This window comes from Triturus cristatus, chromosome 11, assembly GCF_964204655.1.
Source record: "Triturus cristatus chromosome 11, aTriCri1.1, whole genome shotgun sequence".
NCBI lineage: Eukaryota > Metazoa > Chordata > Amphibia > Caudata > Salamandridae > Triturus > Triturus cristatus.
The window spans coordinates 528,288,081-528,864,796 of record NC_140594.1 but is presented as its reverse complement, the minus strand read 5'-3'; the positions used below and the strand labels follow the sequence as shown (position 1 = coordinate 528,864,796).

At 47.0% G+C, this 576,716-nt stretch overlaps 1 protein-coding gene across 1 annotated transcript; it reads left to right on the top strand.

Annotated features, from left to right (window-relative positions):
• The first annotated feature begins 180,565 nt into the window (after nucleotides 1–180,565).
• On the top strand, nucleotides 180,566–181,495 carry LOC146784519 (uncharacterized). Its single transcript, XM_085632971.1, has one exon. The coding sequence runs from the start codon at nucleotides 180,566–180,568 to the stop codon at nucleotides 181,493–181,495; it is 930 nt and encodes a 309-aa protein (XP_085489097.1).
• The last annotated feature ends 395,221 nt before the right edge of the window (nucleotides 181,496–576,716 follow it).

Sequence of the window (576,716 nt, the reverse complement as noted above, 5' to 3'; positions counted from 1 at the left end):
AGCATAGCGCCTTAGTTCCCAGCAGATGTGTTTCTTGCAACATGAGAACGTCTGCATGTGCTCACTTTGCCTGTTTGAGTATAGCACCTCACTTGATTTTGTCCAGCGCCCCCCTGACATTCCAACTCATTATCCGAAGGGTCCCAGGAGGATCCCGCTGATCACCAGAAGACCCCGCCATGTGGGGGTTCGGAGCACGATAATGGTCTAGACAAGAAAATGAGGTCTGGATAAGGTGCCTCTGAAGCAACGTAGGTCAGTGCGATCAAACAACAAAACCCCCTGCCCCCAAACATCCCAACAACACACCCCCCCACCCTATACCTCAAGAACGATGAAGTACCTGTTGCGGCGAGCGTGATCAGCAGACCCCAACAGCAGGTCCCCCCTCACCCGCCAATGGATCCCCAACTTACAGCCCATTGCCAGCTGGCCGTCTCCCTGTCAGTTGAACTTCTACAGGGATATCGGCCTTCAACTGTGCTTCCCCAGTCAAGGCAAACATATCAAAGAACTATTGAGCTAAAGCGCCCCCCCAAGATTAGTCTGATGAAGTAGGCAGTCGCTGGGCCGATGCAGCTTGGGATGAGGTGCCACACGATTGAGATCTGCATCTGGACCTGGAGCGTCTGTTCCCCTTCCCCTTCTGTGTAGCTTGTTTCCGCACCATCTCACTCGACAAGGAATCAGAGTCCCTTCGGGGCGGTGTGTGTGGGCGAAGACTCATCTGTCCATTGGAAGACCTCTTCCCGTGAGTCAAAGAAGTGGGTGCGGGATCGATAGACCACCCGCAGCCTGGCTGGGTAGAGTAGGGCATAAGGAAGCTTGAGCTCACGGAGACGGGCTTTCGCCGCCATGAAAGACTGCCGTCGTTGCTGGACCAGTTTAGTATAGTCGGGAAATATTAGATACGGGCATTGTCAAGCAGCAGTGGTTCCTGGGCCCTAGCCTGTTTCTGGATAATGTCTCGGTCATGGTAATTGAGTAGTTTTGCAATAACAGGTCTCGGGCGGACGCCAGGCGGGGTTTCTAGATCAGTGCCCTGTGAGCGTGCGCCACCACAAAACATTTGGACAGTGACCCCGGGAGGGATCCAACTCTCAAGCCACTGGGTGAGGTACCGCTCCATGCCACCCTCTTTGCATCCTTCCGGGAATCCAACGAAGCAAAGGTTGTTGCGCTGGGCCCTCCCTTCAGCGACCTCCACCCGGGATGCCAGCCCAGGTTGGATCGTCCCCAGGGAAGCTACTCGCTTCTGCAAGGTATCAACCACATCTTCTACACCAGAGACCCTCGTCTCGGTCTCTGTAATCCGTGCCACCGCGTTACGTAGGTCCTGTCATAGCAACATGACGTCGGAGCCAACTGCCCCAATCTTGGCATCCAAGTCATCTCTCGACTGGGTTATAGCGGCCATGAGGGCGGCATTATCAGGCACATCACTAGGCCTTCCCCCTGACGCCACTGCAGAGGCCCTGGGGCCCGTGAACTTGTCTATTGTGCTTTGCTTGGACGATCCTCCACCCGGCTGGTCTCTCGTCATGGCAAGTCCGAAACTCCCCCGCATCCCAGAAAGTGTCATGCCTGCCCTCCGTGCTGTGTAGTCTGGGTATTGTGGGACCCAATATGTCGACAGGGGATAGGTTGCTGAGTATTGCTACTGTGGCGATGATTCACCCCAACGCAAAAGGCTAGTGTCCATTAGTGGGGTCCACTACACTTGGCTCAGTCTGACGGCCGATCATGGGGTTGTCAATAGGACAAGGAGAAATGGGTCTTAGGAACTCCGCACGGTGAGGGGCCACATATAGTAGAGACACCACTCACCGTGCCCGCCCGCGGTCCAACAGGCTTCTCCGATCCCTGCTCCCAGCCGGGAGCGCGAGGGGGGCCCAAAGCAGCCCCTCAAGGGCCTCCATGCCGTGTGTAGATGGCGTCACTGCAGCCGCGAGGGGGCACCCAGAGACCTTTAGATATATTGTTAAACGTTTGTCTGACTGGAATGGCTGAGATTTCCTTTAAGACCGCTTGTTCGAAGGTGAGTACTTCGTTGGGTGTCATGGCTGATGTGGGGATAAATGTGAACTTCTTCTTCAGACCCGTTCTGGTGTTAGGAGTTTCTGGTTTATCGTCAAAAAATGCCTTTAATCTCACTTTCCGAAAGAATTGGTGTAGTTCTTGGTGGAGTTTAAACATATCCTCAGACAGTGTCAGAACGAAACCCAAGCCCTTCTCCAAGAGCTCGGATTCGCCCTCAGACAAAGGTCTAGAGGAAAGGTTCACCACTAGTGTCTTTGTCCTGATGTCATGCTCAGCAACTTCATTGGTTCTAGATCCTGCCAATGGACATTCTTTGGTCCTCCTCTTCTTCTTCCTCTTCCTTTGCCCCTCCCTCTGTTGTAAAAAGAGGGGTTTGTGAATTGGTTGTATAGGGGTGCCTGGGGTGGGAGTCCTGGGCTGAACTGACAAGTTAAAATCCCTATGACATCCCAACCTGAATGCCATCACACTACGCTGCCAGCTATAGATATCCAATTGCCTCAAACACCACCATACACTAGCCCTACCCAATAGCACGAGAGTTGCAACGTCTAATAGCTAGCCCGCATTTGCCACACCAATACTCACCAATGGGTACCATGGCTAGATCGTAATCAACACTGGACAACACTGGTATGCTAGGATAGGCACAGCCCCACATTAATCCCTGACCACATTACATACTTCTTCATCATAGCCTCTACCTAATAAGAGCAGATCCAGCAACCTGACCCCTCCCCCCAACTTCAATACTAATGTATGTTGGATCAGTGTCACAAACACTACTACACCATGGTCCCCCTCTCCATCACCCCAATGGACCGCCGTCAACTCACGCAACTATGACAATTACACCGCCCTAATTTGGCAGTCATGAGTTTATCATGAGGTATCGTACTGGATTTTCCACTCAGCAGCACCATCGTTGTACAGGGGTAGGATTTCTGAGGTCAATCGCCAAAAGGAAATCTCCGCATTTATCCTACACTCGCACAATTGCATTTTTTAAAAGAAAGGGCATTTACCAACGGTCCCAACATTAAACTATTGGCCCTTCAAATATGGCGCTCCATGGTGCACGTCATTACGATGAGCACATCCTCTCAATTTGGCCACCACGTTTCTACGAAACAAGGGATAGCACTACATACAATACGCTCATGATTGGCCTACCACACCCCGTGACCGTCATTTCCGCCCCAACGCTCACATATATATTATGACCAGCCAGCCACACCAATATTACCGGCGGCGAGAATGGACGGGTAGGCAAACAGCTCCCTGCGAGGTGATTTAATATGAGTATTTTGCTGCTTCTCCGGACACGACTCAGGTGAGATGATTCAAGCAAGGTGGGTGAAAGAGAACCCCATTCTCACCAGGCTGTTCTTGTATGTTGATCCCTAGATATTCACACGCACTTTCTGTTGAGCGCCGATGCGGCCAACCATCCATAAGATAGGGGTAGGCGATTTTCTGACCTTTTTCAGCCTGTATGCGTTGCACATAATAGCGTTTGGCACTATTATTCGCATCGAGTATCGGGGCTAATGACACACTTTAAGATCAATACCTGTTAAGATTAATGGACTGTCACAAGCACAACGGCAGGAATGCCTCCACGAGTTTTCCTATGACAGCCTCAGTTGAAAACCCCTTGACCATGGGGTTTACCATTGTATGATGTATGCATGCATGACAACCACCACCCCAGGCTATGTCTAGCCATACAAAGGTGATCATCACTTGTGTTTATGCGAGCACACAGGTAGATAAAAGGTGCACCACTCTGTCACATTGGGCAGTAGATTGATCTGGGCATTTGACATACAGCATGCCCACCACAAGATAATACGGTGCACTATGGCATCACGTATTTGTTATCAATACTGGAGATTGCCCAGGATCAAGCGCGGGGTGGTGCTGCAGTTTTTGAAGCGGATTTCGCCCAACATTGTTTTCCTGCAGGAGACACACGTGATTGGGAACTCCTTCCATGCCCTAAATAGGAGGGGCTATCGCCTTGCCGCTCACTCTGGTTTCACTTCTGGCTGTAGGGGAGTGGGCATTTTGGTTAGGGCCTCTCTCCCATTGGAAGTTGATGAGGTGCTTCACGATGATAGGGGGCGCTATGTGGCACTGGTGGGGAGATGGGAGGGTAGGACTATCTCGCTCGTCGCTGTGTATGTGCCTCCGGGGTTACAGACGGCTACATTTGCTGATTTGGGGCGTTTGGTCCTGGGACTACCTGGGGGGGGGGGTTCTGGTGTTGGGGGGTGACTTTAATGCCGTTGTCTCCGGGTTGGAGGACCGTCACCCCCCCAGGGATCTCCCTAGGGCTCAGGCCTGGTTGGGTGGCTTTTTGGACACTTTGGGACTTGTAGATTGCTGGAGATTGATGCACCCGGGTCAGGCGCAATATACCTTTCACTCGGGGGCCCATGGGAGTCTCTCGAGACTTGACTACATGCTTATGCCGGCTATCCAGGCTGGGATGATTGGGGAGGTGCGTCATTTAGCCCGAGGTATTTCTGATCATTCCCCTATATGGTTGCAACTGAAGGTTGTCCCTGGGGCAGAGGGGAGAGTGGCACCCATTAGCCCCTGGTATCTACGTAACCCTAAGATCCGTGCGGAACTGGTCAAGTCCACTGATCACTACTTTAATGATAATGTGGGGTCGGTGCCGTCGGCCGTCTCCCTATGGGAGGCTTATAGGGTGGTGATCAGGGGGCAGGCCTTATCCCTTATCTCCCATGCTAAGAGGTGCGAGAGAGCAGAGGTGGTTCGCCTGGAAACTGAAATAGCTGCAATGGAGGAGGACTTGGAGCGGGGAGTTACTGATGAGAAAGTGCATGTTCTCAGCCTCAAACAATCAGATTATAGAGCGCTAGTCACGGAAGCCGCTAAAGGGATGAGTAGAGAGCAGCAGGGACGACTGTATGATGTGGGGGATAAGGCCGGAAAGTTGATTGCTTGGTTGGATAAGAAGGAGAGAGCGAGCAGGGTGGTGCCCGTTGTGGAGAGAATGGATGGAGTGCGTGTGACTGATCCGGTGGAGATCGTTGACTGCTTCGCGGCTCATTTTCGCGGGGTATACTCTCCGGTTTCTGTGCGTTCGGAGGAGGATTCTCATCTGTTGCTTAGAGACATTGCATTGCCAACCCTATCGGAGGCTGATGCAGTATTGATGGAGGCGAAGTTGTCGTCAGATGAGATCGCTCTCGCCACTCGCTCGATCGCATCGGGTAAAGCTGTGGGTCCTAATGGTCTTCCCATCGAACTATACAAGTTGCGTCCCGATAAGATAGCGCCGCATCTACGGGACATGTTTTTCGCGGCACGTGCGGCGGGCTTCCTCCCCCCCGACCAACGCCTCGCCAACATAGTTGTGATACACAAAGAGGGGAAGCCGCGAGATCGTTGCGCCTCCTATAGGCCCATTTCGCTGTTGAACGCAGAACCCAAAATTCTGGCCAAGGTATTGGCTAATCGACTGGTTCGGGTCATGGGCGACTTGATTCATCAGGATCAGTCCGGTTTCATACCTCATCGGAATACCGCTCTAAATTTGAGGCGGTTGCACGGCGTGCTTGCTAGAGCGGAATTTATACGTGAGCCGGCCATCTTGGCATCTTTAGATGCTACTATGGCGTTTGACACTTTGGAGTGGCCATATATTTGGGCCGTGTTGGCGAAATTTGGGTTCGGCCCTGAGTTTATTGGTTGGGTAAAATTACTATATGCTGACCCTCTGGCTCAGGTGGTGGTGAATGGTAAGGTGTCGGCTCCCTTCGCACTGGGGAGAGGTACGCGGCAGGGATGTCCGTTATCACCCCTTCTCTTTGCACTTTCTATGGAGCCTCTCGCCGCCTGGTTGCGTTGGGAGCCGTCGTTGCGAGGCATTAGATGGACGCCGGAGTTTGAAGACCGTTCTCCCTTTTCGCGGACGACATCCTTCTGTATCTCACCTCTCCTCGACAGTCGCTAATTGTATTGGTGGACGTACTGAATTCTTTTGGTCGCAACTCCGGCCTGGTCATTAACTGGGCCAAGTCGTGTGTTTACGCCCTCTCGGGTGAGGCCCCCCTCCTGCCACGGGATTGCCCTATCCAGATTGCTACCTTGGGGTTCAAATATTTGGGAATCCTTATCTCACTGGATCCCGCGGTCCGCTATGAGCGAAACCTTCTCCCTCCCCTCCAGCGATTGAAGGCCGACGTCGCGAGGTGGCGACTACTTCCGCTCTCGCCACTCGGGCGTGCGGCATTGTTTAAAATGATGTCGCTACCTCGCTTCTTGTACGCATTGCAAAATACTCTAGATGTCGTGCCAGCCCGTTATTTCCGGGAGGTGGAGGGTCTTCAGCGCCAACTGTTTTGGGACGGGCGGCCGCGAATTGCTTTCGCCAAGTTGACGCTCCCTTGGTACGATGGAGGGGTCGCCCTCCCCGATATTAAACGATACTATTGGGCGTCTCAGTTGGCGTCGGTGAACCACGGGATATACGGTCCTGCCTTGAATCCGGCCTTCGAGATGGATACATTTTTGCTCCTGGGTGGGGACTATAATAGAGCGCTGTACTCGGTGACCCCGGACAAGCGGTTGACAGGACCCACGCAGGTTGCGGTACGTGTGTGGCACGCGGCGAATGCTGCGATGGGGTGGAGGGATCGCTTGACTCGGGCGACGCCGTTGTATGCCTCTGGGCGGTTGGGCTGTTTGTGGAGATCGAAAGGCTTTGAGAAATGGGATATGATTGGTATATGTAAGGTGGGTGATCTTTGGGCGAAGGGGTCTTTCAAAACGTTTGCAATGCTTAAAACTGAATATAAATTAAACGATAGAGAGTACTTCCGGTATGCTCAAGTCTACCATGCTCTGTGTTCGGCTTTTCCAGACGTTGCTACTATCCCCGAGTACTCCCCACTGGAGGATAGAGTGTTGGATGGCTACGTGCCCGACAGCACTATTTCTCTGATTTATAAGAAACTCATTAATGATCGCGCGGACTTGCTGCTCCGTCTGCGGGAGGCATGGACGGGCGATGGTTTGGAACTGGACGATGAGGACTGGGTATCGGCGGTGGCCTCCCCGAAAGAGGTGGCGATCCCGGCCCGCTTACGATTCGTGCAGCTGAAGATCCTTCATAGAGTGTATGTCACGGGGCCCGGGTTGCTGCGCATGGGTTACTCGATGGATGGACTGTGTAAGCGTGGATGTGGCCTGTCGGGTACCTTTCTCCATATCTTATGGGAATGTTCGGAGGTTGTGCGATTTTGGAACGGTATCCACACCGTAATGGAGGAGGTCACGCACGTTGCTCTGTTGCCAGAGGCTAGGAGGTGTTTGTTGAATGTCTGGGAACCGAATGATTGTAATGCGGCACAGACGCAGTGGGTGACCTTGGGGTACATGGTGGCTAAGCGTAACATTGCACAGCTGTGGGGCTCCCCGAGGCCGCCCATGATCGAGGTATGGAAGGAGAATATGGACTGGTGTATGTTTAGGGAAAAGACGGTGTATGTGGCGAGAGGCAAACCAGGGAAGTGGACTAAGGTATGGGGTCCATGGAATTTATATCGAGGACGTATCTGCACCCTGCCTCTGCCATTAGAGATCGATATTGCTTTGTCCCCCTAGCCACGCATTCTGCGGGATGGTGTGAGGTGTGTTCCATGCTTTGTTCTCCCTTTGCCCCCCTCTACCGCTTCCAGACAAGAACTGCTTTGGACACTGTACGTTGTTCCCCGTCCTGGGAAGAGCACGCTGCTATTTCGGACTCTCATTGCCTTGAGTGTGTTTTATATTTCATAAAAAATGAAACTGTTTATTCCGATTGCTACTGGCCTATGGCCACGGCCTGTTACATGTGCTCACGAACTGCCGGGAGCTTTGCCTCTGGTTCATTTGAATGTGTGGCGTTGCACTGCGGGCCCTCGGGCTCTATAGCGGCCGGCCCTGGTGGTTGTAGGCCCTTGTCTGTATTTTATTGTGTACCTACGGTTTCTAATAAAAATTTTAACACAAAAAAAATACTGGAGATTGCCATGATGAAAATTTTACTTAGATGTTTGTTACAAAACCTTGTGTTTCTCTCTTTTGTTTTATCTCTGTTTTTACTAGGTTGGGCTATGAAATTCGAGTTAGATATTCCAGTCAGCGCTAAAATGCACTGACACCAGATTGTAGGTATTGTAGGAGTATAGGACACCTCTTCCCTGACTTCTATACTTTATTTCCACTTCACTTCACCACACGGTCCTGACGAAGCGCTCTTGGATCCACTAGGGACCTGTATGTAGCGCGAAACAGTTTGACCTAATTGCACTTCTTTAAACTCCCATTTTTCTTCACGGATGTGAAAGCAGCGATAAAATACTCACTCCTCCTCTGCATTTGTTCTAAGGAGAATCTCCATATCCTTTACATCTTTTAACCTTATCTTTCGGATCCTCAAATAAAATTAGGTTCTTGGTACCGCGAAGTTATTTTAACTCACTCACTTCTCCAGGCCCACACACCCACATGCACAACTGCTGCGTCTACTTTAAAAGATCTCTGATAAAGAGCCCTCTCGTGAGCCTGTGGAGAACAACAGCGTCACCCCCACGAGCAGCAACGCCCGATGATGAAGCATGACACTCGCAAGGGTGTTTGAGGGCTCTAAGTTAACAAGCATTGGCATAGCCAATAGGTCTCGCCTTTGCGACCTTATAAGTGTTTAGCCATGCAACACTTGATGTTGTTGCACCAAGGATATTGTGCTGGATAACTAAACACTTATAAGGTCCCAAAAGCAGTTCTTGATCGGGCCTTTGTCACGTCCATCAAACGTCACAATTAAACCATGAGCCTGCATACTTACTTGATCGGGCCCGTATCACGCCCATCAAACGTCACAATTAAACCATGAGCCTGCATACTTTCTTGATCGTGACAGTATCACGTCCATCAGATGTCACAATTAAACCATGAGCCTGCATACTTTCTTCATCCTGCCAGTGTCACGTCCATCAGACGTCACAATTAAACCATGAGCCTGCATACTTTCTTGATCGGGCCAGTGTCACGTCCATCAGACGTCACAATTAAACCATGAGCCTGCATACTTTCTTGATCGGGCCAGTGTCACGTCCATCAGACGTCACAATTAAACCATGAGCCTGCATACTTTCTTGATCGGGCCAGTGTCACGTCCATCAAACGTCACAATTAAACCATGAGCCTGCATACTTTCTTCCTCGTGCCAGTATCACGTCCATCAGACGTCACAATTAAACCATGAGCCCGCATACTTTCTTGATCGTGCCAGAATCACGTCCATCAGACGTCACAATTAAACCATAAACCTGCATACTTTCATGATCGGGCCAGTATCACGTCCATCAGACGTCACAATTAAACCATGGGCATGCATACTTTCTTGATCGGGCCCGTATCACGTCCATCAGACGTCACAATTAAGCCATGAGCCGGCTTACTTTCTTGATCATGCCAGTATCACGTCCATCAGACATCCCAATTCAACCATGAGCCTGCTTACTTTCTTGATCAGGCCAGTATCACGTCCATCAGACGTCACAATTAAACCATGAGCCTGCTTACTTTCTTGATCGGGCCAGTGTCACGTCCATCAGACATCACAATTAAACCATGAGCCTGCATTCTTTCTTGATCGGGCCTGTGTCACGTCCATCAGACGTCACAATTAAACCATGAGCCTGCATACTTTCTTGATCGTGCCAGTGTCACGTCCATCAAACTTCACAAGGAAACCATGAGACTGCATACTTTCTTAATCGTTCCAGCGGCACTTCCATCAAACGTCACAATTAAACCATGAGCCTGCATACTTTCTTGTCAGGCTGTCAAATGCGTCATACATTTAAAGCAGCATTATACCTCTGAGCATCCAGGAGCATCCTGACTGGCTCATGAACATGAAGTCCACGACACGGGCCTGCTTCGTACACGGGTATCATTTCCAGTTTGTGTGATTGCCAGTTGTTAAGTATTATATTAATAAAAACATTTTGTAATAAAAGGTCCCAAAGGCGCGACCCATTGGCTATGCCAATGTTTGTTTCTATAGACTGCAACGTTTGTATTGATTTGTGAAAATACATGCAACGTAGAAGAACAATAACACGGTGTCTGTTGAATTCATGAATAGATGGCATGGAGGGAAAACCGAGATTAAGGCCAGGATTTGAAAAGGTGCTGCACATGTGCCATTTTTCAGTAAGAGGAAGAGCTGTCGGTGCTAAAGTCCCGGCCCCTGATAAGAGCGGCCGCCGATCAAGATTGAACCACTTTCCTGCACTTTGAAAGGACACATTGCAATAAATTTACGGAGATGGAAAGTAAAAATGGTTGCTCGGCTTCCTCTGACCGGGCTGCATCACAATAGCCTCAAATCCCCCAGGCTGATAGCACAGCCCAGCGCGCAGGTTTTGTGCGAACTTTGCTGCAAACCAGGGATTATGCACACACTGTAAACCTGGGAATGCACGCCTAGGTTTTATTCATAACGTTTACCGCTTCATTATGCCAGGACTTTCAGCCGCCTTGCCTCGCGAGTGAGCGAATTTCCTGCACAAACCGCTCATTTAATCAAACGCAGGATGTAAACATTAACACAGACGGAGGGGTGCAGGGACTTGCTGGCTCTTAAGAACCTGTTTGCAATTTGCATGCCTGTGCATTCCAGGATTACAGCTCAGTTTGCAGGGTGGCAGCTTTGTTCACTCTGCTGATTAGGAGCAGAAGGAATTATGGAAAACAAGGAAATGCTGTCTGTAAGCCATGACTTTACAGCGCGCGCCTCACGCAAGTAGAGGGTGGGGGAAGTGCGGCCAAGAGCAGGCAGCGTTTCCCGTGCGGGAGCGAGCGCAATTATTGCTACCATATGGTGCCGCTCGCTCTCGCAAGGGAATCGCCAGACGTGCACGTGTTGCCATTGGAAGCAATGCAACGCGTGCACGTTTTTGCCCGCAAAGCTGTGTCGATGACTAAAGGTCTCTCCTATGCGGCAAGACCTAAAAAAGGAGGAATTCCCCCACCTTCACTTCTGCCCAACTTTATTGAAATAACACCTTAACACTTTCCCCAACCAGAATAGGTTGGCCTGTCTTCTTTTATTTAGAAACACCCAACAAAGTACTAGCTGACCTTTAGTGCTCTAACCCTGACTTATGGAACTGTGCAGGGTATTCAGACAAATATTGAGGACCAGAGATACTGCGTTTTAAATATCTAGATGCACAAATATCATGTGCAAAAATATTGTTGATAAGAATATCGATTTTAAATAAGTAATATTGATGTGAAAATATCGATATTAAAAATACCTATTGTTAATTTCGTTCACAAACATATTGTTGTTAATAATATACATTTTTAATAATTTTTATGTATTTTAGTATATTTTTTAATTGTCTTTGTTTGTATGATTATTGTAATTTTTTTTAATATAGTTTGACATTTTCGTTGTTTTAGATTTACTTTAATTGTTTATTTCGATTTCAGTGCCATAGCGGGTTGTGGGGATTATAGGGGTACAGGGTGGAAAGTACATTAAATATAATTAATAATACATTTTTATTTAATATTAAATACTTAATTGCTAATTATGTCAATTTTGTAATTAATTTTTTTAAATTATTGTACGTTTTAGGTGCGAATTGTGGGGTTTGTCGGGGTACACGGTTGGAAGTTATTTAATTATAATTATTTATTAATACGTTTTTTCATTAGTAGTAATTTAATTTATAATTTTAGAAATTGTGAAATTAATAAAAATTTTATTCATATTTTTGTTGTGTGTTGTGGTTTTTGTAGGGGTAAAGGATATTAATTATAATGAATAATTCATGTTAAATAATAATTATTGAATTGATAATTAAAAAAATATGTAAATTGTATAATTAGACATCAGGTGCAGGTTGTGTTTTTAGGGGGAAGTATGGGAAGTTAATTATACATAATTAAATATTAGATATTTTATTAATTGATAATTATGTAAATTATGTAATTACAATATTTTTTAATTATGTATTAGGGGCACATAGCTGGGTTTGTAGGGATACAGGGTGCGGGAAGTTAATTAAATATAATGATTTTATTATTAATTACTATTAATTGTTTATTTGATACATAATTATGTAAAATGTGTAATTATTATAATTGTAAGATATATTTTAGGTGTGTGTTGTAGAGATATAAGGTAGTAAGTTATTTAAGTAATAAACGTGCAACTAGTTATCTGTTGCTTAAGAAATGTGTTATTTATAATGTTGTGTGTTAATTGTGTTATGCTTTTTTTTATTTATGAATTACATTATATATGTTGGTTGTTATGATTGTGAAAATATAGTGTGGTGTTTTATTTGTTTTAATTTAAAATATTTATTAAACATTGTAATAAATGTTATTTTCATAAAATAAATTATAAATGTATTTTGTATCTCTTTCTCTACAGAGTCAAGCTGGAATAGTTATTTAAAAAAAGAAAATATTTTTATTGGCATGTTTAAATCACAAAACATGGTATTGGTAATAGAACTTGCAGTGGTGCACACATGCGGTGTCTGTACAGTACTTATCAAGCGCGTGACAATTGGTTTCTCAGATAGGTTACTCAGTGCCCATCCTCGGAAGACAACCGGGGGTATTGTCTCCAGCTGTAAGTGCGTTTGTGGGGGTTCACAGATATGCCCACGATAAGCATTCCACCTGCCCCATATTCAAGTTCATTTCTTGGGGCATCCTCTATGGATGTATACTGACTTTTCAACTACCATTATACTGTCTATATTGCGACACCATTGGGAAAGGGTGGGGGCCTGTCTGGATCCCCAACGCTGAGCTATGTTTTGCTTCGCCACTGTCATACCGAGTGTCCCCCAGTTCTGAGTCATGTGGTTAAGGTCTGTGGGTTCCCAAATGTTAAGAATGCATCTCTTGGCTCTAGGAGAATCCTGACCTCCGTGACTTGCGAGATTGTACGCATAACTGTCCCCCAATACTGTACTATCTTCGGACATTGCCAGATCGTGTGTAAGAATGTGCCTGGTTCACCACATTGACGGAGGCAGAATGGTGTGTCAGATCTACCAATTTTATGTAGGAGCGTGTGCATGTAGTATGTACGATGCAAAATTTTAAGTTGCACCAATTTGAATTTAGAAGATTGGGGGACGCAAGCGCCTCCTGCCAGTCCGAGTCATCTAAGTCGCCCAGCTCCGATTCCCACTTTGTCTTTAAGGCTGTTACGGTGTCTGGTTGGTTATTTATTATTTTCCGATATGTGGGGGAGATGGCTTTTTTAGCCAGATGGTCCGTCAGGAGTCTATCCTCCAACGGTGACGCCTCCACAAGCTGTGCGCCTGGTGCGAACTTCACAGTGAGCGCGTGCCTTATCTGTAAATAACGGAATATTTCCGTTTGTGCTAGACCGTAAGTTTGTTGTAGTTGGGCAAATGGGATTACTTCACCTTTTTTCCACATGTCCTCTACCTTCGAGATGCCTATAAGATCCTATTGTTTAAAGCCTTTAGTGTTCCGCAGCATGCCTTATTTCTTCGTGTCCCATAGCGGCGTGGCTTGTGTCACAACCCCTTCCCAGCCTAGTGTGCCCCGCGCCTTGAACCACACCTGTACATTGTGCGTCGTTGGGCCCGTGAGAGCCGGCCGTTTAACCTTATTATAGAGTACTCCCATAATCCCCCCAGGTTCCAGCATATGTCTATCCATGAGGTATGCAGGGTCTTCTTGAGGTGCAAGAAGCCATTGATTATTGACAGTTAGCTGTGAGGCCCAGTAGTTGATTTTGATATTGGGGAGGGCAATACCTCCATCATACCAACTCTGTGCTAGTTTGTTCATAGCGATACGAGTCGCTTTCCCGTCCCATAATAGGGCGGTCACTTCAGCGTTTATTGCCGTGAAATATGATGAGGGGACTGGAAATGGCATATTCTGGAGAGCATACAAAAATCTGGGGAGTGCCATCATTTTAAAGAGGGCTGCCCTTCCCAGTAGTGTGAGTGGTAGGGAGCGACAATGTTTGTTATCACATCTAAATCTCATTAGTGGCTGTGAGAGATTCTCGGCTGTGAACTGTGTGTGATCATGCGTTACGTAAATTCCCAAATATTTAAAGCCTCTGCTTGTAATTTGAATGTCGCAACCTCTTGGGTGTCGTGGTGGGGGACCATGTAGTAAATAGAGGAGCGACTTCCCCCAATTTATGATGTCCCAGAGACCTGCCCATAGGAGGCAAAGATATCAAGCAAACAATTAATGGAGCGCGCCAGGGATGTGAGATATAACAACACATCATCTTCATAGAGAGAAATGCGGTCCTCCCATCCATGCGCCCATTTCATGCCACGAATATTCTGGTCCTGGCGTAGCCACGCCGCCAAGGGCTCCAGTACCTGTGCAAAGAGGAGCGGGGATAGGGGGCATCCTTGTCTTGTCCCTCTGCCCAGCGGGAAGTCAGTGGAAATATGGCCATTTACCACAACATGCGCTAAGGACTGTGTGTATAACAACTGTATCCAAGCGCAGAACTTGGGACCGAAACCCATGTGTTGGAGGACTGAGAAGAGGAAAGGACATTTGACGAGGTTGAATGCCATATGAGCGTCTTGTGATAGGATAACTGCATCTTCCTCAACAGTGGACTTACGTGCAATGACACTGTGTAGTCTCCTTAAATTAAGTGCATTAAATTAAGTTGCGATTAGGCATAAAGCCGGATTGATCCGGGTGAATCAATGTGGTGAGATACGGTTGTAGTCTCGTGGCTAAACCTTCACAAGTATTTTGGGTTCTGCATTTATGAGGGAGATCGGCCTATAGGACATACAGTCTTGTGGTGGTTTACCGGGTTTGTAAATTGTCACTATCGTTGCGAGGCGTTGGTCCCGGGGTAGGATCCCTTTCTCCAAGCTATCTGTGTACATATTAAGCAAATGTGGCACAAGTTGAGAAGAGGCCTTCTTGAAAAATTCCACCGGAATCCCACTGGGTCCCTGAGCCTTGCCTGCGTGCAGTGCGCCAATCGCTAGTGAAATTACGTCGGGGGACAAGTCGCCGTCGAGAGTTTTGGACGTGACCGGGGACAATGTAGGCATCTTTATGTCTCTAAGGAAGTCGAGATTCTCCAGGACATTGTTGGTGGCCGTGGGTGTGTATACTCTTTCGTAGTGGGCTGCAAAGGCCTCCGCTATTTGATGAGGCTCTGTCGTGGTAGTACCATCTTCGAATTGGATCTGCGCAACCCATTTACTTGCTCGTTCACGTTTATCAAACCATGCTAAAAGCTTGTCTGCCTTATCACCCAGCTCATACACCGTGTGCTGCATTTTGGTGAGCCTGGTTTTAGCTTCCTGCCATGTGTAAGCCTTGTATTCTTGCTGTGCTAAGTGTACCTTATGTTGTGACTCCTCACTCGCGTCTGTGGCATGATTGGCCTCCGCCTGGCACACTCCTTGCTCTAAGCTGTCAATCTGCTGTCGTTGAGTTTGCTTGTGTCCCGTGATCAGGGAAATGGCCTGTCCACGGAGCACAGTTTTATACGCTTCCCACAGCATCGCAGGGGACAAGACTGAGTATTTGTTGTTAGCAAAGTAATGCTCCATCGCTTGTAGGAGGCCCTTCCCGATTTTCTGGTTTTTGAGGTAGCCAGGATAGCTCGGAAAAAGTCGGTGTCTAACCGGAGAGGTGGACGTGTATGTAAGGATCACCGGAGAATGATCCAAGATGTCTCTGGGCAAGTGTGAGATCCCCGAGACTGGTTCCAAATCGTCAACTAGTGTAAATATGTAGTCCAATCTTGAGAGACTGTTATGGACTCCTGAATGGAACGTGAACTGTCGGTCCGTTGGATATCTGGTCCGCCATACATCCATTGTGGTACTGTAAATTTCGGAACCATGTTGGTAGCATGGTCCTACCATGCCGATTTTGATATCAGCGAACCGCAAATGACTAATGCAGTATGTATGAGTGTTTTCGTCATGTTTCCTCGATGAATTCACCGTGTATACGATACTACATATTAGACCCTCGGGTTCCATTTTAGAACGGTAACCATTTTGTGGTTGCCCTCACATAGGCTGCGCACTAAGGCCATGCCTAGGCCTAAAGGACACGCAATCTTTCTGTGACTTCTTTGTGACCTGTGGTCAGTCCTGTCCGGCCGGTTCCTTTTACTGCGGCCAAATGGGATTAGCATCAGGGCCCGACACATCATAAAGTCGCGCATCCCAAACGAACCCTGACTAATCTCTTTTACACCTGACTCTGTTTCCTACTTTATGGCTTGTTTTACGAGGAGGGAGGGCCCGTTTTATTGGGGTCTGCTGATATCTGAAGAGGGTTCTGAGCCTCGCTGGGTAAATAATTATTGGCTGACCGAGCTGAAATGTGGGATTGTCATCATGACTTTGCTCTTTTCTTTGAAGCGAAAATATGTGAATGACCACTTGTAAAATAGGGGCGGTGTTGCCCAGAGCGTAATATTCTGTATATAAGAAAAGACTGGTTTTTGGTTTGGGGCAGTCTCCTGAGAACATACACCGTGCTGTACTTCTCGGATACCTGTGATTGGTCTGCAGCCAATAAATACGATCTTTGACTTCACCTAGAAGACTCTGTGTTTCTGTAGTCTGAAACAGGAAGAACTCGAAGTCTTCGGGTGTGTCCCCTGGCACCGCTGGGTTGGTTCTGAAAAACCCAGTACTTCAGTTGGCGCCCAACGTGGGGCAATTTCAGCGGTACCGGTCCAAGCCAGAGGTTCGTGAGGAGCTTCGTGTGAAAATTCTGGAGGAAGGCCGCCACTTCATCGACCCCTGCATGTCGACGTGGTCCGAAAGTCTTTACTGCGAGGTTCTCCGCGTCCCGACGGCTACGAAGGACTGCTGCCCTGACTATCGCCCTGTTTTGGACCTTTGATGATTTGGTAGAGCGAAACGATTTAACGAGTCTTCTGGTGACGTCATCGATACCTCAGTTAAGTATAAGTGGAGCGTCTCCCAGTCCTTAGTTTGGTTCTTAGTTTGGTATCCCTTTGGGATCGCTTTGATTTGGAACTTGCAAGTGCCAAAGCCGAAGGACTCGTGTATTCACGAGACTATCGTATTCGATAATCCTTTGAAGTTTGAAACTAGACTAGTGAGCGAAGATGCCTGGTTCTAGTATATTTGGAAATTTGTTTTGTCTGGGTTGTAATAAGGACTCCCGATACGAGGATTTGTGTCCGGTTCCTCCAATTGGAACTCCAACTTATGAGCTTTATGTGAAACATGGCGTGGGCCCCCTTACGTACAATGAAGTATGGATTCGATACACCAGGAAAGATGGTGATTTAAAATGGCCCCAATATGGTAGTTTCGACACAGAGATTCTGGATAATCTAGAGGTTAAATTATTTAAAAAGAAAGCCCGGCCGGCGATGTTTGATTCTTTCCGCCTATGGCGAAAGGAAGCCAAACAGAAAGAAATCAAATTAGCGAAGAAAAATAAAAGAGAGAAAGGTATGTCGATAATGCAAGCAGCTTTGCAGTTTAAAGATAATGAAGAAGAACAAATGAATGAGCAGTTGCGAAGGCAATGTAAACTAGTGATTGATAAATGTTACCCAGTTTTGCCGCCCCTTCAGCAAGATGCTTCAAAAGAAAAGCTGAAAGATCCCCTAATGTCACATTTGCTGAGTTCGCCACCCCCGTATGCGCAGAGTGCTACAGCGCCTCCGCAACCTTTTAATGTACAGCTTCCAGTTAATTTGCTGCAAGCCTTCCAGCAGCCGCCAGCTCCTCCTCAGCCGGCTCCTATCCCTACAGCGCAGCCCTCTCATGGGCCGCCGATTTCGCTACCTATATCTTCTGCGCTTCCTGCGACTTTACCTAGTACATCAGCTGCCTCTCTCGGCGCTCTTCCTGATACGACCCCTGTACCTGTATCTGCACCCGTTTTTCTTCCCTCTGTCTTTCCCCCTGTTCTTGCCTCAACTTCACCTTCTACACGACAACGGATAGCTAGTGCGGTCACTAGTTTTATATTGCCTCTCTTCGGGTCATCTAGTACGACCCCTGGTTCACAACGTAAGCAGTTGCGTAGTCAGCTGCCTGGTTCTGAAGAGAAAGAAGTATTAGACCTCATGGCACATAAATGGATTGTTTATCCTTCAAGATATGATGTAAGGTCTGTTGTAAATGTTTTTCATCAATGGGAAGCACCAAAACAGAGATACGTTTTCGATAAAATGTGTGAATTCCTCTGTGAGGAATTGGAAGATCATGGTTTAGATTCAAGCCCGCAGGAGCTGTGCCGTGTACGATTTGAATTTGAAAAGGGCACAATTGTGGGTCCTGATGTTGGAAAAGCGGTTGCGACATTGTTGTCTTTTAGGATTGAGGGCCCTTTTAAGTCACTGTTTGAACATGACTCCTCTGATAAAAAGGTGAGACAATACATTATGAGAGAAGTCCCTCCGGTATGGAAGGACGCCGTTGTGGCTGATGCCGCTAACGGTATTGCTGCTATGCCAGCTCATTTCCAGCGTGTTTGGGTACATGTTCCTTGGAAGCGATCTGAAGTTTTAGCCCTTAAGCAGACCTTGTCTGACCCCCGTAAAAACCCTGCAGGATATTATAAGGAGTTATCACAGACCGCAGAATCGTGTGTCATGAATCTAGCTGACATAGATATGTTGTTCGGGAATGTTGTTCCGCAGCCTTTATGGGGATCGATTCGTAATGCAGATCATGCTGCAGAACTAGGTGACACATGGGCTAATATCATTGCTGCAGACACTAGACAAGTTGGTGGTGCGAAACCTGAGCCCTTAGTAGCAGAACTCCCTGCTAGAATTATTACCTACATGAAAACTTTAATGCCCGCGATGCGTGTGAATTGGGATAAATTATCCGCATGCAAGCAGAAGAAGGATGAGTCAGTGTCTGATTTCTTCACCAGGTTTGAAGAAACATTTATCGACCACAGTCGTCAAGACATGAGTACGGAAGGTGGTCAACGGTTATATGTTGATAAATTCGTGCATAATTTGCTTCCCGAGTTGTGCAAGAAATTAAAAGATTCAGAGAGTTCTTGGGCTGTTTCCTCTTCAGCGCAAATACTGGCTACTGCACAGTATTATGAAAATAGGGATAAAGATGAGAAGGATAGAGCAGACAAGAAAACGAAAGAATTAAAGACGAAGGTTCTGTTACAGCAGGCCTACCCACCACGCGGTAGTCAGAGTAACTATCAGCAACCTCAACAGTTTCAAAGAAACATGCAAATGTTCGAATATTCCCAACCGCGTGTTCCTGTAGGTCCCAATCAATGTTCGTATTGTAAAGAAGAAGGTCATTTTAAGTATAGTTGTCCTATATTGTTGCAGCGTACAAATAATGCTTATGGCACAAGAGGTAGAGGTGGTCAGCAAGCTCTTAGAGGTAGAGGGCGTGGAAATGTTCCCCAGAACGCGCGCCCTCTTCCGCCTCAAAATACGATGAATAGTTTTGATCAGCAAGCCAATGCAACTGGTAGGACGGCTCAGTACTATAATAACGACTATTATGCAGAAGATGAAAATGCGGAAGGTAATGATTACTAGGACAGCCATAGACAAAGAGAGGGAGTTGTTTCTGTGCCAGTGGATCAGAGTGGACCGTATGTCAAGGTGACTACAGCGGATGTGTCAGAGCCTTTTCTATTGGATACTGGTGCTGCAAAGAGTTCTATTATGCACTCAAAACTCCCTGGCACGCCTTTGTCTGGCGAAATGAATGTTTCAGTAGGTTTTTCTGGCGCCCCGGTTAGGAACCCGATCTCTAGTCCAATGCCCCTTTCTGTTGGACCTTGTGAGCTGAAAGCACCCCTTATCCTAACGACAGGTTGTGGTGAAAACCTGTTAGGATTGGATTTGTTAAAGAGGTTACATGCGACATTATATTGTTCTCCCTCAGTGATTTCTCCAATGTATTTGTCGAAAAATAAACTGCCAGCTGAATTGTCGTCTCTTCCAGATGTCCTTTGGGCTACTGGTCCTAATGATGTGGGTCTCTTGGAAATACCGCCATATGTGGTCACTTTAAAAGCCAATGTTAAATTGCCACGCATTCCCCAGTATAAGATCTCTAATGAAGGTGAGAAAGCGTTGTTAGCGATTATCTATGATTTGATTGAAAAGGATGTAATTGAAGAGACAAGAGGCAACGTTTGCAATAGTCCTGTTTTGCCTGTTTTAAAACGTACTGACCCTTCTCAGCCACCTGTGTACAGGTTTGTGATCGATCTTAGAGAGGTCAATAAGATAGTTGTGCCACAGTTTCCAGTTGTCCCTGATATAACTGCCTTGTTAACTATGATTCCAGCTTCCGCTGCTTGGTTCTCAGTGATCGATTTAAAGAATGCCTTCTTTAGCATCCCGATTGCAGAGGAGAGCAGGGATATTTTTGGTTTTAGTCTAGGAGGTCGAAGCTTCCGTTTTAAACGCGCTCCACAGGGCTACTGTGAAAGTCCATCAATATACAGTCAGGCTTTAAAAGCGCAGCTTGATGCAATTGTTTTACCTAGTGGTGCTACCCTTATTCAGTATGTTGACGATTTACTAATCGCCGCGGATACTGAGGAGATTTGTAAAGAAGCTACATTGTCATTGTTGCGTCATTTGTCTACCTTTCATCACAAAGTGTCTCTCTCAAAACTGCAATATTGTCAACAAGAAGAGACCTACTTAGGTCATCTCTTATCGAAAGAAGGAAGAAAACTGACCCCAGAAAGAATTCAGGCCATTGCACAATTGAGCGTGCCAAGAACACAGAGAGAAGTGCGTGCTTTCTTGGGTATTACTTCATACTGTAGGCAGTGGATCCCGAGTTTTTCTTTGCTGGCAAAACCTTTGATAGCATTAACATGTAAAGATACCCCGAATCCCGTCCCGTGGTCTGAAGAGTGTCAGAAAAGTTTTTCAGAACTGCGTAATGCACTATGTTCAGCTCCTGTGTTGGGTACCCCCGACTACAGTAAACCCTTTACATTGTATGTTTATGAGAAGGAAGGTTGTGCATTGTCAGTGTTAACACAGTCTTTTGGAGACAAACAGCGTCCATGCGCGTATTTTTCGTCGACTTTGGATCCGGTAGCTAAGGCATTGCCGAGTTGCTTGAGAGCCACAGCGGCAGCAGCTGTGTCTATTCGACAGTCTGCTGGGTTAGTGATGAATAACACGTTGATTGTAATGGTTCCGCATGCAGTGGACACATTGTTAAACAGAACCAAGACACAGCACTTAACTAGTGCTCGATTGTCAGGTTATGAGTTAACACTGTTAGCGAGTCATGTGCACATAAAGAGGTGCAACACGTTGAATCCAGCTACATTATTGCCGATTTCAGCAGACACAGATGAGATTGAACAGCATGATTGTCTGTTCAGAACAGAAGAAGAAACAAAAGGGAGAGTGGATCTTAAAGATACTCCCCTGGTTGAGAGTGATGGTACCTTATGGGTGGATGGTTCATGCTTCAAGCTTCCGAATGGTGATACGGCTGCTGCATATGCTATCACGACTTTGCACACGATTGTTGAAACTGCACGTATACCACATAATTCGGCTCAAGCAGCAAAATTAATTGCACTTACAAGAGTATGCGTGTTGTCGAAAGGAATGAAAGTGAACATATATACTGACAGTCAGTATGCCTTTGGCGTGGCCCATGGTTTTGGGCGCTTGTGGAAAGAACGTGGGTTCCTGACTTCGCATGGAACTAAGATTCAGAATGGTCAGTTGGTGAATGATCTCCTGGAGTCGTTGACCTTGCCGTTACAAGTCGCGATTGTGAAATGCAGTGCACACAAGAAGGTTACCGATGATGTTGGTCGTGGTAATGCTTTTGCTGACGAAATAGCGAAAGAAACAGCAAAAGATGTTACAACTCGAATGTATGTTGCAGGCCCTGCAAGATGGGTTGGTGATGTTGGAATGTGTGAAGACACGATAGAGAGTGTGAAGTCCCTTCAAGCTGAAGCCACAGAGAAAGAATCGAGTATGTGGAAAGAAAGTAAGGGTAAATTGGATGAAAATGGTTGTTGGGTTGATTTGTCAGAACACTGGCGATGGTTGTTACCTGATGCATATGTGCTTCCAGTGGTCACGATGGCACATGGAATGGCGCATATCGGTGTGAAAGGGATTTGTAAGTTGTTGGCAGAATGCTGGAATTCCCAAGTGTGCAGAGAATGTGGTCAAAAATTGCATGGTATGTTTGAAATACAATCCTGGTAGGGGAACCCCAACTCCAGCTGGTCATTTTGCGCCTCCAACGTATCCGTTTGAGGTTTTGCAGCTAGATTTCATCCACATGGAAAGGTGCAACAATCTGAAATATGTACTTGTTGTTTGCGCTTTTTTAAGGTGGATAGAAGCATATCCCCTAAAAGACAATACTGCCTTATCCACAGCTAAAGCCCTTGTCAAATAATTTTTCCCTAGGTTTGGAATGCCAAGAATGGTATGGAGTGATGGTATGGAGTGATAATGGGAGTGAATTTGTAGGTCGAGTGATGAAGAATGTATGTGAGGGACTAGGTATTAAGCAGAAATTCCACGCTGCAAATCACCCCCAATCAGCTGGACTAGTAGAGTGCTACAATGGCACTTTGAAACTTAATTTGGCGAAGATTCAGGCAAGTTCTGGTCTTAAATGGCCTGACGCTCTGCCCTTAGCACTCCTATCAACAAGAATGACTGTGCATTCACGAGTGGGACTTAGTCCGTACGAGATTGTGTTTGGCCGTCCGGCCAATATATGGGGTGTGCCAAGACCGACAAAATTCAGCGAAATTGAACATCCAGTACTGCTTGATTACCTGTATGAATTGACGGCTAAATTGCGTGTTTTACACCAACAGGTGCATGATTCTCTGCCTCAGGTCTCTGAAGCTTCAGGACACCCCATCAATCCTGGATCATGGGTGCTGGTCAAAAACTTTCAGCGGACGAAAAATGATGAGCCCCGTTGGACCGGCCCCCATCTCGTCCTTCTCTCGACGAGATCAGCTGTTCGAGTGAAAGGGAAAAAGAATTGGATCCACGGCGTCCATTGCAAGAGGGTCCCTTTGCCTTTGCCTTACGACCAGTGGGTCCAGGAAGGGATCGCTGACTCAGAGACTGAGACTGTGCCTCGTTTTCTGCCGTTTAGCGATGCACGAGTAAAAGGAACGCTTTCTGAGAAGGAAAGCGATGCCATTTTGCAAGAAGCAGTGCCACCGTCAATTCGATTGGACACTACAGAACCTGAACTTTTGTTTCAAGACCAAACAGTACCGGAGAAAAGCCATTACAATTTGAGGTCAAAGACTATGGACAAATAAAAAATTTCTTTCCCTTGCTATTTTTTTTAATATTACACCTCTCCCATCTGAAGGACTTTTTTTTTTTTTTCGAACCACCATCCGGGTTCGGCTGTAGGGTCGCGGTGCCAAGACTTTGGGGTACAAGCCGGAGACGTTAGGTCAACGGTCTGGTTGGTCTAGGGCGTTCCCTGGACTGACAGGTGTATTCCTTAGCAGAAGAACCTCATCCGCCGCGAACAGCACGATTAGAGGATGGAGTTTTTCGAGATGGAGAGACTCGCTGAGGAAATAAATTTTAAGAGCAGAATATGTAAATTAATGAATAACAAATGTTTTGTAATATTATGTCTGTTTGTACTGTTTAGCATGATGATGTTTTCTGTAGGTTATGTATTATTGTCTTTCCAAGTGCCGTTTGCACCCACTATACAGCCCATACCTCCTCCTACTGTTCCCTCACACTCTTTCCACCCTCTGCCTGAACACGAACAAGCTAGACGTTCTGAGTTCGTAAACAATTCGTTTATTCAACTCCTGCACCAGCACCAACTAGTTATGAACACAACAAATTGCTGGGTGTGTGGTTTGATGCCGCATACCATTGATAAGGGTATCCCGTATCTAGTGCTGCCGTTTAGCTATAATGGGTCATCATGGGCATTCCAGACTATGTTTCTTTTTGCACTTAAGACCTATTCCCCACGACCACCGCGTTCCAATAGACCTAGCACGAACAATAAAGCCTTGATGAAAGGAGTTGCTGATATGAGTAGAGATATCGATGCATATTCATCTATTCCCAAGGATGAGTTGCGAGCTTATGTGGGTTGGAACGCGACGGGGTATAGCATTAGTCTGGGTGAGAAACAGCGTAAAAGTTCATCTCCGATTTGGGTCGTACCCCACATAGGTCGGTTCTGTTTACAAGGCAATGGTCAGAATCCAAGAGCTCAATTAGGGAAGAGTGACTGTGCTGAAACGTAAATTTTTCCATCACAGTTTTCCCCTGCGTTTTTGGCTGCCAAAGGTACATACTTTGTTTGTAATGACCGAGCATATACATGGTTGCCCCCTGATTTCTTGGGCACGTGTTATGTTGCAAATTTGCTACTGCCGACATTTATTGCCGCCTCTGATTATCACAAGACCAGAGTTGTGAGAGGCGTTGCTAGTAAGGAGGATACTGCCGGTCAGGAAGCGGGAGACTTCTTCTTGGGTTTCCTGCCGTTTTGGGGACCAATGGTCAATAGCAGGAACCTGAGACAACTGACTCGTGCAGTTGAATCCACTGTTAATGTAACAGCTGGTGCCCTTGGTAACTTGACAGCTGAGCTCCAAGCGGATCGCCTCATGACATTGCAGAACCGTATGGTTCTAGATGTCATACTTGTAGACCGTGGTGGGGTATGTAAGGTTATCCAATCAAGCTGCTGTATTTTCATACCGGATAACTCTCCGACAGTCTATCAGGCCATTTCCAAACTGCATAAGATTTCCAAATCCATTCATGTGGATAAAGGAGACTGGTCGATAATGGGGTGGTTCTGGGGACTGATATCAGCTTGGGGATGGAAGATTCTAATAGTCACTGGGACGATCTTAGCCATTCTTTTCCTGTTCTGTCTATGTATACAGTGTGCTCCTGTAATGTGTAGCCTCTGTGTTACATCATGTGTAAGGAAACCTGTATCAAGGGACGAGCTAAGCAATAGGATGATGCTACAGCAACATCTTCATGACTTTATGAATATAGACCTGGACTCAGATTAGTATGAGTATAGTTATTGCCTATGTAAGGGCAAAAGGAGGGTCTGTGGTACTGTAAATTTCGGAACCATGTTGGTAGCATGGTCCTACCATGCCGATTTTGGTATCAGCGAACCGCAAATGACTAATGCGGTATGTATGAATGTTTTCGTCATGTTTCCTCGATGAATTCACCATGTATACAATACTACATATTAGACCCTTGGGTTCCATTTTAGAAGGGTAACCATTTTGTGGTTGCCCTCACATAGGCTGCGCACTAAGGCCATGCCTAGGCCTAAAGGACACGCAATCTTTCTGTGACTTCTTTGTGACCTGTGAAAACTGACTCCGCTGCCCGAGGTCAGTCCTGTCCGGCCGGTTCCTTTTACTGCGGCCAAATGGGATTAGCATCAGGGCCCGACACATCATAAAGTCGCGCATTCCACACAAACCCTGACTAATCTCTTTTACACCTGACTCTGTTTCCTACTTTATGGCTTGTTTTACGAGGAGGGAGGGCCCGTTTTATTGGGGTCTGCTGATATCTGATGAGGGTTCTGAGCCTCGCTGTGTAATTGGGGTCTCGAGGTGGTTTTCTGTCCATGGATGGGTCAGTTGTCGCATTAAAATCTCCCCCTATGATTAAGTCACCTTATGGGAGCGTTAATAGAAACTTTCCTAGAGCCGGAAAGGTCACTTGGTGTAGTTCTGGAGGGATGTAGACTGTCACTAAAGTATAAGGCCGCCCCTCTCATTGGCATGTTGTCGCCGCAAATCGTCTAAGGTCATCTGTCCAGGATCCAGTCACTATCAGTGGGAAGCGTTTATTGACTAAAATCCTCACCCCACGAGATCCTGATGTAAAGGCAGAGTGTGCAATCATTTTGAAACCCCACCTATCTAGGGCATTACAGGACGAGCCCATCTGGTGTGATTCCTGCAGTAATACAACGCCGGGCCCTTACGTTTGAGGTATTGGAGAACCAGTCCTCGTTTTATTTTGTCTCCAAGACCATTTACATTCCAGGACATCACCTTAAAGGGAAGATTGGACGACTGGGCAGTCTTTGTCTGTAGAACGGCAGATGTCATGTCAATGCGGTTTGCTGTGGACTCCATCTATGTCAGGGTAAGAAACTGTCTGTGGCGCGTCTAGGATAGAAGTACCATGCATTTATGGATTTATTCCGAAATAAAGTTTTCTTGAAGTACCATGCATTTATGGATTTATTCCGAAATAAAGTTTTCTTGCATGCACGCAGAGAGTGTGTAATAGATCAATACCAAACAAAAAACAACCCATAAAACTGTACCCATCCCCCTCCCTGCCTCCCTGCACTGCGGACTTAAAACTACCTGCCACTTCAACTTAGCAGAGTGTCTTCTTCCCATTAACTTGTACTTGCGTAAGGGGGGGGGGAGTTGCTCAGTGCTCTCCATCGGGTCCCCCAGTAAGCATAGTTCACTGCGATCATAGTGCCTCACTCAGTGTCCGGGTCTCTACAGCAAGAGTCTGTATTGGAACTTCATTGTGTATTGCGGTAAGTCTCATATGTTAGGGCCTCTAGAGTCAATCTGAGTTTTCCAGGTGTTCTGTAATCGTGAGCTGTTGTCGTTGTTTAAGCTCCTGCCTCCTATGGCCTCCGGTGGGCTTCCAGCCAGTCGGCCGCCTCAGATGGTGTTTCAAAGAACCACGTTTTAACCTCAGGCTCCACTCTCAATTTTGCAAGGTATAACATTGCATTTTTGAGTTCTCTGTTTCTTAGTTCTTTTTTGATATCCAGAAAGCTGCGGCATTGTTTGGTCACTGTCGCCGTGTACTCATGGAATATGGACACCGTGCTGTTGTCCACCTAAATAGGGGGTCCTATGCGTGCTGCTTGTAAAATGGTGTCTCGGTCTCGGAAGTTAAACATTCAAGCAAAAATCGGCCTGGGGGGGCCCCCGGCCGAGGCCTACCTCCTGGCACTCGGTGAGCTCGTTCCACGGAGAAGAAGCTGGAGTGTCCACATGGCTGGAGTCGGGTTTTGATGAGGTCTTTACGCTTTCCGGAACTCCAACCTGGCGTATGTTGTTCCTCTGTGAGTGCCCTTCCTGATCATCCAGTTTATCAGCCATCTGTTTCTGTGCCAGTTCTAGTTTATAGATTTGGTTCTGCAGCGCCGCCATGTCGGTGGAGAGCACCATCGTAGTAGTTTCAACTTGGGTAAGCTGTGTGCTCATTTTAGTGACGTCCGCACGTAGCAAAGTAATATCGGTGGAGATCTTTCCTATTGATGTTTGCATTTGAAGCAGAGCAACCATTACATCCTGAAGAGTGACCTCTTTAGGCTGTTCACTGGGGCGGTCTTTGTCGCTTTGTGCTGGTAATTGTTGTGTGTCTGTCTGGTCCTTTTGATAGGCATATTTCTCCAGCTTAGTTCCAAGTGTCGTGCGCTGTCCTCTGCCCCCCATGATGTGCTGGGTTCAGTGGGTCGCTCAGGCGGGGGGAGGATGAGGGAGTCGGTAATCACCGGTAATCACCGCTGCCTGCCTCGGGGACACTGCCTACACTCGGCCTTTCAGTTTTCCCGCTTCCTGTAGTACTTCCCTGGTGCGGAGTGTGGCTAATTTGCACAGTTCTCTCCCAAGGACGTCACCGCCCATGCATCCAAGTGTCTCCTTAGTCTAAGTGAGGCAAATGTGGCCGGCGCGGACCTGCCCGTGGACGGTGCTTGTACGTGCACCTGCGGTCTATCCGGGGGCCAGAGTGAACGTACCGCCAGGCCGTGGGCGGTTCCGCAAGTCAGCTGGGCCAGCAATGCAGTTTTCAGATAATTGAAGACGTTCACCTGCAGTGCGTATTGTCGCAGTTTCATTTTCTGGGGGGGCCTTCACTGCGTCACCGCCCCAGAAGCATCCAGCGGCAAGGACCCCCCGCTATGCTCACCTCGGGAGGTCTGGGCTGCCGCTATCACTCTAGGGCCGCACTAGCGCCCGGGAGGCCCCGACTGCTCTGTGTCCAAGTAAGCTCACCTTCGCCACCTAGCCGTTCTCTCGTTTTCGCGGTCCAGTGGTGCAAGCGGATTCAAGTCGCTGCCATCGGATTTTTCACGCCTTTTGCCACTGGGCCTCAGTCGCTCAACACGGCTCCGCTTCGCGCCCAGGGGCTGGAGCTTCAGGAAATGGAGCGCCGATGGTCCGGAGTTTTATTACCCGGTTTGGGTGACTTTGATCGCCGGATTTAGGTCAGGATTGTCTGGGTCGACCCCTTCAAGTGCGGAGCTCCTCTAGGCTACGGCCATCTTCGGTGGCAGCAAGCCACGCCCCCTGGAATAGTAAATTGAACCCCTCCTGAGTTCAGCGATTTCCCCACAGTTGCACCGACTGGAGTTGGAATAGTACATTTTACACCTCTGCAATCCAACACTTACCTTACTGTTGCACCAACTGGAGTGGAAATAGTAAATTGTTAACCCTCCTGAGTCCAACTCTTTCCCTACTTTTGCACTGACTGGAATGTGAATAGCTAATGTTATCCCTCCGCAATCCAACACTTTCCCTACTGTGGCAGTGACTGGAGTTGGAATAGTAATTTATACCCCTCCTGAGTCCAGTCCAAAGCTTTCCCTACTGTTGCACTGACTGGAGTGGGAATAGTAAATATGACCCCTTCTTAATCCAACGCTTTCCTTACTGTTACAGAGATTGGAATAGGAATAGTTTATGTATTATTCCTACAATGTTATAGTTTTGTTTTTATTGTTTCCATTTATATAATTATGATGTTTCTATTTATTTAATGTTATATTATTTTTATGTATTAATGTTTGTAATATGTAATATATGTTTTGTATTATTTACTTTTTAGGTGTAATTAAATTGGTATTTTTTTTAGAATTTTTTCCAGTTTATTTGTTAGTTTTACACTTAGGGGCCGATTCCGATCCTGTAAAACCCGGTACGAATGGTCGTATGGAGCGTATTCTCCATACGACTCGTACCCGGGAAATCCTCCTTACAAAGCAGCAAGTACGATTCGTACAGAAATACCATTTCCGTACGAATCGTAAAAAACTACGTGTGGCGAAAAAATACCCACAATTCCGATCCGGGACATCGCGTACGTGACGTCCGGACGGCGTCAGGCAGCGTTTTACGGACCAGCTAGTACGATTCGTGCCTACTCCCGGGAAATTGAGGACGACGCGAAGAAGGAGCACCGGTACGCGACGGACAGCCATGGACCCCATCCTACATGTCATCCCGGCCCTCCTAGCCTACGACCTGGTACACCGAAACTGCTGCGCACGCCGCAGAAGGTCTGAACAACACCCAGGGGCAAAGGGGGGGGGCGAGGGGCATGAAACATAACCCCTACCCAATTTAAATAAGAATATATCCTGTACAGACATTACCTCCAGGGTCTGGTCACTTCGGGGGGCGTGTCCACCAATCCCTGCGTACCGCCACAACGGAAGTGGACGTCTACGCGTACCCGTCGCCACTACAATGGTGGGATGGACCGTACCCACGTTCTGAGGGCGTGGGTACGGTCCGTTCCACCATTGTAGTGGTGATGTAGGGGTACGCGTGGTACAGACCGTTCCCACGCCCTCCGAGCGTGGGTACGGTCCGTACCACGCGTACCCCTACATCACCACTACAATGGTGGTACGGACCGTACCCATGGCCTCAGAGCGTGTGTACGGTCCGTACCACGCGTACCCCTACATCACCACTACAATGGTGGTACGGACCGTACCCACGCGCTGAGGGCGTGGGCACGGTCCGTACCACGCGTACCCCTACATCACCACTACAATGGTGGTACGGACCGTACCCACGCCCTCAGAGTGTGTGTACGGTCCATACCACGCGTACCCCTACATCACCACTACAATGGTGGTATGGACCGTACCCACGCGCTGAGGGCGTGGGTACGGTCCGTACCACCATTGTAGCGGTGATGTAGGGGTACGCGTGGTACGGACCGTACACACGCTCGGAGGGCGTGGGTACGGTCCGTAACACCATTGTAGTGGTGATGTAGGGGTACGCGTGGTACGGACCGTACCCAACCTATGAATGCGGGGGTACGGACCGCATCACCCGTACCCCTAGGGCACCAGTACATTTGTGATACAAGGCATACACACGCCACGAATGTTGGCTTAGGGCCTGGTGCAGCATATAACCAGTACATTGGGGGGGGGTGTATGCCCAGGACAGCAGTGTACTGCACCAAGGGTGCGGGTGGGTGGGTGGGTGGCTGCCTAGGATTCCCAGCAGTGGACAAAGACGTGAGGTGTGGGTGCAGAGGAATAGCAGCAGTGGACAGAGACAAGGGGTGGGTGCAGAGGACTCCCAGCAGGGGACAGAGACAAGTGAGGGGTGGGTGCCTATCACTCCCAGCAGTCGACAGAGACATGTGAGGGGTGGGTGCAGAGGAATACCAGCAGTGGACAGAGACATGGGGGTGGGTGCAGAGGACTCCCAGCAGTGGACAGAGACATGGGGGTGGATGCAGAGGACTCCCAGCAGTGGACAGAGACATGTGAGGGGTGGGTGCAGAGGAATACCAGCAGTGGACAGAGACATGGGGGTGGGTGACTATCACTCCCAGCAGTGGACAGAGACATGTGAGGGGTGGGTGCAGAGGAATACCAGTAGTGGACGGAGACATGTGAGGGGTGGGTGCATATCACTCCCAGCAGTGGACAGAGACATGTGAGGGGTGGGTGCAGAGGAATACCAGCAGTGGACAGAGACATGTGAGGGGTGGGTGCAGAGGACTCCCAGCAGTGGACAGAGACATGTGAGGGGTGGGTGCAGAGGAATACCAGCAGTGGACAGAGACATGTGAGGGGTGGGTGCCTATCACTCCCAGCAGTGGACAGAGACATGTGAGGGGTGGGTGCAGAGGAATACCAGCAGTGGACAGAGACATGTGAGGGGTGGGTGCCTATCACTCCCAGCAGTGGCCAGAGACATGTGAGGGGTGGGTGCAGAGGAATACCAGCAGTGGACAGAGACATGGGGGTGGGTGCAGAGGACTCCCAGCAGTGGACAGAGACATGGGGGTGGGTGCAGAGGACTCCCAGCAGTGGAAAGAGACATGTGAGGGGTGGGTGCAGTGGAATACCAGCAGTGGACAGAGACATGGGGTGGGTGCAGAGGACTCCCAGCAGTGGACAGAGACATGAGGTTGGGGGAAGAGGACTCCCAGCAGTGGACAGAGACATGTGAGGGGTGGGTGCAGAGGAATACCAGCAGTGGACAGAGACATGTGAGGGGTGGGTGCCTATCACTCCCAGCAGTGGACAGAGACATGTGAGGGGTGGGTGCCTTTCACTCCCATCAGTGGACAGAGACATGGGGGTGGGTGCCTATCACTCCCAGCAGTGGACAGAGACATGTAAGGGGTGGGTGCCTATCACTCCCATCAGTGGACAGAGACATGTGAGGGGTGGGTGCCTATCACTCTGTTGGACCCGGCCTCGTAGAATGGCCCTACGTGCCCCCACACCCCCGAAACCTGGTACCTGCAGCCCAAGCACACGGCCCAGCCGACCCTCCCCACCAGGACACACGCACCGACCCGGACGTCCCCGTCCATGGCCTCTCTCCTTTCGGCCACCCCGGGCCCGCGTGCCCACTTCATGCACCAAGATGGCCGCCGGCCCCAGCGCGACCCGGGCCTAGAGGCGCCACTCCGGCTGGAGGACATCACGCTTCCAGGGGATGAGAGAGGGAGGAGCAGTTTCTATCGCACCTCTGAACTCCCCTGGGACGATGGGTTTCGATCGGCCCTCCGGCCTCCCTGAGGGCTGGCTCCGTGCCTGCTGGGTGTCTGGGACTCCTCCCGACCCGGCCCCGAAAGGATCAAAAGACAATAGCAGGAAATCCCGACAAGCGACCCCCAGGTGACAAGACCCCTGCCTGCACAGACTCCGGACATCAAAGAGGGGTCGACCTATAACAGGGGGTGCTCTGGGTCTGTCCGGCAGATTCGACGCTGGAACAACGAGAGCCTGCAGACGTGGTCGCGGCTCCTGGAACTTGGACCCTGCTGAGAGACTCGCGGCTCCCTGAAGATCGTAAGACCTCCAAACTTGTACCTGAGCCTGCTGAGTGACTCGCGGCTCCCTGATGATCGTAAGACCTCCGAACTTGTACCTGAGCCTGCTGAGTGACTCGCGGCTCCCTGAAGATCGTAAGACCTCCGAACTTGTACCTGAGCCTGCTGAGTGACTCGCGGCTCCCTGAAGATCGTAAGACCTCCGAACTTGTACCTGAGCCTGCTGAGTGACTCGCGGCTCCTTGAACCTCGTAAGACCTCCGAACCTGCACCCGAGCCCGCTGAGTGACTCGCGGCTCCAACGGACTCTCACGGTCCCGCTGGACCCCGACTATCACCACGTAACCCCCAGCTCGAGGATTGTGAGCTGTGCGCCGGATACGTCCCTGCCTTGAACCTTTACCAGAGACTGTCCCGCTACCCTCTACCCCTTCCGAGACTCATTGAGCTCGTACTCACCTTGTACATATTTGCAGTGATAACCTACTTGATAAAGATTGATTTCTAAGAATACCCGGTGTGGTCACTCTGTGTCGTGTGGTGCCAGAAGTACGATCCTAGATACGAGATTCCTCCCCCTGGGGAGTCTCCCGCCAGTGCCCGGCTACGATACTTCGAGGGTGGGTCTCAGGGTAGTCCGGACCCCTTCCAGGCTCCTCTGAGGTCGCCGTCTAACACACTCCCAGCAGTGGACAGAGACATGGGGGTGACCACAACTCCATGGGTGTATGTACGCATCCCTATTTTTCGACTATATTGATAGTGTCATAACAACACATCACTGACAGCAGTGTCCCACTCCCATGAGGATGGATGTCTTTCCCCCACTGCATGACACACCACATGTGGGTGTGAGGACAATGACACATGCATACCCACCCCTGGCAGATGCAGCACAATACACACACAGAGATCATGCCACAAGACTGTATAGTCATGTCAATGCCTACTAAACTAAGAGAGCCAAAGGGAACACACGCTGTCACGCACATCCCATGACTGATAGGAATGTACAGGTGCTGGGACAGCCACCAAGATGTTGTCTCTCATGGAAGGAATAGGGTGGAGTTCCAACAGATACAATGCCCACAATTGTCAGTCAGGTACCCAAATACCCTGCAGAACAAGTACCATATGTGTGCTAGGCTGGGATAACACATGCATAGTGCTGAAAAGGGAGAATTACTCCATGAAGGCATGGCAACATACTCAATACACAAGTACAGTGACTAGCAAGGATGGCACAGACGATGCAGCCGGAGACATTGTTGAGCAGGCATGGCCATAGTTGAAGGGATCCGTCACCAACAAAGGGAATGTATACACAGGTCAGCACAACAATTGTGCAACTCTCTGCAGGGAAGATGTCAGGTGCCACGGAGGAAGGGACACACCTTGGTACAATGTCTCCAAAAACAAATTACACACACGACCAAAGATCCTTTGCAGAGACCTTGTGATGGCACGCAGATCCCATGGGCCACCTCCTGACCATCAGACTCGAACCTTTGCCCGAGACATAACACATTACCACAACCCCAACTCCTGGAGCATCAGCACCAACATCAATACCTGAAATGCAATAGTGTTCAAAGTCAAAAGAAAATGCTTTAATCAGCATAAGATAATATGTTTTCAAACAACACTATATACAAAGGCCAATGGCCAGTCCAGAATAGAAGTCATTGGGGGGAAACATGGGCACGTGTCTCCCCTAGCTTGCCTGCACATTAGAACCCTCAGGTTCGTCGACTGGGGGGGGGCATCATGTGGGGAAGGACCAGGCACCGCAGGGACAGGAGGTGTAAGGGTAGGTGTGGTGGGTACAGGGCTGGACGCCTCCACCACAGGGGGTGGGGCAGTGCCAAAGGTGGAGGTGAGCTCGGCGCTGTACACTTCTGCCAGGTCGTCCAGAGTATCCCCTGCACCGGAAGAAACCACAGGCACAAAGGAGGGGGTGGGGTCGGAGGGATGGGGTGCAGCGCTACTGGGGGAGGGTGTGGACGGGGGGGGGGGGATCAACTCCCCTACCCGGGGAGTGCCTTGCCCATTTGTGGGCTGGTGACCCAGTGGGGCTGAGGCCCAGCACAGCCAAGTAGCTCTCCTTGTCTGACTGTGTGGCAGGGGAGCCAAGGGGAGTGCCTTTGGAGGGACTGGGTATTGAGGTATGCGGACTCAGACTGTGGCTACGTGTATGCCTGTGTGCCCCAGACCCAGTGGGTGTGCTCTTATCACCCTGAGTGTGCGTGCCAGGAGGTGTGTGCTTGCCCTTACGTGTTTGTGTGCTGCCTGTGTCTGGTGGGGTGCGTGCTTGGGAATGTCTGGGTGTGCATGGGACAGGCATGGGAGTGGGAAGTGTGGATGGTGCAGGGGTGGGGGGGGACAAAGCACTGCAGGAGACTCACTGCTGCCGTCAGTGAAGAGTCCATGGACCTCAGCAACATCCGTTGGTCAGACATCGCTGTTGACATGCCCTCCATGAACGACACCATCTGTGTCAGCAGTGTGGTGTGGCCATGGAGGACATTCAGCATCGATGTCTGGCCAACCTGCAACTGCCGCTGAATGTCCACAGACTCTGCAGTGAGGGCAGCAGGGTGACAGGGGCAGGGGGTGCGGTGCCTGGCACGAAGGAGACATGGTGGTGCCATGCACGGACAGAAGGGACCGTAGCAACTGGGAGGGCGGTGATGGGAATGGAGGAGGCGGTGACAGATGTTGTGCTGCTGCCAGGTGTTGTAGCAGCCTCCGCCCCCTCGAGGAGTTCAGCCTCGGACCCGTCAGCGTCGTAGTCGGTGTCGCCACCAGACAGGTCCTCCGCCTGACTCCCCTCGCCCTCCGTGCCACTTGCTCCCGCAGACTCGCCAGCAGTGGTGGCACCGGTGCTGGATCCCTCCTCAAGGTCCGTGCAGGTGTCTCTCTCGGTGTCCTCCGATGATGCTGTGGGCAAGGTGAAGATACAGAAAATAATCAGTCACCTGTATACATCTGACACATGAGTCCAAACAAACTAGATGAATAACATCTAGATTACTCCGCACATATGTAAGCCCTGCACTCCACAGTTGGTTGACCCACCATGCCACTTGGAAACAAGGAAAATTAGGACACACCAGCAAATAACTTGATATCGAATTATACTGAGAAGCTAGTGTCTGGGAACAGTTGAGCACAGCAATACTATGAAGGCATGCCACCTCTTGTTTACTGTGAACGAAACAGTATTGGTGCACCCAAGGCTAAATAACAGACCGCAATGCTGAAGTTGTCCCCCAATCAGAGACCTGTGAGTACTTTGGAAACCCAAACGAAATACATTGTGATCCCTTGGGAATCACAACACTTTACACAATCTACATGTTTAGAATATGTGAATGTGCCACTTTGTGAACAGAACACACATGTGCCTGTATAAAAGAAGTCACACAAGGAGCTGCACACAAAACTACATTTACACAGTCATTGTATGAGCTGGCAGCCTTATTCAAAGAAGCCACTGTTAGAAAGAAATGGGGTATACATGGCCCCACGGCGGTCTGGATGACTTGACACTCGTAAGTTGGTATCAGCAACAACCAAGGACTTACCCAAATGCCACCACACTGTGGGGACATGAATATGTATAATCTTTAAAAAAGTGTTATTCGAACTGTGCCTTTCTTCAATATGTGCCAGGGTGTCCCCTGTAAGTGTAAAGGTGGTTTCTTGTGCACTCCCGTGGGAGACATCTGTCATGCAGGCACATTATTGTCCATCACAACAAAACATCAAAGTCAAGCATTGAAAACATGAAGACATGTTGACAAGTGTAGTGAGTGCCAAGGTACAAGACTTCTTGACCAACAACTTGAATCATGCCACCTGTCACATGGCCATCCGTACCATGATTACACAGTTGGCAACACATCTGACCCACTGCCTGTCATGTGGAGTGGCACACATGTCCAAACACAGGACAATGCATAAGTTAATGGGCCTGCAATTGTGTCGGAATAAGGAGCACCTGCACTGAGGAGACACACTCATGGCAACCAAGAATGTCCACACAGATGTAAGCACACAAAGACCAAACTACGTAGCATCTGGACCACACACTGGTGCCAAAAATGGATGAGCAGGAATCATGTATTTAAACTTTTGACACATGCTGCAAAGCACAAACATTAAACCCTGCACAACATGACTGGGTCACTGCATGTTGAGTGTCTGTCCAGACAATTATCACACACAGGTCAGACCTAGCAAGGAGACATAAGGTTTGGACATGTAGGCCTTGCCCGCACACACCCCCCATACCTGAGACAATGTGATTGAGACAGATCAAGAAGTTACACTTCTTAATCTAGGTTTACTAAAATGTGCATCAAGAATTCCTAAATGTACTCCACATCACCTCGTGAGGCTGCCAACACATATTTGTAACAAACAACCATCAACAGATAGTTGTAAATAGACACACAGGCACTGCCCAGTGTGAGGATGCACAAGCCAAATGGCGTCACCCTGTCCAGTGGACACATGTAGCACACTTTACATAAATACAAATGAGGCCAGGGAACAATGCCACCGAGGCCAACCTATGCTGAACACACAGCGAATGGGCACAGTGTTGGATGGCACACATGATTCAGAGGCAAGGGTGTCTCAGGGGACTGTAGTGGGCACACTGTTCCATGGTCCTGGAATTATCTGACTGTAACATGAGCAACCGTCCCGGCACTATGCATATCTCCCACTCATGCACATCATGTGTGAGGCCACAACATCGGTCATGCATGCTGCAAGTCTGTCAATTTGAAACCTCACACTCCTAGGTTGAGACTCAGCATCAGTGCCAACAAATATGGACCCCAAATGACTGAACAGGACAGGGCACAGGCAAGGTACCACCACATGTCACAGACCACCCCCACACATGATGCAGAAAGCAATGTGCACTTGGATTAACTGGCAGCCTAGATGACCATGTGCAATAGTGTTTACACACAGACCAGGGAACACATGTCAAGAAGGGGACGAGTGGAAGAACAGCACCAGTTGACTTGGGGGAAAAGGATATGCACTGCACATATAAGACCTGGCAGTGTATCCAGGCGACTGAGCACTTCCAAAAGCTGGTGACACACAACAAACACACATGTACCTACCCCCTTCCTGCTGCTGCATCTCCTGTAACCGCCTATTCATGTCAGGGAAGACCACCGCCAGGATACGCTTCATCTGGTGGGTCAGGCGTCGGCGCCTGCCGTGGGGGCGTGGGGGTGAGTCCATCAGCAGGACCCGGGCGATCCTCCGGGTCCAGCACCGGATGCCCTGCCACCGTTTTCTTACTTGGGCTAGGCCGACTGCGACCCTCCACCGATCTCACGGCCCTGACAGCCCGCTTCCAGATCTCCCCCTTGGTGTAGGCAGTTACCTGTGAGGATGACAAAGTGAGACAACATCACTACACCTGCTCCATGTCAGAGAGACACACATTTGAACATTTTTCATATGTTGAACAGGGCATAGGATGCTGCCAAGGAATTGCATCTTAGTCATATGGACATTGGCCTCTGTGGAAGCCCAAATGCACTACATGGCATATAAAGTACACAGGTGGCATGAGGGGTGCGACACACTCCATGAACATGGCACACACTGTGCATCACAAGCAACACCAGGCTGATGGACAGCACCTCCAAGCAGTTACATGCCCCAGGCCACTGACGCAACCTCAGCAGAGTACACAGACACACACAGGCACAGATCAATCACATGCCATTGGCAACAGCGGATACAAACCTCACTCTGCACATGCGCCACTTGCCTGTGGGGTGTTACAACAAACAAATGATGGACGGAATGCTGACAATGCAGACATTCTCCCCCAGTCAAGAGATCTGGGTTAAATCCATCGTTCTTTTGCCCACTACGCCACCCCAGTTCAGACATGGCCATATGCAAATCAGTCTTGACCCTGTGCCTCATGGGAACAGTCCAGCCCGAACTGCCAAGCCCTGTCTTCCCTGGACCGGAATCAAGCATCCTAGGACCGGTTTCTGGCTATCAGCCGTCATCAGCCAGGATAGCTTGACTCCAGTGGCGTAGTGAGCACGGGTCCCACGTCTGGGAATACCCATCCCACTTAGGGCGAAAAGCGTTACAACAAACAAATGATGGACGGAATGCTGACAATGCAGACATTCTCCCCCAGTCAAGAGATCTGGGTTAAATCCATCGTTCTTTTGCCCACTACGCCACCCCAGTTCAGACATGGCCATATGCAAATCAGTCTTGACCCTGTGCCTCATGGGAACAGTCCAGCCCGAACTGCCAAGCCATGTCTTCCCTGGACCGGAATCAAGCATCCTAGGACCGGTTTCTGGCTATCAGCCGTCATCAGCCAGGATAGCTTGACTCCAGTGGCGTAGTGAGCACGGGTCCCACGTCTGGGAATACCCATCCCACTTAGGGCGAAAAGCGTTACAACAAACAAATGATGGACGGAATGCTGACAATGCAGACATTCTCCCCCAGTCAAGAGATCTGGGTTAAATCCATCGTTCTTTTGCCCACTACGCCACCCCAGTTCAGACATGGCCATATGCAAATCAGTCTTGACCCTGTGCCTCATGGGAACAGTCCAGCCCGAACTGCCAAGCCATGTCTTCCCTGGACCGGAATCAAGCATCCTAGGACCGGTTTCTGGCTATCAGCCGTCATCAGCCAGGATAGCTTGACTCCAGTGGCGTAGTGAGCACGGGTCCCACGTCTGGGAATACCCATCCCACTTAGGGCGAAAAGCGTTACAACAAACAAATGATGGACGGAATGCTGACAATGCAGACATTCTCCCCCAGTCAAGAGATCTGGGTTAAATCCATCGTTCTTTTGCCCACTACGCCACCCCAGTTCAGACATGGCCATATGCAAATCAGTCTTGACCCTGTGCCTCATGGGAACAGTCCAGCCCGAACTGCCAAGCCATGTCTTCCCTGGACCGGAATCAAGCATCCTAGGACCGGTTTCTGGCTATCAGCCGTCATCAGCCAGGATAGCTTGACTCCAGTGGCGTAGTGAGCACGGGTCCCACGTCTGGGAATACCCATCCCACTTAGGGCGAAAAGCGTTACAACAAACAAATGATGGACGGAATGCTGACAATGCAGACATTCTCCCCCAGTCAAGAGATCTGGGTTAAATCCATCGTTCTTTTGCCCACTACGCCACCCCAGTTCAGACATGGCCATATGCAAATCAGTCTTGACCCTGTGCCTCATGGGAACAGTCCAGCCCGAACTGCCAAGCCCTGTCTTCCCTGGACCGGAATCAAGCATCCTAGGACCGGTTTCTGGCTATCAGCCGTCATCAGCCAGGATAGCTTGACTCCAGTGGCGTAGTGAGCACGGGTCCCACGTCTGGGAATACCCATCCCACTTAGGGCGAAAAGCGTTACAACAAACAAATGATGGACGGAATGCTGACAATGCAGACATTCTCCCCCAGTCAAGAGATCTGGGTTAAATCCATCGTTCTTTTGCCCACTACGCCACCCCAGTTCAGACATGGCCATATGCAAATCAGTCTTGACCCTGTGCCTCATGGGAACAGTCCAGCCCGAACTGCCAAGCCATGTCTTCCCTGGACCGGAATCAAGCATCCTAGGACCGGTTTCTGGCTATCAGCCGTCATCAGCCAGGATAGCTTGACTCCAGTGGCGTAGTGAGCACGGGTCCCACGTCTGGGAATACCCATCCCACTTAGGGCGAAAAGCGTTACAACAAACAAATGATGGACGGAATGCTGACAATGCAGACATTCTCCCCCAGTCAAGAGATCTGGGTTAAATCCATCGTTCTTTTGCCCACTACGCCACCCCAGTTCAGACATGGCCATATGCAAATCAGTCTTGACCCTGTGCCTCATGGGAACAGTCCAGCCCGAACTGCCAAGCCATGTCTTCCCTGGACCGGAATCAAGCATCCTAGGACCGGTTTCTGGCTATCAGCCGTCATCAGCCAGGATAGCTTGACTCCAGTGGCGTAGTGAGCACGGGTCCCACGTCTGGGAATACCCATCCCACTTAGGGCGAAAAGCGTTACAACAAACAAATGATGGACGGAATGCTGACAATGCAGACATTCTCCCCCAGTCAAGAGATCTGGGTTAAATCCATCGTTCTTTTGCCCACTACGCCACCCCAGTTCAGACATGGCCATATGCAAATCAGTCTTGACCCTGTGCCTCATGGGAACAGTCCAGCCCGAACTGCCAAGCCATGTCTTCCCTGGACCGGAATCAAGCATCCTAGGACCGGTTTCTGGCTATCAGCCGTCATCAGCCAGGATAGCTTGACTCCAGTGGCGTAGTGAGCACGGGTCCCACGTCTGGGAATACCCATCCCACTTAGGGCGAAAAGCGTTACAACAAACAAATGATGGACGGAATGCTGACAATGCAGACATTCTCCCCCAGTCAAGAGATCTGGGTTAAATCCATCGTTCTTTTGCCCACTACGCCACCCCAGTTCAGACATGGCCATATGCAAATCAGTCTTGACCCTGTGCCTCATGGGAACAGTCCAGCCCGAACTGCCAAGCCATGTCTTCCCTGGACCGGAATCAAGCATCCTAGGACCGGTTTCTGGCTATCAGCCGTCATCAGCCAGGATAGCTTGACTCCAGTGGCGTAGTGAGCACGGGTCCCACGTCTGGGAATACCCATCCCACTTAGGGCGAAAAGCGTTACAACAAACAAATGATGGACGGAATGCTGACAATGCAGACATTCTCCCCCAGTCAAGAGATCTGGGTTAAATCCATCGTTCTTTTGCCCACTACGCCACCCCAGTTCAGACATGGCCATATGCAAATCAGTCTTGACCCTGTGCCTCATGGGAACAGTCCAGCCCGAACTGCCAAGCCATGTCTTCCCTGGACCGGAATCAAGCATCCTAGGACCGGTTTCTGGCTATCAGCCGTCATCGGCCAGGATAGCTTGACTCCAGTGGCGTAGTGAGCACGGGTCCCACGTCTGGGAATACCCATCCCACTTAGGGCGAAAAGCGTTACAACAAACAAATGATGGACGGAATGCTGACAATGCAGACATTCTCCCCCAGTCAAGAGATCTGGGTTAAATCCATCGTTCTTTTGCCCACTACGCCACCCCAGTTCAGACATGGCCATATGCAAATCAGTCTTGACCCTGTGCCTCATGGGAACAGTCCAGCCCGAACTGCCAAGCCATGTCTTCCCTGGACCGGAATCAAGCATCCTAGGACCGGTTTCTGGCTATCAGCCGTCATCAGCCAGGATAGCTTGACTCCAGTGGCGTAGTGAGCACGGGTCCCACGTCTGGGAATACCCATCCCACTTAGGGCGAAAAGCGTTACAACAAACAAATGATGGACGGAATGCTGACAATGCAGACATTCTCCCCCAGTCAAGAGATCTGGGTTAAATCCATTGTTCTTTTGCCCACTACGCCACCCCAGTTCAGACATGGCCATATGCAAATCAGTCTTGACCCTGTGCCTCATGGGAACAGTCCAGCCCGAACTGCCAAGCCATGTCTTCCCTGGACCGGAATCAAGCATCCTAGGACCGGTTTCTGGCTATCAGCCGTCATCAGCCAGGATAGCTTGACTCCAGTGGCGTAGTGAGCACGGGTCCCACGTCTGGGAATACCCATCCCACTTAGGGCGAAAAGCGTTACAACAAACAAATGATGGACGGAATGCTGACAATGCAGACATTCTCCCCCAGTCAAGAGATCTGGGTTAAATCCATCGTTCTTTTGCCCACTACGCCACCCCAGTTCAGACATGGCCATATGCAAATCAGTCTTGACCCTGTGCCTCATGGGAACAGTCCAGCCCGAACTGCCAAGCCATGTCTTCCCTGGACCGGAATCAAGCATCCTAGGACCGGTTTCTGGCTATCAGCCGTCATCAGCCAGGATAGCTTGACTCCAGTGGCGTAGTGAGCACGGGTCCCACGTCTGGGAATACCCATCCCACTTAGGGCGAAAAGCGTTACAACAAACAAATGATGGACGGAATGCTGACAATGCAGACATTCTCCCCCAGTCAAGAGATCTGGGTTAAATCCATCGTTCTTTTGCCCACTACGCCACCCCAGTTCAGACATGGCCATATGCAAATCAGTCTTGACCCTGTGCCTCATGGGAACAGTCCAGCCCGAACTGCCAAGCCATGTCTTCCCTGGACCGGAATCAAGCATCCTAGGACCGGTTTCTGGCTATCAGCCAGGATAGCTTGACTCCAGTGGCGTAGTGAGCACGGGTCCCACGTCTGGGAATACCCATCCCACTTAGGGCGAAAAGCGTTACAACAAACAAATGATGGACGGAATGCTGACAATGCAGACATTCTCCCCCAGTCAAGAGATCTGGGTTAAATCCATCGTTCTTTTGCCCACTACGCCACCCCAGTTCAGACATGGCCATATGCAAATCAGTCTTGACCCTGTGCCTCATGGGAACAGTCCAGCCCGAACTGCCAAGCCATGTCTTCCCTGGACCGGAATCAAGCATCCTAGGACCGGTTTCTGGCTATCAGCCGTCATCAGCCAGGATAGCTTGACTCCAGTGGCGTAGTGAGCACGGGTCCCACGTCTGGGAATACCCATCCCACTTAGGGCGAAAAGCGTTACAACAAACAAATGATGGACGGAATGCTGACAATGCAGACATTCTCCCCCAGTCAAGAGATCTGGGTTAAATCCATAGTTCTTTTGCCCACTACGCCACCCCAGTTCTGACATGGCCATATGCAAATCAGTCTTGACCCTGTGCCTCATGGGAACAGTCCAGCCCGAACTGCCAAGCCATGTCTTCCCTGGACCGGAATCAAGCATCCTAGGACCGGTTTCTGGCTATCAGCCGTCATCAGCCAGGATAGCTTGACTCCAGTGGCGTAGTGAGCACGGGTCCCACGTCTGGGAATACCCATCCCACTTAGGGCGAAAAGCGTTACAACAAACAAATGATGGACGGAATGCTGACAATGCAGACATTCTCCCCCAGTCAAGAGATCTGGGTTAAATCCATCGTTCTTTTGCCCACTACGCCACCCCAGTTCAGACATGGCCATATGCAAATCAGTCTTGACCCTGTGCCTCATGGGAACAGTCCAGCCCGAACTGCCAAGCCATGTCTTCCCTGGACCGGAATCAAGCATCCTAGGACCGGTTTCTGGCTATCAGCCGTCATCAGCCAGGATAGCTTGACTCCAGTGGCGTAGTGAGCACGGGTCCCACGTCTGGGAATACCCATCCCACTTAGGGCGAAAAGCGTTACAACAAACAAATGATGGACGGAATGCTGACAATGCAGACATTCTCCCCCAGTCAAGAGATCTGGGTTAAATCCATCGTTCTTTTGCCCACTACGCCACCCCAGTTCAGACATGGCCATATGCAAATCAGTCTTGACCCTGTGCCTCATGGGAACAGTCCAGCCCGAACTGCCAAGCCATGTCTTCCCTGGACCGGAATCATGCATCCTAGGACCGGTTTCTGGCTATCAGCCGTCATCAGCCAGGATAGCTTGACTCCAGTGGCGTAGTGAGCACGGGTCCCACGTCTGGGAATACCCATCCCACTTAGGGCGAAAAGCGTTACAACAAACAAATGATGGACGGAATGCTGACAATGCAGACATTCTCCCCCAGTCAAGAGATCTGGGTTAAATCCATCGTTCTTTTGCCCACTACGCCACCCCAGTTCAGACATGGCTATATGCAAATCAGTCTTGACCCTGTGCCTCATGGGAACAGTCCAGCCCGAACTGCCAAGCCATGTCTTCCCTGGACCGGAATCAAGCATCCTAGGACCGGTTTCTGGCTATCAGCCGTCATCAGCCAGGATAGCTTGACTCCAGTGGCGTAGTGAGCACGGGTCCCACGTCTGGGAATACCCATCCCACTTAGGGCGAAAAGCGTTACAACAAACAAATGATGGACGGAATGCTGACAATGCAGACATTCTCCCCCAGTCAAGAGATCTGGGTTAAATCCATCGTTCTTTTGCCCACTACGCCACCCCAGTTCAGACATGGCCATATGCAAATCAGTCTTGACCCTGTGCCTCATGGGAACAGTCCAGCCCGAACTGCCAAGCCATGTCTTCCCTGGACCGGAATCAAGCATCCTAGGACCGGTTTCTGGCTATCAGCCGTCATCAGCCAGGGTAGCTTGACTCCAGTGGCGTAGTGAGCACGGGTCCCACGTCTGAGAATACCCATCCCACTTAGGGCGAAAAGCGTTACAACAAACAAATGATGGACGGAATGCTGACAATGCAGACATTCTCCCCCAGTCAAGAGATCTGGGTTAAATCCATCGTTCTTTTGCCCACTACGCCACCCCAGTTCAGACATGGCCATATGCAAATCAGTCTTGACCCTGTGCCTCATGGGAACAGTCCAGCCCAAACTGCCAAGCCATGTCTTCCCTGGACCGGAATCAAGCATCCTAGGACCGGTTTCTGGCTATCAGCCGTCATCAGCCAGGATAGCTTGACTCCAGTGGCGTAGTGAGCACGGGTCCCACGTCTGGGAATACCCATCCCACTTAGGGCGAAAAGCGTTACAACAAACAAATGATGGACGGAATGCTGACAATGCAGACATTCTCCCCCAGTCAAGAGATCTGGGTTAAATCCATCGTTCTTTTGCCCACTACGCCACCCCAGTTCAGACATGGCCATATGCAAATCAGTCTTGACCCTGTGCCTCATGGGAACAGTCCAGCCCGAACTGCCAAGCCATGTCTTCCCTGGACCGGAATCAAGCATCCTAGGACCGGTTTCTGGCTATCAGCCGTCATCAGCCAGGATAGCATGACTCCAGTGGCGTAGTGAGCACGGGTCCCACGTCTGGGAATACCCATCCCACTTAGGGCGAAAAGCGTTACAACAAACAAATGATGGACGGAATGCTGACAATCCAGACATTCTCCCCCAGTCAAGAGATCTGGGTTAAATCCATCGTTCTTTTGCCCACTACGCCACCCCAGTTCAGACATGGCCATATGCAAATCAGTCTTGACCCTGTGCCTCATGTGAACAGTCCAGCCCGAACTGCCAAGCCATGTCTTCCCTGGACCGGAATCAAGCATCCTAGGACCGGTTTCTGGCTATCAGCCGTCATCAGCCAGGATAGCTTGACTCCAGTGGCGTAGTGAGCACGGGTCCCACGTCTGGGAATACCCATCCCACTTAGGGCGAAAAGCGTTACAACAAACAAATGATGGACGGAATGCTGACAATGCAGACATTCTCCCCCAGTCAGGAGATCTGGGTTAAATCCATCGTTCTTTTGCCCACTACGCCACCCCAGTTCAGACATGGCCATATGCAAATCAGTCTTGACCCTGTGCCTCATGGGAACAGTCCAGCCCGAACTGCCAAGCCATGTCTTCCCTGGACCGGAATCAAGCATCCTAGGACCGGTTTCTGGCTATCAGCCGTCATCTGCCAGGATAGCTTGACTCCAGTGGCGTAGTGAGCACGGGTCCCACGTCTGGGAATACCCATCCCACTTAGGGCGAAAAGCGTTACAACAAACAAATGATGGACGGAATGCTGACAATGCAGACATTCTCCCCCAGTCAAGAGATCTGGGTTAAATCCATCGTTCTTTTGCCCACTACGCTACCCCAGTTCAGACATGGCCATATGCAAATCAGTCTTGACCCTGTGCCTCATGGGAACAGTCCAGCCCGAACTGCCAAGCCATGTCTTCCCAGGACCGGAATCAAGCATCCTAGCACTTGCCTCTGGGGTGTCACAGGTGTGGGGCTAGCTCAGCTAGTCAGACACACAGCACGGCTTACTTCTCACACCAGATGGGTAGAGCTGTTGCCTCCTCCATGCAGCTGTGGTGCAACACTTCACATAAACACTCAACCACATGACAAGGAACATTCACACACATCAATGTCCAGGGGGCGTACACATCACTTGGACACTCTCACCACAGCTCCACTCAACTCACACACATCTGTGGGTACAGTCACCTGTCACACCGGGGGGACCACTGAATCACCTCAGGATCATAGACAAAAAATGCCACAAAGGATTGGCCAGGCTGAATGTGTAATGCACTATGCAGTGATTGTCACAGTAAGCACAATGCAAGTGAGGAGTGCACACATGAACTACATTATGCTCTGCATGGGAGAAGCCATTCCCCCCCCGGGACCCACTCTAAACAACATTGCATGTCTGTCACACCTGGACACAATGCCAGAAGTGACAGTCACGAAAAAGGTGCACAGTCAAAGCTAGTGGAGTCAGCACTCACCTGCTCCCCTGGTCTCCCATACAGGCTGGGGTACTGTGGGAGGATGACATCCAGCAATGCCTCATTCTCCTCCTGGGTGAATGACTGGGCCCTCTCCACAGACCTTGACTTGGTGCCAAAGGAAGCACAGACAGCAGCAGTGTTGTCGACAGGAAAGTTGTGCAGGCAAGTGCCCTCTCATGGGTTCTGGCTGACTTATATCTGTCTTGCTGAGGGGCATTCATTTGGAGGAGTACATAGTGATTGGTCAGATTCATTCGCATCTTACGTTTACTCCAATCCCTTTCCACATTCACCAGTGACAGCATTTGCATCGTTCAAAATTTGAGCATCATGTCAAGTCAACAACCACTTTGAAACATTGTATTTTGTGGCCAACTGACTTCTCCAGGCCACTGATGGAAAATTTGAACTGAAAACTCTGTACCCATGACAACCAGCATGCATTTAGTGCCTAATACTTGTCCCTTATGTGTCCCCTATGTAATTTTCAAATCCACACACAGGTACAGTGCGTTTCACACGTACCCCTACGGCACCAGTTGCACAGTGCCTTTGACACGTACGTGTAGGCACTGGTAGTACACTTACGTGTAGGCACTGGTAGTACACCGTCCGCAATGGTCGTACACGTACCCGTACGTGTACTCCCAGTGCCTACAAGTACGTGTCCGCAATGGTAGTACACGTACCCGTTCGTGTACTCCCAGTGCCTACACGTACGTGTATACACTGGTAGTACAAGTACGTGTAGGCACTGGTAGTACACGTACCCGTACGTGTACTCCCAGTGCCTACACGTACGTGTCCGCAATGGTAGTACACGTACCCATACGTGTACTCCCAGTGCCTACATGTACGTGTAGGCACTGGTAGTACACGTACGTGTAGGCACTGGTAGTACATGTACGTGTAGGCACTGGTAGTACACGTACCCGTACGTGTACTCCTAGTGCCTACACGTACGTGTCCGCAATGGTAGTACACGTACCCGTACGTGTACTACCAGTGTCTACACATACGTGTCCGCAATGGTAGTACACGTACCCATACCCGTACTACCAGTGCCTACACGTACACATGTCATGTGTGATGGGGCACTATGTGGCACACTTCCCCTTCACACTTTGCACATGTGGGAATGTAGTACAAACGTGTCAAGCACAGCATCACTGGTATGGCACAGTCACCACCACCCGCAAGTGTCCCCTGATGCCAGGGACAGGGACACTAACAACTGACATTTAACGACCAGTGTGCAACGATGTGACTATGTCATGTGTTCCCATGAGCTTGCTGTTGGTGTCCCGTCAACTGCATTTGCTGTTGCTGCATCCAACATGTGTCTGTGTCTAGATGGGCATGGCACACATCTACGCACACCATGCCACATGTGGATATCCACGTAACGTGTGTCTGTATGCATTGAACTCGATATTTTGACATGAGGACATATCTGCGTCGTCTCAATGTCTGTGTTTTCTGTTTTCACGTGTACCCCTTCATCGCAATGTGTGTGATCTGTACATTTGACATTCCATGTGATCTGTGCGTCTAGCTTGCCGTCAGCTGTCTGTATGAGATGACATCCTTAAAATGCTGACATGTGGATGTATGTCACTCTTGTGTTTCTCTGGCTATTCAGTGACACAGGCCCACAGCTAGTTTCAGGGCATGTCATGTACACTTGCCAATCAACGGGTGTAGCTGGCTTTTCGTAGGAGTATCACGTGGCTAGCATGCGTGTCCTGGATGTATTGCACAGACCAGACTCTGTATTAAGCAGATGTGTATTAGCAGTTGAGCATATGCTCAGTTCATTGACATTGATGTTGTTATGTTCTCACTCTTCGTTATTTATTCCCAATTTCTGCAGGGCACCGCCTATCCCCAGACGAATGCCAGATTTGGGTGCCATGAGGGAACGTGACTGCATACGCCGTTACAGATTCACCCAACAGTTGATTGAGGACCTGACAAACAGGCTGGCACCACACCTCCAACCGCGACACAGTTATCCTACTGCGCTGACCCCCAAGATGAAGGTGATGGCAGCCCTACATATTTTTGCCACTGGTACGTTTCAATTCACCATAGCGGATGTTGGTGGCATGTCCCAGACGATGTTCAGCCGTGTCCTGCATGATGTTTTGGCAGCCATGTTGGAGCACCTGGATGAATTCATCCATTTTCCGACCCCTGAGGAGTTGACATGTGTCAAGGGTGATTTCTATGCCCTGGGAGGGATGCCCCATGTCATTGGGTCCATTGATGGGACACATGTGGCTTTTGTATCACCACAGGCACAGGAGGTCGCCTATCGCAACCGTAAACATTACCACTCTATAAATGCCCTTGTGGTGTGTCTTGCTAACATGCTGATTTCCCATGTCTGTGCACGTTTTCCAGGGTCAGCACACGATGCCTACATCATGAGGCGTAGCAGGGTGCCAGAAATGATGCTGCGGCTGCACAACGAACGAGCATGTCTTGTTGGTGGGTATACTCTGTATGTCCTGTGTTTTGCGGTATCTTTGTATCTTACGGCATCTCCTGACCCACTTTTTTACATGATGTTTCCATGTAGGGGACTCTGGCTATCCCAACACGCCATGGCTGATGACGCCTCTCCGCAACCCAAGATCAGCTGCAGATCAGCATTACAACGATGCACACGGGCAGACCAGGCGAGTGATTGAGAGGACGTTTGGCCTCCTGAAGAGCCGATTCCGGTGCCTTCACAAGACAGGCGGGTCCCTCCCATATGCACCGGTGAAGGTCTGCAAACTCTTCCTCGTGTGCTGCATGCTGCACAACATGGCAGTGGAGAAGGCAGTGCCACTCATCCTGGAGCAGCATGAGCAGGAACATCCACCAGTGGAGGATGAAGGGCTTGGTCACGAGGCAAGTGAGGAGGAGGAGGATATCCGGAGTCAGCTCATACGCAACTTCTTCTCATAATGGTGAGTCACTGGGTCTGAGTGTGCACGCTTGGAGCCTTGTGTGGCATGTGTTGCAATGTGTGTGTCCAGCTGACTGTATGCTAAGTGACTTAGATGTGTGTTCTGATGTGTCACTCGAGTGAAGATGTCATTCCAATCATTTTAGCTGTGACCCTAATTTTTCTAATCGCATGGTGAGAACATTATTCCTGTTTAGGAAATGACCATGTATGCGGATAACAATCTTTTAGCTGACTGCTTGTGTGTCTGTCATCCACAGGTTCTTGCGCATGTTGTCTGGTCGTGTCATCTTTGGCCTCCTGCTATTCCTCATGAGTATTGCAACGTGTGCTGAATCAGCGTTCCATGCACGGACATGTGGAAAAGTCATTTTGGGTGAGGATTGCAGCAAGGCATTTTGGGGTTGTTAGGTGTTTGGAATGTGTGGGGACTGCTCCTGTGCATGTTGGGTTACCATGCATACATGTCGACTCACCATGGGGCACATGACATGTTGCATGACTCCCATGATTTGATAGTCAACTTTCGTGACAGTCATCTCTAAGGGTTTGTGGATTCTGATGAAGGCATCAATGTGTGTATAACCTCCCTCAGAGACATACGGGATGCTACGGGTGGACATGGTGTGGGGCATCCACATTACAGGCTCAATGGGGAATTGCAGCCTCTCCGTGCGCAGAAGGGGGTGTTTGGCTCATCCCCTTAACTTGTGTGCCAGGCCATTTGGATTTACTACATCTGTGTTGTGAAGGGGGTGTCCAGTGTAGGTCCCACATGTTCAGCCAAATGACCTGTGTGTCTGTTCATATTGATGCTTTTCCCTTAGTGTGAGCATGAGTAATAAAGGGGTTCCTCACACTCCAAGGTGCCTCATCTCTGTCAATGCAGGTCTCTTGCCACTTTGCATGCGTCATCTCTGGCATAGTTGTCAAAGATTGTGCATATGAGTCTATGTGTAGTTTGGCTACATGCATGCAGGTCTTCATGGGTTAGAATCTCGATTGTTCCTGAATTCCATGGTTGTGTATGTATTTGGGCATGTTGGTCCCCACGACGGGCCGTCAACGCCTGCTGAGGGTGTGTCTCCTGTGCGCGGCTCGGCCTTCTGTTTCCTGATCCTGTGTCAGTCATCTTTGGTGATTGTGCATCCATTTTCTGTGGGTGTTGCATGGGTAACCGGACACTCCTTCCTTTACTTACGCTTGTTGCAGTTGTCCTTTCTGACATCCTTGTCTTTGTGTGCTACTTTTGGCATAGTTTCCAGGACATGCCGCCTGCTGCTGCGGCCCCTGCAGCAAGGGCCCACAAAGTGGCGGGTTTCGGCAACACACACGCCTCAGAGATGCTCCTCCCTGCCTACCTCCACCCATTCATTTGGCTGTCATCATCTTGTCTGTGCCACTGTTGGGTACACGCGGTGCCAAAGGCAGGGCTGTCAGCACATGCAACGTGCACATTGCACGACCCTCATGTCCTTGCATGACCCACATCACACTACAGTCTGAGGTTGTAGCCACCCTCCAAGCAATGTCTATCCGAAACTCAACCGCCTGCTCCCAGCCATACCCTAAGCGCACACATGACGCCTTTGCATGTTGAGTGTGCAACTCCAACTGCCTACATAGCGCTGCCTCGCCTTCTAGGCCCTGTCACACCAACCATATCATGTCCCTCCTGCTCCACACCGGCTGCGTACACCAGCAAGGCCATTGGAGTGGAACTCAGGCCTTCAGCATGTGGTATAGTGGCGTCATCTGGCACATGGCCCAGGGATCATCTCTAAGCGTGTCAATCTTCAATGTGTCCAGGACCCCCCTCTCCACCATCACATGCGTAGACAACCTCATCATCATGTCGTATGCCATTGACAACCAGGTGCTCCTCACCCTCACCAAAGACCCAGCCTTTGCCAGTTCCAGCATTCAATAAGGCATCAGGTCCGTGGATGAATGGCTGAACATCAGCCACCTGAGGCTGGACTTGTACAGGACTAAGGTAAGCATCTGAGGATTGCCCCCTTACAGCTGGCTCAACTCCTTGTGTCCCACCCGCAGGGGCCATACACAAGCACCCAGTGGCCACGCACACAAGATGGTGTGCATCATGGATTTGTCACTCACATTTGCCATGCAAATCACCAGCATCTGTACCTCATGCTGCAACACCCTCTGCATGATGCACATGATCCTCTGATAGATCCACTCCAAAGAAAGACAGACCATCCCCCAGGTCCACGACACCAGCCGTGTCAACTACTGCCCCGCCCTCTACGGAGCAAGTACATCTTAACTCACGGGAAACTTGTCCACATTCAGGGTGCATCTGCACAACTCAGCTTCAACATCCCGCACCCCATCAACATCACCGTCCACCTAAGATAGCTGCAGGGGATCACTGTGAGCTGCAGGATGACCTTCACACTCCTCACACACACTCAGGAGGCAGTCAACAACCCCAGACCCCAAAACCAACCTTGTACATCTGTCATCCAAGACCCCGTTGGCACAACTCAATGCATCCGAACTTGGCCTGACCACCATTCTTCACATCCACAACACTCCAGCATGAAGGAGATGTTTCTCCCACCTGGCCAAACATACCTGGGACTCACTCCCCGGGAACCTCCACATGAGCCATGACCTCTAGGCCTTCATCATCCTCTTCCTGATTGGTGTGTGCGCACAGTATTTCAAGCCGCCCCTCAGCAGCTTGAGGTCATCACGGGTGAGTATTGGGCTCCCAGGCTGTATTGGATGATACATTGTGACCCATGTGTGTCCTGTACCGGACTCAGATCCTAGGGTATGGATGGCTGGAGTTAGTTCAACACTCAGGCATAGTTTGACATTAACACACACGTACGTTGTGGACTAATGCAAAATGACGGCAACATCTCATGAAAAAAAATAGTTTTATTCTCGGTGGGGTGCGTGTTTTGGTAGATGAAATTAGGTGCTCTACCGGGTGCATAGAATCCAAAGTTCACAGGGGGAGATGCTATCCTTGGCATTTGAAGTCATCAGAGTCCAGACCACAGTGTTGGTCATCATTGGTCAGACTGTGACCAGCAAGTCCATGTGGCAGAGAATGTCAGTAAATGATGTGCTGCTGTTGCGCATGAAGGCCAGGTGCCAGGCCAGGTGACCTGGGAGTTGTGGATGGTCCGCTGCCTCTCACGGTCTTTTCCGTGGACGACCCACCTTCCTCCGGGGAACCCTCAGATGCAGGCCTTGACGATGTTTGGGACGCTCCGTCGGACGAATCCTCCTCCTCCTCCCTCCCTGTGGCTGGTGCTGGTCTGCGCCTGGTGTCACAGGGAGGGTTGCCCATGTTGTCTGCGATCCGACGGAGTGTATGGCTTATGTCCCTTTGCACCGCCACGAGCTCAGCCAGTCTTGCCTCCATCCGTCCTTGGTGTTGTTGTTGACTGGCGTGTTGCTCGGCCTGCTGATTCTTTTTTTTTTTTTTTTTTTTTTGAAACCGTTTATTGCAATCTCAAGAATATACAAGTATGGGCCTACAACCTTCCGGCCGGCCGCTAGAATGACAGGAGCATATGACATACATACAAAAACACTGGGCGGTGCAGAGAAGCAAAATCAGGAGGTATCAGCGTCGTAGGCCACATCACTCTGACCCCACAATACGGTTTCATTTTATACACACAACACAAAAACCACACCCGCAAGGCAACCCGCAATCGAAAGTAACAGCACGTGCTCCCCGGATGGGGGACCCCAGCCAGCAACAGGAGTCTAAAGAGGGGAAAGGGAACAGATCGAGGACTGGGGGAACTCCGTGCTCGGGGCTATGGAAAGGAGTCAACTAAGGGGACGGGGCTGGTGAGGCCGCAGGCAGCAATGGTGGCGCGCAGATACCCCCGCGGTAGGCGTTCCAGGGGCCCCATACTTTCACCCATGCCCCAGGCTTACCCCTCGCCACATACACCACCTTTTCTCGGAACATGCACCAATCCATATGTTCTTTCCAGGCCGACACCGTCGGGGGCCTCTGGGATCCCCACAGTTGAGCAATGTCACGCTTAGCTATCATATATCCCAGAGTCACCCATCGCGTCTGCGGAACCGAGTAGTCAGTTGGTTCCCACACATTCAGCAGGCATCTCCTCGCTTCAGGCAGCAGCGCGACATGCGTAACCACTCGCAGAACCTCATGCACACCACGCCAGAATCGCTCCACCTTCGGGCATTCCCACAAAATATGCAAAAAAGTCGCCAAAGCACCACACCCACGCTTACACAACCCATCCTCAGCATAGCCCATACGCAGAAGCCTTGGCCCCGTCATGTAAACCCGATGGAGTATCTTAAGCTGGACGAAGCGAAGGCGAGCCGGTATGGCCACCTCCTTCGGAGAGGCCACCGCGAAAGTCCAGTCTTCGTCGTCCAACTCCAGCCCGTCGGCAATCCAAGCCTCGCGGAGGCCAGTCAGCAAGCCCGAGCGATCATTAATCAATTTTTTGTAAATGAGGGAGATCGTGCTGTCCGGAACGTGGCCATCCAGCACTCTATCCTCCAGGGGGGAAGACTCCGGGATGGAAGCGACGTCTGGGAAGACTGAGCCCAGCGCGTGACGGACCTGCAAGTACCGAAAGTATTCACTGCCCTGCAGCTGAAACTCCGTCTGCAGCGTCTCGAATGTTTTAAATCCCCCCCTCGTCCAGAGGTCCCCCACTTTACTGATGCCGATCGTGTCCCACTTCTCGAAGCCCTTCGAGGTCCACAGGGAGCCCAATTTCTCAGACGCGTACAACGGTGATGCCCGGGTCAAACGGTCCTTCCACCCCATAGCTGCGTTAGCCGCGTGCCATACTCGTACCATGACACGCGTAGGTCCCGTCAGGCGGGGTCCGGGCGCGCCAGAGTAGAGCGCTCGATTGTAGTCGCCACCAGGCAGGAGCATCTTGTCCATTTCAAATGCCGGGTTTAAGGCGGGCCCGTAAAGGCCATGATTAATTGCAGCTAGCTGGGAGGCCCAGTAATACCGTTTAATATCCGGGAGGGCAATCCCCCCGTCGTACCATGGGAGCGTCAACTTCGTCAGGGCAATACGCGGCCTCCCGTCCCAGAACAGGCGGCGCTGTAGACTCTCCACCTCACGGAAGTAGCGCGCCGGGACTAAATCCATAGTATTCTGGAGAGCGTACAGGAAGCGTGGCAACGACATCATCTTAAACAATGCCGCCCGGCCGAGCGGCGAAAGCGGCAGGCGCCGCCAGCGCGCGACGTCCTCCTTCAAGCGCTGGAGGGGGGAAGCAAATTCCGCTCGTAGCGGGCCTCCGGGTCCAGAGTAATGTAAACCCCCAGGTACCGAAACCCCTGCGAGGCAATCTGGATCGGACAGCCCCGCGGGAGGACGGGAGCCTCCCCGGAAAGCACATACACACATGATTTAGCCCAGTTGATGACAAGGCCTGAGTTGCGGCCGAATGAGCGCAAAACATCAACCAGGACAATCAGTGATTTACGCGGGGAGGCTAGGTACAAAAGGATATCGTCAGCGTATAGGGACACGCGGTCCTCATACTCGGGGGTCCAACGGAGACCACGGATGGAAGGGTGCCACCGCAGCCACTCCGCCAGGGGTTCCAAGGCCAGCGCGAACAGGAGCGGCGACAAGGGACAGCCCTGTCGCGTGCCCCGTCCCAGCTCGAATGGGACCGATACTCTTCCATTCACCACCACCTGCGCCAATGGGCCCGAATACAACAATTTGACCCAGCTGATAAACCCCGGGCCAAATCCAAACTTCGCCAGCATAGCCCAGATGTATGGCCACTCGAGCGTGTCAAACGCCATGGTGGCGTCTAAGGACGCCAATATGGCCGGCTCCCACACAAACGGGACACGCGCGAGCACCCCGTGCAAGCGCCGCAGATTAAGGGCCGTGTTGCGATGGGGAATAAAGCCGGACTGGTCTTGGTGGACCAAATCGCCCACCACGCCGACCAGCCGGTTGGCTAGCACCTTGGCGAGGATTTTGGGCTCCGCATTCAAAAGCGAGATAGGCCGGTAGGATGTAACCCGGTCTCGAGGTCTCCCTTCCTTGTGGATCACCACGATTGTAGCCAGACGTTGGTCCGGCGGGAGGGAGCCCAGCGAGTGGGCTGCCAGGAACATCGCACGGAGGTGGGGTGCCAGTACATCCGGTTGCAGCTTATACAACTCGATAGGGATGCCGTTCGGGCCCATGGCCTTGCCGGATGCGACCGAGCGTATGGCGAGGGCAATTTCGTCGGAGGTAGGAGCGGCATCTAACGACACCCTGTCCTCCACCGAAAGGGAAGGCAGCGCGATATCCCTAAGCAGGGCATGAGAATCCTCCTCCGAGCAGGGAGACACAGGGGAATACACCTCGCGGAAATAATCCGCGAAACAAGAGACAATGTCTTCTGGCTCGGTGACACTCACACCATCCATCCTCTCAATCAGCGGGACCACACGACTCGCTCTCTTCTTTTTATCCAACCATGCAAGCAGTTTACCAGCCTTATCACCCACATCATACAGTCGCCCCTGTTGCTCTCTATAGAGGCCCCTGGCCGCCTCCGTGACGAGGGCCCTATAGGCCGCCTGCTTAAGCTGTAGGACATGTAGTGCAGCATCCGTCACCCCACCCTCTAGATCACCCTCCAATTCAGCGATTTCGGCCTCCACCCGGGTCACCTCCTCCTGCTCGCGCCTCCGGGCATGGGAAATAAAGGAGAGGGCCTCCCCTCTAAGAACTGTTTTGAAAGCTTCCCACAGGGAGATAGCCGAAGGGACGGACCCCACATTCTCATCGAAATACCGCTGCAAGGATTTAATCAAATCAGCGCGAATAGTGGGGTCGCGCAGATACCAGGCATTGATCGGAGCTACCCTGCCCTCCCCCCTCGGGAAGACATCAACGTGCAACAGGAGCGGGGAGTGATCTGAAATACCCCGCGCCAAATGGCGCACCTCTCCTACCCTCCCAACATAGGCCGCGGGGACAAGGACATAATCAAGCCGTGAGAGGCTACCATGGGCACCCGAGTGGAAAGTGTACTGCAGCTGCGTGGGATGTTTTAAGCGCCAGCAGTCCACCAATCCCAGTGTATCTAAGAAGCCGGACAGCCACGCCTGCGCCCGGGGGAGGTCCCTAGGGGGGTGACGATCCACGGTCCCAGAAACCACCGCATTGAAGTCCCCCCCAACCACCAGAAGCCCCCCCGGAAGGTCAAGGAGGAGGCGCCCTAAGTCTGCAAAAGTCGTAGACTGTAACCCCAGTGGGACATACACTGATACAAAGACAACTACTTTACCCTCCATTCTCCCCACTAAGACAGTGTAGCGTCCCCTCTCATCATGGCGCACCTCGTCTATTTCCAACGGGAGCGAGTTCTTCACCATGATGCCCACCCCCCGTGAGCCCGACGTGAAGCCCGAGTGGGCCACCAAGCGATAGCCACGTCGATTCATAGCACAAAAGGAATTACCAATAAGGTGTGTCTCCTGCAGAAAGACCACATCTGGCGAAAGTCGTTTCAAGTACTGCAGGACCACACCTCGCTTAATCCTATCCCCCAGTCCGTTAACGTTCCAGGACAATAAAGTCAGGTCCCTACCCCCCATCACACACAGAAGCCATCATTCGTCCCCCGGAGAGCACCTTGAAAACACCAATACAATAAAGGGTTTGCCTTGCGGTAAAAACGAACAACACCCCACCCCAACCCACCCATCCCAACAGAACTCCCCCCTCCCTGCACCCCTGCATGAGCCCAAACAGCCCCCCCAAAGTGCAGTGTGCCTGTCGCCCCATGAATGATTAAACTAACTAGTCCCCCAGAGGAGGAGGGAGAGCCCCCGAGAGACCCCGTACCACCTCCACAGGGGGGAGACTTAACGAACAGTCAAAAATGACGACAATGTTGTCCAGAGCGAGGCCTACTATTAATCCCTCAGTCCTGATCCGGCGAGCCCTCCCCTCCAACCGCGCCCCCCCACCCCCCCGGCCCCGATCCCCGGGCAAGGAGTCCAACCAGTCCCCGGCCGCCTCGGGACGATCAAAAAAGTGCGTGCGGCCATCCACCTCCACCCGCAACTTAGCTGGAAAAAGCATCGCATACTTGAGGTTCAAGTCCCGTAGACGACGTTTGACTCCGAGAAAGCTCAGTCTCTGCTTCTGGACCGCTGGGGTGAAATCAGGATAGAAGTTTACGTCCATATTATCAAGTCTGACCGGTCCTTGTTGCCTAGAAGTCTGAAGGATAGCGTCTCTGTCCCGAAAGTTGAAAATCCGGGCAATGAGAGGCCTCGGAGGGGCTCCGGCCTTAGGTCTTCCTCCGGGAACCCTGTGGGCACGTTCCACCGCAAAGAATTTACTCAGCCCCCGGGGCTGGAGATGGGTGAGAATCAGATCCTCCACAAACAGGTCCGCCGCCGCCTCCTCACGTCCCTCCGGCACCCCGACAATGCGGACATTGTTCCTCCGGGCCCGACCCTCGGAATCCTCCAGTCGACGATCCATCAGGGCGCTCGCCTGGCCAAGCCGGCGCACTTCCTTTTGGAGGGCCGCCACGTCCGCTGTAAGGCCCGAGGTGGTGTGGGCCAAGGAATCGACTCGGTCATTGGTCTTGGATAAATCAGCCCTCACCAGGCCAACATCCACGTGGACCGAGTCGATCTTTTGCGCCAGTGTGTCAAAGCGCTGGTCCACCGAGGCCTTCATCTCGGCGATAGCGCCCATGACATCTCGCAGGGTCAGATCCGCGGGCAGCGCAGGAGCATCAGTCGGGTCCTCAGGGGACCTACGCGGCACCTCGGGAGATCCCTTCTGGAGGGTGTAAAGGTCCATGCTGTTGGACTGATGGGCTGCGCCACGGCGGGTCGATTTCACCTTTGCCCGGTCGCCATCTTGCTTTGTGGACATGGTTTCAGTCCCCAAATCGTGCCAATCACCTCGGAAAAGGCCGATAAACCAGTTCACGGGCTCCGGGGGGGGGCGATCACAAGTCCGCAGGACGGATCACAGCCGGCGGGCCAGCAGGGCAACCCAACGAGGCCACACCACCGCACACCGCCCCGCAACCCAACCTCGCCTATACAGCAAGGAGGGTGCAAAAGCGAAAGTGAAAGTGCGGGGTACGCGAGTCGCCCAGCCCTGCCCGCCGCTGTTGATCACTTTGTCTCCGGATCGCCCCGTAACTCCAATCCGGGGGGCCGGCGTGGAGAAGGCCGCAAACCTCAATCGGTGCTCCCGCCGGTGTCCGAGGTCCAATTTGGAAGCGGAAAACGGGTGACACCTCAGCTCGGGCTCACCAACACAGTCCCCTCATCTAGGACAGGATATTTTCAGGATTTATGTAGGAGGTCACGGAGGTCCTCGGGAGCCTCGCACCTACGCGGCCATCTTGGTTGCGCGCTAGGCTCCTCCCCCGGCCTGCTGATTCTTAATGTCTGTGAGGGCCGCCACTACCTGACTGATGGCCCTGGTGTCACGCCGGTATGCCTCCATGATTTCGCGGACGTTTGACATACCGGTCCCTTCAGCTGGCTGGTCAGGTTCTCGCCTCCGCCTGCCTCCACTCCCACCACCCCTGCCCAGACGAGCCTGGCCTGCCGTTGTGGGCACATCGGGTCTATGGGACCCCTGAGGGATGGCAGTGTCGGTGTTGGCTGCCTCCTCCTGGGTGCCCGGCGAACCTTGTCCCTCCAGGTCAGACTGGCTCAGTTGTTCAGTGTGGGCAGGGCTCCTGGGTGTCTCCTGGGATGTGGCAGGAAGGGGGGTGGTGGTTGGCACAGATGTACCTGAAGCAGGTGCTGCAGGGCTTGGACACCAGAGGGGCCAGGTGGGTTGGGGTCATCCGCGGAGTGTTGTGAGGTGTCGCTGCCGGTGGGATCAGGTTCCTCCCGAGCCTGTGACTGTGGTTCTTCTCCCCCATTGTTCGGGGGAGATCCATGACGTTGCCTTGTGTGTGAGAGAGAGACAATGTTAATGCTGTTTAATGCGACATCCATGTTTCACACATATTCTATTTGCCACAGTTCCTCCAGGTAGTTGCATGTGCCTAGCATTCACATCAATGTTCACTTGTGGATAGGTATGTTGCAGGGGACTGATTGAAATGTTCTCCAGGGTGTTTGACATGTCGAATTTGGGCTTGGATACTTCTTTGGCTGTGGCTTGATCTTGTTGTGTCACATGTCCATTGTGAGAGTGGGTAACTCCATTGGCTGCCCCGGGGGTGTGTGCTTGTGTAAGGGGTGAGTGAACATCCCTCAGCCCGACGTTGTTCAACATCCACATGGCCCCCCTCACACAAGTGGCCCGCCCCCACCACCTCAAAACCATCTTCTACGCCAACAACACCCAGCTCATCCTCTCCCTCACCAAGGACCCTCACACCGCCAAAACAAACATCCACAAGGGCTGAGGTCCATCGCCGACTGGATGCGGAGCGGCCATCTGACACAGAACTCGGACAAGACGGAGGTCCTCATCCTGGGACCCACACCCTCAGCCTGGGACGACTCCTGGTGGCCGATCGCTTTGGGGACAGCACCGACACCCACCCACGACGCCCGCAACCTAGGATTGATCCTCGCATCCTCCCTCTCCATGTCCAAGCAGGTCAACGCCGTCTCCTCCTCCTGCTACGACACCCTACGCACGCTCCGCCGGATCTACTGGTGGATCCCGACCAAAACAAGTAGAACAGTGATACAGGCCCTTCTCAGCAGCTGACTGGACTACGGCAACGCACTCTACGCAGGACTCCCATCCAAACACCAACGGCGGATACAACGCTTCCAAAACGCCTCCGCACGACTGATCGTCAACGCCCCCCGCCACAGCCACATCACCCCCCTCCTGAGTGACCTGCACTGGCTCCACAACGACAAGAGGATCACCTTCAAGCTCCTCACCCACTCACACAAGGCACTCCACAACGCCGGACAAGCCTACCTGAACATCAGACTCAGCTTCTACACCCCCACCCGCCAGCTCCACTCCGGCAGCCTCGCCCTTGCAGCTATCCCCCGCATCCAACATACGGCCGCCTGCGGGAGATCCTTCTCATACCTCTCCGCCAAGACCTGGAACACCCTCCCAACCCACCTACGACTGACCCAAGACCTACTTGTCTTCAGATGAGTCCTCAAGACCTGGCTCTTCGAGCAGTAGTGGAACACCCCCCCGTGCCTTGAGACCCTCACAGGTAAGATTGACGGTGCCTGCTGGTGGGTGTAGTGTGATTTGGCAGTGGGTCTCCCAGGTGATGTATCTGTCCCCCCATGGAGCATGCTGCCATGTCAGTGAGTGTGAGTTCCTGTCCAAGATATCTGAGCTGGTTGTGTTTGTGTTAGATTTTGCAGTTGTCACAGGAGGACCTTGTGCTGCCTACAGCAGGGCCAAGTGTCAGCTACCTTGTCAGTACTTTGCCAGTCCCTGTGCATTGTGCATGGTGCATGGTATGCCCCTGAGCCATATGGGCTGAGGGCAATGGTATCTGTTTCTGAGTTGTACAATATGTTTAGTGATCCCCACCCTCCCAGCATCCCGGACATCCAGTCTTGGGTTTGTGGTTTGTGTAGCCTGGGACATGGCATGGCCTTGCTTTGTGAATGGGGCATACACATGTTAGTGGCATGAGCGTTGTTTTTGAGTGTGGTTGTGTCCGGTGAGGGCTTGGGGGTAGGTGAGTGCATTTGTTGTAGTTGGGGTGTGGATGCCATTACCCCCATGTTACGTAAGTTGTTTGTGTACTCACCAGGCTCGGCAACTCCTTCGACTCCGTGTACTCCCACCGGCGGAAGCAGGGCCATCACCTTCTCCTCCCAGGAATGGTAATGTACCGGTCTGCGGGGCAGCCCACCTCCTGTGATGTTACTCTGGGCGTAGTCCTCGTTCATTTTGCGCTTGACTGCCCTCCGCAGATCGTACCACCTGGCTTGGCATTCATTCCTGGGCCTTCTGATGGGCGCAACAGCATTCACCCGATCGACGATCCTCTGCCACAGGCGTGATTTTTCGGCTATGCTGGTCTGTCTGACCAATGTTCCAAAGAGCTGTGGCTCCACTCTGATGACTTTGTTGACAAGGATGTCCAGCTCCTCCCTTGTGAACTTTGGATTCTTTTTTGTGGGCATGGTGTGGGGTGTGGGTGTGGATGGTTGTGGGTGTGTGGGTGTGAATGTGTAGGTGTGTGTGTGAATGTGTAGAGGGGGTATGTGTGAAGGAGGTTGTGTGATGGTGTGTAAGTTAAGGTGTATGGGTGCTGTTGTTTGTGTGTGGTGTCTGTCAGCAGTGGGTCTGTTGCAAAGGCTCATGGTTTGTGAGTGTGGGCCCTTTTTATTGGTCCATTTGTGGGTGTGGCTGGGTTTGAAATTTTGGTGGGTGTGTTATAAGAGGTGGTTGTGAGTTTGGGCCTCTGTTTTTGGATGTGCCAGGTCAGTCTTTTAGATGTTTTTAGTACTGTAGATGTGTTTTGTGGTTTTGTGCGATTTGAATTGACCCTCCTTGTGCTGTTTTGCAGTGTCCTGGTTCTGTACGAGTCGTTTTAGCGTATGTAAGGTGCGTACATACGCGATGTTGTTGTACAGTGCTCACATATGCAATGTTGTTGTACGGTTTGTACATACGCGATGCTGGGATACGGTGCGTCCAAGTACGCGGCTGGGGTACGGTGCGTACAAGTAAGGGGCTGGGGGACGGTGTTGGGGTACGGTGCTGGGGTAGGGCGCTGGGGTAGGGCGCTGGGGTACGGTGCGTCCAAGAAGGGGCATGGGGTACGGCGCTGGGGTATGGTGCGTCCAAGTACGGGGCTGGGGTACGGTGGTGGGGTAGGGTGCGTACAAGTAAGGGGCTGGGGGACGGTGGTGGGGTACGGTGCATACAAGTAGGGGCATGGGGTACGGCGCTGGGGTACGGTGCGTCCAAGTACGGGGCTGGGGTACGGTGGTGGGGTACGGTGGGTACAAGTAAGGGGCTGGGAGACGGTGGTGGGGTACGGTGCGTACAAGTAAGGGGCTGGGGTAGGGTGGTGGGGTACGGTGCGTACATGTACGGGGCTGGGGTACGGTGGTGGGGTACGGTGCGTCCAAGTACGGAGCTGGGGTACGGTGCGTAAAAGTACGGGGCTGGGGTACGGTGGTGGGGTACGGTGCGTACACGTACGGGGCTGGGGTACAGTGCGGACATGGGGGGGTATGATGCAGACATGTGGGGGGGGCAGAGGGGGCTGTACGACTCGTATCCCGGGAACAAGTTTACCCGGATACGAGTGGTACGGCGTTCGATCCGTACGGAGCCTTTTCCATGCGCTTGTGTTTTCGGACGGCCGGTACGTAAAAATGTCCGGGGACGTCTCGTAGACTTTTCCCGAAGTCATTCGTATGGATTTTTCACGTACGAATCATACTTCGCCGGTTGTACGGGACTTGTACGATTCGTACGTAAAAAAATACGGATGCGATGCGGACGGTAATTTTTTTTAACGGATCGGAATCGGCACCTTATTGTGTGTGTGTGTATATATATATATATATACATATATATATATATATTTTATTGAGGATATTAATTGTAATGATCTTAACCTTACTTTTACTTCTAATATTAGTGAGGACTTAGTGACATTTTTAGATGTACAGGTCTCAGTATCTAATAACATTTTAACTACTACCCTTTTTAGAAAACCTACGGCAGGTAATACGCTACTCCATGCCACCAGTGCGCATCCCCCGCACTTAATAAGGAGTATACCCTATGGGGAGATGCTCCGCATCCAGCGTATATGCAGTAATCCTGAGGATGCGGACAAAAACAGAAGGAAAGCATGAAAAGGTTTCTAGCCAGAGGGTATAGTTATAAAGTAGTGGCGGCCGGTATGAAAAAGTCCCAGTTAAAACCTAGGGAGGAACTTATGGAATATAGAAAAAAAGAGGTTTTAGATCCTAAGAGTGAGCCTGTACGTCTTATCCTAACATACTCCAAGCAGGAAAAAGAACTGAGGAGTATTATGAGAAGAAACTGGCACTTCATACGGAAAGATTCAGTGATTGGTTGCCTTATGCCCTCAAACCCATTAATCACCTTCCGCAAATCAAGAAGTATGGGAAACATGCTAACTGATAATAGCCAAGAGAGCTTTAACCCCTTCCATGCATTTGCTTAGCATGGACATTCCTTTAAGAGGCTTATGGCCTAACTTTTTTGCAAAGCTAACAATTGCTTCTTAAGAATCTGCCATCTTTTAACATCTGTGAGTGATCAGCCTATCCCAGCTCAAGTTGGTGTCAAACTAAATTAAAGTTGGAAATCTTAGCAAAAGAAGTCCCCCAATTAAAAAAACTTTTAGAGCAAGTATTTTTTGGACCAATAGTCAGAATATAATAGCTTTTTTGGTTAGTCTGCGAGTTACATCCCTCATGAAAGAAATTGTTAAAACCATCTAAAAGGGCCTGGAGTCAATTTGCTGTGCTTGCAATAAGGACGCATCGCCTGCGTACAAAAGTATCGAGACTAAACACGAACATATTTTTGGGACATCTGAGATCGGTAATTTAAAAACGAGTCTAAAGCATTAACATAGAATAAAAATAAGATGTGTACTAATATGCAACCCTGTCTTACCTTCCATGTGACTTTTATAGGGTGTGTACAGTCTCCAGCTTAGGTGACACTCACTTTAATGGATTTATCCCAGTGCAGATGCTTTATAAGAGAGGGTTAATATCTGCTACTTCCATCAACTCCCACAATTTTTCTCTGTCCACTAAGTCAAAGGCACAGGAGAGGTCCATAAAGGCCATTTGATAGCTCCTCTCCTGGCCTTAGGATATTTTCATAAGATAAGAGACAGGTTAAGCTCCAGTTTAGTAGTGCTGAGGCCAAAGCAAAATCTAAATTGGACTTCTGAAAGGAAAGAACTGCCCTCAGACCAATCTTCTAGTTAAGCCAGTACTACTTGCCCTAGTATTTTAGCAGAGGAATCTTATAACAAAATAGGGCAATAGATTGCAGGGAAATTACTATCGCTTTTCTTAAAAATTGGTACAGTTATAGATTCCCTCCATGAATCAATAGTGCCATCCTTTATAATGGCTCTAAGAGCATTAGTTATTAGTGGAGCCCAAAAGTCAGTGTTAGCCTCAAAGAAATCAATGGGATCAAGCTTTAACTCTGACTTTCTGCTTTCTGTTATCAATAGCCTGTCTATAGGATGTCCTGACTGCCTTAATAGCATCTTAGTTGCATGGAATGTTGTTAGTAGTCCTTTACTGGCTTTTTAAGCTGTAGTGCAGTCCGAGTTAAACCACCTCTGGCCCGGTTGTTCTTTTTGGGGTGTATCTCTAGTTAGCAATTTAGAAGCAGAATTACAAAGTTCTATAAAGCTATATTGAATCCTGATGGAGCAGCCTTGTCTGAGAGACAGCACAGTATGTTCTCCATAATTATTAGTGATCAGTTCTATAAAGAATTTGAGAGGTTCAATGTGAAATATAAGCACCCCCCTGTTAGCAGCATAATGTAAAGGGGGCTTAGTCCTTAGCCTAGTACTAGGAAGCAAAGGAAAGGAGAGACTAATACTAATCGGGAAATGGTCACTGAGTAGTGAAGGGCGCACCTCATAACTCCTCAATTTGGAAAACAAATCCCAGAGAGTAAAATAAAATCATTACCTCTACCAATGAAAGTAGGGGGTTAATAAAGCTTGACTGTAAAAGTTTGACCAGAAAAACAAATTGTAAGTGAGCACTATCTGCAAGAGACAATTAGTTATAAATTCTTTATTTCAAAAGTATCCCCAGGTGGCAGACTGGATCCGGAGAGTTTTTTTGTCAGCAGTACCCCTGCGCGTCGATAGGTGGCGTCGGTCAACTCCGTGTTTGTCGTTGGCGTCGTGGTCGCTGGAATAACGTTGTGGTATCTCCTTAGACGCCGCCCTCATACACTGACGCAGTTCTTTCTTTTTCCACGCCAGCTAGCGCAGATCCGAAGAGGGCGGTACCCTTAGTTACTTTTTGACTAACTTTTTTGTAACTTTTTTCAACACCTTTTTTAAGTCTTTGCGACTCCTGGTGCACGCAGGGATGTCCAGTTGTCCTCGGCCTGACTTCAAGGTTTGCGACATCTGTCACAAGCTGATGTCGGTTACGGACCCGCACTGCATGTGACTGTGGTGCCTGTAGTGTGACCACGATCCCAAGTCGTGCTCCGACTGCCGGACCTTGAATCCGAAGTCTTTGCAGGAGCGGTCCTAAAAGCATCTCGAGGCCCGGCTGTCCGCTCCACGCCGTTCAAGGTCGCGGTCGCGTGGGAGGTCGAGGGACTAGTCGTATAGACACCACCACTCGTCCTCGAAGTCTTCGCACTCCTCGGGTAAGTTGAAGCACAAGAAGAAGGCAAAGAAGCATCGTAGCTCATCGCGGTCCACCCATCCGTCGACCGAAGGGTTGCCTCTGAGTTTCCCTCCTTTTCTGGGAGCCGGAGCGACCCCTGCCCAGCTTCGGAGTTTCTACGAAGCAATGCATGCCATCTTTGGGTAGCCCGACATCGCTGGAGCACCTTCGGGCCCGCAGACTCGGTTGGGGCCATGGACCTTCGACACTGGCGGTTCCGGCGTTGCAGGGTCCCCTTGGATCCAGGCCTGAATCCGGATCGTCACTGGTCGACCTCGTTACACCATCCCTGGCGCTGAATCTACTGCACCACATCTGCTACCGATGCTGGTTGTGTCCCCAGCCGGCATTGACTCCGGCCTCCACACTGACCTGGACATGGAGCCAGACCGACGTCGACCGACGCCGGATCGTGCAATGAGCGATACTTTTGTACCTCTGTTCTATCCTGGAGTTCCCCATAGGCCAGATTGGCAGCCAGAGGTGGGTGAGAAGGACTGAGAGGGGTCTTTGGACCCTCTAGCAGACCAGATGGAAGAACCAGACTGGTGAGAGGAGTTGGGGGAAGCCAGTGGTCTGGATACCTCCACAGACCTTGGCATGCTGTCTCCTCCTACCATGGCTACAGAGGAGGATGCTTCTTACGCAGTGGTGTTGCGTAGGGCGGCCGAGGCCCTCAACCTCGAGCTACCTACTGTGGCAGTCAGGACGAATCTCCTGACGGAGGTGCTACAACTGGCAGCAGCCTCTTTGAAGCCCCTGCTGCCATTCAATGAAGCCCTTACCTACATCCTTTTGGGCACCTGGTCCAGGCCCAACAAAGGGGCTCCTGTGGATCGGATGATTGCCCGCTGCCACTGCCCGGCTCCGGGCAACCCCTCATTTCTCTCCCAACACCCCACCCCTGAGAGCTTGGTGGTCCAAGCCTCTACATCCAAAGGCGCATTCCCTAATGCACCACCTGATAGGGAATCCAAAAAGCTGGACCATCTTGGGAAGAAAATGTTTTCTTCCGCCAGCTTGGGACTGCGGTTGGTAAACACTGCATGTCTTTTGGGCTGTTATACCCACTCTGTGTGGGATACGGTAGCGCAGGTGCTTCCACAGGGCCCGGAGAAGGCCCGGGCTGTGCTCTCCTGTGCAGTTGGCGAGGGGAGAGATGCAGCAAAGTTTGCTATCAGATGTGGGCTGGACACCGCAACTCACTAGGCAGGACAATTTCCATGTCGTTAGCCCTTCGACGCTACGCCTGGCTGAGGTCGACTGGCTTTTCCGGGGATGTCCAGGCTACCTTGTTGAACATGCCCTTTGATGACCTTCACCTGTTCGGCGACAAAGCAGACAACGCGCTAGATTGCTTCAATGACTCCCGGGCTACGGCCAGATCCTTGGGCCTCTCTACCACCCGCCCAGCGCAGTCTGCTTTTCGCCCCCTTCATGGCTATGGAAGGGGTGCCCGCCACGTTTCACCCGGAGCCACTGGCCTGCGCAAGCTGTCCAGCCCCCACGTGGCCAGGGACGTGGTACCCACCATCATGGGTCGGGGGCCAGCGAGTGGGCCAGTCCCCCAACGCCCCCTGTGCAACAGCCTCCAAACCCTCCTAGTCCGACCTTCCAGGGCCACCAATCGCCAGTGGGCAGCAGGATTCGCCATCACCTCCCCCACTGGCGCACCATCACATTGGACAGGTGGGTTTTGCAGATAGTCTGAAGGGGCTACTCTCTCCCCTTTGAGACTACCCCTCCATCCATGCCACCTCAGCACCATCACATGTCGGAGGATGATCTGGCCGTTCTTCAAAAGGAAGTTACGGCTCCCTTGGCCAAGGGAGCCATCGAGCGAGTTCCTGCCCCAGAAGTAGTTTGTGGTTGCTATTCTCACTACTTTCTGGTGCCAAAGAAGGACAAAGGCCTGCGTCTTATCTTGGCTCTCCGGAACGTCAACTGCTTCCTCCCAAAGGAGAAGTTCAAAATGTTGACACTAGCTCAGGCCATGTCTGCCCTCAACCCTGGAGACTGGATGGTAGTGTTGGACTTGCAGGATACTTACTTTCACTTCCCCACCCTGCCGGCCCACCGGCGTTACCTGCAGTTCACGGTAGGCCACAAGCACTTTCAGTTTACCGTCCTTCCCTTTGGCCTTACCAGCGCTCCTAGGGTGTTCACTAAAGTGATGGCGGTGGTTGCAGCTCATCTGCGCAGATCAGGGATTCCAGGCTCGCCCCAGGCAGTCGTCTCCTACCTCCAGACTACGGCGTACCTCCTGCACTCACTGGGGTTCACTATAAACGTGCCGAAGTCACACCTGATTCCCCCTCAGAAGCTCCTTTTCATCGGAGCGGTTCTGGACACGACGCAGTTTCGGACTTATCCTCCCGAGCAGCAAGTCTGGGATATTCGGACTATGATTCCGATCTTTCAGCCTCTATCCCGGGTTTTGGTCTCAATGACCCTGAGGCTACTGGGCCTCATGCCCTCCTGCATCCTGCTAGTAGATCATGCCAGGTGGCATATGCAGACTCTACAGTGAGACCCGAAGTTCCAGTGGGCGCAGCATCAGGGGGATCTGTCTGATTGCGTTCAGGTCTCAGAGGGCACTGCACGACAATTGCAGTGGTGGGTAATGAACCAGGATTGGGTCACTGGAAGATTCTGCTCCCTTCCCCAACCAGAGTTTACAGTAGTGACAGATGCATCACTTCTGGAATGGGGCAGCCACATGGGAGCGGCGGAGATCAGAGGCCTCTGGTCTCCGGCAGAGTCCGAGCTCCATATAAACCTTCTAGAGCTCTGGGTGATCCATCTTGCACTAAGGCATTCCTTCCCTCTGTCAGGGGAAGAGTGGTGCAGGTGTTCACGGACAACCCCACCGGCATGTGGTACTGCAACAAACAGGGGGGTGTGGGGTCGTAGACCCTATGTCAAGAGGCTCTCCGTCTCTGGATATGGCTGGAACATCAGGGCATATCCCTGGTGGTTCAACACCTGGCAGGTTCTCTGAACACCAGGGCGGACAAACTCAGCCGCAGGTGCATAATGTATCATGAATGGCATCTTCACTCGGAGGTAGCGCAAGGTCTCTTTTAGCAGTGGGGAGAGCCTTGGTTAGATCTATTCGCCACCAAAGAGGACGCGCAATGTCAGCAATTCTGCGCGTTGGAATTTCCAAGGCGGCACTCGATAGGTGACACTTTTCATCGCGAGTGGAGTTGCGGTCTTCTATACTCCTTTCCGCCAATACCACTTCTGCCCAGAGTACTGAAGTAGATCAAGCACGACTGGGCCCAGGTTATCCTTGTGGCTCCGGAGTGGGCACGAAGAGTCTGGTATCCCAAGCTGTTTCACATGGTCATCGATCCTCCGATCAGACTGACTCTTCAGGAGGATTTTCTGTCACAGTAGCAGGGGACAGTCCTCCACCCAAACCTGTCCAGTCTCCACCTCCTTGCGTGGAGATTGAGCGGCGACAGTTGACGGCCTTCAACCTTCCTCCCGAAGTCTGTGATGTTATCTTGACAGCCAGGCGTCCCTCCACTAAGACTGTATACGCCTGTAGATGGAACAAATTTGTGGCATGGTGCGCAGCAATGGCTGTGGATCCCCTTTCTGCCCCTCTTTCTGAGGTCCTCTTGTTCCTCCTTTCTTTGGCCCAGCAGGGCTCTGCTCCGGGCACTCTAAAGAGCTACCTCTCAGCCATTTCAGCCTTTCTTAGGCTTCCTGATCAGCCTTCTCTTTTCAAGTCCCCTATTGTATATTGCTTCCTTGAGGGCATTACTCATCTTTTTCCTCCTATTCCTTTTGTAATGCCCCACTGGGTCTTGAACCTTGTTCTCATATACCTTATGTGCGCTCCCTTCGAGCCACTACATAATTGTCCTCAGACTCTTGACCTTGAAGACTGCCTTTCTGGTGGCCATCACCTCTGCACTTAGGGTGAGTGAGCTTCAGACTCTTTTTTCCAAGCCTCCTTTCCTTGCTGTTCATCCAGACAAAGTTGTCCTTCGAACTCAACCTTCTTTTCTTCCCAAAGTGGTTACCTCTTTCCAAATAGGACAGAGGATCACTTTGCCGGCCTTCTTTCCGCCCCTGCATCCTTCTAAAGAGGAGGAGAGGCTCCACCGTCTGGTTCTAAAACGTGCGCTCACATTTTATCTGGATTACACAAAGCAATTCCGGGTGGATGATCAACTCTTTGTTGGCGATGTGGGCGCCAAGAAAGGTCGGGCCGTGCAAAAATCAACTATCTCTCGATGGGTCGTTATTTGCATTAATATGTGTTATTTCTTTGCAAAAAAGGAACCTCCAGTAGGGTTGCACGCCCATTCCACCAGGGCTGTGGCAGCCACTACTGCTTTGGGACGTGGAGTCCCGCTTTATGACATCTGCCAGGTAGCAATGTTGGCTTTGTTGCATACATTCACTAAACATTACTGCCCAGACAGCCAAGTCCGGAGAGAGGGCTTCTTTGGCCGCTCCGTTCTTCAGGGCTTCCTGGGGTGAACATGGTTCGCAGACCCACCTCCAGGGTTGGTATTGCTGGGGTATCTATTCTAAGGTGAGGAAACCATAACTAATAGTCTCTTTCAGATGAACACGTTACTTACCTTTGGTAACGATATATCTGTAAGAGAGATATAATAGTTATGGATTCCTTACCACTCCACCCATCCTCCTCGTTCTGGGAACTAACTTCTAGAGTGAGGGACTACCCTTCAGGGCTCTAGTTTTTTGCACCAGTGGTCAGTGTCTTGCATGGCTCTGCGCTTCTGGTGTGGAATGTCATGTAAAGAACTGACGTCTGCGAGCAGCCGGGGCATCTAAGTAGATACTGCAACGTTATTCCGGCGACCACGACGCCAACGACGAATGTGGAGCCGACCCACGCCACCAATAGACGCGCTGGGGTACCGCAGGAGAAAAATTCTCCGGAACCAGTCTGACACCTGGGGGTAATTCTAAAGTAAGAAATCCATAACTAATATATGTCTCTTACAGATATATCGTTACCGAAGGTAAGTAACTTGTTCCTCAGTCGCATTTTCAAAATATGGCAGGATACACTAAATGATATGTACACCTTGATTAAAGAACTGAACAGCATGCATTACAGAATAGAATTTATGCTACTCGTTTGTTTGTGATCATGTGAATAATTATTTTGTCAGTCTTTCGGTGTTAACAGAAAAATTCACACCAAACCTACTGACATAAATCTTTTCTTCTCCCAACAAGTTTCCATCCCATCAACAGATCAGTTATTATGCATCAAAATTATTATCTAAAACATTGAAACCTCTACATTAAGATAGAATGCTTACTATCCTCAGATACAGCAGTTGCTCAGAGAATATTCTATGACAATCCTAGCCCAAAGTAAACACATTTGAAAGTACCTTTAAATCCTTAAATACTTCAGCCCATTGGAAATTGATTGCTTCAAAGTCTTTTTCCAGAAATAACACTTTTTAAGTATGAACCTTGTAAAAACATTGGAATCAGAGCAGATTAACCCAAGTTGACATATATCCAATCACTGCTAATTGTAACCAAAGGGACAGTAGCCTGTGATGGGAGGCTGTCAGCCTGAGTGGTCTATCTTACCATTCAAACTTCAGTAGATCCTGTTGGAAGTATCCCAGTAGTTTCTTATCAATTTGTACGGGTGGGGGGAGTTTGCAACACTTAGAACAAGCGGTTAACTGACAGAATATCGATGTAAAAAATATAGACTGCAAAAATATCGATGAAAAATTTAGATTTGAAAAATATCAACTCCCTATACTTAAACAGGTAAGTACAAAATATCGAGAGAAAAAAATATCGATGTAAAAGATATAGTTGCACAAAATATCGATTTTTATGTATATATATATATATATATCACCACCAATCCTGCTTCCACTTCAGAAAACAGGTCTGACACAGCTGGGGTTTCGTTTCAGCAGGGCTTTAATATCCGCCATACAGCATATGAATAACAGCATGTGAAGCATCAGTCTCGCGCCTGGGACGCGTTTCGGCGATTGCCTTCTTCCTGCCAGTGCTGCGCTCGACTGTCAATAGTTGCAAATTTCGCGGGGGTTTGCATTTGTCCATCACGGAGGAATCTCATTGGAGCAGCGTTATCAGCATAGAAAGAGGACATGGAAAGTTCACAAGGTAGGTACCTTTCCTCTTTCTCTCCTCCGTTATTCCCCAATATGCCGATCCTGCTAGTTAAGAATCGCTGCCACTTAACGTGTGTAGGCTTAAGTAAGTACCTCGCCCAAGCTCCCGATGAAGCTGCGACTTCGTCGTCACTGTGAAGTACCAGCTCTCCTTTCCATGCAGGATTCAAGGCGGAAGTGTCCTGCTATCTGCTGACCCCTTCAGCGGTGATCCGCTACTCTCTCCCCGATGCCAAAGCAAGTTCAGACCGGGGGGGCGCCGCGTTATGCTTCCCAGCATCCAACCAACAATGTGTCGGCAAACCACGGAGCTCCTGACCGAGAGGCGTGCCAGAATTACGGAGCCGACCTCCGCACAAACATCACCACCAATCCTGCTTCCACTTCAGAAAACAGGTCTGACACAGCTGGGGTTTCGTTTCAGCAGGGCTTTAATATCCGCCATACAGCATATGAATAACAGCATGTGAAGCATCAGTCTCGCGCCTGGGACGCGTTTCGGCGATTGCCTTCTTCTTGCCAGTGCTGCGCTCGACTGTCAATAGTTGCAAATTTCGCGGGGGTTTGCATTTGTCCATCACGGAGGAATCTCATTGGAGCAGCGTTATCAGCATAGAAAGAGGACATGGAAAGTTCACAAGGTAGGTACCTTTCCTCTTTATATATATATATATATATATATATATATATATATATATATATATATATATATATATATATATATATATATATATATATATATATATATATATAAATATTAAATATGTTAAATTACAAAATTAATATAAAAAAGAAAGTAGATTTAATATAAATTTTAACAAATAAACTTAATTAAAAAAAGTTAAACACATACATAATAATGAATATATATTTACTCTAAAACAATTAATAAACTATTAATTTGAATTTATTTTATAATGTTAAAATTATTAAATGAAATAAAACTGTACATATATATATATATATATATATATATATTCACTTAAAAAACCATAGGTTTCAGGTATGTTATAGTTAGGAAATAGCATTTAAAAAACCTTTGAAATTCACTGAAAAAAACATAGGTTTCAGGCACATTATAGTTAGGAATTAGCATTTAAAAAACCTGAGAAATTCACTGAAAAAACCATAGGTTTCAGGGGCGTTAAAGTTAGTTGGACATTTCCCTCGTACAAAACCCTAGAAATTCCCCCGTTATAGTTAGTTCAGCTAACTATAACGCACGCCCCCGCAATGCACTGCTGATGACGTCACATATTACATCACTCATGACATGGTCAGTGACATCACTGATGACATCACTGATGACATCTCAAATGACATCACTGATGACATCATCCAGTGTCTGTGTGTTTCTATAGACTTTAAATATGTTTATTATATATAGGGAAAGGCATATTGAAGAATGAGCGAGTGTATAAGTGTGTGAATGGATGATTTTGTAGGTGCGTGACTGACTCCATAAGTGAGTCATTAAATGTATCTTTCTGAATGCATGAGTTAATGACTAAACTGTGTGAATGACTGTATGCATCTATCTGTTGGTGTGTAAGCGGATGCATGGTTTTGTGAATAGGTACATGAATGTCTATATAAGTCATTGATTGGTTGTCTGAGTGTCTGAGTATCTGTATGGGTACTTGAGTGTTTGTGTGGGGGGGATGTGTGTGACTTTGTGCATAGATGTGTCAGTGGGTGGTTCACTGGGTGCATAGTTTTCAACACTAGGTCTGTAATGGACTGTATGGGTGGGTGAATATATGTATGGTTGTGTTAGTGTGTGAATATATATTTCATTAGTACATGTGTAATTTACTACATATGTGAACGGCAGTATATATGTATGTTGGAGTACAGAAATGACTATAACTGAGAGTGTGTGATAGTGTGAGTGGCTGTATGGATGAATGTGTGCTTGTATCATTGATTGTAAAAGACCATAAGAATGTGCTAGTATCTGTATGAGTAATTGAGCTTGTGTATGTATAACTGTATAGGTGAGTAAATGGCAGTGTGATTAATTACTTGCATGACTGAGTATGTGTGTGAGTAACTCTATGGATGAGTAGCGGTGTGGGAGTGTCTATATAGGTGTATGAGTGCATATGATAGTCCTGTACTGAGTGACCATAAGTATGAGTGACTGTACGGGTGACTGAGTGGCTGGGTGTTTAGACGTAAGACTCTGTGATGGGGTATGTACTTATTGGTGTTGGAGTGTCTATGGTTTTGAGAGTGGCAGTATGTAATTTAGAGTGGGTGTATCAAAGGTTATATTAGGGTGTGACAAGAAGCATCAAATGATCACATGAATGACGTCATCAGTGATGTCATCAGTGATGTCACTTGAGATGTCATCAGTGATGTCATCAGTGATGTCACTGACCATGTCATGAGTGATGTAATATGTGATGTCATCAGCAGTGCATTGCGGGTGCGCGAGTTAGAGTTAACTGAACTAACTATAATGGGGAAATTTCTAGGGTAATGTACGAGGGAAATGTCCAGCTAACTATAACACCCCTGAAACCTATGTTTTTTCAGTGTATATATATATATATATTCACTGAAAAAACCATAGGTTTCACACACGTTATAGTTAGGAATTAGCATTTAAAAAACCTTAGAAATTCAATGAAAAAACCAAAGGTTTCACACATGTTATAGTTAGCTGGACATTTCACTCGTAAAAAACCAATGAAATTTCCCCGTTATAGTTAGTTCAGCTAACTATAACTCGCGCGCCCGCAATGCACTACTGATGACGTCACATATTACATCACTCATGACATGGTCACTGACATCACTCATGACATCACTGATGACATCTCAAATGACATCACTGATGACATCACTGATGACATCATCCAGTGAATGTGTGTTTTTCTGAAAATAAAATAGGTTTTATATAAGTATATCTCAAGCTCGATGGAAGATTAAATGGGTATATAAGTGTCTAAATGGATGATTTTTTTTGAAAAATGTATTGTGTAACTGATTGTTAAAATGTATCATAGTGAATACATGGCTTAGTGAGTAATGTTTAAATATGTAAATATCTGTATCAGTCTCTCACTTTGTGTATAAGTGGCTGCATGGGTTGGTGAGTAGCTACATGGGAGTCAATATAGGTTATTAGTTGGTTTTTTGAGTATCAGTGTGAGTGTCTGCATGGTTCGGTGGGGGGTATTACGTAGTGCATAGGTGCATGAATGAGTGACTCACTGTATGTGTTGAAGACAGCATGTGTGCATGACTATATGGGTGGATGAGTATGTGTAAAGGTGTGTTAGTGAGTGAAAGACTGTCTCAATAGTGTCTCCATGAGTAACTACATATGTTTTTAACTGTTATATGTGTCTTTTGGTGTATATAACTGAGTATATGTGAGAGTAAGAGATTGAAAGAGTTCCTGTATGAATAAGTATGTGTTTCTATAAGTGATTGTTTAAAAGACTAAGTATGTGTAAGTTTCTGTAGAAGTAGGTGTGGTGGTGTGTGTATAACTGTATATGCAAGTAAATGGATGTTTGATTCTTTATTAGCATGAGTGACTTTGTGTGTGAGTAACTCTATGGATGAGTGGCGTTGTGTAACAGGATGTACAGGTGTATGAATACATATGATGAGTGACTACATGTATGAGTGACTGTATAGGACTGTTGGTGAATGAGTGGATGTGTATGTGGTTCTTAGAATTACTGAATAGGTTGTTGTAACTGATATTGCTATGTTCATTATTTCGAACATTTTAGTTTCATTTTTTTAAATGTGTGTATTAAAGGTTATATTAGGGGAAGAAGAGGTCTGCTACTATTTCACAAGGATGATGTCATCAGTGATGTCATCAGTGATGTCATTTGAGATGTCATCAGTGATGTCATGAGTGATGTCAGTGACCATGTCATGAGTGATGTAATATGTGACGTCATCAGTAGTGCATTGCGGGCGCGCGAGTTATAGTTAGCTGAACTAACTATAACGGGGAAATTTCATTGGTTTTTTACGAGTGAAATGTCCAGCTAACTATAACATGTGTGAAACCTTTGGTTTTTTCATTGAATTTCTAAGGTTTTTTAAATGCTAATTCCTAACTATAACGTGTGTGAAACCTATCGTTTTTTCAGTGAATTTGCAAGGTTTTTTAAATGCTAATCCCTAACTATAACATGTGTGAAACCCATGGTTTTTTCAGTGAATTTGCAAGGTTTTTAAAATGCTAATTTCTAACTATAACGTGTGTGATACCCATGTTTTTTTCAGTGAATTTGTACGGTTTTTTAAATGCAAATTTTTTTTTGTCATTTTTTGTAACCCTTTGTATAAAATAATATATGTACTATATCCTGCATTATGGAAAGGTTTTTTTTTTTTATTTATGCATTTTTTTCTGTGCGCGTACGGTAAGCTGACGGTACGCGCTTCGTACGTCATAAGTACGGTGCGCGTACGTGAGTGACGTACGCGTACACCCGGAAGCAACGTCGCGGGTACGCAGGGGCGTGTAATGCGCATGCGCGATTGTGACATACGCGCTGCGTAAGCGCACCGTAAGCGTCACGTGCGCGCACGGCAGGTCATGTGACTTACAAAGAACACTTTTTATTGGTTGAAATTACTTTCACTTCCAGAAACTTCCCACACCACACCCATTCCCCTCATTACTGCTTGAAAGAACACTTTTCATTGGTTGAAACTACTTTCAGTTCCAGATTCTTCCCACACCACACCCATTCCCCTCATTTCTGCTTGTGATTCTCTAGGAGCAGGAGCTGGATTGACATTGGGATACAATGGCAGAACAGCAGACCTCTTCTGAGAGTGAGGCCAGCAGCACCACCATGATCCAGAGAAGGAGGAAACAAAAGACTTCTTTTGTATGGGAGTATTTCACTTTTCCAGAGGGGGAGAAAAAGGTGAATGCTCCATTGGTCACTTGCAAACTTTGTGGTCGTGTTTTATCAAGAGGAAATCCAAGGAGGAAATACTCCTTTGGAAATCACTCTATGAAGAGACACCTCCAGGACAGACACCCAAGGACCTTTGCTCGACATGCTGAAGAAAACCCTTCAGTAAGTCACCAGAGCCCAGCCTCAGATGCTCAGCTGAGTACATCATCGGCAGCTCAGCTGAGCCTTTCCTCTGATGTGGGAGCATCACCTTCTTCTTTTCCTGTGGACATCAACCCTCGATTTGGGAGGGTTGAAATGAGGTGTACAAGATGTGGTGGTCTTATTGTTTTTGGGGAGATCAGTCTTCCCCTTATTAACAATAAGATAGACCAGCATGTTTGTAGACGCTCATAATACTCCCATTCTTTCTTTCCTCCATCACTGTATGAACCCAACGGCTCTTATAAGAGCCAACCTTACCTCTCAACTTTTTTTTAATTTTTTCTTTGAAACTTTTTTTTTATTTTTTTTTACCGTACGCGTACGGTAAGCGTATTTTTTTTTTTTTTTTTTTTTTTTAAAAACACTAAAAATCAATTACTACATCTCAAGATCCTTGAGAAATTATTAACTAATTTTTTTAAATCTTTTAGAGATAAAGTGGACCAGACCACAAAGTATGCAAGTGACCAATTGAGCATTCACCTTTTTCTCCCCCTCTGGAAAAGAAAAATACATTATGAATCCACTTTTCAGATTCTGAAAACAGCACATGTCCAAACTGCTTTTTCAGACCACCACCATGTGTAACCTGGGTGGCTGCCTACATCCCAGCAAGGGCAACCAGCCTTAGTGATGCTGAATGTATTTGCATTACTGGCTGAAACCTCAAACCCCACTTGCTTGTAAATACTGTGCATGATTCCACATGGTAAGCAGCTGGGTGTGTGCTAAGAGTCTGCTTCTGCACCAAAAAATGACTCCCCCTTTTTACTACTAATGCAACAATGAAATCACCAGAGCAGTACACAATAAATCTCTGCCTGTAATTCCTATATGCACACAGAGTCATATTTTCACATTAGTCACAAAACGAAATTTCTTTGCCAATTTGAAAGCACACTTACTGCTCTTTTTTTTGACAAGTGATAATCACTTTTACAGACTGACACATTATGAATCCACTTTTCAGATTTTTTTAATTGCACATGTCCAAACTGCTTTTTCAGACCACCACCATGTGTAACCTGGGTGACTGCCTACATTCCAGCAAGGGCAACCAGCCTTAGTGATGCTGAATGTATTTGCATTACTGAGTCCAACCTCAAACCCTTAAACTATTCTTTTTTTATACCAGTACACCTTAATTTATCGTGAAAACATAGTCCATATTATTTTACATGTTCCTCACATTTAAATTTCTCCCAAAACAGAAAATGATAAACACAACTTCAACAAAAGGAATTCCATTTCTATTATTCATTTCTTAATTTACCATATACATCCCCTCTCAAACTCTAAACTCACCTTTAAAATTAGTTAGCTGTGAAAGAAATGTGGCACTCAAACAGCAGATTATCAGAGCCAGGATCTCTTTTCTTTACACCTCTCTCCTATTCTCTTTCTATTGGTTGAAAACCAACCCTTTTCCAAAAGTACCCTTCCCCCAACTTGACTTCTGCCTAGTACCCTTCCCCCAACTTGACTTCTGCCTGCTACCATAGCAACAGCTCATGGAACACTGCTGTGTGGAGTTAGGTCAGAAGTGCGCCAAACAATGTTTCAATTCCACAGAGCAAGAGTGCTTGACTTTTCAAACCTAACAGCAAATCCAAAGTACTGTTCTTTGGTAACACATTTTTCTGTACCAATACAAAACATGCTTCTATTAATTTACACATGCAGCCTAGTTTTTATTCTAGAATGGTATGAAACAGCCAATCAGTTCTTTTTTTTATGAAAAAAATATGTATGCCTCCATTTCCAAACTGTCTTTCATTTAATTTTCCCATTCTACTGAATTACACCTCCTGAGTGCATCCAGATCTCCTTGGAAGATGTTCACAGTGTGGATTGTTGGGCACAGCTATGTCTTCTGGAGTGAAAAGTATGCAGAGAAAACAGGTATGGTGAGAGACCTTGCTTTGCCAAATGTAGACATTAAATGGATTGGTCAGAGAGGGTTAAAGTGGCACCAATTGATGCCATTGGTGAAATCCTTCATGCAAATCCAACACCCTGACCTCATAATAGTGCACTGTGGTGGCAATGACCTAGGCACTTTGACTGGGGTAGGTCTGGAAATGCTTATGAAGGACACCTTTGCACAACTGTTTTCACTTTTCCCTAAAACTGCCTTTGTGTTTTCTAACATATGCCAAAGGCAAAAATGGAACTGGTCCAATCATTTCTGTCCGCAGATTGACAAAGCAAGAAAGCACGTCAACAAATCGGTTTCTGCTTTCCTCCGTGACTATGGTATGGGTTCCATTTACCACAACAACTTGCGTTACGACATGCAAGACATTTATAGAGGAGATGGTGTACACTTCAATGATGAAGGGAACAGAGTCTTCCTCTTGAACCTTAGACTCTGCATTGGTACTTACTTGTAGGTACCACTAAAAAATCACTTCATAAACACAACGGCTCTTTTTAGAGCCCCCTAATATCTAAACACTTAAATCTGAATTTTATTTCTCTTTTTATTTTTTTTTTCTACCGTACGCGTACGGTAAGCTTACCGTAAGCTTACCGTACGCGTACCCCGCGATTTTTTTTTAAAAAATAATTAATTTTTTCTTTGAACTTTTCTGTCCTTCTTTGACCCCCTTACAAATGTTAGGGGGTCTGTAACTCTCCACCTTGCCCCCTTTTCAAGATATCACTCTTTTTTTTCTGAGTGAAAAACACGAAATGGCGGCCGCCGCTTCCTGGTTTCGACCGATTCGAATGTTTACTAAGATCTAAGCGCCAATCAGAATCGCGCTCGCGCACGCCACCGTACGCGTACGGTAAGCGCACCGTAAGCGCACGGTAAGCTGCCACAGATATATATATTGATTAAAAGGCTATTTTCTCAGATTCTACTGAACAGATTTACACCAAACCTACAAAAGGCACTTCCTTGACCTAGGGACTACCTCTCTGCCAAATTTCAAGTAATTCTGTTCAGCCGTTCGGGCTGTAGCCCTGTCTAAAGGTCCTATGGAAAAATGCATGGGAAAAACGCATTTTGGGACCCCCCTTTTATCTCAGCCCCCGCTTGACGAATCCCCCCGAGACTTTCAGGGTAGGAGCGGAGCGTAGCGCCCCACCTATTTTGAAAAATTCGCGGGGATTCGTCGACCGGCGCCAAAGTTATTCAAAATAGAATGTTGCGGATTTCCTATGGAAAAGGGGTCCTAACTATAACTACCTACTGGCGACCGCCAGTAGGTAATATATATATATATATATATATATATATATATATATATATATATATATATATATATATATATATATATATATATATATATTCTGCGCTATTGCCCACTTCTTCTAGTCCGTATGGAAATAAGGCAAGAGTAGACCCATTTTCTTCTATATATATATATGTACCAATAGCATAAAATGTAATCAAACTAAATTCTATTATAAATTAAAACATTGAACTATTTAAAAATCTTCAAACTTAAATTTCCCTCTCCAGTCAGTGCAACTGTAGGGAAAGTGCTGAATAGCGAAGGGGTAAAAATTCCTATTCCCACTCCAGTGAGTGCAACAGTAGGGAAAGTGTTGGATAGCGGAGGGGTAAAAATTACTATTCCCACTCCAGTGAGTGCAACAGTGGGGAAAGTTTTGGATAGTGGATGTCACGCCCAACTCCTACCTGAAGGAGATTCTGATTCCACAGGAGCGAAGAAGGAGCCATACTCCCCAGAAGACAGTGCCACACTGAGTGTAAAGGTAAACTCAATTATAGACCACTTCCTCTCGGGAGAGAAGAGACAAGAAAATGGGACCACTCGAGGCAGGAGGCAACAGCAATACAGTCTGCACTGCTAAAACTCGTCAGGATTGAAAACCAAAGTCTGCAGCCACAAGAAAGAACTGAAAAAGAAGGGAATAAACAAAAATTAATCAAAGCTGAGAATGGCATAAACTATCAAATCAAGCCTTTCTGTTTCCCCATTAAACGTTGTTTCTATAAAATCATATTCTCACAAACAATATATATTCCTCCACGGTAAGAACTTGAAGGCACTCCAAAAAACACATGCAGAGGAAGCTACAATGTAGCAAAGCAAAATTTATCTTTCTTATGTAGCGATAAATAATGTAAATATTCATGAGTGCACTGGCTTCTTTTCTTCGGGTCGCGTAGTGGAAATTATCTTTGACGAATTTTCTAGCCCTTCATCTGAAATCCAGTCTAGAAACAGGCTTCCATCACGAGCGTACCGAACAGGGGAAAAATTGTTGCAATCCTGAGTCGTTCCCGAGCCGGAACGCACACGTTTTTTATCTTGTTAGGGCGGGTGCCAGCTTGTAAAAGACTACCCTTAATGCTCACAAAATGCAGGGATTGTTGCTGAGGCGGCGAAAACAGACTGATTCCAGTGCTGAGCGAATTTCTCCCATGTGGGAATCAACACGAAGATACCAACAGGGAACGCCGGTCACAGTAACTGAGGTCGACGGAATCAAGAGGAGGGGCTTTGTCCAAACCTGATACAGGAAAGTAAGCCAAGCAACCCGCTCTTCTAAGAGTCCTCTTTTATGTTCGTGACTCATCACGGCCTGGGCCACCGGCAGAGTGAATGAAAATACACAAAGAAGGTTACACTCTATACCTCCCTTGCTTGATCTCACAGAGGTGCATATTGGGTTTTGTAGTTGTACCCAAGAGCACAGGAGGCTCGAGGTGTAACATTTCTCCCACCCAATGACCTGTTTACAGGACGGGCTTTAGTGGGGTTAAGAGCATGGAATCTACACACCAAGAGAGGGGCATTTATGTTTTCAGCGGGTTCCCATGACTTATCTTCGGGAGCATAGCCCACCCAATCGATTAGGTATTGTAGTTTACCTCTGTATCTCCTGGAATCCAGGATATGCCTAACTTTGTATTCCAGATGCTCACTGATTGGGAGGGGTTGACGATTGGATCAAGGATCATAGACTTTCTATAGCAATGTATGAAATACAGGGTTGATTTGCATTTCTTGAGGTAAGTCTAGTTTCATGGTAATAGGATCGATAACTTTAATTATCTTGTATAGTCCAATAAACCGATGCTGTAGTTTTCTGGGCCCTGGCATTCTCAGATTTTCTGTGGCTAGCCATACTTGATATCCTATGGCATAATCTGGGGCAGGACGCCAATGTTTATCAGTCTGTAATTTCATATTATCTTTAGCATGTTATAACTTATGTTTTGCATTGTCCCAAATTTTTTAAAGAGTGGCATGATGTTCCTAAACTGCAGGTATTTTAGCTATTTCTAAAGGTGTGTGTAGGGGTAAAAACATGGGATGATAACCATAAGAAAAAAAGAAGGGTGAAATCGTGTTTGCAGAATGGATGGTGTTATTATAAGGAAATTCGGCCAAAGGAGGAGCCTGAACCCAATTGCTAGTAGTAGTGGTTAACAGACATCATAACAATTGTTCAAGGTGGTTTGTTCTTTCAGTTTGGCCGTCAGTTTGAGTATGATAAGCTGGAGAAAGTATGTGTTCTATGTGTAGGGCCTTACTCCTCCCTTGCCAAAACTGTGAGACGAACTGCGTTCCCCGATCGGAAATAATGAATGAAGGTATTCCATGAATTCTCACAAGCTGCTCGATAAATATAGTTGCTAACTATTTAGCTGGAGGAAGTTTCTTAAGTGGTAGGTAATGAGCCATTTTTGTCAGTAGATCCACTACTACCAAAATCGTAGTGACACCTTGTGTGACAGGCATATCAGTTGTAAAATCAATGCTGATGGAATGCCATGAAACATGGGGAATGGGCAATGGATGCAATAACCCTGCAGGAGCACAATGCGAGGTTTTCTGCCGAGCACAGGTAGGACAATCCTTAATATACCCACAAATGTCTTTCATCATTCCTTTCCACCAAAACCACCTTTGACAAGTCTGTCCTGTCTTATCCCCCCCAGGTTGTACCGTCATAGGAAGGTTATGACAGAATTGCATTACCATAAGGCGAAGTTTATCTGTAGGAACAAAAAGATGGTTTTCATGATAGAATAGACCCTTGTCTATTGTATTCCCAGACTCTTTTAACCAGTCCAAAGAATCAAGTGTTGCACAGGCTGGAGTCAATTTTTCAAAGAAAACTTTAGAGTCATCTATCTTTATCTCCCCTAAGGCAACCACTTTTTGTCTGGGTATTATAGGAACTATAGATTCCATATTATTCTTGTTGTATTTTCCCAAACAAGATAAAGCGTTAGCTTTGCTATGTCTTTCCCCTGGTCGATACGTTATGATGAAGTCATACTCACTAAAGAAGGGAACCCATCTCATTTGCCTAGGTGTGAGCGCTCTGGCGCACTTAAAAAATGGTAGATTCCTGTGTTCTGCATAAATTGTGATGACATGTGGGGACCCTAACAGATAAGGTCTTCATTTTTGGAATGCAAGTTTAATAACTAACAACTCTCTCTTACCTATAGTGTAGTTCTGCTCTGCTGGGAGAAGTGTTTTAGAAAAATATGCCACAAGATATAAACAACTCGTTTTCTTGTCTTGTTGGGATAACACCCCCCCTACAGCATATTGTGAAGCATCCGCCTCCATATAATAGGATTGTGTACTGTCTGCATGTCGTATAATAGGAGCAGAAGTAAATCGATCCTTTAGTGTTTTAAAGGCATTATCAGCATCCTCGGTCCACACAAACGTGGTACCTTTCCATAGCAGGTTGGTAATAGGTGTGATGATGTCTGAAAAATGATCAATAAACCTTCTATAAAAGTTTGCAAAACCAAGAAAAAGTTGAACTTCACGTACTATACTGGGACTTGACTAATTCAGGATTGCCGTGATTTTAGTGGGGCCCATGTGAATTCCTTCTGGAGAAATAACAAAACCAAGAATATCTACTTGTCCAGCTTTGCAAAAAGATTGTTCTCTTTGAGGCGTTGTAGAATCTTTGTAACATGATCAACATGTGTTGCGTCTGACTGGGAGTATATCAGTATATCATTGATGTACACGATTACAAAAAGGTTGAGGTAATCTTTCAGTATCTCATTGACAAAAAACTAAAATGCTGCTGGCTCATTACATAATCCAAATGGCATAACGCAATACTCATAGAGCCCAAACTTAGTGCGAAATACCGTCTTCCATTCATCTCCTTCTCTTACTCGAATCAGAAAATAAGCACCCCGGTGATCGAGCTTGGTAAACACCTTGGCACCTTGTACCCGATCGAGCAGAACATAAACAAGAGGAAGAGGGTACTTATTCTTAATTGTGACCTTGTTAATTGCTCTATAATCCAGGCAGGCTCTCAAGCCACCTTCTCGTTTAGGTATAAAGAACAGAGGAGATGAGACAGGGGAAGTGGAGTGTGTTATAAAGCCTTTCTGCAACATGTCTTGAATGTACTCTTTAAGATACACAGTTTCAAGCTCTGTCAGAGCATAGATACGGCTAACTTGCAGTTCAGCCCAGGGAATCACATCTATTCTAAAATCAAAAGATCTGTACGGTGGAAACGCTACAGCTTTTGTCTCATCAAACACCTCCATATATTCAGAATACACAGCTGGTAAGGCGGAGGTATTCATTGATCTAGTGACTGCACTACACAATGGTATTTTCCATTCTGCTGCTTCTTGATAGCAGTGCAACATACAATAATGGGATTTTAAGACGACTTGGCAAGTTGTCCAATCAATATAGGGATTGTGCAGTTGTAACCATGGAACTCCCAAAATGGCTCCAAAACTGGAGGTTTCGATTAAGTTGAATCTTATTACATCTGAATGCCCGTTATCACACAACACCACTATACCTGAGGTTTGGTAGGTAATCAACCCAAAGGTTAATTCAGAGCAGTCTACTGCTCTTACCGTTTCCGGTGTAGATTTAGGAATAAAGTCTACTCCTAGAGATTTGGCAAGAGTGAGATCTAAATAATTACCAGTTGCTCCCGAATCCAACAAAATAGACAACGTTTTTCTACTCTGAGACTGCATTATCAAGGTAACTGATATGGTGAAATATTTAGATACTCGTTCTAGACTGTTGGCCAGATACTGAGAGATCTCATATACTTTTGAACTTGAAAGACCAATCTCTTGTTCTTTCAAGTGTGCTAGTTTTCCGACTGTGTGGAATACCTCGTTTTCACCACTGATGTCTTTAGGATTCGTCTAGGTTTCACTGGGCATTCCTTGGCATAGTGTCCCCTTTTCCACAATAGAGACAGAGATTAAGTCTTCTTCTCTTTTCTCCCTCCTATACAGAAAGAGCTCCTCTAATGCTTTAAATCTGCATAGGTTCACTAGTATCTTTAGTCTCTTTTATTTCCTTTTTATCTCCACGCAACATAACCAGATGTGGAAAGTCACTCCTGGCTTTTTCTCCTTTTCTCTCACCTAGTCAGTGATCTAATTTCACAACTAAGTCAGTGAAAGAGGGGCAATTTTCAGGGGTATCTACAATTTGAGACAATATAGCCTTTAACTCATCTTTTAACCCCCTGTAAAATATAAAAGTTCTTTTATTGTCAGGCCACTGTGTCTCAGCCACTAATCGGTTGAAGGCGGTGATATAAGTAAGCAGATCTTTAGATCCCTGCTTTAGGTTCAAAAGTTCATTATCACCGGCTTGCATTGCATATTTTCACTAGGCATGTTTAACTTACAATATTGCAAGTGTTGTTAATGTTTAACTGAAATTACTACAGCTACCATGTTACCTTGTTTTTTGTTTTGTCAAAATAATTCTGTAGTGTGATCTTGCAAATTTTCTTTTGTTTCATATTTTCACATATCTTGAGGTGTTACGTATTTATCAATATCTATTACATGCTATGTTTTGAAATGTTTTATGTACAATTTTTTATGTTGTCCTATCCTTGTATTTGTTTAAAATTGATGTACTTTGTTTCACAAATCAAAGTTTATTGACTAAACATTTTTAAGGTATGTCATTTTGTATGCTGAATATGTGTTTTTTTAAATGTACTCTGCAATGTTTATATGATGACTAATGCTAAATATCCTATATAAGTTGTGTAATTGTTGGAATTTTAGCCTGCCAGCCCTTTGAATGGTTTATTTCACAATTCTCCCCTCTACTGTGTTGCGATGAATGTTTGGTATATTTTATGTAAACTTCCTATTTTTTTCCCCATTTCAGGACAATTTTTTAAAGTAGTTTAGTGTGTAATTTAAACTGTTTTTTAAATTCATTATGATACCAATTAAATTAATTTTCTTTCTCCTTTTAAATTGCTTCATTTGTATCTTCAAACTCGTGATGTAAAATCCAGACTTATACAATATTTTTTATTTAAATTCATAATTGGTCCAACACCCAGAATGTGTGCACAACCATCTTCCACTGAGGATACCTCCACTCTAGACCAGGAACAAGTCTTCAGTGAAGACTCCACTCCTGCAAGTCCGTATGATGAGGAGCTGCCTGATCCATCTGGTCTGCTTGGGTAGACCGCTCCAGTGAGTCTCACTTGGCCCCCACCTATACCTCCCACTCCAGCTGTTACCATGCCTCAGCCTATGGATACCTCCGCTTCCTGTGTCCAAACCAACATCACAGCAATCGTGAGCCCCCAAGTCCTGTCTGCTGTAGATCTAAAACCAATGCCACCTCCAGTTCAGCCACAAACCAGTGGGATAGGGCACTCTGGGTCTGGGGCACACTGGGTCAAGGGCACAGGGTAGTGGGTAGTGGGGATAGGGGTCATGGGAGGGATTCAGTAGGCCAGAAAAGTGAGGCCACAGGGTTCACTATCTACCAAGCCACCATCAACCTAATCTTGGGATCCCTCCATCAGTCCCAAGACATGATGGGCCAGGTCCTTACAGAGTTTTGGGAGATGAAGCAGATGCAGAGGGGACCCAATGTACAGATGGAAAATCTGAACTCCAATTTGGCTCCCAGTCTGGGGTGCTGCTTTATTTTTTTACCCATATGTGCAGGCCTTTCTAGCAGCATCTTCCCCTTTCTGTGGTCCAACAAAATCTGGTCCAACTACATCTGCCTCAGCCACAGAAAAGGAGCCCCTGCCACAAGAGGAAACATCTGCACCCACCTCAGTTTCTGCAACTCTCGATCCACCAGTACCACTCAGGAGAACACATTCCTTCCGACTAGCAGGAGAGGGTGGCAAGCCTTCCACCAGGAAAAAATGCAGAACCTAATTTTCTCCAGTTTGTGACATCCATTCACTCTGTGGAGTATTTCCTAGAAACATTTAGCTTTTCGATGCCAATTGTATTTGTACTTTGAATTACAATCAATTTTGACTCTTCAACAATACTTTCATTCATTATGATTGATTATTTTTCTGATAGCATTAGTTTTTCCATCCTGTTTCAATTTATTTGTTGTTGCTGAATAATACCAAAACTAACAAAGTCAAAGACTGGTGTTGTATTTCTTTTATTAATGTGTTGCATTTTTTTACTTCCATCATACATTAAAAAAGCTCAATTAAAAAAGATGGTTAATTCATAAAAATATTTCATGTAGGTAATGGTTTCCACTTTTTGTAAAAGATGACAAACGATAACAAAAACCGCAAATCAAAAACTATGATATGATTTAATTGGAAAAAAAAATCAAATATTTTCCTAATATATTGTAACCCGCAATGCCATATTATATTTTCCAATTTTAGACCTTCCCCCCCATGGAAGAAAGAGAGATAATCAAAAATGTCAGATTAAATAGGAAAACTCTTATTGATGGATGTCATCAGCGGGAGCCAGATCTTCTACCGTACAATAGGAAACCCACATCAATAACATAATTATTGAAAAAAATAGCAGTACTTGCTTTTATAGCCATAGGATCATTTCAATACCTACTTGCTGGTGGAATGTCACAACCATCTTTAAGTGATGTGCTACAAGAAGTTTTTCCTTCAATGATGAGCTACATCGACAGCTACATAAAGTTAACACAAAATTTAGCTGAAGCCTATATGAAGGGAGATTTGTATGCTTTGGGTGGCCTACCACATGTTGTTCGAGCAATTTACACACCCTTGGTGGCAAAACCCAAAAGAAAGCATGTCCAATGCAATTTTTAAAACCTAAACTCAATCACTGTGCAAGTTGTCTTCGCACAAGATACGTACAACCAGAGGTGTGTATATTTTTCACAGGATCATCATGTTCCCTTTGTACTTCGCAACAGCAGCATATAACTGCATATGTCGCAACTTAGAAATTTCCATATGAAGATGACATGGTGAAGGAACCTAAAACAGCAAAAAAAATGGTTTTATTACATTACAAAATAGATACATTACAAATTACTATTTTTGAGAACACATTTTCTAAAACCTATCAAAGATAAACAATGTAAATAAACAAAATAGTCAATGTGTTCAAACTTAGATCAACAAACATCTTTGCCCTGGTTTTTCCTTCACTTGCCTTTCCCATAAATGTCTAGCACCGACATTGAAACTCATTAGAGTAAAAGTTGAGCTAAAAGTGAATGTTACAATATGTAAATATATACTTACACTCATGTGAAGAAGTTTTCATTAACATCTTGATGTAAATCAATCCCTTCTTTTTTGCCACTATCATCTTCATTTGGCATTTCATCATCCTCACCCGGTGGCTCATTGTGGTCTTCTTCCTCTGAAATATGCAGGCTTTTCTGTTGCAGGGGTATGTTGTGTAACATGCAGCATGCCATGATGATTTTGCACACCTTATCCGGTGAGTAGAGGAGGGCTCCACCAGTCTTATCCAGACATAGAAATCTGGGCTTTAGCAACCTAAAACCCGCTCCCCTGGCCTCCATATTCTTCCATGAGCCTCACTGAAGCAGACTTACCCTGGCGTTGTTGGCTTCCTCAGCGATGCTAATAACCTGGTTGGTTGGTTAGGATAAGCTGAGTATCCTATATGATTAAAATAAAAATATGAGTCAAAAAATGAAACGCTATTTTTGATCATTAAACTTGAAACTAACCAACAAATATATCGACAGATTGTACTTACCAACAAGCCAGGCCCTCTCAGGTCCAAGGTGTGACATTTGCAGGGGTATTGTGCTGTCCGATAGTACAAAGGAATCATGTGTTGATCCTGGAAAACGCACACACATACTTGTGATGTACAAATCTGGTAAGAACACAACTTGCACATTGATTGAATAGAAGTTATTTCGATTGAGGTAGACTTGTTCTCTGTCGTGTGGTGGCACTAAGGCAATAGGCGAGCCAAAGCATAAGCATTTCCTTTCAAATTCTCAAAATCTTCATTTTGTGGGAAACTGGATGAAGCCGTTAATGTGTCTCATCCCTGAAGAAAGAACGTCTTGTAGCACCACTGAAAGCTGGTTGTGACACTCCACCAGATACTGCCACAATGTATTGAAAACCATCCTGTGGCCACAAAATTAAAGCACTGCATTCCGTCCATCATTTGTTTGTTGTAACGCTTTTCGCCCTAAGTGGGATGGGTATTCCCAGACGTGGGACCCGTGCTCACTACGCCACTGGAGTCAAGCTATCCTGGCTGATGACGGCTGATAGCCAGAAACCGGTCCTAGGATGCTTGATTCCGGTCCAGGGAAGACATGGTTTGGCAGTTCGGGCTGGACTGTTCCCATGAGGCACAGGGTCAAGACTGATTTGCATATGGCCATGTCTAAACTGGGGTGGCGTAGTGGGCAAAAGAACGATGGATTTAACCCAGATCTCTTGACTGGGGGAGAATGTCTGCATTGTCAGCATTCCGTCCATCATTTGTTTGTTGTAATGATTTTGACTATTGGCATTATTGCTGAGGGATTTCGATTGCGAGGCAGAAGATATTGCTGCAGCTAATGACATAAATCAATAATAGTTTGCCTATTCAATCTGACGTTTCGGTAATACCCAGTTCTTCCATGCTGTCAAGGTCTGGAAATGGTTTAAAAACGTGAGGCTGTTGTCTCCTCACTCTCTCTGAGTTCATATGTTTGCATTTAAAATAAATAACATTTTGTTAAATTTTGCTAACATATTTTGTTTAAAAGTGCCTCTTTTGGAGAAGGTTAGCCCCTACTTTTTGCCTGAAAAATGGATGTAATTTCAACTGGAAGTGCACTGGGTCCCTGCCAATCAGGTCTCCTGTGCCAGAAGCTCTTTCCTTAGACTGTGCCTTTTGTTCCCAATTTGCACAATTTCAGTACCCCTTGTACGTCCCCAGTTAATGGTACGCCTGGTACCTAGGTCATTGGCACTGAAGAAGGACCACTAGGTTAGCAGCCCAAATTGTGACATCCTAGGGTCCCTTCACTAAGGCCATGCACCCTACTACCGCAGAACAACCGGAGAGTCGATGTGGCACACATCCCTGTTTGTTTACCACAAAGAGCCGCTCCTAGTGTGATAACCCAAACGAGTTACAAGAACGTCGTAAGTGTGGGCATCTCACAAAAAGTTACGGACTGTAACTCGTTTGGGTTATCACACTAGGAGCGGCTCTTTGTGGTAAACAGTTATAGTGGAGGCTGCCAGCTCCTAGAACCCCATGCCTCTCGTTCCCCCTCCACAGATTTAGTGGAGTCTTCTTGTGTGTTAACACATCCCTGTTTGCCATACCCACAAACACTGCATGGTATATAGTTAAGACACCCCTGTATCAGGCCTCATAGCCCTAAGACAGTGTGCAATATATCTTCTGTGAGGACATAACTGCATGAGCGGATATGCCCCTACAGTATCCATATCAATTCTTTGGTATTGTAAGTGAACAGGGAAGCCATCATGAGTACATGGGCTGAACACTCATCATTACGAGTCTCCCGGCTCCATGATGGCTTTACTATACCGTGGGATGTTTAGTACCAAACATCTTATCTTAATAAACCTGCACTGATTTCAGTGACAAATGTATAATTAATTGCACACATAGGACCCCTTAGAGGGGTCCCCTGATACCTACCAACCCTTAGTGTGGTCATCGACTGGTCTTGGCCATCCTGCCTTCACTAGACAGAGTTCTTACCTCAAGAAGTGAGCACCCGCACGATCAGAGGTCGAGAACAAAGACTGCCCTGGGTGGAGGTGTTCACATCTTTGCCCGGTCAGTAAGAACCATCTGTGGCGGAAAGCCTCAAAGGCCTTGCTGCCCTTGAAATGCGACCCCCAGAATCTCTTGATAGAAGGAGTAGGCTCCCTTCCTGTCCTCACCCGCTTTTGACGGGAAGACATACAGGAAAACTTAGAAAGAATAGGAGGCATGCCCCCCTGTCAGCTTCGCCCCTCAGGTGATGTAGACGAGGTGAACTACATTTTTCAGTGTCCACTTTCTTGAAAATGGTGGGACTTCTCCAATCAAGGCTAGAGCTATGTCCCCCCCCCCTCCCACAGGAGGTGCGCATACTAGTGGGTGTAAACACCCCGGGTAAGGGGCCCATTGGCCACTACCTGGCACTCCATTGTAAACATCCCTAAATGTAGTATTGAGATGGCATCTCCATACCCTGAACTCAGATTTCACGGACTCAAGAAGATGAACGACGAAACGCTGTTGGACCGAGAACTGCAGAGCTATTGGTGGACTTTGGGTGCAAACTTCTGCCTGCCGCCATGGAACCTGACAATCATCATCCTCCAGCTCATCTCGTCACTGTGTGGCCTCCACAAATGCCGGAGGGTCACCACTACTTCGCAACTCGCCAAAGAACTCCCTTGATATAGAGGTACTATGTCCCTGCAACTGCAAGTCTCCAAAACAGCAAAGTCCGGTCCAGCGTCATCCAGCTCCCCAGCCTGACCAATGTTGCAGAGTGCCATCCAAAGGTACCTATGTTCTGGAGGGTTGGCTCAGCCTCTACACCAAGTCTTGAGGCCCCAGGCCCCACCACAGCTGCAAAGCACCAACACCCGGGGTACCGGATCGCTTGCTGCAAAAACCTACAAAGCTGAGTCCAGGCGGATGTCAGGACTCTGGCAACCCACCTCAGCAGTGGCCCAGCAGCTCCAGAATCATCGCTCCAAGGTGCCAGCTCCTGACCATAAGGTGCTTCTTTGAGTGCTGTTGCCCCAGCTGCACATCTTTTCAGCTCATCGGGCCTGGGCATCTTCAATCCAGTTTTGCCCCCTCGGAACGAGGGCCTTTGCAACCCCTACTTCCCTTTGAGAGCCTTCGGACTTGCCTGTAAGTTCCCCTTTGCTTTAATTTCGCATGTGGCTCCTTGTCTTCGTAGCGTGCCAACTACAGAGACCCCTTGTGCATTGTTTCCCCGGCAATCCTGTAAGCTTCCGGGAACTTGGCCATGGCAATTTGGACCTTGGCCCCGAACCCTCTGACTTCCAAATGGGTAACCACAACAAATACTGTATTGCATTGCTTTTCCACTTGCCTTTTTCTTTCCATAGGAAATGTATTGTGTGTAATTGTGCACAACTTTTGATCAATGCAATTTTATAGCTATTAATTTATATTCCGAAAAGCATTTACCTTTTACCGAAGTCCTTGGTCTAAATATTTATATAAAACGAAGCACTATTTTTCTAATTTGGTCTCAACTTCATTCCTCGGGTGTGTGCAATCATTTATTGCCTTGGTGTGTACAACAAATGCTTAGCAGTACCCCCTGATAAGCCTACTGCTCGCCAACAGGACCATGAAATAGAGCACTTTGGACCTTGGCCCCTACCCTTCTGAATTCCAAAAGGGTAACCACAACAAATCATTTTCACTTGCCTTTTTCCTTCCATAGGAAATGTATTGTGTGTACTTTCACACAACTGTGATCACTGCATTTTTACTGTGATTTATCTTATTGTGAAAAGTATTTATCTTTTACCAAAGTTCTTGGTTTAAATATTTATTTGAAAAGATGCATTATTTTTCAAATTTGGTCTCAACTTCATTCCTTGAGTGTGTGCAATCATTTATTGTCTTGGTGTGTACAACAAATGCTAAGCACTACCCTCTGATAAGCCTACTGCTTGCCCACCCTACCATGAAATAGAGCACTTTGGACCTTGGCCCGAACCTTCCAACTTCCAAAAGGGTAACCACAACAAATAATGTATTACATTGCTTTTCCACTTGACTTCTTCCTTCCATAAGAAATGTATTGTGTGTAATTGCGCACAACTGTGATCACTGTATTTTTACTATGATTCATCATATTGCAAAAAGTATTTACCTTTTACTGAAAGTCTTTGTCTAAATATTTATATAAAAAGCTTTATTTTTTTAATTTGGTCTCGATTTCATGCTTTGAGTGTGTGCCTTGGATTGTACAATAAATGCTTAGTACTACCCTCTGATAAGCCTACTGCTTGCCCACATTACTACGAATTAGAGTGTTAGTACTATCTACTTTTGTCTCTGTAAACCAATAAGAGTCTCTGATGTCTCTGCTCAGTTTACCACATTGTGGTGCACTATATAGAGAGGATGGTTTCCTACAAAAACAAAGCAAAAAGAACAATTGATGAACAGAATGCAGAACGATGTGATACATTCACCCCAGTACAGAGATCTTGGCCTAAATCCATGTTTCTTTTGCTCCCCATGCCATATGGGAACAGTCCAGCCCGAACTGCCAGGCCAGGTCCTCCCTGGACTGGAAACAAGCATCCTGGGACCAGACTTTTAAATGCTTTTGAAGCCCCACACGAGTCCCAGTGGAATCAGGGTGTTTCTACCCAAGCAAGACTTGGCAAAGGTGAGTAAAATATACCTTCAAATGCAAGACTGTAAAAGGAAATGCAGTTGTGCTTGAAATTACAGGTTTGTATCAATTTTAAATGCAGTCTGTATCGTACAGTAAATACTTTTAAATTTCTTTTGAGTTACTTTAGATTACCTTTGAGTACCGGGGCTGGTATGCCTAAAAACCACACCCTAAGAGTTCTACATACAGGTAAGTATGACTTTTGATACTGTGCAATTTAATTCACTTTTCCCCATACATTAGCAAGTCCACACTTTAAACTATTTTAGGCCCAAAATCTTATAACATGGGATCCTATGGGAGAAAAATGGTTATCTGTTTTGGAGGGAATTACTCGGCTCACAAGGGTGAGTTTTGAGGGTTGGGACCATGGTTCCCTAAGGTCCAGGTTGGCACACAATTTGCACCACCAGCATTACTAGGGCGGCCGGGTTCAGAGTGCAGGATGCCAATATTAGCCAAAGGGGCTAGGGGGCACCTTGGTTGGAGGCTGCTCACGGGCAGGCCACTCGGTCTTGGGAGCCAAGATCCTAGGGTTAAGGTCAGGGCAAAGGGGGTCCCAGGTCAGCACTAAGTTCACACCACCAGCGGGGCAAGGGCGGCCGGGTGCAAAGTGATGAGGAGATGTCAGGAGCCCAATGCAATCCTATGGAGATTGTCGGTTTGGGTTTTTAGCTGCAGGCTCAGTCCAGGAAGTCTTCTGGGAGGAACCAACAGCTAGGCAGGTAAGTTGGAGGGCTTGGGGATGTAGGTGCACCTCAGGTCTCTTCTCTAGGGTGCAAGATGGCTGGTTGCAGGGGTGCCTTTTGAGGTTGAATTTCACATTACTGGTCACTCGCGGTTGGGGGGTCTCTGTGCAGTGGCTGCAGGCAGTATCAGGGAGGCCTGGAGGGGTCAACCCGGGTGGACCCTAACTCTGGTGTGCTGGGGGACCTTGCTGGGACCGGAGGGCCACTTGGACTGCGGCCGTAGGGGACGGGTGCAGTGGTGGTTCCAGGCATCAGGTTTCTTTGTCTTCAGCACGCTTTGAGCCTTTCTTTGGAGATTCTTTTGAAAAGAGCTGCTATTTACAGGGAATCAAGTCTTTGTTGAAGGCAATCGGTCCTCCCAGAGGTTCTGGAGGTCGCTGGCTGCAGGACAACACGACTTTTGGTGCAGGATTTCAGGAAACTGCAGACAGTCTGGTAGGGCTGGGGCCAAGTTAGTTCTTCTCTGCAGACTCCTCTGCTGTGCGTCTTTCATCCTTCTTCTTCTTAGTTGCGGTAATCTGCCTTTTGGGTTCAGGGCTGCCCCGGTTAGAAGCCAGTGAGCTACTGACCTTAGGGTGACTAAACTCATAGGGCCCGATTCACAGAACTAACTTAAGACAAAATCCTAAACTTACTACTTTTGGTATTCACAGAAGTTAGGATTTTGTCCTAAGTTTGACTTAAGACAAACTTAAGACAGACTTAAGACAATCTTAAGACAAACTTAAGACAAATTTAAGACAGACTTAAGACAGACTTAAGACAGATTTAAGACAGACTTAAGACAGACCATAGGCAGTTGGTTGCAGGCATGGCACACAGGTATGTGTGCCATGTCGACTCTTCACTTGTCTCTACACCAAAACATGCTGCCTGCAATGGCAGTGTGTGTGTGTTAAGGTACAGGACCTCTAAGGGTGGCACAATATGTGCTGCAGCCTTTGGAGGCATCCCCTGGTCACAGTGCCCTTGGTACCCATGGTACCTTTTACAAAGGATGTACATTTGGCCAGAGAGGTGTCAATCGGGTTTACAAAGGTACAGTTTTGGGAAAGAATACACTGATTGGCAGGGACACAGAGCCCATCAAGTTAAAGGGCATCAGAAATCCGGCAAAAGAGGGGCGGGGGTACTGCAACAGAAACCCACTTTCTGACATATATATTTTATTTGTATTGAAAATATCATATATTTTCTAAATTAACATAATGTTAATTTTGAAGACTTTCCATGAACTTATTAAATATAATAAATATGCATAGAAATACATGGCAAATACAAAAATTGGCCATCAAACACACAACACGTTGTGGTGTTGTTCTAATTATAATGGTGTTGTTCTAATTATAATATGTTTAAAAATACACACTATCAATTTTCTATGTAATTTCAAATAAATTGAAACTTCACTTCAATCACTACACAACACAGGGAACTAAAAGGGACATTCTAGCCTTTGTTTAAATACAAAAACAAGTCAGTCAGAATGACATTTTAATTTTAAACATGTACCTGTTCCTCTTGTATGCCATACAGCTGGACTGGAACAGGATCTCCGTGACCAGCAACTCCTCCTCCCCTAGTGAGAAGTCTGGGGCCCTGTCAACTGCTTTTCCTGGCATTGTGGCTCCCAGAGGTTGTAAACAGCAGCAGACATTGAGGAGGTGTTGTTGGCTGCAGTGGTAGGAGTAAGTGAGCTTTTTTTTAAACACCACGTACATCTACACGACGGGCGCGATTGTCGATGGAGTCACATCCATTGGCCTTTGTTTGTTGCTTTCACACACGTTAGCAGTTAGCCTATGGCATTGTCCATTGCGGAGTTTCCCACCCACTACCTGGTTAACTTCTGGTGATCTACTTGCAAATGTCCTGACTGAAAGGTCAGGTGCCCACCATTTTAGATTCTGAAATTGTGCGTTTCTGAATTTCAAGTGTGTCACCACAACTTGAAATGGTGGCTACTTTGTTAACATGTACAAAGTGCTAAAGTTATTTCTTTCTTTTCCAAAAAAAGTTTTATGTAGTGTATTACTGTGGTTGCATGCAGTATTTGTGCAGTTTAGTTTATGCTTCCGATGACAAACAAATACAAAAAAATAATATTGTGTAAATAATACATTTAAAAGATATTAGTTACACATTTATTAAAAATTAAGATACACATTTAAAAAATGTGATCCGAAAAATTAATGTTGTTTATAAATATGTTAAAGAAAGTATTTCTTTTGAAAACAAGATGAAATAGGTGTTTTGTTTTTGTAGAAAAAGGAACAAATGATGGACGGAATGGTGAACAATGCAAACATTCACCCCCAGTCACAAAGATCCATAGTTTTTTTGTTCACCACGCCACCCCAGTTTGGACCTAGCCATATGCAAATCAGTCTTGATCCTGTACCTCATGGGAACAGTCCAGTCCGAACTGCTCTTGCTTCCACGAAGACAAGCAGAATTGCTTTTTGACAGAGTGAGGTGCATGTTAGCGGCCCCCTCTGTCCAAAAGTAATACTGGCTCTGTGCAGACCCCTTCCCTTAAAAAAATAATTTAATAAACAAAAAAAACTGTTTGGGATTGAAATACCCTTGAATGCTAAGGGTCTTTGGAGGCCAACTAGCCCTCTTATTACCTCCAGTAAGTCCCAGACAGCCGGATTGCTGAGAGGACTTGAAGGCTGTGCCCCCTTTCTCCAGCACTCTGCAAACGCGCCTCCTGGCATGCTTCTGGTTAGGGAATGAATTCCACTTCACTGCTGAGGGCCTCAGGACAAAAGTGGACTACTTCCCCCAACCTGTGGTACACCAGGAGGCACATTTGCAAAGTGGTGGAGTAAGGGGCGTGGCCTCCAACAACCTCTCAGCAATTGTGCTGTGTAGGACTTGCTGGAGGTAACAGGAGAGGTAGTTGGCCCCCAAGGACGTCATTGAAAGCCAACTACCTCTCCTGTTACCTCCAGTAAGTCCCACAGAGAGGCATTGCTAAGAGGTCTTCGAAGTTCACAGCCCCTCACCCCACCAGTTTGCAAACGCGGCTTGTGATGCACTACTGGTTGGGGATGAAATCCACTTTAGTCCTCAGGGACGTTGGAGGCCAAGAAACCCTCCTGATGCCGCCTGTAAGTCCTACACAGCGGGATTCCGGAGAGCTGGTCAGAGGCCTAGTCCCCTTTCTCCACCACCCTGGAAACGCAGTTACATACAAATTGACTGAAAAACCAAAGGTTACAGGGACTTTATAGTTAGGAATTAGCTTTTAAAAAACCTTAGTAATTCACTGAAAAAAAACAAAGGTTACAGGTGCGTTAGAGTTAGCAAATAGAATTTTTAAAAACTCAGAAATTCACTGAAAAAAAACAAAGGTTACAGGGACATTATAGTAAGCTCAGGTTTCACTCATACAAAACCAGTGAAATTCAGCAGTTATAGCTAGCTGAGCTGACTATAACTCACACCCCTGCTATGCACTGCTTATGACCTCACATATTGCATCACTCATGACATGGTCAGTGATATCACTGATGACATCTCAAATGACATCACTCATGACATCATCCACAGAATGATGCACCCACTCATACCCCAATATAACCTTTCATACATCCAAACCAACTTCCACAATACAATTCTCAAAAGCATTTACACTCTATTGCAGAATTTACACACCCACACACTGATTCAGACGTCTACACACACATCTACTCAGTCACCCATACAACCACTCATACACCAACTCACTCACTAATACAGCCACTGATATATCCACTCATACACCCACACAGTCAGTCACCCATAGAGCTACTCACACACCTACTCACTCACCCATAGAGTCAATCACACAGCCACGTCCTCATGTATATAGTTATACGCACACCCACTCACTTATTCATACAGATGCTAACATATACTCACTCACCTATACTGTAATTGACACAATCACTTACTCACACATAGTCACTCATATACTCCAACACTCACCTATGCTGCCTTTCACATATGCAGTTATTCACCCATATACCACTGACACATCCTATTTACTCACTGCCACAGCCATACACACATTCAGTCACCCATACATCCCCTAACAGATGCACTCACCTATGCAGCCACTGACTCACCCACTCACTCATCCATGCAGGCAGTCACACATACCCTCACCCTTCAACACAGACACTCAGACACCCATACAGGTACTCAGACAAACAATCAATCACCCATACAGCCACTCACATACCTACTCACCAAGCTAACCAGCCGTTAGATACCAACTGACAGACTGATACAGACATTCACACAGCTTAGTCACTCGCCCATACATTCACTGAGATATGTAGGTGTAAAGACAGAATATCGAAGTAGAAATAGCAACTGATTTGGATATTGAGTCAAGAATATCGTGGAAGAAGAATGTCGACCGCAATCCTCTGCTGATGACGTCAGATATTACATCACTGATTAAATGTGTGTCTTTCTGAAAAATAAATATTTGTAATTTTTGTATAGCTAAAGATTAATGGAAGAAGACATGGGTAAATAGGTGTCTAAATACAGTGATGTAATATCTGACGTCATCAGCAGAGGATTGCGGTCGCGTGAGTTATAGTTGCCTGCACTAACTATAACGGGGGAATTTCATTGGTTTTTTACGAGGGAAATGTCCAGCTAACTATAACATGTGTGAAACCAATGGTTTTTTAAGTGAATATATATATATATATATATATATATATATATATATATTCACTGAAAAAACCATAGGTTTCACACATGTTATAGTTAGCTGGACATTTTACTGATAAAAAACCAATGAAATTCCCCCGTTATAGTTACTGTAGGCAACTATAACTCACGCAACCGTAATCCTCTGCTGATGCTAATACTGTATTTAGACACTTATTTGCCCATGTCTTCTTCCATTAAATTTTAGCTATACATATATTACAAATATTTTTTTTTCATAAAGACACATATGTCATCAGCAGAGGATTACGGTCGCGTGAGTTATAGTTGCCTACAGTAACTATAACGGGGGAATTTCATTGGTTTTTTATCAGTAAAATGTCCAGCTAACTATAACATGTGTGAAACCTATGGTTTTTCAGTGAATTTGCAAGGTTTTTTTAAATGCTAATTCCTAACTATAACGTGTGTGAAACCTATGGTTTTTTCAGTGAATTTGTACGTTTTTTTAAATGCTAAGTTACTTTACGCCATTTGTGGCGTGCGCGCCCACTTAACGCAGTTCGTTCCGTGCGCGCACGGTGCGCTTCGCGCACCGTGCGCGCACAGTGAGCACGCGGTGCGCTTCGCGCACCGCGTGCCCACGTTACGCTAGATGGGCCATGAACGCACGATGCGCTTCGCGCACCGTGCGCACATGGAGGACATATGATGAGCATCGTTGTGACAGGTAAAATATATGTTTTGGTTTGCTCTAATAAGCCATGCACAAAAGGTGCCCTTCGGGCACCTTTTGCACACGGGGTGGGGAGAATGTGGATATATTTTTTATTTTATTATTATTTCTTACCGTACGCGTACGGTAAGCGTAATCGGCGAAATTTTTGAAAAAATTAAAATTGCCTTTTTTCACTTGGGGGATCGTTGGGGACTCCCTCGACATGGCTAGGTGCTTGGGAGCTGTGTAAACAGCCCCTTTACATGTTTTTGCACTTGGTTTTTCAACCCCCTGTCAGAGTGCGAGAGAGAAAATGGCAGCCGCCGCTTCCTGGTTTCGACCGATTCGAATGTTTACTAAGATCTAAGGGCCAATCAGAATCGCGCTCGCGCACGCCACCGTACGCGTACGGTAAGCGCACCGTAAGCGCACCGTACGCTGGCTCAGATATATATATTGATTTAAAGGCTATTTTCTCAGAATCTACTGAACAGATTTACACCAAACCTACAAAAGGCACTCCCTTGACCTGAGGACTACCTCTCTGCCAAATTTCAAGTAATTCTGTTCAGCCGTTCGGGCTGTAGCTGTGTCTAAAGGTCCTATGGAAAAATGCATGGGAAAAACGCGTTTTGGGACCCCCCTTTTATCTCAGCCCCCGCTTGACGAATCCCCCCGAGACTTTCAGGGTAGGAGCGGAGCGTAGCGCCCCACCTATTTTGAAAAATTCGCGAGGATTCGTCAACCGGCGCCAAAGTTATTCAAAATAGAATGTTGCGGATTTCCTATGGAAACGTGGTCCTAACTATAACTACCTACTGGCGAGCGCCAGTAGGTAATTTACATATATATATGTATATACATTATCTACTGACGGTCGCCAGTAGATAGTTATAGTTAGGACCGAGTTTCCATAGGAAATCTGAAAATTCTATTTTGAATAACTTTGGCGCCGGTTGACGAATCCTCGCGAAATTTTCAAAACTAATGGGGTGCTCCGTTCAGCTCCTACCCTGAAAGTCTCGGGGTGATTTGTCAAGCGGGGGCCGAGAAAAAAGGGGGGTCCCAAAATGCGTTTTCCCCATGCATTTTTCCATAGGACCTTTAGTCGAAGGTACAGCCCGAACGGCTGAACAGAATTACTTGAAATTTGGCAGAGAGGTAGTCCTCAGGTCAGGGAAGTGCCTTTTGCAGGTCTGGTGTCAATCTGTTCAGTAGTTCCTGAGAAAATAGCATTTAAAAGCATATAAATATCTATAAGCGCGCACCGTGCGAGCACCCTAACGTGCGCGAGCGTAATTCTGATTGGTGGTTACATGTTAGTCAACGTTTGAATCGGTCGAAATCAGGAAGTGTCGGCCGCCATTTTGTTTGTTTTCAGTGCGAGAGTGAAAAAAGGTGGCGAACGTGAAAAGGGGGCAGGGTAGAGAGTTCCTGACCCCCTAGCCTTTGTCAGGGGGTCCCTGAAGGACCCCGAAGGCAGAATTCTTTATTTATTTATTTATTTTAAATCGCGGGGGTGCACGCACCGTGCGCGCACGGTGAAGAACCAAAAAAAAAACATTTTTAATACGTAGTTTATTGTAAAATAAATATATAAAAAAATAATAATACATAAATAAATTAGCATTTAAAAAAACGTACAAATTCACTGAAAAAACCATAGGTTTCACACACGTTCTAGTTAGGAATTAGCATTTAAAAAACCTTGCAAATTCACTTAAAAAACCATAGGTTTCACACATGTTATAGTTAGGTGGATATTTCACTCCTAAAAAACCAATGAAATTCCCCCGTTATAGTTAGTTCAGATGACTATAACTCGCGCGACCGCCACTCTATCACAAGGATGATGTCATCAGTGATGTCATGAGTGATGCCACTGACCATGTCATGAGTGATGTAATATGTGACGTCATCAGCAGTGCATTGCGGGCGGGCAAGTTATAGTTATCTGAACTAACTATAATGGGGGAATTTCATTGGTTTTTTACGAGTGAAATATCCACCTAACTATAACATGTGTGAAACCTATGGTTTTTTAAGTGAATATATATATATGTATATATATATGTATATGTATATATATATTATCTACTGGCGGTCGCCAGTAGATAGTTATAGTTAGGACCGTGTTTCCATAGGAAATCTGCAACATTCTATTTGGAATAACTTTGGCGCCGGTTGACGAATCCTCGCGAAATTTTCAAAATAGGTGGGGCGCTCCGCTCCGCTCCTACCCTGAAAGTCTCGGGGGGATTCGTCAAGCGGGGGCTGAGAAAAAAGGGGGGTCCCAAAACGCGTTTTCCCCATGCAATTTTCCATAGGGACCTTTAGTCCAAGGTACAGCCCGAACGGCTGAACAGAATTACTTGAAATTTGGCAGAGAGGTAGTCCTCAGCTCAGGGAAGTGCTTTTTGCAGGTCTGGTGTCAATCTGTTCAGTAGTTCCTGAGAAAATCAAAAGTAAAATCATATATATATGTGGGCGGAGCCTAACCACACATCTCATCCTGAGATCTGATTGACTGTCAGCACTTCAACCAAGAAGTGTTGGCAGCTATCTTGGGACCAATATACATGATAGCACCTCATTAAAAAGCATTGCAGTTAATAGAAGGTTTTAAGACTTTAGTTACATTATAAATCATTTGTTGATGGTACCATACTCATTTTAGGAATTGTTGTATGTTCTTAGGTGATTTCACCATGTGAAAAAGCCTTCTGCTGGGATATCATGATTGAGAGAAAAATATTTTCTCATGCTTTTCCCACAGAGGTTTGGAAGGTGATCTATAAGCTAAACTGAGAGCTTATTTTCTGTAAATTCACATTATATTTCTCAGTCATGTGAGAATGAAGTCTGACATTCTCAGTAAAACATGTACATCCAACAAGGGCAGAGACTGTCAGTTGATTCCTTTGTGTTCTACTGCAGCTTCCCAGAGTGTTCCAAAGAACAACTAGAGCGCTAACAGTCCTACTTATGATAAACATTTGGCACACCTGAAGCCATCTTGCTTGGATTAAAGTGGTAACTCTTAAAACATTTAATTTAAAAAGGAACAAAATGAGGGGGTTCATTTTTCCATAACAAGTATGATTAGTGCTGCAGAAAGAAAAACTAGGGCACATTTTGACTTCTGAAATCCTCTTTTATTTCATTAAAGAATTCTGACATGCAGACTGAAACATGCACTTTCAATACCAGCAGCAGTTTTCCCTGGTGAGCAGTAGCTTTACTACAGTGATCTAATGAGCAAAAAGAGTGCTAACATTCTGAATTTATGGCAAATGTGTGACACATCTGAATGCCTTCTTGATGGAATCAAAGTAAAAAACAAAGTATTTCCTACTGATGAGACTGCAGTAAATGAGGAAATTAGGAAACTTCATAACAAATAAGTCTCCCAAGATGGCCACCAGAGACAAAAGAGCCCAAATGTAGCCCAAATATCACCCAGATGTAGCCCAAGAATAGCCCAATGACAGAATGTCCCAGAGTGTTCTTAAAAACAACTAGAGCGCTTACTGGCTTCATTATGACAAAAGTATGGCACACCTGAAGCCATCTTGATTGGAATAAACTGGTAACACTTAAAACATTTAATTTAAAAAGGAACACAATGAGGGGGTTCATTTTGCCATAGAAATTATGATTAATGCTGAAGAAAGAAAATGAGGGCACATTTTGAGTGACTTCTCAAACCCTCTTCTATTTCGTTAAAAAATTCTGACATGCAGACTGAAACATGCACTTTTAATACCAGGAGCAGACTTCCATGGTGAACAGTAGTTTTGCTACAGTGATCTAATGAGCAACTAGAGTGCTAACTTTCAGAATTTATGGCAAATGTGTGACATATCTGAATACCTTCATGATGGAATCAAAGTAAAAAACTGAAAGCATTTCCTACTGAGGAGACTGCAGTACATGAGGAAATTAGGAAACTTCATAACAAATAAATCTCCCAAGATGGCCACCGGAGACAAAAGAGCCCAAATGTAGCCCAAAATCACCCAGATGTAGCCCAAATATAGCCCAATGACAGAAGTGTGCAAAACACTTATTATTTTGTGTTTTGCAGTGTTATATAGTGCAGACTTGTCAGGTATTGGAATGCTTTACATGAGCATTGGTTACATCACACAAGAACAAATTCATTTTGGTTGTAGACATGGGGAGAGTAATTGATTTGACCAGAATCACAGAATGTCGAGCTGAAGCAGAAACTCCAACCTGGTTCCCCAGTTGCAAAGTCTGCAGTTCTGGAAGTAACACCACATCCTCTCCCCTAAGTGCAACATTTAATCAAGTGGTCAACTGGATAAAAAAACATAAAGATAACAAATAATTTAAAAGTGCTTTGTCGCTATTTGAAAACTCAGAAAATATGTCCTTATTTTAGTCTTTTAGAGCACTAACCATAATTTTGATGCCAATAAGACCCTCTCATATATGTAATTTCTAAAGGAAATGCTCCAGGTATTACAGTTTTGATTACATCAAGATGACGTCAGGCGTTCCACACTTTTGTAATAAATATAGAATGTTAGCAATCTAGTTGTTCATTAGGATACTGTTGAGAGGCAGAGGCCAGGGGCACGGACTCTGAAAATTGAAGGCAGGTAGGAGGGTGCAAAGGCAACAATTTAACCACACTGAGCAGGCAGGAAGGGCCGTGGCAGCACAACAGACTATGGAGGGCAGTGGAAAGGGGGGCAGGGGCAACAAACCAACAATACAGGACTTGCAAGAGAGGCTGTGGCAATGTAATAGACCATTGTGGGCAGAAGGAAGAGGCAATGGTAGTACAACCATACATGCCAACAGACCCGATTCAGCCAGGAAACGTCCAATGTTTTTGAGCTCAGATGGGCTTTATTTGATCTATCTCCTGTCTACAATCTCCTCTTTTTCAATGTAACTCAAAGGGGAAAATCAATACCCCAGTTGTTTTTCAAAATCTCCCTCTTACCAAGTTCAAAATGTTCGCAAGTATGGTACATTGGATCATGGAAGGAAATGGGGTAGGGACATGGACTTGGATAACAGAGGACAGGAGGGACATGGAGAGGTGCACCAAACTGACCCTGCAGGGCAGGGATCAGGGTTTGCAGCAGCACAATACACCACACAGGGCATGCGGGACGGGAGTGCAGCACAACAATCCATAGAAAGCAAGAGGGAGGGGACAGGACCATGCACATGGACAACAGAGAACAGAGGGGCAAGAGGCAATGGTAGCTAGCTGACCATAATGGACAGACAGGAGAGAAAGCTGCAGCATAACAGACCATAAAGGGCAGGAGGGACGGATCAGGGGCATTACAATGGAACAGACAAGCCAGGAGGGAGGGAGTAGGGGTCTGCACATGTAAACAGAGGGCTGGGGGCAAGGGGGCAGGGCAGGAGCAGCAAGATAGCCATGGAGGTCAGGCAGGATGGGCACTAGAAGCAAGACACACCATGAAGAGCAACAGTGAGACTGTGATGGCATACACACAGACCATGGAGGGAAGGTGGGAGGGGGTCAGGGGCAGCTAACTGACCACACAGGGAAGGTGGGAGGGGCCATGGCAGCACAGAAGACCATGCATGGCAAGTGGGAGGGTTAGTGGCAGCACAATGGCTATGATGGGCAAGAAGGAGGGTGCAGGGGCATGCACAAAGGACGATGAAGGATAGAAGGGAGGGTCAGGACCTGTGCACAGACAAGAAAGTTCAGGGGAAGGGGCCTCACAACAGACCGCACGGGGCAGGCAGGAGGAGCAGTTGCAGCACAACAGACCAGGGAGGGCAGAAGGGTGTGGCAGTACAATGGACCATGTAGCACAGGAGGAAGAGGATAGGGGCATGGCATGTGGACAGGCAGGGTGGAGGTGGCAGGGACAGGTTACAGTCATCTGACAATGCTAGGCAGGTGGGAGGGGAGTGGCAGCTCAACAGAACACTCAGAGTAGATAGGAGTGGCAGGTCCATGGAACATGGTGGGCAAAAACGATGGAGCAGGGGCATGCACAAAGACATCGGCGGGCAGGGGGAAGGAGAATAGGGGCAGCAAGCGAAGCACAGAGTTTAAGCAGGAGGTCAATGATGGGGCATAGAATTGGGCAATGGAGGGCAGGAGGAGGGGACTGGTACATCAATTGAGGGCAGTGGCAGCACATCAGACCATGCATGGCAGGAGGGAGGAGGCTAGTCCATGGATTCACACAACAGAGGATAGGGAGGAGGGGGATGGGGCAGCAAGCTAACTGTTCAGAGAAGGCGGGTATTAGGAACTTTATTGTTTTTAAAACGTGTGCCTGTGCGAACTACTTAAAATATGAACAATTATGCAGCATAATCTCACTTTTATTCAGGAAGAAGAGGACGTTTGTGACTGTGACTCCGGGCTCACTTGGTAGAAACACCCCCTGACCCTCCACCCCCTATCGCAAAATGTAATGCCCGTGAAAAGGGTAGGTGAACATAGTGTTATATAGAACATAGTCCTGAGAGCACGATTGAAAATGAAAACTAGATATAGTGTATGGTATAAACTATGCACCAAAAAGTGTGATATAAGATGAACCGGGCGTGAAATATAATATGCAATACATTGTGCGCAATGACAGATTCATTGGAGAGCGCGAGATAGCACAGGCACTAGCGCGTGCTATGCGATGTGCGCCTTGGAGTGTAATATGCACAGGGCAGTGTTGTGTAACCTAACTAGTCTCTAAAGTTGAAATATAAAATATGTGCTGGGTAGTGTAACGTTGCATATGCACTGTGACAAAGATATGGATCCCAGATTGTAATATGTATGGCATAGCACTGTGCGTTATAACATAGGCATCGAGGAAGGCACGTTAGATGGGGCAATATAACCCGTGCGAAGACAAGTGTGGCATGACATATTCACGGGGTGGTGTTACAGTGCACATGGGCTAGAGAGTGTCATAGCATATGCACTAGCTGGTGGAATACAACACAGAGGTGTGTGGCACTCGGCAGGCAATGGTGGGTGTAACACAGCATTGGGCTCTGCCAGGAGCGCGCTGTGACTCTCAAGTGATGTTCGTCCCCTTTCCAGAGAGTAAAAAAAAAAGTATTATACATCCGGCAGTGGATGTGTGTTTTATTAACCGTGAGGGGGGTTTCTTACATAGTTTTGGTCGAATTTTTGTCGAATCCCCTTTGAATGGCTTGGTGTGCATGTGTATTAAATGTGCCCGTCAATAGCTACCCATGTTTGTATAAATAAACGACAAGGGTGTCTACCGGGATTAGGCACGGTAGGGCATCAGACATGTCAGAGCTTCACTAGTGGTGTAAATACATTCCACGTGGATTCATTGTATGCATAGTCGCCTTTTAATGAATATCACTCAAATCGTCATGGTGATAGGTACGTACAGTTTGTCCAGCATGTCCTAGGTGTGTCTATAAATATATATTTTTTAAAAATAATAAAAAACAGTGGCCGGCCCTGGGGATTGGGGTCAAAAAAATATAATTAGGAGACAGGCCCTGGGGGATGGGGTCATCAGGGCCAATAAATTAGAATAAGAAGGGGAACCACACAGCCCCCCTTCTTAAAAAATTAAAATAAATAAAAGACTGGCATTATGCCGGAGGCCACGCCCCTCCTTGCAGTACTCTGCAAACGCGCCCCCTGGCGAGTTGTAAGTTGGGGAATTAATTCCTCTTCAATACTGAGGGTCCCTGAGGGCCAACTAGCCCAACAGGCATCTCCAGTATGCGCCAGGGAGCTGCGCTGCAGACAGGTGTTCTGAGGCCAAGCCCCTTTTTACACCTCTCTGCAACGCAACTCTGTGGCACTTACTGGAGGTACCTAGTGGTCTAGTTTGACCCTAGGGACCCTTAGGATTCAAGGGGACTTAATCTCTCAACTTAGAACAGCCACAGGGCGCGTTTACACAGTGGTGAAGGGAGGGGACGGGGCCTGAGGTGACGTGTGCAAACACGCACTATGGCACGTTTTAAATTGGGGATATAATTTCCATTCAATACTGAGGGCCCCTGGGGGCTAACTAGCCCACCAAGTGCTTCCAGTAAGTGCCACTGAGCTGCATTGCAGAGAGGTGGTCCAGGCTGTGCCACTTTTTACACCTCTCTGCAACGTAGCTCTGTGGCACTTACTGGCGGTACCTAGTGGGCTAGTTGGACCCTAGGGACCCTCAGGATTCAAATGAACTTAATCTCCCAACTAAAAACGGACACAGGGCGTGTTTACACAGTGGTGAAGGGAGGGGACGGGGCCTGAGTTAACGTGTGCAAAAACGCCCTGTGGCCTGTTTTAAGAGGTAGTTTTAATCCCCCTGCCCTATTATATACTAGGGACTTACAGAGGAGGTCATGCTAATCACAGGGGGACCCCAACGCATAATGTTCCCTAGTGTATGTAGGTGTTTTCACTGTATTCTAAGTGTCTTTTAACATAGCACTGGCTCTAGGACTGGTTAGTCAGACTCAGTTACCACCAGTATCCGTCTGAAAAAGTTGAGGGTACAGGATGATTTTGCAACAAGGATTCTTTCTGCTCTTCTTTTTGTTCTTTCTGCACGTTATCCTTCTTCCTGCACTTTTCTTCGTCTTTGAGGACTTCTGTTGCTTCTTTCTGCACTTCTTTTTTTTCTTTCTGTGCATTTTTTCTTCTTTCTTCACATGTCCTATCTCTGTAGGCATAGTTAGAAATTAGCATTTAAAAAACCTTTGAAATTCACAGAAAAAACCATAGGTTTCAGGCACGTTATAGTTAGGAATTAGCAGTGATGTCATGAGTGATGTCACTGACCATGTCATGAGTGATGTGATATGTGACGTCATCAGCAGTGCATTGCGGGCGCGCGAGTTATAGTTAGCTGAACTAACTATAACGGGGGAATTTCAATGGTTTTGTACAAGTGAAAAGTCCAGCTAACTATAACACCCCTGAAACCTATTGTTTTTTCAGTGAATTTCTGAGGTTTTTTAAATGCTAATTCCTAACTATAACGTGCCTGAAACCTATGGTTTTTTCTGTGAATATATATATATATATATATATATATATTCACAGAAAAAACCATAGGTTTCAGGCACGTTATAGTTAGGAATTAGCATTTAAAAAACCTCAGAAATTCACTGAAAAAACAATAGGTTTCAGGGGTGTTATAGTTAGCTGGACTAAAAGGATTCGAAACGCGTAAGGCCAGGGATGATACGAAGGAAAGGGAAGCTGCACGTCTTTGGAAAAATAAAGCGGAATGCTCATCTGCAATGGATCGCAACCCCAAATCTTGGAAAAATTGTGGTGAATATATATATATATATATATATATATATATACGGCCTCCTTACGATGTCAGTCTGAAAGGCTCCAAATGGCGTTTGGATTTTTCAAACCCAAGTCAGAACCCATGTTTCCAAACGACTCGGAAACATTTCTGACCGACCGATTAACATAGAAGGTAACCGTCGGTCTGTCCGACTCGGTTCCTACCAGCATTCGGAGACTCTGAGTCAGTTGAAGCCAAATCGTACAGGTCTACGGACCACGTTTCCGACCGACGTATTATGATGTTGTCACGATTCCACCTTGAACCGGCGAACAGATGGTCTGTGCCTCCAGAAATACACCCTCTCATCTCATTACAGACTGACGGAGGGAACGTGGACGGGAATGCACAGCCCGCAACAGACTCTGTATATTTGGTCAGCGGTCCCTTTAACTGGGGCCGTTCTCCTGAAGGCTCTGCCCACGACTTTGACGTCATCCCTGACGAGGAAGAATAGAGACCCGGAAGACGCTGGGAGAGCGTGAGTGTGGACCCGGTGGAGAGTTGCAGAGAGACGCCGCGAGGAAGACGCCTGCTATGCACCTCGTCCCTGGGAAGAGAAGCCGGATCCAGAGAGCCAGGAGGCCAACGTTTCTGTTCAGCTCCCTGCCACGCTCCTGGACGAGCATGGCTTCAACAGGTACGGTACGATGTCTCGGGGTGGGTAGGGAGAAAGGCGAGTGCCAGCACTTAGTATCGCCTTGTCGTCCCACACGTACCCGTTCCCCAGCACCAACCCTCACATCACAGGAGTGTGTAGGAATAGCACTGGTGGTCCCTCACTACCCACTCCCCTATTGTTAACGCCGTAAATACCGGCCCTCACGTATCTTATACCTTCTTCTTTCCCTGAGCCTTCCAAGAATCCAAGACAAGCCCAGAACTAGGAAAGGAGAGGACGGGAGCTGACCCTGTGAGATGAACAGGACCGGATAAGAAGGAATTATCCCATGTGCATTGACTCTGGCTTCCCAAAGAAAGAGACTAATCTCAATAAAGTCCAAGCTAAAACAACCTGTGTCTCACGTGCTCCTTCCTTACCACTACAGATGTCGAATAGCCTTTCTGTCTCGGTTTTTCTGACACGGAACAGCTGTCTTAAACTGACTATGGGGACCCTTAGCCGGCCCCCCTTTATCCAGAGGCCTCTGGTTAGGGCCCGTGGGGGTACCCATGGGACCCCTCTTTACAAGCATGCACAGTGTGGCAGGCACCATGGGGATCCCGCCATAGGGTGCAAGGTTTTCCGCAACCAACCCTTTCTCTTATGGGAGCCTGTGTTGTCAGTCAGAACACAGGCTCCCATTGTTGTCAACGGGAGTCCGACCGAACGGTGTTCGGAACCATTATAATCGGTCAGCTGGACTCCCTCAACACAAGTCAGTCGGAACTGATTCCGACAAGGAGTCGGAGGAATGCTTTCCGACCGACATCGTAATGAGTACCATAGTTGTTTATATTTTGTTTTATTTTTTAATAATTTTGTTTTCTGGTGTTATATATAAGTTAATTTTGTTGATGATATTTGTAGTTATTTTATGTGTTATATTTTTAGGGATATAATATTTTAAAAAAAATATTTATATTTGTTAGGAGTGGGATGGTGGGTATATAGGGGATAGGTGTGGGGAGTATATTAAAATATATTTGTTTGAATTGCATAGTTAAACAATCATTTCTATATATTACTGTAATTATTGGACAAAATTAGTTTTAATAAAATAATTTGTTTAAATAAAAAACATTTTTTAATGGAATTGTCTTTTGTTTGGTTATGAGGGGTTGTTCATGAAAAACAGTTATAAATTTTATTTAAGTTATGATTTAAAAATTATTTTAAACGACAAAAATATGTTGTTGGTTTAAGTTACATTTTTTATTTTTTAGTTTATTCCTGTTTATTGTACGAGTAATATATAGAAGATATGTTTAGTTGTTGTCATTGTTGTTTTTAAAAGTGGTTTCACAATTTTTAAATTGAAAAATATTGATGTATTTCATAATTCAGTTTTTTTTTTAATAATTAATTTTGGATTTGTTCAAATAAAAAAAATAATGAATTAAATGTTTTAAAAAAAAGTTAATGTAAACAAAAGGGAAATGTTATGAAAAAAGTGTGATTTATATATTAGTTTCAATATACTTTTTTATAGTGTATATTTCAAATATTTTTTGGGGAATGTAAAAATAAATTGTGTACACTTTAAGTGTATCTGCATTATTATTATTATTATGTTTATTTGTAAAATAAAAGTTTATGTGGATTTTTGGGGAACATTTTCTGCATATTTAAGAAAAAACTATTTTAGGTTACTATTTGATTTTATATTTTATTTTGGGTAGGAGTAATATTAATCCATTTTCTGTTTTATTTAATATGTTTTTTTTTTTATTCTTTTTTATTGAGAGTTCATAAAAACAAAATCATCAATACAGAACACATTTGTAGTAAGATTAATACGGTACAAGGCACATAGGTGAAAAAACATTTTCCAAATTCATCAGTTCAAAACTTGATTATAAAATGCAAAGTGTAAAACCAAAAAAAAACAGACGAATTTCGACAATTCAAATCTCAATTGTAAAGTGTAATGTGCAATTATAAAGTTTTATTTAATATGTGTTTAATATTTACTTATTTAGGTTTCAAAATAGTAATTGTTTTTTTTTGTGTTTATTATCTTTTGAGTTATATTATTTTGAAATTAGTTATGTTTTTCTGGATTAGGGTTTTATGTATTTTCTATTATTATTGTTATTTTGAATTCGGAATGGTAATTTGTCCAGCACTTTCCCTGAATAGGTAGTTTGGAGTTGGAATAGACATTTTTTATGTTATATTGTCAAGCACCTCATCTGGATTTAGTTAGTTTGGAGTTGGAATAGTTATTTTTTATGTTTTATTGTCCAGCACTTCCTCTGGATTTAGTTAGTTTGGAGTTGGAATAATACCTATTTTATGTTTTATTGTCCAGCACTTTCCTTGAATTTAGTTAGTTTGAAGTTGGAATAGTAATTTCTTATGTTTTATTGTCCGGCACTTCCCCTGGATTTAGTTAGTTTGGAGCTGAAATAGTAATTTTGTAAGTTTTTTTGTCCAGCACTTTACATGAATGTAGTTAGTTTAGAGTTGGAATAGTAATTTTTGTATGTTTTATTGTCCAGTACGTTCCCTAAATGTAGTTAGTTTGGAGTTAGAATAGTAAATTTTTATGTTTTGGTGTCCAGACTTTTTTTGAGATTTTTTTTGTTTTGATTTAGAATTGGCTTTTTTAATAGGTTAGTGTAATATATAATGTTGTATTAATTGATTTGGAGTTTGGTTATTTAATTTTTTAGGGTTTGTTATTTTAAAAAATGTAGGGTTTTAATATTTGTAAGTGTGTAATCTTGTTTTTAGGGTTTAATATTTGTTTTCGGGTGATTATTTTTATTTGAATATATTTTGTTAGTTGTGTATATTTTTTTAATGTTATATACTCATGTTAAGGAATTTCATTTATAAGTATAAAAAAGAGACATATACAATTTTTTCATACAATTGGTTTTATTAACAATATGTTGTGTGAAGACAAGAAGATGTAATTAACATTTTGTGGGTACGTTTATTTTTCCATTTATTAATAATAACAAAAATTAATATTTATAGATTTTATTTAACATTATAGTAACTCATGAAGTATACCACATTTAAACCAGTATGTTTTGTAAATAGCTTTATAACGTTATTACATTGTTTCCAAAAATATTTTCATTTAACAAAAATAGTTATAGCTTTTCTACATTTCTACACATATATGTACTTTTTATGTTTGAATATTTTGAGTTATTTAAAAACCATTTTTTGTACATTTGTATCTGAAAGAGACTATCAGTTATGGATTCCTTACCTTAGAATTACCCCAAGGAGTCTGACTGATTCAGCAGAATTTTTTCTTCAGCAGTACCTCTGCTTGTCGGTAGGTGGCGTCCGTCAACTCCACGTTCGTCGTTGGCGTCGTGATCACCGGAATGAGGTCGGGGTCCCTACTTAGACGTCGCCCCTGAACGCTGACATTATTTCTTTCTTTTTCAGCGCCAGCCAGCGCAGATCCGGAGAGAATGGTACCATTAGTCTTTTTTGACTAGAGTGTTTTTTGACTTTTTGTCAACCTCATTTTTTTGAGTCGTTCGACTCCTGGTGCACGAGGGATGTCATATGAATGAATGAAATGAAATTTATAGAGCGCGATGGCTACCCGTACGCCTCCCATCGCTGCAGACAGACAGACAAGAAACAGAAAGCAGGAAAGGAGCTTAAAACAACCAGGTTTTTAATGACCTGCAAAAGGATAGAAGATTAGGTTCCTTACGTAATTGAAGTGGAAGAGCATTCCATCCAATGGCTCCATTATATGAAAAGGAGCGGCCACCACACCTGGCCCTTCTTATTCTGGGTTGAAGAGCAAGAAAAGATCCAGATGACCTAAGATCCTTCTTCGGATGATAGGGGGTGAAAAGAGATTGAAGAATGGGGAGGCCCTTCTTCCAGAAGGCTTTGTGGGACAGGCATATAGCCTTTAACTGGATCCTTTGTCTGTTCGGCAGCCAGTGCAGGCTCTTTAATGCCTGTTTGGCAGAGTGCCAACGAGGAACCTGAAGAAGTCTACGGGCGGCACAATTCTGTATTACTTGGAGCTTGTTGATGGTGTATTGAGGTCCTCCCAGGTATAAAGCATTACCATAATCCAGGCGAGAAAGGATCAGTGCTTGGACCATACTCCTTCTGGCGTGGAAGGGGAGAAGGGGAAGAACCTTATACAGCATCCTTAATAGCCCGAAACAGATAGCTGAAAGTTTAGCTGTATGAAAGAGAGTGTTCAATCCAGATGCCTAGGCTCTTGATTTGATCTTTAGGGGTTGGAGCAGGGCCTAGGCAGACTGGCCACAAAGAGGCCGGGTTAAAGACAGGAGAATTGCCCAAAAGCATGAGTTCCGTCTTATCCCCATTAAGCTTAAGGCATGATTGTTCCATCCACTTGGCAACCTCCTCTAGGCAACAAGCTAGTGTGCTAGATGATCTTCAGGATGGTTAAGAGCTACCACGAGCTGGGTATCATCTGCATAGGAGACAATTTTTATGCCAAATGGATGGACAATTTCTGCCAAAGGTTTCAGGTATATATTAAACAGCGTGGGGCTCAGGGCGGAGCCCTGAGGGACCCCGCAATTAAGGGGATACTGATCGGAGACTACATCTCCCTCAAAGACCCTAAAAGAGCGACCGCTGAGAAAAGATTGAAGCCACTCTGCTGCCATACCAGACACTCCCAGATTCTTGAGTCTAAGGAGCAATATGGCATGATAAACAGTATCGAATGCAGCACTGAGGTTAAAAAGGATAATAGCCGCAGTGCCCCCTTGGTGTAAGATCCTTCTCGATTCCTCAGTCACTGCAAGGAGAGCCGCCTCGGTACCCATTTGGGGACGGAACCCGGTCTGAGAGGGGTGTAGTAGATTATTAGTTTCTAGAAAGACTACCATGCTGTTATTTACATGCCTTTCTAGAATCTTACTCACCCAAGGCAAAAGGGAAATGGGGCGATAGTTAGCCAGATTGTCCTGATCCAAATTAGGTTTTTTTAACAGGTCTTTAACCATCGCGCATTTCCATGCTGACGGAACTGAGCCAGCGGAGATGGCAGAGTTTACCAGATCCAAAATTATGGGGAAAATGGCATCGGCTACCAGAATGAGAGCCTGGGGTGGGGCAGGGTCAATAGGAGAGCCCGATTTTATGTTTGCCATGATGGGACCCAACGATGCCGAATCAAGGAGGGGGAATTGAGCTAAAAGAGTATGGGGCCTTACAGTCGATACAACAGGAACAATCATGGTGCTGGTAAATTGAGGAGGTGGAAAGGCCTGATAGATCGTTTGAATCTTCTTGTGAAAAAATTCAACGGACCCGCTTCAAACCTTGTGACTACTGTCACAATTTGATATCGGTCACGGACCCACATCTCGTGTGCCTCTGGTGCCTGGAGCGCGAACACGACCCGAAGTCGCGCTCCGACTGTTGGGCCATGAACCCGAAGTCTTTGCGGTAGCAGAGGCCCGGTAGTCAGCTCAGTGCCGCTCGAATTCCCGGTTGAGAGGACGGTTGCCAGACCGGTCACGGAGTTACCACCATCACTCCTCTTTGAAGTCTTCGTCTTTGGGTAAGTCAAAGCACAAGAAGAAGGCAAAGAAGCACCGTCGCTGGGCTGCCTCTGAGTCTCCCTCCCTTTCCAGGAGCCGGAGCGACACCTGCCCAACTTCGTACCTTTTTAAGAAGCCCTCCACTCCATCTTTGGTCAGCCTGACTCCGCCGCCACGCCTTCGGGGCCTGCAGACTAGGATGGGGGTTTTAGGCCTTAGATGCCGGCAGCTCCGGCCCTGCGTCGCAGGGCCCCCTTGGATTTAGGCCTGGATCGCGATCAGCACTGGTCGACTTTACAACACCTCCTCTGGCACCGATTCCATTGACGGCACCTCCGCCCCATCTGACGCCGTTTGTGTCCCCAGCCAGTGTTGCCCCCGGCCTCCCCCTTGACACGGAGCAGGACCGTCGTCTGCTGACGCTGGTACCGGCACCGACTAGTGCTGTTGTACCTCTGTTCTATCCAGGCATTCCTTATCGCCCTGAGTGGCAGACAGAAGAGGGTGAGGAGGACTGGGAGACCCTTTAACTGAACAGCTGGAGTACGATCTGGACTGGAGGGAGTAGTTGGGGAATACCAGTGATCTGGATACCTCCCCAGACCTTGGCATGTTGTCTCCTTCTACCGTGGCTATGGAGGAGGGAGCCTCTTACACAGTGGTGTTGCGTAGGGGGGCCAAGGCTCTCAACCTCCAGCCACCTACAGTCAGGACTAACCTCCTCTCAGAGATGCTTCAACCGGCAGCGAGCTCTTCGGTTTCCCTGCTGCCGTTCAATGAGACCCTCACAGACATCCCTCTGGGCACTTGGTCCAAGCCCACTACATGGGCTCCTGTGGAAAGGATGATTGCCCGATGCCACTGCCCGGCTCCGGGCGAACCCACTTTCCTCTCCCAACACCCCACCCCTCAGCTTACAAAGGCACGTTCCCTTCTGCTCCTCCAGATAGGGAATCCTAGAAGCTGGATCATCTTTGTAAGAAGATGTTTTCTTCAGCCAGCTTAGGACTGTGGTTGGTGAACACTGCATGCCTCTGTGGGATACAATTGTGCAGTTGCTACCACAGTGCCCGGAGGAGGCCCGGGCTGCACTCTTCCATGCGGTCGCCGAAGGAAGGGATGCAGCAGAGTTCGCCATATGCTGTGGGCTGGACATCACTCACTCGCTAGGCGGGATGATTTCAACGTCTGGCTGAGGTCCACTGGCTTCTCGGGCGATGTCCAATCAACTCTTTTGGACATGCCCTTTGATGGCCGTTGTTTGTTTGGCGACAAGTGGACAATGGGCTCAAATGCTTCAAGGACTCTAGGGCTACGGCCAGATCCTTGGGCCTCGCTGCCACCTCTTTCCCTGCGCAGTCTGCTTTTCGCCCCTTTCGTGGCTACGGAAGGGGTGCCCACCACGTTCCTCCCATAGCCACAGGCCTGCCCAGGCAGGCCAGCCTCTGCGGGGTCAGGGACATGAGACCCACCACCGTCGGTCTGAGGGCCAGTGGGCAGGCCAGTCCACCAGTGCCCTCTCTGCAGCAGCCTCCAAACCTTCCTAGTCCGACCTTTAAGGGCCACCAGTTGCCAGTGGGTGGCAGGTTCCGCTATCACCTCTCCTTGGGCACAACATCACGTTGGAGAGGTGGGTTTTCCAGATAGTTTGAAGGGGCTACTCCCTCTCCTTTCAGACTACCCTTCCCTCCATGCCACCTACAGTCCATTGCATGTCGGAGGATCACTTAGCCCTTCTCTGTCAGGAAGTTGCAGCTCTCTTTGCCAAGGGAGCCATCGAGCGAGTCCCAGTGTCAGAAGTAGGTCGTGGCTGCTACTCCCACTACTTTCTGGTGCCCAAAAAAGAAAAAGACCTGCGTCCTATCTTGGACCTCAGGGACGTCAACCACTTCGTTCTGAAGGAGAAGTTGAAATTGTTGACATTGGCTCAGGTCCTGTCTGACCTCAACCCTGGAGACTGGATGGTAGCGTTGGACTTGCAGGATGCTTATTTTCACATCCCCGTCCTGAACCCTTCTCAGAAGCTCCTTTTCATCAGAGCAGTTCTGGACACAGAACAGTTTTGGGCCTATCCTCCTGAAGCGCGAGTCCAGGAGATTTGGGCTATGATTCTGATCTTTCAGCCTCTATCCCGGGTTTCGGTCAGAATGGCGCTAGTAGATCTTGCCAGGTGGCATTTCCGGGCTCTGCAGTGGAACCTGAAGTTCCAGTGGGCACAGCATCAGGGAAATCTGTCCGATTGCATTCAGATCCCAGACGGTACTGCACCGCAATTGCAGTGGTGGCTAACGAACCAGAATTGGGTCAACTGCAGATTCCTCTCCCTTCCCCAACTGGAGTACACAGTGGTGACGGATGCATTACTTCTGGGATGGTCACATGGGAGAGGCAGAGATCAGAGGCCTCTGGTCTCCGGCGGAGTCCTGGCTCCACAAAAACCTTCTGGAGCTCCAGGCGATCCGTCTTGCGCTGAAAGCATTCCTTCCCTTTGTCCGGGGAAGTGTAGTGCAGGTGTTCACGGACAACACCACCGCCATGTGATAATGCAAAAAACAGGCCGGGGTGGGGTCGTGGACCCTATGTCAAGAGGCTCTCCATCTCTGGACATGGCTGGAACATCAGGGCATATCCCTGGTGGTTCAACACCTGGCAGGTTCACTGAACACCAGGGCGGACGAACTCAGCCGCAGGTGCATGATGGATCACGAATGGCATCTTCACTCGGAGGTGGTGCAAGGATACTTTCAGCATGTTTAGAGAGCCTTGATCAGATCTATTCGCCACCGAAGAGAACGTGCAATGTCAGCAATTTTGCGCATTGGAATTTCCAAGGTGGCACTCGCTAGGCGACGCTTTTCGACGCGAGTGGAGTTGCGGTCTTCTATACGCCTTTTTGCCTATACCACTTCTGCCCAGAGTGCTGAAGAAGATCAAACGTGACCGGGCCCAAGTAATTCTTGTGGCTCTGGATTGGGCATGAAGAGTCTGGTATCCCGAGCTATTACACTTGGCCATCGATCCCCCGCTCAGACTGCCTCTTCGGGAGGATCTTCTGTCACAGCTGCAGGGGGCGGTCCTCCACCCGAACCTGTCCAGCCTCCACCTCCTTGCGTGGAGATTGAGTGGTGATAGTTGACAGCCTTCGACCTTCCTCCCGAAGTCTGTGACGTTATCTTGGCAGTCAGGCGTCCCTCCACTAACACGGTATACCCCTGCAGATGGAACAAATTTGTGGCATGGTGCGCAGCAAAGGCTGTGGATTCCCCTTTCTGAGGTTCTCTTGTTCCTCCTTTCTTTAGCCCAGCAAGACTCTGCTCTGGGCACTCTTAAGGGCTACCTCTCAGCCATTTTAGGCTTCCTGATCAGCCTTCTCTTTTCAAATCCCCTGTTGTAAATAGTTTTCTTTAGGGCATTACTCATCTTTTTCCTCCTGTTCCCTTTGTAATGCCTCAGTGGGACTTGAACTTGGTTTTTACTTTTCTTATGTGCGTTCCCTTTGAGCCGCTCCTTAACTGCCCTCTCAGACTTCTCACTTTAAAGACTGCCTTTCTGGTTGCCTTCACTTCTGCTCGCAGAGTAAGTGAGCTCCAGGCTCTTTCCTCAAATCCTCTTTTTCTGGTGGTTCTTGTGGACAAGGTTGTCCTTCGAACTCAACCCTCTTTTCTTCCCAAAGTGGTTACTTCTTTCCGCATTGGACAAACAATCACTTTGCCCACCTTCGTTCCGCTTCCATATCCTTCTAAGGAGGTGGAGAGGCACCACCGTCTGGATCCAAAACGTGCACTTTCCTTTTATTTGGATCGCACCAAGCAATTCTGGGTGGATTACCAGCTCTTTGTTGGCTACGTGGGCACCAAAAAAGGTTGGGCCATACACAAACGGACCATCTCCAGGTGGGTCATTTTGGGCATCAAAGCTTGCTACTCTTTGGCAAAAAAGGAGCCTCCAGTGGGACTGCGTGCCCATTCCACCAGTGCAATGGCAGCTACCACTGCTTTGGGACGGGTAGTCCCCCTCAATGACATCTGTGAGGCAGCTACGTTGGCATCTTTGCACACGTTCACAAAACAATACTGCCTGGACAACCAAGTCCGGAGAGATAATTTCTTTGGCCATTCTGTTCTTCAGGACTTTCTGGTGTGAACTTGGTTCACACACCCACCTCCGGGGTTGGTATTGCTGGGGTATCTATTCAAAAGGTAAGGAATCTATAACTAATTGTCTCTTTCAGATAAACAAGTTACTTACCTTTGGTAAAATATATCTGTAAGAGACATAGATTAATCATAGTTTCCTTTCCGCCCTACCCATCCTCACCGTTCTGCGAACTGACTTCTAGGGTCAGGGAATCCTTTTTAGGGCCCTAGTTTTGTGCACCAGTGGTCAGTGTCTTGCATGTCTCTGCGCTTCTGGTGTGGAATGTCGTGTAAAAGAACTGACGTCAACGTGCGAGAGCGACGTCTAAGTACCTACCGCGATGTCATCCCAGCAACTTCAATGCCAACGACGAACGCAGAGCCGACCGACGCCACCTTTCGATGCGCAGCGGTACAGCTAATGAAAAAAATTTCCACATCCAGTCTGACGCCTGGGGATAATTCAAAGGTGAGCAATCTAGAACTAATCTATGTGTCTTACATATATATCGTTACCAAAGGTAAGTAACTTGTTTTTCTTGTCTATGGGGAAGTAGTGCTTTTTCCCGTTTTATTATTCAGTCATTTTTTTGGGATGCTTCTTTTTTGTGCCTTTTTTCTATCTATTTCGTTTTTAGGTTATTTTGGAAGAGGGAACCTTGCGGTTGAGAGCTTGTCGCTTAAGGTAAGTTTGTTTTATATTAATTTTAAGGTCATTTTGGGGCAGATAGGAGTTGGTAGGAGTTTAGTTAGAGTACGTGGAGGCTGATTACGATGGCATATCGGAAACAGGACTGCCTGACACTGGCATTACAATGCCACTGCCACCATGGCAGCTCACGCTGCAAGACAAAAAGGGGAAATGCACATATCCCTGCACTACGTGGCAGGCACCATACAGTAACTGCCAGATGGTGCAGAGATGGTGCCCCCCAGGTCCCTTGTCTGGGGGAGGGGTAAGGGGGCCTGCTACGGGCCCCCATAGTCCCTTTCCACCTGCCCTTTTATGGCAGGTTACCCACCATGAAAAGGCAGGTGGAAAGGGGCATTGTAATCCCTAAGGCGGTGCCTGGCAGGCACCGCAACCACTGTAGGGAATACAATTCCCTCAAATGCACCGTCGGGCGCAAGGAGCCCACGGATGCATGGCGGTTGGTCATTCCGACAGCCAACACACCGCCCGCCATCCTAATGTGGCGGGCGGTGAACTTGGTTATGATGGCGGGAACAGCGCCATCGACAGCCTGTCTGTGGCGGTCTCATCACCACAGTTATCAGGCCCTTAGACTGTTGAATGTAGGTTTGTATTGTAGTTTAGTGTAGTTTTGGTAGGTTAGAGTTTGGTTTGTTTGTCATTATTTTTAGGCGTAGGATAGTGTTATAGAGAGTTAGTTATATGTTATTTGCATGTGTTATGTAATATTGAATGTATTAATTTGTGTATGGGGGGCACCTATGGTACCCTCCAGGGCGAACAAAGCAAACACAAGGAGATAATGGACGGAGCGGTGACATTTTTCAGACACTCACCCCCAGTCACAGATCTGGGTTGAAGTTATCATCATCATCATTCTTTAGCTCACTTCACCACCTCAGTTCAGACCCAGCTAGCTTGAATCCAGTGGCAAAGTGAGCAAGGGACCCACATCTGGGCATACCCTGCCAACTTAGGGGAAACAGAGCAAACACAAGGAGATGATGGACAGAGCACTGAAACTTTTCAGACACTCACCCCCAGTCACAGATCTGGGTTGAATCCATCATCATTCTTTGGCTCACTTTGCCGCTTCAGTTCTGACAGAGCTATATGCAAATCAGACTGACCCTGTGCCTCATGGGAACAGTCCAGCCCGAACTGCCAAGCCAGGTCTTCCCTGAACCAGAAACAAGCATCCTGGGACTGGTTTCTGGGTAACACCCTTCATCAGCCAGGCTAGCTTGAATCTAGTGGTAAAGTGAGCAAGGGACCCACGTCTGGGCATCACATGCCAACTTATGGCGAACAAAGCAAACACAAGGAGATGATGGACAGAGCGCTGAAACTTTTCAGACACTCACCCCCAGTCACAGATCTGGGTTGAATCCATCATTCTTTAGCTCACTTCGCCACCTCAGTTCAGACCCAGCTATATGCAAATCAGTCTTGACCCTGTGCCTCATGGGAACAGTCCAGCCCGAACTGCCAAGCCGGGTCTTCCCTGAACCGGAAATAAGCTTCCTCCAGGGCCAGGGCGAAGGGCATGCGGGTAAATTGCCATGAAATGGCTGGCGGAAACCGACTTTGTAATTCCTACGGTAGTGCCTGGGCCAGCACCGCCACCATTGTAGCTATTACACTCCGTACGTCGGTGCGACAAGCTCCTTGGCGCTCGGTCTCTCCGACCAGCAACCATCCACCTGCCATCATAAGGATGTGGGCGGTAATGCAGGCTCCGATGGCGGTGGGACCACCACCGACGAGCTGACGGTGGCGGTCCAACCGCCATTGCACCTAGGCCCTATGTTATGTCATTTGTTTTTGTGTAAATAGTTATAGATGCAATAATATAATTATAATTATTAATATAAAAACGACGAGTCATAGGTTGTTTGATGCTATTGTTTGTTTTTCATACTTTATGGTGTTTGGATTTGTGTGATTTATAGAGTGTAGATCTGGTTATTGTATCTAAATATTTTAGGCCTTGGGTGTTTGGGTATAGTCTAATTTTGTACTGTAGGTTTTCGTACATAGTTTTGGTTTGTTTACTAAGTTTAGGGCTTATTTTAGTTAGGGATTGCCCTACCCTTAATTCTTGGTAGCTTTGTTTTTTTTGTTGATAGATTTGATTAGTTTGAGGAGAGTTGGTTGTATTCTTCCTAATGTAGTGTGGAACGCATTATGCCATCCTTCCTCTACATTATTTGTTTTAACCTTTTGTGCTAGGGTGCTTTCATAGACATTCCAGCAGGGGATGTAGAATTTGGGTTGTCTTCGGTGCCCTGATCTATGTGGTCTTCCTACCCATGTATCTTCAAAATAAATGAGCAAGGGTGTTAGTTTAGATTCGTTGGCTTGGTAAAAGTGGCTTTCTATGATTAACTTTTAGTAGTTTGCTACTTCTGTTGTTGGTACATAGTCTAGGGCTATTAGCTTTTTTTATTTGGTATACAATCTTGCTGTTTGTTGCATATTCAACACTTAGGGGCCGATTACAATGTCGTTCGGAAGTGCCTCCACAGTCCTTTCGGAGGCAGTCAGACCCACTGATCTCATTTCTGATGCGGTTGTTCTGACCCCTACATTATGATGCTCAAAACCCATTGGTTACCGACTGCCTCAGTTTCTTCAATTCCAACTGGAAATTATGAATGCAAAGCTTTCTGAAACGCCGAATGAGACCGTTCGGAGTGACTTCCAACCCTGGAACCGCCCGCCTTATTACGATGCATATTTCCTACGTGCAGAATCTGTCTTGCCAACCGTCTCGTCAGAGCAGGCGGAAGGGGAGTATTTCAACTCTGAATCTTGTCACAAGACGCTTCCTTCGACCTCAGCTGTGCAACTATAGAGTCCATTGCAAATCTCATTCCTCTACTATACATCTACGATGAATATTACAATACAAACCAACGCTGTCGCCCCCGCCAGCAATTTAAAAAACCTACCCTCAAAGATCAACATAACTACCCATATAAGTCAATAGAGTAGAAATTGTTCCATTCCATGTTGAGCATGGTAAATGAGGGGATGCCATCATCAGGTATCTAGTCGGACTGGCAAATTCTGGGAGAAAAACAACTTTTACATTTCAACAGAAATGCGCATAGCTACACATATGTCTGTATACCGAAATGAATGCATGAGTACACTACAGCTCACAACGAAACATTACAGGGCAACAGAACATCAATGCACTCACAAAAGTATGTCCACAGAAAGATATGCATTGACACCATGGCCGCTCCTAGATTAATCATTTGGCCGGGCAGAACGTGAATATCTCAAACGCATTTAAATAACACAAGGGTGCCAATTCCGATCCGGTAAAAAAATTCCCCGTCCGACTCGTATCCGGATTTTTTTCCGTCCGAATCGTCAAAGTAGCGTACAAACTGCCAAGTACGATTCGAACGGAAAAAAGTCCATACGAATCGCATTGGGAAGATTTCCCCACACGTCCTCGGGTCGGGAAAAGTCACCGACACGTCCCCGGGCGAGAAACCCACCGTGCGGAAAAATAAAGTCCGACTGCGCAAGTACGATCCCTCCCGTCCTCCCCATTTCACAACCGTACGCAAAAAACACCGTCCGAACCGAACTCCCATAGCAACCATGGAGACATGTGCCCGCATACGCGCCGAACACCCCACCACCCCCCGCCCGCGTATGTACGCCCCGAACCCCCACCCGTGTATGTACGCACCGAACCACCAGCCGTGTATGTACGCACCAAACCCCCCCCCCAGCCCTGTATGTACGCACCGAACCACCAGCCGTGTATGTACGCCCCCGAACCCCCCCCAGCCGTGTATGTACGGACCGAACCACCAGCCGTGTATGTACGCACCAAACACCCACCCGTGTATGTACGCCCCCGAACCCCCCCCAGCCGTGTATGTACGCACCGAACCACCAGCCGTGTATGTACGCACCAAACACCCACCCGTGTATGTACGCCCCCGAACCCCCCCCCAGCCGTGTATGTACGCACCGAACCACCAGCCGTGTATGTACGCCCCCGAACCCCCCCCCAGCCGTGTATGTACGCACCGAACCACCAGCCGTGTATGTACGCACCAAACCCCCACCCCAGCCGTGTATGTACGCACCGAACCACCAGCCGTGTATGTACGCACCAAACACCCACCCATGTATGTACGCCCCCGAACCCCCCCCCCCAGCCGTGTATGTACGCACCGAACCACCAGCCGTGTATGTACGCCCCCGAACCCCCCCCCAGCCGTGTATGTACGCACCGAACCACCAGCCGTGTATGTACGCACCAAACACCCACCCGTGTATGTACGCCCCCGAACCCCCCCCCAGCCGTGTATGTACGCACCGAACCACCAGCCGTGTATGTACGCACCGAACCACCAGCCGTGTATGTACGCCCCCGAACCCCCCCCAGCCGTGTATGTACGCACCGAACCACCAGCCGTGTATGTACGCACCAAACCCCCACCCCAGCCGTGTATGTACGCACCGAACCACCAGCCGTGTATGTACGCACCAAACACCCACCCGTGTATGTACGCCCCCGAACCCCCCCCCAGCCGTGTATGTACGCACCGAACCACCAGCCGTGTATGTACGCACCAAACACCCACCCGTGTATGTACGCCCCCGAACCCCCCCCAGCCGTGTATGTACGCACCGAACCACCAGCCGTGTATGTACGCCCCCGAACCCCCCCCCAGCCGTGTATGTACGCACCGAACCACCAGCCGTGTATGTACGCACCAAACACCCACCCGTGTATGTACGCCCCCGAACCCCCCCCCAGCCGTGTATGTACGCACCGAACCACCAGCCGTGTATGTACGCCCCCGAACCCCCCCCAGCCGTGTATGTACGCACCGAACCACCAGCCGTGTATGTACGCACCAAACCCCCACCCCAGCCGTGTATGTACGCACCTAACCACCACCCCACCAGGGAATGTACGGACCGCACCCCCACCAGTGCATGTACGGACCGTACTGACGCCAAAAAAACACGTACTGAACCCGGACAAACCATATTTACACAAGGAGAGTCAAGTAGAGTTTCCCCACACCACCAAACAGGCCCAACAACCCCACAAACATCACATACACTCACCTGCAACTGCCAAACTGCCAAACAGAGGCCCAAAACTCAATCACTCCTCATAACACACCCACACAAATTTCAAACACAGCCACACCCACAAATGGACCAATAAAAATGGACCACACACACAAACCATGAGCCTTTGCAACAGACCCACTGCTGCCAGAGCCCACAGACGACCCACACCACCATACTTGAACCTCACACTTGCATACCTTCACACAACCACCTACACAAACACCCCCTCATCACATTCACACACACACCTCCACTACCACACCCACACACCCACAGCCATCCACACCCACACCCCCACAACCACACCCCACGCCATGTCCACCACCAAGAATCCAAAGTTCACAAAGGAGGAGCTGGAGATCCTTGTCGACGAAATCCTCAGAGTCGAGCCACAGCTCTTTGGGACATTGGTCAGACAGACCAGCATATCCGAAAAAACCGCCATGTGGCAGAGGATCGTCGATTCTGTGAATGCTGTTGGGACAACCAGAAGGACCAGGCACGAGTGCCAATCCAGGTGGTACGATCTGCGGAGGACGGTCAAGAGGAAGATGACTGACAATCACAACCAGGGGAACATCACTGGAGGAGGGCCGCCCCCCAGACCGGTACAATACCATCCCTGGGAGGAGAAGGTGATGTCCACGCTGGCGGTGGAGGGACTACACGGACTGCCAGGACTCCCAGACCCTGGTGAGTACACAAACAACTCACCTCACATGGGGGGGATGCCATACACAATCAATCATGCATGCCACCCCCCCCAAGCCACCACCGGACACAACAACACTCCACAAACACACACATGCCACTGGCACCTCCATGCCCCATGCATCAATCAGGGCCATGCCAAGTCACAGGCCACACAATACACCAACACAACACAGGATGTGGTCGATGCTGGGAGTGGGGGCAGCAAAACTAACATTGAGCAACTCACAAGCACACAACAATGCCCTCAGCCCATATGGCCCAGGGCACAGCCATACAAACTGTGTGTACCCACACAGTACTGTCTTGCCTGCAAATGATGGCTGCCATGCAGGATGCCATGGGTCTGAAGGCACAATTTGCACATAACAGCAGACAATGAAGATGCATCGCTCTGATAGAGTCTCAGCACACACCGCCACAGCAGCAGCCTACACTCAGACACACTGCCCAATGGGTGCCCGGAGAACAGGGACTAACTCACATGAACAAGCCAATGGCCATTCAAAGACCGGCTAACTGTGTGTGCCCAGGAAGCTGGCCTGAGGTGACAGAGAGTGACAAAGAGAGGGAGGGAGAGGGGGAATGAGAGGGAAGGAGACAGAGGGGGGACACAGGGAGACAGACAGAGGGAGGGAGTAGGGTGACAGAGGGAGACCGACAGAGGGAGGGAGGAGGGTGACAGAGGGAGGGAGGAAGGGAGACACAGGGAGACTAAATCACCCTTGGGTGGTGTGGCCATGTCCACTCGTCAGCCGGTGGACTGTGTGCATGCAGACCAGGTCTGGCAGTGCCTCAACCCCCCCTTCCGTAGATGAAGACCGGTCCATGTGTCAATCTGTGCACGAGTCCATCCGTGCTGCAGGCACAGACCTAACCACACACCCAGTATACCCACCCACCGTGTCGGTAAGAACCCTGTCACAAATGCTTCAGTCCCCTACCTGCAACATCAAATTGCCTTGCCAAAACACCATTTGGCCACGTACAGTGCAACACGTAAGGCGCCTCTGCATGGCTCGCTACGCCCGCACACCACACTGCTGACTGTGTACCCAAATAGATGCATCAACTAAGATTGTGTCTCACACATGCGTAAAGCCCTGACAGCTGTGGCCAAGGGACATAGCCATGCACAAGTGCACTGTGAGAGGAATGCAGGACAGATCCAACTACCCAGAGGAAGAGTGCCAAATCAGAAATGCATGCAACATGGATGCCACATGTGACACTGTCAACATTGTCTCTCTCACACACAGGTCAACGTCGACGAACACCCCCCAACACTGGGGGGGAAGTCACACAGGACCAGGCTCCGCGGGATGATGACCCCACCGCCAGCGATGACTCTCACCACTCCGTGGATGACCCAGACCAACCTGGCCCCTCTGGTGTCCAACCACCTGCAGCACCTGCGTCAGGTACAACTGTGCCAACCACCACCCCCATTCCTGCCACATCCCAGGAGACGTCCAGGAGCCCTGCCCGCACACGACCACCCAGCCAGTCTGCCCAGGAGGGACACGGTCCTCCGGGCACCCAGGAGGAGGCAGGCGGCAACGCAGATGCCATCCCTCAGGGGTCCCGGAGACCCGATGCACCCACAACGGCAGGCCAGGTGCACGTGGGCAGGGGTGGCGGGAGTGGAGGACGGCGGAGGCGCGAACCTGACCAGGCAGCTCAGGACCCGGTAGTGTCCCAGGTCAGCAACATCCTGGATACATACCGGCGTGACACCAGGGGCATGGACCAGATTGCGTCCACCCTCAATGACATCAAGGGGACCCTCCAGGAGATGAAGACCCTGCAGTCCCAGCAACATGCCTGTCAACTGCAACACCAAGGAAGGATGGAGGATAGACAGGCTGAGCTCGTGGCGGTGCAAACCCAAATGACCGGTGTACTCCGTCGGATTGCCGACAACATGGGCAACCCTCCCTGTGGCACCAGGCGAAGGCCATTACCAGACACAGGGAGGGATCAGGAGGAGGAGGATTCATCCGACGGAGCGTCACAGACATCGTCACGGACTGCTTCCGAGGGTCCCCGCAGGAAGGTGGGTCGTCCACGAAAAAGACTGTGAGAGTCAGCAGAACATCACCATCTCCCAGGTCACCTGGCCTGGCACCTGGCCCTCTGGCCCAATAGCAGCACATGACATTCTCTGCCACATGGACTTGCTGGTCACTGTCTGACCTATGTTGACGAAGACTGTGGCATGGACTCTGACATTTTGCTACGACAAGGATACCAACTCCCCCAGTGAACTTTGGATTCTACACTCCCGCTGTGCACCTCTTGTCATCCCCACAAACCCGTACCCCACCACAAATAAATTAATCACACTTACAAGATGATGCCGTGATTCTACATTATTACAATACATGTGTGTGTCGTACAGTCAAAGCATGCCTGATCTCAGAATTAACTCCAACCATCCAAACCGTGGGGTCGCAGTCTTGCCCAGGACACACATGGGTCCCAATGTCTCATCTGATACAGACATGGAGTACCAAACTCACCTGTGCTGGGCCCAACCAGCTGAGTGGTTCCCGCACAACTGTGGCTACAGACACATTCAGGGGAGCAACAGTCATGCGCAGAGGTCAGGGATCATGTGGAGTGACCTGGCTTGCCGCTCCCAGGTATGTCTAGACATGTGTCCCTACAATGTGCAGCATGCTTGCGTCAGGCGGATGTTGAGAATGGTGGCTAGGCCAAGGTTGGATGCATGGAGATGCCAGAATGCAGTTTAGGATCACTGTGCCACATGGTTGTGTTGGGGTTGTGGGCTGCATCATGAGTGTGGGCGTGGATCTAGAAGGTCATCCTGCAGCTGGCTGTGAAACATTCCCCCCATCCCGTTAGGACGTTGATGTGGCCTGGTTGCCCGACGCAGTAGCAGAGCTGTGCAGATGCACTCCGGATATGGACAAGTACCATGGGAGTCGTGAGGCACATGTCCGTAGACTGCAGGGTAGGATTCTACACAGATGTTGTAGTTTCCCTGGGGGATGGTCTCTCTTGCCTTGAGGTGGATGGAACTGTGCATCTTGTGCATAATACAGTTCCCACTCCCTGACAAACCCCTAGCATCTTGTCACTCTACACATAGACACATATGCACCACCTATGAAAACTATGCCAGACCTGCGGCACGCACAGTGGCAACAGGGCACCATTGACAGGGAAGAGGCACCTTGGAGACAGAGGGACAAATTTATTAGTCATGTGTGTTGGAATGACAATGATACTCTGTCAACACATACACAGGTCATGTGGATGTACATGTGGGAGCAACACTGGCACCCCCCATTGCAACACAGATGCTGGCATCCCATTGACCTGGCACACAAGTGACGGATAACAGCTAAACACCCCCTGCTGCCACGGAGAGGCCGCTATACACCATTGAGGCCCTGATGGGGCAATCACACACCATGTCAACCCGGTGCAACCTGTATGTTTCCGAGGCCAGTGTTACACACAATGATGGCCTCATCACAATCCCCAATCCCCTGCCACATGACAGTCACCAAGTCTGAGCATGGCTCCAGGTGAAGCCTGCCCCATGTCATGTTCCCCATGTAGGATCACCATGTATGCAAATGGAACACACATGAACCGGAGAAGTGCACACAGACTACAAACAATTCACACACCCAAAACGACGTGAGGCATCCCTTACCCTGAGGAGATTTCAACACTTGCCCGTGCATGTGACGCTGAATCAGCACATGTCGCTGTGTTCATGAGGAGTAGCAGGAGCACAACAATGCCACCAGCAGACAGCATGCACATGGACCTGTGGAAGAGAGACACACAAGGATTCAGCACAAAGGAGCACATCCGCAAGCATGTACTTAACACGTATCATGTTGTTAACATGACAGGTGACAATGATGACCCTCAGACAACATCCTTCCATTGCGCCATCACTTGAGTGACACTTCAATACACACCACTGACTCACTTGGCAGACATGCAGATGGACACACACATTGCAACACATGCCACACACGGCCCAATGCGTGCACACTCAGACACTGGAACTCACCACTAAGCAAAGAAGTTGCGTATGAGCCGACTCCGCATGTCCTCCACAGCCTCCTCCTCCTCCACATCACTTGCCCCGTCACCAAGCCCTTCATCCTCCACGGGTGGATGGTCCTGGTCATCTTGATCCAGTATGAGTGGAACAGCTTCCTCCACTGCCATGTTGTGCAGCATGCAGCAGACGATGATGATCTTGCACACCTTCACCGGGGCATATGGGAGTGCTCCGCCGGTCTTGTGGAGGCACCGGAATCGGCTCTTCAGAAGTCCAAACGTCCTCTCAATGACTCTCCTGGTCCGCCCATGTGCGTTGTTGTAGAGGTGCTCGGCAGCCGTGCTGGGGTTGCGGACAGGCGTCATCAGCCATGGCATGTTGGGATAGCCAGCGTCCCCTACAAGGAAACATCATGGACAGAAGTGTGTCAGCACAGGCAGTGAGATTGGAAGATGACGCCAAACACTGAACTGCCAGAGTCTACCCACCAACAATACATGCTCGCTCGTTCCGCAGCTGCAGCATCATTTCTGGCACCCTGCTACGCCTCATGATGAAGGCATCGTGTGCTGATCCTGGAAAGCGAACACAGACATGTGAAATCACCATGTTGGACAGACACACCACAAGGGCATTAATGGAGTGATAATGTTTGCGATTCCTATACACCACCTCCTGTGCCTGTGGTGGTACCAACGCAACATGTGTCCCATCTATGGACCCAATGACATGGGGCATCCCTCCCAGGGCATAGAACTCACGCTTGACATCTGTCAACTGCTCACGATTTGGGAATTTAATGTACTCATCCAGGTGAACCAACATGGCCTCTAAGAAATCATGCAGAACACGGCTGAACATCGTCTGGGACATGCCCCCGACATCAGCAATGGTATGTTGGAACGTACCCGTGGCAAGGAAATGTAGGGCTGCCATCACCTTCAACTTGGGTGTCAGTGCACTTGGATACCTGTGGCGCGGGAGGAGTTGTGCTTCCAGCCGGCCAGTCAACTCATCAATCAACCGTTGGCTGAATCTGTAGCGGCGTATACAGTCCCGTTCATGCAGGGCAGCAATGTCTGGCATACGTCGAGGGAGAGGCGGAGCCCTGCAGTGAAATGGAAGGAACACCTAAGAGTGAGCACTGTACAACAACATCGTCAATGCACTGAGCACATGTTACACAGCCAATACACATATGCCACGTTGTGAGTCAGGTCTGTGCCACAGTTCCTGGACACGAACGCCAGTCAGGTTACACTCCTACCAAGGGACAGCCACTAACGGAGTGGGGCAAGATCACGATGACATGGCATGAGACTAGCTGTGGGCCAGTGTAAGTGAACATGCACACGCATCACAGGATTCACAGACATCCACACATGTGCAGAGGTAGTATGCGTATGGTACAGACAGGTAGTTGGATGCGATATGCACTGGTCACATGTCATAGGAATAGGACAGGCCACACACATTGCCTTTGAGGAGTACATGTCGAGACAGAACATACATAGGGAGCATGTGGATATGTACTTGTGTTGATACTCCGTGTAGTTGGATACATACACACCTCATGGCAAATCACATATGTGGGCTGGTGTGCGGAACAGTGTGCCATGCCCATCGACACACAGACACATGTTGGCAGCAGCAACTGCTGACACATTGAATCACACACCTACAGCAAAATCATGGAAAGACATGCCACACACATGACATGGTTGCAGCATGCAACGCAGCCATACACGTGTCATATGTAATATTCCGTGTACCTGGCATCAGGGGACAGGTGCGGGTGTCCGTGACTGGGACATGCAAGTGACTCATGGCTCCACTAGTGTGTACGACATGCACACATGTCAAAGGAGTGCAGGGGATGTGTGGTACAATGCGCACCATCACACACGACATGTGTACACAGCTCATCGTACATGTGCTTTGCCCACACCTCAGGGGTAAAGTGCCACATCACATCCTGACACACCTGTGTCACACACAGGTGGTATTGCACAGACAATGCATTGGTGTCCACCCTTGGCAATACCTGTCCGCTCCATTCCTGTCTGTGTGCCGCCTGTCACCACTGACAGTTGTTATACGCACCGTACATACGCTCGGAGCGCGTGTATAGGGTCCCTGGGCCAATATTGCCGCTGGCGTATGCGTACGCCACAGTAGTACGGACTGTACACGCGCTTGTACGGTCCGGATCACAATATGGGCGCTGGCGTATGCGTACGCCACAGTAGTACGGACTGTACACGCGCTTGTACGGTCCGGATCACAATATGGGCGCTGGCGTATGCGTACGCCACAGTAGTACGGACTGTACACGCGCTTGTACGGTCCGGATCACAATATGGGCGCTGGCGTATGCGTACGCCACAGTAGTACGGACTGTACACGCGCTTGTACGGTCCGGATCACAATATGTGCGCTGGCGTATGCGTACGCCACAGTAGTACGGACTGTACACGCGCTTGTACGGTCCGGATCACAATATGGGCGCTGGCGTATGCGTACGCCACAGTAGTACGGACTGTACACGCGCTTGTACGGTCCGGATCACAATATGGGCGCTGGCGTATGCGTACGCCACAGTAGTACGGACTGTACACGCGCTTGTACGGTCCGGATCACAATATGGGCGCTGGCGTATGCGTACGCCACAGTAGTACGGACTGTACACGCGCTTGTACGGTCCGGATCACAATATGGGCGCTGGCGTATGCGTACGCCACAGTAGTACGGACTGTACACGCGCTTGTACGGTCCGGATCACAATAAGGGCGCTGGCGTATGCGTACGCCACAGTAGTACGGACCGTACAAGCGCGTGTACAGTCCGTACTACTGTGGCGTACGCATACGCCAGCGCCCATATTGTGATCCGGACCGTACAAGCGCGTGTACAGTCCGTACTACTGTGGCGTACGCATACGCCAGCGCCCATATTGTGATCCGGACCGTACAAGCGCGTGTACAGTCCGTACTACTGTGGCGTACGCATACGCCAGCGCCCATATTGTGATCCGGACCGTACAAGCGCGTGTACAGTCCGTACTACTGTGGCGTACGCATACGCCAGCGCCCATATTGTGATCCGGACCGTACAAGCGCGTGTACAGTCCGTACTACTGTGGCGTACGCATACGCCAGCGCCCATATTGTGATCCGGACCGTACAAGCGCGTGTACAGTCCGTACTACTGTGGCGTACGCATACGCCAGCGCCCATATTGTGATCCGGACCGTACAAGCGCATGTACGGTCGGTATCACTGCTTGTGGGGTGCCCTAGGGCGTGGAACGCACCGTACCTGTGTGTAAATGTATGAAAACACATAGGGGACACATGAGGGACAAGTATAAGGGCCTAAATGCCTGATGGTTGCCATGGAGACTGAGTTAAATTTTTGAATTTGAGCACCAGGTGCACAGCAGAAGTCAGTTTGAAAGAATCTACATTGTTGCAATGTGGATGTTGACTTGACATCATTATCAAAACTGAAACCATGCAAAGCCACACACTGGGGTAGGTTTGAAGGGATTGGATGAAACGTAGGATGCTAATGTGACTGACCAATCAATCTGTACTCCTATACATGAACAGGCCAGCCAGGCATATATAAGGCAGCAAGGTCCCATGAGAGAGCACTTGCCTGCACATCCATTCATCCATGACCACTGCTGCTGATAGTGATTCCTCTGGCACCATGTCCAGGACTGTGGAGAGGTCACAGCCATTCACCCAGGAGGAGAACCTTGCCCTGATAGATGTGATCCTCCCACAGTTCCAGAGCCTGTATGGTCGACCAGGGGTTCAGGTGAGTGCAGACTCCACTAGCTTAGACTGTGCCCCTTTTGTGTGACAGTGACTTCTGGCATTGTGTCCATGTGTGACAGACATGCACTGTTGTTTGGAGTGGGTCCCAGGGTGTGGAAGGCCTCATGTCACCCATGCAGAGCATGCTGTGTTTCCTGTGTGCACTCCTCACTTGCATAGTGCCTACTGTGACAATGAATGCAAGGTGCATGCCACATTCTGCCTGCATACTCCTCCTGGGGATGTTGTTTCCACAGTCCTGATGTGATCCTGTGTTCCCCCCAGTGTGACAGGTGTCAGTACCCATGGATGTGTGTTTGTTCAGTGTACCTGTGCTGTGAGTGTCCAAAGGCCGTGTTCGTCCCCTGCACATTGGTGTGTGTGTTAGTCCCCTGTCATGTGGGTGAGTGCATATGGGGAGTGTTGCACACAAGCAGCATGAGGGATGGATATGGCCTGGCCATCGGATGTGAGCAGGGAGCAGTGCTGTGTGCATGCCGTGCTGAGCCAGCCCCACACCTGTGACACCCCCGTCTACTGGCACATGGGCAGAGTGAGGTGTGTACCCGCAGTTGGCAATGCCATGTGATTGTCCTGTACCTGTGTGTGTCTGTGTACTCTGCTGAGGTAGCATCAGTGTGCTGGGGCAGGTGACTGCTGTGAGGTGCTGTACATAATCCTGGTGTAGCCTGTGAGGCACAGTGTGATCCCTGGTCAGTGAGTGTGTGGTACCCCTCATGCCACCCGTGTGCTTCCACTGGCACGTAGTGCATTTGGCCTTCCACAGTGGATAATGTCCCTATGACAAAGGTGCAATTAGTTGCATGCATACCATGGCCTGTTCATAATGAGGATTGTTCTATATGTGTGTCTCTGTGTCTTTGCTCATGTGGATTAATGTATTCTCTCTTTTGCATCCTCACAGGTAGGCGCCATTGCCAAGGGGGAGATCTGGAGGGAAGCCGTCAGTGCCGTGAGGGGTACAGAGGGTCGGAGGCGGAGCCTGTCTCAGGTGAGGAAACGCTGGCAGGACATCCGGTGCTGGACGAGGAGGATTGCACGGCTCCTGCTGGGGGACTCACCTGAGAGCCGTAAGAACCGTGGCCGCCGTCGTCTGACCCACATCCAGAAGCGTGTGCTGGCGGTGGTCTTCCCCGATATGGACAGGCGCCTACAGGAGAGGCAGCAGCAGGAAGGGGGTAGGTACATGTGTGTCAGTTGTGTGTCCCCAGCCAATGTAAGTGTGCAGTTGCATGGATACACTGCCAGGGTTTGATTGTGCAGTGCGTCAACTTCTCCACAAAGTAGCACAGTGCTGTTCTCACTCCCTCCCTTCCCCTCCTTGCAATGTGTTCCCTGGTCTGTCGCCACTCTTGCACAAGGTTATTTATGCAGGCAGTTCATGCAGGTGCCCTATGCTATCAGCATCATGTGTGGGGGTGATGTGCCACAGGTATGGGGACCTTGCGTGTGCCATGGCCAATTTCAGTCATTGTGGTGTCCATGTCACTTGGCACTGATTGTGAATCACGACATAGGGGTGTGTCTCCAAAATGTACAGCCTTCCAGCATGCATGTCCAATTGTGTGCCCTCTGACATGATGTGCCTGAGTGGGAGGCCTGCTAAGTGCAGGGACGGTTGCTTAATTTGCAGTCATGTCCATCCTGGACCATGGAGGAGTGTGGGCACTACTGTGCCCTGGGGCACCTCTTCCTAGGTATCATGTGCGTCATCCAACAATATGGCCATTCACTGTGTCTTTGCCATGGGTTGCGTAGGGTGGCATTGTACCCTGGGCTCAACTGTTAGGACCTACAGGTTGCTACATGTGTCCACTGTACAGGGGGACCCATTTTGCTTGTGCATACTCACAGTGGGCATTACCTGTGTGTGTTGTTGAGACAATCTGATGATGTTTGCCTGTCAATGATGTGTGGACATGGCCACCAGGGGCTGTGTGTTTACAGTCATGAATTAGTGGAGGCCATGTGTTTCCATCCCAGAGTAAGAGGTGTACATACTTTCTCCGTCTCAATGAGATTGTCTCAGGTGTGGGTGGTTTGTGCGTACAAGGCCTACATGTCAGAAGCTTCATCCTCCTTGCTGGGTTTAGCCTGTGTGTGATGTTTGACTGGACATACGCTCAAGGTGCAGTGACCCTGTCATGTGTGGCCTGGTTTCATGTATTGCCTTTGCAGCATGCGGCAAGAGTAAATGGATATGATTCATGCTCATCCCTTTTTGACGACGCAGTGTGGTGCAGGTGCTGTGCACATTTGTCCCCAGAGGCTGACTCCTCTCTAAAATTTCAGGTGCAGTGATTTGCTGTTGTGTCATGATCTCCATTGTGTCTCAGTGGCATGGTGGGTAGAAAAACTGTGTGTTCCATGGCCTACATGTGTACATTGTTTTGTAGGTGTTACTCCTGTTGCTTTTCAGGCTATGCAATGTGACCTATGTATATTTGACTCATGTGACATAAGTGTACAGGTGTCTGATTTTCTCCTGTCTCTTCACCTTGCCCACAGCATCGCCGGGGGACACGGAAGGAGACACTAGCACGGACCGGGAGGAGAGATTGAGCACCAGTACCAGCAGTGCTGTCCTGTCTGGCACATGGAGTGGCACGGAGGCCGAAGGGAGTGAGGCGGAGGACCTGTTGACTGCCAACACAGACTATGACGCAGACGGGTCCGAGGCTGAGCTCCCAGAGGTGGCGGAGTCTGCCCCCCCAGCTGATGGCAGCCCTCCACATCCCCCCGCCACCTCAGGTTCCATCACCGGCCTCCCACATGCTCGTGGCCCTTCCCTCCGTGCTCGGTCCCCACATGTCTCCTTCCTGCCAGGCACCGCACCCCCTGCCCCTGTCACCACTGCTGCGGTGAGTGCGGAGTCTGTGGACATCCTGAGGCAGTTGCAGGTTGGTCAGACTGCGATGCTAAATGTCCTCCATGCCCACACCCAGGTGCTGACCCAGATGGAGGCATACATGGAGGGCATGTCGGCTGCGCAGTCTGACCAACGGCAGTTGCTGAGGTCCATAGACTCCACACTGACTGCAGCACTGGATCTCCTGCAGCGCTGCGTAACACCCCCTACCCCTGCCCCATCCACAATTCCCACTCCCGTGCCTGTCCCACGCACATCCAGACGTCAGCGTGCACGCACCCCAACAGACACAGGCACCACACCACCAGGGAAGTCGAAGCGCACACCTCCTGTCACGCACACACAGGGTGAGGAAGGCACACCCACTGGGTCGGGGGGGAAACGTAGAACACGCAGCCACAGTGGGAGTCCGCATTCCACACAACCCACTCCCTCCAAATCCACTCCCCTTAGCTCTCCTGGCCAACAGTCAGTGACAGCATCATCCACTGCGAGTGTGCCCCCCAGCCCCAGGATGACACCACCCCGCAAGCGGTGGAGGCGGGACCCGGCCAGGGGAGTTGAGTCCCCCACCCTGTCCACACCCTCCCCCAGTGGCGCTGCGACCCATCCCTTTGCCCCCCCCCCCTCCTTGGGGCCTGTGGTTGGATTGGGTACGGGGGAGTCGCTGGGGGAACTTGCCGACGTGTGCAGCGCCATTCTGTCCTCCACCTTTGGCGCTGGCACCCCCCCTGTGGCAGATTCATCCCTCCCTGCACCCACAACACCTACCCTTTCCCCTCCTGTCCCTGCGGTGCCTGTTTCCACCCTCCCCCCTGATGCCCCCTCTTCTGTGGATGAAATGGACTTGTGAACTGTGCAGGCAAGCTAGGGGACACACGTCCCGATGTGTACCCCCCCCCCGGACATTGCTGCTGGGCTGGCCCATGGCCCTTGTACATAGTGGACATTTTCTCTGATATATTTTCCTGCTGAATAAAGCCTTTTCTTTTTGTTTTGCACACTGATGCTTTCCTGGACTTGCTGTTGGTGCTGGTGCTCCCTGCGTTGGGGTGGTGATAATGTGTTAGGGGTCTGTGAAATGTTGGAGTGTGCTGCTCATGGGGTGTACCCTGCCATCTGCGTGCCATCACAAAGGTCTCTGCAAATGGTATTTGGTCATGTTTGCTCTCACTGTATGGTGACATTGTCCCAAGGTGTGTTCCGTCCTCTGTGGCCCAGGCCATTTTTCCTGCAGGGTGTCTCCCAAATGCTGTGCTGTGCTGTGTCTACATTTCCTGGATGTGTGAGGGTTGCCTTTCAATATAGCCATGCTGGCTCAGCGATGGCTCCGCCTGCATCTGGGGTATCACCCTTGTAGGTCACTGAACTTGTTGATGGGGTATATTGTCCGATGTCTGGGCACTGCTGGGAGTGATAGGTACACACCCCTCCTGTGTCTGGGCACTGCTGGGAGTGATAGGCACACACCCCTCCTGTGTCTGGGCACTGCTGGGAGGACCCTGCACCCACCCCTCCTGTGTCTGGGCACTGCTGGGAGGACCCTGCACCCACCCCTCCTGTGTCTGGGCACTGCTGGGGGTGTTTTGCACACCCCATTCTTATAGCAGGTTCGGTGCGTACATGCACGGGTGGGGGTTTGGTGCGTACATACACGGGTGGGGGTTCGGTCCGTACATACACGGGTGGGGGTTCGGGGCGTACATACTCTGCTGGGGTGGGGGTTCGGTGCGTACATACACGGGTGGTGGTTCGGTGCGTACATACACGGCTGGGGTGGGGGTTTGGTGCGTACATACACGGCTGGTGTGGTGGTTTGGTGCGTACATACACGGGTGGGGGTTCGGTCCGTACATACACGGGTGGGGGTTCGGGGCGTACATACTCTGCTGGGGTGGGGGTTCGGTGCGTACATACACGGGTGGTGGTTCGGTGCGTACATACACGGCTGGGGTGGGGGTTTGGTGCGTACATACACGGCTGGTGTGGTGGTTTGGTGCGTACATACACGGGTGGGCGTTTGGTGCGTACATACACGGGTGGTGGTTTGGTGCGTACATACACGGCTGGGGTGGTGGTTTGGTGCGTACATACACGGGTGGGGGTTTGGTGCGTACATACACGGCTGGGGTGGGGGTTCGGTCCGTACATACACGGGTGGGGGTTCGGGGCGTACATACTCTGCTGGGGTGGGGGTTCGGGGGCGTACATACACGGGTGGTGGTTCGGTGCGTACATACACGGGTGGTGGTTCGGTGCGTACATACACGGCTGGGGTGGGGGTTTGGTGCGTACATACACGGCTGGTGTGGTGGTTTGGTGCGTACATACACGGGTGGGGGTTTGGTGCGTACATACACGGCTGGGGGTTCGGGGCGTACATACCAGGGTGGGGTGGGGGTTCGGGGCGTACATGCACGGGTGGCGCTTGGGTGCGTACATACACGGGTGGGGGTTCGGGGCGTACATACCAGGGTGGGGTGGGGGTTCGGGGCGTACATACACGGGTGGCGCTTGGGTGCGTACATACACGGGTGGCGGTTCGGGGCGTACATACACGGGTGGGGGTTCGGGGCGTACATACACGAGTGGGGGTTCGGTGCGTACATGCACGGGTGGGGGTACGGGCCGTACTTCCACGGGTGGGGGTACGGTCCGTACATACCCCTGCCCACGCTCTGCGTGCCTGGGTACGGGCCGTACCCATGCCTTTGGTGTGTGGGTACGGTGCGTCCCACCATTGTTGCGGGCCGTGGGGTCCGCACCGTACACAGGCCTTGGGGGCGTGGCTACGGGTCGTACCACGCGTACCCCTACATGACCCCAGCAATGCTGGTACGAGCTGTACCAAGGCCTTTCTGACGTGGGTACGGGCCGTACCGCTATTGTTGGAGTGACGTAGGGGGACGCGTGGTACGTTCCGTACCCACGCTCTTGCGGCCTGGGTAGGGTACGTACCGGTTCGCGTGACCATCCACTTCCGTTGTGGCGGACGCTTGCGTTGCTGGCCTTGCCCCCACCCCCTGGAAGTGACCAGGCCCTGATGGTCAGGTATGTCCAGGCCATGTGTGATTTGGTACCATGTGTTGGTGTTGTGTGTCCTGCCCCTGCCCCCCCCTTTGCCCCTGGTTGTTGTGCTGACCTTCTGCGGCGTCTGCGTCGGTTCCTGTACGCCAGGTGGACTGCTAGGAGGGCAGGGATGGCACGTAGGTTCGGGTCCATGTCTGTTCGTCGCGTCCAGCTGCTCCTTGCGTGTGTCGTCCTGATTTCCCGGCAGTTTTTGGCAGCCGGTAAATATTTTCCGTGCGGGATGACGTCGGTTCGAATCGTACTTCCTGGTTCGTGAAACGTAGGCTGGATGCGTACCGACGTCACGTCGGCTCCTTTCAGGATCGGAATTGTGTTTAGTTTCTGTTCGGTCGGTGTTTTGTTCGAATCGTACGGAAATGGTGTTTCCGTATGAATCGTACTTGCATTTTCGGATGGATTTCGCACCGGGTACGAGTCGGACGGAGAAAAGGCTCCGTCCGACGGTTCGTACCCGGTTTTTACCGGATCGGAATTGGCACCTTGATGTTGTGTCATAGGAAGTCACATTGCGGGAAATTACATTATTTGCCAAAATCACCTTGCCATTTTTCCAACACCATAGCAAGAAACACCTTATCTAGTCTGTATAGCTTGAAATTATCCAACAACATGTATAAACCCCACATGAAAATGATTTCAAAATATATGGCTGATGTTAGACCTGGCACCATTGGCGTGGGTCTCCCTTCCATTTTTCGCTGTTGTCTCCTGTTTTTGCTGGTAATAGATGCTCTGGGCGCTGTGCCACTGCCATTCAGTGCCACAGCGCGAATGCTCTCTGTGTAAAGATGACATGTGAATTGGTATATCCATGATTGGCTTATTTGGTTTGCCTGTTAGTCCCTAGTAGCGTGGCCTGTGTGTGCCCAGGGCTGGTAAACCAAATGCTGCTGGTGGGCCTGCAGCGCTGGTTTGCGCCACCCACAGAAGCAGCTTGTAAAGTGTGTCTCAGACCTGCCACTGCAGTGTCTGTGTGCAGTCCAGAACTGCCATCTTGGCTGTGAAGTGCACCCACTTCCCAGCCCCTGAACCTTCCCTTGGCATCATGTAAGCCACCCCTATGGTAGGGTGCATTGTATGTGTAAGGTAGGACATGCTCTGATGTGTGTAGCATGTCCTGGTAGTGAATTACACCCAATTTCGTTTTTCACTATTGTAAGGCTACCTGTTCTCCATAGGCCAGAATGGGAAGTTTGGCTATTACATTCTATAGTCCTAACTGACCCACAGAACATGGTAGAAAAACGAATTTAGTATGCCTGAGCTCCGAATATTAAAATACATCTTTTAGTGAAGTTTATTTTTATATTCTGTGTTTGAAAATACCACTTTTAGAAAGTAGGTATTTTCTTGCCTATGCCTTCCAGTGTGCTCTGCTGTTATGTGTATTGGCTGTCTGGTTTTGGAGGGACAGGGCAGGCTGAGTCAGACCTGGGTTGAATAGAGAGATCTGCATAGGGCTGTGCCTGGCAAGGTGAATGCTGGCTCCACCTTCCGCTGTGCGTCTGATGGGTGTTTAGCCAAAATATCGAGTTTTAAATTTCGACCTACAATAATATTGTGTTTTTAATATCGTAGGTACAGAATATCGAAGTCAAGAATATCGATGGACAGAATATCGATCCCAAGGTAAGTAATATCGAAGTTAATAATATCGAAGTACTTAATATCGATGTAAGTAATATCGTAAGTAAAAATTTCGATGTCAATAATATCGATATTTATTTAGTGTAATGTCATTTAATATGTATTTTATTTGTATGTTAAAGATTATTGTAATGTATTTTAATACATTTAAAAATAAATGTTTAGAGATTTATAATTATTTTACATTTAATTTAGCGTTTTAGTATCAGAGCGGGTTGTGGGTTTATAGGGGAATAGGGTGGGAAGTAATTTAATTATAATTAATGAATTAATATGTATTGTTTAATTGGTATTTATGATTAATTAATTGGTAAATAATTAATAATTGGTAATTAATTTATTAATTAATTGTTAATTAATTATTAATTGTCAAATTATTTTATTAATTGGTTAATTATATACATTATAATTACTTTATTATTAATATTTATTTATTGTTATTAATTAATTAATTGTTAATTAGTAATTAATTGGTGATTTAAGTTTATTAAGTGATTAATTGATAATTAAATTAATTATGTGAATTTTTATGTGTAGTGGGTTGTGGGTTTATAGGGGAATAGGGTGGGAAGTAATGTAATTATAATTAATGAATTAATATGTATTGTTTAATTGGTATTTATGATTAATTAATTGGTAATCAATTAATAATTGGTAATTAATTTGATTAATAGATTAAATAATTTTTAATTAATTATTAATTGTAAAAATAATTTATTATTTGGTTAATTATATAAATTATAATTAGTTTATTAATAATATTTATTTATTGTTATAGTTAATTAATTAATTGTTAATTAGTAATTAATTGGTGATTTAATTTTATTAAGTGATTAATTGATAATTAAAATTAATTATGTGAATTTTTATGTGTAGTGGGTTGTGGGTTTATAGGGGAATAGGGTTGGATGTAATTAAAATAAAATAAATAATGATATATTTTATTTATTTGTAATTATTATTAATTAATTGTTATTAGTTAGTTAAATATAGTAAATATAAATAATTGATTATTGTATTTTATTTGTTGTTATTGCTAATTAATGTATTGTTAATTAATAATTAATAGGTGAATATTTGTAATTTCGTAGTTAATATGTAATAATTAGTGAATTAATAACTATATTAATTATAAAGAATGTATTATTAATTGTAAATAAGAGATAAATTGATATTTAAATCTATTGTGTATTTTGTATGTGTAGTGTGTTGTGTGTTAAAGGGGGAATAGTGTGGGATGTAATTTAAATTTATTTATTTAAATATTTATTTTACATAATTGGTATTTAATAATAATTATTTTTTTAAAACATTGTTAACATGCAATTTTTTTATAACAAATTATTGAATTGGTTATAATGTTCATAGAATCACTATGCTATCTAGTGCTGGAGTGGGAATAGTAATTTTTACCCCTACGCTATCCAGCGCTTTCCCTACTGTTGCACTCTCTGGAGTTGGAATAGTAATTTTTACCCCTACGCTATCCAGCGCTTTCCCTACTGTTGCACTCTTTGGAGTTGGAATAGTAATTTTTACCCCTACGCTATCCAACCTTTTCTCTACTGTTGCACTCTCTGGAGTTGGAATAGTAATTTTTACCCCTACGCTATCCAACGTTTTCCCTACTGTTGCACTCTTTGGAGTTGGAATAGTTATTTTTACCACTACGCTATCCAACGTTTTCTATACTGTTGCACTCTCTGGAGTGGGAATAGTAAATTTTACCCTTACGCTATCCAACACTTTCCCTACTATTGCACTCTCTGGAGTGGGAATAGTAGATTTTACCCTTACGCTATCCAACACTTTCCCTACTATTGCACTCTCTGGAGTTGGAATAGTAATTTTTACCCCTACGCTATCCAACGTTTTCCCTACTGTTGCACTCTTTGGAGTTGGAATAGTTATTTGTACCCCTACGCTATCCAACGTTTTCCCTACTGTTGCTCTGTCTGGAGTGGGAATAGTAATTTTTACCCTTACGCTATCCAACACTTTCCCTACTATTGCACTCTCTGGAGTGGGAATAGTAATTTTTACCATTACGCTATCCAACACTTTCCCTACTATTGCACTCTCTGGAGTTGGAATAGTAATTTTTACCCCTACGCTATCCAACGCTTTCCCTACTGTTGCACTCTTTGGAGTTGGAATAGTAATTTTTACCCCTACGCTATCCAATGTTTTCCCTACTGTTGCACTCTCGGGAGTTGGAATAGTTATTTTTACCCCTACGCTATCCAACATTTTCCTTACTGTTGTTTTTGTTGAAGTTGGACTAGTAGTTTTATTGTGTCTGATATTAAATATGAAAAATAAAATAATGTTATTGTTTTATGTGTATAGATGTATTGGTAATTTAAATAAATATTTAATAATTTATATGTTACAGAAATTATTATTAAAAGTAATTATTAAGTAAGTGTATATATTATATATTATATATATATGTTTCATTAAAGTTTCATTTAATTATATATATTTATTATACATTTTACATATTATACAATATATTTAATTATGTTTCTTTGATTTATAAGTATTATTTGGTTTATTTTACATATATTTTTAAACTAAAAAAAACCGATATTTTTGAATTACGATATTTTTGACATCGATATTAAATTATCGATATTTTTGTACTTACCATGTTGTAGATAGGATGTCGATATTCTTGACCACGATATTTTTGTTGCGATATTTTTGTAGGTCGAATTTTTGTCTTTCGAAATTATGTCATACAATCCGCCTGATGGCAGTCCCCCTCTTTCTGAAAGGAAGGATGCAGCCTGGTAAACAAAGTGCGCCAGGGCTGGGCAGATCTGGTTCTGGCTGGGTTCTTTAGAACAAAGACTTTTGGGGTATAAATATCTGTGCTGAAACCCCTACAATTGGTATTGCTCCTGGACAACAAGAAGAACCTCTGTCCGTGTAACTGAAGGAATCTGCAGGAGAAGGACTGTCCTTGTGCTTGTGTGCCTGTTTCTTGGACTGGCCTGCAGTGGTTACTTCTGGACTTGGAAGAAGAGGAAAAGGACTTTGAAGGAACTTTTATTTTTGCTACAGCAATCACCCAAGGGCTAGGAGAGAGCTAGGCTCCTGCAGGAGTCTCAGGCACATCAGACTCCACCACCAGCCTCCTGTTTCCTACCAGCGAGGATTTCTATCTGCAGGTGAGGCTCCTGTGAGTTTCAGGGCCTCTAGTTCTACTGTGGAGAAGAGAGCGCTGAAAATCCTCGCTAACGCCCGTTAGCGAGCCGCTGCAGCTGAAGAGCGTAAGGAAAATCGTCGCTCTGCTGCCGCCGAGTGCTCGCTACCGGAGATCATCGCATCATCTGTCAGCGGGCTGCCAAACGCTCGCTAACCCGAAGATTATCGCATTGCATGTTTGCGGGCCTGAAAACGCTCGCTAACCAAAGATCATCGCATCGAGTTCATCGCTTCACGACAACATCGCAGAGCGGGAGCCGAGCGTTCGCCATTTTCATCGCACCAGGATCGTCGCTCCCTCGCGTAGTGCCATTTTCTTTCATCGCAACAAGATTGCACACGCAACAGGCTCGGCGCATCATCCTACCTTCGCGGCAAGAATTTTATCGCATCACCGGCTTAGCGTGCAGAAGTTTGTCGCTTTGTCCTGCCCACAAACCAGTGCATTATCCTACCTTGCGGCAAGGATTCAACGCATCGCTGGTTAGCGTAAGGAAAATCATTGCTACAACTCCTTAGCGACATTTTTGTTGCTTTGCTACAGAATCCAGGTATCTTGTGAGTAAAAGGGTCGCAGAGACCACTGCCTTGAACTGAACTCCTCTTTGCACACCTTGAACTATTTTGCAGCATTTTAGGAGTAACCCTATTTTTCTAGTATTGTGGATTTTTACTGTTATTGGTCTTGTGTTAAGTCTATATATAAAGATACTTATTTTTATAACTACTTGAGTGGTGTCCCTTTGTAGTGTTCTTCACTGTGTTACTGTGTATGGTCATAAATGCTTCACACACTGCCTCTGAGATAAGCCGAGCTGCTTGTGCTACGTTACCACAGGGTTGAGCAGGGGTTATCAAAGGGTGTAGTCTGCTTACTCTGACTTAGGAAGAAGGGTCCCTACTTGGACAGTGGCCAGCCATTGCCAACTAGAGACCCCCATTTCTAACAGCTGATCTACCAAGTAGCAATATAATACATCCACCCAATCAGATGGAAAAGCTAGGCCTAGCTGGTTTACAATCTCACACGTCACTTAACCTGATGCACCAATTGTTGACAGATCAATACATGACTTCAAACACCAAATTGACTAATACAGTCCAACCTGGCCTGCCACTCCCCCTTCAGCCCACTCACCAGCCCCACATCCTGTGTCCTGATGAGTACAGAAGTGTCCGAGCAGGCATCCACCAAAGCTTCCGCTGTCCATTATCTCAGCCTCTCCGGTGGGCAGGTAGCCAGGTCATCATAGGGAGTCACAACCAACATGTGATGTTGGCTGTCAGGAATAACAACATGTGAAGGATCCAGCACAAATCCTGAGCAGGACTCAGACAGATGAATCCCTTGGATACAATCTCTAGCATGTACCCAGGTCTGCTTGCACACACAGCTCACTCAAATATGTTAGGACACAACTATCTTGGGGCCCGCATGCTTTGCCAGGCCAGATTTACACGCCCCTGGTGGACCTGTACCATTCCTCCACCACTGTTCACTGAGGCCAGCCTAGAGGGCATGAGCTAGGATACATACCAATACAGTCCGTACATGGTATCAAAATGTCCCACTTGGAGTTACAGCATTCAAAAAAGTCTAAAGTGATAACAGTCCACACTGAGCAGGCTTCAAATCCGCAGCTACATAAAGGATGGTTCATTATCCAAAATCTTGGGGAAGGAAGACACACATCTCCAAACTAAGCCAATTTCTTACCTACAATAGAAAGAAACAGGGACTAGCATTTGCTGGCATATGTCTCAATGCATGTACCTGAACACAAGTCACAAGACATTTCAACCACCAAACAAAATCCATACTATCAGCTCATGATCATGTCCTGGACACAAATTGGGATGGGTGTAAATCACCTTACATGAAGAAGGCAATGCAGATCTGGTCAGATGGGCATAACAAACATTCATCATTGAGTCAAGCATACCACAAGAGGAGCATATGGTACAATATTGAACAACACGATAACCATAACAAGCTAGACGAGCACAGAGGAATCATGTGCATTTAGAAGGTCAGAATCCCACATAACTCACAGTCCACACATGGGGGGGGGGGAGGGGGAGACTGTGGCCTCTAGTACAATACCCATTGTCAACAGTTGACATTGTAGCATATGTGAATTCTAAGAGACACCCCTACACATCAACAGAGCAGCTGCCTCATCTAGCCACGGCAGGACCACCCTGATAGGTCCATGACCATGTGTCTGTGACCATGACCTTTCAAAGTCCTTCAGCCATCCAGTGGCTCTTCCTGTGCATCCTGTAAGTCCCGTGACTAATGACCTCTTTTCCTTCCACAGCGCTTCACAGGTGAGTATTCTTTCAACAGCATGCTGGGATTTGTAGTGTCTGGATATCACTTCTTTCCCCCCATGGGCCCTGCTCAATCCCAGTCCATTTCATGTAATTAAATCCCTCCAGTGGGCCTCATTAAAGGAAGTGCACGGTTTATAATTTCACTGCTGTGCCATCCTGGGATTCGCATGTTTCAAATTCCTATGGTCCGATCCATATTCCAAAGGCGGTGCGATCCTCCACGGTGGGACTGCTGTGAAAACATACTCCTATACTGTCCACAGTTTAGGACGCACTCCACAGCAATCCCTTCAGCAGGAACTTTATTCACAGGGAAACCGGCATTCAACAATTCTGATTTCACTCGTACCCTGACGTATTTCGGAGTCCCTACTCCTTACTCATAGGTATTCACTGAGATTTTGCTGGCAGTCCAGCCGTGAAGAATCGCACCGCCTTGAAATTATAAACTGTGCATTTCCTTTTCTGAGGCCCACTGGAGGGCTTTATTTACATGAAAATGGTCTGGTACTAAGCAGGGTGTATTTCACAAAGGACCTTGGTCATAGGACATCACTCCCCACACAGCTCAGCGGTGCTCTGTGCCGCCTCTGGTCCATCCAGCCCCCGCTGCAGGGTTCGAGCCACCTCTTCCCCTTTTCCACCTCAGGTCCCGCTCCGGTATTTTGTCTGATACTGTTTCCTTCATTGTACTGCCTGTATTTTGTGCCTGATATTGTTCCCTTCATTGTACTGTCTTTATTTTTTGCCTGTCATCGCTATTGTGTCCTTTTCTTCTGTTCCCCCTCGCTGCTGTTTCTTCCCCCCCCGTTTTCCCTCCGTTGCTCGACGTTATCCCCGGACCCCTCCCCTTCCACCCCGCTCCCGCCTCCCAGCTGGTCGTCCCTCCCACCTTCCCTCATATGGAGGCCTCACAGCGGCCACACAGCGGCCGCGTGCAGCGGGTGCGTCGAAGGCGCGCCTAGGGCAAGCCTGTCTGCGCCCTTCCACGCCTGGACCGTGCCCAGCGCCAGACCCCCCGGTCCCCACGGACGCCACAACGCCCGACACCGCTACGATGCCAGCACCCTCCACGCACTCAGCACCGGACGAACACACACCTGCTTCCTGGCAGCCCCGAAGCACACCCACGGACCCTTCACCTGCCGGAAATGCAGCTTCACCAGCATCCTCCCCGCCAAGCCACTGATCAGGAGAGAACCCAACTACCTCAGATGCATCCTCCTCAACACCCGCTCCGCCCGCAAACACGCCGTTGAACCCTGGGACCTACTCGACTCAACATCCTCAGACGTCTCCTTCCTGACAGAGACCTGGCTGAACTCCTCCTCGGCACCCGACATCGCCATAGCCGTCCCGGAAGGCTACAAGATCACCTGCAGAGACCGCACCAACGGAGTAGGAGGAGGAATTGCCATCGTCCAGAGGATAACTCTGAGTCTCAACCAACACCGACGACACCCTCAGCACCGCCAAACACATGCACTTCCAGATCCACACCGACCCCAACACCACCCTTAGAGGAATTCTCGTCTACAGCCCCCCCGGACCCCGACCACAGTTCAGCGACTCCATCGCCGACTTCGTCAGCGCACACGCCCTCGCCTCCACGGACTACATCCTTCTCGGGGACCTGAACTGCAACCTCGAGAACAACGACAACACCAACTCCACCACCCTGATCGACAACCTAGCCAACCTCGGACTCAGACAACTCGTCACAACACCCACCCACTCTGCCGGCCACGCACTTGAACCCATCTTCTCCACAAGCCCCCACGTCTCCTTCAACTACAGTACCGAACTCCACTGGACCGACCATCGCTGCATCCACTTCACCTTCAAGAAACCCACCGCACCAAACAGATGCCCCGCCGCTGCTGGAGCAAAGTCACCGAAGACCAGCTAACCACCACCCTCGTCCATAGCCCACCCGCCGACCCCTTCGACCCGGACATCGCCGCCCACAACCTCAGACAGTGGATCAACGACTGCGCCAACACCCTCGCCCCGTTCAAGAAACACTCCAACAGCCACACCAGCAAGAAAGCCAGCTGGTTCACTGAAGACCTCTAGGCCTCCAAGCAAACCTGCCGAAAACTGAAGAAGAACTGGCTCCGTGAACGAACACCGGACAGCTACGCAGCCCACAAGAACGCCACCCGCAGACACCATCACCTCATCAGATCTGCCAAAAGGGCCTCCTTCAAAGACCGCCTAGACAACAACGCACTCAACAGCAAAGAGCTCCAAATCCAACAACATCTCACGCTCGCAAGACCTGTGCAACTCGCTGGCCACCTTCTTCCACCGCAAGATCGCAGACATCCACGACAGCTTCAACGCCAAGACCGCCCCAACAACCAGTGAGACCTCCTCCCCCACAACCACCATCCGCACCAACCGCCTGCTCTTCTGGACCAACATCAACGACGACGACACCATCAAGATCATGAACACCATCCACTCCGGATCTCCATCAGACCCATGCCCACACCACATCTTCAACAAAGCCAGCACAGCCATCGCACCCCATCTCCGGAAAGTCATCAACATCTCCTTCGAGACATCAACCTTCCCGGAGAGCTGGAAGCACGCCGAGATCAACGCCCTACTCAAGAAATCCAAGGCGGACCCCAAGAACCACAAGAACTTACGGCCCATCTCCCTGCTCCCGTTCCCGTCGAAGGTCATCAAGAAGATGGTCAACAAACAACTGACCCGCTACCTCGAGGAGAACAGCATCCTGAACCCATCCCAGTCCGGGTTCCGCAGCAACCACATCTCCGAAACTGCCCTCATCGCTGCCACCGATGACATCAGGACCCTGCTAGACAACGGAGAAACAGCGGCCCTCATCCTCCTGGACCTGACCGCCGCCTTCGACACGGTCTGCCACCGCACACTTCGAACACGCCTCCACGACGCTGGGATCCAAGAGAAGGCCATGGACTGGACCACCACCTTCCTCTTCGGCAGAACACAGAGCGTCCGCCTTCCCCCTTTCCGCTCCGAAGTCACCAAGATCATCTGCGGCGTACCCCAAGGCTCATCCCTCAACCCAACGCTGTTTAACATCTACATGGCACCACTCACCCATGTCCCCTGACTGCATGACCTCAGCATCATCTCCTATGCTCACGACACCCAGCTGATCCTCTCCCTCACCCAAGACTCCCACACCACCAAAACTAACCTCCACGAAGGAATGAAGGCCGTCGCCGAATGGATGAGGAACAGCCGACTGAAGCTGAACTCGGACAATACGGAGGCCCTCATCCTCGGATCAACCCCTTCGGCCTGGGACGACTCCTGGTGGCCGACCACACTGGGGACAGCTCCAACACCCACCGACCACGCACGCAACCTAGGGGTCATCCTCGACTCCACCCTCTCCATGACGAAGCAGGTCAACGCCGTCTCTTCCTCCTGCTTCAACAGGCTCCGCATGCTCCGTAGGATCTACAAGTGGATCCCCACCGAAACGAGAAGAACTGTCAGCCAGGCCCTCGTCAGCAGCAGGTTGGACTACGGAAATGCCCTCTACGCAGGAACCTCAGCCAAACTCCTGAGATGGCTGCAACGTATCCAGAACGCCTCTGCACGCCTGATCCTCGACATCCCTCGCCGCAGCCACACCACACCCCACCTGAGAGACCTGCACTGGCTCCCCGTCAACAAGAGGATAACCTTCAAGCTCCTCACCCACACACACAAGGCACTCCACAACACTGGACCAGCGTACCACAACAGACGACTCAGCTTCTACACCCCCACCCGCCAGCTCCACTCTGCCGGCCTCGCCACAGTCCCCCGCATCCAAAGAGCGACTTCCGGTGGCAGAACGTTCTCCCACCTTCGCCGCCAAGACCTGGAACACCCTCCCCACCCACCTACGGCAGACCCAAGATCTGCTGACCTTCAGAAGACTCCTCAAGACCTGGCTTTTCGAGCAGTAGCAACCTTCCCCTCCACCCAGCGCCTTGAGACCCTCACGGGTAGGTAGTGCGCTTTACAAATTATATGGTTGATTGATTGATTTGTAAGCTTCATAATGAATATTTTGTTTTTACCCTATGCTAGGTTTAATATTGCATTGTCTTTGAAAGACTTAAGATCATTGAACGGAAGGTAAAACCAAAGTGTTTTCCATCTGTTTTTTTTTTTTTTTAACGCACTTTATTAATGACTTTAACAGTTATGGAATGCAATATTCATCCTACAGAGGCAGTCTTTTGTTTTTATAGGAAATTATATTATACACAGTACATGTAACTTCTGTATGTGTCATTCCTTGAAAGATAAAATCGAGGATAATGATCTCCAGTGGCGTCGCGAATACCAATACAGTAGAGTCCGATTACGTAAAACGACAATATAACACGATTATAGTCCAATTAACAAGGAAAACCTATTTAACCATGCCCCCCTCCCTCCCTAGCCCACCCACTCCCTACTCCTGGTCAGTCTTATTTCGGTTTCCATAACAATCAATCAATGACGTTAAGATATAGAACTCGAAGGGCAGAAGTGTCCTTGGGTTAGAAAGCATGTGTCTGGGTCTCGAAACCTATAGCTAAAGAGTCACATAAGAACCCCGTGTGCTAAAGGGTTGGGGTATTCTGTGGGGGTAATAAGTCGAGTGATTCTAGTTTAAGCAGCATAGCTCCCAGTCCATCGAGATGGGCTGCTTCCTTAGCCCCCTCTCCTCCTCTCTGCGAAGAGCTGCACTCTCTGCCCTCCCCCACTAAAGCATGTCAGCCTGCCACGTGGACGCCGCAGGACCCCTAGGGGACTTCCATCGCATGGTAAGAGCTCTCACTGCCAAGATAAGGGCCAGGTCTAAAAACCTTAACTGTACTTTCTGCCCCTTTGTGCGTCTGCGGAGGCCTGCGAGACAATGTAGTGCGTCATCCAGGATAGGGATTTGTGTGACTTCACTCAGAGCGCATCGGACTCCTACCCAGTAGTCACTAAGGCAGGGACAGGACCAATGTTCCCTCTAATTATTTTTGACTGTGTGCGGCAGTGACCTGTTTGTGTGCACACATTTATTGTTTTTGTGCGCAACGAAGTGATATTAGCAAAAATTATACACCTTTCTAGTGAGATTAGAAAGGACACCTCCACAAACATTTAAAAGTTGAATAGTTCCTTCAAAGTACATTTTCCTGATAAATTGTCTAACAAGCATTGGCAATGTGCTGCAACCTGCGCTTACACAGATATTCCCCTCACCCTACAAACACACTATACATTCTGAAAACTTGCACTCAGGCACATGCTCCCCCTGCACTCACACAGCACACTCGTCACCCTAGACTTACAAAGATTCACCTCTTACCCTACATTCACAGAGACACATTGCTCATCCTACATTCAGGCACGAATTCAAATGCGTTCATCAACACACAGAAACACACAGAAATTCTGCATTCACTGTATTCACTGTACACACACAGGGGCATACTGCTTATACCCCACTAACACAGACGCATGACTCATCATACATTCACACAGGTACACCACTCCATATACACCCTGCAAGCAGTCCTTTCACCCAGATCTCCGTATGCACAGCAATGACATCGCTCACACTGCACCCATTCAGGCAAACCGCTTGTATAGTCGAAAAGGTACACCCCAAGACTGCATTCACAGTACACACTATTCAACCAGCACTGAAAATACACTTTGCTCACCCAGCACAGACTGAACACTTCCTCATTCTTACACAGGCACAGTGCTGACCCCGCATTCACACAGTTCACCCTGCACTTATCCTATCACTTGACTATGCACTTCTGATGACTATCGCCCCTTCCAACATGCACTATACACAGCACTAACCCTACCCTCACTGTAGATTCACAAAGTTCCATCCCTCAACCTACACTCAAAGTGGTATACCTGCTCATCTTGCCCTAAAACAATCACACTGCTCAGTTGTGCAAAGGAAAAACGTTCACCCTACAATAACACAGACATACCCATATCCCTTTACTAACAGAGGCACACCACTCACTACACCCAGTCAGAGACATTGGGGAGGACTAGACACAGAATAGCTCCTGCAAAGCCAAACCTGTAGGAGTAGGCGGAAAGGTGCTAAGGAGAATTCAATTTCACATCTCCCCCCCCCCCCCCTTGTTAGACTGACATGGGTGCAGAAGATTTAAAATTAAGAGTCAAAATAAAATCCTTTGTAAGTGAATGAAAGTACAGAGCATCCTTAATATCATAGGCAGTAACGGAGGACAACATCAGTGAGTCAAGCAGGTAATTAAAAGCAAGCCTAGCAAACTATGGGAAGATATACTTACAAAAAAAGAGATTTTGCAGGGAAGGGGATTCCCTGGTGAGACCCCGGTAAATAAAGGAATTGGGGCTAAGAGAGCTGTGCAAAGAAGAAACAAGTCTTTCCAGGGTTTATAACTCACAGCAGGCTGCAGCGATGGGGGAACTGAAGATGAGAGGGTCTAAATTGAGAGAAACTCTTGCACTAAGAAAATGATATTGAACCGCGCTAAGGGACATATTTACAAGCAGGCGATCAAAAATTATCGCCGCTTTTGCGGCCGTTTTCGGACAAAAAGCGGCGATAATTTTAACGCCTAATTAGCAGGGCCACGCTAACACGTGAAACCTTGCTTTAGCGTGGGGATTCTTTACGCCCAGCTTTGCATCTCTAATGAGATGCAAAGTGGGCGTTCCTGACCTAACATGACAGGAGAAATGTCGCTAAGCGACATTTCTCCTATCATCAAGCCCCACGCTATGAAGCATAGCGGCAGGAAAAGTAGCGATAACCCCTGTTATCGCTACTTTCCTAACGCATGCTTCAGGACTGACTTAGTCATGATATCCTATGGAAGGTGGATATCATGGCTAAGTTTGTGAGCACCCTATCAACAAGCTAATGCCACATTGCGTGAGATTATCGCTGGGTTTCCAGCGATAATCTCACGTTAGGCAGTTAGCGTGAGGATTTTTATCGCTGAGGAGATAAGCGTTGCTAATAGCACGCTATCTCAGCGATAAAAATCCTCGTTACCCGGCGATAATTATCCTCACGCTAAGAGCGCTGAGCCATAATTATCGCCGGGTGTTGCTGATATGCCCCTAATTTCTTTCTCAGCTCGGCGTTTCTCTACCTCCCTAATTAAATTAAGTTGAACATCACACTATTATAGGCTGGGGCTTTTGCAGTGCCAACATCTTTTAAATACAAGCATGTAAATAAACAGCTGTGCTCTTAACATAAAAATGGTGGTACCCGCATAAACATGTTCCTTATTTTCACACTTGCAGGGTGTGTAAATCTTGTGTCTGCTATGGCAGTTTTCAAAAACAGTTTGTAACTATTTTTTCTTCTTTGAATGGTGATAGTGGGTCGGGGTAGTCTCACCTGTTCAAGGCTTGTTTAAATCCGGAGTCAGGAAGAAAAATATCACCCTTACTCTACGCTCATTGGCGAGCCATCGAGAGCGCTTCTCCTGTCAGCAGGAGAGTGCTTTGTTTTGCGCGCTCCTTCAGGTCCCCTGCGCGGTGAAAATGATATTGTGCGCGGACGCCCAGGCGCGCAGCTTAGAGGGAACATAGGACAGGACCACAGCATATGGAGGAAGTCTGCCTCATCTCCCTTACAGCGGGGGCAATGATGCGGGGATTCTGGGAACATGCGATTAATCCTCCCAGGGTTAAGGTATGCTCTATGGAGGATCATCATCTGAATAAACTTCAGTCTCGCGTTACGTGATACTTTTTTGGGGTGTTCAATCATACATTCCCAGGCTTTATCAGTAAGTTCAATATTGGAGTCCTCGGACCAACGCACCCTAAGGGCCGTGAGTGTGACTGCTGCATGTGTTCGGATCCCGGTATATAACCATCGGACCAAGTGTCCCCCATTTCCCATATAATACAAGAGATGTACACTAGATTATGTTGTGGGGGTTCACTCCTCTGTGGGGCCCAGGCGCATCTAATATAGTGGGACACAGTAGCGTGTAACAAATATAAGCGTGGTGGTGCACCTGTAGACTGCCGGAAAAGATCATGGTCTAACATGGTACCATCGCCGAAGAAAGCACCGATGTCTTCTACCCCAGTGGGGTTTTTCCATCTGGTTTGAGCAGTAAATACACATGCTGACACAGTTGCCACAAATATCGGCAAATATCGGCATTTGTACCAAGAGCTCTGACAGTCCTTTGTTGCTTGCCATTTTTAGCGTTGCACCAATGAAATCATTTCTGAAGTATTTACAAAATGCTGTGCTTTCAATGAAGTTTGAATGAGCACTGAAGAAGGCAGAGGCCGAAATGCAATTGCTCAGAATAGATCCTTGATGTCATGTGAGTGCCCCTAAAAAGAATAGTGACCTATGAGTGCTCCTAGAAAGTAAAGTGAAGATTGTGTGGTGGGTAACTTTTGTTCAGCAGAAGGAGCTTTAACTATTTTTCTTCCCCACTGTGTGAAAGTATAACTGCTGTCCCCATAGGGTACTTTGATAGCCCAAGAATAGTTGGAAGGGTTAGAGGGAAAGAGGGTACCTCTGCTCCTCCACAGTCGTCGTATGCTCAACACACCTGCCAATTACAACCTTTGTCCCCACACTGAGCACCTATAACGATCCGGATTGGCAAGAATGTGTGATTGATCCTGTTATGATATGACAGGAAGCAGTAAGTCATCTGTCTGAAAGGGCAAGAAATAGTAATGAGGGTGTTCGGCATTGGAGGACTTGCCCCTTTATGCTTTGCTTTATGGGGTGGCTAAAGGAAATGTAATTGGGATGAAGAATACTTCAATACTGATCTCTCAACATCTAGACCTGAATGAAGGGTTTGTGAAGATTTTAAATTGGAATATCACAGTGCGAGATCTAAATTAGGTAACTTAAGCAGGTTAAGATTTGTTCAGAATTATTCCATACTGCTTTTTCAAGAAAACTGATTGACCAGTCCCTTTTATTCAGATGGTTACTGCTCACTGTGTTTGCTGGCAATTCCTTTGTACATTGACAGGGCTAAGGGTGATTTAGCTACCTCACTTCGACAACTTTACCGGGAAAAGTGCTTAACAATTCATTTGTATCTTATTATCAACTCGTGAGGTATGAGCTGAAAGGAAAGTGGGATGTTTTTCTACTTACATTTTATGATAGGACCTTTGACAATACTAATGTGGGCTTTGAGAGATATTTTTTTGTTTGAGTAAATGGAAATTAAGTTTTAGGCCTGATTACCAATGTGAGTTAGGATTTGAAGCATTTTATCCACAGGGCTTATAGAGAAGTGCTAAATCAATTCGTAATTAAGAAAGGCTTGTTTTTTGTTTGTGATTGTTGTGCTACATCTCGTACGGCCATCCCTATCTTTATGGGTAGTGACAACTCAAGCACAATTGATTTGTTTTGGTATAGGTAACTTTGAGATCCTGCCATTTTGCTTAAGTGACTTCAACCCATTAATGATGGTCATTTGAGAAGTAAGTTCGTAATGGTGGAGAGACAAAGTGCCTTGCCCCTAAGGTAGGCTAGAGTAGATATTGTGAGATTTCGCTCTGATTTGATAGGAACCAATAAGGATAATGTTGACATTTGTGTTGATGAAACATACAATGAGGAAGTAGTCGTTCAGGCTTTGGTGCCTTCATCAAAAATAAATTCTAAAGGCAATTACTAGTTCCACACACATTGGCCAGCTAAAATGTATGGGTGGTTTGATTCAGCGAATTCAAAGGCCCACAGTGCCTTAAAAGGGCTCTCAAGAAATGCCTCTGTGATGTGAAGATTGTAAGATCAAGTAAGTTATTTTACAAAAAGACTCTAGGCAAACATTAGCATGTCATTAAGGAAGATGCCTGGGACACCTGGGTAGAAGATAGCAGGCAGAAGGACAACACTGCCTTTTGAAAGGTTTTGAATGCTCCCTTCTTTAGGGAGAATACTTGCCCCGCGTGGACACTGTAATACCCCCTATCACCAGGGTAAACCATTTCTGATCAATATATTCTGCTGTTTTATGCGAAGAAGGTTAATTTCCATTGAAGAGTTCGAAGAGGAAAGCCTGAGTTCGAGTTAGGGGAAGTCATTATTGGTATTAAGAATTGTTAAAAGGGGAAAGCCATGGGCCCTGATGGAGGTCCTGTAGATATGCTCATATAAAATATTGATGTTTGGCCACATATAGTCACTAATGTTTTGCGAGATGTACCGTGGAGTCAGTCTGTGATTATCCAGATTTTGAAGCAGAGAAACAAATCCTATCCAAGTTGCTACAGACCCATTTCCCTTTTAGATTCCACACTTGAGGTGATGGTGAAGATACTGTTGTCAAGACTTAAATGTTGGACAGAGGAAAATAATATTGTGTGGAGTCAAAGTCACAAGTGTTCTTTGAGAGGGACTGGTAGATGAGTGTTGTAGTTAGCTATTTTCATGTAGTCTTGACGTCTTTGAGTGCAAATATTTCCCCTGAACATGCTAGCCCAGAGACATGTATGTGAGGGGCATGGAGCCTGCTCTCAAGTTTACTCTTCTTTTTGCGGTCCTCCACGGGTTACAGGCCCCTCTCGGAGTAGAAGCCTGTGGGTGCTTACAGCCTGGTATATGCCACGACCCGTCCATCACCTGCTTGCAGTAAGTCATGCCGCTCTCCTCCTCTGAATAGGGACGTCTGTAGATTCTGTTTTTTCAGCTTATAAATGTAATTATTTTAAATGTAATTTTACACTTGTATCGTTGCCTGAATTACCAACTTTATGAGCTGCAGAAGAAGTACGCAAAAAAGACTGAAAACCTTAACAAGGTAAACAAACTCTAAACATATGTATAATAAAAATATTACCTGGTGTGGACAGCTTCCGGAAGGTCAGGAGGCAATAAATAAACACTATAGACACAGCGCTTTTATCACATCTGAGTACTTAGGGCAAAGTAATAAAATACAGCACCTCTTCTGCAAACACAGCTGTGCCAGCATCTGAGTAGACTGACCAATTACACAGGATTTATTACTGAATCAAACTCCACTGGCTACTCGTGTCCTCGGTGTGCATTTGCAAACTTACTTTTGTGGGGTTTTTTGGACTGGTTTTATTTTGGGGTTACTTGATCTCAGAGTTTGCTTTCCTGAAGGGTTTAATAATGCAAATATGTTTATCAGCGGAGTTAGTGGCTCATTGTGTGCAGGTCAACAAACTGCAGGTGTGTTGGAAGCTCATGAAGACCATGGAGGTTCCACCATTTCTTGGGGGGGAGGGGGTGTTTTGTCTTGAGTAAATTACACCACCATGATACGGAGCTCACTGTGACCTGGAAGGTGCATTAATTTCCTGTAGTGTCTTTTGCGGTTACCAGATTATAAAAATATGAACTAAAGCTTATGGAGATATGAAAGTACCATTATTTGAAGAAGGGGGCTGTGTTTAGACTAATGGGGGAGGAGGCTTTTGGTCGTTACAGTAACATGCCTTGAAACTCATGGAGACCCTAATGTTTCACCATTTTCTAGAGGGTTCCTTGTTGCTACCAGGTTACACAAACATCAGAAGAAGTTGGTGACCCCAAGGTGTTTCCATCTCCTGAGTAATGGGGAACCCTTTGTTACCACACTAAACAAACACACAATGAAGGACTTGGAGACCGTGATGTGCTTCCATTTCCTGGGCAATAGCGAGGACCCTTGCTACCACATTACACAAGTATGCCAAAAGGCTAATGGAAACCAGGAGGTGGATCATTTCCTTGAGTGATGTGGGAAACTTCCCCACACATACACACTGAAGGTCATGGAGGCTTTGAGATGGCTCTATTTTCTGGGTGATATGGGGCCCCCTTGCTCCCACATTACATAAGCATGTCATAAGGTTGATGGAAAGCAGGAGATGGGTTCATTTCCTTTGTTATGTGGGGGACCTCTGCACCCACATTACACGCACACTGTGAAGGTCACAGAGACCTTGGAACGGCTCACTGAAATCCCTTTATTGATGACACAACTACAGTTTCACAGATGCTTTATTAACCTTGTTGCTTTCTCAAATTGTCGGGTTTAGGGTCTTTCTCACCAGTCTTGAGGCGTTAGGGCAGTTCCTGACTTCGGTTCTTGTAAGTCCTGGTTTGTCCAAGGTAGGGGTGACCGCTTCCAGTAGCCACGGTGCTGCCGGCAATGAAAGCCTAAGCAGCCAGTGCCCTCCAGAAGGAGTCCCAAGAGGAAAACCCCTGAGGGAAGAAACCTCTGATGATGATGAGACTCCAGGAATGAAGGAGAAGACAAGGAGCCACAAAACACTGGAAGAACAGGAGTCCAAAAGGAAACAGTAGAAAACTGAAAGTCAAGCTGGAGCAGAAGTCGCAAGGAAACCAGGAGCGCCAACGGAGGGAAGGGATCACCAAAATAAGAGTTAAGGAACCAACAGGAGCGAGGACACACCAGCAGGAACAAGGAGTGTTGCAACGCAAGGAAGGAAAGGTTCTGATCCCTGATATACAGACAAAAACAAGAAGTGACATACAGGAACAGGAAGTGACAAAACCGGAAGGAGAGGTGTCGCCATCTTGGATAGGGAAAGTAGTGAAGTGCAGTATAGGAAGATCGCCATGTAAGGCATGAAGGTACTCCTCCCCCACTGCCTTCTGGGAGCAAGAGTGAGATAAGGAGAGCAACTATATGGCCCCCAAAGAAGAGGATCACCAGATGCCAACACCAGGTAAGTGTAGTGCCCCAAGATGCCTCATGACATGGATGGGCCGCCGTGCAAGTATGCGGCGTGCCCAACAGAGCAAACCAACAGGCGTTGTGGGTGCTTCCTGCGATGCCTCTAAAATGACAGCAGCGGGCCACCGTGCCGCACCGTGGCGCTCCCAAAGAGGAGGGAGGGGCGCCGCGAGCTGCACCGCAGCCTGCGAGGAGAAAACTGGCAGCGCCTCGGATCGCGATTCGGCCCCCATCGTAACACAAATTTGTTTGGAAAAGCACCATTTATCCACTCTTTTGTCAAATTTTTACCGGAGGGAGAACCCACCTGAACCCCACTTGCTTGCCACAAGGCACTAATCAAGAACATTTACTCCTTACCACTTTCACATGTCACAAGCCGCCACTGGTAAGGCAATAAAATATGTATACATCAAGACTTTGCTACTAAAGAATCTGGCCAATGCCTTGCAAAGACCGCTCGCTTGATTATGAATGTAACTCGTGCAGGCAGGTGTTCTTTTTGCCGTTCCTACGGCGGTGCCAGAAAGAAGGCACCGCAATGGGAACGCCAAAAACCTTCCTTCACAGCATGGACTGTGAAGTCCATGCTGTGCTGAAACGTGGGGTGCAAGCAGACAGGGGTCACATGTTGTGCCTCCCTGAATGCATCTCCATGGCAGCGGGGCTAGTGGGCTCTGTAGGGCCCCCTTTGTTTCCCCACCACCATCCTTTTTATGGCTGGCTCACTGCCATGAAAAGGCTGGCGGTGGCGGTGGAGGAACTCAAAATATGCTCAGCAGGACTGCCCCATCTCCGCTCTGCATATTTTATTGGCCCTCTGCCGCTCCAGTGCAAGGGAACAGCAGTCCACTGCTGATAAGACGGTGAGTTGTAATATGGCAGACGGCGGACCACCACTGCTGCGCCACCGTGAAACGCAAACTTAATCAGGCCCTTCGTCTATCTCTTCACCTGCAGATGTGATTAATTGTTTGGATCTTCATGCTCCAGCCACGAAGTATTCTCAAACTTCTACACTTGACACATGATATTCAGCAATTTCGCTGTTGTAATAACCCTCTTTTCTTTAGTAGGTACCATGGCGCTCTCTCCAGCTTGGGCTGTACCTTTGCTGTCTCAATGATTCAGTTAGTGTTTTCATGCTGTAATGACTGTGTTGTTTGTTTTGTTTGTTATTGCTATGGTCTACTTTATCTATGTACTCCATATAATTAGTTACAGTCTTCTATTTTCCTTTCATATCCTTTCCTATTTATTTTTTATGGCTAACAGATACACTTTGAAAACTGCTTCTTTAAATGTTAATGGTCTCCATCATCTAATGAAGAAGAAGAAAATATCAGATAATTTACATAACTGTAAAGCTAATAAATGTTTTCTACAAGAAGTTCACAATGATGATACTATTTTGGCTTATATGACAAAATCGTGAATTGGCACTCTAGTTTCATCACCTGTACAGAGGCGTAAAAATTATGTGGCCATTTTTTTCATTTTATAAACCACCAGTTACCATTTTAAATTGTAAACATGATTCTGATGGTCAACATGTGCATGTTCAAACGCTAATTGACAAATCCCCTATTCTTTTTTTTTTGTCAACAGTGTTTTTATTAAGATTTTCCACAAGCATATCAATACTCAGTGCATTCCCATCTACTTCCCTTGTTCCATACCGTGTAAATCTATAAAATAATACAGTTGCCTCTTTCAGGGAAGGTGGTCTTTTTCATATTCAGAATTGAGGGTAAAGTAGCACTATGATTCATTCTAAAATTACCTTCATCTAATTAAAAAAAAAGAATAAATAGAACCCCTCACAACTTCCCTTACCCCCCTTAAGTTTCAAGGGTGCACGGGGCTATTACTGAAGTGTTTTGTGTGTTTGGGGAGTCGCTATACAAGCTTCGCAAGTTGTCTCTGTGATACTTCGTCCTGTACCTCTCCTCACCCCCACATCATTCTAGAATTGGAAGAGATGGAGTGCCCAAATGCATGTGGGGCATGCGAAAAGGGGGAGCCCTTGTGATAAATATTCCACCAGTGGTCCCCAGGTATATTCAAAGTTCTTAAAAGAGTCTGCTAGTAAACTCGCCATCCTCTCCATGGTTAGGGCTTGCCACATGCGTGAATATCATTGGGTCACAGAGGGTGCATCTCTCTGTTTCCACGCTGCTGCTAATGCCATTTGCTCTGCCCCTAAAGAAAGCCACAAAATAGACCTATCGCTGACTGTTTGGCGCTTGAGGATATCTGATCTAAGGCCTAATAGTATCAACCTGAAGGGGCCGATTACGATGTCGTTAGAAAGGGCTCCGCATGGGATTCGGTATAATCGAATCCGATTCGGAACCCTTGTTTCCTACCGAATTGGTCACTTTTCTGGATGACCGAGTACGATGCAAGGAAGCCATCCAGGCTCCCTGAATCCGTTCCGAATGGGATTCAGGCAGCCCGAGTCATTCGGAGCCGAATCATACAGCCCAATGGAAACGGTATCTGAACGAGCGAGTACAATGACCGATTCGGACAGCCGTTCTGAATCGGTTTGACCGAGACGAAACGGCTTTGGGAATCAGTCTTTGGGGGCCTGTTGCGGGCCCCCCTTCACCGAGAGGCGACCGAATGTGGCCCATGGGTGTAACCCAGGGTCCCCTCTTCTCAACCATGCACAATGTGGGACACAGGCTCCCATTGAAGTCAATGCGAGTCCGACCAAACCGAGTCTGTAAGCATCCGGGTACATCGTAATCAGTCGGTAGAACTCCCCAAATACGAATCACTTAGAAAGCATTCCTAACCAGATACGGTGGGAGTGCTTTCCTATCGAAATCAATATGATCTGGGCTAGAATCTCTGTCCAGAAGGACCTAATCGTTGGCCAGTCCCACCATTAATGTCTGAAGTCTCCCTTGAGCGCTCAGCCTCTCCAGCATAAGTCCAAGGTCTCAGGGAAGATAGCTTTGAGCTTTGTTGGGTTTGGGTACCAGTGATACAATATTTTATAATGGCCCTCCTGCATCCCCATTGATTGATTTAATGCGTTTATGTCTGTATATAGTTAGTCCCATTGTTTATTTGTGATGTTCACCCCCAAGATTTGCTCCCAGCGAGATTTGTGTCTTGGTCGTGTTGTGTATAATGTAGCTTAGAGTATCTTATGGCGTTGTGGGGTCATACCTTTAGAGCCATGTTCTAACTTTGCTAGCGTCTCGGTTGGTGTAAGCTTTCTAGTTGCCGCTTCTCTTACTCCCTAAGTCCCCAATGTCTAAGTTGGGTATAATGGTAGTGTTCAGTGGCTGGCAATTTGAACTCCCCCTGGTAATGTTCAAAGGTGAGGATTTCCTAGTTATGGAATAGATCGGACCTTATGTGACAGCCTCCCCTCCCTCCAGACATCAAAATGACCCGGTGCCCAGGCGGGAGGGAATGCTGGATTATAGTGTATAGGCGAGTAGGGGGACGGATAGGCGGCAGAGCGAAAGACCTATGTATGTCATGCCATACCTTCAAAGTAGTTTTAGTGGGTGTGGTGAGATATGCATTGGGCGGATGATCCACCTTGGGTTTCCATAGTAAGTCCCATATGCATCTCCCCGCTACAGCTCTATCCATGTGCAGCCAATGTTTGTAGGATTCCCTGGATGACCAATCCGTAATCACTCGTAATTGGGATGCTTGATAATAGAGTTTCATGTCTGGTAAAGCCGAACCTCCTCTGTTTTTGGGTAAATGGAGTTGGCGGTATGATAGCCTGCCATATGAAACGGGTAATCAGGGATTTCATTGTGGCTAGGAACCCCTGCTCTATCTCAATCAGGAGGCCCCAGAAGAGATACAAGACTCTGGCCGACACCATCATCTTGATCGCCTGAATACAGCCTATCCACGAGGGCCCATCTTTGAAGGTTTACCTTTGGTGGCGAAGGAGAGGGGTATAATTCACTTTAAATAGATCCTGTAATCTAGGGGTGATCTTTATTTCTAAGTATGTGATGTCCTTTATGGCCCATTGGAAAGGGGTGGAGACGGCCATCGCCTTAATTTCCCTCATCGCCTGTGTGAGGTTCAGCAGGTATGATTTTGTTAGATTAACCCAGAGTCCCGCCACTTGTTCAAAGCGCCTCACCTCCTCCATTTCTGCCGCCATTGAGGATTCAGGGTCCATTAAGGATAGTAACATGTTGTCAGCAAAGAGAGAAATCTTGTGTTTGTCCCCTACAAATGGGATCCCCTGTATCTCAGGTGTCATGCGTATGTTCACAGCTAAGGGTTCCATGCTGAGGGCAAGTAGCAGTGGCGATAGGGTACATCCCTGCCGTGTACCTTTTTCCAAGTGGAATCCCGCTGAGCTCACCCCGTTAACCAAGACACTAGCGCTAGGCTATGCATAGTTGGCCCTTATCATGGCTATAAGTCTGTCACAGAAACCATAGTTCCTCAAGTTCTGAAATAAGAAGGGCCAGTCCACCTGATCAAAAGCCTTCTCAGGCTCCAGTACCAGGATGACCTCTGAGATTGATTTTTTGTTTGCCCTTTCTATCCAATAAAAGACCCTCCGCAAGTTGTCGTGGGTCTGCCAGCCTTGAATGAACCCTGATTGGTCTGAGTGGATTAGTTCTGGCATTAGAGATACCAGTCTGCTAGCTAATATTTTTGTATAGATCTTGGTGTTAGGTTGAGGAGCACGACTGGACGGCATGAGCTGCAACTGTGGAGATTTTTCCTGGGTTTGGACAATACCGAAATGAGGGCTTTGCCCATGGAAGCAGTTACTGTCCCTGACTCCACGAAAGAGTTGTAGAGATTTACTAATTGTGGGATTATTTCAGACCCAAATCTTTCATGAAACTGGGCCGTCAGTCCGTTGGGCCTGGTGATTTATGCGATTGGCTATGGCTTTGCTTACCTCTTCTGCACTTATTGGTTCCCCCCGGGGAATCATTCTGTAAGCTGCCTTGTATAGATTTTTGTCGAACTGGCCAAAGGCTAGGGCTTTTTCTGGTTCTGTAGTCGCCAAGGCCCCCCCTGGTAATTTTACATCCACTATATAATCTCTTTCCCTTTTGAGCCTTAGCTGTCTAGCTAAATGCGCGCCTACCTTATTTCCTTTTTCGTAAGTTGTACATTTCAATCATAGGAGTGGGAGTTCTGCCCTGTTATTGTATATGGCGTTTAATTTGCCCCTAAGGGCTGTGACTTTTCTTTGTAGACTCAGAATATGATGCTTCTTATGCTCCTGTTCCGCCTTTTCCAATTCTGTCACCAACTCTAATCTCTCCTTGGCCTTATTGGCCTCTGAATGTTGCCTTGAATGCATCCCAGTTGGTAGCATGGGAGGTGTCCTTGGGATCATATAGAAGTAAATACTCCTTTAATAGACTTAGACGGTTCGTCGCGCAGTAGGCAGTCCCTTGTGAGAGCTACCGAGAAAAATCTGTGTTTGTATTTTGGGGGGCTGCATCCCATGCCAAAGTCAATGTTGCAGGGGTGTGGTCAGACATAGTGATGGGGTGTATGGAGGCAGCCTGAAGTGTTGGGGCCAGATTTTTGCTCACAAAAATATAGTCAATTCTAGAGTTAGATCTATGCGTGTGGGAGAAGAAGGAGTAGTCCATTTGTGTTGGGTGTAGCTTGCGCCATGAATCTATTAGGCCTAACGAAGAGACCTCCTTTTACAAGACTTTTGTGAACTTGCTGTATGTTGTCCTTTTGGGTTGTGTGCTATCAAGGCCTGCATCCCATGTCAGGTTAAAGTCTCCTGGTAGGAAAACGTCTCCCTACGCAAACCCCCCCAACATCGATAGGACCGTAGATAAAAATGTGGCTCAGTTGATGTTAGGTGCGTAGACCACGATAAAAAGGTGCATAGGTGCCCATGTAGCCGCCCCTTGACCATGGTAATCTTGCCCTCTCTGTCCGATTTACTTCCTTCTGGTTGAAATTTCAGGGAGCTGTGGAATAACAGAACCACCCGTTGTGTTTAGTTGCTGCTGATGAACGATAGGCAAAGGGTAGGCCTTGTGTTGCAGCCGATGTTTTCTCTATTCTTTTTATGCGTATTTCCTGTAAGGCTACTACATCGTGCCTTTGAGCTGAGAGGTTTTTCCAGAGCTTTAGATGCTTAGCGGGTGGATTTAAACCCCTTCACATTCCACGTAAATAGGGTAAGCACCATTTATACTTATCTAGACTCTTTTTGCTCCTAGATGCTGCTGCATGCCTTGCCTTTTGATTATTCTCCACTGCCCCCCGTCCCCTGCTGTTGCCCCACCATTCTTCCTCTCCCCTCCATGTGTGCCTCTTAAATAAAGGATAGTCCCTGTGCACCCGTAATTGAAACAACAATTACGTTTTAAAACAAAACCTTGAGTGTCAACCTGACCCAACATCCCCCAACTTATTCCAGTAGTGTACAGTGCTGGCCCATAACCGTTAATGGCGAGCTTAAAGATGTTATATTCAAATCACTTATTACCAGATCGCTTCAGGAGAGTCCTTGATGAGCTGTCCCCCCAACTCTATTACTCCATTGTCTCCCCGTACCTGACTGTTATTACACTGTCCAGAAATCGTGTCCTCAATGGCACCTAATTGTGTCCAGGCCTGGTGGCCTTTCCTAATTGGCTAGCCTAGGCCTTCAAGATCATTCCTTCAACATGTGTTCAGATGCTGCCCTTTTTGATCATTTCCTGTGCCATCCTTCTGATGTACCAAGTCATTTTTTCTTTTGTGGTTCAGAGTGCTGTTGCTCTGCCGCCATCCTCACCCGGTTTGCCTCCTGTTTAACGGTAGGCCCTTTCCTCCCCCATTTCCTCAAGGGGTGGCAGGCAGAGGAGCTCTGCAGCTTCTGCATAGGAGGTGAAGTGATATAGTGTTTATTTTAAAGGGAGAAAGCAACTCCGAATGGGTATGTCCACCTGTATTTTATGTGATCATTTCGCAATTTTTCTGTGACTGGGTGAAGTTTTTGCCTGCGTGTGAGTGTCGCCAGGGCCACGTCTTGGTAAAGGGAACATGTAAATCACTGTAAGGAGGTCTCTACCTTCGATCTTGCTGCCTGGATAATCCCCTCCCTCATCTTGAATGAGTATAGCTTGGCCAGCACGTCCTTCGGTCGCCTATTTCCTCCAGATAGTGGTGGGCCCACCCTGCGGACCCTATCTATTTTTATTGTCATGCCTTCCAGGTCGAGTACCTCTTCAAACAAGCCTAGGATAAATGCCTCTAAGTCTGGTCTTTCTGCTCCTTCCGCCAGATTTTGCAGGCATACGTTGTCTCTCCGCAACCTGTTCTCTAGGTCTTTTTTCATTTTAGGATATTGGCATGGAGTTTTAATTGTGTTTTCCACTTCTTCTGCTTTGCGTTCCAGTTCTTGTACTTTCGATTCTACGTCTAATGTGCAGGTGCCCACTGAGTCAATATCATGCTGTAGTGCTGTGAGTTTGCCCTGAATGTCGGAGCGTAAGGCCTCCAAAGAACTTTCCAGGTCTGCTTTGATTTCTACTCTAAGCTGTTTTTAACGTCTCTCAAGGAGGCCAGTATGTCTTTGTTAGTGAGCGACCCTCCTCCTTCCTGTCCTCCTTCTGCAGTCGTCCCTCTTATCTCGTGTGTGAGAAATAGCTGGAGACTCTATTCATCGGAGTCTTTTTGGGTGGCATAGAGTCAGCGGTACCTGCTGGGAGTCCCCCCACCCAGGTCAAGTTGGGGTCGCGCCATAGGCTCAACCCCTCTTCTGTGAGCCATTCGCCCAGGTCTTATGACGTTTGTAAGATAAAGGCCCTGGATCTGTGTGATTTATGCAGTTTTTTTCTTTATGTGTTTCTGCACTTCACTGTAAGTGTTTCTCTTGAATTATACTGGGTCCTCCATACCATGCAGGAGTACTCTGCGCCTAGGCTCTTGCGTTATGATCTGGCTGGAACTCCAAACAGGTCTCGGTGGCCTTGTCTCTCCCACGGGTCCCTTCTCCCCCCTCGCATGTGATTTTGTACAGGGAGTTGCTGCTCCTTTAGGGTTTCCAGTTATTTACAGTACTTTCCGCCTCCACCCGTTTGCCGCTGGTGGGAACCCCCTTGCAGGCCCAGGTCTGTTGCATTCACCGGCTAGGTTCTTTCTGGGCCTGACCCTAGCTCGTCCAAACAGCCGCCATGTTATGGTCAGGTGCCCCGGAGTGGGGGATCCACGAATTAGAGCCAGCCAAAATTATTGTGGTGCCCTGGGAGAAGGCACCTCCCCCTGTTTCTCTTTGCGCCAGTAGTACTGCTCGCTCTTGCCCAGCCTGTACACCGGCTCACAGTATTCTGCCAACTCGCTTGTGGTTCACCTGGCTGCCATCTTGAGATAAGGCACCCGCCTCCATGCGTCTTCTCAGGGGCCCGCCAAGGACAGGGGACTCCCCCCACTTTGGCTCAGCTGCTTCTACCTGTCGGTAGGTAGATTACTTCCACGGCCTCAGTGTTGATGCTTGTCGGGTCTGAGAATCACGCGCAGCCCGCTCATTCCTCCTGCATCCCTTCTAACTCCCTTTCGTGCCCACCGGGCCAGGTACCCTACTCGGGGCGGGGGGCATCCATCCACACTTAACGCTCCTTTCTATGCTTCACTGGTTTCCATTGAGAGGCGCTTGGGTGCTGAGCTTACGCCGATTTCATTAATTTGCCGTATCTCCCAGCACTGGGGCTGTCTCGATATCCTTGGGCCTCGGGAGCACGTCTTGATTCTATCGCCATCCGCTCCTCTCTGGCCGCTTTCTGTGTCCCCCGGTGTCTCTTGGCTCACCTCAATATTTGTGGTGTTTCATTTCTCCTGGGTGTGTTTGATTGTGTGACTTTTCTGATATTTCGCCATGGAGCCTCGGCAGATTAGGTCCGCTCGGCCATCTTGGCTGGCCACGCCCCTTCCCTATTCTTACACAAGATGATACTAATTGGATATGTATCTCTTCTTTTAGGAGGGGACTTTAACATGATTTCTGATCCACTTGTAGATAGAATTTCAAAATAGTTACATTTCTTCCTCCACCATCTTATGCCCTGTTTAAAGCATTCCTGGATAATACTCAGTTAATTGAGACTTACTTATCCCACTGATAAGTATTTTACTTTCTACTCAAATGCTTATTCTACATATTCTTGTTTTGATTACTTACTCTCCTTCAGATGTTTATGACATGACATTTCCAATCCTAAAATAAAACCTAGCTTTGTTTCAGACCATGCCTTAATTTCATTCTCTTTAACACTTGAGGATATTCCCAAACATAAGCCCAGATGGAGAATGAATACTGATATTGTACTATCTGATGCAAAGCAAAACAAAGTATTGTCAGCTATTTTTGAATACTTACACAATAATCCTTCAGAGGATACCTCTAACATTACTTGTTGGGATGCTTTTAAGCCGTATATTCAATGGGATACTATATCTATCATGGCAAACGAGATATTCAATCTCAGTCTTAATAGATCAGAACTACACATTTCCAAATCTGAAAAGATATTCTTATTATCCGGAGAGATTTAAGTCAAACTCTAATTATAGTATTTAACATATGGATATACTTTACTTAGTAAAAAAGCTGTGTTTTTTATTTGTAAACAAAATGTAAATTTCCAATTCAATGCAAACAAATCAGACCACATTTTTGACAATTACTTGTGTATCAAGTAAGATAAGAACCAGATATATGCTATAAGACGTCCAGAATGGGCATTTACTTCTCTGTGCCTAAGAAATAGCTGCAACATTTCAGAAATATTATTCAAACCTTCATAGTAAACACCATGATATTACTGATACCATATTATATAAAGTCGTTCTCAAATGCAACTTACTTTCTTTATCTCACTCTAACAGATGTATTCCTGATGCTCCATTTACAATGGAAGAGGTTTATGATGCCATCAGAGTTTTAAACACCCAAAAATCCCCAGGTCCTGATTGTATTCCTTTGGAGTTTGCTATAGCATTCACAAAGCAACTTTCTCCTCTCCTGCTATTTTTGTTTCAGGAGTTTGCAACTAAAGATTCTGTGGAAGAATCTGTTAAAGAAGGAACAATTATTGTACAGTTCTTCCTAAAACAGATAAGGATCCTACCTTAATTCCTAATTATCGCCCTATCTCACTCATTAATCAAGACCGCAAAATCTATGCTAACATTTCAGCAACTAGTCTTTCTTCAATTCTGAACCATATTATTCATCCTGATCAATGTGGTTTTGTATGTAAATGTCCCTCATGATTATAAGCTTTATATGCTGAAAAGCTTATGATAAGATTGATTGGAAATTTCGAATTAGAACTATGCAAAAATGCGGGTTTGGTACTACATATATCTCCTCAGTGTTTAAAGTGCTGTATTGTTCACTCTCAGACAACATTTTTATCAATGGCATTAATTCTTCACCTTATAACTTGTTTAGAGGCACCATACAAACATGTCTTTTATACCCTCTACTATTTATTTCAGCCATTGAACCACTATTAACTGTTATTCATCTTGATTACTATCAATACTTCAGTACTATCAATACTGCAGTACTTAAGCACATGACGTTTTACTTTCGATTAAGGACCCTGCATATACCTAACTGGTGAGATTAGATATTATTGATCGTGATGTATTAGTATCAGGATACACTTTAAATATTAATAAAACAGATTTTTTTCCTTTGAACATATTTGGAGTGTACATATGTTACATGCCACTGATATTATATGGAATACCATTGGTCTTAAATATTTTGGTATTTATTTGTTAAATAAAATACAAATTACAGTTTATTTAAATTGTAAAAAATATTAACTCAAATGGATGGCTACATTGGTTAAATGGTCTTTCCTCAACTTAACATGGTGGGGAAAAGTCAAAGCAATTAAAATTGTAATAGCTCCTCAAGTGCTATATGTACTATCAATGTTACCAGTTACTTATCTTACATCTTGCTTTACTGCTATTAATATACACCATGTTAACTTTCTTTGGAATAACAAGGTCCAGAGGATTAAATACAGGACTCTACAAACTTACAAATTAGAAGGACGATTGGGTGTCCCAGATTTTAAGAAATATCTCTTTCCCTGCTAACAGCACAAAGTGATCGTTGGTTCTTTAAATCTGGATCCTCACTTAACACTAATATGGGTATTAATTAGAGAAATATTGTAGCGCCATTTCCTTCACAAGCAATTCTTACTATGTATCTTAAAAAAAGCAAAGTTTTATACTCCAAATCTCAATATGACAAAAGATGCTACATTAAGTTTGGATGCAACATTTAGTAATAGAATTGTAAATTCTAAAAATATATTTTTTGGGACTAATCAATTGAGCAAACTGAATACTGCGATCTCTTGTTTGGAAAAATTGACCCATGCTGGTATATTTTATATTTCAGACATTTGTTGTAGTAATGTTTTTGATTTTTTCTCATTTTCAAGTTCAATTTCAGATTTCTGTTAGCAAATATCAAAGCTACGTTACATTGTGAATTGCATTTCTTAATACTTACAGGGGTTCTATTCTAGTTCTCCAATCTTCAGCATGAAATTGTTTTTTGGTATGCATAGTTCATCTGGTCATATTGCTTCTAAAACCTATAAAAATTATGTAATTTAATAAAAAGAACTGAATTCTGGAATATCATCTTTCACATGGATTACTCTATGCAAACATGGATCACAATGTTGATTAATTCATTTTGCCTGCTCTGCTGCAAAGGATAAATTTGTATTGGTGATGTCCAAGTATCTAGTGCTTTGATTGGACATTGGTCATCAGATCATAATTGTTCTGATGCTTCAGTTGATCTATACGTAAGCAGAGCTAATATTGTTAATTCTTAGGTGACTGGTGACCATAGATATTTCAAGGATGTGCTCTAGAACATATGGACACTGATATGATATTGGTGAATTGGCTTGATTGGATGCTTGTCAACAGAGAGACTGCGTTGTGGAATGGACCACGGAGATCGCAGGTTGGTTGAATATTATGAAGACTGATCGGGTGTTTGCTCAGGTGATTGCTCTTGTAGTTGCTTTTGCCACTGGCCCAGCTCAACTGTCCTCATTATGATCGCCATATTACCCTAAATGTGTTAGAACATTTGCAGTGGCCTACTTCCCCCAAGCAAATTCTGTGCTGTCTCAAAAAATAGTGAAAACACTCAGAAAGCAAACAATATCTGAAAAACACCTATGGACAGAAATAAAAATCTGAATTTCAATGTAGTAATTTTAACTTCAGAACCTCCTAAATTGTTTGAAATGTTGAAAATGTTAGGTACTACCATAGATAAATCAGCCTCCTTGTTTTGGACAGGAGCAGAGACAAAAACACTGGTACACTGAAATCAGTTAACAACATTGTGAGGAAGTGGGGTGTATTATATATGGTGTGGTTGTGCAACCTTACATTGTTATATACTTACCAAACCCTTTAGGACACTAGGATTTTTCTCAAACCTTCAGCTCAACCCTGGTTAGCTGTGGCTCGGAGCAGCAAGGAGTACACAAAGGAACACGTTTTCAGAATTTAAACAGCACCAGACAATTGAAGATGACATTGACAAGACACCAAAGACATCCAACATCAATTTATAAAAAATAGAATGTATTTTTAGACAACATAATGAAAAAGATCCGCTGAAGGGCTCCGTAGATATAGAATTTACAAGGTATAGTAAATCAGATTATTTAACTCAATCACAAACAAGCATTTGCATAGTCTACAAATTTGACACTCACACACTTTTTCACCAAAAGGTTTGGGCTAGTTTGAATGTAGTCATTAGAGTCACTTTAGGCAACCAACTGTAGTAAGGAGACAGTCAGGGGGACCAGCAATGTCCTCAACAACTGTTACCTCGGGCGTGGCCAGGATGGCGACCTGAGGAGACGTGGAGCTCGGAGGCTCCCCGCCGCGGCCCCTCGCCCCGGGATATTCTGTACCCGCAGTCCCCCTAATTTTGCAGTAGCCCTCATGCCAGAGTCCAGGGGCATGGCGATCCTACGCAGCACGGGCTGAGGTGCCTCTCAGACGGCGGAACTCGTGGCTGTCGGCGGCGGAGGGCTCGGAGCCTGGCAGCAAAATGGCGCCGGCCCTCTGCTAGCGGCCTCAGCAGAAGGAGACGGCGGGTGCCCACACTGACCTGGGGACCGGGCTTAGGAGCGGTCCAGGTGCGGCGAGTCGTGCTCCGGAGAGCGACACTTGCAGGGATCGGTGTCGACACTGTGGTGAGGTGAGCGCGGCCCCCTGACTGACTTGTGCTGGCCAGAAGCAGTGCTGGGTGGCCAGCGTGAAAATTGAGGCAGCGGCGCCGGGCCCTGGGCTGCGGAGTGCCTGGTGTGGCCCTTGCTTTCTGGTTTTCGGGGGCGGCGGCTCCTGCGGCTCTCCTGGCGGCAGTGTCACCCCCCCGCCTACATCTGTGGGGTGTATTTGGGAGTCCGGAGGGGGCCCACACCTACCAGCTTCACCCGGGGCTTTCCTGCGGAGTGGCGCTGTGCTCCGGTCTAGATGCCTCGACGTAGTGAGGGGGCTGGCTCCCGGTGCGCCTTCTGGGGCCTAGAGAAGCGACCCTGAGTCTTGGACCCACAAGCAGCCTCCCCTCACAGCTACACGAAGACTGGAATTGGCCGGCGTAAAAGTTGGGAGAGGTCGGCCTGCCACAGCTTGGACCCAGGGGTGTGACTTCCGGGCCTGGGAGTAAGGGGTGAGCGTGGAGGGGAAGAGAGGTGACGTTAGTGCCCACTGAGCTGGGGATTGCGTCCTCCCACTCCCTATTGCAGATTGGGGCCACTTTGACAAGGACTGGCCGTGGTCTGGGGGCGGCGGCTGGGGGAGCACCGCATCTTCCGGAGTCCGAGGGCAGATCCCACGTGAGGCTTTCTTACTACGCCTAACGGGAAGCCACCTTGTCGTCCCATTAGAGGCGCCATCATGGCCAGCATGAAGAAAAAGGGAGATCGCTCCGTGAGAGATATGCTCGCGAAGGGTTCAGCAGCTGGTGATAGGGGGAGCTCCACCTCCCCTCCCTCAACGCAGTCCACCCGACAGGAGGAGGGCGAGGTGCCTATCACCCGGGCATTTCTTGAATCTCTTTTTAACACCCTCCGGGAGGACTTTCAGACACTTAAACATGAGGTGGCAGGGGAGGTGCGAGAAATTCGTCGCGATGTGGATGAGCTGTGGGAGCGTGTAGCAGCTATAGAGAACGAGGAGCACTCTTTGTCAGAGGAAGTTGAGCAGCTACAGCAGGAAATCCTTCGACTTCGGGATCAGCAAGTCGACCTGCAGGCCCACGCGGAGGACCTTGAAAATAGATCCCGCCGCAACAACATCCGCGTGAGGGGTGTTCCATTACAGGCGGAAGGGGCAAACGTGACTGAATACCTCCAGGGCCTCTTCCGGGACATTCTGGGGGCAGGCCAGGAATTTGAGGTTCGCATCGATCGCGCCCACAGGGTGGGCCTGGGGCGGAAGGCACCGGCTCCCCCACCAGACATCTTGGCTTTCTTGCCGGACTTTCCCTTGAAGGAGCGCATTTTAAAGGAGGCTCGCCTAAAACAACCACTTACGTATCAGGGGCACGTCATAGCTCTCTACCAAGATTTGGCCTCCATCACTCTTCAGAAGCGAAAAGCCTTCAAGGACGCGACCACCTTCCTGAAAGCCAATGGAGTGCCCTACTCGTGGGGCCATCCCTTCCGCTTAATCTTCCGGTGGAATGGTAAGCTGCACCAACTCCGCTCGTTCCAGGAGGTATCCGACTTACTTGGCCTCACTCAACGTAGCCCTGATTCTTCGCCTAAACAGTCACAGCGCTCTTCCAGTGATGGCTGGCATCGGAAGGAACGTTGTGGATTACCAGTGACGGCAGTGAAGCCGGACCACGCCACGATGACCACCGAACGGGCCTCGGCCCTGGCAGCAGTCACAAGAGACACTTCTAGGCCGGACTCTCCGTAACCTCACCATGGGGGGCTATACTTAGCATCATACTTCGGCACCCGTGGGGTGGGTGGCGGGCGGGGAGCCGGGTCGCCCGAACGCCATGATCACCGAGCTCATGATTTGCCGTTTGTCCTTGGTTTGTGCTGCGGACATTGGACAATTTTTGGTCTCTGGAACTGTTTCGGAGGGATTGAGGGAGGGGGTAGGGAAGGGAGTTTTGGGAGGGGGGATACTGGTGTGCGGCGAGGGGCAGGCAATAGAAGCAGAGGGCACCCTGGAATGTGAACCCACTTATAGCAGCGTCACTGAGTCGATGCTTCATAAGCACCACTTGTTGTTCAGCTGATACACACTCCTTGTACTTTGATGTCTCCCATGGCAACCCAGGTTCTTACTATTAATGTAAAGGGTTAAATAACCTCATCAAGAGACGGGCAGTTCTGAGCTACCTAGAGAACTCCGGGGCCTCGATTTGTCTGTTGCAGGAAACACACTTACTTCCCAAAGACTGGCATAGAATGCGTTCACGAGCATTTCCCCACCAGTTCTACTCGTCTATGCCGGACAAGAAAGGGGCGGTGGCCATACTGTTGGCGCGACATTTTCAGGGCGGTGTTGGGGACAAAATAGCGGAGGTGAAGGGGAGGCTATTGGCTTACAGGCTCTGGGTGGGGGGTTCCCCCGTTATTGTAGGCTCGCTCTACGCTCTACGCTCCCAACGCTGGACAAGAGTCGTTTCTCATTGATTCCCTGTCTGAATTGGGCGACCTCAATCTCGTCATGGACCCCGGGAGGGATCGATCGGGTCACCGCCAGGGGTGTGCAGGAGCGATCTCGAATGCAGGACGGGATTGGCTGCGGAGTAGGGGACTGATAGATCTTTGGCGGGCGGCTCATCCCCATAGCACGCACTATTCCTTTTATTGCCACGTACATCAAACGTATTCCCGGCTAGATCACTTTATAGGGTCCTTCGACCTCAACGCACTGGTCCAGACCATTGACATAGTCCCGGCGGCTCTTTCCGATCATAACGCCGTGACCGTCACGCTTGACCTTCGCCCTTTGCATCGTCCAACGGGGAGTGGCGTCTTCGGGAATCCCTAGTACAGCGTCCCGACGTTGTTCAGCAGGTACATCAACGCATCACAGACTATTTGAAGACTAATGACCTCCCTGACGTCTCCTTGACTGCATTATGGGGGCCCCTTAAAGCTGTGGTGAGAGGGGAACTAATAGCTATTTCCGCAGCCGATCACAAAACAAGCAGGGAGAAGAGAGAGGAGCTGACGGCCAAAGTGGCGGAACTCGAACAAGTTAATAGTCGTACTGGGGCCCCGAGAATGTGGCGGCAACTGAAAACGGCCAGGGCCCAGCTGCTAGCCTGGACCTGGACAGGGCGGAGTACGCCGCCCTACGACTTAAACACTCCTACTATATCGGGGGTGATAAGACAGGGAAGCTCCTGGCGAGTAAACTTCGAGCCAGGGCTCAACGATCCAAAATAGTGGCCCTCAGCACCTCTTCCGGTGAGCGGGTGGAGGATGATGAGTGGATTGCAGAAGCCCTTCGGGAGTTTTACGCCACTTTGTATAGTAGGGATCCTACGGTCGACGGTTCGGGAGAGGCCTATCTTAGCCAGGCAGCGGTTACAGCCCTAAATGCGTCTGGTGCGGCGGCATTGGACGCTCCCATTCGGGTGGAGGAGGTTGTGCGTGCGATATCCCGCCTCAAGCCTCTAAAGTCCCTGGGGCCGGATGGGTTATCGGTGGGTTTTTATAAGGCCTTCTGTCAGCTCCTGGCACCAATTTTAACCCACTTGTTCAACTCCTTCGAGGGACCGGGCACTATCCCGGCGGATATGCTGGAAGCCGAGGTGGTGGTCATCCCCAAGCCTGGGAAGGATCCCACTCAGTGTGCAGCTTATCGTCCAATCTCTCTTCTCAATCTTGACCTAAAGCTCTTCACGGGTGTCTTGGCTGCCAGACTGGGCCCGCGCTTGCCGGGTATTATCGAGCCTGACCAATCGGGATTTATACCCAACAGGCAAAGTAGTGACCACACCAAACGGTTGATGCATTTAATAGACAAAGCCCACTTTATGGACCTGGACGCTGTCTTGCTTTCAGTCGATGCTGAGAAAGCGTTTGACAGGGTGGATTGGGGCTTTTTGGACAAGACGTTGGCACACTTTGGCATAGGCGCACGTTTTAGGGCTTGGGTCGCGAGCTGCTACGATCAACCCACGGCGACTATCCGGGTCAATGGGGTCCGCTCCCGGCCGTTTGACATCCGGAGGGGCACACGTCAGGGGTGTCCTCTTTCACCCCTGCTCTTTGTGCTATATATTGAACCCCTGGCGCAAAGGATTAGGGACAAACCCGACATCTCTGGAATTCCCTTTGGGGGGGAACGTCACACAGTTAATTTATACGCAGACGACATCTTGGCGACTCTTGATACTCCCAGCCGCTCTGTCCCTGCGTTCCTACAGGAGTTGACGGACTTTGGTAAAGTTTCGGGCTTTAAGGTTAACATGGGGAAATCCATACTGCTGCCGCTGGGCCTTAATGCGACTGCTTCTGAGAACACAGTGGTAGGATCTGGGGAATTGCGACCTCAATCTGAAATCCCCTACTTGGGGATAACCTTGACCCCATCCACCGACCAAACTATTGCCCGGAATTACCCCGCCCTCCACTCTCAGATCACTTGCGATCTTCGCAAATGGCAGTTTCACCCCCTATCGCTGCTCGGCCGCGTTGCAGCGGTTAAAATGTCCATCTTGCCTAAAATACTTTACATATTTCAGACAATACAAGTGGGGCCCCCTATGCGGCACATCCACTCTTTGCAGTGGGAGCTACTCAGTTTCATTTGGGCGGGGAAGCGCCCGCGGGTCCGTAGAGACATTGCCTACCGCTCTCCGGACGAAGGAGGGTTGGGGATTCCTCACTTACTGACTTACTTTAGGGCGGCGCAACTTCGCTATCTTGTGGAATGGAGTAGACCTGAGTCAGAGAAGAGATGGCTGTTTCAGGACAGAGCTATGGCAGGTCTCTCCTTGTGGAAGATACCATTTCTGAACCCTGCAGACAGACCAAGGTACCTCAATAGATCTCCCATTACGCGTTCAGTGGTGCGGACGTGGGATGCGGTGGCGACCCAGCGGCGGCTTACGACCTTCCCCTCGCCGCTGACGCCCTTGTCTGATAACCCGGCCTACCCCCCGGGACTTGACGCGAGGGCGTTTCCGGAGTGGCGGGAGTCGGCCTGTAAGTCTGCAGGACACCTCTTTGATGTTGATTGCTTCCTCCCCTACGCGGAGCTGACTCACTGGCACGACATTCAGTGCCCCAAAAGATTCCAATATTTCTAACTTTGCCATTGGCTGCTTCATCTGGCCACGCGCCCGTTTGTGAATAGACACCTTACGACCTATGAGAAGTGGCTGTTATCGAAGCACACCGACCGCCATTTGATTTCTGACCTATATCTTATGTTGCGTACGCCGGCCTCTACGGAGTGTTCGGTTGGGCAGCGACGGTGGGAGGCGGAGTTAGGTAGAAGCCTGTCATTAAAGGAATGGCAAAATAGATTCTCATGCGTTGGCTGAAAGCAGGCAACGTCCCTCTGGGCACACCTCTGTGAAGCAAAAGCTTATGGCATATTTACACCGTCTAGATGTGACGTTGAATGAAGAGGTAGTAAATACTTGAAGTCGAAATATTTATTGATCGCTGATTAATCCAAAAATGCTTCATGCACTTTTAATGCAGTGATAATGATATTGTATGTATTCCATATCATCTGGTAGCCATGTTCCCAATGCATTTCGGGCCCATTTGGCCCTTCATCAGGGGAATCTAAACAAAAAGATACATGTGTATAACTCAACAGTTTCAATGAGTGATTGCGCCATAAAACAAAAGTCAATGGACGTCCCTGCCAAAATGTTAACAAACGGTACCTTGATGCTGTTATTACCACATTGTCATGCGCTGCAACACTTAATTAAACACATTCAAAAACGAAAGAAAACATGCCGTGTGAAGCTAGAATCACAGTGATGGGGAAACAGAGAACCTATATTACCAACAATGGTCGAAGAGGTAAACCCAGAAAAAGCCACTTTCAGTGCTCGAAAAAATACGGGGAGACGGACAAAAAATAGGTATTTACAGCTACTTGGCGTCATGAGAAAATCAATCAAAAGCACACTCCAAGCGGAAAAGTGAAACGCGTAACATTACTGAGTTAATAAAGTGTGAGCTGGCGTGTAAAAAATTAAACACGCAAGTGCTCCTATTAGAATCAAGCATTTACCTTGAGGTGAAAAATCAGCGGTTCGGGCTGTGAAACAGCAGTGCCGGTCTACGGTCACAGGATACGTGTGGAGCCGCTCAACATGCAGCGCGTATAAAAAGCAAAAGGAAGCCGGTGCAGACCGGAAATGAGCGCTTGTTAGACCGCATCACCATTTGAGATTAGTGAGGAAAAAACGACGCCATGTTGGATGTGTTAATGCGGAGACGGTGTGAATGAAATCTATGGATTGGGTGAAACATAATCCCGTCGTGCTTAACAAATGAAAAGGAAACAGAATGTGATAAAAACAAACTGCAAAAGATGTGTGAAAAAATAATAGATGGTTAAAAATAAATCGAAAGAAAGGTTGCAAGCATGCATATGCAAGTGTTTATAAATAGCAAGCGAATTCCAAGCGGTCATTGAGACCCTTCGGTTTCAGAGAGTCCAGTTTGTAAATCCAGTGGTTTTCACGTTGCAGTAGAAAGGTGTCATTGTCTCTGCCCTCCGTTTTCATCACATTTTCCAGAACCATAAATTTCAGTTGCGAGATGTTATGATGTTTCTCTAAAAAATGAGTGGCCACAGTTGATTTCAAATTGCCTGTGCGTATATTGCTTTTGTGCTCAAGTATGCGTGTCTTGATCTTCCTTATGGTTTTTCCAACATATACCAGGCCACAAGGGCATTTTAGTAGATAAATGACATTGTTGGTGTCGCAAGTGGCATTGACATGCAATTTGATGGGAGTACCTCTCATTGGGTGTGCAACTGAATTGCCCTTGATGATACTGTTGCAGTTACTGCAGTTTAGACAGGGGACTGTTCCTCGAAAAGGTGTGATGGGTGCAACAATCCTAGGACGGATTAGTTCCTGGATGTTCTTACTCCTCGTGTATGCAAACATCGGTGGATTGCTGAAAATGCCATTAAAATCAGTCTCAAAAGTCAACATTGGCCAATGTTTTCTGATTGTTTGTTTGAACTTATGACTCATGGTGGAAAACCGGGAAACCATTACCATACGATGCTGTTCTTTGCGTGTAGTGGGTTGTAACAACCTTTCACGTGGTGTATTAACCACTTTAGTGATGGCGTTGGAAATCACCTCCTGGGGATAACCACGGGTGGTAAAACGATGTGCCATGGCCTGGATTTGATTATGTGATTCTGTGTGGTCTGATACAATTCTTTTCACCCGCAGTAACTGTGAAAATGGTAAATGATTCTTCAATGCCGGTTGATGGAAACTGGTGTAATGTAGCAAGTTGTTCCGATCTGTGTCTTTCCTAAACAAAGTGGTGGTGAGTTGATTGTCACATATTGTCAGTTGAACGTCCAAATATGTTATGGATGCCTCATGGAAATTGAACTCACCACCACTTTGTTTAGGAAAGACACAGATCGGAACAACTTGCTACATTACACCAGTTTCCATCAACCGGCATTGAAGAATCATTTACCATTTTCACAGTTACTGCGGGTGAAAAGAATTGTATCAGACCACACAGAATCACATAATCAAATCCAGGCCATGGCACATCGTTTTACCACCCGTGGTTATCCCCAGGAGGTGATTTCCAACGCCATCACTAAAGTGGTTAATACACCACGTGAAAGGTTGTTACAACCCACTACACGCAAAGAACAGCATCGTATGGTAATGGTTTCCCGGTTTTCCACCATGAGTCATAAGTTCAAACAAACAATCAGAAAACATTGGCCAATGTTGACTTTTGAGACTGATTTTAATGGCATTTTCAGCAATCCACCGATGTTTGCATACACGAGGAGTAAGAACATCCAGGAACTAATCCGTCCTAGGATTGTTGCACCCATCACACCTTTTCGAGGAACAGTCCCCTGTCTAAACTGCAGTAACTGCAACAGTATCATCAAGGGCAATTCAGTTGCACACCCAATGAGAGGTACTCCCATCAAATTGCATGTCAATGCCACTTGCGACACCAACAATGTCATTTATCTACTAAAATGCCCTTGTGGCCTGGTATATGTTGGAAAAACCATAAGGAAGATCAAGACACGCATACTTGAGCACAAAAGCAATATACGCACAGGCAATTTGAAATCAACTGTGGCCACTCATTTTTTAGAGAAACATCATAACATCTCGCAACTGAAATTTATGGTTCTGGAAAATGTGATGAAAACGGAGGGCAGAGACAATGACACCTTTCTACTGCAACGTGAAAACCACTGGATTTACAAACTGGACTCTCTGAAACCGAAGGGTCTCAATGACCGCTTGGAATTCGCTTGCTATTTATAAACACTTGCATATGCATGCTTGCAACCTTTCTTTCGATTTATTTTTAACCATCTATTATTATTTTTTCACACATCTTTTGCAGTTTGTTTTTATCACATTCTGTTTCCTTTTCATTTGTAAAGCACGACGGGATTATGTTTCACCCAATCCATAGATTTCATTCACACCGTCTCCGCATTAACACATCCAACATGGCGTCGTTTTTTCCTCACTAATCTCAAATGGTGATGCGGTCTAACAAGCGCTCATTTCCGGTCTGCACCGGCTTCCTTTTGCTTTTTATACGCGCTGCATGTTGAGCGGCTCCACACGTATCCTGTGACCGTAGACCGGCACTGCTGTTTCACAGCCCGAACCGCTGATTTTTCACCTCAAGGTAAATGCTTGATTCTAATAGGAGCACTTGCGTGTTTAATTTTTTACACGCCAGCTCACACTTTATTAACTCAGTAATGTTACGCGTTTCACTTTTCCGCTTGGAGTGTGCTTTTGATTGATTTTCTCATGACGCCAAGTAGCTGTAAATACCTATTTTTTGTCCGTCTCCCCGTATTTTTTCGAGCACTGAAAGTGGCTTTTTCTGGGTTTACCTCTTCGACCATTGTTGGTAATATAGGTTCTCTGTTTCCCCATCACTGTGATTCTAGCTTCACACGGCATGTTTTCTTTCGTTTTTGAATGTGTTTAATTAAGTGTTGCAGCGCATGACAATGTGGTAATAACAGCATCAAGGTACCGTTTGTTAACATTTTGGCAGGGACGTCCATTGACTTTTGTTTTATGGCGCAATCACTCATTGAAACTGTTGAGTTATACACATGTATCTTTTTGTTTAGATTCCCCTGATGAAGGGCCAAATGGGCCCGAAATGCATTGGGAACATGGCTACCAGATGATATGGAATACATACAATATCATTATCACTGCATTAAAAGTGCATGAAGCATTTTTGGATTAATCAGCGATCAATAAATATTTCGACTTCAAGTATTTACTACCTCTTCATTCAACGTCACATCTAGACGGTGTAAATATGCCATAAGCTTTTGCTTCACAGAGGTGTGCCCAGAGGGACGTTGCCTGCTTTCAGCCAACGCATGAGAATCTATTTTGTCCTTTCACACTCCCTGGGTTATGAGAGTGATACCTCAGAGGCACCCTACAAATTTGTCAATTTGTTCACTTCGCTCGGTCTGTGCACGACCCGACCATTTTCTGGATTAAAGGAATGGCAACAGATCTACTACAGAGCGAATCATACCGCTAGGAACACGGCCAGCAGAGAAGCAGCGGTTAAGGTCGCCCTGTACTGGCACCTGACTCCGGCCCGCCTTAATAAAATTAACCCAGATCGAAGCCCTACCTGCTGGAGGGGCTGTGATGAGGAGGGCACATTGACGCATATCCTTTGGGATTGTAGGGAGGTGACCGGTTTCTGGAAAACAGTCCTTGACGATATAGACACTTACTTTGACACCGAAATACCCCGCTTCCCTGCCTATACTCTGCTGGGGTTGCCTTATACGCTCACCTTCCCGTCGAAGTCCATTCGGGGGAAACAAATGGGGCTAGCAATGGGCGCAGCGGTACATCATATGTTATCACTCTGGGGCACGCACACTCGTCCGACGCACACCGGGTGGCTCCACAAACTGTGGTACATTATTGGGATGGAACGTATACATGCTACCCTGACTCACTCATCAGACTCCTTCTACACTATCTGGCGCCCCATCCTGGCTCTGCTGGTTCATGAATTTAATGAAGTCACATGTCCCAAATACCTCCGCTTACTCCGACTCACTGACGACTCACATTCTAAGGCTACAGATTAGGGGATACTCCATCTTTTAGTTCACGCGGAATGGCAGCACACCGGTACCGGGGAGGAAGGGGGGTTTTGGGGGGAGTTGTGCTTGGGAGGGAGGGGTAACTCACGGGTGAACTTCGTTAGGGTGCTGAACTAGCTTTTGCCCCTTCAATGTATGTTATGGTATCTGGGCCTCATGCTGGACATTTCCCCTTATTTCGAATGGGCAGTTGATGTCAATTCTGGTTACGCATGATGGGGATCAATCGCTTATCTTTAGGCATGAGGTCTGTTGGGCCACGACTGGGCGCGGTTGAGCTTGTTTGATTGTCAATTTGCCTGCTTAAACTAATTAAATAAAGTTATTAAAAAAACAAAACTATTACCTCAGCAAGTGATTACAAGGAAAAGTGAAACAGTTCTCAGTCAGTTACAGGCACTTTTATCCATTGTAGGGCATTCCTTTTGAAGTGGTGCTGATGCAAGGGATGAAGGATGTTGAAGATGCTCAAAGGCTGCTTTGGATGCAATGCAGTTGACGGGGGTCTGGCCGCGACTACTCCTTGGTCTGCGAAAGGGATGAGACAGTCTCGGTCACAGGATCGACATCCCTCAAAGTCCACTTGGTGCTGGCAGAAGGCTAGTGGCCACTGGACTACTGGTGGCCCAATATAGTGGTCATAGGCTAATCCTTTCTCGGACGATAAATTATCCTGTGCGGGTCCCAGCTGCACCTCGATCACATCCACATGCCCAGCGAATTTGGGTGCAACTTTGTGCTTCCGGTCCTGGTCCCTAATGCTGCACGACAACAGTTGGCGGCAGGTTGAAGAATTTAAGTTACCAACTTGCCCCAGCAGGCTTCTCATCTGTTGTGTCCCTCTGCTGTGACCAGGAGGCCAGCTCATTGACTCTTGGAGTTTCTTGACTTTGGTTGGGCTCTGGAGATGATTTCTGTTCGAACAGGCACATTCCCTCTCGTTTGCTAGCTACCAGGTTCAGCAGGTGCAGTCCCCACGTTGCTGTCTCTCACTACTGGTTCCACATTGCAGCAGTGCAATCCATCTTCGTTTGTCCTTCCAGTTCAGTCAGGATCTGAGTTTGAAGTGCGAGCGGTGCCTTACCTCTGCTGAGAAAATGTCCTAAGGGGAGGATGCACTTGGTAGCCCCTTCCTGTGAAGTATGTCATATAGGCATCCCAGGAAGCATGATTCTGCCCAATTCCAATATGTCCGAACTCCTGTTCCAGCGTGTGGAGCTCCCTAGCCGGAATCGGAGGTGCAGTCACCAAGAGGGCTACACAACCTTGGAAAACTGGGTTGGCAACTGTTTTCCCCTCTCCTGTTCCTAGCACCAGTCTGTGTGTCTGAATAATGGAGTAACCCCTTTCCCAAGAGTTGCCCATTTGCCCATTAATGGTGGCTTCTCTTTCGAAGCTCGCCTTTTGGGCCAATACCTGTGTGACTTCCTGTAGGAGGCAGATGACAACTCTTTCCAGAGCAAGCTCCTATTGTTTCCTTTCCTGGGAGTCATTAGCATGTCTACCCAGGAGGTCAGAAAGTTGTCTAAACTACAGGACCCTGTGTGCACCCAGTACGGGCCCAGGGAAATGATGGCATAAAAGTTGCCCACTGCAACTTGCTATATTAATTCCAACCTTAGAATCTTGAATAACCAACTTTGGTTGCACGCACCATTCCAGAGTTAGCATAGCTGAGTGGTCAGCATGTAACTCTGCACTCACCAATTGGGAGACCAAGTGTATCCAGAATAAAAAATAAATTTCTGCGTTTTCACTGTGAAAACATGCAAAGTTACATGTGCTGTCTGTGGAAATGTTGAACCCTGCCTTAGGACTTGATAGGCATGCCATAGGGGTGACATACACATATAACAGAGGAGAGACTGCCTTTGCCATTGCTTTAAATTGCAAATTCAGGCCAGTAATTAAGCTGGTCTCCCAGCCTGCAAATAGAATTTTGTTTTACTCATGTCCCACCGTTTATGGCATACCCAATGCTGCAATCCCTGGTGGGATCCTTTAACTAACATGCCCTGGGTCCCATTTATTGGGGACTTGCAGGTAAGCTAGCTCAGCCACTTGGGTAAAAGTCAATTCGACATGTCAGTTTAAGGATAAGGGCACAGGCACAGAGGTTTGCTTAGCACTCTACGTGCACTCTCAAAGACGTAAAAGCAGCTGCATTAGTCCAAACAAAAAGAGTGTAACCATACAAAAGGGGCATTTCCTCACTAATTTGATATCTGCTTCGGTGCAGTCTTAAGAAGAGTACAAGAATACAGAGATGTGCCCATTCCAGATTTGCCTTCCCAACGTTTAACCTAGTTCACTGACTCCCCACATCATAGAAAACTTATACAGAGTGATGACAAAAATGTAGGAGCAGAAGTAGACTTTGAAACTGTACTTGTTCCCAGTGATTGCCACGAGGAGGTACATTTTACAATTAAAACTTTGAATTGAAATACTATAGAACTGTTAGAAACAATCCATGAATTATAGAAATTAATATTGATTAGTTTGCAGTCTGTTGATTGTCTTCTGGTTCAAACTGTTGGTGTGGTGGAGACCACTAAAGTAATATTGACTTCCTTTGCCTTTTCTGACTTGGTTTGAAGACATGATAAATTGTTTTCCACCTTGCTCCTAAGTTTACCTAACCCTCCTCAACATAAACGTTCCTTTGTCCTTATACTAAAGACCTTAGTGCACATTCAAAATAGCCATTAAAATCATTAGAACGAACCCAAGGCATACTAATTAAGCCAATCAATTTACTCTGCCTTCCCTCATTCATCTCAGTACAGTTGTTCATTGCGTTTTATTTTTAGTTATGTTACTTCGTAAGAAATAGAAATAATGACTTTAAATAATTTAAGTTAATTGTGTGTGATGTGAACACTTTTTCTAACCTATACAATGTACAAAATCAATCCGTTTGTACGTAATGTCAGTGTTATATTGTAAGAATATTGTTATATGTGCATTATTTTATTTTGTAGAAACAAGTGAGCCAGCTGATTCATCTTTAATCAAGTGGCTACTGGTAGGATTTGGAATCTTTTTTCCGGTGGTTTTCATAATCAGTTTGGTTATAATGAAAAGACGTTCTATAAGAAGATACTGTGGGAGAGGAAGTGAAGCTTATGAGTAAGGACACATTTTTTAAATTTCTACTTCTAAAATATTAAAATAATGTTCAATTTAGAACACATGACCGCGGGTGTGTACAATATGTGAAAATTAGTTAAATACCAAATAAAGAGCTCGTAAATAGGAAATATTGTTTGAGGTGCCATGTTTGCAATCATGTTGGCAGATCAAATGGTTTGTCTATATTTAGTGAATGCACCAGCTTGTGAAGATGCTTTCTCTTAACCAGTATCTTTCATGTTCAGTTAACAAGAGGGAAACAAATTATTTTTGGTGGTCTGGTTTTACAGCTTGGTTTAACCTTCTACTTTGTTTCGTACAGTTGCCTCTTTCCCACAAGGAACACTTTTAAAGGTACATGTGTCGATTTGGATGGGAGCACAGAAAGCAGCATTTTCTTAACAGGCATCGTGCTGCCTCAGCTCTCATAGAAAATAGGGCACGTTTTGTTGATTTGGATTTTCAGACTGGTAAAGAATAGAATTTGGGAATTAGTGGTAATGAATGGATGGGTGATCTACGAGATCAAAGTTATCCCTTTTGTTCTCTCGCAGTAGCTGGTGCCTCTCATGTGAAATGACAATAAAGGATCAATGCCTTCAAATACTCCTGTGGCTACTTATCTGATGTACAATTTGAGAACAGAAAAGTCTATTATCCTGAAGTGAGCAGAGGCCATTGTTTTAAGAAACACCACAGAAGACAAATAATTGATAACTTGACACTGAAGCATGCCAGTCATTAGGATGATCTGTAATTATAATTTTACATACGAAGATAGGCGTGTCCATTTGAGAATCCCTTTTCTTTCTTGCCCAATTTAACTAGTGGGCTTGTGCACATAATCTTTTCTGAACTGAAGTTTCATATCCCTGTGACCGCAAGAGTCAATTATTACAGATCCTTTTCCTTTTGGGCTGCAACATCTATATAGTGTAAGATGACCAGTGCAAGATTTCTGTGTTCATATACATTTTCTGGGTTTGAGAGCAGTAAGATTAGCCTTCAGAGACTTTCTTTCAAAAACGAAGATGGAACTCAGATCTAAAGAAAACACAACAGTGTTTTACATCAAGAAGGAAACAGGTGTGGGGTCTAAACCTTATTGTAAAAATGCTTTAGAACTCTAGATGTGGCCATTGGCAGCGGAATTCGTCTGACAGCAGTTGTAGGAAAAGCCAATAACAAATGGCACACTTATTATTATGTAGCATATCCCAAATGGAGGGACTGTCTGGGAAATGTTTTAGCAATGAAATACACATATTGGGCCTGATTCACTAAGGTAACTTACACCTTTGAATGAGTTCACTACTTTTCGGTATTGACAAACTGCAATTTTGTAGTGATGTATTTATTTGTAGTAAATCCAGCACTACACATGGCCAACCACTAGTACTGCAACCCACTCCCATAGAAAGTAATGGAGGTAGGGACTTCAAAAATTCAAGTTACGGCAAAAGCGTAAAACTGACAGAGACTTCTAGCTGCAGATTCCTTACCTTAGAATATTGGCCAGGCGTCCGACTAGATCCAGGAATTTTTAAGCAGTACCCCTGTGCGCTGGCTTGGGGGTGTCCTTCGTCTCAGTGTCTTCCGGTGCTGGAAATGACATGCCTATAGAGGTACCACCACAGGGCACAAGCAAAAGAAACGAGTGATGGACGGAATGCTGAACAATGCAAACATTCACCCCCAGTCACAAAGATCTGGGTTTTATCCATTGTTCTTCTGCTCACCACGCCACCCAAGTTTGGACCCAGCTATATGCAAATCAGTCTGTGCCTCATAGGAACAGTCCAGCCCGAACTGCCAAGCCAGGTCCTCCCTGGACCGGAAACAAGCATCCTGGTACCGGTTTCAGGGCATCACCGTTCATCAGCCAGGCTAGCTTGAATCCAGTGGCACAGTGAGGATGGGACCCACGTCTGGGCATACCCTTCCCACTTAGGGCGACAAAAGCAAAAGAAACAAGTGATGGACGGAATGCTGAACAAAGCAAACATTCACCCCCAGTTTGGCTGGGTCCAAACTGGAATGGCATGGTGAGCAAACAAACGATGGATTTAGGTACAGATCTCTGTACTGGGGTGAATGTATGACATTGTTCTGCATTCTGTCCATCAATTGTTCTTTTTGCATTTGTCACCCCGAGTGGGACGGGTATGCCCAGACGTGGGTCCCGTGCTCTCCATGCCACTGGAGTCAAGCTATCCTGGCTGATGAGGGCTGAAAGCCCAAAACCGGTCTTAGGATGCTTGTTTCCAGTCCAGGGAGGACCTGGCCTAGCAGTTTGGGCTGGACTGTTCCCATTGGGCGCAGGGTCAAAACTGATTTTCATTTGGCTGCATCCAAACTGGAATGGCATGGTGAGCCCCGATCTCTGTACTCCGGTGAATGTATGACATTGTTCTGCTCTCTGTCCATCAATTGTTCTTTTTGCATTTACCACCCCAGGGCACATACACCAGTTCTTTTCTATACATGCTATTAACACAGAGCTGTAGAGAGCTACCTCTGTCTGCTTTTTTAACACATTTTTCAACATTTGTTTGAATTCTTTTGAGCTCTGTCTCCCAGTGGGCTAGGGATGTCCCCCCCAAAAAGCTGTGGGGTTTAAACCCTGTGGTTCCTGTCACAGACATTGGTCTGTGACAGACCCCATCTGGTTTGCATCTGGTGCTTGGAGTCAGGCTATGACTCCAAGGTCAGTGAAGGCTGTAGTGCCATGACAATTCCAAGGTTCTATGGGAGTCATCCCTGCAGCTCCTTGTCAGTTCAAGCCAGTCAACTTTGCGACACTCCAGGTCCTGGTCATGTGGAAGGTACCAGGCCTGTTCACATTGCATTCAAAATAGTTGGGTAAGTCTCACAAAATAACCCAAAAATCTAAGAAGTCAAAGTGCTCTTCAACTTCGCACCCCCATTCTAAGTCATCAAACGTGGTGCAGGATTGACCTCACCACTCTAGACCCAGCTCCCACATGTTAGCCACAGTTTCAGTGTCTGATTCCAATCCGCATCTCCCCGAATTTCCAGGAGCCAGCTCAGCTAAGGGAGTCTTATGAGGCTATATACCTCATTTTTTGGTGGGCCAGCCCCTCTGGAGCACCTTTGGATCCCCTGAGTTCAGCAAGTGCACTCACTGGATTTCCACCGGTGCGTCCACCCTCACCGTCAGTTAGGCCCCCTGGGATGTGGTGCTGTATTCAGACCGGCTCCAGTCGAGAGACTAGAGTCTTCTCCAGAGCCCATTCCAATGACGTAGTTCCTGGCCCGTCGATGCCCCAAGGCATTGGCAACTCCATCCTCCTACCAGACTACAATACAGTGCCAGATCTGCATCACCCGACGTCAACTCCGGCCCCTCCCAGAACTCGACCTACTGAGTTGGAGCTAGTGTCTTTTTTCGACAGGCCCTGTGAGGAGAATGATTGGGGAGTATATGAGGATCCTTATGACTGCCATAACCCCTTGGAAGTGCCCGAAGACAACTGTTATGAGGAACTGGAGGATGCCAGTGATCTGTACACCTTCCCAGGCACTGACTTAGTCTCTCCTTCAAATGGCTAAAGAGGAATGGGCTTCCTTTGACATGATGGTGAGGTGGGTGGCTGATGTCCTGGACCTTACGCTGCCCTCAGTAGCAGTGAAGATGAATGTCTTGACTGAAATGCTTCAGGCGTGATTCGCTCCCACAAAACAACTCCTCCCTTTTAATGAAGCCCTCACAGATGTGTTGCTCGAGGCATAGGCTGAGTCCCGCACAGTGGCTCCTTTGCCCAGGAAAATTGCTTGTAGTCACTGCCCGCTCCTGAGGACCTATCTTTACTTATCCAGCACCCTACCCTGGTGAGCCTAGTTGTCCAGGTCTTTACCTCCAGTTTCAACCCTGACACATTTCCCACCACTCCACCGGATATTAAATCCAGGAGGCTAGATACTGGATTGGCAAGAGGATGTTCTCTTCTGCCAGCCATGCACTCCGGTCAGTGAATACGGTGTGCCTTTTGGGCCAATTTGCCTAAAGGATCCGGGTTTCTCTGTCTATGGTTTCGGAGGAGGCCCGAGCCATACCTCTTCTCTTCTGAACCTTTACTCCCTTTTATTGAAGCCCTTACCAACATCCTGTTCCAAGCCCTGTACTGGGACTCTTGTGCATAGGATAGTAGCCCACTGCCATCGCCTCACTGATAGGGTTTTCTTACCCAGCACCCCACTCGGGAGAGGTTGGTGGTCCAAGCCCCCACCTCTGGAGTCGATCCTGGTGAATGCCCTTCCACTCCACTGGATAGAGAATCTAAAAGGCTGGATAACTTTGGCAAGAGAATGTTCTCATCCGTCAGCCTTGCACTGCGGTCGATGAACATCACATGCTTTTTTGGGCCGATATACCCACACAGTTTTGGATTCAGTTGCGCAAGTGCAGCCCATGGTCTCTAAAGAGACCCAAACCATCCTGATCCAAGCTGTTGCCAAAAGCAAGGACACAGCAGAGTTCACAATTTGCTGCAGACTGGATATGACCAAAACTTTAGGCAGAGTAATTGCATTGTCAGTGGCACCCAGATGCCAAGCCTGACTGAGAACTGTTGGCTTTTCGGGGGTTGTCCAGCATCTCTTATGGACATGTCCTTCGATGGCACCCATCTCTTTGGTGATAAGGCAGATTCCGCGTTGAAGCAGGGCCATTGCTCGGTTGTTAGGGCTACCATGGTTCCATTCTGCCTTTTGCCCCTTCCGTGGCTAAATAGGGGGCTACCAGCTACATTCATTGTAACAACCAATGTCAACAGGCTTCCCAGTTCTTTTGTAGCCATGGACATGTTTCCCACAAACCATGTGGGACATACAGCCAGAGATCTACCCAGTTTCCATCCTATCAGCAGCTGCAGTCTCTAAACCCCTTTAGTCTACCCTCTCACCAACATCAGCTACCAGTTGACAGCAGGATCAGACACCACCAGCTCCTCTGGAGGTCCATAACATTGGACAAGGGGGTACTTCAAATTTTTCTGCGTTTTTACTACATCACTTTTGTGAAAACCACACCACCCGGGGCACCATCCTCACACCTCTCCCTGCTCCGTCAGGAAGTACAGTCTCTTTTGGCCAAAGGAGTCATCAAAAGAGTGCAGCATCAGAAGTAAGTGGTGGTTGCCGTTATCGCTACTTTCTGGTGTGCAAGTAGGACAGAGACCTCCACCCTATGTTAGAACTGAATCTTCTCAACTCCTTTCTTAAGGAGGAGAAATTTAAGATGCTAAACTTAGCTCAGGCCCTGTCTGCCCTGGACCTTGGATACTGGATGGTAGCCCTCGAGATGTATGAAGCCTACTTTCATATACCCATCCCTCTTGCCCACAGGCATTACCTGTGGTTCGCGGTGAGTCACAAGCACTTTCAGTTCACTGTGCTCCATTTTGGCATCACTAGCACCCCTCGGTGTTCACAAAGTTGATAGTGGTGGTTGAAGCACATCTGCGGAGGTCGGGGGTTCCAGTCTTTGCCTACCTCGACGACTGGCTGTTGAAGGCGGGCTCGCTACAGGCAGTTGTCTCCCACCTCCAGACTATGGCAGACCTCCTGAGCCATTCTACGCACAGTGGAGTTTCGGTCCTATTCTCAATAGCAGCGTGTCCAGACTATTCTTGGACTGACTCTGAAGCTGCTTAGCCTCATGGCCTCCTGAATCCTACTGGTAACATATTCTTGGTGGCATATACAGCGCTCTGCAGTGGGACCTGAAATCTCAGTGGGCACAACATCAGAGGAATCTCTCCGGCCTGGTCCAGATTTTGGCGAGAACTGCTAAGACCTGCAGTGGTGGCTGATAAATGCTTCACTGTTGTGTTGTGGCGGCCACCTGGGTCAGATGACAATCAGAGGACTCTGCTCTTTGGTGGAGTTTTGGCTCCTTTAAAAACGTCACAACATGCTCCTAGTGGTTCAATATCTTGTGGGCTCTCTGAACACCAGAGTGGACAAATTCAGCCATCAATGCCTTGTCGATCACAAATGGTGTCTCCACCTGCAGGTGGTGTAAGGTCTCTTTCAGAAGTGAAGAGAGCTTTGGTTAAATCTTTTTGCCACCGCCAAGAATATGAAATGTCAACAATTCTGCACGCTAGAGTTTCCAAGGTGGCTCTCTCTCGGAGCTCTGGCCTCCTGTACGCCTTTTTCGTCTATACCACTCCTGCCCAGAGTTCTCAAGAAGATAAAGAACACCCACTCCCAACTCATCCTTGTGGCTTCGTACTGGTCTCAAAGTCTGGTATCCCGAGCTTTTGAGTACAGCCATCAGTCCTCACATCAGGCTGCCCCTTCGGAGGATCTTCTGTCACAGCAGCAGGGGACATTTTTCCACCCAAATGAGTCAATGCTCCATCTTCATATGTGGAAACTGAGCTGTGACAGTTGACAGCTTTCGACATTCCGCCCAAAGTCTATAATGTTATCTTGGCATCACTCCACCAAGACGTTATATGCTGGCCTTTGGAGCAAGTTTTGGCATGGCATACAGCCAAACAGGTTGACTGTTTATCTGCACCCCTTTCCTAAGGTATTTTGTTTAACCTTACTGTGGCCTAGCAGGGATTTGTGTCGGGCACTTTGAAGGTTTATTTATCTGCCATCTCTGTCTTTCTGCAGCTGCCAGATCAGCCTTTCCTTTTTAAGTCCCCTATTGTAAATAGATTCCTTAACGGTTTGCAGCACTTATTTTCTCTAGCATCCTTCATTATGCCTCAATGGGACCTTAACTTGGTTCTTAACTTTCTAATGTGTGTTGCCTTTGAGCTGCTTCATACCTGCCTTCTTGGGCTTCTCACAATCAAGACGGCTTTTCTGGTGGCAATTACATCTGCCCGGATGGTCAGTGAACTGCAGGTGCTGTCACCTTAGCCTACATGTATCTCTTTCTTCCCAGACAAGTGTTCCTATCCTGGACATCTACCAAGCAACAAAGTGGGCCTCACTGCATACGTTCTCCGAGCACTAATGCCTAGCAGTCGGAATGTGCACTTTGCCCATTTGGTCCTGCTGGATTTTTTAGTCTAAATCAAGTTTGTAGTTCCACCTCCGGTTCCACCTCCGGATAGGTATTTCTTGGGTATTTTTAAAGGTAACGAATCTACCGCTATAAGTCTCTATCGAATGAAAAAGTTGCTTACCTTCTGTGATGCCTTATCTGGTAGAGACACTATCTAGCGCAAATTCCTTACAGACCCACCCATCCTTCCAGCTCTACAAAGAGATGTATAGGTGCAGGTCTAGTCCATTTTCAAGGCCCTAGTTCCACACACTCATGGTCAGGGTTCTTCGTAGCTCAGCGATCCCGCTGTGGAAAGTCATGAAAATAAACTAGCGTCAGCATGCTGGGGAGGCGCCTATATTTTTGAACCGCATGCGTCACTTCCTACCGGCGTGCAGGGGTACTGCTCCCAAAAAAATTCCAGATCTAGTCTGACACCTGGTGAATATTTTACAGTAAGGAAACGTTGGTTGGATAGTCTCTACCAGATAAGGCGTTACCAAAGGTTTGGCAAATTCTACTATGTCGGTATATGAAAAAGTCGTGAGTGCTCCCTGGAAATCGGGCAGCAATATCTTTTAAGAAATTTTTTTCATCACACACCACATAAATGTTGAGGGAATGAGTATGCAATTTCTGAATAAATATTCAGTGTCAGATGGTGGGCAAAGAGGCACAGGTGTACCATCTAAACATCGAATGACATGTGGAAAGTTAGCAATCCCATGGAATTCGAGTTTGTGGTATGCATTTCCCATGCTTTTTTGGGCACTATAATCTGAATCCGAATGCACTTTAGCACTGCATCTAGAAATGCACCAAGAAAACGTGAGAGGGTACTCGCTCTGTAGCTGCTGCAGTCACACCTTGGTAGCTACCCAAGGCTAACCGAAGCAAACAACATAAACTCTGCACATGGGTATGGATGGATGTATTGGGCAAGGTGTGTCTCTTAAGTGGAGGCTTGAATCGAACTCTCATCTTCAGGATAACAGCACTACTTAGCCAATACTTTACATATATCTTAACCTCAGTTTGGTTAAATAGTGTAATCCTCATTCTGAAGATCCTCTCCATTGAGGTTTTGGCCGTGGGTCTCATGCATGAGTCTCATTCAGTTGGCCTCTCCAGACAGGGATGGAAAGGGTGAACGTGCCAGAGCCATGCTACTGAATAATGGGTCCCTCCCCCGCCTCCAGGGGCTCCTCCCGTCTGATCTTCAATTATAACATTGCAGCCTTGTTGTGTTTGATTACAAGGTCACGCTTGGACCTCTAAGACCGCCTGTGTGACAGAGGAAATCAACCCAGCAAGCAATAAACATGTCCCCTGACCCAGTTTGTCTGAGGTGAGGCAGTGCTGTGCTTAAGAAGACTTACCATGGAACTGGGCCATACGCCTGATAATTAATGTAAATTGAGAGGCTAGAGTGAGGGTGGGGGCCCACCGCATGTGATAGAGAAGGCCTACATGTGAGAAACACAGTAAGTTTATAGGTTTGTGTTTGGGTACGCATCGGTATTTGAGTTGTATTCACTGACGGTTAGGACCATCAGTTTGGTTGGAGCACTGAAGATAGGGATTTTCCTTGTGAGGTGCTTTAGGAGTGGAGAGGCTAGATCGGGGGTTGTACCGAGTTCCACATCTGTTGCTGATAAGTGCTCTCAAGAGGCAGTTCAATTAACTGCTTCAAATATGCATACATTTGGGGGACATAGAAAAGAGACAACAGGAATGTTAAGACCCTGGTGCAATGACACCTGATAAAGTCATATATTAATGCTTTGTTTGGACTCATGACATGGAATGTCAGACGACAAAATAACCCAGAAAAACCTAGAATAGAACAGACCTACATGGACAGGCATTAGATTTCAATAGTGCTACTCCAGGAAACACATCTGCATGAATCTGATCCCAGAAGGTTTTCTCATGAATAGGTAGATAAATGATACTTCATGACACACAGTTCCTATTTAAGGGTGGTGGCTGATCTCATACGGTCATCCGCAGGGACTCTGAAAGCAGATTTGTGTTTGTAATGGGAAGTTTAAATGACACCCCATTAATGTTTTTGGCCCAAATTCCTGGACTCTTGACACATTTAATAACATTTTATGGTAGATTCCCAGAAAGATAGGACCCAAAATACAACTTCTGAAGGCATGTAGATACTAGGGGGCAATTTACAATGTCGTTCGAAAGAGCATCTGAAGGTCTGTCGAAGGCGGACCGTCCGACCGACTCGGATCAGAATCAATCCATAAAAGCACAATAAAATGAAAGAAAACATACAATTATACAATAAGGTACTGTTTACACATAAGAAATAGTCCATATAAATTTTAAGACATTGTTAACCGAGCACGAACCACAGTTTTTAAAAAAGAGCTCACACGAAAGACAAGTTCATGGTCATCCAGGGACAAAATCATTGAAAATGCAAGTTCCAGGCTAATTGGTTTTAGTTTTTTAAAATACGGAATTAAAAACCATTTGATATACTTCATATAAAATTTGCAAAAGAATAAAAAGTGTAAAATTGTTTGCCTACTCTGAATATCACAAGGACATGGCTCAACACAATGGTCATTAAAATTCCATAAAGGGAAACTAAGTGCATATTTAATAGTGCCTGCCCTAAGACGAAATATAAGGCCACGCTCCCAATGGCTCAATGGGAGAGTTAAATAACTGGGTGTCGGATAAATTGTGAAATTACGGGCTAGATATCTAGAAACACTAGGTTTCAAGGACTCCCTCGCTACCCTTTCAGCGTTAAATGACATATAAAGTTCCTTTTTTAGTTCACATTTTGTGGGGAGCGTAGTGGTAGTGGGTTTTAGGAAAATATTTTCAGAGTTCACGCTGCGGAATACGCTCAACACCCCAGATAACCAGGGGATAGCCATACCCTTGTCGCAGCGTAAGCAGTCCTCAATAATGTCCCTAGTCAAATTGGCGGCAGGGTTTTTCCAAATCGCCAGCCAAAAAAGGGCCGGACGAGCACAAATAAAATCCCCTATAAAATGCAACCCCAATTCCCTGTGACAAATAAAGTGTGGGGAATTGATAGGGACACAGAGGAGCTTCCTACAGAATCTATATTCCTCAACAATTATGTCAGAACATCTGGCAATTCCCCAGACCTCAGCACCATATGTTGCGACCGGGACGCATTGGGTACACAACAAAACATCACGGGCAACAGAACTTCAATGTACTCACAAAAGTATGTACACAGAGACATATGCAATGGCACAATGCCGGCACCTACAAGCATCAGTTCCCCAGGCAAAGCCCAAATATCTGAAACGCATACAAAGACCACAACATCTCATTTCATAGGAAGTCACATTGCATGAAGTGACATAATTTATTCTAATTACCTTGCCATTTCCTAAACACCATAGCAAGAAGCACATTATCTACTCTGTGTAGTTTGAAATTAAGCAACAACATGTATAAACCACACAGGAAAATGAAGTCAAAATATATGGCTGATCTACCAAGTAGTAATATGATACATCCACTCAATCAGATGGAAAACCTAGGCCTAGCTTGTTTACTATCTCACACCTCATTTTACCTGATGCACCAATTGTTGACAGATCAATACATGTTTCTAAACAACAAATTGACTACTACAGTCCAACCTGTCCTGCCACTCCCCCCTCAGCCCAATCATGCTGTCCCACATCCTGTGTCCTGATGAGTACAGCAGTATCTGAGCAGGTATCCACCAAACACTACGTCCACCATTATCTCAGCCTCACCGCAGGGCAAGTAACCAGGTCATCATAGGGAGTCAAAGTCGAAGTTGGATGTGTCAGGAATAACAACATGTGAATGACTTTGCAAACATCCAGCATAGGACTCAGACAGATGAATCCTTTACATACAATCCCTAGCAGGGACCCAGGTCTGCTAGCACGCACACTGCACTGAAACACATTGAGACACAACTACCTTGGGGCCTTCTATGCTTTTCCAGGACAGGTTTACATATCCCTGGTGGACCTGTGCCATTCCCCCACCATTGTTTAATGAGGCCAGCCAGCAGGGCATGAGATAGGATACCTACCTGTATAGTCAGAACATGGTATCAGAATGTCCCACTTGGAGTTGCAGCACTCAAAAAGGGACAAAGTGGTAACAGTCCACACAGAGCAGGCCTCAAATCTGCTGGTAACCAAAGGATGGTTCATCATCCAAAACACTGACGTGGGAAGACACACATCTCCAAACTAAGACAATTTCTCACATACAAAAGACAGAGACAGGGAAATGTGTTTGCTGGAATATGGCACAATGATTGTCTCTGCACAAAAGTCACAAGACATTTTAACATCCAAACCAAAAACCTTACTATCAGCTAACTATCATGTCCTGCACACAAATTGGGATGGATGTAAATCATCTTTCATTGAGCAGTTAATGTAGATCTGGTCAGATAGGCATAACAAACATTCAAGTCAAGCATACCACAACAGGAGCAAATGGTCCAAGATTGAACAACACAATAACCATAACAAGATAGAAGAGCACAGAGGGATCCTGTGCATTTAGAAGGTCAGGAACCCACAGACCTCACAGGCCACATATGGGGGTTGAGACCATGGCCTCTAGTACAATAGCCATTGTCAACATTTGACATTGTAGCATATGTTAACTCTAAAAGCCATTGCCTACACATGGACAAAGGAGGAAATGTCATGCTGAACATATGTATCAAATTCAAAATAGGTGCATTGCATTGTGTGCACAGAGGGCAGGACATAAACGTTCCTGGTCGGATAGCTGAGGTTAGACATGCCCTGTGCCACATGTCAAATTGAATGGACTGGAGTTTGGCATCACAAGATACTGTACATCGGTGTGCCTAGACTATTCTCATTCCTTGCCTGTGGAGGACTCATAATATACCAGTGTCCCATGGCTAGCGAGCAGGTGACAGTGGGTCATTCTTCATGAGTTTAACCACATCAGTAAATAAGATCACTAGTCTCCAAACTCCACACATGATGTGCAGGGTGTGGGTTAGGGGCTGATGTGCCGATTCACTGTCTATGACTCTCCAAATGTGTCCCATCTCAGCTATCAGTGTGCCATGTGCCAAGAAATGGATTCCTGCATTGTCAGGATCTTCCTGCAACTGGACAAAGGTAATGTGCTCTGAGACCCTGAATAGGCCGCCAACTGAGCCCAATCCTGTGTCTCTCCATGCTGTCAGTCCTTCCTAACAACGCTTCTATGGAAATGAGCCATGACTTGCAGAATAAGAGACGGAGAGTATGGGATCATGTCCCTCAGTAGGCACAGGCCCTACTACGCCAAAAACACAATCTCACCAGGCTGTCAGCTCCACAGGGGAGCTGTGCCTCAGGGAGTAACATTGATCCCGCAATCTCATGTGCCCTGCATTTTGGGAACATGCCCACTTTGTACAACTGCCTACCAAACAAACTTAAGACTGACCATTGGAGTGGTCCTGCCACCATAACATCCTTTTTAAAATGCACAACCTTGAAAGCCTTCGCTCTGGCAGATGCATCCTTCACGGAGCCACACTTATCATGCCACTATTGCGGATCAACCCTCACAGCAAGGTGTCAAACTCCCTGGAGGTGGCACCAGGCACAGCTACTGCTAGGTGATGGCAAAAACACATGATGCAGGGGAGCATTAACTTTTCAGAAAGTGAAATACAGCCTTGGACTGTAACTGGAAGATTGATTAAAAAAAAAATCGGTGGCTCTAATGAGGATATGGCCCTGCTAAGATTCACACAATGAGATATTTTGCATCATCACAGTTATAGATCCATAAATCCCCAAAAACATTAAGCTCATGCATCACACTCTGCTCACCTGCCATCACCTTTTGTGGAGGATAACCCACACATATGGCAAAAACACAACACTTGGCCCAGTTAACACGCAAATTCAACAATGATTGTGTCACAGAAATATCTGGACTGTCCCTGCAGATAGACTGAATATAGAGCAGCATGTCGTCGGCATCAATAAATACTACATGTACCTCATCGCCCAGTAAAACTAACCATGATTAACACCCCAGACAGATTTGTGGGCTAGTGGCAACATTGTCAGGGCAAAGAGAAGTGGGTAAAGGGGACAACCCCACATGACTTGGGCAGTTGACTTGGCATGAAAAATACATATGTGTTTTTCTAGCTGCTCTGCAATGACCAGTTTTGACAAAGTGGTAAACATGTATACACAATCAGCGGTATTGAATGCTTTCACCAATTCCAGTACTAAGCAGGCTACGTAGGGACACCTCCCCTGGACCATCTACAGCACTCTATTTTGCATAAGAATGTTAAGCATCATGGATCTATCTGGGATAGAATCCTTTTGGACACCATGCACTAGATGCTGTTGGTGTTCCAGCAGGTGATGCACCACTGTACTAAGCATTAACAATTCCTTGCAAGCCGGGACAAAGGATTTTGTGGCCATAAGTTCAGCTGTGTCACTGTTGGGTTTTAACAATGTACACCTAAAAGATTGCCACATGGATTGTGGGTGTCTCCAATCACTCAAGGTGGTCCAAGAGAGATACATTCACCTGTGGGCAAGTACAAGCTCATAGACATTATCGAGACCTGGCGGGAGGCTGTCCAACGCATGAGTGGTCAATGTGGCAGTGTGCTGAATCTTTCTGATTATCTCTTGTACCAGCCAATGGGTTATTGATCACTGCACATGCTGCTAGATCAAGTGCAGGTAGGTTCAATCCAGTCAGGAATCAGGAAACATCTACCTTGCGTTCAGACTAGGGGGAATGTACAGGCCACAATACACTCTGAAGGAAAGCTGACTGACTATTGTGGATGTGGGGCAGGTGATCTCTAATCATAAGTTGCCCTGACTTTTCTCCCTCAGTGTGCATTCCAGTTTTTCATGGTGCAAAGTAAAAGCAACACAGTTGCTTAATCAGATGGGTGTGGTGTGTTTAAGCATCTGTCAGCATGGCTAACATCACAGCCCGCAACTGGACTGCAGTCTATTAATGACCTAGTGATGCCTCTGTTTAAAGCAAAGCTCTATGGATATTGGCCCTAGACAACACCCAAGTCACAAGCCCCAGCCACTCACTTCTGCTTTCAGTGCTACCTACTCCAACAACCTAGAAGTGGTTGTGTTCCAGTAGTCTGTGAAATATTTGGAGACAGGATCCCTCGGGAATGAGCAAAATGCATGGCCCAGAAACAAAGTACGATGCAGTCACCATGTGTGGACTGGGTGGTGCTGCACACTACACCCAATATGTATCTGTATTGGGTCATCTTCTGAGAATGTCAATCAAAGCTATTCTGCTTCTAGCTCCTTGGGCTAGAGTGTGAGCTGCTAGCAAATAATCCAATCAAATGTGCAGATTGTGTACTGCAGAGTAGTAGAAGTACTCATGAGTTTCGGGGTGTAGGATCCACCAACAGTGTTGGTGGGATCATTGCGCAGCTCATTGTGTAAGATAAGCTGCAAGCACTTAGAGAGGATGCCGGGGGTGCACTTAATCTGTGGCTCTTGGACACAATTGACATTGCCATCTTCAAGCCAGGGGATATGGGTACACCTTGTGAGGATGATGGATATGTGCAGCATGAAGTCTGATTTGGCAGCGTTTTGCAATAAAACACTGCCCCCTAATCTTCAAAAATATCAAGGAGACCCTCAAGAAAGACATATTGCCCTCAGGTTCCATGGCAGTGTCAAAAAGGGCTAAGTGGTACTCCTTATGGGCCCACACAGGATGTAAAAATATTGGCAATGCTAAAACCTATGGAACTGGGTATAGTTTTCCGGTGTCACATGTGTCTCTTGTACCAGTGCAATTTTTTTTCTCAGCACATCCAGCGATATCATTACAATGCGTCTATCTCCCTTGGCGTCCACATACCTCTGACATTCAAAGTCAGAATGCCATGAGTACCCATGTTTGTGTAGTGTACTGGGAAGTGTGTGGATAAGTTTCAGGATTAGTCTGGCCCCAGGGGTCCACCAACCCACATCCTAGAGTTTTAACTTGAGGGGGCTCTGGTCCTCTAAGCAATGGAGTGCTATTCAATATTTCCGCATCGTTACAGTAAAATATGAGCCCCGAACACCTCCATCCCAGAGCGGTATCCAAGGAGTAGAATGAAGAATCAGTGACAACATCTACCTACAAAGGGTAACTTGGCAGTTATGCCCAAACACAACTAAGGCTTGGCAAGGCTAGGTGGAGGGAACGTGTCTTGTGATGCCAATAGGTTTTGCATATGCTAGTGTTCTCCTATTTGCCATGTCAACAATCTGTCATGAACAATCAATGGCAGACAGCAAGCTGAAGCTAACACATACTACATCCTATACTTTCATCTGTCAAATGTTTTGGCATACTTACATCCACCTAATCTCTACCTGTGTACATTTCAACATTATCGCTTGGCCTGCATAGCACATGTATCCACTTTACTAAAAATAACAAGTTTAAACTTGTCTCACTGTAGTCTTGTCACATCCACATCTCAATTCCTAGCTCCATACCTCCATTGACTTCTCCACATTAACAACTACCTTTATCAATGACACTGCCCCATCTCTCACCGTAGTGCCACAGACTATAGCTCTCATCTCCTGAGAGCCTACAACCTTGTCTAGCTGGTTTTAACTCAATCACATCTACCTATTCCTATCATACCTTGTCCAGGCCTTAACCAGTCTCATAAGGTCCTAAACCCCGATTCCTACACCCTAGCATTTCAAATACTTCACATTGTAAGAATGAGGACCCTTCACGTCTCCTATCCAAGAACTGCCTTTGACCTTAACTCCTACCTTCCACTCTCATAAAAATCCTAACTTGTGTTGCTCCTATTACGTCTGAGTCTCCGCTTCACTTCCAAAATGGATACACAAGCCTGTCTCACCTCTACCCTTGTTAAGCTAGCTCAGCCCATGCAACATCATCAACCTTGCTTCAGCTTCAGCCATGCCAAACATGAATGTTCTTTAATATTGAAACCATGTATCAGAAGATGAATCTAAGTGACTCTATTGTAAAGTCCATGTTTTGCTAGAAATCACATACAAACTTTGTATGATATTCTTAACAAAAATACCTGTGTAGAAATAGGCACCACGTGAATGATTGAGTATGCCTGAACATTCATAGTAGGGACCATGGACTTACAATGTGGATGATATTGAATCAAATACAATTATATTGTGAAAATTGCTTTTATATTTTTCATCTAAACTTGAACAGAAAGGGGTAAAAAGCTTTATATAAAAAAAATATTGTTTGTATAAATAAAATATATATTTTTGATACTCATCATATCTGGTTGTTTACATATTGATATTGCAAGTTCGAAGGTCCACTTTTTATTATATTTCCTAGATGTGTTGTTCATACTTGGAATTTAGAACCTGATTTAGGAAATGTAGTCAGGGGTGCCCCTATTTTTGCAAATATATACATCATCCTTGCTAAACACATCTCCAGCTAGGCATCACATTCCAAGATCCCATTCTCCCCTGTCTCTCAACTTACTGCATGCGTGTAACACAGGCTCCTGTTGCATCTGCACAGCAGACGGGCCCACAACACTTCTGTGCACTCACAGTCGACTTGGCTTACCACACGAAGCACAGGGCAATCCGGTAGACATTACAGCACTCAAAGTTTTTTTCCAACTTTATTTATCATTTTTACTCAGAAGACATATCATAGTATAATGCCATACCATGTTACATTTCGTGCAGCATTAATAACATTTTGTAATCATCAAACAGAGGTTCTGATTACCCCTTACGCAGCTCGTGTGATTGTGTTCACGCTGTGTTGAGTGGACTATTAGGAAAGTTTTTAAGTGTGTGTCCCAGTTAGGTCATAGGTGTTATATAGGTGTCATGTTGAGCAGTGGGTTCGGCAGTCTGGTCTGAGTTTGCTTGTGTTTCAAGGAGGTGTGTTTAGAGTGGTTGCCAAATGTCCCGCGGCGTTAGGTGGGTGGTTGAAGTTGAGCATATGTGTCGCTGTTGGTGCTGCAAAAGATTAAACTGGCAATACAGCTTTTAAATTTCGGTGGGTGCTTGTTTCCTGTGTGTAAAGCTAATTCTCTTTTTGCTAGCATCGGAGCTATTGCCGCATATCTACACCCTGCTTTTGGGATATTGTGCACAAATCCAAGTAGCGCTTGTAATGGGTCGGGTGTAAGTGTCTTGTGTGACAGTTCGATATATATATCTCCCCAGTATTTAGCCAGTTTGGTGCATGTCCAGGTCATGTGTAAAAAGTCTGCGTGGGGGGCCTGACATTTAGGGCATGAGTGGGAGCGAGTGGCATCCATATGGTGTACTTTGTGTGGGGGGATGTAGGCGCGCCATAAAAATTTCAAATGCAACAGCTTGTGGCGATGGCTCATGGAGATTTTACATGTTTGTGTACAACAATACAGTTATTGCAAGTCCGATATTGTGTGTCCTAAATCCCGCTCCCATACCCCCCTTATTCCGGTGTCTTTAGCGGGGAGTAATGCCATGCACGTTCTGTATAGTTTGGACATTAGATGCTCCCCTCCCAGATCTTTGATAGGCAGAGTCAGGGGGTGAATTCCTGTGGTTTGAGTGAGTAACTGGAGATTTGTGCACGAAGAGCACTCTGTAGTCTGTGTAGTACAGAATGGTCCATCGTTGTCGCACAGTTGAACCCAGTGTCTTCTGTCCGGGAGAACACATGTCCCTGAGGGAACAGGTCTCCTGTTCTGTCGAAGGAAAATTTGGTGAGTGTGCGTTTAACTATTTCCTCTTGCGTAATATATAACCATGTGTTGCCCACCAGTGGGAGGGCTGGTGAATAAAGTGGGTGCCTGCATGTGGATTTGACAAGTTTCTTCCATGCCCAACTAGTTGTGGATACGGTTTGAATATCATGTGGGTAGCGTTTCAATCCTTCTGGCAGGATTGCAGATAATGGAGTTGTGTGGGTGAGGTCCGCTTCAGGTTTAGCATATGGGATTTTGACATCCGGATGATACCATGTCTGGTAGTAAATTTAGAAATTCGGTACCACAAACCCGCAGCGTTCGTATGGCAACATCAGTGTGTTCCACCGTACCCTAGGCTGTTTATTGCCTCATACCAGGCGTAAGAGTGGTGTGAGTAGAGTTGCAAAGAAGGTGGACGTCAATGGAATGGGTATATCATGAAACAGATAGAGAAATGTAGGGAGCACAACCATTTTAATTATTGCAATTCTGCCTGCCATCGCTATCGGTAGTTTTAGCCAGCATTCTACTTGACTGGTCAGTTTTTCAAGCGCGGCCCTGTAGTTCAATCGCACCTTACAAGGGGGTACTCTGTGTCAATGTCCCCAGTGCATGGGGTCAATGGGAACAGCTCAGATTTGCCTCCGTTTATCTGGAGGCCAGACAGGGCCAAAAATCTACCCACCTTCCTGAGTATTGGATCCAGATTGTCACTAGGTTGCCTACTATACAGAATAATGTCATCGGCATACAGCATAATGAGCAGGGGGGCGGTTTTCAATTGTAGCCCTCTGTGAATTTGCTGTGCTTGCAGGTGACGTACTAGTGGATCTAATGCAATGACAAACAACATGGGCAACAGTGGACAGCCCTGTCGGGTTCCTTGTATTTGGTGCAATGCTTTGGTCAGTGTTCCACTTAAGCAAATGTAAGCAGTGGGTTAAGTGTATAATAGGTGGATGATGGAAGTGAACGTCCCTGAAATGCCCATCCTGCGAAGCGTGGACTGTGAAAAGGACCATTCCTGGGAGTCAGATGCTTTTTCAGCATCTAATAGCGCAGTGGCAGCAGGGATGGTCGGCGAGATTCTGTGAAAGACAGCAGAAAGTGTGCGAATATTCAGAGCAGTGGATTTATGTGGGACGAACCTGGATTGTGCTGGGAAATTCATCTGGTCAAGTATGAGGGAGAGCCGCGTAGCTAACATTTTGGCGAGTATTTTATTATTAAACTTCAATAGGGACAACAGGCGGTAAGACCCAAATTGTAATGGGTACTTTCCTGGTTTGGGGAGTAGTATTATCACGGCTTGCCAGAGGGTGGGTGGGAGGATGCCTTTCTCCATTGCTTCCTGATATAGTTCTAGGAGATAGGGGGCTAGTAAATGTTTGTGTGTGTTTCATAAAAGCAGCCCGAGAAGCCATTGAGACCAGGCGCTTTAGAGCCATCCATGGCATCTATTGCTTGGGCGACTTCCTCTTCTGTGAAGGGTTCACTGTGAAACTGTTGATGCGCATTATTGAGACATACAATGGCTATTTTGTCTAGGTAGCTGTTGCACTCCAAGATGTCTTCGGGGGAGCGGGAGGTGAATAAGTCTGTGTAATGATTAAGCACTGTGTCTTGTATATGGGTCGTATCTGTTACCCTTGTATCGTCGGGTTGTTGGAGTGCCGATATGTATAGCTGACCTCTGGGGGGCTGTAGTGTGTGTGCTAATGTGCGCAACGGGCGTTCGCCCTCCTCATACTTCCTCGCAGTGGCGTGTTTCCCACGGTAGTGTGCCTCCTGGTCTGTTGCCTCATTAAATTCTGACAGCAGTTTGGGCCATTGTTATGTGTAGGTGGATTGAGGGTATGTCACTTGTGCTTAATCTAGTTTCTGTAGCTGTTGTTCTAGCTCTGAGAGAGTGTGCGACTTAGGTATTTAAGAATACCTGCGTGTTTGGAAATACAAATCCCTCTAACATAACCTTCAAAGGCTTCCCACAGTGTGGCCCATGAATTCACAGTACCTTTATTTACCTTCAAATGACAACATACACACAAATCATATGCTCAAATACAAATGTTATGTGGTTAAAATAGAAAAGTCCTAGCTAGTACAGGTAAAACAATTGTCAGTGGAAAAGTGTGCAAAAATCCCAAAACTCAACCATTCACAACTCTTCTCACTCATCCCTGTTGAGCAGTGCCCAAAGTGCTATGGTTACATTATGGTTGTCAGACTTCAGTTGTGGAGGCATACCATAGAATTCCCCGATGTTCATCCAGACAGGGACAGGTTGAAGTCACATCCATAGCACCCACAAGTGATGTGGCCACATGACGTAATGATGACGATGCATTGTGTATGCTGAGAAAGGGGTGACCGCAAGTCAAGTGTGGCATGAGAGTAAAGGCAGATTTAAAATTATCATTCCAGGCCGTAAACTGAAGGGGTGTTTGTGCCAAACACATTGACCACTCAGTCCATTCCTAAGTGTCCCAGTGTTGTGTGTTGATTGTGCATCACCCTGATGCACTGTGGATGCAAACCCAAGAAAGGGGTCTGTCCACCTGTAGCTCGTAACAGTGACAGCACACTAAAGGCAGTGCTCTATGGCTGGGCTCTGTATTCATTAGCATTTGTGAGACCCTGGGCAGCTGTCCATGGGCAGCATCAGCCCGGACTGGCACACAGCATCCACCCGTAACTAAATCCACTCCACACCACTCATGTTATCAACATGTGAGGGTAAGACTGCTTGCATGAACTGAGTAAAGAAGGAGATTGTTGCGGTGCATTGTGATGCTGAAAAACTACACCTTCGGCTATGTCACCTGAAGGGTCTAGAAGGGCCATTGGATGGCCAAGCACACACAAATGTCATTCATTCAGAATGTCCTAACAGGACTTGACATAGCCTAGCATTCCCAACCAGACATTTAGTGGACACAAACAATACTGTTTAAAATTATTAGACTTTGCCTAAATGTCTGAAATATAAATGATACACAAAGACCATGCAGCACCTAGCATTGTCCCTGAACAAGTAGAAGAAAATCTTGGACACAACAAGCACAATCCACTCCTGACAGTATCGTGATAACTCCTAATCCATATGTAGGTAAGCCACATGTGTGTCACTTAACTGATATGACTATTACAGCCTTTGGCAAATACAAACTGTCTGCCATGTTAGGTACAATGTTAGACGTGTCATATCCCATCTCTGGATCATATGCCTGAAGCAAAAATATTTAGAACTTGTGCCCATATGTGAAATGCACTAGCAATTTGCTCAGTTGGGTGGAAAAGGTAGGCACATACTCATGATACATATCCCTATGACGATACACAAACAAACCCTTGTCAAACCAGAATACACAGTAGGTTTCATTAAAGCAATAACATAAAGCTGATCACAATGCAAAAAACAAGTTGGGTTTACATCAAAAGCACAAGCCTGAAGTACCACTCATTGTGTCTTGGTTACAGTTAGCTTGTCACACATCCTCTATGGCCATGCAGACACACTCAAAGTCTCCTATTGCACAGATACTCATTGAAAAGCTTGGACAACATATTGCAACTAACATCAGCCTGGTACAGACCCTACATCCCCATACCTCTGCTTAACATACTCTGGTCTGGTGCATCATACATCTCACTATAGGAGCAAACGCACGGCTATGTGTGCCCCAATACAGAATCCAAAGGAACGCCACATGAGCACGATGTTGCTGAAAAACATTTACTAGAATTGTGAAATGACCTGCCTCTCACACTCTTAACTGTGGCATAAGGCCACAATAAGATGCACATTACAATGCTAGGTACTGTACAACTCTACAAACACTGCATGTCATCACTAGCATTCTCATTGTTTGACAACCATTCATGCACCATATGCTGTGTACACATGAAACTAACACCTACCACAATTGTGCTTCTGTAAGGACTGTAAAACACTGTAACTTACTGAGACATGTCCTGTACATACACCATCCACATGATGTCCCCAAACTAAATCAGCATGAAATGACTGACATCTCATTGTACAGGCCCTGGACAATACAGACCATAGACATCTTGACTAACAAGAACATCCGCTGAAAGTGGAGTCCGAAGAGGCAACAGGCTTGGGACAATGTCAGAATAATGCCTACCTTACACTCACCATGGGCACAGGAAATGTATCATATGTGTACACTGCCTTGAAGGATATTGACCTACAGTGGCATGGCACCTGTGGCAAGGTTGTCATTGCCACTAGTCTACCAGATCTATAGAAGACACAGACATGGGTCCACCACTATCAAGTCACATACAACAATTGTACAATTACTTTGTGTACATTGGTGTGTCCAAACTCACTACTATGTAGTCCAAATCCATATGTAACCACGTGTATTGATGAGACATATGTCTTCCTGCACATTACAAACATATGCAGCAGGCTTCTCTTAAATTGTTGCACGTTGCGACACTTGCACTATGTTGAGATCTGAAAGCAGGAACTATGTGGAAGTGTGATTTTAAAACACAAACACAAGGTTTGTGACTTCATGTCACACTCATGGGCAAAACAAATTTTGACATTGACACCCTGCCAACTTAGGCACCATAATCTTGAGTACATACTGACCAAGTGCTCATACTCCATGGACCATTTGCAATCCATGCCATACCAGCATCTTTGTATACTTACACTACTTATTACACATGATTTACAGTTAACTAAAACAAAAAAAAATTTGGGGATCCGGAAATCTGTAAACGAAAATTGAAACATGCTCTATTCAGCACAAAATGTACATATTATTAATGGAAAAAGGCCAATGGACAGTCCAACGGTCTCTGACATATGGGCCAGAAGGGTCCTGCCTATCTACTCTTGCCTGCACATGTTCTGCAAAGGGACATCTCCCCTGGGAAGGGCATCTAGGGGGCAGGCCAGGCACCAAAGGGGCAAAAATAGGGAGGACTGGGTTGGGTTTTGGGGGGAATGGAATCAGGAGGGGGGCAACTGAAGTGTTGGACTAAGGTCAGTATGTCTCTATCGAGTATATTAAACTTAATTACTTGTGTGTGCCAGCTAACTCAGAGGTCACTTGAAACATCTCGAATATATACAAGAAGGGATTAGTCCTTGACAACCGCATAAACATGACAACATTGTTTCCCTTTAGAATCGGAACAGTCTCAGAATCGTGGAAACAATAGATAACAGTTTCACTCAGTCACTCGTGCATGCTTTGTTTCTACAGAGTTGCACAGAAATAGAGAGACGGGCGTTTCAATAAAAGGGTTTATTGAACAGTATTATTTCTCGTGCAAAAGATATGAATTGCTACAATCGTAAGACAGACTGCCAAGTACAATATGTACGAGGTTAGCAGTAAGATAAAATAATACTGCAATAGCATGGTTTGTAGCTATGACATATATTAATCAAAATACATACATAAATAACATAAGCTAAAATGTGATACTCATCAGATGCTTTTAAATCTGATACCACACGTTGGCTAGTGTTTTCTATCTCAAGATTTCTGCTATTTGCATGGAGGAGGAGGCTAAAATGTGTAATTCACCCTGTGAAAAGGGCTGTACATACATAACCTTAATTTGTCTTAATGGATGATTTGGCCTACTGTGTTTTCTACAGGAATTTTAACCTTGTTTTTAGTGGATATTCTGATAATATATATATATATATATATATATATTTTTTTTTTTAACGAATATTAACTGTTTTTATTCTTTTTTTTAAAAACAAATTTTATTGTATCAAATTAGCCATCACCATGCAGAACCCTGCAATCCAGAGACGTCTGCCAAATCCTTCATACATGTACATACAGGCAATAGACAATTGTATATCCAAAAACCCTCAACTTCCCTTTCCGAATCCCCCCCAACCCCCTGTGATCGCACTTCCTCCACCTAGTCCTACTCTCCCACTTCCATCCATCACGCTCTCCCCTTGCATCGTTCGCGCCCCCGCGTTGCCCCCCCCAGGGCCACTGACTCCCATGTACAGCCACTCCTATGGATTGATCTCCCGCTCCAGCCAAAGTCCACGATAGTCTGCCCACCGTTTCCAGATCTTATACTGCTTGCGTGGGCACCCCCTGGCCACAAATACGGGCTGCTCTAGCTCCATACAAAAATCCAAGCCATTCTTCCATCTCGTCATGGAAGGGGCTCGTGCCGCCTTCCACTCCCTTGCAATATCCCGCTTGGCCAGGGTAAGTCCCAGCAACATAAGATGACGTTTGTATATGTTACCCCCTATATCCTCCATGACGTGGAGTAGAGCCAGCCGCGGCGATCGGGGGAGCTCCCACCCCAGCACCTCCTTAACTGTTTTTATTCTGATGTGTTTTTATGATGTGAATGATCATTTCTTTGATCGAATAAAACTATATATATATATAGTTAGCTATATTTTAGTTTAGCCAAGAGTTGCCAAACGTTTCTCTAAGTTCTAGTCAGCTCCATACCTTAGAATGAGAGAGGTTGGAATCTCTTTTCTGGTCTCGATAGTCTAACCCCCCGCAAGGGAAGTCAGAGAGCACTGAAGCTGGATTCTCTGCGAGGAGGATGGCAGCGTCAGTGCATCAGGCTGGAACTCGATCTCCTTCCGAACTTGCCGTGTCAAACCGCGTAGTCTGGGTTGGATCGAATCCTCCGGGAACCGCAATTTGCCAAGCCAAGTGCTGGTATATTTATACCTTGAATGTGTCTAGGAATGCCAGTATTGACGTAAAAGTCGGGCAGAGGAACGTCATGAATGAACCCCTAAGGAATAGATGTTCATGCATACTTAATGAGTTCTTGGAGAAATCAATATTCAAGCCGAGGGCTTAAGGGTCTGGTTTTCCAAGAATTCGTTGTGACGTGGATGGATGGATGTATGTGGCCATGCCTGTATTTGGTTTGTACGGACAATGTTTAAATAAGGGCTGGATTTCTATGTCCAAATAAGGGCAATGTGAATTGTACCTATATAAGGGCATAAATCAAGAAACCTATATACGGAATCTAAATCTGCACACAACACCCACTCCAGTTTCGTATGAACGACGTTACTAAATCCTAAATGTTCTAAACATATCTTAAAACAGAGTATCGCATGGGTATGCTAAAATAAGCTAGAAACATATCTAAAACTTATGTCCTAAAATACATTACAAAACCATTGCTATGCATAAAGTGTTGTACATATTAAAAGGCCATGTTCCATTCTAAGCATAAGATCACATTGGAATGCTGAATGAATGAACCAAAATATATACATGTGATGAAATGGCTCGTAAATACAGAAGAAAAAGGGGCCGAAACCATTTCATATCAGGTTACATAAGTCAAATTGTTATTCATGACAAGGTGGCATACCGTCCCTGGAAGTGTTATCAAAGAATTCTATTCTCTATGAATAGCTCTACTATAAGCAGATTACTGTGCCCAAAAAATTAAAAATAACATTTTGGGGACGGGGTGAAAAAAAATTATAATCATAGAAAAAGTTCCAAAGTCAGTATCACATTTGAAAAAGAAAATGAAGGCCAAATTCAGAGTCTCTGCGGAACACTGTGTGCTTGAATCAAAAGTCAGTGTGTGGGGATGGAGAAAACATAACATTTTCTAATCCTGTAGACAACAAGTCGTCTACCGTTGTGGGTGAGAGTTGGAATACCTCGTGTAGAAGATCAACAGCACATAGATGTGAACTATCGCCTTCAGCATGGGAAGCATCAGCAATGTCCGGATTGGATGTTACCTGTGCGCCTGGTGTCTCCTCTCGTACCTCAGCAGTAGCATGTTGCGTCTGTGAGATCTCAATGAATGCCGCCATCAGGATTGGTAGCCGCTGGGGACAAAACATATTATGGGCCGTTATCGGGTCCAGCAGAGTATCGATATCTGTAGGCATGACTGATCGGAGTGTCAGACAAACGTCCAGCACACATTCTTCACCGCATAGCAGGCAGCGTAGAACAGGTAAGATGCAATCTTGCCAGATTGGTCTGAATGACAGAAACCAAGTGGTTTTTAATTCTCGTAGACGAGGTAAACCCAGAATTTGGAAGATGCGCTCACGACACTTCATCTCAAAAGAAGTTCTTTTGATGGCAAACTGGGTGTCGCTGGTGATTTGGCTTGCCAAATCGTAGCAGTAGGAGCAAAAATAGTGTCCCTGCAACGAGTGCTAAAAGGAGCGGCAGTCCGCCAAACACCGAGTCCACGAAGTTTGGAAAAATTCAGAGGACTGCTTGAAAAGGTGCTAACAGTCCTGCATACACGTTCTTAAATACATGTACAATACCGCTCGTATCAGACATGTTTAAGATGCGACCTAACATTTCTGAGAAATGCACAGGGCAGTTTGTATACAAAAGGGTATGTATCTCTACAGAAGTCCTTGCGACTTGGAGATCATAGGTTTCTTTGGCAGAGGTCAAAGGCATAGTTTTTTGTGAAAGAATGGCTTTCATTCTGCTTAGAGTCTCAACTTGTATAGAAGAAATATTCAGTGAAGGCCATAAAGGCGACTCCCTGACTATGTCTCTTTGGGGAAACAAGACCTGCATACAGCAAGTGACCCTGGATGTAACCGTTACTAGATATGGGATACCTGGCAGCATGCCACTGCAGCTGTGATCATTCAACATAATGTAACTCCCGTTAGAAAGTTGACCAAAGATTAGATTAATCACTGCTGCCGGTGAACCGTGCAGGTGGCAGGATAAGTTTGTAGTGGAACTGTCACAGGCCCTATGTAAGTTAATACCCTGACAAAGGAGAGAACCGCTTAGTTCACAGTTTTCACCGCTAAGAAACACTTCACGTCCCCCACTCCAACATCTATGTGTGTAAGGTAAATACCAGGATGTCTTGATGTATTCTTTACCCAACCTTTCATATTTGCCTGCTGGTATATTTATTAGGCAATACTGAAAATGGAAAGTTGTAACAGGCAGAGTAATTTTACCACGTATGATCCACGTGGCTGTTTTTTCTGCCACTGTGAATGGTAATTTCTCCAGTTTTTCAATGCTCAGCACCGTATAGTCTGCTCCCCTTTGTGCCAGTTTGATCTGTCTGTCAGTGAGATTGAATTCTGCAAACAGTGACGTAGTATTGGTTAAACGCCAAGGCACATAGCCAGAACGCTGGTTTTGAAGCGTCCAGCCTAATAGCATGATAGAACGTAGCTGTGACTGACCATGCTGCAACATGACCAAGTCTTGTTCCATGATGTCTATGACAGAGGATACAATGCTGTCCACAGAACATATCCTGGACGACAGAGTCGTTAACCCATTGTCTACTACAGAGAGAAATTTCTCTAAATTAATACGATCAATTTCACGTATTCGTTCTGCAGTCTCTGCTTGGGTGACCTTCCATGCTTCATTATAAGCAGCGTAGAAACCGGCATATATGAAACGTTTTTGATGCAGTTTTCTTGGTCCTAGCAAGAATTCCCTAAGGTCTGCGCCTTCTTGAAGTAAAGTTAAGTGTTGTTTTACATCCTCTAGTGTAGCTTTCTGTAGCCAATCAAGGCAAAGTTTCCCTACACTGTAAGTTGTTACTACCCCCGGATGCTGTCTTTGGACATAACGTGGGTCTGGCCTATGAAAGGAAAAACCTTGCGTTTTGTTCAGGAATCTATCTTGGCAGTTGTTTGTGTCTAAGGGCCAGAGCAACCATTTTTTCCATTCAGGATCTGATCTGTTGTGATGCAAAATTGTATGTACGTCGACCTCCCCCTGTGTAGTGCTATTACTTGCAGGTGCAGGTATGGACGGAGTGTTCATGTCTTTTATATTGGCTAATCTAAGGCATGATGTTTGTTGGACAGTGTCATTCAAAAAAATAATTTGCTCAGGGATGATACAGGCTCTAAACAAAGTTTCTATTCCCTGTACTTGCCAATCTTTAGATCCCCAGACAGTTTTCGTCTCAATGTTGTCTTTCCAAAGTCGTAACCCTGTCTAGACAGTTGGGCAATAAAGGCTGTAGAATAAATCTGTTTGGTATTCGTTAACATATTTTTCATTCCTGTTTTGTTCACATTTTTAAAGTACAATGTCTCTGCATTCGAGATATTAAACCCTGAAAAATATGGAAACTTCATTGCAAATGTTTTCGAGCTACCCTTTGGTGGCGTAGGACAATGTTCCCATTGGTTATACATAAATACATTCCTAGGTGTTGCAGATTTATGCAAGAAATTGTGACCATAGTGATTATAACAATACAGTTGTTCATAGTCTGATGAACCTTGTAAAAATTCATTATTAGTGAATGCAGTTGACATCTCTAGATCAGACATCATATTATTAACAGTCTCAAAGTCCCAATCATCAGACAAGGTACTGGAGGTAATAAAGTCACTTAATGACATTTTAAATAAATGTGGAGTCTTCAAAAGCTCCGACGGGCCAACAATTTCATATTCGGTTTTGTCCCAAACTATACCATCAGGTACAGGAATCGCTGTGATGTTCACTGCTGACAAGTCTCTTGCTTTACGATGGGATGATTTGTGTGGCTGGAGAAGTAAGTTCACTCTTTTACTTGCTGTGTCCATTCTAATATATCTTCCATTAATCAGCATACCCAGAGTTATTACTAGAGCTAATCAAAGTAGAAAGAAGAATATTCCCAAGCCAATCCATAGTTCAATCCATGGTGAAACCAGATAAGTCTTTTTCAGTAGATGAAAAAAGTCTGTTGCTTGTTCTTTGAAAGTTCTTTGTACTGGCGTCGTTTCAGGCTCGCTGGGATCCTCAGAAAACGTATCAACGTTTATGAAATAGCCAGAGGCAGTTCTGTCAATGGTTGGAATTGCATCTGTATTTGATGAAATTGCTGGAACCAGTTTATCACTTGTTACTTCATTGTAAACAGGTGTATCTGGACGAACTGTTATTTGGGTCTCAAGAGGTACAAGGTCCATAGCATTGTTGCTTAGTCCTCCATTTCTTACTGTCGATTCTTCAAAGGTGATGAGTCTCTCAGTTTGAACCTCTTGGATTGTAGCTAGAGGAGTGCGTCTGCTACATTGGCGGAGTCCACTTGGCCTACTATTCAGTATCTGCCACATAGTGTGGTTTGATCAGTTCGATGGACACAAATCTTTTCTCCTTTTTACCAGCAAGGGGCGGCAAAAGTACTGTTCTTGATCGTGGATTGCTGGAACCGGTACTGGTTGTCAGTATGAAGGCCCAAATTCCTTCTTATCCGCGATCTTTTCTCTGACTAGATCCCCAAGCTTTGGGATCCAGAAAGGCCTTGCTGGGATGGCCGGATTTTTCTCAGTGGTGGTTGGCTTCAGGACCACGTTGCTTTGTTGAGTTCTTAGTTTTCTTTAAGTCCTGTAAACAGCCAAACGATCTTTGACATCAAATTGTTTGTTTTCCACCACTGTGCCATTCATATCTAAGTCCGGAACCAACATTCTAGTCCCACACAGGACCTCATATGGAGTGACACCCCCTCGAGAACTTCTTGGCAAGTTGTTTAATGCACGCTGGACCCCATATAAATGTTTGACCCATCCATCACCCGAACCTAATACCCTAGCTGTTATACACTGCTTTATGTCCCTGTTTTTTCTTTCCACAACAGAATTTCCCTCAGGGTGGAATGGAGAAGAATACCGCAATGCTACGCCCAGACTGGCCATGGCTTCTTTGTAAGCCCTAGAGCTAAACGCAGGACCCTGGTCAGAATGTAGTGTGCCTATTGCGTATGTGTCGATAAAGACTTGCAAATCTTTTATAACAGTTCGAGCGTCAGCCGAGCGCTGAGGGCACATCCATAGGAACCTTGATTTAGTGTTTGTGGGATTGCATTTGCCCTAGAGGACGCCTGCACGTAGCTAGTCTAATGCTGTCTAATAATGGTGTCTGAACTGGGCTGGCTATGTTATAGCCAGGTATCTGGTGGTGTTCTGTACTGCGATCTCTATTGCAGTCTATGCAGTTATTAATGAAGATGTGAATGAGAGTATTCATCCCTGGCCACCAGTCCATCTTTTTTAACTCTAAAATAGTCTTTGAGATCCACTGATGTATCAGACCCTCTCCCAGATGTGCTTCGTAAATCAAAGATGCTCTACTTTCCCTGTTTGGAATCACTCTACCCCCCACTCCAGGGAATCGAGCAAACGGAACGCCATTCGCATCAATTATATATGAGTATTTGAGTGGAAACTTTTGAGGTGATGCCGCACCGCTGCCTTTGCTTGATGCATTGACAGCCAGCATTATTTCGCTGTCTATTTTTGTTTTTGAACGAGTGATTGCAGCTACGGAAGCCGTTTGCACAGCCCATTTCGCAGCTTCATCAGCCAATAAATTCCCTTCAACGTGAACACCATCACGTTGGTGACTCAGTGTGTGTATCACGTGAGTGTTCTGTAGTCCGTTTCGCAACTGAACTACTTGTTCCCAAAGCAATTTGTGCTTGATTGGGCCACCTTTTGCATCTTTGAAACCATTTTGAATGCAATTCTGTAAATAGTCATTGTAAGATTGAACACAGTAAAAAGAATCGCACACTATCAGTGTGGGGAATTCGCGATCTGTATTTTCAAGTGCCATCTTAAATGCTCATAGTTTAGCTCGCTGAGCTGTACAATCTCCTAGAGATTGGGTTTTTGTGACCATTGGTCTGAATTTGCCATCTCGCACTCAACCTTTAACGATAGCACACGCTGCACTGTAAGCTTGTTTACTCCCCATAGCGGGTTGTGCAGATCTGTCAGTATAAATTATAAATTCGTACTGATCAAGAGGTAGAATTTCAGTAGGCAGAGGACATTCGTGTTCATGTTGCAGGAATGCTTGTGTTTTTAAATATGGATCAAAAACCTATTCAACATCAGTTGCAGCAAGAGTATTAACCCATTGTTTCCATCTCGGATGTAAAGCTTTTGCATTTGGAATGCTAGCATTTGTAACTGCCTCTAGGGCTGGTACAGAAGTCACAACCATAATGCTCCCCTGTGCTAGGGCTCTTTCTTTTGCTACAGCGGTTTGAACTGCTGTCAGAATTTTTTCTGTAGAAGTGAATTTCATTTCTGCTGGTGTATACAAGTGGGATTTGTATGCAATTGGTACTTTTTCACCTTCATTCAAAGTTAAGTAGGTGAACCCGCATTGACCCGGAATTATTCGGATCACTAAGTTGCATACGTTTACACGTGTTTTCAAGTATTTCATTGCTAACATGTCTGTTTGGAGTAATCGCAAAATTTCTGTGTGGTTTTGTGTCCAATGTGTGATTTTAAAAGCAGGTTTGATTAATTCGTAGAGAGGTTTAACCCTTTCTGCGTAATTTAAAATGTAAGTTCTTCCAAAATTCAGGAAACCTAGAATCGACTGTAAATGTTTCCGCTTTTTTGGAGGTTGGAGCAGCGCACACTTTTCTAAAAAGTTGGCTGCCAGGCTTTTGCCTTCACTTGATAGTTCATATCTTAGGAAAAGGATGTTGAGGTGGGCAATTCTTGACTTTTTAAAGTTGAATTTGTAACCCTCTGAGGCGAACTTCAATATTATGGTGCTCACCCTGTTCAAGTGCCTATCCAGGTCATCGTCTGTCAGATATTATCTAGTGCTCATAATCAAAACAGCCACAAGATTGGTAGAAGTGCTGACAATTAAAATTCAAATGAGTGAAGCAAAACTCAAAACGACAGTCCAGATCTCAGTATACAAAAAAAGACTGGAAGAAATAAACAGGGAAATGAACGAAACCAAAGAGTATATCACCCAGAACAAGATACAAAAACTGAGCAAGGACCTCAAGAAATTCTCAATCGAAAAGATGCACCCCTACGCCAGGGAGGATTACATCATACCAGATCAAAAGGATGACGACTCCACAGGAGAAACATCCAGCAACAACTCTGATTGGAGCAGTGATGATGGTATCAATCCCAGACGAGGAAGAGGACAATACAGACGGAACCAACGTCGACGAGGGAATAACTGGCCCATGCCACGCTTCTATGACCAACCACAACAACTTTTTCAACCATACATACCTAATTTCCAAGGATGGATGAACCCGTACTTTCAAGGACCACACACGATGGGTCCCATGATGAACACTCAACCACCTCCTTTTTTAGGGAGAGGCCAACACACCCAACGAGGGAGAAGAAAAGGAGTAACTTGGAGCGAACAGGAGAGACAAGTGCACACCCGCAGTATGTCCAAAGACCAACCAGGCCCCAGCAACGCGAGTCATTGGTGATAAACCTGACAGACACAACACTCACGGAAGACCAAGAGAAGATACTAAATAAAGGACTAGGTTTCGTCCCTACCCCTCCACTAGATATCTTCAAAGTGAAATGCAAACTATCAGAGTTCTGCAGAAAAATCAAACTCAAAGCTTTCTTTAGGAACAAAGAGAATGAGATCCCGAGAAGTGATACAAACCTAAGACCAAAATCAACCTTCTGTCCACCCAATCACCTGGTTCCCGTTGAAGTACTAGCCTTCGAACAAGCCATCCTTAAAGAAGTGGACAACATCAAACCCTCGTCTAATAAACCATATATCAACATCACGAGACGAGAGAAACAAGCGATGGAAAAATTAAGCAGGAATGAAAATATAATTGTCAAACCAGCCGACAAAGGAGGTGGCATTGTCCTCCTCGACAAACAAGGATACGACACACAATGTCTGGACCTACTGTCGGACCAGAAATTCTACGAGAAAATTGTTAGTGACCCAACCAAGAGGTTACAAGGAACCATAAATCTGATGGTAGAAGCACAGATTAACCAATGGATATCTACACATGAGGCAGACTTTCTCAGAACCAAATCTCCCAGAGTACTGTATTTTTACTCTTTACCTAAAACTCATAAAAATAGAGTTCCACCACCAGGACGACCTATCGTCTCAGGTATTGGTTCAGTACTAGAACCCTTATCGCAGTTTGCAGATCAGTTTCTCAAACCTTTAGTACAACAGACACCTACGTATTTGAAAGACACTCGAGACCTCTTGAACCAACTAGACAACCAAACCTACAATGAGCATACCATGTACTTAGTGGGACTGGATGTAGAGAGTCTTTACACCAGCCTCCCACAACAGAAGACACTGAACACCTTAGAAAACATTTTATTCTCAGAAACCTGGAATTACTCCACACCAAGACACTTCGTGTTAGAATGCTGCAGATTAGCCCTCACGGAAAACTATTTGAGTATAATGGCACCCTTTTCAGACAACGCCACGGTACATCTATCGGAAGCACATTTGCTCCTAGTGTGGCGGGACTGTATGTGAGTGATTTTGAAGAACAATACATACAGAATCCTATTAACCCTTACCTCACACGAGTAAAATTCTGGAAACGCTACATAGATGATGTCATCATGATCTGGGAAGACACTGAGGAAATCCTACTAGAGTTTCTAGGATGGATCAACTCCAGAGACGAATGCCTGAAATTTACTTGTACATCGGACAGGAAACAACTTGACTTCCTTGACGTCACTGTCTACTCGGAGAACAACAGCCTTCATACAAAAACTTACCACAAACCCACGGCTAAGAATAGTTTACTATCCTACCAAAGTTTCCATCGCCGTCCCCTCAGAGATAATTTACCATACGGCCAATTTCTCAGACTGAAGAGAAATTGCAGCAATCTCAGAGATTATAAGACACAAGCAAAGGAACTGGGGGAAAAACTTGTAAGAAGAGATTATCCAATAAAAACAATCAACAAATGCCAAAAAAGAGCACGCAATCAGCCAAGAGAAAACCTCCTACAAATAATCACATGAGAAGAACCAGAAGATCTCCTGACCTGTGTCACTACTTACAACACGATAACCAACACAGTGAAAAAAATTGTTAACAGGAACTGGAGGATTCTAACCTCAGACACATTGCAATGGCCAAAACCCAGATTTGCGAACAAGAGAACGAGAAACATCAAAGACTTTCTAGTACACACAAGACCATCTCCAAATACAGCAAGAGAAACTATCACAGCAGCTTGGAACCTAGAACCAATCACAGGACACTATCCCTGCGGCACGTGCTCAGTGTGCAACTTAACAAAAATTACCAAAACCATCCAACTTCTCCCCAACCTAACTTGGACGCTACGTCAACACACAAATTGTAATACTACACATGTAGTTTACATGATCACTTGCCCCTGCGACCTTAGGTACATCAGAATGACCTGTCGCAAAATAAAACAAAGGATCACTGAACATAAAAGCAACGTGAATTGCAAAAGACTGACCACCAAAATGAGCAGGCACTATATAGAGAGTAATCACAACACCAGCGATCTCAAATGGGTAGTTTTGGAAAGTTTACGATCTGTAAACAGTAACGCTGAACGTGTCCTCTTCGAAAAAGAACAACGCTGGATGTATCGTTTGGGGACAGACAAACGAGGCCTGAGTGATAATATCCCCTGGCATACACTGGCATAATGGAACTCTTTGAGTATGACCACTCTGAGAACAAACTGAGGCTCTAAAACATTATGTAAACACATCAGACATATGAGATCGATTACCCTGGTTAAGTCTAAACTAAAGGTATCAACATCAATTTGCAAACCGCAGACTGAAATTTGGTCCACGTTGTCCATATTACTAAGTATGTGTGAGTTGACGCCACTGCGTGTACTTCTAACTCCCCTTTATGCCAACCATCGCCGCCGAATGTAGGCATAATGTAACTCTCTCTGTATGACCACTCTGAGAATATACTGAGGCCCTGAAATACTGTATAAACACATCAGACATATGAGATCGATTACCCTGGTGAAGTCCAAACTAAAGGTATCAACACCAATTTGCAAACTGCAGACTGAAATCTGTTCCACGTTGTCCATATTACGATGTATGTGTGAGATGACGCCACTGCGTGGACTTTTAACTCCTCTTTATGCCAACCATCGCTGCCGAATGTAAACACTAAACAAGTCTTTTCTCTATCTCCACGACTACTCCCTATGTAAACGGGAACACCGAGCGGTTCCGCGTCATCGGGGGTACCACGGACAGAGCCAGAACAAGTCAACAAACTTGACGGAACCAGTAAGCACTGATGGCCGCCTCAAGTGGAACGACGCGCTACACAGAAGTAAGACGTCTCTAATCCTCTTTACCTCTTGCTTCCCACTACTTTAGAAATACAGTTCCTCACGTGCCTTCGGGTACCTCCAGAGAACACAAAATACATTTTCATGAGGTAAAGTTGTATTACTAGTTAATTTGTGTTGCTCGACCTCGTTAAGACACGTAAACTGTTTAGGAAAGGCGACTCCTTGATAGATTTCTGGCTATCGGATCACCATCTGCACTGTACTTTTGTAGAGACACAAGCAGTACAGGGCAATAACCGAACACATTTAATCACGGTCTCACTTAGTGCACTATAAACGCACAACGTTGATACTAGTACGCTTGAACTGAATGCGACCAAGTTATTACACCCTCTACTAATTGCACTGAACAGCGGTCACAGTAACGTTCTAACCTGTGACAACATACTGGGATATATATTTATATCTTTTACATGATACAATGATCTATTTGTTACGAAGAAGTTCCTCTTTCTTCACTTAGCCGCTCTTTTTCGCGCCATTTGCCCTGATTTGATTACCCAACAGTCCACTAAGCCATTAACCTCACAATTTTGAATATAACAGTAGCTCCCCAAGTGAACTCTTGAGACATAGATACATCACTATATAGATCACCAACGAATATCCAAATGCTATTGTTTTTTCTATTCCAATCAGGTACAGATACCACGGATCTGACCCTATAAACATGATTAGTGGATAATTTTCACTAAATAAGGAGCCACAACGCGCCTTCCTTAGATCGGTCCTGACGAAAGCCTTTAGACTATCACAGAAGGCTGAAACATGTTGACCCTCGTTATCTGATAAGTACGGTAGACCAGTAACTCGGTCTTCACCCGCACTCGAACATTTTATCTTTCTCTTATCAATATTCTCAGAATAAAGTTTCATCAGAAAAAACGATTAAGAGAATTTTAACTTCACTTGATCTGTGCACTTCTCACACCTTCCCTCATATTTATATCTGGACGCTACTGTACAACCAGTTGGTCTTCCTCCCGGCGGAGATCAGCATACATACTAAAAAAGACCCTATGATGATGCTGTACTAGTACACACAAGCGGTGACCCAGTTCATACCGCCTTCGCACCTGTGTACAGTTATGAGGGTTCTTTTATGACGGAACCAAGAACAGAAAGACCCTGGCTACACAGGACAAGTGGTCCACTCCCCACTGATTCTTTGCAGATATATATCATTGACATATGACAATGCCTCGTCATCATAAGTTTGTAGTAACTCTGTTACCCTTGCTGAGAATAACCCCTGGGCTGTTTTTGAATCCCTGGGGCAGTCGACAAAATTGATGCTGGGTCCCCATTATTGAGAAAGTGGTCAAATATCTGCTTTCTGGTGCAATATTTTGACAAAAGAAAGCATTTGAAATATCTAATGTGGTTTTATATTTTTTACGCACAATGTTATTCATTAATGCTGCACTATGTGCATTTTGCCCTGCAAATGTTTTGCAACAAGAATTTAAGTGTCTGTAATCCAAAACTAGACGATATGTATTGTCTGGTTTGGAGACAGGAAACAAAGGATTGTTCATTGATGAGGTGCATGTTTCAATCACCCCCTGGTATTCAAGTTGATCTACGATCTCCCTGACCTGTTTTTTAGCTTCTTGCTTAACTGGGTACTGCCTTTGTGCAGTCAGTTGATTTTTTAACTGGATTTTATGGTGAGGTGAGTCCTCATCCCATCCTACATGATTTTTATACAGTGCTGTGGCTTGGGCCACTGCCCATTTCCTGGCTAATGTATATTTTAAATGAACTGGAACATGGTTTGAGAAGGCAGGCATAATGATGTCCTCGCCATGTGGGCACTCCCTGACAAACTCTGGTGGCCAGTCCTGTTCTGCTAGAAGTATATCATAACCCTTTGAAAGATGCTCCCAAAATAGTGCTTTCACTTTTCTTGGTATGTCGCACTCCATCCGGAGTTTTATTTCGTATAACCTATGTGGAGAACTAACCCTGGTGTCTACAGTCTCAAGTTGTATGTCTTCATTCAAGTCCACTGTCACCAGAAGTCCCTTCAGGTTCTGGCGAGCTATTGTAACTTCTGCTGCACTGTCCAGCATGGTCTGAGCCCACTCTCCGTTCTTGAGTTGGGTTCTCAGCATTCTCGGCATGTCTGATCTTCAGACCTGCTACCTTTTTCTTGGAGAATTGAGGTTTTGCTTTATTTTTCGGAACGTGTTGTTAGTCTTTGGACTTCACGCGTTCTTCTTTGTTTTCTGACCGTCCTCTTCTTTCGGATATCTGTGATGATATCTGAAAGGTACGAGAGGAACTTGTATCGTTATCTTGATATCTGTCAGGTTTTCTCAAATTATCCCTATTCCTGAGGTTGTACCTCCTTTCAGAGGGCTCCTTCTGTGGAGGAGACCTACCTCGGGAATGAGAACGCTTCTCTTTGGAATTCTGTTTGCTATTTTCCCACTTCTTTTTAGAAGAGGTAGGAGTGTTTTTAGGAAAGACCTTATCAGAACTATCAGACAGTTGTGGTTTAACTGGTTTCCCCCCCAAACTGTCTCTGCCTAATTCCTCATAGGATTTTTCAATTAATCTGGCTAGTTCTTGTGGTTGTTCTGTTACATCAAATTCCCTTAGTTTCTGGCAGATTGCCACTGATGCTGCTTCTCCTTTAATATTTGATAATAATATTGTTGAGACCTGGTCGACATTTTTAAGTAACTTCATACCTAAATTCAGGCTCTGCCTCGTATTAGTTTTGAATCTGTTCCAGGACATCAGGTATTACTGCCATGGACGGAACACCATGTGTTTTTGTGTAGATAGCAGCAAAGACGGTGCCCCAAGAGGTGCAGTCTTCCAGATGTGGTGTGATCCCCATTGGTAAACTGATTGTTAGAATTCTGTGATTCTCATAAGGGCTAGTATTAGGAAATACTGCTTCGACTTGATTAATTTTTTGAGCTATCCAGAATGGTAAAGGTAAAAAATGTATTGTATCAATTAACAAAAATTGTTACAAAAATATCTCCAATACAATATACAAAAACTTAGTTACTACAATAGACACAGTTAAATACTATAGATCTAGTCAGTAAATTCTAAAAGAAAAAAAATAAAATCGTCAATTTAAAAAAAAAAAAAAAAAAAAAGAATAACTCGTATATCAAGTTAAGATAGCACCAGGGCATCTGTCCCCCTGAGCAAGAGCGTGACGATACAGAGAAATTCATGTGGATAGAACATTCAAAGATCTATTTAAGAAGTAAAATATAGATTCAATAAGTGTTAAGTGCGTCTTGTCGCAACATACAAATCAAGTCTATCCAGAATGGAATTTGTTCACGTTTTGTGGGCATTTTACCCATAACTGCGTGTAAAGTCTGTGGAGTGATTTTTAACGTATTCCCCTGATGAGGGGTTGGATTTTGAATGGTTAATGGTGGTTGGACTGTGAAAGTCCGCATGACATATTGAACCAATTGTCTATAAATTTTTATTAACTCTGAGTTGAGTAAGAAATTAATCGTTTGACATTTCTTCGATGTCAGGATGAGGTGTGTAGCCGGCTAATATCGGCCATGTTGCTCCTGGTCTACCTAGTGGACCAAGCCTGGTAATGTGATTGTGATGTTTTAGGGCGCCTTTAAACCAGAGATCATGCTCCTGGTATGCGAGTGGAATTTCAGTATCCTCGAAAGGAATATATTCATCTGGTGGTTGACCTTCTTTGAAGAAGTGAACCAAGTGTGTTACTTGATTTGATTCTGGGAATGTAATCCATGAGTAGAATACCTCTGTCTGGTGAGATTCATGTGCCTCTATCACGAAAACTGCTGTACCACCTCTTGGTGTTAGACTTTGGACCTTAATCCAAGGATCTCACTCCTCCCTCCAGCTCCCCAGCAGCTCAGCGGGGCTCTGCGCCGCCTCGCGCCCAGCCAGCCCTCCTGCTCAGGGTTCGAGTCTGCCTGCCCTCTGTTCCTGCTTTTGCCTCTGTTCCGGTTTTGGTTCTAATTTCATTCTTATTCTCCGTGACTGCCACTGTAATTTTCGCACGCCTTCTGTTCTTGCTATCTTCATCTGTTCCGGTCCTGGTTCTATTTTACTCTTAATTCTTTCTCCCTGACTGCCACTGTATTTTTCCTCTTTCGTGTTCTGCTCCCCCATATCTTTTCCCGCCGTTTCGCCGCTATCCCTGACCCTCCCTTCCCGGCCCACTCCCGCCTCCCTTCTCATCGTCCCTCCCCCCTCCCCTTCAAGTGGTGACCGCTGCGCAGTCGCGCCGCTGGCGCACCGAAGGCGGACCGAAGGCGTGCCAAAGGCAAGCCCATCTGTGCCCGTCCGCGCCTGGACTGTACCCAGCACCAGAACCCCTGGCCCCGGCATCCACCACAGCGCCCGTCTCCGCTACGACTCCAGCATCCTCCACGCACTCAACACCGGACGAGCACGCACCTGCTACCTGGCCGCCCCAAAGTGCACCCAAGGGCCCTTCTCCTGCCGGAACTGGAGCTTCACCAGCATCCGGCCCAGCAACCCATCGACCAGGAAAGAACCCAACCACCTCAGCTGCATCCTTCTCAACACCCGCTCTGCCCGCAAACACGCCATTGAACTCTGGGACCTACTTGACTCAACCTCTCCAGACGTCGCCTTCCTGACAGAGACCTGGATGAACCCCTCCTCGGGACCCGACATCGCACAAGATCACCTGCAGGGACCGCACCAACAGAATAGGAGGAGGAATCGCCATCGTCCACAGGAACACTCTCAGAGTCTCGACCGACACCGACGACACCCTCAGCACCGCTGAACACCTACACTTCCACACTGACCCCAACACCACCCTCAGAGGAACCCTCGTCTACAGACCCCCCGGACCCCGACCACAGTTCAGCGACTCCATCACCGACGTCGTCAATACACACGCCCTCGCCTCCACAGACTACATCCTCCTCGGGGACCTGAACTTCCACCTCGAGAACAACAACGACACCAACTCCACCACCCTGATCGACAACCTAGCCAACCTCGGACTCAAACAACTCGTCACAACACCCACCCACTCTGCCGGCCACACGCTTGACCCCATCTTCTCCGCAAGCTCCCATGTCACCTTCAGCCGCACCACCGAACTCCACTGGACCGACCATCGCTGCATCCACTTCACCTTCCGGAAACCCACCACGCACCACCGCGCCCAACAGATCGCCCGCCGCTGTTGGAGCAAAGTCACCGAAGACCAGCTAACCACCACCCTCTGTCAGGAATCAGGCACAGCGGCGCCTACATTGCGGAATCCCTAGATCAAAAATGACACCTCCCATGATGCTTAACGAGGAAGAAGGGATAAAGGCGCTCTGATCGCGTGAGCCGGCGTGCATAATTCTACCGTCATTTCCGTCCTGGACTAACCTGGCTGCACGGAGACCCGGTGAAGGTTTCAGGGGCCGGAGAGAAGCCGCGTCAGAATAGTGAGTAACCACGGGTGAGGGCCGTAGACACTCACGGGGTTTCTGGACTTTGTTGAATGTTTCACCGAGTGGAATACGGCGGGCGGCTGCCGAGTATTCCCGAGTGAGGAAGAAGAGACACTGAGCTCCTCACGCCTTCTATTTCTTTTTCTTTATTGGCACAGCGGAGTGCAGCGGTGTATAGGAACCGCGCACTACCGTGAGTGCTCAGTGACTAAATTAACGGAACTGCTCAGGTACCGGAGAGACATTAAGCGGTAAAAACACCGTGGACTTTCATGGTGGCGCACCGAGTCAACGTCCTCAAAACTCTCAGGGGACTCTTAGTGGAGTGAAGGAACCGCGTACTGCCGTGTGTGCTGGGGGGGGCATGTTTCTGTTGCGAAGCATTCCGGCTGCTGAAAGAAGAGTCCCGGCTGAGGAGTTTGTTTCTTTGAATCCGCACCCTCATTTGCTGCAGAGGAGTTAATGCCTGGGGTACGTGTGAAGGAGTAAGTGCTGGTGCAGAGTGCATGGATGGGGGGGAAAACACCATTAATGCTTGTGGTATCTCATTGCAGATTTGGTTTGCATCAACGGATGTTGGAGGCACTCCATTGGATGGTAGACAGCTTTGTCCATTCCCAGGTACAGCAGACTGCTTGTAGCAAGACCAAATGAGAGTAGGACTATCTGCAAAAGTCTTACGCCTGTGTTCCTTTTTGTTACAGGTTCTAATTCCCCTGCTGTTCCCTTCCCTATCCTTTCCCTCCCCTGATCCCTCGAACACCCTGTTTGTTACACAGGGGTGTTGGTGATATCAGGAGGTGGACCTTTTTCTACTGCCGCTGGATCCTGTGGAGCGTATCCTGACAGAATTACGCGCCCACGTATTTAGCTCTGCCCGATCCAGGGGTGGTGGAAAATGGCTTCCAAGGACGACGTCCTTCAGGCGTTGTTGGCGGTACAGCAGGAATTGGCTGCCTCAAAGGCAGAGTGTAACGGTGCAAGATCAATCAGGGGGACCCCCCCGGTCTACGACGATGATCGATACTTTTTCCCCTCTTTTCTCCCGCCAGCAACCGGAGTGGACTTCCTCGGGCCGCTGTACCCGGTACCAAGTGAAGAACAGGGACACCACTCCTTTAAGTGGGAAGGCATTTTTCTTGACCCTGCCCCTAGCTGTGACGAAGACGAGGGATGGGCTGAAATACCCGGAACTGCCCGCTCACAGGTGTGCGTTGACACCGGAGGACGAGACAGCGAGAGGAGATCGGAGAAAGGAGCAGCAGAGCTGGACGGAGGTCGGAGAGGAGAAGAGCATCGTAGATATCGTGGAGGAGCAGACGAAGACGCGACAGCGAAGCCAGGAGGCCAACGACCCCGTGAGCCGCCCAGCCACGTTCCTGGAGGAGCGTGGCTCTCCCAGGTACGAGATCGTTTCACGGGCTGGGTGGGGGCTAAGGGACGCCGCTTGTAGTAAGCTAGGGGGAACTCAGAGGCGTGATATCCTTGGGACATCCCGGTAAAACCCAACCCGAGCACCACCCCTCACCAAGAGTTTGTATATACCGCACTGAGTGATCCATCACCCCCTTCCAGCAACCCGTTATACTGCATAAAAACAGGTCACTGACCCTGGAACCTTTTTGTTTCTCTTCCCGGGGAGCCTCGACACCACGCCACCATACAAGGTCCGACACAGCCCAAACTGGAGGAACATTGCCCCGTCTGGAGGAGGAGGAGGACCGGAAGAAGGACGGAACCTTCGAGGCGCCGAGAAAGAAACACCCCTGCCTTATTATCGACCTTCAGCTGTTAGACGACGTGTACATACTCCAATAAAACCCCTTGAAACACCAAAACCGTCTACCGTGATAAATACCGGCTCACAAGTGGTGGAGAATACGGGTAGCATAGCCATCTGTAACGAGAAGATGGAGTCGCTAATACAACACCTGGTGAAGGGCCAGGATCAACTGAGCTGGGTGGTGGAACAGCAGCTGACGTCGGCCCAGGCCGACAGGGACACATTCAAGAACACGGTCTCTGCCCAATGGGAGGGGCTACATGAGATGCTTAAGTCCCAAGGACTCCATTCCCAAGCAGAACCGCGTCCCACGACTCCGGGACCGTCTGGTATCTCTCTCCAGAAATACATAGCGGGAGAAGACCCAGATGCATTTTTGCTCAATTTCGAGCGGGTTGCTAGGGCCTGCGGCTGGCCCATAGACAAATGGCCGTTCTTTTTGGCCCCTTTACTCACAGGGGAAGCCCAAGCTGCCTATCAGGTGGCCAACCCGGGCGGTTCCACCCCCTATGGAGAGATTAAAACGGTGATCCTGGACCACCTGGGACTAGATGCTGAAGCATATCGAGTACGGTTCCGTAAGGAACGAGGCACCCCCGGAGACAATCCAAAGACACTGTTCTTTCGGCTAAAGAACGCTGCCGACAAATGGCTGAACCCCGCCCACAGCACCAAAGAGGAGATAATGGATCGAATCTATCTGGAGCAGTTTTTGGAGGCCCTACCATACAACACACAAAAATGGTTGCGGCAACACTCCCATCTCACCACCACCCAAGCCATAGAGATGGCCGCCACGTATGCCCGTGCACAGCCGAAACAACCGACTTATGAGCCAGAGAAGATACCACGACCCATAGGTAATCGATTGGAGAGGAAAACCCGACTAGAACCCGTAAAGACTCCCTCCCTGAGACCTATAGTGCCTTTGTTTCGAGGACCTCAATGCTTTGAGTGCGGTACTTGGGGGCACATAGCTCGATTGTGTCCCCAACGAAAAACGACCGAAGAACCCATGGAGATTGGCTACGTCCCCAAAAGTATCCTCTACACCGCCGAGATGGGAAGCGCTTTCCATGTAAGTGTACGGGTGAACGGGACCACGATTAAAGCCCTCCTAGACTCAGGTTGCCGACAGTCAGTCATACAGGCCGAATACGTAAAACCCCATCAGTACCTGAAGTGACCTGGTTCCATAGGTTGATGTGACACAGAAGACGTAGCCAGGATAGATCTTTAAGTTATTTATTAAGATAGTAAAGTCCATAGTATAACCCCACCAGGAGCAGCCTGCTAGCTGCTCAGCCCATCCTCTGAACTGTCTCACACCACACCAACATTCCAGTCACGTCATCATTCCACATGGAACACTCACACTGGCTGAGCAGCTAGTTACAAGATACAGGAGAACAGTTAACCTTATATGAAGATACTACAATATCTCCCTGCTTTCCAATTGACAATGAAACAAGGAATACTAAAAGTACATAGCAACTAGACACAAAATATAAACAAGAGATAAATAGTCCAAATCCCAAGGGTAAAATGAATAAAATATACCACGAAAGGGAACCAGACTATAAAACGGAAGAAAAGGATAAGAAAAGGATGAAAAAATAAGAATGAACTATCACCATCCTCCTCTTATATTAAGACACAAAAGAGAACATTAAACTCACACACTATCACCAACCTCCTCCTTCCATGAGACACAAAAAACAATAAACTACCAAACGGAGATTGCAAAGACACCACATAAGATAAATGTGAAAGAAAACACAGAAAATCACAATAGAGAAACATACAGGAAAAATCACTTCCAAACGAATACACAATGGGTGGATGTCACCCATCACTAAAACGTAGGTGGGACTAACACCCCCTAGACTCTGAGAATAAAGGACTAACAACGAAACGTACAGAATACAGAAATGGGACTAAAACCCACAAACTAGTGCAGCAAGAAAAACAGAAATGCAGCACAGTGAGGCATCAAAAGACAGATACCCACACACACAACCGCTAATAATTAAATGAAGGGACTAACACCCAACACAAACATGAAAAAGGTGGGACTCACACCCCCTTAACATTTAGTTAAAAGGACTAATACCCATAACTAATACATAGGAGGGACTAACACCCCCTGTACACAGAGTAGATGGGACTAACACCCATTACCAATGACGTAGCTGGGACTAACACCCCCTAAACACTAAGTATATGGGGCTTAACCCATAAACCATGACCTAGGTGGGACTAACACCCCCTAAACACTATGGGATTAACACCCATAACTAACAACAAAATTGTGAACAACACACACACACACCAGAAACACGTCGTGCAGAGCAAAGTCACAAATACACACACTATCACAACCAAAATGCAGCCCAAAAACTTGAAGCCAAACATGCTCATAAATATGTCACTGCAACCACCCCTTCCATTTGAAAAGCAACCATTGATGTGTGCATAAACATAAACACACCAGTAACACCAGGTAGTCAAATCCACAGAAAGTATGACCCTTAAGGAGATGAGCAAATAAAATGGCATTCATAATACACTACATTTTTTTTAAATGTTGAACGACAACCACCAGAGAAAAACAAAAACAAAAATAATCACTGTAAACTTAAAATGACACTGATGTGCCTGTCAGCGCAAAGGTTAAACAAGTGTGTGACAGTACTTGGTGACATCACAGAAGAAAGTAATCTGCAATCGACACAGTGCCCACTGAAACCGAAGTACATCTGTGCATGAACAAAGCATAGTACTCGCCAGCAAATCGAAGAACTTAACATCAAATGGCAGCGCCAGCTAAAATATGCATAGAAGATGGAAAAAAAAACAAAGACGAGTGTCCGGTGACGTAAATACAGGACTTACTACTTGAACGATGAACTGAAGAGACGAACACTCCATTTTGAGAAAGAAAGTCCTCCGTTACGACGCTGCAGAGATGCTTCGAAAACTTTATTGATTGAGCAATGGTTGGCAGAGTACTGGCAGGCGCTATCATTATGCCGGGATGCAAAATAACTTGGATCCGCCAACTCCAAAATGGCGGCACGCTGAGGAGACGCACGCCGAGTGGTTCACGGCGCGCTCCTGCACTAAAACGTCCTTAGGCAGCATCGAAGACCGGGACGGAAAGAAAACGTCATGGGAGACTCCTGAGCTGCTCCGCGTGACTCCACTAACCAGGTAAGGCGCGAGCAGTATTTCAAATTCAAATTAGAAAGTAACTGTCGCTCTAGAAACCAGAACGTATGAAATACCCCGTTTTTCTCTCTATAATCAGGCAAAAATGGGGTGAACAAGCACTATTTGAAGTCTTCAAATCCTGCACTCACACGGAGACAGATTACTTTTAAAAATGTCACTCAAAAACGAGGCAAGATGCAGAACGGCAACATGACACAGTGCTCTCATGAGGCATCGCTTTAGATATAACACGGTTCGCTTGTAGCGCTAACACAGGGGAGCACTGAAAAAAAAAATAACTCACATCCAAAACCAAATGAAGGGAGGACTTGGACTGACCCGCTCGCTTCCTTAAAACTTGACAGCTTGCATTTTACCGCATCCCTTAGGCTGTCACTTGTTACTCTAAGAACACTCTACTTTGGTTGAGGCACAGTAGACGTTATTGTGGTGCTGCAAAACACCATACTTTGACACCGGGGCTCGATTTTTGCCCCCGAACATATTTTCCCAACACAACATCACGCACTCGGTGATTAGCCATTTCAGTTGTGGGTCGACTGGGGAACTCCTCTCAATGGAGACACTCTCCCAAAACAGCAAAACAGCACAGACAGTCACAATTACCTTGACTACAGAGACACGTTGTCCTTTAGTACTGGGGGCTTGAAGTTGGTTGTTGTACTGACCCTCCACAGACTAGCAGGTACATCTACACAACTGTCACAGGGGCCAGCAGTGATCATAAAACAGGCAACTTGGTCGCGAAGACATCCAGAAGACAACTCAGGGAGACAACACGCTGTAGTTGAAAAAGAACTGAGGCAAACTTCTGTGCTGCACTAAGAAACAACTTGTAGCTCCGCTCCTCACTCTAACTGGCACAGAGAGGTTTGGGCGACCGGTGTAGTGGTCACTGGTGGGGCTCACAGTGCCAGGAGGTTCCGCCAGATGAGGAGTTTCTTTACATTAGCTCAAGTTTCTTCAAGTCACACTTGTTTAGTTACACACCAGTCTATACAGGTTACACGCATGGTTTCTTTAGTCCAACTCGTCGCCAATTGAAGTGACCTGGTTCCATAGGTTGATGTGACACAGAAGACGTAGCCAGGATAGATCTTTAAGTTATTTATTAAGATAGTAAAGTCCATAGTATAACCCCACCAGGAGCAGCCTGCTAGCTGCTCAGCCCATCCTCTCAACTGTCTCACACCACACCAACATTCCAGTCACGTCATCGTTCCACATGGAACACTCACACTGGCTGAGCAGCTAGTTACAAGATACAGGAGAACAGTTAACCTTATATGAAGAGACTACAGTACCTCTCCGATATTAAGGTGCACGTGAGATGTGTACACGGAGATGTCAAGCCGTATCCAGTTGCCAACGTTCCACTAGAGTTGCCTGATGGTACACAGGGTTTAGTCAGGGTGGGCGTATTGGAGTCCCTCCCTGAAGATCTAATACTGGGTACGGATAACCTCAAGTTTCTAGACTCATTTACAGGTACATTGCAACAACAGACGATAGGAGGGGATACGAGACAGGTCCCAGGGTCCCCTCTCCCTACCCTGACAACTCCTGAGCCCTGGATCTTAGACAGAAGCTTCAGGTTTGCGCAGGCGAATGATGCTTCATTGATGAACGCTTGTGAACAGGCCCACCGAGAGCAAGACAATCCCAACCCGGCCTTTCCTCGTTTTTTGATAAAAGAAGGGCTGCTGTATAGACAGGGGAATAGGGACGAACCCTAACAGCTGTTAGTCCCCACATCCTTCAGAGAGCAGATCCTGTTTTTTTCGCATTCACATTTAACAGCAGGTCGCATAGGAAGCGAAAAAACCACACAAAATGTAGTGCGCCACTTCTACTGGCCCGGGATATATAGGGATATTAAGACCCACTGCCAGACATGTGAAGTGTGTCAAAAGGGTAACAACCATCGTCCCCCGGCCGTCCCTCTCCAGCCTCTCCCTATTATAGGAACCCCTTTTGAAAGAGTCGGGATGGATTTGATCGGACCTCTTCCTAGAACAAAACGAGGGAACCAATACGCTCTGGTGATAGTCGATTACGCCACCAGGTTCCCCGAAGCGTTTCCGTTAAGATCCACAACCACCCCCCTTATAGCGGAACGATTTCTGGAACTGTTCTCTAGAGTAGGGTTCCCCAAAGAGATCCTAACGGATCAAGGGACTCCGTTTGTCTCCCGTCTGATGAAAGAAGTGTGTGGGCTTTTACAACTGAGACACATCCGGACCTCGGTATACCATCCTCAAACCGACGGCCTCGTGGAAAGGTATAACGGCACCCTGAAAGCCACCCTGAAGAAAATGTTGATGGTGAACGGGAAGGAATGGGACCAGCTTCTGCCCCTGGCACTTTATGTCATCCGGGGACAGAGACAGAGTAGTCTCGGATGCTCGGCATTCGAGATGCTCTACAGCAGACAACCCAGGTCTCTCCTGGAGATGACCAAAGAAGCGTGGGAGAAGGAAAGCGGAGAACAGGAACAGGAGATGTTAGAGTATACGAAAGCTCTCAAATCCAAGATCGGGAAACTACGAGATCTCGCTTATTCCTCCCTAGAGAAAAGCCAAACGAAACAAAAGACCTTCTATGACAGAGGGAAACGCTGGAGGAGACTAAACATCGGGGACTGGGCGCTAGTTCTACTTCCCTCGTCCACTAAGAAGTTTCAAGCGGAATGGAAAGGTCCATATAAAATGGTGGGGACCATAGGGAACACCAGTTACCAACTCCAAATAACTGCCAGAAAGGTGCAAACGTACCATATAAATCTATTGAAACTATGGATAGGACCACCCCCAAAGACAGCGCATCTAACTATTACGACGCCTACCGCCTCCCACTCCACACTGGGCGACCTTGTAGTAAACGAAGAGCTAACAGATACAGAACATGAAGACCTCAAAAGAACCTTATCGATCTTCGCCACTCTCTTCTCGGATCGGCCAGGAAAAACCACCCTGACAGAACATCGAATCGACACAACCCGGGAAAACCGTTAAACAAAGGCCCTACCGAATCCCAGTGGCCAAGAGGGCAGCGGTACAAAAAGAAGTGGAGTCAATGTTAAAGTTGGGGGTCATACGGCCCTCTAGGAGTGAATGGTCCTCCCCCATTTTTATGGTACCAAAACCCGATGGGAGTACAAGATTCTGTATGGGTTTTAGAGCCCTGAACGAGATCTCGCGGTTTGACGCATATCCCATCCCACGCATAGATGAGCTAATAGAAAAACTAGGAGAAGCCAAATTCATTACGACTCTGGACCTGACCAAAGGCTACTGGCAGGTGCCTTTGCGAGAAGAAGACCGAAAGAAAACCGCTTTCGCCACCCCGGACGGGCTATTCGAGTTCACTGTGTTACCCTTCGGTTTACATGGAGCCCCTGCAACATTCCAACGCCTCATGAACACCGTCCTCCAGGACTGTCAGTCATTTTCATCAGCATACCTTGATGACATTGTGATCTTCAGCTCAGACTGGGAACAACATCTACAACATCTTACAACAGTGTTAGGGGCCTTACAACAAGCAGGGTTGCACATAAATTCCAAAAAGTCACGGGTGGGTTACCACAAGGTGAAATATCTAGGATACATGTTGGGTCACGGTATGATAGAGCCCCAGATAGAAAAGGTCAGAGCGATAGCTGAAACCCCATTTCCCAACAGCAAGAAAAACATGAGGGCCTTTTTAGGGCTAGTGGGGTATTACAGTCGTTTCATCCCTCAGTTCTCGGAGATAGCTGCTCCCCTTACCGACACCCTCAAACAAGAAGTCCGACCTAGTGTCTTCCTAACTCCTTCTCCAATAATGTGGAAAGCTTTCAACACCCTAAAACGCATGATTACTACCAGTCCAGTGTTGTCCTCACCTGATTTCACCCGCCCCTTTACTTTACATACCGATGCCTCGGATTACGGAATAGGCGCAGTCCTCTCCCAAACTGACCAAGGGGGTACTGATCATCCCATCCTTTATATCAGTAGGAAACTGTTTCCCCGGGAGCTTAAGTACCCTACGGTAGATAAAGAATGTTTGGCTATTAAATGGGCTGTGGATAAGCTGAGGTACTACTTAGAGGGCCGCCCCTTCACCCTGTATACCGACCATGCTCCCTTACAGTGGATGAGCCGCAACATCTCACTAAACCCGAGAGTGATGCGTTGGTTCCTCTCCCTACAACCATTCGCTTTCATTATCAAACATAAGAAGGGCACAGACAACGGAAGCGCGGATTACCTCTCTTGCTATCCTCTCCCCAAACGGGAGAATCCTAGGGGGGAGGTGTGTAACGGTGCAAGATCAATCAGGGGGACCCCCCCCCAGGTCTACGACGATGATCGATACTTTTTCCCCTATTTTCTCCCGCCAGCAACCGGAGTGGACTTCCTCGGGGCCGCTGTACCCGGTACCAAGCGAAGAACAGGGACACCGCTCCTTTAAGTGGGAAGGCATTTCTCTTGACCCTGCCCCTAGCTGTGACGAAGACGAGGGATGGGCTGAAATACCCGGAACTGCTCTCTCACAGGTGTGCGTTGACACCGGAGGACGAGACGGCGAGAGGAGATCGGAGAAAGGAGCAAGAGAGCAGGACGGAGGTCGGAGAGGAGAAGAGCATCGTAGATATCGTGGAGGAGCAGACGAAGACGCGACAGCGAAGCCAGGAGGCCAACGACTCTGTGAGCCGCCCAGCCACGTTCCTGGAGGAGCGTGGCTCTCCCAGGTACGAGATCGTTTCACGGGCTGGGTGGGGGCTAAGGGACGCCGCTTGTAGTAAGCTAGGGGGAACTCAGAGGCGTGATATCCTTGGGACATCCCGGTAAAACCCAACCCGAGCACCACCCCTCACCAAGAGTTTGTATATACCGCACTGAGTGATCCATCACCCCCTTCCCGCAACCCGTTATACTGCATAAAAACAGGTCACTGACCCTGGAACCTTTTTGTTTCTCTTCCCAGGGAGCCTCGACACCATGCCACCATACAAGGTCCGAAACAGCCCAAACTGGAGGAACATTGCCCCGTCTGGAGGAGGACCGGAAGAAGGACGGAACCTCGAGGCGCCGAGAAAGAAACACCCCTGCCTTATTACCGACCTTCAGCTGTTAGACGACGTGTACATACTCCAATAAAACCCCTTGAAACACCAAAACCGTCTACCGTGATAAATACCCGCTCACACAGAGACAGCAGCCTTAAGGGATAGAGTGGAGCGGTTGTCTCGGAAACCCCTTTGACGCCTCTACGGTAGCGTCGCAGATACAGGTTACGGTTCCTCCTCCTATCCCTTTGGCTAGTCCGGAGAGATATGCGGGAGACCCGTTGAAAATACAGGTATTTCTGACACAAATGCTGCACTTTTCTTTTAAACCGGTCTCGTTTCCCACCCATCATTCGCGAGTCGCTTTTGCGATATCCTATCTCATAGGGGATGCGGCGAACTGGGCCGTCCTGCTGGTACGGAACAATGATGCGGTCCTTTCCGATTGGGCGGCATTCCGGGTGGAATTCGGAAGGGTTTTCGATCGAAGGGCCACCACTTTTAGCGCAGATAGGGAACTCCTGGACCTTAAGCAAGGGAAGAACGAGTTGGTAACGTATCTAACTACTTTCAACCGGCTAGTGGCCGAAACGGCTTAGCCAGAGGAAAAAGGATGTCGTTGTTCTAACAGGGATTAAGGGAGGAGTTAAAGGATGTGTTGGCCCAGATAGATCCCCAACCCACTACGTATACTGAGATGATTAATCTGACCTGAAGGTTGGATGGCAGAATGTCCGAGAGAGGTGGTGAAAGAAAGCGGTGGGACAGAGGACCAGGCCGATCTGAGAGGCCCCCTCGGCGACCGCTAGAAACTCCGGTGCCAGGGTCAGAGCCCATGGAGATAGGGGCGGTTTGAACACCTTTAACAAAGGAAGAAAGGGAAAATCAACGTGTGCATGGGTTGTGTATGTATTGCGGGAAAGGGGGACATTATGTGAGGGAATTCCCTTCCAAACCAAAACATACAGGGGCCTGGCCAAGGAATAAGAGTGCAGCTGCGTCCATCACGCATCCAATAGGACCGGCAGTGGACTCTCAGGGAGAAGGGGTGGCAGGGAAAGGATGGAAAATCCCTTCCTTAGCTACCACGGGCTTACAGGATATTGGGTCTCACATAGTGCTCCGTATGAGCCTAGAGAGCAAGCAACAGAGCCACCCAGTGAAGGTGATGATAGACTCCGGGGCCACAGGGAACTTCATTCATGATGGTCTGGTAAAGACCCTTAATCTACAAAGAGTATTGAAAGAGGCACCAGAAGAGGTTCTGGCGGTGGACGGTAAACCATTGAATTCTGGCCTGATTATCGAGCAAACGGAATCTGTCTGTTTGACTCTCCGGGTCCAAAATGAGAAGCACATTGATGAGTTGTCTTTGAACATTATTGAGGCTCCGCAATACGAGGTTATTTTGGGTATGCCTTGGCTGCGATACTATAATCCCACCATAGACTGGAGAACTAAGACCATTCGGTTTCTGTCAGAGGACTGCCAAAGTCATCTGGTGCCTCTTGATCTCTCCGCGGCTACGAAGTTGACACGTCCGCATGTAGTCGCCATCGCGGCCGAGAAAGAGATCCTGTTGCCCCCGGAATATACCCAGTTCAGCGACGTGTTCAGCGAGAGCAACGCCGAACAACTGCCTCCGCACAGAGAGTATGACTGCCGCATCGACCTAGTGGAGGGAGCCACGATTCCGGCGTGCAGGGTGTACGCATTGTCTGTGCCAGAAACCAAGCATTTGAGGGAATATTTGGATCACTATGTAAAGATAGGCTTTATTAGACCTTCATGGGTGCCGGCGGCTTCTCCACTGTTTTTTATAGCCAAGGCCAATGGTGATCTGAGGGCCTGTGTGGATTACCGCCAATTAAAAAAAAACACAGTGAGGAATAGATACCCGTTGCCCCTCATCCCAGACTTGCTAGACCAGGTAAGGGAGGCCTCTGTTTACACGAGGTTAGACGTGAGAGGAGCGTACCATTTGGTACGCGTTCGGGAGGGGGACGAGTGGAAGACGGCGTTTAAGACCCGGTACGGGTTGTTTGAATATACCGTTATGCCGTTCGGCCTCTGTAACGCCCCGGCGGTGTTTCAGTATTTTTTAAACGACGTCCTAAAGGAATACGTGGACTTGTTCGTTGTCGTGTATATAGACGACATCCTCATCTATTCCAAGAAGGTGGAGGAACATGTAAGCCAAGTATGCAAGGTGCTGTCTCGACTGCGTGCGCATGGGCTTTTCTGTAAATTGAGCAAATGCGAGTTCGGGGTGGAGAGAGTAGAATTCCTGGGGGTTATGCTGTGTCCGGAAGGTCTACACATGGCAGAGAGGAAAGTCCAGGCAGTGCAAGAATGGCCCGCTCCCACGAGCATCCGTGATGTGCAATGCTTCCTGGGCTTTGCTAATTATTATCGGAGGTTCATCCTTCAATTCTCCAAACTCGCCGCCCCCATCACTCGACTCCTAAGAAAGGCTGTATCATTCCACTGGTCCGACGAAGCCGAAGCAGCTTTCCGCTCTCTGAAAAAGGCTTTTACCACAGCCCCCGTGCTTGCACACCCCAGGCCAGAATATCCGTTTATCGTGGAGGCGGACGCCTCGGAGGAAGCCAAAGGGGCGGTCTTGTCGCGAAGGAATCAACATACAGGACAGCTGCACCCGGTGGCCTATCTGTCAAAGAAACTGAACCCGGCCGAGAGAAATTATACTATAGCCGAGAAAGAACTGTTGGCTATAAAGAAAGCGTTTCAAGAGTGTAGACACTATCTGTGGGGGGTTAGTCAACCCACCACGGTGTACTCGGACCACAGGAACCTGCAATACATGAAGACCGCTCGGCATCTATCACAGCGCCAGATGAGATGGATGCTGGTTTTTGCAGGCTACGATTTCATTATCACGTACAGACCAGGAGTGGAGAACCGCAAAGCCGATTCTTTGTCTCGGCAAGACTCTGCGGGTAACCTCAAACAACCCAAGACTCCAGACTCCATTATAGACCCGTCCAAAGTGTTTTGTGCTGTTACAATAGAAAACTTCCTAGAAAGGGTGCGAAAACATGCCACCAGCGCTGCTTGGCAGGTGTGGGCCCAGAAGGAGGCGGGGCGTACAGTGCATAACGGTTTACCCTTTCGTAGGAACCGGCTTTACCTTCCCACAAAGGAACTCTGTCAGAAGGCTTTTGCATGGTGTCACGAATCCCTTTTGGCGGGTCATCCCGGAATCCAGAAAACCTTACAGTTGATCCAACGCCTTTTCTGGTGGAAAATCTTGAACAGAGACGTGACGTCCTGGGTGGTCAGTTGCGAGGACTGTGCCAGAGCCAAGACTGAAAACACCCGCAGGAGGGGGAAGCTCATGCCTTTGCCAACCCCCAGGCGACACTGGCAAAGCATCAGTCTCGACTTCGTCACTGGACTACCGCTAGAGAAGGGGTATTCCGCCATAATGGTTGTTGTGGATGGGCTCACTAAAATGGGGCATTTCGTTCACTGTGGTAATCTACCCACAGCAGGTCAGACAGCCCAGTTGCTACTTAGTAACATCATCAGAGCTCACGGACTACCAGAAGTGATTGTGTCTGATAGGGGAGCCCAGTTTATCGCCCGGTTCTGGAGAATGTGGTGCAAGGCCTTGTATATCGAATCCGCCGTATGCACAAGTTTCCATCCACAGACCGACGGCCAGACGGAACGGCTGAACCAAACGCTAAAAAAATATCTCAGGTGTTATGCGAAGGAGGCACAGGACTCCTGGGTTGACCTGTTGTGGATGGCGGAGCTGGCGTATAACAATGCCAGGCACAGCTCTATAGGTGATTCTCCGTTCCATGCTAACTTTGGGTACGATGCCCGCATCCTACCAATCACGATCCCTGAAGTGGTGGCTAGTCAGCCATCGGTGGCGACTCAGGTGAGGAAACTACACGCAGTACAACGCAAGGTAGCGGCACATGTGGTGCAGGCCAAAATGACATATAAGAAATGGGAAGACAGACATTGGAGCGAGAGGCCACAATACCAGGTGGGGGATAAAGTATGGTTATCCACCAAGAACATCAGGTTCAAGCTGAGGAGTATATTCCATCCGCGATTCATCGGCCCTTATGCCATTGTGCGGCAGATAAATCCTGTGGCCTACAAACTGAAGCTGCCTGGTTCTTTACGCATCCACCCGGTGTTTCACGGTCAGCTCCTGAAACCTGCTGCAGGTGCACGTAGGAGGGCGCTACCGCCGGTATTGCGTGATGGGGGATTAGAGTATGAAGTCAAGGGCATTAAGGACTCCAAGTGGAAACGAGGAGCGCTGTGGTATCTGGTGTCGTGGAAGGGCTACACGGCAGAAGACGACTCCTGGGAACCCTGCCGCAACGTACATGCTCCAGCTGCCGTTCGTGCGTTCCACCGGCGGTTTTCAACGGAAGTCCGGACCTGGAAGGTGCTAGGTGAGGGGGATCTACTGTCAGGAATCAGGCACAGCGGCGCCTACATTGCGGAATCCCTACATCAAAAACTACACCTCCCATGATGATTAACGGGGAAGAAGGGATAAAGGCGCTCTGATCGCGAGAGCCGGAGCGCGTAATTCTGCCGTCATTTCCATCCTGGACTGTATGGATGTACAGGCTGATTCAGACAGCCCTGACCTGGCTGCACGGAGACCCGGTGAAGGTTTCAGGGGCCGGAGAGAAGCTGCGTCGGAATAGTGAGTAACCGCGGGTGAGGGCCATAGACACTCACGGGGTTTCTGGACTTTGTTGAATGTTTCACCGAGCGGAATACGGCGGGCGGCTGCCGAGTATTCCCGAGTGAGGAAGAAGAGACACTGAGCTCCTCACGCCTTCTATTTCTTTTTCTTTATTGGCACAGCGGAGTGCAGCGGTGAATAGGAACCACGCACTACCGTAAGTGCTCAGTGACTAAATTAACGGAACTGCTCAGGTACCGGAGAGACATTAAGCGGTAAAAACACCGTGGACTTTCATGGTGGTGTACCGAGTCAGCGTCCTCAAAACTCTCAGGGTACTCTTAGCGGAATACAGCGGTGAAGGAACCGCGTACTGCCGTGTGTGCTGGGGGGGGCACGTTTCTGTTGCGAAGCATTCCGGCTGCTGAAAGAAGAGTCCCGGCTGAGGAGTTTGTTTCTTTGAATCCGCACCCTCATTTGCTGCAGAGGAGTTAATGCCTGGGGTACGTGTGAAGGAGTAAGTGCTGGTGCAGAGTGCATGGATGGGGGGGGGGGAACACCATTAATGCTTGTGGTATCTCATTGCAGATTTGGATTTTGGAGGCACTCCGTTGGATGGTAGACAGCTTTGTCCGTTCCCAGGTACAGCAGACTGCTTGTAGCGAGACCAAATGAGAGTAGGACTATCTGCAAAAGTCTTACGCCTGTGTTCCTTTTTGTTACAGGTTCCAATTCCCCTGCTGTTCCTTTCCCTATCCTTTCCCTCGCCTGATCCCTCGAACACCCTGTTTGTTACACAGGGGTGTTGGTGATATCAGGAGTTGGACCTTTTTCTACTGCCGCTGGATCCTGTGGAGCGTATCCTGACACCCTCATCCAGAGCCCACTCTCCGACCCCGACACCGCCGGACGCAACCTCAGACAGTGGATCGACGACTGCGCCAACACCCTCGCCCCGCTCAATAAACCCTCCATAAGCCACACCAGCAAGAAAGCCAGCTGGTTCACTGAAGACTTCCAGGCCTCCAAGCAAACCTGCCGAAAGCTAGAGAAGATCTGGTCCCACGAACGAACACCGGACAGCTACGCAGCCCACAAGAACGCCACCCGCAGACACCATCACCTCATCAAATCCGTCAAAAGGGCCTCCTTCAAAGATCGCCTAGACAACAACGCACACAACAGCAAAGAGCTCTTCAACATTGTGAAGGAACTCTCGAACCCCAGCTCCAACACCAACGACATCCAAACCTTCGCAAGACCTGTGCGACTCGCTCGCCACCTTCTTCCATCGCAAGATCGCAGACATCCATGACAGCTTCAATGCCACATCTGCCCCGACCACCACGGAGACACCCGCCCCCACGACCACCACCCGCACCAACCACCTGCTCTCCTGGACCAACATCAACGACTACGACACCATCAAGATCATGAACACCAACCACTCCGGATCTCCGTCAGACCCTTGCCCACACCACATCTTCAACAAAGCCAGCACCGCCATCGCACCCCATCTCCGGAAAGCCATCAACATCTCTTTCGAGACAGCAACCTTCCCGGAGAGTTGGAAGCACGCCGAGATCAGCGTCATATACTCTGCCATCCTGGAGCGGAGACCAAGTACATAATCCACTATATCAAGTTTGGGTTGTCTGAGAGGTCTCTCCCATCCTTCCCTTACTAAACATAGGGGTCCTCTTACAGGATGCCCAAACAAAAGCTCAAAAGGGCTGTAGCCAACCCCCTTTTGTGGGACCTCTCTGTAAGCAAACAGAAGGCAGGGTAAAAGGATGTCCCATCTTCGCCTAAGTTTGTCTGGTAAACCTTTTATCATTCCCTTTAGGGTCTTGTTGAATCGCTCAACAAGCCCATTGCACTGTGGGTGATAGGGTGTGGTGAACTTGTAGTTCACACCACACTCCTTCCACATTGCAGTCAATTATCCTGACATGAAGTTGGCATCTCTGTCAGAAATGACCTCCTTTGGAAAGCCCACTCTGGAGAATACTCCAAGTAGGGCCCTTGCCACAACAGGAGCTGTTGTGGTCCTCAGGGGAATAGCTTCTGGATACCTGGTGGCATGGTCCACTATCACCAGTATGAATCTGTGCCCAGATGCTGTGTGTGGGTCCATTGGTCCTACAATATCTATGCCCACTCTTTCAAAGGGAACCCCCACCACAGGTAGTGGTATGAGGGGGGCCTTTGTGGTGCCACCTGATTTGCCACTGGCTTGGCAGGTGACACAGGAGCGACAAAACTCCTTGGTATCTTCTGACATATGGGGCCAGTGAAAGTGAGGGACAAGCCTGTCCCAAGTCTTGTTCTGGCCTAAGTGTCCTGCAAGGGGAATATCATGGGCCAAGGTAAGAAGGAAGCCTCTGAACTTCAGTGGTATGACCAACCTCCTGGATGCACCAGGCTTGGGGTCTCTTGCCTCTGAATACAGCAGCCCTACACTCTATGGGTACCTTGAGCATTCCCTGCAGCCTCAGCAGCAGCCTGCTGTCTGAGGGGTTCAAGAGAGGGGCAGTCTAATTGTGCCTGCCTCAGATCTGCCCTTGAAGGTCCCCCTGTCCCAAGAAACTCAACCTGATCAGGTTCAAGTTCTTCTAGGACAGTTCCTTCGGGGCTCTCAGAATCATCCTCCTGTGAGGGCTGATCCAGTGCCTGAGGCAGGGGGAAGGCACAGCCTTTACCCTACTGCTCTTTCTCTTGGTTTGTGACTGGTCCATAGTTCCAGGATCCAGCACTTGTTCAGTGGTGCACTTTTTGGCCTGTGACCTGGTCACAGCAAGGACATGTGCATCTATCCCCAGCATTTCAGCATGGGTCCTATACTCCACTTCAGACCAAACTGAAGTTTCAAGATCATTGCCCAGTAAACACTCCACAGGAAGGTCTGAACTAACAACAACTTTCTTGAGGCCAGTTACCCCTCCCCAGGAGAAGGTAACAATTGCCACACTATGGGAGGTAGTGGCATTGCTAGCGTTGGTCACTAGGTAGTTCTCACCTAGTATGATCTGTCCAGGGTCCACAAAGGCAGGTGTCACCATTGTGACACTAGCCCCAGTGTCCCTGTAGGCCTGAGCCATCCTATCATTGATAAAAGGAGTCGGTCTGTACTTGCCCAGGTTACTGGGGCCTACAGTAGAGGACAACGCTATGTCCCCATCACAGATCAGAACAGCCTGAGTAGGTATCCTGACTAGGCCAGAATCCTCCTCAGTTCCCAGGGTTAACCCTACTACACCCTTTTGCTGGGAACCACCACTTACAGCTGAACTAGGGGGTACAGTTGCCTTAGGGGCAATGGTGGCTGGGGGCTTATCCTTTTTGGTGCACTCACTAAACCAATGTGAGTTGGACTTACAATAGTTGCACCATGGTTTCTTTTGGCCATCTTTCTTTTTATCCTTTTTGGGACCACCCTCCCCCTGAGCCTTTTGGGGGCCTGGTGAAGACTTCTGGTCTTTTTGTTTCTGATCATTACCCTTCTGGTCTGCCTTTTTCTGATCACCGCCCTGGTTCTGGTTTTTCTGCTTAACTCTAGTCCTGACCCATCTATCTGCCTTCTTTCCCAATTCTTGGGGAGAAGTCAGATCAAAATCAATTAGGTGTTGATGCAGTAGCTGGTTTTGACAGTTGTTAAGGATTTGTTCTCTCATGATCAAATTATACAATCCTGTATAGTCCTTAACCTTACTTCCCCCTAGCCAGCCTTCCAGAGCCTTAGTGGCACAATCTACAAAGTCAGTCCAGTCCTGAGTCTGTGTCTTCTGGGTATCCCTGAACAACAACCTGTATTGTTCAGTGGTTAGGCCAAACCCATCAATTAGAGCACTCTTCAGGACAGTGTAATTGTCAGCATCCTCATCACTAACTGTGAGGAGCTTGTCTCTACCTTTCTCAGAGAAGGAGAGCCACAAGATAGCTGCCCACTGACTTTGGGGTACCTGCTGTACTTTGCAAGCTCTCTCCAAAGCAGTTATCCATTTGTGGATGTCATCCCCACACTTGTAGGGAGGGACAATCTTGCTCAGGTTTCTATTATCATAGGTCCCGTCTCTATCCTTAGGGATATTGCTGCCACCAGTGGGTTCTAACCCACTTAACTTTTGCTCTCTAGCCAGAGCAAGCTTCTCCTTGGCAAGGGCAAGTTCTTCCCTCTCAATCCTTAGATTAGCTTCCCTCATTCTGGCTTCATGCTCTTTTCTCTGGGGGGAAGTCATTCCCCTGTGAGAAGAGGCATTAGAGATGCTAGAGACATGGGAGTGGATTCCCTTGAAGGGGATCTGTCTCTCCTGCTTCTCTGGTTAAGTCCACTTGGGGGTCTGAATGGGGGAAGCCCATGCAGACTCCCATGTAAGCTTAAGTTTGCCTGGCTAAGTCTTCCTACTTGGCCCTGGCTGTCTACCTCCTCATCTGAAGTCCCATCTGACTCATCTGTAGTGGGTAGACCCTCCCCTGTACCTAGGGTACCAGCCTGGGAGGCCCTAAGAGCATCATATTCCTCTAGGATCTCTACTAGCTGAAGGAGGGTAGGGTTTGCACCCTGTTTTAACTTTCTGGAGGTACACAATTGTCTCATCTCCTGAAAAGTTAGGGTATCATATCTAGAGGGGATCTTTCTCAGACCTACCCCTCCTGAGAGAGAATCTACTTGATCTCCTCCCAGAGACATGATCTAGTGAGGGTGTGGTGTGTGTACCTACCTACACTAGTTGTATCTACTAAACCTCTCTAGTAGTTGTAGTCAGGGTGTGCTAGGCCCTTCAACCTACAACAACTAAGTCCAGTAGGACTAAGTATTTATAATCTATGTTATATGTACCTAAACAATATCTGTGTGATCTTTCAATTTAGTATCTCAAGATTACAATGGTATTACAACAGCAAGCTCAGATCCCAACCGCTGCTCACCAATGTGAGAAGTTGTGAAGTACTGGGAATTTTAAGCCCAGCGGTGCAGGGGAACACACCCTAAGGCTTCGGGTTCTTCCTGTTTCAGACCTACAGAAACACAGAGTCTTCTAGGTGAAGTCAAGGATCGATTTATTGGCTGCAGACCAATTACAGGTATCCGAGAAGTACAACACAATGTATGTTCTCAGGAGACTGCTTAAACTTACAGAGACGGGCTTCTCCTTAAATACAAAATATCATGCTTCAGGCACACATTCCTTGTTTTACGATATGGTCATTTACATGTATTCATTACAAACGAAAAGGCAGAGTCATGATGACCATCCCACATTCCAGTTAAGCCAGCCCACAATTATTTACCCAGCGAGGCTCAGATCCCACATCAGATATCAACGGGCCCCAATAAACACGGGCATCTCCTGTTTGTAAAACAAGCCATAAAGCAGGAAGAGTCAGGTGTGAAAGAGATTAGCCGGAGGCTTGTGTGGGATGAAAAGGCTTTATGGTGTGTCAAACCCTGATGCTAATCACAGGTGGCCGTAGGACGGGGAGCTCGTGGGACCGGACTGACCTGGGGCAGCGGAGCCAAGCTGCACAGGTCACAGAGAAGTCAAATAAAGCACATGTGTTCTAAAGGCCCATATTTGTTCGTAATGTGTAGCCTATGTGAGGGCAACCATAAGATGGCCACCGCTCCAAGATGGAACCCACGAAGTCAATGTAAAATATCGTATACATAGTGCATTTAACAATGAAATGTTATGCAAAGCACTTGTACATACCACATTGGCCATTCGCGGTTCGCTAATACCGGAATAGACAGGGGTAGGGCCCTGCCTCCCACGCGGTCCCAAATTCTAAAGTACCACAGACCCTCCTTTTGCCCTTACATAGGCAATAACTATACTCATTTCAATCCGAGTCCAGGTCAATATTCACGAAGTCATGGAGATGTTGCTGTAGCATCATCCTATTACTTAGCTCGTCCCTCGATACAGGGTTCCTTACACATAATGTAGCACAGAGGCCACATATCGCAGGAGCACACTGTATGCACAGACAGAACAGAAAAAGTATGGCTAAGATCATTCCAATGACCATCAGAATCTTCCAACCCCAGCCAGATATCAGTTCCCAGAACCACCCCACCAGTGACCAATCTCCTTTATCCACGTGTATGGATTCAGATATTTTATGCAGTTTGGAGATGGCTTGATAAACTGTTGGAGCGTTATCTGGTATGAAAATGCAACAGCTAGATTGGATAACCTTACATACCCCACCACGGTCTGCAAGTATGACGTCTAGAACCATGCGGTTCTGCAAAGTCATGAGGCGATCCGCTTGGAGCTCAGCTGTCAAATTACCAAGGGCACCAGCCGTAACATTAACAGTGGATTCAACCACACGAGTCAGTTGTCTCAGGTTCCTACTATTGACCATAGGTCCCCAAAACGGCAGAAAACCCAAAAAGAAGTCTCCCGCTTCCTGACCGGCAGTATCCTCCTTACTAATCACGCCTCTTACAACTCTGGTCTTGTGATAGTCAGAGGCAGCAGTAAATGTTGGCGGTAGCAGATTTGCAATATAACATGTGCCCGAGAAATCAGGGGGCAACCATGTATATGCTCGGTCATTGCAGACAAAATATGTACCCTTGGCAGCCAAAAACGCAGGGGAAAACTGTGATGGAAAAGTGTACGTTTCAGTACAGTCACTTTTCCCCAGTTGAGCTCTTGGATTCTGACCATTACCTTGTAAACAGAACCGACCTATGTGGGGTACAACCCAAATTGGGGATGAAATTTTTCGCTGCCTTTCACCCAGACTAATACTATACCCTGTCGCGTTCCACCCTACATAAGCTCTCAATTCATTCTTGGGAATAGATGAGTATGCGTCGATATCTCTGCTCATATCGGCAACTCCTTTCATTAAAGCTTTATTATTGGTGCTAGGTCTGATGGAACGCGGTTGTCGCGGGGAGTAGGCATCTAGTGCAAAGAGAAACATGGTCTGGAATGCCCATGACGACCCATTGTAACTAAACGGCAGCACTAGATAAGGAATACCCTTATTAATGGTATGTGGCATTAAACCACACACCCAGCAATTGGTTGTATTCATGCGTCTAGCTTGTTCGTGTTAAGGCAGAGGGTGGAAAGAGTGTGAGGAGACAGTAGGAGGAGGTATAGGCTGTACAGTGGGTGCAATGGGCTCTTGAAAGGAGAAGAATACAAATCATACAGTAAACACCATCATACTACATAGTATGAACAGACATAAAAATACGAAACGTTTGCTCTTCATTATTTTACATATTTTTGCTTTAAAGTTCATTTCCTCAGCGAGTCTCTCCATCTTAAAAAACTCCATCCTCTAATCGTGCCGCTCGCGGCGGGTGAGTATCTTCTGCTAAGGAGTATGCCTGTCAGTCCAGGGAACGCCCTAGACCAACCAGAACCGTTGACCTAACGTCTTCGGCCTGTACCCCAAAGTATCAAAAACAAAAAGGTAAGGGAAGGAAATCTTTATTTGTCCATAGGCCTTGGTCTCAGGTTGTAGCGGTTTCTACCAGCTACGGTCTGGTCTTGAAACAAGAGTTCAGGCTCTGTGGTGTCCAATCGAATTGACGGTGGCACAGCTTCTTGCAAAATATCGTCACTCTCTTGTTCTGAAGCTGTGCCTCTTACGCGTGCATCACTAAATGGTACAAAACGAGGTACAGTGTCTGTTTCAGAATCGGCGATACCCTCCTGGACCCACTGGTCATATGGTAGAGGCAAAGGGATCCTCTTGCAGTGGGCGCCGTGAATCCAATTCTTCTTCCCTTTTACTCGAACCGCTGATCTTGTCGACAGAAGTACGAGGTGAGGGCCGATCCAACGGGGCTCATTGTTGCTCTTTCGCTGGAAGTTCCTCACAAGAACCCACATGCCAGGGTCGATAGGGTGTCCTGGAGCTTCAGAGGCCTGGGGGAGAGTATCATGCACCTGTTGGTGTAAAACACGCAATTTAGCCGTCAATTCATACAAATAATCAAGCAGTACTGGATGTTCGATTTCGCTGAATTTCGTCGGTCTCGGCACACCCCATACATTGGCCGGGCGGCCAAAAATAATCTCATATGGGCTAAGTCCCACTCGTGAGTGCACGGTCATTCTGGTGGATAGGAGTGCTAAAGGCAGAGCGTCAGGCCATTTAAGACCGGAGCTCGCCTGGATTTTGGCCAGCTTGAGCTTTAGAGTGCCGTTGTAGCACTCTACTAATCCAGCTGATTGGGGGTGATTTGCAGCGTGAAACTTTTGCTTTATCCCTAACCCCTCACACACATTCTTCATCACTCGACCCACAAACTCACTCCCATTATCACTCCACACCATTCTTGGCATTCCAAACCTAGGGAAAAATTCCTTCACAAGGGCTTTGGCTGTGGATAAAGCAGTGTTGTCTTTTAGGGGATATGCTTCTATCCATTTTGAAAAAGCGCAAACAACAACCAGTACATATTTCAAGTTGTTGCACCTTTCCATGTGGATAAAATCTAGCTGCAAAACCTCAAATGGATATGATGAGGGCGCAAAATGACCAGCTGGAGTTGGGGTTCCTCTACCAGGGTTGTATTTCAAACATACCATACAATTCTTGACCACATTCTCTGCACACTTGGGAATTCCAGCATTCTGCCATACTGAAGCCAACAACTTACAGATTCCTTTCATACTGATATGTGCCATTCCATGTGCCATAGTAACCACTGGAAGCACATATGCATCAGGTAACAACCATCGCCGATGTTCTGACAAATCAACCCAACAACCATTCTCATCCAATTTACCCGTACTTTCTCTCCACTTGCTCAACTCTTTCTCTGTGGCTTCAGCTTGAAGGGACTTCACCCTCTCTATCGTGTCTTCACACATTCCAACATCACCAACCCATCTTGCAGGGCCTGCAACATACATTCGATTCTTCACATCTTTTGCTGTTTCTTTCGCAATTTCATCAGCAAACGCATTACCACGACCAACATCATCAGTGACCTTCTTGTGCGCACTGCATTTCATAATCGCAACTTGTAATGGTAGGGTCAGTGACTCAAGGAGGTCATTCACCAACTTGCCATTCTGAATTTTAGCTCCATGCGAAGTCAGGAACCCACGTTCCTTCCATAGGCGCCCAAAACTATGCACCACGCCAAAGGCGTACTGGCTATCAGTGTATATGTTCACTTTCATTCCTTTAGACAACACGCATGCTCTTGTAAGGGCAATCAATTCTGCTGCTTGAGCCAAATTATGTGGCACTCGTGCAGTTTCAACAATCGTGTGCAAAGTCGTGATAGCATATGCAGCAATCGTATCACCATTCGGAAGCTTGAAGCACGAACCATCCACCCATAAGGGTCAGGGGAGTATCTTTAAGATCCACTCTCCCTTTCGTCTCTTCTTCTGTTCTGAACAGACAATCATGTTGCTCAATCTCATCTATGTCTGCTGGAATCGGCAATAATGTAGCTGGGTTCAATGTGTTGCATCTCTTTATGTGTATATGATTTGCTAACAGTGTCAATTCATATCCTGACAATCGAGCACTAGTTAAGTGCTGTGTCTTGGTCCTGTTTAACAATGTGTCCACAGCATGTGGAACCATTACAATCAATGTATTATCCATCACTAGTCCAGCAGACTGTCGAATAGACATAGCTGCTGCGACTGTAGCTCTCAGACAACTTGGCAATGCCCTCGCTACCGGGTCCAAGGTTGACGAAAAATATGCGCATGGACGCGGTCTGTCGCCAAAAGGCTGTGTTAACACTGATAATGCGCAACCATCTTTTTCATGAACATACAATGTAAAAGGCTTACTGTAGTCAGGGATACCCAACACAGGAGCTGAACATAATGCATTACGCAATTCCCAAAAACTTTTCTGACACTCTTCAGACCATGGGATAGGATTCGGTGTGTCTTTACATGTTAGTGCCAACAAAGGTTTTGCCAGCAAAGAAAAATTTGGTATCCAGTGGCTACAGTATGAAGTAATGCCCAAGAAAGCACGCACTTCTCTCTGTGTTCTTGGCACACTCAATTGTGCAATGGCTTGAATTCTTTCTGGGGTCAGTTTCCTTCCCTCCTTCGATAAGAGATGACCTAAGTAGGTCACTTCTTGTCGACAATATTGCAGTTTTGAGAGAGACACTTTGTGATGGAAGGCAGACAAATGACGCAACAATGACAATGTAGCTTCTTTGCAAATCTTTTCAGTATCCGCGGCGATTAGCAAATCGTCAACGTACTGAATGAGGATAGCGCCACTAGGTAAAATAAGTGCATCAAGCTGCGCTTTTAAAGCCTGACTGTATATTGATGGACTTTCACAGTAGCCCTGGGGAGCGCGTTTAAAACGGAAGCTTCGACCTCCTAAACTGAAGCCAAAAATGTCTCTGCTCTCCTCTGCAATTGGGATGCTAAAGAAAGCATTCTTTAAATCGATCACTGAGAACCATGCAGCGGAGGCTGGAATCATAGTTAACAAGGCAGTTATATCAGGGACAACTGGAAACTGTGGCACAACAATCTTATTAACCTCTCTAAGATCAATCACAAATCTGTAAACAGGTGGCTGTGAAGGGTCCGTTCGTTTTAAAACAGGACTGTTGCAAACGTTGCCTCTTGTCTCTTCAATTACACCCTTTTTAATCAAATCACTCACAATTGCTAACAACGCTTTCTGACCTTCATTGGAGATCTTATACTGGGGAATACGTGGCAATCTGACATTGGCTTTTAAAGTGACCACGTATGGCGGTATTTCCAAGAGACCCACATCATTGGGACCAGTAGCCCAAAGGACATCCGGAAGGGATGACAATTCGGGTGGCATTGCATTCTTAGACAAATACATCGGGGAAATCACTTCCCTACCTAATGTAAGTTGTACTCCCGAGGGAGAACAATATAGCGTTGCATACAATCTTTTTAACAAATCCAACCCTAACAGATTTTCACCACAACCTGTCGTTAGGATAAGGGGTGCTTTCAGCTCACAAGGTCCAACAGAAAGTGGCATAGGACTAGAAATCGGGTTCCTAACTGGGGCACCAGAAAAACCTACTGAAACATTCATTTCGCCAGACAAAGGCGCGCCAGGGAGTTTTGAATGCATAATTGAACTCTTTGCAGCACCAGTATCCAGCAGAAAGGGCTCTGTTACACCCGCTGTAGTCACTTTAACATACGGTCCACTCTGATCCACTGGTACTGAAACAACTCCCTCTCTCTGTCTATGGCTGTCCTAGTAATCATTACCTTCCACATTGTCGTCTTCTGCATAATAATCATTATTATAGTACTGAGCTGTATTACCAGTAGCATTGGCTTGCTGATCAAAGCTATTTATGGTATTTTGAGGCGGAAGAGGACGCACGTTCTGGGGAACATTTCCACGCCCTCTGCCTCTAGGAGCTTGCTGACCACCTCTACCTCTTGCGCCATACGTATTACTAGTACGCTGCATTAATTTAGGACAACTATACTTGAAATGACCTTCCTCTCTGGAATATGAACATTGATTGGGACCTACAGGGATACGTGGTTGATAATACCCGTTCATTTGCTGATTATTCTGAAATTGTTGGGGTTGCTGATAGATACCTTGGGTTTGCCTATAATTATTCTGTCCTCCACGTGGCGGATAAGCCTGCTGTAAAAGGACCTTCGTTTTCAGTTCTTTCGTTTTCTTGTCTGTTCCATCTTTCTCATCTTTATCTCTATTTTCATAATACTGTGCAGTAGCCAGTATTTGCGCTGAAGAGGAAACAGCCCAAGAACTTTCTGAATCTTTTAATTTCTTACACAACTCGGGAAGTAGATTCTGCACAAATTTATCCACAAATAACCGTTGGCCACCTTCAGTACTCATGTCTTGACCACTGTGGTCGATAAACGTTTCTTCAAACCTTGTAAAGAAATCGGACACTGTCTCATCTTTCTTCTGCTTGCATGCGGATAGTTTATCCCAATTTACGCGCATCGCGGGCATTATAGTTTTCATGTAGGTAATAATTCTACCAGGGAGGTCTGCTACCAAAGGGTCAGGCTTCGCGCCACCAACTTGGCCAGCGTCTGCAGCAATGATATTAGCCCATGTGTTACCCAATTCTGCAGCATGATCTACATTACGAATGGATCCCCATAAAGGCTGTGGAACCACATTCCCAAACAACATATCTATGTCAGCTAGATTCATGACACACGATTCTGCAGTTTGTGATAACTCCTTATAATATCCTGTAGGGTTTTTACGGGGGTCAGGCAATGTCTGCTTAAGCGCTAACACCTCAGAACGCTTCCATGGGACATGTACCCAAACACGCTGAAAATGAGCTGGAACAGCTGGATTAGCATTTAGATCAGCAGGTCTCCACACTAGAGGAACCTCACGCATCGGATATTGGCACGCTTTTACCTTCTTCCCCACAGGGAATTCCTGTTCGAACAATGATTGTTGACAATCGCCTTTTCTAAAGGACAGTAAAGTCGCAACTGCTTTATCTACATCGGGACCCACAATTCTACCTATTTCAAAATCAAACCGCACTCGACACAATTCCTGCGGGTTTGGGTTTGAACCATGATCCTCCAATTCCTCACAGAGGAATTCACACATTTTGTCAAAGACATACCGCTGTTTTGGGGCATCCCATTGGTGGAAAACGTTAACAACTGATTCCACATTATAGAGTGAAGGGAAACCAATCCACCTACGCGCCAGATGATCTAACACCTCTTTCTCGTCAGGACCAGGCAGCTGACTACGCAATTGCTTACGTTGTAAACCAGGGGTCACACTAGATGACCCAAAGAGAGGCGACATTAAACTAGTAACTACATTAGCTAGACGTTGTCGTGCTGAAGGAGAAGTTGAGGCGAAAGCGGGGGGATAGACAGGGGGAAGAAAAGCGGATTCAGATACAGGTACCTGGGTAGTGTAAGAAGGAGCGCCAGGGGAGGCAGCTGACGCACTAGGCAAAGTCGCAGGAAGCGCAGGGGCAACAGGTAACAAAACTGGCGGCCCTTGAGAGGGCTGTACTGTAGGGCTAGGAGCCAGCTGAGGAGGAGCTGGCGGCTGTGGGAAGGCTTGCGGCACATTAACTGGAGGCTGCACATTTACAAGCTGTGGAGGCGCTGTGGCATTTTGTGCATACGGGGGTGGTGAACTTAGCAAATGGGACATTAGGGAATCTCTCTTTCTCTTTTGTCTCATCTTGTACAAGGGGTGACAAAACAGGGTATCATTTATCGATCCCTAGTTTGCGCTGTCTATGTAACTGCTCATTCATTTGTTCCTCCTCATTATCTTTAAATTGCACAGCTGCTTGCATCACTGACATACCTCTTTCTCTCTTATTCCTTTTCGCTAGCTTAATTTCCTTCTGTTTGGCTTCCTTTCGCCATAGGCGGAAAGAATCAAACATCGCCGGCCGGGCTTTCTTTTTAAACAATTTAACTTCCAAATTATCTAAAATATCGGTATCGAAACTACCATTTTGGGGCCATTTTAAAACACCGTCCTTTCTGGTGTATCGGATCCATACTTCATTATATGCAATGGGGCCCACACCATGTTTTACATAAAGCTCATAAGTTGGAGTTCCAATTGGAGGAACCGGACATGAATCTTCCAACTGGGAATCCCTTCTACAACCCAAACAAAACAATCTTCCAAATACACTAGAACCAGGCATCTTCGCTCACTAGTCTAGTTTCAAACTTCAAAGGATTATCGAATACGATAGTCTCGTGAATACACGAGTCCTCTGGCTTTGGCACTTGCAAGCTCCAAATCAAAATAATCCCGAAGGATACCAAAAATCCCGAAGGATACCAAACAAACTGGGAGACGCTCCACTTATACTTAACTGAATATCGATGATCGATGGCGTCACCAGAAGACTCTCTCGATTGTTTCGCTCTACCAAAATTGTCAAGGGTCCAAAACAGGGCGATTAATCAGGGCAGCTGTCCTTCGTAGCCGTCGGGACGCGGAGAACCTCGCAGAAAAGACTTTCGGACCACGTCGACATGCAGGGGTCGATGAAGTGGCGGCCTTCCTCCGGAATTTCCACACGAAGCTCCTCATGAACCTCTGGCTTGGACCGGTACCACTGAAATCACCCCGAGTTGGGCGCCAACTGAAGTACTGGGAATTTTAAGCCCAGCGGTGCAGGGGACCACACCCTAAGACTTCGGGTTCTTCCTGTTTCAGACCTACAGAAACACAGAGTCTTCTAGGTGAAGTCAAGGATCGATTTATTGGCTGCAGACCAATTACAGGTATCCGAGAAGTACAACACAATGTATGTTCTCAGGAGACTGCTTAAACTTACAGAGACGGGCTTCTCCTTAAATACAAAATATCATGCTTCAGGCACACATTCCTTGTTTTACGATATGGTCATTTACATGTATTCATTACAAACGAAAAGGCAGAGTCATGATGACCATCCTACATTCCAGTTAAGCCAGCCCACAATTATTTACCCAGCGAGGCTCAGATCCCACATCAGATATCAACGGGCCCCAATAAACACGGGCATCTCCTGTTTGTAAAACAAGCCATAAAGCAGGAAGAGTCAGGTGTGAAAGAGATTAGCCGGAGGCTTGTGTGGGATGAAAAGGCTTTATGGTGTGTCAAACCCTGATGCTAATCACAGGTGGCCGTAGGACGGGGAGCTCGTGGGACCGGACTGACCTGGGGCAGCGGAGCCAAGCTGCACAGGTCACAGAGAAGTCAAATAAAGCACATGTGTTCTAAAGGCCTATATTTGTTCGTAATGTGTAGCCTATGTGAGGGCAACCATAAGATGGCCACCGCTCCAAGATGGAACCCACGAAGTCAATGTAAAATATCGTATACAAAGTGCATTTAACAATGAAATGTTATGCAAATCACTTGTACATACCGCATTGGCCATTCGCGGTTCGCTAATACCGGAATTGACAGGGGTAGGGCCCTGCCTCTCACGCGGTCCCAAATTCTAAAGTACCACAGTTGGCCTGATGTATGATGTCACTAGTTCTAGTGTACACCTTATATCAGTCCAAACAACCCTTATGGTGATTGGTTGTAAAGTCAACCTTATAGACCAGCTATCCTAGTGGTAGCATGGACAAGGCTAAACTCTGAATGGCATGTGAAGCCAGCTGTTATACCATATATAATCCCTTGAATACCAAATGAAAGGACACCACAACAGATATATATATAAAATAAAGTGTATTTATTCTAGTCAAACCCTCAGCACTCTTTATGAGAATCGAGGTAAGTACAACACAGTCTTATTTAAGCATACATTAAGTCACACAGGTAAGTAATACAGTTAGGCCCTAGGGGCCACGCAAACCATATACTAAAGAAGTGGTATAAGGACCACTGTCACGGAAATAGAATAGGCCTAGGCCTAGGGAATCGCTGAGGCTACACTACACTACCAACAGTTAGGAAGTGGGAGGCCCACGGGATTGAGGTGCAGAGTGGAAACACTCACGCGTAATGCGTAAAAGTCGATAGAATCACTAGCAGTTAGAAATAAGCAGTTTTAGGACACTCCTGGTATAGCTAGAAAGTCGAGACTCGGAAACTAGACCCTAGGATAGTCAATACCCTTGTGAGCACCGGAGTACCCAAGTTACCTAGCCCACGGGCTGCGGGTGCATAGGTGTGAACTTGCGTCGAGTTTTGTCGTGGACTTCTATGGATGCCTGAAGGAAAGTTGCTGACAGGCAGTCAGTGCAGAGTGTCCGGTGGTTCCCAAGGCCGGGATCAAGAAGGAAGGGTACCTGCAAGCAGAAGGGACAGAGTCTGGGTCACTAGCCAGTGACCACGTGGAACCAGGAAGGAACCAGGCGATGTTGTGAAGATGCAGGTGAAGAGGTGAAGCTTGTCGCAGCAGCCACAGGTACCAGGAGACGTCGAGGACGACCAGGACCAGGAGGCGAGCTGTGCCACGAAGGCTCTTGCTGTTGGCGGCGTCGAAGTCGAACTAGGACTCACCAAGCCTTGGCAAGCGGAACCCACGAAGAATGGAGGACTTGCTTCTGGTGCAGACCAGGAAGGTCTGGGGTGCTTCTCTTTTGCAGAGGAGCAGGAGCCAGTCTGGAGGAGCCAAACCAGCAGTGGAAATTCAAAGGCGTGTCGTCGCAAAGGCCGCTAGCCAACGGGCAAGCAACCGGACAGATGCGGCAAGCAGGAAAATGCAGAAGGGCCCCACGCAGGACTCGTGGAGTGTGGGGGGGCTGATCTTCGGTGCAGATGGTGCTTGTGGTTGGGGCTTCTCAATCCCCGGTGCACAACTTCGAGGGTGCCTCAGAAGCTGCGCTGGAAGATACTCGCCACTTTTCCCAGGTTGCCGGTCCCACGTCTCTAGTCGCCTCCACGGATCTCAGCTCGGCTGTGGATGTAGATCAGGGTCGGAGAAGTCTGGAAGTCAAGGCTCTGATCGGGCTAAGGGTAAGCCTCTTGATGGTGCCTGTTTGCACAGGGTAGCCACTCCTTGGCCACAAGGGAGATTCTTCAGTCTTCTTCTTTCGTCGAATGTCGAAGGTCCAGAGTTTCTGTTCAAGTTGCAGGTTCAGGATAATCTAATCTCCTGGGGCCCAGCTCCCACACTTATACTAATCTGGGGGGCTGGGTTGCCTGCTAGGTCAAGCCTTATGGGTGGGACCTGGGAGGGGGGTGGTTACACCCCTTTCCCTTTGTCCAGTTTCGTGCCAGGACTGGGGCTGGAGTGCCCCAGCACCGGTTTGAACTGGACTATGCATGGGACACCTTGTGTGCCCCAGGCAGTGTCTCGTTTCTTTCATCCCTCCCTGCCCCAATACACTAAGGCCTGTCTGGGGTGGTGCTCGCACCTCCCAAGGCAGGAAACCTATTGTCCAAGCCTCCCGTACCGGGATCACTCCCAGCAGCAGGAGGTCAGACTTGTGTTGTGGCAGCAGCATCCATTTTGTGATGCTGGGGCTCTGGTTAACTTTAACCGGGTAAGTAGGTTTCAACATGTCTTCTCCCTCTAGAAGGGAGGGATAATATCCAGAAATGGGATGGGGGTATTATTCCAAAGTGTTAGACACCTTACACGACATGTTTTGATAAAGCCAAACCATAGTTACCATAACCGTTTAAGATTATAAGGCACTTTAAGAGTATATGGTAGGTTATATCATAGAACAGCTATAAGGACATGGTTCCGAAAGCTGCAGACAGGCTCAGCTCATGCTAGAGCACCATCTCACATGTTACCAAGCACTCTGCCTCCAGGATTGTTAAGGCCTGCCATAGGAGTGGCTGATAGGTACACATGTGTCTATATACAAGGTAGGTATAGGAATACTACACCTAAGCAATTGGTGATTACACGACCTTGCCCCAGCTGTGTGATCAGCCAGTTGTGTCATAATGGAAGGCCAGTCCAGGGGTGGCATAATACATGCTGCAGCCCCTGGTAGGCCTAGGGTACACCTATGCCCTGGGTTCCTAAGGTGCACTGTACAGGGGCCAATAAGGTGATCCTATCCAATTGGGTTATGCACCTAAAGTACATAGTATTAATTTAGAGAAAGAACAGCAGGGCTGTGGGTCTGATCAGCAGGCCCACAGCCACATCTAAGTCGAAAACCAGTAAAGCAAAAGTAAAAAGTGGGGGTGAACATAGAAAGCAGACCCTACTCTCCTACAATGTCTAAATAAGGGCCGGATTTCTATGTCCAAATAAGGGCAATGTGAATTGTACCTATATAAGGGCATAAATCGGGAAACCTATATACGGAATGTAAATCTGCACACAACAAACCTTATTGGATCTTTGTAGGACAGACATGTCTGAGTGAATGCCCTCCAGGAATTATGCCATTTTTCTGAGATGATTGGTATGCGCCCGGAGGACATTCAGCACTGCTGTCTGCCCCACAGAGATCTGCCTCAGGATGTCAATGGCTTCCACACTCAGGGCAGCAGGGGAGACAGGGGCCAGGGAGTAAGGTGCCTGGTGTGAAGGAGACGCCTCCCCTTCTAGTTGAGCGGCCACGGACAATGGGCTGGGGAGCAGCTGGAGGGTTGAGATGGTAGGGGTAGTGGTGGACTCTGATGTAGAGGATTCAGTCCCTAGGTCACCCACCACCACATGGGAGTCGTCACTGGAGCTTGAGCTCGTTGTGAAGCCGGCAGATGTTACGTCAGAGGTGCCCTCAGTGAGGCTCCCCTCACCCTCCGTGCCACTGGTGACCTCTTGCTCGGACTCAGCACTGGAACCAGTCTGGCGAGCTTCTTCCCCTTGTTCCATGGCGCTGCCTCCTCCACTTGCCGGTTCGGTAGCTGTGAACACGAAGAAAAATGAATCACATGAGTCGTCCATATGTACTTGACACATAGGTATCATCAAATATCTTCTAAGGATAACCAAATACATCAATTATGGTTATCGGACGGTCAATGTGAATTTCTAGCACAGCCAATCACCACGGACGAGATACAGGAAGCCATAAAAATCTTACCAAATGGTAAAACCCCTGGGCCTGACGGCTTTACGGGTGAATTTTATAAAGAATTCTCATCACTGATCAGCCCCTATATCGCTGAAATGTATGAGGATTCTTATAATCAGCAGATCCTACCATCAACACCATGCGAAGCACTGATAGGGACGCTATTGAAGCCAGACAAAGATCCGGAGCAAAGCGAATCATATAGACCGTTATCCCTAATCAATACTGATGCCAAAATATTAGCTAAGATCATAGCCACTAGGCTACAACCACTCATGCAAGCTATCGTACTACCAGACCAGCCTGGTTTTATACCACCACGATCGACAGTGCATAACATACACACCATATTCATGCTCTTACACCAGATAAATCCTGAGCTAGAAACTACAGCTGTGCTGCTTGACGTGGCTAAAGCGTCTGATTCAGTTGAGTGGACATACCTGTTTGCGATACTACAAACAATTGGACCCCGCCTATTTTATTAAATTGGATCAAGCTCCTCTGTTCAAAACCCATAGCATGCATTAAAGTGAATAAACACATTTCATATATTATACACATACAAAGATGAGCACGACAGGGATGCCCATAATCCCCCTTACTATTCTCCTTTGCACTAAAACCTGTAGCATGCAAAATAAGACAACAGCATGCACACACAGTGCTGAAATTTCACTTGCGTCCTATTGGCATTTCAGTGTATGCGGACGACATGGTATTATATATACATGATCCAAGTATCAATCTCTCGCCCGTCCTGAGAGAATACATTAAATTTGTGAGACAATCAGGCTGCATATTAACTGGAGCAAATCTGCAGTACTGCCGTTAACGGAAAGTACAAAACAACATCACGTGGAATTCCCCCTAACCTAGCAAGAAGAACCAATTAAATATTTAGGAATATGGATGCATCGAGATCCAGAAACTGTTCTAAAAACAAAATATGGCACTGCCATTGATAAACTTGAAACACAAATCAATAGATGGATCACCTTACCATTATCCTTGGCAGATAGAATATCTCTCATAAAGATGGTAATACTACCCAAATGATCGTACTTATTCACTAACATCTCTCTCACCCCACCAGCCCCACTCTTCAAGATACTGAGTACGAACCTTATTAAGCTAATATGGGCAAGTAAGGAGGCGCGGACAGGATTACACACACTGACACTGCCATATAAACATGGCGGCTTCATAGTGCAGGATTTATCACTATACTATTTATGCGCACAGGCACAATATGGACACCATTGGCACCACCCGGTACGTTATATGCCACAGCTTGCAGTAGAAGATGGAGATGCTAACCCTATAGAACTAGCTAGCTAATTGACACACCACAGTCCTCGCATATCCAAAAACGAAATTAACACTATACAAGTTACATTCTCGGCTTGGCAACAGATTGGCCGAATGACCAATAAGTGCCCGTTGCACGCACCAAGCATGCCGCTAAATCAACATCCATCACTATCTGTCACACAAGACAAAGGCAGCGTGGAGCTGCTGAGGCAAGGGGGCCTAGTGGTTATGGGAGATTTATATATTAATGGCACATTCAATACCCCTGACGATCTTTCATATTTAAGTAACCAGACGATGTTATTCGGATTCACGTATCACAGACTTATGTGAGGCAATGAAAAAAACTCTATCCCACCTTCCCCAATGACCACCCACGTTAGCACCTCTACAATTGATAATATCAAACCCAGACAACACTCACATAGTGGCGAAATTATACAGGGCCATGCAAGCTGAGTTGGGTGGAGGGAAGAGCAAAGCTCAAAGAAATGGAATATGGTACTAGACAAGCCACTGGAAGATGAGGAATGGCAATCCTGCTGTGCATTAACTGAACTGTTAACTCCCAATGGTAACTTACGTATCATACACTATAATTATATACACCAAGCCTATCTGCAGAAATATGGGTTACGTGACAAAGCCAATTGTCGCAGATGTGGGACGGAAAATGCAGATTTCGTGCACCTTGGGTGGTATTGTGTCGAAGTTAGAATGTATTGGGAACAGGTGGTACAATTATTGGGGGAAATGTTAAGCTGCAAAATGGAATGCACACTGAAGTTCTGCTTACTGGGTTCATTGGCACACTTCAAATTCATCAAGAAAGAATTTGCTGCTATAGCATTGCTCCTTGCAGAGAGAAGAGTTTCAATGCACTGGGACAGTAAAAAATCTCCCATAGTGGAACGCTGGGTAATGGACTCCATATACCGCAGAGACAATTTATTATTATATGCAGAGGAGCTACCGTCAGTTTCCAAACCCACAAACTTTTGGGAGCCACTAACAACTTATTTACGAGGTCATCCAGATTTATTAAAAGAAAATATACAATGTGCTCAGGTGGATTAGCTGCGATCATCTACATTAGTTATCTGGTTTTAAGTATAAGAAAATGCTAAAGATGTACTGTGTACTACTATGCTTTAATGACATGCTTGGGATGTTTGTTACCACTGTTCTGTAATAACCAATAAAACCTTATAAAAAAAGAATAATTCATCAATAGGACTTGGTCGATAAATTTTGATACTGTTCGGTAAATACCACATGTTAGTACGTAAGTTGACCTATGCACCCTCACATATGATGTTGTCAGCGACATTGGGTGTAGCAATATCAAAATCCATAACCGCAATGTCAACTACTTCACTATGTACCAGCTGATGTTTTGTCTTTCGCTACTAATGGTCTTGTGTTGTGACATACCTGTCTCATCTAATGCAAGGGAGTTTAGAGCTTATAATGGGAATAGGAGTCAAACAATTGAATTGAGAAATGGTATCCATTCTGCAATCCATAGTCATCAACTTGGGAACCATTGGGAATAATGTTACATGTCATATAACTTTATTGTCATACATCAAGCTGGTGTAGTCATTGCAAAAGTCATATCACAAAGATAACAGTGATTGTGCTAATCTGTCCTGTAGCTTAATTGTTTTCTGTCAGGTCACACATCTAACTCTTATTGTGGAGACACCAAAGTAGTAGGCTTAGCTAGGGTCAGAGGTACGTGACCCACAATCTTGTGTTATCTATGCACAGTGTTTGGAAGATCAATCCGAATGTTGTGGACATTGGAAATCTTTTACCAGTTTCACAAGTGAACAATGGTAAACATACTGCCAAGTCCAATGACTGCATCTTCACAATGCTTCAAGTGGATCACTATGCCACTGGTCTGTCTGGGTGGATCACCTGTACATACTATTCGTACTGAACATCTTGATTTAAAATGTTTAGTTAACACTGCAACATTCTGTCCAGACTGCAGAAGTACACATTTGTAAAGGAAAAGTCTGTATGTCCCTCACTTCTTTTTTCCATTGTGCACACTTTGTACAGCTTAAATTGCTCTTGCTTACCATCTCATTTTGTTCACATGATACACCTGTGACATCTCTGAATCTAACAGTGATGCATCAAGCACATGGTCTAAAAAGGCATCAAGTATGACCAGTAAAGAGCATTCACACACATGGGAACTGTTGTGTGCATCTAACATCATCCCTTACCATCCCAGCCCTGTTTCCACCAGTTACCATCTGTGTTTGACACAGAATGGCATGCGTTGTCACCATTACAGAGTCAGACATATGGAGTCACTCTTTGGAATAGAGAGAATGGAATCTTACACCCAATCATGTGAAAAGCCAGTGTGACAGGTGACATGTGTTAGCAAACCTGTAATTAGCCAGTGGGATACATTGGAATTCACTGAGCACCAGGGTTGGGACCTAACATTGGCACACCGACCAACCAATACTCACCAAGGCCTCAACATAGGGCCCGATTCACAGAACTAACTTAAGACAAAATCCTAAACCTACTACTTTTGGTATTCACAGATGGCATTTAGTAGTAGTAAAGTTAGGATTTTGTCTTAAGTTTGACTTAAGACAAACTTGAGACAGACTTGAGACAGACTTGAGACAGACTTGAGACAGACTTGAGACAGACTTAAATTAGGATTTTGTCTTAAGTTTGTCTTAAGTCTGTCCTAAGTCTGTCCTAAGTCTGTCCTAAGTCTGTCCTAAGTCTGTCCTAAGTCTGTCCTAAGTCTGTCCTAAGTCTGTCTTAAGTCTGTCTTAAGTCTGTCTTATGTTTTTTTAAAATATCTTTATTATCATTTTACACTTCTATAGCAAGCCGTACAGGATTACTACAGAGTTACCAGTACAGTAAACACATAGGAAAAGATAACAAAGGAGGATAAGAAATAGCCGTAAGACATTAAAAAAAAAAAGAAAAAAAAAAGGAAATCATTCCACAGAAATAAAAAATATACATTTACAGTTTATGATATTCAAGCCAGCTCCCCCTGAATCCATTGCCGAACAGGGTCCCAAATTTTTCTACCAAAGCATCTTTTCCTTCTGCCTTTTGTTCTGTAAATAGCTTCCTCTATATTGTAAGAGGCTAAGAGACGTGCTCTCCACGCTTCAAATGAAGGAGGAGATGGGCTAATCCATTCTTGAGTAATACAAGCCCTGATTAAAGCCATAGATATGAATAAGAAGGCTTGTTTTCCCTCTGGCAGCGTATCTGTGTTCACGCCAATTAAAACAAGTTCCCCAGTTAGAATAAGTGAAGTCCCAAGCACTAAATGCAGAAAGGCCTGTATTGCCTCCAAAAACGGGGCTAACCGCGGACAGGCAAAGAACATATGTATCGAGTCTGCGGCCTGACAACCACACCTGTTGCATGCTGTTCCCGCTGTCGCACCCCATTTTGAAAATTTTGAAATTTTTAAGGGCGTATAATATAGATCATACACAGCCATATAATGCTGAGTGCGTGATCTACCGGTAACCAGAACTGTATTAGCCAAAGCAATTGATTCTTCTAGGCATATAGCCTTAGTACCTAACCTCTCAGCCCATCTTGCTGCATGAGCAGCTAAATGATCTGAACAAGTAGCCAGAAGGACTCTGTAATAATAACCAATCCGTTTTTTAGCAAACAAATTGTCAATAAGTGGGATCCTTACAAAGCCAGATACTTCCAGCATCGACAGAGAACAAAAAAAACTATGAATCTGTAAATATTTAAAATAATCCTGCATTGAAAGATTATATCTATCCGTTAACTCCAAAAAGGTAAGTAACCGGCCATTCTGCCATATGTCATTCACACAGTAAATTCCTTTGTTTCGCCATCTGGACATAACTGCATCCTGAAAAACCGATGGAAATATTTTAGTGGCAGAAAGAGGTGTATAAATCAACAATTTCATGATTCCCAGTTGATGCCTAACTATCTTCCATACTCCGAAGGCTGCTTTCAGCGTCTTAAATTTAATTTTTTTATGATAGCTTGGTTCTATATTTTTAAGAAAACAGCCGCAACATTCCTCTCCCATTATGAGTTCGTATATTGAGGGTGAGTGGCTCTGAGGGATCCTTGCTTTTTCCCCAATAATCAAAGGAGAGATAAACTGTAAAACAGACGCAATATAGTAGAACAAAAAGTGAGGAATTCCCCACCCCCCCCTGGATTTGGGTAAAATCATCTTTATATGACGTACGATGTTTTTTATAGCCCCAGATAAACCTGGATACCAATCTTTCCACTTGTTTAAAGAAATCAAGGGAAACTCAAGAGGAATAGATCGAAACATGTAAAGAAATTTTGGAAGTATAATCATTTTTAACACGTTATTCCGACCAAATAAGGATAAGTGAAGATGATCAATCCGTTCAAGTGTAGAGTTTGCGTTTTGAAGAACAGGGTTGAAGTTTATAGCTGGAATATCTGATACAGGGGATATAATTTGAATGCCCAAATACGTTGCTACAGATACTAAAGGGATCGATGGGGGGGGGGGGGTCTTACCTATAAATACGTTTTGAGTTTTCGCTATGTTCAATTTGTAACCAGAGAAGGCCCCAAACTGAGTGGCCAAGTCCTCAACCACTGGAAGAGCTTTCGAGATATCAGTTGTAAGTACTCTGTCTTAAGTTTGTCTTAAGTCTGTCTTAAGTCTGTCTTAAGTTTGTCTCAAGTTTGTCTTAAGTCAAACTTAAGACAAAATCCTAACTTTACTACTACTAAATGCCTTCTGTGAATACCAAAAGTAGTAAGTTTAGGATTTTGTCTTAAGTTAGCTCCGTGAATCGGCCCCATTAACATCACTTACTACCTGGATGTATAGCATGGACTTTTATACTTGAGTGCTCCAACAATAACATACTTCACAGAGTTGGTGTGACCACACCGAGAACAGTTCAGACATTAGTCAATGTGCTGACACATGTTGAGCAATCACAACATTTCAGAAGCATGCACATGTTGTTGCACTTCAGATCGCATGAGCATGGCACTACTGTCACTACCCAGAACATCTTATCCTCACATGCTCCAGATGAAAGGGGCATAACCAGGACTTTTACTTACCCTTGTGCATATGCATCTTTTTACACTGAACAGTAGTTTTTTTTGTTTAACAACCTGTAAAAGGGCCAGCAGGCTAAGATACTTCAATATGCATGGTTAAACACGTTGTGCAAAAAGGCACTTACTCACCCCCACCTTGCAGCTGTCTGCCTCTCAACATCTCATCCAGGTCAGAGAAGACCACAGCTCAGATGCGGGTATTTGGGGGGTCATGGTTTGCCGTGCGCCCCTCTTGCCTGGAGGTGACAGGCCCATCTGGACTCTTGGGATCTTCTTGGTCCAGCCTCTCAGGTCCTGCCACCGTTTCTTACAATGGTGACTGCGCCGATTGGTGACCCCCATGGAGCGCACCTTCCGGGCGATGGTCCTCCACAGCTTGGCCTTCTGATGGGAGTCTACCTATAAGGATGATATGGTGCCAGGCCCTTAGTTCGCCTGCAACATGTACAGAGACAAAAACTGGTACACATAGGTCATGGTTAGATTTGCAACAATGTCTAAACGATAGCCAAGTGGCATTCTGTGCAGTTCTCCTGTGTTCAATGATGACTCTCCCCCATGAGGACAGTGATATGATGTTTACACCCGTACATACACTTCTACAGCAGTGTACTTGCACATACCAGTTATGTACACACTTTGAAACTTTTAACAAAACAGTTTGCATGCTTGTCTTTGAGATTCCTAATGACAGTAGTGCACGGTTATTGCACATGTCAAATGACAGTGTTATGTGATCATCACTCACCTGCTCTCTGATTTGCTATAGAGCTGGCTGTAAAGAAGAAGGAGCGTGTCCAGCAGCATTTGATTTTCCCAAACTGTGAATGCTGGGGCCCTGCGCTCTCCACAGCATGCCATTGTAGCTCCCAGAGGATGTGGATAGCAGCAGAGAGATGGGGAGGTCCTAGAATCATGCAGTTAGTGCAGGCAAGTGAACACTCTAGGGAAACTTACATCTAAACCACAGACGTGGTCTTCAGTTCATGCGGCCGAAGCGATAGGTCTGCATCTGTCGGATTTTCTGAATCGATCCAATGCATTCCATTGCTTACAGATGACATGACTACAGCGCGGTTCAAAAAAATATCATCAGACCGCGAATGACTTTGATACATTGGCAAAGGGAGTTACCCGCGTCAGTTGTCACCCGATGCGGGCACAATCCGAAACCTGCGTCTGTCACCATAACAACTAACAGCCTATGGCTGTGTCCGAATCATTTATGATGCGCCTACTGTGGCCTTTGAAAAATTGGTCGGCAGGGCAGACACTTTTGTAAATGTTGTGATTTAGTGATTTTGTGAAATTCCATGGCTGGATGCAGCTTTTTCATGGTGAAAAGGGCACATGACACACTGATTGGGAGGCTAATACCACTAAGAAAACAAACAACTCCATTTAGCCTCTTAGGCTTGGTCACAGTCACAATGCGTTTTGGGGGCAATACAAGTATAGTCTTTACCTAGTCACTGCATTGCAGGACTGTGTGACCAGGTGTGCAATCTTTGTGATGTGAGCCTGGAAAGATGGTGTGTTTTTCAAATCCTGGATAATGCATTTACAAAGAATTACTACACCGTGACATTAAGCAGCCACATAAGCTTAGGTTTAATATGTGATTTACTAGTGTATCTTTGTGTCCCAAACTTGAGTGGACAACCGCATTATATGGAACTCCTACATAGTTAATGGTTTGTGTATGTAAGTTTGTGTAATGCAGACATGACAACATGACAGTGTCCACCCTGTGACAGTAGTGTGCACAATTTCCATTGTGAGATGTTGTGTGTATGTGGTGTCCCACATATCATGTGTTATATGATCTTATTGTGGGTATATTTTAACCATGTGATTTTTCTCATAAACCTATATCGAGGCTTATTTGTTTGTGAGTTGTGGAGTATGTCATGCTTGCTTTACATGAATAGTGACAGACACTAGTGAAGTTTACACTACTGCACTCTAATTGCTGTGTCACCATACCTTGTAAACATGTCTAGCAAGGGTCAGAATGTTATGATATGTATCTAAGGACAACCTTATTCATTGAAATGTGTATTTCCAGTGACATCTTGTTTTAGGTGTGCTAATTTTTTATTGGCTGTTTGTCAAAGTGCATTTTGCTGGGGAACATTGTGAATTAACACCAACTGTGTTTACACTCTTCACATAGGTATTGCAGACAACCTCCAGTGTACAGGCCCTTTCCAGACCTACAAACATTGAAAGAATGGGACATTGTCAAGAAATACAGTTTCACAAGGGTAACAATTGTTGAGTTATGTCAGCAGTTGTCACCTCATTTGCGGCCTTGTCGCACTTATTCAACAACACTAACCCCCAAGGTGAAGGTGATGGCAGCATTGCATTTCTTTGCCACAGGAACATTCCAGTACACAGTGGCTACATTGGGTGGAATGTCTCAGCCCATGTTCAGCAATGTCCATTGGGATGTGTTGCAGGCATTGATCTGTTATCTGGACCACTACATCAAGATTCTAAACCAGGAGAGTTGTCCGACATCAAGGGTGATTTCTATGCCTTAGGACGGATACCCCATGTAATTGGATCTATTGATGGCACCCATGTTGCATTGATCTCACCACAGGCCACCCTGGCACACAGTTCCTTCAGACCTGATAGTATGTTGATTTTTGTTTTTAGAGCTTTTCATTACTGTGTGATGTGATTTGACTTTGTGTTCAGGCACCAAGTTGCATGTGGAGAATAAACCTGTGTTCCACATTGAGGTGTGCCTTGTACAATATCACACATTCAAAAAGATTTCTTATCAAAGTTTGACCATGATGAACAGGTTTTCTAATAAAGGTTTTTGAATGGGCTGGCAAATAGTGATAGTTGTGTGGACAATTGACTTCCAGTGAATATGTACTGTGTACTACGGTGTATGTGATAACCTGGTTGTGTATATCTATCATTCTGTGCCAAAGTTCATTTACTCACGGGCACTAAGTTTACTACTTACAAGTAATTGGTTACCTATGTTGTTGACACTTTCATCATTGTGATCAGAGGGTGATTACAATATGTAAATTTTGGATTCAAAGTCACGACATGAGCAAGTATTGTTGTGTAAAGTGGTTTATTTTGGTACACACAGTGATAAAATAAAGCCACACAATGGTGGTGTGCTCACAATAAAAAATTCAGATTAGAGTTGATAGTGTTTATAGATGAAATTCACTGAAGACAAGCCACAGTTATTTGAGTCCAAAGTCTAACTTTCAATCTCCATCTGATGTGGGACAGTTATTTATGACATTCAGCAAACTAAATGCTTAGGACACAGTGGATGATATCAAGAGCACATTTTTCACATCCTTGGGGTGATGCATTGCCATCCGACTCTCACTGATGTTTCCTCAGACGCCCTATATACGTTTGAGCGGGGGACCCATAGCAGTAGGCTCTTATGGTGCCGGTGACTCTCTGCCAGAATCCACGTCCCTCCCTGTGGCTTGCACAGATGTTGGAGCAACAGATGTTGTGGACACACAGGGAGGTGCGGTCATGTGATTGGCAATCTGGCGGAGGCTGGTACCAATATCCAGCAGCACTCCAGTCATGTCATCAATTTTGTTGTTGAATGTGTCCAGTCGTTGGTTTCAGGCTGCCTGCAGCTGCTCGATGTTCCGGAGGATTTCATTTACCTGGCCCATTTCTCCCTGGTAACCCTTGTAGGCACTGATCACCTGGGAAAAGTTTGGGTGATCATCATCAGCAGCACCCACTGCTTGGTGGCGTGGATCCACACGGCCTCTCCCACCACCCCTACTCCCACGAGCATGCACAATTGGTTGTGGTACAGGCGATGCTGAGCCTCCTTCCTCATTGACGGGGGTGTTGTTATTGGTCAACTCCAGAGTGCTCTGTGATGCTGTGCTGTTGGTATTGTCCCGGGCTTCTGTCTCTGTCAGGGTAGGGGTCAGCTGTTGGGTTGTTAGCTGAGGGAAGAGTTGTCAAAGTGGATCCTGCTGAACCTGTTGGTGCTGTGTGACCATTCAAACCTAATGGGCCAGGTTGATCTTCCTCGTTCAAGAATGTGTGAGAGTCTTCCTGGCCATAGAGCTACTAGTCGGCTGGAGTCTGGGGCTGGCTTTCATCAACTTGACCGGCTGTGTTCCCAGCTCGCCCTGTGTGTACAGAAATGACACAGTCATAAATGTGAATGTCCACTGCACCTCAAATGATATCCATTACGTAAATGACTTGACCTGAAAATTAGTTCATGGAGACAGTTTGGCCACCTTCATCCATGATAGTCGCCTATGTTTTTAAAATAACAATGCAAGTATGGAAAGATGTTGATTGTGATCATATCCACCTATGTACATACATGGGCATGTTGTGTTTAGTTCTCATTACATGTCCAAAGACTTTGACTGGTACATGACACTCTGTATATGACATCGGTGGCTAAGTGTGCTCCACATCTGTGGGATGACAGTGACATATGTACTCTTTAGCTCATAATGCTGTAGTTTGTCAGGCCGGTGTACTGGGTGTAGTCCATGTCTCAGCAGTCACATAGGCGTGACTGCCTACACACTCAGTCTGTTGCTTTGGAAATTTCTGTTCATGGTGTGAGTGAGGTGCTTATTATTGTTATCGTATGACGCTCACATTATTGCCAAATGTGTGACTGTTTAGCTTTGTGCCTATACAGATCATGTATTTTGTAAATTGTCTCCATAGTTAGTTTTTTGCTAATTTGTGACTAACTAATTGCATGAGCTGGGATTTGAGTGCTGGTAGTCTATTTGTGAAACTTAACCCTCTCCTCCCACCCAGCCCAAACAGTTCTTCTTGAACTATGCTTACCTGACAGTGTGTGGAAATAAACTAGCAAGATGGTTGTCACTGGTGCCTCGTGTTGGTAGTTGTGATAGGGTCAGACAGCAGTCACCAGTGTCAGCCATCTTGCTAGTACACTTCCATTCATTGTCAGGAAAGCAGAGTCCCAGTTGAGCTGGTTGTGTTGGGTGGCTGGAAGAGTCGTTCTATTGCTACAACTCCCATCAGGCACTGTCCTATACACTCCTTCCAACCCAGCCCAAACAAGCCACCTGTAACTCTGCTTTCCTAACACTGAGTGGTGAAGTACTTGCAAGATGGCTGACACTGGCAACTGATGTTTGTAGCACAAGCCCATGATCGAAGTTGTGCTCAATTCAGACACCAGGCATCACTGTGATCCATCTTGCTAGTGCACGTACCCTCACTGTCAGGTAAGCAAAGTTCAGGTAGGTTTTTGGGCTGATTGGGATGAGTAGTGTTTGCAATGACTACATCGCCCATCAGGCCCTGTCCTACACACACCTTCCCACCCAGTCCCAACAGCCCACCAGGAACTATGCTTACCTGGCAGTGAGTGGAAATGGACTATCAAGATGTCTGACAGTGGTGCTTGTTGTCTGAGTTGACCACAACTCCCATCCAGGCCTCGTGCTCCAAACACCAGTCCCCAGTGTCATCCATTTTCACAGTACATTTCCACCCACTGTCAGGAAAGCATGGTTCCAGGTAGGCTTTTGGTGCTGAGTTGCAGGAGTATTTGCAATGACCACATCTGCCATTAGGCCCTGTACTTCACACACTCTTCACACCCTGCTCAATAAGGCCACCAGGGAGAATGGTTTCCTGAATGTGATTTGAAATCAAGATGTCTGAGAGTGGTGCCTGTTGTCTGAATTGACCACAACTCCCATTATGGCCTTGTGCTACAAACACCAGTGCCCAGTATCAGCCATCTTGGCAGTACATTGCCACTCACTGTTAGGAAAGCATAGTTCCACGTGTGCTGTTTGGACTGGGTGGGAAGGTGTGTGTAGGACAGGGTCTGATGAGAGATGGAGTGAGGGCAAACACTCCTCCTCCCACCCAGCACAAACAGCGTATCTGAGTCTATAGCTACCTGACAGTGAATGGAAGTGTGATAGCAAGATGGCTGACACTGTTGCACGGTGTTTGGAGCACAGGGCCATGATGGGACTTGGCTTCAAGTTCAACACCATGCACGAGTGGGGGCCATCTTGCTATTCCACTTCCCCTCACCATGAAGTAGGCATAGGCCCAGATGAGTTATCTGGGTTGGGTGGAAGGAGGAGTATTTGAAAAGGCTACAACTCCCATCAGGCCCTGTCCTACACAGACCTTCTCATACATCCCAACCAGCCCCACTTAAACTCTGTTTTCCTGACAGTGAGTGGAAAGTGGTCTGATAAGATGTCTGGCAGTGGTGCTTGTTGTCTGGATTGACCTCAACTCGCATCTTGGCCTTGTGCTTTGGACAGCAGTCCCCAGTGTCAGCCATCTTGGCAGTACATTTCCACTAACTCTCGGGAAAGCAGTCTTCCAATTGGGCTTGGAAGGCTGGGTGGGAGGAGGAGTGTTTGCTGTCACTACAACTCCCATCAGGCCTGGGCCCACACAAACCTTCCCATCCACTGATACCAGCCCACTGGGAAGAGTAGTGTCCTGACAATAAGAGAAAGTGAACTGACAAGATGTCTGACAGTGATGCCTATTGTCTGAGCTGACCACAACTCCCATCATGGCCATGCGCTTTGAACAGCAGTTCCCAGTGCCATTCATCTTGCCAGTACATTTCCACTTACTGTCAGGAAATAAGACTTCCAGGTGGGCTTGGAGGACTGAGTGGGAGGAGGAGTGTTTGCTTTTACTACAACTCCCATCTGGCCTGGGCCCACACACACCTTCACACCCATCCCAACCAGCCTACCTGGGACTCTGCTTTCCTGAGAGTGAGTGGAAATGTACTGGCAAGAAGTCTGACACTGGTGACTGGTGTTTGGAGCACAAAGCCTTGCTGTGAATTTGGAAGACGTGTGTACATAGCAATAGTTTTAAGCATTTTCATTGCAGGTATGTGGTTTATCTGTATTACATACACATCATATACTGATTGACTATTGGTTTGTTTGAATCTAAAAATGGTCATTTATTTATCTGGGTCCTTTACAGAAATGTCTGCAGAGGTGTAGTTGCTAACTGTAGTAGAATGTGAAGTAGAAACTTACCAGACTCCTTGTGGTATTCCATACACGTGCTCCGGCAGAAAGATGGCATGCACCTTCTCCCAGGAAGTAAAGTGCACATGTGGTGCAGGAGGGCCACCACCAGTCTGTTGTGGGTTCTGATGTTCTTCAGCACACAGTTATTGTTACCCTCCTCCTCACTTCGTATCACCTTCTCTTGATATAATCCAGTGAGCGCAGAACAGGTGCTTCAGCGTTCACCTTGTTGACTATCCTGTCCCACATCCTATTTTTCTGGGTGATGGGGGTCTGTTGGACTAGGGTCCCACATAAATGTGGCTCTATTTTGATGATTTCATCTACAAGCACTATCAACTCATTATTTTTAAAAGGTGGCTGCTTTATCTGGGGCATGGTGTGAGTGAGGGTGAATGTAAAATAGAGAGTGTGCTTGAAAAAAGGTATGTAAAGAAACAGTGATATGTGCAAGTTGTGGGTTGGATGAAGAGTGTGTGAGCAAGGCTGAGAGCAGGGAATTACCAGGCACTCCTCTCTTGGGCTACCAACAGTATTGTATGAGCAAAGGATCATAGTCATTTTTTTGGTCTTTAGATAGGTGGAATGGTGGTGTGCTGCCAATGCTTGTTGTTGTGACTGATTTTGGTATTTTACACTTGACATGTGGAACGCAAACTGATACAGTTCCGAAACAGTGTTGGATGCATCGTAATCTGTTCGGCAGGTCAACCGATGCTTGTTCATAACTGGAATGACTATGTGACGGTAATTTCTGACCAACTAGGTTGGTTCGTATTTGTTTTCGACCGACGCGGTCGGATTTTTACCAGCTATGCATCGTAATACGGCGGTTGGAGAGGTCTTGTCGAGTCAGTCTGAATGTTTGCGAGGACGAGTCGGTCGGACGGTCTTTCCGACTGACATCGTAATGAGGCCCCATATATTTGTCAAAATATTAATGAAAACATTTTAAGAGAAAAAAATATCGGAAAATAAATATCATGACACACAAATATTGTGATGAACAAATATCGTTGACAAGAATATAGTTTTCTGAGGTAATTAAAATTGATTTAAATGTATGTGTAACTGTTGTTTATAAGTTTTTTTTTACTATAGCTTATAATTGTAAGTGATTTGAAATACATTTATTTAAATTTTATAGTAATTTGTTTTATCATAGTGGGTTGTTGGCTTTATAGGGGGATAGGGTTGGAAGTTTATTTGTTAATAAATAATTGTGACTTTAATGCATTTTATTTATTTTGATTATTTATTATGTACATTATGTAATATTGATTTATCAATGTATTAATGCTTTCTAGTATTTAATTTTTAATAAAGTAAAATATGGATTACTGATTTATTTTACTGACATTTTATTTACAGGATGCTAGGTTTGTAGGGGTATAGGGTAGAAGGTTAATTATATAATAATTAATTATTATTTGTAATTGAACTATCGAACTGAATTATTAAGTATTTATATCATGGAATACTTATTTATTTTAATTATAGGTTAGTTGCTGGCTGCTAGGTTAGTAGAGGTTTAGGCTGGGAAGGTGATCAAGTAATAATAAAAAAATAATGATTCATTGCTAATTATTTAATTGTTTTTATATATGTCATTTATAAAAAATAATTAATAATTATTTTTGGGACTAATAATTATTTTAACCGATTAATTGTTTTCTATTACATATATGTTGCATGTTAATTAATATTTTTTATATTAGGAGTTTAATAATTGTTCTACATTCATGGTGTTATATTTAATGTGTTTGAAGTGAAGTACTTTCTCCTAATCTTGTGTGCACTGCAGTAAAAACAGTAAAATGGACCTCTTTGCAGTTTAACACTACCCCTACTGTTGTGCCTGCTGGAGTGGAAATAGTAATTTTCACCCTTCGAAATCCAACACTTTTCCTACTGTTGCACAGACTGGAGTTCAAAAAGTAAATGTTACCCCTTCAATGTGCATCACTTTTCATATTGTTGTGCTGTTTGGAGTGGGAATAGTAAATGTCACCCCTCTGAAACCCAACATTTTTCCTACTGTTGCACAGTTGGAGTGGGAACAGTACATTTTACCCCTCTGAAGTCAAATGCTTTCACTACTTTTGCCATGCTGGAGTGGGAATAGTAAATTTTACTGCTCTGAAATCCACTGCTTTCTCTACTATTAGTCTGTTTGGAGTGAGAATAGTACATTTTATTCCCTTGAAAACCCAACGCTTTCCCTACTGTTGCACAGACTGGAGTGCAAAAAGTAAATTTGACCCCTTCAATGTGCATCACTTTTCTATTGTGCTGTTTGGAGTGCGAATAGCAAATGTCACCCCTGTGAACCCCAACGCTTTTCCTACTGTTGCACAGTGGGAGTGGGAACAGTACATTTTACCCCTCTGAAGTCAAATGCTTTCACTACTTTTGCCATGCTAGAATGGGAATAGTAAATTGTACTGCTCCGAAATCCACTGCTTTCTCTACTGTTAGTCTGTTTGGAGTGAGAATAGTAAATTTTACTCCCTTGAAAACCCAACGCTTTCCCTACTGTTGCACAGACTGGAGTGTAAATAGTACATTTTACCCCTCCTGAAGTCCATCACTTTCCTTACCGTTGCATAAACTAGAGTGGGAATATAATATTCTTAGATTCAAATAGTGTTCATAATGTTAGTTGAATAAAATTAATAGCATAAATTGAAAAAAAGAAAATTGAACATTTGACGGACAGGCTACTTATCCACAGATGTGGAGCAGAACCCTAATGGTATGCAGGCAGTGGAAGATGATGGGCTGAGCTTGTCACTGAGAGCACCTCCCCACTCTGTTTTCCTGACTCACCTGTGAGTGCAGTGGGTCCTGCGATGATTTAGCGGTATTGTTAATGCCGCACTACACCCCCATCCTTTGCTTGCATCCTCTGCACCTCAGTATTCAGATCCCTGCAGTTCATGTGCCAGCTCTTCTAGTAGGGCCACAGCAGTTTTCTGACCCTAGTTTGGTTTTGTTGCTCGGCTCCATTCTGCTCTTTTGGAGGTGGAGGCTGAGCTCTGCGACCCCGGGTCATGGAGACTGCACGCTCTGGTGCATCCTGTGGAAGTTGTGGCGCCCGCACCACGACACAGGAGCGGGCTGACATTGTAATGGAGCTGGTTGCCGGACTTGTCCCCCCCAGAGTTGTAGGGACTGCAGGGGCTAGTGCAAGAGGCTTCATTGTTCTGACGACCAATTTTGAAGCTGCACTGGTCCAGGTCTGCCATCAGCCTGCTTCAAGCATCTCCTATGGAGATGACAACAACAGGATGTGATTCCCACTTGGTAGACAGAGTAATTGGCACCCACCACTAGAGGCTCATCTAGCCCCCTACTGATCTGATGCCAGTATCATGCAACACTGTTGCAGAACCCCCGCAAAGAGTCCTGAACAGATGCAAAGAAGCATATTACTACTGCTACTACTGAGGTGGCACTAGATCAGCAGTTCAGAGATACTGAGGCACCTGGACACACTGGCCGAATTGTGAGTACTCAGGAGGGGACCCGCCCAAGTATCCTAGCTTCGGGTTCAGGCACTGTTACTCCGCCTAATTGCAATCAGATGGCTATGTCACCACACTGCTCTTCACTCAATCAACCGGAGTTAGTCTTACCCATATGAGCAATCACTCTTACTTAGCTACTTGTGCATCTTCTGCTGTAACAGGTACAGGTGGGACCCCTTGGAATGACGTCATCCCACACCACAGTCTCGCATCGGGATGTATGTCGTTACAACGCACACTTTTACAACGCATGCACTTACAACGCATTTTTTACAATGCAAAATCCATTACAACGCATTGCATTACAACGCATGACACTACAACGCATTTTTAAAAACTACCTTTACAACGCATTCCATTACAACGCATACTACCTTTACAACGCATACCATTACAACGCATAATGTTAAATTGCATTTAAGGTAAGTATTAGATAGTATAGGGGTAAAAATTACTTAATAAGTGTTGGATAGTATAGGGGTAAAAATTACTATTCTAACTCCAGGGGGTGCAACAGTAGGGAAAGTGTTGGATAGTATAGGGGTAAAAATTACTATTCTAACTCCAGGGGGTGCAACAGTAGGGTAAGTGTTGGATAGTATAGGGGTAAAAATTACTATTCTAACTCCAGGGGGTGCAACAGTAGGGAAAGTGTTGGATAGTATAGGGGTAACAATTACTATTCTAACTCCAGGGGGTGCAACAGTAGGGAAAGTGTTGGATAGTATAGGGGTAAAAATTACTATTCTAACTCCAGGGGGTGCAACAGTAGGGAAAGTGTTGGATAGTATAGGGGTAAAAATTACTATTCTAACTCCAGGGGGTGCAACAGTAGGGTAAGTGTTGGATAGTATAGGGGTAAAAATTACTATTCTAACTCCAGGGGGTGCAACAGTAGGGTAAGTGTTGGATAGTATAGGGGTAAAAATTACTATTCTAACTCCAGGGGGTGCAACAGTAGGGTAAGTGTTGGATAGTATAGGGGTAAAAATTACTATTCTAACTCCAGGGGGTGCAACAGTAGGGTAAGTGTTGGATAGTATAGGGGTAAAAATTACTATTCTAACTCCAGGGGGTGCAACTGTAGGGTAAGTGTTGGATAGTGTAGTGTAATATTATGCGTTGTAATGGTATGCGTTGTAAAGGTAGTATGCGTTGTAATGGAATGCGTTGTAAAGGTAGTTTTTAAAAATGCGTTGTAGTGTCATGCGTTGTAATGCAATGCGTTGTAATGGATTTTGCGTTGTAAAAAATGCGTTGTAAGTGTAGTGCGTTGTAAAAGTTGCGTTGTAAAGGTTGTTCCCCCTCGCATCGCAGCGGATGTCGAGTCGACACCGATCGATGGAGCCATCTTCGACATTCGTCGGTATCAATGTGGCGCCATCTCGACGTCATTTGATGCCGGAGACATCCTTTGCTACTCCTTATCAAATGGAGGACGAGGCCCCTGGAGGTTCACCTTCCCCAGCGTTGTTTGAGCATTCTTCAGAGCATGTTGATGTGGAACACTTGCAGGCCCTTGGTCGACCTCGGGCTGAAGGGCCTTTGGCTTTTCGTGGACTTGTTAGCCTGCAACTGTCCCCTAACTATGATTTGCTGTCACCCTCTAGAATGGCTACGGAGGCTAGTGCAGCGTTTGTAACGGTCATTCGCAAAGCTGCTGCTATTTTACAGTTCCAGCCTTCTTCTATCTCCTTGCCCTCCGATCCCTTGTTGGATTTGCTCCACCAGGGCAACGTGGAGGGTGAGCCCTTGCTGCCTTTTGGTGGGTCGTTGTACGGCATTCTTCTAGGGACCTGGGCGAGGCCCTCGTGGGGGGATTTGATGGACTGAGCTGTCGCACATCACCGCCCGGCTCCAAATGACCCAGTCTGTTTGTCCCTACACCCTAGGGCTCAAGGGCTAGTAATCCAGACAGCCTCCGCTTCGCTGCCTTTGTCCTCAGCTCCGATTCTTCCACCCAATAGGGAGTCTTGATGGTTGGAGACGTGGTCTGCAAATTGTTGGGTCTATGAGCTTGGCACTCCGGTCCTTGAACACGTTCTGAATGTTTACACAGGCTACGTTTGAGCGCTTCCTACCCTCCCTTTCGGAAGGCCCCCGGGCAGACCTGAGTTGGATGGCCGTGAGCTGGCAACATTTTCAATTCGGTCTGCCATGGACACCACTGATTCCGTGGGTCGGGCTATGGCCAGGTCAGTTTCTTTGCGTTGCCGTGCTTGGCTGCGTGATGGCAGTTTTTCTGAAAATGTTCAGGAGTGTCTTCGGGACTTGCCCTTTGATGGGGCCCATCTTTTTGACAGTCACGCTGACTCAGCGGTTCAGCTTCTCATGTCTGGTTTTCAGTGAGTGGCATTGTTTCTAGACCCTTGTTGTGGACTTATTGTCTTGATTTGTATTGGTTGCAGTATTGTCACTACTTTTTTCTGGTGTCAGTCGGTGGGTTCAAGCTATTATTTCAAAGACGGACTGTACAGGTAAACAGCTGTTTCTGCCATTATTTTCGATTCCTTTGTCTTAAGAGCTAGTCTCAAGATGTGCCCCCCTTTTTATAGGGACGTGACATACCCTATGTGGGATATTTGTTTGTTATTGTACAGCCATTCTAACTTGCCACAGGCAGTGTCTCCCTAGGTGGTATGAGTACAACGCTCCAGGAAGGGTTCCTCCTGGGTGGTACAGGTCCTTCCTGAGGATTCGGCAAGGTCCTTTTAGGTTTGTTATCCTTCTATGGGGAGTTTTACTCTAGTTCCTGCTAAAGTTGTGTAACAAATGATAAGCTCCACTTGCCGTTGTGGAATTTCGTCTTTGGGCAAGCCCACAAGTGTAGAATAGCTCTCTTTGGAGCTTCTATGTTTGCATTTTACCTTTGGTCAATAGTTTTTCCTGCCACTGAGAATGCAGACCTCGCCAGACTACTGTTGGCTTTATGTCCCATCTGGTTCTGACAGCGGGCTCACGTATGCTACCTTTTTTCTTGTCCTTGGCTATCTTTTCAAGATGTGTTTGCGCCATTTTGCCTACGTTGCCTGTCTTCGCTGTAAGTCAGTGTCTCTTGTGAGCATGTTGGTCTGTTCCACTTCAGGGACAGTTTCTTTTCGTTTTCATTTCTGGCACAGTGTGTTAAAACACACCAGGTATGTTGATAGGCACGCAGTGCTTGCTGGTCCAACTTTTGCCACAGCATTGCCTGCGTTTGATTCTTGTGGCATTGTCTATTCCTTACTCTCTGGTGTTAGGAAGGGCTTCTATCGGGGTCTTCCCTCATGGTTCAGACCCTGTCTGGTTTTTTCCTTGTCGGCAGTTGGTTCTACGCCGAACATGTTTGTGGTGCACATTGTTTTGTGCTTTATTTTTCATGCTTACTCCCAGACAAGGGCTCAGGTCGCTCTGCTCATAGCTTCTGCCAGATTTATCCTTAGAAGTCTCTCTATCAGAAATGCTCCTTGTCCTTTCTACACCTGTTTCAGGTTATATATGTATGTATAAACCTATATATCCATATATACCTATATTTCTAGGTCTGTTTCTATGTTGACAAATGTTATGTCCTACTATGGTTCACCCTGGTGCCATTGGTGCCTGTCGTGCGGGCTGCTGGACTTGTCTTGGCATGCTCTTCGAGTATCCCTTGCCTTTCATTAGCCCCTTCGGTGCTCACGACGGCCTGGAGCCGTCATGAGTCACAGTGGGGCTGTGCTCATGACTGCTCCCGGCCGTCGTGACACTCACCCACAGGGGAAGCGCTTGCGTTCCCCCGTGGAATATCGATCATCATGCCTGCACCGGGGAAGCCCTTCCCCTGCCTCCACCCGCCCCCCTCCACGTCATCAATGACGTCAGCGCGCAAGGCACGTTGACGTCATTGAGGGTTTACCTATGTTTCCCTTCGCGTTGGAAGCCATTTGTTTCCAGCGCTTTGGGACCCAAAGAGGTGAGTTTTTTGCCGTGGAGGGTGGGGGGGTATTTTTGAAAAGGCATCGGAAGAAAGGATGTCTTTTTGAAAAGCATTCCTTCTGCACGATCGCGCCTGGGGCGCGATCGTGCAGCAGGAATGCTTGTTTTTTTTTTTAAGCCCAAATTGTGTAGGGAGCGGCCCCTTGGGCAAGGGTCGCTCCCCTTGGGGGAGAAAAATATGTAGTTGGGTCTGCCCCCCTTGAAGGGGGGCAGATCATTATTAATTTATTTTAAAGAAAGGTGTGTGTGTCGGGGAGCGACCCCTTGGGCAAGGGTCGCTCCCCTTGGGGGAGCAATTTGTTTAGTTGGGTCTGCCCCCCTTAGCAGATCTGATTTAAAAAAAAAAATAATAATAAGTAGGTGTGTGCCCACTAGGCCACCAGGGATGTTTTTTCTTTTTGTAAATGCTCTTTTGTGTCGGGGAGCGCCCCTTGGGCAAGGGTCGCTTCCTTTGGGAGAGCAATTTGTTTAAGTGGGTCTGCCCCCTGTGCCCACTAGGCCACCAGGAATTTTTTTTAAATTAAATTATGTTTTTGGGGAGCGGCCCCTTAGGCAAGGGGGCAGATCGGCCTTGTGAGTCGAGGCCCATCCGCCCCCAAGGGGGGCAGAAGCCATTAGACACCAGGAATTGTTTTAGTGTTGTTGGGGGGCGGCCCCTTGGGCAAGGGTCGCTCCCCTTGGGGGAGCAATATGTTTTTGGGGAGAGGCCCCTTCGGCAAGGGCCGCTCCCCTTTGGGGAGCATTTATTTGGGCCGTTACTGACCCCTTGGAAGGGCAGATCGACCCAAATAAACAATTAATTTTATTGTATGCCCACTTGGCCACCAGGGATTGTTTTTGTGTTGTTGGGAGCAGCCCCTTGGGCAAGGGTCGTTCTCCTTTATCTGGTATTTATTGTGGTCGTTTTTGCCCCTTTGGGGGCTGATCGGCCATATGTTTTCAGGCCCATCTGTCCCCTAGGGGGGCAGAAGCCAGTAGACACCAGGGCTTTTTAAATGTTGGTGTTGGGGAGTGACCCCTTGTGAGGGTGAATTTTTTGGCTATTTCTGCTCCCTGTGAGGACAGATCGGCCTTATTCTTTTAGGCCCACCTACCACCTTTGCTTGGCTGGTGGATAGTATGTGGACTAGTGCATTATTTGCATATGTGATTGTAATGTTTTATTTCTCCTTTTTATTCTAGTGTAAAGCTTTTGATTCCTGTTTGCGGTTTCGGCAGTGGTTGTTCTGCAGTTTTGCGTAGTTGCATTTTTTCGGTAAGAAAAACGTTTTTGTTGTATTTACTCCAAATGAATATTATTGTCATGCATGAATGAATTTTTTTGTAAGTGGTGTCATAATGGCAGCATATTTAGTTAGTGTTTTGAGCATGAAATTCTTTGTGATGTGTTTTGCATTCTCATGTGTAATTTTCTTTTCTTTTTCTTTTTTTAGTGGGATATTGTTGATCCTTACTGTGTTTGTGCAGAGTAGGTGGTGGTGAGTCTAGCTGCTTCTGGCAAGTGAGTGGTATCGTATTGGAGTATATAGGTCTTTCTGATAAAGACTCATTTTGTCTATTACTTATTTTACAAAGTGTTTGTTGTTGTTTACTTGTTTGATAAGTTACCCTTATTGTAAGGATTATGGCTAGCCGTAGAATGACTGCTCAGCAGGTTGTTGGTATGCTGCTTGAATCTTCCTCTGAGCAGGATTATGAGACTGACAGTGCGTCTGAGGGAGAGGAGGGAGGGGAAGATTTAGGCAGTGAGTTTTCTCTCCACATGGAATCATCCGATGATGAAGATACTCTCAGTGCGGATGAAGGTACTCTCAGTGCGGATCAAGTGCCTGTTTTAGAGGGGGACACTGATGTGCCGATGGTGCAGAAAGAGACATTGGTATTGCAGCCTGAGGCTGCAAGGCTTCCTACTGGAAGTGCTGGACTCTGGGTTGATCCAAACATGGTGCAGCTGGTGTTGCCTGCCTTTAGTGTGGATGCAGGGTGTAGAGTGGATTGCAAATTATTTTTGCCTATACAGTTCTTTCAGTTGTTTATGGCTGATGTATTTTTGGCTGAGATTGTTGAGCAGACTATTTTGTATGCTGAATACTTTTTGAGGGACCACAGTGCCACACTTAAGCCCCACTCTAGAGCTACCCGGTGGACTCCCACAAATCTGGGTGAGATAAAGAAGTTTTTGGGTTTGACTTTTTTGATGGGCTTGATAAGGAAGCCATCCATGGCTTCATATTGGTCTACCAGTCCCTTGATGGCAACGGCCATATTTCCTGCGATTATGACCCGTGATCGGTATTTACTTTTGCTTCAGATGCTGCATTTTGTTGATAATACTTTGGCGTTGCCACGAGATCACCCTGACTGTGACCGTCTTTTTAAGATTCGGCCTGTTCTTGATCACTTTGTAGATCGATTTCCAGAGATCTATACTCCAGGGAAAGAAATATCTATTGATGAGTCTTTGGTCCTGTTCAAGGGCAGTTTGGTTTTTAGGCAGTACATCCCTAGCAAGAGGGCACGTTATGGAATGAAACGGTATATGTTGTCTGAAAGTAGGACAGGATATGTTGTTAATTTCCGTGTGTACACTGGTAGGGATTCCACTATTGACCCCCCTGGTTGTCCATCCACTTTTGGAGTTTCAGAGAAAATTGTGTGGGATCTTGCTAGAGGACTGTTTAACAGAGGCCACCATTTGTACCTTGATAACTTCTACACTGCTGTGCAATTGTTTAAGGAATTGTTCAAAGTGAACACTTTTGCTTGTGGCACAATCTGCTCTAACTGTAAAGGTTATCCAAAAGAGCTTGTTTCCAAAAAACTTCAGAGGGGACAGTGCAGTTCCTTGCGTAGTGATGAACTACTAGCTGTGAAATTTGTGGTCAGGAGGGATGTGTACATGCTGACTACCATCCATGATGAGAGTACTTCACCTGTGGCTGTTTGGGGTCAGTTTGCTGAAGTACGCAAACCTGTGTGCATTTTAGACTACAATAAGCACATGGGTGGTGTTGATAGAGTAGATCAAAGGTTGGAACCTTACACTGCTATTCGTAAGGCGTATATTTGGTACAAAAAGTTGGCCATCCATCTCTTCAATTTAGCAACTTTCAATGCTTTTGTTGTGTACAAGGAGTGTTCTCCTGAGTCAAAGTTGATTTTTGTTCAGTTTCAGCAGTCTGTGATAGGCAGCCTTGTTGTTGTGGAACAGGTAAGTGTTCCTAGAGCTGGAGTTGTGGAGGATGTGGCTAGATTGAAAGATCGCCACTTTCCTGATTTAATTCCTCCCACGCCCAAAAAAACAATCCCTGTAAGAGATGTAGAGTCTGCTTGCGAAGAGGTGTCCGGAAGGAGAGTCATATGCACTGTGCCGATTGTCCTTCTAATCCTGGGCTGTGTGTGCCCTTATGTTTCAGATTGTATCACACTAAAAAGAGTTTTTGGGAGCAACCGTGAGTCTAATAGTGTACTGCCTGGTCTGTATGGTTTGATATAGTTGTTCAGTTTCACGTTTGACAATAGAATGATGTCTTTAGTTACTGCTGTTGTTTTTGTAGTTATAGTTTGGTATCTATTTGCAATTGGTTTGTGTTTTCTTCCTTGTTTAAAAAAAATTTATGACGGTGTGTGTGAACTGGCGGTTGGCTGGCGGTGTGCGTGGACTGGTAGTTGGCTGGTGGTGTGTGTGGGCTGGCGCTTGGCTGGCGGTGAGTAGAGTGGCGCTTGGTTGGCAGTGTGCGTGGACTGGCTCTTGGCTGGCAGTGTGCGTGGACTGGCGCTTGGCTGGCGTTGTTGACTGGCGCTTGGCTGGCAGTGTGTGTGGATGGGGGCTTGGCTGGCGGTGTACATGGACTGGCTCTTGGCTGGCAGTGTGCGTAGACTGGTGCTTGGCTGGCGGTGAGTGGGCTGGCGCTTGGCTGGCGGTGAGCGTGGATTGGCGCTTGGCTGGTGGTGTGTTTGGACTGGCGCTTGGCTGGCGGTGTGTTTGGACTGGCGCTCGGCTGGCGATGTGTGAGTAGTGACTAGCTGCTGGTCACTACACACACTGCTAGCCAAACGCCACTCCACGCAATCCGTGAGCTGGTGTGGTTGCTGTGTCAGGAATGTGGGCCTGTGAAAGTGATGGGCCCTGTCTGCTGGTGTGAGTGTTGTAATGTGCTGGACCCGCAGCTGGCGGTGTGAATGGTTTTGTATGTGTCTCACGTGTGAAAGGTGTATGAATGGCCTGTAAAGAGGTTGGTGCCTTGTCGTGGCTTTACAACTCACGAGCTGTGAGTTAATGGTTCAGTTTCTCGTCCTTTCAATTATTAACAGTGCATTTCTTTTTTGTGAAATCTCTGCTTAATACAACTATATGTACTGAACCATCGCTCACCCACGTGCCAAATCCAACCACTATGTAGGTGTGCTTGAGGAATAGGTGGTTGTGTAGTAATTTGTTTCTTTTCTGTTTTTGTCAAGCAGGGTGTACCTTGTCCCTTTTTGTGAATGTTGTAATGTGTTGGTTTTTTACCTGGTGGTGTGAACGGTCTTATGTGTATCATTTTACTCGGGAGACTCAGGGGAGCGCTGTGGGGTAGGACATTTTTGCCGGCACGGTGATTCCACACAAAAATATGTGGAAAATGTGTTTTTTTTCAGCTAAATTTGAGGTTTGCATGGCATTCTTGATAGGAAAACGTTGGGAGATCCACGTAAGCCATACCTCATTGGACTCCCCCGGGTGTCTAGTTTTCAGAAATGTGTGGGTTTGGTAGGTTTCCCCAGATGGCCGCCGAGCCCAGAGCCAAAGACTCAAGGGACACCCCTTGCAAAACCAGGTTGGTTTGTGATAGGTAATTTTGATGTCGCCTCAATAGGTTTTGGGCCTTTGCCTGTCGCGGGTCCTTTTACCCACCCACCCAAGTGAGGTACCATTTGTATCGGGAGACCTGGGGGAACGCTGGGTGTGAGGAAATTTGTGGATCCATGCAGATTCCAGAACTTTCCACCACAGAAATGTGGGGAAAATATGTTTTTTGGACAGTTTTTTAGGTTTGCAAGGGATTCTGGCTAACAGAACCTGGTGAAAGGCGGTCAAGTCACCCCATCCTGGATTCCCCTGGGTGTCTAGTTTTCAAAAATGTATAGGTTTGCTAGGTTGCCCTAGGTGCCGACAGAGCTAGGGTTCAAAAACTACAGTTAGGCACTTTGCCAAAAAAGGGTCATTTTTCACTCTGAAATTGAGGTGTGTCCACGTTGCGTTTTGTGCCGTTTCCTGTCGCAGGCACTAGGCCTACCCACACAAGTGAGGTATCATTTTTCTCGTAAGACTTTGGGGGACGCGGGGTGGGTGGAAATTTGTGGATCCATGCAGATTCCAGAACTTTCCACCACACAAATGTGAGGAAAATGTGTTTTTTTGGACAATTTTTTAGGTTTGCAAGGGATTCTGGGTAAAGGGAACCTGGTGGGAACCAGTCACGTCACCCCATCCTGGATTCCCCTGGGTGTCTAGTTTTAAAAAATGGATAGGTTTGCTAGGTTTCCCTAGGTGCCGGCAGAGCTAGGGTTAAAAAACGACAGCGAGGCACTTTGCCAAAAAAGGGTCATTTTTCACTATGAAATTGGGGTGTGTCCACGTTGCGTTTTGCGCCGTTTCCTGTCGCGGGCACTAGGCCTACCCACACAATTGAGGTACCATTTTTCTCGGAAGACTTTGGGGAACGCGGGGTGGGTGGAAATTTGTGGATCCACGCAAATTCCAGAACTTTCCACCACACAAATGTGAGGAAAATGTGTTTTTTTGGTTTGCAAGGGATTCTGGGTAACAGAACCTGGTGGGAACCAGTCAAGTCACCCCATCCTGGATTCCGCTGGATGTCTAGTTTTCAAAAATGTATAGGTTTGCTAGGTTTCCCCAGGTGCCGGCAGAGCTAGGGTTCATAAACTACAGCTAGGCACTTTGCAAAAAAAAGGGTAATTTTTCATTGTGAAAATGTGGTGTGTAAATGTTGGGTTTTGAGCCGTTTCCTGTTGTGGGCACTATGCCTACCCACACAAGTGAGGTACCATTTTTATCGGGAGACTTAGGGTAATTCAGATTTGTAAAGCAGCTGTTTTTACCTATTGACTTTCGATGCATTTCTTCCCTCCAAATGAAAGACATTGTGTAAAAAAGAAGTCATTTGGAAAAATGACCCATAATTCTCACGCTGTTATGAGTGTTCCCGATTTCGGAAATGTGCAAATATCTACTGTTTCTAAACTCTATATTTTGTTCCCATTTCAGAAATACATGGGTTCCTTCATACCGATTTTTCCATATACACATTTTACCACAATAATTGCTATATACCCGGTACATAATAAAAAGCCATTGCAAATTGCTGCTCAGTTTTTGGCTCTGGGTTCGCGGTGAACCTACAAGTCATATATATCCCCACAACCAGTAAGGTCCAGCGGATGTAACGGTATATTGCTTTCAAACAGCTGTCATAATTAGAAGAAGTTACAGGAGAAAACGTTGACACAAAAGACTGTTTTTTTCAACTAGTTTTCAATTTTTCCTATATTTAACTGTTAGTTTCTATAAAGTAACCTTGATGGATCTACACAAATGATCCCTTGCTGAATTCAGAATGTCGTCTACTTTTCTAAAATGTTTAGCTTTCCAGGATCCATTATTGCTTTCATACCCATTTCTACCATTAACTGGAAGGAGGTTGAAAGCACAAAAAATAGCAAAAATAGGCCATGTCCCAGAAAAATGCCAAAACTGTGTAAGAAATGTTGGTTTTCTGACAAAAGTCTATCATTCCCTAAAAGCTAGGAAAATGGTGATTTCAGTCCCACAAACCCTTTTTTGATCCCATTTGCTGGGAAAAACCCAGACGCTTTCATTGCAGCACTTTTTTCCCATTTTTCCCAAAAATAAAAAAAGTTAGCTGTATTTTGGCTAATTTCTGGGCCCCCTCCAGGGGAATCCACAAACCCTGGGTACCTTTAGAATCCCCATGATGTTGGAAGAAAAGGACGCAAATTTGGCGTAGATACCTTATGTGGTCAAAAATTTACTGGGACCTAAGCACGCAATACTGCAAATAGCCCAAAAAAGGCGGGGAAAAGGCCTAGCAGCGAAGGGGTTAAAAAAAGCAACAACTTTTTATATATATGTAACGAAGCGAAGTTTCAAAGAAGAATCTTGACGGAAGGTCAAAATTCCAAGCAGCGCGCCAGGACTCTGGGACCGATTCCCTAGGGAACCGCTGAGGACTTGCCGCGAGTGTAACTGCCACACACGGAGGGAGAGGACTACGCCTCTCACACTGCCTGCCTGATCCCTGTCGCGCCCGGAGGCGCATACATACCAGTGCGGCTCCCGCTTCGCGGGAACCGCTGAGGACTTGCCGCGAGTGTAACTGCCACACACGGAGGGAGAGGACTACGCCTCCCACACTGCCTGCCTGATCCCAGTCGTGCCCAGAGGCGCATAAATACCAGCGCGGCTCCCGCTTTGCGGGATGCGCGCAGACGCGCGCCGAGCGAAGCCCGGGCAAAGGGTGGGCCGTCTGTGGCCAGAGGAGGCCGGGCCGGGCCACCCCCCTAACTCTTACTAGTCTCGTAAGACGCTTTGTGATATTGAGCTGATGAGCTAATGCTAACCAATTGTAGCTTATTATCCTTTGCTAAGCTTACTGGTGTGTACTACTCGAAATGACTGGGAAAGGGAAGCATACAGGCAGTGTCCGGTACATTAGATCAGTTCATAACTAGGGCTGTCTCGGTCCTAGAACATGAAATTGCTATAACTGAGCGGCGCCTTTCTACTGAGCCTATGTATGCTAGACGCTCATCTATTGGGTCATTAGCATTAGCAAAATCCCCTATCAGGCCAGTAGGGTGTGGTTTCAGTGACTTGTCTCAGCAGGGGGATGTTGAGGCTAGCCCTATTACCTTCCCGGACAGTATGAAGAACATGGAGTCCTTTGGGGAGGCTGCTTCTATAATCGAGGGCTCTTCAAAGTCCGAGGTAGCCTATCCCCAGACAAGGGCTAGTGAAAAAGCAAAAAGATCGACCAACCCGAAGAGGAAAAGAGAAGGGGATACTCAAGGTGGGAGACAGTCGAAAATACCCAACATTTTGAAAAATACATCCAAAGTGCCTAGTGTTGTAATAGCTGACGATTGTCTGGTTCTGGGCGAGGCAAATAAACGTCTTTCTGACCAGTCACAACCAGGAGAAATGATCCCCCAGATTGAACAGGTGGTATGATCATTAATACTCCCCCTTTTAGAAAGGGTAAAACTGGTTAATGAAAGAATTGAACGCCTAGAACAAACGATCCTTGATCATTTTTGCTCATTAAAAAATGTCATAAAATTAGTAACAAAAGATAGAGTAAAATCCAACTCTATGCCCCCTGACGCATCTATGATTCCTGCACCTACTCCTACTGTTGATCCTGTTGCGATACCTAAGGTCATTTTAGGAACTGACCCACACAAGGGTTTAGCCAATGTTAACCAAAACAATCTTGGGGCAGGCCAAAAAAGCAACGATTCTGGGGGTAACACTAACAAGGTTATTTTAGGTACTGACCAACACAAGGGTTTAGCCAATGCTAATCAAAACTATCTAGGGGCAGGTCAAAAAAGCAATGATTTTGGGGGTAACATTAACAAGGAAAATAAGAAAGCGAGAGAAGATGTAAACAGAGAGATCTATGATAAATCCATTAAACCTCCCATGGCCCATATCCATCTTCCTCCAGATTCCCTTCCTTATGTTGCTGTATTAACTGGTGTCCCCGAATTAAAAGGCGACAAATCCGAATCCTACCATGAACTTAAAAATAAAGTGACATTTTGGTTAAACAAGAACAGACCAACCCCCAACAACATGAACGGGAAGATCTTATTTGTTAGAAGGGTCAGCTGGGTGGGATCCAGACCAAAAGATGTTCTGGGTGACTGCATTATTGTTCATTTTAAAGATAGGCGCATAGTGCGCCTTATCTGTGATTGTGCATTCCCTGGGGACTGGGCGGGGATTGGGGTGCAGGACCCAAGTTATTTTTATAGTTCAGCCCCTAATACAGATGGAAGAACTAGACAGGACTGGGCCAGGAGAGGAGTCAATTCTGGGTTTATCATTCCCCCCTTTGATTATCACAATGGCTGGTGTAATTTAGTTGACTTGGCCTGACCGGCGACAGAGGGACCGAATTTAACTGCTTCTAGGGATGCTACTACAGTGGGAGTTGTGCCCTTGGGCGGAGTAGATATAGCCCATCCTGCATTACCTAGGACGCCTAATTTAAAAAGGGTCCCAAATTTAAATTTGAACAGGTAGAACCACCAGAGGCAATATGAAGCAAGTTCCAATATCTCCTATCAGGTTAAAAAGTCTGGATCGGGTGCGGGCACAATGATTTCTTGGAATATTGCTGGCCTGAAGGCAAAAATGGATTCTCCTGAATGGGCTGATTTCATCGGTAATTTCGATGTCTGCCTTTTTCAGGAGACCTGGTCCTGTGAGCCTCAGCTCTTGCTGGGATACCTGAATTTTCATGTTCCAGCAATAAAGGGACCTAAAGGGCGCCCTATGGGTGGTTTAACAATCTGGGCTCGCCAAGATTTATTCTTGACGGTTAGTGAGATATCCACAGGGTCCCCTGATATCCAATTAGTCAGGCTATCTCTGGGCCCTTTGGGCGATCTGGATATTTACAATCTGTATCTTAGAGGGACTAAGGGGACAAGGTCACGGGTCCTGGCTAATTTAGACTCCCTTTTAGACCAGCACTCGAGTGAGAGGGGAGTGCTCGTCGCGGCGGATTTGAATGTAACTTTTGAACCCTTTTTGGATCCAGACTCTGATTGGGTCTTGATCCTGAGGAAGATCAGTTTTGGGGTATACCTCGCACCAATTAAAAGGTGGTCAGAGGCTGTAGTCCAGGTCAATGCTCTTTGTTACGAGCGAGGACTGAGGGCACGACGCCGGGTGACAAGATAGGGGCCAACACATTTGATAATGGCCTCTATAAAAGTAGGATTGATTATGCCCTTTGTAGCATGAAGTTATGGCAATCTGTAAAAGACATGGTGGTCGAATTAAGAGTTGAGAGCGGCCATAATCCTATATGTGTAACGCATTGGTGGTGGAAGAGTGGCCAAACAGATGAAGGGGTGGCGGAATTTAAGCCACCTGAAGTTGTCCCCTCTAATGATATGCGCAGGCTTAAGTGGCGCGATGTCAAGACTAATGACAAGGCCATTACCAACATTGATAAAGAGTTAGTCAAAGTTATATTGGAACTCAAGGGTGCTTTGGCCACTGAGGCAGGTAATGTACTAGCCACTGGATTTCACGAAACCTTTTTTGAGGGTATATGTTAGTATTTTCTGAAACCAGCCAGAAAAGACAAAAAGGCCCCACCTAAGCGGTTACGATGGTATGATGGCGATTGTAGGAGAGCCAGAGCTGATTTGGCTGCAGCCCTTTCCAGTGGACATAATGATCGCATCCGAAAGGCTAGACAAATATATAAAAAATGTATAGGGCAGGCTAAAAAGAAATGGGATGAGCTTTATTGGCTAGATTTGAAGGGAGCATGCTATGCCAGGGACTGAAGATTATTTTGGAATATTATTAAGTGGGATAGAGGAGGCCTGCCTGATAGACCCTCTAACCATGTTACACAAGAGGAATGGCTAAAATATTTCAAACCGCAATATGCATGTAATCTCAAATCCAATCCCACTTGGGAGAAGACTTATGTTTTTTATTCCCAAGGTCCTTTTTGCAGTGAAGATGCCTTAATGGCCCTGGGTTCTGTTGCAAGTGGGCGAGCTCCGGGACCAGATGGGGTCCCACCTGATGTCTTTCTCCACAATAAAGTCTGTTGGAACAAGTACATCACTCTATTGGCAAATGCCGTGGCTGAAGGTGCGCCAGCCCCCAAATCGTGGGGGGGTGCAGTTATAATTCCAGTGTTTAAGAAGGGAGATAAGGCACTCCCAGGCAACTACAGGCCAATCAGTCTGATAGACTCAATTCAGATGGTTATAGGGAGGATGGTTTTGAACCAGGTACTAGAATGGATTGAAGATAATAAGATCCTGTCCCCTTTCCAAGCTGGCTTTCGTAAGCTAACCAGTACAGTGGACCAGGTTTTTCGTTTCGTTCAACTCCACTGGAAGGTAGTTACCTTGGGAAAAGGCAGTCTCTATGCCGCTTTCGTGGACTTCAGAGCTGCCTTTGATCTTGTGCCCAGTCTACGGTTGTGGGCAGTGCTAGAAAAATTAGGGCTCCCGTAGAAATCTTGACCCTGGTAATGAGGCTACACGAGGCTAATTTTGCCAAAATACAGTGGGGAGGCCCTGGTGATGTTACTCCTGAGTACCCGGTAGAGCGTGGTGTGCGCCAAGGCTGTACCATGGCCCCCACGCTCTTTTCGTTATACATCAACGGGATAGTAGAATGTATGATGAGGGTCAACACAGACGCCCCAAAATTGGCTGGAGTTTCTACTCCAATATTGATGTTTGCGAACGATACGCTGATCGTATCAAAAACGCCGAGTGGCCTGCAAAGAGCTTTGATAGTGTTCGAAGATTTTTGTTCTGGTCATGGTTTGGAGGTAAACGTGGCTAAAACGAAACTTATGGTTTTTAACCCACACACAAGCTTTAGAGGGAAAAAGTTTTTTATGAATGGGCAACCACTAGAAATGGTTAACAACTTTGTTTATTTAGGTATGCTTGTAGCAAAAGATAACAAATGGAGTAAGCACATAGAGATGGCTGCCCTGAAATTCAGACAAATATCGGGAGCCTTAACTAGGGAGCACAAAAAATCTTTTACTAAACCAATAAAACCAGTGCTCCAAGTTTACGAGGCTAAGGCCCTAAGTTCCGCGCCGTATGGGGCAGAGCTATGAGGGTTTGACCAGTTAGCTTCTTTAACTATAGCTGAAAATAAATTTTTCCGCAGCATAACTGGTCTTCCCCAGAGTACCCCTTTGGTTCCTCTAAGATACGAACTAGGTAGGAAGGCCATTAGGGATATAGCAAGACTTCGTCCGGTTTTATATTGGCGGAGACTCTGGACCACTCCGGAGCTTTCCCTTTATGCCAAAGGTCTCATGGACGTTATAAAATTAGATGTGTTCCACAAGATCGGATGGTTGAGGAACCTCCATGAGACCTTGATTGATCTGGGTATGGAGGGGCTGTGGAGTGATCCAGTGGCTGCTCTGTTCCCTTCAAAGAGATCTCTGAAAATTATATATTGGGAAAGAGTTGAATATCATGTATGGAGCAGAGCAAATTCCTCGGGGATGACTGGTTGTTATCTGGAGGCAAAAGTTATACCCGCTCTAGAACCGTACTGGGACTTGGTTACTAAACCTGGCGATAGGAAACTTTATTTTCAGTTTAGAACTGGTTCTTTGCCACTCAGGTCTCTCACAGGAAGATGGTCTAGTGCACGCGAGGAAATATGTCCCGTTTGTGGGTCATCAGCAGAATCAACTGCCCACTTTCTGTTTGTTTGCCCCGTATTTGCTACCCCAAGACGAGTCTGGTTGACTCCTATGTGCAAGACTTTAGGCACTAGGAGCAGCGCTGCTGCACTAAGAATCTTACGCACAAGCACTTTACCAATCATTTCTATAGCATTAGCCAAATTTTTGGGTTGGGCGTGGATTTTAAGGAAAAAAGCCTCTAAATAAACATCTGAAGTACTCTCGTCAAAAAATACAAATAATGGGACTTGGGTTGCTCCTCTTGTATCACGACATGAGCCTTATTAATAGATATTTCTATATCTTGTAATAGATTTAGCTGTTTTTTAATTATCCAATTTTAACTTTCCAGTCTATTCGACTTGTTTAATGTTTTTTTTAAACCTTTTTATCTATTTATTGATGGATTTTAATAATTCTATTGGGCACTAGATGTTATGTCTTGTTTTATGTTTGTGTCTTTTGTGATCTTTTAAAATCGAATAAAGACTGATGATGATGTATATATATATTCACTGAAAAAACCATAGGTTTCACACACGTTATAGTTACGAATTAGCATTTAAAAAAACGTGCAAATTCACTTAAAAAACCATAGGTTTCACACATGTTATAGTTAGCTGGACATTTCACTCGTAAAAAACCAATGAAATTCCCCCGTTATAGTTAGTGCAGGCAACTATAACTCACGCGACCGCAATCCTCTGCTGATGACGTCAGATATTACATCACTGTATTTAGACACTTATTTACCCATGTCTTCTTCCATTAATCTTTAGCTATACATATATTACAAATATTTATTTTTCATAAAGACACATATGTCATCAGTGATGTAATATCTGACGTCATCAGCAGAGGATTGCGGTCGCGTGAGTTATAGTTGCCTGCACTAACTATAATGGGGGAATTTCATTGGTTTTTTACGAGTGAAATGTCCAGCTAACTATAACATGTGTGAAACCTATGGTTTTTTAAGTGAATTTGCAAGGTTTTTTAAATGCTAATTCGTAACTATAACGTGTGTGAAACCTATGTTTTTTTCAGTGAATTTGTACGGTTTTTTAAATGCTAAGTTATGTATTTATGAATTTTTTTTTTTCAGGTTTTTCACCGTGCGCACGCTGTGGGCGCTCGGTGCGCTTCTCGCACCGAGCACCCACGGTTCGCCGTGCGCGCACCTCGCGATTTTAACAAAATAAAAATAGTTTTTTTCGCCTTTGGGGGTCCTTCTGTGACCCCCTGACCAAGGCTAGGGGGTCAGGAACTGTCCACTCTGCCCCCTTTTCACGTTCTCCACCTTTTTTTTTCACCCCCTCGGACTGCGAGAGACAAAATGGCGGCCGCCACTTCCTGGTTTCGACCGATTCGACTGTTTACCGACATCTAACAACCAATCAGAATTGCGCTTGCGCACGGCAGGGTGCGCGCACAGTGCGCGCGTATAGATATTGATATGCTTTTAAATGCTATTTTCTCAGGAAATACTGAACAGATTTACACCAGACCTGCAAAAGGCACTTCCTTGACCTTATGGCTACCTCTCTGCCAAATTTCACGTAATTCTGTTCAGCCGTTCGGGCTGTAGCTGCGACTAAAGGTCCTATGGAAAACTTTCAGGGTAGGAGCTGAACGGAGCGCCCCATTAGTTTTGAAAATTTCACGAGGATTCGTCAACCGGCGCCAAAGTTATTCAAAACAGAATTTTGAGATTTCCTATGGAAACTAGGTTGTAACTATAACTATCTACTGGCGACCGCTAGTAGATAATAAATATATATATATATATATATATATATATATATATATGTGTGTGTGTGTGTGTAATGAAATGTACACAGTGCGAGGGAGCACACTTACTATGTCTCCCTCCCTTTCTCTCTCTCTCTCTCTCTCTTTCTCTCTTCTTATGACAGCGAGCCTTGTGTGTATCTCCAGCTTCTGCCGGTATCCTTTCGCCGCTGTACTACTGTGTATGGTTGGTCAGTTTGACTACCTGGCGGTACATTCTGTATATTTCTGCCAATACATGTGTGCTGTCGATGCTCCCCCTAATGGGCTTTTGCATATGTGTGGGCAGCTTCCACGGTCCACACAGTCTGCATGAGCATATCCCGCTTATCCACATACCTGTATCTACTTTTAGTTATGGTTTTGTATATCTCGGCATGGGTGGCATCTGTCTCTATACATGTCCGTCTTGGTAACCACTATTGTGTATGCTTATTTTGTACAGCCTGACTTTGTCGTACTATTTTGTCCGTTCTCTGGGACATTAGTTTTTGCAGATCCATGGATCCTGTGCATAATTCTGCTTCTTATCTTATTGCAGAAGCTAATGGATTACTTCCATTGTGCTCTGGCCATTCTAGTCTCTATATTTTCCTTTGCCCTTTCCCTGGAGGTGTAGGTCTCGAACTGTCCTCTGACGGACTGTGGCGCCATTGCCATGCTTGTTACAGCTCCTTAATGGTCTAGTGTCAGCCACTCTTGCACTTGCGGTCTCCACCGGTTTTAGTCCATTTTTTTGACGGACTGTTTCCCTTACAGAACCTGGTGGTGTTGAGTTGCAGACTCTCCTCCAATGGGGTATAGCTTTGGTATATGATCTAAGTTAAGGAATCTGTGGCTAGATGTCTCTATCAGATGCACAAGTTACTTACCTTTGGTAACGATGTATCTGGTAGAGAAACAGTGTAGCCACAGATTCCTTAATGCCCACTTATCCTCCCTGCTCAGTGAGAGCCTTTTGGGGTTGGGTTCTTACTCTTTTGTCTTTTCTACCAGTGATCTCTGTCTTCATGCGTGTTAGTCTACTTCACATCCTTCACCTGGTCAGGTTGTATTCTTCTGTTTTACCTGCAGCTTCTCTGCCCATTCTCGCAAACGGGTGGTGGGCTCATATGTCCATGCACGCTCTTGCACCATGGTTCTTTTCCAGTGTGGTGGTTGCTCATGTCCTTCTCCCCTCTCTTTCCCCCTGATGCTTTTGTCGTTTAGTTTAGGGTCTATTTGACTCTAATGCAGTCAATTGATCATATTTCGGGGGTGTGGTTGCACATTCTCTGTTGTTGCAGCAATTTTATCACATTCATGCTGTCAAGGTCTTGTTGCCATTTACAACGGCATTCATGTGGTTGCAGACTGCTTATCGTTTACAGCAACATTCATTTGCTGTTTTGCCTCTTTGGAGGGTCTCGTTCATGTATGCGAGACGGTTTCTACAGGACGAGTACGCTGCTCTTGCCCTTAAGGCTCTTCCATTATGTAGCGTTCTTCTCTATAATGCATTGTGATGTTTCTTATCATTGTTGTATCAACAGATGTTTAACCGTTTTTGGCACTCTGTTCCCACATTCAGCTTTAGTATTGGCTCCACGTTTTGGCGCGGAAATGTTTCACAGTAGAAAACCGACCTCGGCATGCTGGGAGGGACTTATATGTCTCCACTGACGTCAAATCCTTGGACGACGTCAGGGCGGAACCATGCGAAGCAGTTTCCCCGGCGCGCAGAGGTACTGCTGAAAAATCTCCGGATCTGGACTGGCACCTGGGGAATAAGGAATCTGCGGCTAGACTGTGTCTCTACCAGATACATTGTTACCGAAAGTAAGTAACTTGTTTGTTATGTCCTGGTGGTTATGTAGCCCATGCAAAAGTTGTACATAGATTCATGAGGTCTAATTGTGTGTGATTTGTTTGTTTGAAAGGAAAGAAATGTTCCATTGACATACATGTTATTGGTGTGATGTATATAATTAATGTTTAAATAAAAGCGTTTTTAAAAGAATGTTGGGAGTACATGCAGAGTGATAGTGTGTAAGTTTCAAAATTACCCTAATACAGCAATCTATTGCATGATAACATTATTTGGAAAGAAAAGAGGATGCTGCTGAGTTCTGAGAAGTTAGACAACAGAAATCCTCATTATTAAAGTTTATTTTTAGATAAAGCCTATTAACCCTCATACAGGGAAACACAGGGGAGCATTTATACTTTGTCAGAGTGGGAATCCTGGCATCAATTGTCAGGGCGGCCTACTCATCAAGCTCACAGTTCCTGGGGGCGTGACCAACAGCCGGAGAAGATGCTAGCTAGCTAGCCGGAGAAGATGCTAGCTAGCTAGCGTGGCTCTGGTGCTTTCAACCCATATCCCACATCTATCCTGATTTTCATCCGGTCACAGGAGCTCTATTCCTGCGGATGTGTTCCCGGAGGCGGCTGGGAAGTGTATCGGCCTTCCAGAGCACACACGGTGTCAATGCTAGCGGCCGGCGCTGGTGCGGCCTGATGCAGCAAGTCTACCGTGGGCTCGTGTAGATCTGGCACCCGGATTCAAGGAGGTGAGTCCGGACCAGTGATCTACATGCGTGTCGCGCTAACGCCAACACGTGCGACCCTCTGCAACGGGGGGGGCCTACAGGGGGGGCCACCCACAACATCTGTGAATCTCTTTGCCTGTGGACATCGCGAGGTAGTCAGCCGGCCCGGCATTGCTGAGAGGGCCTGCATTCTGGCGGGGTGAGTGGACCTTCGGAGGCACCTCGGGGCGGGATGGACCCCTTGCTTGTGGTGCACTTATCGGACAACTACACTGAGGGCTGCCATGGAGACGAGCGGTGTAGACTGAAGTACAGCTTCGATTGGACAACTTGGGCGGGACAGACCTTCCCCCCAATAGGACTCTTGGAAAGTAACTGCTGCACTGAGGGCTGCCATTTTGCTATCACTGTGTGGATTAATACCCTCTCCTGGGTTTTACTGACGTGCCTGCTGCGCTCAGGTCTGCTGGTTATCCTGGGCTGGCTGGGAGGAGAGTAAAGGTGCCGGACTTCACCACAATAACCATCTGAGCCCCACATTGCGCAACTGAGGCGGGGGGGGGGGTCCCGTTGGGCCTTACACCGGGCCCACGAGTCGCTGGTGCCGCACTAAGTGCCGGAGTTTGCATCTGTGAGGCCGTGGGCTTGAAGTTGATGTGCCTAATTGCCTAGAGACACTGCCCTTTCACCGCGTCTACAATGGCGTACTAATAAGACAGTCCTGAGCATCGACACTAGGATAGGGCACTGTGAGTGGCTGTGGTTCTGTGACAGGGGGAGGGAGCCGACAGGCCGAGGTAGGCGGCGGTGAGTACCCCTGGTTGTGGTCTCTATGGTCGCAATCCAAAAATTATGACAAAAAAGGGCTACTGAACTGTACACCAGCAAAAAATTGATAAGTTTACCCTCCAAAAGACACATGAAGGGGGGCACCCAGCTCTTGGCGTGGAGCACGATTTCCAGCAGAAGATGAATGAACAAGAACCACCCACGCTTCAGGATGTCTTGGCAGCTATCAATGGAGTCCGCACATTACTTGAAGGTCGTATTGACTCGGTTTCTACGGACATTTCCCTCCTTAGAGCAGACCTACGTAAAATGGACTTGCGGATGAAAGAAGTGGAAGACGTCACACAAGAAATTGTAGTGGATGTGTCCACATTGAAAATATACGTTTCTGCTCTTCAACAAAAGACCAGGTCCTTGGAGAACCAACTCGACGATTACGACGGAAGGTCGCGACACAACAACTTCCGCATCCTTGGGGTGCCGGAAAGGGCTTAAAGCCCAGCAGTCGACCTATTCGTTGAAGATCTTGTGACCAAACATCTTCAGCCTAAACACCTCTCCAACTACTTCTCCATTGAGAGAGCCCATCGTATTCCAGAAGGTAGGCCCAAACCAGGGGCACCCCCACGGCCTATCCTGGCGCGGGTGTTCAATTTCAGCGATCAAGACCATATCCTTCAGACAGCTCGAAGTGCCCCACCTCTTAAATTTGAGAACAGCATGATCACCTTTTTCCTGACTTTACTGCTAAAGTTCAGAAACAAAGACGTTCCTTTCTGGAAGTTAAAAAATCTCTCAGGAAGAAGGAACTCAAATACGCCATGCTGTTTCCTGCAAAGTTATGAATGGAAGCAGAGGGTAAAAGCTGGTTCTTCACAGACCCTGCAGAGGCGAGGGAGTGGCTGGATTGCTGGCGAAGGGTAGGAGAGAAAGGACGGCAGGAACGGAAGGAGTGATGAGCACTGATGTACAATGTTAATAGATAGCCCGGACATAAGTGCGATGGCCTGTGGGGAGCAGAATACCCAGACTATAACTGTGTGGCCTACACCCGGTTCCGCCTCATTGACATCTAAAGACTCCCTAAGGTCACATCACCGGAGGTGGGGCTGACCGGGGTGTGGGCTCGACATGGACCATCTGACATAGTGATGCCCGGTGTGGTCCCCCAGCCGGTCGAGATGGAGCTGTACCGATCTATAGACCTGAGAAGTCACTTTCTGAGACAGTGATGAGTATATTGTATTGTACCAAAAATAGTTCCTGTGGCTTATAACTTTACATATGCCTAGCGGGATGGGAGGGATGGGTCGAGTCCACGGTTACGTTATTGCAGGGGTGGGAGGGCGACGGGTACTCTGCACTGTTGGGGACACGGATCACCTGATTCCGTCATGTAGGGAGGCAGGGAGGGGTGTGGGGGGAGCTTTGGGTGGGAGGGATTGTTGGTTAGTTGGTTGTTTTAGTTTCGCACAGCAAGTTAATGTACAGTTAATGTTGTGATTGATACTTGACTCAGATGCACTGATGTTTTATGTTCACACATTACAGTCCCGGGAATGTTTCTCCTTTTCAAGACCTGTTGATATCCACTTGTTGACTCATTGGGTAACGTGCTGCATGAACACTCACAATTTACGACACCATTACAGTTTCTACGAAATGGGTACCCCGCCACTGATATGCATGGATTGCTCCCATACCTCTGTCCATGGGTCCAAAAACCGATCTTAGATTCCTGGTGTGGAAGTTAATGAATTGGGGGATAAACGGAATGAGGCATAGTCCTTCAATATCTCAAGAGACATGCTCCTGATTTAGCCCTTTTGCAAGAAACCCATCTAATTGGTAATACGTGTACGGCCCTCAGCAGATGGGGGTATCAACTAATCGCACACTCAGGTTTCACGTCAGGTTCTCGTGGGGTAGGGGTGCTTCTATGTAGGAACAGCCCCTATATGGTGAAGAAAACATGGGTTGATGAGCACAGTAGGTTTGTGGCGGTGTCCGGCTCATGGGAGGGATAGACACTTAATATACTCTGTCTATGTCCCCCCGTGTTGCAGCAATCTACTATGCGAGATGTTTGTAAACTTATTCTCGACCTCCCAATCGGCATGCTGGTGATCGGGGGAGACTTAATCTTGTGATGAAAGGTCTGATGGATCTTTCCCCTGCACATAGAGATCCTGTTTTAGGGTCCAAATTAGCCACCTTTTTGTTGGCCCTCAGCCTAGTTGACGTCTGGCGACATTTTAACCCTGCCACCTCACAATTCATCTTTCATTCTGGGGCCCACAATAGCCAGTCGCAAATTGATTATATGCTAACACATTCACATGATCTCCCCGAATTTAGCGTGGCGCATTGCCTGACTCTGGGCATTTCGCACCACTCCCCTATTTTCACTAAAATAACGATAGGTCCCCAAACTAGATGTACGACCCTGACTATAAACCCGTGGGCACTTAACATACCACATGTCAAAGCGGCATTGATTAAGGACACCAAGCTGTATTTCAGAGAAAATGTCGGCTCAGTCGCCTCGGCCCAGATCCTTTGGGGTACATTTGGGGCTGTCGTGAAGGAAAGAGCCCTTGCACTTACGGTAGGTCATAAAAGGTAATTGATGAAGTGTATAGACCAACTAGAGATATCCTGCAGGGCGAAATGGAACTAGCACAGCCCCGTGATATGGCTGCACAGCAGCTATTGGCAGCTAAAACACTGGACTACAAACAACTTCTTACTGAAGCGGCAAAGGCAAAACAAAAATCTGTATACCATAAGGTCTATGAGCATGGGGAGAGGCAAGGCAAGCTTCTGGCCTGGCTGCAAAAAAGAGAGCAATTCTCGAGATGGGTACATCAACTACATGGACCCATGGGTGAAGAAATCCCCGATCCTCAACAGATGGCAGAAACATTTGCTACTTATTTTGACTCCGTTTATACGTCTACTGCAACAATCTCAGCGTCTGAGGCTCGGGAGTTCCTCATGACCATCAAGGTCCCTTCTTTGTCGTCGGAAGACAGGGATTCTCTTGAAGGAGATCCCACTGACAAATCAGGTTGGCCATTAGGGATATCCGACTCCTTAACTACCAGAATGTTTCCAGAAGAACTCAAAAAGTCACACATACGCCCTTTACTGAAGAAAACAAGCTTGGACCCGCTGAACCCTGACAACTACAGACCCATTGCAAATGGACCTTTCCTGGGCAAACTGATAGAAAGAGCAGCGTTCGCCCAGATGTCACAATTCATTGAAGAGAATGACATACTTTCAGACTTCCAAACAGGATTCCGTCCGGGAAGAGGCACTGAATCTGCCCTCCTTGCCATCTGGGATGACTTGAAGAATACAGTAGACCGCAACGGGGTTGCTGCGCTACTCCTCTTGGACCTCTCAGCTTCCTTTGACATGGTTGACCATGACACTCCGAAACAAAGACTCTATTTAGCCAGCATAGAGGGAACTGCTCTAGACTGGATTGTGTCCTACCTTCAAAACAGAACTAATGTCATTCATACCTCACCCTTCTCGTCCAAACCATACTCGACAAAAGCAGGGGTCCCTCAAGGCTCTATCATCTCGCCCATGCTTTTCAAGATCTACATGAAGTCATTACTGGAACTGATCAATCAATTTCACCTCACGTGCTTTAACTATGCAAATGACACGCAAATACTCCTTCAACTTCGACATTGGCAAATCCCCAATTTTCAGCTGTCTCAGAGCCGTGGATCAGTGGATGACTTGGAGCCATCTCAAATAGAATGCTTCCAAAACAGAAATACTCTCGTGTGGCGATTGGAAACTTATGACTAGCTTACCACCTAGCCTGATGAACTGGGATCACCGCCTAAAGTATCGAAGGAAGTAAGAAACCGCAGAATGACCATGAACTCCAAGCTGTCGATGAATGCCCAAGTGGACAAACTAGTAAGATCAAGCTTTGTCACTATAAAAACGCTGCTACGAATTTTCCCTCATTTGGGATTTCCACACAAAGTCCAAGCTCCCATCTCCCTTGTTCTGTCGAAACTCGATTACGCCAATAGCCTCTACCACGGTTCACCTTTAACGACCATGAAAAGACTACTAAGGTTTCAGAACTCGGCTGCCAGACTACACTTGCATATCAAACAGCGAGACCACATCTCACCTGCCTTGAAAGCCCTGCATTGGTTACCGGTTGCCAGAAGATCCACGTTCAAGCTACTTTGTATCACCCACAAAGCAATACATGGAATGGATCCACTCTTCATCAGGAATAAAATCACCAAACACTTTCAACAAAGGAACCTCTGCTCTAAAGGGGCATCTCGCCTCAAAATCTCAAGATACAAGAAAAGAAACATGGGTGGCACATCCTTCTCTGTTCAAGTAGCCAAACTATGGAACTCTTTACCCCCCAACATAAGATCCACCGACAACCACCTTATCTTCAGAAAACTACTCACATAAGCACCATACGCAAACAGAATTTTACAGCATCTCCCTCTCTATATAAGCATTTATTTTCTCTATAGATATGTACCTATCTTTGTGTATTGCTTTGTATAAACATGTAGAATAATTACATTGTTCATTTTTTTCTTTCTCAAACATCTTTGGTCTACATGTACTTGCTTCCATTGTGCATCTATGTACCTCCATGAACGTGGCTCTGTGTGTCTGTTACTTTTCTCCTGAAAAAGCATATCCAATGCACTTCCTTATTTCTCATCCTGTACCTCTAGCAATATCTTTAATCTACATATACTTGCTTCCTTTATGCATCTATATACTTTCAATGTACTTATGGATCTATATATTTATTACTTTCTTCTACTTTTGCAGTTCCAATGTACTACCCTATTTTTCAGCCTATACTTCTCTCAATATATCTTTTAGCCAAACTTTCTGACTCATCTCAAACATCTTTCTACTACTCTTTCCAATGCACTACCCTATCTCTCACCCTATACATCTATCAATATATCCCCTACATCCACTCTCTCATTTATCCCAAACCCCATACCACTACTATGATCCCCAAAATTACGCCTTTAAGACTCTCTCCTATTCTACCCCTCCTTGTATTATCTGACACCTCTTTATCTGAAAGAAACACGTTAGTTAGATTCCTCACCTTAGAATATCCCCAGGCCTCAGGCTGGATCCGGAAAGATTTTTCGTCAGCAATACCCCTTGCGCGTCGCTAGGCGTCGTCTGTGGCTCTGCGTCCATCGTCGGCGTCGTGAGCCGGAATGACGTCGTCGGAGTACTTAGACGCCGCCCTCTTGCGCTGACGTCAGTTCTTCTTTTTTCCGTGGCAGACAGCGCCGATCCGGGAAGAGCTTACCCCTTAGTCAATTTTTGACTAAACTTTTTTGACTCTTTTTGGTCTTTTGTCGACTCGACTCTGGTGCCGGTAGGATGCCTGGTTTTAAGGCCTGTGACTCCTGTCATCGACTGATGTCGGTGACGGACCACCATCGCCGGTTCCTTTACTGCCTGGGGCCCGACCACGATGCGGAGTCGTGCCTCGACTGTCAGGCCTTGACCTCGAAGGCTAGGCGGGAGCGGTCCCGTAAGCTTCTCGAGCTTCGGCACTCGGCTCCGCGCCGTTCATGGTCCCGGTCCAGGAGGAGGTCCAAGGACCGGTCGCGGAGCCGCAGTCACCATCATCGCTCGTCGGGCTCGAAGTCTTCGGGTAAGTCGAAGCGCTCGAAGAAGTCCAAGAGGCGACACCGCTCTTCAGACTCCCCTCAACGGTCGCGCGACTCGGTCGAGGGTCAGGGTGGTCCCACCCCCGCGGCTCCGCAGGAGCCGCGTCCGTCTCCATACCCGCCGGTCCCTGGGACTGACGCGACTCCGGCGGAGATCAGCGCCTTCCTCTCCGCCATGAGGGGCCTGGCTCCGCCGTTGACGCCTGCCGGTGCGCCTTCGGGCCCCGCAGGCTCGACTGGGCGACCTTGCGAGCCGGCGGCTCCGGCCCCAGCGCCGTCGACGACTTCGGTCCCGACGCCGCAGGTCCCCGAGGGATCCAGGCCTGGATCTTTGCCGGCGCCGGTCGACCTCACGACGCCTCCTCTGCCGGCGCCGACACCGGTTCCACCCCCGTCCCCGGACAACGCCGTTCCCCGGTTTAGCCCCAGTCCGGCCCGGCGCCGCATCTGACGCCGATGCATGAGCATTTCATCTACCGCCCGGCTCCGGTTATTCCTCCTGTCTATCAGGAATCGGATGACGGGGGCGACTGGGAGGGGTCTGAGGACCCTATGGCCAGACAGGCCGAACTTTCACAGGACTGGGCAGACGAACTGGGGATGCCAGTGGTCTGGACACCTCCCCGGACGCTGGTTTCATCTCTCCTCCGACTGTGGCCTCGGAGGAAGGTGCAGCTTTTTCAGTGGTGCTGCGCAAGGCGGCCGATGCCCTTGGGCTGGAGTTGCCTGCTGTGGCCGTGAGGACTAACGTCCTCACAGAAGTGCTTCAACCATGAGCAAGCTCCACAGAGCCTCTGCTGCAGTTCAATGAGGCACTCATAGACGTTCTGCAGGGCACGTGGTCCAAGCCCTCCACAGTACCTCCTGTGGATCGGAACGTGGCCCAGCACCAGCGCCCTGCTCCGGGCGACCCCAGTTTTCTGTCCCAACACCCCACTCCCGAGAGTCTGGTTATCCAGCCCTCGACTTCCCAGTCCCAGGTTGGTGCTGCGGCTTCTGGGGCTGATGGCCCCTGCATCGTGTTGGTGCATTAAGCCAGGTGGCGAATGCGGGCTCTGCAGTGGGACCTGAAGTTTCAGTGGGCCTAGCATCGTGGCAACCTTTCCGACCATGTCTTGATCTCAGAGGGCACTGCAAAGCAGTTGCAGTGGTGGCTCACGAACCGCGATTGGGTCAGCAGCAGATCCCTCTCCCTACCCCAACCGGAGCACGTAGTAGTGACGGATGCGTCCCTCCTGGGATGGGGGGGCCACATGGGGAAGGCGGAGATCAGAGGACTCTGGTCTCTGGCGGAGACTCTGCTCCATATCAACCTTTTGGAGCTGAGAGCGATCCGACTTGCACTGAAGGCATTCCTTCCCGTTTTCCGGGAAAGTGTGGTGCAGGTGTTCACGGACAACACCACCGTGGTATTGCAACAAACAGGGCGGGGTGGGGTCGTGGACCCTTTGTCAGGAGGCTCTGCGCCTCTGGACATGGCTGGAACACCAGGGCATCACCCTGGTGGTTCAACATCTGGCGGGCTCCCTGAACGCCAGAGCAGACGAACTCAGCCGCCGGTGCATGATGGATCACGAATGCCGTCTAAACTCGGACGTGGCGCAAGGCCTCTTTCGGCAGTGGGGAGAGCCTTGGTTAGATCTATTCGCCACCGAAGAGAACGCGCAATGTCCGCAGTTCTGCGCGTTGGAGTTTCCAAGGCGGCACTCGCTCGGGGACGCCTTTCGTCACGAGTGGAGTTGCGGTCTGTTGTATGCCTTTCCGCCTATACCACTTCTGCCCAGAGTGCTGAAGAAGATCAGGCGCGGCCGGGCCCAAGTCATCTTAGTGGCTCCGGATTGGGCACGAAGGTACTGGTATCCCGAGCTACTCAGTATGTCAATCGATCCTCCGACACGACTGCCTCTTCGGGAGGACCTTCTGTCGCAACAGCAGGGGACGGTTCTCCACCCGAACCTGTCCAGTGTCCACCTCCATGCATGGAGATTGAGCGGCGACAGTTGATGCCATTTGACTTGCCTCCTGAAGTCTGTGACGTTATTCTGGCAGCCAGGCGTCCCTCCACTAAAACGGTATATGCCTGCAGGTGGAACAAATTTGTGGCATGGTGCTCAGCAAAGGCTGTGGATCCCCTTTTCGCCCCTCTTTCTGAGGTTCTCCTCTTTCTTCTATCTCTAGCCCAGCAGGGCTTTGCTCTGGGCACCTTGAAAGGTTATCTATCAGCTATCTCTGCTTTCTTACGACTTCCTGATCAGCCTTCTCTTTTCAAATCCCCTGTTGTTTCTCGTTTCCTTAAGGGCATTACTCACATGTTTCCTCCTGTCCCCTTCGTAATGCCTCAGTGGGATTTGAATTTAGTCTTGACCTTTCTGATGTGCGCTCCCTTTGAGCCTCTTCACAATTGTCCCATTCGCCTTCTGACTCTTAAGACTGCTTTTCTGGTGGCTATCACCTCGGCTAGATGGGTGAGTGAGCTCCAGGTGTTATCGTCTAAGCCTCCTTTTCTTCCTGTTCATCCGGACAAGGTTGTCCTCCGGACTCGTCCTTCCTTTCTTCCAAAAGTGGTAACTCCCTTTTACATCGGGCAATCTGTCACCTTGCCCACCTTCTTTCCGCCTCCGCATCCTTCGAAAGAGGAAGAGAGGCTCCACCGTCTGGACCCAAATCGGGCGCTGTCCTTTTATTTGGACCACACCAAACAGTTCCGGGTGGACGACCAGCTTTTTGTTGGATACGTGGGTGCTAAGAAGGGAAGGGCAGTACACAAGCGGACCATCTCACGGTGGGTCGTATTGTGTATAAAGGCTTGTTACTCCTTCGCTAAAAAGGACCCTCCTGTAGGGCTGAGAGCCCATTCCACCCGGGCCACAGTGGCTACTGCTGCCCTGGGACGGGGAGTCCGTTTGCAGGACATCTGTCAGGCAGCAACATGGGCTGAGAGCCCATTCCACCCGGGCCACAGCGGCTACTGCTGCCCTGGGACGGGGAGTCCGTTTGCAGGACATCTGTCAGGCAGCAACATGGGTCTCGCTGCACACGTTTGCCAAGCGTTATTGCCAGCCAAGTCCGGAGAGATGGCTTCTTTGGCCGTTCTCCAGGACTTTCTGGTGTGATCTTGGTTCGCAGACCCACCACCGGGGTTGGTATTGCTGGGGTATCTATTCTAAGGTGAGGAATCTAACTAACGTGTTTCTTTCAGATGAACAAGTTACTTACCTTCGGTAACAATGTATCTGTAAGAAACATTAGTTAGATTCCTCACCGACCCACCCATCCTCCCCGTTCTGCGAACCGACATCTAGGGTTAAGGCTATCCTTTCTAGGGCCCTAGATTTTTTGGCACCAGTGTCGGTCTCTTGCATGGCTCTGCGTTCCTTGCGCGGAAAGCTATGTACAAGAACTGACGTCAGCGCGCAAGGGCGGCGTCTAAGTACTCCGATGACGTCATTCCGGCGCACGACGCCGACGACGGACGCGGAGCTGCAGACGACGCCTACCGACGCGCAAGGGGTATTGCTGACGAAAAATCTTTCCGGATCCAGCCTGATGCCTGGGGATATTCTAAGGTGAGGAATCTAACTAACTAATATTTCTTACAGATACATCGTTACCGAAGGTAAGTAACTTGTTCTACTATAAACCGATCCCCCAAAACAAACCTTTCTAAACTCTTCCCTCTGACTCTTCCTCTCCAAAAACTCTTCTTTACTCAGCCAAAAAAAAAAAATCTTTCACTTTTTTATCCCTCCACTATCCTTTTCAATCAAAATAACAGAATAACATGTTCACTTCTCAAATTCCATATTCCACTATACTAATTCACCACTAATCCTTTATGGGTTCCAGAGGAGCATGCTACTCACCAATAAAGTGTTTCAATACCCCATCAGGGTTACAAGTACTATATAAATGCTAACCTTTTTCCCTTTTCTACCCCTCTCCAACCCATCTCAATCCAAATAACTGGATAACATATCCACCACTCAAATTACTTCATATTTCACTACACTAATTTTCAACACTAATCCTTTATGGGTTCCGGAGTAGCGTGCTACTCGCCAGAATAGCGCTTCAACTCACATCAGGGGTAACAGGTGCTATAGGAATGCAAACCTTTCTTCCTATTTTATCCCTCCGCTATCCTTCTCACTCCAAATAACTGACTAATATCCACCACTTAAATTACTTTGATATTTCACCATACTAATTCACCACTAATCCTTTATGGGTTTCCCGAGTAGCGTCCTTCAACACCCCATTAGCCAATAGACTTCTCTCCCTGCTCACCGAACTGATCAATCCGGATGAATCAGGCTTTATGCCAGGCCGAAATACCGCTCTGAACCTCCGTTGCCTACACAGAGTATTGGGCAGACAGCAGACGATTAGAATAGATGTGGCCCTGCTGTCCCTAGATGCCCAAATGGCCTTCGAAACCATTGAATGGAATTATTTATTTGCTGTTTTACTAAGAATAGGTTTTGGGCCCAATGTTATCAATTGGATTAAGCTGTTGTATGCCGGGCCTAACACTCAAGTGGTGGTGAACCAACACACCTCCAGAAAGTTTCAACTGGTCAGGGGAACCCGGCAGGGTTGCCCTATATCGCCCTTAATATTCCCTTTCATGCTTGTACCCCTGGCAGTCTGGGTGAGGGGTGACCCCCTGATTCATGGACTCAAATGGACCAATGATCACGAGGACAGAATTTCATTATATGCGGATGATATACTGTATGGCTTCTCCGACATGCACCCTACATCGTATCCTTCACATCTTTCGCTTATTTGGCAACCACTTTGGCTACATAATAAACTGGTCCAAATCACAATTATATCCACTATATGGTCCGTCACCACGTAAACCCAAAGGTTACCAGATCCCGATAGCACGAGAGGGCTTTCGCTACCTGGGCATATATATATCACGACTGATTCCTCCCGTTTCTATGACATGAACCTACAAGGCCCCTTGACACGCTTCCATGCCGATGTTAAGCACTGGCGCACCCTTCCTCTTACTCTTCTGGGACAGGCTGCCCTCTTTTCAAAATGTTGGCGTTGCCTCGTTTCCTCTATGTGTTACAGAACACCCCCAATAGGATCCCTGACTCCTATTTCTCCAATATATATGGGGCCGTGCACACTCTGTTGTGGGATGGGTGTGCTCTGCGCATAGCGATGCAAAAGCTGTCGGCAGGATGGTATGATGGAGGAATTGCACTGCCGGACCTCGGGCTATATTATCAGGCACCTCAATTGGTGGTGATTAATCGCTAGGCGCATGGAGATAGGGGGGACCCGAGTTTCTGTACCGACTAGTGGCTCATGGGACAAGGGTGGCTTTAACAGAGCACTCTACACAAATCCCAATAAATCACGCCTAACTGGACCGACAGCATGCACGACTGGAACCTAGCATTGGGTTAACAAAAAATTGGGCTGGCACAATATAATCACTCGTGCAACCCCCTTGTGGGAACGTGAACAACTGGGACACTTAAGTGCCTGCCCCGGATTCAACAAATGGGACCTTATAGGTATCTCAAGGGTGGGGGACATGTGGAACTCTAGGGAACTGATCACTTTTGCCAATTTACAGAAAGAGTACGACCTCGCACAAACCGAAACATTTCGATATTTACAGATCAGCCACGCACTCAAAGCAGCAATACTGGGGGGCGACCCACCTTCTGAAGCCTCACCACTTGAAGATAGGTTACTACTCGAACCTATGAATAAGAAGGCCATCTCCCTCATACAAAAAACTGATTAATAATCGAGCTGCCCCTTTGCCGTGCCTGTGGCAACAATGGGAGGTAGATCTGGGAGAGCTGGATGAAGACAATTGGCGAGACACCCTAGCTTCACCCAAAGAGGTGGCTATCCCCATGAGACTGAGATTCATCCAGCTTAAAAGCTTGCACCGCACCTATCTCGCCGCCAGGGTGTTGGTCAAGATGGGAAGAAGGACCAATTTGTCCTGCCTCAGACAATGTCACCAGGAGGGGACCTTCTTCCACATAATCTGGAAATGTCCAGTAGCCTAAGTATACCTGGAAAGCCATCACAGCGCAATTACAGACCGCGGAGGCAAGAATCTGACGACATCCCCGAAGCTCTGTTTGTTGAATATTTGGGATGTCACTGACCTCACTCAGACTGAGAAGTCATGGGTTTCGCTGGGGTGGGCTATTGCTAAACGCAATATTGCACAGTGGTGGGGTGTGGGGGAGATGCTGTGTGTTAGAAATTGGGCTGCTGATATGGACAGAGCAATGATCACAGAGAAAGATGTCTTTAAACATTGAGGATGCCCCCAGAAGTGGGACCGTAAGTGGGCTGCGTGGAATACACACAGGAGGGATATTTGTTTATCTCCGACGGTGGAACTACGCCACAGAGCATCTAGATTACACGATTTGTTTACTGATGTCGTAGATGCACCAGATTGATGTGGCATAGTGGGGGTGTTGTGTGTACAATAACATATATATGCTTTGTATCTGAATGTGGTACTTTTTGTTTTTTTGAACGAAATGCATTGCTGTGCTTTTTGTTCTGATTCCATAAAAAAGTTTTATAATAAAAAAAAAACCTCACAGTTCCTCCTCCCCATTTATAGGTGAGGGAACTACTAAGTGTGTACCAGAGCACAATCTTCGCCAGTAGTAGTCGGTGACAGGGCTGGCAAATCTAGCACATTGTGAGTACCCTCTCCACAAAAGTCTAAATCAGACCCTATGTCTTTTTTTAGATAAAGTATAATGAATGCAGTTGTGTATATTGAACTTAAATTTGAACCAAAAATTTTGCAAACTTAGTAATTATGAATTAGTATGTGTTTATCAGGTCTTTTATCTATGGCGAGCCAGAAGTTTTAGTCAGAGATCATTACATTGTAAAGAAGTTGTCCTACACATTTGGAAAGACATGAGAACAGCAAAGGTGGAAGACTTACTTGACTTCATGTGTGTGTGTGGTGTGTTTGGATGAGTGGTGAGAATTGTGAAACTGCATGTTGTAGTATGTAAAGTAGTACCACAATAGTACTGCTCACTACAAAATCCAATTCACAAACGCATGAGTGTAAATCTCCATGTCTACCTCTCCTATTTTCTCTCTGGGGAAACTGCTTATGAGTAAATGTGGGAGGTACCAGAGGGAGTGGCGGAGAGTAACGAGGTAAGGTTAGGGAGGGACATTCACCCTCCCAGAGTAAGCCCATTGCTATTCACAAACTGCACTTCTAAAGTTACTGCAGATAAAAAGGATCCACAACTATAGTAAATCTATTCCAGCTCAGAGATGAAGTGTGCCCAGCAACTACTGTACTGCAACACCTTCCCATACAAAATAATAGCTGTAGAGATTTAAAGTAAATTGCTATTGGAAATAATATTAAATACATGATTTAAGCTATTTAAAAATATAAATACACTTCAATTTAAAACTAAAATAAAAGCAAGTTTATTTTTTGTACTAAAACATTTTAAAAACCTTTTTTGATTTTCAAAATAATACATCATTCATTTTTAAATATCATGAAATTACCTTAAGAACTAAACTTGTATAACTGCTATATGGCCAGTTTTGCAGGATGGTAGTTTTAGGTTGCAATCTGCATCTATGTTAGCTTGTTCTTTTAGCATTCCGTTCGGCATGTTGTCTACTTAGGCACGGCTCACTTTACTACAAAACTATGCTAGTGTGCCTGATGGCTTTTGTCGTTGATAGTCAAGTGCTCATTATTGCACAATGTTACTGGCCTGCTGTAGCTGTGTCAAGGCCTTGTATCATCAGGATCGAATTGATGCTAAAATGATCCACCTCCGATATCCCCAGTGTCTGGTGAATTGAATACAGACACTAGAGGCGATCAAGCAAGAGAAGGTATGGAAAGGAACAGCATGGAGGGAGACCTGAAAACACAAAGAATTGCAATCAATACAAGTCCAGCTGAAGCATGCTATTCTCTAGTTGACACCTTAGTAAGTATACCCACTTGATATACCTGAAAATAAAAAGGTGCGTTGCTTTATGCTTTGTGAACTGAAGAAAAGGATACTTGTCATCCACTTAACATATATTCTACTGACTAGAACACCAAACAAAAGAACAAAGAGTATTAGAGCCACAACGTAAGATATTGGTGGTGTACACAATTATGCAACAAATCTACACCTACCCACTATAGAAGGTTGGTGTCTTAACAGGGGCAGAGATAGTGCCTTCTTAGAACTCTCAAAAACAACCCCTACTGTAAAAACAAAATAGAAAAGAAAGCACTTGCAACATCTATTTTGCTATCAATTGAGCGTATAGTTAGTGAGACAGCACATTGGACTTATCCATACAAATAGAGATAAAAAAAGGAAACTGCACCCTTTTTATTCGCAGGGTGCAAGAGGCAATAACCTTGTTCTCCAAATTATGATAAAATGTCGACCAGATCGGATGTCACAGCAGACTACTGTACCACCAACATATCTTTCAATAGCACAAAATCAAAACCCCCTTTCTACACTCCAATGAGCCTCGGCTTAGCATGAAGTCAATTGGGTACTCCCTTGTCCCCTTCACTCGGCATGAGCTACAGGAAAGTGCAGCTCTCCAACTCGAGTGAACGGGGAGATAATGGCTTAAACTGCTTCTCCAGTAACTTCTTGGAGAGGCCAAATGTAATGGAGAAACCATTGTTTGCTCTGAAATGTAGTAGTAATCTACGTGACATGTTGGTCCATACTAGACCGAGAGTAAGATCAATACAAGCAAGACAACAAACACCATGGGGTGCTTCCCCGGTGAAATGTCATTTTCTCTGTAGCTCTTGTTCAGTGTGTCCTTTCACCCAACACACTACGTAATTGGACATGTCCTTGAATACACCTTGGCGGTTGAATAGCCACACAAATTGTAACACGAGTGGGGTTATTTATATGATAACGTGTCCTTGTCCATTAAAATACATAGGGATGACTACACGAAAAATTAAACACAGAATTGTGGAGCATCGTAGTGCATTGAGATGCAAAAAGTCGAATACACGCATGACTAGACATTATATTGAAAAGGCCCATTCAGAAAATGATTTGTCATGGGTCATCATTGACAAACCTAAATATGATGTCAATATGGGACCTCTAGAAAGAGTTCTCTTTCGACGGGAACAACAATGGGTTTTCATGACCCAGAGCCACGTTTCAGGATTAAACGGACATATTCCATGGGGTTTCCTTTAATAATGGTACCTTATTAATTAGGAAGCATTCTAAATGACGAGATGGTACACAAAAAACTTTGTTACATTATGCGAGCTTGATTTGTTTGCTCCGCCCCTGACCCTTATATAACGTAATCAGTTGCAGATAAAGAGCAGAGACAGTCCCTGATAATCTGACTATGATATCCTATTTTATTGGGTGGTGTGACTGTTAGTATAATGTTCCTAAAATTGCCATCACATGAGATCTCAATAACATGCATTTTCATGTAGTGGATTCACTAACCGTAGCAAACATTTCACAATGGGAAAACTACAGCTCCCATCAACACCGGGGCCAGAAGGCCCTGTGACCATTTCCTGGTCACCATAGGGTTACATTGCATGTAGTATAATGTTCCTAAAATTGCCATCACATGAGATTTTAACAACATGCAACTTCATGTAGTGGATTCACGTTTGTGAATATTTGTTGGTAATTAGATTGGGAAACTTTTTTGAAAAATCAAACACTAGCTGTAACCGTAGCAAACATTTCACAATGGGGAGATTACAACTCCCATCAACACCAGGACCGGTAGGTCTTAGACCACTTCAGGATCATCATAGGGTTACATTGCACGTAATGGCATTTTAGGCGTGGGAGACGGAACAGCTCTTCCCCTTCGGCCATTGACACGGGAGACAGGCAGGAACTCGAGAGGTAAGGAGTGGGGAGTATTACACATTATGGCCATAGGCACCATGTGTCATATAGATGAGAGAAGTTTTTAAAAACGGAACGAGAAGTTGGGGGATCAGCAATAAAACCGCTACACAGTGTAGAGATCTCCGATACTTTAACGTGAGACATACTACTTGCTTTTTAAGCAGGTACGTGTGTAACTATCTGTAGTATTTACTGGGACAATACCACTAAATCAATACAATAATGAGAGAGAGGTAGTGAGGTTGTATTTTATAGAGAAACACGCAAAACACCATACTCGGCAGTCACAGTATATTGAAACATGCACCTGTTTTATAAATAGGTGGGTGTTGTTTGTTCAGGAGTGTTTCCCGAGTAAACATTTTCATAACTCGGTGGTAACAAAAACGTAGTAGTGTTTCTACAATACAAGAATACAGTGTAAAGATAATGCACTAATACACTGTAATGAGTAATGGGTTCAGGATAGATGTTATTATACATCCAACATTAGTGAGAATTGGACGAGAAATGAGAATGTTGGCAAACTATCAGACTTGGGAGTATAGCTGTAAAATCACTGTGGATTACAAATATGTATTTTAACTATGCACTATTATGTTTTCTAAACCCTCTGATTTTAGAGACCTGGTGTTAAAGGACCTCCTGAAGGAGGAGGTACACACAGGGTACCAATTTGGTGAGGAAACCAATAACGAACTTTAGTATCTAATAAAGTTCAAGCACGTGTGCTGGGCTTTGGTATTTACACTGGTGTTTTTATGTGTGATACACAATTGTGGTAAATGGATATATAGAGTTATGTTTACACATAAATTTATATTTATATGATTGTGTTTTTTCAATAGACGGTGGACCAGACTGTGGTTGGTACCACCGATGGATGCCATTTATTGAAGTATGGCCTCTTTGTAAATTTATAATTTTTCACAGTTTGAGCAGAGTGACAATCAGTAGGTCCTGACGAATGCCACAAACCTGATGGTCAATAGGCAGAAACATGTGTACTGGAACTGAAAGGGGAACATCCATACCCTTTTTCACTTCGCCTTTTTAGTCCTAACCACTGGGGACCTCATTAAAATTCAACTTTGTCCACTAGGAGTTTGTTTTAATTCACTTTTTATCATTATTTTTGCACTCTGCCCCTCACTCCCCATTGCATTGGATGACTAAAAACACCTCACGCTCCTCTCCTGCGGAAGAGTTGTAGCCCACACTGTGCACCTTGCAGGCACAGTGTGCAAGAGGGAATACAATGATGAAGCATGTCACCTTCGGATGAGTGAGTTTTCTCGTCTTTACAAGATGAATTGTCCATTCCCCTAACCCCACACACATTTTTAGTATAACAGTTAGACCATCCAGTTTTCTTTTTGTGAGTTTGGTTGTAGTGGAGCGATACCGTGGATGGGATTACTCCTTTGTTTACCCTCATAGTGTGAACAAAAGCATGCGCTATTATATGCCACCTCAGCTAACCATAGGCTTTCCCCCCATGTCTCAGTGTTGCTGTCTACATAGCACCTTAGATATTGTTTTAGGGTCTGATTTACCCTCTCGGTCTGCCCATCAGTTGAAGTGTGAAAGCTGGTGGAGGGATCGGAAGATATACGTAAGGATGCACACCATACCCTCCAAAACTGAGCCGTGAATTGTGAACCCCTGTCAGATATACTGGCCTGGGGCAAGCTGTGTAATCTAACGATGTTTGTCAAAAGTAAATGAGCCAGTTGACCTGCGGTTGGGAGTTGCTTGCAAGCTATGATGTGAGCCATCTTAGTAAGGGAGTCTACAACCACTAATATCACTGTATTCCCTTGATCACAAGGCAAGCCTACAATAAAATCCAATTAAATTCTTTTCCATGGTTTCAGAGGCATAGGAAGCGGTCGTAAAAGTCCTGCCTGTTTGGTCTTATCACTCATCATTTGTGTACATATTACACATCCTTTACCCATTTACTGATATATTTTCGTACTGTGGGCCACCAGAACTGTCTTCCTACTCTCTCAAGGGTCTTCACTGTGCTGTTGTGTCCTGGCTAGGCAGATTGTGACACCAATTGAAGACCTATTTTTGTAAGGGAACTGTGGGTATCAAGAGTTGGTTTCCCTTTATGGTGAGGCCTTGTTTAATCTGCCATATGGGGTGTTTACCCAACCAAATCTTCCATTTGTCTGTTTGACTTTTTTGGACTATTCTTTTCAAGAAGATATCAGTATATATGACGCAAAGCACCTTCTGTGGTTTGATATTAGCATGTGTGGGACTCTCTTCTGGTGCGATTTGTGATTCTTGCCTTGTTAATGCATCTGCCTTCTTATTCTCACTACCAGGTCGACATGTCACTACAAAATTATACTCAGAAAAAAAAGCTTCCATCTCAATTGACGTGGTTTTAGATGCCTAGCAGCTTTCATGAATTGGAGGCTACTTTGATCGGTACACACCGTGACTATGTGTTTGTCTCCCATCAGGAAGTGCCTCCATTCCATAAAAGCGTTTTTTATTGCCAATATCTCTTTCTCTGCTATAGTGTAGTTGCTCTCGTCTGGGTTAAGTTTTCTAGACATGTAGGCCACAGGATGTAATTGCCCTGTCATCTAATGGCGCTGGGAAAAACACTGCTGCTACAGCTACCTCTGAAGCATCGGCTTCTACAACATATGGACTTTCTGGATCGGCATGGGCCAAAACTGGAGCGGATACAAAGGCCTTTTTCATTTCTTCAAAACTATTCTGAGCTTCATCAGTCCATTGGAACAGAGACTTCTTCTGCAGCAATTTGGTGATTGGGGCTACTAGATTCGAGAAGTTATCTATGAATCTATGATAGAAATTTGCGAATCCCAAGAAACACTGAATATCTCTGATGTTCTGTGGAATTGGCCATTCTGCCCCTGCCTTGATCTTCCGTTCTGCCATCTCTTGACCCAAAGGGGTGAGCATTACTCACAGGAATTCCACTGTAGTGACTCTGAACTCACATTTGCTGATCTTGCAATATAAGTGATTTATCCGTAGAGCATGTAAAACAGAACGTTCATGATGACTATGTATCCTTTTGTCTGACGGATATATCAATATATCATCGATATATACCACTATATATTTGTCCATGTATTCCCTCAAGACGTCGTTTAGAAAGTATTGGAATGCCGCAGGAGTATTACATAAGCCGAAGGGCATCATCAACTACTTGTATAGACCATGGTGTGTTTTAAAGGCGGTCTTCCACTCGTCTCCTTCTCTCATATGAACCAGATGGTAGGCTCCTTTCAGATCAAGTCTGGTGTATACCACAGCCTTTTTTACCTATTCCAACAGGACTGGAATTAAGGGTAACGGGTATCGGTTTTTAACCGTGATGGCGTTTAAGCCTCTGTAGTCAATACAGGAGTGCAGCTCTCCGTTTGCTTAAGGTATAAAGAACAACGGAGAAGCGGCTGGAGATTTAGAAGCACGTATGAAACCCAATGAAATGTACTTATCCAAATATTGATGGAGGTGTCCATTTTCGGGCTTGGTTAAGGCGTGCACCGACCACGAGGGCTAATTGCTCCCGGTACAAGGTCTATCTGGCAGTCATATTGCAGTTGAGAAGAAAGAACTTCGGAATTCGCCTCGTTGAATACATCCACAAAATCAGCGTATTCTTCGGGTAACACCACCACTTTTTCTGCGGCGGTGGCGATATGACAGAGAGCCAATGCCTTGAATGGGTGCCCCATCTTCCTTATCCAATGTTCCTTACAGTATTCTGAGTCCAGATGTAGTGTCTTACTCATCCAATCAATGCGCGGGTTGTGGAGTTCAAGCCACGGTAATCCCAAGATCGTTCCATATTGGGGAGCCTGAATGATGTTAAAGGTCAAACGTTCTAAGTGTTGTGACCCATACAAAACTTCTAGTTCACCAGTGCTATAACATATAAGACCTGAGTCCAAGCATCTCCCGTCTACAGCGAACACAGCTTCGGGAGTATCCTTTTCTTGTAAGATAAGCCCCAATTTCTGAGCTTTCTCTTTATCCATGATACATCCAGTGGCTCCTGAATCCACCATGGCCTGACTGCTCTGCCACGTTTCATGAATAAAAATATGGAGCGGGATAAAGAAATGTTTTTTCCGAGTCCCTTCGGTTCTCTCTAGAGAAGGCATAAAGGTATTGCTCAAAGGGGTCCCTTCTTCCATCTTCAAGCCTATTTGTTTCATGTCATATGATCAGCAGAATCCACCAGTACTTGCTTGTATCCGGGGTGAGAGAATTTTGGCTTCAAAGTACAGTCTTTGAGAAACTGTCCCTTCTTACCACAATACAGACAAAGACCCTTCTTACGTCTATAATCCCTTTCCTCAGGAGTCAATGATGCGCGTACCGTTCCTAATTCTATAGGTTCGTGTTTTGGCAGAAAACTATTTTCAAACATCCCGGGCCGATCAACCCGGGCTACAGTTCTCTCCTTTCTTCTGTTCTCTCCCTTCCGCTCACTGAGGCAGTGATCCAATGTTAAACAAAATTTATTAAACCTTCACCGGAAGTGGGTTGCGGATTGATTTGGGCCACCACATCCTTCAGTTAATCCTTGGTAGCATAGAGTGGCTTGTTTGGATTCAGGCCAATCCATTTCAGTTACTAACCTGCGGAAGTCATTTAAGTATGCAATCAAGTCACGGTTCCCTTGTCTAAGCTCCAGTAGATCTCTATCCGCGTAAATGAGGCAACTAGTTGGTTAAAGGTTTTTTCAAATTCCACTAGAAAAGAATACCAGTCATAAAGTAAAGGGTCATCCCATTTAACTAATGATACTGCCCATTGGGCAGGATCTCCTGCCAAGTACGAAATCAAGAATGCTACTCTAGAATGGTTTGTTGTGAAAGCCTTTGCCCTACATGAGAAATGTAATACTATTTGGGTAAGGAATACCTGAACCTTACTACTCTTGCCATGAAATCTTTCCGGAGTAGCTAAGGGAAGGGGGGTGGGTATTTCCACTACCATAGGCATTGATGGGTTTGATACGGAAGGATATGGTCAAAATGGAATGTTATGCATGCTGTCAACCCTAGCCTGTAATGCAGCAGTTTATGCTCTAGAGGCTGCTAGTTAATTTTGTACTAGGGCTAAAGCTGCAAGAACATCTAAGGTTGCCATATTATTCAATACGATCAGGAGGATAAATATTCGTGGACCGATAATTCTGTCAAGGCCTGGTATCCTCAGGATCGGATTGATGCTAACATGGTCCACCTCCTGATATCCCCAGTGTCTGGTGAAGTGAATACAGACACTAGAGGCGATCAAGCGGGGAAAGGTAAGGAAAGGAACAGCGGGGAGGGAAACCTAAAAACACAAAGAATTGTAATCAATACAAGTCCAGTTGAAGCATGCTATTCTCAAGGTGACTACTGTCACGACTTGCTCCCTGCATTCTCGTATCCACCACCAGGGGACTGAACTGTGGGACTTTCCAGTGTTATAATAAACTTCTGGACCCTCCCCTTCATGCATCTACTGACTTCCAGCCATTTGGGCGCTATTTGGGAATTGCCATCCATTCCTACTCCATGCCAGGTTTTGTGGAAGCCAGTTTGCTCATGCTGCAAACTCTATTACCTAGAATTCCCTGCTCTCTGCTTCGTCTCCACCCCTGCAGGCCAAGGATGGGTGGAGGAATTCAGCTCACCTGTGGCTGGCTGCTGCTAGCCTGCTCACACCTGATGCATGTAATTACTGTGAGCTCTTTTAAGCACCAGCTCCCTTCTGTCCAGCGTTGGTCATTGTTACTGTGTACCAGTGAGACCGATCCTTGTTCCCAGTGTTTCCTAAGCTTTTGATATCCTTGTTGCCAGCATTTCCTGAGATTTTGATATTTCTGTTTCCAGTGTTTCCTAAGCATTAGTTATTTATTGTACCTGAGCTACTGTTGTTTCCCTTGTTCCTGAACTAGCACTGCCTACAGTGCTGCCTTGACTCTTGAGCTTTTGCTCAGTTCTAGTTCCTGCACCAGCACTATTCTAGTAAAGCCTTGTAGCCTCCCCTTCTGTATATCCTTTTCCATTCCCTGCCTTTCTTCCTATTTCCTTCTTTCCAATACCTAGTTTGCGGTCTTTATATTCCTGCTGTCTTGCTTCTAATTACCTTGTATGTTTGTTACTTGCTTTCTGCCAAGTGTGTCCTGTGATTTCCTTCCTTTCTTATTAAGCACTACTCCTTGCTAGCTCCTTGTCTATTGTGCTTGTGTTTAGTTCTACCCCCTTGCTGTTACTGCCTTGCGTGTTCCTGTTTAATCGCCAGGATCCGTGGGCACAGCTGACTATCTAGGTGGTGTTTCTTGTTCACTAGGAGTATTGTCTTTGAGTTACATTTCTAACATCACCATAGGTATCAGCTCCACAAACCCTGCCTTTGCATGCATATCCTATATGTGGGTATTTGCAGTCACAGCAATTGTGGGTTAAGAACTTAATGAGCTTCAGTCGTACCGTGTGGAGCTCCCGAGTGCTTTACCCCACATTCTCTTTATTGTTAATGTTGTATTATATATATATATCTTGCACGTACGTCCTGGTGTAGTTAGTCTGAATGCTAAATTGCCTTGTGAGTGCCTTTCCTTTCTGAGTCTTAGCCATCTTGTTCACTTGTACAGTCTACCCCTTTGTATCCCTTTTTCTCCTCTGACTCCTTGTGTGATCCTGGGCAGCGCTGTGCTACTCTTTCTGTGCACAGTACATTTTCTACCCAGTCCCCAGTCCTTGCTCAAGTCCTTGACTGTGTTCCTGACATAGTGCTGGACAGTCCCTGACAGATACTTAGTAAGTATACCCATTTGATATACCTGAAAATAAAAAGGTGTGGTGCTTTATGCTTCGTGAACTGAAGAAAATGATACTTGTCATGCACTTCACATATAATCTACTGACTAGAACATCAAACAAAAGAAAAAAGCGTATTAAAACCACAACGTAAGATATGGGTGGTGTACCAAGTATGCAACAAATCTACACCTACCCACTATCGAAGGTTGGTGTCTTAACAGGGGCGGAGAGATAGAGCCTTCTTGGAACTGCTGTAAAAACAACATCCGTTTTGCTATCAATTGAGCGTATAGTAAGTGGGGCAGCACATTGGACTTATCCATACAAATAAGAAAAAAAGGAAACTGCACCCTTTTTATTCCCAGGCTGCACCAGGCAATAAAGAATAACAACAAAAGAGTGTGAAGACTAGTATTAGCAAAATCAGTGGTTCTAAGGATAACAGAATAAATAGTGAAAACTGTACAGCAATCTGGTGTTTCTATGGAACCCTCACTCACCAACATAGTTGGTGACATGCTTCATCATGGGGTTCCTCTGGGGGTACCTTGTGTACCTCCAGGTTGCTTCGACACTATGTTAAGGCGGAGCAAAAAAAGGGAGCAAAAAGACTAAAGGAATATAGTGACTCCTAGTGAAAAAGTGAAAAGGTTAAAAAGTCATGGTTCATCCACAGGTATATTTAATTGTGATGAAGCCTGAACACTTTAAAAACAGTGGAGGATGTCTAATACTGACTATAATTGGGTCAGGTACATCCTATTTACATCATATTGGTCGACATGTTTCAGCTTGTTACTTGTATATCACAAAGCTTTCTTCAGGACCTAACAAAAAATTCCACCTGGGCGGTATAGGCTTACTAAAGCTTATCCTGACCTCAGGTGCAGATAACCGATACACTCACGGTTTTGCTATATGCCTTCCACAAATCCGAAAGGATATCTGTAAAGAAAACAAATAATACACATGTATTGTCTCAGCATGTGACTGTCATCTGAGTATCATTTACTACCAGAAACAGATTAAGTGCAGTATGTGACTCACAACTAAGGGAAAAGTCAAATTCTATAACCATAATAGATAACTCATAACGAATATGAGTGACATTTACATTGTAAATGATTAATTCAGACCTCTATTTGGGAAATACTCAATCGGACCATTCGACCAACGAGTCCTTGTGGAGAATAAGGTTGTCAACAAGTGTAATCACATAAAGACTAGGCACTAATGACCAAGTGTGTTAAAAACCAAGTTGTTAAAAACAACAGGAATTGGAAAAACAAAGGCACTTACATATACGCAAAGTAGACTGGGCTCCTTAGGCAAGAAGGTGGGTGGCGGGACTACAGAACAGCAATAGAGGAGACAAAAAACGGGAAACGACAGGTTCGTATTTAACCCAACGGTCCCTCGGTTGCTCCACCATAACAGCGTTCCGTAAAAGAAAGAAATAAGAATAGAGCCAATGGCGGTACTTACATCTTCCAAGTCCACTGCCTGGTTCTTAAACCTACGTGTATCACCGAGCCTGGAGTCAGAGTCGTATGAGGCATACTGGTTAAAGTAGGGAAAGCCTCCGTAACGACCGGAAGTCAAGTTTCGGCAATGGCAACAGAGACGATGGACTCCCTCGTTTGTTGTTTGTAGAAAGACTAGACCGTCGAGTTAGTAAACGGAATTCAAAACTATACTCGAAGGTCAAAGCACAGAAACAATATGACAGACAGGGACGATTCATAATCGAGGGAATTTAGATTTTATACTTTTTTTTAAAAAGTTAGTTTCCCCTGGAAAAACGTCAATCGCTTAAGTGGGCAAAATCCTCACAAATCATTCTGTTAACTGCTGTGGTATGGTGATGAATACATAAATACATGCCCCCCCACAAAATGTTTTGGGAACGTATGACGAATCAGAAACCACAAGATGTTTAAGTGATCTAATTCATATATGGTTAAAGTAAGGAAAAGCCTCCGTAATAGCCGGGAATCGGGTTCCTCGTTTGTTGTTTATAGAAAGACTAAACCGTCGAGTTAGTAAACATACTTCAAAACTTTACTCGATGGTCAAATCACAACAACAATATGACAGACAGGGACGATTATTATCAAGGGAATTTAGATATTATGCTTTTTTTTAAAAGAGAAAGGGTTAGTTTCCCCTGGAAAAACGTCTTCAATGTTGGAAACATGAATCGCTTACGTGGGCAAAATCGTCACAAATCACTCAGTTAACAACTGTGGTGTGGAAATAAAAGCATAAATCCATACCCCCTCACCGAATGTTTTGGGACAATATGACGAATCAGAAACCACAAAATGTATAAGCGATCTAATTAATGTATAGTTGTCTTGGAATAAATCAGGTACTGAGATTCAGAAACAGTATAAGCTGAGAAAATATATAAGCCAGAAACTGAAATGAAATGGCAGAATTGATGACAGTGATTAATTCCGTCTCAAGACTGTCCCCCACGGGATATTGTCATTCAGACCCGTCAGGTGTGTAGAAAGGCGGTAAATCCAGCGTTGTTCCTTTTCAAACAGAAGGGCTGGTTTTACCTGTTCAATGATGGTCCAATGCAGATCATCCACAGTGTGTTTAAAACGCAGAAAATGTTCAGTTAGTTTCGTCATACATTTCTTACATCGGATATTACTCCGATGTTCTCCAATGCGTAATTTCACCTTCCGTACGGTCATTCCCACATATCTCAAATGGCATGGACATGTGATTAAATAGACCACATTTGCAGTGTTACAATTTGTGTGGCTTTGTTGCGTCCAGATTTTGCCAATTTCCAAATTCAGAGTTTTCGTGGTGGAAGTGAGATGACAAACACTACACGACCCACAGGGATAATGCCCTAGGATAGGTGGTAGACCCCATACATTGAGGATAGAAGTTTCAGTGAGAGTATTCAGGTTCCGTGGTCTAGTGTGAACCAGGGAATCCTTCAGGCTTGTAGCCTTCTTGTATGAGAATAATGGTTTTTCCCATTTAATGTTATTGCTCTCCAAAATTCGCCAGTGTTTTCTGATGGATTTTGAGATAGTGTTGGAGGCAACATTATAAGTAGTCACACATGTAAGTGGGATGTCTTTAGGTGGTTTAGGGTAGTCTTGTAGTAGCATTTCTCGGGGTTGATTTCTAGCCCTCTTGTAGCTCGTTGTCAAAATCCTTTCAGGGTACCCCCTTTGTCGCAGTTTTTCTGTAAGCTCCTTAGACTGTGTGCGGAAATCAGTCAGATTGCTACAATTCCGTCTAATCCGCGAAAATGGCCGTACGGCAAGTTTTCCCGTAATGGGCGTGGGTGAAAGCTCGAAAAAGTTAGAAGATTATTTTTAGCTGTGGGTTTGTGATATGTTTTCGTCAATAAAGACCCATCCACCTTAGAAACAACCACATCCAGGAAAACCATCTCATTGCTGTTAAACGTGTGGGTAAACAGCAAGTTTGAGTCACGTGTATTAATCCAAGACAGGAAGTTCAATAGAATACTTTCGGGACCCTGCCAAATGATGAAAATATCATCTATATATCTCTTCCAAAAGGAGTGGTAAGAAGAGGAAGGATTCGAAGGGTCCAAAATATGCCTACGCTCAAAATCGTAGACATATAATCCTGCCACACTCGGCGCAAAAGTGCTGCCCATAGAAGTACCCGTACATTGGAGATACAGTGTACCCCGATACTCAAAAAAGTTATTTTTAAGTGCTAAAGTAGCGCAATCGATGACAAAGCGTTCGGGGGTTTGAAAGGTCCAAGTTATCGAGTCTAAGGCTTCCCCAATGACCCTGATGGTATCGTCTTGGGGAATACTGGTGTAAAGACTCTCAATATCTAATGATACAAGAATGGTATTGTCATTGTCAATTTTTAAGTCCTGTAGGGATGCCAGGAAACTTTTTGTGTCCCTCAAATAAGTAACGGTATTTTGGATTATGGGCTTCAAAAAGTAATCACAGTAGATGGACAAGGGCTCTAAAAGAGAGCCAATACCCGATACTATTGGGCGCCCTGGAGGGGGTGACTTGTTTTTATGGGTTTTAGGTAAGGTGTAGAAGTAAGGTACTACACCTTTACCCTTGGTCAAAAAGTCTGCTTCATGCTTCGTAATATGCCCATTAATCTCAGCATGTTCCACGAGATTGCATATGGTTGCCCTCAAGGATGGAGAGGGATCTGTGGTCAAAGGAACGTAATTTTTAGGGTTGTCAAGAAGGCGTTTACACTCGCGGTCATAATCAGTACTGTTCTGAATAACAATCCCACCCCCTTTATCTGCTGGTTTAATCACGATAAGGGAATTTGATTGTAATGATTGGAGTGCTTTAAAGTTTGCGGAACTCATGTTTTTAAAGCTCCCTTGATCTTGAAAGGATTCCACATCATTAAAAACTGCTTGTTCGAACGCAGTTATTTCTGCTGGTATTAAATGTGGTGGAGGTGTAAATGTGGATTTCAAACATAACCCTGTGTCACTGGGATGATCTACAAGGACATCAGATTGGTTCTTCTCAAAAAAGGATTTCAATTTCAGTTTTCTGAAAAACTCAGACAGTTCACAGTGTAATTTAAAACGGTCAAACCGTGCAGTAGGGACAAAGCCTAATCCCTTTTCAAGAACATCACTCTCATTCTGAGTAAGGATCAATGAGGATAAGTTAGTAATCAAACTCTTTGGTTGTTGACTGCTCCCTTGCTGCGTGTATTGTTCATTACCCCTTCCTCCTGTTCCCAATGGACCTGATTGTTCCCTCTTCTTCTCCCTCGTCCGCGTCGGCCTCTGTCCAAAAAAGGAGGGCGGAATGAGGGCTGAGCAAAAGGAGGTAGTGGGACAAAACCAGGGTTCCAGCCCATCATTGGGAATTGGGGCGGTTGAAAGTGGTTGTGATAACCTAAATTCCCTCGATTTGGGGGGGGGGGGGGGGGGGGGTTCCAGAATGGTTGATACTGGAAAGGTCTGTTCCTGCCCTTACCCCGTTGTCTAGACTTCGTACTATCAGTACTTGACCCACTAGAAAAATAATCATTATCATCTGTGGTCTCAGCTTGGTCATTATTAAATGCTGGAGGTATGTAATCAGGGCTAGCATATGGGTAGATTTTGGTGTAAGAAAAACGTTTGAGATCCTTCTGAAACTTCTGAGCTTTAGATTGGGTCAGCGTGTCTCTATACTCATTGATCTCTTTATTGAGCTCGTCTAGTTTCTTTTTATAACCGGTCAGGGTAGTGCGAAAATGTGTTTCCGTCAACTGAATTTCCACCATAAGTGCCTCTGAGAGTCGCAAGGCTGTTTTGATGATTAAAACAAGCCAATCGCGCGTGCAATGCCACGCGATTTGGGCCCAATCTCTTCTAAAGGTAGGATCTTCGAGAAAAATGCGAGGTGCATTGGTGACCAATAAGCCCTTGGGAGCCACATTATTGCGTAAATATTCTGTAAGTATTGTCCCATGTAAAATTGTGCGAATGCGACTACGCTTTTGTTCTGTTAATTTGTCCCATTCACTTGTCTGTGATATGGTTTGTGCTATCGAGGAGTCAGCAAAAAGCGAGGAATCAGCAAGTAGAGCATCAACCTCTGCATCTGTATATGAAAGGCCAGTGTTTTCCATGGTCGTGCCGGAAAAGTGATTATTACACTTGGATTGAACAAACTCACAGCTGTGCGCTGCCTGGGAATTACTTGAAACAACAAGAGAGAGAGGGTTAAGCCACACTCTTAGTCCCCCTAAATTATCAAGAATAACAACAAAAGAGTGTGAAGACTAGTATTAGCAAAATCAGTGGTTCTAAGGATAACAGAATAATAAATAGTGAAAACTGCACAGCAATCTGGTGTTTCTATGGAACCCTCACTCACCAACATAGTTGGTGACATGCTTCATCATGGGGTTCCTCTGGGGGTACCTTGTGTACCTCCAGGTTGCTTCGACGCTATGTTAAGGCGGAGCAAAAAAAGGGAGCAAAAAGACTAAAGGAATATAGTGACTCCTAGTGAAAAAGTGAAAAGGTTAAAAAGTCAAGGTTCATCCACAGGTATATTTAATTGTGATGAAGCCTGAACACTTTAAAAACAGTGGAGGATGTCTAATACTGACTATAATTGGGTCAGGTACATCCTATTTACATCATATTGGTCGACATGTTTCAGCTTGTTACTTGTATATCACAAAGCTTTCTTCAGGACCTAACAAAAAATTCCACCTGGGCGGTATAGGCTTACTAAAGCTTATCCTGACCTCAGGTGCAGATAACCGATACACTCACGGTTTTGCTATATGCCTTCCACAACTCCGAAAGGATATCTGTAAAGAAAACAAATAATACACATGTATTGTCTCAGCATGTGACTGTCATCTGAGTATCATTTACTACCAGAAACAGATTAAGTGCAGTATGTGACTCACAACTAAGGGAAAAGTCAAATTCTATAACCATAATAGATAACTCATAACGAATATGAGTGACATTTACATTGTAAATGATTAATTCAGACCTCTATTTGAGAAATACTCAATCGGACCATTCGACCAACGAGTCCTTGTGAAGAATAAGGTTGTCAACAAGTGTAATCACATAAAGACTAGGCACTAATGACCAAGTGTGTTAAAAACCAAGTTGTTAAAAACAACAACAGGAATTGGAAAAACAAAGGCACTTACATATACGCAAAGTAGACTGGTATTTAACCCAACGGTCCCTCGGTTGCTCCACCATAACAGCGTTCCGTAAAAGAAAGAAATAAGAATAGAGCCAAATGGCGGTACTTACATCTTCCAAGTCCACTGCCTGGTTCTTAAACCTACGTGTACCACCGAGCCTGGAGTCAGAGTCGTACGAGGCATACTGGTTAAAGTAGGGAAAGCCTCCGTAATGACCGGAAGTCAAGTTTCGGCAATGGCAACAGAGACGATGGACTCCCTCGTTTGTTGTTTGTAGAAAGACTAGACCGTCGAGTTAGTAAACGGAATTCAAAACTATACTTGATGGTCAAAGCACAGAAACAATATGACAGACAGGGACGATTCATAATCGAGGGAATTTAGATTTTATACTTTTTTAAAAAAAAGTTAGTTTCCCCTGGAAAAACGTCAATCGCTTAAGTGGGCAAAATCCTCACAAATCATTCTGTTAACTGCTGTGGTATGGTGATGAATACATAAATACATTCCCCCCCACAAAATGTTTTGGGAACGTATGACGAATCAGAAACCACAAGATGTTTAAGTGATCTAATTCATATATGGTTAAAGTAAGGAAAAGCCTCCGTAATAGCCGGGAATCAGGTTCCGGCAGTGGCAACAGTGACGATGGACTTCCTCGTTTGTTGTTTATAGAAAGACTAGACCGCCGAGTTAGTAAACGTACTTCAAAACTTTACTCGATGGTCAAATCACAACAACAATATGACAGACAGGGACGATTATTATCAAGGGAATTTAGATATTATGCTTTTTTTTTTTAAAAGAGAAAGGGTTAGTTTCCCCTGGAAAAACGTCTTCAATGTTGGAAACATGAATCGCTTACGTGGGCAAAATCGTCACAAATCACTCAGTTAACAACTGTGGCGTGGAAATAAAAGCATAAATCCATACCCCCTCACCGAATGTTTTGGGAAAATATGACGAATCAGAAACCACAAAATGTATAAGCGATCTAATTCATGTATAGTTGTCTTGGAATAAATCAGGTACTGAGATTCATAAACAGTATAAGCTGAGAAAATATATAAGCCAGAAACTGAAATGAATTGGCAGAATTGATGACAGTGATTAATTCCGTCTCAAGACTGTCCCCCACGGGATATTGTCATTCAGACCCGTCAGGTGTGTAGAAAGGCGGTAAATCCAGCGTTGTTCCTTTTCAAACAGAAGGGCTGGTTTTACCTGTTCAATGATGGTCCAATGCAGATCATCCACAGTGTGTTTAAAACGCAGAAAATGTTCAGTTAGTTTCGTCATACATTTCTTACATCGGATATTACTCCGATGTTCTCCAATGCGTAATTTCACCTTCCGTACGGTCATTCCCACATATCTCAAATGGCATGGACATGTGATTAAATAGACCACATTTGCAGTGTTACAATTTGTGTGGCTTCGTTGCGTCCAGATTTTGCCAGTTTCCAAATTCAGAGTTTTCGTGGTGGAAGTGAGATGACAAACACTACACGACCCACAGGGATAATGCCCTAGGACAGGTGGTAGACCCCATACATTGAGGATAGAAGTTTCAGTGAGAGTATTCAGGTTCCGTGGTCTAGTGTGAACCAGGAATCCTTCAGGCTTGTAGCCTTCTTGTATGAGAATAATGGTTTTTCCCATTTAATGTTATTGCTCTCCAAAATTCGCCAGTGTTTTCTGATGGATTTTGAGATAGTGTTGGAGGCAACATTATAAGTAGTCACACATGTAAGTGGGATGTCTTTAGGTGGTTTAGGGTAGTCTTGTAGTAGCATTTCTCGGGGTTGATTTCTAGCCCTCTTGTAGCTCGTTGTCAAAATCCTTTCAGGGTACCCCCTTTGTCGCAGTTTTTCTGTAAGCTCCTTAGACTATAACAGGCAATAAACTTGTTCTCTAAATTATGATAAAATGTCATCCAGATCAGAAGTCACAGCGGACTGCTGTACCACCAACTTATCTTTCAATAGCCCAAAATCAAAAAACCCTTTCTTCACTCCAATGAGCCCCGGCTTATCGTGAAGTCAATTGGGTACTCCCTTGTCCTCTTCACTCGGCATGAGCTACAGGAAAGTGCAGCTCTCCAACTCGAGTGAATGTGGAGATAACAGCTCAAACCGCTTCTCCAATAACTTCTTGGATAGGCCCAATGTCAATAGGTCGTACGCGCTACCCAGTGCATGCAATGCAAGGAACTTTTCACACAAAGCATTTTACAGTGTACCGCTGTAAAATAATCAATTGTTGGTGCGGACTTCGGCCGTCTGACGTAGTTCAGGAATCCAAAATTATTGGCACCGGTACAAGCCTGGAAGGTCCCTTTTCTCAACTTCCTCGTAACCTTGGCGCGCCTACATATGCGCTGCAAGTGCTGCTGGGAGTGGTAGTTCCTGCCTTGTAAAATATGTGTCCGTGTTCCTACGTGCGGCTGACCTCAGCGCTGATGCGCTCTGACAAGCTGTTTGCAAGGTATTAATAGCACATTGCACTCATAGGGTGTGATTATGAAAGAAATTCTGATCTGTGAGGATGTATATTTTTTTGCGTGTTGTGTACCGCTCACACTAGTCGTTCAAAATAGTTTCCATTTAATGAAATATTTATCCAACTATTTAATTGCAAAAGCATTAATTTTTTACTGTATGCTGTTACAATCAATTGCCACTACTTGCTTCACTCATATTTTAATATTTTATCCGGTGTTTAATTTGCTATGTTTATGTATTACATGTGATTGTAAGGATTCTTGAATCTGAAATAAACTTTTATTGAAAAAAATAATAAAATCTAAAAATGAAAGCACGTTTGTTTTGTATTAAAACATTCTAATAACCTTTTTCTAATCTAAAAAATAACATATAATTCATTTTTTTTTTTTTTTTTTTTTTTTTTTTTTTTAAAAACCTTTATTTCGATAGATGCACAATACACAGCGTCTGCCTACAACCCCCTCGGGGCCGGCCGCTATGACATTGGAGAACATAGAACAATAATGTCAGGATAAGAAAAGGTTTAATTTTATGGTTTTGTCGAGTACAACGTAGTGTACTTCGAAAAGAGTCGAAGCTAATCACTGACCAGGAGAGACATCACCGTTCACGGAGCACCCAGAAGGAAGCGTTATATAGGAAGGCATTGGTAAGGAGACAGGTGGCCACCATCCAGGGACGAAGAGCATACACTATACCACAGAATGATAAAACACAATAAGCTCCTTACTAACACTGAACCCCGACCCCGAAGAAACAAAGAAACATAAAAGAAAAGGAAACCGAAGAGGAAGGGAGAAAGAAAGAGAGAGAGGGCCATAGAGACGAAGAAGACATAGAACACATCCCATCCCCCCACCCTGCATACCAGCGGAAGGCCATGGCCCACCCCCCCCCAATAGGCATGCCTGTCGCCCCAAATGAACCCCAAGTAGGAAAGAGAGTCCGGAGAGTGGGAAATAACCTCCCAGTCTCCGACTCCCAGAGAAGGCAGGAGGAGGAAATGTTACATACTCCCGGTCACCACAGCCCATTAAGCATCCCCCACCCTGAAAATCATCAGCACAACTGAAGAAGCAAGCAAAGCGGCAGGTGGGGAGACTCCATTTCAAATGTGCGAGCAAAGCAGATAATTAGCAGCCTCATCCTAGTCCCCGCCCGCCAATACGTACAGCAAACTAAAGAAAATCGCCCAGCCCCGGCCCGATCCTGAGCGGCCCCACAGATCCACCCCCGCGGTAAACAGTAGCAATTTACACACATGCGGCACAACCGATACATAAGCAAATATTCTAGTCCGGGTCATGCCAGGCGGTCAAGCAGGATCATCAAGGGAGGCAACATCAACCCTGGCCTGAACGCGGAGACCCCACCAAACATGGCCGCCGCTGGGAGTGTACCTCAGGCAGAACAAAGGAGCAAGATGGCCGCTCACGGCAAAGAAGACGCAGAGGGAGAAGAAGCGAGAGTTCCCAGTCATAGACCATCACCACATCGATAGTGACAAACACAGTTTTCCCCACCGAACGGCACACACTCCGGCGATGTTGAGGCAGACACGGCAACACCCGCAGAGGCAGAGTCTCAGCTTGTAAAGTGGAAGGGAGCTTTGTATCTGCAACTTGATCATTAGACAAACCCTCGACACTGTAACCAGGGAGAGGACGATCCATAGTATCCCCCTGTCGCCAATTTGTATCCGCCTCGAAGGGAATGAGAGGCATTGGGGGGTCAGACAACCGCAGTAGTTCCCTGGATGGCATAGCAGCATCGATCTTCCACTCCAGTTCTCGAGTGCGTTGGCACCATGTCGCCCGCAAGTCCCCCAGGGCTAGAAGGATATCACCATAGGTCAGGTCTGCTCCCTGCTGCAGCATGCCGACTGTGTGTAAAGGCGCCACCGGGACACCCTCCAGCTCGACAGCAGGCAGTGAAGCCTGCGTCAGGGACATGGCGGCCTCCGCCTCTCCGGCGAAGCAGACCGGCACCGACACCATTTCCGCCGCCAGCCCACCTCGGAGGGGTGAGGGCGACTCCATAGGACGGAGGAACAATAGTGAGGGCAAGAGGAGTTGCTGCTCGCTATACGGGGCTCACACGATGGGAGAGCCCTCGGCTGTGTTGCAATGCGGGTGGTGGGCGCTCTCAAACGGTCACCGCTCTGACCGCTGGTGGGAGGACAATGGAAGATTCGCCAGCCCGGACCCAATCGTACAGGAATTCTCTCCGTCGCGAAGAAGGCTCCGCCAGGCCGCCCACTCCACGTCCGGTCACATTTCCCCCGGCGCCGGTCCAGCCCCAGGTCGTCTCACCGTACGTGATAAGCGGTGTCCGGCGGTGGTGGTCGGGCCAGAATGCGTGGGCAAAGTCCAAAGTCGGCAAACTCTATGAATCCTCGACCAAAAAAGCCGGCGGGAACATCGGAGGAATGCGGAAAGTATCAGCGCATTCGTGGTTACATTTGCTCGCGCCGTAGGCAGGATTAAAGATCAGGATGTCATGTAAACAGCAGACGGGCTGCGGAGCCGGGAGCTCAGACGTCCTGTCCGTCCGCCATCTTGGCTCCTCCTCTAATTCATTTTTAAATATAATGAAATTACCTTAACAATTAAATCTGTACTTCACGTTTAACAAGTGGCAATACACTATAAAACAAATATATTTTTTACTTTAGGTAGAAAAACAATTTCAGTTTAATATATTCAAAATAGTTACTTTTTAAAATAAAATTTAGTTTACTAGTTCTTTAGCTTTTTTATTTGCTTCATATTTGAAATAAATATATACAATTATTATTTAAAATAAAATTATTTGTATACATTTCTTTTCAAGTTTAATATTTTTGTTTCACTTTTCCCTATACTTTATCATAGGGAGAGCTCTGCCTCCAGTTTGGAAACTTCTCTATTGTAGAGCACAGGGAAAACAAATAGAAATGGTATTTAGCTCGAAAACAATTAGTAAAAATATGTTAATGTTAACTACTAATGTAAATTAACAGTATATGTTTATAAAGCACAACTTTCAATAGTGTGTCACATGACATTGTTGCTGAAAGACTGACACAACCGGGGCTTCAAGATAATACGCCTGCTTGGCTGACCTCCTTTTTGGTGGATCGGACTTTAAAGATCTTCTCGACGAATGCAGTGTCTATCTCACACTCACTCACCTTGGGAGTTCCACCGGGATCAGCCCTGAGCCCAAAGCCTTTTATCATTTACGTCTGCCCTTTGGGAGATCTTGTGGAAAGCTGTGGTCTCTCCCTAATCCCCTTTACGGATGACACACAGATCATTCTCTCTCGGTCATCTGAGCAGGAAATCAATTTGGAAGATCTTAACTCCTGCCTCAGCCTTGTCTCCTCCTGGATGAACACCAGTTCTCTAAAACTAAATGGTGACAAGACTTAGGTTATGGTATTGCTGTGAAGTTCACATTGATCAGTAGGATCTGTGCATTTGTGGACAACATAAACTTTGGGTGAGGTGCCTAGACTGATTCCAGTCTGGGGAGGGGGGGTGCCCAATGTCAGCAGAAGTGTCTCCTTTGGCTAACCCCCAGAAATGCTTTTTTATTTATATATAATAAAAAACATCCTCCTCGACCCCCCCCTTCTCACCTGGCCGCCATTTTGCTACTTAAATCTCACCAAACGTGAAATCTGTTGCATAGAGATATTTCAAAATGTCAATACGCCAGTGTCACCTGCTATTTAACAGCAGGGGGAACAGGTCGCAGGGAGGAAAGGAAAAAAATAAACAATCACTTACCTGTGTGCTTCAGCCGTCTCTCGGTTCCCTTCATCCACTTCCAGGACTTCAGGGCAAGAAGCAGGAATAGGAGTACCCAGGCTTCAGGCTCCCCTTAGCCAATCACAATGCTGCAATGCAGCATAGTGATTGGTCTGAGCACCATGGTTCGGGGCTCAGACAGGGATAGGGAGCCTAGGCATGTTCTTCACCCAGGCTGTAATGCAGCCTAGGTGGAAAACATGCAAAGTGCGCTTGACGGTTTGGCTGGCTCGAGACAAACCATCATGTGAACTTAAGAGAGTGTGAACTACTCTACCGCTAACTTTTCCGGTGCCTACCCAGCTGAGCCACAACAGAAAAAAAAGTGATAATAACAATGAGTTATTATCATTTTATTTTCTTCTTTTGACCTGCTCAATGGGACAACGCTTCTCCACCTTAATGGAGGAGGTACCCCTGCAATCCGCGTGAGACACCTTTGTTTGTTGGTGTCATGCACACAAATCCTGAGCAATGTTGGCCTGAGTTATGGCATAACACAACCATACATCTAACAAATATGTGCTAAATAATACACACATGTTTACAACTATGCCAGAAGACCCAATGCTCACAGTCCCAAAATGTTAATTGATAACAAAAACTTTAATCCAAGGTCAATGTACACAACTTAGCAAACAGTATGCCTTTTTGTATGGACAGATATACATCAGAATTATACCATATTAGTGTAGACAATTGATAATGACACAACGATGAAACTAAATTCTAGAGAACAAGAATTTCACATGTGAAATTATATATTTGCAGATGACCAGTACTAATGAAAAAGATGAATTATGTTGCTACTAACAGGTATCAGTTTTTCAGCTCCACAGTGGACTGGACACAATGCTGAGCTTTACGGGTTTGGTGTCAGCCACGCTGGCATTGCGGCCCGACCTTGTTTAAGCCTAAGTTCTTTACGGACTACTTCCTTTGGGAACTTGGTGGGTTTCGGTCGAATGGGGTATAGCTTTGGTATATATTCTAAGTTAAGGAATCTGCGGCTAGATGTCTCTATCAGATGAACAAGTTACTTACCTTTGTTAACAATGTATCTGGTAGAGACACAGTCTAGCCGCAGATTCCTTAACGCCCGCCCATCCTCCCCATTCTGCGAGGACCTTTCCAGGTTAGGTTCTACCACATTGCCTCCTTACGGGTGGCCATGGTCTTCCTGAGGGGTGCTCTAGTTCACCTACCTCCAGGGGAGGGTGTGTCATTCTGTCTTGAGCACATTGGCTCTCCACCATTCTCGTTCTTGGGTGGCTAGGTTATGTGCCTTTCAATGCTCCTCCACCAAGTTTCTCTACCGTGGAGATTCTCATGTTTTCCTACCCTCCCTCTGCCCTAGTCTGTTCCTCCCCATTTCTTTGGGATCTCCTTGTCTATGCTGCAGTTGCTTGGGTTGAGGTTCTATTTGACTATGCTACATTTGATAGATCATTCTAGGGAGTGTGGTGAACATTCTAAGTTGTTGTTCACTTCTGGTCACTTGCCATGAGTTGTGTTCTTCCAGTCCTGTGTTCCTTTTCAGTTACATCCTGTGGTTGCAAACTGCCTTTCGTTTGTCATGTCATTCGTTTCCACTGCCGGCTCTTCGCTTTGGCTGGACGTTTCCTGGGGCGGGTGTTCTGTTTGCTCCCTTCAGTTCCTTCAAATGTTGGATACTCTTTCAACATGGTGTTGTTTCTCATCATTCAATGATTTCTTATCATTGTTATTTCAAAGGTATTGCTCTTTTTTTGGCACACTGTTCCTATACTCTCACAGTTTTTGTAGTGGCTCCGCGTTGTGGCGCGGAAAGGTTTCACAGTAGAAAACTGACTTCAGCACGCCGAGAGGGACTTATATGGCTACATTGACGTCACTTCCGTGGACGACGTCAGGACGCAGCCGGGCGACGCTGCCCCCCGACGTGCAGAGGTACTGCTGGGGAAAAAGTTTTCCGGATCCAGTCTGGGGATATTCTAAGTTAAGGAATCTGCGCCTAGACTGTGTTTCTACCAGATACATTGTTACCGAAGGTAAGTAATTCATTCATTACTAAAATAGGTCAATGTAGTAACAATTGTTAAACCCTTATATCTGAATTTATGGTGTTTGTCTATGTCACCATGTGATCGTAATAGTGGACTTAAAAACAAAGCTTGTACTTTGGCTCTGTGTGTCAACAAGGCAGGGGATCCTGCCAAAACGGGACACAGGCCAAAAATAATTAAATAAAATTTACTTGACGCTTGGAACTGTGGTGTCGTTGTCTGGTGAGGAGATTTCATGTGCCAGAGTTGGTTGTGGATATATATATATATATATATATATAACCGCTCCACAACACCAGCCAGTTGCACTCTCGAACGGGTGCACGCCAAGCGGGGGTGTTCCCGCTTCAAATTTTCAAGCTCCCAGTTCCATTAGGTAATCGTACCCATCACGGACGACAGCACTCACGGGGGAGAGTTCAAAAAAGAATTTATTATTTGAACCCTGGGCAGGGTTCAAATAATAAATTCTTTTTTGAACTCTCCCCCGTGAGTGCTGTCGTCCGTGATGGGTACGATTACCTAATGGAACTGGGAGCTTGAAAATATATATATATATATATATATATATATTCACTTAAAAAACCATAGGTTTCACACATGTGATAGTTCGGTGGCTATTTCACTCGTAAAAAACCAATGAAATTCCCCCGTTATAGTTAGTTGAGATAACTATAACTCGCGCGCCCGCAATCCTCTGCTCATGACGTCACATATTACATCACTCATGACATGGTCAGTGGCATCACTCATGACATCACTGATGACATCATCCTTGTGATAGAGTGGCGGTCGCGCGAGTTATAGTTATCTCAACTAACTATAACGGGGGAATTTCATTGGTTTTTTACGAGTGAAATGTCCACCTAACTATAACATGTGTGAAACCTATGGTTTTTTAAGTGAATTTGCAAGGTTTTTTAAATGCTAATTCCTAACTATAACGTGTTTGAAACCTATGGTTTTTTCAGTGAATTTGTACGGTTTTTTATATGCTAAGTTATGTATGTATTATAATTTGTTTTATATATTTATTTTTCAATAAACTACGTATTACATTTTATTTATTTTTTCACCGTGCGCGCTTAAAAAAAAATGTAAATGTTTTTTTCTGCCTTCGGGGTCCTTCAGGGACCCCCTGACCAAGGCTAGGGGGTCAGGAACTCTCGACCCTGCCCCCTTTTCACGTTCGCCACCTTCCTTTTCCACTCTCGCACTGAAAACAAACAAAATGGCGGTCGACACTTCCTGATTTCGACCGATTCGAACGTTGACTGACATGTAACAACCAATCAGAATTATCCTCGCGTACGTTAGGGTGCGCGCACGGTGCGCGGCTATGGATATGTATGTGCTTTTATTTAACTGCAATTTTCTCAGGAACTACTGAACAGATTGACTCCATATATGCAAAAGGCACATCCCTGACCTGAGGACTACCTCTGTGCCAAATTTCAAGTAATTCTGTTCAGCCGTTCGGGCTGTACCTTCGACTAAAGGTCCTATGGGAAAATGCATGGGGAAAACGCGTTTTGGGACCCCCTTTTTTCTCTGCCCCCGCTTGACGAATCCCCCCGAGACTTTCAGGGTAGGAGCTGAGCGGAGCGCCCCATTAGTTTTGAAAATTTCGTGAAGATTCGTCAACCGGTTATTCAAAATAGAATTTTGAGATTTCCTATGGAAACACGGTCCTAACTATAACTATCTACTGGCGACCGCCAGTAGATAATATATATATATATATATATATATTTTTTTTTTCAAAACTTTTACCACCCTGTAGCAAACTGCTCTTTATCAGTAAAATTGAATATATACCACTACCACTCGAAAAAGATGGAAGCGGCGTACACGGTGTTCAGAGGCACCTCGTCTAACAGCAGATCGAAGGGTAGCAAGGGGCCTGACAAACTAAGAGGGTGGTTCATAAAGTTAGAGAGAGCGTACGAGAAAGAAATAAGGAAGTGGTGGGAAGCCACTTCCTTACAACGATACTTGGATGTGGACAGGATACCGAGGGGGGTGAGAATTTACACGGTTCCCTCTTACGAGAATCCAAACCCAATTTACTGAAGGACTAGGCAGAATTTACCACCGCCTCAACAAAAGGCATGGTAAAGATACTGATCAAGTATGCTAAAAGCAAGAGGGCTAAATTCCTTGATGAGATCAGTAGCATTGAGGAGAGCATAACTGCATTATCGGACAATGAGCAGAGTGACAATTTAAGAGCGAGGATGAAGACCAGGTTGATTGCATATAAAAATGACCTCAAACGCCGTAAGCAAAGCAAATGTGCACGGGATCAGCGGGATTACGAGACAGGCAGAGTCCTGACATTCGTTAAGAAATATGATGCCCCCCAGAGAGCCTTACAGGAAACAAGAAAAGCAAAAGGACCAACACCTAGGGACACTTCGGAATCAGAGGCAGATACGGATCTGTCCAAAACGGAAACCTCCAGAAGGGATGGAGGCGCCTCTAGCAGTAAGGAGCCAAATTTACCCCAGGAGTACCATTTAATCAAAGAATCATGGAGAAGATATCCGCAAAGAACACGCCAGCCAGAACAAGGCAGTGGCAAACCAGGCGAGGAGGCAAGAATAGGAAATCAAAATTTCAAACCACGGGGACGGGGAGCAAAAGGGGCAACAACAAAAAGTGAATGAGTTATCGGTCGTAAATCTCTCAAACAGACACTTGTCTAATACGGAAATTCAAATCCTACAAAAAGGACTCACGTTCTGTCCCATGACAGAATGGGATTATGCTCAACCCGCATCGACCTATACCAGTTTGTCGGAAAAAGAAAATTCATGTCCAACATCCCAAACGGAAAGAGGATGGGTTGAGTTTGTCCGCAGCCCCCACTGATATCCTCACTGGTCATAATTTTGAGGCATTACAAACCCTACATGAACCCTACATCGCGCAAAGAAGTGGCAAGAGTCAATTTAAACCTAAATCCAAGTTTATTCCTAAGTCACCTTTTGATGCTATAGACTGTTTCCACGAGGCCTTGATTGAAGACCTGGACAAACTACGAACATCTTTCATCCAACCGACAGCAAAGAGGAAATATAACCTTTCTAGGGCACAATGGACTGCCGTTAAAACTCTGAAGGACGATACCTCATTGATCATCAAACAGTCTAATAAGGGTGGTAACGTTGTGCTGATGTCTAAAGACCGATACAAAGAAGAAGCATTACACCTTTTAGGTGATACACAAAGCTACAGGGTGATCAGCAGAGAGGACTACAATGCAAGCGTCATGGCTTTCTATGAGTTGCTCAATGACTGGAGGACTAAGGGAATTTTTGAGGAGAATAAATATCAATAAATTAAGGTGGATCACCCTGTTCTTCCTACATTCTACCACTTGCCCAAAATAAATAAGGACATGACCAAGCCACCTGGGCGACCTATAGTGTCCTCCAAAGGAAGTCTATTGGAGAGAGCCTCTATCTATGCAGAATTTTCCTTTTTCCCATGGTGAAGGACCTTAGTTCTTTTATCCAGAACACCACGGATTTCATTTTTTTTCTTTTTTTAAATATCTTTATTGCATTTTTTCAAACATTTTCCAGAGTCACAATTGAGTACATATTTGAACGCAGTGAAGGGTATTATTCTACACAATACAGGCTATTAACTTCCAATTTACATTTTTTCCCACCACATGTACCTATCGCATGTGTTTCATATTTTGTTGCAGGTGGCAACATAAATATATATGCCGCATGAATTCTGTGCATACACGTCTATGAAGTCAAATCTGCAAAGCTTGCCTTAGGGAACTCAGCAGTTATATCATCCGCTCTGGTATCTCTCTATATCGTTGCGTCTTCGATAGGGGGTTCATGAGAATCTATCTCTGTGCTTGTCAATAGGATGACAGGAGAATGCAGTGTTATGTAGGTTTTAATGCAGTTTAAATAAACTTATTAACAATGCCATCAGCTACCTTACGCTCCTGGGTCAGGGTATGGGTAGTATAGATGCCTTATTCCTCTGTCCTTTCCTATAACGTCAGCCCGCCCTCCGTGCTGTGATGGGCGCCACCCTAAAAGATGTCCAGCCCTTCCTATACCGGTAAATGTGTTTTGTGACCCGTTATCAATTGTTTATCACAACCTACGTGTAGTGTCTTATGCATCTAGGTCGCCATTTCAGCACCTCCTGTATCATCATCTTGCGAAGAAGCGTCTCTATCTTCCCTGTCCTCACTTGTGAACTCCGTAAGTATAGTGTCACAGTACTGGGCTATTGGGTACTTGCGCTGTCTGGCTATTTCCTCTCTGTGTAGTGATGTACTTTCTGCCTGGGCCAACACCAAAAGCAATCTTCTCCAGCAGACAATCACAGGGAGGTTGGCTCTTAGTTATCAGACGTTTTGCCACTAACAGCCCTAAATCTATGAATCTAGAGGTGACCTTATTTTTCTTAGATCTGGGGTAGAGGCCCAATATGCATGTCTCCCACGTGTGTGCTATCTGTCGTTCGGTGCAGGTCATGAGTGTCTCCGTGACCGCTTGGCAGTACGTGTTTAAAGCATCACAAAACCATAGCATATGTAAGAGATCTGCATCTACTTGCGAGTAGCGTGGACATTCTGAGGTAGTGTTGTGGAAATATCTGTTGATCTTGTCCGGGGAAAGATATGCCCTCTGTGTTATGTAGGTTTGTATAAGTTTAAACTTTGAGCTTCTGTGTATGTCTGTGGAGCTGGCCAACAGCGTGTCCCTTTCCTGGTCCATCCATTGCTGGCCTCTGTCTGTTTCCCACCGTGTACGTAGGACAGTCATGGGTTTCATTGTGTGTATAAGTAATACCTCCACCAACCAGTGCACAATGTGTGAGCCACTGCCCATTACATGTAGATATATTGTAGCAATAGATTTGTTTCTGGTTCAGTGGTTATGTCCCCCATGCCGCTGCTAGTGATCTCGTGATTAATGTGTGCAGTATGAACTGTCCAGCAGGTAAGCCGTAGTTCGTCATCAGCACTTCAAACGATAACAGGACGCCGTCTACATAGTGTCGCCTAATGTGTCCAACCCACCTGTGTGCCAGCTCTCAAGTTCCTCGTTGGTTGTGCCCGTTCTACCTCTGGGCGTCCCCACCATTGGCATCGATGGGGCATAGGGGGTTACAGTCTTGGTTAGATATAAACTCCTCTTGTAACACCGGTACACCAGGGCGACACAGCTCTGTGTTGGGCGTGGCGGCCGAGCAATAGGGTGGAACAGTTGAAATATTTGAGATTGTGCCCAAGGGGGTCGTTCGGTGGCTGTATCCTCCAGTCCCATGCCTGCCAGCCATCTTGTTACCCACTGCAACTGTGCCGCAAAGTAGTACAATTCCATATTAGGGACTGCTAGGCCTTCTTTACTGACAGGGGCATAGAGTTTCTTTAGTGCAATACCAGGTCGGCCTTTATTCCAAATAAGGTCCCGGAGTAGCTGTCACGAAATATTTTAGTGGGGACATATACCGGGAGATTCGAGAAATAATACAGTAATTTGGGTATTTTTATCATCTTTGTCAATGTAATTCTGCCCATCACATTCAGTGGAAGTGTTTTCCAGAAGTGGTCTGGGCTCTGACAGCAGACATGGCTTTAATTAAGTTACCCTCCAGCATATCCGTGGGGTTGCGATATATGAAAATGCCTAGATATCGGAACATTACCGGGTCCCAGCGGAGGGTGTAGTTGTTCATGCGCACATTTATTTCCGTGGTCTGATCACCAACTGGGTACAGTCCTGATTTAGTCCAGTTAACTCGGAGATCCGACACCTTTCCAAACTCTTGAAGTATGCCTGCAATAGAATTGGGGATCCGTGTAGGTCCTGCAGGAATAATAGCAGGTCATCGGCATATAGTGAGACAGCATGTAGCCCGTCTCCCAAACGGATACCCCATGTTTCCCCCCTCACGGAGACGCACCGCTAACGGCTCCATGGCTAGAAAAAAGAGTAGCGGGACAGTTGGCATCCCTGTCTGGTGCCTCTCTTGACTGGTATACTCCCTCCCTCCCTCCCGGCTCCCCTCTTATGACGCCCCCAGAGCGACCGCGCAGCGGAAGCACCGAATGAGCGCCGAAGGTGCGCCAAAGGTAAGCCCGTCTGTGCCCGTCCGCGCCTGGACCGCGCCCAGCGCCAGAACCCCTGGCCCCCGCAGAGGCCACCCCACCCGCCGGACTTACGAGGCCGCCACCCTCAACGCACTCAACACCGGGCGAACCCCCGGGTGCTACATAGCCACTCCGAGACGCACCCACGGACCCTTCAGCTGCCTCACCTGCAAGTTCACCTGCATCCGGACCTGCCCCACACCAGCACCCACCAAGCCGAACACCAGCAGCAACCACCTCAAGTGCATCCTGCTCAACACCCGCTCCGTCCACAGACACGCCGTTCAACTCTGGAACCTCCTCGACACCACAGCTCCTGACGTTGCCTTCCTCACGGAAACCTGGATGAACGACTCCTCAGCGCCCGACATCGCCATCGCCATCCCAGAGGGCTACAAGATCATCCGGAGAGACCGCGACAACCAGACTGGAGGAGGCATCGCCATCATCCACAGGGACACCATCCGTATCTCGACCAACGCCGACAACACCCTGACAACCGCCGAACACCTGCACTTCCAGATCCACACCGACCCCAAGACCACCCTCAGAGGCACCCTGATCTACCGACCCCCGGGACCACGCACTCAATTCAGCGAAGACATCGCCGACTTCATCAGCCCGCACGCCCTCCCCTCTGCCGACTACATCCTCCTCGGGGACATCAACTTCCACCTGGAGAACAACAACGACCGCAACACCACCACCCTGCTTGACAACCTCGCCACCCTCGGACTCAAGCAGCTGGTGACCACCCCCACCCACCTCGCCGGACACACACTCAACGCCGTCTTCTCGTCCAGCAAAGACATCTCCTTCAGCCACGCCACTGGACTCCACTGGACGGACCACAGCTGCATCCACTTCACCTTCAAAAGAACCACGGTCCACAACCACCAGCAACAGGCTGCACGAAGAAGCTGGAACAAGATCACAGCCGAACAACTCACCGCATCCCTGAGCCAGCACCCTCCCGCCAGCTCACCGAACCCCAGCCAAGCCGCCGACAACTTCACGAAATGGATCTCCACCTGCGCGGACGAGCTCGCCCCTCTGAGGACCCCGCCCAGCAGACCCGGAAGCAAGAAGGCCCCGTGGTTCACCGACGAACTCAAGAGCTCCAAGAACTGCCGAGCCCTCGAGAAAGCCTGGAGAAGAGACCCAACGCCGGACAACATGACTACCCTCAAGCTCGCCACCCGAATGCACCATCAACTGATCCACGCCACCAAGAAAACAGCATTCAAGGACCGGCTGGACAACAACGCACACAACAGCAAGGAACTCTTCAACATCGTCAGAGAGCTCTCCAACCCCAACGCCGGAACCAACGACATCACCCCATCGCAAGACCTCTTCAACTCCCTCGCCTCCTACTTCCACAACAAGATCGCTGACATACACAACAGCTTCAGAACACAACCAACGCTCCCCACGACCAAACCAACGCCCCCCACCACCACCCTCAACGCCTGGACACCGATCAACCTCGAAGACACCATCAGCACGATGAACTCCATCCACTCCGGATCCCCAACCGACCCCTGCCCTCACCACATCTTCAACAAGGCCGACGCTGTCATCGCACCCCACCTGCGGGACATCATCAACACCTCCCTCGACACCGCCACCTTCCCTGAGAGCTGGAAGCACGCCGAACTCAGCGCTCTACTAAAGAAACCAACGGCGGACCCCACCGAACTCAAGAACTACCGCCCCATCTCGCTCCTCCCGTTTCCAGCCAAAGTCATCGAGAAGACCATCAACAAGCAACTGGCAGCCTTCCTCGAGACGACTGGTTCCCTCGACCCTTCCCAGTCAGGCTTCCGGGCCAACCACAGCACCGAGACCGCCCTCATCGCTGCCACCGACGACATCCGAACCCTGCTGGACAACGGAGAAACAGCGGCCCTCATCCTCCTGGACCTCTCCGCGGCATTCGACACTGTCTGCCACCGCACCCTAGTGCAGCGCCTCAGCAACGTCGGGATCGAGGAGAAGGCACTGGAATGGATCATCTCCTTCCTCACCGGAAGGACACAGAGAGTCCGCCTGCCCCCGTTCAGATCAGAAGCCACGGAAGTCATCTGCGGCGTCCCTCAGGCCTCCTCGCTCAGCCCCACCCTCTTCAATGTCTACATGAGCCCCCTTGCGGCCATCGCACGCCAACACAACCTGAACATCATCTCCTACGCCGATGACACCCAGCTGATCCTCTCCCTGACCAACGACCCCGCCACCGCCAGAGCCAACCTACACGAAGGGATGAAAAACGTGGCCGAGTGGATGACGACCAGCCGCCTGAAACTGAACACAGACAAGACGGAAGTCCTCATCCTGGGCTCCTCACCCTCCGCCTGGGACGACTCCTGGTGGCCCCCCGCCCTGGGCAACGCACCCAAACCGACAGACCACGCACGCAACCTGGGCTTCATCCTGGACTCCTCCCTCTCCATGACCAGACAAGTCAACGCCGTCTCCTCGTCCTGTTTCAACATCCTGCGCATGCTACGTAAGATCTTCCGGTGGATCCCCACCGAGACCAGGAAGACGGTCACCCAGGCCCTCGTCACCAGTCGACTGGACTACGGCAACGCCCTCTACGCCGGTACCACCGCCAAGCTCCAGAAGAGACTCCAGCGGATCCAGAACGCCTCGGCGAGACTCCTCCTCGACGTCCCCAGACGAACTCACATCTCCAGACACCTGAGAGAACTGCACTGGCTCCCGATCAACAAAAGAATCACCTTCCGGCTCCTCACCCACGCACACAAAGCCCTACACAACCAAGGCCCGACCTACCTCAACAGCCGCCTCAACTTCTACGCTCCCAAACGCCACCTCCGCTCGACCAGTCACGCCCTCGCAGCCGTCCCCCGCATCCACAGAGCGACAACAGGAGGAAGATCCTTCTCCCACCTGGCCGCCAAGACTTGGAACGCCCTCCCCACCGACCTACACCTGACCCAAGACCACCTCTCCTTCAGGAAGAAGCTCAAGACCTGGTTGTTCGAGCAGTAGCGCCCCCCCCCCCCCCTAGCGCCTTGAGACCCTCCGGGTGAGTAGTGCGCTTTATAAATGCCTATGATTGATTGATTGATATACTGTCCGATAAAAGTCAGCCTGTTCTGACCCAAACAGAAGGGTGCTTATACCGTAATTGGACCATCTGTATATAATCATCTCCCAGCTCATATTTCTGTAGTACCTCAAAAAGATATGGCCACTCCAGTGAGTCGAAGGCCTTCTCCAGGTCCAAGACCAGGCATCCTGAACGCGGCCATCTATCTGTTGTGTAATGTTGCACTCTAAAAAGTCTATGTATGTTGAGCAACATGTTCCTTGTGGGTATAAACCCATTCTGGTCCACATGCACCAGGTTTCGCACTAGTGAAGCTTGGCGCACTGCCAAAGTGGATGCGAGGACCTTGTAGTGCCAGTGGCCTATATGAGCCCAGATGTTCTGGGTCTCTGCTCGGCTTAGGGAGTGAAATCAGTAATGCTTCATTTTGCGTGTCTGAGAGGGTGGAATCCGTTATTGCGGCATCATAGGCTTTTTTGAGTTGAGGCTCCAATTCAGTCATATAGGCTTTATAAAACTCCGCCGGTATCGTGTGTGGGTTGTGGTCCGAATGCGTCCAGCTAAGGTACTGTGGTTCAGAAATAACTGTCAAGAGGTCGTCTGTTACCATTACGTGGTCAAGTCGAACATGGAGTCCGTGTGCCCCTGAGTAATAAGAATATATTCTGTCATATGGGTTTCTGTATCTCCATATATCTGTGAGAAGCCATTGTGTAACCCCGTTGATCAACACCTTCATGGCAGTGTATGTTGGCGTCCCCGGAAGTGAGGGGAAGGAACAATCAAGTGTGACATCGAGAACGCAATTATAGTCTCCCCCAACTATCATTGGGATATCGGGCACTCGATAAATCCTCCAGGAAAATAGCTTGATCGACATTTGGTGCGTAGATGGATGCAATAAGTATAAGACAGCCATCTAGCTTACCCTTTAATATTACATAACGGCCTTCCGCATCGATAAGTGAGTCTTTAATACTGAAAGAGGCCCCCTAGCCTAACCCAAATAAGGGCTCCCCTGGAATATGCTGAGTAGCCCGTGGCATATAGCTGGCCCCTCCACCTCTTCTGTAAATGTGTCACCTCAGATCTCGTCATGTGTGTCTCCTGAAGGAGAGAAATTTGTACATGGTGCCTCTTAAGATATGAATAAATGAGGTATCTGCGGGACGGGTTATGGATACCTTTAATTGGTGCCATAGTGTTAAATTAGTTAGTGGAATAATCGCTGTTAGTGGTCTGACAAGTGATCTGAGTAGGAAAATGTCTGCCAGGGACGTGAACGTGTGCCACGTGGTTACGCATCTAACATTCAGTGAAGTTCAGCCCAGTGCGTGTGCAACGGCAAATCTACAACAAACTAAAACCAAAAGGCCGAAAATGCAAGAAGCAATTTCAAACAAATAAGAAAAACGACATTGGGGCAATGACAAGGGGGGGTCTAACTCAAGCAAAGTATGCCTTGTAAATAAAGGAAATGAAATCACGATGACTCCCCTTCCCCCGACTTAATTCGCATAGAGTAGGGTCCTAAAGGGACAAAAGAGAGACCTGTGGTGCCGGGAAGAACCTCCCAACTCCCCACAGCATGAGTTCGCGCAAGCAGTCAACCCCATCGCCAAGCGTTTTCTATGTACTGTAATAAGTATCAACCCCCAAATACCATATAGCATAATAGAACTGTGAGGCTGCAAAAGCAACATCATATTGTACTTGCATATACATCAATACGTGTCCATTGCAGTCCATTGTGTCGTTTACAGCGGCTGTTAATCAATCTCATCCACCGTCTGCGGGGTGACCTCTGACAGTTCACAGGACTCTTGCGAATTTAAGGCTTCGTCCGAAAGTTCTTCCTCGCTATCTTGTTCCTGTAGGCTGGACACCGAGGCCGCTTCTCTATGCGTACCGCCAATGTCCACAGCTGTTTGGAGGGCCCTGTGTTGATCCTGTATCATCTGCTCCGGATTAGGTCCGAGATGTTGTGAAGCTTTGAGTTTTGCGCAGTTCCTCCCTCTCCTCCGGTGTCAGTGGGGGCTGCCTGTGTTAGCGTCCGATATTCCTGCCTGTGCGGTGGTTCCACCTGCCCTTCCATATGTATCTAACCAATCCCCTGCCTCCTCTGGGGTGTCAAAAAAGTGAGTCTTGGGAGGAGCCTAGCGCGCAACCAAGATGGCCGCGTAGGCTTGTGGCTCCCGAGGGCCTCCGCAACCTCCCACGTCTATCCTGTCATAATCCTGATCTTTTCGACGGGCTTTTGTCTATGATCTTACGCTAAGGTGCCACTCGTTTTCCAAATCGAAATTGGACTCCGGGAACCTGGTTTTTTGGCGATCTGAAGTTTGCGGCCTTCTCCGGCTTTGGTCCCGGACTCGGGTTGGTGAGGTGCCCGGCTGCAAAGTGAACAACAGCGGCATGCCAGGCTGGGCCTGCCCTGGAACTCGTACTTTCACTTTCGGTTTCGAGTTGACCGACCGAAACTGTTGAGGAGACATCGGGAGAGCTGCACCGAGTGCGGAGTGCCAAGCCTGGACATCAGCTAGCGGCCCGGATCCCCGGGCCTTCCTCCGGGTGCTGGAGGGTGCTGACCTTGCTGATCGCCAACGATGACGACCAGAGTGGATGGCGACAAGATAAAACCCAAATCTACCCGGAGGGGAGCCTATTCTCAGGCCAACAATATGGACCGCTATGCTCAGCCAAAGGGATCCCCTAGTGGATCACGTAAATCGCCTGAGCCGCCCAAGGAGGCCTCGGGCGCATCACCCGAATTGACTCTGCTGGATGTCATGGGGGCCATCGAGGAGATGAAGGTGACCGTGAACCAGCAACTGGATACTCTGGCCAACAAGTTGGACTCGGTGCTGATCGATGTCACCTTGGTCAGAGCAGACCTGTCGAAAACCAACGACCGGGTCGACTCGTTGGCCCAAGCGACGTCGAGCCTAACGATGGATGTGGCCGCTTTGCAGACGACGGTGCGGAGGTTGCAGCTCGCAAGCGATCTGACCGAGCGTCGCCTCGAGGACTCTGAAGGCAGGGCCAGGCGGAACAACGTCCGCATTATCGGCGTGCCCGAACGATCGGAGGAATCTGCTGTGGACCTCTTTGTGGAGGATCTAGTGGTGACTCATCTAGCACCCAAAGGGCTGAGCAAATTCTTCGCCGTGGAACGGGCCCACAGGGTTCCAGGGGGTGCGCCTAAGGTGGGTGCCCCCCCGCGGCCGATCATTGCCCGACTTTTTAATTTTCGGGATAGAGACGCTATCCTGCAGGCGTCGAGGGTGGCGGGGCCATTACGCTTTGAGAACTCTAATGTTAGCTTTTACCCAGACTTTACGCAAGCGGTTCAAAGGCAACGGATGGGTTTCTCGGCCATCAAACGGCGCTTGAGAGACATGGACTTTAAGTATGCGATGCTCTTCCCGGCTAGGCTGCGAGTCGAGCTAGATGGTCGCTCACACTTCTTCGACCGGCCGGAGGCGGTGGGAGAGTGGCTGGATGCCCTGCCCAAGAGTCGGGAGCCGGAGGGGCGGATGACGGAGAGCGAAGAAGGTTCGCCGGAGTAGGAATGGAACTGTGATTCTGGCGCTGGACTGCTTTGGTAACGTTTTGCGCCTGTGGCTGCACCGGACTCCAGTTGTTGACACTTTGCCCCGTGGTGTTTGGAGGTTGCGGGGGGCTTGCTGGGGCCCTTTCCTCCTTCTGGGGTTCTTTTTTTGTCCTTTTTGTAGTGAATTTTATAATGGGGCGACAGGCACACTGCAGGTTGGGGGGGCTGTTTGGGCTCACGCAGGGGTGCAGGGAGGGGGGAGTTTTGTTGGGGTTGATGGGACGGGGATTGTTTGTTTGTTTCACAAGGCGGGATAATATTTCATGCTGTTCTACTATGATTGTGCCACCCGGGAGGGGGATGTTCTGTGCTGGGAGGGTAGGGGGCTGAAACTTCTTTCCTGGAATGTGAATGGGCTGGGGGACAGGATAAAGCGGGGGGTAGTCCTGCAGTTTCTGAAACGTATCTCGCCAGACATTGTGTTCCTGCAGGAGACACACCTCATAGGGAACTCTTTCCATGCCATGAATAGACGAGGGTATCGCCTTCTGGCCCATTCTGGCTTCACTTCTGGCTCGAGGGGAGTGGGCATTTTGGTCAGGACCTCTCTCCCGTTAGTGGTGGATGAGGTGATCCACGACGACAGAGGGCGCTACGCTGCGCTGGTGGGGAGGTGGGAGGGTAGATTGATTACGCTGGTCACGGTCTACGTCCCGCCGGGCCTGCAGACGGCCACCTATGCTGATTTGGGACGTCTGCTGCTAGGGCTCCCGGGGGGGGTGGTGGTCCTGGGGGGGGATTTTAACGCTGTTGTTTCCGGAGTTGAGGATCGATACCCCCCTAGGGACCTCCCTCGGGCCCAGAGTTGGTTGGGGGGTTTTCTGGATGCCCTGGGACTGATAGATTGCTGGCGGTTGAAACACCCTGGACAGGCGCAGTATACCTTCCATTCTGGGGCCCATGGTAGTCTTTCGAGGCTTGACTATATGCTAGTTCCTGCGGCCCAAGCTGGGATGATCGGGGAGGTGAGACACTTGGCACGCGGTATTTCAGATCACTCCCCCCTTTTGTTGCACCTGGATATCGCCCTGGGGGCGGAGGGGAGGGTGGCGCCGATCAACCCCTGGTACCTACGGAACCCCACGATTCGTGCAGACTTGGTCAAGTCTCTGGAACATTACTTCAAGGACAACGTGGGGTCGGTGTCTTCCGCCATCTCCCTTTGGGAGGCCTTTAAAACGGTGCTCAGGGGACAGGCCCTATCTCTCATTTCCTCCACCAAAAAATGCGCTGCGCAGGAGGTTGTTCGGCTAGAAAATGAGATTACTGAGTTGGAGAGTGAGTTGGAGCAAGGTGTAACGGATGACAGATTGCATATCTTGGAGCTCAAGCAGGCCGACTACAAGGCGCTGGTTACTGAATCTGCTAGGAGTGTGAGCAGGGAGCAACAGGGACGTTTGTATGATATGGGTGATAAGGCCGGGAAATTGATTGCTTGGTTGGATAAGAAGGAGAGAGCGAGTCGAGTGGTACCGGAGGTTGAGAGGGTGGACGGTGTGCGTGTGACGGACCCCGGTGATATAGTTGATTGCTTTGCGGAGTATTTTCACGGGGTCTACTCTCCGGTCTCGGAACGCTCGGAGGAAGACTCTCGACTGCTGCTTCGGGACGTAGCTCTGCCCTCCTTGTCCGATGAGGATAAAGTAGTGATGGCTGCGGCCCTGTCGTCAGATGAGATTGCTTTGGCCATCCGCTCGATTGCATCGGGCAAGGCCATGGGTCCTAACAGACTCCCCATTGAATTATACAAGTTGCGCCCAGATGTTATTGCGCCTTATCTCAGGGACATGTTCCTTGAGGCTAGGGCGGCAGGCTCTCTCCCCTCTGACCAACGTCTCGCTACCATTGTTGTTATCCATAAGGAGGGGAAGCCCCGTGATCGATGTGCTTCTTACAGGCCCATCTCCTTGTTAAACGCGGAACCTAAAATCCTCGCCAAGGTACTGGCCAATCGTCTGATCCGGGTTGTGGGCGACCTGATTCATCCGGATCAATCCGGCTTTATACCCCATCGCAATACCGCTTTGAACCTGCGGCGGTTGCATGGCGTCCTTGCTCGCGCACCATTCCTTCGTGAACCGGCCGTCTTGGTGTCCTTGGACGCTACCATGGCGTTTGATACCCTGGAATGGCCATACATCTGGGCAGCATTGGCGAAGTTTGGTTTTGGCCCGGGGTTCATCGGTTGGGTGAAATTGCTCTATGACAATCCGCTGGCACAGGTAGTGGTCAACGGACGGGTATCGGCTCCCTTTATCTTGGGCAGGGGCACCCGACAAGGTTGTCCGCTGTCGCCTCTCCTATTTGCGCTTTGTTTGGAGCCCCTTGCGGAGTGGTTGCGATGGGAACCCTCGATGCGTGGTCTTAGATGGACGCCGGAATACGAGGACCGGGTCTCCCTATACGCGGACGATATACTTTTGTATCTTGCATCGCCGTGCAAATCGCTCATCGTGTTGGTGGACGTTTTGAGCTCCTTTGGTCGCAACTCCGGATTGGTCATCAACTGGGCTAAGTCCTGTGTGTATGTTCTTTCCGGGGAGGCCCCCCCCCTTCCGCGGGGGTGCCCTATCCAGATTGCGACATCGGGATTCACTTATTTGGGTATTTTTATAACATTGGACCCAGTGGCCCGCTACGAACGGAATCTTCTCCCCCCCCTCCAGCGCCTAAGGGCGGATGTGGCGGGTTGGCGGCGGCTGCCGCTTTCGCCACTTGGCCGGGCAGCGTTGTTCAAAATGATGTCGCTGCCACGCTTTTTGTACGCCCTACAGAACACCATGGACCTGGTGCCGGCCCGTTATTTTCGGGAGGTGGAGTGTCTCCAGCGTCGATTGTTTTGGGATGGGCGGCCGCGGATTGCTCTTCCCAAACTAACCCTGCCATGGTACGATGGGGGGGTCGCCCTCCCGGACATTAAGCGATACTACTGGGCCTCCCAGTTGGCGGCCGTCAATCACGGGATGTATGGCCCTGCTTTGAACCCGGCTTTTGAGATGGACAAATTGCTATTGCCGGGCGGTGACTATAATCGAGCATTATACTCGGGGTCCCTCGATGCGCGGTTGACGGGCCCGACGCGGGTCGCGGTACAGGTGTGGCATGCAGCAACTGCGGCGATGGGGTGGAGGGATCGCTTGACTCGGGCTACACCACTGTATACATCTCAGCGCTTGGGCTATCTGTATACTACGAAAGGCTTTGAGAAGTGGGATACGATTGGTATCAGCACGGTAGGGGATCTCTGGACGAAAGGGAAATTCAAGACGTTCGACATGCTGAAAACTGAATATCAGTTGAATGATAGGGAATACTATCGGTATGCTCAGGTTCATCATGCCCTGTGCTCCGTGTTTCCGGACGCGGCGGCTATTCCGGAGAATTCCCCGTTGGAGGACAGGGTCTTGGACGGCCATGTGCCGGATAGCACCATTTCGCTGATTTACAAGAAGCTTATTAATGATCGGGTGGGTTTGCTGGCCTCATTGCAGGAGACTTGGATTGCCGACGGTTTGGAGCTGGACGACGAGGATTGGGTGTCAGCGGTGGCCTCCCCGAAAGAGGTGGCTATCCCAGCCCGATTGCGGTTCGTCCAGCTTAAAATACTCCACAGAGTGTACGTCACGGGGCCTGGTTTGATGCGTATGGGATATTCGGTGGATGGGTTGTGTAAGCGAGGCTTTGGGCTACTGGGGAGTTTCCTCCATATCCTGTGGGAATGTCCGGAGGTGACTCGGTTTTGGTGCAGAGTGCATGCTGTGTTAGAAGAAGTCACGCATGTGGCCTTGTTGCCGGAGGCACGGCGATGTCTGTTGAATGTCTGGGAGCCTACTGATTACAATGCGACGCAGACGCAGTGGGTGACTCTGGGCTATATGGTAGCGAAGCGTGACATTGCACAATTGTGGGGCTCCCAGAGGCCGCCCACGGTCAGCGAGTGGAAAGAACACATGGACTGGTGTATGTTCAGAGAGAAAACGGTGTACGTGGCGAGAGGCAAGCCTGGCAAGTGGAGTAAGGTGTGGGGTCCTTGGAACTCCTATCGCGGGGATATATGTGCCCCGCCTCAGACGCGTGAGATAGATGCCGCGCTGTCGCCCTAGCCCGCGCATTCCTGTATGCTCCTGCGACATGCGAGTTTGGTTTCTTCGGCCTTGCCCCCCTCCCCCTCTGTTTACCCGGGTTGGTTTACTCCCTCGATACGATGGGCACATGCTACTGCTCTAAAATTCCTTGCCTTGTGTGTTTGTTGTTTTTCGTTTCTTAAAAATATGAAACCTTTGTTTGTTCATGGACTGCAACTGCGGCCGACGGCAAGGATTTACACTCCAGTGACCCCCTTTTATGGCTTCATCGACGTGAATGTTCCAGTTGTACCTAGGGTCACACTGCATTTTAGCGGCCGGCCTATTGGTTGTAGGCCCATACTTGTATTTCTCTGAAATTGTAATAAAGGTTTTTCAAAAAAAAAAAAAAAAAAGTGAGTCTTGCCTCCCGCTACCACTCTCAATCGGGCAGGAAACAGCAGGGAATATTTCAAGTCTTGCTGTCGGAGTCTTCTTTTCACTGACATGAGTGAGTAGCGCTGCTTCTGTACTTGCATCGTAAAGCCCGAGAAAAACATGATCCTATGATTGTCTATTTGTACTTCTTGCAGCTTCCTAGTTTCCTGAAGTATAGTGTCTCTATCTCTGTAGTTCAACAGTCTTATCAGGAGAGGTCTAGGGTTGGATCCCGGTGGCGGAGGTCTGGCTTGCACCCTATGAGTTCGTTCCACTACAAAGTGTGGGGAGAGAGACTCCTCGGGTAGCAAAGCTCGGAGCCAGGATTCGGTATAGGCTACAGGGTCTCTGCCTTCCTTGCCTTCCAGAAGACACACCACAAGTACATTGTTACGCCTCGACCTCCCTTCGGCGTCTTCAGCTCTACTCTCCAGATATTCCACTCTGTTTATAAGGTCTGTGATGTGTTTCTCCACCGTTGTGCTTTGTGGAGTGATCTCTGCGATGGTAGCTTCGACCTCAGACGTCCTGTCTGCGATTTTACGGTGGTCCGCGTGTAGAAGATTCAGGTTGATAGCCACCTTGTCTATCTTCCCCTCCAAGGAAGTGCGGGCCTGGTGCCCAATTTCTCCACTGCTGCCAACACTGCATCCAATTTACTAGACATCTGCTCAGGTGTCCCCTCCTCAGACATCTTATCGGATTGGGCATGGGTTAAGGGAGGATTGGTCAGTGTTCCCCCAGTGCCGGGTTTCGTTCGGCCACCACACAACATAGAGCAGCGTAGGATGGATGACGACGCTCTCCACAATATATCTCTCCAGGCCCAGTCAGTGGTCTAAGCAAGTGGCTAGACCTCACAAGAATCCAACTCACCCCAGGGCGCCAGGCAGTCGGCGCCGGTCATCAGATATGTGCCCAAGTGTCGGCAGTAGGCGCCAAAGTATACGATCTCTCCCTTACGACTTGCACTCAATACACTACCCTGTGCATGGCTTCACCGCTGCAGCGGACCCCCAATCTCATCCGGGAGTACCTATTTGGGCATGGGTGTCTGTTGTGTTGTCAGCCAAAGACTCAAATGCAGCAGAGGCACAGGTGCGCTCGGGCTGACCTCACCTAGTCCAGATCTTGTGTCTGGCATTTTGTGCACAAGGCACCCTTTAAATCGCCATCAGCAGCCAGTACTGCAGCTATATCTGGCACTGTTTTCCTGAGTCCGGGCTGTAGGAGAGTAGGGTCTGCAATCCTATGATCACCCAGATTTTTTGCTTTTGCTTCATTGGTTTACGACTTTCCCCGGCTGTGGGCCTGCCAATCAGACCCACAGCCTAGCTGTTCTCTCTCGAAATTATCACATGTACATTAGGTGCATCCACTAATTGGAACTGGGCCGCCTTGTCAGTCCCTGTCTCAGCATACCACAGGTATCCAGGGCATCGGTGTACCCAGGGCCTACCAGGGGCTGAAGCATGTATTATGCCACCCCTGGAATGGCCGCCCAAATCTGACACAACTGGCTGCACGACAGCTGGGGCCACGTGGTGTAATCACCCGTTGCTGTAGGTGTAGTATTCCTACACCTAAACCCTAAAATGGACACATGGATTCCTATCAGTCACTCCTATAGCAGGCCTTATCAATCCTGAAGGCAGAGTGCAGGGAATCATGTGGGACGGTGCTCTGGCGCGAGCTGAGCCCGTCGACGGCTTGCGGAACCAAGTCCTAATAGCCGTTCCATGGTGACGCGGGCCAACTACTTTTAATGCATTATAATCCTGGCGGTTATTTGCTAACTTTGGCCTCACATCACCTACACATGTCGAGTAAGGTGTCATACGAATGGGAATACAAACCCCTCGCCAGTCCTGGTGACAGGGTTAGCATTCCCCCCTTTTAGAGGGACACGACATGGAAGTAACCTTGAACCCCGGTTAAAGTTGACTCAAGCCTCAGCATCACAAAATGGATGCTGCCACCAGACACAAGTCTGACCTCCTGCTGCTGGGGGACCTTCCAGCAAGGGGAGCTTGGACAAAGGGTTTCCTGTCGAGGGCGGTGTTAGCACCGTCCCAGACAGGGTTTGTGTATCCCAGGTAGGCAGGGCTGAAAGGAAGGTGATTGCAAGTGGCACCCCGGTGCTCACTGTGCATAGCCCGGCTCAAACCAGTTTCGGGGGCACACCAGCCCCTGAGCTGGCGCGAAGCCGGACAAAGGATAGGGGTGTAACCACCCCCCTCCTGGCTCCACCCATAGGTAGAACCTAGTCACGGGCCAGCCCCTTTTCTTAGAATAAAGGTAGGAGCGAGTCCCCTTCCCAAATTGGATAATCAGATAATCGGATAACTCCGAATCACGAACCACTTTCCACGAAAGGAACTCTTGACTATTTCTGAAGACTCTCCCTTGTGGCTAAGGAGTAGCCACCCTGCACCAGCAGGCACCACCTAAGCGCTTGCGGTTTGCTGTAAGTCTCTCCTACGGATCAAGACTGCCCAGCTCGACGAGACCCGAGTCCCTGCCATCTCTGACCTTTTACCTGCCTCATCAGCCCAGCTGAGAGTCGTAGGTGTGACGAGACCTGCGGGACCGGCCATCTTCAGAACCTGCACGACGCTTATCTAGCACGCCCACCGAGGGACCCTCGAGTGAGTGCACCTAGGGTTTGAGAAGCCCTAACCCTGAGCAGCTCCAGCATCGAAGTCTGCCTCCCCAGCATCCCCGAGATCTGCGTGGGGGCCCTTCCGCTCCTTGCTGTTCACCGCGTTGTTCGACCACTTGCCGACCGGCTTGTGGCCCTCTTCACGACGCACCACGATTGTTTCATCACTAGTCTGGTTGCTCCAGACTGGCTCTTGCTCCCCTTCAACAGAGGAGTACCACGGACCCTCCTGGTCCACTCCCGACGCCATCTTGACTCCCCCGCTTGGGTTGCCACTGCCAAGATCCGCTGCCCCTGCCTGGGCCCAGCATCATCGACAGCAGACACCTTCGTGGGACAGCTCGCCCTCCATCCTGGTCGCCACCGCGCCTCCTGGTCCGAGGAACAGCCGAGTCCGACGTCATCCACTCACCTGGTCGAGGTGACTTCAACCGGTACCCTCCTGGTACCCACACGATCGCTGGCTAGCGGTTGAGAACTGAGTCCCCTCTGCTTTCAGGTTTTCTTTATCACCGATCCAGGCTTGGATCTCGCTGAATATCGACACTGGTCGCCTGCCAGCAACTCTTCTTTCAGGCTCCTGAGACTACAACGAGGACTTCCGACATCTTGCCGAACCTTCTACAGCCGCAGCCTCTGGGCTAGGTAACACGAGCATTTCGGTGCTCCATCGCAGGTTCGCTCTACAAGTGTCCAATTCCTTTTTCGTTTAGTCCCACTGATCGGGTCACTCCGGAATCAGTACCTCCAGACTCTAACCATTCGCATTTCACTGTTAGTGTAGATGGTTTCTCGTGCCCCTCGGGCATTTGTGTAAATTGTGCAACTGAAGTATTTTCCTAAGAGTTTTGTAGTGTGCTTAGCTCCCTGACTCATAAAGAGCCAGGGTAGTCTTGTTATAAATAAATATCCTTTATTTTCATAACAACTTGTGTGGTGTCCTTTCGCTTGGTGTTCAAGGGGTATATGTGATGGTAAACAGCTGGCTTAACACGCCCTCTAGAGTTTAGCCTAAGACTGCTCGTATCCACGCTACTAGGATAGCTGGTCTAAAAGGTTGACTTACAACCAATCATCAATAAGGGTCGTTTGGAATGATACACAGTGATCACTAGAATAGTGAGCACTACATATCAGGCCAACTTCTCACATTGGTGAGCAGCGGTTGGGATTTGAGCTTGCTGTTGTTTTACCACACACGTATCCTAAGAATATCGCAGTGAAAGATCACATAAGTACCCAGGTACATATAACTTAACTTAGAATACTCCGAGTTCTACTGAACCGGCTGTTGTAGTGTAACAGGGCTTAGCACACCCTGACTACAACTCTTAGCAAGGGATCAGTAGGTAAACCCATAGTGTAGGTAGGTGCAACACTTACACCTCACTAGAAAAGCATGTCGATCCACGGAGAGTCTTCGCAGACTCCCTTAGTGGTCAGTGACCCTCCACAGGTCGTGTCACGATATGCAACTCTTAGCTTCAAGGAGATGCGACAACTGTGTGCCTCCAGGAAGCTAAACCAGGGTTCTAACCCTACCATCGCAACTCTGATAGGTCTCTTAGAGGCGTACGATGCTAGGAGGTCCTCTAACACAGGTCCCCCCGGTGCAGATGGGAACATGCCGCCCTTAGAGGGAACCCTCGGTGACCCAGACCTCGACCTCCACACAGAGGAGGAGGACGAGGACGAGTTATCGGGAGACGAGGCAGACAAAGGTCCAGTGGTAGTCGGCAGGCTTACAAGGACCAACTTAAGCAGGCATGAGAACGGAACTGGGGGAGCCCCGGGCCCACGCTCAAGCAGGCTTAACCTTGGGAACGGACGAGCTAGGTCTCTCTCCAGAGGCTCTGGCAGATCGGTTCATACACATGTCTCTCAGGCACCTTCTCAGGGAGGAATGACTTCCCCTCAGAGGAGGGAGCATGAAGCGAAGATGCGGGAGGTCAATCTGAGGATCGAGCGGGAAGAACTTGCCCTCGCCAAAGAAAGACTTGCCTTAGCCCGAGAGCAGAAATTAAGTGGGTTAGATCCCACTGGTGGCAGCATTCTCAATAGAGAGAAAGACAGGGGTATAGACACTAGACACCTGAGTAAAATAGTGCCCCCCTTTAAACAAGGGGACGACATCCACAAGTGGATAACTGCCTTGGAGAGGGCCTGCACTGTCCAGTGCGTCCCCCCAAGTCAGTGGGCAGCTGTACTGTGGCTTTCCTTTGAAGGTAAAGGAAGGGACAAGCTCCTCACTACAAGAGCTGAGGATGCTAACAACTACCAAGTCCTGAAGAACACACTGATTGATGGGTTCGGCTTAACCACGGAACAGTACCGGGTGCTGTTCCGGGACACCCAGAAAATTCAGTCTCAGGATTGGGCTGACTTTGTCGATTGTGCCACTAAGGCTTTGGAAGGCTGGTTGCTGGGTAGCAAGGTTACTGATTACACAGGATTGTACAATCTTATCATGCGAGAACAGATTTTAAACAACTGTCAGAACCAATTGTTGCATCAGCACCTTGTCGACTCGGATCTGACCTCTCCCCAAGAATTGGGAAAGAAGGCGGACAGATGGGTCAGAACAAGGGTCAAGCAGAACCAGAATCAGAACCAGGGTGGTCAGAAGAAAGCAGACCAAAAGGGTAACAAGAACGAACAAAATGACCAGAAGTCTTCGACAGGTCCCCAACAAACCAAAGAGGGTGGGGGTCAGGCTTCACAGAAGAAGAAGACTCAAGAAGGCCAGTCAAAAAGGTGGTGCCAATACTGTAAAAGTAAGACTCACTGGTTTAGTGAGTGCACCAAGAAAGGAGGGCAAACTCCTACCACTGCAGCCCCTAAGGCACCTGCGCCCCCTAGTACAGTCAGCAGTGGTAGTGCGCCTCCCAAGGCATTAGTTGGGTTAACCTTGGGAACCGAGGGGAGTGACGACTTAGTCGGCACGCTCACTCAGGCCGTCCTTGTCTGTACCGGGGATGTGGATATGTCCCCTGATGCCAGTCCCAATACTTTGGGCAAATACAGACAGACACCTTTGATAAATGGAAAAGTGGCTCAGGCCTACAGGGACACGTGTGCCAGTGTCACCATGGTGACGCCTAACTTCGTGGACCCTGGACAGATCATGCTAGGTACCAGTTACCTAGTGACCAATGCCAGCAACGTCACTACCAATCACAGTATGGCAGTTGTTGATTTCTCCTGGGGAGGGGTAAGTGGCCCGAAAAAGGTTGTGGTTAGTTCAGACCTCCCCGTAGAATGTCTGTTGGGCAATGATTTGGAAACGTCACAATGGTCAGAAGTGGAGCAGAGGACTCACATGGAGATGTTAGGCTTGCCAGCACATGTCCTTGCTGTGACCAGGTCACAGGCCAAAAGATGCCCCACTGAACAGGTGCTGGATCCTGGAAGAACGGACCAGACACCTTCCAAGAAAAGGAGCAGTAAGGGTAAGGCTTCGCCTTCCCCCTTGCCCCCGGTCGTGGATCAAGTCTCCGAGGAGGCTGACCTTAAAGAACTGAGGGAAACTGAGCCGCAAGAGCTTGAACCTGGTCAGGTTGAGTTTCTGGGCTCAGGGGGACCCTCCAGGGAAGACCTGGGGAAGGCACAGTTAGACTGCCCCTCACTTGAACCCCTCAGACAGCAGGCCGCTGCTGAGGCTGCAGGGAACGCCACAGGTACCCACAAAGTGTACTGGGACGATGGACTCCTGTACTCCGAGGCAAGAGACCCCAAACCTGGTGCGACCAGGAGGCTGGTCATCCCCTTGTCTCTGAGAGGTTTCCTTCTCACCTTGGCCCACGAGATTCCCCTTGCAGGTCACTTAGGCCAGAATAAGACTTGGGACAGAATTGTTCCACACTTTCACTGGCCCCACATGTCCGAAGATACGAAGGAGTTTTGCCGCTCCTGTGTCACTTGCCAAGCCAGTGGTAAGTCAGGTGGCACGACAAAGGCCCCCCTCATACCACTACCAGTGGTGGGGGTACCCTTTGAACGAGTGGGGATCGACATTGTCGGACCAATGGAACCCCAGACAGCATCAGGGCACAAGTTTATACTGGTGGTGGTGGACCACGCCACCAGGTATCCTGAAGCTATTCCCCTTAGGACCACTACAGCACCTGTGGTGGCACGGGCCCTACTTGGAGTGTTCTCCAGAGTGGGCTTCCCTAAGGAGGTCGTCTCAGACAGAGGTGCAAACTTCATGTCGGGATATCTGACTGCTATGTGGAAGGAATGTGGTGTCAACTACAAGTTCACCACACCCTATCACCCACAATGCAATGGGCTTGTTGAGAGATTCAATAGGACCCTAAAAGGGATGATTCACGGACTACCTGAAAAGCTTCGGCGGAGATGGGATGTCCTGATACCCTGCCTCTTGTTCGCCTACAGAGAGGTCCCGCAGAAGGGGGTTGGCTACAGCCCTTTTGAGCTTCTGTTCGGACATCCTGTAAGGGGACCCCTTTGTTTGGTAAAGGAAGGATGGGAGAGACCTCTCAGAAAGCCGGCATCAAACATTGTGGACTATGTGCTCGGTCTCCGCTCGCGGATGGCGGAGTACATGGAAAAGGCGTCTAAAAACCTTGAGGCGAGCCAAGAATTACAGAAAGCTTGGCACGACCAAAAGGCTGTCCTGACTGTGTACCAGCCTGGACAGAAGGTGTGGGTGCTGGAGCCAGTGGCCCCAGCAGCACTCAAAGACAAATGGTCTGGGCCCCACACGATCATTGAGCAAAAGGGAGAGGTCACCTACCTGGTAGACCTGGGAACTCCCCGGAACCCCCACAGGGTGCTCCATGTAAACAGGCTCAAGGCATATGTCGACAGGGAGGGCATGGGCTTGCTCATGGCCACAGATGAGGGACAGGAGGAGGAGAGTAACCCTCTCCCGGACCTGCTCTCTCAGAACCCTGACGATGGATCAGTAGATGGTGTTGTCTTTTGCGGCAGCCTCTCTGGACATCAACAAGAGGATTGTAAACAGGTTCTTCAATCCTTTCGACATATGTTCTCTCTGACACCCAGTCAGACCAAGTGGTGTACCCATGAGGTCGACACTGGGGACAGTCTGCCCATAAAGAGTAAAATCTATCGGCAACCTGATCATGTCAGAGACTGCATCAAGACAGAGGTGCAGAAAATGTTGGAGCTGGGAGTCATTGAACCCTCGGACAGCCCCTGGGCTAGTCCCGTAGTGCTCGTGCCGAAACCTCACACCCAGGGCGGTAAGAAAGAGATGAGGTTTTGCGTGGACTACAGAGGTCTCAATGCAGTCACTAAGACTGACGCCCACCCGATACCAAGAGCAGACGAACTTATCGACCGGTTGGCCTCGGCCAACTACTTAAGTACGTTTGACCTGACAGCTGGGTATTGGCAAATCAGGTTAGCTGAGGAGGCCAAGCCCAAAACCGCATTTTCTACCCCGGGTGGGCATTATCAGTTCGTGGTAATGCCCTTTGGTTTGAAAAATGCACCTGCCACCTTCCAAAGGCTGGTGAATCGAGTTCTCACTGGGTTGGACGACTTCTGTGCGGCGTATCTGGACGATATCGCTGTCTTTAGCTCCACCTGGGAGGATCACCTGGTCCACCTGAGGAAAGTGTTAGAGGCCCTGCAGAAGGCAGGCCTCACTATCAAGGCCACCAAGTGCCAGATAGGGCAGACACAGGTTGTATACCTGGGCCACCTTGTAGGTGGAGGCCAGGTTCAACCATTGGAGAGCAAAATACAGGCCATCCAGGACTGGGCTCCTCCAACCACCCAGACTCAGGTTCGAGCTTTCTTGGGCCTGACTGGATATTACCGGAAATTTGTCAGAAATTATGGATCCATTGTGACCCCGCTAAACGACCTGACAAGTAAAAAGATGCCAAAAAAAGTTCAGTGGACAGCAAGCTGTCAGAAGGCATTCGATGACCTGAAGCAGGCCATGTGCACAGCACCTATCCTAAAGAGTCCAGACTACTCCAAACCATTCATTGTCCAAACAGACGCTTCGGAGCTAGGTGTGGGAGCTGTTCTATCGCAACTGAATTTTGATGGTCATGACCAGCCCATAGCTTTTATTAGCAGGAGGCTGACCCCCAGAGAGAAGAATTGGTCAGCTATTGAGAGGGAGGCCTTTGCTGTGGTTTGGGCCCTGAAGAAGTTGAGGCCATACTTGTTTGGCACTCACTTCAAGATTCAGACCGACCATAAGCCCCTCTTGTGGCTAAATCAAATGAAGGGTGAAAACCCCAAACTACTTAGGTGGTCCATTTCCCTACAGGGGATGGACTTCACAGTGGAGCATAGACCTGGCACTGATCATGGCAATGCAGATGGGCTCTCCAGGTATTTCCACTTAGAGCAAGAAGACTCACCTGGTCAAGGTTAGCTTATTGTCCCAAAGTTTGGGGGGGGGTCATGTAGGAGAGTAGGGTCTGCAATCCTATGATCACCCAGATTTTTTGCTTTTGCTTCATTGGTTTACGACTTTCCCCGGCTGTGGGCCTGCCAATCAGACCCACAGCCTAGCTGTTCTCTCTCGAAATTATCACATGTACATTAGGTGCATCCACTAATTGGAACTGGGCCGCCTTGTCAGTCCCTGTCTCAGCATACCACAGGTATCCAGGGCATCGGTGTACCCAGGGCCTACCAGGGGCTGAAGCATGTATTATGCCACCCCTGGAATGGCCGCCCAAATCTGACACAACTGGCTGCACGACAGCTGGGGCCACGTGGTGTAATCACCCGTTGCTGTAGGTGTAGTATTCCTACACCTAAACCCTAAAATGGACACATGGATTCCTATCAGTCACTCCTATAGCAGGCCTTATCAATCCTGAAGGCAGAGTGCAGGGAATCATGTGGGACGGTGCTCTGGCGCGAGCTGAGCCCGTCGACGGCTTGCGGAACCAAGTCCTAATAGCCGTTCCATGGTGACGCGGGCCAACTACTTTTAATGCATTATAATCCTGGCGGTTATTTGCTAACTTTGGCCTCACATCACCTACACATGTCGAGTAAGGTGTCATACGAATGGGAATACAAACCCCTCGCCAGTCCTGGTGACAGGGTTAGCATTCCCCCCTTTTAGAGGGACACGACATGGAAGTAACCTTGAACCCCGGTTAAAGTTGACTCAAGCCTCAGCATCACAAAATGGATGCTGCCACCAGACACAAGTCTGACCTCCTGCTGCTGGGGGACCTTCCAGCAAGGGGAGCTTGGACAAAGGGTTTCCTGTCGAGGGCGGTGTTAGCACCGTCCCAGACAGGGTTTGTGTATCCCAGGTAGGCAGGGCTGAAAGGAAGGTGATTGCAAGTGGCACCCCGGTGCTCACTGTGCATAGCCCGGCTCAAACCAGTTTTGGGGGCACACCAGCCCCTGAGCTGGCGCGAAGCCGGACAAAGGATAGGGGTGTAACCACCCCCCTCCTGGCTCCACCCATAGGTAGAACCTAGTCACGGGCCAGCCCCTTTTCTTAGAATAAAGGTAGGAGCGAGTCCCCTTCCCAAATTGGATAATCAGATAATCGGATAACTCCGAATCACGAACCACTTTCCACGAAAGGAACTCTTGACTATTTCTGAAGACTCTCCCTTGTGGCTAAGGAGTAGCCACCCTGCACCAGCAGGCACCACCTAAGCGCTTGCGGTTTGCTGTAAGTCTCTCCTACGGATCAAGACTGCCCAGCTCGACGAGACCCGAGTCCCTGCCATCTCTGACCTTTTACCTGCCTCATCAGCCCAGCTGAGAGTCGTAGGTGTGACGAGACCTGCGGGACCGGCCATCTTCAGAACCTGCACGACGCTTATCTAGCACGCCCACCGAGGGACCCTCGAGTGAGTGCACCTAGGGTTTGAGAAGCCCTAACCCTGAGCAGCTCCAGCATCGAAGTCTGCCTCCCCAGCATCCCCGAGATCTGCGTGGGGGCCCTTCCGCTCCTTGCTGTTCACCGCGTTGTTCGACCACTTGCCGACCGGCTTGTGGCCCTCTTCACGACGCACCACGATTGTTTCATCACTAGTCTGGTTGCTCCAGACTGGCTCTTGCTCCCCTTCAACAGAGGAGTACCACGGACCCTCCTGGTCCACTCCCGACGCCATCTTGACTCCCCCGCTTGGGTTGCCACTGCCAAGATCCGCTGCCCCTGCCTGGGCCCAGCATCATCGACAGCAGACACCTTCGTGGGACAGCTCGCCCTCCATCCTGGTCGCCACCGCGCCTCCTGGTCCGAGGAACAGCCGAGTCCGACGTCATCCACTCACCTGGTCGAGGTGACTTCAACCGGTACCCTCCTGGTACCCACACGATCGCTGGCTAGCGGTTGAGAACTGAGTCCCCTCTGCTTTCAGGTTTTCTTTATCACCGATCCAGGCTTGGATCTCGCTGAATATCGACACTGGTCGCCTGCCAGCAACTCTTCTTTCAGGCTCCTGAGACTACAACGAGGACTTCCGACATCTTGCCGAACCTTCTACAGCCGCAGCCTCTGGGCTAGGTAACACGAGCATTTCGGTGCTCCATCGCAGGTTCGCTCTACAAGTGTCCAATTCCTTTTTCGTTTAGTCCCACTGATCGGGTCACTCCGGAATCAGTACCTCCAGACTCTAACCATTCGCATTTCACTGTTAGTGTAGATAGTTTCTCGTGCCCCTCGGGCATTTGTGTAAATTGTGCAACTGAAGTATTTTCCTAAGAGTTTTGTAGTGTGCTTAGCTCCCTGACTCATAAAGAGCCAGGGTAGTCTTGTTATAAATAAATATCCTTTATTTTCATAACAACTTGTGTGGTGTCCTTTCGCTTGGTGTTCAAGGGGTATATGTGATGGTAAACAGCTGGCTTAACACGCCCTCTAGAGTTTAGCCTAAGACTGCTCGTATCCACGCTACTAGGATAGCTGGTCTAAAAGGTTGACTTACAACCAATCATCAATAAGGGTCGTTTGGAATGATACACAGTGATCACTAGAATAGTGAGCACTACATATCAGGCCAACTTCTCACACGGGCACTCTACAGTTCTGGGGCCTCTTCCGATAGTGGGGCCAGCTCTATCCTGTGTTCATTTTCAGCCCCCAAGGGAGCGCCACCGCCGAAATTGGCCTATGCCTGTCTCGTGTAGGTTCACCAGTGGGTGGCCTCCCCTTGAGTGTGTCGAGTGCCTCCTGCTGCCTGGCGGACATGCATTGGGACCCCAGGTTCAAGTCCCTGTGCTCACTGTGGCAAAGTGCAGGTTAATTGGCGGCGTCTTCTTGCAGCCGCTCAGACGGGCGCTCACTCGCTCTCCCGCGCCACGCTCCGAAGAGTTTGCCAATTCACCACAGTCAACGGGGTCCACATCAACCACGGTGGTCCTCAGGTGCAGGAATCAGCCCCAGCGCAGCTCGCATGCCCGCTTCTCCACCTGGTCTGGGTTGGGGCATCTCACGGCGCAGCCACGCCGTGCACCATAGTAGCGACCGGTCCCACCATTGCGCCTGTGACCGTGGAGAACGCTCACTGGGGTCGTGGAAGATACCGTCTGGGGCGGGAGTCGGCAGCTGCTTCAAGCCTTGGTTCCCGGGCAGCAGGGGCGTCTCTTCAATTCCCCATCCGTCGCCTTATTACGTGGCCTAGTGGGCTGGAACCTACTTAAGGATAACTATATTCCCAACACTTGGACTACAAGTCCCATCATGCCGGATTAACTGACGTACTATACGTGAATCCACTGTGGACTTTGCATGTATATAATTAGTGATGGGAGTCTCCTGAGCACACCCGGAACTGCCTGTGAAAAAGAGGTGTGACAGCCTCGAAACGCGTTGGCGAGATTAATAAATCATTACCGGAATTAAATGCTGGCTGCCTTGCAATTGGTGTCTCCTGGGAGTGCTTCTTCGAAAAGCTTTCAGGCACTTTGTTTGTTTGATATACAGCATCAGACCCAAGTAAGAAACAGGATACCTGCACAGAAAACCAATGATTATTTTAAGTTGATGTCCAAATTGAAGAAGAACAACAACATTATTATTAATAAATCGGACAAAGGTGGCAATGTAGTTCTGTGGGCTAAAAAAGAATATAAAGAGGAAGCCTATCGCCATTTAGATAACACTGATTGTTATCGTAGGATTCCCAAAGCTCTGATTTCTACAACATATAAGCAATATAAAGATGAGTTATATGCATGGTGTAAAAAGGGTATGTTAACCAATGAAGAACTGAAATTCCTATATAAAGTATATCCGGTGCTACCAAGCATTTACTTTATCCCTGAAGTGCATAAGGGAATTGTGCCTATTCCAGGACGGCCCATAGTGTCAGCATGTTTGAAAATACCTCCAAATATATTTACTTTTTCTTCAGGGTTTAGTAGCTGAATTGCCGAGCTACATAAGAGATACTACGGACTTTCTACATAAACTTAACCACCTTACTCTACCTTCCGATGCTATCCTATTGACTAAGGACATTACAGCGCTATACACTAGTATAGCCCACAACGATGGTCTTAGGGCTGTGGAGTATTTCTTGGGGGAAAGGAGTATTGAATTTTACAAACACAATGTTATGCTTTTTAATATGATCCGTATTTGCTTATGTAACAATATGTTTCAATTTAATAGTGAGATGTTCCAACAGCTGAGGGGTGTGGCTATGGGGGCATGCTTCTCTCCCAGCTATGCATGTCTGCATGTTGGCTGGTGGGAGAGGCATGTCCTCATGGCCCGCCATGCTGAACAGTGGTCTACCAATATAATATCATGGTGGCGGTATATTGACGATATTTTCGTCATTTGGAAAGGAACAGAACAAGAGGCATTAGGTTTCGTCAACAACATCAATGATAATGATTTGAATTTAGAGTTTACTGCCGAAGTGAGTGCTAGTAGTGTAAACTTCCTGGATGTAACGGTAAATTTGAAAGAAGGGAATCTAGAGACTAGTCTATTTCGCAAAAGTACATCAGGCAATACAGTGTTGCACCCAGAGAGCTTCCATCCGCAACACACTATAAATAGCATACCGTATGGAGAATTTTTGCGTATCCATAGAGCGTGCAGCACCACAGCAGCGCGTGATAAACATCAGATGGATGCTAAAAATAGACTATTGGCGCGAGGATATGAGGAAAAGAAATTAAATATCGCAATGAAAAAGGCGAACCTCAGAAATAGAAACGACTTATTGGTACCTAACAACACAATAAATCAAGAAATTCTAGCCCCCACCAATAGTATCCATGGTAATGACACAACGAAGAATGAAATAAGACTAATCACTACCTATAGTAGACAGGCCAAAAAAATCAAGATCATTATCTGTAGGGAGTGGCCCATTGTTTTAATGGATCCAACTCTTAAATCAGTGCTCCCCATGAATCCAACTATTACATATAGAAGAGCATTTTCAATGAGGGACGAACTAGTATCTAGTAGTCCGGAAATTTCAGCTAGTAGTAATTGGTTAAACTCTTCAAAAGGGTTTTTTAATTGCGCTTCTTGCAGAGCATGTAAGTTTGGAGTTAATACCAACCAATATACCACACCTTTCAGTGATATACCTAGAGGCCTGAAAGGACACTATACATGTCGCACTGATCATGTGGTATATGTATTACAATTTACATGCAAACTGAAATATGTAGGGAGCACTAAGCTGCAAGCATATACTCGAATTTTACAGCACTTAAGGGCTATAGTCAATTCTGATCCAACTTACCCGGTAGCGAGGCATTTTAAAGCTTGTCATAATAATAATCTCAGCTGTTTGAGATATTTTATCATCGACTCAGTACCAAAACCTAAAAGAGGGGGCAACGGGAAAAAGCTTTGAGGCAGTTGGAATGTAATTATATAATAGAGTTGGATACACGTATTCCAGGTGGTTTGAACAATGGGGAAGATTTACACCACTACTTATGAATAGAGTGGCTATTTACAGCAAATATGCAATATGGGCGTGTGTACCATCTGATGTCCCTGTCGGGTTCAAATTGATTCTATAGTGTTCTGATGTGTATACATTTTTGATGTTTTTTATTGCAGATTATATGAATCTCTGACTATCGCAAGTTTTTAAACACTGAAACTCTTATCACAGTATGTAATGTTAGATCTTAAAAGCATCACTATAGGTATATATTTCCACACAAGGGTAAAATTAGTTTGGAAAGCAGCTTCTTCCAGGCTGTCACTGTTGAATTTTGTAGATAATGATCTAAATGTAATTTTGATTATATCTACGTGTCTATATGTGATACCCAGTGCATTTCCTAATAGAGACATAGCGTGGCATCGTAACTTCATACAGTTATCCAGATGTTTTTATGAGAAAAATTCAGTCTTTTAATGATGTTTAGGGCATCAAGTATGATACTTGCATTTTTTGCACATTATATTGCGTATTTGCACATTTTTTGCTGTATTTGCACATATACTAACAATTTGCTTTACTTGCACATAATATGCATTATTTGCACATACCCAGAGGGAAATGTTCCCATTTATGGGACTAATAGTGACCTAATGCAATATCTAAAACGTTACAGTGCAGGCATAATATATCAACTTGAGCTATGTCAACGGTCTAGCGATATTTAAGCAGCATTATGCATTAAGTCAATGTTTATCGAATTTATGATAATGACCTAAATGCCTTAAACAAATTTATATTATTTATATTATTTTTCTGGATATGCCCTGCAATCATTCATAATGGATTTGTCTGTGTAAAGCTTCGCAGGTTTTGAAGCAACAGCCGGAACGAGTGTGTCTTTTATGTCCATAGGAAATTACGTAACTGGGTACTCTGCACCTTTAAATTGTCACGTTCAGTGAAGTGTAGTCATGTGATCAAGACCGCTGTGATGGTTAAAACGCGTCTGGACTGAACCGAACAATGTTTGTTTGAAAATAAACTGAGCACTATTTTGCACCAGCGAAAACGTGTCTGTGTCTTTGGTGGTACCGGCTGGTAATACGGAAGGTGGATTGGATATATATGTATTTATATATATATTCACTTAAAAAACCATAGGTTTCACACATGTTATAGTTAGCTGTACATTTCACTCGTAAAAAACCATTGAAATTCCACGTTATAGTTAGATCAGGTAACTATAACTTGCGCGCCCACAATAAACTGCTGATGACGTCACCTAGTACATCACTCATGACATGGTCAGTGACATCACTCATGACATCAATGATGACATCTGAAATTACACATTGTGGATTGCGGTCGCGCAAGTTATAGTTACCTGATCTAACTATAACGTGGAATTTCATTGGTTTTTTATGAGTGAAATGTACAGCTAACTATAACGTGTGTGAAACCTATGGTTTTTTCAGTGAATTTGTACGGTTTTTTAAATGCTAAGTTATGTATTTATTTTTGATTTTTTTTTCTGGTTTTTCACTATGCGCACACCCTGCGCGCACGGTGCGCTTCGCGCACCGCCAGTAGATAATATATACATATATATATATATATATATATATATATATATATTCACTGAAAAAACCATAGGTTTCACACGTGTTATAGTTAGGAATTAGCATTTAAAAACCTTGCAAATTCACTTAAAAAACCATAGGTTTCACACATGTTATAGTTAGCTGGACATTTCACTCGTGGAAAACCATTGAAATTCCCCCGTTATAGTTAGTGCAGGCAACTATAACTCACGCGACCGCAATCCTCTGCTGATGACGTCAGATATTACATCACTGTATTTAGACACTTATTTACCCATGTCTTCTTCCATTAGTTTTTAGCTATACATATATTACAAATATTTTTTTTTCAGAAAGACACATATGTCATCAGTGATGTAATATCTGACGTCATCAGCAGAGGATTGCGGTCGCGTGAGTTATAGTTGCCTGCACTAACTATAACGGGGGAATTTCAATGGTTTTTCACGAGTGAAATGTCCAGCTAACTATAACTTGTGTGAAACCTATGGTTTTTTAATTGAATTTGCAAGGTTTTTTAAATGCTAATTCCTAACTATAACTCGTGTGAAACCTATGGTTTTTTCAGTGAATTTGTACGGTTTTTTAAATGCTAAGTTATGTATTTATTTTTTTTTTTTTTAAGGTTTTTCACCGTGCACGTACCGTACGCGCACGGTGCGTTTTGCGCACCGTACGCACGCTGTGAGCGCGCAGTGCGCTTCGCGCACCGCACGCCCACGTTACGCAGTGCGCAGAATTTTTCCGTTTCTACCGTCCGCGCACGGTACGCGCACTCCGCGATTTTTCGAAACAAAATTAAAAGAAATTTTGGCCCTTGGGGGTCCTTCTGGGACCCCCTGACAAAGGCTAGGGGGTCAGGAATTGTCCACCCTGCCCCCTTTTCACGTTCTCCACCTTTGTTTTTCACCCCCTCAGACTGCGAGAGACAAAATGGGGGCCGACACTTCCTGGTTTCGACCGATTCGAATGTTTACTAAGAGCTAACAACCAATCAGAATCGCGCTCGCGCACGACAGCGTGCGCGTACGGTAAGTTTTACCGTACGCGAACGGTTCACGCTTATAGATATATATATGCTTTTAAATGCTATTTTCTCAGGAAATACTGAACAGATTTTGAAAACAATATAATGCTCAGTAAACAGAACAACAGTATGTTTTCACTTTTTATGGTCATGTGACCAAAAACGTGTTGGTTGTGGGTGTGCACTTTAAGCATTTAAAAAGAATCATTTTTGTTGTGACCTGTATGTGAACAAGGGCTCTTGGGCCCGAAACGCGTCATTGCTGAAACTATTTGGGTCGAATAAAACCATCTCGCCAGATCCCTGTGGTCCGTCTCCTTCTATATCAAACAAAGTGCCCGAAAGCTTTTCGAAGACGCACTCCCAGGAGACACCAATCGCAAGGCAGCCAGCATTTCATTCCGGTAATGATTTATTAATCTCGCCAACGCGTTTCGAAGCGGTCACGCCTCTTTTTCACAGGCAGTTCCGGGTGTACTCAGGAGACTCCCATCACTAATTATATACATGCAAAGTCCACAGTGGATTCACGTATAGTACGTCAGTTCATCCGGCATGATGGGACTTGTAGTCTAAGTGTTGGGAATATAGTTATCCTTAAGTAGGTTCCAGCACCTCCATTTTTAAAAACTCTTTATTAGCCTTAGTGGGCCCTCCAGTATGATTGCTGACCCATTAAGCCTATCTTCTGTGCTGTAAATATGTTCTGGATACAGTTCCTGCCTTACAGCCTCGCAAATCCGCGATGGTGCAGTCTTCCACGACAGGGACAGCCGTGTCATCATGTTGCAAACAAAGTGCTCGAAAGCTTTTCGAAGACGCACTTCCAGGAGACACCAATTGCAAGGCAGCCAGCATTTCATTCCGGTAATGATTTATTAATCTCGCCAACGCGTTTCGAGGCTGTCACGCCTCTTTTTCACAGGCAGTTCCGGGTGTGCTCAGGAGACTCTCATCACTAATTATATACATGCAAAGTCCACAGTGGATTCACGTATAGTACGTCAGTTCACCCGGCATGATGGGACTTGTAGTCCAAGTGTTGGGAATATAGTTATCCTTAACCGCCAGTAGATTATATTATATATATATATATATTACCTACTGGCGGTCGCCAGTAGGTAGTTATAGTTAGGACCCTGTTTCCATAGGAAATCCGCAACATTCTATTTTGAATAACTTTGGCGCCGGTCGACGAATCCTCGCGAATTTCTCAAAATAGGTGGGGCGCTACGCTCCGCTCCTACCCTGAAAGTCTCGGGGGGATTCGTCAAGCGGGGGCTGAGATAAAAGGGGGGTCCCAAAACACGTTTTTCCCATGCATTTTTCCATAGGACCTTTAGACAGGGCTACAGCCCGAACGGCTGAACAGAATTACTAGAAATTTGGCAGAGAGGTAGTCCTCAGGTCAAGGAAGTGCCTTTTGTAGGTTTGGTGTAAATCTGCTCAGTAGATTCTGAGAAAATAGCCTTTAAATCAATATATATATCTGTGGCAGCTTACGGTGCGCAGAGTCTAAGGTTCAAGAGGAAGACTCTGTTCCCTTCATCATTGAAGTGTACACCATCTCCTCTATAAATGTCTTGCATGTCGTAACGCAAGTTGTTGTGGTAAATGGAACCCATACCATAGTCTCGGAGGAAAGCAGAAACAGATTTGTTGACGTGCTTTCTTGCTTTGTCAATCTGTGGACAGAAATGATTGGACCAGTTCCATTTTTGCCTTTGGCATATGTTAGAAAACACAAAGGCAGTTTTAGGGAAAAGTGAAAACAGTTGTGCAAAGGTCTCCTTCATAAGCATTTCCAGACCTACCCCAGTCAAAGTGCCTAGGTCATTGCCACCACAGTGCACTATTATGAGGTCAGGGTGTTGGATTTGCATGAAGGATTTCACCAATGGCATCAATTGGACACTTTAACCCTCTCTGACCAATCCATTTAATGTCTACATTTGGCAAAGCAAGGTCTCTCACCATACCTGTTTTCTCTGCAGAAGACATAGCTGTGCCCTACAATCCACACTGTGAACATCTTCAAAGGAGAACTGGATGCACTCAGGAGGTGTAATTCAGTAGAATGGTAAAAAGAAATGAAAGACAGTTTGGAAATGGAGGCATACATATTTTTTTTTTTTTTAAACTGATTGGCTGTTTCATACCATTCTACAATAAAAACTAGGCTGTATGTGTAAATTTATAGAAGCATGTTTTGTATTGGTACAGAAAAATGTGTTACCAAAGAACAGTACTATGGATTTGCTGTTAGGTTTGAAAAGTCAAGCACTCTTGCACTTTGAAAATGAAACATTGTCTGCTGAACTTCTGACCTGACACCACACAGCAGTGTTCCATGAGCTGTTGCTATGGTAGCAGGCAGAAGTCAAGTTGGGGGAAGGGTACTAGGCAGAAGTCAAGTTGGGGGAAGGGTACTTTTTGAAAAGGGTTGGTTTTCAACCAATAGAAATGTGTGATTACATTTGAAAAAAGGGGGAAGCACTGAGATTTGAAATTAACATGTATATGTGTGGAAAAAGAGAGGGAAACATTGCCATTATCTGGTTCTGTTGAGAGGAGAGAAGTGTACAGAACAGAGATCCTGGCTCTGATAATCTGCTGTTTGAGTGCCACATTTCTTTCACAGCTAACTAATTTTAAAGGTGAGTTTAGAGTTTGAGAGGGGATGTATATGGTAAATTAAGAAATGAATAATAGAATTGGAATTCCTTTTGTTGAAGTTGTGTTTATCATTTTCTGTTTTGGGAGAAATTTAAATGTGAGGAACGTGTAAAATAATATGGACTATGTTTTCACGATAAATTAAGGTGTACTGGTATAAATAAGGAATACTTTAAGGGTTTGAGGTTGCACTCAGTAATGCAAATACATTCAGCATCAGTAAGGCTGGTTGCCCTTGCTGGAGTGTAGTCAGTCACACAGGCTACACATGTTGCTGGTCTCAGAAAGCTGTTTGGTATTGCTCTGGTGATTTTACATTTGCATTAGATGGAAAGGGGGAGGTATTTTTTTCTGCAGAAGCAGACTCTTAGCACACAGCCAGCTGCATATCCTGTGGAATCATGCATAGTATTCACAACCGAGTGGGGTTTGAGGTTTCAGTCAGTAATGCAAATACATTCAGCATCACTAAGGCTGGTTGCCCTAGCTGGAGTGTAGTCAGTCACCCAGGTTACACATGTTGCTGGTCTGAAAATGTTGTTTGGACATGTGCTTTTTTAAGAATCTGAAAAGTGGATTCATAATGTGTCAGTCTGTAAAAGTACTTATCACTTGCCACAAAAAAGAGTAGTAAGTGTGCTTTCAAATTGGCAAAGAAATTTCGTTTTGTGACTAATATGAAAACATGACTCTGTGTGCAAATAGGAATTACAGGCAGAGATTTATTGCGTATTGCTCTGGTGATTTTACATTTGCATTAGATGTAAAGGGGGAGCTATTTTTTTGTGCAGAAGCAGACTCTTAGCACACAGCCAGCTGCTTATCCTGTGGAATCATGCACAGTATTCACAACCGAGTGGGATTTGAGGTTGCACTCAGTAATGCAAATACATTCAGCATCACTAAGGCTGGTTGCCCATGCTGGAGTGTACTCAGTCACCCAGGTTACACATGTTGCTGGTCTGAAAATGTTGTTTGGACATGTGCTTTTTTAAGAATCTGAAAAGTGGATTTAAAATGTGTCAGACTGTAAAAGTATTTATCACTTGCCAAAAAAAAGAGGAGTAAGTGTGGTTTCAAATTGGCAAAGAAATTACGTTTTCAGACTAATATGAAAACATGACTGTGTGCAAATAGGAATTACAGGCAGAGATTTATTGCGTATTGCTCTGGTGATTTTACATTTGCATTAGATGTAAAGGGGGAGCTATTTTTTTGTGCAGAAGCAGACTCTTAGCACACAGCCAGCTGCTTACCCTGTGGAATCATGCACAGTATTCACAACCGAGTGGGATTTGAGGTTGCACTCAGTAATGCAAATACATTCAGCATCACTAAGGCTGGTTGCCCTTGCTGGAGTGTACTCAGTCACCCAGGTTACACATGTTGCTGGTCTGAAAAAGCAGTTTGGACATGTGCTTTTTTAAGAATCTGAAAAGTGGATTTAAAATGTGTCAGACTGTAAAAGTATTTATCACTTGCCAAAAAAAAGAGTAGTAAGTGTGGTTTCAAATTGGCAAAGAAATTACGTTTTCAGACTAATATGAAAACATGACTCTGTGTGCAAAGAGGAATTACAGGGAGAGATTTATTGCGTTATGCTCTGGTGATTTAACATTTGCATTAGATGTAAAGGGGGAGCTATTTTTTTATGCAGAAGCAGACTTTTAGCACACACCCAGCTGCTTATCCTGTGGAATCATGCACAGTATTCACAACCGAGTGGGGTTTGAGGTTGCACTTAGTAATGCAAATACAAACATGTAAAATAATATGGACTATGTTTTCACCATAAATTAAGGTGTAGTGGTATAAATGAGGAATACTTTTAGGGTTTGAGGTTGCAGTCAGTAATGCAAATACATTGAGCATCAGTAAGACTGGTTGCCCTTGCTGGAGTGTAGTCAGTCACCCAGGTTACACATGTTGCTGGTCTCAGAAATCTGTTTGGTATTGCTCTGGTGATTTTACATTTGCATTAGATGGAAAGGGGGAGCTATTTTTTTATGCAGAAGCAGACTCTTAGCACACACCCAGCTGCTTATCCTGTGGAATCATGCACAGTATTCACAACCGAGTTGGGTTTGAGGTTGCAGTCAGTAATGCTAATACATTCAGCATCACTAAGGCTGGTTGCCCTTGCTGGAGTGTAGTCAGTCACCCAGGTTACACATGGTGCTGGTCTCAAAAAGCAGTTTGGACATGTGCTTTTATCAGAATCTGAAAAGTGGATTCAAAATGTGTCAGACTGTAAAAGTACTTATCACTTGCCAAAAAAGTAGTAGAATGTGTGCTTTCCAATTGGCAAAGAAATTTCGTTTTCTGCCTAATTTCAAAGCATGACTGTGTGCACACAGGAATTGTTTTTAGATATTTAATTTGTGAAGGTGTTATTGTGATTTTCACTTCTAGGAAAAGGGTACTTAGTATTTTAAGATTTGAAAAGATTATAAAAAATGTAGTAATATATTTAAATATAAAAAATGAATTTTTTTTTTGTTTTTTTCAGGTATTGCTGAAGAGCAGTGAACAAAATTTAAGATGCCTACAAAATCCAGAGTAAGGAAAAACCACAAAAAAAAACTATATTTGAAGACAACTGGAGGACCTAAGTTAGTTGGAGATGCTCATGTTGGGAAAAAGAGAAAGTCTTCTGGTAAGCAGACAAAAGATTTTTTAAAGAACATCTTCAAAAAAAGGAAAAATGTACAAAATGTCTGTACTGGAAAGAATGTTTTCAATAGAAAAGAACAGGAAAAAATTGAGAATTTAGTTAATGCAAATATACCTTCTGCAATAACAAAGATTAACTTAAACAGAAAAACAGCGTTTAAAGAGATACGTAGAAAAATGTTTCAGAGAAGAGTTATGTCCAATTTGATAAAGGATGTGAAGAAATATAAGAAAAAGGCAAAATATTACAAGAGAAAAAAAGAAATTGAAGCCATTGCAGCAAAGGCATTAGAATTAAAAAGGAAACTATTCATTTTAATTTTGAATAGGATGCGTACATTAGATAAAATGGTTAATGTACTGAAATCACAAAGCAAAAGGAAAAGAGTAGTGAAAAGAACAAACTTTTGTAAAGTGTTTTTAGGAGAATGGATGCATAGTTCAAGTAGTGAACCTTTTTTTAATGAAGAGAGTTATTTTCAAAGTAATAGTTTGCTGCATGCAGTTGACACCAGAGGTCGGGCTTATGAAGTGAAAAATGGTTGCATAATGGAGAAGGAGATAATGGTTCCAAGAGATGAGGTACAAGTGATGGCGGATGAGGCTATGGGGAGACGTCATAAAGCCCCAGTGTACACTTGGAATTGTAGTAGTATTTGCACTGTGCGTCAGGAATCTATTGATAAATTTCGTGAGTTTCTAAGAGAATATAGTAAAAAAAGTGTAAAACAGAAGATTAAGGTGCTTCAAAGTCTAGATCCATGTAGAGTGAGAGAGAATACTGGTTTGCAGGGTCATTCTCTGGCTTGTCTATCTAGAAAAGTGTGTAATAGTGTTCATCATTTTAGGATGCTGGCTGTTCATCATACTGAAATGAGAAAGTTTGTGAGACGGTTGTATTTTGCTAAAAGTCCAGCAATAAAGTTAGATGAATTGAATAGGGCTCTGTTCCGTGGATCGGTATCAGATGTAGAGAAGGTTATTGATGAAATTCAGTTTTGTTACTTTGGTCCTGAACAAGACAGTGCAGAAAAGGACACAGTAAATGAGGAAGAAGTGGAAGAGAATGTAGAACCCTCTGTAAGTAAAACATTTAATGATCACATAATAAAATTTGCAATAATCTCTAAGGAAAGACCAAATATAACTTGTATTTGTTGCCGCAGAACTCATTATAGAAAACAAACTAGGAATGTTGATCTCTACAGAAAGAGTGAAAATGAAGATAATTATAAGTGGAAGGATTTTGCCACATATATATTTCTTGAAAATTGTTTTGAATTGGGTGAAGATCAGCGTATTTGTAAATACTGTTACAACAAGTTAGAGGAAAATAGAATGCCAACCAGAGCTGTACATAATAATTTAGAATTGGATGTTATTCCTGCCGAACTTTCTGAATTAAATACATATGAGTCTATACTTATTCAATGTGTTCATCCGTTCCAGACCATAGTACGTATGGAGCCCAAAACTGGTAAATTACCTCCTTCAGATTTACTGAGAGGTTTAAAAGGTAGAGTGGTGTATTTGCCCTTGGATTTGAAAAAAAATATGGAAACTATTGATGCAGATACTTTGGAAACTGAACCATTAGTTATTCTGGTTAATGGTGTACCTACAAAGAATAAGAAGATTTGGCAGGAGCTGGTAGATGTACGGAAAGTACAAAGAGCAAATTTGTATTTGAAAAGGAATAACAAATGGTATGAATCAATTTATATAGAAGAAGAAGAAGAAGATTTACAAGAAGACACAGATACACCAACTGGTCAAATTGAAAAAGTGGACAAGTCAAAGGAAGAAGAAATTTATGAACATTTTAGCATACATCCTCTACATTCAAAAGAAGTTATGGGAGACAATATTGATCTGTTTCAGATGAAGAAAGCAAAAGGAACTCCCGTGAGTGTATGGGAGGAGAGCTTGGAAGCTCGATGTTTTCCCCAGCTGTTTCCTAAAGGAAAAGGAGGACGATACGATGAACGTCCAGAACAGATTCCAGCTTCTGAGTATCGGACTACAAAACTATATGCAGAAGATCCCAGATTTCGACAAAGTATTCCTTATTTGTTCCATCTTTTATTTGAAAGCGACTTGTCTGCACTATCTTATGCAGTAAATCACATTTTAAAAAGTGGAGTACATTTACAAAATGTGTCTGCTAAGGATTTTATGGAGAAAGTGCAGCACCGAGATGATCATTTGGAAACACAACTGATCAATCTGATGGCTTGTCAGCGTGGGACAAATGAATATTGGTACCGACGCCGTGGTGAATTAAAATGCATGTTACGGAATTTAGGAACACCAACATGGTTCCTTACCCTAAGCTGTGCGGAGTACGCTTGGGATGATTTACTGGATTTTCTACGAGAGGCAAATTCAAACATTAAAAACATCGAATACAAGACAGCAGGAGAACTGTGCTCATTGGATCCGGTTAATGTTTGCAGATATTTCAATCATAGATTTGAGGCTATGATGTCCTTCATCTGCAATAAAAAAATCCACCTCTTGGAGAAGTAGTGGATTTCTTTTGGAGAAAAGAGTACCAGGCAAGAGGTGCTCCTCATATTCATATGCTGTTGTGGATCAAGGATGCCCCAAAGTTTGGAACAGATACTGATGAAGCAGTGTTATCTTACATTGAAGAATATGCAACATGTGCTATACCAAAAAGCACAGACGAGAAAAAGTTAAAGGAGCAAGTTTTACGTTTCCAAAGTCATCGGTGTGGAAAATACTGTCGACGGAAATACAAGAGCAAAGATAAATACTACACTAAATGTCGATTTGGATTTCCTAAACCTGTTCTTTCAAATGGAAGAGTAAACAGTTTTATGTCATCTGTGAGACATACTATCACAAGAAAATCACCTAAGAATACCTACAACCTAAAAAGAAAAGAAGAATCAAAAAATATAAATGACTACAACCCAGTCATTTTATCCATGTGGAATGCTAACATGGATATACAGTATGTAGCTGACAATTCCATTGCTGTTGCTCGATATGTAACGTCTTACATTACTAAATCTGAAAAAACTGAATTGAAAGAAATGTGGGAAGAGATTTCTCACGAGAAGACTGTCAGTAAGAAGCTGTACAGTTTCAGTTTAAAGATGTTATCGCATCGAGAAATTGGATCCTACGAATGTTCAGATAGGTTATCTTCTGCAAGTCTCTACTCGAAATCAAGAAGAATAATTTGGGCAAGTTTAGGCCTTGCAGCAATGAGAAATCGGGTACTGAAATCTGTTGGAGAAATTGAATATTTGGCCGAGAATGACCCAGAAAGTACAGATATTTTGAAATCAAACATGTTGGACACATATTATCCAAAAAGAAGTCATCATCTGGAGAACATGTGTCTCTATGAAGTGCTGCAGAACTACATTTATTCACGGAAAGCCGCAGAAGACATCAACAATGGAAAATATAAAGTCATTGGTGAGGAAGGATGTTTGGTGAAGCAAACAAAAGGAAGTTTGATAAATCACAGGAAGCTGAGTTGCGACACTACTGACAAAAAGGAATTTTACTACTTGGCTCTTTTACAGCTGTTTAAACCATGGCGTACAGAGGATGAACTACTGGGAGAATTTCAAAGCTATGAAGATTCTTTTAATGCTTGCAAAGACAGCATACAATGCAGTACATTCTCAACTTATCTGCAAATGTTAAATGAAGAAATTGAACAGGAAACTACAATTGCAGCTGAAGTAGCTAGAGACAGTTCTCAAGACAGCCAAAGTCCAGGAACACTCAGTCAAGATCCCCTAGGACAACCAATCGTTGAAAATGAAGCATCAATAGCCATGAATGAAGTGGAAACGGCTATGAATCAAGCTCAAGAAGAATTTATAGACTTACAAAATTTGGAAAGACAACTGAATGAAGAGCAGCAACAAATTTATGAAGAGATCAGAAGCAAAATTGATCACGGATTTCTACATGAAAAAAAAGAGTGCTCATGCACATCATTTCATCCAATCAGGATGTATGTAAGCGGACAAGCTGGAACTGGAAAAAGTTTCCTAATAAAAGTCATCAGAAGCTACCTACAGCAAAAAACGGATTCTACTTTGTCTTGTGTGGTTACTGCTCCAACTGGGTTAGCAGCATATAACATAAAAGGAATCACCTTACATCGTTTGCTAATGTTACCAGTGGAGCATGAGAACAAAATACAATACAACAAGCTAACTGGAGAAGCATGCTTGGAAGTTTCAAGAGTATTGAAGATGCAAGTTCTCATTATTGATGAGGTGAGCATGGTATCAAACTTAATGCTTGCCTTTGTGCATTTAAGAATGCAGCAAATTCTAAGGACAGACTATGACGTGTTATTTGGTGGAAAACATGTCATAGTTTTTGGGGATCTTCTACAACTTACTCCAGTTAAAGGACAACCAGTGTTTAATACTGTGACACATGAAGACACAAAGAAGTCATTGGGAAGCATCGGTAATGCAAATATTTGGTCCTTCTTTGAGTACAAGGAACTTACTACTAATATGAGGCAAGCAAACGATGAAGAATATGGAAGTATTCTGAAAGATATCAGAATTGGACTACTCACAGAAGTTGGCAAAAAAGCATTACAGAGTCGGCTGCTACATAATTTATTTCCAAAGGAAGAAATAGTTGCAGAGAAGATATACAAGAACATTGCAGAAAAGAAAAGTGTCATCTGCTTAATGCCAACTCTACGTGAATGCTCAATATTCAATGAGGAGCTTTTAAAATTGGAAAAGGAAGATATCAGGAAATTGGAAGCAGTGGACAAAATTGAGGATGGAAGAATTACTATCACATTAACAGGCACACTGAAAAATAAATTGGATTCACTAGAGAAGAACATTTCCAAAACAGCTGGATTAGAAAAAAATCTATATGTTTGCATGAACTGTAGAGTATTTTTAAGGAGAAATTTGGATGTTGAAAAAGGTTTAGTTAATGGAGCTATGGGAAGAGTTGTGGGTTTTATTAATTATCAGAAAAAAGATGGAATTGAATGTTTAAAAATAAAATTTGATCAGATAGAAGAAGTTAAAGACATTTGTCGTTGTTCAGTTCGTTTCATGCTTGTGAAAGACTTCTATTTATGTAGGAAGCAGTTTCCGTTTTCGCTAGCATATGCTGTAACTATTCACAAGTCTCAAGGATTGACTGTAGATTGTGCTTTTGTGAACATTGGTTCAACTGTGTTCAAAGAAGGTATGGCTTATGTAGCTTTGTCACGAGTGAAAACATTATCTGGTTTATTCATGATAGACTTTGATGACTCAAAAGTTAGTGCTGATACAAATTGTGTAAAGGAGTATAATAGATTAAGAAGAACCTATGCTCCTCATTTAGGTCAGTATCCTGTGTTGGAGAAACGTGTAGTTTCTCGTAAAAGGAGAAATGAGAATATCTGTAATGAAGATGTAGAGAGGAGGAAAAAAAAGAGGAGTGATGTAATTGCAAGCAAAAAGAAAAAGGAAAATGAAGAAGAGGTTGTAGGATGTCATTTTGAAAATAGCTCTGGTGTCAACTGCTACGCTAATGTAGTGCTGAATGTTGCATTTTATCTGGAAAGTGTGCAAGAGCAGATAATAGTAAATCAGAGAAAAAGATTCTGTTCTGAGTTAAGTCTCCTTTTTCAAAAGCTGAGTAATGATAAAACTCAAATAGAAAGTGCTACTGAAATTAGAAAACTTTTAGATGTATGTTCAGGACGAACACAGTTTTCTCAAAATGTACAGCAAGACGCACAGGAATTCTTGATGTTTTTTCTTCAGGTACTGGAAGAAGAAGGGGTTCCCATTGAAAATATGTTTGGTGTCTCTTATAAATGGGAACATAGTTGTGAAAACTGTTACAATACATGTGGCTCTAATGTTGATTCTGAAAGGTTTATTTATTTAACATTGCCAGAAAGTAAAACAGTCACTTTTGCTAAATTAGTTAAAGATGCTAATCATAACATGGAATGCAGTGAGTGTCAATCTGAAATGTTTTCAACGTTAATTTTAAAGGAATACGGACAATATGTAATTTTAATGATGCAACGATGTAAAGCTGATGGTTCAAAATTGGATACTTTAATAAAGAAGTTTACAGTACAGCAATTAACAATTTCAGGAAAAAATTTTGTAACAGTTGCAATAATTTTCCATGAAGGACCTACTGTTACTTCTGGACATTACACAGTTTATCTTAAATGTGAAAAAGGCTGGACACTGTGTAATGATTCCCAATTGATTTTCAAGCAACGTTTGCCTTTTGATTTAGCAAATTCCTATCTAATCTTCCTGAAACCTAAATTTTAGAGAGACTTGGCAAGATCTGTACAAAACAATTTTACCATTTTATTGGATTACCATTGGAATTTTCAAAAAAAATGATTTTTCAAATTATCATTTGGCCTAATGGAAAGGTAACCAATTGTAATGTGGACTTTTTAAATTTTTAATGAAACTTTGGAAAACCAAAAATTTAGACAAAATCGGTAACATCTGCACAATTTAAATTTTGGAATGTTATTGGATTGCCATTGGAAATGTATTCAAAAAAGATTTTTAAAATTACTATTTGGCCATGAGGAAAGGTAAACAATTGTATTGTGGACTTATTTAATTATTAATTAATCTTTCGGAAACCAAAATGTTACAGAGAATCGGTGAGATCTGTACAATTTAAACTTTAGAATTTTATTGGATTACCATTGGAAATTTAATCAAAAAAGAATTTTAAAATTACTATTTGGCCTAAAGGAAATGGAACCAGATGTATTGTGGAGTTATTTGAGATATATTTTTGTGATTATACTTCTGAAACAAAAATGTCAGACGGTATTTTAAAGAAATAAGTAATGATATTAGTTGATATTTTTTTACAATATTATGCATTTCTATAATGTTATGTTTAAGTAAAAAGAGATTGTGGGCTTTTTTTATACAATCTTTGAGATTGTTATTTTTTTTTTGCCCGCTGTTAAATGATGAATGCAATTGCTTTCACAATTTATAGTGAAATGCAATATATTCTGAAAACAGCAAAAAAAAGGCAAAAAGTTTTTGGGGAAAAATATGTAAATACGTGTACTGTGTAATATATTGATTTATTAAATATTAATACTTTTTTCTTTTTTTTCAGATTGTGAAAGAAAATTTTCAAAAAAAACCAACCATTTTTTCAAGTAATTTCAATTACATTTTAATTAAAAATTAAATTGTTGGGTGGGACAGGTAACTGAGAAATTAGAAGGTCTCTTTCTTCCACTTTATCTCAAAAAGATTTGTAGTATTTAGTTATTAATTCCTCAAGGATCTTGAGATGTGGTAATTGATTTTTAGTGTTTTAAAAAAAAAAAAAAAATACGCTTACCGTACGCGTACGGTAAAAAAAAAAAAAAAAGTTTTAAAGAAAAAATAACAAAAAGTTGAGAGGTAAGGTTGGCTCTTAAAAGAGCCGTTGTGTTCATGCAGGGACAGAGGAAAGGAAGTATGGGAACATTAGCTGGTTGGACATTTGTGCTGATCTATTTTGTTGTTAATGAGGGAAACACTGGTCTCCCTATGAACAATTAGATCATGGCAAAATGAACACCGCATAGTAACCCTACCAACCCGGGGGTCGTTTCCAGAGGATCAGAAAAAGGTGATTGTGCCCCCACAGATGAAGGGCTCTGCTGAGCTTCCGAAGAAGGACTCGGCTGAGCTGCTGTGGATGTGCTTGCTCGACTTACTGAAGGGTTGCCCCTAGTATGTCGTGCATGTGTCCTAGGATGCACATCCTCAAGGTGTCTCAACATAGTGTGATTCCCGAAGGAATACTTCTTGTTGGGATTACCTCGCGAAAGTACACGCTGGCACAGCTTGCAAGTCACCAAGGCAGCATTGACTTTTTTCTCACCCTCTGGAAAACTGAAATACTCCCATATGAAAGAGCTCTTCTGTTTCCTCTTTCTCTGCCTGATGGTGGTGCTGCTAGCCTCACTCTCAGTAGAAGAGTGCTGGTCTGCCATCGTATCACAAAGACAAGTCAGCTCCTTCTCCTAAGGGATCACAAGCAGAAATGAGGGGAATGGGTGTGGTGTAGGAGAGTTCTAGAACTGAAAGTAGTTTCAACCAATCAAAAGTTGTGTTTCATGATCACATGACCCACCGTGCGCGTACGTTACGCTTACGTTACGCTTACGGTGCGCTTACGGTAAAAGTGCGCATGCGCGTAAAAAAGACACGCGCTCGCGCGCATGCGCAAAACAGTCACTCCATAACACTTCCGCGTAACGAGCGCGTGTAGCGTACACGCCTACGCGCCCCACGCACAGTACGCGCGGCTACGCAAATTGCGTAACTATACGCAAACAGAGTAGATAAATTACGGACATTGCGTAAACCGTACGCTTACCGTACGCGCACTAAAAAAAAAAAATAATAATATTTTCTATGTTATACTAATATATCTTACCTGTTTGGTAAAAAAAAAAGAGAAAACTTGATATATTGCATATTTTTTTTTTTTAAAACAGTGTTTTAAGAGAATAAAAAGTTTTAAAAAAAACACATTTAAGATAAGAATTTATAATAAAAAAATCATACAAAATCAATTAAAAAAAATATGGGAATCACATATGTTATAGGTAAGAATTAGCATTTAAAAAACCATACAAATTCACTGAAAAAACCATGGGTTTCACACATGTTATAGTTAGGGATTAGCATTTAAAAAACCTTGCAAATTCACTGAAAAAACCATAGGTTTCACACATGTTATAGTTAGGGATTAGCATTTAAAAAACCTTGCAAATTCACTGAAAAAACCATAGGTTTCACACATGTTATAGTTAGGAATTAGCATTTAAAAAACCTTGCAAATTCAGTGAAAAAACCATAGGTTTCACACACGTTATAGTTAGCTGGACATTTCACTCGTAAAAAACCAATGAAATTTCCCCGTTATAGTTAGTTAAGCTAACTATAACTCGCGCGCCCGCAATGCACTGCTGATGACGTCACATATTACATCACTCATGACATGGTCAGTGACATCACTCATGACATCACTGATGACATCTCAAATGACATCACTGATGACATCACTGATGACATCATCCATGTGATAGAGTGGCAGATCTCCTCTCACCCTAATATAACCTTTGATACACACATTCAAAAATAGAGACTGAAATTTTCAAAAAAATGGACATACCAATACCAATTACAACAACCTCTTCAATAATTCTAAGAACCACATAAACATCCACTCATTCACCAACAGTCCTGTACAGTCACTCATTCGTGTACTCACACATCATATGTACTCATACACCTATACATCCTGTAACACAATGCCTCTCATCCATAGAGTTACTCACACACATAGTTACTCATGCTAATAAAGAATCAAACATACATTTATTTGCATATACAGTTATACACACACCACCACACTTACTTCTATGGAAATGTACACATACTTAGTCTTTTAAACAATCACTTATAGAAACACATACTTATTCATACAGGAACTCTTTCAATCTCTCACTCTCACATATACTCACTTATATACACCAATAGTCACATATACTAGTTTAAAACATATGTAGTTACTCATAAAGACACTATTGAGACAGCCATTCACTCACTAACACACCCATACACACACTCTTCCACCCATACAGTCCTGCACATATGCTGTCTTCAACACATACAAACAGTGAGTCACTCATTCATGCACTTATGCACTACGTAATACCCCCCACCGAACCATACAGACACTCAGACACTCATACTGATACTCAAAAAACCAACTAATAACCTATATAGACACTCATGTAGCTGCTCACCAACCGATGCAGCCACTTATACACAAAGTGAGAGACTGATACAGGTATTTACACATTTAAACATTACTCACTTAGCCATGTATTCAATAAGATACACTTAATCAGTCAGTAATACAATCAATTTTTCAAAAACAAATCATCCATTTAGACACTTATATACTCATTTATTCTTCCATCGACCTTGAGATATACATATATAAAACATATGTAATTTTCAGAAAAACACACATTCACTGGATGGTGTCATCAGTGATGTCATCAGGGATGTCATTTGAGATGTCATCAGTGATGTCATGAGTGATGTCACTGACCATGTCATGAGTGATGTAATATGTGACGTCATCAGCAGTGCATTGCGGGCGCGCGAGTTATAGTTAGCTTAACTAACTATAACGGGGAAATTTCATTGGTTTTTTACGAGTGAAATGTCCAGCTAACTATAACGTGTGTGAAACCTATGGTTTTTTCACTGAATATATATATATTCACTGAAAAAACCATAGGTTTCACACATGTTATAGTTAGCGGAAATTTTACTGATAAAAAACAAATGAAATTCCCCCGTTATAGTTAGTGCAGGCAACTATAACTCACGCGACCGCAATCTTCTGCTGATGCTAATACTGTATTTAGACACTTATTTGCCCATGTCTTCTTCCATACATTTTTAGCTATACATATATTACAAATATTTTTTTTTCATAAAGACACATATGTCATCAGCAGAAGATTGCGGTCGCGTGAGTTATAGTTGCCTGCACTAACTATAACGGGGGAATTTCATTGGTTTTTTATCAGTAAAATTTCCGCTAACTATAACATGTGTGAAACCTATGGTTTTTTCAGTGAATTTGCAAGGTTTTTTAAATGCTAATTCCTAACTATAACGTGTGTGAAACCTATGGTTTTTTCAGTGAATTTGTACGGTTTTTTAAATGCTAAGTTACTTTACGCCATTCGTGGCGTGCGCGCCCACTTAACGCAGTTCGTTCCGTGCGCGCACTTTACGCAGTTAGTGCCGTGCACGCACGGTGGGCACGCGGTGCGCTACGCGCACCGCGTGCCCACGTTACGCTAGATGGGCCATGTACGCACGATGCGCTTCGCGCACCGTGCGCACATGGAGGACATATGATGCACTTCGTTTTGAAAGGTAGTATTTAAATTTTTCGTAATTTTTATAAGCCCTGCACAAATGGTGCAATTCGGGCACCATTTGCACACGGGGTGGACAGAGTGTGGATAATTTTTTATTTTATTTTATTTTTTTTAAATATTATAGTTTATCTCAGATGTAATAAGCCATGCACAATTGGTGGCATTCGGCCACCAATTGCACACGGGGTGGGGAGAGTGTGGATAATTTTTTTTTTATATCATTTTTTACCGTACCCGTACGGTAAGCGTAATCGGCGAAATTAGCGAAAAAAAAAAAATCAGTTTTTGGCCTTGGGGGATCTTTGGGGACTCCCTCAACATGGCTATGTGTGTGGGAGCTGTCTAAACAGCCCCTTTACATGTTTTTGTGCTTTGTATTTTCATCATCACTCTCAGTGCGAGAGAGAAAATGGCGGCCGCCGCTTCCTGGTTTCGGCCGATTCGAATGTTTACTAAGATCTAAGAGCCAATCAGAATTGCGCTCGCTCACGCCACCGTACGCGTACGGTAAGCGTACCGTAAGCGCACCGTAAGCTGGCTCAGATATATATATTGATTTAAAGGCTATTTTCTCAGAATCTACTGAACAGATTTACACCAAACCTACAAAAGGCACTTCCTTGACCTGAGGACTACCTCTCTGCCAAATTTCAAGTAATTCTGTTCAGCCGTTCGGGCTGTAGCCCTGTCTAAAGGTCCTATGGAAAAATGCATGGGAAAAACGCGTTTTGGGACCCCCCTTTTATCTCAGCCCCCGCTTGACGAATCCCCCCGAGACTTTCAGGGTAGGAGCGGAGCGTAGCGCCCCACCTATTTTGAAAAATTCGCGAGGATTCGTCGACCGGCGCCAATGTTATTCAAAATAGAATGTTGCGGATTTCCTATGGAAACGTGGTCCTAACTATAACTACCTACTGGCGACCGCCAGTAGGTAATATATATATATATATATATATATATATATATATATATATATTATAGTTAGGACCTTGTTTCTATTCAAATAGCGTTTTTTCTTTAGCCAATATCTTTGGCACCGTTTGATGAATCTTCGTAACATATTCAAAACTAGTGGCACGCTCCGGTCAGCTTCTGTCTTGAAAGTTTCGGGGTGATTCGTGAAGTGGGGGCCGAGAAAAAAGGGGGGTCCCAAAACACATTTTCCCCATGTTAGTTTCCGTAGGAAACTTTAGACAAAGCTACAGCCCGAACTGTTGAACAGAATTACACCAAATTTGGCAGAAAGTTCAGAAAGAGCCCTTTTTTCAAATGTTGTAAATCCATTCAGTAGTTCCTGAGAAATTAAATAAAGAAAACTTTTGTTATCTGGGCGGAGCCTAACCACACAAGCACGAGCTTGCCTCTGATTGGCTGCCAACACTTCAAACCAGGAAGTGTTGGCAGCCATTTCATGCCTCAGACGGAGGGAAAAATAAAAAGGTAAAAGAAAGACAAAAAAACAAAAAAGGGGGCAGGATAAAACCCCCCAGGCCTGCTTGACCCCCAGGCCCAAAAAAAGCATATATATATTTTATTTTAAATTGGGCGAGGTCGCGCCAAGTGCCTGAATCCGTCCGAAAATTTTAAAAAACGAAGCGCGGTCTCCTGTGCTTCATTTTCAAAGCCCCCAGGGGCGTGGCCTCAGACCACCTCTCTGCAATCCAGCTCTGTGGCGCATTTTGGAGGTACCTAGTGGGCTAGTTGGCCCCCAGGGACCCTAAGCATTCAAGGGGAATTAATTCCCCAACTAACAACGTGCCAGGGGGTTGGTTTGCAGAGTGGTGGAGAAAGGGGGCGTGGCCTATGTCTACCTTCCACAATCCAACTGCGTGGGGCTTACTGGAGGTAAGAAGTAGGCTAGGTGACCCCTAAACGACCCCCAGCAACGAACAGGATTTCAATCCCCATCCAAAAGTGCGCCAGGGAGCGTGTTTGTAGAGTGGTTGGCAAAGGGGGCGTGGCCTTCTCTTCGAACTTAGCAATGCTGCTGTGTGGGACTTACTGGAGGTATTAGGAGGGGTAGTTGGCCCCCAAGGATGTCTTTGGGGGCCAACTACCCCTCTTGTTACCTCCAGTAAGTCCTGCACAGTGGGATTGCTAAGATGTCTTCAGAGGCCTTTCCCCCTTTTCCCACCATTCTGCAAACGCGCCTCCTGGAGGACTACGGGCTGGGGGATTACGTCCAATTTACTCCTGAGGGACTTTGGGGGCCAAGAAGCCCTACTGGTACCTCCTGTAAGCTCTACGCACAGGAATTCCTGAGCGCTGGTCGGACGCCCAGCACCCTTTCTCCACCACTCTGCAAATGCGACTACTAGTTAAAGAAGTGTTTGCAATGTAATAGGTTTCGCATTTGCGAGAATTAGTCCTCCTGGCATTGTTAATGCAAACGATTGTTACTAATGTTTTTTGGAGTGGAGTGGATGTACGTTGTGTGTAGTGGAATTATGTGGTATGTTGTGCAGTGAAATTATGTGGATGGAAAGTATGTGGTATTTAGCGTATAGGAATTATGTAGAGTGGGATTATGTGTTATGGAGAATAATTATGTGGTTTGGTAGTCTGTGTTGTGGAGTGGTAACCTCAGGTTTAGATGTTCAACTATGAACTCAGTGAGACAAAAAAAGATGGAATCACTGAGGAGCACTTGTGGACCTAGTCAGAGGTATGAGCAGGGCCACTTTAATTATGTGACTGTTTAGCTGCACCGACTTTTGCACAATTATACATTTTCTGCATTAGCCACTTAATTCATCCTCTGCACCCTAATCTGCAGATTTGAACAAAAAAAAAGCCTTGTTTCTAGCTGCAACGGGTCAAACGTTACCAAAAATGCAGCAACAAGTGGGACAGCGTGGTGGAAGGCCCTTTGCAAATCTAGAATGGTTATGTGTTACTTATTGCTAAATCGGGGTGTTAAATTGATACTAATGGTGTGCAAGCCACACTTGCTTCCCTCTGTGCCTTTCTTGCCTCTTTCTGCATTTCTGTTGCTTCTTTCTGCACATTTCTTTCTTTTTCTGCACTTCTCTTGACCTCATTCTGCAAATCTCATGTACTTTATGCACCTCTCTTCCCTCTTTCTGCACGTCTGTTGCCTCTTTCTGCACCTCATGTGCTTGTTTTGGCACACCTGTTGTCTCTTTCTGCACTTGTCTTCCCTCTTTCTGTACCTTTCCTGCCTGTTTATGCATCTCACTTGCCTCTTTCTGCACCTGTCTTGCCTCTTTTTGCACCTCTGTTGGCTCTTTCTGCACTTCACTTGCTCCTTTCTACACTTCTCTTGCCTCTTTCTGCACCCCTGTTGCTTCATTCTGCACTTTCCATGCTTCTTTCTGCACCCGTCTTGCTTATTTCTGCTCCCCTGTTGTCTCTTTATGTACCTCTTTTGCCTCTTTCTGCACTTTTCTTGCCTTTTTCTGCACCTCGCTTACCTCTTTTCTGCACGTCTGTTGCCTCTTTCTGCACCTCATGTGCTTGTTTTGGCACACCTGTTGTCTCTTTCTGCACTCGTCTTCCCTCTTTCTGTACCTTTCCTGCCTGTTTTTGCATCTCACTTGCCTATTTCTGCACTTTTCTTGCCTCTTTCTACACCGCTGTTGCTTCTTTCAGCAATTCTCTTGCCTCTTTATGCACTTTTCTTGCCTCTTTTTCCACCTCTGTTGCCTTATTCTGCACCTCCTTTGCTTCTTTCTGCACCCCTGTTGTCTCTTTCTGCACTCGTCTACCCTCTTTCTGTACCTTTCCTGCCTGTTTTTGCATCTCACCTGCCTCTTTCTGCACTTTTCTTGATTCTTTCTACACCTCTGTTACTTCTTTCAGCAATTCTCTTGCCTCTTTGTGCCCTTATCTTGCCTGTTTCTGCACTTCTCTTGCCTGTTTCTGCACCCCTGTTGCTTCATTCTGCACTTTCCATGCTTCTTTCTGCACCGGTCTTGCTTCTTTCTGCAACCCAGTTGTCTCTTTATGTCCCTCTAATGCCTTTCTGCACTCTTCTTCCCTTTTTCTGCACGTCTGTTGCCTCTTTCTGCACCTCATGTGTTTCTTTCTGCATCCCTGTTGTCTGTTTCTGAACTCGTCTTCCCTCTTTCTGTACCTTTCCTGCCTGTTTCTGCACCTCTCTTGCCTCTTTTTGCACCTCTGTTGGCTCTTTCTGCACCGCTCTTCCTCCTGTCTACACTTCTCTGGCCTCTTTCTGCACCCCCGTTGCTTCATTCTGCACTTTCCATGCTTCTTTCTGCACCTGTCTTGCTTCTTTCTGCATCCTTGTTGTCTCTTTATGTACCTCTTTTGCTTCTTTCTGCACTGTTCTTGCATTTTTCTACACCTCTATTCCCTCTTTCTGCACGTCTGTTGCTTCTTTCTGCACCTCATTTGCTTCTTTCTGCACCCCTGTTGTCTCTTTCTGCACTCGTCTTCCCTCTTTCTGTACCTTTCCTGCCTGTTTTTCCATCTCACATGCCTATTTCTGCACTTTTCTTGCCTTTTTTCTACACCTCTGTTGCTTCTCTCACCAATTCTCTTGCCTCTTTGTGCACTTCTCGTACCTGTTTCTACACTTCTCTTGCCTCTTTCTGCACCCATGTTGCTTCATTCTGCACTTTCCATGCTTCTTTCTGCACCCCTGTTGCCTCTTTCCGCACCTCATTTGCTTCTTTCTGTACCCCTGTTGTCTCTCTGCACTCGTCTTCCCTCTTTCTGTACCTTTCCTGCCTGTTTTTGCATCTCACTTGCCTCTTTCTGCACATTTCTTGCTTCTTTCTACACCCCTGTTGCTTCTTTCAGCAATTCTCTTGCCTACTGTGCACTTCTCTTGCCTGTTTCTGCACTTCTCTTGCCTGTTTCTGCACCTCTCTTGCCTCTTTTTGCACTTCTGTTGGCTCTTCCTGCACCTCACTTGCTCCTTTGTACACTTCTCTTGCCTCTTTCTGCACCCCTGTTGCTTCTTTCTGCACTTTCCATGCTTCTTTCTGCACCAGTTTTGCTTCTTTCTGCACCCCTATTGTCTCTTTATGTCCCTCTACTGCCTCTTTCTGTACTTTTCTTCCCTTTGTCTGCACTTCTCTACCCTCTTTCTGCACGTCTGTTGCCTCTTTCTGCACCTCATGTGCTTCTTTCTGCATCTGTTGTCTCTTTCTGCACGCGTCTTCCCTCTTTCTGTACCTTTCCTGCCTGTTTTTGCATCTCACTTGCCTCTTTCTGCACATTTCTTGCTTCTTTCTACACCCCTGTTGCTTCTTTCAGCAATTCTCTTGCCTCTTTGTGAACTTCTCTTGCCTGTCTCTGCACCTCTCTTGCCTCTTTTTGCACCTCTGTTGGCTCTTTCTGCACCTCACTTCCTCCTTTCTACACTTCTCTTGCCTCTTTCTGCACCCTTGTTGCTTTATTCTGCACTTTCCATGCTTCTTTCTGCACCTGTCTTGCTTCTTTCTGCACCCCTGTTGTCTCTTTATGTACCTCTTTTGCTTCTTTCTGCACTGTTCTTGCATTTTTCTGCACCTCTCTTCCCTCTTTCTGCATGTCTGTTGCTTCTTTCTGCACCTCATTTGCTTCTTTCTGCACCCATTGTCTCTTTCTGCACTCGCCTTCCCTCTTTCTGTACCTTTCCTGCCTGTTTTTGCATCTCACTTGCCTCTTTCTGCACTTTTCTTGCCTTTTTTCTGCACCCCTGTTGCTTCATTCTGCACGTTCCATGCTTATTTCTGCACCCCTGTTGTCTCTCTATGTACCTCTTTTGCCTCTTTCTGCACTTATCTTGGCTTTTCTGCACCTATCTCCCCACTTTCTACACATCTGTTGCCTCTTTCTGCACCTCATTTGCTTCTTTCTGCACCCCTGTTGTCTCATTCTGCACTTGTCTTCCCTCTTTCTGTACCTTTCCTGCCTGTTTTTGCATCTCATTTGCCCCTTCTGCACTTTTCTTTTTTTTATATAACAAATGTATTGAAAACACAGAGACATTATTACAATTTAGTATTTTCTTTCTGCTGCAACGAAATACAATTCAACAATGTTCATGGACTGTACGCATTCAGTACTATGAGAAGTTATAGTCCTGGCCGTCTCAGCATTGCCATGTCCGCTGTCGGTGAGGTACAAATTTCCCCTCTATAGGCATTCCAGCCACCCCATTTCTTATCCCATTTCTTGGGGCAGCCCCTCATTTTGTAGATCTTCTTCTCCGCTACCATGCATCTATCCATCTCCGCCACCCAGCCAACTATTAAGGGCTGTCTATTTGATCCCCAGAGCGTCGCTATAGCCCGTTTGACCAGCAGATACCCCAGTGCCGCCAACTGTTGCTCGAGTTCCGTCAAATTTGTGGCCTCCCAAATGGTCAGGATCCCCAACCTTGGTGTCAATCGGATCTGTTTACCCAGTGTGTCTGCATTTTCTTGGTTGCATTCCCCCACAGAAAACGTATTTCGGGACAGTCCCACAAGACATGGTAAAAAAATGCTTTCTTGGCAGCAGCCTCTGAGGCACAAAACATCCGTACGGCTTCCTATTTTGGCCAATACCACCCCAGGAAGGTAGGAGCTATGTAGAATTTTTAGTTGTATGAGGCGAAAGTGATGGTTTATTGCTGTGTCCCTGGGGGACATTAACGCTAATTGCCAGTCTTTGTCATTTCTGCACTTTTCTTGCTTCTTTCTACACCCCTGTTGCTTCTTTCAGCAATTCTCTTGTCTGTTTGTGCACTTCTCTTGCCTGTTTCTGCACCTCTTTTTGCACCTCTGTTGGCTCTTTCTGCACCTCACTTGCTCCTTTCTACACTTCTCTTGCCTCTTTCTGCACCCCTGTTGCTTCATTCTGCACTCTCCATGCTTGTTTCTGCACCTGTCTTGCTTTTTTCTGCACCCCTGTTGTCTCTTTATGTACCTCTTTCTGCACTTTTCTTGCCTTTTTCTGCACCTCTTCCCTCTTTCTTCGCGTCTGTTGCCTCTTTCTGCACCTCATTTTCTTCTTTCTGCACCCCTGTTGTCTCTTTCTGCACTCGTCTTCCCTCTCTCTGTACCTTGCCTGCCTGCCTGTTTTTGCATCTCACTTGCCTCTTTCTGCACTTTTCTTGCTTCTTTCCACACCTCTGTTGCTTCTCTCAGCAATTCTCTTGCCTCTTTGTGCACTTCTCTTGCCTGTTTCTGCACCTCTCGTGCCTCTTTTGTACCTCTGTTGGCTCGCTCTGCACCTCACTTGCTCCTTTCTACACTACTCTTGCCTCTTTCTGCACCCCTGTTGCTTCATTTTGAAATTGACATGCTTCTTTCTGCACCTGTCTTGCTGCTTTCTGCACCCCTGTTGTCTCATTATGTACCTCTGTTGCCTCTTTCTGCACTTTTCTTCCACTTTCTGCATTTCTCTTCCCTCTTTCTGCACATCTGTTGCCTCTTTCTGCACCTCATTTGCTTCTTTCTGCATCCCTCTTGTCTCTTTCTGCACTCGTCTTCCCTTTCCTGCCTGTGTTTGCTCCTCACTTGCCTCTTTCTGCACTTTTCTTGCTTCTCTCTACACCTCTGTTGCTTCTTTCAGCAATTATCTTACCTCTTTGTGCACTTCGCTTGCCTGTTTCTGCACTTCTCTTGCCTCTTTCTGCACCCCTGTTTCTTCATTCTGCACTTTCCATGCTTCTTTCTGCGCCTGTTTTGCTTCTTTCTGCACCCCTGTTGCCTCTTTATGTACCTCTATTGCCTCTTTCTGCACTACTCTTGGGTTTTTCTGCACTTCTTGGCCTTCTTTCTGCACCCCTCCTGCCTTTTTCTGTACCTCTCTTGCCTCTTTGTACACCCATCCTACTTTTTTCTGCACCCCTCTTGCCTCTCTCTCCACCCCTCTTCCCTCTTTCTGCACTTCTCTTGCTTCTTTCTACACCTCTGTTGCTTCTTTCAGCAATTCTCTTGCCTCTTTCTGCACTTCTCTTCCTTTTTTCTACGCCCCTCCTGCCTCTTTCTGTACCTCTCTTGCCTCTTTCTGTACCTCTCCTATCCCTTTCTGCTCCCCTTTTGCCTTGTTTACACCTCTGTTGGTTCTTTCTGCACTGCTCTTGCTTCTTTCTGCACCTCACTTGCCTCTATCTGCATTTCACTTGCTTTTTTGGCACCCCTCTTGCCTCTTTCAGCACCTGTGTTGCTTCTTTCTGCACTTCTCTACCTCTAACTAAGAGGTAGTTTTAATCCCTCTGCCCTATTATGTACTAGGGCCATACAGGGGAGGTCATGCCAATCGCAGGGGTACCCCAACACATAGTGTACCCTAGTTAATGTAGGTGTTTTCACTGTATTCTAAGTGTCTTTCAGCATAGCACTAGTCAGTTACCACCAGTACCTATCAGCAAAACGTTGGGGGCACAGGATGACTTTGCAACAAGGTCTCTTTCTGCTCCTCTGTTGGTTCTTTGTGCACATTTCTTGCTTCTTTCTGTACCTTTCTTCGTCTTTGTGGACTTCAGTTGCCTCTTTCTGCATTTCTCTTGCTTCTTTCTGTGCATTTCTTCCTCTTTCTGCACATGTCCTACCTTGTAGGCATAGTTTGAAATCAGCATTAAAAAGCCTTTGAAATTCACAGAAAAAAACACAGGTTTCAGGGAAGTTATACTTAGTTGGACATTTCACTCGTACAAAACCAGAGAAATTCGGCCGTTATAGTTAGTTCAGCTAACTATAACTCGCGCCCCCGCAATGCACTGCTGATGACATCACATATTACATCATTCATGACATGGTCAATGACATCACTGATGACATCTCAAATGACATCACTGATGACATCATCCAGTGACTGTGTGTTTCTGTAAAGTTTAAATATGTTTCATATATATATATAGGCCAAGGTGTATTGAGGAATGAGTGGGTGTATAAGTGTCTGAATGGATGATTTAGTAGTTGCGTGAATGTCTGTATAAGTGAGTGAATAAATGTGCCTTACTGAATGCATGGGTTAGTGACTGATACAGACATTCACACAGTTTAGTTTGTCAGTTGTGTGTATAAGCGGTTGCATGGGATGGTGAGTAGCTGAATGAGGGTCTATATGGGTTATTGATTGGTTGTCTGAGTATCTGTATGGGTTCCTGAGTGTCTGTGTGGGTGGGTGAGGGGGTGTGACTCTGTGCATAGATGTGTGAGTGGGTGATTCACTGGGTGTATGGGTTCAAGAGTGCATCTGTGAAGGGCTGTATGTGTGGGTGAGTGTGTGTATGGGTGTGTTGGTGAGTGAATGGATTACTCAGTGGTACTTTTGTGAGTAACTGCATATGTGAAAGGCAGTATATGTGAGTGTTGGAGTATATAAATGACTATATGTGAGAGTGAGTGATTGTGAGAGTGGCTGTATGGATGAGTGTGTGCTTGTATCAGTTATTGTTTAAGAGTGTAAGCATGTGTTAGTATATGTTTGAATAAGTGAGGTGGAGTGTGTATAACTGTATAGGTGAGTAAATGGGAGTGTGATTGGTTCTTTGCATGACTGACTAGGTGTGTGAGTAACTCTATGGATAAGTGGCCGCGTGTGAGTGTCTGTATAGATATGTGAGTGCATATGATAGTGCCGTATTGATGGTTGACTGCATGTATGAGTGACTGTATGGGTGAATGAGTGGATGTGTGTGTATACCTAGGAATTAGTGAGTGGGTATGCACTAACTGGTATTGGTGTGTCTATGGTTTCCAAAATGGTAGTCTGTATTTTAGAGTGGGTGTATCAAAGGTTATATTAGAGTATGAGGAGGTGCATCAGATTATCACATGGATGATTCCATCAGTGATGTCATCAGTGATGTCATTTGAGATGTCATCAGTGATTTCATCAATGATGTCACCGACCATGTCATGAATGATGTAATATGTGACGTCATCAGCAGTGCATTGCCGGGGCGTGAGTTATAGTTAGCTGAACTAACTATAACGGGCGAATTTCTCTGGTTTTGTACGAGTGAAATGTCCAACTAACTATAACGTCCCTGAAACCTGTGGTTTCATATATATAATACATATATATATAAATATATAACATATATATATATATATATATATATATATATATATATTTATTTTATACACACACACAAATATTCACTTAAAAATAAAACACTAATTACTATGGTATAAAACATTCCGTAAAATAAAGTGAACAACAAATATATATATATATATATATATATATATATATATATATATATATATATATACACACACACATTTATAATTATACATGCAAAGGGAATTTTACAAAACGTCTTGGACCTCTTGGAGGAGCACTGCACCTGGAAGCGCAGCCAGACCAGAAAATGAGGGTGAGAAAGGGGTTAAAGCGCTCACATGGGGGAGCGTGAAAAATGTGTTTATTTCACCAAACCACAAGACACGTTTTGACCCACTCTGGCTTGGTCACATGACCTCAGGTTACAAAAGTGAACTAGATATAGACAGTGAACATAGAAGTTGGCTGACCCAACATGTAAAAATGGGTGCCATCTTGGAAGAGAGAGAAGTTGAGGGAAAGACAGCATATATGACACAAAATCCAAAACTAATCCAATCCCTCAGGTTAGGGTACAGTCTTGATAAAAGATAAATGCAAATCCAAATATGATATGTGTGGCATACAAACATGTTTTCTCAATATAAACGCTGTATGAAATAGGCATCATGTAGATATCATTCATGAAGTATTAGTGCAAGACAACTTCCTAATATATGTTTAGCTAATAAGGCCCAAGTGGGCAAATGCAGCATAGAATAGCATGGAACAAAAATATCAAATGCTCGTACATTATGTGGTGATGTCCCAAAATAAAACCCATGTGGCTAAAACTAACTTGTATCATAAATGCCTGAATAATTTCAACATTTGCACAGACTTATTGCAAGGGAATTCCTCAAAATATACATAATGTAAACAAATATATATATATATATATATATATATATATATATATATATATATATATATATACGTGCCACAGTAAATTGTCTCTCAGTCAAGCCCAAGTTAGCAATGAATGTTTGATGATGCCTCAGATGGCATTGGATACAGCCCTGTCCCAAGGGCAAGCCCATAAAAATAATGTGAAGTTGTAAGAAGTGTGTGCAAAAGACCATAAATGAAGAAAAAATCAAATAAAACTTAAGTGCAAAAGTAACTAAACCAGGGGTTTCAACAATGTCATGAGAACTGACACTCAAAGGCGAAATATTCTCTTATGCAGCTAAGAAGGGGGTGGAAAAGAGGTTGTGGAGAAGGGAGGGGCGAGGGGGAAAAGGTTGAAGGAGAGGGGGGAAGTGGAGAAAGGAGATACGGAGGCTAATTTCAAGTAGCATAATCTAACTTGTGGTATAATCTAGTCCTAGTAGAGCAAGCCCATCTAAAATTGCATAATTTAGATCAAAGAGTCAGTATATGCAAGAAAGAATATAAAATAAAAAAAATCTACTTTAGTGTTCCAACCCCCTGGGGTCTTGGTTTCTTCGTTTATGACATATTTAGAGTCATGGTGCCTCAGGTTCAGCATTCTATTCCCTCTCTGATGGAGTGTGGGACTTGGTTTATTATGAAAAAGACCAGTTTTCTCCTATCACTGTTGGGTGCCTTACTGAAGTGGCGGGCCAGAACTGTTGAGGGCAAAGACTAACTGTAGTTCACAAGAAGCATTTGACACTGACCGAGAAATCATGCATGCCAGATTCTGCGAAAGAGCATTTCCAAACTGGGCAATCTATAACAGTTTTGTACAGAGTTACTCTCATACAGAACAGAACAGATCCCTCAGGGGCACTCTTGTCCATAGTGATATTACCTTTAAAAGCAATACTGTGGTGGGTAACCTACGAGGATTTTTAGCCCCTAAAAGTGAAAAGTATGTAAGCACAGCTGTAACAGAACAGAGTAGGAGATCCTCCCGAAAACCAGAGGTAAGAAAATAACCAAATTTCTGATTTGAAGCTCTCAATATGTATTATACTCCCTGGGATGTCCATGCAGTATAACAAACTATTGCGTCAGAGGAAGAAGGGAAGACTAGACCCACTCCTTTTTTAGAACAGTACCTCCTCCTCCAGTGGGGTAGACAATATCTCAGAGGGACAACAGTAATATAGGAGAAGACAGAGGTAGGGGAGCAAGAGGACAAGGAACAGGGGGAAGAGGAACAAACAAAGGAAGATCAGATAACTACAGCAACCTCAAGTGCTTGGTTGGAATGAGCAAGGGGCCAACAACAAGGAAATAGTAATAGAGGGCCACCATCAACCAAAATAATGGTAAATCTATCCCACAGACAACTTACAGACATTGAACTATCAGTAATAGCACAAGGCCTTTCCTTCTGTCCCTCAAACAACTGTAACTACGTACAAACAAATCATGTTTACATATGTTAGAAAAATAGACACAGACAACAATATCACATGCACATCATAACTAGGAAACAGCATCAGGCTATAGAATGTCTAGCTAAAGACCCAGAGAGTGTTATTTGCCCAGCTGACAAAGGGGATAACATTGTTATCATGCCCAAAGAGCAGTACTAAAGGGAGGACATAGGTAGCTTAATGACAATGAGTGTTACACTCCCAAGCATGGATATCACAAGACCGTTATTACTTTTTGGTACAAACTGCAAGATTGGAGGGACCAATGACTTCTTTAGAATGAGGAATTTAATTATCTAATGAAAGACTTCCCTTAACTACCAGGCCTCTATCCCTTTCCTAAGATCCACAAAAACAGTACCAACCCACCTGGTAGGCCTATTGTGTCCTCTAGGACTAGTGCCTTGTAGAACACTTCCAGGTACATAGATTTTTTTTCTTAGAAACTTTGGGCCTAATTCACAAAAGTAATCCGAGACGAAATCCTAACTTCGGGACTTTCGGTATTCACAAAGTGCATTTAGGAGTAGTAAAGTTAGGAATCCTAACGTTACTTTCCTAAATGCCCCTTGTGAATACCGAAAGTCTCAAAATTAGGATTTTGTCTCAGTTAAACGTAAGTTTTGGTCTTAAGTTTAACTTTGCATGCCAGGCATTGTTCCGACTGTATCCCTTCTTGTAATGCACTACTCCCAAGAGTGTCAGCCTGTTTTCAGTCTGGGTGCCATATATCAGTCACTGTCCAGGACCTGGTCAGACAATCTGTGGAGCTGTGGTTGTACAATTCGAAGTCAGCAGGTTCCAAAGTCTTCTCTTCTCCGCCGCTGGCTTGGACCTAATAATGTTGGTTTTCTAAGTCCTCGGGACCTTTATTCATTGGAACTGCGGGTCCCAGCATATGGGAACAGCAAATCCTTGATTGGCACCCAGAGACACTGTGTCTACGTCCCTGCAAGCGTCGCGGCCGGGAGCCTCTCACCTTCAGGAGCAGTTCAGCTGGGCGAGCGATGTGTTGATTTTGCCAGCATTGGAGGGCGCAGTCTTTCCCTGCTTCTCCAGCTTTCCACGGGGTCAGTCAGACCCAGATTATAACTCCCTGGCTGTGTAGGTGCCAGTAGCTGTTGTTCCATGGCCATAAAGCCCTGGGGAGGTGGGGGTCCCCGGGGCTTGGGGAGGGCCCGCGATGCCCCCGCTCATAATTTAGGAAAGCCCCAGGGAGGTGCTATGGGACCCCCCTGACCAGGCTTAGGGGGTCAGGGTGTTTCTACCTTGCCCCCTTTTTGTATTTTTTATTGTTTTTTTACCTTTTTTCTTGTGACTCGTTTCTACCGAGTCACAAGATGGCTGCCAACACTTTTTGGTTTGGAGTGTTGGCAGCCAATCAGAATCAAGCTCGTGCTCTGGGGGGTTCACGAATCCTCCTCGCTCACCAGATATCGATATTTTTTATTTTTTAATTTCTCAGGAACTTTTGGACGGATTTACACCATTTAACAAAAAGAACGTTTTCTGAACCAAGACCTACCTTTTTGCCATTTGGTGTAATTCCGTTCAGCAGTTCAGACTGTTTGCTTTGTCTATATTTGCCTGTGGAAATTAACATGGAGAAAATGCGTTTTGGGACCCCCCTTTTTTCTCAGCCCCCACTCGACGAATCACCCCAAAACTTTTAATGCAGGAGCTGACCTGAGTGAACCATTTGTTTTGGAACTTTTGCGAAGATTCATCAAATGGCGACAAATATATTGCAAAAGAAAAAACGCTTTTCGTTTGGAAACTAGGTCCTAACTATAACTACCTACTGGCGACCGCCAGTAGGTAATATATATATATAGACAAAAAAAATATGTTTTTTTATTACAGTGTAAAAAAGTGAAAGAATATTATCACAAATACAATGTTACAAACATATATAAATAATTGTACAAATACAATGATTATAAATTCTTTTGAAGTAAAAGAAAATCATTCTCCTAAAAATAAATAGCAAATTCGATAAATTAATAGAAATTTAAAAAAACATAGAATATAAAATAACAACCCACAACTAAATTAGTATATATAATAATTTACTAGCATTACACAAAGTATGTGCCTTGAAATATCTCAGCGAGGAAAATGTTGCACTTCGGAGGCGTTAGATGCACTATTCCCAGCCTAGTCTAAGCAACAGTCAGGAAAATGTTGGATGTCAGAGGAGTTAGATTTAATACTCCTAGCCCAGTCTAAGCAACAGCTGGGGAAATGTTGGACTTCGGAGAGGTCGGATTTACTATTCCCACTCCAGTCAAAGAAATAGTAAAGCAAATGTTGGACTCTGAAGGAACTACAAATAAAATTCTACCTCCTATGTTTTTTTCTAGAAACATAAATAGCTAGTATTTAAAAAAGTAAGATCATATATTACATAAAATCAAACAAATATGTTTTCTTTAATTAACAAATAATAAAGTTAAAACCTGTAAAAAAAATTAAAAAATAGCATAAATATAATTTACTTCCCCTATCTCAACAAAAGCAGTAAACACCTGAAAAGTTAACTTCAATGGATATTTTTTTTTAAATGAATTAGGGACAGTGACAAATACAGTGTATTAACAATACAATTCATAAAAGTTATTATTAAAAACACTTAACTGTAAATTAATGAAAAATTGGAAAATATTATCTCCTACATTAAAACATATATATTTACCAATCAAATATTAAGAACAGTTAATTAGATAAAAATGTGTTAACTTCCCACCTTAAACTCTTAAAACGCAAACAAGCCACGACTGAATGCACAAAGTTAAAATATAAAAATAGTATAAAAAAAATAGCAATCATAAAATACAAAATGCATAATTACCAATTACTCAGTTAAATATCTTCTAACAATTGTTTAACAATAATAGCACGTTTTTAATTTAAATAACTTGCATACCCTATTCCCCTAAAAACCAAACGACCTGCAACTGAAAAAATATTCTTTAGAGACATGTAGCTGCAGATTCCTCATCATAGAATTCTCCCCAGGCACTAGACTGAATCCGGAGATCTTTTTAACAGTACCTCTGCACATTGATAGAGGGCGGTGAGTGACTCTGTAGCAACGTCGTCTCCCGAATGTTAAGTCAACGGAGTCCATATAACCCCTCCTGGCGTCAGTTCCTTCTTTTTCACGCTAGCAACGCGGATCAGAACTGCAGTTCCTCTTGTCGTTTTTCATCCTACTTGACGTTTTTTGTCGACTGGACAGTGTGCTTTTTTTGTACCCTTTTTCAATATCCTTGGGGTTCAAGCCTTGTGAGTCCTGTGACTGACAAATGTCTTCCACGGACCCTCACTCAGTATGCATGAGGTGACTGAGCACTATGACTCCGACAAGTGCGACTCTTATTGTCAACTCCAACAGGAGGTGTGAAGAGAAAGTCACATGAAGGCCATTGCGGCATGATGACACAGTCATCGAAGTTTTCTCAACAACCTTGGTCCCCCGCGATCCACAGACCAACTGCATGTCCGCTCTAGGAGCTGTTCCCGCAGGCATCATTCTCCATTGACGTCCGGAGGTAAGTCTAGGCGTTGGCAGTCGAAGTTATGGCCCAACCCGCCTTCATTGCCTACCGCTGCTCCCACTCTTCTGTTGAAGTATTGGGAGATGAGTATGCCTGCACCTCCCCACCTATCCTAGGGCTAGAGCAAATTAGACCTAATGAGAAAATATTATCAATCTCTTTATTCTATTATTGGGTCCTCACCTTGCTCTGGAGCGCCCGTGGGCCCAACGGAGGTGTATAAGGTTGTGCCTGTGTCCCCGCAGGTGGGTTCTCCCTCGGTTTCAGGTCAGCTTCTGGTTTCTGAAACCGTAGAGATGCTGGTGGACAACCTGGTTAGGGTACCACCTTCCGTGCCTGCTTCTGGTTTTCTGACTCTGATGTCAGCATTAGGCTCCTGTCTGCCGGTTCCAAAAGTGGTGCCATCGCTGACGCTCCTTCCGATGTCGAGGTGTCACCTTCTCGGCTCTGACTGGCCTTAATTACAGCATCACATGTGGCGCCCATGGAATTCACTGTCCCAAACTTTTCCTCTGCTCTCTGGAGTCCTTCTACCGGTTTCATATTCTGTGGAGCATGGTTGTGGAGGTAATGAGGAAGGTGTGGTGTGACCCTATCCCATTTCTGACTCAGTTGCACCCACTATGCAGTCTAACTGGTTGCTTGACTTGGGTGATGCCAGTCGCTCAGAATGTTCTTCAGCTTCCAGCCTCCTGTCTACTCCTGGTTTGGCTACGGAGGCGAGTTCTGCTGTAGCAGACATGCTCAATCAAGTTTCTGTTGTATGGGATTTGTAACTTTCTTCTATGGAATTGTCAACAGACCCTTTTTAGCATTTTGCATCCTGACCAGTCGAAAGCGTAGAGCCTGTCCTTCCTTATAGTTAATGTCTTTTGGATATCCTGTTGGGTACTTGGGCTAAACCTGAAACAGGGCTCCCTGTGGATCGCTGTATTTCTCACAGACATCGTACGGTCCCGGAGGATCCGTCCTGTCTTTTTAGATACCCATCTAATCAGAGCTTTGTGGCACAGGCTGCTTTAGCCACCCAAAATATTGATTTTATCCCTCCTGTCCCTCTGAAAAGAGGCCAGGAAACTTGGTGCGTGTGGTATGCGTATTTTCTCTTCTTCTAGCACTGCCCTGCGATCTCTAAACACTTCCTGTGTCCTCACCCACTTCTCCCATGCCTTGTGGGACTGAGTTGAGTGCCTCATGCCCTCCCTTTTGGAGGAAGCCCAGAATGCTCTTGTTCCATTGGTACAAGATTGTTAACAAACTGCCAACTTAGCATCTGCTGTGATATACCACTGATTCTGTTGGTCACGCTATGGCCTCTTCTGTAGCTCTTCGTCAGCGTGCATGATTGTGTACTTCCAGATTTTCATAGGATGTGCAAACAACTTTGATTGACATTCCTTTTGATGGCGGCTCCCTTTTGGGTGCACATGCTGATTTGGCTTTATGCCGTTTCAGATATTGTAATGGTAGTACTGAGTCTTAACTCTGTGGTTTGTACTAGATTTCTCGGGGAAAATTTGTTTCCCCTTGTTAGTCTGTTATCAGCTTTCAAAGGGCGGAGTACTTCACTCCCTTCCAGGGTTACATCCGGTGTAGTGTTCCTGCTTGCTGTAGGTGCTTTTCTTCTATTTTATGCTGTCAGTGACAGGTTTCGTTTTCCAGCCATCTGGACATATCTTACGTTGCGGCACTGTGGGAGCCTGCGCTTACAGTTTCTTTGTGCCGCTTGATTTCTTTCTACCCCAGGACTTACTCTATGCTGGAATTCTGTTTATGTTATATGGATACACTGTAGCCTTGTTTCCTATTTTTGGGGACCTTATTTTGTATTCCCAATGGGCATTCTGTGAGCTACATATACACTTAGTATCCCTTATAGGGACTTTAACTTGATTTTTTACCCTGCTCTTTACCTCCATATGGGCGATAGTAGTACCACAAGCAGGCCTGCTCTTTGGCATGTGTAGTTTTCGTTCCGGTCTACCACCTTCTTCGGTCTTGGACCTTCTCTTTGTTTTATTTTGCTTTGTAGCACAGACAGAATTTCTGCTTCTCATCTTCTCTGTTTCTGTTGGATCAGGTCTAAGGTTCCACGAGTCCACCTCTACCTTACGCGGTATTAACTTTCTCTAATGCCCTAGTGCTTTTGGCATCTTATTGGCATACTTAAGTGTGCTCCTGATGCTGTTAATCTCCAGCAGCTTGGTATTTTTTATATCTATTTTACCCTTTAGGTGTTCTTACCTTAATAATTGGGTTAAAACCACTGCTGTTTCCTGCAGGGTTTGTATGCATATCTGCAATCACACCCATGGAGTAGGTGTTGTGTCTGCTGTTCTCTTCATTTCTGTTCCCCTTGGAACACCAGTCCCTTTGCTTGTTTGGATGCATGTCTAGTATCCTTATTTTACGGGAAGCTAGGTTTCCTTTTCTTTTCCTGTATGTTCACTTTTCCCCCCTTCCCTGGGAGGGGTTCTGTTTACCCCCTTTTTTGGTGTGGGTATTTCATTACTTTTTCATTGGGCATATCCAACTATGTACTTCTACTGCTTCTGCAGTCATCCAATAATGTTTTTTTCCCCCTTCCTGTGGTTTGTTCCCTTCATACACTGTATTCCCGGTTTCCGTCTAGAGCTTTGTTTTGTTTTTTACCCGTTTCTCAAGCGCCCATGGAACTTTGGTCAGGTGTATTACCTGTTTCCTAAGTTTCTATGGGTTAGACAAAGTGTGATTGTCAAAATCGGCCATTTGTTGCCCTTAGTTTCTGCCAGCTCTATGGGTTAGACAAAGTGTGATTGTCAAAATCGGCCATTTGTTGCCCTTAGTTTCTGCCAGCCTTTTGCTTCACCATGGTGGTCTTATTCTTCTTCTTCTGGACTTTCCACATGCTATTATTCTTTGTTTAACCATTACCGTCTGCTGACAACCTACCTCAGTCAGAGGCGTTGGTTCTTGGACGGTTGCCCTTTGTTTTCCTCTAGTCGGCGATGTCTTTCAATCGTTCGATAAGTCTTTATTTCGATTTAACAAAAATCATAAAAGACATTTACATTTAAAATATTAAAACATTCCATTTCCACAAATAATATAAAGCTGACACAAAAGGAAAGTACATCATCTAGTAATTCCATCCGAAAATACAAACAATATTTAATCAAAACCCCATGCCTATTTACAGTAGGTGCCACATGTATATTTGTGACTATATAAAAGAACTAGGTATCTACATTAAAAAACAAGTTAGCGCAATCTCATCTTATTGGCACGAATGGTCCACATCCAGTTTAAAAATTTGGCAACCGCAATTACTATAGGTTCCGTTGTGTCTGTCTTTAGAATCCTAAATGCTTCGCTGCCGGTGTTAATACCCTTAGACAAACAGATTGGTTTGAGACACTTGTGCCTCAGTTTTTTATAGGCTGGGCAAATGAATAAGATATGCACTATAGATTTGGTCTGGGTCGGGCAGAATGAACATTTGGTGCAGATCATAGTACACCACTTACCAACAAATGAATTAACTGGGAGTGTGCCCACACGAAATTGGTGGTAACGTTTCCTGTCATTAGAAACGTAATAAAATCGCAGTATCCTTCATATTCGGTAACATCTTTAATCTACAAAAACTCTGGATAGAGACGAAAAGCGCTTCATGGTAACGATGCTCCAGTAAGTCTCATTAAAATCCTTTCTAGAAGGAAAAACATTGTCTACAGGATTTTCCCACAATCAACTCAACCCCATCGCACTAAAAATAACTTTTGCTGCCTCAGCCAGGGAATTTTACACGCACTGTCAGCAACGCTTACTTCGAGGAGAGCCTGTGCATACCGGGAAAGCTCAGGGGTAACCCAGAGCCTTCTCCAGTAAGCCACTGGTCTATAACGTGCCATATCCTCGAAAAAATGACAACCGAAATCTAAATAAAGGGGCAGTGTAGATTGTGGAAGACCAGTTATACCCCTCAGAAATTTATTTGGGGAAATCGTCAGTGGTGCTAAGTTGCTAAAACCCCATAATTCGGCCCCATACAGGACAGAAGCACTAATTTTTGAATTGTAAATTTTTAACGGGAGGGCGAGCGGTTTTGTATGTGAGAGACGCTGTTCCTTTAATAGGGCACCAGACAATTGTGCATCATTAAGGACCAACTGATCTATATGTGGTTTCCAATTGAGTTTGCTACCTAAAGTTATACCCAGGTATGTGAAAACTTGAGTCTGCTCTAATGTGGCTTCATTCATGGCTACTCTCCCTTTTACGATCTTATGTTTATGTAGCACCATGAACTTGGTCTTGTACACATTGACTATAAGGCCATGGTCCCTGCAGAACTCCTCAAATCTATCAATCGCAGTCTGCAGACCTTTCTGGGTTTTGGAAATGAACAGAGTATCATCTGCAAACATAAGCAGGGGGATCTTCATGCCAGCAAGAGTAGGGGCGTCGGTTGGATGATTCATAAAATACAGAATCACCCTGTTTTATATACAAAGAAAAAAGAGTTGGAGCCAAAACGCACCCCTGACGAACCCCTCTGGCAATCGGAAACCTATCTGTCACCCTCCCATGCTGACCCCATCGAACCTGTGCAAAATTGGAATTGTGGAGTTTGATTAAAAAGGCCAGTAGTTCCAAGGGCATGCCCTGTTCCGCAAATACTCTCCACATCTTTGCACGTGGAACTAGGTCGAATGCCGACTTGAGATCTACAAAAGCAGCATATAATGTACCGCCTCTTAAAATCACCACGCGCCAGTAAATTAAAACAAACCTAAAAACCTGGTTGATAGTGCTCGTGTGTGAGCGGCACCCAGCCTGCAATGCAGAGAAGATGTCATAATCCTCTATCCAAACCTGGATTCGACTCAACACGAGCCTGGCAGTCACTTTCTGTAGACAGTCGATTAAGCTTATGGGCCTATAATTACCTGGATTTAAACGATCCGCCTTTTTAAATATTGGAAGGATCTCGGCTCCCTGCCATGAATCTGGTATTGGGGAGCCGTTGGCAATAGCATTCGCTAGGGACTGAATATAAATTACCCATGTAGCCTTATTTTGCAAGAACACATCAGCAGGTACACAGTCCAACCCAGGCACTCTACCTCTCTAGACTGAGTTTAGTGCTAGATCTACCTCCTGCCTAGTAAAGTGCAAGGGGGGAATACCTACAGGAATCAGGGATGGTTCATGATCTGCAATAGCAAACTGGGTCTTGAAATGGCATACCCACAGTTCGGGTGCTACATGATAACTAGGTGTTTGACTTGGTTTCCCCTTACCCCACTTCACCAAATGCCAGAATGTAACCATATTTCTAGCTTTACTGGCTTTGAATAACTCGTCCCAATATTGCTCGTCCCAATCCCTTTTCGCTTTATATTGTACAAGCTTGTACTCCTCCCTCGCGCTTTTGATGCTGTCCCTATTCTTGGATCTTATGGCCCTGGCTAATGCTTTGTAAGCTTCCCTACATGATTTCCGGTACCATGTATCCACCAATGGGCCATGATTTTTTTTCTTACATTTTTTTACATTAGTTATAAAAAAGCCCATAAGCTTGTTACAAAGTTCATTATGGATGAGAATAACTTTGATGTCAATTTCCTCCTGTGTAACACATCTTTGGAGATCTACTGTTGCATTATGAACCAACTGCCTCATAAGCTCCAATTGTTCCTCATTATTAATGTAGTTTGACCATTTAACTCTTCTGGTATCGGTACTAAGCTGCACTTCAATATAGGCGCTTTCCGTTGCCTGTTCTTCAGTGACATGGCGTCCTTTCAACTGCAAAGACAGTGCTACGGGGTTATGGTCGCTTTCCACCCGTTCCATGACAGCCATATCCATAAGGGAAGGCCAAAGTTCCTTGTTGAGAAAAATGTAGTCTATACGACTACTTCTCAACCCGTTGCTAAAAGTTGGGGAACCCTGCCTATCCGAGTCCGCCCTCCCATTTGCAGCCCTAATCCCTCGTTCCAGACATAAAACTTTAAGCTGAAGTGCAGCTTCCGTCCATTTTTTAATAGGGGTTAGTGTCAGTTGCGGAATGTTCAGTTGAGAATCCTCCTCTAAGCAAAGATCTACATCATTGATGTCTAGTGGTTCAAATGAACAGTTAAAATCACCTGCTACTATTAGGTTACCCGTACCTTTGTACTGATCAAGATAAGAGTCCAGGAGAGCAACGATGTCAGAGGCTTTACCACCAGGCATCCCTCTCGCGTATACATTAAAAATTAGTAGGTCCGTGACATTCGGAATCTGAAGTTTAATTAATAAAATATCTCTACTATCAATATCCAATTGCGGAACTTTATACCTATCAATCTGTCTCACCCAGATTGTTAAACCCCCCATTGGTCTCCCCCTCGGACCAGCCATAGCAGGTTTAGAAAAATGTAAATGTAATCCACTGACCAGGTTTCCTGAAACACCAAGATGTCATGGCCTTCTATGAAAGATGACCAATCTATCGACGATAATTTATTCTTTAACCCAGCAATGTTCCAGGAGACCAGTAGAAGATTTAAATCACTATGACTTAAATTTAGACTGGGTGGTAGCAAGTTGGAACAAGGTGCAAAGCCGGGATCTATTACACCCACCAAAGGACTCACTATGCTCGAGGGTGGCTCGCTGGTTCTAACAACTTCCCCGACTTTATCTTCCCTGTTAATAGCTCTGAGCGGAGCTTTAAATGTGAACAGGGGAAGAGCCCCATGCACCTGAGTAACAAATATCGAATGATCCACTCCTGGCTCCCTAGTATCGTACATCTTAGAGCTAGTGAAGCAGGAATTGGATTCAAGTCAATCATTGTCCTCCATCGAACCAAAAACCTCAAATTTGTTAAAGGTCGGAACCGCAAAGTTATGAGGGCAGACATGTTCACAGGTATCCTTTGTACTCCCCCTCTATAATTAGTGCTTTATTGATAAAAATAGCATAGCGGGAGAAAGTTAATAGCATCTTTGCATAGTTTAAGTGACGCTGCCCTGTCCAAAATTAACTGGACCAAACCTGGAGACCTGAAACTTAGAACTACACAGTCACCATCATAAACCTTGTCGGATTGACCAACCCAGGAGACTCTTCGAACCATCTTAAACTCAGAGAGGAGATGGTTCCCGATACCAGTCCTATTGTTCAAGAAATAAAGGGCCTTGTTCTTAAGGGAAGACCAGTGTTCTCGAACTGGGGCTTGGAGTCTCGGAACATTTGCCAATACAATAGTATAAGGGAAACATTAGTAGATATACCCCCACCAGTACTTTGCATTCTAGCCTGAGGACCCTTAGGTCCTTCCTTCTGTAACAATGGACCACTTTGTGAAGGTAATAGCGATGTGATAGGTTTCTGGGAAATTGCTATAGAGGGGGGAGGACAAGCCACAAAGTGTGGAAGTGGATCAGGTGCTATTCTATCCTCCTGACTCAAGTCAGTGGACTCAAGCTGCCTAATCCCAGAGTAGACTTGTGGGGCTTTAAAAATATGCTGTTCAATTTTTTCTAATCTCTGATCTATTGCAGCCAATTTTGACAATAGGGGGTCAATCAGCGCTAGGAGCTTAACTTCAACCCGCTTAAAAAAATCATCTTGAGCCTGCAAGGAATAGGGCTGTTGGTTCTCAATGGAAATTCTGTCTATGACAGCACACACATTTGTATTTAGGGGCATAGAAGATGCAACAGAGCCTCCCCCCCCCTCCCTGTTACCATGGGCTTGTGTTTCGCCTGTTTTGGAACCTGCTGGCTAGTTTTGGGAGCACTACGCCATTTCCTTATTTTTTAACTGGGGATCACCACCTAGGGCCAGGGTTGTCTTTTGCCGCCAAGTGATCACATTAGCAGAAGTAACGGGCGGAGAGGATAATAAAGTATCCACACTACATACAGTAGAAAGCCCTAGTTGTGGACTTACTGTGGGCGCTGAGGGCGGTTGGGAGCACAAATTAGGAATAACATTAGACTCTAATGCTGAAGTTAAACCTATGGGGGGGCATAGTGGATCTAGGGAGAGTCGGCGTTCGGTCAACAATCTCTTGTATTAACAAGGATTCTGCCCGAGAAAGAAAAGCATCAAGAGTACCCACCACTCCCGTCCCCGTCGCCCCTTTTCGCGTAATCTTGCTCATTTCCCTAACTTAGTGAGGAATGACTCTAAAACAACTGAAAGTGAGATAAAAACCAAAAAGGTAGAGAAAAACAGTAAACAGGTACTGTGTCTCGCTACTAACTAAGCCCAGTACAATGGGCTAGAATGGGACTAACAATGACAGGGAGGTGGCCCAGCCCAGCCTCTTCCAGCCCCTGACGGGCACAGACGGGCCCGCCTTTGGTCCGGGACGCCGCAGGTGGAGAGGCAGCGCTTTAAGCACGATGGACCATGCTTCCCCCCTCACTCGCGGCAGCTGAGTACAGTCTGGTGCACCCTGGGGACTGAAGTCCTCGCCCCGGGTGATGCGCTGGGCTGTGATGGAGAGAAGCAGCAAGGCGTCCAGCAGAGCGTCCTTTATGCCCCGACCTTATTCCTGGCACGCTGGTCACAAAAACGGCAAGTAAAATCTCCCGCGCTGCGGGGGGAGAGGCAGCGCTTTAAGCGCGATGGACCACGCCTCCCCCCTCACTCGCGGCAGCTGGGTACAGTCTGGTGCACCCTGGGAACTGAAGTTCTCGCCTCGGTTGATGCGCTGGGCTGTGATGGAAAGAAGCAGCAAGGCGTCCAGCAGAGCGTCCTCTATGCCCCCGACCTTATTCCTGGCACGCTGGTCACAAAAACGGCAAGTAAAATCTCTCCTTTCACTTCCTACTCTTATGTGGCATTGTGTTGCCATTTTCCAGCTTCGTCTTTCTGTCTCTGTCCTTCCGTGATTACTTCTGTTCTTGCAGTGTCCTTCGTTCCGCTGCTTCTTTGTCCTTCCACACTCACTGTCTGAGGATGTGAGTTACCTTCAGAAGAGTGGATATACTTTTGCTGTACCCAATATGATGTGTGTGTCTACGGGAGTATCTATTGTTATGTATTTATGTCTGTATGTATTTTATATGCCTAAATGTCCTCATATACATTTATCCTTGGATATATATGTCTCTGCATGTTTATACATTCTATTGAATGGATGTATTGTAGATGTGTTCTACTTCAGTTATATATGTGTGTGTTTTGCACATATGGTCGTCTTACCTTCTATACGGTGATAATCACTGCATTCTACAGCACCCTTCTTTGTGACCTGATTCAACCTGCTTTTGGTTGTACTTGTCTGTTTCCTTCATTATCTTCAATGAGCTTCTCCATTACATATTCTGGAGGATGCCTTATATCGCTTAAGGTTCTCAGTATAAGAGCTGTTTCTGTTTACTGTTCTTGTTTATCTAGCATTTGCTCTTCATCATTCACTGTTCTCTCTCTTTCATTCTATAATTGGAGGTCATTTTGTTCACAATCTGTTTCTCAGGGTAGTTTTCTCAATGATCGGTGGGTGCTTTTTATCCGTGGCAGGTGATCCTTTTATTTGGTTTGAGCCTGGACTCTGTGGACTATTGTCTTGGTCTCTTTGCATTCCCTGATCTTAGGTTGCATCACTTTTTTAGGGCTGCCTATTTTACTGGTTCTATACCGTGTTTCTTGCAGTCTTGTCGCTTTCTACCCCCTACAGGCTTCCCATTGTCCTCCTTGGAGATCAGCCCATTCGGTGAGCATCCTTCCTCCACCTATGAATATTTGGATAGTCTGTTCCCTTTCGATCTTTTAGACTGGGTTCTTCTATTTGGGGATCTTTTGTGGGGTTGGCTCGTGTTGCAGGGATTCTGCCCCAAAACCGAACTATGTGCAAGATTACAGGACCTTGGTGTATAGGGACTGAGTAATCCTACCACCTTAGTACCCATGAGCCCAAGACTTACTAGCTGTAGTGCCTCACTTGCTCTCCTACTCACTCACAGAGAAACAAATTATTAGGCACCGAACACAACATTCCAAGATCTCTCAGGAATCGTGGTAACAAGACACACCTTTCGCTCGCACTCTAGTACTTGTCCAAAATAAGATCTGACAGAGACACTAAACTGCTTGAAATATTTACTTTAACTAACATGCCCTAGCATGCATTACACGTGCCACAATAAGCCGGAAAATGCATAGTACAAATACAGCTAGTTTATAAATCATGAAGGGAGATGTCATCATGGAAAGACAATAGAGCCTAACCTCCCTCTCCTTGCTAAGAAGCAGTATTATTATATATTGGAAGATCTCTGGGGCTTGTCATCAGACCCCATACTTTAGCCTATAGATGGTAGATCTACATTATAAGTACTATCTCTCTCTTCTCCTGACAAGGTCCCTCTCCAAGTGTGTACTACCTATTCGTGTATTCCAATAAAACCATAGTACGTTGACCAAACAACAGCTGCAGTTGTATTTTTTGTTTAAGGGCTAAGGCCTGGCCAGAACATAATAACAAGGGACATTGTTTTTCGACTTTGCTCACAATGTTTAGTCGAATCCCAGAATCCTGCAGAGAGTGAACACAGTGATGAGTTCTCATGTGAAAACAGCCATATAAATTATTGCAAAAATCAAGTTGTGTAGTAACATGCGCAAAGCAGCGGGCAAGCTGTAGCGTGCTCATGCTAACTTAAAGAAGACGACCATGTCCCCATGGGGCATGTGACACCCTCCCCTTGGTCAGGTCGTTAGCACTGTCCTAAAACAAAAATTAGAGGTAAGCAGAGGCAAAGCGTCTCATTGGTATCCCAATTAGAATATTTGCAGACCAAGAAAAAAAATCTTTTTTTTTCCACATTTAAAAAATTGCCAACTGGGTACCCAAATGTATATCCATTCACAGCGAATCTTTAGAGTCAAACATGTTGCGGGGAAAGTGGAACTCCATTAACTCCAGTATGTTGTCTGAACCTGGCATGCCATCCAATTAAGTAGGTCAAACGAGCACACATGCTGCTCAGATCCAGAGGCCGTAAGGAGCATATCAGGGCAACCTGCGTTAACTTTGATGTAACTTCGATCCAAGAGGCACTGTGCATGAGCACAGGTATTCAAGTCTGCCATTGGTCCAAGTAGAGAATCACACACTTTGGCGCCTACCCATGGAACAGTCCTGGTCCTGGGCCATCAACGAACCCACCAACAGTTCATAAACCAGGGCATCTTTGTGACGTATTGGAGAGGCAGACAACCAGGGCCCATTGAAAAGGGCACCAGAGGCAGTAGAACACAGGTTGAACGCCAGTAAAGTAGGCATAACGGAAGGTCAGCCAGTAGTCAACGTTAAGAGCTTCTAATGGCATCAGACCAAAAAGCTGCTGCATCCATTCCGAGCTTGGCAGCACCACAGGTCGAGCAGCCATTGCGGAGCAGCAGTAGAAGTAAAAGTATGCTGAAAATTAACAGGAGCACCAGGGGAAACCCTCAGAATGTGCTGGAAAAATAGAGTGGATAAAAGCTGGGATTACTCCAAAAATAGTCTGAAAGTAGGTGACAAGTCCAGATCCTACAAGTTTTAAAAAGTAGGCAAGGCCCTCTGTATCTGACGCAATAAATATTTGGTGAATTAATTCTCCAAAATGGAACGGGAGATTCAAGTTTAGCAGTGACTGAATCTTACTTGCGGTTCTTGCCACCTGCAGTTCTATAGTCTCACGAGCTGATGTGAGAGCAACTTCTTGTTGAAGCAATAGCACTTTAAGTCTGCTTAGCTTATTGAAATCTGTTTTCAAAGTTGGAATGGAAGGCCAAAGCTAACTATCTACAATCCCATACGGGGGTGGAAACAGGACATTGCTGCAACATGTAACACGTTGTGAAACTGTTACTATATACGGGATGCCTGCCCATAAGCCGCAGCAGTTGTGATTATTTAGAAGCAGATAACTGCCATTAGAAAGCAAAGTTAGTGAGGGGATGATAGCTGGGACCGGGGTCCCTTTTGAAAAACAAGCCAGATTAGGGGCTGAAACATTGCAGGCCCGTGAAGTTTTACTTGTTTGCAGATTTGGGAGTGTCCTACTGTGGAATCACAATCCTCCCCCTGTAAGGAAAACCTCATCTGCTCGTTGACACTGAAACGTGAAAGCGAGGGACCATAATTCATGAATATAGCTACTCCAGAGGGCTCAAATCTACCAACCGGATAGTGTTTCACACAGGCCGTAACCTGGAAGAGAGAGATAGGCAATGAAATAACCCCATGTATTAACCACGCAGCTGAATCAGTTTCTGCTACAGAAAATGGTAACCGTTCTAGTTGTTCAATATTAACATTGTATATGTTGTGTCTTTCATTGACATCGATTTCTGTTTGTCTGTCAAATTAAGTGGTAAAAACAATGCGTAAGCATTCAAGTGATCCCATGGTACTTTACCACTTTTTAGTGTGTGCAAGGTCCAACCAAATTGCATTACAGAACGTAACTGATTTTGACCATGGTACAAAGCAGACACCTCATTTTGAACAATGTCATTGACAGATGATAAAATATTATCCAAAGTATATATATGAGAAGACAGTGTATTAATGCTGTTATCGACTACTGTAAGAACGTTTTATAAATGATCTTTGTCAATTTGGCGCAGGTTCACTGCAGCTCCCATGTGCAATAGCTTCCAAAATTCATTATATGCCGCATAAACAAAACTTTTTCTTCGAGGGGACTTTGGACCCAAAAGAAAATCAGCAAGATCGATGTCACCTGATAAAAGGGAAATATTCTGTTTTGCAGATGACAATGTGGAGTGTTCTAACCACTGATGACATCATTTACCTACAGAATATGTGGTAACAGTATGGGAATGTGGATAACGAGGATCAGGTCTAGTCTGTGTAAACCCTTTTGTGATATTCAAAAAGCGTAATTGACATGCATTTGAGCTTGTTGGCCACAATAACCATCCCAAGGGGTCAATTTCAGAAGAGTTGAGTGAGCCGTTCTGAAACATGACAAGTTAATTTCTATACTGTGTAGTTGGTGTATGTTTGCCATGTGTCATAAGCAGCCAATAACAGAATGGAGGGAGTATTTAGATTTTTAGATTTTTGGCTAAACCAAAACAAGTAGTCTGCTGTACCGTCTCATTTAAAAATATAAGCTGAATTTTATCAGACATGTGCGATGCAATGATTCAGTGCCCTGCACTTGCCAATATGTGGTACCCCAAATGGATTTTAACTCAACCGTCTCCTTCCAGTAATCATACCCTTTCATGGACAACTCAGTTATGAAGGACAAGGAGTAGACTAATTTAGTATGGGTCAGCATAAATTTGGTTTGGGTGGGTAGCTTCAGTTTATAAAAATAGAACAAGGTCAGAACAACTGTAACCAGTAAAATACATAAATGTACTCCGTTGGGTCTTTGAACTACTCTGTAACGGAGTTGGGCCATGTTCCCACTGGGTATAATTAAAATATGTCTCTGAGGATTGGTTTTGTAAAGAAAAAGATGGCCATAATGTTGGTAACAGAAGCAATCAGCATAATTTGCAGAGTTCAAATACAAATCCTCTGTGTCAAAAGCAGTATAATATTTTAAATCTGAAAACATTAAATAAACAGCGTTAACATCCCAGTCATCAGAAGGTATTACAGGCAAAACCAGATCTCCTAAAGAAAGGCGGAATACGTATGGAATGTTCAAAGTCTCGGTCGGGCCATGGATATCCCAAACTATACCATCAACAATTGGGAAGGCTGAAATATTAACTAGGGCTTGATCTCTTTTCATTTTATGAGATGAAGTGTGAGGAGCCAGAACTCCGTTAACCAAGTTCACACAGTCACAAACCCAATCCACATGAAGAGGAAAACCATTGTTGGCACTATCCAGACGTATGTCCAGGGTGGGACCAGGTAAATCTTTGTGCAGCAGGAGTTTAAAAGACTGATACGTGTAGGGGGCTCTGCCACAGATGAAGACAAAGAAGATGTATCAGACGAAAAACTATTACAGTCCACATAGTAATCACTGGACCCCAGCTGAAACAATGGGGGCTGTTCTTCATTGGAAGGTGAATGAATTGTACTAACTGGAGGAGAAGCATACTCATTATCCTTGGTGTTAGATGTAGAAGTTAAAACAGGCAACAAATCAATTGAAGATTCCATCTCCCCCTCCATTTGTTGGGGAGACGTTGAGGAAACAAAAGCCAACGGATTCAGTGAAATATATCCCGGCGCGGAATGCTTGTTGGCATACTATTCAGTATCTACCATATGGAGTAGCTTGACATGCTCGATTGAAATGTAACTATTCTCCTTATGACCAGGTAGTGGTGGCAGAGTCACAGTACTGGTGCCTTTTAAACCAAGGACTCTGACCGGTGCACGGTAGGATGGACCAAATTCATTTTTTGTTCTGCACCTTCTCTTGGACCAGATCTCCAACTTCAGGAAGACAGCCAAAAACAGGAATTAGCACAGCCGCTTTCGTGGAAGAGGTCAGTAGGGCTTTCGTTTGTGAATCACAAGCCTTTCATAGATCCTGTGACATAGCACAATGGTTATCTATGTCAAACTTTGCGGCAGCCTTCACAACGTCTAAACCATCAAGGTCTGGCACAAACATTTTAATGCCAAAGAGGATTTCGAATGGGGTCTGCCCACCCAGAGATCTTTTAGGGAGATTAGGTGCATGTATAAATGAGTCAACCAGCCCCGACCAGTACCTAATACTCTCACTGTTAAAGAGTGCTTTAAGTCACGGTTCATCGGCTCCACAACAAAATTGTCCTCAGGCTGATATGGAGACAAGAATTGCACCTGTACCTCCTGAGACTTCATTGCATCCCGGTAAGCCTTAGAGGCAAAAGCAGGACCTTGGTCTGAATGGAAGGTGCCCCAGGCAAATGTCCCTACAAAGACACGCAAATCTTTTATAACACTTCGAGCGTAAGCACTACGTAGCGGCCAAACCCAAAGGAATCTAGTGCACGAATCCACTGCAATCAAGATATACTTAAAAGCATTATCAGACGTTAAAGGACAGCAGTGATCAAGATAAATAGAACTGGTTGATTCGAAATGTATAGTTGAGTGTGGGGCGGACGTGAAACAGTTAAAGGCTTAATCCGTTGACAAATGTCACAAGAAAGATCAAATTTTTGTGCCTGTTAGTACAAACCACACCACCAAAAACGTTGCTGTAAGAGGGAAATAGTCGCTGTCACTCCGGCATGTGCAGAAGCAACACCTTCATGTGTGGCAATGATCAAAGACAGTCTGCGGTCCTCGTTGGGAATCAGCCAATCTCCAACGGATGATATAGTTGCAAATGGAATTTCATCAGAGGACAAGTGGTATGTATAACATGAAGGGAAACCTTTGGGAATCTCAGCTCCCTCCTTCATTGCAGCTATAGCCACTAGAATATCATCATCAATTTTAGTCATAGACCTAGTGACTGCTGCTGCTGAACAAGTGGCTACTGCAGATTTGGCTGCCTTATCAGTCAGCGAATTACCAACAGTGTGTGCTCCCACACGTTGATGGCCCAATGTATGGATAACATGTGAGAGTGGCAAACCTCCCTTAAGAGCGGCCACTTGAACCCAAAGCATTTTATGCTTAATTGCGCTGCCTTTGGAATTGCGAAAATCATTTTGTGTCCAGAAAATCAAGTTGTCATTGAAGGATTGTACACAGTAAAACGAATCGTACACTAGAAGTGTAGGAACATCTGGATCAGTAAATTCTAGAGCAAAAAACAAAGCACGTAGCTCCGCCAACTGAGCTGTGCAATCTCCAAGAGATTGTGTGTGCACTAAGGAGGATTTAAAATCCCCATCATCAGTCCTACCTGCCACAATTGCGCAGACTGCAGAATAAGCATGTTTAGAACCAATGGCTGGCTGTGTAGACCCATCAGTGTAAATAATGCATTTGTACTGATCAAGAGGGAGTAATGATACAGGTGGAGGATGAACATGTTCATATTGTAAAAACTCCTGTGTTTCCAAAGAAGGGTCAAAGATAAAGTTCACATCAGCTGACGTTAAAGAACTAGCCCATTGTATCCTTCTAAAGCAGGCACTGATGTGATCATGAAAATGCGTCTACCCCGAACCAAAGAGCGTTCTTTCAGAATCGCCATCTGGACCGCCGTCAAAATCTTTTCTGTAGAAGACAAATGCATCTCAGCTGGAGTATACAAATGTGATTTATAAGCAATGGGGACAGTGTCCCCTTCATTGAAAGTCACGTATGTAAATCCTAATGCTCCTGGTACACTCCGTATGACCACATTAGTAGTATTATCTCTCTTTAACAAGAATTGAGTCGCAAGAAGATCAGACTGCAAAGACTTAAGTACAGCTGTATGCTCCGGAAGCCAACTGAAAGACGAAAAAGATGGTTGTATCAACGTGTATAGCGGTTTGATACACTGGGCATAATCAGGAATGTAAGTTCTTCATTGAAAAAAACAGCAAGGTCTGCAATTTTTTAAGGGTAGATGGAGGCTGAAATTGAGCACATTTCTCCAAAATGTAGGGGGCCAGCCTCCTACTTTCGATATTCAGTTCATAACCAAGGAAAAGTACTGCCAGAAAGGCAATGTGTGATTTTGCAAAATTTTATTTGCAGCTTAACTTCGCAAAATGTGTGACTATGTGATCTATGAGCATAGGATGCAGAGTCAAACGTGCCGCAAACACACTTGGGCTATTCTTATATCCCATAGGCAATCTCGCATAGCGTCTGATTGCCTAACGCACTGAATGTGATCAAATCACGGCTTTCTGGTGCCACAGAATGGCTGAAAAAGCCGTTGGAAATATCCAATGTTTTATATTTCTTGCGCACAATGTTGTTCACTAACGCAGAGCTATGTGTCATCTGAACCGCAAAGGTACGAACATGACTGTTCAAATTTCTGTAGTCTAAAACTATACGATATGAACCGTCCGGTTTCAATATCGGAAAAAAGAGGATTATTCATTGATGAAACACAGGGTTCAATCACACCCTGATATTTCAATTGTGTCAAAATGTCACCTACGAACACTTTAAGGTCACGTTTAATTGGATACTGCGGTTGGAGCTGAGGTGTAGAATGCAAAGGAATCACATGAACCGGGGAATCCTTGTCCCAACCTGCCTGATTGCGATATAATGCCTGAGCTAAGAACAATTCCCACTTCAAGCCATAAGTCATTTTATCGTCATCAGGTACGTATTGCGAAAAACTGGGTAGAACAACATCTTCCCCTCTGGAGGAAGCTAGGACAAAAGGGGGAGGCAAATCAACCTGCGCCAATAAAATATAATAAGAAGAAGTTAGATTCTCCCAAAAGACTTCTTTAAACGGGCGTTTAAAATCACCTCAATTTGGAGGCTTACTTCATAGAGCCTATCAGGAGGCGCAACTCGAGTATCAGCTGTTTCTACGGTAATAAAAGTGTCAGTTGTTTTCGCCTCCAGTCGCTGGTGGAGTGTCTGCGGCACTATGGTAACCTCCGCCTCGCTGCCGAGGAGGGTTACTGCCCAACTCCTGTCGAGGAGCAGGGTTCTCACCGTCTGAGACATACTTTGCAGTCAAAACTTTTCTCTTCTGAAATGGGGCACGATATGGAGGTGGTTCCTCCTACTTGACTTTTACATCAAACTGGCGCTGTGGGTCATGGCTTGCTTGCACAGACTCGCCTTGTGTTCTATCCTGTTGCCCTACTCCGCCGAGTTGTTAATCCGACGATTCGTGAAAGGAACAAGGAGAACAAGGATCAGGAATCTAGAACCTCTCGGGTGTCTTAATTCTTGAGGGGTCACGCAAATCATATCTACGTTCCGAAGCATCAGGTAGAGGCTAACCAACACGAGAACTAGGCTTCTGTTGTTGCTGCCGCTGGTTCTTGTTCCAAGCCTTTTTAGGAAAGACTGAACAACCCTCCACATCGGGAGGGGGTTTACTCTGCCTGTGTAAATGATTGAATCCCCAAGCTGTTGCAAGCCAAAGATATTTACACATCTGCAATAATAACCGTCAACTGTCGCTGCCGATCCACTTCCGTAACCGCCGCCAGGCATTGACGTACTTGTATGCAAACTGCCTCACCTTTAATATTGGCCAGAATCATATTGGAGAAAATAGGGAACATGCCCACTAACTTCATCCCGAAATCCAGGGCTAGACCAGCCCCGTGCTCATCCTGTACCTTCTTGAGAGCGCTCGGCAGAACGCTCATGGAGGGGGTGCCAAAGCATAGTGTATACACTGAAGCAAAAACTGTCCCCCAGGTGTTGCAGTCAGCCAAAGAAGGAGTCAGACCACTTTGCATACTCATTGTAAGGATCCTGCATTTTTCAACAGGAGTCGTATGTGGAAACACCGCCTCAAGCTGTTCACATTTTTGTGCTAGTCATCACAATTTTGAGGATGTTTACCCATCACCGAATTAATCATGACGGGACTAATCACAAGTCCACTGCCCTGTCCTGGTGGGGGAGGAGCAGCTCCGGCCAGAGCTGCCTGTAGGGTACATGGCATAAACTGTATGACACGTCTATGAAGATGAACCAAATGTGTGTACAATATACGTAGCTCTGTGACAGTAGCATTCAGATAATATGGATTGGTTTAAAACCAGCCAAAACAGGCAAAATGGCCCCATTGATAGACAAGGGGCACATTTGAACAAAAGAAACAGGGTGAGGAAGTGCGCCATTAAACTAAATGGTATGCTCTCAGGATGTCAACTGAACTTCAATTAATACATAAGGACTATAAACTGCTGGAGGAGCAGAGGGCGTAAATTCATGAAACAAATTATCATTCGCATCTACAGTTGGAAATTAACCCAAGAATAGAACACTTCAGAGCGGTGTGTGGGATCATCCTCAAATACGAACATTTGCACCCGCATTGGGGACTCTGTGTTGAGTCAAGTAAGCTGTAACCGCAGCGCAGCTAGGTGCCGCAATAGTGACCTGTTGTGCCATGTTTACAAAGATAGGAACAAGTAAAACAGCGGAGCAAAACAGGGTTCAAAATACCCTTTAAATTTCAAGCTTGAAAAACCCATAGAACTAGGGATACCCTACAAATACAGGAGGCTAAGCCTTGAGCCCCCAAGCGGACATCTCCGGGAATCGGTGAGAGGGTATTGTGGACAAGCACAAGGGCTACTCAGGGGTCTCGTGAATAAGTACCAGACCAAACATTGACGGCACCATGTTGCAGTGATTCTGCCACAAAAACAGAACTATACACAGGATTATAGGACCTTGGTGTATAGGGACTGAGTCATTCTACAACCTTAGTACCCATGAGCCCAGGACTGACTAGCTATAGTGTGTCACTTGCTCTCCTACTCACTCACAGAGAAACAAATAATCCTCTAGGATATAATGGTGTGTGCCCTCTACAGTTTATTCACCACCTCTATGATAGCATCTACTTTCAAGAATGAGTCTGTGGTGTTTTTTTTATTTTTAAGCTTCAAACTCTTTTACTGCTGGTTGGATCTAATTTGTGTGAGGTTGACCATATCCTCAATCTGCACCAGCACATTCCCAACCAACACACTTCCTGACAGACCCTCCAGCTTCTGCTCGATAACCTTAAACGATAACCTTAACTTCTGATTCAACTTTCAGTGTCTTTTTAGCCATACACATGTGTAGGGAGTTAATATGCCATGTCAGTACCTCCTCACCACAGAAGGGTTACTCCTTCTCTGATTTCGTCAATGTAGTATCCTTGGGGTCCTACTCACTGGTGCACTTGGTAGTGTAAAATACTTGTTCTTGCATTTCTTTTTTCTGCCGTATTTTCCTGGCTATTTTATTGCCACACAGAAACTATACATTAGCCACTGCTCTTTCTAACCTCCCAGAAACTTAAATCAGTCAAATGACTCTGCCTCTAGAAACCATCCACCCCCATGAGTGGCACTTTTAAGAGTGGTGGTAGGCTGACCACACTTATTCTCATGTACAGGGGTCCACATTGGTTACAGTCCAGCTGTCCAGAATCTGTCTACCTAAGCTATCTTTGCCATCCCTCTGTCCCTCAACATCGGAGGCTCATCACAACCCTGGTTTGTCATGGTGCTCAACATGAAAGGCTCCCACCCCTCACGCTCATACACCTGCTCAAGGCTGGTGCTCCCAGCAACCCCCACCTTTCAGTATAAGAGCAGCCTAAGAAGGTACCAAAAAGGGTTTCAGCTGGAACAGTACCCAACCACACCTCAAGAACTAGGCAATGGAGGGGACCCTTCCAGGATCCTTTCACCAAGAGGCCACGTCAAGCATCCACAGACACCTAAGGACTCACAAGGTAGAGACTGGAAAAAGAGGACCTGTGTGAGAAAGTGCCATCTTTCTTGCATGGTATGCCCCCACCTTTTGCTGAATTGCTGATGTACTTTGACTAAGTGTGCCCTGGGCTCCTGCCAATCAGGTACCCAGGGCCTATGTTCATTCCCTAAAACTGTGTTGAAGCCTAAACCCAATTGGCATCTCTGGCCACATGTCAGCCCCTGGGTTCCCCAGGGCCTTGTGACCAGAGAAGCCCCCTAAGGGCTGCAGCACTTATTGTGCCACCCTTAGAGGCCCTGTACCCTGACACACACACACTGACCTTGCAGGCTGAGTGTCTGGGTACAGAACAAAACAGGATGGCTACACTGAAGACTGAGAATTTAGGTATCAAACTTCTCAGCACATTAAACCAGCACTGCTGCCAGTGTGGGATTTAATGTACAATGCACGACAGAGGGCATCTTAGAGCTGCCCCCTAAACCTAACCTACAATCTACATCTTGTCTGAGGGGCTGCCTAGGCTGCCACATAGCAGACATGTTGCTGGACCCCTGGGTAGAGAGCCATCCGCTCTCCTGGGCCTGCAACAATGCACATCCTGGGCGAGGTGCTAGGTCTCCTCCCCCAAGATGGGCAGGGGAAGCTTTTTAAAAAAAATTATTTAAACAAATTTTTATTAGTTTCTTTTATCATAATAAAACTGATGCAGTACATGAAGTATGTGATATGATACATATTTTAACGAAGCTACGATGGGCACTGTTGTTTATGACAGAGGCAGGTAGGTGATTACATTGCAAACAGTATATGCTTGTTATAAGTGATATATACACCTAATAACAACTATCATGACTCAGTTTTATACCTCCCCTCGTCCGATTCATATTCAAATCTGCAGTCCCTCACGCTTCTATTTGCAATAAAACGAGAGAAAAAAGACAACAAACCCTCCTCTCCCCTCCCTGCAGTCCGTCTGTTTACAATTAGAGCTTTTGACTATACATGTCTACCATAATTTGGCATGTAATAGCACTTTTTGGACAATCCTTTCGCATGTAACTTACACTTACAGCTCAAACTTGCTTGTGGTATATAATCACACACTTGCAATTACTTCGTTCGGGATATTACAGTAATTTGCTCTTCATACTTTACTGCGAACCAGTAGGGGTGGTATTAGAGTCTAAGTCTTGCGCTTTGAGGGCCTCTAACATGACGTCCCACTCCAATGCTATCATTTTTCCACACTTTCTGCACTTCCCCAGCAGGTCAGGTCACTGTGCCACGCATGTGCTGAGGGGGGGTTCTTGGATTTCCAACGCATGGTAATTGCCCGTGTTGCCAGGAGCAATGACAGGTTCACAAATTTGTATCGTATTTTGTGCTTGTTGTATGATTTATGGAGGCCCAGGAGACACTCTTCCATAGTATTAGGTATGTTCCTGTGTGGGGCAGGGGAAGCTTCAAAGGCATGCCGCCTTTGTGAGCTTCTCCAGGCCACTTGCTGTACTCAGCAACTGGCCCCTACTGGTTCTGACCCCCACTCTGACGGGAAGACTGTCCGGAAACCCCAAGGAAGGAAAGGGGGTGTGCCTGCCTCTGCCAACCCCACCCCTCAGGTGGGGGAGGCGAGGTGAAGCACATCTCTGGGCTCTCGCCATCTTGAAGATGGGAAGCCCTGCCCAATCAGGACTAGGCTACTGCCCCCTCCCACAGGAGAGTGGCAGGATAGGGGGTGTACCCACCCCAGGGAGGGGACCCATAGGTCCCTGCCCTTTACCTACCTGAAACGCCCCTAAATTTTGTATTTAGGGGCACCCTGAACATTCCTTCCTCAGATCCTGATCCGAAACCAGCAAGAAGATCAAGAAGACCTGCCGTGCAGCTGCTAAGAAGAGGACACCACCAACTGACTTGGCCCCAGCCCTACCGGCCTGTCGACCCTCAAACGTGCTCCTGCTAAACCCCGGCGACTTCAGTGGTCAGCAACCTCAGTAACCCCAGGGGACCTGACTGCCTTGTGACTCTGACTAACTGGGACTCCCACGAGCAGTGGTACTGCTCAAAGCAAGTAACTGATCCCTGGCATCAGCCAGGAACCGCGAACCCTGCACACTCTGCACCTGCCAAGCCTGGCCTGTGCCGGAGTGAACAAAGACCACAAGGACGTCCCCCCGGCGACTGTGACCCCGAATCCAGCACCCAAGGACCCACCTCGACGCTCCTGACAACGCCTGCAGCCTCAGAATCAGTGACCCCTCCAACCACGATCAGCAGAGGGTAAGATTTCCCGACACCAAAAAGCACCCCTGCACCCGGCGCCCTGCGGCCCCCTGTGCCCAACTCTTGAGTGCCTACCTATCCTCCAACTACCCAACTTACCTCTCGAAGTGGTGGTCCCACCTGAAGAATCTTCGTCCCTGAGCTTGCAGCCTTTGTTCGTTCTTGAGCTTCCCCACAGGAATCCATTGAGCGCCCGACGGCTCAAAAGCACCCTGCACCAAGCCGCCCGAGTGCCTCTGGGAGTGCAACCTCTACTCTGATCTACTTCCCCATTTGCCCTTAGCAAGTGACCAGAAGCCCAGCTTCCACAGCTGCGTGGCCTGCTAGTCAGCAGCCACCAACCAAGGCCCCCCTGACTCCCATAGGATAACATTGGGCCTAACTCACTCTGTACTCGGCTGTCCCTGTGCCGCTGAGGGTGTAACAACTGTACTTACCTGACTCTGCAAGACCCCTGAGTCTGTGTCCAGAACCTTAACTCTGCCAGCCGAGTACTTACCCAAAAGCTGTTAACTCACTTTTCTTCCATAGGGTAACATTGACTGGTTTCACTTGGAAATTCTTCTAAGTGTGGAGTTTCTAAAATATTCACCTAAAATCAACCAACGAAAACGAAAATACTCACCTGCTGCCAGGAGAGATTTCAGTGCTGGATCTTGATGCTCAGCACTGACCCTGAAAAGTAATTACAACCATACTTACCGCTAACCCAATTTTCTTCCATAGGAAACCATTGACTATTTTTTTGTGAAATTTCTTCTAAGTGTAAGATTTTTGCAAACTACAAATATTATTTTAAAATCGCACCAACTATGAAAACGTAATTGCTTACCTATTTTAGATAGATGTCCCTGTGCTGAACCTAGGAGCCCAGCACTGGATTACAAAAGTAACCAGAACATACTTTACCTGTAATTTGAATTTCCTTCCATAGGATAACATTGCCTGGTTTTTGCTGAAAAGGTTTCTAAGTGTCGATTTTACAAACTTACAAATATTCGTTAAAAATCGCCTGTATTACCAAAACACATTCCTTCAACTGTTTACAGGTGATGCACCAGTGCTGGATGAATTTCCTCCCATAGAATAACATTGGTGATTCTATGTGAAAAAGTTTTTAAGTGTCAACTTTTAAAATACAAAAATATTGCTTAAAAATCACAACTGTAACCAAAACGCTTTTACTCAATTGTTTACAGGAAATGTCCCAGGACTGAATCCAGGATCCAGTCCTGTGGTTAGAAAAGTAATCCTTAAAGTAAATAATTGCATTTCACTAGAAATTCCCATTGAGCTTGATGTATTATTGTGTTTGAAATTGTGTTGCCTATTGCAACCACTATAACTTTTACCTTCAAAAGTCTATTACGTATTGAAAAGTATTTATCTATAGTAACTCAATCTGAGAAAGTATATTTTGATACCAATTGTTGGTTCTAAAATAAAACAACTATATATTTTGATACACAACCATTAGCCTAGAGTTCAGTCCTTGAGTGTGTGAGACCATTTGCTGACTGAGTGTGTACAACAAATGCTTTACATGTCCTCTGATACTGTCTTACTGCTCGACCAAGCTACCACTTTAGAGAGTAAGGTTATATCTAACTTTAGCCTCTGCCAAACCTCTGGGGATTGTGGACTCTGTGCACACTGTACCTATTTGGGAACAGTATATACAGAGCCACTTTCTTACAACCTGGTCAATAATTCTCAAGCATTTGAGCCATCTTACTCCTTGGCAGACCCGCTCTCCTCATTTCTCCCCCACACATTATAAACTTCTGAAAGTTATGAGGAATGGTTTAATTGCACATAGAGCACAGTTGCACCTTATTCATTGTTCTGATGCGGACATCTTGTAGGAACAGAACTAACTGAGGTCAGTTCTGTGGATTAAGTGTATTTTTAGGACTGTTTGTTGTGTGTTAAATCTCAGTCTCTTGAAGTACTTGCTATACCCTTGGAATTGTGGTAAACTACACTTAACTGCCTGTGTGTTATCGCAAGACCGGCGTACACATCTTTTTTAACCTATTTATTTTGTTTTGAAATTTAATTATTACTATTTTGTAATTCTCTTTGGTCTGTTTTCAGAGAATCGATTTCTCAAAATCTTGACTACTTATTCTCTGTTTATTTTATGTAAAGCATAGATTTCGGTAGTCCACCCTTACTTTAAAGATATATATATAATTTCTACCCATGAGAGATCAGATCAATCACTGTCCCATCAACTGAAAGTATTTGAAGTCACTCCAGTGAACACTGTTCTTTATTCAATTAATTATGTTCATTGCTATTGTCCTGTACTGCCCTAGTTAACATTAACAGATTAATACACTACAATGCAATACAAATATTTGCTTTCAACCAATCTACTGTTACGCATGTACACATTTGTACACTATATTTGTTTATTAATATCTGGTACGCAATTTTCGTTGAATTGCTTAGGTTTCATACTCAAATATATTTATAATCATAAAACTATGATGCTCATTACATTTATTTTCTCTCATTGCTATAACATAGATCTGAAGAGGAAACAGAGGCAGATAATTTTCCAACGAGCTCATCTTAAAATTATAATTGTAACACAGGATACCATCAGGTAAGTCCTGATTTTCTTTATATTGTATAAACTGAGAAAAATGCTTCATCTAAAGTATAAGTGGAATAAGGGGCTGCTCCAGCAAGTGCTTGGGGAAAAATCAGTGGTCAAGGACGTGCCCTCGCAAAAATTACCACTGCGGTGCAACTGCCATTCCATGAGAGAGCAAGCACCTCTGACCCTCCACTTCCTGCTGGAGGTGATTCTGAATGAATTGAAATTAAGGGCCTTATTTAGATTGTGGCGGAAGAAATACTATGTCAAAACGTAGCACATATCCTGTTCCCCTTATTGTAAGTGCCAGAGGTTATAATGCACTTGTAATATGGCGGTTAGTACATCCACCACGGGTTTGACGAAGTATCCCCTCTGCTAAAAATGGCCCTAAGCTTTTTACACAGCTTGAAAATGGTGCCAAGAGGCACGATTCACATAGGTAAACTTAGACCTGAAGTTTAAGTTTAGGCCCAAAGTCTAACTTTAGGCCTAAAGTCTAAATTTAGACCTGAAGTCTAGCTTCAGGACTGAAGTCTAACTTTTCACCTGAAGTCCAAGGGCCCTATTCAGAAAAGTAAACTTAGACATTTGTGCTGATGATAAGGGATAGATGGAGATTGGACTTAACTGTGGGTGCATGACGGAACTACGCATGTGATTACTTCGCATGCCCTAACAATGCAGCCTTTTCCATGACCGTGTCTTTACCACGCATGCCTTTACAACAAGTTTCATTGTAAAGGTCTGATAGGTAGAGGTAAATGAGTGGTAAAGGTTACAACCTGAGCCCTAAAGCCCAGCCCTTAAAACTACCCAAACCCTGCCCTTAAAACACCCCAGCCCTGGCACTAAGTCCTACAACCAGCCCTTAACACTACCTTTACTCCAGCCCATAAAACACTCCAGCCCCCTAACCTGAACCCTAAAACCTGGCCCCCAGTCCTTAAAACAACTACAAACCCTGCCCTCAAAACACCCCAGCCGCCCGTCCTGAGCCCTAAAACCGCCCCCAGCCCTAAAAACTACCCCAGACCTTAAAAGACTCCAGCCCCCTGCCCTAAAAAAAAAAAAAAAAAAAAGAGCCTAAAACCCAACCCTAAAAACTAATCACCAAGTCGCAGGAAGGAAGGAACCAGGAAGTCAGGGTATGAAGTCTTCAACACCTCCCACCCTTTTGCTCCAAGTCTAGATCGCTGTCTCTCTTTACCACGCACATGCCTTTACTGCCTTACAACGGAAATCGTTGTAAAGTTATTCATGGTAAAGGAATATGTGTGCTAAAGGCATATGCGTGGTAAAGGCAAGCGTGGTAATGCTTATGTTCTTTTGCCACATGTGGTTCTGGCCGCGTTATTAATGCTGGTTCCCTTTAACTGTATTACATTTTCCGCTTGCTATGAGTCAAAATCTTTTTTTAATTATCAAGTGATGCCACGTTTGTGTTCTAGCACTTTTGCATTGTTGACCTCACCCAGTTGATCAAGATTGACGTAAACACCACTGATATATTTTATAGATGCTCCTATCCTTGGGTGGTAGTGTGCCATATAACGAGAAAATGCTCACCAGTTCCAAGTTTCCAGACTCAGGTCACATTGATTGAAAAATAAGTGACATGTGCAAGGAGCATTAAGACCCTCAGGATACTGGGATAGTTGCCTCAGAAGTAGACAAATAAGCTTACATTTAAATGTACAGATGTCACTGAGTCCCGAAGCTGAAAAGAGGTGGTGAAAGATTGGGGTAAGGTAGGTAGGTATCTGCTATAATTTGCATACAGAGCCCCCTGCCAACACTCCCCTACAAGTAAATGGCGAATTTTGAGACCTCAAAATTAACTTTTAATAGCAAGTAACGTTCAAGCAGCTAATTGGAAAGGTGGGATTGGTTGGTTTAAAAGAGTTTAATATTATTTTGCGCATAATATTTTGTTACTGTTAACCCCATTCAAGGGACCGTGAGGAAGGCAGAAGGTATTTGGCCTCAACCAGGAGAGGAGGTTGAGAATTGTTTGCCTATGAATTCTTTGGACCTATATTCACACAATGGTATCAAACACTACAAACTAGAACATTCATCTTAAAGTTAGTGCCTTTGGGTGCTATCTTCTGTAGATGCTGCACTCACCCTGCTCCCTCTCTCTGTCTGTCTGTCTGTCTGTCTGTCTCTCTCTCTCTCTCTCTCTCTCTCTCCAATGCTCTCTCCTATGGTGCTGTGGCTATCAGGAGTAGTGTTAATCAGGCTAATGTGCCGTTCAATTATTAACACTATATCAGTGTGTAGTCTCATCAGTTTGGCAAATGCAGCCCAGCACATGCCTTCAGCAATGTGGCAGCTGTTTCCCTGCATGTGCCTTCAACATTCTTGATATGACTGAGATGGCTGGCACATGCACTCTAGCCTATGTGTCAGTGAAAGTGCCTGCCTGCCTGCCTCTAACGTTATGATGCCAGTACTATGAAAACTCTGCATTCATCAGCATCAGGTGTCTTGCAGGTAAGTTTTCCTGTTGTACGTGGCATCCACACAAATAATTAAATAATCACTATACATAGTGTGTAGTGTGATTATTATTTTACCAATTTGGATGGCACATAAAGCAGGACAAATAAGGGGGGGGGAGCGCAGCGCCCCTGTAATTGCCCTTCCTTGGCCTATGGCAGTCTTGCAGTTACAGTATTTTTTAAACTCTTTTTATTGCAAAAGTTAACAGAGCAGTGTAATGACAATACGACATATGACATAACCTTAGATCCATGGTACGATCTGAGTAAAATAGGACAACAAATACAATCAATATTATGTCTACCCTCTCCGGCCCTCCGGCAAGTCTTCTTCCTCCAATTGTACATCCCAGGAGTGACCCATAGGACTCCCTTTCGCCCCCAGCGCACAGATCATCCCACGGTATGCATTCCACTTTCCCCATACTTTAGTCCACTTATTGGAACAGCCTCGGTTCTCATAAACTGCCTTCTCCGCCAGCATGCACAAGTCCATTACCATTTCCCATTCATTCAATGTAGGGGTCAGTGCAGCCCTCCATAATTTGGCAATGTTTCTCTTAGCAACCATAAATCCTAGTGTTACCCAGAGTCTTTCTGTGCTGTTTTGTTCGATCTCACACCATATATTCAGAAGACATCATTTTGGCAACTTGGATATCGTAATGGTACATTCCGAATACAGGATATCACCTTTTCCCAGTAGTGCTGCAGCGCCGGGCACTACCCCAACATGTGGAAAAGGGCACCCTCCTGCTCACATCCCTTAGGGCAGAGCGCCGATTCAAACTTCCCTTTTTGACTAGTGTAGTACAGGCAGCATGTTCTGTGTAGAATTTTGAGTTGTATTAGTTTACAACGGGATCTAATAGCCTCCTCCCTTGAGGCAAGAGCCTCCTGCCATTGCTCGTCATCCAAGTGTTCTGTGACTCTCTCCCAGTGTTCCCGGAGTGTGAACAGAAGCTCAGGCGAATTATTAAGGATTTTACAGTAGTTGAGGGATAGCGCCTTTTTGTCCGTGTAGTCGTCGAGTAGTCTATCTTCGCCGGCCACCGCCTCTCCATCGTCCTCCCTCATTACCTGGCTCCCGGCAGCACACAGGCTCCCAGACTCCTCTAGCCAAGCACGATGCTGCTGTCACCGGCATGACAGTAGCGTCTCAAATGGTCTGAGCAGCCCGGTTCGGCGCTCAGACAGGGAGGCCAAACCTGTGCATGTGCTCCACCCAGGCCTTGCAATACAGCCAGGTGGAGAACATGCTTAGTGTGCATGACTGATTGGCCAGCCCAAGACGGCCAGCCAAACCATCATGGGCACTTAAGTGCACCATCCACTACTCCCTCTGCTGGCTGTGACGACAGCCCAGCCCCACCCTGCACTGTAAAACTGCCTCAGTACGGAAAAATAAAATGATAATAACATTGTGTTATTATCTTTTTATTTTTCCTTTTTGCACTGCTCAAAGAGCAGTGGGACGTTGCTCCTCCGAATTAGTGGAGGATCCACCACTGGGTACATTCCCCCCCAGCAGTTATCAAATGGGGTGTCGCTCTCTATCTGATTGTTGTAAATACAGATGTTACATTAGGGAGAAAACATAAAACAACTTTTGACCCAGGACTCTAAGAGTTCCTAATGTCTTCACTAACCATTCTAAGAAATGAATAGTTAACTTGCTGAAATACCATGACTAGAAGTTTTCAACTTTGGAAGACAGAGGTTTGTTTTGTCCTAAGTAGAGGTGGCTTAGCGCCATCTTTATATAGGCGCTCACTGACACACTATAGGAAATGGACAGTGTAATATCAACAAGGACAAGCATTTGCAATGCAATAGGTCTCGCATTTATGCGAGTGTAACCTATTGCCATTGTAAATGACAATGTCTTTTTATTTATGTTTTAAAACAAAATAAAAGGCTTCGCCATTTACAATGCAATAGCTCAAACTTGCCCAACTGCAAGTTTGAGGATTAGGTGAGGATTATTCTACCTGATTTAAATAAAAGTTCATCTTTTTATTGCCGCCTCCGTGGGTGATGTAACACCGGATTGTCCAAATGTATTTCATTAATGTTGCATGATTTGAGTATTAAAGCTTGTTCTCAGCTTTCGAGCAGAAACAGTCCTTAATGTACACAATGACATATAATCAAAGTTGGATTACGAGATCAGACTGCAGCGCGATGGACAGAAGTTTGTAGGGGACGTGAAAGAAAGGGGTATGTAGACGAGAGAGTGGGGGGGAAGAGGGAGACAGGGAAGAGACGGACAGAGAAGAGAACAGTGAAGGGAGGGAGACAGGGAAGAGACGGACAGAGAAGAGAACAGTGAAGGGAGGATAGATATGAAACGGGCGCGCAGCTTTAAACAGTGGAAAAGTGAGGGTTGTACAGGAGAAAGCGAGAGATAACTGGAGGAGGGGGAGATAGGCGACGTGGGAGGGAGACAGGAGGATGCCGAGATGGGTTTAAGGACGAGGGACAGCGAGGACAGGAGTGTGCCAGTAAATTCTTTTGATGTAGCAGCAGGTAGCGCGGCTCTCTGCACCCATGTGCCAGCGGCCGCTGCGCCCCAGTGTTGGCACTCAGGCGCGTTCAGCATCATGCCGGTGCCCGTGGCTGCGTGTGCCCCAGTGTTGCAATTCAGTCGGGTTCCAAGGAGCAGGTGAGCAGAGACTGTAATACACGTCTATATGAAACTCCAGGTAGGGATTGACACAAACTGAGCAGCGGCCCTTCGCACGCATACGGCAGATTTACAGACCGAACAATAACTTGGCATGCAATACTATATCCGGAGCGCGTAGGCGCTTTATACCACGCAGTGATATAAGTAATGTCATCCTTTTCACGTGGCTCTTACCACATCGAACTTGGAAAAAGAAATCACTGACTCACAGCCCCCTGCAGCTCATAAACATCTCGACAGCAGGCGCATAAACACTCTGAACTGTCGTAATACCTACCTGTTGTTTCACAGAGATAAACAAAGCATTCCAACCAACAGAGTAGGCAGTGTGTCACGTGCACCAGTGCAAAGAAGGAAATGGACCCTAGTTGCTGTTTTCCGCTGCAACTAGTCTTTGGGTACTGTGCACAAACATGTAAAGAAAACATGGAGAGGTTGTGTGGCGACTTTGGAGCTGAGGAACCGGGTTCGAGCCTGAGCGTCGGCTCAGCACCCTGTGATAATGGGTAAATAACGTAATCTCCCTGTGCCTACCGAAAATAAATGTGTCCCTCCGTAACGAAACTGGTGTTCAAGTAGAGAGCGACAATACTTAGGGTCAGTTTGCGCGATATAAATATGCCCCAAAAAAAACAGCATTTGTCAGATTTTTGAGAAAGAATTCAATTACACTACACTGGAGAGACGGACACTTTGCTGCACACCAGCCCACCACGGCACAGGCACGAGCCACTGATCCTGTACGCTATACCACCGTAGAAGGGAGATACTTTATGTGCTCTCAGCAGCACTTCAAGGGAGACGCCGAGTCAGTGTTTCACCACCATGCACATTGTTGTGTGTCGCGCTAACCTAGCGCGCGTTGGGCCTAGCGGACGCGCGCAAACAGACTGACACCACAATCGTACTGGTGTCGGCGCGAATGCCTAGGAAGGCCCGCCCCTTTTATTATATACTTGCGTACGCCACCGTCGTGGCGTACGCACAACCCAAGTCTCGTGCGCGCTCTAGCGTCAGACGCTAGAGCGCTAACTGCAACATCCCTCTCCAACTTGGATGACGAAACTCCGAGTCGAACACCAACAGTCACTCACTTACTTGGCAAGCAAAGTCTCTGAGGCGGCTGCTTGGCGGAGGATTCCCCCGGAGTCCATACCTGGTGGTCGCCCGGGTGTTGGAGTCTGCGGGAACACCACCCTCTGCTCCTCCGACTCCGGGGTTAGGGTGTTCCGCCCCGGGGACCGAATCGTGCCTGACCTGGGGTGATGGGGGTTCTGCTGCTGGGACCAGGGTGTCGTCCACTTCGTCATCTGCGGGGCCACTGCGATGGTCGGTGGCCTCTGGAATCCGCTTGAACCACGAAATGTTGCGCGTGGCCGACTCTGCTCCTCGTCTGGCTGTTACCATTGTTCCATGCCTTCGCTCCACTCTCCAGCGCCCAGGCTCATACCTTGGTTTGAACTTCCCTCCGGGCCTCCTGTTTCGTATGAGGACATTGTCTCCTGGCGCGAGGGTGCGTTCCTGACTACCTCGCGACCGGCTCACTTGCTGATTGCGGTGTGTCCTTCGTTGTAGGGCTTGCTCTTCCTCGAATGGCGGCGGGGACCACCCTGGGACCGTGGGGAGGCCGTCCTGGCGATTTCCCCTGAGCATGAGGGTCCACGGGGCTTGCTTGGTGAAGCAGTGAGGGGTGCTCCGATATTCGCCTAGGAACCGTTGGATCTCTCGCTCCGGGTGTTGGTGTTCAGTGCTAGCTATCCGCAGGACTTTATTTAATGTCCGCATGAAACGTTCAACCTCGCCGTTGGCTTGGGGCCATTGAGGAGGGGGAACAACCTTTACAACGCAACTTTTACAACGCACTACCTTTACAACGCATTTTTTACAACGCATAATCCATTACAACGCATGACATTACAACGCATGACACTACAACGCATTTTTAAAAACTACCTTTACAACGCATTCCATTACAACGCATACTACCATTACAACGCATACCATTACAACGCATAATATTACACTACACTATCCAACACTTACCCTACTGTTGCACCCCCTGGAGTTAGAATAGTAATTTTTACCCCTATACTATCCAACACTTACCCTACTGTTGCACCCCCTGGAGTTAGAATAGTAATTTTTACCCCTATACTATCCAACACTTACCCTACTGTTGCACCCCCTGGAGTTAGAATAGTAATTTTTACCCCTATACTATCCAACACTTACCCTACTGTTGCACCCCCTGGAGTTAGAATAGTAATTTTTACCCCTATACTATCCAACACTTACCCTACTGTTGCACCCCCTGGAGTTAGAATAGTAATTTTTACCCCTATACTATCCAACACTTACCCTACTGTTGCACCCCCTGGAGTTAGAATAGTAATTTTTACCCCTATACTATCCAACACTTACCCTACTGATGCACCCCCTGGAGTTAGAATAGTAATTTTTACCCCTATACTATCCAACACTTACCCCACTGTTGCACCCCCTGGAGTTAGAATAGTAATTTTTACCCCTATACTATCCAACACTTACCCTACTGTTGCACCCCCTGGAGTTAGAATAGTAATTTTTACCCCTATACTATCCAACACTTACCCTACTGTTGCACCCCCTGGAGTTAGAAAAGTAACTTTTACCCCTATACTATCTAATACTTACCTTAAATGCAATTTAATATTATGCGTTGTAATGGTATGCGTTGTAAAGGTATTATGCGTTGTAATGGAAATGCGTTGTAAAGGTAGTTTTTAAAAATGCGTTGTAGTGTCATGCGTTGTAATGTCATGCGTTGTAATGGATTATGCGTTGTAAAAAATACGTTGTAAGTGCATGCGTTGTAAAAGTGTGCGTTGTAACGTCATACATCCTTGAGGAGTGATCCACCGGTGTCGTATGCCCTGACGGGCGAGGAAGTCTCGAAACTCGTGGCCTTGAAATGGAGGTCCGTTGTCGCTTTTCAGCTCTGAGGGGCGCCCAAACATACTGAACATTTTCTCGAGCGCTGGCTCTACGAATGCGAACGCCGTGGACGGTAGTGCTTCTACCAGGGGGTACTTGGAGAAACTGTCTATGACTACTAACGTCACTCTCCCGTCTGGGAGACTTCCGAAGTCCACACTGACTTTGTCCTAGGGGAGTCTTCCTGGTACTTCAGTCGCGATAGGGGCTGGTGGTTTGGGTCCGCTCGTCATTTGGCACGCCGGGCAGCTCCTCACCACGGCTTCCACTGCGTTATCCATCCCGGGGAACCACACCTTCTCTCTCATACGAGCCTTCATCTTCTCGGTCCCCTGATGCCCCTTGTGGGCGAGGAGTGTGGCGTGATGGCGTAGCGTTGTTGGTATAACAATCCAGGCCCCTCTCAGGATGACTCCCTCCCTGGTCGCACTTAGCTCATTCTGCACCCTCCAGATCTGTTGCATGTCTTTTCTCTCGTCCTCCGTCCACGTGTTGGCTGATTGTATGAAGTTTGTCCATGACCCCTTTCGGAGAGCCTCCCGGGTCCTTGCCAGCACGGTGTCTTGCTCGGCTGCCCGCATGATTTCCTGAAGCGTCAGCACCTGGGGGCACGTCAGTGCAGCCAGGAAGTCGAGGTGTGCTTCGGCGTCGTCTTCTTCCCTTTTCGCACAGTGGTGTTCTTCTTTGTCCGGGTGTCTCGACAGGAAGTCAGCTGGGTTTTTGGCACCCGGCCGGTAGGTTATGTCCATGTGATATTGTTGTAGTCCGATGGCCCATCGCTCTATTCGTGGTGGGGGATGCGGCGCTGTCCCTTTGAAAAGGGGCCCTAGCGGCTGGTGGTCTGTCACAACTGTGAACGGGTGTCCACAGACATCCAGGTGGAAGTGTCGACAGCCCCACTTTATGGCCAGTGCTTCCCTCTCAATCTAGAAGTATCTCTGCTCGGTGGCTGTGAGCGCTTTGCTCGCGTATGCCAGTGTCGCCCATCGCCCTGGTTCTTGTTCCTGGGTGAGAACCGCTCCGAGTCCTACTGGGCTGGCATCAACTAGCAGCTCGGTTTTCCTGGCTGGGTCGAAATAGACCAGCGTGGTCTGGTCGAGGAGCGCAGTTTTAAAGGCTTGAAATGCTTGGTCCTCACGTGGTCCCCACTGCCACGGGACGTCGTTCTTCGTGAGATGCCTGAGCGGTTCGGCAATCGTTGCCAGGTTCGGGATGAATCGCCCGCAGTAAGTAGCCTATCCTAGGAAGCTGCGTACCTCGGAGGCGGAGGCCGGTGCGGGAGCTTTCTTGATGGACTGAGATTTTCTCGGGTCTACCTGGATGCCGTTGTTGGTGAATGTGTAGCCAAAGAATTCAATGCGTTGCTGGAATAGCTGACACTTGTCTTTGTGGAGGGTGACCCCATACTCCTTGAGTCGGGTCAGTGTGGCTCGGACTCGCCGGTTGTGTTCGTCTACTGTTGTGGAATGGATCAGTATATCATCACTGACATTCATGACTCCGGGCAGGCCCTGTAAGATGTCATGGATGGTGTTCTGGAAGATTTCTGCCGCGGACGAGATTCCAAAATTGAGCCGCCGATATCTTCGCAGCCCTAGATGTGTACTGAAGGTAGTGATATACCTACTCTTCTTTGCTAGTGTCAGCTGGTGATAGCCAGCATTTAGGTCCAATTTTGAGAACCACCGGGCCCCGTTAAGATCGGCAATGATGTCGTCCATGGTGGGTGTGATGTGCCTCTCCCTCTTAATGGCTTTGTTGGGCAGCCTCATGTCAATGCACACCCGGATTTTGCCTGGTTGACGGGGCTTCTCGGCAATTACCATGGGGGACACCCAGGGGGTTGGGCCAGTAACTGTCTCTATGACTCCTTGTTCTTCCAGATTCTTGAGTTCTTCTTCCACTAGTGGGCGTAAGTGGAAGGGAATCCGCCTGTGTTTTAGCGCCGTGGGTGCAACAGAGTGATCAATGTGGAGCTTGACTGGTGGACGTTTGACGTTCCCTAGACCGGTGAACAGCTCCGGAAACTGGTCCAGCAGGTTGGCCGTTTGGGTGTCTTGTATCTTTCGGAGAAACGCTAGTAGCCCTAGGTCCTCGGCAGCGTGTCCGCTTAGGAGCGTGTCCACTTCTTGATTGATGATGTGTATGTCGATGGTCACCTCCGCCTCTCCTGTGCTCACTGGCACTTTCATCTTCCCCACGAGGGGTAGGGGTACGTCACTCCCGTAGGCGTAGATTCGGGCCTTCGACGTCTTGAGTTCCGGCTTCGGCCTGAGGCGGTTGTACTGCTGCACTCCCATGACAGTGACTGACGCGCCTGTGTCAATCACAGCGTCCACTCTTGACCCTGCCACCATGATGTCACACCGAGGTTGTGGCTGTCTCGTGCTCTTGAGGGCCTTGGTGAATGAGACAAGGTGCGTTTCTCCTTCGTCATCAGACTCTGAGTCGTCTTCGTGCAGGGCTTGGGTCTGCCTGCGCCCAGCGTCAGCGTGGGAAGACAGGGACAGCTGGGACAACTGTCTCACCATGGCCTTTGCAGGCTTTTTCTCTCTGTGGTCTCTCCTCGTGGAGCGCTTCCTGCAGACAGAGGCAAAATGGTTCTGGGTGCCGCAGTGCGTGCACGCCTTCCCTTTCGCCGGGCATGTTCTTCCTGGGTGTTCCTCGTACCCGCAGTATCCACACTGGGCCTGAGGCGACTTTCTGACTGTTTGTCGACGTGCTTTCTCGTGCGTCCGCACTGCGTCTGCTCGTTCCACCTTTATGGGCACCCCTGGCCTCGAGCTGGGCGTGAGCGCCTGCTCCATTTCTTCTGCACGTGCGTCGGACAGATCGTGGGATCATGCGAGCACCAGGATGTCGGCCAATGGGATGTTCGGTTGGCGGAGGATGAGGCTTCGCAGTTTCTTGCTTCGGATGCCACATATTAGCTGCGCCCTGATCTCCTCTTTTGCTCTGTCACCTGCGAGGTGTGTGTCAGCTAGCACCCTCAGTCTGGCGTGAAAGGCATCTACTGACTCCCCTTCGATCTGCCTCGCTTGTCGCAGTTTAAAGTGTTCGAAATCCGGATTAGTCTGTGGGTCAAAATGTGCGTTGAGGGCCGCGACAGCTGCGTCATAGTTGTCCGCATTCCCTGTGTTAGGGAGGTGTTTGAAGAGCATGTATACCTTTTTCCCCGCATAGTGGAGCAGGAGCGACCGTTTCACGGCACCATCAGTTTCACGGGACCCAATGAAGTAGTTGTTGAGCCGACTAATCCATGTCTGCCAACGTGGGGCGGCTGTGGCGGGGTCAGCTGTCTCGCTGAACGGCATCAGGACGCCGGTTGGCGGGTGAAAAGGGACGGCAGGTGCTGGGCGGGCGTCATCACCCATGGTGCAACGAGGGCGATGTGGTGCTCTCTGTCAGGTGAGGAGTGCAAGAGCAGGAGCTCGTGGGGCACACGCCGGAGTGGCAGAGGCAGTGGCGGTGGCAGAGGACAGAGCAGGAGGCCAACTGGCACGGGCTACACTGGATGACGGTGAGAAGGCAGGCGCACGGCCACTGAAACGGGTATTTTCATCCGTTGAGCATGGGATACGTGATTGGTGCACATGTGGGCTCACCGTAGGGCAGGGAACATCACGGAGTCACCGACATCAGACAGCAGATAAAACGAACCGGAGACAGTCCGGGGGGCGCCAGGTCTTCGTCGCGGGACTGCCGCGAGCGGGTCAAATCGTCACGGCAGGTGCAGCTACACGCGGTGGGTCAGACCGCCATCGTCGCCATTGTTGTGTGTCGCACTAACCTAGCGCGCCTTGGGCCTAGCGGACGCGCGCGAACAGACTGACACCACACTCGTACTGGTGTCGGCGCGAATGCCTAGGAAGGCCTGCCCCTTTTATTATATACTTGCGTACGCCACCGTCGTGGCGTACGCACAACCCAAGTCTCGTGCGCGCTCTAGCGTCAGACGCTAGAGCGCTAACTGCAACACACATCAGTCTCGAGACAAATCCTTCACTCGCTCTGGGGGCTTTTTGTTTCAGTTTCAAAGCGCTTTCCACGTTAGTAACATTACAGAGTAACATGTTCGTATTTTTTGTAGACACAGGGAGATCAATCGGCATCTCTGTTAAAGACATTTAAATAATGCCCTAAACTGCCGATTAATCTTCCTGTGTCTACAAAAAATATCAAACTGTAATTGTGTAATGTTACTGGTGCTTGTAGAAAGCGCTACTATAGTGAAACAAAAAGCCCGAGAGCGAGCTCCTGCTAATGCGAGCAGCCTGCAGCGGAGAGGACGTGGCTCAGCAGCGAGATCTGCAGACTTCGGTGCTGGGGATCCATGTTCGAGCCTCAGCGTCGGTCGAACATCTTGTGGGAAATGTTCGCCCTAATGTACACATTTTAAAATAAAAATCATTCATCGATATCGAAGGAGTGGTGCGAGCCCATACAATCACTATTGTAGGGGGGGTGGAGACCACAGGGATAATCGCAGGAGGTGTATGAGACGACAAAACAAAGGTGCAGCCGCAATAGGTGAAGATACGACTGGGCATGCCTGCGCTGTAATACAAGCATTGGCATAGCCAATAGGTCTCGCCTTTGGGACCTTATAAGTGTTTAGGCATGCAACAGTTGCATAACTAAATACTTATAAGGTCCCAAAAGCGAGACCTATTGGCTATGCCAAGCGGCCGTGCGGCTGTGAAAGTGATCGCGATCAAACATCAAAGCGGCCATGCGGCCGAGAAAGTGAAAGTAATCGCGGTAAAGCGCGGCACGCGCGCCCGCGCACATGCACTGTAGCTCTAGGCTGGCCTGGTGGCACTTTTTGGAGCCCTCTCAATAAGTCTCGCCAGATCAGCGCATGCGCTGGGTCAGGCGAGACCTAAAAAATGTAAACTTCGACTGGCTAATAAAATAAACTTCAAAACAAAATCACAAATCTGAACTTTGACAATGATTTGACAACTATTATGTAAAATAATAACAACAATGTATCGTGCACAATAATGCTTACTGTTGTAACACTTTGACGGGAGATAGTTAGAATGTACACCATATATTTACCTTCGATTCCAAATTTGAGAGATGTAATATTCAAAGCATGGTCACTCACACATACCCCAAGACTTGGCGATCCAAAGTTCAAGGCAAGTAAATATACATGCTTTGGAACCATATCTGGCTGTGGTTCTGTGGCAGGTGAAAATTATTAAGAAATTAAAAAATAGCATGAATCTTTGTACATGCTTAGACCCAGTGGGCCTATCTGTTATTAATCAATTCAAGAATATTTTATTTAATGAATTTTGCTTCCAAAAGTCCTTTTCTCTTATCTTCCTTCAGAGATTGCATTTTGTAATGTCATAGTAAATAACCATTATCTTTGTACTTATTTACAGGAACAATATCAGAAGCTGGAGAATGAAAATAATGCAGCCCATGGAATTCAAGGCAGAGAGCAGGAATGCTCCTTTAAAACATGTACTTTGCAAGATACTTATTTTATTGCAAGACATTTGGTGTTTTATTCTGTGGAGTAAACTAATTTGTAATCGCTTTGAAACGATTCATGCAATTGAAGTAAACGTATCGTAAACATTTTAAGAAACAATAAATATAGTAAACGTAGTTTTAAAGACAAACTTTGGTTGAAATGGTTATTGCTTATGGCTAATTATATTTAAATTGTATCTTTGTATCTTTTTTAATGCATGACAAATAACATTACATTGTTGTCTTAAGCATTTATAATACATGGGATTTGCAATCCCTATATATTTCCCTGTCTCTAATTTCTTTATAATCGGCGACTTGTGACGCAACCAGTCGCCGATTAGAAAGAAAAGACGTCAGAACATGATTGTTATAAGTTATTACAGTCAAGTGTTGACGTCACAATGCCTGATTCCAGAGTCAGTAGCTGAGGAGAAAGGCAGGTCAGGTCCTACCTGAATGATGGACGGATCAATAACAGAAGTGGCGTGCCTTGAACAAACATCACTTATAAATAGGCACCGTGTGCTAGGAATTTTAATGGTAAAGAAATTGTCTCTTTTTTTTAAATCCTAGGACCAGGCAAGCAACTACTATTTGAGCTTGCTTTACCCTATGTGGCAAATATTGAGAGCGACCGATTAGCAGAGTGTTTTAGTAGTTAAGACATGAGAGGATAGACTACAAATTAGGGCCTCACTAGGATGTTGGTCAGAAAGGGTCCGAACGGCATTCGGATTCTCCTAAACTGTGTCGCAACCTATGTTTCCGACTTACTCGGAAACATTTCAGACTGACCGATTACGATGGAAAGGTAACGGTTTGGTCAGTCCGAATCGGTTCCTACCGGTATTTGGAGACTCCGAGTTGATTTGAGCCGAATCGAACAGCTCTACGGACCGCGTGTCCAACTGACGTATTACGATGTCGGATTCATACAGCCTTTCCGAATCAGTCTGTCTGACACAGAACAGCTGTCAGAAACTGACTTTGGGGGTGTGTAGCAGGACCCCTTCACCCTTAGGCCTCCAGCTGGGGCCTGTGGGGATTGTGAGAAGTTGGCATGGAATATGTTGTTCACTAGTTATAGTGGGCACCTTGCACCAGTCCAAACAACCCTTATTGATGATTAGGTTTAAGATAACCTTTATTGAAAGCTATCCGAGTGGTAGCTATGAAGAGCAGCCTTCAGGCTAAGTCTTGAAGGAGTGTAAAGCAGCTTGGTTTACCAGATTATAACCTCTTGAATAACTAAATAAAAGGAGAACCACACAAGGTGTATGTCACGGGGCGGAGCAGCCAAGGGACTATAGTGCACCATTTTTACGTGAAAACTCTACAACAAAACAACCTCTTCTTTTGCCACAACAGGAAGAGTGGAAATCCCTCGCAAGTCCTCCTTCGCTACGACAGGAGGACTATCCCTTTAACAGGGGCACACCACCTGAAGACCCCGCCCCCTGTGCTGACGTGGAGTGGTGGAGGCCAATAAGCTCGGAGGAGACCAGGAAGAGTGTGTGGTACACCCCCGGAGGACTCGAAGCACGAAGGAGCAGCGGAGAACCGGAAGAAGCAAAGAACGTGGAACAAAGGGGAGACCAAAACCCAGACGAATCAGCAGCGACTACCGAAGACGCCGGTCGGAGCGCAGAGCAGGCAGCCGAGCCGAGACTTCGCCAGGACCACGTTGTGCCCCGCCACGCTCCAGGAGGAGCGTGGCTATCCCAGGTACGTGGGAAGTTTGCGGGCTGGGTAGGGTGGCGGGTGAGGTCCGACGACTAAGGGATAGAGCCCCCTCCTTTTCCCCTTAGAATAAGGTACCCTCCCCTGCACTCGCACAACCTTATTTCTCTAGCCGTCGACGTGTTGCACTGCGTGGTTTTCCCCTCACTACCTTCCCCGTTTTTGCTTGGGCACTCAAAAGACATCACTCACTGGCATTCGTTCTCTCTTTCTTCTCTGCCATGAGAGCAAACACCTGACCCGGGAGAACCGAAGAATCCCATCACCTCTCTGAAGACTTCGGAGGAAGACCTTACCAGCATTCTCCACCTTACGAAAGGATTTACTTCTCTCCTACCATGATCTAAATCTAAAACTCGGGACTCACAAAGAAGACGTGTACTGTTTAAATAAAACTAACTCAAAACACTAAGACCAGCGGTCCTGCCCCTTCCTTTGAACCCACTACACTGGTGTCGGAAGTGGGATTCCGTAGCCATCTGAGCAACAAAGATGGACACTTTAATTCAACATCTCGTGGAGGGACAGGACAAACTTAGTTGGGCCGTAGAAAGACAAATGAAAGCCGCTCAAGCAGACCAAGATGTATTCAAAGACACCATCACCAGACAGATAGATAGCTTGCAGAAGATAATGTCAGAACGGGCCACGGCCTTCCTCCCAGAGCCCCGTATGGCGCCACATCAGCACTACAAAAATACGTGGCCGGGGAGGACCCGGATGCATTTTTGCTGAACTTTGAGCGGGCTGCTAGGGCCTGTGGGTGGCCCACGGAAAAGTGGCCTTTCTTTCTTGCCCCCCTGTTAATGGGAGAGGCCCAGGTGGCATACCAAGTAGCCAACCCCACAGGGGGTACCCCTTATGGGATAATAAAGGCAGTCATCCTGGATCATTTGGGGCTGGATTCGGAAGCCTATAGGGTAAGGTTCCGAAAAGAGAATGCGCTCCAGGGGAGAATCCCAAAACCCTGTTCTTCCAACTTAAAATGGCCGCTGATAAATGGTTAACCCCTGCAACCAGTTCCAAGGAGGAAATCATGGATAAGATATATTTGGAGCAATGCCTGGATGCTCTTCCCTACCATACGCAAAAATGGTTGCGCCAGCACACGCGTCTAACTACTGAGCAGGCCATAGAGATGGACACCTCCTTCTCACGAGCACAACCACGTATCACCATGGGAGATGTTGAGAAATCGACCCGGATGATCACACCTAAACCGGAAAAGAAAAATCGTCATGTTCCAGACACCCCGAAGCCCAGAATGGGAAAGTCTGACGCGCCGAGCATAAAGAGTCCCCAGTGTTTCGACTGTGGGGAATGGGGACATATAGCCCGCTTCTGACCCAGGAAGAGAGCCATGGAAGAACCCATGGAAGTGGGGTACATTCCAAAGTCCATCCTGTACACCGCAGAACTAGGGAGCGCCTTTCATGTAGGTGTACAAGTGAACGGAAAGACCCTCAAGGCCCTGTTAGATTCTGGGTGCAAGCAATCGGTCATCCAAAAGACCCTGGTACAGCCCAGCCAGCTACAGCCAAACACCACAGTATCCATAAGGTGTGTACACGGGGACGTAAAACCATATCCCCTTGCCACCATACAGGTAACACTTGAGACAGGGCTATCTTATCAAGTCAGAGTGGGGGTGATGGAGGGTCTCCCAGAATAACTGATACTAGGCACTGATATTCCTGAGTTTCTTGACTTATTTCACCGGGCTGCTTTCGTTCAGGACAGGAAAAGGAAACTAGAAGGGGGGAAGGCAAAACGGTCTCAGCTCTTATGACCATTGAGCCTTGGCTAGGGGACAAAAGCTTTCAGTTTGCCCAAGCTAATGACGACACCCTGTTCAACGCCTGGGAGCAGGCACATTCCACCCAAGATAACCACCCGGTCGTGTTCCCCAGATTCCTCATTAAAGGTGATCTCCTGTACCGGCAGGCCAGTCCCAACGATCCACAACAGTTACTAGTCCCTCTGGCATTCTGAGAGCAAATTCTCTTTTTCTCGCACTCATATCTCACTGCAGGGCATGTAGGGGTAGAAAAGATCACCCAAAACATAACACGCCACTTCTTTTGGCCAGGGATTTACCGAGATATAAAGCTGTATTGTCAGACATGTTAGGTCTGCCAAAAAAGAAACACACATAGACCCCCAGCCGTGCCTCTACAACCCCTTCCCATTGTGGGCAACCCCTTTGAGCGTATCGGGATGGATCTCATCGGACCCCTGCCCCGCACAAAAAAGGGAAACATCTATGCCCTAGTGATAGTCGACTATGCAACCCGATACCCGAAGCGTTTCCTCTAAGATCGGCAACCACTCGTAACATCTCGGAGAAGTTATTGGAAGATTTTTCTCGTGTGGGCTTTCCGAGGGAGATCCTGACGGATCAAGGTACACCCTTCATGTCACGTCTGATGAAGGAAGTATGTCAACTCCTAGACTTTCGCCACATCAAGACATCTGTCTACTACCCGCAAACGGACGGGCTCGTGGAGCGATACAACGGCACGCTAAAGTCCACATTGAGGAAGATGCTGACAGTAAACGGCAGAGAGTGGGACCAGATACTGCCTCTTTCCCTCTACGTGATCCGAGGACAAGTGCAAAGCAGTCTTGACTGTTCAGCCTTCGAAATGCTGTATGGACAGCAGCCACGGAGTCTCCTAGAAATAACAAAAGAGGCCTGGGAGAAGGAAGGTGTGACCGAAACCTGAGACATGCTCGAGTACGCCCGGAAGCTAAAAGCAAAACTAGGAAAACTCAGAGATCTGGCATATTCCAATCTGGAGAAACATCAAAGAAAACAGAAACACTACTATGACAAAGGGAAAAGGTGGAGGAAGTTTGACCTGCATGATTGGGTGTTAGTATTACTTCCCGTCTCCAACAAGTTCCGGGCCGAATGGAAAGGCCCGTATAAGATAGTGGAAACTATCGGGAAAACCACATACAGAGTACAAGTGGGCCCAAACCGCACTCAAACATACCATGTTAATCTTCTAAAGAAATGGTTGGGCCCGGTGCCTAAGGCCGCCCACCTCACGCTACCCTCTCCTGACGCAGGCTCCTGCACCATCCAAATAGTAATTAATGAGGACCTCGGTTTGGAAGGAAAGAAGACCTTACAACAAACGTTGACTCCGTTTGCCTCTTTATTTTCAGACAAACCCGGGAGGACCTCCCGAGCAGAGCACAGGATCAAAACCCCGACAGTGAAGGTCATCAAACAATGACCCTTTCGTATTCCTGCCGCCATGAGAAACGCCATTCAAAAAGAAGTACGCGATATGCTACAGTTGGGAGTGATTCATCCGTCCCGGAGTGAATGGTCGTCTCCAATTGTGATGGTGCCAAAACCTGATGGCAGCAGGCGCTTTTGTATGGACTTTCGAGCCCTCAACGAGATCTCTGCATTTGATGCCTTTCCTATTCCTCGCATCGACAAATTAATAGAAAAGCTCGGGGACGCCAAGTATATCACCACGTTAGATCTAACGAAAGGGTACTGGCAAGTGCCCTTATGGGAAGAAGACCGGAAGAAAACGGCCTTCTCCACCCCCGATGGCTTGTACGAATTCCCCGTGCTCCCGTTTGGGTTACACGGGGCCCCCGCTACATTTCAGAGGATAATGAATACCCTCCTACAGGAGTATCAGTCCCTTTCGTCCGCGTATTTGGACGACATTGTCGTGTTTCGTCCAGATTGGAACACCCACTTGAAACATCTTCAGACCATTTTACGAGCACTTCAAAAAGCTGGATTACATATAAACGCAAAGAAATCACGAGTGGGGTATCAAAAGGGTGAAATACCTGGGGTATGTGTTGGGTCACGGATTGATCGCCCCCCAAGACGAGAAAATCAAGGCCATAACCGACACCCCTTTTCCCCGGACAAAACGAGAGATGCAGGCATTTTCTCGGGTTGATCGGATACTACAGGCACTTTATTCCCCAGTTCTCAGAGGTTGCTGCCCCCCTCACTGACACGCTACGGAAAGGACTGAGTCCTAAGGTGTTGTTTCATCCCACCGAACCAATGATTGAGGCATTTGCATCCCTAAAAAAAGCCCGGTCCAGATATCCCCTGATTTCTCTAAGCTGTTTCTCCTACACACCGACGCTTCTAGTTACGGGATAGGGGCTGTCCTCTCACAGTTGTCTTCTGACGGGGTGGACCATCCTATCCTTTATATCAGCAGGAAATTGTTCCCCCGAGAAACAAAATACCCCACGATAGAGAGGGAGTGTCTGGCAATCAAATGGGCAGTAGATAAACTGAAATACTACCTAGAGGGTCATCCCTTCACTCTGTATTCTGACCACGCTCCCCTGCAATGGATGAGCAGAAACAAAGCAAACAACCCTAGGGTTCTCCGTTGGTTCCTCTCCCTACAACCCTTCATGTTCACTGTAAAACATAGGAAAGGGATAGAAAACGGTAGCGCAGATTTCCTGTCCAGGGTGTTCCCTCACCCCGAGCGGGAGAATCCAGGGGAGGAGGTGTGTCACGGAGTGGAGCAGCCAAGGGACTATAGTGCACCATTTTTGTGTGAAAACTCTCCAACAAAACAACCTCTTCTTTTGCCACAACAGGAAGAGTGGAAATCCCTCGCAAGTCCTCCTTTGCTAGGACAGGAGGACTATCCCTTTAACAGGAGCACACCACCTGAAGACCACGCCCCCTGTGCTGACGTGGAGTGGTGGAGGCCAATAAGTTTGGAGGAGACCAGGAAGAGTGTGTGGTACACCTCCGGAGGACGCGAAGCACGGTGGAGCAGCGGAGAACCGGAATAAGCGAAGAACGCGGAACAAAGGGGAGACCAAAACCCAGACGAATCGGCAGCGACTACCGAAGACGACGGTCGGAGCGCAGAGCAGGCAGCCGAGCCGAGACTTCGCCAGGACCACATTGTGCCCCGCCACGCTCCAGGAGGAGCGTGGCTATCCCAGGTACGTGGGAAGTTTGCGGGCTGCGTAGGGAGGCGGTGAGGTCCGACGACTAAGGGACAGAGCCCCCTCCTTTCCCCCTTAGAATAAGGTACCCTCCCCTGCACTCGCACAACCTTATTTCTCTTGCCGTCGACGTGTTGCACTGCGTGGTTTTCCCCTCACTACCTTCCCCGTTTTTGCTTGGGCACTCAAAAGACAGATCACTCACTGGTATTCGTTCTCTCTTTCTTCTCTGCCATGAGAGCAAACACCTGACCCGGGAGAACCGAAGAATCCCGTCACCTCTCTGAAGACTTCGGAGGAAGACCTTACCAGCATTCTCCACCTTACGAAAGGATTTACTTCTCTCCTACCATGATCTAAATCTAAAACTCGGGACTCAAAAAGAAGACGTGTACTGTTTAAATAAAACTAACTCAAAACACTAAGACCAGCGGTCCTGCCCCTTCCTTTGAACCCACTACAGTGTATATATATAAAATATATGTATTTATTTCTAAACACTCTCTACTAACCTCTTTATGAAGTTAGAGAGCAAGGCACACAATAATACAGTTATTAAACAACAGTAAATAGCACAATATAGAATGGGCCCCAGGAGGAGACCAAACCATATATTAAGAAAGTGGTATAAGAACCACAACTTGACTGGACACAGTGCCTAGAGCAAGTAGAATCACTGGGACCCCAAGGATCCACCCAAGGCAGTGACACAGGGGACCCTCGGGGGACGTGTGAAGTGTGAGAACACAGCCGCGAGCCTCGTACAATTCAATGGGAAAGTCGCGGTTGGAATTTTAAAGAATAAGGACACTTAGGAGAGGACTTTGAGCAAACCTTTTCAGACATAGAGGGTTCTAGGGCCAGCACCCATGGAAGCACCGGAGTACTCGTGTTACCTCACCGAGGGAAGCCGGTGCATAGGTGTCAAATGGTGTCAGGAATCGGCGTTGATTTCAATGGCGATGTGCTGCAAAGTGCTGCTGCTGTGGAATTGAGAAGTGTCCGGTGTGATCCAAGCCTGGATCGAAGATGTGAAGGACCTGAAAGCAGAGTTGACAGAGTCTGGGTCATTTCCCAGTGACCAGGATACGATAGACGAATGCCCACCGATGTCGGGTGTTTCAGGTGCAAAGAGGTGAAGCTTGACTCCACTGCCACAGGGACCAGGAGGTGTCGACGACGGCCACAGTCCGCAGGCGAGCTGTCCCACGAAGGATGTCGAGTGCTGGGGGGTCAGTTTCCGGATTGGAGACCAACAAGCTTTGGCATCGGCAACCCACGCAATGAGAGAAAAATGGCTGCGGTGTGGACCAGCAAGGTCCTGTGGACTCCCAACCGATGGAGAGTCAGGGCACGTCTGGAGCAACCAGGTAAGCCCGGAGGAGTGTGGGCCAGCAATCTTCGGTGGAATCACTGCTCGGGTCTGGACTACAAGTAGCCCAAAGCACAGCCTCAGGGATCGCCAAGAAGCATATGCTGCTGCAAATGGTCGCGGTGTTCAGGGGTTCAGGTTGCACGGTCCCCACGAGGGCTTTGGATCTCAGGTTTGCTGAGAGCACGGATCAGCCTCGGGGAAGCTTGGAAACCCACCTCCTGTGTTGCAAAATCGTCAGAGTCCTTCAGGAGCAGCAGAGTCGATGCAAACCGGACAGATGTGTCTTTGGTGCCTGCCTTGCAGGAGAGTAACTCCTTTACTCCAAGGGAGATTATTCGGTCATCCAACGTCATGTAGATAGTAGAAGTTCTGGGACTCTGTAGCAGAGTTTCATCCAGGTAAATCTAAAGTCCTGTAATCAGGGGTTCCTACTTTATACCCAAGGAAGGGGTGGGACAAACTCTGGGGACCCACCTATGGGAGGGTAAGGACAGAGGGGTGGCTACACCCATGTCCTTTGTCTAGTTTTGCGCCAGATCAGGGGCTGAGTGCCCCTGCAACTGGTTTGTGCTGGACTATGCACAGGGACACCAAATCTGCCTCCAGTGCAGACATCAAAGCACTCTTGGAGTGCACTCACCCAGCCCCAATACACTAAAGCCTGTCTGGGAGGTGGTTATACCTCCCTGTGACAGGAAACCTATTGTCCAGGCCTTCCCTGCCGGAGTTTCATCCAGCAGCAGGAGGGCAGACTTGTGTCTGTGGCTGGCAGCATCCAGTTTGTGATGCCAGGGTTTGTGAAGTTGGTACCGGGGCTACCGGTGCTGTCACGTTTCTCCCTCACGACATGTTTTGATACAGCCATTCCAAAGTTAGCATTTACCGCAAGGTTATAATGCACTTAAGAGTTTACGGTTTGACAGCATCACAAACAACCCCGGAATAATGGTTCCGAAGGCTGCAGAAGGGCTCTGCTCATGCATGGGCACCCTCTCACATAAAACCCAGTACCCTGCCTTCAGGATTGATAAGACCTGCCATAGGGGTGACTGATAGGTTTATATGTGTAGTGATATGGATAGATATAGGGAACCTATATCTGAGTAAGGGGTGCATACACCACCTTACGCAGGCTGCTGTAGCAGACCTGTCGTGTCATTTTAAATGGCTTCCCAGGGGTGGCACAATACATGCTGCAGCCCCCAGTAGGCCTCTGGGGTACCTATGCCCTGGGTACATAGTATTCCATAAACTAGGGACCTATAAGGGTACCCCGGAATCCAATCTGGAGTGTACCCAAAGTACATGGAATCAATTTAAAGGGGAAAGCAGATAGGCTGGGGTCCTGAATAGCAGGATCCCAGCCAAACTAAGTCGAAAGCCAGCAAAACACCAGGAAAAAAGTGGAGGCAACCATGCAGTCAGATTCCACCTTCCTACAGGGATACCCAAGGGACCCCCCTGTAAAACCATGCAAAGTGTGGCAGGCACCATGGGGTGCCCGCCACAGGGTGCAAGGTGTTCCGCACCACCCCTTTTTTCAATGGGAACCTGTGTTGTCGGTCGGAACACAGGCTCCAATTGAAGTCAATGAGAGACTTTCCAAACGGTGTTTGGAACCATTGTAATCGGTCGGTCGGACTTGCCGAACGTGAGTCGGTTGGAACCGATTCCGACATAGAGTCGGTCATATTGCTTTCCGATCGAAATCGTAATGAGGGCCTATGTGACAGAAAATGTGGATATAGGCAACATTTTGCATAGGACTTTGAGAAGAAGGAAGCAAGAGGAAGACAGAGTGTGAAAGAAATCAGAGAGTCAAAGATTATCCTTAGGCTGCAAGTGTAGCCAACAGGAAATGAGGAGGAACCCAGATAAGCCGAACAGCAAGTAGAATGTTTTTTTAAAGAAATTATTTTATTTAGCAACAAAAACACAGTACAGTCATACATTCTGGTGTGGTATTATATGACATAGCAATATGCATGTTAAAGGCACAAGTTGGTTTGCAGTACAGTCAGACTTCATGGTAAAGTTCCATCAGAAGAACCATGAATAGCACTGAGGACTAACAAAATGAATTACCACATATCTACAGATCTCAATGAGATGCCTTGTACTTCCATATGCAGCATACAGTATATGTAGATGTGTTAAACCAGCAACATGCCTAGATAAATACATTTTCACCCTCCGGTTTCCCATGTTTCTTTTCCCACTAAATACTGCTAGTACAGTCCCCATAAACCCTTGGGTCTGTTCTGGGAAGGAGATAGTTCACTATATGTGTTGGATTGCATGTTACAACACAGCATATCGGTATTCCAATCTTTGATAGTCGGTGTAGGGCATTTAGCCAAACCCTTCGTTCTGTTCCGGGGAGAAAGTAGTTCACTATATATGTTGATTGCGTGTTATAAAACAGCATATCTTTGATAGTTACAGGGGTGTGGAATTTAATAAAATATCTACTTGTCCATTGGGTAGGTTGCTTCATAAATCTACTTGTCCTGTAACAAAATCCACTTGTCCCTTTTGTGCCATGTAATGCTTTGACAAATTAGGGCAGCAATCACATTATATAAGAACTCCGAAATAGCGTCTCTGATTATGCCAGGGCTCCTTCCATAGAAGTGTTTGAATACTAGTAATTACCTATGTTGCCACGTTTCCGCAGATCTACATACGGGTGCTGAAGTTTATGGTAAGCATCAGTTCCAGGGTTGGAATGCCCTTTTGAATCTGTGCAATCCTACTAACTTGCATGTGTAAGGGTTTTCACCAACTCTTCCCTAATCTTTTCCCATACTGAGAAAGGTTGGAAATTTACTCCTGATAATGGCAGACACAAAACTTCTTCCACAGTTGGGAAAAAAGTGGTTGGAGGGAAAGAAACATGATTTTCTCATGAGCAAACCTACACCTGCATATTTGCTCATTCTAAAATGCTGTTAACAAATATTTTCTAGGAGTACTATTTCTTGGCCTACTTCTGTAAAGTATTGTGAATTCACGAAAGTTGTATATCTGCACTTAATGCAGGGACATGAGTGCACTTTTGAGTCTTTATTTAAAAATTGGGCCGCTAATTAGGTCTGGCGTTAACCATGACCTTTTGTGTTTATTAAAATTCTGTATCTTTCTGTCTATTGGCTAGCTTCATTGCGAGTGACAGCATTCTGTTCTTTCACAAGGAGCATAATAGATACAGTCGTTTTGTTCAGTGCCTGGAACTGCTGTTTCACTGTGTGCTTTTTGAGACCAAAACAGTTTTTGCTTTTGCCAATGTTTGTTATAATTTGAGGGCCCGGCAGCTCCCACACCAATAAGGTTTTACAAAAACCATGCCAAAACAAGTCACGCATTGACAAAACCAAAAGCCTGACCAACAAATTCAGACCTATTGACTTTACCATTGCTTGTTTATTTTAATATTTCCCATAATCCTATTAAAACTAGTTACACTGATCTACGATTATGAACATTTTGGGGAAATACTAGCATACATCAACACATTTTACTAAATGATGCTGCAAAAAAAGGTACCAAAAATGTTACAGCAGTTTAGCTAAATGTTTTTGCAATTTCTTGTGAGCATTTTATTTTGAAAGCAAAGAATCATCAATCCTGCTTTCAAACTTCTGCATATATTTGCATCTAATCAGAGAACATTCGGGGAGGAGTATACATAGCCTCATATTGCCTTTTGCCCAGTGCATAGCAATGCAGCTTTTTCCAGGGCAACAGCCCAATCGCAGCTAGTTTCCTAAGGCTTTTATCAACCCCGATGTCACAGCCAAGTAATACAAGCAACAGGTCTGGGACGAGGAAGAGCCCCGTAATCTCATTCAAGGCACTGAAAATATCACCCCAGTACTCCAGGATTTCAGGGCGTCTTGTGCGTGACAGCAGGAGCACTCTGCCATATCACGAAGTCCATACCGGTGAAGCCTCGGTGGTGTATAATACACTCTATTAATATATTTAAATTGAATTAGGTGATGTCTACCGTTTAAGGAGACTCATTTTGTCACTTCGCAACAATACTGCCAGCATTTATCATGGAGCACTTGACCAAGGTCCCCCTGCCATTCCAGGTGTGCTTTCATCAAGTGTGGCCTCCCGGACTCTTGCACAAAGCCATAGATTCTCATTACCAGTTTAGCAGGGGTGGGATTAAGTTTTTAATAGGAGAGCGTTAGCATCTCCAGAGGGTCCTGCATATCTTCCCCTAAAAGGTATCGTAATGCATGGTGGGCTCTATAGTACTGATATTGAGTGAGAGTCGAAGGTTCATTACCCTCCTCAGAGACCACCTCCCAACTGCGAACCTCACCCTCATAAAAAAAAAGTCATCCATCTTGATTATACCTATTGTCTGTTATCCATGGGCAACATCCCTTTCTCTTTTGGTCGGGAACCGCAAGCACCATTCCAGCAAAACATGCAGGGAGTACAACAAGGCTACCGACTGTCGCTCCAGCAGGTTCCTCCATGTGTATACCATGGAGTTTAAAGAATCAAGGGTGCCATGCCTCCGCACTGGAAAACCAAAGAGCGCTTGAGGAAGTGTGTCAGGATCAGCGACATCCCTCTCAATATGCAGATGAGGAAATTCTTCAGGGCCATATAGCCAATAATATGCATGTGAGCACTTCTAGGTCCGGCGCATTTAGTCCACCCACATTATAGGTAAAAGTAAGAATATCCCAGTTAACCCTCAGCTGCTGCCCAGCCCAGGCCAACTTAATCAATAAAGAGTGCAGTGTAGCAAATATGGAATTCAGAAGATCATTTGGAATATTTTGGAATACAAACAGGAATCTGGGAAGCACAACCGTCTTCATAATAGAGATGCCCCCAATCAAGGACAGGGGTAAATTAATCTATCTTGCTACGTCGTTCTCAAGTTTGTGGATTGCCTTCCCATAATGATCCTATAGCACTCTATCTGGGTCTGTGTGGATTTCTTATGCCTAAGTAGCGCACCAAGTCTGTTATCCACTGCAAAGGGAAGTCTAGCTTAACAAGAGTCATAGAAGGAGTTAAAGGGAAAAAAATGGATCTATCCCATTTTACCCTAAGGCCCGATAATTCCCCAGAACGAACAACCTCTTCAAGCACTGGCGTAAGAGGCCTCTCCGGGTCTCAGACATAAAGCAGTGTATCATCCGCATATGCTGACACAATGAGGCGATTGACTGGGAAATGCAATCCCCTGTGCCCATGGTATTCCCTCAAAGCGCGAGCCAGGAGCTCAGCCACTAATTCATATAGAAGGGGAGACAACAGGCACCCCTGTCGAGTCCCTCTAGTGATGGGGGAGGTGACAATATTACCCAGTTGTATCCTGGCAACAGGGGCTGTATACAGTACCGTAACCAGATGTATAAATACCTCACCAACCCCCACCCAATGAAGCACTGTCTTCATGAATGTCCACTCCACAGAGTCGAACACCTTTTCAACCTCTAAAAAGACTGCTGCAGCTCTAACATCCAGGTCTACCCTTTGAATGATTCCAAAAACTGTTCTAAGATTGCAGATTATACTCTGACATGAACAAATCCTGCCTGTTCCGGGCAGACCACCAAAGGCACTATAGGGACCAGACAGTTCTCTAATATCTTAGCGGAAGGTTTAGTGTCAACATTATTTAGCGATAGCGGCATGTGAGAAAAGCAGCTGTCAGGTTGCTTGACGGATTTCAAGAGGGTCACAATCAGTGCCTCTTTCACCAATATGGGCATTACTTCTGCCTCAATCATTTCCTCATAGAGCGTGATCAAATGAAGTATAAGTAATTCTTGGTACACCTTGTAGAAGGCCACCGTAACGTCCTCCATGCCAGGGGCACCACCTACTTGAGGTATCTGTTGAACCTCTCTGCTATAAGGCCTGTGTCGTGTAATCACCGCTCATTCTCATACTGAAGCTGCACTATGCCGCTGCTTCTCTTTTAGGGTGCAAAAACGCCGCAAGTGTAGCCCCCAGTCGTTCTCCATACCTGTACACTCTAGTGGTTGCATATTTACTGAGGTCTTTGACCTTGCTATCAACTGTTTCATAATACTCCTCTAGTGCCTTCTTAATATCCTCTAATAGTTTAGGGTCACCTGAAAGTTGGTGGTCACATTCCAATTGAGCTATGCCCCTTTCCAGCCTCACTAATCTGTCCCTCAGGGATTGTGAGCACTCCTGCATGCTTGGAAAATGGTATACCTTTAATTCAAACCTTGAAAGCTTCCCATACAGTTAGAAAGCTGTTTACCATACCAAAGTTGTCTGAAAAGAAATCCTCTGTCGCTGTAGCTAGTTCAGCCGTAAAGACCAGGTCCAACATGGAATATGGGGGGAATCTCCAGATAAATGGTGCAAATTTCTAGGTGTGCAACTCAACGTTCAATAGGACTGGAGAATGGTCAGAATAAGTTTTAGGTAGCCTGTCACATTTGAGTATGCGTGTGAATAAACTTTTAAATATCAACCAATAATCTATGTGAGTATGAATGTCGTAGGCCGCTTAATAATGCGTGAAACCTGTGCCTCCAAAAGAACAATGTCTCCAAACATCAAGCAGACCCAGCTAGTCAACCAGCCCAGCTATCTCCCCCACTGAAGCTGAAGGACGACGTATAGGTTACCTAGAGCAGTCGAGCGCGGGGCCAAAACGCTATTGAAATCTCCACCCCAAATTTGTGACAAGTCCCCCCATGGTAGCAAGCGAGCACCAAGCGCGGAGTAAAACTGCAGGTCATCATAGTTTGGACCATAAACATTAACTAGCTTCGCTACCAATCCCTCCTTGTGGCACCTAGCAATCACAAATCTGCCATTCGCATCCACACCCACTTCCTGTAGGTTGATACCTGATTGTGGATTAACCCATATGAGGACACCATTGGCATACAAAGTGAACCTAGCTGAACAATAATGACTTTGTAATTTCTGTTGTGTCAGGATGCTACTATTGGGAGCCAAGTGCATTTCCTGTAAAAATGCAAAATCTGCCTGATGTAGTTTAAGGTAAGCCACAACCTTGCAAGCATTTCTACAATCTTTTAAACCTCACACATTCCATGTTAGTAACCTTACTCTATTATGAGGATTGTGTTCTATCTCAGGTTGCACCTCCTACCCGTACTGCTCGCGCTGTATTACGTTGTATATGTATACTGCCAGCTGCACCATTCGTATTCTGATTTACGTACACAATCTCCAACAAAGAGCCCTCCAATGCTATGCACACACAAACAAAGCATAGTCGATATTCTACCCTCCCCAACCCTTCCAAACAACTCATTAACAAAGAAAGGCAAAACAACTTTGAACATTAGCTGTGGACACACATGTGTGTGAAGGTTACCAGTTGTATAATCCGACCTTGGCCCAACTGCACCCATGCCTAACACATCACAGTCTATGCATTTTGTGCCACCTTAAAGGGCTTGTCTGCCATGCCCAGCCCTATCCACCGCTCTTTCATTGACATAAAATATCTCTGTATCACCAATGTCTCTCAACGAGTCCCATAGAAGGGGGGGGGGATTGGCCACCTACTCCCACGCTGATTTTAAACAGAAAAATCCTGGTCTTAAGTTGGCGATACGAGGAGAAATGCTTTATTTCTCCTCGTTTTTGCATTTTCCAGGTGTGCTGCCTTGTGCAGCACACATGGAAAATGCAAAATGCCATGGTTTGTTTATGTACAGGAAGGTGTCCCTTCCTATACATAAACAAACCTTTTTTTTTAAAATGCCATTTTGTAACTTACATGCGTGCAGTATGAAGCAGCACACATGCAAGTTACAAACTGGCGTTATAAGTTTGTTTATGTGCAGGAAGGGACAACTTCCTGTACATAAACAAACCTCCCTGCTTGCAGACACCCTTGCACTCTGGTGCAAGGGTGCCTGCATTGGCGCTAGGCTGCCAAACTTAGCGCCATCGCAGGGGGAAAAGCAAGGCTGCACCATGTTCTTGTGAATACGGTGCAGCCTTGCTTTTCCGAAGTGGTAGAGAGAGAGAGGCGTTAAGCCAAGAAGGCTAATGCCTCTCTCCGCCACTTCCTTGTGAATATCTCACAGAGTTTCTTGTTCATAGGTATATATTGGCGAAGCGCCTCCTGCACTTGTTGCGTGAAATCCGGGTAGAGAGACAAATCCATTCCCTCGTATCTTAGCGTTTTGAGCTCTCTAACCTTGAAAAGTACTGCATTCCGATCCCTGTAATTCAATAGACGAGCTATAATGGGACGAGGAGCTGCCCCTGGTATCGGCCTTGGGGCAAAGGAACGTTGCAGGTGCTCAACTACAAAGATGTCTGGAAAAATATCTCTGCCCCATAGCAAAGCCAGCAGTTGTTAAGCATAGAGTTCCATATTGGTTGACTCTACCACACCCACTCCACTGTCCTCATATTTTCAGCTTTGGCTTGCAGCGAATGAAGCAATTTAATTCATACATTTTAGTGTGAGCAAGCAGCCCAGCATTAAGCGTATCCTCTTCTTCAGAGACTCTTTTCTCCACTGTATCTAACCTTTTCCGTGTGTTTATCCAATCTTTCAGTCATCCTGTCCATACAGAAGGAGAGGGTGTCAATGTTCCCGTCTATTTTCGTCAAGTTGCACTGCATCGCCGCAAGGATCTGTTTTAAATCAAAGTCCACGAGGGGGTCATTGGACTCTGACTCAGATTCAGAGTAAGCCTGGGCGAAGCACTACGCTACACTCGCGTAGTTTGCGAAGTTCGCGCTACTTCGCACTACGCAAACTGCACGTAGCACAGTGCGAACACGCGTAGCGTAGTGTTGCGTAGTGCTGCGGTCATTTTTTGCTTGCTCGCGGTCCTCAACGTCAAGTTGGCGACCGCGAGCAAGCAAAATGACATCCCGGCGAGACTTTTTCCTTGTTCGCGATCAGCAACTTCAAGTTGGCGATCCCGAGCATGGAAAATAAACCTCCCGGCGAGATTCCCAACGCGATGAGGTCAGGTTTCTCATTGCGATTGGTCGCGTCTGCTCGCGACCGCTCTCGATGAGAAACTACCAGTTCGCGTTGAGAAAGCTGAAGCTCGAGTAAAAATCTACTCGAGCAGCAGAAAACTACAACTTGCACTGTGCAAGATGCCATTTTCAATGATTGCACAGTGCCGGTTGCTTGTCCGCACTGTGCAATCATTGAAAACGATATCTGGCACAGTGCGAACAAGGTACTACGCAGTTCGCGAAGTGCTACGCGTAGCTTGCGTAGTGCGAACTTCACTTTGCGTAGCTGTCTGGGAGTTTTGCAGTTTGTACTGTGCCTTTTCGGTTCTACCCATATTGCATCATCTCCACTAATGCCTAAGCAGACCAGCAGTTATGATTCCGTTCCCTGTCTACATACTATAGTAATGCAAAATTGTGCAAGGAGCTCTGTAGCTAAACAGCAGCTCTGGCCTCCTCAATAAAGCGACGACCATGAAAGCACAATACTCCTCTCAATTGCTGCTATGATAATGTCTGAGGAGATCACATCATGCAGTTCATTCCAAGCAACACCTGGATGAAGAGTCTTCTCAAGGCCTAGCACTGACCTAAGCAATCTCTTGACTCCCCACTAATCCCCTAGTCTTGCCGACGTGGATCAGGAAGAAAAAGTTAATTGCGCAGCTTAGGTTGAGCCCTTATCTCCTTGGATGCTGTGTTTCCCTATGGAGAGGTCAAGCTTCAACTGTCTGAATGTTCCCTGTGAGGGCACTCAATATCCCAGCACAGTGCTGCACCGCCGCCTTCTAAGTGCTGGTCTCCGCACATTGCTGCAGCAGCACAAAACCCTGCAGGACGAGGCCTGAGGCTCACGCCCACTGTAGTTCAGGCCGGGGCATACGCAGCAAACATCCCCAGCCGCCCGGCAATCGGACAGCGCATACCGCAGCTCGACTCCAGGCAGCATAACACCGCCCGTGGTGCCCGGGAGGGCTAAGGGGCTCCCCGATATCACTGAGAAACAGGTCGGGCGCCACCCACGAGGATTCTCTCTCTGCCCTCCAAGGTCGTCTTCAGTGGATCCAGGCTACAGCTCCTCGCAGGCGAGTCCCAGGGGTGCAGGTGGGTATTACAGGAAATAACCTAAGCAATGGGCCGGAAGGAATATATTAGATTTTGTGCCGGGATTACGGAGCTCCTTTAGGTAGCGGCTATCTTGGAGCCAGGCAACATTCGCCCCCGCATGCGGAATGTTGATGGCCAAAATGATAAATTTGGTTTTAGCAAGATTGAAAAATAGAGAACTGATGTCCATCCAGGAGGTAATAGAACATCAGTGATCCACACATTGATTTTGAAGGTAGGTGTAGTTCCTATGATGACAGATGAATAATTGTGCGCTGAAAGAACAAATCATGTAGGTGTCAAATGGGTTGGGCCTCAGTCCAAAAACTGGGAAACGTTTGACCGTCTTGAAAGCTGACCAAAAAGGGATATGAGAATGCTTGAGCGCGCTAAGTCAAGATCGTTAGCTTTTTATTAAGGTCTAGGTGTCTCACAGAATCGTCAATAGACGATGGATCAAAATAGAGTCAGAGACCATATCAATGGACGTAAAAATGTCCAGTTGGACCAGAGCAGCCTCTATTTAATAGTAGGAGGATGTAATTAGTGGCAGAAATGAATGCAGTTAAATGGCTGAAAATCCAATTCAACTGTCTGAAGGGTATTGTTGCTGTCAATAAAAGCAGAGAACTGTTACCAATGCTTTTGGTTAATTTGGCAAGGAGAGGTAGCAGAGAATTTGTTCGGAGACTGGCCATAATTGAAGGTTTAGCAAAGGGTTTCGTAACGAGTGGAATAAGCCCTGTCATCCAAATTTCAGGGATCTTGCCAGTCGTCAAGAATCAACTACATAGTTTTTTTAAAAAACTTTATTTTTAGCTTTTTTGCACATTACACCATTTCACGACACAGCATAAGTAAGTCGAGAGGCGAGGACATCATGCAAGTAAACACTAATCACAGCTCCATCTGGCCACACGTTCCCACAGGGGGCCTTATGCCCATCCATTTTTATATAGGCTATACAAATCACCCTCAGTTCCTTGGGATCCTTACATTGCATTGTCCGGATAGCATTGTACGGTACAAAGAAAGGACTCAGCGTGTGGATTGTATACTCCATCCTCGCACCTCTGGGAGACCGCCCCAACCCCTCTCACTGTGTACCGGCGCCAAGAAACAAGCACCAGGGGGGTGCCCTGAGCCCCAACTGAGAGTAGTCTGCGCTGCGAGGGAACAACCCTTCAGCCCCCCCCCCCCCCCCCACAGCAAGCAGTTTGTATGTCTGCATTAGCCCAGGGAAAACAAGTCTCCCCCCTAGACCCCCGAATCCCGCTCCAAAGTGGGGGAGTCTGCCGTCTCCGCCGCAGTCAACAACAGGTAATTCTGAAGGGGTCCCCAAATGTCTCTTGGTCTAGACATCAATGGAAGGGTCTCTGCATAGGTGGCCATCTGTCCCTGGCAATAGGTCAGGTCAGCAATCCAATCTTTGAATTTAGGTGTCCTCCCCCTGCCCCACCTGCAAGCCACCCTGCGCCTGGCCAACAGCAAAACCACCCCAGTGAATTTGCGATACGCCTGTGGGGTGTGTGCAGTGTAACCTAATAGCGCCAGCACGGGGTCTCTCTCCACTGATGTATTCACCATCCTCCCCAAAGCCTGGAAAACTTGCGTCCAGTAATCCAGTATTCTCGGACATTCCCATGCCAAGTGCAGAAAACCCGCACCCGGCCTGCAACATCTCTCACACCTGTCATTATCCGCCAATGCGAATCGAAACGTTTTAGCAGGCGTGTAATAAAGACGCTGTAAGAACTTGTAATGGATGACGCGCAATCTGGCACTAGCAGACACCCTTGCAGTTTGGAGACAGCAATACTCCCATTGCTCTTCAGTCACTTCACTTCCCAGCTCCTCACTCCACTGGGTCCTTGCCGTGCAACGGGTCTCGCATAATGTGTGCATATGTTATGGTAAAGTCGGGATACTAGGTGCCTACCGTCTGCGGACCCCAACATCTGGTGCAATGGTGCAAAAACCTTGGGCTCCTGCGGAAACTCTGGGAAAATCGTGCGAAGGCCCTGCCGTAGCCGGATGTATAAAAAAGTGTCTAGTGCCGAGGGGGAGGCCTCACCAAAGAGTTGTGCGAGCGTGCAAAACTTGCCATTCCGAAAGAGATCTCCACATGTGACAATCTGCACTCGTGCGCGCATATGATGGAATACCCGTTCCTGTAACAGCGGCATACCAGGATGATAGGAGAGCGGAAGCTTTGGGGAGTACAGACATGGGGATCCACAAATTCTGACTATGTTGTGCCACGCATCTACTGTGCACGTTACAGTGTTGGGTGGGATGTCGCGAGTGCGCCTTGGGGCCTGTATCATTCCGTCCAGTGGGATAGGGTCCGACAGCCAGTGCTCTGCAGCCACCTGTGGCATATATGGAGAGGGATGAATCCAGTGATATGCATAATGTGCTTGCGCGCTAAGATAATATATTTCGAAATCTGGGATTTCGAATCCTCCTTGTGCATAAGGTTGGGTTAGTATAGACCATTTAAGCCTGGGCTGTCTGCCGCCCGAAAGCAACCTGATGAGCTCCGACCGGAGGTTCAAAAAGAAGTGCCTCCCAGGGCGATATGGTATATTTAAGAATAAATATAGGAATCGCGGGAGCACCACCATTTTTATCAAGGACGCCCGTCCAGCGAACGAAAGGGGCAACGATATCCACCTGGCGACAGCATCAGAGAGACGCTGCATTGCAATGCCATAATTGAGACAAATCAGCTCGTCACGATCCCTAGAGATCTGTATCCCGAGGTACCGAAGATCAGAGTCACACCAGGTCAGCGGGTACTCTAATGCAAACCTGGTGGTCATCGCCGTCAGTGAGAAGAATTGCGATTTTCCCCAATTAATATGGACCCCGGATAGTCTACCGAAAGTGATAAATTCGCGAAGCAGTGGATTAATATTCTGCTGAGGGTCTCTCACATACAGTGTAATGTCGTCTGCGTAGAGGGACACTTGTATTTGACGCTGGATACATCGGAACGCTTTTTCTCCATGGTGCTGCCGCAGCCGGGATGCCAATGGCTCCAGCGCTATGGCAAACAGCAGGCGGGAAAGCGGGCACCCCTGGCGCGTACCCCGAGTTACGGGGAAGGCCTCAGAAAGATGCCCATTAATCGGCACCCTAGCAGTGGGTTTGTGATACAACAGCCGAATCCAGGATACAAAGAGAGGAGGGAACCCCATCCGTCCCAGTATTTCGAACAGGTAGTCCCATTCCACTGAATCGAACACTTTTGTTGCATCTAGGAACACCGCTGCCAGCGGGAGCTCCGGGTCAACAGTATGTAGCAGGGAGAAGAGGGTGCGCAGATTATGAGAGGTGTCGTGTCCCGGCACAAACCCGGACTGATCTGGAAGTACAAGCCTATCCAGTAGCAACGACACCCTATTAGCGATGGCTTTTGCCAAGATTTTCATATCGCAGTTGATGAGGGATAGCGGTCTGTACGAGTCGCAAGAGTCGCTAGGCTTGCCTGGTTTCAGAAGTGAAACTATTAGTGCCTCTCGCATTGATCGGGGCAACTCCCCACCCTCCATCGATTCCTCGAATACTTCCCGAAGCACTGGAGCCATTATGTCTATGTATGTTTTATAGAATTCAATAGGGAGGCCATCTAGGCCCGGTGCCTTGCCTGATTGCGTTGTCATAATTGCCTCTCGTATTTCGTCGAGTTCGAACGGTAGGCAGAGAAAGCCGCGATGGGTGTCAGAGAGCCAGCCCAGCGCCACGTCTCCCAAAAAATCCTCAAGATCTAGCGAGCCACTGCGCTGCGAGGCATAGAGGCCCGCATAGTGCGTGGTAAAGGTTTCTAGTATGTGTGGAGTGTCCCTATGTTTCGTCCCCTCAGGACCCAAGATCTCCAAAACGTAACAGGAGAACCGGGGTCGTCCAATCACCTCAGCCAGGGCCCTCCCCGGTCTTTCACCCTCACCATACCTGCGGCCTCCCAGTACCTCCCCCGGAATTTCGATTCGCGTTGCGCTGTTGCTTCGTGCTCCAACAGGGTTGCGCGAAAGTCAGCCTGCACCTTTCCCCTCTCGCCCCGCCCCATTCGGCGTTTCAATACCTTAAGTTTTTCTTCCAGGGTCAGCAACGTCCCTAGTATATCCCGGAGCACCCCAAAACTTTTAGAGATGCAAAACCCCCGTATTGTTACCTTAAAAGCCTCCCAGATCGTTTCAATGCTATCCACCGAGCCTTTATTCCTTTGAAAGAAGTCTTGTATCTCTTCCCCCAGCTCCTGCTGGAACACTGAGTCCAGCAGTGCTGTAGGTTGCAATCGCCAGCTAGGCCTGGGTTTATCATATCCCGGTGGGTGAAGCGTTATCCTCACTGGGCAATGATCTGAGAGTGTTCTAGCAGGCTGCATTGCTGCGCTTAGCGTCGGCGCCAATCCCCTTGTGAGGAGAATATAATCTAGTCTGGCCCAGGTGGCTGCATGTGTCGTGAAATGTGTTCCCTCTTTGGTCTGAGGGTGAAGATGTCACCAGGCGTCCACTAGCCCCCCCCTCCTCTAGAATATCTTGTAGTACCCCCTGAGTGTGACTGTAATGGTGGGAATTGGGGTTGGACCTGTCCAACGCGGGGTCAAGTACGGCATTGAAATCCCCCCCCCCATATGATGTGTGTAGAGCCTATATCCACGATCTTACCCCAAAGTGTGGTGAAAAAGTCCGGCATGTCCGAGTTGGGGCCATAACAGCAAACCAGTGTAACGGAGTCTGCTCCCAATCTACCCCATGCAATAACAAAACGCCCCTGCGAGTCCACTACAGACCCCACCAAAGCAAATGGCGTTTGTTTCTTTATTAAGATCGCCACCCCCCGCGCATAGGAGGAGTATGAGGAGAACAGCCCATGGGCCGCCCATTTAGTTGCAAATGTATTGGAGTTTCTGGGATTGATGTGCGTCTCCTGCAACATGGCTATGTTGATCTGGTGACGGTCCAAATATGTCAGCACCTGCCGCTTCTTCCTAGGGTCCCCCAGGCCACGAACATTCCAGGAGATTACCCCTAGTTTGTGATGCGGTCATCCTAGCTTCCGTATCCCCCATGGGTGACAGGCCAAACAAGAAATGGGTGCCCCCTCCGTAGCTGCGAGGCAGCAGGCCCGAACAGTCCTCTCCTGATTAGCTGTCTGTGCTATGAACATGCTCTCAACCTCCATTGTGTTTCTGTCCTTCGAGCCGTAGTGCTGTGTTGTGTGCCCTCTAACCTGCAAAAAAACTCAGTGACACCCTCCCCCCTCCCACTGAAGCATCCCCAACTTGCCAGAATTCCTATGCCCTCCCCCCTCCCTCCCGTCAAACAACAACTGCATTTCTGAACATGCAAAAAGAAATCAAAGGGGGTTGCCCGCTGAGGGGGCGCTAGGTTGCGCCGTGCAAGATGGCCGCACACTTGTGAGGCTCCTGCCGTCCGGCGCGCCGATCCGATAATTATCCTGCCCCACGGCGATTTTAGCGACCTGCCTGCAAGAGCTGCGTGCCCTGACACCGTCCAAGTACCTGGCGGCCACTTTCTAGCGGCCGGGAGGGCTCCGGTTACCGAGGAGGAGCGGCTGCCACAGAGCGGCTGCGGCGAAAAAGTTACGGAGGAAGTGCGGCCCGGCCACTGATCTACGGGAGCCCGCGGCTTCCCACGAGGCGTGCAGGCCACTGGGACTGAGGGCGCCACACTTTGAACTCCTGGTTGGGGACGGCTGGTGGACGCGACCTGGGGAGCCCGGGACGCTGGCAGGTGCTGCTGGAAGGTGCAGGGCGGAGGTGCCCTCGGTCCGCGCTGGGCTGGGCGCGCATCGCTGGAGATCGGGTGAGTGCAGCCGCCACTGTCGGGCGAAGGAGGTCCCAAGGGTGCCGACGGCGGGAGCGAGGGACGCACGCTGCCTCGGGGTGAGCCTGCCGAGCCTTGCCCACTGCTCCCCCCTGCTTGCTGTGGGTCTGGTGCGAGATTTTCTGGGAACCTCCTGGGCGCAGCGGGAGAGAGGAGTACGCCACGACCTGCTCCGGAGCCTCCCTCCCAGTGCCTTCCTCCATAGCCGCATGAGCGATAGCGCAGAGGCGCAGGATCGGCCGCACTAGGCGTAGAAGATTGAGCTCCGGAACCCTTTCTCGGAGGACTGGGAGTGATCACTTTCCTTGAGGCCACTGGGCAGAGTACAAGCGGAGAACTGTAAATACACTGCCGCCCATCGCCAGTAGTGCGACACTTAGCGACTACGACCACGCAGGGCCGGGAGGCCCTTAAGGCGGCCCCCCCTCTGTGCTTCCTCTGACCCCGAGAGCGTGGGGATGGTGCACCGGCGCTACGAGCACGAGATTGGACCTGGGGTGGAGGCGGATTGGTGCCTTGGAAGGTCTGGGGCGATTGTGAACGGCGATTGAGGCCGCAATTGGTGTCTGTCCGCGCGGCGCTTGATACTGCCCCCCTGGCAGCGCCTAGTGATGGGGAAGGCCGATGCTCGACAGTCCCGCCTCACCTTCGAGGCGAAGAAGACGGGCCGCGCTCCTCCGGCCGAGAGGGTGGAGATGGCCGCGCCGGATCTAGCTGCTGGGTCTGCGGAGGGCGCGGGGGAGCTGACACCGCTCCTCTGGGAGGTCAGGCAGGGTTTTGCCACCATGGTTGAGAAAATGGATGGCATGTCTACCCGGATGGACGCCATCGTACAAAAGCTTGACAAGCATGAAGATCGCATCTGCGAGACGGAGCGTCGTATTTCAGATACAGAGGATACCACCGCTCGGGTCTCGGCACAGGTTGCACAAATGGACAAACTTCTAAAACTCATTGCAGCCAAGAACGAGGACTTGGAAGCGAGGAGTCGGCGCAATAACATCCGTGTTCTTGGACTACCAGAGTCCACCAACACGGGCCGCTTAGAAGATTATGTGGAGAGGATGTTGATTGCAACCGTGGGGACGGAACAGCTCTCTTCCCAGTTCATCGTGGAGCGAGCTCATCGGTCCCTGGGCCCCCGCCCTCCGCCGGGGAGTACGCCTCGCCCCATTATTGCCAGACTCCTTAATTACAGAGACCGAGACACAATATTGCGAGTGGCGCGAAGTAAGCAGCAGCTCCACTACGAGGGGGTTTCCTTCTCTATCTATCCAGACTTCACGGCTGCAGTGCAGGAGGATAGGCGCAAATTCATGGCGGTGAAAAATAAGCTGCGTCAAGCTCAAGTGGACTACGCCTTGCTGTACCCGGCGCGCCTCCGGGTCACCCATCAGGGCAAGCAGAGTTTCTTTACTAACCCACAGCAGGTGGAAGACTTCCTTAAGCAGCTCAGGCGCTCCGGGGGCTGCCCGGATTCACTGCCTGCCTCGGGCAGGCCAGCCTCCCCAGTCTGATAGATACCGCAGCCAAGGGTGCTCTGACCAAGAGACAGTGAGCAAAGTGGCCGAGATGGAGTGGCGGAATGCTAGTGAACTTTGCAACGCATGTCTTTACTACTTTACTGATATGAGGGGCTTGGAAAGGCCCGCGCCAGTGGGCACGGCACTTGGAACTGCGACGGACACCCACTCCTGACCCGCATAGGGCTTGCCCCTCTATCCATTAGCGGGTTCAGGGGGAGGGGAGACCCGGTTCGCCACCTGGAGAGCACACCCCAGCGGGTAGCACCCATTGACACTCTTTTGTATGGGTACACCTAACGGTATTGAAGTTGTTCGTTGTTTTGCGGGTGGGGGGAGGGACTGGGGATTCTGGCAAGTTGGGGCTGCTTCAGTGGGAGGTGGGAGGGACGTTCACGGGGGTTCAGTATGCAGACAGCAATTGTGGAGTGACAGCGGAGGTGTGCAGGGGCTCAACATGCAGGACTGGTATGTGTTAATTTGCGACGCCAATGACTCGGGAGGGTGATGATGTGATTAACATAATGACATGGAATGTGCGGGGATTGGGGGACCCGAGGAAACGCAGGAAGATTTTGGCATACCTAGATAGACAGAAGATTCATGTGGCCCTGTTGCAGGAGACCCATCTAGACCCAGGGGTGGCTAGCACGTTCGCATGCAAATGGGCAGCGCATCGGATGTTCTCCTCCTACTCCTCATACGCCCGCGGGGTGGCGATCCTTTTTAAGAAACAGCTGCGCTGCGAGATAGCGGGCACACTCTCAGACCCTCAGGGCCGCTATGTGATCACCTGGGGCAGGTTGGGGGAGGACTCTATCACGATAGCTAATTGTTATGGTCCGAATGCTGATAGTCCAGACTTTTTTCATGATGTATGGGGTAAGATAATGGCGATTGGTTCTGCGCACATAATATGGGGAGGAGATTTCAATGTTGCCCTCAGACCAGCTCAGGATCGCTCTCACCCAATGCCGCACCACTACACTAAATCCAGGGAGGCGCTGTCCGGCATACTCGAGGAAGAGGGGTTGGTAGATGGGTGGCAATATTCACATCCCTTGGGGAGGGAGGGCTCGCATTTCACATCTCATTTAGGCAGCTGGGCGAGAATTGACTATTGTTTGCTATCCCAAGGACTGGCCTCGGGTATCCGTGAAACCTCGCACTTGGCCAGGACTTACTCGGACCATTGCCCGGTGAAGCTATCGCTTACTCTGCCAGGATATGCTGCTCCTAGACCATGCTGGCGATTGCAGCCCACTGTGCTACTCGATGCCGTGTTTCAGACGGAGCTCGGGGAGGAGATACTAGATTTCTTCGCGCGGAATAAGGATTCGGTCAGCAGCGGGGAGGTGATATGGGAGGCCTTTAAAGTGACGATACGCGGCTATTGTCTCTCCAAGAGCTGTGGAGTGCTTAAAGATATACAGCGCACTCTCAGCCGCCTGGAGCAAGAACTGAAAGAGTTGGAGGGCCAGATGTGTCAGCGACAGGTGGAGGCAGCGCGCGGTGCATTCCGGGAAACGCTCACTAAATACGAGGCCGAAGCGCAACGCGAGCTAAAGTTTCGTGGGAAGTATTGGGTGGCCCGCAGATACGGGGAGGGAGAGCGTCCGGGGAAGGTCCTCGCGGAGGTGACGCGCCCTCCTCGTTTTGGTACCCACATACTGAAAGTGCGTAGCTCGGATGGCGCGGTTCACAGGGATTCACGCGCTATACTCGACACATTTGTAGACCACTACCGCACACTCTACACGTCTCAAAGATCGGGGACACTTGAGATGGATGATTTCTTGGGAGATGTGGCCTTGGGATGGTTGGGGGATACACAGCGGGAGTTTTTGTGTCACCCGTTCGAGCTCGATGAGGTGCGAGAGGCGATCGTGCAGCTGCAAAATGGGAAGGCGCCGGGTTCCGATGGATTACCGGCAGAGTTTTATAAGAGTTACATTGATGTGATGGCACTGGTCCTCCGGGAGGTGTATGCGGAATCCCTGGAGGTGGGCGTGCTGCCGCCGTCGATGAGGGAGGCGGTGGTCACCTCGTTACTGAAGCCCGGTAAGGCCCCGGACTCATGTGGCTCTTATAGGCCACTCTCGCTAATTAATTGTGATGCCAAGATACTGGCTAAGGTGCTAGCGAATCGCCTTACGTTATTGATGGACAAGCTTGTCCTGCCGGACCAAGCGGGGTTCGTGCCAGGGAGGTCTACCTCCCATAATCTCCGGACGCTCTTCTCCCTGGTGCAGATGGTGGATCAGGAGTTCCCACTTGCTGCTGTGTTCCTTGATGCTACAAAGGCGTTTGACTCAGTGGAGTGGGACTACTTATTCGGTGTCCTTCGACGGATGGGCTTCCCTCAGCTGTTTCTATCCTGGTTGCATTTGCTGTATAATCAGCCGACGGCCCGAGTGCTTATCAATGGGCACCTATCCCCACAGATGCAGATCTCGAGGGGTACCCGACAGGGATGCCCGCTGTCACCCCTGCTATTCGCGCTGGCCGTGGAACCGTTGGCTGCTAGGCTCCGACAGGTACACAATGACAAAGCGTTCCGCTGCAGCTTGCGGCAGATACTGGTCTCGCTTTATGCGGATGACATCACATTATATATTAGGGACCCGCAAGACAATATTAACCCCATATTGCGGGAGTTTATCCGATTTAGGCGACTCTCTGGAGTGGGCATCAACTGGGGGAAATCTATGGTGTTCCCGCTCACTGCGGCGGTGACCCCCTTCCCACTCGATTTCCCGCTGGAGTGGTGCCAGGAGGATTGCCGGTACCTGGGGATTCAAGTAACCCGAGACAGGGACGAGATTATTAGGGCGAATTACGGCACGGCTGTGGAACGGCTCAAGGCCAATGTCACGAGGTGGATTGCGCTGCCATTATCACTGGAGGGCCGCGTGTCGCTCATTAAAATGAAGGTACTTCCGCAGTTTCTCTACCTCTTCCTCAACATTCCCTATTACCCGGGACGGGTTTTTTTCGCCACGCTGCGTTCGGAACTTATACGATTGGTATGGGGTGGCAAGCAGTCGCGTCTGAAATGGTCTATCCTTACCAGGCCGTATGCTCAGGGAGGATTCGATGTTCCAGACCTCGAATTATACTATTTATGTGCTCAGGCACATTATGCCTACTATTGGATGCGCCCCCGCGGTATATGCCGCAGATAGCAGTAGAGGCCTGGCTGGCCGACCCTATCCCCCTCGCTGGCCTAATACATGGCTATAAGGAAGCGCCTGTTGTGGCGCCCACCACGATCACTGGTACGGTGGTGGCGTGGCGACGTCTGATGGCCCTCATGGCAACTTCGTTTCTATACTCCCCCAGATTGCCGCTCACGTATCATCCGAGCCTAACATTGCTACAGGAGAAGGGGTTTCGAGACCTCTGCGCCAGAGCGGGGTTCGCGACTTGGGGGGACCTCTTCCGAGACGGGACCTTCCGCACCGCTGAAAACCTTTTGCAGGGCACGACGGGCACGCCGCTCGATGTATTTCTTTACGTGCGGCTGCGACAGGGTATGCGATCATTGCTTCCCTCTTTCCCTTGTGAGCCAGAGTGCTTTGCACCGTTACATTTGCTTTTGGGCGCGACAGACGGGGGGCATTTGGTGTCCAGATTATATGCCTCCGTGCGCGGGCGAGACACGGGAGAGTGCAACTCGTCCCGGATCCGATGGGAGGAGGAGCTGGGGAGCGACCTCATGGATGAACAGTGGCTATACTGCTGTCGCCAGACGGCACAAATATCGGCTAGCAGTAGGTTCCGGGTCATACATTTTAAATTCCTGCACCAGATTTACTATACACCGGTCAGGAAGCTACGCTTCGGACTGGCTGACGATGACCGCTGCGGGAGATGTGGCCAGTTGGGGGCGGGATTCCTGCATCTTGCCTGGAACTGTGCTGCGGTGCGAGGCTATTGGGAGCAGGTGTTCACAGCGCTTGGGAGTATGATTGGGACTCCGCTAGAAGGGGACCCGCTGCTTGCGCTATTGGGGCATACGGCTCATATCCCTCCGGCCTATAAAAAATACGTTGCCATCGCAATGCTCCTGGCGAAGCGAAGAGTGGCCTGCAGATGGGGTAGGGTCCGGACTCCGAAATTCAAAGAGTGGCTGGCGGACATGACGTTTTGTCAGGAGCAGAGCACCACTTACGCTGAGCTATTGCCACGAGCCTCACGGCCCAGGGATGTGTGGGGACCCTTGGTGGGATACCTCCTGGCGCGGGGTCCCATAGGGGGTGCCCCTGAGCTGTCTCTGCTTGCGGTGTGGCTGTGCACTCCTGTCTGGTAGGGTTTGAGCGGGCTCCACGGAGGTTCGAACGGAGACGGGGCCTGGTACATGGAGGGGTCCTGCATGCATTGCGTAGATGGGATTTCTGTTCTCATTTTGCCGGGTCTATTTACTCATTCGTCTGTCTCCTTCCTGCTGTTGCCTCTGCCTGAATATTGTATGGGTCCCGCATGGGCATGGATTGAGTTCACTACCTGATTAGACTTTGTACTGTATACCTCCTGTAGACATTGATTCTCTGACATTGCTGGTACTGTAACTTGGTTTGTTAAGTAACTGTTCAAAAAACTACAAATAAAGTTAAAAAAAAAAAAAAGGGGGTTGCCCACTGGGGGGAAACCCTAGGCGGCGATCCGGGACCACCCCTCCCCTAGAGCCCAAGGGTGATGAGATGGCCAAGCCCTGTATGGGATTAGGGGAGGTGCCCAGCGCAACCATGAATGCCAGGCCCACAGGCGTGCTCTTTGCAAAACCTGACGCAGCGTCAGGCCCCCCAAGATATGCACTTCAAGGTCCACCCGCATCTCGCCACCCCCTGTCCATCACTGCTCCTTACTGTCTCTCGGTCAGGGCCTCGTCGGTGGTGTTGTACATCAGTCTGGTGAGGTGGAGCGCCACGAAGTGGACGGCGAGCCGGGGCCGCCGCCAGTGCGCTTAAGATGTTTTAGGAAGTCTTCCACCTGTTGTGGATTAGTGAAAATCCTCTGCTTGCCCTGATGGGTAATCCTGAGGCGGGCCGGGTACAGCAAAGCGTAGTCTATCTGTGCCTGTCGCAGCTTGATTTTGACTGCCATGAACCTGTGCCGGTCCTCCTGCACCATGGCTGTAAAATCCGGATAAATGGAACAGGTGACTCCCTCGTAGTTGAGTTGCTGCTTGCTTCTGGCCACCCGAAGTACGGTATCACGGTCTCTATAGTTGAGGAGCCTAGCGATTATGGGGCGAGGCGTGCCCCCCGGTGGCGGACGGGGCCCCAGGGACCGATGGGCGCGCTCCACGATGAACTGAGAGGATAGATGTTCCCTTCCGATAGCCGAAGTCAACAGTTGCTCCACATACTCCTCCAGTCTACCAGTGTTGGTGGTCTCCGGCACACCAAGAACGCGAATATTATTGCGCCGACTCCTCGCTTCCAAATACTCATTCTTGGCTGCAATAAGTTTCAGAAGTTTGTCCATTTGCGCTACTTGCGTGGAGACCTGAGTGGAGGTGTCCTCAGTATCCGAAATACGGCGTTCCGCCTCACGGAGGCGGTCTTCATGCTTATCCAATTTGTGCACAATGGCATCCATGCGTGTGGACATGCCATCTATTTTTCCAGCCATTGTCGCAAAGCCTTGCCTGACCTCCTGGAGGAGTGTTGCCAGCTCCCCAGTCTTCTCGGTGGGGTCGGTAGCAGGGCCCGTCTCTCCCGAGGCAGCACGCTCCTCAGGCGGGGCGCGATTTGTCTTTTTCGCCTCAAACGTGAGGCGGGATTGCTTGGTGTCAGTTTTGCCCATCTCTAGCTTTAGTCGTGGGCTCCTCTCCCATTAGTGCGGCCATCTTGCACGGCGCCACCTAGCGCCCCCAGAATCAACTACATAGTTCTGTAAGGAAAGGGGCAAAGGTTGCTTGCTTGCTGTTTAAAGTTCAAATATCTGCGCTGGGGTGGCGTGGCTGCGCAAGATGACCAACAGGACACGTTCCTATGGGCCTCCTGACCAACCCCAGCTAATCCTTCATTATCCTGCTGTATTTTAGGGATCTCTGTGGGCAATCGTATAGTACTGGCCTGTGGGATGCCTACACGCACTATTCCTGCTGAATCCGGCCTGAGACCAGCATCGGGACCCGCCTGAGAGTGGTGGCTCCAAAGAACAGCAAGATGGGGCCTAGGTGCGTGATGCTGTGATGACAGCTGTGTGCGAGGTGAGTCTGAGTTGAAGGAGAGCTCTTCCTCCTGGAGCGGGAGCAGGCCAGGAATTTTTATTTGGTTGGGCTAAGGATGCATTTGGGTGGGCCACTGTGGGCCCGATTTGACTAGCCAAGCCTGCTTCAGGGCTCTCTCCTTAGTCTTACAAGGGGCAGTAAAGCGCATTCTTTTCTTTCCAAATCTCTTTTTAAATGGTATCACTCTCAAAAAGTGTTTTTTGTTCATGTAATGTCCCTTTGATGGGAATAGGAGGATTCTGAGGTGGGAGTATCAGGCAAGTGATACTTTTCAAGCTCTCCCTCATGACCTCCTCCTCAGATTCCTTAACTGCCCCCCTCCACCAGCGCCCCTCATCTCTTCGTAGCCCCCCCCTCTATTGGCCTCCTTCACTACCACCCTCCACCAGCGCCCCTCATCACTCCGTAGCCCCCCCATTGACCTTCTCGGACTCCCTCACTACCACCCTCCACCAGCTCCCCTCATCTCTCCGTAGCCCCCCTATTGACCGCCTCCTCAGATTCCCTCACTGCTGCCCTCCACCATTGCCAATCATCTCTCCGTAGCCCCCCAATCGACCTCCTTCTCGGACTCCCTCACTGACACCCTCCACCAGTGCCCCTCATCTCTCTGTAGCCCCCCTATTGACCTCCTTCTCTGACTGCCTCACTGCCACCCTCCTCCAGTGCTCCTCAACTCTCTGTAGCCCCTCCCCCTATTCAGGGTCGGACTGGGTTCCGAAACCCGACCCTGGCAAACTGCTCGGCCGGACCCCCCTGAGCGTTCTGCTAGGGCCGGTTTCGGCCGATTTTGTTACAGGGGGCCGATTTTTCCGACCCCCGCTAACAAAAACGGCCCCCAGTGGGCCAAAACCGGCCCCCACCCTGGCGGCGCACCGGTGCCCGCTACGGTCAGTCCGGCCCTGCCCTTATTGACCTCCTTCTCGGACACCCTCACTAACACCCTCCACCAGCAGCCCCTCATCTCTCCGTAGCCACTCTCTTATACGCATTTCATGTGTTGTATAGCGGTAATCATATCAGTGTAAGGTGTCACAGTACTTTACATCACACACACATTATACAGAGACAATCAATCATGCAAGTATGCAAATCAGTGTACCGGGAATGTCACATAAGCCAATAAGGACTACAAAGTGTAGGAATCAGTGTCATCCATACTGGTGGGCAGTACGTTTTTAAGAGGGTTTGGTCTGGAGAAGCACAAACTCAGGATTCAAAGTGGTTAGTGGTTGGCTTTACTGATAAAAATGTATATCTGCCCAAACAAACTCTTTTTAGCAATATTAGAATAATGAAAGACTGGGGAAGTTCTAACTATATTACAAAGCTAAGCTCTAACTATATCATTCAGGTTTGCGTGCAGCTCTTTGACAGATTATAGGTCACTGTCCTATGATAGGATTGTAACTTCTGAACTGCAAGTAACACAAGAATCTCTGTGACAAAGACAGTAACCCACTGAGCTATCCACATAAAATACAGTTTATCTGCATTTCAAAACTACCAACAGACAAAGGATTGGCAAGATCATTAATCACCAGTTATCTGGACATTTATTTATTGTTGTTTTACATCCGTGGCAGAGACGGCCTTGATAATGATAAAAACTGTTTAAATAAAGCATACAGGAAGTATGTGTCTTGCTGGACCTTCCCTGATTATTTTAAAAAGAAGAACAAGTAGCCAGACATTCTCTCACCTGCTGGGTTCCTTGTCACAGCCCGATCTGATAAGCAGATGCAGGGGCCAGGAAAGGTGAATCCAGATAAACAAACATTTTTTCTCCAGCATGGAAAAGAAAATGAAATATCGACACAACAGAACGGTTAAGGTCACCTGGTGCCAAAGAGGGGATTTTGTCCCCTTCGATATGCCCCTATTTTACCTGCACGAGTGGGCGGTGACACAGCCCACCTTTCTTAAAGGAGATGCGTGATTGGGGGTGCCTGAGAGAGCGAGCCCAAGCCCTATCACGCTCTTCCAAGAACAGGAAGAAATACAACGTTCGGAGGAACGTTTTCAATGAAAGTGGGCATTTACTTACTTTGTGACATCACTGCCAGGGCCTGAGTGGGAGGTTTCTCCTGCCCGCTGGAACTCGGGGAGCAGTGCCCGGACGAGGAGCTGCCCCGGCTTGCTTGGTGGTGCTGATGGGCAGACCTTTCCCCCTGTGGCCCATCCAACCTGGCTGTGAGGTACTGCAGTCTCCCGCGGAGGTGTTCTGGGTGGAGGTGAGGGCAGAGCGATGCTGGCTATCCCTGCTCCCTGGCCTTGGCAAGAGCTGGCCTGAATCCGCGGAGCCTACGTGGATCGCGGGCCTCCGGCAGGCAGCTGTGCCCATTCCTATATTTGCCTGGTGAGTGTGGGGAGTCAAGACACAGTGCCTGGAGGATATTTGCACCGTGGAGGACCTACTGGTGCATTGGCAGCGTGCTGTGAATATCCTGAGGGTGTCTCATCGTGTGGTGCTAGAGGTTATGCTGTTTCTCCCACAGGCCCCATTGTACCTCTGGAGCTCGAGGGACCAAGTTTGAGCCTCCTTGGAGGTTGTTCTGGGGTGGATCTCTGCTGATTGGGGTCTACGCTGCTTGGGGGACGGATTGTTGGCAGCTCCCGTGACTGCACCTCTTCTCTGGCACCGGTCACATTTCTGTCTGTGGGCAGAGCCTTCGGAGCCCATCGCTGGCCTGGTCAATTGGGACCCTGCTGTTTATGTCTTGTGACTGAAGGGCCACGATACTTGCTTCCCAGTGAAGGGGCTCTCTCCCTGCCTCTGGGGTGAGCTGGGCGACCCTGTTGCTGGGTTCTGGCCATGGGCTTGAGGACAAACCTGCTTCCTTGGGACTGGGGCCTGCTGTTGCTGGGGGACCGAAGTGTAGTTCCATGCTGTTTGGGGGAGATTCCATACACTAACCCCATGGGCAGGAAAACAATCAGGAGCCCCACAGGGGAACACCATTGAACAGTATACAACCCCAGGGTCAGTGGCGCAGAGGAGCATGCACCGTGCATCTAGTCAGACGATATATGTATACACAAAAGACCTGTTCATTATAGGCTCCTCATCTGGAGGTAAATTGTGTAAGCTGAGAAAGGAGTTCTGTCACACTTTTTCCTTCCCACTCCTCACTTTCATTTGAGGAAGTGTCCTCGCACTCTACTACCTAAATTATCTATAGTAGCTAAAAAACTTTATCACATGACAGTCACAGTGTCTCCATCCCCTATACATACAGGGATGTTTACTCAATACCACGTCAGAGAAAGGTTACATCAATCTATATGTAAACCTGACAAACTTTTCCTATGCGAAAAGAGGACAATTTGGCACCTCACGTGCGCACCACCAACCGAGCTTGCTGATTGGTACTCACCAGCTATGCCCACTTATCTCATCATTGGTAACCATCTTGCCTCAAAATAAATGTGTGTCCCAAAAAAAGTGCAAAAAATTATACCAAATGTGAAGTTTGAAAAAGAACAGGACCCCGTGATTTTAAAATTGAGATAAGTGTCACAAATACCAACTTTATTATTCACATGTGCACTTATTCAAACAAAAAATTGGCTGCCTTATAGCAAACCTTTAGGCCGGCATGTTTCATTGCCAATCTTAATGTGTACAAGCTATCTGCATTGCATATTTGGATGTATAATCCTTTGTAAAGGCACTTCAATATTATGATCACACCTGTATAATTGTCATAAGTGTACTGCTTTCAGGTGTTCTCCTCAGTTATGTATGTAATCACACCCTTGAAATATATCCCGCTCAATGCTCTAGGAATATGATGCCCACCTATTGTTGTACGAAATGTACGAGCTATCTGCAATACATACATTGATGTGTAAGCCATCTGTCATGGCGCTTTAACAATTTGATGACAGCGTTTATAATATACTCTGAATGATGCCCTTAGGTCTACGTTAAAAACCATACAGAAAGGATTTGCTAGATAAATCAGTCCATACATATTTTTTGTCATTTACGGCTAAAACACTGTATGTCTCATGACGAGTACAGCGCACGTCTGAGAATCCAGACCGGGTTTTGTAGAATACGAGCCTCCCACACGTACACGCTGATTGACATTACGTCATATAGCTGTCTTCGCCTCTCGCTCGCTGTCATTAGTGGCTGAAGAACAGACGGACTCGGACGTCTCCCCGGCTTCCTCTAAGTAAGTTTTGATTGCAGCCGTGTAATAGTAAGGATATATCGGTATCCGTGTCTTGTAGCGGAGATCCCTTTCAGGAAAGTTTGGCAGAGGCGCTTATTTGTTTATTTGTCCTTAGACTAATATGCTGATTTCCACCCCGTTTCGGCGAATAAATAAATGTTATGCGTAGACGCTGTGAGATGCCCTTTGCCCTCTCGGGTATCAGATTCAGTATAATCCTCAATCTTTGAACTGCGCCGCATTTGTTCTCTCTCCCACGAGTAATTAGGCCTTGTTTCCCCCGAGTCTACAGACTCTATGTAAACTGGCCTCCATTAGTGACTTTAATCATACACTTGCGTTTACAACGTGGGGCGAACATTTGTATGTTTACCTTATTGCACACTGTTCTTTCTTCCCTCACGGGTCCCCGCATATATTAGACTAATTCTACGGCCTCCCCCAGTGGCATTAATCATGCCTTTTTGTTTACAGCTGTGGCGATCGTTTTGACGGCACCACCATACTCCAGTGGAACAAATTACTTTCAAGGTACGTGGCTCTTCCTCCCTTCTCCTGAGCGTCACACGACCTTGATTAATTCTAAAAAGGGAAGCCTTGATGTTACCCCCATTTCCCTCATTTGTTACAGAATAGACCTTCCAGTCAGGTGTCGGCTGACACCCATTTAACTTGTGATACCAGGAATTCAAATCCTGTTACTGTTTACTATCAGGTGAGCAACATTGCCGCTAACTTTATATTCAAATCTTACAACACACACATGACCAGGACGTAAAATACCTCCTTTCTTTGCACTTACAGGCCGCCATCCTTATTGTTTGTCCTGATGAAGACCCGCCTTAGATGCTTAGAAACGGGCACTACTTCATAGGGTCGAAACGTCGACGTTGCTTACTCAATTGGTCCACGCAATCCCACAATTAGAATTAGGAGAACTACATCCGTTTGTGGCTTATGCTTTGGAATTTGGACCTTTGTTTGAAAAATTTGTTTTGAAAAAATTTTTGTCCGTCATTGTATATATATGGTATATGTTATATGTGAAATTGTGGTCAACACCATGTTCAGTCACTAATTGTTCTATGTCTTATATGTTTTTTGGTTGGTTAGTCCTGTAAATACTCTTGCTAAATAATTTTGTTGATTTATACAACAGAGTAAAAAATGAATTGAATTTCAGACACTCTTGCCTTGGCCTATGTGTGTGTAATTGTGTTATTCATTGAATGATTATTTCAATCATATGTATTGAGTACATGTCTAACAAAGGTTAGTTAATTTCCAACAGAACCATTGTTTTTTGTTTTTGCTAAAATGCCCAGGTTCTGAGGGTTACTGGGTTACCCCATTATCGTTAATGGCAATCTTAATTTCAGGCAATTTCGTCAGGGCTGAAGGGTCTTTTAATCACCATTCAGGGACACTGGTATATTTCCACACGTGACTGTCAAGTATAAATAAAAACAGCAAACGGTCACTTCGCCAACCTCGTCACTCTCAAGAAGTATAAAGTTGATACACATCATTACACAATGTAGGTATGGTCATTACCATGTGGGGACCAAGTTGCTCGTACCAGCCCACCACTTCGTCACAAATGAGGAACACTGCAAACGTGAGTTCCTCATGGAGGTAAGTACGCCACTGTCGTACTCAGTTTAAAAAACAAATTATGCACTAATTGGGGTCACGCTTTTTACTTTATGTCACAGAAGTGCTAGTTGGATACACATCATTATTTGGGTTTAGTACTCTATTTGGGAGTTATTGGTAGGAAATGGATAGAAACTGTCTAGCTTTTACTGACGACCAGATTGCAGCCATATTGTCAGGTTTATCATTTTTCCCTGACGCCCCGTTATTGAGTGTTACATCAGCAAGGGAAGAATGGGAGAAGCTAAGTAATATCAAAAAAAGACAAGTTAGAGTAGCATTGCATGGGGCCCTTATGACTGAGTATTTGAGAGCAGAAGCAGCCCCAGCAAGGCTTCTAGTGCGGATTGAACCTAGGATCTTCTTAGAAGACAAGAGAGTCCGAGTCGATTGGAGTTACATAGTGAACAAATGTACTCGTGATTGGATAATCTTGATCATTAACACCGCTAAGAGATTGAGTGAGGAGTTGCTAAAGGAAATCTTGGAGTTGGAGGAAAGTATCAAGAGGGATACCACCCTCACGGATACCAAAGAACAGTTGCTGAGGATCCAAGAGGACCTCAGTAACTATAGGAATTATATGGTCAATCAAAATATTAAAGGCCTGAAACGCAATTTAGAAAGGTATACACATGAATGGGCTTTCCCATACATGGATGATAAATACTATCAGTCTGGTCCAGAACAACGACAGTACACAGGGCAGACTAGGGGAGGGAGACAACAACAAATTAGACGCACACCCCAGAATTGGACCTTCGATAATACATCCAGCGAAGAAGAAGAAGGAGGTCAACTGATACCCAACCCCAATAGAGTGAGGTTTAACCCACAAGATAAGACTAACGAAGACTTGGGAGCAATACTTAGTTCTTTTTTAGGGCAAAATCAAAGGGGCAGCAGAGGCGGGGGTCAGTTAGGCAGAGGCCGTGCACGAGGCAATCAGAGTCAAACATGCCGATCATACTCCCCCCCCGGATAACACGAAGCCGGGGGAGGAGCCAATTGTGAATGACATAGTGGTAAATCTATCTAACCACACTCTCACTAACAGTGAGGTGAGAGTTTTAAACAAAGGGTTGGGGTTTGTCCCAACACCCAATTATGATTTGTTTAAATGCAGGGTCAAGTTTCATGAGACCATGAGGAAGATAAAACTTTTTGTGCTAATAAACAACAGGAACCCCCTTCCCTCTTTAGCACGACATTGAGGAAACCATCACAATTTTGCCCTACCAACACTATGATGGGCCCAGAGGTGGCAGTGTTTGAGAGTAAGGTACTTGAAGATATTGCAACACTGGAACAAAACGATAGACATCAGAAGTTTAACAACATGAGTCATGATGAGTGGCAGGCTGTCAGGAGTCTACAAAATAACCAGCTGCTTACCATAAAATCAGCCGATAAGGGTGGAGCTGTTGTTGTTATGAATTCTTTAGACTATGACGCAGAGGTGCTGAGGTTATTGGGAGCGCATAATAATTACCAACCTCTTACACGCGACCCAGTGAATGAACTTCAAGAGACCATTGGAGAGATGGTAGGCATAGCTAAAGAGAAGAAATGGATTACTGTGAAAGAGGCCGAGTTTCTGATTAATACCAAAACCAGAACTCCAGCATTTTATATCCTTTCAAAAATTCATAAACCACAGCGTCCGCCTCCTGGCCGTCCAATTGTGTTGAGGATTCAACCGGTACTGGAACCGCTATCCCAATTTGCAGATTTTATTCGTAGAGAGTCAGTGGTTAATCAGAAATCATTCATCCAGGATACCACAGACGTTTTGAACATTTTGGAAGATACTCACTTTGATCCTACATGTGAATTTCTGGTTACGATTGATGTAGAGTCGCTCTACACTTGTATACCCCAGGATGCGGCACTGGTGTCAGCAGCGCGCGCCTTGGATAGACAGGAGTGGTTCTATGATACACCGCAGTCTTTTGTGCTTCAATGTATAGAACTGGCACTTACTCATGACTATTTTAGTTATGATGGTAGACTGTACCTACAGACGACGGGCACATCGATGGGCACAACATTTGTGCCCAGCCTGGCCTGTGTGTATGTAGGCCAGTTCGCATTTACCATCAGTCTAATCCCTTCCAGAGACATTTCCGTCTCTGAATGAGGTATATAGACGATGTACTGTGCATCTGGTGAGGAGAAGAAGGGACCCTCTTGGAGTTTTTAAACTGGCTTAATGATCAAGATGCCAGTTTGCAGTTTACATGGATCTATTCTATAGCAGACACACAGTGGTGTACCTTGACTTGGACATCAGTGTGGAAAACAATACACTATGCACTGGTGTACATCATAAGTTGACTGACAAGAACTCCCTTTTGCATTACCAGTCTTATCATCCGAGGGCACTGCGAGATAACCTTCTGGTTGGACAGTTCCTGCGTTATCGCAGGAACTGTTCCACGACTTTGTCATATCTTGAGCAATCAGAAGGTTTATGGGAAAAGTTGAGGCAGAGGAGTTATCCTCGGAAGATTGTGAACCAATCAAGAAAAAGAGCACTTAACACTCCACGCAGTGCATTATTGGAAAAAATTGCAAGGGATAAGAATGACTGTCTACCAGTTGTGATGACCTTTGATCCACTGGCAACACAGATTCGCCAGTCGATAAGGAAACACTGGTCCTTATTGTCAACATCAGATTTTCAAATGCCACCGCCCAGATTTGCATTTTAAAAGGTCAAGCAATCTTAAGGCTAAATTGGTACATTCCCGGATGAAACCACACCAGAAAGAAACTACTATTCCACCTGGACATTTCCCATATGGAATGTGTTCAGTGTGTAGTCTGACGAAAAAGACTCTAAGTGTGGTTTTGACCTCTGGAAAAGTATGGTATTTGACTCAGTTCAGCAACTGTAATACGGCGAATGTCGTGTACAGGCTGATTTCCCAGTATGGACTAAAATATATAGGTCTCACTACACGTAAAATCAAGGTCAGAATACAGGAACACCTGAGTACTATCAGAGTTGGTAAACTATCCACTAAGCTGGTACAACATTGTAATGAACATAAACATACATTCACATGGGTCGTGTTAGAAAAAGTGGTGGGGGACCCACAAAACATGGACATGATTCTGGCGACTAAGGAGGCGCGGTGGATTTTTCAAGAGAAATTTGATCAGACAAGATTAAATGGTTTTATAGAATGGAATAAAATCAGAAGTTGAGTCTGATGTACCAGGCAGTAGTTCCACAGTTTGAGCTATTCAAGTGACTAAAAGGTCTGTTCTTTGGTATCCTGGAGGATGGTATTTTTTTTTGTGAAAACTTTCTTTATTGGCATTTATATATAGTATAACACGCGGGCACAGGCGATATCGCCATCATCACATAGGTTTACATTTCGAGTGCACCCATGCACTGTCCTTACGATCTTGCAGCCTTCTGGCCCCTCAAGCCGTTCATCCTGGAGGATGGTATATAATGCAATAGAATGTTTGGCAGCAAATTTGTATTGCAGAGGAGTTCCTAGTAATTTATCTAGGTTGTTCTAACCACAGTCCCAAAGGAAAGAAGCGTTCCCCCTTGGTATATGGCCTGACTAGTCACAACAAAGTGAAATGTTATGTAAGGTTCCTCTTTTGAAAAGGGCCCCTACGATTGCTGAGAACCCATGTGAACGATGTGGAGTATATAACCTGAAGCATTGAGCATAGTGTGTCCAGAATAAGAATGAAGGAGATCTAATTACTTCATTGTGATCTCTGGCGGTTTTTTAGAAAATATGTTTGTTAGTTTGAAGTAATGTTCGTTTTTTGAAAAACTCTTTGAAAATATGGAAAAGCCCCTCATGGATAATATGCGGCTAAAGGAGAGTGACTCATAAAACGTGTTGTTATGGGGCTGTTTAATGAGATTTATGAATAAGGGATCCATTCCAAGATGGCCACCATAGAGAGAGATGGGTCACGTGATGTGATGACGACACCAGCATTATTTCTAGATCGGGAAACCGGTACTCCGCGAGCGAGGGATGAGTGAACGCGCCGCGGTGTAAAGGAGGCGGTAAGACGCTAAGCGCCTCAGTTTCAAAGTCAGTAAGTTGGTGGTTTGATAAAGATGATCAGATGTTGAGAGCAACAGATTTGAATGTCTGGGCATGTCTGGTTGGAAGGTGCAACGCTGGAGTTGACTTGAAATGAGGCTGAGTTAACGGGCATGTGTGTATATATCGGTGGATGCAGATCGATATATCAAACCAGGCACAAACTTGATGGAGAAACTTGATTGTCCCATTTGTTTTTTAGACTGAGTACGACAGTAGCGTACTTACCTACACGAGGAACTCACGTTTGGAGTGATCCTCATTTGTGACGAAGTGATGGGCTGGTACGAGCGACTTGGTCCCCACATGGTAATGTCCATACCTACATTGTGTAATGATGTGTATCAACTTTTTACGTCTTGAGAGTGACGAGGTTGGTGAAGTGACCGTTTGCTGTTTTTATTTATACTTGACAGTCACGTGTGGAAATATACCAGTGTCCCTGAATGGTGATTAAAAGACCCTTCAGCCCTGACGAAATTGGATGAAATTAAGATTTGCAATGAAACATTTCGGCCTAAAGGTTTGCTATAAGGCAGCCAATTTTTAGTTTGAATAAGTGCACATGTGAATAATAAAGTTGGTATTTGTGACACTTATCTCAATTTTAAAATCACGGGGTCTTGTTCTTTTTCAAACTTCACATTTGGTATAATTTTTGCACTTTTTTTGGGACACACATTTATTTTGAGGCAAGATGGTTACCAATGATGAGATAAGTGGGCATAGCTGGTGAGTACCAATCAGCAAGCTCTATTGGTGGTGCGCACGTGAGGTGCCATCTTGTCCTTTTTTCACATAGGAAAAGTTTTTCAGGTTTACATATAGATTGATGTAACCTTTCTCTGACGTAGTATTGAGTAAACATCCCTGTATGTATAGGGGATGGAGACACTGTGACTGTCATGTGATAAAGTTTTTTAGCTACTATAGATAATTTAGGCAGTAGAGTGTGAGGACACTACCTCAAACGAAAGTGAGGAGTGGGAAGGAAAAAGTGTGACAGAACTCCTTTCTCGGCTTATACAATTTACCTCCAGATGAGGAGCCTATAATGAACAGGTCTTTTGTGTATACATATATCGTAGTGAGTGGGGGGGCGACCTGTTTGTTCTTTCCCTCTGTAGCTCCTTGTTGTTTGAAGATCTAGTCGGACGAACCAGGTCCCTGATCGGATTGCAGAGGAACCCTTGAGGGCAGAACTTCTGGTGCCATTCAAGGCTCTAAAAAACTAAATAGAGACAGTGGCTTTGAAAGGTATTCGCCAATGCACAGACCCAAGCAAAGTCCCGAAAAAGGTACGTGTGGCTGAGAGTTCGATTGAGGGGTTGCAAACAGAGGTGGCCACCCTGAGACAACAGCTAGCAGAGATTACATCCCAGTTTGCAGTTCTGGAGGCCCAAGTAGAAGATGCTGCGGGGAGATCCCGCTGTAATAATGTCTGCCTGTTGGGATTCTCAGAACGCGCAGAGGGCTTGGCGACGGAAAACTTTGTGGAGCAATGAATTCGTAACACACTGAGCCTTCTGGCCTGTCTCCCCTGTTCGCCATTGAACTAGCACACCGGGCTCTGGCACCCCCTCCTCTCCCTGGTGTGCCATCTCAAGATATTATTGCTCGTATACTGAATTACAAGGACAGAGATTGTATCCTTAGAGAAGCTTCAAGGACAGAGATTGTATCCTCAGAGTGTCTAGGGACACTGATATGGTAGGCTCCGGTCTTGTGATGAAATCACAAGGTTTCCATCTACCCAGACTAAACCAACAAAGTGCAGGGTGCCCGCAAAACCTTTTTGGAGGTGAAGGCGAAGCTGCAAACGATGGGCCTACATTACATGTTACTATACCCGGCTAAAAAATCCAATTTTCTTGATCACCTTAAGGATATGTGGTGCTGGTTAGAGGTTTGGGAGGTCCACAAGTCGGGAACTGCTGAGGGGGGAAGGTCCCAGTTGGAGAACCAGAAAAGGATCTGCTTCCGAGGGCGGGCAGTCCCCTTAGAGCAACAACTGGACCAGGGTTGAGATCCAGTCAGATGGAACCATGGTGTTGGCCCTGCCTGAGGAGCAGCGGCTCGATCCTGTTGAGGCGCAGTCGCTGGCTGAGGGGACAGTGCTACTAACTAGGGCCAGATGATGGCACAGCATTCTTGAAGATATGTACTTCTGCGATGTTTACGAAGAGCACCATGGTTGTCCTGGGGGCCACTTGGTGTTTGAGAGTACTGCAATATACTCATATTTTCCCTTTTAATTAGGAGATCTGAGATATTGGTGGGATTGTCTAATTGTCAATTTTATCTTGGAGGGGTAATTCCTCTGGTGGAGCTGCAGTTGCCTGTGCGATTGGCTGTCCTAGGGGGGGCAGTGGCCTTTGCAAGACTGTTGATTTGGAATTTGTTTGCATTTCTCCCCTGAGCGACACTCGTGAATGCAATTCAGCCACTTGTTTGTTGGTAGGTAGGGGGTGGATGCACCAGGGGAAGGAGGTACACTTATTGAGGGGTTGTTGACACTTACTCCTCCAAGTCAATTGATACCCTAGTGATTTAGTCAGTCTGGGGAATTGGTTCGTGGTTGTGATGCCTTCTCACTTTGGTATTAGCAATGGTCGGGGAGGGATGAGTTAGGCTGCGGGTCCTGGCAGCAACAGAATACTTGGATTTGCAGTGTGTTGTGTTGTTGAAATGCTGCTCATCTGTGTGGGGGGTATGATTTAGTTTTTTATCCTATTTTATGATCCCACAGTTAGGGGTCTCCGGTTTTATTGCGATCAGTTCTGGTTCATCAATGGGGCTTGGAAATATCTGCTCATGGGTTTGTCATGAGGGAGCCTGGAGGGGCAGTATTGGGGGAGGAGCTCTGTAGCACCACTCACTACACCTATGGCCAAACATGTTAACATTGTCACATGGAATGTGAGTGGCCGTCTGGGTTATGCCAAGTGTTGTAGAGTTCACTCGTTCCTTAAACAACATCATATATAAATCGCCTGTCGCCAGAAGACACACCTCATGGCCGAGGAAACCCAGAAATTGCAGGAAAAATAAAGGGGTCAGGTTTTCACCACATCCTATTCCTCCTATTCCAGGAGGGTGATTATTTGGATGGCTCCAGGGGTACCCTTCAAGCACATATACAGTGAGGCGGATGTGGAGGAGCGATATGTCATGTTACAGGGGACGCTGGATGGTAAGAATGTCACATTATTAAACTCCTATGCTCCCCATGTGGATGACATGCATTTCTTTCTAGGATTACAAGACTTACTGGAGTTCCTATACTTTGGGCAGGGGACTTTAACCACATTCTGGACAGAACACTTGACCGTTTACTTCCCAGTGAAGGCACAAAGACAATGATGGTGGATTTGCTCAGAAAGGGTATGCATAATTTAGGTTTCTTGAATGCCTGGAGGTCCCTCCATCCTGAAGGGTCAGAATACACTTGTCACTCTCTAACCCTTAACACCTATAGTTGATTAGACTGCATCCTGGGAAGGGATTTGGATAATTCCTGTCTGACTTTGGTGATGCATATGAATAGGTTGTTATCTGATCACGCCCTCACTTCATTGTCATTTGCCTGGTGGGACCAGCCGAGTGGGTTTAGGTCCTGGTGCTTGCCGTCTGACTTCCTTGTGGATCCTGTTTGTAGGGAAGAGCTGAGAGGGCCCTTGAGACGGATCTCACCGCAAATTGGGGAACTATTACAACTATGCCCAGATGTCGCTCCTGTTTCCCCTGGAAGACCTGATAGGTAAACCTCTGGAGCAATGGCTGACTTTGGATCTCCAGTGGGAACTGGTGGGATGCCGATGTCTGGGAATTTGGGTCACACACACACTGAGGAGCAACACCAATGCAAAAATATAATTAGGGTTGTGAAGGGTTGTAGTAAGCTGGCTCTGTATATACTAAACCAGAGTAAGGTATATGTGCACAGAGTCCAGAGAGTTCCCAGAAATATAGCAGAGGCTACATTCGACAAATACTAACAGCTCTCTTTGTGGTAGTGTGGGCGAGCAATTAGGCTTATCCAAAGTGTGTGTTAAGCATTTATTGTACTCACTCACTCAAGGCTGATGGCACACACTCAGAGATTAAATCAAGACCAATTATGTAAGTATAATAAGGTATACTAATATTTTTTTTGTAGAACAAAGCAGGACTTGGCACAGGTGAGTAAGAACACTTTTAAATGCAAAGCTGGTCACAGAATTTCAATGGTGAGTGTATTGGAATTGTTTACAGGTTTGTATTACTTTTAAAACAGTTAAAAATACAGTGAGATCACTTTCAATTACTCTTGAATTACTTTTCAGTTACTTCTAGGTCTTGAGGTGATATGCTGCATTATCACACACTGGCTAGTGTTACTTATAGGTAAGTACGACAATTGTTAAATTAAATCACAGTTACTTTCTTTTCATACAAAAGTTCAACTCGACACAACATTGGTTCCTATGGGGAAAAGAAGGTTATCGGTTTGCAGGTAATAAATCTGCAAAAATAGTTTTTGAGGGTAAGAACCAAGGTTCAAGTAAGCACTCAAATTGCACCCCTAGCTTCACTAGGGCGGTCGGGTGCTGACTGCTGGGGCCCAATGTTAGCCAAAGGGGCTAAGAGGGTCTCCGGTCAGGGACTGCCTACGAGCAGGCCACTTGTATGTGGGAGCAAATCTCCTGGGGCAGAGATCAGCACTGCAGGGGCCAACAATCAGCACAGGAGCTGCACCACCAGCGGCACATGGGAACCAGGTGCAGAGTGGGCTCTTTGGATTCCAATGGAGGTCTCCGGTTTGGCAAAGATGCTGCAAGCTCGGGCAGGAAGGATTCCTGAAGGCAACCACCGGTTGGAGAGGTAAGTTGGGTTGTTGGGGGATGCCCGGACACCATTGGTTGGGTTACCCAAGGCTGTCGGGGGCAAGGGTGTCTTTTGGCATCAGGTTCTTCTTACCAGCTCCGGTCACAGTCGGGAGCACCCTTCAAGTTGAGGCTGCAGGTTCGACTTGAAGCTCAAGGGAGGTCGAAGATCACCAGATCCCAAGTCAGGTTGGAGTCAAGACAGGCCGGTAGTCAAGACAGGCCGGTAAGGCTGGGGCCAAAGCAGTTGGTGTCCTCTTCTTCCTTGGTCAGCATGGCTCATTGGTCCTTCTTTTTCTCGAATCTGTAGATGCAAGGTTCAGGTTTCCCCCTAAATGCTATATTTGGGGGTGTTAAAGGAGTGTGCAGTTCAGGACCAATGGGTCTCTTACTTGGGGTTGGTACACCCCCTTTTATGCCACCCTCCAGTGGAAGGGGAGCATGAGCCTCTTCCTAATTGGCTGGGCCCCCGCATCTTCAAGATGTGTGACTGAGGTGTGTGCTTCATCTCGCTCCCCACCTGAGGGGTGGGGTTGGCAAAGGTTGACACACCTCTCCTCCTAACTTGGTTTTCCATCCGATTCTCCCACCCAAAGTGGGGGTCAAAACCGGTAGGAGCCAGTTGCTGGTGGCAGCAAAAGGCAGGGACAGCTTAAAAAGGCGGCAGGCCTTCGAAGCTTCACCTTCGTGGACTCAACCCATCCTGAGGGAGGAGGCATGACACCTCTGCCCAGGATAGGCTTTGTTTCTGGACCCAGAGAATGGAGGCCTTATACCCAGGGGTCCAGAAACCTGTTGGGTGGTGGAAAATGGTGGGCAGCCATTCAGGAACCACACCAGGGCTGGTCTTTTTTCAGGCAGCATCTCTAAGATGCCCTCTGAGTGCATTTTACATTAAATCCTACACTGGTATCAGTGCGGGTTTAATTGCTGAGTTGTTTGCTACCAAACTTTTCAGGTTTTAGTAAAGCCATTATGCTATAAAATTCACAATGACCAACTCCCAGACAATATACTCTTTATGGCTTTGCTACACTTACAATGTCTAAGAATGGACTTAGACACTGTAGGGGTAAAGGGCTCATGCCACTGTACCCTCAACTGAGGGCTAGTGCACCCTGCTAGAGGGCTGACTTACCTGGGCCCCAGTCAGTGGGTTGCAGGCAGGGCACAAAGGGATGTGTGCCACGTCGACTCCTCACTTTTCCCTGCACCAAAACACGCAGCCTGCAATGGCAGGGTATGGGTGTTAATGTACAGAGCCTCTAAGGGTGGCACAATAGGTGCTGCAGCCTTCAGAGGCCTTCCCTGGTCACAATGCCCTTGGTACCCAGGGTACTTTTACAAGGGGCTTACCGGTAACCAGAGATGGGCCAATTGTGGGAACAAGGGTACAGTTTTGGGAAAGAGCCCTGGTATCTTGATTGGCAGGTGAGGTTAACCATGCAAAAGGGGCACTTTTCTACAGAATCCCTCCCCCAAACGAAAGAGGATAAAACAAACCTTTTCCAAGAGAGTCTTCATTGTCTAAGTGGAAGAATCTGGAAAGATCATCTGCATTGACATGTACAGTCCCACGTTGGGAGATGGACCACCTCAAGAGTTTTGGGTTTTCTCCTCTCATCTGCATTAGCCATTTGAGAGGTCTGTGGTTATTTTGAACCAGGAAGTGAGTAACAAACAGGTATGGTCTCAACTTTTTCATGGACCAAACCACAGCAATGGCACTCCAGCACTGTTCCCCGGAGAATAGCCTTCTGCGTATGAAAGAAACAGTTTGGTCTTATCCATCATTGTTGGTCTGGGCTAGGACCACTCCTATCCCTAGGTCAGAGGCATCAGTCTGTGCAATGAACTGCTTGGAGTAATCTGGAGCCTTGACAATAGGTGCTGAGCACATTGCCTCTTTTAGGGTGTCAAATGCCTTTTGGCAGCTAACTGTCCAGTTTACTTTCTTGGGCATCTTGTTGGAGGTGAGGTGTGTCACAATGGATTCATACCCCTTCACAAACCTCCTGTAGTATCCAGTCAAGGAATGCCCTGTATTGGGTCTGGATGGTTCGAGCGTCCTAATTTTTTTTCCTTTTTTTTTGTAAACAGATTTTTATTAATTTGTAATAAAACAGTTAGTAGCATCACATAAGTCATATTGTAATTACGTACTAGTTCCATTGTACATCATAATGTAGTTACACATAATAATCCTAGGATGTCGCTCTGCCTATAGTCAATAGTCCTGCTCCTGCGCAAGGAAATGATGGTTCACTCTAATTCTAACACATCCCTTAGCTCTTTGGTCCTGCAGTGTCCGGTAAAGAGCACTAATAGGTATGGATCATCTCAGGGTTCTGCTCCTGAATTAACACCCAACAAAACACCCCCCCATGTCCCTCCATTTACCCACCCTCCCCACCCCCCAATGGTTTGAGCTTCCCAATCTAGAATTGTCTGGGTTTTGGGCTGTAGTGGTTGACTTGGCCTCCAACTATAAGGTGGCCCAAATATACAACAGCTCCCTGACCTATCTGGCACTTGGATGCCTTGATAGTCAGGCCTTCATTTTCCAGGGCCTGTAAAACCTTACCTTCCCCATGTGGACCAGGTGATTCTGTCAGAAAGAGCTAAATACAGCAATATCATCAATATCAGCTGCACTAAAGACTTCCAACCCAGCAAGGACTTGATTCACCAACCTTTGGAAGGTGGCAGGGGCATTCTTTGGACCAAAGGGCATCACAATAATCTGGAAGTGCTCAACAGATGTGGTGAATGCTGTCTTTTCTTTTTCTCCATGGGCCATGCCAATCTGCCAGTACCCTGCAATTAAGTCAAGGGTACTGAGGAATTTGGCAGCCCCTAACTTAACTATCAATTCATCAGCTCTGGTGATGGGGTGTGCATCTGTCTTGGTGACAGTATTGAGGCATCTGTCGTCCACACAAAACCTAGTTCTCTCTTTCCATCTTTTGGATGAGGTTAGGAGACTAGGACCACTGAGCTGACCCAGGGACACTCAGAAGGCTCAGTGACCCCCAACTCCAGTATCTTTCTGAACTCAGCCTTAATACTTTCCTTAACTTGGTCAGATTGGCGATAGATTTTAGTTTTGACAGGCAAGCTGTCTCCAGTGTCCACATCATAGGTACACCAGTGTGTCTGACCAGGGGTTAAGGAGAAGAGCTGCGCATACTGTTGCAGGACCTGCCTGCAATCAGCTTACTGTTGGGCAGAGAGGGTGATGAATAAACAACTCCATCCACTTACCCATCCTGGGGGCTGTAAGAGAAGAGGTCAGAAAGAGGTTCACTCTCTGTCTCCTGATCCTCATCAGTAACCATCAGCATGGTTACATCAGCCCTCTCACAAACAGTTTGAGGCAGTTCACATGTATCACCCTTTTGTGCAACCTAGTAGTGCCCACTTCTACCAACTAGGTGACCTCACTCTTCTTTTCTAGGATAGGGTAAGGAACGTTCCATTTGTCCACGAGATCCCTTGGTGCCACAGGCGCCAAAACCCACACCTGTTGCCCCGGTTGGAAGTCAACCAGTACAACTTTTCAGTCATACCACAGCTTCTGGAACTCCTGACTAGCCTCACGATTTTTTTATGCTTTGTGCACGTACTCTGCCATCCTGGAATGAAGGCCTAGTACATAGTCCACCACCAATGTGCCCTCTAATTTTTTCTTCTGTGTGTGGCAGTATAAGGTCTCTGTGCGTTGCAGCCACGGCTATGTGCGCCAAAAACCCAACCGTCTGTGTGGGTGCAGCGACAAATATCAGTGCAAATATCACTTAAACATTTGCTTAATAAAGTGAAAAGACAGTGCATTTCTACACATACAGCACCACATGAAGGGTCTTAAGGCAAGTTTGCAACATACAACAAACATAAAAAGAATACATTATTCAAAAGCATAATCTCCATTAAAAGTCTTTTAATGTAACAAGGTGTCCCTTACTATCACTTTTGTCAAATGTGAATGCTACATCCCTGAGAGGTGTCTGTGTTATTCAAGATTGCACCACAATGGAATCAGGAAAAACGCATTGTTGTGTACTATCCTTCGCCAACCACAGAACATTCCTTTTATGCGTTTTATCTCCTGCTGTATTTCTTGCATGCCTTTTTCAGCCCTGCCAAGTACCACGCATCAGGCTTAGACTAACGCATTTCAGTGTGGTGATCTGCATCATCACACTAAAATGCATTAATCACACATTTGTAGCGCCTTGACAACACATATGTGATGTGAGGGAGAAGCTGGAACTGCAGCTGCAAAGTGCACGTCATGTGCACTATTGCAGTAGATAACTTTGCTTTATTCAAGCTGTCAGTTTGTGGTCTCTTTGTGCAATATACTTTAGATCATCCGGATATTCTTCTGCTACCGACACTATTAGACCAGTAGGCATAATCGGGAACTATTAAACAATTGGTAGGTGTATCTAACCACCAGCATACTTATGTCTTTTTTCTAATTCGCACAGAGAACATACTATCTGTTGGATTGCAGAAAATGCTGCTTAAATTAAGCCCTGGGGTGACATTCGCAAACATAGGAAGTGTTGCTGTAGATAAGTAAGATGATTGCTCTGCGGCAGCGAGGTTGAGACCCTAATCTGTTTCTGTTCTGGATGTGTGGGCGGCCGGGGCCTGGCTGCGGGCCTTGAGAACCCTTGCATCTGTCTGAAAGGGTAGTTAGTGCCCTAGTAGTGATGCACCTCTGGAAGCATCATGCAGCAAATACATGACAGGTAGCACTGCAGGAGAGGCACCCCTCTGCTGTGGGGGATGTGATGACCTGTCGCTTTGGGATGCTCAGTGAGTGAAGCGGGCTGGGTCCACTGAAGCCTCACCTGACCCAGCACTTGGTGTGAGTTAGAATGGAAGGACCCATCCAACATTCCACTCACCTCTTGGGAGCAGTACCCAAAAACAGCTTAGCTGTCTGCTCATTTCCAGCACTGCTGTTGCCGGGAACACTTCGTTGCAGAGCTCCACTTTGTTTGGGGACACTTTGTGTTGCCCATTGTCTGGACTAACAGTCTTTGGAATGAGTGAGTGCCAGATAGCCTCTTAGTGAGAGAGCAACATGGAGTGCAGGGCTATTTTCCCACAGGAGGAAGAAAAACACACAAGGAAGAAAGCAAGAAGAGCACGGTAGAGGTAGAGTTTAAAGGTAGGAGAAACACAGGTGTGAGAAAGCAGCACGGAGCAGTTGGTATTGCAGAGAAAAGCACAAGAGGAACAGAGAGCATCATGGAGAGCAGGAGTGTTTTGCAGATGGAGAAACACACAGAGAAGAAAGCAACATGAAGCAGGAAAGCATACAAGGGAAAGAGCAACACGGAGTGCAGGAGGTAGTGCCTCAGTGACTCAAAATGTGCTTTTAATAGATCTAGCACGCCACAGTGGTGCCGGTCTGACTACCTTATATTTTGATATTGCTCGCGAGAAAGTGTCAGTCATAGTCATTGAAATGGCACTCATAATACACTGAAATTAAGAAAATGTTACATGTAGCAATCTGAAACCGTGGTAGCTATACATTTGTTAATAAAGCGTGCCAGATTGTGTGCCTTTTTGAAAGTTTTCATGTTAATTTCAAGGCCTGTCTTGCCTATACACAGCTCTGCAAATACCTTGAATGCTTTCAAAAAGGAACCTAATCTACACTGCTCTATCAATAGGTTGACCATACGTCACAGATTTGTAGGGACTGTCCTGGTCCCAGTAGATTTCAGTAAATTTGGCTCATGTCCTGGCTTTCAACTGAAAACAGTGGGGGCACCTTTTTATGTTTTCCAAAGCAGGGACGGTTAGCATCTTTTAGAATAAATCAATTTAATTAACTGGCGTGAATCTGGCTTTAAAATCTTTATTTTATCAATGTTTTAACTCCTCCTCTGTAATTCTATGTTCAAGAGCGCTGTTATTCTGTGTGCTCTATTAAAGTAAAAATTGTAGTTAGCCCTGCCAAGTACCACGCATCCGGCGTTAGACTAATGCATTTCAGTGTGGTGGTCTGCATCACTGCACTGAAATGCGAAGTCACGCATTTATAAATCCCCCTCCGATGTCAAGCCCAGTGCCAGCTGGTAATTAGCACCACTTACAGAGAGCTGACAGCACGTGGTCAGCCCTACTTGCGCAGACTTGGGGGTTGGTTCAGCTAGCTTTGGCCTGCCTTTAGGGGCTACAATGTAACAACTTCATCCGTAGTAGGCTGGCGCCACATTCAGCTTCCCTGACCTAACGTGACAACGCGAGCGAATCAGTGGCTGCATAATTTACCCTGCGCCCAAGGTCCGATAGACTAAGACCGACTATGCACGTACCTATAGGCGCCCTGCCACCTGCGGTGCGAGCATGCAGCACAACAGGCAGTTTACATTTGGCAGTGGACACTGCGCATTGTTGTGCTGAACCACGCGGCCCTAATGTGACTATGGCCACCTGTGACCTGACCTAGACTGCGGTCACCACGGAAGTAGTGCTACTTCATGTCCAGCAGACAGCCTGCACGAGTCGTCGTGTCCTGGACCATGGCATCTGCCCGCAGCCTGGCCCATGCAGGGGGAGTTGTCATGGCGGACTGCTGGCATCTTCATAAATCACAGGTGAGACCCCAGGGTGCAACTAGCCTTGAGTCTGGTATGTTGATAGTACACCCCGCCCACCTATACGCATACCAGACATGGTATTGAAGCGGCCTAAGGACGTCGGCCGTAACGTAGGCAACGAACACCGAGGACCGTGCTAAAACTTTCCCAGCACTGTGACAATTAATGAACAAAGCACACTTAAGAATGCTTTTGCCTGTACAGCCTGCCATGCCCGTCACTTGGAGGCCCTTGGTAGACTCCGCTGGAAACTAAGAAAATGTGACGGAACCCAGGATGGCGATATAAAATATTTAATTAAAATCTTACCTGCTCATTTCCTCAGTCCCCTGCAGCCTCACAGACAGGTTAATTTTGCAGAACGTTGTTCAGTTGTTGAATGAAAAAACGTTCACCGCATGCCCTTTTTCAATCGCGTGACACAGTGTACTGGCACCAGGGTCACCACCATGGCCCGGGTGACAGCGAGCTGGGACTTAGAGCTACCCAGTGCAGTTTACGTTAGGATTCGGACTCAGTGTAGCCCCTGGGACACACAGGCAGCAGCCCCTCTCTGCTGACACAGACCAATGGCTGCGTGTAATACCCATAAAGAAGCACCGTACAATCTGAGGCCAGGCCTGAAAGGCCAGGCCCAGGTCTCTCTCCTGCAATAATCAGCAAAGCAACACCAATGACCCATAGCCCCATCTCAACCTGGCCCAAATCTTGCTTGGCACAGGTGAGCTGAACACTGCGGATGTGAAGTTGGACTGCGAAGGAGCAAGTTGGTTCTGGTGGATATGACTGAAGTTAGTACTAATGGCTGTGTGGTGTTTGAATGCACTGTGTGGGGCAGGTTGGTTCATATTGGGAATGGGGTTCCAGTGTACTGGGTAGAGCCAGGCTGATTTTGCTCTCAAGAAAGTGTCACTCATAATTGCACTCAGGGCACGACTCGGGCGTTCACCCTGGTGGATGGCGCCCACCCACTTTTTTCACAGGGTGAACGCCGTCCACCCTGCTAAGAATTTGGACCCCACTGAATAATGTGCTGAACTCGTCCTGGTGTAATTTCAAACACCGGGACAGTTTCAGCAGTACCTGTACGTTGTCTGCTTTCCATCTGCCACAAGCAACAACGTGCAGGCGGGGACGGGCTTTCTTATTGAAGACTCCTGCTGGGCCCATAACAAAGACAGAATTTGAGGGGTCATCAGGCCTCCTTTTGTTCGAGTCTCTTGGCTGTGAGCAGTCAGGATCCTCAGACCTGATGCAAATGAAGTGGAGGGGAAACAAAGGCTCAAACCTTGTTAGCTCTTCACACTGACTTAAGAGAGGCAGCTTTTCACTCCGTTCAGTCCCTGTTTAGGAGATATGCGTGCACTGTAAAAATATCAGATGTGTTGGTCTTTCTCAGTATTTACACAAATTGCATTTATATAGAGCTTACTTCCCCTGAGGTGGCGTTGAAATAATTTAAGTACCACTATTTTTTCTTATATAGCCCTACTCATTTCAATGCAGGGTGTCAAAAGTGCTTTACATCAACACGTGCATATTACATATACAATAAATTATATAAGTTTGTAAATGAATGTACAGGATGTGTTACATAAAAATGGGGGATTGCGAGATGTAGAAGTCACATATCCTCATCCATAGCTCATTGTGCTATTATCCACACAATGTGCTGAAACGTACTCATGATAGACCCGCTAAACATATATCTGAAGGCTTTAGATCTGATGTCACTTCTTGTGATGCCACTTCCTGTAAAGTCGTGGCTTGTGATGCCACTTTCTATGATGTCAATTCCTGTGATCTTTTTAATCAACAAGGGGACCTAAGTAAAGTCAGCCAGGGACCTCGGGAGTCAATTATTTTACGCTACAATGGTCCCTAGGGAGGTAGGGATAGGAAGTAACAAATTATGTCACTTTTTGTGATGTTAATTCCTGTGATGCCATGTGTGATGTCAATTCCTGTGATGCCACGTGTGATGCCCCGCGTCATGATGTCATGCGTCGTGAAGTCGCTCGCCGTGATATCACTTACATACTGCCTAACTAGGTTAGTCCCCCCACTTCTCTTTTTAGGACTTGTGCCCTGATTGCACTGACATTTTTAAAATGTCACACAACAATCTGAAATTTTGGCAGCTATGTGTAGTCCATTTTCTGTTTGTGTGAAATGTCCCAGTTTTTGGCTTTAAAATTCTGGTCGCCCTATCTATCAAAAAAGACACACAGCAAGCCTAACGCCACTTCACAGTCCCTAATATATATTAGGGATTGTGAAAGCACATGTCGTGCTCTTAAGCTTGCTGCATGCCTTTTGTTAATAGAGCGCAGCAGATTGTATGCCTTTTTTTAGAGTGTTCATTTTAATTTGCAGCTCCTGACATGCTTACACTTGGGGCTGCATTTAACATAAAAACTTTCAAAAAGGCACACAAACTGCTGTGCTCTGTTAAGAAAAAGCACGCAGCAAGCCCAACAGCACGATGTGTGCTTTCACAATCACCAATACATATTAGTGATTGTGAAATCACCAATACATATTAGTGATTGTGAAAGCACACGTTGTGCTGTTAGGCTTGTTGCATGCCTTTTGTTAATAGAGCGCGGCACATTAGGTGCCTTATCGAAAGTTGTCATGTTAATTGCAGGGCCCGACAGGCTTACACACAGGTTTGTATTTAACATGAAAACTTTCAAAAAGGCACATAAACTGCTGCGCTTTGTTAAGAAAAGGCAGGCAGCAAGCCCAACAGCACGACGTGTGCTTTCACAATCACTAATATATGTTAATGATTGTGAAAGCACACGTCGTGCATTAAGGCTTGCTGCATGACTTTTCTTGATAAACCGCGGAGGGGGGCAGATTGTCTGTTTTTTTTCAGGTATTCATGTTAATCGCAGAGCCCTTCATGCTTCTACAGGGCTCTGCAATTAACATAAGTACTTTCCTCTGGTGGTGTGCGCGCTTCAAAGAAATCACTGCGCGCTCAGATTCCCACAGGTGTGTGGGTGCGCACCTTAAAGGGAACAGTGTCCACTACATCTTGCTTTGATACATGATGGGGTTTCTTCCATTCTTCCCTCACAAGAGAAAGTGTTCCCCTTACAGGGTGGCCAAACCGAAGTTCAAAGGGTGAAAACCCAACTCCGTTCTGAGGCACCGCATTGTAGGCTAAAGGCAGGCAGAGTAGTAGAACATGCTATTTCCTTTTGGGTTTTTCAGGGACTCCCTTTATCATGCCTTTCAATGTTTTGTTGAATCTTTCAACCAGGCCATTGGTTTGTGGGTGATAAGGTGTTGTGAACTTATAGACCACTCCTCACTCATCCCACATGTCAGTTGTGCAGACATGAAGTTGGAATCTCGGTCTGATATTACCTCCTTAGGAAACCCTACCGTGGTGAAGTCACAAATGACGGCCTTGGCTACTACAGGGGCTGTGGTAGACCTAAGGGTAATAACTTCAGGATACCTTGTGGCATGATCTACTACCACCAGTGTGTATTTGTCTCCTGAGGCTGTGGGAGTGAGGAAATATGAATTTTGTGATCAGTTATGTCCCCTATCGTAGACCCCAACGGCTCCATGTGCATGCTATAAGTACATGTATGTTCCCTCCAGTTCCAGTTATGAAGACGCAAATACATGTGCGTCCACCGTCAACATGTCCTCTTTCAGATCCGCCATGAATGGGTCAGATATTCCATTCCTAAGCATGAAAGGCCACCGACTTTATGTGGTTCACTTTCCACATTTTACAGATTCAGGCGAGTAGGCCCTGAATTCTGCCATCAAGCCTTTTCCTGCCTTCTGCCTCTGACAGCTCCAGTCCGAACCTGCATCTGTATCCCTGAACTTTGTCCTACTCCCTGCGCGGCTAACGGTGCCTGATCCAGCCTGTTGCCTGCCAAAAACTGTATTTCACCTTCAAGATTATCTGCTCCGCTCCTCATCCGATGCATTCCTGTCTAGTAGTTTAGGTAAACATTCTTCCAGCTACCGTGCAAAGGGCCAGGCCTCACTGTCCTCATGCAAGTAATTCATAGCCCCTGTTACCATGGAAGATTCCTGCCCCCTCGCATCTCATGTAGACACTTAGACGCTTGTACACGCACTAACAGTCAGTATAGAATAGATTCCGTCCGAGAGACCTTTCCTTTTGGATAATACAGTTCTTTAAACATAAGATATTAGATATGATTTGGGATTAGGTTGACATGACCCCTCAGACTTCTGTCTCCACATGTAGAGCTAAATGTCAAGTCCCCTTCACCCTCTAGTTGCACGTCAATCACACGTCATGCGGCTGCGCGTGCATCTCTGCCAAATATTTTCTGCTGACATTGCAGGATTCTCTTATGGATCCACCCACTTGTGACATCATGTTTAATGACGTTTCTAGTTACGCCTATGTTTACGCCTTTTTTTCATTACGTATGTATATCATTATCTGTGTTATCAGCCGTTACGCCTCCTGCATCTGTCTTAATGTAATACTTTTCATATAAATATCATTACTTGTCAATAATGTATTGCCTTCCCTTCCTGAACCTTCGTGGTGATGGAATTTGAAGCCTACAGTTCGAACTGTAAATCCTTTGTAGAGGAATAAAGCCTTTCAGAACCTCTAATACCACGGATTCTGCCTCTTATATTTACTGAGTTATTCTTACTAGACTTTACCGCATAAAAAATAGTACCGGTAATGAAATATTTACCACATAAATTGGCGCCCGAACAGGGACACTTTCTCATCTCACGCGCCGGAGGTGCGTTGCAGGCCCGGTCTCCTGCCACAGCTGAACGGACAAAAACGCGTACCTGCAGGATTTCCTGTATCTCCCTCCGGCCAAGCGGGGGCGACTGAGGCTACGATCAACACCCAGACGAGGCAGTGAGAAGTGCAAAGTATCCCGACCAGAGCCTAGCTGAGAGAGCAAGATCCGAGGTATACAGAGGCCCACCAGGTTCCGAAGTTCCGAGTCCAGTCGAGTTGAGTCCAGTCCGGTCCAGTTTCAGTTCAGTTCCGAGGCCTTCCGTTCCGCGCTACCCGGTGAGTACCATTGCCGGGGAGGCATTTAAACGTGCACATAGGTTGTGCCGGTCAAGACGGGTTTGGGTACACAAATCCGGTCTGCACTGTTTCAGCAGTGTATCTGTACTGTTTAGCAGTATATCTAGTATGTCTTGCATATAATTCAGTATTATCTAGTGTCAGTATTATGTCAGTAACTAGTTTTCTGTTAATTATCATCGTTCATTAAATGTTAAATGTTTTAATACGTTCTACATATTGTGGTGTGAATGATTGTTCATTATTGTGTTTATTGTATTAAGTGTGTTCAAGTAATAAGGTCTAAAAATGCCGCTCTTTTCAAAACTAAGACAGATCAAAACCAGAAAAGGGGTACTCGAAGAAGCTGTTCCCATTCCACCTAGGGACACTCCAGGATACTTTATGTATCATAAGCATGGCCTAGATGCCGTGTTATTTCTTGATTTATGGGTGGACTACACCAAAGAGTTGCCAGAAAGTCAGAGGTGGCCCGCAGCGGGGACCTGGGATGCAGATTGCATCATGAGAGTAGAAGAAGAATTATGGAAAAAGAAAGCCAGACAGTCACAGAAAGATGCCATTGAATTATGGCGTAAAGAATCATATAGACGTACAGAAAAAGCATTCAGACAGGAAGAGAAAAGTAAGGAGAATTCAAATAAAGCCCGAGAAAATCTATTAATTGAGGAAGGTACCAAAGTAAAATCAGAACAAGTAGATAGACAAAGACATACCCTTATGAATGGTATGTATCCTCTTCTGGCCGAAGGGTTACTTAAGGCTACCCCGGAAATACCAAAAGACTTGCCACCTCCATTGCTCCCGATAAAAGCACATCCCAAAACAGCAAAAGATGTTTTCCTTTCCTCCTATTTAGATGACGTAGCTCCCGAATATGCTAATGCCACACCACACACACCGCATGACGATGGTGTTCAACGTCAAGATCATCCGTCTGTATCCCCGCAACAACAAACTCCTACGCCCATTCCCACAGGTCCGTCCGTTTCTACTGTTTTTCCCGCATCTACAATTTCTATCTTACGTCCAACGAATCCTTTCTTGCCCAGCACCTCAGATGGTGCTACAGGAGGTACGACAGACATGTTTGCCACACCGCCGCGAAATAAACAGACCCTTAGAGATTTAGCACTCCAACGTACACCCCAACTAGCGACATCCGACATGTTTAAAGAACATCTTGTGGATTGTAGATACGATCCAGTGCCAGGTAAACAGGACAGATTGCTACTATCATCACTACGTATACGACGAGCTACATTGTATTTAATGACGATACCAGGAATGGTTGAACACCTAGACAATATATATCACTTTGTCCAAACAGGGCGAGGCCCAGAAAGTATTAACGAAGCTATGGAATACCAGAAAGTGGATGTACAAAGACAACTACTACGTTTTTTCATAAACTGCGTGATCAGGAACCAAGACAGGCCTGAGGCAGATCATGATACCATGCAAAAACTTGCCAAATGGGGTCAGAACATAGCAGACGAGCAACATGATAGACAGGCGTGTATAATCGCCATGTATCGAAAGATCCGCAAGGAAGTAGAACGAATACATAAAGAAAGACGAGAAGCAGACAGAATTGAATCAGAGGGAGAGGAGGAGCAAGAACCAGAACAATTAGATACGATAGCTTACGTAGGTAGAGGAAGACCCCATAATAATACTAGAGGCTTTAATGATCCGATACGTCCGATACGTCCAGAATGTAACAGACATTTTCAAACCCCTATGTTAAATACAAGGTCCCCTGAACACCTATTCCAAGCCGCTGATAAATTACTCCGAGATCGAAGGGGGTACCATATGCTCGATTCCATGGATGAACAAGAATTGGCCAGGTCAGCAGTACAATGGGCTGACTGTCCCGACAAATACAGTGAAGATGCACTAGCACACACATTTCTGAATCTTACCCCATACGAACAGCGTTTAGCTAGTATATACATGATTCAACACCTCCTTATATTATATAAAAGTCAACACTCCGATCCTGGACCCTTACCTGACATATTGACCGAATTACTCACGAATAAATGGAGAGGTTCAGGTACTGATTTGATTAAAGAAATTCTAGAATTTCGAAACCAGTATATAGTTTTCGCATACCCAGAACACGTTCCAATTCCCACTATGGGAAGAAAAATATATCACATAGATAGACAGAATCCGTTACGCGAAGTACACCCAATCAGAGGTGAAGATAATAACTTTACACGCGTGTTTGTGTACACGCCTATAACTAAAATTGAATTATTAGAAATGAAGAAAGTAGTACCCAGCCATGACAAGGATCCAGCAGGTTTCCTCCGTGAGATAAAAGACATGTTACTCATGGGAGAGTATACCTACCCCGACATCATGAAAATATTGAAAGTGTTAATGCCTGCCGGTGTTTACGAGAAACTCAAAGAAAAGGAATGGGAGGTGGGAGACCAAAAGATAGACTGGACAGCATTAGAAAACGAAGAAAAGGCCCGAGCTGCAGGATCAGGGCTTGGGGAAAAGACTACAGCACTACCAGGATTACTAGTACAGGTACTGCCACGTTTATTAACTACGAAAAAGGAGGACTGGGGTGCAATCTCAGCCTGTAAACAAAAGCAAGATAAAGACACTAGTGATTTCTATTCCCGATTTGAAAAATGTTTTGGTATCAATAGTGGCATAAAAGCAAGTAGCGAGTCATATCCACATCTATTTGTGACAAAATTAGTTGAAAATTCCCTGCCGCAAGTTAAGAATAGAGTATTGAAATTTGAGAGTACCTGGCAAGGTAACACCCCGTCACAGATGTTACAGATGTTACAATATCACCACAATAGAATTAGAGAAGAACAAGAACATGAACAAAGACGTATGAAAGATACGAAAATGAAAATGCTTGTTGCCCAGTCAGTTCCAGCTGATGGTCATAAAAAAGGTGATTCCGCAGGTCCGACGAAAGGGACATGCAACTATTGTAAACAACAAGGTCATTATATACACGATTGTCCAGTCTTGAAACATAATATTGCCACAGGTAGAACCCAGGAAAGACCACGCCCACCTAGACAGGATCAGAATCAACAACAAATCCCTCAGCATGCACAATCTAGGCCGGCTCCGCAACAGCCAGCTCCGCAACAGGCAACAGACCGTAGCACCGTAGCACCACCACAAGCGCAGCCTATTGCTGCCACACAAGCAACAACGCAACAGATGTACCAGTATGCACAAAATGACTATCCCGATTACCAGCGATACACATGAAATAGCCTAGAGAGGGAAGTTGGCTTACCCCTTATCGAGGTTCCTGTAGATCAAGAGGGACCTTATGTACATAGTGAACTATTAGGGGAAGACAGAAAGTTTTTACTTGATACAGGGGCAAGCAGAACAACTATACGACGCAGTGAAGTTCCAGGGGCACCCCTCTCAGGCTCACAGAATATTTCCCTTGGATTCTCAGGAAAGCCTATCATTAATGAAGTATCGCAACCCCTACCACTTACGGTTGGTCCATTAACACGTACTACAGATTTATTGCTTACTAAATCATGTCCAGAAAACTTGTTAGGTATAAAAACATTGAAAGCTCTAGGAGCTATAATATGTTGTTCTCCGGAAGGAGTACGATTATTTTTACGTGACTTCAAAGGTCACTACGTGTCTAGAGACATGGATCACCGGCTGCAGAATTTACCTACACATTTATGGGCACAAGGCCCGACTGATGTTGGTTGCATGAACATTACACCATATCGAGTCACACTAAAAACAGGAGTAGTACTACCACGAATGCGACAATACAAGTTACCACCAGATGCTGTTGTGGCTTTACTGCAAATCATTGACGAGCTCATTGCACAAGGAGTGGTTGTAGAAACCGACTCCAATGTATGTAATTCCCCGATAATTCCGATTCTTAAAAGAACGGATCCAAAAGCATCACCAGTATATCGATTAGTTATTGATCTGCGCGAATTAAATAAATGTATTGTACCACAATACCCTGTGGTCCCAGATATCTCTTCATTACTAACAGCTATTGACTCAGAAGCAACGTTCTTCACTGTAATTGATCTCAAGAATGCTTTCTTTAGCGTCCCAATAGATCCGGAAAGTCAATATTTGTTCGGATTCAGTTTGAATGGACGAAGTTTTAAATTCACACGCGCACCTCAAGGATTTACAGAAAGCCCCAGCATCTATAGCCAGGCACTGAAACGAGAACTTGACAGTATCCACATGCCAGTTAACACTGCCTTGCTTCAATATGTCGATGATCTGCTGATCACCGCCCGAAGCGAACCTGAATGTGAAAAAGCGTCACTGACGGTTTTAAGATTTCTGGCCGACAAGGGGCACAAGGTGTCCCCTTCTAAGCTGCAATTCTGTGTCCAGCAAGTTGTTTACCTTGGGCACTCGCTGTCCAAGGAGGGAAGACAGCTTACACCTGATCGCATCCAGTTAATCGCTAACATGCCACCACCCAAGACACAAAAGGAGGTGCGGGCTTTTATAGGTCTCACTTCATACTGCAGGCAGTGGATCCCTCAATATGCATTTCTAGCAAAACCACTCATCCAGTTGACAACACAGGAGGCAGCCACATCGACTGTCCTCCCTTGGACTCAAGAACATATACATGCCTTTGAAAGCTTAAAGAAAGCTTTATGTCAAGCACCTGTTTTAGCAACACCATGTTACAGTAAACAGTTTACACTCTTTGTTACAGAACGCGAAGGTACTGCCTTGTCAGTACTCACTCAGGAACAAGCAGGATCACACAAACCATGTGCTTATTTCTCTAGTACATTAGATCCAGTAGCTCAGGCTCTTCCTGCGTGCCTGAAATCAGTGGCAGCAACAGCTTTAGCAATCAGACAAAGCGATGCCATAGTGTTAGGACACCAATTGACAGTACAAGTACCACACGCAGTAGAGGTTCTCTTGAACCGCACACAAACACAACACTTGACTATAGCGAGACTCACCGGTTATGAATTAACATTGTTTCAGCCACATATAGAAATCAGACGTTGTAATACGTTAAATCCTGCCACACTTTTGCCAGTAAACGGAACAGATCCATTAGCACATGATTGTATTGAAGTCATTACCATCACGACGAAACCCAGACAAGACTTGACAGACATCCCTTTATCAGATCCAGACCTGACATTGTATGTAGATGGTTCATGTATGAGAACAAGTACAGGAGAGTTAGTGGCCGCTTACGCAGTCACAACAGACACTGGAGTCATTGAAACAAATTGTATTAACACTTTGTCAGCTCAAGCAGCAGAGCTCATCGCTCTGACACAAGCCTGTATTCAAGCCAAAAATAAGAAAGTCAACATATACACAGATTCACGTTATGCATTCGGAGTCGTCCATGACTTCGGCGTACTGTGGCGAGAGAGAGGTTATTTAACTTCTCACGGTGCCCACATCCAACACGGACCCCTCATTCAAACTCTATTAGACGCGATTCATCTACCTACTGCAATATCGATTATGAAATGCAAAGCTCATACAAAAGTTACCGATATCATTTCTCAGGGTAATGACCTAGCTGACAGAACAGCTAAACAGACTGCTCAGAACCAGACTCATACAACTGACACGACAAAGACAATAGTTTCGACACCAACACATTGCATGACAGTTAAGGATCCCGCCCTTGATGTAATTGACATACAGACACATGCTACACCAGAAGAAATAAAGAAATGGACTGAATTAGGAGGGATCCAAACGGATCAAGGATGGATGACGAAGGAAAAATCTATATGGTTTCTTCCCGACTCCATGGTTCAAGTCATCATTAACACAATACATAGTCCAGCGCACCTAGGAGAAAAAGCTATGCTAGACAGTATTCAACACATTTGGTTCAACAAACACTTGCGAGCAGCAGCCAAACAGAAAGTACGTACCTGTATGATATGTTGTCAGTATAATCCAGGTAAAAGCATCCCCGTAGAGCAGGGTGGATTTCAACCTCCCGATCATGCTTTTGAAGTCCTCCAGATGGATTATATCCAGATGGAACGATGTCGAGGATTCAAATATGTTCTCGTAGTTGTCTGTGCTCTTTCCCGTTGGACAGAAGCCTACCCGGTTTCAGATTACACTGCCCCGACTACTGCCAAACAGCTAGTTCGAGAATTCTTCCCACGATTCGGTTTACCACGTGTTGTATACTCAGATAACGGCCAGCCATTCTCATCCGAACTAATGAAACACGTTTCACTTCTGTTAGGTTACCAATGGAAATTCCACTGTGTTCGACATCCCGAGGCAGCAGGTCTTGTGGAACGTCATAATCAAACTCTGAAAATTAGATTGTCCAAAATATGTAGAGAAAAAGGTGTCGATTGGATAGTAGCCTTACCGGTTGCGCTCTTTTACATGAGAATGGTAGCACATTCTCGAACAGGGCTATCCCCGTACGAGGTGATCTTCGGTAGACCACCAAATATGTGGGGGACGCCTATACCTCGCAAAATCACTGATGTTGACTGTAATATGCTGACAGATTACCTGGCTTCCTTGATGTCTGCACTACAATCTTGTCGTTCACAGGTAGCTGCAGCTTTTCCCGATAACACTGAGGTGAAGCCCCATGACGTGGTTCCAGGTGATCTGGTTCTTGTGAGGAACTTCGACCGGAAGACCCAGTTGGAGCCCAGGTGGAAATCGCCCAAACTCGTCTTGCTGACAACAAGGACAGCCGTGAAGGTTGAAGGACGTAAAGGGTGGTTACACTCGAGTCATATCAAGAAATTTTATGGACTACCGTCCGATGTGAACACTCAGCCCTGCATTCCCTCACAGACAGACTCAAAGCTCCCCTTGGTTGAACCGACAAAAAATGAACTCTATAAACTGAAATTAAGGTCTAGCAAGTCAGACAATTTGATTGTTTAAGTCCTCTCCAAGGTGAATCGGTTGAATTTGTCTCTGACATGTATCCTCTAGACCGAAATAGAGAGAGAAATAGACAGATAAAGCTTAAAAAACACGCGTACTGTAAATCGCTTCGTAGTCACTGCACAGTTACATTATTAATTTTGTTTTTCCTAAGTCTTTTGATCATCATTTCTAGTGTATTGTTACATATGTATTACCCTATTTCTAAGCATGCTTACAATGTTACCGCAGAACATTCTTTTAGCGAATTACCTCCGCATGAGTTGTCTTATAGATTTGCGCTGCGCAACAACACTTTCATTAGTATGTTACATCATTCCCATCAGACCAGCAATGCTACCAATTGTTGGATATGTGGCCGACTCCCTCCCTATCAGAACTATAAGGGAGTTTTGCCCCTCTTTCCGTATCCGTTCACACACAATGGCTCCTGTGGAGCATGGTTTAGTTTGATTAATTCCCTAGATTCAAATCCCGTAGTTTATCAAGACAACTGGGTATGGGGAAACCTGAACCTAGTTTTGCTTAAAGTCTGCTACCCTAACAAGGAGGGACTTCCCAAAAGAACAGGAACTGATCTAGAAAATGAAGTATATGGATTAGGTAATTTTACACTTAACCTCCTGATTCTGAATGTTGAATCCGAAGCTACGCCAATCTTGCCCGCTATGTCAGTATTCCCAGTAAAAGGGGAATTATGTGTAAGAAAGAATGGTTCCATACACATGGGCCATAGTAAATGTACCACTGTAATAAGATTCAGTGATCAAGGCAAGTCTACATTTAGAGCTTCCCGTCATTCCTACTTCATATGTGGCCAGACCGCATATATACGTCTACCTCTAGATTGGGATGGTACCTGTTACATAGCATTCCTTCTGCCACCTGTTTTCCTAGCCCCTCCTGATTATCACAGAAATACCCATTTAGTACACAATAGACAGCAGAGAGATCTCCCGATTGTCGATTACACTGAAACGGCATGGGAGCAATACACAGATTTCAATAAAGGTTTCTTTCCCTATATAGGTACAGTCACTAATAGTAAGCTGATACGTAGATTAACTAGAACCCTTGAAGCAGTAGTGAACGAGACTACTTCCGCCTTAGGCAATTTAACAGAAGAGCAGTCTGCTATGCGGATTGTTGTGCTTCAAAATCGTCTTGTCCTTGACGTCATCCTGGCCGATAGGGGCGGAGCTTGTAGGGTCATCGGATCAAGTTGCTGTGTTTTCATACCAGAAAACTCGCCGTCAGTATATAAAGCCATAACTCGCCTTCATAAGATTATAAGCCAGATACACCAGAGTCCAGGCACCTGGACTTGGTCCGGTTGGTTCTGGAGCGTGTTGTCAGCCTGGGGATGGAGGATCCTATCCTTCCTAGGTATTGGCTTTCTCATACTATTCAGTTGCTGCTTATGTCTACAATGTGGGCCAGCGATTTGTGGTCTGTGTGCCACATCGTGTATCCCGCATCCAAGTTTTCGTTCAAGATCCCGGAAGAAGAAAGAAGAACAAATGATGCTATATGAACAGATCGATGGATTGATGAAGATCGATATCTCCTGAGGGTCCGTAGGGGACAAGGAGGGAATGAGGAAATATGAATTTTGTGATCAGTTATGTCCCCTATCGTAGACCCCAACGGCTCCATGTGCATGCTATAAGTACATGTATGTTCCCTCCAGTTCCAGTTATGAAGACGCAAATACATGTGCGTCCACCGTCAACATGTCCTCTTTCAGATCCGCCATGAATGGGTCAGATATTCCATTCCTAAGCATGAAAGGCCACCGACTTTATGTGGTTCACTTTCCACATTTTACAGATTCAGGCGAGTAGGCCCTGAATTCTGCCATCAAGCCTTTTCCTGCCTTCTGCCTCTGACAGCTCCAGTCCGAACCTGCATCTGTATCCCTGAACTTTGTCCTACTCCCTGCGCGGCTAACGGTGCCTGATCCAGCCTGTTGCCTGCCAAAAACTGTATTTCACCTTCAAGATTATCTGCTCCGCTCCTCATCCGATGCATTCCTGTCTAGTAGTTTAGGTAAACATTCTTCCAGCTACCGTGCAAAGGGCCAGGCCTCACTGTCCTCATGCAAGTAATTCATAGCCCCTGTTACCATGGAAGATTCCTGCCCCCTCGCATCTCATGTAGACACTTAGACGCTTGTACACGCACTAACAGTCAGTATAGAATAGATTCCGTCCGAGAGACCTTTCCTTTTGGATAATACAGTTCTTTAAACATAAGATATTAGATATGATTTGGGATTAGGTTGACATGACCCCTCAGACTTCTGTCTCCACATGTAGAGCTAAATGTCAAGTCCCCTTCACCCTCTAGTTGCACGTCAATCACACGTCATGCGGCTGCGCGTGCATCTCTGCCAAATATTTTCTGCTGACATTGCAGGATTCTCTTATGGATCCACCCACTTGTGACATCATGTTTAATGACGTTTCTAGTTACGCCTATGTTTACGCCTTTTTTTCATTACGTATGTAAATCATTATCTGTGTTATCAGCTGTTACGCCTCCTGCATCTGTCTTAATGTAATACTTTTCATATAAATATCATTACTTGTCAATAATGTATTGCCTTCCCTTCCTGAACCTTCGTGGTGATGGAATTTGAAGCCTACAGTTCGAACTGTAAATCCTTTGTAGAGGAATAAAGCCTTTCAGAACCTCTAATACCACGGATTCTGCCTCTTATATTTACTGAGTTATTCTTACTAGACTTTACCGCATAAAAAATAGTACCGGTAATGAAATATTTACCACATGAGATTCAAGTGGACCCACTATATCCACACCTATCCTTTCAAAGGGTAGCCGAACCACTGGTAATGGGATTAAAGGGGATTTTGGGTGTCCGCTTGTCTTGCTACTAGCTTGACAGGTGACGCAGGAACTTACACCCTCATTCACTTTTTGGGGCATCTGTGGCCAATAAAAGTGGTTGACAAGCTTTTCCTAATATTTTTTCCGGCCCATATGTCCAGCTAGGGGATGTCATGGGCCAAAGTAAGCAGAAGCTCTCTATACAACTGAGGCACTACCACTCTTTTAGTGGCATCAGGTTTGGAGTCTCTGGCCTCAGTGTACAGGAGTCCTTCCTCCCAATAGATCATGTGGGAGCCACTGACATCTCCCTCCTCCTGTGGAGCAGCTTTGTGCCTCAGGCTTTCAAGAGAAGGGCAGACCTGCTGCACAAGGCACAGCTGTTCCCCAGAGAGACTCCCTGGGCCCACCCTAGAGTTCTACCTGGTAAGGTTCAAGCTCCATGGGCTCAGTTCCCTCTGGGGCTGACAAGTCCTCTCCCTGAAAAGAAGGGTCCTGATTATTTTGCTGTGTGGAAGCTGGTTCACTAGTCTTCCTACCTTTTCTCTTGGGAGGTTGGGCCATTATTTCAGGTTCCAATTCTCCTTTTTCATCTCGTGCTAGGCACTGTGCTCATGTTTTCACACACACTATCTCAGGGATGTTTAGCATTGCTGCATAGGTCCTTCTTTCTTCCTCAGCCAATGCTAAGGGTCTCCAGATCATTTCCAAGCAGACAAGGGACTGGTAGCTTTGGAGAGACCACTACCTGTTTCAGGCCAATAACCCCTCTCCAATCAAATGTTACCATAGCCAGGGGATGGACTACAGTTTCATTATAAGCATTGGATACTGTGAAAGATTTCACAATTAGGAATTGTCCTGGAGAAACCAGTGATTCTCTCACCATAGTGACTCTGGATCCTGTATCCCTCAGGGATTCTACACTTTACCCATTGATCTTGGGGTGCTGCAGGTATTTATTTAAGTTTGTGGGCCATATACCTAGGGTTGCCACACCTACCCCACTCAGGGGGTTGGGCCCAAGAGTTCTTGGGCCCAACCCCCTGACCAGGATTCTGATGGCCTTTAGAAGACTCCTGTGTTTTATCTTTGCGTTTTTCACCCTCTTTCCCCTGGGGAAGTTTTGTAACTCCTTTCTTTTAGTGATCTCCAGTGGTTGTTTTGGTCACCCTTGTCTTGACCCAGTGGTTCGCCTTCTTTCCCAATTCCTGAGGTGAAAATGGACCTAGGTCTACCAGATACTGATGCAACTTTTCATTGATGCAGTTACTGAAAATGTGTTCCTTCATAAAAAAAATAAAGTACCTCATAATCCTGCACTTTACTTCCAGTCAACCAGCCACCTAGTGTATTTACTGAGTAGTCTACAAATTCCACCCATCACTGACTCTGGGATTTCCGAGCCCTCCTAAATTTCATTCTGTACTCCTCAGTAATAAGTCCAAATCCCTTCATCAGGGTCCACCTCATGAGTTTATAAGACTCAGCTTCTGCCCCAGTAAGGGTCAGGAGTCTGTCTCTGCACTTACCAGAGAACAGTTCCCAAAGGAGTGCCCCCAGTGAGTCTTCTTCACTTTTCTGGCTTCAAAAGCCCTCTCAAAGGCTGTGAAGTACTTGGTGATATCATTACCATCCTCAAATTTAGAGACAATCCCTTTGGGGATTTTAGGGTCACAAGTCTGTTCTTTTTCTCTGTTGTTTAAATTGCTTCCACCATGATGGGTCCTAGGCCCATCTCTGCTCTTTCTTTCTCTAGAGCTAGGAGCCTAGTCTCTAGATCTAGTCTTTTAGCCATCCTTGCTAAAAGGTGGTCGTCCTCAGTGAAGTTGTCCACATAGTCTGGTATAGAGTTAGCCCTTCCTCTGTTGGATCTAAACCCTGTACTCCTTGGGTTTGGAGGATAGGACACCAAGTTCCCATCTTCCTTAAAGTAAGTCGCTGAGATGGGTGGTGTAAGACTTCATCATCCTCACTACTTTCCCCATCTGCCTGGAGATCTTCTTCAGTAGTGGGGTGGTCCTTTGAATACTCTGCCAGAAACTCCTGGAGTTGTATTCTGGTAGGGTTGGCCCCTGTTCTTACTTGTTTAGCTTTACAGAGAATCCTTAACCTCGGGGGCGGACTGGACAGTCCACGAAGGTAACTGGTGACTGGTATGGTGACAGCCGATAGCAGCGCACACATCCTTCCCCAGCTCTGATAATCACCCGATGTTAATTGTATTTGGACCAGGCAATAAGGGCTCTGTAACCGTACATATCACGATGCAGGGCATAGGAAGCACCCCCAATGTGCAAAAGCAACTTGTAATGTGTTCACTTTTCACACTGTTGGGATCCTAGTTTGGACCAGTGCAGTTCTAGCGCTGGACCCAGTATTTCAGGTTTACTCGAAGGGTGTTTAAGGAAACTGGCTCACTTCACACATCAAGCGTTCTATCAGTGGCCCGAGACCCTGGTTTACCACTCGAAGCACTTACAAACAAGAGACCATAGGTTTGGTACCTATAATATAATCACTTGGAATGTACGGGGACTTTTTTTCATACACAAACACCATAGAATACATGCACAGGGCCCAGATAATGTTCTTACAAGAGTCCCACCTTACTGATTTGGAGGTCGTTAAATTGCGCAAGAAATGGAAAGGCCAATTCTTCTCCACATCATATTCTGCATTTGCAAGGGGGGCGACGAAATGTGTCAGGAATGGAGTCCCGTTTGTGGCGTTAGAGATATGAGCTGATCCACTGGTGCCGTGAACGCTGGATGGTATGCATGTGGCGCTGGGCAGCCTTTATGCCCCAAACTTTGAACAAGATAAATTCCTTGCAGGTCTTAATGTGGTACTGGTAGATTGGACGGCTTACCTGTGGATGGTAGGTGGCGATTACAACATTTATTGGATTCTGTTATGGGCCGCTCACATCTACCGATTCCAGGAGTGGGATCCATCAAACAAGCGGAGGCACTGTGCAGGTGGTCGGAGGAGTTGGCAATAGTTGATGTCTGGCGTCTTAAAAACCCAAACAACAGGGAATACTTGTTCTTCTCCCCGACACACCAATGCCACAGGAGAATAGACAGGATACTCTGCTCCATTCCCCTTGCTATGTAAGTAATGCACACTACTTACCTGGGGAAGACTTTCACCAATCACAACCCACTAGAGCTCACGCTTGAATGGGGCAGGATCCCCACCCTGGTCCCCACTTGCAGACTGTGGCCTCAGATGCTGGAGTACTCTGTCTTCCGGAGCACATTCGCGGTAGGCATCACAAACTACTTTGCAGAAAAAGCAGATTCCGCCTCCACACGACATGAAGAGTGGGATGCTTTTAAAAGTGTCATACGGGGTATAGCCATCAGCAGCACTGATGGGCGAGACAGGAGATACACAACAACCTCAAAACTGTTGAGAGTTCCATGAGCGCACTAGAACAGGAAGCGGCAAAGGATCCCACCAAAGCAGCAGCGCACGCGCATTAAACATGCTGAAATACTAGAAAGCCTTCGATTGATGGGCTACAAAAAGTATACTAAGATAAAACATACTGAGGCTGATAAGTCTGGTGTGCTATTAGCGTGTATTATACGTGATTCACTCCCTACTGCTGCAATATATTTAATAGCCACACCAGAAGGGAACACAATACACACCCCACAGGTAATAAATTAAGCATTTTATAAATACTATGAAACGCTCTACCAAGCGAGCGTCAGATAGACACATTTATAGACACCTTTCTGGACGACCTACCCTTCCACCAGCTAGACAATACTACCAGGGATGATCTGTCAGGCCCCATTACAAGAGCTGAAATCAGGGAGGCTATTCGGGCGCTACTGCGCAGAAAGGCCCCAGGCCTATACGGCCTACCTATAGAATTCTTCAACACCTTCCCAGACGCTCTGATTCCCCACTTAGAACAGCTGTATCAATGTGCGATGGACGCAGGGACCCTTCCTTCTACCACAATGCAAGTTCTAATAGTGTGAATTCCTAAGCTCTTTAAGATTTCAACTGTAAGGACTTGGGCCACACCCCCCGCCATGGAGGCTCACATCGAGAGAGCGACGGAGTAGCGCAGAGCAGAGCGGTTATGTTATGCTTCTTATTTTCGCCCCTTTCCTCCCGCATTAGTCCCGTTTTTCTGCATTCTTTTTAAAAAGGGAGTTACCTCACTGTGACGGAGGCCACGACGAAACAGGGGAAAACGGAGGAAAATGGAGGTCCCGGTCCCAGGAAGCCAGGGAGAGCTGGCACAGGTTCATAAAGAGGACGTGCTGGGAGCAGAGCAGAGGTGAAGAGGCTGCTGCTGCTCCGAATGTTAAAAAGGGAGAGAAGGATTCCAGCCTGCTGCAGGACTTTTGGACGCTGTCTTTGGAGAAGTATAGTAAGATTATTTAGTCCTTTGTAGGAGTGTCAAAAAAAAAAAAAAATATATATATATATATTTCTGGTGGGATAGTGGTGCCTTCTGGGAGCTGGTGTCCTGGACAGTTATTAGGGAGTTCTGACCGCATTTTTGAGGCGGATTGGGGCGCTCCAGGGATATTAATGCCGTGTCGCATAAGGAGCTTCAAGGAATGATAAAGCCTAAAACTTTCCTGGAGGACTTTTTAGAGAAAATTGGTGAAAAAAGCACTTTGATTTGAGCTCCTAGCCCCTAGCGATACCTTGGTGCCGCTCGTAAGCCTGGAGTTGGTGTTGGTGTACAAGGATATCTGGACTGAGGACTGCGAGGCCCAGCAGCCCTCCACCTTCCCGCTGCCTGCCTCTTCCTCGTAACCCCGCCCCTGGTGACTACTTCAATCTTCGCGGCCCCCGCTCCGCGGGCGCCGCTCGTAAGCCCGGAGATGGTGTTGGTGTACAAGGATACCTGGACTGAGGACTGCGAGGCCCAGCAGCCCTCCACCTTCCCGCTGCCTGCCTCTTCCTCAAAACCCCGCCCCCTGCGCATCCTCAAACTTCTGCCCACGCATTCCCGCAGCGCGGAACGCAGCACGGGCGAAGCCCGGGACAAGGGCGGGCCCGTCTGTGCCCACCAGAGACCGACTGAGGCCGGAGACAGGGCACCCCCCTTGGTTCCCCTATGTGAGCTGCGTGTTATGGGGTAAGAGTAAAAGTTGCCGGTGAGTTGCTTTAACTCTTGAGTCGCTGTGTCTTGACGCTAACGCGATATATTACCGGTACTGAGGTGTGCATTTGATCTACCCATATACCTTTCAATGGCCTCCGCTGGTGTGAAGAAGGGTCGTAAGTCCCTTAGTGGGGCAGGAGTAGTCGGGACTCTGGACAGTTTCATCACGAGAGCTGCGTCTGTCCTACAGAAAGAAATTGAACTCACTGAGAAAAGACTCTCTCTTGATCTTGAGCATAACAAACGTTCCTCATTGGGTAGTATCGCTTTTGTAAAGTCACCAGTAGCTATAAACTCGTCTGCTCCAGTTCCCGTTATTAGCGTACCACTGCTGAGTGAACATGAAAATGTAGCTGTAACGGCAATCAGTAATGTTTGGTCTGTGTCCGAACAAAGCGCCTCCTATGGATCTGATGCTCGTATATCTACGACCAATGAAGGATCAACTAGATCTGGCCAACCTCTACGTTCTGATGCTACTTCTGTCAAGCCATCAGGAAAGGTGGCGAAACGCAAGCGGGGTGACACAGTGCTGCCTAACAAAAGACCAAAAACCCAGAAACGGCAAAACACGGGTACTCTCGAGCCTGTGCTTAACGCTGACTCGCCGGCTGGAGGTCCTGAGGTCTTGAAAGGTTCTGCACTGAACAACGACTACTGGCTAAGAATGGAACAGTTATTAACTGCGACCTGTCGCCCTATCTGCAATAGACTTGATTCTCTGGAAAACAGACTCCTAAATCTGGAATCAATGTTGTCTCTATTGTCTAGAGCCACGGGGTCAGAGGATGGAGGGGGAACTAAAGAAAATGCTGCCGAGACTGCTTATTCTGCTCTTAATTCATCTAATGCAGTGGCAGATACAATAGAACATCCCATTCCGTTGAGCCAAGTTCCGGCTCTGGCTAATGAGTTCCATATAGCCCCGTGTGTTCTTCCCCCACCATCTGTCGCAGGGAATTTAAGGAGCGGGTTGCCTCTTGCTACTAGCATCCCGCTAAATGAGCCAAGTGGCACTGATCATACCCCATGCATTCAGACAGGGCCCTTCCCCGACTCGAATTTACCCTGCTTGAACCTTCCTCCCGAATCTGCCCCGTACGCGGTGGTCCTTGCCGGTGTCCCCTCCCTGAGCCTTGGATCAAGGGAGTCCTTCTTTGATTTAAAGAACAAATGTATGCACTGGCTAAATTGTAACAAACCCCTCCCGAACCAGTGTACAAGCGAGCTATTATTCGTAAGGAGGATTAATTGGGTAGGCAGCAGACCTAAGGATATCCCGGGCGATTGCGTAGTAATAAACTTCAGGAATCCAAACGCTGCTAGGTATATCTGCACATTTCAGTCGGGTCCCTATTTTAGCTCCCACACAGCAATCAGAGCCCTTCCACTTACCTATTTTTACCCGGGACCCCAGAACTGTGGTATTGATGCCTCTTACAGGGGAAGGGTAGACAGAAGGAGAATTGGTAGGGTTGCACTACCCCCCCCTTGCTTCACTAACGGAATTCAGATCTTTGACCGACTCGGCCCACCGCCGCTAGAAGCTTTCCAGCACACTAATAGATTTAGTACCCTCGATCAGGTGGATTGACGTCCAAACTGTAGTGCTTTGAAGCCCTATTCAGTCTCGGGGGGCGGATAGAATTGGTAGATTTGACAAATGGGATTGGGCAGGAAACCCCGAGTAGGTTAACTAACTTACCACTAAACACAAGTCCCGTTGCTGACCAGCCTCCCAAAACAACCAAATTAAAGTCGAGTTTTTGCTTGCTCTCTTGGAATGTGGCAGGTCTCAAGAACAAATTGATGTGCGAAGATTGGGGCTCTTTTATAGACAATTTTGATATCTGCCTAATGCAAGAGACACGGGCCTTAGAAAATTTTCAAAGAGCAGGCTTTGCATCTTTTAGCACACTAGCAGTAACTGGTGGTAAGGGCAGACCTTCTGGAGGCCTCACTACTTGGGTGGGTCTCCACCTGGGCGCTACGGCAAGACAACTCAACACCAACCTTGATGACATTCTATGTGTGTTGCTTGAGCTGCCCAAGAACAACTATTTGGCTCTCCTAAATGTTTACTCTAGACCTTCCCGGGGTGGTCGGGAATCCACGGTTATCGAGCAGCTAATCAAATTTATCCTGTCTTTGGATCCCGGATACTCTGTAATTGCGGGCGGCGATTTTAACTGCCAATATGAACCACTCAGTGTGTCGGTCCTAGATGATCCATCTGCCGAAAATGAACACCGGAACATCCCCGATCCGATGCTCCCCATGGTCAAAGCCTGGACCCCTTTGGTTCTTCAGATCTCGGCTCTTACTCTCTCATTATCTTTGAGGGCATGTAATGGGAGATTTGACTCTGATAGACCTGGTCGAGCCACCTTTAATAGAATCGGACAAACCTCTATACTCGATTACATTCTCATTCAAACACGATCGCGGGACATGGTGCTCGATTTTAATGTGATTGAACGCGTTGACAGCGATCACAATGCTTTGGTTGCCACATTCAAACCAGGTAGCTGGGGCATCAGTAGCACTAGTCAAAACACCATATCACCTACATTTGCGCAACCTTTAATCTTGCGCAACAATGGACGAAGGGTTAGATGGCCCCGTATTGTTGCAAGTACAAACAAAATGGCAGAGATCTATCGCCTCGCCCTACCCCATCTTCTTGAAATGTCTGAGGTTGGTTCAAATCGAATTAACACAGAACAGGTGATTGGACCTACAGGTATTCACCTACAGCTAGTGGAAAAACTCTCGAAGGTGTTTTGTTCGCCGGGAAATGCGAGGCCCCATCTGCCCAAAAGGTATCTGTGGTATTCTGCCGAGTGCAGGAAATCAAAGAGCGATTTGCTCTTTGCAATCAAAGCCTTGGACAAAGGCAGAAAAAAATCTTTGAGGGCAAGGCATAAACAAACTTTAGAAAGGGCTAGAAAGGCATGGGAGGCCGAGACATGGGAGGAGCTGAGGTCAACCTTGCAGGCCAAAGACTTTAAGGGTTTTTGGACCATTGTTAGTACGGGTAGGAAAGAACCTGGTACCATCTCATTCCCAAATATATCCGCAGCGGTATGGGAAGCTCATTATGGGGGTCTCTATTCTGACCCAAAAGACAATACATTACCTATATCCACTTCCCCTACTAGACTTGCTTCTCAAGCAGAAGCCATTTTGGCAATAACACCAAAGGAGGTGGAATCGGCCATACGCCTGCTGATACCCAACAAAGCGCCGGGATTGGACAAAATCCCTGGCGACCTCTATCGCTCGGAACCAAAGATTTGGGTCCCGTACCTTTGTGCTCTATTCAACTCTATTTTTATGGGTGCGGAACTTCCAGAGTCTTGGCTTGGTGCAGAAATCGTTCTGATATTCAAGAAAGGCTGTCCTTTACAACCTTCAAATTATAGGCCTATCAGCTTAATTGACATCACACAAAAGCTGTTCGGCCGTATAAATCTGGACAGATTACAGTCCTGGGAGTCGGAAAACAACATCCTAAGCCTTTTGCAAGCGGGTTTCAGAGAGGGTATTTCCACTGTTGACCAGATCTTTCGACTTCAGATTATTCACTGGAAGACTATGTATCTAGAGGGTGGCAGCCTCTACCTCATTTTTGTTGATCTGAGGTCGGCATTCGACCTGGTACCGCGAGAAAAACTGTGGAAGGTGCTTCAGGCTCTAAATGTCCCTTTGTATCTTCTGGATATTGTGAGCAGACTCCACAGGAAAAATTTCGCCCAGGTCAGATGTGGAAAACATGGCGACCTGTCCTCCCGCTTCCCCGTAAACCGTGGAGTCCGACAAGGATGCGTGTTGGCACCCACGCTATTCTGTCTATATATTAACGGGCTCATTAAACACCTGGAGGGTATCAGGGATACAGATGCGCCAAGACTCGCCACGGGCCTGGTGCCAGCGTTGATGTTCGCTGACGATACTTTGTTGCTGTCCCGAACGTCAACTGGCATCCAGCGCATCTTGGATGGCTTTGTGGATTTCTGCGCTGAAAGGGGTTTAGAGATCAATTTAGCTAAAACTAAATTTATGATCCTCAACCCCCCCAAGCATACACGGCCAAACCCAGTTCTGAACGGCGTATACCTTGAGCGGGTGACAACGTTCAGTTATCTGGGGATTATCCTGCAAGAAAACTTTGGATGGGGGGGACAAATTGCCAACTCTGTGCTGAAACTTGCCCAAACCACTGGTGGAATCTCACAAGTATTCAGAGGCTCGGTCTCCAAACCAGTGGGACCAGCGATTGAAATCTATAGGACCCAAGTGAGAGCTGCGTCCATCTATGGAGCAGAATTGTGGGGTCATTCAAGAACAAACAGTCTAAGTAGGACTGAAAATTCTTTCGTGAGGAGTTTGCTGGGCTTACCGTCTAGCTCCCCGTTGATACCTATCAGGCTGGATCTCGGCCTGTTACCTATGGACCAAGTGGTAATGCTGCGCCCACTAGTATATTGGAAGAGACTTTGGTCTAATGCAGAGCTGGGTTCTTATCGGGAGGAATCTATTAAAGCAAAAGAACATTCCCTGGTTGACTTTTGTTAAGGATGCCTGCATTAAGATTGGTCTACTTGAACTATGGACTTCCCCAGAGACTTCGTGCCCGGCCCTACCAAAAGCAAAATTGGCCGAACAGGCCAGAAACCATCATCTCATGTGTTTACATGAACGTGCTGAATCCGGGAGGTTGACGACCGAGTGCCTACAAATTAAAGACAATTATAGGAGAGAGGAATTCCTAGATCTGGTCAGTCCCCCGGTTGCTAGGAAGCTTTACTGCCAACTGAGATTGGGATGCTTGCCACTCAGATCGTTTACCTCCAGGTGGGCCTTAAATAATAGCACTGCCTGTCCGGCTTGTGGCTCCAGTCTGGAGGACGAAAAACACGTTTTCTTTTTTTGTCCTATCTATCATTTTCAAAGAAAACGTTGGGTTAAGCCCATTTGTTTAAATCTAGGTTTCAGAGAGTGTGAGCATGCAATGAGAGTCCTGAAATATGATACCCAACCCCCAATAGTATTTGCAGTTTCCCGGTTTTTAAATGCTATGTGGCTAAAACGCAGGAATTTTTTATAGTTCAATATTGAGTTCTGATCTCTTTGAATGTTACGCAATATTTTATAACTGTGATTTAATTCGCCTATTTTACTTGTGAATTGTGATAACTTATGCTGCTTTTATGGCCTTTGAGCCGAAATAAAGATTAACAATGGCAATGGGAATTCCTAAGCTGGGTTGCTCCACCACGGATATTTCAGGGTACCACGCCCTCTCTCTGCTTGCTACGGAATACAAAATATTAAGTAAAATACTGGCACTCCGCTTACTCCCATGCCTGAACAAACTAATACATGCATACCAATGCAGGTTCGTCCCAGCGCGCAGCATGTCACTAAATATCAGAAGGCTTTATCATGTCATCAGGTCCATTTCAGCAGACACTCAGAATGCAGGCTGCATTACACTAGACCTAAGACAGGCCTTTGATACCTTGCAGTGGGATTACATGGACAAATCGTTGGGGAAATTTGGCATACCGCCCGAGTACCTGAAATGGATACAACTGCTGTTTTCGGCACCCACGGCATGGTCCCACACAGGGAATCACATCTCACACACATACCCAATAGGCAGAGGTACCCGCCAAAGGTGCCCACTATCACCCCTGCCATTTGTGCTCGCGCTAGAGCCCTTGGTCATTAAGTTGCTGGCAGAGGCAGAACAAATAGGAATCAGACTGGACAACACAACGCATTTGAATTGGACTCTGGCCTCACTATCAACGAGGCTGAATCTCAGGCTTTCTTCTTTCACCCTGGCATGCGCCCACACATGTTGCAATTTGTACAGCTCTCTATAACCGTAGCACAGCATACATTCAAATATGTAGACATCAACATATACAGAGATCCGCAAGATCTAATAGAAGGCAACCTGACCAGAGCGAGTAGGACGATCCGATCCGAAACGTTCTTTTGGATCTCGCTACCGATATCTGCAATGGGTCGGGTGGCAATCTTTAAAATGGTGGTTCTCCCACGAGAACTATACTTTTTTTACAAACTTCCTGGTGATAATCCCTGCACCTGTATTTAAGGCACTTGAAACGCTACTATCTGACTTGATCTGGGGGACTGGCCGTCGACGGGTGGGTCTAGCCAAACTGCAACTGGAGGCTGACAAAGAGGTATTGGGTGCTCCTGACCGCCATGCCTATTGCTATGCAAGCCAATTACAGTGGCTCTCATTCTTTTTGGCGGGACGTAACCTGCATGAACTGGGATATAAGGCCCAGGATATTAATCGTGGGGTCCTACATACACTCCCGTTGCCTCTCTCTAAGGTCCCCCAGGATGCCTGACACTATTGCGCACAGCACTGGCGTACTGGAGGAAAGCGCTACAGGACACACGCCAGCGTACCCCATACTCATACAACACACTGCTACTAGGTATCCCTACGCCCACAGGTATAATTACAAAACGGAACACTCGCAGCTGGTCTGAAGGAGGAGTCATTACAGTAGGGGCACTCTTCAGTGCCGGAGCTCTCGTGGATCACGAGAATTTTGTTTGGGAAAATGGGATCCTGGCCAATCTATAGATGACACATGCAGCAAAAATTGTGTACGTTAAGAGGCAAGAGAAGAACCCCAGAAGCACAAACTGGTACAAGCAATATATCTAATGGGGGAGGGGCGGCATCTTACAAAATGGCTCTAGAAAGTTATTAGGGCGCATGCTGGGAAGTCACTTACTGATTTACGTAGCAGATGGTCCGTGGACCTTGAAAAGGAACTGACTGACAGGAAATGGACCTCCCTGTTAAAGTATCCTTAAAAGGTATCATGTAACGCTAAATTTAAATTTATCCAGCATATGATCCTTCACAGGGCTTATCTCACTCCACACCGCTTACAGCGTACATTCCTGAACACACAGCACCACTGCTCCAGATGCAAGGTGGACTAGGCTGACCTCCTGCAGATGCTGTGGTCCTCTCCTGCGCTAGTGGAGTTCTGGACAGATGTCATCCGGAGCACCAGAATGGTGACAGGCGTTCCCACAGAGGAGACAGTTGGAAACTGCATGCTTGGGATGCACTGGCAGTCAAAATCATAAAAGGTGTACTTACGATTGCTGATGTAGCACTTCTCATTGCAAAGCGTGCAATAACTATGAGGTGGAAATCGGCAAGGGCCTGACAATGTATATGTGGCAAGGGGATGTGGTACGATGGGGCAGTGCAGAGAGTGCTGCCATTAGGCGGGAAGAGCCCCGAGGGTTGCGCAAAACCTTGATTTCAATGGACTGGGATTTGATGTTGGAGGCATTGAAAACTCTAGAACCTGGGCCTCTCCCTGTAGTAAATGACACACAGAGGAACATCTTCAAATAGTCCCTCAATGGTATGACTTTGACCCAAGAATGGCTCCATGTGCAATATGCATGTTAAACATGCCAACATGAGCGGAAGGAGGAATCAGGGCCAAACTGGGCAACGCTGACACTAACTGAAGTGGAGCCAGTGAAGGGGGAGGGGGAGCGGGGGTTTGAAGTTTTTAAGTTATATTAAATGCACTTGCAAGAGTATCCTGTTACTACCTTGTTATCATCCAAATAAGGTTACTGTAATGTATACTGTATGAAATGGTACGAATTGCTTGCAAACACTGTAATGCTGAGGTTTACACATGACATGGTATACTACTACAATTGTGTCTACCAAAGTACCTAACATAATGTATGACTTGAGAAACCAAGAAAATCAAGAAAGTGTGTTTTAAAAAAAACTCTCTAACTTCTAGATTGGAGTAAGGGGTGAGGTCGAGCTCCTCAGCCATCTTCTCTGGGTTGCTCATTGTCTTACTAAAGTGGGGTTCTTTGTAGAAGGCCTAAAACAGGTTCTAAGTATTTTCCCCCCTAACTTCAGTGACTTTTTTAGGTTTTCTAAAACATTACTACAGGGATTTAATACAGGGTCCTAACAAGACTTTTTAGAAATTTGGAAAATAGTTAGTTAAAAAAAATTAGTTGTACTAAAGTAATTTTTGGGATTCTTGTCATGTGATCAGGTGTTTACTAAGTTAGTCCAACAGATGCAAAGTTTAGACCCCCACCGCTGATCCACCAATTTAGGAAACTGACTCTGTATATACTATATCAAAGGTATAGTGTGCACAGAGTCCAGTGCATCCCCAAAGGTATAGCAGAGGCTAAATTAGATAATCACTAACAGCTCTCTTTCTGGTAGTGTGACCGAGCAGTTAGGCTTATCAGGAGGGTGTGTTAAGCATTTATTGTATTCACTGAATCAAGACTGATGTCACACACTCAGAGACAAAATCCAGACAAATTAGGTAAGTATAAAAAAGGAATACTCTTGTTTTATTTTGTAGAACCAAGCAGGACTTGGCCCAGCCAAGTAAGAAATACAATGCAATTATGGAATGTATTGGAATCGATTACAAGTTTGTATTACTTTAAGATCAGTTCAAGATACTCTAAAATTACTTTTGATTACTCTTGGATTACTTTTCAGTTACTTGAAGTGAGTGGCCGAGACTTCATACAGTGGAGTATGTCACTTACAGGTAAGTACGGCAGTTCTTAAGGTAAAGCATAGTTACTTTGTTTTCATACAAAATAGTAGGTCAACACAACATTTGTAGGCGAAAAACGTGTATTATTAGTTCCTATGGGAGAAAGAGTGTTAACCCCTTCGCTGCTAGGCCTTTTTCCCTCCTGTGCTAAGCCTTTTTTGGGCTATTTGGGGTAGTGCGCGCTTAGGCCCCTGTAACTTTTTGACCACATTAGGTATCCACGCCAAATTTGCGTCCTTTTCTTCCAACATCATGGGATTCTAAAGGTACCCAGGGAATGTGGATTCTCCTAGAGGGTTCCCAGAAATTAGTCAAAATACAGCAAAATTTTGTTTTTTTTTGTGAAAAATGGGAAAAACGGGCTGCAAATGAAAGCGTCTGGGTCTTTCTCTGCAAATGGTATCAAAAAAGGGTTTGTGGGGCAGAAATCACCATTTCTCCAGCTTTTAGGGAATGACAGAATTTTGTCAGAAAACCAACATTTTTTACACAGTTTTGGCATTTTTCTGGGACATACCCTATTTTTGCTATTTTTTGTGCTAGAAATGGGTACAAAAGCAATAATGGATCCTGGAAAGCTATACACTTTAGAAAAGTAGACACAATTCTGAATTCAGCAAGGGGTCATTTGTGTAGATCCATCAAGGTTTCTTTATAGAAACTGCCAGTTAAATATAGGAAAAATTAAAAATTAGTTGAAAAAATTCTTTGTGTCAACGTTTTCACCTGTAACTTCTTCTAATTATGACATCTCTTTGAAAGCAATGTACCGTTACATCCGCTGGACTTTTCTGGTTGTGGGGATATATAGGACTTGTAGGTTCACCAAGAGCCCAACGAACCCAGAGTAAAAAACTGTGCAGCATTTTGTAATGGTTTTTTATTATGTTCCGGGTATATAGCAATTATTGTGGGAAAATGTATACATGGAAGAATCGGTATGAAAGACACCTATGTATTTCTGAAATGGGAACAAATTACAGAGTTTAGAAACAGTGCATATTTGCACATTTTCGAAATTGGGAATACTCATACTAGCATGAGAATTATTGGTCATTTTTCAAAATGACTTTTTTTTACACAATGTCTTTCATTTGGATGGGAGAAATGCATCAAAAATCAATAGGTAATAACAGTTGCTTTACAAATCTGAACTACGCTAAGTCTCCCGATAAAAATGGTACCTCACTTGTGTGGGTAGGCATAGTGCCCACGACGGGAAGTGGCTCAAAACCTAACGTGAACACACCACATTTTCACAATGAAAATGTACACATTTTTTGCGAAGAGTCTAGCTGTAGTTTTTGAACCCTAGCTCTGCCGGCACCTAGGGAAACCTAGCAAACCTATACATTTTTGAAAACTAGACACCCAGGGGAATCCAGGATGGGGTGACTTGACTGCCTCCCACCATGATCTGTTACCCAGAATCCCTTGCAAACCTAAAAAATTGACAAAAAAAACACATTTTCCCCACATTTCTGTGGTGGAAAGTTCTGGAATCTGCGTGGATCCATAAATTTCCACCCACCCTGTGTTCCCCAAAGTCTTACGAGAAAAATGGTACCTCACTTGTGCAGGTTGGCCTAGTGCCCGCGAAAGGAAATTGCACAAAATGCAATGTGGTCACACTTCAATTTCGCAGTGAAAAATGACCCTTTTTTGGCAAAGTGCCTAGCTGTAGTTTTTGAACCCTAGCTCAGCCGGCACCTTGTGAAACCTAGCAAACCTATATATTTTTGAAAACTAGACACCCAGGGGAATCCAGGATGGGGTGACTTGAGTGCCTCCCACCAGGGTCTGTTACCCAGTATCCCTTGCAAACGTAAAAAATTGTATAAAAATACAAATTTTCCCCACATTTCTGTGAGGGAAAGCTCTGAAATCTGCGTGGATCCACAAATTTACACCCATCCCGCGTTCCCCAAAGTCCTACGAGAAAAATGATACCTCACTTGTGCGGGTCGGCCTAGTGCCCTCAACAGGAAACGGCGCAACACGCAACGTGGTCACACCTCAATTTTGCTGTAGTTTTTTAACCCTAGCTCTGCCGGCACATAGGGAAACCTAGCAAACCTATATATGTTTGAAAACTAGACACCCAGGGGAATCCAGGATGGGGTGACTTGAGTGACTCCCACCAGGGTATGTTACCCAGAATCCCTTGCAAACGTAAAAAATTGACAAAAAAAACACATTTTCCCCACATTTCTGTGATGGAAAGTTCTGGAATCTGTGTGGATCCACAAATTTCCACCCACCCCGCATTCCCCAAAGTCCTACGAGAAAAATGGTACCTCACTTGTGCGGGTCGGCCTAGTGCCTGCGACAGGAAATGGCGCAAAACGCAACGTGGTCACACCTCAATTTTGCAGTGAAAAATGACCCTTTTTTGGCAAAGTGCTTAGCTGTAGTTTTTGAACCCTAGCTCTGCCGGCACCTAGGGAAACCTAGCAAACCTATATATTTTTGAAAACTAGACACCCAGGGAAATCCAGGATAGGGGGACTTGAGTGCCTCCCACCAGGGTCTGTTACCCAGAATCCCTTGCAAACCTAAAAAAATGACAAAGAAAACACATTTTCCCCACATTTCTGTGATGGAAAGTTCTGGAATCTGCGTGGATCCACAAATTTCCACCGACTCCGCGTTCCCCAAAGTCCTACGAGAAAAATGGTACCTCACTTGTGTGGGTCGGCCTAGTGCCCGCGACAGAAAACGGCGCAAAACGCAACGTGGTCACACCTCAATTTTGCAGTGAAAAATGACCCTTTTTTGGCAAAGTGACTAGCTGTAGTTTTTTAACCCTAGCTCTGCCGGCACCTAGGGAAACCTACCAAACCTATATATTTTTGAAAACTAGACACCCAGGGGAATCCAGGATGGGGTGACTTGAGTGCCTCCCACCAGGGTCTGTTACCCGGAATCCCTTGCAAACATAAAAAATTGACAAAAAAAACACATTTTCCCCACATTTCTGTGATGGAAAGTTCTGCAATCTGCGTGGATCCACAAATTTCCACCCACCCCGCGTTCCCCAAAGTCCTTCGAGAAAAATGGTACCTCACTTGTGCGGGTCCGCCTAGTGCCCGCGGCAGGAAACGGCGCAAAACGCAACGTGGTCACACCTCAATTTTGCAGTGAAAAATGACCCTTTTTTGGCAAAGTGCCTAGCTGTAGTTTTTGAACTCTAGTTCTGCCGGCACATAGGGAAACCTACCACACCCATACATTTCTGAAAACTAGACACCCGGCGGCTTCCAGGGGGGTATGGCTTGCGTGGATCCCCCAACATTTCCTTACCCAGAATCCCCTGCAAACCTCAATTTTAGCTGGAAAAATAACTTTTTTCACACATTTTGGTGTGGTAAAGTTGTGGCATCACCGGGCTCACACAAATTTTCCACCACCCAGCGTTCCCCCAGATCTCCCGGTAAAAATGGTGGCTCACTTGTGTGGGAGGCCCAAGTACCCGCGGCAGGCAAGGGCCCAAAACGTAGTGAGGCAACATCAAAATGGCCTATCGCAAAACCACCTGGTTTTGCAAGGGGGGTCACTTGGGTTTTTGGCCCGGTGCTCGGCGGCCATCTAAGGAAACCTACCAATCCCATACATTTCTGAAAACTAGACACCCGGCGGCTTCCAGGGAGGTATGGCTTGCATGGATCCCCCAACGTTTCCTTACCCAGAATCCCCTGCAAACCTCAATTTTAGCTGGAAAAATCACTTTTTTCACACATTTTGGTTTGGGAAAGTTGTGGCATCACCGGGCTCACACAAATTTACCACCACCCAGCGTTCCCCCAGGTCTCCCGGTAAAAATGGTGCCTCACTTGTGTGGGAGGCCCAAGTACCCGCGGCAGGCAAGGGCCCAAAACGTAGTGAGGCAACATCAAAATGGCCTATCGCAAAACCACCTGGTTTTGCAAGGGGGGTCACTTGGGTTTTTGGCCCGGTGCTCGGCGGTCATCTAAGGAAACCTACCAAACCCATACATTTCTGAAAACTAGACACCCGGCGGCTTCCAGAGAGGTATGGCTTGCGTGGATCCCCCGTTTCCTTACCCAGAACCCCCTGCAAACCTCAATTTTAGCTGGAAAAATCACTTTTTTCACACATTTTGGTGTGGGAAAGTTGTGGCATCACCGGGCTCACACAAATTTTCCACCACCGAGCGTTCCCCCAGGGCTCCCGGTAAAAATGGTGCCTCACTTGTGTGGGAGGCCAAAGTACCCGCGACAGGCAAGGGCTCAAAACGTTGTGAGGCGAAATTAACATTGCCTATCAAAAAATGTTTTCGGCCCTTGCCTCCCACACAAGTGAGGCACCATTTTTACCGGGAGACCTGGGGGAACGCTGGGGGAGAGCAGGAGAAAAAAAAGCAGGTTAATCTAAACACCTACCTCCTTCGCTGGACGCGCTGGAAAGAAATGAATTCTAATTTGCTGGATCTCCTCATCTTCAAGATGGAGGGGTCTGAGAAGTGTGCTTCACCTCGCCTCCCCCACCTGAGCGGTGGGGTTGGCAAAGGTGGACACTCCTCTCCTCCTAACTTGGTTTTCCCGCTGATTCTCCCGCACAAAGTGGGGGTCAGAACAGGTGGGAGCCAGTTACTGGGAGCAGCAAAAGGCAGGGGCACCTTACAAAGGCAGCAGGCCTTTGTAATTTCCCCTTCGTGGACCCAACCAATCCTGGGGGGAGGCATGACACCTGTTTCTGGACACAGGGAGCGGAGGCCCTCTACTCAGGGGTCCAGAAACCTGTCTGATGGTGGCAAATGGTGATCAGCCGTTCAGGAACCACACTAGGGCTGGTTGTCCTTCAGGGGGTATCTCTAAGATGCCCTATGAGTACATTTTACATTAAATTCCACACTGGCATCAGTATGGGTTTAATGAGCTGAGAAGTTTGCTAAAAAACTTTTCAGGTTTTAGTAAAGTCATTATGGAGCTATGGAGTTCGTAATGACCAACTCCCAGACCATATACTCTTTATGGCTTTACTACACTTACAATGTCTAAGAATGGACTTGGACACTGTAGGGGTACAGGGCTCATGCCACTGTACCCTCACCTGAGGGCTAGTACACCCTGCTAGTGGGGGTGACCTACGTAGGCCTCAGGCAGTGGGTTGCAGGCATGGCACACAGTAATGTGTGGCATGTCGACTCTTCGCTTTTCTCTGCAGGAAAACACGCAGCCTGCAATGGCAGTGTGTGGGTGTTAATGTTCAGGGCCTCAAAGGGTGGCACAATAGGTGCTGCAGCCCTTAGAGGCCTTCCCTGGTCACAGTTCCCTTGGTACCCATGGTACATTTAACAAGGAGCTTACCTGTGGCCAGAGATGTACCAATTGTGGGAACAAAGGTACAGTTTTGGAAAAGAACACAAGCCCTGGGACCAGATCGGCAGCGACACAGGGCACAAGAAGTCAAGTTGCATCAGATACCATGCAAAGAGGGGCACTTTCCTACAACCTTGTAATTGTATTGTATCTGTTATTTCTAATGCGTGGCTATCACTCCAAAGGGAGTATCTTGGCGCTATGCAGAAATAGAAGGAAGGTACAGGATAGTACAAATAGCCTTGGAGAGTAATGAAGGATTAAATGAGAGAGAAGCATAGAGAGTCCAGGGCTCCATAAATCCAGGTTTTTAGAGATTTCGTGAAACAAGCCTCATAATGGATGAGACGAAGATGGCTGGGGAGTATATTCCATGTGTTACTGATCTACCTCCTTTAGTTTTATATTTGAAGGGTGTGGGTTATAAAAGGTTAGCTGAGGTAGACGTGAGAGGGAGTGTGGTGACATAGGGCATGAATCTAAATCTTAGATACACGGGTCCTGAGGCCCTGAAAGCTCTAAAGGTGATGACGAGTATCTTAAATAGCACTTTTTGTAAATGGGTAGCCAATGCAACGCTTTTAAATCTGCGGAGGCTGAGGAGCGACGTGGCAGCTTAAGCACCAGACAGCTGCTGCATGTTGAATGGTCTGAAGTTTTTTTAGGATTGCTTTCTTGGCACCCGCGTAGAGTCTAACCTAGAGGTTATTAGGGCTGCTGTAACAGTTTTCCTTGCTGTGACTGGAAGAAGGTCAAATAATTTTTTCAGAGATTTGATCAGCTGGAAACACTTCCCAGCCACTGATAGTGCTTGTGGACGGAAGGATATGGTAGAGTCAAATTTTACCCCAAGATTGTGTACATGATCTCTGCCACGGTTCAGTAGTGAAGTCACCTGGGCCTGTGCCGTAGTGGGGGGTAACTCACCCCCCTCCAGAGGGGCCCAGTACTAGCCTCTAGCCGGGCAACAACTGTGCAGCAAAGGTGGTTTTAAACTCCACCAGTAAGCCATCCATTCCCGGGGTTTAATTACAGGGAAGTTCCTTAATGGCCTCCTGAATCTCAGTTACCGTGATCAGCACCCCGAGTGTCTGTCCATCCGCCATCGCCTCCACCTCTAGAAGCTGAACTCCTTCCAAAAAATCATTGATCGATTGGGGCTCTGCCGCATGGGGAGCCACGTAAAGGTTTTTGGGAATACTCATGGGAAACTTTGTTCACACCTTTATGTTTGTCTATGTGAGCACGCATTGGATTGGTGATTTCGAGTATGGGCATTGGAGGGGGTGCGTCCCAAATCATTTGAGCAGGCATAGAACCCGATCTGTCCGCATCTGCATGCATTTTCTGAGTATATGCGTGGTAACCCACCACTCAAAGGCGCTCCAGTAGATCATCGTATCCAATGCGCTCAGCCTGCAGCTCAGGTATTCTATCTGTGCTAGAGACAACATCCCCCTCCGGTGTGCCCAAGCTTTCTTCCACCCTCTTCAGGTCACAGTTTATGGTTTCCCGTGCTCCGACAGCTGACCCCCCCCCCCCCCCCCCCCAACCCAACTTCCCTGCTACTACCTTGAAGGCTTCCCATTCTGTTAGGGGTGAGGAGGCCAATTTGTATTTATAGTAAAATATTTGTCAATAGTGGTGGGCACAAAAGATCACTGCTAAGTATCTATGGATACATAGTCCAGTCTGCCAACGCTGAGCTAACTCAGGCCAGAAAGGTATCTTGTTCTGTGTTTGGAGCATAGAGACTACCTAGCACTACTGGCATACTGTCCAGTTTGCCTCTCATCAGTGTCTATCTGCCATTGGTGTCTATTTGTGTTTCTAGTACCCCAAGAAGGACTCCCTCTCTGATCCACAATGCAGTTCCACTCGCAAACACAGAGTATGAGGTGTGGAATATCTGTCCTCGCCATTTTTAGGCGTTTGAGGCTTCCAAAGACATCAGCTGTATCTCTTGTAGAAACACTATTTGTGACTTGCGCCTACACAGTTGGGCATACATTTTATGACGTTTATAGGATTGAGCCCATTGCCCTAACATTCCAGGTTGTAAAGTGTTGTATTGTAGTCGTACGTGAAATTCACAATGTGTGTGATGTCTACAGGCATATCTAATCGGCTCTCGTGTTCAAAAGTGTATATAGAAGCCACCCCCGGACTTGCATCCCCAACCAGTAAACATCAAAGACCCCAATACATGGTCCTACTGGAAAACTTTGTTTGGCCAAACATAAAAACTGTAACGCATCAACTGCAGCAATGTATGTGCATTCACTTTCGGGGTCAGAACAGATGCAGTGGTCAACAGAATTTTCTTGTGTAGCTTGATATCATATCCTAGGCAGAGGCATTCCCCTGGGCCTGAAACCCTCCTCCCGATAATAAACAGGATAAGTATGTGGCATTAAGTGGGATCTCAGTGTAGGGACGTTACAGCATAATTGTGCAGCGTGTCGTAGTCCTATGTTCAAGAAACAAAGATCCCAAGCAGTATAACAACAGTACCTGATATGTCCTACACATTATCATTAATGAAATCAGGATAAATTACGGTTTGACACCACTCAGTCCCAATCACGGTCAGCATTCTAACATCCTTCTCAGCCTAGTAGTTCGTTGACTATTTGTGGGGTTATAGTTGGGAAAAGCGTCAGGCTGCTCTCAGAGTCTGTGTGTCGTGCTGTCTGATGACGTTTCGTCCTCTGGCAGCATCCCCAACCCCCGCAGCGTGGCCGCACACTGAAGCACAGCCCGACGGCCCTCCACCATCTGTTACTGGGTGGGTAGCAAATCGTCACTTTGGCGGTTCTGTGTTGTTTAATGTTGTTTGGAGCACCTTCACTGTGTGGTCTGCAGTGATGGGTACTTCTTGTCCAGAATGTCTAGATCCAGAAAGGTGGTCTCAATCCAGGACCATACTGCTTCCGGGTCATCGAAGAAATTGATGTTGTGATTGTGAATGATTTTGAGATGAGCAGGGTACAGGAAGGCGTTCTTAAGATTTAGATGTTGAAGGTGTTTCTTAAGTCCTTGTTAAGATGCTCGCTGACGCTGGACATTGAGAATATAGCCCAGGAACAGGGAGACTCTGGCATTATCATGCTGGATTGGTGCTTTATGAAGTATGGTGTCCTGGTCTTTATAATTGAGGATCCCGGCATCTATTTGGCTGGGGGGGCCACACTCGGTGTCCAGCCTCTGGTGGGAACTCTGTGCACTCTCTCCATGCTAAACATCTCAGTGAGGCCTTCTGGGGCTACCACTGTCTGCAACCAGTTCTCTATGACTTGAGTGGGATTATTGCGGTCACAATTTTTGGGGAGATCAATTATTCTCACGCTGTTCCTTCGCAATCATCCTTCAGCCACTTCGACCTGGTCCAGTAGTTCCGAGACTTGGCGTTGGAGCCGGACAATACCCTCCATCTGTTCTTTTCCCCAAGCAGCAATGTTAGTCAGAGACGCCGTATTGGATTTCACCTTGTCTCCTAGTTTTTTATGGTCCGCTCGGTAGAGGCCCACCTCAGGGGTGGGTGAGGGTCCCCTGTTTCAGGACTGCTTGGGACTCCCTGATCTCTTTTCAGAATGAGGTCCACTTTGTCATGGGAGGGGTTCCTTGTGGTAGAAGGCACAATTTCCTCAGCAGTCGATGGAGGGGAGTCTTCTGTTCCTCTCTGTAGTGATCCTCCTAAGAAACTATGGTTGGCTTGTTTTCCCTTGGTGCGCCTCATTTTGTGGTGCTCTCCAGGCTCCGCCAGCTTTTTCCCTGCTAAGCTTATGAGGCCTTCCCTGTTGGGGGAGCCTAACAGTTCTCTTACTCCTTCTGTCACCTCTTATCGCAACCTTCAATAACCAAGGAATGTAATATGGGATCACTGACAAAATATCGAGAAGGAGAATATCGACCTACCAAAATATAGAGGAAAAAATATAGAATGCCAAAATATCGAATGCCTATCTCCAAACAGGTAAGTACAAAAATATAGAATCCAAAATATTGTTGTAAAAAATATAGTTAGTAAAAATATCGATTTTTTTTTAAATGTCTTAAAAGTAATGTAAAATTAATGAAATAATACATATAATTAACTGAAACATACTTAAAAATACTTAAATAACTTTAACATTAATAATGAATGTAAGTAAAAAAAAAAATTAATACATATATATTAACGTAATATTAATTACAAATATTCAATATTTTTGGCGTAGGATATCGGGTGGGTAAAATTTACTATTACCACTCCAGTAAGTGCAATAGTAGGGAAAGCGTTATATAGCGGGAGGGTAAAAATTACTATTCCCACTCCAGAGAGTGCAATAATAGGGAAAGCATTGGATAGCGTAGGGGTAAAAATTACTATTCCCACTCCAGAGATTGCAACAGTAGGGAAAGTTTTGGATAGCGGGAGGGTAAAATTTACTATTCCCACTCCAGTGAGTGCAACAGTAGGGAAAGCGTTGGCTAGCGTAGGGGTAAAAATTACTATTCCCACTCCAAAGAGTGCAACAGTAGGGAAAGCATTGGATAGAGTAGGGGTAAAAATTACTATTCCCACTCCAGAGAGTGCAACAGTAGGGAAAGCGTTGGATAGCGTAGGGGTAAAAATTACTATTCCCACTCCAGAGAGTGCAACAGTAGGGAAAGCGTTGGATAGCGTTGGGGTCAAAATTACTATTCCCACTCCAGAGAGTGCAACAGTAGGGAAAGCGTTGGATAGCGGGAGGGCAAAATTTACTATTCCCACTCCAGTGAGTGCAACAGTAGGGAAAACGTCAGATGGCATAGGGGTAAAAATTACTATTCCCACTCCAAAGAGTGCAACAGTAGGGAAAGCGTTGGATAGCGTAGGGGTAAAAATTACTATTCCCACTGCAGAGAGTGCAACAGTAGGGAAAGCGTTGGATAGCGGGAGGGTAAAATGTATTATTCCCACTCCAGTGAGTGCGATAGTAGGGAAAGCGTTGGATAGCGTAGGGGTAAAAATGACTATTCCCACTCCAGTGAGTGCAATAGTAGGGAAAATAATAATTTAACATTTTATTAAAAATAAATTAATTATTAATACCAAAAAAAAGTATTAACATTAATTACCAATCACACAATATTTAGGTGCTGATTCCGATCCGTTAAAAAAAATTACCGTACGACTCGCACCCGTATTTTTTTACGTACTAATGACTTTGGGAAAAGTCTACGAGACGTCCCCGGACAGTTTTACATACAAATCGTAAAACTGAAGTCCGAGCGCGCAAGTACGGTCCGTACCGGTCGTCTGAAAACCAAAGCGCATGGAAAAGGCCCCGTACGGATCGAACGCCGTACCACTCGTATCCGGGTAAACTTGTGCCTAGGCTATGAGTCGTACAGCCCCCCCGCTCCCCCACATATGTCTGCATCGTACCCCCCCATGTCCGCACTGTACCCCAGCCCCGTACGTGTATGCATCGTACCCCACCACCGTACCCCAGCCCCGTACTTGTATGCACCGTACCCCAGCACCGTACCCCAACACCGTACCCCAGCCCCGTACTTGGACGCACCGTACCCCACCACCGTACCCCACCACCGTACCCCAGCCCCGTACATGTATGCACCGTTCCCCACCACCCTACCCCAGCCCCTTACTTGTACGCACCGTACCCCACCACCGTCCCCCAGCCCCTTGTACGCACCGCACCCCACCACCGTACCCCAGCCCTGTACTTGGACGCACCGTACCCCAGCACCGTACCCCATGCCCCTACTTGGATACACCGTACCCCACCACCATACCCCAGCCCTTTACTTGTACGCACCATACCCCACCACCGTACCCCAGCCCCGTACTTGGACGCACCGTACCCCAGCGCCCTACCCCAGCCCCGTACCCCAGCGCCGTACCCCAGCCCCTTACTTGTATGCACCGTACCCCACCACCGTACCCCAGCCCCGTACTTGGACGCACCGTACCCCAGCACCGTACCCCAGCGCCCTACCCCAGCGCGCTACCCCAGCACCGTACCCCAACACCGTCCCCCAGCCCCTTACTTGCATGCACCGTACCCCACCACCGTACCCCAGCATCGCGTATGTACGAACCATACAACAACATTGCATATGTGAGCACTGTACAACAACATTGCATATGTGAGCACTGTACAACAACATCGCCTATGTACGCACCTTACATATAAGCTAAAACGACTCGTACAGAACCAGGACACTGCAAAACAGCACAAGGAGGGTCAATTCGACTCGCACAACACAACAAAACACGTCTACAGTACAAAAAACATCTAAAAGACTGACCTGGCACATCCAAACAGGCAGAGGCCCAAACTCACAACCACCTCTTATAACACACCCACCAAAATTTCAAACCCAGCCACACCCACAAATGGACCAATAAAAAGGGCCCACACTCACAAACCATGAGCCTTTGCAACAGACCCACTGCTGACAGACACCACACACAAACAACTGCACCCATACACCTTAACTTACACACCTTCACACAACCTCCTTCACACATACCCCCTCTACACATTCACACACACACACACACACACACCAACACATTCATAACCACACACCCACAACCATCCACACCCACACCCCACACCATGCCCACAGACAAGAATCCAAAGTTCACAAGGGAGGAGCTGGACATCCTTGTCAACGAAGTCATCAAAGTCGAGCTACAGCTCTTTGGAGCATTGGTCAGACAGACCAGCATAGCCGAAAAATCACGCCTGTGGCAGAGGATCGTCGATCGGGTGAATGCTGTTGCGCCCATCAGAAGGCCCAGGAATGAATGCCAAGCCAGGTGGTACGATCTGCGGAGGGCAGTCAAGCGCAAAATGAACGAGGACTACGCCCAGAGTAACATCACAGGAGGTGGGCTGCCCCGCAGACCAATACATTACCATCCCTGGGAGGAGAAGGTGATGGCCCTGCTTCCGCCGGTGGGAGTACACGAAGTCGAAGGAGTTGCCGAGCATGGTGAGTACACAAACAACTTATGTAACATGGGGGTAATGGCATCCACACCCCAACTACAACAAATGCACTCACCTACCCCCAAGCCCTCACCGGACACAACCACACTCAAAAACAACGCTCATGCCACTAACATGTGTATGCCCCATTCACAAAGCAAGGCCATGCCATGTCCCAGGCTACACAAACCACAAACCCAAGACTGGATGTCCGGGATGCTGGGAGGGTGGGGATCACTAAACATATTGTACAACTCAGAAACAGACACCATTGCCCTCAGCCCATATGGCCCAGGTACATACCCATGCACCATGCGCAATGCACAGGGACTGGCAAAGTACTGACAAGGTAGCTGACACTTGGCCCTGCTGTAGGCAGCACAAGGCCCTCCTGTGACAACTGCAAAATCTAACACAAACACAACCAGCTAAGATATCTAGGTCAGGAACTCACACTCACTGACATGGCAGCATGCTCCATGGGGGGACAGATACATCACCTGGGAGACCCACTGCCAAATAACACTACACCCACCAGCAGGCACCGTCAATAAATCAACAATCAATCAGGGTACTTGTAAGGCGCGCTACTTACCTGTGAGGGTCTCAAGGCGCTGAGGGGGGGGTTCCACTACTGCTCGAAGAGCCAGGTCTTGAGGAGTCATCTGAAGGCAAGTAGGTCTTGGGTTAGTCGTTGGTGGGTTGGGAGGGTGTTCCAGGTCTTGGCGGCGAGGTAGGAGAAGGATCTCCCGCAGGCGGTCATACGTTGGATACGGGGGATAGCTGCGAGGGCAAGGCTGCCGGAGCGGAGCTGGCGGGTGGGGGTGTAGAAGCTGAGTCTGATGTTCAGGTAGGCTTGTCCAGCGTTGTGGAGTGCCTTGTGTGCGTGGGTGAGGAGCTTGAAGGTGATCCTCTTGTCGATGTGGAGCCAGTGCAGGTTACTCAGGAGGGGGGTGATGTGGCTGCGGCGGGCGGCGTTGACTATCAGTCGTGCGGAGGCGTTTCGGAAGCGTTGTATCCGCCGTTGGTGTTTGGATGGGAGTCCTGCATAGAGTGCATTGCCGTAGTCCAGTCAGCTGCTGACAAGGGCCTGTATCACTGTTCTACTTGTTTTGGTCGGGATCCACCAGTAGATCCGGCGGAGCGTGCGTAGGGTGTCTTAGCAGGAGGAGGAGAAGGCGTTGACCTGCTTGGACATGGAGAGGGAGGATGCGAGGATCAATCCTAGGTTGCGTGCGTGGTGGGTGGGTGTCGGTGCTGTCCCCAAAGCGATCGGCCACCAGGAGTCGTCCCAGGCTGAGGGTGTGGGTCCCAGGATGAGGACCTCCGTCTTGTCCGAGTTCTGTTTCAGATGGCCGCTCCGCATCCAGTCGGTGATGGACCTCAGCCCTTGTGGATGTTTGTTTTGGCGGTGTGAGGGTCCTTGGTGAGGGAGAGGATGAGCTGGGTGTCGTCGGCGTAGGAGATGTTTTTGAGGTTGTGGTGGCGGCCCACTTGTGTGAGGGGGGCCATGTGGATGTTGAACAGCGTCGGGCTGAGGGATGATCACTCACCACTTACACAAGCACACACCCCCGGGGCAGCCAATGGAGTTACCCACTCTCACAATGGACATGTGACACAGCAAGATCAAGCCACAGCCAAAGGAGCATCCAAGCCCAAATTCGACATGTCAAACACCCTGGAGAACATTTCAATCAGTCCCCTGCAACATACCCATCCACAAGTGAACATTGATGTGAATGCTAGGCACATACAACTACCTGGAGGAACTGTGGCAAATAGAATATGTATGAAACATGGATGTCGCATTAAACAGCATTAACATTGTCTCTCTCTCACACACAGGGCAACGTCATGGATCTCCCCCCAACAATGGGGGGGAAGAACCACAGTCCCAGGCTCGGGAGGAACCTGATCCCACCGGCAGCGACACCTCACAACACTCCGCGGATGACTCCAACCCACCTGGCCCCTCTGGTGTCCAAGCCCCTGCAGCACCTGCTTCAGATACATCTGTGCCAACCACCATCCCCATTCCTGCCACATCCCAGGAGACACCCAGGAGCCCTGACCACACTGAACAACTGAGCCAGTCTGACCTGGAGGGACAAGGTTCGCCGGGCACCCAGGAGGAGGCAGCCAACACCGACACTGCCATCCCTCAGGGGTCCCGTAGACCCGATGTGCCCACAACAGCAGGCCAGGCTCATGTGGGCAGGGGTGGTGGGAGTGGAGGCAGGCGGAGGCCTGACCAGACAGCTGAAGGGACCGGTATGTCACATGTCCGCAACATCATGGAGGCATACCGGCGTGACACCAGGGCCATCAGTCAGGTAGTGGCGACCCTCACAGACATTAAGAATCAGCAGGCCGAGCAACACACCAGTCAACAACAACACCAAGGACGGATGGAGGCAAGACTGGCTGAGCTCCTGGCAGTGCAAAGGGACATGAGCCATTCACTCCGTCGGATCGCCGACAACATGGGCAACCCTCCCTGTGACACCAGGCTCAGACCAGCACCAGCCACAGGGAGGGAGGAGGAGGAGGATTCGTCTGACGGAGCGTCCCAAACATCGTCAAGGCCTGCATCTGAGGGTCCCCGGAGGAAGGTGGGTCGTCCACGGAAAAGACCGTGAGAGGCAGCGGACCATACACATCTCCCAGGTCACCTGGCCTGGCACCTGGCCTTCATGCACAACAGCAGCACATCATTGACTGACATTCTCTGCCACATGGACTTGCTGGTCACAGTCTGACCAATGATGACCAACACTGTGGTCTGGACTCTGATGACTTCAAATGCCAAGGATACCATCTCCCCCTGTGAACTTTGGACCCCACCAAGAATAAAACTATATTTCTTCATGAGATGTTGCAGTCATTTTGCATTAGTCCACAACATACGTGTGTGTAAATGTCAAACTATGCCTGAGTGTTGAACTAACTCCAGCCATCCATACCCTGGGATCTGAGTCCGGTACAGGACACACATGGGTCACAATGTATCATCCGATACAGCCTGGGAGCACAATACTCACCCGTGATGGCCTCAAGCTGCTGAGGGGGGCCTTGAAATACTGTGCGGACACACCAATCAGGAAGAGGATCATGAAGGCCTAGAGGTCATGGCTCATGTGGAGGTTCCCGGGGAGGGAGTCCCAGGTATGTTTGTCCAGGCGTGAGAACCATCTCCTTCATGCTGGAGTGTTGTGGATGCGAAGAATGGTGGCCAGGCCAAGTTCGGATTCATTGAGTTGGGCCAACGGGGTCTTGGATGACAGACGTGCAAGGTTGATTTTGGGGTCTGGGGTTGTTGACTGCCGCCTGAGTGTGTGTGAGGAGTGTGAAGGTCATCCTGCAGCACACAGTGATCCCTTGCAGCTATCTCAGGTGGACGGTGATGTTGAAGGGGTGCGGGATGTTGAAGCTGAGTTGTGCAGATGCACCCTGGATGTTGACTAGTTTCCCGTGAGTTTGGATGTACTTGCTCCGTAGAGGGTGGGGCAGTAGTTGACACGGCTGGTGTCGTGGACCTGGGGGATGGTCTGTCTTTCCTTGGAGTTCATCTATCTGAGGATCATGTGCATCATGCAGAGGGTGTTGCAGCATGAGGTACAGATGCTGGTGATTTGCATGGCAAATGTGAGTGACAAATCCATAATGTTCACCATCTTGTGTGCGTGGCCACTGGGTGCTTGTGTAGGGCCCCTGCCGGTGGGACACAAGGAGTTGAGCCAGCTGTAAGGGGACACTCCTCAGATGCTTACCTCAGTCCTGTACAAGTCCAGCCTCAGGTGGCTGATGTTCAGCCATTCATCCACGGACCTCATGCCTTCTTGAATGTTGGAACTGGCAATGGCTGGGTCTTTGGTGAGGGTGAGGAGCACCTTGGTGTCAATGGCATACGACATGATGATGATGTTGTGTGCGCATGTGATGGTGGAGAGGGGGGTCCTGGACACATTGAAGATTGACACGCTGAGAGATGATCCCTGGGCCATGTGCCAGATGAAGCCACTATACCACATGCTGAAGGCTTGAGTCCCACTCCCATGGCCTTGCTGGTGGACGGAGCCGGTGTGGAGCAGGAGGGACATGATCTGGTTGGTGTGTGACAGGGCCTGGAAGGCGAGGCAGTGCTGTGTAGGCAGTTGGAGTTGCACACTCAGCATGCAAAGGTGTCATGTGTGCGCTTAGGGTATGCCTGAGAGCAGGCGGTTGAGTTTCGGATAGACATTGCTTGGAGGGTGGCTACAACATCAGACTGTAGTGTGATGTGGGTCATGCAAGGACATGAGGGTCGTGCAATGTGCACGTTGCATGTGCTGATGGTCCTGCCTTTGGCACCGCGTGGACCCAACAGTGGCACAGACAAGATGATGACAGCCAAATGAATGGGTGGAGGGAGGCAGGGAGGAGCATCTTTGAGGCGTGTGTGTTGCCAAATCCCGCCACTTTGTGGGCCCTTGCTGCAGGGGCCGCAGCAGCAGGCGGCATGTCCTTGAAACTATGCCAAAAGTAGCACACAAAGACAAGGATGTCAGAAAGGACAACTGCAACAGACGTATGTAAAGGAAGGAGTATCCGGTTACCCATGGAACACCCAGAGAAAATGGATGCACAATCACCAAAGATGACTCACACAGGATCAGGAAACAGAAGGCCGAGCCGCGCACAGGAGACACACCCTCAGCAGGCGTTGACGGCCCGTCGTGGGGACCAACATGGCCAAATACATACACAATCATGGAATTCAGGCACAATCGAGATTCTAACCCATGAAGAACTGCATGCATGTAGCCAAACTACACATAGACTCATATGCACAATCTTTGACAACTATGCCAGAGATGACGCATGCAAAGTGGTAAGAGACCTGCATTGACAGAGATGAGGCACCTTGGAGGGTGAGGAACCCCTTTCTTACTCAGGCTCACACTAAGGGAAAAGCATCAATATGAACAGACACACAGGTCATTTGGCTGAACATGTGGGCCCTACACTGGACACCCCCTTCACAACACAGATGTAGTAAATCCAAATGGCCTGGCACACAAGTTAAGGGGATGAGCCAAACACCCCCTTCTGCACACGGAGAGGCTGCAAGTCCCCATTGAGCCTGTTATGGGGATGTCCCACACCATGTCCACCCATATCATCCCTTATGTTTCTGAGGAAAGTTATACACACATTGATGCCTTCATCAGAATCTACAAACCATTAGAGATGACTGTCACGAAGGTTGACACTATCAATTCATGGGAGTCATGCTACATGTCATGTGCCCCATGGTGAGTCAACATGTATGCATGGTAACCCAACATGCACAGGAGCAGTCCCCACACATTCCAAACACCTAACAACCCCAAAATGCCTTGCTGCAATCTTCACCCAAAATGACTTTTTCACATGTCCATGCATGGAACGCTGATTCAGCACACGTTGCAATACTCATGAGGAATAGCAGGAGGCCAACGATGACAGGACCAGACAACATGCGCAAGAACCTGTGGATGACAGACACACAAGTAGTCAGCTAAAAGATTGTCATTTACTCTACAGGAATAATGTTGTCACCATGCGATTAGAAAAATTAGGGTCACAGCTAAAATGAGTGGAATGACATCATCACTCGAGTGACACATAAGAACACACATCTAAGTCACTTAGCATACAGTCAGCCGGACACACACATTGCAACACATGCCACACAAGGCTCCAAGCGTGCACACTCAGACCCAGTGACTCACCATTATGAGAAGAAGTTGCGTATGAGCTGACTCCGGATATCCTCCTCCTCCTCACTTGCCTCGTGACCAAGGCCTTCATCCTCCACGGGTGGATGTTCCTGCTCATGCTGCTCCAGGATGAGTGGCACTGCCTTCTTCACTGCCATGTTGTGCAGCATGCAGCACACGAGGAATATTTTGCAGACCTTCGCCAGTGCATATGGGAGGGACCCGCCTGTCTTGTGAAGGCACCGGAATCGGCTCTTCAGGAGGCCAAACTTCCTCTCAATCACTCACCTGGTCTGCCCGTGTGCATCATTGTAACGGTGATCTGCAGCTGATCTTGAGTTGCGGAGAGGCGTCATCAGCCATGGCATGTTGGGATAGCCAGAGTCCCCTACATGGAAATATCAGGTAAAAACGTGGGTCAGGAGATGCCGTAAGATACAAAGATACCGCAAAACACAGGACAAACCGAGTATACCCACCAACAAGACATGCTAGTTCGTTGTGCAGCCGCAGCATCATTTGTGGCACCCTGCTACGCCTCATGATGTAGGCATCGTGTGCTGACCCTGGAAAACGTGCACAGACATGGGAAATAAGCATGTTAGCAAGACACACCACAAGGGCATTTATAGAGTGGTAATGTTTACGGTTGCGATAGGCAACCTCCTGTGCCTGTGGTGGTACAAAAGCCACATGTGTCCCATCAATGGACCCAATGACATGGGGCATCCCTCCCAGGGCATAGAAATCACCCTTGACACCTGTCAACTCCTCAGGAGTCGGAAAATGGATGAATTCATCCAGGTGCTCCAACATGGCTGCCAAAACATCATGCAGGACACGGCTGAACATCGTCTGGGACATGCCACCAACATCAGCTATGGTGAATTGAAACGTACCTGTGGCAAAAAAATGTAGGGCTGTCATCACCTTCATCTTGGGGGTCAGCGCAGTGGGATAACTGTGTCGTGGTTGGAGGCGTGGTGCCAGCCTGTTTGTCAGGTCCTCAATCAACTGTTGGGTGAATCTGTAACGGCGTATGCAGTCACGTTCCCTCATGGCACCCAAGTCTGGCATTGGTCTGGGGACAGGCGGTGCGCTGCAGAAATTGGGAATGAATAACGAAGAGTGAGAACATAACAACATCAATGTCAATGAACTGAGCAAATGCTCAACTGCTAATACACATCTGCTAAATACAGAGTCTGGTCTGTGCAATACATCCAGGACACGTATGCCAGCCAGGTGATACTCCTACGAAAAGCCAGCTACACCTGTTGATTGTCAAGTCTACATGACATGCCCTGAAACGAGCTGTGGGCCAGTGTCAGTGAATAGCCAGAGACATCACAAGAGTGACATACATCCACATCTCAGCATTTTAAGGATGTCATCTCATACAGACAGCTGACGGCAAGCTAGACGCACAGCTCACATGGAATGTCAAATGTACAGATCACACACATTGCGATGAAGGGCCGCACGTGAAAACAGAAAACACAGACATTGAGACGACGCAGATATGTCCTCATATCAAAATATCAAGTTAAATGCATACAGACACACGTTACGTGGAAATCCACATGTGGCATGGTGTGCGTAGATGTGTGCCATGCCCATATAGACACAGACACATGTTGGATGCAGCAACAGCAGATGCAGTTGACGGGACACCAACAGCAAGCTCATGGGAACACATGACACACACATGACATAGTCACATCGTTGCACGCTGGTCGTTAAATGTCAGTTGTTAGTGTCCCTGTCCCTGGCATCAGGGGACAGTTGCGGGAGGTGGTGACTGTGCCATACCAGTGATGCTTTGCTTGACACGTTTGTACTACATGCACACATGTGCAAAGTGTGAAGGGGAAGTGTGCCACATAGTGCCCCATCACACATGACATGTGTACACAGGTCATCACACATCAATTGTGCAAATACATGAGGAGACATGTTCAATATCACTGCCTGACACACCTAGGCCCTGCACATGTAGGACAGCAATGACAATGACTTGTACATCCTTGTGCGAGTCTGAGACCTCCATTCCTTTTGTGTGCGCATCCTCTCAACAGTGTAGGCGTGTGAAACGCACGGTACACACGCTCTGAGGGCGTGTGTACGGTCCGTATCACTACAATTGTGTGGCCGTAGGAGCACGCGTGGTACGGACCATAGAACTACGGTCCGTATCACTATAGTAGTGGTGCAGTACGTGTACTACCAGTGCCTACACGTACGTGTATGCACTGGTAGTACATGTACATGTATGCACTGGTAGTACACGTACCCGTACGTGTACTACCAGTGCGTACAAATACGTGTAGGCACTGGTATTACACGTACGTGTAGGCACTGGTAGTACACGTACGGCACTGGTAATACACGTACCCGTACGTGTACTACCAGTGTGTACACGTACGTGTAGGCACTGGTAGTACACGTACGTGTAGGCACTGGTAGTACACGTACCCGTACGTGTACTACCAGTGCGTACTCATATGTGTAGGCACTGGTAGTACACGTACCCGTACTACACAACTGGTGCCGTAGGGGTACGTGTGAAACGCACCGTACCTGTGTGTGGATTTGAAAATTACATAGGGGACACATAAGGGACAAGTATTAGGCACTAAATGCATGCTGGTTGTCATGGATACAGAGTTTTCAGTTAACATTTTCCATCAGGTGGCCTGGAAAAGTCAGTTGGCCACAAAATACAATGTTGCAAAGTGGTTGTTGACTTGACATGATGCTCAAAATTTGAACGATGCAAATGCTGTCACTGGTGTATGTGGAAAGGGATTGGAGTAAACGTAAGATGCGAATGAATCTGACCAATCACTATGTATTCCTCCAAGTGAATGCCCCTCAGCAAGACAGATATAAGTCAGCCAGAACCCATGAGAGGGCACTTGCCTGCACAACTTTCCTGTCGACAACACTGCTGCTGTCTGTGCTTCCTCTGCCACCATGTCATGGTCTGTGGAGAGGGCCCAGCCATTCACCCAGGAGGAGAATGAGGCATTGCTGGATGTCATCCTCCCACAGTACCCCAGCCTGTATGGGAGACCAGGGGAGCAGGTGAGTGCTGACTCCACTAGCTTTGACTGTGCATCTTTTTTGTGACTGTCACTTCTGGCATTGTGTCCAGGTGTGACAGACATGCAATGTTGTTTAGAGTGGGTCCCTGGGGGGGGGTGGCTTATGTCTCCCATGCAGAGCATGATGTAGTTCATGTGTGCACTCCTCACTTGCATTGTGCTTACTGTGACATTCACTGCATAGTGCATGACACATTCACCCTGGCTAATCCTTTGTGGCATTTTTTGTCTATGGTCCTGAGGTGATTCAGTGGTCCCCCCGGTGTGACAGGTAACTGTACCCACAGATGTGTGTCAGTTGAGTGGAGCTGTGGTGAGAGTGTCCAAGTGATGTGTACGCCCCCTGGACATTGATGTGTGTGAATGTTCCTTGTTATGTGGGTGAGTGTCGATGTGAAGTGTTGCACTACAGCTGCATGGAGGAGGCAACAGCTCTACCCATCTGATGTGAGAAGTAAGCCGTGCTGTGTCTCTGACTTGCTGAGCTAGCCCCACACCTGTGACACCCCACAGGCAAGTGGCACATGTGTAGAGTGAGGTTTGTATCCGCTGTTGCCAATGGCATGTGATTATCTGTGCCTGTGTGTGTCTGTGTACTCTGTTGAGGTTGCGTCAGTGGCCTGGGGCATGTAACTGCTTGGAGTTGCTGTCCATCAGCCTGGTGCTGCTTGTGATGCACAGTGTGTGCCATGTTCATGGAGTGTGTCGCACCCCTCATGCCACCTGTGTACTTTATATGCCATGTAGTGATTTGGGGCTTCCACAGAGGCCAATGTCCATATGACTAAGATACTATTCCTTGGCAGCATCCTATGCCCTGTTCAACATATCAAAGATGTTCAAATGTGTGTCTCTCTGACATGGAGCAGGTGTAGTGATGTTGTCTCACTTTGTCATCCTCACAGGTAACTGCCTACGCGAAGGGGGAGATCTGGAAGCAGGCCGTCAGGGCCATGAGTCGGCGCCTAGCCCAAGTAAGAAAACGGTGGCAGGACATCCGGTGCTGGACCCGGAGGATCGCCCGTGTCCTGCTGAAGGACTCACCTCCACGCCCCCACGGCGGGCGCCGACGCCTGACCCACCAGATGAAGCATGTCCTGGCGGTGGTCTTCCCTGACATGGAATGGCGGTTACAGGAGATGCAGCAGCAAGGAGGGGGTAGGTACATGTGTGTTTGTTGTGTGTCACCAGCTTTTGGAAGTGCTCAGTCGCCTGGATACACTGCCAGGGTTTATATGTGCAGTGCATATCCATTTCCCAAAAAGCCAACCAGTGCTGTTCTTCCTCCCTTCCCCTCCTTGACATGTGTTCCCTGGTCTGTGTGTAATCACTATTGCACATGGTCATCTAGGCTGCCAGTTAATCCAAGTGCACATTGCTTTCTGCATCATGTGTGGGGCTGGTCTGTGACATGTGTTGGTACCTTGCCTGTGCCCTGTCCTGTTCAGTCATTTGGGGGTCCATATTTGTTGGCACTGATGCTGAGTCTCAACATAGGAGTGTGAGGTTTCAAATTAACAGACTTGCAGCATGCATGACTGATGTTGTGGCCTCAGACATGATGTGCATGAGTGGGAGATATGCATAGTGCCGGGACGGTTGCTCATGTTACAGTCAGATCATTCCAGGACCATGGAGCAGTGTGCCCACTACAGTCCCCTGAGACACCCTTGCCTCGGAATCATGTGTGTCATCCAACACTGTGCCCATTCTCTGTGTGTTCAGCATAGGTTGGCCTCTGTGGCATTGTTCCCTGGCCTCATTTGTATTTATGTGAAGTGTGCTACATGTGTCCACTGTACAGGGTAACCCCATTTGGCTTGTGCATCCTCACACTGGGCAGTGCCTGTGTCTCTATGTACAACTATCTGTTGATGGTTGTTTGTCACAAATATGTGTTGGCAGCCTCACAAGGTGATGTGGAGTACATTTAGGAATTCTTGATGCACATTTTAGTAAACCCGGATTAAGAGGTGTAACTTCTTGATCTGTCTCAATCACATTGTCTCAGGTATGGGGGGTTTGTGCGGGCAAGGCCTACATGTCCAAACCTTATGTCTCCTTGCCAGGTCTGACCTGTGTGTGATAATTGTCTGGACAGACACTCAACATGCAGTGACCCAGTCATGTTGTGCAGGGTTTAATGTTTGTGCTTTGCAGCATGTGTCAAAAGTTTAAATACATGATTCCTGCTCATCCATTTTTGACACCAGTGTGTGGTCTAGATGCTACGTAGTTTGGTCTTTGTGTGCTGACATCTGTGTGGACATTCTTGGTTGCCATGAGTGTGTCTCCTCAGTGCAGGTGCTCCTTATTCCGACACAATTGCAGGCCCATTAGCTTCTGCATTGTCCTGTGTTTGGACATGTGTGCCACTCCACATGACAGGCAGTGGGTCAGATGTGTTGCCAACTGTGTCATCATGGTACGGATGGCCATGTGACAGGTGGCATGATTAACGTTGTTAGTCAAGAAGTCTTGTACCTTGGCACTCACTACACTTGTCAACATGTCTTACTTTTTTCAATGCTTGACTTTGATGTTATGTTGTGAAGGACAATAATGTGCCTGCATGACAGATGTCTCCCAAGGAAGTGCACAAGAAACCACCTTTACACTTTCAGGGGACACGCTGGCACATTTTAAAGAAAGGTACAGTTCGAATAACGCTTTTTTCAGATTATAAATATACATGTTCCCACAGTGTGGTGGCATTTGGGTAAGTCCTTGGTTGTTGCTGATACCAACTTACGAGTGTCAAGTCATCCAGACTGCCGTGGTGCCATGTATATGTACTTACTGAAACCCCATTTCTTTCTAACAGTGGCTTCTTTGAATAAGGCTGGCAGCTCATACAATGACTGTGTAAATGTAGTTTTGTGTGCACCTCCTTGTGTGACTTCTTTTATACAGGCACATGTGTGTGTTCTGTTCACAAAGTGGCACATTCACACATTCTAAACATGTAGATTGTGTAAAGTGGTGTGTAGGAGAGTAGGGTCTGCTATCCTATGGTCACCCCAAATTTTTGCTTTTTGCTTCACTGGTTTTTGACATATTGAGGCTGTGGGCCTGCCAATCAGACCCCCAGCCTGCTGTTCTCTCTACTAAATTAAAACTATGCACCCTAGGTGCATAACCAATTGGAAGTGGATCACCCTGTCAGCCCCTGTACCAGTGTACACTAGGTACCCAGGGCATTGGTGTACCCAAGGCCTGCCAAGGGCTGAAGCATGTATTATGCCACCCCAGGCTTGGCCTAACAATTTGACACAACTGGCTGATCACTCAGCTGGGGTAAGTTGGTGTAATCACCTCTTACTTAGGTGTAGTATACCTATACCTAACCTTACATGGGACACCTGGTAACCTATAAGCCACTCCTATGGCAGGCCTTAACAATCCTGAAGGCAGAGTGCTTGGTTCCATGTGAGATGGTGCTCTGGCATGAGCTGAGCCTGTCTGCAGTGGTCGGAACAACTTCCTTCTACTGTTTCCAGATATCGTCATACCATATACTCTTAAGTGCATTATGAACCTCGCGGTTAAATGCTATCTTTGGTTTGGCTTTATCAAAACATGTCGAGTAAGGTGTCATACGAATTGGAATACTAACCCCTCGCCAATTCTGGCGACGGGGTTAGCATTCCACCCTTCTAGAGGGACACGACATGTACAGTACCTGAAACCCGGGTAAAATCAGACATAGCCTCAGCTCCACAAAATGGATGCTGCCACCACAGACACAAGTCTGCCCTCCTGCTGCTGGGAGTCCTTCCAGCTTGGGAGGTGTGGACAAAGGGTTTCCTGCCAGGGGAGGTGCGTGCACCACCCCAGACAGGATTTTGTGTATTGGTCAGGTAGGGCTTGAAAGAAACCAGACATGCCTGTGGCTCACAAGGAGCCTCGGTGCATATGCCAGTTCAAACCGGTCCTGGGGCACACCAGTCCCGGGCCTGGGGCGAGCTGGACAAAGGATTGGGGGTGTAACCACCCCCCTTCCTGGTCCCACCCATAGGGAGGGACCTAGCAGGTTGTCCGGCCCCTAGAATCCGAATAAAGGTAGGAGCTGTGTCCTAAGACTTCAGACATCCTGGAATCAACTTAACACTAAGAAGAAGACGGGAACTTCGACGCTCTGCTGCACAGAGGACTGAAGCCAATCTCCCCTGTGGTCAGGGAGTGACCACCTTGCTAACGCAAGCACCATCCAGCGAATCAACGTCTGCTTTGCCGCCGCCTCCCGCCGGAGCCCGAGCCCAGAGACTGACAAGACCTGGACCTCAAGACCTCTCACCGCCCGATCCACAGTCCCTGAGAAGAGGAGACCCGTGGAGGCACCGAGACACGTGGAGCCAGCCATCTTGGATCGACTACGACAAGCTGACAAGTGCAACAACCGAGGCTCCCTCCAAGTTGTGCTTTGGGATCTGAGAAGCCCAACTCTCGAGCAGCACTTGCACCAAAGGTGAGCCCTCCAGCATCTCCACGATCTGCGTGGGGCCCTTCTGCATTTTGCCACTCGACGCGCCTAACCGGTTGCTGGCCCGCTGGCTAGTGGCCATCTTGGCGATGAACTCTACGAAAAGCACCGCTGGTCTGGTTGCTCCAGACTGGCCCTTGCTCCTCTCCAAAGGAGCAATCCCTCTGACCTTGCTGGTCAGAACCAACAGCTGATTTCCGAATCCTCCTACAATTGCTTTTGCCAAGGCTTGTTTGCTTCGACCAAGTCGCCGACACCGCCGACAGCGAGAGCCTGCGTGGGACAGCTCGTGAGCCGACTCCTGGACGTCGTCGACCTTCAGGGACCACGTGGCTGCGGAGACAAGCTACCCCTCATCACCTGGTTGCACCCGACATCGCCTGGTACCTACCTGGTGCCACGCCGGTCACTGGCTAGTGACTGTGAACACTGTCCCCTCTGCTTTCAGGTCTTCTGCAACTCTGATCCACCCTTGGATCCACCGCATCTCTCCCGGACCGACCGCCTGCAGCATCTTTGTCCCAGGCTCAACGGAACCGATAGAAGAAACCCGACGCACTTTGAGGCCTATGCACCCGCTTCCTGTGGGTGAGGTAAAGCTGGTACTCCGGTGCCCAAGTGTAGTAATACATCTCTAGTGCCTGTGTTCCAAATCCTAAGTTCCTAGTTAACCCGGAAGATCTCCTTTGCAGTAACTTTGTACTTTTTACGCACCCATTGAAACCTATGGGAGCACGCGTGTGACTATTTGCTCTGCACACGCCACTCGTGGACCTCCTGGTCACTAACTGACGTTAGCTCCTTGTAGGCCCAGCGATTCTAGAGGCCCTAGGCCTTTTCCCTTTCCTGTTCGTGGTACTTATACCACTATTTTAGTATATGGTTCGAGTGGCCACCAGGGCCTATCCATATAAAGTGCAACTTCTGTGTATTCTGTGATAATCTTGTTTGACGATTTGTGCTCCTGTGCTCATAAAGAGACTAGGGGTTACTTTGAGAAATAAATACATATATATTTTGAATATATATCTGTGTGGTGTCCTTTCATTGGTATAAAAGGGGGTTGCATTTGGTAAAACAGCTGGCTTAACACGCATCACGAGTTTAGCCTCAAAGACTGCTTAGCCTACGCTACCACTAGGGCAGCTAGTCCGAAAAGGTTGACTTACAACCACACCATAAGGGTTGCTTGGCATGGTACAAGGTGATCACTTTAACTAGTGAGCATCATATACCAGGCCAACTTCTCACATTGGTGAGCAGCGGTTGGATTTGAGCTTGCTGTGTTTTACCATTGTAAACTCTTGGTTACCAATTGAAAGATCACATAGGTACCTATAGGTACATATAAAACAAGATTAGATATACTTAAGTTCTACTGAACTTAGTTGTTGTAGAGCAAAGGGAGTAGCACACCCTGACTACAACTACTAGATAGGTTTAGTAGGTAAACCCAAGTGTAGGTAGATTGCAACACATCCACCCACACTTAAGAGCAATGGCCGGGGCAGAGGGGTCCACTGTACCCATCTCTGTTGAGAGTGACCCCCAGAGGGCACCATCCAGCTTTGCTACCCTTAATCAGAATGAGCTCAGGCATTTGGCAACTCTTAGAGGCCTTAAACAGCCCAAGAACCCAAACTCTGCTGAGCTCAGAGAGCTCTTACAGAATGATGAGAATCAGAGAGCACTCAAGAAAGCTTCCCAGTTAGCCCCCTTAGGGTCAGGAACAGGAGGCCCCCCTTCTGAAGATACTACCGAGGTACCCAGTTCCAATAGCCATCCCTTAGATGAGAACCATACTACAGGGGAGGAAAGTGGTGAGGATACAGAAAGTAGTGATGATGAAGGGAGAACTAGCCCAGTGCCAAGTATTATACTTGGCCCAGCTAAACTAAGGCTATTGGGGACTGACAATGGGTTCACCCCATTGGATCTCCCCAGTGGACTTAACACAGGGCTTGGGAGGCAAAGGAATCGCTCAGGTGACTCCAATGCTTCTCATGGCTCTAGAGGCTCTCAAGGTCACTCCAGGAAAAGGATGACCACCCCTCAGAGGAGGGAACATGAGGCCAGAATGCAGGAAGCCCAGCTGAGGATCAGGAAGCAGGAGCTAGAAGTAGCCCTGATGGAAGAAAAACTGAACAAGGCTAGGCAACCTAGAGAGAGTGGGTCTATACCCACTGGTGGCAGCATTGTCCCTAAGGACAAAGATAGGGTCTTTGACAATAGGAACCTGTCTAAGGTTGTGCCCCCCTACAAAAGTGGGGATGACATCCACAAATGGATAACTGCTCTTGAGAGAGCCTGCAAAGTACAGCAGGTTCCTGAAGACCAGTGGGCAGCAATCCTCTGGCTCTCCTTTGAAGGAAGAGGCAGAGACAGACTCCTCACTGTTAGAGAAGAGGATGTCAGAAATTACAGAGTCCTGAAGAGTGTTCTGGTAGATGGGTTAGGCTTAACCACTGAACGGTACAGGTTAATGTTCAGAGACACCCAAAAGACACAGACTCAGGACTGGTCTGAATATGTTGAATGTGCCACTAAGGCTTTGGAGGGTTGGTTGCTGGGAAGTAAGGTATCTGATTTTACAGGATTGTATAATTTGATGATGAGAGAACAGATTTTAAATAACTGTCAAAACCAGCAACTGCATCAACACTTGGTTGACTCTGATCTGACCTCTCCCCAAGAATTGGGAAAGAAGGCAGACAAATGGGTCAGAACCAGGGTTAAGCAAAAGAACCAGAACCAGGGCCAAGGGGGTGATCAGAAGAAAACAGACCAAAAGGGTGGAGATCAGAAACCTAAAGACCAGAAGTCTTCAACAGGGCCCCAAACTACTGCTAAGGAGGGTGGGTCCCAACAACAGTCCAAAAAGAAGAAAGAAGGTCAAAAGAAACCCTGGTGCAATCATTGCAAGAATACAACTCACTGGACTAGTGATTGCAAAAAGGGTGGAGCCCCCAACACTGTTGCCCCTAAGGCACCTGCTCCCAGTACTACTGTTAGCAGTGTTGGTCCCCAGACAAAGGGTGTAGTGGGAATCACTATGGGAACTGAAGGAGATTCTGACTTAGACAGAACCCTGACACAGGCAGTCTTGATCTGTGATGGGGACATTGATTTGTCCCTGACTGTGAGCCCCAGTAACCTGGGCAAGTACAGACAGACTCCGTTAATTAATGACAAAGTGGCTCAAGCCTACAGGGACACATGTGCCAGTGTCACTATGGTGACACCAGGCTTCGTGGACCCTGGACAGTACATACCAGGTGAGAACTACCTGGTGACCAATGCCAGCAATGCCACTACTTCACATAGTGTGGCAGTTGTTAACTTCTCATGGGGAGGGGTAACTGGCCTCAAAAGGGTTGTGGTTAGTGCAGACCTCCCAGTAGAATGTTTGTTGGGCAATGACCTAGAGAGTTCTCTATGGTCAGAAGTGGAGTACAGGACTCATGCAGAGATGTTAGGTATATCATCACATGTCCTTGCTGTGACCAGGTCACAGGCCAAAAAGTGCCTCACTGAACCTCAGGTCTTGGATCCTGGAACAATGGACCAAGCACCTACCAAGAAGAAGAACAGGAGGGTCAAGGCTGTGCCTTCCCCCCTGCCTCAGAGTGATGATCAGCCTTCCCAGGAAGCTGATCTAGAGGACCCTGAAGGAACTGTCCCTGAAGAGCTTGAACCTGATCAGGTTGAGTTTCTGGGGACAGGGGGACCTTCAAGGGCTGACTTGAGGCAGGCTCAGTTATCCTGTCCCTCTCTTGAACCCCTCAGACAGCTGGCTGCTGCTGAGGCTGCTGGGAATGCTCAAGGTACCCATAAAGTGTATTGGGATGAAGGGCTCCTTTATTCAGAGGCTAGAGACCCCAAGCCTGGTGCTACCAGGAGGTTGGTTATACCTCTGCAATTTAGGGGCTTCCTTCTTACCTTGGCCCATGACATTCCTTTAGCAGGACACCTAGGCCAGAATAAGACCTGGGACAGACTGGTCCCTCACTTTCACTGGCCTCACATGAATGAAGATACAAAGGAGTTTTGTCGCTCCTGTGTTACCTGCCAAGCCAGTGGCAAATCAGGTGGCACAACAAAGGCCCCCCTAATACCACTACCTGTGGTGGGGGTCCCCTTTGAAAGAGTGGGAATAGACATAGTGGGTCCCATGGATCCTCCCACTGCATCTGGGCACAGATTTATACTGGTGGTAGTGGATCATGCCACCAGGTATCCAGAGGCAATTCCCCTTAGGACCACTACAGCACCTGTTGTGGCCAGGGCCCTGCTGGGAGTATTCTCCAGAGTGGGGTTTCCTAAGGAGGTAGTATCTGACAGAGGTACCAACTTTATGTCAGGATACTTGACAGCTATGTGGAAGGAATGTGGTGTCAACTACAAGTTCACCACCCCCTATCACCCACAATGCAATGGGCTTGTTGAGAGATTCAATAAGACCCTAAAGGGTATGATCAAAGGATTACCTGAAAAGCTCAGGCGAAGATGGGACATCCTTCTACCCTGCCTTCTGTTTGCTTACAGAGAGGTCCCACAAAAAGGAGTTGGCTACAGCCCCTTTGAATTGTTGTTTGGGCACCCTGTGAGAGGCCCACTGTGTTTGGTGAAGGAAGGATGGGAGTTACCTCTCAAAAAGCCTAAGCTAGACATAGTGGACTATGTACTTGGTCTCCGCTCCAGGATGGCTGAGTATATGGAGAAGGCATCCAAAAACCTTGAGGCAAGCCAGGCCTTACAGAAAGCTTGGCATGACCAAAAGGCTGTCTTGGTTGAGTTTCAGCCAGGACAGAAGGTATGGGTGTTGGAGCCAGTGGCCCCAGCAGCACTCCAAGACAAATGGTCTGGACCCCATACAATCCTGGAAAAGAAGGGAGAGGTCACCTACTTGGTCGACCTAGGAACTCCCAGGAGTCCCCACAGGGTACTCCATGTTAACAGGCTTAAAGCATATGTTGACAGGGCAGACATGGGCTTGCTCATGGCTACAGATGAGGGACAGGAGGAAGAGAGTGACCCTCTCCCAGACCTGTTGTCTCAGAACCCTGAAGATGGCTCAGTTGAAGGAGTGACCCTTGGAGGCAACCTCACTGCCCATCAGCAGACTGAATGTAGACAGGTTCTACAATCATTTTCACATATGTTTTCCTTGATACCTAGTCAAACTGACTGGTGTACCCATGTGGTGGACACTGGTGACAGTCTGCCTGTAAAGAACAAGCTTTACAGACAACCTGACCACGTCAGGGACTGTATAAAGGCTGAGGTACATAAAATGCTGGAACTGGGTGTCATTGAACCCTCAGAGAGCCCCTGGGCTAGCCCAGTGGTTCTGGTCCCCAAACCTCACACCAAAGATGGCAAGAGAGAGATGAGGTTCTGTGTGGATTACAGAGGACTCAATGCTGTCACCAGGACAGATGCACACCCTATTCCAAGGGCAGATGAGCTCATAGACAAACTAGCTTCTGCAAAGTTTTTGAGCACATTTGACTTAACAGCTGGCTATTGGCAAATCAGATTAGCTGAGGAGTCTAAGGCCAAAACAGCATTCTCAACCCCAGGTGGGCACTACCAGTTTGTGGTGATGCCATTTGGTCTGAAGAATGCACCTGCCACCTTCCAAAGGCTGGTGAACCAAGTCCTTACTGGGTTGGATGACTTTTGCGCAGCATATCTTGATGACATTGCTGTCTTTAGCTCCACCTGGGAGGATCACCTGATCCACCTGAAGAAGGCTCTTGAGGCTCTACAAAGGGCAGGCCTCACTATCAAGGCTACAAAGTGCCAGATAGGGCAGAGTAAGGTTGTATATTTGGGCCACCTTGTAGGTGGAGGCCAAGTTCAACCACTGGAGAGTAAGATACAATCCATCAAGGACTGGTCCCCTCCAACCACCCAGACTCAAGTTCGAGCTTTCTTGGGCTTGACTGGGTACTACAGGAAGTTTGTTAAGAACTATGGGTCCATTGTGACTCCTCTTAATGATCTGACATCCAAGAAGATGCCCAAAAAGGTTCAGTGGACAGTAAGCTGTCAAAAGGCATTTGATGACCTGAAGGAGGCCATGTGCTCTGCACCTATCCTGAAAAGTCCTGACTACTCCAGAGAGTTTATTGTCCAAACAGATGCTTCTGAGTTGGGTGTGGGAGCTGTGCTGTCACAACTTAATGTAGATGGTCAAGACCAACCCATTGCTTTTATTAGCAGAAGGTTGACCCCCAGAGAGAAGAATTGGTCAGCTATTGAGAGGGAGGCCTTTGCTGTGGTGTGGGCCCTGAAGAAGCTGAGGCCATACTTGTTTGGCACTCACTTCAAGATTCAGACCGACCATAAGCCCCTCTTGTGGCTAAATCAGATGAAGGGTGAAAACCCCAAACTGCTTAGGTGGTCCATTTCCCTACAGGGGATGGACTTTGCAGTGGAGCACCGGCCAGGTACTGACCATGGGAATGCATATGGTCTCTCCAGGTACTTCCACTTAGGACATGAAGACGAGACTGGTCAAGGCTAGTTTAATGTCCCAGCGTTTGGGGGGGGGTTGTGTAGGAGAGTAGGGTCTGCTATCCTATGGTCACCCCAAATTTTTGCTTTTTGCTTCACTGGTTTTTGACATATTGAGGCTGTGGGCCTGCCAATCAGACCCCCAGCCTGCTGTTCTCTCTACTAAATTAAAACTATGCACCCTAGGTGCATAACCAATTGGAAGTGGATCACCCTGTCAGCCCCTGTACCAGTGTACACTAGGTACCCAGGGCATTGGTGTACCCAAGGCCTGCCAAGGGCTGAAGCATGTATTATGCCACCCCAGGCTTGGCCTAACAATTTGACACAACTGGCTGATCACTCAGCTGGGGTAAGTTGGTGTAATCACCTCTTACTTAGGTGTAGTATACCTATACCTAACCTTACATGGGACACCTGGTAACCTATAAGCCACTCCTATGGCAGGCCTTAACAATCCTGAAGGCAGAGTGCTTGGTTCCATGTGAGATGGTGCTCTGGCATGAGCTGAGCCTGTCTGCAGTGGTCGGAACAACTTCCTTCTACTGTTTCCAGATATCGTCATACCATATACTCTTAAGTGCATTATGAACCTCGCGGTTAAATGCTATCTTTGGTTTGGCTTTATCAAAACATGTCGAGTAAGGTGTCATACGAATTGGAATACTAACCCCTCGCCAATTCTGGCGACGGGGTTAGCATTCCACCCTTCTAGAGGGACACGACATGTACAGTACCTGAAACCCGGGTAAAATCAGACATAGCCTCAGCTCCACAAAATGGATGCTGCCACCACAGACACAAGTCTGCCCTCCTGCTGCTGGGAGTCCTTCCAGCTTGGGAGGTGTGGACAAAGGGTTTCCTGCCAGGGGAGGTGCGTGCACCACCCCAGACAGGATTTTGTGTATTGGTCAGGTAGGGCTTGAAAGAAACCAGACATGCCTGTGGCTCACAAGGAGCCTCGGTGCATATGCCAGTTCAAACCGGTCCTGGGGCACACCAGTCCCGGGCCTGGGGCGAGCTGGACAAAGGATTGGGGGTGTAACCACCCCCCTTCCTGGTCCCACCCATAGGGAGGGACCTAGCAGGTAGTCCGGCCCCTAGAATCCGAATAAAGGTAGGAGCTGTGTCCTAAGACTTCAGACATCCTGGAATCAACTTAACACTAAGAAGAAGACGGGAACTTCGACGCTCTGCTGCACAGAGGACTGAAGCCAATCTCCCCTGTGGTCAGGGAGTGACCACCTTGCTAACGCAAGCACCATCCAGCGAATCAACGTCTGCTTTGCCGCCGCCTCCCGCCGGAGCCCGAGCCCAGAGACTGACAAGACCTAGACCTCCAGACCTCTCACCGCCCGATCCACAGTCCCTGAGAAGAGGAGACCCGTGGAGGCACCGAGACACGTGGAGCCAGCCATCTTGGATCGACTACGACAAGCTGACAAGTGCAACAACCGAGGCTCCCTCCAAGTTGTGCTTTGGGATCTGAGAAGCCCAACTCTCGAGCAGCACTTGCACCAAAGGTGAGCCCTCCAGCATGTCCACGATCTGCGTGGGGCCCTTCTGCATTTTGCCACTCGACGCGCCTAACCGGTTGCTGGCCCGCTGGCTAGTGGCCATCTTGGCGATGAACTCTACGAAAAGCACCGCTGGTCTGGTTGCTCCAGACTGGCCCTTGCTCCTCTCCAAAGGAGCAATCCCTCTGACCTTGCTGGTCAGAACCAACAGCTGATTTCCGAATCCTCCTACAATTGCTTTTGCCAAGGCTTGTTTGCTTCGACCAAGTCGCCGACACCGCCGACAGCGAGAGCCTGCGTGGGACAGCTCGTGAGCCGACTCCTGGACGTCGTCGACCTTCAGGGACCACGTGGCTGCGGAGACAAGCTACCCCTCATCACCTGGTTGCACCCGACATCGCCTGGTACCTACCTGGTGCCACGCCGGTCACTGGCTAGTGACTGTGAACACTGTCCCCTCTGCTTTCAGGTCTTCTGCAACTCTGATCCACCCTTGGATCCACCGCATCTCTCCCGGACCGACCGCCTGCAGCATCTTTGTCCCAGGCTCAACGGAACCGATAGAAGAAACCCGACGCACTTTGAGGCCTATGCACCCGCTTCCTGTGGGTGAGGTAAAGCTGGTACTCCGGTGCCCAAGTGTAGTAATACATCTCTAGTGCCTGTGTTCCAAATCCTAAGTTCCTAGTTAACCCGGAAGATCTCCTTTGCAGTAACTTTGTACTTTTTACGCACCCATTGAAACCTATGGGAGCACGCGTGTGACTATTTGCTCTGCACACGCCACTCGTGGACCTCCTGGTCACTAACTGACGTTAGCTCCTTGTAGGCCCAGCGATTCTAGAGGCCCTAGGCCTTTTCCCTTTCCTGTTCGTGGTACTTATACCACTATTTTAGTATATGGTTCGAGTGGCCACCAGGGCCTATCCATATAAAGTGCAACTTCTGTGTATTCTGTGATAATCTTGTTTGACGATTTGTGCTCCTGTGCTCATAAAGAGACTAGGGGTTACTTTGAGAAATAAATACATATATATTTTGAATATATATCTGTGTGGTGTCCTTTCATTGGTATAAAAGGGGGTTGCATTTGGTAAAACAGCTGGCTTAACACGCATCACGAGTTTAGCCTCAAAGACTGCTTAGCCTACGCTACCACTAGGGCAGCTAGTCCGAAAAGGTTGACTTACAACCACACCATAAGGGTTGCTTGGCATGGTACAAGGTGATCACTTTAACTAGTGAGCATCATATACCAGGCCAACTTCTCACATGGTGTGATTCCCAAGCAATCAAAATGTATTTTGTTTGGGTTTCCAAAGTACTTGCAGGTCTCTGAGTGTGGGGACACCTTTAGCATTGAGGTCTGTTATTTAGCCTTGGGTGCACCAATACTGTTTCTTTCACAGTAAACAAAAGGTGGCATGCCTTCATAGTATTGCTGTGCTCAACTGTTCCCAGACACTAGCTTCTCAGTATAATTCGATATCAAGTTATTTGCTGTTGTGTCCTATTTTTCCTTGTTTCCAAGTGGCATGGTGGGTCAACCAACTGGGGAGTGCAGGGCTTACATATGTGCGGAGAAATCTAGATGTTACTCATGATGCATTTCCTGATTTGCACTGTGACCTATTTTGTTTGGACTCATGTGTCAGATGTATACAGGTGACTGATTATTTTCTGTATCTTCACCATGCCCACAGCATCATAGGAAGACACCGAGGGAGACACCTGCACGAACCTGGAGGAGGGATCCAGCACCGGTGCCACCACTGCTGGTGTGTCTGCGGGAGCAAGTGGAACGGAGGGCGAGGGGAGTCAGGCGGAGGACCTGTCTGGTGGCGACACCGACTACGACGCTGACGGGTCCGAGGGTGACCTCCTCGAGGGGGCGGAGGCTGCTACAACACCTGGCAGCAGCACAACATCTGTCACCGCCTCCTCCATTCCCATCACCGCCCTCCCAGTTGCTCCGGTCCCTTCTGTCCGTGCAGGGCACCACCATGTCTCCTTTGTGCCAGGCACCGCACCCCCTGCCCCTGTCACCCCTGCTGCCCTCACTGCAGAGTCTGTGGACATTCAGCTGCAGTTGCAAGTTGGCCACACATCGATGCTGAATGTCCTCCATGGCCACAATCGACTGCTGACACAGATGGTGTCGTTCATGGAGGGCATGTCAGCAGCGATGTCTGACCAACGGATGTTGCTGAGATCCATGGTGTTAGACCCGGCCCTCGTAACATAGTCAGACCTGACCCCTGCACCTCACACCAGCCCCGAGCCCCTGGCCTGGCCGATCCTTCCCACCAGAACACACACACCCGACCCGGACTTCCCCCGTCCATAGGCCTTCCTCCTTCGGCCACCCCGGGCCCGCGTGCCCACTTCATGCACCAAGATGGCCGCCCAGCCCCAGCGCGACCCTAGCCTACAGGCGCCACTCCGGCTGGAGGACATCGCACTCCTCTTGGGATGAGAAAGGGAGGAGCAGTTTCCATCACACCTCTGCGCTTCCCTGGGAAGGTGGGTTTCGATCGACCCGCCGGCCTCCCCGAGGGCTGGCTCCACGCCTGCTGGGTGTCTGGGGCTCCTCCCGACCCGGCCCTGAAAGGATCAAAGGACAATGGCAGGAAACCCCCAACAAGCGACCCCCAGGTGACAAGACCCCTGCCTGCCCAGACTCCGGACATCAAAGAGGAGTCGCCCTATAACAAGGGGCGCCCTGGGACTGTCCGGCAGATTCGCCTTGGAAACACCTGAGCCCTGCTGAGTGACTCGCGGCTCCCTGAAGATCGTAAGACCTCCGAACTTGTGCTTGAGCCCTGCTGAGTGACTCGCGGCTCCCTGAAGATCGTAAGACCTCCGAACTTGTGCTTGAGCCCTGCTGAGTGACTCGCGGCTCCCTGAAGATCGTAAGACCTCCGAACTTGTGCTTGAGCCCTGCTGAGTGACTCGCGGCTCCCTGAAAATCGGAAGACCTCCGAACTTGTACTCGAGCCTGCTGAGTATCTCGCAGCACCCCCAGACTCCCTTGGTCTCGCCGGACCCCACGACGACAAGCGTATCCCCCAGCTCGAGGATTGTGAGCTGTGCGCCGGATACGCTCCTGCATTTGATCCATTCCCCCAAAAGACTGTCCCGCTACCTCCTAACCCCCCTCCAAGACTTTGTGAGCCCGCGCTCTACTTGTATATATATTGCCTTGCTGATCATAAAGATCTTACCACTCCGATCTGATAAAGATTTGCTCTTAAGAACTCTCGGTGTGGTGTCTCTTTGTCGTGTGGTGCCGAGTGTACGATCCTAGATACGAGATTCCTCCCCTGAGGAGTCTCCTGCCAGTGCCCAGCTACGATACCTCGAGGGTTGGTCTCAGGGCAGTCAGGGCCCCCTCCGGGCCCCTCTGAGGTCGCCTTCTAACATTGGTGGCAGCGGTGGGATTCGGGCCCATAATCTAGAGATCGTACCGTGAACGGCTGACGCACTACCGACAAAGATGGCAGAAGGAAACGCCGTGGTTCTCGTAGAAGACGACGCCAGTACCGTGTTCCAGGTGGAACAGCTGGAAGAGTACACTCACAGGGAACTAAAGCAATTCTGTAAGGAACTCAGAATCGCTACCACTGGTCTCAACACCAAAGAAGATATGCAAAAGGCACTGAAAGCTTGGGTGGATTCGGGAGCCCCCCGCCCAGAAGGAGCGGTGGAGCCCCACGACGAAGCAGGACCCTCCCAAGGAGAACGCAGCAGCAACCAGGTGCGAGGCTTCGTATCAGACGGGGGCCTATCCCCGGAGGAACTCGCAGACAGAGAAAAAAGTCGCCATCACGATGTTACCCGCAAAACCTCCCAACCCTAATACCACCACCTATTTTCAACACTACTAGTACCATAATGCATTGGGAGGGTTAGGGTAATTGTGTGTGGTCTCTGAGTACCTGGCAACGAATCAAAATGCTCCTGTCTTTTGGTCATGTGATGTTGAACAACCAATTAGATTACATGCAGCCTTTGAATTGAGAAACGCCCCCTTCACTCATTGCTCGGCTTCTCCAATCTGTTTGGACATCCCTGCCTGTTCGGAATTCCTCTGCAGTCTCGTTGGAACTATCGAGTCTCGAAGTTTGCCCGCTGTGGATCTGTTTCCTGTATTCCAGCTTGGGAGTTGGGTATGCACGCTGACCTCGGCGTCCTCCTGCTTACCTGACTCGGCATTCGTCTGTGCACCCGTGTGTTTACACGCCGATCCCGGCGTCCTCCTGCCTACCTGACTCGGCATTCGTCTGTGCACCCGTGTGTTCACACGCCGCTCCCGGCGTCCTCCTGCCTAACTGACTCGGTGCTTCTCCGTGCGCCTTTCACGGTGTTGTATCCGTACATTAAGCCCGGCTTCTCCTGCCTACCTGCCAAGGCGCCTGCCTGCGTGCCGTTCTTGGCGTTTTGCCTGCACACCATTCTCGGAAGTACACCTTGGTGTTAGAGACTTTTCATTTCAAATACAACAATTCCAATACGACTACTCTGTTCCTGTCAAATCAATGAGTGATACAATTTTACAAGCAAGGCAACTTTGATGCAGTGGACTCACGGAGCTATACAATTCTTGTTTTCAACCTTGTCTTTCGGAAACGGAATTACATATAAACTTTTCATTTCTGGCAATTCCACGACCGGACATTACCCACTTGTTTCTCAGCTCTAGTGAATTGCTCCAACCTCACAAAGATTGTTCTGGAAAATGATACCATTCTTTTGAGAGTTCATGTTGCTTATATTTGGTAAGTGAGAGCTCACACAATTCCATGTTAGCCTCACATTTAGACTCCCTTACGCTTAGATCTCTAACATTGATTGTTCTTTTTGTTCACAGTATCTTCTCCTTGGTGTCACGATCCCTCCTGCATTACACATACGTCGTGGAAGTTTCCGAGTCTGCTCATCGCTCCCTGGGAATACTTGCAGGGCTCCTGTTATAACTATCGGGAGACTTGCAGTGTTCTCGGGGAAGGTGAGACCTAGCTTCGCTCCTGAGGATCAAAGGGTACAAAGCCTCCTGTCGTGACAGAAAGCCGAGCCCACGTTTATATTGATCCCCCGAGCGAAGTATGGATAAAGAGACTCTGGCAACTGGGGCAGCTGCCTCCGAACTAACCATGGCGGATCTCGCCAATGCGTTAGTCACTTTACAAACAGAATTACGAGAGGTTAAAGCAGAAAATCAGCGACTAGTCTTAGAGGTTGATATGTTGAGAAGTCAAAGATCCATGGGTTTGGATAGTGGTACCCCATATAAAAAATCCTACATACAACCCGCACGCTTTCAGGTTCCACCCTTTCCAAGCACATCATCCCTGGACAATACTACATCCAACCCGGTGAATGTCACTGTAGTCACAGCCCCACAAACAGCATTAGCCATGCCAGAGAGATTCACGGGTGATAGTAACAAATTCGCCGTCTTTATGAACCAATGTCACTTACAATTTCTCAGTAAGGCAGCAGCTTTTCCTGACGATGCGGCTAAGGTTGCATTTATCATATCATATTTATCAGGGAATGCGGCTCTGTGGGCCGTTACCTTCGTTGAAAATGACGACCCTATCTTATATAATTTACCTCAGTTCAAGGAGAGCATGAGAAATCTCTTTGCCAGACATTCTTATATGCAGGCCAGCGATAACGAGTTACTTGGTTTAAAACAAGGATCCAAGGATCTATTAACATATATTACGACATTTAACCGCCTCGTTACGGAGACGCAATGGCCTGAGGCTAAAAGAACCTCATTATTTTACAGGGGTTTAAGAGACGAATTAAAGGATATCCTGTCCCAAATTGTCGACCCCCCTGAAGATTGTGCCTCTTTCATAGACCTAGTAGTGAAACTAGACCACCGATTACACGAAAGAAAAGGGGAAAAGGGGAAATTAGATTATCCACGGTTCCTGAATTCAAAACATGACAAAAAGGAAGTGAAAGATTCTAGTGAGCCGATGCAAATCGGAGGGGTTAGAGGACCTTTAACGCAAGAAGAAAAGGATAAGAGGCGAAAGATGAATTTATGTCTCTACTGTGGGAAGGAAGGGCATTATGCCCAAGATTGTCCAGTTAAACCCCGGTCAAGTAAAAAGCCTCCCCTGAACAAGGCAATCTCCGTGGTGCACTCGGAAAACGCCTAGACTTGGAAGGTAACGAGACCGTTCTTCCAAGTCCAGCAGGTTTACAGGTCTCACCTTTTTTGGCAAAAACCTCATCCCTGATACCCAGACATCTGACCATATCAGTGGTACTACTGTTATCCCCCAACATAGAAAATCCTTACCTGTTATGGTAGATTCTGGAGCCACAGGTAATTTCCTTGATATCGCCTTAGCTAAAACGTGTGGAATCGAGTTTATCAGAAAATCTCAGCCCGAGAAAGTAAGAGCTGTTGATGGATCCGATTTATCCTCAGGATTGGTAACTTATCACACACCCGAGTTACTTATGACCTGTGACAACGGTCATACGGAGAAGATAGTTTTTGATTTAATCGATACTCCTCCTTTTGGAGCAATTGTGGGAATCCCCTGGTTACAACAACATAACCCCAACATAAATTGGGAAAACCGAACAGTCACACTGAATTCAACTTATTGTGTAGAACATTGTTACAACGATATGATCCATATGCATGTCCCTTTATATTGCGCAGGATCTACTTATCCCTCTACTCTTCCAGCGGAATACCAAGACTTTGTCACTGTATTTGACGAAATTAAGGCTGTTGAACTACCCCCTCACAGATCCTATGATTGTAGAATAGATCTGGTCCCTGGGGCTGAATTACTCCTTAGCAGAATATATGCCCTAACTGAACCTGAAACAAAATACTTACAGGAATATCTCAACGATATGCTTAAAAAGGGATTCATCCGACACTCGACCTCTCCAGTGTCCTCGCCCATCTTTTTCATACCCAAACAAGAAGGTGGGTTGAGAGCTTGCCTGGATTATCGCGCCTTAAATAAGGTGACGATAAAAAACAGATACCCTCTTCCACTCATCTCCACACTCCTGGATCAGGTACGCAAGGCCAAGATTTTTACCAAGCTGGACCTCCGTGGCGCCTATCATTTGATACGCGTAAGAGAAGGAGATGAGTGGAAGACGGCTTTCCGCACCAAATTCGGCCTATATGAATACTGTGTGATGCCATTCGGGTTATGCAATGCCCCTGCTGCATTTCAATTCTTCATAAATGAAGTATTGAGAGAATATCTCGATGTATTCGTGATAGTATACATCAATGATATTCTTATTTACTCTCAGAATGAACAAGAGCATATTATTCATGTTAAGAAAGTCCTTCAATGTCTCCAAGATAATCATCTATTTGCTAAGTTAGACAAATGCCTTTTTCATGCAAATAAAGTAGATTTTTTGGGGTTTGTGATATCGGAGGAAGGATTACAAATGGATCCCGCTAAAATATCTGCCATCCTCCAGTGGACTAGTCCAAAGAACGTGAAAGAAGTACAATCCTTCCTTGGTTTTGCAAACTTCTATAGGAGGTTTATAGACCATTTCTCTGATCTCGTACGTCCAATCACAAGACTCCTTAAGAAAGGAATACCCTTCTTATGGGATGAAACAGCAGAAAAATCCTTTCAGGAGCTAAAAGACAGATTTACCTCCGCCCCCATAATGCGTCATGCTGATGAGAATCAACCGTATTTCATCGAGGCTGACGCTTCACAATATGCCGTAGGGGGAATACTCTCTCAAAGAGACACCAAGACAGGAACGATGCACCCCATTGCTTATTTCTCCAAAACTTTACTACCCGCCGAACAAAATTACACCATTGGCGAACGCGAGCTCTTAGCAATTAAACTCGCCTTTCAGGAATGGCGCCATTATCTCCTTGGCTCACCCCATGTGATTACAATCTACTCAGACCACCGAAATTTACAATTCTTTAAGTCAGCCAGAGCCCTTACACCAAGATAAATGAGATGGGTGTCTTTCTTTAGTGAATACAATTTTATCATCTCGTTCCGTCCTGGAAACAAACATGGCAAGGCTGATGCCTTATCTCGAATGGGAATTGAGTCTAAACATTATGTTGACAAACCGGTACCCCTCATTCCTGACAGTAAAATAGCAGCCATAGGTGACAAGAAACCAAAAGTTCCTGATTCATTGTTAACAAAACTATCCCTTGCATATTCCACTCTATTGCCTGAAGAGTGGTTAAACGATCCTCTCAATACAATCAAAGACGGCATCTATTTTCATGACAATTGCATCTATGTACCTACTGAAGAACTCCGTAAGACCCTCCTTCAATGGTGTCATGCTCTACCCTTAGTAGGACACCCTGGTAAAGAAAAGACCATTCAACTATGCAAAAGATGGTTTTGGTGGAAGGGTATGAATCAAGACGTCTCTTCCTTTGTAGGGGCATGTCCCACATGCGCTCGACAAAAAGCAGTACACAGTGCTCCTGTTGGCCTTCTCCAACCATTACCTATTCCACCAGCCCCTTGGCACTCAATCAGTCTTGATTTGATCACGGACATGCCTGAATCCCGAGGGTATACCACAATTCTCGTTGTGGTAGACATGCTCTCTAAAATGTCCCATTTTATTCCCTTGCCTCAGATACCCAAAGCCCGAGAACTAGCAAATATTTTTATTGAACAAATCGTCCGGTTACACGGATTACCTTCTATCATTGTGTCAGACAGAGGTCCCCAATTTGTGTCCAGATTCTGGCAAGGGTTATGTCAGGCATTACATATAGACCATCGTCTGTCCACAGCATGTCATCCTCAAACAGATGGGCAGACTGAAAGAACTAACCAAACACTAGAGCAATATCTTAGGTGTCTACTTAGTACTTTCTCTAGTGATTGGGTTTTTGCCTTAGCTCTCGCTGAATTTGCATACAACAATTCCATGCACTCAGCCACCAAGATGTCACCTTTCTTTTTCTCTCATGGGTATCACCCCAAGTCCTTACCGCTAGATCTCCCACCACCACTAGTAGATATCCCTGCTGTTCTAGAGCATCATGCAAATTTACAAACCATATGGATTCAGGCAAAGAATGAGTTACAAGCAACAAAACAACAGATGAAAAAACAGGCGGACAAACATAGACAAGAAGGTCCTAAATATGACATAGGGGATCAAGTATGGTTAGCAACCAAGAACCTCCGACTAGCGGGACCCAGAAAATTGCAACCCCGATACATAGGACCCTACCAAATTGTTGAGGTTATCTCTCCTGTAGTGATGAAGCTTGCATTACCCCCGGAAATGCAAATACACCCAGTATTTCACATCTCTTTATTAAAACCGTACCTTCAGCCTTCTTGTCCGGAACCCCCACCTCCACCCATAACAATAGAAGGAGAACTAGAGTATGAGGTTGAGAAAATCATTGATTCCCGAATACATCAAGGGAAACTTCAATACCTGGTAGATAGGGTGGGTTACAATGCAGATGAGAGAACCTGGGAAGTAGCTGAACATGTGCATGCTCCCACGCTAATACGCAGATTTCATGCTCTCCACCCTGATAAACCGCGCCCGGTTAGACCACCTTTGAGGGGGAGAACTGTTACCCGCAAAACCTCCCAACCCTAATACCACCACCTATTTTCAACACTACTAGTACCATAATGCATTGGGAGGGTTAGGGTAATTGTGTGTGGTCTCTGAGTACCTGGCAACGAATCAAAATGCTCCTGTCTTTTGGTCATGTGATGTTGAACAACCAATTAGATTACATGCAGCCTTTGAATTGAGAAACGCCCCCTTCACTCATTGCTCGGCTTCTCCAATCTGTTTGGACATCCCTGCCTGTTCGGAATTCCTCTGCAGTCTCGTTGGAACTATCGAGTCTCGAAGTTTGCCCGCTGTGGCTCTGTTTCCTGTATTCCAGCTTGGGAGTTGGGTATGCACGCTGACCTCGGCGTCCTCCTGCTTACCTGACTCGGCATTCGTCTGTGCACCCGTGTGTTTACACGCCGATCCCGGCGTCCTCCTGCCTACCTGACTCGGCATTCGTCTGTGCACCCGTGTGTTCACACGCCGCTCCCGGCGTTCTCCTGCCTAACTGACTCGGTGCTTCTCCGTGCGCCTTTCACGGTGTTGTATCCGTACATTAAGCCCGGCTTCTCCTGCCTACCTGCCAAGGCGCCTGCCTGCGTGCCGTTCTTGGCGTTTTGCCTGCACACCATTCTCGGAAGTACACCTTGGTGTTAGAGACTTTTCATTTCAAATACAACAATTCCAATACGACTACTCTGTTCCTGTCAAATCAAGGAGTGATACAATTTTACAAGCAAGGCAACTTTGATGCAGTGGACTCACGGAGCTATACAATTCTTGTTTTCAACCTTGTCTTTCGGAAACGGAATTACATATAAACTTTTCATTTCTGGCAATTCCACGACCGGACATTACCCACTTGTTTATCAGCTCTAGTGAATTGCTCCAACCTCACAAAGATTGTTCTGGAAAATGATACCATTCTTTTGAGAGTCCATTGGTTCATGTTGCTTATATTTGGTAAGTGAGAGCTCACACAATTCCATGTTAGCCTCACATTTAGACTCCCTTACGCTTAGATCTCTAACATTGATTGTTCTTTTTGTTCACAGTATCTTCTCCTTGGTGTCACGATCCCTCCTGCATTACACATACGTCGTGGAAGTTTCCGAGTCTGCTCATCGCTCCCTGGGAATACTTGCAGGGCTCCTGTTATAACTATCGGGAGACTTGCAGTGTTCTCGGGGAAGGTGAGACCTAGCTTCGCTCCTGAGGATCAAAGGGTACAAAGCCTCCTGTCGTGACACACGAGCTCGAATTAGCCAAACTCAAAATTGAGGGCGAGTTGAAATTAGCCGAGAAAAAGCTAGCAGTAGAACAGTTGCGAGTGCAAGGGGAACTGGAAGAGAAGAAACTCCAACGAGAACACGAGGGAAGGAGACTTCAACTAGAACATGAACGCAGTTTGAAGGAAATAGAACTGAAAGCAAGAAGCGAAGAAGCGCGGCCCCCGGGGAACCGAGAGGCGGCCGCCCCGACGGAACAGAAGGTCCACATCCCCAAGGATGTGGTTAAGGAAAATTACAAGAATGATGACATTCAGCAGTGGTTTCGGGCCTACGAGGTCGCCATGACCTCCCATCGGGTCCCGCAGAAGGATTGGGGGGCTGGGTTATGGGGACGGTTCCTGAGCGAAGGAAGAGACACCCTGCTCGACCTACCCACCTCCATGCAGACCTCATATGAACACATGAAAGCGGCCCTCCTCACAAGGTACGGCCTCACCCCGGAGATGTACCGCCAGCGGTTCCGGGACTTCCGGAAGATCCCGGGTACCACCTGGGTGGAATATGTGAATTTCTTCAGCCGTGCATTCGATGGGTGGATCAAGGGCAGCAAGGTAACCGCCCTGGAAGAATTAACTGACCTTATGTTATGGGAACACCTGGCTGCCAACTGCTTTGTGGAACTACGCCAGCATCTGCTCGACAGAAAGCTCACGGACCCGAGAAAGCTGGCTGTCGAGGCGGATCGTTGGACCAACACCCGGGTCTCCCGGGGCCCTGTAGGAGAGTACCCCCGAGCCAGTCAGGGACCACCCCGCCAGAGAGGGGGGGGAAACCAGGGAGGGCAGAGAGAGCCTCAGACTAGTCCCCCGAAGTCCCAACCTCCGCCTTTCCCGGCACCCCCACCAGCTGTATCCGGCCCCCCCTGAGACGGGGGCACCGGGTAACCATCACTTGTTTCCGTTGCCAGAAGCCCGGGCATTACGCCAACGACCCTGAATGCCCCATGGCCCCACGCACCAACCAGGCAGCACCCCCCGCTAGACAGATAGCCAATGTAGCCCTGGGGGAGGAGGTTGAGGAGGCCGAGGAGTGGGAACCCGCTGCTATGGCCCTAGTGTCCTTAGGAGATAGAGAGATGGTCCCTGGGAGCCTCCTGCCCTCTAACACAAAGAAATATGGGCAGCTCGTTCACGATCAATGGCCACCAAGTAGAAGCCCTCCGTGACACCGGGGCCAGCATCACCGGTGTCCTCAGCCATTTAGTCCACGACGACCAGGTCCTCCCCAACATATTTTGCCCGGTCATTTCAGCCGACAACACAGAAAGCCTATGTAAAGTAGCCCTGGTGCCTTTCGAGTGGGGAGGGGTGGTCGGTAAACTGAAGGTCGCAGTGAGAACATCCCAGCCCGTCGACTGTCTCCTGGGGAACGACCTGGAAAGTTCCCCCTGGGGGCAAGTTGAGCGCAAGACCCACCTAGGGATGATGGGCCTCCCTGAGTGGGTGTGCGCCACCACTCGATCCATGGCGGCTCGACTGACCCCCCTGAGGGACGTCGACGACGCCCCGACCCCTGAAGATGGGATGGTCCCGGCCGAGGGCCCCCACATCCCCCCACCGGAAGAGTCGCTCGCCAGTGACGAACCGCCGCCTTCCGACTCCACCCCAGACACCGAGTTAGGCGATCTGCCCGAATTAGCACAGTGGCGCCACGAAGGGGGCCCCTCCCGAGAGGAGTTCTGCCGAGAGCAGGCTACCTGTCCCTCCCTGGTCGGGCCCCGGCAACAGGCAGAGGCCCAGGCCGCAGGCGACCAGACGGGGACGCACCGGGTCTATTGGGAGAATGACCTTCTGTACAGCGAACAGAAGTCGGTGGAGCTGGGGTCTGGCCGAGTGCTGGTGGTACCACTACGCTTCCGAGACCTCCTCCTGGGCTTGGCCCACGACGTCCCCCTTGCAGGCCACTTGGGTCAGGACAAAATATACAGTCGCCTCGTGACTCACTTCTACTGGCCAAGAATGAAAGCGGATGTAGAAGCCCACTGCAAGTCCTGTCCCACGTGCCAGGCCAGTGGGAAGAGTGGAGGGGAGCGCAAGGCTCCCCTCCAGCCCTTCCCTGTCGTCAGTACCCCTTTTGAGCGGGTCGGGATCGACATTGTAGGACCTCTGGACCCCCCCACTTCCCAGGGGCACCGGTTCATCCTCGTCCTGGTGGACCATGCCACTCGTTACCCTGAGGCCATCCCCCTGCGCACCGTCACGGCCCCCGTGGTGGGCCGGGCGCTGATGGGAATCTTCTCCCGCATGGGTTTTCCCCGCGAGGTCGTGAGCGATCGCGGTACCAACTTTATCTCCCGCTACATGAGGTCCTTATGGCAACAGTGCGGGGTGACCTACAAGTTCACCACCCCGTACCACCCCCAAGGAAACGGCCTGGTAGAGCGGTTTAACCGGACTCTGAAGGGGATGATCGCAGGCCTAGAAGAGCCCCTCCGGCGTAAGTGGGACCTCCTGCTCCCCTGCCTCCTATTCGCATACCGAGAAGTTCCCCAGAAATCCTTGGGTTTCAGCCCCTTCGAGCTACTCTACGGGCACCCCGTCAGGGGGCCCCTCAGCCTGGTCAAAGAAGAGTGGGAGGCGGCGCCCCGAGGCACCCCCCGAGACGTGTTCCGTTACGTCCTGACCCTCCGCAATCAGACTAGGAGGTTCCGGGAAATGGCAGAGGCCAATCTGGAGGCGAGTCAGGAGGAGATGAAGCGCTGGTACGACCAGAATGCCGCGCTAGTCGAGTTTCAGCCGAGCCAGCTGGTGTGGGTCATGGCCCCCGTGAAACCCTGCGCTCTCCTGGATAAATGGACCGGGCCCTTCAAAGTAGTTGAGCGAAAGAGCCCGTTCACGTACTTGGTAGACGTCCAGTCACCCCGGGACCCCCTCCGGGTCCTCCACGTGAACCGCCTCAAACCCCACTTTGTGCGGACAGAGCTGAGCCTCCTACTGGCCACTGACGACGGGTCCGAAGAAGAGTCGGATCCTCTCCCTGATCTTCTATGCACCAAGAAGGACGGCTCCGTAGAAGGAGTGAACCTCTCCCCGTCTCTCACTCCCCAGCAACGTGAGGATTGCCGCCAGCTCCTAGGGCAGTTTCCGGACCTTTTCTCCCTGGTCCCCAAGGTCACCGACTGGTGTGTCCATGATGTGGATACCGGGGACAGCCCACCAGTGAGACACCGAGCATACCGAGTCCCCGATCGGGTCCGGTCCTGTATCCAAGCCGAAGTCTCGAAAATGTTGACCCTAGGCGTGATCGAACCCTCAGGCAGCCCCTGGGCCAGCCCCGTGGTCCTGGTCCCAAAAGCAGCCGCCCCCGGGGTCGCCCCGGAACTCCGCTTTTGCGTGGACTACCGGGGGCTCAATGAGGTCACCCGAGCCGATGACCACCCCATTCCCCGAGCCGACGAGCTCATTGACCGGCTCGGAGCTGCACGGTTCCCCAGCACCTTCGATCTCACCTGCGGCTACTGGCAAATTGCGCTCACAGAGGGAGCCAAGGAGCGGTCCGCCTTCTCCACCCCGGATGGGCACTATCGCTTTCGCGTAATGCCCTTCGGGATGAAAAATGCCCCGGCCACCTTCCAGCGACTGGTAAATAGAGTCCTGGCCGGGCTGGAAAAATTCAGCGCTGCATATCTCGACGATATCGCAGTTTTTAGTTCCGAATGGAGCGAGCACCTCCAACACCTCCGGAGGGTGCTAACCGCCCTACGCCAGGCGGGCCTCACCGTGAAAGCCAGCAAATGCCAGATTGGGCAAGGTTCGGTAATCTACCTGGGGCACCAGGTCGGAAGCGGGCAGGTCGCCCCTCTACAGCCCAAAATCGACGCCATCCTAGCCTGGGAACCTCCCACTACCCAAACAGAGGTCCGAGCCTTTCTGGGCCTCACGGGCTACTATCGGAGATTCATCCGGAATTACGGCAGCCTGGTCGGTCCCCTCACGGGGCTCACGTCCAAGTAGCAGCCCAAGAAGGTACAGTGGTCCCCTGCCTGCCAAGAGGCGTTCAATGCCCTGAAAACGGCCATGTGTACGGCCCCCGTCCTCCAGGCCCCCGACTACTCCAAAGAGTTTGTGGTACAAACTGATGCCTCCGAGCATGGCATCGGGGCCGTCCTCTCCCAAGTAAATGACCAGGGTCTGGACCAGCCCGTGGCCTTCCTCAGCCGACGGCTGTTGCCCCGGGAACAGAGATGGAGTACCATCGAGCGCGAGGCGTTCGCAGTAGTCTGGGCCCTCAAGAAACTACGCCCTTACCTATTCGGCACCCATTTCAGGGTCCAGACCGACCATCGCCCCTTGCGATGGCTCATGCAGATGCGAGGAGAAAACCCCAAGCTTCTGCGGTGGTCAATCTCCCTCCAGGGGATGGATTTCACCGTGGAACATCGCCCTGGTACGGACCACGCCAACGCCGATGGCCTCTCCCGATTCTTCCGCCTCAGCGAAGAGAACCCCCAAGAAGATGGGTAGTTCTCTCCGGCTTTCAGCTGGGGGGGACGCGTGTTAGACCCGGCCCTCGTAACATAGTCAGACCTGACCCCTGCACCTCACACCAGCCCCGAGCCCCTGGCCTGGCCGATCCTTCCCACCAGAACACACACACCCGACCCGGACTTCCCCCGTCCATAGGCCTTCCTCCTTCGGCCACCCCGGGGCCGCGTGCCCACTTCATGCACCAAGATGGCCGCCCGGCCCCAGCGCGACCCTAGCCTACAGGCGCCACTCCGGCTGGAGGACATCGCGCTCCCCTTGGGATGAGAAAGGGAGGAGCAGTTTCCATCACACCTCTGCGCTTCCCTGGGAAGGTGGGTTTTGATCAACCCGCCGGCCTCCCCGAGGGCTGGCTCCACACCTGCTGGGTGTCTGGGGCTCCTCCCGACCCGGCCCTGAAAGGATCAAAGGACAATGGCAGGAAACCCCCAACAAGCGACCCCCAGGTGACAAGACCCCTGCCTGCCCAGACTCCGGACATCAAAGAGGAGTCGCCCTATAACAAGGGGCGCCCTGGGACTGTCCGGCAGATTCGCCTTGGAAACACCTGAGCCCTGCTGAGCGACTCGCGGCTCCCTGAAGATCGTAAGACCTCCGAACTTGTGCTTGAGCCCTGCTGAGTGACTCGCGGCTCCCTGAAGATCGTAAGACCTCCGAACTTGTGCTTGAGCCCTGCTGAGTGACTCGCGGCTCCCTGAAGATCGTAAGACCTCCGAACTTGTTCTTGAGCCCTGCTGAGTGACTCGCGGCTCCCTGAAAATCGTAAGACCTCCGAACTTGTACTCGAGCCTGCTGAGTATCTCGCAGCGCCCCCAGACTCCCTTGGTCCCGCCGGACCCCACGACGACAAACGTATTCTCCAGCTCGAGGATTGTGAGCTGTGCGCTGGATACGCTCCTGCATTTGATCCATTCCCCCAAAAGACTGTCCCGCTACCTCCTAACCCCCCTCCAAGACTTTGTGAGCCCGCGCTCTACTTGTATATATATTGCCTTGCTGATCATAAAGATCTTACCACTCCGATCTGATAAAGATTTGCTCTTAAGAACTCTCGGTGTGGTGTCTCCTTGTCGTGTGGTGCCGAGTGTACGATCCTAGATACGAGATTCCTCCCCTGAGGAGTCTCCCGCCAGTGCCCGGCTACGATACCTCGAGGGTTGGTCTCAGGGCAGTCAGGGCCCCCTCCGGGCCCCTCTGAGGTCGCCTTCTAACACATGGACTCTTCACTGACGGCAGCAGTGAGTCTCCTGCAGCGCTTCTTCCCCCCTACCCCTGCCCCATCCACACTTCCCACTCCCATGCCTGTTCCATGCACACCCAGACATTCCCAAGCACGCACCCCACCAGACACAGGCAGCACACAAACACGTAAGGGAAAGCACATACCTCCTGGCACGCACACTCAGGGGGATAAAGGCACACCCACTGGGTCTGGGGCACACAGGCATACGTGCAGTCACAGTCTGAGTCCGCATGCCTCAATACCCAGTCCCTCCAAAGGCACTCCCCTTGGCTCCCCTGCCACACAGTCAGACAAGGAGAGCTACTTGGCTGTGCTGGGCCTCAGCCCCACTGGGTCACCAGCCCGCAAACGGGCAAGGCACTCCCCGGGTAGGGGAGTTGAGTCCCCCCCTGTCCACCCCCTCCCCCAGTAGCGCTGCACCGACCCCACCCCCTCCTTTGTGCCTGTGGTTTCTTCCGGTGCATGGGATACTCTGGACACCCTGGAAGAAGTGTGCAGCGCCGAGCTCACCTCCACCTTTAGCGCTGCCCCACCCCCTGAGGTGGAGGCGTCCAGCCCTGCACCCACCACACCTACCCTTACACCTCCTGTCCCTGCGGTGCCTGGTCCTTCCCCACATGATGCCCCCCCCCAGTCGATGAACCTGAGGGTTCTAATGTGCAGGCAAGCTAGGGAAGACACGTGCCCATGTGTCCTCCCAAGGACTTCTATTCTGGACAGGCCATTGGCCTTTGTGTATAGTGTTGTTGAAAAAAATATTATCTTATGCTGATTAAAGCATTTTCTTTTGACTTTGAACACTATTGCATTTCAGGTATTGATGTTGGTGCTGATGCTCCAGGAGTTGGGGTTGTGGTAATGTGTTATGTTTCGGGCAAAGGTTCGAGTCTGATGGTCAGGAGGTGCCCATGGGATCTGCGTGCCATCACAAGGTCTCTGCAAAGGATCTTTGGTCATGTGTGTTATTTCTTTTTTGAGACATTGTACCAAGGAGTGTCCCTTCCTCCGTGGCACCTGACATCTTCCCTGCAGAGAGTTGCACAATTGTTGTGCTGACCTGTGTATACATTCCCTTTGTTGGTGACGGATCCCTTCAACTATGGCCATGCCTGCTCAGCAATGTCTCCAGCTGCATCGTCTGTGCCATCCTTGCTAGTCACTGTACTTGTGTATTGAGTATGTTGCCATTCCTTAATGGAGAAATTGTCCCTTTTCTGCACTATGCATGTGTGTAATCCCAGCCTAGCACACATCTGGTACTTGTTCTGCAGGGTATTTGGGCACCTGACTCACAATTGTGGGCATTGTATCTGTGGGAACTGCACCCTATTCCTTCCATGAGAGACAACATCTTGGTGGCTGTCCCAGCACCTGTACATTCCTATCAGTCCTGGGATGTGCGTGACAGTGTGTGTTCCCTTTGGCTCTCTTAGTTTAGTAGGCATTGACATGACTATACAGTCTTGTGGCATGATCTCTGTGTGTGTATTGTGCTGCATCCGCCAGGGGTGGGTATGCATGTGTCATTTGTCCTCACACACACATGTGGTGTGTCATGCAGTGGGGGAAAGACATCCATCCTCATGGGAGTGGGACACTGCTGTCAGTGATGTGTTGTTATGGCACTATCAACATAGTCGAAAATTAGGGATGCGTACATACACCCATGGAGTTGTGGTCATCTGATAATGATGTACACACCCCCATGTCTCTGTCCACTGCTGGGAGTGATAAGCACCCACCCCCATGTCTCTGTCCACTGCTGGGAGTGATAGGCATCCACCCCTCACATGTCTCTGTCCACTGCTGGGAGTGATAGGCACCCACCCCTCACATGTCTCTGTCCACTGCTGGGAGTGATAGGCACCCACCCCCATGTCTCTGTCCATTGCTGGGAGTCCTCTGCACCCACCCCCATGTCTCAGTCCACTGCTGGGAGTCCTCTGCACCCACCCCCATGTCTCTGTCCACTGCTGGTGTTCCTCTACACCCACCCCTCACATGTCTCTGTCCACTGCTGGTATTCCTCGGCACCCACCCCCATGTCTCTGTCCACTGCTGGGAGTGATAAGCACCCACCCCTCACATGTCTCTGTCCACTGCTGGGAGTGATAGGCACCCACCCCTCACATGTCTCTGTCCACTGCCTGGAGTGATAGGCACCCACCCCTCACATGTCTCTGTCCACTGCTGACAGTGATAGGCACCCACCCCTCACATGTCTCTGTCCACTGCTGGTATTCCTCTGCACCCACCCCTCACATGTCTCTGTCCACTGCTGGTATTCCTCTGCACCCACCCCTCACATGTCTCTGTCCACTGCTGGTATTCCTCTGCACCCATACCTCACATGTCTTTGTCCACTGCTGGGAATCCTAGGCAGCCACCCACCCACCCACCCGCACCCTTGGTGCAGTACACTGCTGTCCTGGGCATACACACCCCCAATATACTGGTTATATGCTGCACCAGGCCCTAAGCCAACATTTGTGGCGTGTGTACGCCTTGTATCACAAATGTACTGGTGCCCTAGGGGTACTGGTGATGCGGTCCGTACCCCTGCATTCATAGGTTGGGTACATTCCGTACCACACGTACCCCTACATCACCACTACAATGGTGGTACGGATCGTAACCACACCCTCAGAGCGTGGGTACGTTCCGTACCACACATGTACCCCTACATCACCACT

What these genes read in the sequence shown, in the direction of transcription:
- LOC146784519 (XM_085632971.1), top strand. Translation starts at nt 180,566, where the DNA reads ATGGAAATTGAACTCACCACCACTTTGTTTAGGAAAGACACAGATCGG.